Source organism: Diceros bicornis, chromosome 33 (assembly GCF_020826845.1).
Source record: "Diceros bicornis minor isolate mBicDic1 chromosome 33, mDicBic1.mat.cur, whole genome shotgun sequence".
NCBI classification, from domain to species: Eukaryota; Metazoa; Chordata; class Mammalia; order Perissodactyla; family Rhinocerotidae; genus Diceros; species Diceros bicornis.
Window position 1 is genome coordinate 20,535,769 of NC_080772.1, and position 576,716 is coordinate 21,112,484.

Sequence of the window (576,716 nt, forward strand, 5' to 3'; positions counted from 1 at the left end):
TTTCAATTTTGGTAAAATACAAGTAGCATAAAATTTACCGTCTTAACCATTTTTAAGTGTCCCGTTCAGTAGTATTTAGGACATTCACATTGTTGTGCAACCAATCTCCAGAATTCTTCTCATCTTGTAAAACTGAAACTCTATACCCGTGAAACATTAAATCCCCTTTCTCCCTTCCCCAGCCCCTGGCAACCACCATTCTTTTTTTTTTTTTTGGTGAGGAAGATCAGCCCTGAGCTAACATCCATGCTAATCCTCCTCTTTTTGCTGAGGAAGACCGGCTCTGAGCTAACATCTATTGCCAATCCTCCTCCTTTTTTTCCCCAAAGCCCCAGTAGATAGTTGTATGTCATAGTTGTACATCCTCCTAGTTGCTGTATGTGTGACGCGGCCTCAGCATGGCCAGACAAGTGGTGCGTCGGTGCGCGCCCGGGATCCGAACCCGGGCCGCCAGTAGCAGAGCGCACGCACTTAACCGCTAAGCCACGGGGCCGGCCCAGGCATCCACCATTCTATTGTTTGTCTCCATGAATTTGACTACTCTGGGTACCTCATATAAGTGGAATCATGCAGTATTTGTCTTTTTATAACTGGCTTATTTCACTCAGCATAATGTCCTCAAGATGTAGCATGTGGCAGAATTTCCTTCCCTTTTTAAGGCTGAATAATATTCCATTATATGTATATGTTACATTTTGCTTATTCATTCATCTGCCAATGGACACTTGGGCTGCTTCCACCTTTTGGTTGTTATGAATATGCTGCTTTGAGCATGGATGTAATAACTGGTCTTCTTGCCTATTGTCAAACACACTAAACTCACTAAGGTCCTTCTCGCCCCAGGGCGTTATTGCTATTCTCTCTTCCAGGAAGGCCCTGCCTCAGATATTCTCATGACTCAGTCTGACACTTTGCTCAAGTCTCTGCTCAAACGTTACCTCCAAGGAGAAACCACCTCTGACAACCCATCTAAAACCGCACCTCCCTGGCCACAGCTTTCTGTGCCTTTACCTTGCTTTATTGTTCTTCAGAGCACTTATCAGTACTTGGCATTATATTGTGTACTAAGTTTATTTGTTTACTGCTTTCCCCTCCATCTACAAATGTTACCTCCAAGAAGACAGACTTTGCCTGTTCCTATAATGGTCTATCGTCAATGCCTAGGATAGCACCTGGCAAGGAGTAGGTGTAAATGCTTATGAATGAATGAAGGAAGGAAGGAAGGGAGTGGTGAAATCTCTATTTGGATCCAGACCCTCTGCTTCCAAAGCCCATATAGGGATGCTGCCTTGCCTAAACCCAGGAGTGCTTAAGGGTCCAGGAGGATGGGTGGAGCATGGGACCAGAGTTTCTAGGTGGAGGAAAACTTGTGGTGGGAGTGGGTGGTATCAGTGATGAGGTTCCAGATTATGACCCAGATGCTGAAGGTAAAAGAAACCGGATGCAGACATAATAAATCATAACTGAAACAAGATCCCAAATAGTGGGTTGAATAGTGGCCCCAAAAAGATATGTCCGTGTACTAACCCCTGAAACCTGTAAATGTAACCTTATTTGTAAAAAAGATCTTTGAAGATGTAATTAAGTTAAAGATCTTGAGATGAGATCATCCTGAATTATGTGTTTGGACCCTAAGTCTGATGATGGATGTCCTTTTAAGATAAAGGCAGAGGGAGATTGGAGACACAGAGGAGAAGGCCATGTGAAGACAAGGCAGAGCTTGGAGTGATGCAGCCTCAGGGAAGGCAGCTCTCAGGGCCACCAGACGCTAGAAGCAGCAAGGAAGCATTCTGCTCTAGAGCCTTTGGAGGAAGCGAGTTCCTGCCAACACCTTGATGTCAGACTTCTGTCCTCCAGATCCGTGAGAGAATAAGTTTCTGTTCTTTTAAGCCACCAAATTTGTGGTAATTTGTATGGCAGCCCTAGGAAATTAATACAATCCTAAACTTAGCAAATCAGAAGAGATCAGGAGAGAGGGATGGAGTTTGATGCTCTTGCTAGATCTAAGACCCATTTCAGTCACATTGATGACGCATCTTAGGGCACCAGGCGTTCTTACAATCCCCTAACTCTGCATATATGACCAGACCGGCTCTAGCACTGGGCTGGGCTACAGGGAGCAGTCTTCACTTCCTGCTGCTGGGTGGGGTTGGTGTGTAGAGCCAGCATAGCAAGTAAGAAAATATTGTGCAGAATGGAAATACCCACAAAAAGTCAATTCTTGTCCAAATGATAGAAAATTTCCCATTTCTAAGTCTTTATCAAATATACCCAACACTTTGCTAGGGAAGATATGACTTTTTTTTTTTCTTTCTCTCTCTTTCTGAGATTTTGAAAAGCCCATAGGAAAAGTTTATTGGATGCATTTAAATTTAAATTTAAATTTAAGGATTTAAATTTAAATCCTTCCCAAGGCAGGAAGATGAATTTACTAACCTACTGTGGTTGCTTATGGCCTTATACTTTTAAAATTTGCTCAGTGCCCACTTATCCTAAACCAATATTTCATCTAAAAACTTTAGGCCTTTGGAGTTATAATCACGTCAAATAAAGCTGTATATCTTCTGTGTAGTCTCACTAGGCATTTCATATAATAACTTTTAATTTCAGAATTTTATATTTACTATTAGAATTAAATTTTAATTTTCTTTTATACTTACACTAGCTTAATCATAGTGTTGGGATTATAAAGCAATAGCAAAAACTCATTACCATTTTTATCAATACTAAGCTTTTAACTTGTGAAGTTCTCCCAGTTTTTTCTTCTCTAGCTAGCTGCTGGGGTTGTGTTGTGGCAGTTTGCTATAGACTGAAAGTTTGTGTCCTCCCAAAATTCGTATGTTGAAACCCAATTCCCAATGTGATGGTATGAAGATAGGGTCTTTGGGAGGTGATTAGCTCATGAGGGTGAAGCTTCATGAATGGAATTATTATCCTTATAAAAAAGACTTCCTGGAGCTCGCTCACCCCTTCTGTCATGTGAGGACACAGCAGGAAGATGGTTATCTATGAACCAGGAAGTGGGCTCTCACCAGACACCAAGTCTGTTGACTCCTTGATCTTGGACTTCTCAGCCTCCAGAACTGCAAGAAATAAATTTCTGTTGTTTATAAGCCATCCTGTCTATGATATTTTTTTATAGCAGCCCAAAGGGACTAAGACACAGTTCTACTTGGTCAGAGACAGACACATAGCAAAAGGCTTGCCCATAACTACAACAGTTCCTGTATTGTCCATATTTGTTGGTTCTCTAGGAAAATAGTCTATTTCGCATTTTCATGCAGGCAGTGTGGAGTAGTGGAAAGAACAAGCAACATATATACATACACGTGATGAGAATTGTTGGCCAGCATTCTATACAAACAGAGGCTGACCAGACACTTTGGGCAAGTCAATCTCTTTCACAGTATGGTTATATGAATTAAATAAAATGACATAAAGTGCTTGAAATAATTCCTGGCACCTAGCAGCATTTAGTACATGCTACTTTCCTCTAATATGTTTCTTTCTCCTTTTCCACGATAATTGCATTTCCCTGTCAATTTCTGGGAAAGTAACCCTTATCCTTACTTGTTTGTGTATCAGGAGTGTTTTAGGAAATCCAAATTTTAAGTCTTCTTAGCCCAAATGTTCATCTAATATCAGCTAGTTGCTAACTTCCTGTTTATCAGAAATTTCCAGACTCTCAGCCATCCCCATCTTAGAACTCTAGTTATACAGCATTAGCAGTATTTCTTCTATTTTCTCCACTTAGTATTTCAGCAAAATAGGTAGCAGCAAAAGCAGGTCCCACTAATCTCAAAATATTGATGCTTATTCCTGCTGCTCCTAATGTAAGGGTTCATTCGTCTCTTAGGATGCAGCAGATGGAGCCATCACTGCTGACTGATTTGAGTAGAAATTCTTCTGAGTCGGTCATGAACTTGGGTGGGCCTTGAAAAATGACTATGATTTTGCTAGACGGAGTTAATAAGGAAGAGCAGACAGGGTTTATGCTAAGATGTTCAGATGATATAAAAAACCAGACTCTGGTAGAGCAATGCCGTATTTGACTATTGTTATTATCTTCTCTTTCATGAGGAGCTCTGAATCAACCTTTGCTAAAAATGGCACTTTGACAACAAAGCATGTTAATATGTTAAACCAAAAAAAAAAAAAAAAAAAGCAGGCAGCAGGGTGGTAATGGGAACTAGAAAGCACTGTGGGGATCATGCAGAAAATATATTGCAACAGAAATGCCTCTTCAACCTTTGCTAAATGCTTCTACCATAAAAGCTGTAGTTTAGATTAGAAAATGATTTCAATTCTACATTCTGGTTTAACGGTTCATAAAAGCTTTTCGTTGGAGATCAATATCACCATGACGTAATCAGCTTTAAAGTGCTTTTTTAAAAAAAATCTAGAATCAGGGTGAACATATTCAAGTTGCATGAAAAGTGAGAAATGCTCTTCAAACATTGTAATCTTTAATGCAGAAGCATCTCACTGTGAACACACATGAATACCCTAATTTATCGAAAAATATACATTGAGCATAAGTAATTCTTTCCAGCAAGTCTGACAGCATTTTTTAAATTGTAAGTATCCCTACTGTGATCATTTATATTTACTAGCATATCCACACATCCATCAGATAAGTTAGAACTCACAGCTGATGACGGTGACGTTGGCCATCTACCTTAGGATGTGGCATTGTGAATGGAAAGAAGACAGGAGATCTGACTTCTAGGCTCAGGTCCTCCGCTGAGTAGAGTCACCTTGGGGAAGGCCCTATGTGCTTTGCGGCCCTGTTTTCTCATATGTTGAATTACAGAGTTGGGTCAAATCAAATTTAAGGTGACTTCCAGTTCTAAAAATACATAAAAGGAAGTGATCCAATGCTCAGGAGTCTCAAATGGGAAGAGACGATGAGGAAATGCTTCCTAGAGAAGGTAGACTTGGAATGGACATTGAAGGATACATAATGGAAACCAGGCGTGTTGGGTTTGCATTCTGTGGGAGCAATCTAATCTACATAAGTATATATGTATGAAATATGGGAAATGTGGAGCCTTTAGGAGAATAACAAGGGGTCTAGTTTGGCTAGAATAGGAAGAATATGTAGAGAAGAGGGTTGGACATACAGATTGGGACCATACAGTTTATTTGTTCAGCAAATATTTATTAAGCACTTACTATGCGCCAGACACTATCCTAAGCACAAGATACAATGTTGAGCACAATAGGCAGGGTCTCCTTAGGGGAGCTTATAGTCTGTTGGAGAAAAGAGACCTATGATAGGGAAGCGTATGGCAAGCACATCTAACCAAGTCTGGAGGTGGATAGTCTTTGAAGATGTTATATTTAAGCTGAAACCTAAAGGTTGAATTGACGTCAGCCAGGCACTGCTTGAAAGACTGTTCCAAGCAGTAAAGTATCTGCCTTCGCTAACCCATTATATCTAAATCCTGTTAACCAAATTATGCACCATGTGTCCAGTACCCAAGAAAAATGAGTCACTGGCACGCCATGCAATTGAAATTGGCATGCAAAATAGGTGTATCTACCATCCCTGGTCTAGGAGGTACTATGCCAGATAGAGCACAGCATCTCTTCATTTTTAAACACAAAAAGTATGCTTACGGTTTAAAAGTCCTCACAAACAGTATTTGTGAAAATCAACAAACAGAATGCCAACAACAAGTTGTTCATTCAAGCTTTGCCAAATTTTAATAAAATTAGGTAATTACAAAAATAATATATGAAACTTGAGTGGTAAAACAGCTTCTGATTTTGTGTTCAATGCTTGATGAGAGCCCAGAGGTAGAGTTGTGAGTCTCTTTTGCAAGATTTACCAGTTGGAGTATATAATGAGAAAAGTCTAATGGTTGGATTCACCTAAGGCTAGAGTTCGACAGGAGAAATAGAATTGATAGCAATTGTAAGAAGAGGTCTAGGCTAGACAGAAAAAGACATAAAGCCAGAGAGTTGCTCATGGAGTGGGAGAGAAGGGAACTGACCATTTCAATACAGCTGCAGAAAGTATTGGAAGAGAGAGGAGAATGAGGAATAACTACAACCAGTGAAGGTGGCAGCTAGGGGGTGGGATAATGAAATTTAAAGTTTCAGAAAAGGAGCAGTTCTGGGGGACGGCAAGGTTTAGAGTGTGGCCATGTGTGTAGGGGCTGAAAGAAATGGAAAAAAGCAAGTAACCGTGAGACCGTGATTTTAATTGAATGCTCACATGGATAGTTAAGCCATCCAGGATGATAATGGGAATAGGAGTGAAGTCAAGCTTTAAGCCCTGTGTCAAAATTTTCAAAGAATGTGGGTAATTTTCTTCCAGCTAGGATCCAAAAGGGAAGTAAATAAATCCCAACAACAGAGAATATATAAGAGTCAGATGCAATAATCAACCTAAAAGCCCTGGGGGAGGAGGAACAAGAAATTCTTTAGGAGTGATAGTGGAGAGCGTGAGGAATACAGTCCCCTGCTTCCAGTATGCGCATGTGTAGAGGAGGAGACGTGAGATGGGGCAGCGTCCTTGAGGAGAGAGTTGGATTACGTTTACTGCGAGCTCTTGATGTGAGTATGGGACAAAGGGGTTGAGAGTGTAAGGTGGGCACAACGGAAAAAATGGACAGAAGTTCAAAAGAACAAAGATGGGTTTGGGAACCCAAGGCCTAGGATAAGAATATAGAAATGGAAAAGGGATTGACAAGGCTTGGATTTATGACAATGGTGAACCGTGGCAGGGGTAAGTGTCTTGGTGTTAATTAGCTGATTCTAAAACTCTTACTAGAACTTGGATGTAAAGGTGTTTTCCCATTAATGCAGACAGGAGCGCTCAGTTATGTCTGGGGTCGGACAACAATCTCTGCCCTGTGCCTGACTTCCCATCTTAAAAGATGAGCTGCCTTACGTAGAAAGGTAGACATAGCCCGGCAGGAGCTACGGTGACCTCACTCAGAATTCCTCTATGGAGACACAAACAGGTTTGTGAGGAAAGGAGTGGCATCTTATTTAAAGATTTAATATTTAAATATTTAAAGGAAGGGTCAGTGTTGGTGTTAACCGGATCAGATGGAGTTAACTGGTTTATCCAGGTTAGAATTCAGGACTGGTCTCCATTCTCAGTACGAGGCTGGAGTGGAAGCCAAGCGGACGAGTCCGTGGTGAAAGAGGAGTTGCTAGGAGTGTGGAGAGAGAAGATAAATCTCTAGAAGCCAGAGGCCACCAGAACAACTCTGTCTAGCCATGGAAAGCCATCCATATTAGAAGCAGACCCCTGTCACATTTGGCAAGAATTCCTAAAACGTTTCCAAGCCTAGCTCCCTTTGATTGCATAACTGCTTGTGATTAAGGCAGCAGGACAAGAGAGGCATGGACCAACACAATCATGGCTGTGTCCACACTGGGAACTGAAGCCACGTAGGTGCAAGTCCTTTAAAGATTATTTATATCTAATAAAGTATATGAATGTCAGCGACAGGTTTTTGTACCTACTAAAGAGGGGCAAATTCATCTCCTCCTCTGGACAGTGAAGCCTGAGGTGGACACATTTTACCTGTCTTTCTATCTGCTTGAACAGCAATCTGAAGAGACTGGGGATGAACAGCCAAAGATGTGAGCCAAGTAGATGAATTGTATGAAGACGTGTGCATGTTAGGTTTTCAACATGTAATCCGCGAGGTCATCAAGACGTTTCCCTGAAGCATCCTTAGGATGAATTTTCCTCTCAGCATGGAATCCTTCAGGGCACAGCAAACCAAACAAACGTGCTAACTGAATTCAAGAAAAAAGAAGGGGAACCTGGAAAAACCTAAATCATAATCGACATTTTAGACCTAATGAAAGATGAATGTGCTATATAAAGGCTAAATAATAAAGATGCAAATAGCAACCAAATGTTACCCTCTAGAGGACAAAGGCATCATGGCATTAATAATACACATATCAGACTGGGAACATAGGTCAGGTTTTCTTTGTGGGAAGTGACTTTATTTTAGCTTTCATAATGCAACAAGATGAGTCCGTAATTCTGTTTCTCAATGGTACCTTTTCTTTCTGGCTTATTAGTCATTTAATGTACCAGTATTATTCTGTTCACCCATCTTTAAATAAAGGTTAAGTGAAAAAAAATGTGATTGTAAAGCTCCAGTATTTGATGTGAGAATAAAGTTAACTTTCCCCTTTTTTGGTATATCTGTACCTTTTTATTTCAATTCAAATTATAGCTGTAGGAAGCTTATTTTTTCAAACAAGAATAAAAGTATGTAGAGTACTTTATGTTTTCTTTTTAAGTGGAACCTGAAAGAGGAAAGGCTCAAGGAAAACCACTCACAGGAGATGTCACCATTTCTCTGTGCCCTTTCATCTTGTACGTCAGCTGATACCTATCTCCTCCCACCCCCACCGCTCGCCGCCTTTAAGATGGGCTCTCACAAGAACAAATCAGATCTTAGTGAAATGAAATGAGGATCCGGGTCAGAAAGTGTCCTTGGTCACCAAATAGGATGGATATTTGCCTTCATAAGTTTTCATTTTAGCCAAGAAATTCATGGTAGCCAAAATTCTGACCCATTTTAAAACATTTCCATGGAAGTGTTTTAAATATGCTTTATATATATATATGTGTGTGTGTGTGTTTATATATATATAAAGTTAAATATAGTTTATCTCACATAGAAATTCTTCTTGTATTTAATTTATATATTTCCTTCCCCTTATTCATAATCATTTTAACCTAATCCTTCCAGCTGCAATTAAAGCCCATCTCCTCTACTTTGGTAATTAGTCAAAAAAGAGAACACCTGGCAATGTTTCCTTCCGAGGCTGTGCATCTTTTAGTTATCAGTTTTTCAATAATGTGAATGAAAACTCAAATGGGAAACTTAGCAAACATGGAATATTACTGTGTAAACCTCACTTTATCTCTGATGCTTTACTCAGTCTTCGTTTTTATAATGTCAGTTAACTTAGACACTTAATAATGCAAATCAATTCTAATTTCTATCAACTCTCAGGCTGATGTGTTAAGATCCATTGAAGCTAGTGTAACCGGACTGAAAAGTCCCATCACCCAGGTTCCTGGTCAGCCTAAGAGAGGAATTCAGACACTGACACAACGGCAACAGCAAGCAAGCAAAGATTTAATGGAGGAAAGTTCAGATACACTCCAAGTGACGAGCAGGCAGTGCCAGAGAACGCATCCACCCCGTGTCTTGGGCTAGTTTTATTTTTATTTGGGCTGTTTAGAAGGGAATTAGCATTATCTGGTTATCCCCCAATAATGGTTTTTCCTCCACCCACATGTCAGGAGGAGGAGTTCTTGACCTTCTAGGGGAATCTTCAGAACTGTCATGACAGTCATCCACCATGGAAGGGGGGCTAATGCATATGGAATTTGTATGTAAATTAAAGAAAGGTCAACGTCCTCTAGAGGTGTATAGCAGAAGGTTTTGTATGTTTGTTTGTTTACTCGTTATTTTTATCATCGTGGTTGAAGGTCTCAGACTCCAGCACCAAAGATGCTTCTTTGATGTAGTGAGGTCTCCAGGTGCGGTCTTCCTGCTCCCGTCTGGATGCCAGTAAGACGTTCCACTGATGCAGCAAGGTCCCCAACTATGATCCCCTGCTTAGTGTCTGCGTAGCTACATATCTCAGCTAGCATTTTGACTACACAGATTCAAATGTAGTTGATTCTTATCAGTCGTTTTGATACCAGACATATAACTTTATAGAATACATTTTCCTTTCCATACTGCCTTTTACAGTGCTGTTTATTTGGAAGTCTTTGGGGAGCCCAGGCACGTGTTTTCCAGGCCCCAAAGCTAGGATATGCGCTAGGGGTGATGTGCTTTTTGGAGACAATTCTTTTCTAAAGTCTCGTTTTTTATCCAAGAACTAGTTCCTCCATGAAACCATAATCATGAAATGCTTTTTCCAATAAAAATCCTTCAGTAATATATGAGGAGCTTTACAACAGTTTATTACCACAGAAAAGGGTCACTGAAATCCAATGAAGCACCATCCTCATTTAACCTGTTTTATGAAGAGATGAGCTTAGCTAATATAAAACGTCTTTCCAAGTTTGGCCTTAAAAATAATCATGCAAACAAAGATTTGGCAGTGGGTAAGAACATGGGTTTTGCATTCAGAGGTTTAAATCTCTGCTCTTTCATTTACTAAGCTGCCTAATCTTGTGAAAATTAACTCTTACCTTCCCTCACCTGAGAAATGGAGGAATACTGAGTACCCAGCGGTACTTGTGAGGAGTAAATGCCATAATGCATATAAAACACCCAGCCCAGCTGCACTGTAAGCGTTCACTAGATGGTGACTCTCTACATCAGTTGAGTTATATTAGCTTGCAATTGCAACCTTTTCTTTTGTTCAGTTTCATGTGAAAAAAATAGCCCCATGCAGTAAGAACATTAGCAGTGAAAATAGGATAGGAAAGGTTACTCTCTGAATTTATAAAAAATTCAAAGGATAGAATATTTACAAAATTATTTATTTTATTACATATTATATATAATTATATTATAATTACATATTATTCTACATACATGCATATTATATTTATACATGTTATATTGTTTTATTAATAAAATTATATATTTTATTATATATTTATATTTGTAAAATAATGTTTTATTTAGCTTACAGCTGTGTATGAGTATTTAATTTCCAAGTGGTTTCTCATAAGTCAAAGGATATCATAATACTTCCAAGTCATAATAATATGTTACAACGTTTAAGATTTTCTGGACATGGAACACTAAAATAATCATCTGTGACCAAGTTTACACAAATTGCAAGTAGATGGATGTCCAATACATTAATGAAGTTTTGCAGAACAATTGGAATTATTTGCCTTTGCCAGATTCATTATTCTTATGATCATCTGTGCCTCCTCCGACCACGTGGATTCAAGAGATCAGGAAGCAAACTGTAGCAGCTCTAAAGGCAGGACACCTGTGGAGCCTTCGCAAAGTTTTCCCACAACCCCACACCAATCTTTCTTGCTGAGACGTTTGGGAGCTCTACTAGGAAATGCTGGCAGTTGAACCTGGAAAAGCGAACTTTGTAACCAAATCCAAAGGGTGAGGTATAAACCAAAAGGAGAGACAAAGTCTAGAGAGGGTTAGAAACTGAGCCCCAGGAATGTGGCAATAGTAAGGTCAGTTTGAATCTAGCAAGTTCGTTTACCACAAGTAAACTAAAAAGCACCTTGCTTTTTTATTTTCCATTTTTTTCTTTATAAACATTTTTATTGGACTGTAATTGCGTATTGTATAGTCATGGTTGTCTTTAAAGGTAGACACTAAAGAATTTGGGTTTTATTCTGTGACAATTGAAATGCACATACAAAATAGGTTTTGAGCAGGAGAATATCAGATGAGAATTTCAGAAATATTCATCTGGCAGTAAGGTGTAGGCTCAATTTAAGGCCAAGGTCGATCAGTTAAAAGCAGTAATTCTAGAGAGAAACAAAGTCTGACTCAGGGAAATAAACATAAAAATGGAAAAGAGGGGAAAATAAGAAAATTTATCTTGGAAGTAGAATTGGAATGGATTGATAACTGGTTAGATATGAGGGATTTCTGATTAATCTATTTTTTTTTCATAATTCTTAAGGACGCATTCAATAATTGTGGAATATGCAACAGGAAACCTTTTATCTTTTACAGGTTTTGCCAAATGCTCTCCTTCCTGTTTTGAGCCCAGAGGCAAGATTCTAAATTTTGTGATACTGAACTATGACCAGGTGGTAAATATGCCCCACGCACAAGCATCAATTGCCGTGAGCATAAAAATCTCGGAAGAATAAATCAGTAAAATACTCAATTTAATATTAACTCAGCAAAGTATATGTAGTGTTTCCTTTGTGTTCTCTTTCCCTTGCCATCACATTTTTGGTTGTATGATTCATTGTAACATCATTTGGGGTGCCTGAAGATGAAGGCCTGCTCTCCATTCAGCTTTTTTAACATTCCTGTTGACTGTCCATGTGATAATGGGCTCTGATGCCCTCAACTCTGGCGTCCACAGCCAGGCATGTTTCTTAAAGATTTTTATTTATTTATTTATTTTCCCCCCAAAGCCCCAGTAGATAGTTGTATGTCATAGCTGCACATCCTTCTAGTTGCTGTGTGTGGGACGCAGCCTCAGCATGGCCGGAGAAGGGGTGCGTGGGTGCACGCCTGGGATCCGAACCCTGGCCGCCAGCAGCGGAGCGTGCGCACTTAACCACTAAGCCACCGGGCCGGCCCCAGGCATGTTTCTAAGTGATCTCAACAGTGGCTCTCCAATACTTTAAGACGCCACGTGAAGCTGTTGCCGATTTCTGATGTTGGGAGCAAAAGGATCTTAGTTCTGTTTTCTCGTCATTCCCATCTTTGCCCCCACCTTTCTCTGTGGCTTTTGTCCTTGAGAGATAGAGTCACTTCTGTTCCCTTTTTGTAGACTTTGCCCCCATGTAAACTCTCAAAGATTTCTCTGCACGTGCGCTCCATCCTTGCTTCTTTCTAAGCTTTTACCACACTTAGATGTCACTGGTGTCCCCCTCATTCATGACAGTTTATCAAACATCATTTGGTTTTGGACTTGGAGTGCTGATTGAAATCAATTTCCTGCTTCCTAGGGAAGTGGAATCTAAATTCCAGGTTCCTTAGGAGTAGTCGTCTAGAGGACTGGCTGTCTCCCAGGAAAGGCAGAGATGCGGGAGACCGGAGGCAACTGCTGGCAGTCTAGCAGCACTTCTGTGGATGGTTAGGCTGTCTGCAGATGGTGCCTAGAAAGACGCGTGTTCACTGTGGTGTTGAAAATGTTGTGGGCACTGAACCACAGGCAAGTTTTCATTCCCTTTATTTCTGAAGCAACAGGAAAATATTTTCTTTTTTTTTTTAAAGATTTTATTTATTTATTTTCCCCCCAAAGCCCCAGTAGATAGCTGTATGTCATAGCTGCACATCCCTCCAGTCGCTGTACGTGGGACCCGGCCCCAGCATGGCCGGAGAAGCGGTGTGTCAGTGCGCGCCCGGGATCCGAACCCCGGCCGCCAGCAGCGGAGCACGCGCACTTAACCGCTAAACCACTGGGTCGGCCCTGGAAAATATTTTTTGTGTCGCAGAACAATGCTGTAGATTCCGTGACTAGTTTGAGGGCGCAACTCCGGCCATTTTAGATTTCCACCCTTATGAAGTGTAACTACGGAGTTCAAGAGACCGCTTTGTCTGTCTGTCTATCTGTCTCTATTTATTTATTTGTTTTGGGAAGCTGTCACGTAGTTCTGGCTATTTTTATTAGAATTTTTTTTAAACTGTGGAATATTTTATGTTTCCTGGAGAAATGAGAACAAGTGAATATATACATACAGACTTCATTAGTAATAATTGGTTTGGATTAAATGGTAACTACTCTTGGACACAACCAAATAGCCACCTGTCTCAAACAAGTGAGACCAGATTCTGCTCTAGCAGAAACCAGCTAGAGGAGCCTCAACAGGTATGGCTTAAAAAGAGAGAGAGGGTTATTTCCTTTGTTCCTTCCCAAGGGGAGTGGTTTCAAAAAGAAGGAGTTGGGTGACAGAGCCCAGGTCCTTTTCATTACAAATAGTTTGTGGATATTATTTTACATAAGATTTCTGTTTTTCAGGATTCTTTGAAAAAATTTGGCAGCAGCATAGCTAGGTATTATTTATTTTTGCCTTCAGGAGCCTCAGAGCAGGGGGAAGAGAGGAGCAGCAGCTGTAGATTCCGCCCCATTGTCTGCAGCTGGGATGGTTTTATTGTCTGTTTCTTTCGGTGGGTGTGGGCAAGCTATTCCATAGATTTCCCTGAGTTTTCTTTCCTCTTATCTTCATATAGAATGTTCTATTTCTGCACCTATATTCTTTTATTGCTTTGTACACAGGTCACCTTTGGCATCCATCACATCGTGTTCCAGTTATCTGTTTATACAGAGAAGCCTAACTACTGCCTCCTGTACCATGGAAGTTACAAAGGAGAGAATTCTCCATCCTTAATTACGGTATGCAAAATAATGACAGCAAAAAACATTTGTCTTCATGGCTCAAGGCTAATAATTGAGGTTTGTCCATTCAAATTTGACTATAGACAGATGTATAATTCATTATAATGATATGACTTCCAGGGCGTTTCTGTCCATTTTGCAAAGTGAAGCAAAATAGGAATTGGTGTCTGCCTCATAACACAGAATTGAGGTTTATCAAAGAATCTCATAAATAATTTTGTCAGGTAATTTTACCTGACAAACACTAGGGTCAGTTGAAAGGCCTGAATCCAAATCTCACTTACACTGTGTAACTTTGTAAATGTGCGTGAGTTTTTGAGTCCCCGTTCTCTCATCTTGAGAAGGAACCAGCACTAGGAGCTGGCACATGGGATTAATATAGGGATTGAAGGAGAGTATAAAGTGCTTAAAAATGAAGTATTATGTAAATATTTGTTGTCAGAATAGTTGAGTAGGCGTGGGACTTGAGCATCATGCTTTGCAAGAAGTTTCTGGTTCTCCTAGCTTCTGTGATATGCAAACAAAAGCTGATCTTTCAGGAGACTACATCTCCTGAATAATTTTTTCTTTACTCTGAAAAATAGATAAAGGAGTCAAAAATATTTAGGAAGAGAATGTCAACTTGATTAAAAATATTTGGCAATGCTATAATTCAATGGTTTATGTATTCTATCTGTAGTTCCTTACTCAATTTCGTATCCAGTTAGACATCTAGAAAACTGGAAGCCTTGTTTGTTTTTTAATTTTTTAAAAGATGATTTACTCTTTTAAAATATTACAAATCTGATTAATGGTTCACAAAATGGTTTTCTTTTTAAAAAAAACTCTAGCGAGTATGTTAGGTATACAATTTAAACACTGAATTCATGTTTGAAATGTTTGAAAATATGTTTGAAATTTACCAAATTTAAAATCAGAAGGTATTATAACTAAGAATCTTTCCTTAGGCATTCTTGGTTGAAAAATGGCTTTGATTATTGTACATATGCACATGTTAATTTGAATTTGTCACTGTTAAACTCACACAACATCTTTTTACCCCTAAGTTATAACCAAAAGAAATGCTATTTGGTTTGCATATAAAGATATAATCCAAATGGAACTTAATTATTTTGAAATTATGTTTTGTCTTGCTTTATTCATGACATTGGTGTGGAGGGTGTTCATTTTGTTGCTTCAGCCTAATATTCTCCTTCAGCCTGGTCGATTTGTGGTGATGTGCTGTCTTTCTGTCCTCAGCAAGATAATAGAGCGACCACAGATTGCTCTTATTCAGTTTGTAAAATGCTCAGTGTTGCTCTGAGCTGGGAATCAAATTACAAAGAACACCATGACCTTCAGAAAAGGCTGGGATACAGAACATAGTGCCAGCACTGAAACAAAATGAAGCCCCACGCAAGACCCTAAGAGAGGGTCCCATGCCACCATAGCACTCTGGGTCCCCTTTTCCAAGGTGACCTCTGCTGTTCTGATCCCTCCACCCGCAGCCTTTTTCAGTCTTTATTGTTTGTGCTCTCTATGGGATAGGACACAGAGGGGCACTCTCTTTTTTGAAATTAATTTGTCAGGAATCTTGCCCTGTATATGGCTTTAACTTCTGTCTAAGAGAAACTTCCAAATCAAGATATCAGGTCCTGGAAAACAACTTCAGGGAGATAATCCTAAACTATAGTTAGAGTCAGAAATGAGTGGACTTTGTTCCATAATAGCTCTGTAGAGAGCCACAAATCAAAAAGATAGTCTCTAAGGTACAAATGGCCACAAATCAGAAGATAGTCTCTATGTACAAATAGTACTTATAGCTGTTCTTTTGACTTTGCTGTTGATAGCCATTTTCAAACACAAAAAGAAGCAATATTCTTAAATGCTTTGGAGTTAAGGAGTGTTTTACATTTTTTATGGCCAATAGCCCAGGTCAAGGTCAACTTTTGGTATTAAACCCAAGTTCAGTGGATGGTTGGTCAGGGTATTCAGTCAGTGACACACAGAGAATATCTGACATGCAGACATTTTGCAATATGTTCTCTTGGTTATTGCTTCCTGTGAAACATATCTGAAGTTCACTGAAGAGAAATGATCTAATTCTCCAATTTCTCACTTGAATTGAGGAATGGAAAGTTTTCAGAAAACGTAACAGTATTACTCCATCCAACAACACAGAAATCTGTGTGCCTCTGATAATTTAATTAATATATGACTTGTGGATAAATTCTAGCAACTTATATGTAGAAACTATGAAATTTTTAATATCTTTAACTGAAAGGTTTTAAAATGCAGTTGAGACTGAAATATTTTCTGAAATGTAACTCAATTATCTTTTATTGTTTATAAAATGAATGACGGGAAACTAAATGTAACCCAGATAATAGTTTTATCTCTATAAAAGCATAAATTCCTTATTATTAAGCAGCTGCAAAATCCTTTTATGTGTTTAATGACATGGCTGTTGTAAAACTAGATTGAATAAACTGCTCATTGTTTTATGTTTTCTTGTGAGGCAGTTTCACTAAGAACAGTTAGGTTGCACTGTGTGAAGATGTGATCAGAAATGTTTCTTATTTAAATTGTAAAATGTTTGAACAACGTAGTATTTTGGAGAATTACATCTATATTAGTTAGAAGCCTGAGTTTCCACTTTTGAATTTTTAGTGAAAATACTTTCATTATGTCTTTTTATTTTTTTTAAGAACCCACTCCAAAGCCTCTTTTTTTTTTTTTTTTTTTTGTGAGGAAGATCAGGGAAGATCAGCCCTGAGCTAACATCCGTGCTAATCGTCCTCTTTTTGCTGAAGAAGACCGGCCCTGAGCTAACATCTATTGCCAATCCTCCTCCTTTTTTTTTCTTCCCCAAAGCCCCAGTAGATAGTTGTATGTCATAGTTGCACATCCTTCTAGTTGCTGTATGTGGGATGCGGCCTCAGCATGGCCGGAGAAGTGGTGCGTCGGTGCGTGCCCGGGATCCGAACCCGGGCCGCCAGTAGCGGAGCGCGTGCACTTCATTTAGGGGCCAGCCCCTCATTATGTCTTAATTTAACTTTGTATCCTTAATTTTTTCTTTACAGTAGTATTTTTGTATTGAGCTTATTATTAGACTTGAGTTCTGAAAATTTGTGAGCTTCAAGTTCAAATCGGCCTTCAAGGTTAAGTGGGAATCTTTTGTTTATTTCTAATACATAAAATTCCTCAGAGCTGTCTTTTCAGAACATACCATTTCCTCAAGTTCCCTTTCTCGCCCATTCTTGTGCCAATACTGTGATGCTTACTTTTAACCCTTCTGTGTCTTTATATTTAAAGGTATATGTAAAGTGCGTAGTTGGATCTTGTTTTTTTTTTTCCATCCAATGTAGTAATTTTTGTGTTTTGAGTGTTTAGTCTATTTACATTTAAATTAACTACTGAGATAGTTGGCTTAATCCTATCATCTTGCTATTTGTTTTCTACTAGTCCCATCTGTTCTTTATTTGATGTTCTTTATTTCTCCCTTCCTGACTTTTTTGGGATTAATCAAATATTTTTTATTATTGCATTTTTTTTCCTATGTTAACTTATAGTTCTACATTTTTGTGCTTTTAGTGGTTATCCTTGAATATACATTTCAATAAGCATCCTTGACTTATTGCACTGTACCTTAAGTAAATATCTGTGCCAATTCCTAAATGATTCAAGAACTTTACAAGAGTTTATCTCCATTTACTTTCTTCCCTCCAAACTGGGACACCTTAGACAGTGAAAAGGTACACTATTAAGAATTATGTTGCCAGAAGTGACATCAATGGGGGAAATGTTGGGGCAGTTCGGCACATAGGGAGACCTTCCCCTTCCTAGAACACACCCCTTTAGACACTGCCACTGTTCAGAACAAAGGCAGTGCAGGGTGATGGTTAGAAGAAAGCTCGGGGGAGGGGGGGTGGGAATCACAGATCATAGGCTCAATCCTGGATCTGCCACTTTCTAACTGTGTAATTTTTGGCAAATTAATTAAACTGTGCTACCTCAGTCTTTTCACCTATAAAATAGGGATAAAAATATCTTCAAATGAGATCAAACTTATCTGGACATTATAAAGACTTAAAAACAAAATGCCAGAGGGCACAAGACACTGCTTGGCATATAGTAGTTAATTCACAAAAAGTAGTGGTTATTTTTTCCCATAATTTTTTTCATAAACACATGCTTGCCTTATCTCAGGTTTATACTCTTCATTTTTAAGAACCTCCTGATGTTCACAGATTGGAAGGTACCATCCCATCAGCTTTGCAGGAATAATCTTCAGTCTGTCCCTACAGCTAATCTTTCTAAATGCAAGCTTGCAAGCCTTTACAGGTTGGCTATCACCCAAAAATAAAGTCCGAACTTAGCATGGCAAACAATTTCCCTTGTCTTTTTCTGCCACTCCCTCTATACAGCCCACATTCTAACAAACTCAATTACTTGCTACTCTCTGTTCAGTAAAATCATGCTTTGGGGCCTCTGCTCAGGATGACTGGAGAACACTTACTTATTTTTCATGGCTCATCTCATCTTATTTAGGTTTCTCTGGTCTTTTACAATTGAGTTAATTTTTCCCTTTTCTGTGCTCCAATATAGTTTGGTATATGAAGGCAGCTCTGAAAACAAGGTAAATGAGTATTTTGAGACTGATAAATGAGATCAACATGCCAAAGGCACTCTAGAGATAACATTTCCCCAGCCAGAATCACAGAGAACTACAACAGTGGTTCTCATCCACAGAGAGATTTAAAATATTTGTGGGATGTTTTTTGTTATAACAGTGATTGAACATACAGTCACTTCTGCTATAATGCTTGTTTTGAAACTGTAAATTTATTCCAAAGAAATCAATATTAGGGAACAATTTGAGCATAAGGTGAATTTTGAATTTTCTTTTTGCAAAATTTCACTCGTGGGAAACTTTAAGGTGAATGCAGAAAACTGCCCTCAGATGAACCCAGATGCAGAGGAACACACACACACACATACACACACACACACACACACACACTTCAAATGTCTACCAGCTATCTCAGTTTATCATGTGTGTTATCCTACAAAGTTATGCTTTATTATTCTTTTGCATTTGTATATATATGTGTAGGTATGTATATATGTGCATATATATGTATACATACATATATGTGTATACAAAACACTTATTCAACATCCCAAATCTGTTTAATCATCCTGGTTCAAAATGACAAGTAGTGCTTACAAAACAGAAAGCACTCAAGGATCCTAATGGAAATTGTCAAATCCTTTTAACGCTCCTCTTGGTGCTAGTAGCATCAAGGTTTAGTGGTTTCCAACATCATTACAATGTCCAAAGTCTTGAGCTGCCAGGTGAAGCTCCCAATGTAGACGGGAAATCTGTAACAGGAGACAGAAGTTAACTGAAGAAGAAGATTACACGCTGGACCAAAACTTCAGTTTTGATGAAATAGGTATCTATTATAAACACATGCTCGGAATGACCTACATCTCAAAGGCAAAAAAACACGCCCCAGGATTTAAGCCTGAGGAAGATCACTGAAAAGAAGACAATGAGTTATAACCATCCACATCTGGTGTTACAACTTTCTCACCATTTTCAGAAAACTCTCCTTCTAGGACTTTGCAATAACTTGCAAGCTGCAGCCCTTCCAATACCCACTTCCTCAAGCCAACTTTTGCAGGGAAAAGTGCCATATTTACCCTAAAATTTATACACTTATTACCACTGAACATGTATAAAATTGTGCTACTGTTTTTGTCAGGTTTCTTCTTCTTCCTTTTTTTTTACATGGTGCTGACAAAACTTTTGAGTGTTGTGCCTCTAACCCCATTTTTCCCTACCTGAGCCCTGTGGTTTTTAATTACACAATTTTGCATAGCAGGTGACTTTTAGGAGTGTGTATGTCACATTATAGCAGAACTGACTATACCACTGGTACCTAGCAGGCAGGTGCTAGGAACGCTAGACAATGGCATGTGTGGGAAAAATCAAGAATTTTCTTGTGTTGAAACATGACTTGCCAGTGTCCCTGTTGGCAAAAATGTAGGTGAAAACCTATTTATAACTAGTATCTGAGCCTAGAACCTAACTCAATTTTACACACAGACAAATGTTTTTGAACATTTTGTTATTAAATATGTACTGAATTTTCAAGAAATGTCATTACCATGTAAATTAAGGTTGGGTTGTATTTCTTTTCCAAGAATCATTCACCTTTTTGGGAAGGCAGTCCTCTGGTTGCAATGCCAATTAGAATTTTTGAGTCATCAAAAACGAACCCCCCAACCACACACAAAACAAAATCCCCCACCAGCATCAGTCTAAGTTGCTCTTATAAGTGTCATTTGCATAGTGATTCTACCTATTTGTGCAAAGATCTGACTACTTCATTACATCTTCCAGTGTAGTCATGCCTGAGCATTTGTATATTAAAATACATATTATAAATCAAATTCCTTTAACAGATTTAGGGTATAATGTTGTATGAACCATGTCTTTTATTTTCTATATTCTGGAGCTTTGACATCTGTGATCTTGCTGACTCTGGCGGGACTGCCCTTCCCAGAGTTAGCCAACTCCTAGATATAGTAAAGAATTCAACTGTGGCCATGTTTTTCAAATACAAATCAGATACCAGACAACTAGGGACAGCCTTATGCCTCACAGCTGCTGAAATTATTCAGACTAGCCAGTCTTAAGCCTGCTTACTCTGCCTCACCCATTCCTTACCGTGGAAACCATAATAAAGGCTCTTGCCCACAGTTCCCCCAGTTCCTCTGCCTCCTGACCAACGCTGGTGCCTCCCCGTGTGGACCTCCGTGGCCCCCCCTTCTTGGGAACTGTGAGTAACAAAATATCTTTTCAGTTGCAATTATTTCCTAATCTGTTGGCCTTATCATACCTCAAATTTTCTATTAATACACTGTATATTAAAACAAATGTTTATTTAAAAATCTGGATGAGGTTTGGCTTTATTTTCTATGCATTTCATGATCATATGTATTACAAATATTTGTTATAAAATGGTAGCATTGCATATGATGAAATTGAAGACCATTGAACCAGAACTTGACTGTACCTTATGAAGACTATTAGCATAGTTTCAGAAAGACTGTATCAATCTGAGGTTGGTTAGCCAACTTTGAGCTAAAACAAATGACACATTTTTGTCTGTGTGTCTCAGCACTGATGAGTGGAGAGGTATCTTGACAAATTTGTGCAAAGTCTGGCTTTCCTCTACTGCATATAGGATGCATTAGATAGAGCCTGATACCATCAAAGTCTCAAATCATAGCAATGACTCCCTCTGCCCAGGCTCCACAATCAAACTTACAACATTCCAGCAATTCAATTTCAAATATAGTGTTCCAGCAGGGAGAAAATATTATAATCAGGAATAGAAATATCTTATTTTCTTGGCAATTAAAATTTGCATATAAAATAAAAATTATAATTCTGATTTAGACTTGCAGTCCTTGAGAGTTTAGTTAGCATGTCAGCACCCCAAAATTTGATAATCCTAAGACAGTGCCAAGATCAAGTAATTAATCCTAAAAGGCTTTGCCAGTTTTCCTCTAGGGTCAGCCCTGTACCTTGATAGATTCACCAATGTCAAGGCATTTGTGAAGACACTCTAGGTTGAACAACCTCAGGCAACCGTTCTGTCTTGTTTTCCTTCCAACCTTCCATAATGCTTAACTTCTATTAAGGCATTTAGTTCTGTTATTACAGTGTTTTGTTCATTTTCTCTTTACGTTTTCTTTTTTCCATTTTCCTCTTTCCTCAATACCCGCACATGTTAGACAATCAATAATTTTTAAAATGGAATTTTCAATCTCTTTGAATGGCTGGTATTTTTACAAAACCTTCTAGGAGTGAGCCCACTAGCTATGAGTCTCTTATGGGAAAATAAGTTTTTCTAGCCATTTTTTTAACATAATGATGTGAAAAAGTCAACTCTGGAGTTGCTCACACTCAGTCCTCTGAGACACTGTGTCTCACTTTCTTTAGAGCTTTTGAACATGGTTGATGCTGGCCTCCTGGCTCCTACCAGCTTCCTCTCATCTACATGCAGGGACCAGAAATTCTTCTCCCGCAGCCAGTCAGAAAACGAGAAATAAAACGCAACTACTGCTGGAGTTGGATTGCAATTAAAGTTCATATGGTCTCCTCTCACTGTAAATTGTCATTTCCTGTTGATATGTTTCTATTTCTCACTATATTTCCATAGCTGAGGACAGTCTTCTCTGTTCAATAGCAGACTCTTGAATGGAATTGTACCTTCTTTAGACTTAGATGAACATAATGCCTACTGAGTGACCAGTACATAGGAAGTGCTGAATGAATAATGTAATAAAGCTATAAAGTTATCATTTACAAAGTTTTCATTACTGGGGAGCCAGAATAGCATGATGAATATGACCATGTACTCCAAGGTTACATGTTTCTGAGGTCAAGACCCAACTTTGCCACTTGTTAGCTGTGTGTTCTTGAGGATATTTTTTTTTGGAGTGGAAGATTAGCCCTGACCTAACATCTGTTGCCAATCTTCCGATTTTTGCTGAGGAAGATTGGCCCTGAGCAAACATTTGTGCCCATCTTCTATTTTATATGTGGGACGCCTGCCACAGCCTGGCTTGATAACTGGTGTGTAGGTCTGCGCCCAGGATCCAAATCTGCGAACCCCGGGCTGCCGAAGCAGAGCGCACGAACTTAACCACTATGCCACTGGGCCGGCCCCCTTGAGGATATTCTTTAAACCTTAGTTTCAACATCTCTGTAAACTGAGAATAAATATATCACTTATTTTTTATATTTTTTTTTGTGAGGAAGATCAGCCCTGAGCTAACATCCATGCTAATCCTCCTCTTTTTTGCTGAGGAAGACTGGCTCTGAGCTAACATCTATTGCCAATCCTCCTCCTTTTTTTTTTACCCTGAAAGCCCCAGTAGATTGTTGTATGTCATAGCTGCACATCCTTCTAGCTGCTGTATGTGGGATGCGGCCTCAGCATGGCCGGAGAAGCGGTGCATCGGTGCGCGCCCGGGATCCGAACCCGGGCCGCTGGTAGCGGAGCACGTGCACTTAACCGCCAAGCCACCGGGCCGGCCCTGTCACTTATGTTTTAAGGTTCTTAATTATTTGAACATGTAAAATATTTAGTGAATGGCATGATTTCATAAGCTCTTGGTAAAATTTAATTTTCATTACTATTATTTATTTTGTTTTGATTATTATTTTTAATCCTTTTATTCTCCATCACATTAGAACCAATAAGCTGAATTGCTTTTGTCTGTCATGAAAGCTATTTGACTCCCTTAACTTTGGATTATGTGTAATGAAGAAAGTAAGACTCTCATCATTTGGATCTTGAACCTAGCACCTCAAATATTCAAGAATAACTCATGTCTGCCAGACTTTCTCGATTCTTATCTTTGGAAAAAAATGCCTTTCCCTCCACATGAGAATTTTTAACTAAAGGAATTTTGTCCACATCATCTGATAGTTTTGACTAAAAGGGTTAGTCATATGGGTGATGAAGGATAATATTACATTATGACTTGATATTAACCTAACTAAATGGGAAAACATCAGGTATGACTTTTAGAGGAAATTTAATGACTAGAAAACTCAAAGGTTCTTGCAGAGGTAAATCATTTAGCTCTCATTTATTCACAAGTGTTTTCTGTAGGCTTTAGACATTTTTTCCTTCACTTATTTCCTCCTTTTGGTTCTAAGGTCATAAAAATAGACCACAGAAACAAAAAAACTGCATAAATTTTCAATTACAGGATTACTTAGGTAAAACAAGATCATACAATTTATGTTATTATGGAATAATGTTAAAAATAGAGACACGTATTCTAAAATTAACAGAAATTCACCTACTGATAAAATTTTGGAACTTTTAGATTCATATATTCACTGCAAGAGCACCTGTAAACTTACAAATTTTGATCCTGCTGTAGTCCTCAATTACAGCCAATTTCCCTCTATTATTTGCATTAAAGCTTAATGTAGGCTCAACACAAAGTTTGGAATTTTATGCCACCATTTCATAGTGATGATACAAATCAATTCCAAAAAATAATTATGTTGTAAACACAATAGTCCACACAAGCACAATCCAATAATTTGCTAGCAGTGTTGGCCAGTTTCCACATAGAAGTACCCTGAGGGAGTAGAGAGAACCTTCACAGCTAAGCAGTTATTGGTCATTTCAGTCACTGGCTTTATTTTATTTTATTTTATTTTTTATGAGGAAGATCAGCCCTGAGCTAACATCTGTGCTACTCCTCCTCTTTTTGCTGAGGAAGACCGGCTCTGAGCCAACATCCATTGCCAATCCTCCTCCCTTTTTTTCCCCAATGCCCCAGTAGATAGTTGTATGTCACAGTTGCACATCCTTCTAGTTGCTGTATGTGGGACACGGCCTCAGCATGGCTGGAGAAACGGTGCATTGGTGCACGCCTGGGATCCGAACCCGGGCTGCCAGTAGTGGAGTGCGAGCACTTCACCGCTAAGCCACGGGGCTGGCCCAGTCACTGGCTTTAAATACTGTGCTATACTGTAAAGATATCCCCAAGTAAAGCAGGGGTGGAAGAGGCCTCGAAACATGGAAAAGAGTAGAATGCTCATCTCTAGAACCTCCAATAAAATAATTCATTTCTGATATATAGTGAGAAGAATCACGGTCATGTGAGTTTGAAAAAAACTCACCATATTGTTAAGGCTTTTCAGTTGAGCCTGGGGCACTTGTGATTTATACCACATAATCTAGTGTTACATTTGTTTTCCTTTTCAATTATCTTGTTTTTAAGCAACTATGTGTGTATTACCTATTCTTTAATTAGAGATACTGGCTTAAATGGAAATGTCAATGACTTACGGTGATTGTGTCTTCGACATATGTGATTTAAAAAACCTTCTGGGTTCTTTGACATTCTACTGCATACAGTTATTTAAAAAATATTTCCATGTATAACTACACATGTGACTTTATAATGCATGTCATTTGGAAACTGCAGCATCACCTAAAATAGTAATATCTTCTTTTAAAATTCCTAGAATAATAAATGATATTTAGTGAAGCATGCATTCATTTCACCTCAATTCCAAAACCTTGCTGTATGTTTATCTCTAAACTAGGTGCTACAGGGAATAAAAAAGAATTTCATTTTAGACTGTGTAGGTAAAAATACACAGTCTTTGAGCTTGAACAGTTACAATAGTTGCTCACAGACATGAACAACAACATATGCCCTGGGACTAAATATGAATTTTTGACAATTGGTCTTGGCATATAAGTTAAATAATAGATCAGATTTTCCTGCTAAAAGAATAAGAATGAACACAATGAATGGGCAGATCTTAAAAGACAAACCCACTGGAATAATATGAGGAAACTGGGTGGAACAAGAAATAATCAAGAACCTAATTTTTAACCTGGGCATTCAGGAGAGGGAATGTTAATGTTTAGAAACAATCGTATATGATATCTTTTTAAAAAGAATCCAGTATAACCAATACCAGTGTCAAAGTAATTGCTGAAAAGCAATAGTGTCTGAAAATATTTGCTAAGCTAACTAAAATTCTTTTCTAAAAAATTCAAGGATTTAATTTGTAAACTAGGAAAAATGGGAACATTTAATCTTTATGTAAACCCCTAAAGATGGGTGCTGCTTCATTTACAAGGAATGGTCTTTCAAGAGGTCCAGAGCCCCTAGGTTTCTATGGATGGGCAGGAAGGGCTGGTTCTGGTAGGAGGCAGTCATCCTCAGGGGTGACCTGACAGCAGAGAGCAGGATTCTAGTTCCTGGAAAGGCCTAAGTGACAAAAGAAGTAGGAAGACAAGACTCCACTCCCCGGAAAATTAGAGTACCTGCCGAGCGTTAAAATATAGATTCAGGTGCTCAGAAAACAGAAATTAAGAGTGAAGGTTGAGGATCAAATAGACCTAGGTTCCAATCGAGGTGTGAAGCTCTCTGTGTGATTTGGGGAAGTTACTTTACCTCTCCAGGCTTAGTTAGCTAATCAGTAAAATACAGAAGTCACAATACATATTCTGTGTAATACTTTTGAGAATTTAATATGGTGCTTGACATATAATAAACTTTGCAAAAAAAAAATGCAGGCTGTTTTTACTGAAGTTGTCCTAATGTTGAGCTGTTAGAACCAAGGGAAAGATTGAAGACAAAGCTTTTGTTGTTGTTATTGCCCTCGAGTCAATTCTAACTCCTAGCCACCCTGTGTACAGCAGAGCGGAACCCTGCCCGAACTTGTTGCACCATCCTCTCATCTTCTGATGCTGTATCCGAATTTTATCGGAAGTGGGTGCCCAGGTCCTTTTTTCTAGTCTGTCTTAGTCTGGAGGCTCTGCTGAAACCTATCCCCATGGGTGACCCTGCTGGTATTTGAAATACTGTTGGCATAACTTTCAGCGTCACAGCAACATGCAGCCGCCACAATATGACAACCATGGGTGGTGTGGTTCCCTGACTGGGAAACAACTCCAGGCCAGGGTATTGGAAGCACTGAATCTTAACCACTAGACCACCAAGGCTGGCAAAGACAAAGCTTAGGGCAGAGCTAAATGTGGCAGGGGAGGTGGGTGAGTGTTAATGGCTCCAAAGTTATAAGAATGCAGGACCAAGAGCTGGTGAGCACAGCAGATGACAACAGGATCCAGGAGGGACTGGGTGAAGGAGATGCTAGGGTTCCATGAATGCCTTGCAATCATTAAGAATTTTGTATGGACGGATATATCTGCCTTCTTCCCTCCCCTGGGGAAAGTGTCCATAGCTTTCATTGGCTTCTCAAAGGAATATGAACAAATAAAAAGTTAGGAAACACTGGCACAGCATTTCCCTCTCTTCTTCACCATTAAAACCCTGCGGGGGAAGCCGAACTCCATCCTCTGGCTTTTAGGGGCCTTCCTTCCCGGCACAGCCAGCTCGTGTTTGTACCACAAATAGGCGCATGGATCTGCACAGCCATAGTCATGGTTACTGAACGTGAACTTGGGCTTTTCTTTGCAGGAAGCACCATCACCTGAAGAAGGTCTGTCTGAGATGAGTAGATGGACTCGGGCGTTTGTAGAAGAAAGATTGTGCGAGACTCAAAATCTGTGTTTTTGTTTTGTGGTGAGGGTACTAGTGACTCTTTTATAAAATTTACAATTGTTTGGATTCATGAGTACAAAGCACTCTTGCCAAGTAAAGCTGCTTTAATTTGGTGAACTCAGGTATGGACTGTATTTTACTTCTAAATTTATTACTCTTCTCAAATTTATTCAGTTCAAGAGGTTGTCAGATGGATGCCTCTTGTAAGGTGAAGATGTTATTTAGTTCTGCCAGCTTCAAATGCTTTTGGAAGGTTCTGTGGTGTCAATAAATAAAAAATATAATTGCACTGACTTCAATTTGATAGAAAGAAATTTAGTTCTGGTACTTTGAACTGTAATTTCTAGCTCATGACCCCACTCCTCAGCTGTAATTCCACAGAAATTTTTTAATAAAGGCAAAGTGTGTTGATTTTATCTTTTAGCAAACATACAAAATTTACTAGAGTATTTCAAAGATTTTTTTAAATTGCTTTTTATCCTAACAGATGTCCAAATATATGATTTCTATTCAAACGAGAAATAACTCAGATTGTTGCTGATAGTAATCATTTTTCTTTTCAGTGATATAATTCAAGTTTTGTTTCTCCACAAATATGAGCTCTCAACTAGCTAATGCAACCACGGATGAAACCAAATCAAGTCATCCGGCTCAGGATTAAATTTAGATGATATTTCCTGGTAACTATTTTGGCTGCAAGTTATACAGTTATATCCTGATAGCTATGAATAGTGAAAGCTCACTATCATGTATCAGAATGTATAGCCCCCTGAAGAGGATTCACTGACTATTGTGCATTTTTAATAAATTAGCACCTGTGAACCAAAGGTTCCAGTACAAGAATGAACAAGAATAAAAACATTTCTGCATCAAATCAAAAATTCTATGACATATCAGATTGGTCTACAGCCCTTCATACATACCTGGTCCGTAATGTTAGTTTCCTTTTCATTACAAAATGGTTCTCTTTTTTTACATTAATATGTTTTATTCTGGAAGGTTGTTCACATATATTTAAAGGTTTCTAGTTAGTAAAATTCTATTTATTCAAATTGGCAGCAAGCTCAAACAAGCCTTTTTTTTAAAAAAAACTTTTTGCTTTGTTGAGAAAGGGAACATTGACATCAAAAACATGTCACTAAAAATCCAAACCAAGTCTCTTACAGTCTCTCCATCTATAATATTATTCATGACTAACATGATTATTGAACCTGGCGCAGTGTAAAATCTGAAAGTCTTTGTGAATCATCAACAAATGATTGAATTATTGAGATAAGAGGATGTGATACAGGATCAGAAGAGTTGTTTTAGACTCCTGACTCTCGCTTGCTGACAGTGAGATGGTCAAATCTTTTCACCTCTCTGCGTTTCATTTTCTCCTCTATAAAATTGAATTAACAATAGCATTATCTCAGAGGGTCATAAGAGTCAGATGATGTAATGGATATGACTTGCTTTATAAATTATATGAAGAGCTATTTAAATATATGTTGTTTGTAGTTTTAAAGTAAACGTTTCTCATATTCCAATATTTTGAAATTAGTAATCCAAAAAAAGAAATCAATCCTGTTACATCCGTTGTACGTTAATTGAACTTACTATTTAAACTTATTTTAATTAAAATCTTTTTTAAGATCATTATACATTCAGATGTAGCTATAAAAACAATGAAGAAAGATCTTTTGTACACTTTCCCCAGTTTCCCCCAATATTAGCATTTTACAAATAATGGTACATTATCATCGCCAGGATATTGTCGTTGAATTTATTCAGACTTACTCAGTTTCACCTGTACTCATTTATGTGCGTGCGCATTTGTATACAATTTTATTACGTATGTAGATTCATGTATTGATCACTGCAGTCAAAATAAAGAACAGTTCCCTCACCATGAGGATCTCTCCTGTTGCCATTTCATTACCAAATCCAACTTCCTCTGTCCCCTCCCCTAACCCTAATCTGTTCTCCATTTCTAAGTTTTGTCATTTCAAAAACATTAATATGGAGTCATACAGTTTGAAACATTTCAGGTTTGCCTTTTTCACTTAGCATAATTCCCTAGATATTCACTCAAGTTAGCACTTGTATTGATAGTTCATTCCTTGTATTTTTGAATAGTGGTCCGTGGTATGGATGGAATACCATTTGCTTAGCCATTCATCTGTTGAAGCACATCTGGATTGATTCCAGTTTTGGGTTATTATGAATACAGCTGCTATGAACTTTCCAGTACAGGTTTTTATGTGGACATGTTTTCATTCCTCTGGGATCGATGCCCAGGATTGCAATTGCTGCATCACATGGTGACTGCCAGACTATTTTCCAGAATGGCTGTATCATTTTACATTCTAACAGGCAATGTATGAGTGGTCCAGTTTCTCCACATCATCAGCAGCATTTGATATTATCACTATTTTTTATTTTATCCATTCTGATAGCTATGTAGTGATATCTCATTGTGGTTTTAGTTTGTATTTTCTTGATGACTAATGGCGTTGAACATCTTTTAATGTGCTTATTTACCATCTGTATATCCTTCTGGGAAAATTGTCTATTCATGTCTTTTGCCTATTTTCTGTTTGGATTGTTTGTTTTTTACTGTCGAGTTTTGAGAATCCTTTCTATATTCTACACACTAGTCCTTTGTTGGATAGGTGGTTTGCAAACAATTTCTTCCAGTCTGTAGTTCATCTTTTCATCTGCTTAACAGGGTCTTTTGCTGAGCAAATGTTTTATTTTATTTTTTTTATCTATCTATCTATCTATCTATCTATCTATCTATCTATCTATCTATCTATCTATCTATCTATTTGTGAGGAGATCAGCCCTGTGCTAACATCTGCCAATCCTCCTCTTTTTTTATGCTGAGGAAGACTGACTCTGCCCTAACATCCGTGCCCATCTTCCTCCACTTTATATGGGACGCCGCCGCAGCATGGCTTGCCAAGCAGTGCGTCAGTGTGGTGCGCGCCCGGGATCCGAATCGGCAAACCCCGGGCTGCTGCAGCGGATCGCACGCACTTAACCACTTGCACCACCGGGCCGGCCCTGAGCAAATGTTTTAAATTTAGAATAAAGTCCAGTTTATCAAGTTCTCTTTTATTGATTGTGCTTTTGGCGTCAAGTTTAACAACTCTTTGTCTTGCTCTGAATCCTTAAGATTTTATCTTACTTTTTCCTAAGAATTTTATAATTTTACATTTAAACTTGCAGATTTAATCCAATTTGAGTTAATTTTTGTTTAAAGTGTGAGGTTTAGGTCAAGCTTCATTTTTTTCTTTATGGGTGTCCAATTGCTCCATCACCATGTGTTGAGAAAGCTATCCTTCTTCCATTGAACTACTTTTGTACTTTTGTCAAAATTAATTGCACATATTCGTGTGGGTTTATTTCTGGGTTCTCCTTTCTGTTCCGTTGATCTATATGTCTGTTCCTCCAACAGTACCACACTTTGTTGAGTACTGTAGCTACAACATAAGTCTTTATATTGGTGAGATTGACTCTACCTATTTTATTCTTCTTTTTCAAGATTGTCTTAGCTATTGTAGACTCTATCCCTTGTCACATAAATTTTAGAATAATTTGTCTATGTCTCCAAAAAAATTCTGCTGGGATTTTAATAGGAATTGCATTAAATCTATAGATCAATTTGGGGAGAATGAACATCTTTACTACATTTAGTCTTCCAATTCATGAACATAACATGAACATGGTACATTTCTCCATTTATTTAGGTCTTGTTTTATTTATTTTATCAGGGTTTTATAATTTTCAGCATAGATCATGCATATGTTTTCTTAACTATATACTTAGCTTTTTTTGTTCTCTTTGGAGTGATTATAAATGGTATTATGCTTTTAATTTCAGTTTATGGATGTTTATTTTTAGTATATAGAAATGTGATTAATATTTTTGTTTGTTGATCTTGTATTCTGCAAGATCAAATTCAATGCATTCTGCTGAATGCATTTATTAGTTCTATGAGTTTGTTTGTAAATTCCTTGGAATATTCTATGTAGCCAATTATGTCATCTTCAAATAGGGATCATTTTATTTCTTCCTTTCCAATTGGTGTTCCTTCTTTGTTTTTTTTTTTTTCTTTCTCTTTCCTATTGCACTGGCTAGAACTTATAGCACTACGCTGAACAGCAAAGGTGAGAGCAAACATCCTTTTCTTATTCCTGATCTCAGGAGGAAAGCAATTCGACTTTTACCATTAAGTCTAACGCTAGCTGTAGGTTTTTTGGAGATGCTCTTTATCAAGCGATGGTAGTTACCCTCTATATCTAGTTTGCTGAGAGTTTTTATCATGAAAGTTTTGGCTTTTGTCAAATGCTTTTCTTTATCAACTGATATGATCATAAGATTTTTCTTCTTTAGCCTGTTGATACAGTGGATTACATTGATTTTCAATGTTTTTTCACCCTTACCTCTCTGGAAAAAATCCACTTGGTTATGATGTATAATTCTTTTAATATATTGTTAGATTTGGGATACAAACTAAGATTTTGTGTCTACATTCATGAGAGATATTCATCTGTAGCTTTCTTTTTCTCATGATGTCTTTGTCTGGTTTTGGTATCAGAGAATACCAGCCTAATAAAATGAATTGGGAAATGTTCCCTCCTCTTCTATTTTCCAGAAGAAATTATGTAAAATTAGTGATAATTCTTCAAAAAATATGTGATAGAATTCTCCAGTGAAATCACCTGAGCCTCAAGATTTATTTTGGGGAGCATTTAAATTATTATTTCAATTTCTTTAATGGTCACAGGAATATATAGATTATCTATTTCATCTTAGTTGAGATTTGGTAGTGTTTTAGTGAGGGAGGGGTTCCTGCTCTAGGGTTATGTGGATGGCCAACCACATGACACTTGATACTGAATAGATGAGATTGACAACAGTTTATTAGTCACATAGACTCACAGCCTAGGGGAGGAGGATACCACATACCATGCAGAGCCACACGAAGGAGTTGCACTCAGGAACAGAGTGAACAACAGGGACTGTGGGAGGCAGGCTTTGTAGTATCAAGAGAGTGGGGTGCCTCTTGGTTCCCACAGGAAGATGTGATTGGCTTGTTTGAATAATTCCATGGGCTGGCAGAAAACTGAAACATGCCTCTCAGAGATAAACAGGAGCTGCACCTTGTCCCCTGCGTGAGAAGTATTGTTGGGCTAGGGGACTTTATCCACAGGATCAGACTGAGGGGCAGACTTTGCAGTTATCCCATTCAAGGCCCTCCCAGTTTCACCACATGTTAAAGCAGCACACAATGTTGGACTTTAATTTTAGAACTTACACCACAGGCAGTTTGTAGTTTTTAAGGAATGGTCCATTTCTTCTAAATTGTCAAATTTAGAAATGTAAAGTTGTTTGTGTATTCCCTTATAATGACTATAGCATCTGTAGTGATAACCCCTGTTTCATTCCTGATATTAGTGGCTTGTGTCTTCTCTCTTTCTTCTTGTCAGTCTTGCATGAGGTTTATAAATCTTATTGATTTTTTTGAAGAACTTTTTTCATTGGTTTTCTTTCTGGTTTTCCTATTTCAATATCACTAATTTTTGCTCTTATCTTTATTAATTCCTTCCTTCTACTTGTTTTGGGTTTAGTTTACTCTTCGCTTTTCTAGTTTCTTGGGATACAAACCTAAATTACTGATTTGAAGCTTCCCTCATTTCTAATGTATGCATTTTGTGCTATAAATTTCTCTCTCGCACTGCTTCAGCTGCATCCCAAATATTTTGATATGTTGTATGTTTATTTTCAATCAGTTCTCTATATTTTTTATTTGCTTTGAGACTTCATCTATGATCTATGCATTATTTAGAAGCATGTTGTTTAATTACAACATGCTTTAGAGATTTTCCTGTTGTCTTTCTCTTATTGATTTCTAGTCTGATTCCATTATAGTCAGAGAGCAATGTTTAATTTTCATCTTTTGAACTGATTAAACTTTGTTTGATGGCCCAAGATGTGGTCTATTTTGGTGAATGTTCCATGGACATTTGAGAAATTATATATTCTTTGTTGGTTGGATGGAGTATTTTCCTCTAAATATGAAATCTGTTCTATTGGTTGATTGTGTTGTTCAGAACTTCTATATTCTGGCCAATATTCTGTCTAGTAATTCTCTCAGTTGCTAAGATGGTGTTTAGAAGTTCCCAATTCTAATTGTGAAGTTGTCTACTTTTCCTTTCAGCTTTGTCAGTTTTCTTTCATGTATTTTGAGGCTTTGTTTTTTGATGAGTACCTGTTTAGGATTCTTGTGTCTTTCTGGTAGATTGATATTTTTATCACTATGTAATGTCCCTCTTTTTCTCAGATAATTCCTTTGCTCTGATGTCTACTTTATATAATGTTAATATAGTCACTTCTGCTTTTTTTCAATTAATATTTCCATGTTATATCTTTTTCCATCCCTTTACTTTCAATCTATGTCATTGAATTTAAAGTGAGTTTCTTGTAAACAGCGTATACTTCCATCATGTTTTATTATTCACTCTGCCAATCCCCGTCTTTTGGTTGGTGTATTTAGGCCATTTAATTTAAGGTAATTACTAATATTTTAGAGCTTAAATCTACCAATTTATTATTTATTTTCTGTTTATTTGCTTTGGTTCTCATTCCTTGTTCTCTTTTCTTGTCTTTTTATGAGTTAATTGCACATTTTTTAGGATTCCACTTTAATTTATTTACAGTGTTTTTGAGTGCATCTCTTTGTATAGTTTTTTTTAGTGCTTGCTCTGGGCATTACAATATACATATGTGACTTAGAAAGTCAATTGCTACGAACATTTTACTACTTTAAGTGTGGAAACTTTACTTCCATTTAGGTCCCTTTACCTTCCTCAATTTTAAATCTTGTCTTGAGTAGAGATGGTGTTATAGTTTTTGTTTCAATCATTAAATATAATTTATTAAACTCCTGAGAAGGATAGCGTGTAGTAGGCACCCATATTTCTCTTCTTTCATGATTTTCCAGATTTCTTCTTTTATCATTTTCTTTTTGTTTGAAGGACTTCATTTAAAGCCAATCTTTAAGGATAGGTCTGCTAGTGACAGTCTTTTAGTTTTCTTTCTCCCAAGAATGTCTTTATTTCCCCTCCATTCTTGAGGGATAATTTCAGGGGATATAGATTTTGTGATTGACAATTCTTTTCTTCCAATACTTGAAAAATGTGCTCCTTCCTTCTGGCTTCTGTGATTTTAGATTAAAAAAATCCACTGTCATTGGAATTATTCTTCCCCCATAGGTGATGCATAGATTTTCTTTGGCTGCTTTCAAGACTTTTTCTTAGTATTTAGTTTCAGATATTTAATTATGACATATCTTGTTGTGGAAAGTTTGAGTTTTTCCTAGCTGAGGTTCTCTCAGCTTCTTGAATCTGTAGGTGTGTATCCTTCACCAAATTTGGGAAATTTTCAGTCATTTTGTTTTTGAACACTATTTCAGCTCCACTCTGTCTCCTCTCATTCTGGGACTCTGATGATACAAATGTTGGAACTTTTTGTTACTGACCTACAGCTTGTGAGATTTGGGCTATTTTTTCTCCAACTCTATTTTCTCGCTGTTGTTCTAATTGAGTAAATTCTAGTGATCTGTCCTCAACTTTACTGGACCTATACTTTGCCATCTCCACTTTACTGTTGAGCCCATCCAGTAAGTTTTTATTTCTGTTATATTTTTCAGTTCCTAAATTTCAATTTGGCTCTCTTTTTAATGTTTTTTTGGCTGAGATTTGCTGGGTTTTTTTTTTTTCATTTGTTTTATAAGCATTTGTAATTGATTGTGGAAACATTTTCATGATGGCTGCTTTAAACTCCTTCATCAGATAAATCCAACATCTGATTCTTTTCAAAGTTGATATCAGTTGATAGGATAGTTTTTACTCATTCAAGTTGTGATTTTCCTTGTGCCTGATATGATGAGTAATTTTTTATTGCATCTTGGACATTTTGGTTATGTTTGGAGATTCTTCCTCCTGTTTAAATCTTTCATTTTAGCAGGCAGTCATCCTGTTTTGGTTTACCCTGCAGGTCCTGGTCTAATTTTGTAGGCTGTGGTTCTAATGACAGTTTAATTTTCAGAGCCTTTGTGGTACCGTTTTGGTCCACTTGGTATTCTTTTACCACTAGGGCTCCCATGTGTCCCTACTGGTGTTGTCTAATGAGACAGATGGGTTGTCCCAGGCCGGGATGCCTGGTTTCTCTTCATGGGGAAAGGGAGTCTCAGGTCCTTGGCAATGAAGTTGTTCGCTTGCCCAGGGGCTCGTTGTGGCAGAATACCTCCTCTCCATGCCCTCTAGTGATTCTGGGCCAGGAAGGGGAGTCTGAGGCCCATAGTAAAGAAGAGGCTTCCCAGCCAGGCCACTTCTTGTGGTGGGTTTCCTCTTGCAGGTGACATCCTACTGACCTGGCATCTGTCAGTGAGGGAGGGGACCCTCAGGCCTGCCAGGAAATGAGAACCCTTTCCCTGGCCACTTAAATTTGCCACGCTCTCAGTGGATTCCCCTCAGCAGGCTCACCTAGTTTTGCCTGGTGTTGGTGGGACTCCTGTTTGATTCAGGGGAAGGATGAACCTACCTGACCTGTCTCTTCTGTTGCTAGATTGGATGTCAGGAAACACCAGACCTGGGTTACTTTCTTCTGTTAATTGTGGAAGGGGGCATAAAAATGCCCCAGTCCTGGGGTCCCAGACAAGTTCCCCTTCCCCTTACCACCTTCCAGAGGTCTCCTTTGGTTGCATATTGTGTTATTTCCAGGGTTTATAGTTGTACTTAGCCAGGAGGAGCAGAGAGAAATGGAGTCTGTATCATCCTGTTTGGGCTGGACGTTCTGATCTGACTAAAGGCATGAATGTTAAGATCTAGAGAGTGTTATGCTTCCAAATCAGATGACTTTGTGTGTGTGCATCTGGTTTTGCACTCTATTCTGTTTCATGACTCTAGGTTTTGATTACTCAATTTTGCCTCTGGTCTTCATCAGTGAAAGTCATGCCTCTGCTCACTGCCCTGTAAAAAACCAAGTTACAGTTTATGTATATTTTTGCTGCTATTGCTGCTGCTGCTTGTCTATATTCAACTGATTTGTTCTTCAACAAATCAAATTGTCAAATTGTCTTCTGGCTCATTTTCCCATCTGTAAAAATAGGGAGATTCATTGAAAATATGTCTCTGAAATCTGTTACCAAATAAACCACTGATGACAGGAAAAATGTAAACCAGTGAATAAAGGTGATAGTTTGGCAAAGACTCTCATGAGATTCTGAATGAGAGATTTCTTCATGTTCATCAAATCAAGAAGTGCTTACTCAGACTATCTCACCATGTGACTGTAGGCTTGACACTTGAGTCTTTTCCCTGTCAATTTCCTATTCTGTAATTCAGCTATTTTTAATGGATCTCTAAAGAGTCTTCCAATTTTCTTTGACTCTGTGTTTTGTAAGCTCTATTATGGGCATTATGTCAGACACAAAGATTAAGACTCTACTATAAGTGTTTGAAATATAGGTACAGACATAAGATCTATAATGTATAAATATAACTATCAAAGACATAGTATTAGAATCAAATCGTGGTCAAATATGCAAATGAAAGCCTGCTAGAGTATATGCTCCATGAGGGCAAAGACTGAGGAGTTGATTTTTTGTACCATTTATCCCCAGGGTCTAGAGCAGAGGCTCAATGAAGATTTGTTGAATTAATAATGGGTAGCAGAAGTAAAATTTAAAAAGTTACAATTGATATGTCACAATTTCCACTGAATAAAAAGTAAGCTAACCAATCAGAATGGATGCTAGCTTGTGTGCTGTCCCAATGTGCACCGTTGAATATGAGCCAGGGGGCAGATCCGGGAGAGGGAGAAATTGTCGGGTGGGTAGAGAAGGTGCCGTTGGAGCTGGGCTTCAAAGATTTGTAGATTTCAAGTGAGGAGGGGGAGGAGGGTATTTAACTAGGGGAAATGATCTAAATAAAAGCCAAGGTGAGTTCTGGAGAACAGTAAGCAGAACAATCAGGTTTAATTGGAGAAATAGGACAAGGAGTTTTTAAAAGTAGCTTGGAGTCTAGATATTGGAGGGTCTGGTACTTCTCTCTTTTTTTTTTTACTGTCATCTAAATATACAGTGTGCAGTTGCTTCAAAACAATAATAGCAATAAAAAAATCTTCTGAGCATATTTTTCTTTCATCTTCCTTTTTGTTATTACTAGGTTAATTAATTTAACTTAATTTTTTAGTTTAGTTTTAAAAACCAAATGAACCATTAACCTTTAATAAATAGCACTTAAAATGGAATAATGGCTCAAAATGCAGAAATTCCTTCATTTGTTACTTAAAGGTTCTCATAAAATCAAATGAAACCTATTACCGATATTAAAAAACTGAAAGAAAGAAGTTGGTATATCTTGACCATGTTAACCTTGTAGCCTGTATCTTTGGTTATCTCTTTTCTATAGGAGGAAATAAAAACAACTAGTAAATTTTTCGTGGGCTATGATTAATCATGAGACTGGGACGGTCACCCTACATGCTCATAAATAAATCATATTAAGATTCCTTCATATGTCTTACAGTCCTCCTCGACCCTGTTATGATCTAGGAGGCACTGAAGAGAAAAGCAAGTGAGAGTCATTATTTAGTTATACAGAAGAAAAGGCTAATAAATACTAAATCCATTACTCAGCCTCTCTTCTCTCCTTATATTTTCCCAGCACCATCAACTGGGACACAGACTGTCTTCTACCAGAATCTGGAAAAGTGAGAGAGATTTAATCACTGATTAAAAAATAATATCTGAAGGAAATATTCTATTATTATATAAACAGCCAAAACCACACATTTTATTAATTGATTTGAACCTCGAATCTCATTGTATGCACTGTATGTACCGGCAAAGAATGCCTGTAAGAAATGAGGTAGCAGAATGCTATTCTGGCTTACACAATACACAGAAAGAGATTTCAAGACTGCTGTATTGTGTTATCGCTTACCCAATAGCACAGATGTTTCTATGTAGGAAAATAAAAAGATAAAGAGATGCCTCCATATGATGAAAATGCAAATATGGTATCGAGTTTTGTATTATAATATCCTAAATCCCTATCTTTCCCTTAAATTGGCAAAATTTGACCCATCAACATAACACAAAACATTCACCTTAAGAACTGGTTTTACACCTTTAAAATGTGAATCAAACCTCTCCCAACTAAAATAACTTCTCCCTCTGAAGGAACATTGCAATTATTGATGGAGTGCACAGAAGCATTTGGAATCCTCCTCTTCATTAATTTTAAAAGATGCTAAACTCAATGATCTCCATAGGCCTATTTGTTAAAAGAGAAATTAGTTGAATACTTGGTGAGTGGAACCTCAGAGCCTAAATTCAGCAGTTCAGCACCAACATCACAGTGGTGTGCAACTAACTGCAATCATCTTCCCTTTTGAATCCTTTTCTTATCTCCTGTGGCTTCCCAAAGTTCTTTAGCATTCTGTGACTTTTCACTGTGATTTCATTTTTCTTTGCATCCATGTATTAGCTACATGATAACTTTCACTGCTCTTCGTGTCATTATTATTTTTTAAATTTTATTAATATTTTTATATAACCAAACAAATCCAACATACAGGCATACCTCAGAGATATTATGGATTTTGTTCCAGACTACTGCAATAAAGCAAATATTGCAATAAAACGAATCACACAAAGTTTTTGGTTTCCTGGTGCATGGTACTGTAGTCTATTAAGTGTGCAATAGCTTTATGTCTAAAAAAAATGTACATACCTTAATTAAAAAATGCTTTATTGCTAAAAAATGCTAACCACCATCTTGGCCTTCAGTAAGTTGTAATCTTCTTGCTGGTGGAGGGTCTTGACTGATGTTGATGGCTGCTGGCTGATCAGGGTGGTTGGTGATGAAGGATGGGGTGGCTGTGGCAATTTCTTGAAATAAGACAACCTTAAAGTTTGCTGCATCGATTGACTCTTCTTTTCAGAATGATTGCTCTGTAGCACACGATGCTGTTTGGTAGGAATTTACCCACAGTAGAACTTCTTCCAAAACTGGAGTCAATCCTCTCAAACCCTGATGCTACTTTATCAACTAAGTTTATGTAATATTCTAAAGCCTTAGTTGTCATTTCAACAATCTTCACAGCATCTTCACCAGGAGCAGATTTCATCTCAAGAAACCACTTTCTTTGCTCATTCATAAGATGCAACTCCTCATCCATTAAAGTTTTATCATGAGATTGCAGCAGTTCAGTCACATCTTCAGGCCCCACTTCTAATTCTAGTTCTCTTGATATTTCCACCACATCTGCAGTTACTTCCTCCACCGATGTCTTGAAGCCCTCAAAGTCATCCATGAGAGTTGGAATCAATTTCTTCCAAATTTCTGTTAATGTTGATATTTTGACCTCTTCCTATGAATCACACCATGTTCTTAATGGCATCTAGAATGGTGAACCCTTTCCAGAAGATTTTCAATTTACCTTGCCCAGGTCCTTCAGAGGAATCACTCTCTATGGCAGCTATGGCCTTACAAAATGTATTTCTTAAATAACAAGACTTGAAAGTCAAAATTACTCCTTGATCCATAGGCTGCAGAATGGATGTTGTGTTAGCAGGCATGAAAACAACATTAATCTCATTGTATATCTCCATCAAGGCTCTTGGGTGACCAGGTGCATTGTCAATGAGCAGTCATATTTTGAAACAAATTTTTTTTCTGAGCAGTTGGTCTCAACAGTGGGCTTAAAATATTCGGTAAGTCATGTTGTAAATAGATATGCGGTCATCCAGGCTTTGTTGTTCCATTTATAGAGCACAATCAGAGTAGATTTAGCATAATTTTTAAGGGCCTTAGGATCTTCAGAATGGTAAATGAGCATTGGCTTCAACGTGAAGTCACCAGCTGCATTAGCCCCTAACAAGAGATGCAACCTGTCCTTTGAAGCTTTGAAGCCAGGCCTTGCCTTCTCTTCTCTAGCTGTGAAAGTCCTAGACGTCATTTCTTCCAGTACAAGGCTGTTTCATCTACAATGAAAATCTGTTGTTTAGTGTAGCCGCCTTCATTAATGATCTTAGCTAGATCTTCTGGATAACTTCCTGCAGCTTCTACATCAGCACTTGCTGCTTCACCTCGCACTTTTATGTTATGAAGACGGCTTCTTTCCTTAAACCTCTTGAACCAACCTCTGCTGGCTTCAGACTATTCCTCTGCACCTTCCTCTCCCCTCTCAGCCTTCATAGAGTTGAAGCGAGTTAGGGCCTTGCTCTGGATTAGGCTTTGGCTTAAGGGAATGTTGTGGCTGGTTTGATCTTCTCTCCAGACCACTAAAACTTTCTCCATATCAGCAATAAGGCTGTTTCACTTTCTTATCATTCACGTGTTCACTAGAGTAGCACTTTTAATTTCCTTCAAGAATTTTTCCTTTGCATTCACAACTTGGCTAACTGTTTTGCATGAGAGACCTAGCTTTTGGCCTATCTCAGCTTTCAACATGCTTTCTCACTAAGCTTAACCATTTCTAGCTTTTGATTTAAAATGAGAGACATGTGCCTCTTCCTTTCACTTGAACACTTAGAGGCTGTTGTAGGGTTATTAGTTGGCCTAGTTTCAATATTCTTGTGTCTCAGAGAATAGTGAGGCTCGAGGAGAGGGAGAGAGATGGGGGAACAGCCAGTCAGTGGAGCAGTCAGAACACACACAACATTTATCAAGTTCGCTGATTTGCATGGGCGTGATTTGTGGCACCCCGAAACAATTACAATAGTAACATCAAAGATCACTGATCATAGATCACCACAATCAATATAATAATAATGAAAACATTTGAAATATCACAAAATTACCAAAATGTGACATAGAGACATGAAGTGAGCAAATGCTGTTTGAAAAATGGCTCTGATAGACTTGTTTGACGCAGGGTTGCCACAAATCTTCAATTTGTAGAAAACGAATTATCTGCAAAGCCCAATGAGATGAAGTGCAATAAAATAAGGTATGCTTGTATTGCCATTTCAAAATGCAATCCGCATAAAAATGAATAATATATTTTATATTCTTGATTTGTACTGAGTGTTCAAAATCCAGTATATAATTTCATACTTACAACAAGTCTTGATTTGAAAATTAAATTTTATCAGATATATTTGAGGTGTATTTAGATTTTATAAGACTTGTAGTTGAAAAAGAAGGTTCACATACTCAAGCTGTTCCAAACATACCTTAAAAATTTCCAATAACTGAATCAAATATCTGTTTTTAAAGTTAAATTTACACTAATTAAAATTAAATCATACCAATATCCCATCCTTTTTATTGCTAGTAGTATTCTATTGTATGGATGGACCACAGTTTGTTTATCTATTTATCCAGTGAAGGACTTTCAAGCTGTTTCCAGTTTTTGGCAATTGTACTAGAACAGGTATAATTATTTGAATACAGGTTTTTGTGTGAAGATAATGTTTCTTTATTTTAGGGTAAATATCTAAGAGTGGGAATGCTGGATCATATGGTAAGTCTATGTTTAACTTCATAAAAAACTGTCAAACAGTTTTCCAGAGTAGTTGAATTATTTTGCATTCCAATCAGCAATATATGAGTGTTCCACTTGCTTTGTATTCTTGCCAGCCTTTGGTATGGTGAGTAACTTTAATTTTAGCCATTCTAATGTGTGTGGTGTGGTGCATTTCCCTCACAGCTAGTAATGTTGAACATCAGTTTGTGTGTTGAATTGCCTCCCATATATCTCCTTTGGTGAAATGTCTGTTCAAGTATCTATACGTGTTTCAGAATTGATAAGATGGATCCCTGTGGGAAATAACATTATTAACCAGAGTACAGTGCTTTTGGAAAGGTTCCTTTGCCTTTGGTCTTACAGACTATTAATTTCCAAAGTTACTTAGGTCAGCACCTTTCCCCCATCTCAGTTGTTTCCTACATTTCATTCTCCCAGTGAGGTTGTTTTATACATTTGTAGAACTGTTAAACTGAGGCCTATTAAAATTTTAAGAGTTTATTTGAGCAAAAATCGATTGGAATTAGGCAGTGCCAAACTGGAAGTGGTTAGAAGCACTCCACCAACAGAAGCTAGGGGAAAGACTACAGAGAAAAAGTGGAAGCAAAGCAAGGAAATTATTTGATTCGCTATAGCTTATGTGGTTGCCTTATTTGGGAAAGCCTGGTTGGCTGTTTGTGATAGTCCTTATGTTTTGATTTCTTAATCTTGAGGCATTTCAGGCTTAGGTTTTGGTTTGCTTACGTAGGCTTCTAAAGCATTAAATCCACCTCAGTCTAATGGCCTCCTTGTTTAACTGATTTAAGAACTCAGATTATTTTGTCATCATCTGCATCTCATTCTGAAATCTCTGGACCACCTAAGTTACTTTCTAGAAATTTGCATACATTAAGGTTCATTCTTTGGGCCGTAAAGTTCTATGGGTTTTGACAAATGCATAGCATCATATGCCCACCATTACAGTATCATAAGGAAGAGTTTCATTACTTTAAATAGATCTTCACCTATTCAACCTTCCCCATCCCCAATCAAACCCAAATACTGATCTGTTATTGTCTCCATAGTTTTGCATTTTCCAGAATATTGTATAATCGAGATCATAAATCATGTAAATTTTTTAGATTGGCTTCTTTTACTTAGCAATATGTATTTAAGATTCATCCAAATCTTTTTGTGGCTTGATAGCACATTGCTTTTTATCATCAAATAGTATTCCCTTGTATGGATGCACTATACTTTGCTTTTCCATTCATTTATTGAAGGACATCTTGGCCACTTCTAGTTTTTGGCAATTATGAGTAAAGATGCTATAAACATTTGGATGAAGTTTTTTGTATGGACGTAAGTTTTCAAATCAGTTGGGGAAATATCTAGGAGTACAATTGCTGGATCAAATGGTAAAACTACTTAGCTTTGAAAGAAACTGTCTAATGTTCTTCCAAGTGGCTATATCATTTTGCATTCCCAGGAGAAATGAATGAGAGCTCCCGTTCCTCTGCATTCTCACCAGCAATTGGTATTGTCAGTTTTGGGGATTTTAGGGTGGGGCCCTAATCCACTATGGCTACTGCCCCTATAAGAAGAGGGAGAGACCCTAGGGGTACATGCACACAGAGAAAAGACCGTGTGAGGTCACAGTGAGGAGGCAGCCATCTGCTAGCCAAGAAGAGATGCTTCAGGAGAATCCAAACCTACCAACACCTGTTCCTGGACTTCCAGCTTCCAGAGCTGTGAGAAAATTAATTTCTGTCATTTAAGCCATCCAGTTTATGGTATATTGCTTTGGCAGCCCTAGCAAACTAGGGCTAGGTTTCATAGGTTTTCTATGTTTTCTTCTAGAAGTCTTCTTTTCAATTTGATATTTATGTCTTTGATCCATTTTGAGTAAACTTTTGTGACAGGTGTAGGTCTGTGTCTAGGTTCACTTTTTTGCATGTGGATGTAGAATTGTACCAGTACCAATTATTGAAAAGATTGTCCTTTTTCCATTGATTTGCTTTTGCACCTTTGTCAAAGATCAATTGATTATTTTTGTTTGAGTCGTTATTATTTTAATATTTAAATAAAGGAATTTGAGTTAAAATTTAAAACTAAATATTATCTGCAAATATGATAATGATCCACTTAGCTCAATTTTTAACTATAAGGCTATAAACTGATCTGTATAACTTATTGAATCATTTATCTCTATTGTGATTTTTTTTTTTTCATAGATGAGGTCAGACTGGTCTATTCCTTAGAAGAGAACACTTCAATTTAAGAAAAATACCAATTACTTAGATTGGCATTTGAGGATCCTGCCCTAGGCCAGAATTTTATATGTGATCTTTCTGTTCCGACCATAGGCAATTACAAAGTCCTTACCTGAGAGACTTCACGGGGGAAAGCTGCCCTCCCCACAGATTTGGTGGGCACACAGCCAGTGCATTCCAGTCTCTGAAGTGGGTTGCAGTCAAGGACACAGCACCCATTCGACTCCCCACCTCCCAGCCCTGTCTGCATTCTTAGGTTCACCAATGCAAAACGTGAGCGTTTTATAGTTGCTTTGATCACCTTTTTTTTGTTTTGTTTTGTTTTTGTTTTTTGTGAGGAAGATCAGCCCTGAGCTAACATCCATGCCAATCCTCCTCTTTTTGCTGAGGAAGACCGGCTCTGAGCTAACATCTATTGCCAATCCTCCCCTTTTTTCCCCCAAAGCCCCAGTAGATAGTTGCATGTCATAGTTGCACATCCTTCTAGTTGCTGTATGTGGGACGGGGCCTCAGCATGGCCAGAGAAGTGGTGCGTCGGTACGCGCCTGGGATCCGAACCCAGGCCACCAGTAGCAGAGTGGGTGCACTTAACCGCTAAGCCACGGGGCCGGCCCTGCTTTGATCACGTTTTGTCCTTTCTTCCTATTTCTTTGATTCTCCAGATTCCACCTGGTTAGGTAAACATTCCCATGGTTTTAAATTTTATTTATTTATTTCCCCCAAAGCCCCAGTAGATAGTTGTATGTCATAGCTGCACATCCTTCTAGTTGCTGTATGTGGGACGCGGCCTCAGCATGGCCGGAGAAGCAGTGCGTCGGTGCGGGCCCAGGATCCGAACCTGCGCTGCCAGCAGCGGAGCGTGTGCACTTAACTGCTAAGCCATGGGGCCGGCCCTCCCATGGTTTTAAATTTTCATTTTCTTCACATTTGGCGTGAGAAAATTTGTAAGAATTTTCCGGAAATTAGTGACACATTTTCAGAGATCTATTTCATTTGAGTGTTATGAAACTTACAGTAGATACATTTCAAGTGAACATAGACTCATTTATAATTTCACTTGCATTTATTGCCAGGATCTATGAACTTGCTGCTTAATGCAATCTTATGGTATTTTTAAAAGTATTTGTTCCTTTACGTCAAATTTCTTAAAGCTATAAAGTATTGCATCCATTTGCAATCCCCCCAAAATTCTACAGAATTTAAAGCTCAATTTACTTGTGATACGAGCTCAACACAAGGTTGACATAAAGGAAGCCATATTGTAAAAAAGAAGCCATATTGTAATTTTGAATGACCTCTGATTAACTAACCGAGCTGGATATGCACCCTCCAGGAGGTATACATGCTTTATGGATTTATGGCCCCTGCTTGAGTATAAGCCTCTCAGCTGCGATAAGATGATAACTTTTTTAAGTTCCCCAGGAATGTGATGACCCCCGGACAGAGACTCTATACTGGTAGCCATCATCTACGACAACTGAAAGATCTGGTGTGACGACTCCCAGTCTGCAAGGGCAGGGGTCAACATTCCTGATCCCCTCCTCTATAGACCACTAGTCTTACATTACTGCTTCAAGATTCTGTACCCCTTTAAGATGGTTCTTTGGGATGCTAGTCCACCATCTTCTGATCAGCTAGCTCATTGCTTAATAAAATGCACTTTCTCTGCCACCATCTTTCCTCTTGATGGATTGGCTTTTTTCTCCTGGGGAGCATATCGTGCCCCTTGCGCAGTAACTTGGAGAAAATTTTTTCCTAATGCCTCAGCACATTCACATAACAGCTGCTGGGCTCTCCTCCAAACAGTTTAGTAACATGAAGACCTGGAAAAAGTGCTGCCCAGGGCGCACTCTATATACCAGGCCCAGAGTTTGTCACTTATAATTGACACATAAGCTTCCGCAGATTATTTTATAAGTATTGATTCCAACTCCATCATTGAGTAAAATCTGTAATACTTAAAAAGCTGTTATATATTTATCCAGCTGACACCTGCACACATGAATACACAATATTTCAAAATGGAAACATATTTGCAAATTCATTACAGAAACAATCATCTCTCTCATATTGAATTTTGCAGCAAAAATCATAGTAGATAAAAGGATAACAGGTTCTGTGCTGCCTATAATGCATGCATTTGAGTTTATAGGATGAGGCTTTAAATTATTACAACTTAGAATTTTAAATACTTGAATATAAAATAGCTTTAGCTAATACTTTCCTAAAATGTTGATAATAACATGCCCACAGCCACACACAGACACACACACACATATACATATTTAACTAAATGCTATTCTATAGCAAGTCTAAGCTCTCACAGGGGGCAAGCTGACTGTTAACACAAATAGAGTATGGAATGTGATTGGTATGGATCTCTCTGATCGATCATTAGTGGAGATGCTATCAGTTGGTAAGATGGTTTCATAAAACTATGTGACTCCCTGCCATTATAGAATTCACAAACTAGTAAGGGAGACATATAAATAAAGTTATTAGAATAGAAAACAATAAGTATTTCCAGTTAAGCACAAAAGGAATGAGTCAGAATGAGACCATCTGGAAAAATCAGATGTGCTCACAGAAGAGGAGATCACTATGCTGGATATTGAGGGAAAGTTCTGTAGCCAAACAGAGAGAGTAAGGGGCATTTTGGGAAGAAAGTATATTCTGTGTAAAGTCATGAAAGTGTGAAAGATTAAGCTCTGTTTGACAGAATATGAGTAGTTTGGTATGGCCGTAACATAGAATACAGTGAGAAAGAAGCCTGTCTTACTGACGATGAAATAAAGTTCCAGTGAAAACAAAGGTGGTTGGAATATCGTGCCATCATCCAGCACTTAAAACAAACTTTTAACATTTTAGGGAGTTTCTGCTTGTTTGTTTTTGGTTTTGATATTTAAACTGAAATATCTAATTCAGTCAATAGGCAAGTGTTCACTGAGAAAAGTACAAGAGAGTACAAATAAAGTATATGCAATATATTTGAAGGAACTCCATGAAGGATCCATAACTATATGATTGACAACCACTTTAATTAATATATGTTCAGTATGAAAATGATATCAGGGGATATCTAACTATATAACTGACCAGCCCCAAAGAAAACACCTGTAGGCCTGCATGTTTGAGGGTCCCCATCAAAATAGCCAGAAAATCTCAGTGAGATTACCCTTGAGAGAAGTCTACCACTCAGTAAGCTACAGCCACCAATGTGGATCTTCTAATCTGCCTTTTAGTGTGAGTCTTAAAAATGAAAGGGCAACCAAGGATCACCAGACATTTAAGAAAAGCTTTTAACGTGAAAGAAAGGTACCCAAATGAATAAATAGGAGAAAGTCTTCAGAGGAAACAGAGAATGTAGAGAGTAGTAGAAAACTTCAAAAACGAATGACTGGGAGTACCAGTCCCAGCGTGGTGCCGAAGTGATTTCCCACTGGACTGAACTTCCTGTAGATTATGCCTATACACCTTGGCCAAAATATGAAAAATAACTACCTGAAGACATTAAAGAGTGAAAAAAATTAGGCAGATTCTGGAGGAGAGATGACATTTGGAAGAAAGAATCCTTCCCCTCTTTTAAATAGCTTTTAATGACTTCAAGAATTCGTGATTCCATATTAAGAAAAAAAAGTAGGTTAGAAAACAGTGTGTGAACTAGAATACAGTTTTGTAAAACAAGGGTATCTAAGTACTGGAAAAAAGTCTGGAATGTTAAGCACTATGACTAAGTGACACGACAGGTGTTTTTATTTTATTTTTTGCATAGTTCTATATTTTTGAATTTTTCTATAATATTATTTTTGTCATCATATTTTTAAAGTATTTAAAACTTTTAATACATAAAACTACACTGGTGATAAAATTATATATAACTATTAAGTTCTTTTTTCACTACTAAAATGAAAAAATACTGACCACATCAAACATTGGTGAGGGTGTGGAACAATTAGACCTCTGAAACACTTCTGGCAGGAATGTGAAATGTAGAATTTGTTTGGAAACCAGTTTGGTAGTTTCTTAAAAAGTTTTAAACATACACCTACCATATGATCCAGCCATTCCATTCCTAGATATTTACCCAAGAGAGATGAAAAGATTGTACATGAATGTTCAGAGCAACTTTATTTGTAATGGCCCCAAAGTGGAAGCAATCTAAATGTCCATCAGCAGGCAAATGGAAAAACATATTGTGGTTTGTCCATACAATAGAATACTTCTCAGCAATGAAAAGGAATGAACTACTGATATATACAATAACATGAATCTCAAAATAATCATGCTACCTAAAAGTAGCTGGACAATAAAGTGTATTATTCTATGAGTTCATTTATATAAAATTCTAGGAAATGCAAAGTAATGAATAGTGTCAGAAAGGAGATCAGTGATCCCATGAATGGGATAGAAGAAAAGAGAAATTATGAAGAGACAGGAGGAAACTTTTTGGGGAAATAGATATGTTTATTATTTTGATTGTGTGATGGTTTCCTGAGTGTATATGTATGTCAAAATGTGTCAAAATGTATCCAAATGTACCATTGAAAATGGGGTGTTTATTGTATGTCAATTACACCTCAACAGACTAATAGATTGAAAAATCAGAGAATTCCAAGTGGAAAAAATAAAAATAAAACCAAACTTTGACTCATCATAATACAATTACAGAAGGCCAAAAAAAAAAAAAAAAAAGAGCAAATCTTGAAAGCATCCAGAGAAAAACAACATATTTGTATAGTTGAATAAGATAACAGAACAAGATATTTAGAGTTCTGAAAGAACAGAAAAAAAATTCTGACAACCCAAAATTCTATATCCAGCAAAAATGAAGGCTAAATAAAAGCAACTCTAGATAAGGAAAAGAAAATTCGTCAGTGGCAGACATGCCCTTTGAGAAATGCTAATGTGAACTCTTCAGGCTGTAGAAAAATAATGGTACATTGAAATTCCATTTTCAAGAAGGAATTAAGAGCACTGAAAATAAAGAGGGATAATTTTGTAATGCTAAAAGGATCAGTTTATAAGGAAGACAATATTTATAAGTGTTTTTTCTCTCATACGAGCTTCAAAATTCATGAAATAATACTGATAGAATCAAAGGAAGAAACAAACGATTATATAATCGTAGTTTAAGATTTTTTAGCACTATTTTTCAGCAACTGATAAAAATGGAAAAAGAAAGTCAGTAAAGACATAAATGGATCTGAACAAACTATCAACCACCTTGACCTAAATGATACTTATAGAACACTGCACTCAGCAACTGCAGAATACACATTCTTTTCAAGTGCATGTGATATGGTCACTGAGATAGATCATACTTCAGACCCTCCAAGAAGTCTTAATAAATTTAAAAGAATTTAAAGCATACAAGATGTGTTCTCTGAGCATAACAGAATTAAATTAGAAATAAATAACAATATGACATCTGGGAAAATCATTGAAATTACAGAAAACTCCTCTGATTTCTTTAGCAAAGAAGCCACTAAATCAATTAAAAAATATTTTGAACTGAATAATAGTGAAGCATAAAACCATAGAGCTTTTAAAGGGAAACATGAAATTATATCTTTGTGATTTGTGGGAAGGCAAAGTTCTGAAATGTAAAGCATTAACCATAATAGAAAAAATTGATGTTAGAATTAAAAAACGCTTAACAAAAGGCATCATTAATAAAAATGGATAGGCATGCCAGAGATTTGGAGAAAATATACATTGCAAAACATATATCTGACAAAGGATTGGGATGCAGGGTATATGAAAAATCCTACAACTCAATAACAAAAAGATACCTCATTATTAGTATATAGAAATGCAACTGATTTTTGTATGTTGATTTTGTACCCTGCAACTTTACTGTATTTGTTAACTATTTCTACTAGTTTTTTGGTGGATTCTTTATGGTTTTCTATATTTACAATTATGTCATCCACAAATAGTGACAGTTTTACTTCTTCCTTTCCAATCCGGATCCCTTTTATTTCTTTTTCTTGCCTAATTGCTCTGGTTAGGACTTCCAATACTATGTTGAATAAGAGTGGTGAGAGTCTTGTTCCTGTTCTCAGAAGAATGGTTTTTAGTTTTCCACCACTGAATATGATGTTGGCTGTGGGTTTGTCATATATGGCCTTTATTATGTTGAGGTGCTTTCCTTCTATATCCATTTTATTGAGAGTTTTTATCGTAAATGGATGTTGGATCTTGTCAAATGCTTTCTCTGCACCTATTGAGATGATCATGTGATTTTTATTCTTCATTTTGTTAATGTGCTGTATCACATTGATTATTTGAAGATGTTGAACCATCTCTGCATCTGTGGAATAAATCCCACTTAGTCATGGCGTATGATCTTTTTAACATATTGTTACATTTGATTTGCTACTATTTTGTTGAAGATTTTTGCATCTATGTTCATCAGTGATATTGGCCTATAATTTTCCTTTTTTGTGTTGTCCTTGGCTGGCATCAGAGTAATATTGGCCTCATAAAATATACACACAATGGAATACTACTCAGCCATAAAAAAGACAAAATCATGCCATTTGAACAACATGGATGGACCTTGAGGGTATTATGCTAAGCAAAATAGGTCAGAGAAGGGCAAATGCTGTATGATTTCACTCATATGTGGAAGATAAACTAAGAAACACATAGATAAGGAGAACAAATTGGTGGTTACCAGAGGGGAAGGGGTGGGGGCGGTAAAAGGGGTAAAGGAGCACATATGTATGGTGACAGATAAAAACTAGTCTATTGGTGGTGAACACGATACAGTCTATACTGAAACTGAAATATAATAATGTACACCTGAAATGTACACAATGTTATAAGCCAATATGTACTCAATAAAATAATTTTTGAAGAAATAAGTGAAATTAAAACAATTAAAAACAGCTCAATAAAAATGAGCAAATAATTGAACAGACACATCAACAAGCACATGAAAATGTGCTCAACATCACTAGTCATCAGGGTAATGCAGATTAAGACTACTTAGACATACCGCTACACACACATCAGAATGTCTAAAATTAGAAAGACTGTCAATAGCACATTTTGGTAAAGATGTGTAGCAACTGGAAAGCTCACATATTGTTGGTGCAAATGTAAAATGTGACAACTATTTTGACAAAAGATCTAGCATTTTCTTATAAAATTAAACATACAACGTATGATTCAGCAAATACCTAGATCCATTTCTAGGTATTTACTTAAGAGAAGTCAAAACATATATACACACAAAAAGACTTGTATAAGAATATTCAAAGCAGCTTTATTCATAATAGCACAAAGTGGAAAACATCACAGAGATCCTAAAATAGGAGAATGGATAAATAAGCTGTGGCATAGTCATACAGTGGCATACTACTCAGCAACAAGAAGAATCAACTATCGGCATGCGACAATATGACTAAATCTCAAAAACATTAACTTGAGCAAAAAAGCCAGACAAAGAAGTGTACATACTATACTATTTTATTTTTATGAAGTTCTAAAACAGTCAAAACCAGTCAAGGATGGAAAAAAATCGAACAGTGGTATTCTTGGTGTGGGATTAGGATTGCTGATTGGGAAGGGACATGAAGGATCTTTCTGGGGTGACAATAATGTTCTATAAAAATGGGCTTTGAGTTATACAAGTATTTGCATTTTTCAGAACTCAGCAAGATTTATGCATTTAATTGCATGTAAATTTTATATCAAAAGAAAAAAATCCTAAATTATTGAACTCTAGTTGATGGCAAGAATGCTGAAGTACCTAGGGAAAGCATACACTTGTCTGCAATTTACGTTAAAATGCATAAAAATGTGTGCTATATCAAGGTAAGAATAAATATGTGAAAAAGCAAGTAGTATAGTAAAATGTTAATGCTAGAATCTAGGTGATGGATATATTGGTATTCACTCTAAAATTCTTTTGATTTTGCTATATGTTTCAAAACTTTGAGGATAAAAATTTTCAAAATCTAAAGTAATAAAATCAACATCTTTAGAGAAAAGAGAAAACATAGCATTGGCATGTGCTGGGCCTGCAGGATGCTGGAGCCAGAAGCATCTGCATTGGCGACCGAGACTATATTAGGGATCTTGGAAGCACTGCCAACATGTCTTTCATTCAAGAAGTCACTAACCACCGCCTGGATGTAAACCCTTCACGAGAACCAGAGGTCTATACAAGTGACAGAAAGTGGCCTCAGCAGTGAGGCTGAGCATCTCCAAGTCACTGTTGGAGCCAGTTTACCTACTGGTTTTGAGCAAACAGCTGCTGATAAAGAGAGAGAGAACTTGAGATCATCATGCAAAATCAGCAAAGACTGAGCAAGATGTATTTTCACATTTCAGTGAAAAGTCTGGCTCAGGTTCATTGTATGAGATCAGTTGATAACTTATTTGTGATTATTCAGGAGTGTAAAGATTACCAGTTCAAAGAAACAAAGGAAGAAGTTCTAAAGGATTTGGAAGAATTCGCTGGGAAATTCCTATGCTCAGACCTTTTAAAAGTATGGAAAATTAACACTAGTTTCAAGAATAAAAAACAAAGTGCCAAAAGATAAATCAGAATTCAAATAAAGAGAAAATTGATTAATGGACAAGGAGACAAAAAAGACGACAGAGACATTAAAAAAGAGTTCACTAACAATGCCTTAGATTCACAAATCTTGACTGTTATAAAAATCTAGCCATCAAAGAAGAGAACATCAGTAGTTGATGATTTGGCATCTTGCCAAGGTAACACTGCGGAGAGTTCAAAAGAAGAAACTGATCCTCAAGTGCTAAAATTTAGAGTCACATGCAGCAGGGCAGGAGAGAAATATTGCTTTACCTCAAATGAGGCTGCAAGAGATTTGGGGGGTGCTGTTCAAGATTACTTTAAGTGGAAGGCTGACATGACCAACTTTGATGTGGAGGTTCTTTTGAATATTCATGATAATGAAATCATTGTGGGCATCACATTGACACAAGAGAGTCTCCACTCAAGAAATAGCATACATTTTGTACTTACAACTCTTAGATCTGCTCTCGCCTAGGGGATGCTCAGGCTCTGGGTTCCTCAGCCTACTGATAGAACAGTTGATTGATGAGTGGAACAGGGGCAATACCACTAGAGGGGACTACTGAACAGCACAACTGTTATTATATCGTTGATGATAACAATTCAACTGCTGTGAATAGAGCAGTAAATAACATCTCATCTTTATTGACCAAGAGCCAAATTAAAGAAGGCAAATTGTCCTCGGGCTTGCCCGTAGATGCTGTTCAATGGGATATCTGCAATCTGCCACTGAGAACTGGCTCTCTGGATATTACTATAACTGATGTGCCGTTTGGAAAAATGAAGAGCTCCAAGAAGAGAAACTGGAACCTCTACCCAGCTTGCCTACAGGACATCAATTAGTGGAAAGTACACAAGGAATGAATTAAATGAATAAGATTGAAGCAGGGAAACAAAAAGTTATATGAGGAAATGTTTCCTTCATTAATGAGTACATGGCTCAGCTATGATTATTATATGACAGTATTAATGTCAAATTGAATATTAACCAAAAATGATATATAACTCCATTAGGTGAATTGAGGAAAGGGTACATAAGAAAACTAAATCCTCCTCTTCCTTAGTATGAAAGTCAATAGACATTAGTATTGAAAAAATCAAAAAACAATAATAAATATCACAGTTTAGGAATATGATGGTAAATACTGGAAGAAAATGTCTTGAACACCTTTTCTCTGGAGAGCACAAATCAGAGGTGAGGAAGAAACCAGAGGACAGTTTTTTTCCCGTTATCAGCCTTGTAAAGTGATTGACTTTTCAATAAATAAATAAGAAAATAAGATTTAATATGCAGTGATGTTAATGGTATTACTCAGATGACTCTATTTGTTGAGAAAATTCATTCCTCTAGCTCAAATTCATATTATAAAATATAATAATATTAATATTTTTCTCCATGGGAATACTATGGAAAAGTTGAGCTTATTAGCCAGACATTTCTGAGTATAAATTTAAGTGAAGCAATGTACATTTTACAATGAAAATTTTTTTTTTTGCATATAAGAAAACTCGATGATGTTTTCTAGAGCTCTCTCCTCAAGAAATTTACCAATGCTACTGGAAGTATAAAAAGTACACAAATTTACCAAGGCTACTGGAAATATAAAAATAATGGAAGAAATGTTTGTGGAATATTGAATTTATTTGGAAGAAATGGTTGTAAAACTTGCCTTATTATGTTCAGTATAGATCTAACAAAATATGTCATGGACATAACCTGTTGCAGGATTGAGTTCCATAAAATACATTTTTGAACAGGTTTCTCTAAGCTCAAAAACATCACTTCTGTCCCATCATCTGCAAAACAAAACCTAAATTTCTTATCTTGACATTTATGCTTTCTGTGCTCTATCCCTAACACTTAATTCCTAGGTAATTGACTACTATTCTACCTGTGTACCCTTCAGTAGAGTCAAACTGAGAACCCAGCACTTCCTCATAATCAACCCTTTATTTCTTGTCTCCATGACTATTTTGTATGTTTGTTTTTTCTTTGCCATTGACAGCTAGGTATGTTCTTCTGTCATCTCTAAAATTCTTTTACCTTAAAAATTGTTATTTTATCTTAAAAGTATTTTTATATTTAAATTTATACCATTTAATTTAAATATATTTATGTTTAAAATTATTTATTTTAAAAATTATCTTTAAAATTAAAAAGAATTAAAATTCTTTTATGTTAGAAATCAACTATCTGTTAACCTGACATCTCTTTCTAGCTATTATCTGATCTCGAGTCTATCTTTTACCCATCTGCTCCTTGAAACAACTGAAAGATATTTATTAGGTTTAATTAGGTCTTTGGCTACCTTTGTAAAAAAATGTCAGTGGAGAGCTAAAAAGTTATAGAGATAACTATAGCTAACTCTTATAGAGATGAGTAAGAAACCAGAGAAAGCAAATGGAGATCTTTCTAGACTAGCAGTCAGTAAACTTTTTCTGTAAAAGGTCAGATTTCGGGCTGATTGTTGGATTGAATTTTTTAGGCTTTGTGGGTCATTCTCGTCTACAATTAGTCAGTTCTGCCCATGCAGCCCCAAAACAGCCATACGCAATACACAAGCAAACAGGTGCAGCTGTGTTCCAATCAAACTTGGATTTGGCCCAAGGGATGTAGTTTGCTGACCTTCATTCTAGGCTTTCCTAATAACACCACATAAGCCTCTTCCCAAAGTTACATCAGAGGTCCTATCTTCTACTGGAGAAAAACAGTAGGAAAGAGGACTCTTGGAGCTGATGCAATGCTGGAAAACTCACTTGAGCCCAAAAAGTAAATCAATAGAACACAAAATAATACAATAATACCTAATGTTGAAATCACAAAATTAAAAATCTAGTCAAATTCTCTGATTTTTTCAATTAGAAAATTTATTAATTTAATTTTTTACTGAGGCCCAGAAAGGAGTGGTGACAAAGACACACCTGGGACGCAGAAGGTGCTCAGCACATTTTTGAAGAATTATTAACTTGCTCAAGGCAATACGAAGTGCATCTAGAAGTACAATTCAGGTTTCCTGACTCACATTCAGAGTATTATTTCCACTCCAACAAGTCAATACCACAGGGAAGATATTTTCCAAATGTATGAGCTAGCAGGGTTGTCAACCAGGAGAGGCCAGGTTATGCTGGGTAACAAATGGCTCTCAACAACTTGGTTTTTCATTTAATCAACATATCCGCATAAGATGGGTGACAGCTCCCCTCGTTTTGTTCTTTCAGGGACACAGATGATGGAGGTTCTATGTTGACTTGTGTATCCACAATCACCACTGCAGATGAAGCATAGAGTTCAAGGGTCTTGTATCTGCAATTAAATGTTCCAGCCTGGAATTGACACACATCCTTTCCTCATACAACCCACTGGCCAGATCTAGTGGTAGGGCCAAGCCTAATTTAAAAGGGCTGATTGACATCAAAAGCAAAAATAAACAAGTGGGATTACATCAAACTAAAAACCTTCTGCACAGCCAAGGAAACTATCAACAAAATAAAAAGGCAACCTACAGAACGGAAGAAAATATTTGCAAATCATATATATTTGATAAGGGGTTAATATCCAAAATATATAAAGAACTCATACAACTCAATAGCAAAGACACAAACAATCTAATTAAAAAACGGACAGAGGAACTAAACAGACATTTTTCCAAAGAAGACATACAAATGGCCAATAGATACATAAAAATATGCTTGACACTATTAATCAACAGGAAAATGCAAATCAAAACCACCAGGAGACATCACCTCACATCTGCTGGAATGGCTGTCATCAAAAAGACAAGAGATAAGTGTTGGAAAGACTGTGGAGAAAACGGAACCCTGTGCACCTTTGATGCAAATGTAAATTGGTACAGCTATGGGAAACAGTATGGAAGTTCCTGAAAAAATTAAAAAATAGAAATACCATATGACCCAGCAATATATATATATCCAAAGGAAATGAAGACAGGATATTGAAGAGATATCTGCACTCCCATGTTCATTGCAGCACTATTCACAATAGCTAAGGTATGGAAAAAACCCAAGTGTCTGTCAATGGATGAATGGATAAAGAAGATGTGGTATATAAACACAATGGAATGTTATTCAGCCATGAGAGAGAAGGAAATTCTGCCTTTTTTAACAACATGGGTGGACCTTAAGGGCATTATGCTAAGTTAAATAAGCCAGACAGAGAAAGATAAATATTGCATGATATCACTTACATCTGGAACCTAAAAAAAAGTCAAACTCATAGAAACAGAAAGTAGAAAAGTGATTACCAGGGGCTAGGGGATGGCGGAAATAGGGAGAGGTTGATCAAGAGGTTGATCTTACACTTTCAGCTGTAAGATGAATACGGTCTGAGGATCTAATGTAAAACATGGTGACTCTAGTTGATAACATTATATTGTATAATTGAAATTGCTAAGAGAGTAGCAAAAAAAAACAAATATGTGAGGTGACGGATGTGTTAATTAACTTTCACATTGTATATGTATATAAACCATCATGATGTACACTTCAAATATCTTACAATTTTATTTGTGAATTATACTCAATAAAGCAAAAAAAATAACAAAAAGGCCGGAAATTACAATGTTCCTGTCTGTCTAGAATAAGAGTGAAACCAGATATTTCCATATCATGAATGCTATGTGGTAGAAAAATTATCGAGTTAGTGGTTGATATGTCTACCATATAGATCAAATCTGTTTGGGTAAGAATTTTCTTTCTTCTCTTCATGTTTGAAATAAAATAACAGTCTCCTACTCTCCTGTAAAACCATAAGTGAGGTCCAAAAGTTTAGTTAAGTAAAATGTAGGGTTGCAAACCATATTGCAAACAAACTTTTCCAGTCAGTCTTCCAGTTATGGTGTGAAAAAAAAGAAAACAATGACTTTCATTAGATGTGTAAGAAATTAACTGAGTACTGCTAGCAGAATACGCACCTTTCCATACATGAGAATGGTCATGAGGCAATCATTTCCTCCTCCCATGCCTCCCAGAAGAGAACTTAATTTGGCCTTCCTTGTTTGAGAATGGATGCTGTGCAGGGGAAGAGAGCTAACTGCTTATCACGCTATCTCCAAATTCATATTATTGTGGGCCACTATTGCCAGGTTTGCTGTATGGGCCGTGTGGTGAACCTCGATCAGTTTGTTTCAATTTAAACAAAGTGTACTGTGTGCCTACTAAGTACAAAATATTGTGATGTGTGTAAGGTATGAAAGGGTGGTAAGAGGATAATGACAATACATGTCATAATAGCAGAATAAGTAGTGTCATACAGATTTCTTTTCCAAGTTTCCATTCTTGTGCAGAGTCAGATCCCTGAGACATGGCTTCTCGGAGCCTGAACACCCTCAGACGTGCAAATTATCTACTCTAGACGAAGAGAAAGCTTTTTGCAGTATTTTGCTCAGATTGCCTCTTTGAACCTAAAAAAGCTGAGAGGTCTATGTGGAGAGCAGCAAGTCGTGTGGCTGAAGCAGAGACAGCGTGGAGAGAAGGCAAGGAGGGAGGAGGTACATGGAGGGGGCATCCGGCCAGCACTCTGGCAGTGTCCCACGGTGGGAGGAAGAATGTATCTGCGTTTCTTTTCTCCTTCTTCCTCGTGTTTACTTCTCTCTCTTGTCATCTCTTAACATCCTTGCTCCTGGCCTGTGTAACCACTTGGTTGGGCAGGCAATTCTTTCCCTGTGTCTGGGCCACAATGGACAATAACTATTTTGCATGTTTTCTAGGGCACAGAGATTCTTTTAGGTAAAATCCATTTATCAGTAGAATAATTACACCTGAAAAGTAGTGCTATGATGTTGCCAATGTTACATTGTCCTGCTGGGGACTGAAGAAAGGTCATTATTCAAATATTCATAGGTAATACAAAACCAAAAGTCTAATAGTTATTATTCCATTTTATTTATTTATCACACGATTACATAGTACGTGCTGTGTGTCAGACATAGTTCTAAGCATTTTTATAAATAGTAACTCGTTGGATCCTTATACCAACCCTACAGGGTAGGTTCTATTATTTACATCCTCGTCTTACAGATAAAGAAACTGAGGCTCAGAGAGATGAAGTAAATTGCCCAAGGTCACACAGCTAGTAAGGAACAGAGCTGGCAGTCAGACCCAGATAATCGGTAGAGCCCCTACCATTAATTGTTATGCTATGTTGCAGTATGGTGACTAATGAAGATAGGTGAGAAGAGTTTAATAGCTCATCGTAGTTGCTAATTTGATTTCCCTGATTTTCTTTATGGTGCCCAGCATCTGGGGAGTGTTTAAAGATTGCTCAGGTGCTGAAAATGTCGGGCATTAAAGGGTCTGGCAATACAGATAACTTGAAACCCTCCAGCTACAAACACCAAGAATTGCTCAATAAATTATAACTAACATCCTTATAAATGCATGGCTGAACTGCAAGAAAGGCAGGGAAATTGCCTTGGGCCAGAAATGAAGAAGGAACTGAAAATCAGGACAGTGAACTGCAGAGCTGACACTGTGTCTGCCTTGGGGTATTTATCACTTTTAATAATATGGGGGCTTGAATTTAATACCAGTGTAGGGAGAGGGAGAGTTAGAACTGAGACCCACACCTTTTATAGAGCTACCCTTTCAGTATGAGTGAGGATTAGGGCAAAGGGAACTCTCAAAATTGTGGGAAGGATTATAAATTTATACAACCACTGTAAGCAGCAATGTGACAATGTCTCATGAATTTGAATATGTGCATTCTTATGACCAAGCAACTTCTTTGCTAAATTTATACCCTGGAGAAACTCTAGGCCATGGGAAAATCAGACATGGACAAGAATTTTATTGCAACACTGTTTGCATTAGCAAAAACTCAGAACAGGAGAGTGGATAAATTAATTGTACTATATTCGTACAATGAAATATACGGAGAAGTGAAAATCAATGTACCGTAGACATGTATCATCAGGGATGATTCTCAAAAGATTCGGTTTTGTGAAAAAGACAGACGAGTTGCAGAGTATTTGTAGCATTAAGCCTAAGCACCGAAATGTAGAGAATCAGAAAGAATTGTAAAAAATTGTAATTCTTAACCTCAAGAAAGAAAGAAACCAGAAAGCACTTGTAATTATCCCTCTCAAAGATGAAAGCTACACCAACATTGCAGGTGTATTGGCTTCCTTTGGGCCTAACACTTACCTTGCAGACAGACCCTCCAACAGGTTCCACAGCACAGCAAGAAAGATGGATGGTGGTTTTTATTAAAAACGATTAAAAAGCTATTAAACTCTTCCTACTTGGAAATATTCTCATAATCTCATTTATTTCACCAAGATTCAGACAACTCACTGTAGATGTAGCTCTGCTTTCTCTCCACACGACATCTTTGCCTCCTTGTGGCCTGGCCAGGTCTCTCATTTCCTGAATCCACACATATGCAAAGTCATTTTGCTTTTAAACTCGCATTTTTGGCCCATCATGCTGCTCACCAAATAAAGGATCCTCTTTAGGATCTGTTATAACTCTGTGTGTGTGTGTGTGTGTGTGTGTGTGTGTGTGTGTGTGTGTTGTAACAATATTTTTTCTTGGTCAGACAATTAAAAAAACAAAAATAAAACAGGAGTCAAAGAGAACCTTGGAACTGACAAAATTTAACAGTTATCGTTATTTTTTAAAATAACATCTTTATTGATATATAATTCACATACCAAATAATTCGCCTATTTAAAGTGTACAAATGAATGGTTTTTAGTATATTTACAGAGTTGTGCAACCATCAGCATGATAAATTTTAGAACATTTTCATCACCCCTAAGAGAAACCACATACCCATTAGCAGTCACTCCCCATTCCCCCACCCTGTTTCTGCTCCCCTCCCTTCACCCCTGCAACCCCCCTCCCCCATTCCCTGCCTCCTGCTCTCCCATCAGCCCTAGGAAACCACTAATCTACTTTCTGTCTCTATAGATTTGCCTATTCTAGATATTTCATATCAGTGGAAGCATACAACATGTGGTGTTCTATGACTGGTTTCTTTCACTTAGCATAATGTTTTCAAGATTCCTCCATGCTGTAGCATGCATTGGTACTACTTTCATTTTTATTACCAACCATATTATATTGTATGGACATACCACATTTTATTTAGTCTTTCATCAGGTGATGAATATTTGGGTACTTGAATTATTTCCACTTTTTGGCTATTATGAATAGTGCTGCTAGGAACATTCATGCATAAGTTTTTATGTGGTCTTGTGTCTTGATATATACTCATTTCTTGAGTATATACCTAGGAGTGTAATTGCTGGGTAATATGATAACTCCATATTTAACCCTTTAAGGAACTGCCACACTGTTTTTCAAATTGACTGCACCATTTTACATACACAGCAGCAGTGTATGAGGGTTTCAATTTTTACACATTTTGACCAACACGGTTATTATCTATCTTTTTGATTATAGTACAGCCGTCCTAGTGGGTATAAGTGGCATCTTGTTATGGTTTTGATCTGTATTCCCTAACGGATAATGATGTTAGGTATCTCTTTGTGTGCTTATTGGCCATTTGAATATCTTCTTTGGAGAAATGTCTCTTCAGCTCTTTTGCCTATTTTCTAATTGAGCTATTTGTAATTTTTACTATTAAGTTGTAAAAGTTCTTTATATATTCTAAATACAAGTCCCTTGTCAGATATATGACTTGAAAATATTTTCTCCTATTCTGTGTGTTGTTGTTTAACTTTCTTGATGATGTCCTTTGCATCAAAGAAGTGTTTGTTTTTGATGACATCCAATTTACCTACTTTTTCTTTGTTTATTACTTAATTCAGTGTCATCAAGATGTACACCTATGATTTCTTATAAATTTTTATAGTTGTAGATCTTACATTTAAGTCTTTGATCAATATTGAGTTAATTTTTGCATATAGCATGGTGGCAGTCCAACTTCATTCTTTTGCATGTAGATATCCAGTTGTCCAACACCATTTGATGAAAATACTATTCTTTCCCTATTGAATTATTTTGAAACTCTTGTCTCAAATCAATTCACCATAAATATTAAGGCTTTATTTATAGACCCTAAATTTGATTCCATTGATATATATGTATGTTCTTCGGCCAGCACCACACTGTTTTGATCACTGCAGAGCTTTGTAGTAAGTTTTTAAATCAGAAACGTGAGCCTTCCAACTTGGCTCTTCTTTTTCAAGATTGTTTTGGTTATTCTAGGACTCTTGCATTTCCGTATGGATTTTAGGATTAGCTTGCCAATTTTTGCAAAGAAGCCAGTTGGAATTCTGATGAGAATTGTGTTAAATCTGTAGATCAATTTGTGGAGTATTATCACCTTAACGATATTAAGTCCTTCAATCTGTGAATACAGGATATCTTTCATTTTATTTAGGTCGTCTTTAACTTCTTTCAATAATGTTTCATAGTTTTCAGAATATAAGTTGTGCACTTCTTTTGTTAAATATGTTTCTAAGTGTTTTATCTTTTTGATACAATTATAAATATAATTGTTGTGTTCATTTCCTCTTTGGGTTGTTCATTAAAAATGTATAGAAATACAACTGATTTTTGTATATTGATCTTCTATTTTGCAACCTTGCTAATTAACTCATTTATTAGTTCCAATAATTTTTTTTAAGTGGATTCCTTAGGATTTTATATATACAAGATCATGTCATCTGCACATAGAGATAATTTTACTTCTTCTTTTCTAATCAGGATAATTATTTTTTTCATTTTCTTGCCTAATTGCACTGGCTAGAACCTTCAATGTTGAATAGAAGTGAAAAGATATTATTTTTTTTAGCCTATGTTTCTCTTTGATTTTTTCTTTCTTATGACTAGTGGTAAAGTAGTAAAATAAAAGAGCTTGCATCTTTTTTCCTTAGAAGCATTAAGAAAAGAGTGATTTGGAGGAAACCAAACACTGCCCTACAGCTATTGTCTGAGAAGTACTAAAAGGAGAAAGAGTAAATGGTGACCGTGAGCAGCATAGAAGAAAGGAAAACAAACTGGGGCTCTCCTGCCTCTTCCAGGAACCAAAAAGAGTGCAGAAGACTAATCTGGGCTTGAAACCATGTGGCCTTGGAAATTAACAGTATGAAAGGTTCTTTCATATGTGGAGGTTCAGTATGTGGAGGTTCTTTGTCGAAGTATAAAGCTTATTCTTTTTAGAATATGTATCAATTTATGTAGGATTATCACACAATCAAGAGTGCTTTAATGTAATTAGATCTCAGAGTTTTGGCTGCGGGAGAAACTTCATTTAAAAAAAACCCCAAACTTCTGTCAGTTGTTTTTGTGTAATTCATGCATATCAAAAATCAAATTCATCAATATCAGGTATTAAATGATTTACTTACTTCTTACTTATGAGAAGGGAATACAATATATTGTTTTAAACTTGGTCTGGGCAGCTTATGATATGATAATGTTTTTTCATCTTGAGTTTGGATATGTATCATCTAATAAAATTTTAAATATACTGTCAACAATAACTTTTAAGTTAGGGTTTTTTTTTTCTCTACATTCCTTTCCTTTTTGTTTTGTTTTGTTTTTTGGTGAGGAAGATTAGCCCTAAGCTAACATCCGTTGCCAATCCACCTCTTTTTGCTGAGGAAGATTGGCCCTGGGCTAACATCCATGCCCCTATTCCTCTACTTTATATGTGGGACACCACCACAGCATGGCTTGCATATGTCCACTCCCACGATCCGAACCTGCGAACCCTGGGCCGCCAAAGCAGAGCGCCGAACTTAAGGATTACGCCACCGGGCCAGCCCCCTTCTCTTTTTGTTTTTAATATTGGCATTTAAAGTCCATTAAAATATTAAATACTAACCAATAAAAATACATCATTTAAATCTCTAATTTTTCATAAGTAGCAGAATGGGGAAATGGGAGCTATTTTAGACCGAGGTAAGACAAATGAAAAAGTCAATCTAGCTTTTTTTTTGGCCAGAGATTGCTTACCTTTAAAATGAGGAAAAGGAAGAGGAGGTAATATGGATTATCTCTGAGATATCTTCTAGCATAATCAACAACAATAATACAGTTAATATTCATTGAGTACTTACTCCTTGGCAGACACTGTGCTAAGTACTTGACATATTCTCAAGTTAACCTCACAACAACGTACAATACAGATCTATTAGTACTGTTTGATTGTATATCTGAGGGAGCTGACGCTTGGAGAGCAATTTGCAAAATTTGCAAAGTTAGTATGTAGTACAACCAGGGATCAAATCCATGGAAGTCTGTTCTGTGTTGTTTTATGAGATGGTCAGTTGCATAACTTCCTGAGCCAGAAAAGGCTCAGGAAAACAAAGTTTATTACACTCACAGGTCCTAGAGACAGGAGGCACAGCACACCACACAGGGGCACATGGGGACTCCTCAGGGTGGTGAGGAGGCAGAAAGCAGGAGAGAAGGGAAAGCTGAGGCTAGACCTTTATTGGGGTTTTCTTGGGAAAGTCAAGGGAGGGCAGGATGAACAGTTTGGGACTGGCTACTTTACAGAACTTCAGCGGGCTCCTAGCCATAGGGGTGGTCCTTTGTTGCCCTGGGATGATTACGGCAAAGGGATGTTGCCTCCCGGGGTGGGGGTGTGTGGGCCAGCTAGAGGAGGTGGGTTCTGGATTGTCAGTGTGCATATCAAAGGCATGCTCCTGCTCTTTGCTCTCCAAGAATGGGCTAGCCCAGGAAGGGGCAGTCTCTCACCAGCCAGAAAGGTTTTTAAAAACCTTTGACATCTTAAGATGTCAAAACATCATAATATACAGAAAATAAAAAAATATAAACAAAACAAGGTCTAACTCCAGAGCCCATACTTTTAAGCATTTTCCGACATTGCCTCTTTTATTCTAATTTTTTAAATTATTTATTTATTTATTTTTTTCCCCAAAGCCCCAGTAGATAGTTGTATGTCATAGCTGCACATCCTTCTAGTTGCTGTATGTGGGACGCGGCCTCAGCATGGCCGGAGAAGCGGTGCGTCGGTGCGGGCCCGGGACCCAAACCCGGGCCGCCAGCAGCGGAGCGCACACGCTTAACCGCTAAGCCACGGGGCCAGCCCGCCTCTTTTATTCTAAAAATAGTTAGTGAGAAATTACTAAAAAATTATATTACAATGTTCAATCACACACCTCTTCCTAGTGTTGAAACATGAGTTGCATTACAAGTACATTAAATGACATTATTTATTATTCTTCCAGATAGAAATAGCTTTGAAAGTAGAAACATTACAAGAATAATAGAAGTAATTGAGGCGTTAAGGGGTATTCAAAACAACTACAATTGAAATTGGTCCTCTGTCACAAAATAAAAGAATACATGCTTTGGAATAAGACTGACTTGGACGTGAATTTTGGCTTTTCCACCAACTAGTATGGTATGTTATTGAACATCTGTGGGCCTCAGTTTCCCTATCTGTAAAATGCAGAGTGATAGTGATGTGGATGGTGCTCACACAGTTGTCTGTTAGTAGCTGACCCATAATTCAGTCTCAGGTTTGACACCAAAATCAATTCAACTACCTTTAAGAAAATTATACTACACCTAAGGGAGATAAAAATATCAAAGGACACTTAAACATGCGGAAAGCAGCTCAAGAACCGAACAAATACAAAGAGAGACCATATACTCTGGGCAACAGATAGGACATAACGTTAGAAAAATTCAGTCTTGCATATTTCATTTCATAAGGTGCCAGTCTGTTACTGCCTAATTTTTTCATTGAAGGGAGACTATTTTGAAATTAAATATAAGTGAAATGCAGAAGGTTGACTATATTTCCTGATTAAATTATGGAACATGTTACTGCCATTGCTTTATTAAGACAAGTTTTTGATATAATGCGATGTTATTAAAGATAATGAAATGAAAAGGAGAAAACATGTTTTTCTTTTGACAACATTTTTGGCAGTCAGTATATGCTAAGAATAAGGAATACCCATCTTAAGATATGCAAAATCTTAGGTTCAGAGGCAATGATTTGATACTAAAATATGCCAAGGATATGACTGTCCAGGGCAAACATTTACAGATAGAGTGATCTTAAAATACATTTTAGAAAACAGATGTAGCAGAAAACATTTGTCATCAATTCTAGTCGACTGGTTTTCACTGACCACTGACAATTGTGTACTCACGTTTCAGGCCTAGGCTGCAAGATGAACAACACTCTTAAAAAAAAAGAAAAAAGAAAGAAAAAAGTAAGAGAGAAAGAAAAGTGGCAAATTGAAGAAGAGAGGCTCAAGAAATACATCAAGGCAAATCAATGCTGTTATCTTATTGAAACACTATATTTAAATACTTTAAAAACGCTTAGAATATTCTCTTGAACAAAATCAATTAGACTTGATTATGTCTGTAAAAAGGAGATTTAAACATAAATGATTGTGGATCTGGTTATTGGATATGCCTTATGGTTACCTAATGAATTAGCAACACTTTACTCATTCATTCTTTTTTAATTAATTTATTCTTCCATATGTTCACCTACCCGTTCCTTCATTCGTTTAAGATTTGTTTCCCTAATCCTCTCAGGAAAAGTTAATAAGTTTAGCTGCTGTTCTTCATGACCTCATCATAAATCTTTTGTGGTAGATATATAATAAATCAGTGTGCTTCTCTGACATCTGTGGAAGCTTTAGCATGTCCTTAGACGTCACAAAATTCTGTCTCTCGGGACCAAAACCATCTGAGGGTTGAGGAGGTGAGTATCATCCACAGGCAATGGACCAACATTTGCTTTGGAAGAAGAGAAATTGCTGACTACTGTGGGTACTATAGTATGCTGAGTGTTTTGCAGAGAGCTGTCATCCTTTTTTTTTTTAATTTAAATTCCCTCTAGACAATGATGGTACCACTAATTCTGCTAAATGTACCTTTAACCTTTAGTGCTGGGGTTGTTGAGATGTGCTGCATTATGACTGAGCATCATCAACTGGCATTTACAGAAATGCATGTTTGAGAAATAGGTCCCATGTTACTTGCTCCTTGATAGCTAGACCGGACCAGTAGCACATCCTGTCCTAGGCAGAGTGCCTGGTTCCCCAGGGTACACGGCAAGTAGAATCGTTTTTCCTTAGCAAGTCATTTGTTTGCTTAGTCGCTCTTATTTTCTCCTTCCTTTCAATAATTCAGTATCATGTTACAGTATTCTGTAACACTTTTCATTGTTTAAGTTTGTTTTTTCTTCCTAACAAAGACTCACTTATTGGGATAAAAAAATCAAGGTGGTATCGTTTTGGAAATTATAAATAAAAAGCACGTCAGAGTTAAGTTTACTGATAATTAATATCAAAGTTATCTCCACAGTTTGATATCTGTAGATTTCCTCTAAATGATTCTTGATGTAATACAAATAAACAGGTTATAAAAAGTTATTGACATAAAGTATTTTAGATGATGATTGCTTATAAACATGCCACATATTAAAAATTAAATATTAAAACCTAATATTTAAATGTGGAAATTAAAGAGATAGAAATGCCACTTGAGAGAGCCGGGAGGCAGGATTTCACAAGCTGGCAGCATCATTTGAGTTCGCAATTCAGTAGGGCCAGTAAATCGATGTTATCAGTGCTGTTAGAATCAGTCCCTGTGTAATTGATTATCATTATTCAAACGCACAAGAGACACATATAAGCCAGTTTGCCAAGGTATTCATTTAGTATGGGGCCAGAAAATTACCCTGCTATCTGCTACCCAGCCTACCTCCTTTCCCATATAAACAAAATAGGGAAGTTAAATTAGTTATCAAAATACCTCTTGGTTGAAAGGAATTCAAAGCAAAGGGAAGTGGTACTCCTGGGACGCTGGCAGTCAAGGCTTTGGGAGGTAGAATAGTGGTGTTTATAAGATACTACCCTGGTTCAAATACGGACTCTGCTACTTACTAGCTGTGACCACGCGCAAGTTACTTAACCTCTGTGTGCCTCAGTTTCCTCACCTGAAAAAAAGGAGGTAATAGTAGTTCCTACTTCATGACACTGTTTTGAGGATTAAACGAGTTAGGGCAGTGGATAATATGCTTGTAACAGTACCTGGTACACAGTAAATGCTGTTTATGTGTGCATCATTTGCATTATTGTGAGAGGCATTTCAGGCAGAAATGAAGAAAACTAACTCTTTGTGGCCATTGCCCTTAATGATCAGATTACTCACATGTGCTGGGTCCTGTAGCTTTCTGTCCTGGTAGACAGGCGTGGATGATCACCCAAAAGTTTCTATTGCCTTTCCATTTTCCAAGCTTCATGTAGAAAACTTTCTTCCCTTATACATAATTTCTCTATGTAGAGTAATATAATTGAGTAGATTATTTTATATTATAATCTATACTTCTCTTACAGCTCTCTTTTTGCATCCAGAAATACCTTCCTTTAATTAGGGGACTATAATACCTGTCTTACTGCTTTGATTAATGAGACAGTTCTACCTAGGACATCTTCAGGTAATTGGTTTCATATAGTTTATGTGAATTTTGCAAGTCTAAGTCTCAGGGAATTGATATGATCATGATGATAATGATGATGATCTGATGACGATAACAACGATATTAGCATGACCCTTTATGGAATCTTTACTGTGTGCCTGGCCCTGTACTGAGTGCTTCCTGCTTTATTTCCTGTAATCTCTATAATAAACTGATAACTAACTACTATTTATCTTATCTTCAGTTTACATATGATGATACTAAGGACAGAGAAGTTAAGTAGCTTATGAAGATCACACAGCTCTAAGTGGCAAAGCCTAGACTCTATCCTGGGCTAGAGCTCCAAGATCACTGTTCTCAATAGTTATGTTTGACAGGCTCCCAAATACGTCCCTCCTTTTCAGCTGGACTTGACCACCATCTAAGAGTAAACAAGAAAACACTCTCTAAATTTTCCTGAGGAGCTACTGAAGAGACGAATTCAGGGGACACCTAAATGACCCTTCACACATGCACAGATAGGAGGGCTTACGCTAACCACAAATCTAACAGTATGTTGAAATCAGTATCTTTGTAACTGAAAGTATACTGTAATATGTAAAATGAAAATAAACATTCTTGCATTAGCGTTAAAACATACCCAGGCATCTTTTGAATTGTTTCCTGAAACAGGTATTTTGAGTTTCCAGATATAGACTATCCCACTATGAAATAGTTGAACGTGGTTTAAACCATAATTATCATTCATTTTTTGACAATTTAGACTTTGAAAAACAAATTACATTTGGGAAGTCCCTCACTCAGGGCTATTTCACGTCCCCACTTCTCTGCTTTATCTTTTCCACAACTCCCTTTATTTCGGTCTCCAATGCAGCCTCTCTACCTAATAGGTCAAAAATCAAAATCCTGGATGATGCACTGAGGTCTTTGGGAAGATATTTGTCCCTGTTTGTTATAAAGTGGAAAGATGAAAGAGATAGAGGAAGGGGGCAAAGGTGCTTCAGGCTAGTAGCCTAATTTCAAGGTAACTGTACAGATTGCTCTGCGATTTCAATATTTAATTAATTTCAAGGGATTACATTGCTAACATTTCCTTATTAAGTCAACTGGCTTTCACCATTGTTCTCTTGTCTCTTATCAAATCCTTTGTTTAAGGAGCTGTGCTAGTTATCTTACAAATGGAGTTAGACAAGGGCTTTAGTACATTCTATGAATTGGCTTCCATGTATTTGTAAATTATCCTGATAGGCACTCCTATAACACAATGAGGTCAAAACACGTTCACCGAAAATGGCCTTTCATGCTGTAGTCAAGCCAAAAAAGGAAATCATAAAGGTACCATGTTATGTTTGCAGAGGAAAGTTGTTAAATTCAATCCAAGACAATGGTTACTTTTCAGCCAATCTTAAAATGTACAGCAATAGGCTATTAATTAAAGAAGTGTTTATGAAGAACGTACTGTATGATAATAATACAAGGGAATTATTAAGATACAGTCCATGGTTTTAGAGAGTTTGCAATTTAAAAGAAGGACCAAGATATGCATGCAATTAATAAAATGGAACAAAACAGAACATAAATGCCATGTGTCAGAGGCAAAGTTTAGCCTGAAAGAACATAGCTGGATTGAATAGTGCTACTAAAATTCATTCATTCAACTGCTATTCATTGAGTACCTACTATGTGCCAGGTCATGAGACACAGCCGTTCTCACTACAGGACACCAATATCTGCAAATTAAATTCTTGACTAATTTTAGGATACAGGATAGAGAAAGGAAATAGCTTCAGCTTTGGAGTCAGAAAAACCTGAATCAAAACCTGGCTCTGTCAGTTATTCATCGGGTGACTTGGGCAAGTAATTTATAATCTCTGAGCTTCATTGCAGAAATCAAAGGGTCATCTTTGATTCTCTCTTCCAACCTCATCCTACACATAGTTCATCATCAACAAATTAGTCTTTAAATATTTCTTGAATACATCCCATCCTCTCCATCCCCACATCCCCAGTCCTAATGCTGGCCCTCTTGATTTGTTTATGGTATCTATAAACCAAATTGGTTTTGCTATCCCCATATCATTCTTTTTCAATCTTTCATGCATGTTGTAACCAGAGCAATCTTGCTAAAACTTTTACCTCACTAACACTCCTCTGCTCACTTCTCATTGCCCAGAACATGCCAGTCTATACTTCTTAAGACAGCATTTAAGACCTTTAATAAGCTGAACTGTGCTTACATTTGTAACCTCACATGCCCATCTTCCTCCATATATACTCTCTGTTTCTCTAACCACCTGCCTGTTTTGTGCCTCTGTACCTTTCCACATGCTATTTTTTAGTGCTAAAGCCTGAAACATTATCCCCATCCTCACTCCACCAATCCCATCTGGAAACTTTAAAATTTTACTCTTCCTTCAACATTTTGCTCAAACACCATCTCCTTTATGGAGCATTCCTTGATGAGCCCAGCACAGGTAATATTTCCATCATCAGTGTACACACGGCATGTTTTACATACCTATATCAGCACAGTGCATTTAATGTCATTATTTGTGTATATGCTAATTACCTCAACAAGACTGAACACCTGAGAACAAAGACAAAGCTTTTCACCTTTGAATCCTCAGTCCTAACGTAATGTCTGCCATAGAGAGGCTGTGGAATAAATATTTATCGTAGTAATGAAGTCAGGTTTGGGGATCAGTGAAAAGAACTAAGAAATGCTTTGTGGAGGAGGTGGTATTTGAGGCAGCCCTTAAAAAACTTCTGAAATATTTTCTGAATTTTAAAAATATAATGTTGCAATGTTCAGTTTTTTAACATACATAAATGTATATATCTTCATGATTCTCCCTTTAATACATAAGTATTTTGCAGGCAAAGCTTTGTATTTTCTATTCAAGGCCCTAGGTGCAGTGCTCTGAGCATGGTGAAGACTTAATAAGTATGTTAATTATCTGATTTAAAGAAGCATCTTCCTCATGTCTCTTAGAGGAAGGTACTACTCTGATTCTCCAGTACCATGTGGTATCAAAAACACTTGACTTTTTAGCTGTGTCATAGATGGCTCTACACCGTACCTTATAGCAAATAAAAATGCTGATATTCACTACGTATATTTAATTTCTGCTGAACATATTTAAAAATATATAATTTTATCCACAATGGAAAACACAGACCCTGGGCAACTCACTGCTATTCAATTTAGCTCTCCCTGGGCAGATCACCGAAGTCTGATTGTAAAAGTAACAACTTGGGCATCTCTCCACCCCAAATCATGTCTATTTCAGGTTATCAGTGATGGTTAAGCTCTTAGGTATTCTGGCAGATTTCTCATCTAAATTATTAAATAGAATTAACAATACTTTCTGAGATATTCCATTCTTATCCTAACTATTGCATGTGCCCACATAAGTAGTTCATTTAAGTAGGCATATAGATGAAAAAACACTGACACCAATAAAAAAAATTATGAATTACAGGAATCCAGAACACAACGGAGAAAGAAAAATAAATCTATACTGTTGCAGTCTGCTTTAAGGACAACTATGGCCTTCATTCTAAACCTTCATATTTACTAATATAAATCTTTCTATCCTGGTACCACAGCATGGTTAGGAGCCAGGGAAATCGTCTTTGCAGGCCTCCATGTTTTTTTCACAAGAAAGAAGAAACCTCTGCTGTCTGTAGATCTTCAATTGGGAAATCCCTGCATAATAAGAAAGGTATTGCCTAAATTTGAGGAGCTCATGAAGCATCGAGAGGAATATTGTTAAGTGGATAGTGTGGCATCTGAGATGTAGTTATCTGCAGACATAAATACATGTGGATTAGGAAGGCAAATTTGGAAGGGAGGGCTGGGTGACCTTTCTCTCTTCTTCCTGTCAAAAGCCTGAAGGTTGTTCACACGGGTGTCAGCACTTTGGGCGTTTTCAGGTGGGTTCTCAGCCTACAGTCACCCTTCGACTTGCTCCAGGCCAAGCCAGATTTTCCAAAGCAAGGCAACTTCATTTTCCCGGCAAATCCTCAGACCCACGCACCTTCTCACACCTCTGCGCTTCTGGGACCCTGAGCTAGTGCAGGCAGAGCAGAAGGCGCGAGGAGAGGCTCAGAAAGGGCGGTGGGGACGACCCCCTTTCGAACTGCATTTGTAGCTGCCAAGGAGTAGCCAACAAGCACCAGATTTATGTGCACTTTGAAAGAAGCACCTCCACCATTGGTTTTTTGAGCGGCGCTGTCGCTAGGGAGCTGCGGGCAGGGCGAGCACAGCCTCGGGGAGAAGCCCGGGCTGTTTGTTCCTGTAACCTGGGCGAGGGGCACACACAGTCGGGAGCGCGGACACATACACAGGCGCGCGCGCGCGCGCGCACACGCACGATCGCCGGGAGTTCGAGCCCCGCGGCCCCTGTGCTCCCGAGAGCGCCCCCCCGGCGCCGCTCGAGGTGGAGCAGCACCTTCCCGGCTCGCCTACCCGCCCCCTGATCCCGCCCCTGATCCCGCTGCTGCCGCCCAGAGGGGAAGAAGCCTGGCGCTTGTGCCTCCGGTTTCCCCGGCGCGGGGCGCTGCGGAGACCTGTGGGGGTGGGCGCGGGAGGAGCAGGCGATGAATGAGTTCTCCTCTCGCCTCGGAGTTGTCTGAGTTGGCGGCGCCGCGCCCGGGCTTCCGGCTCTCGGCGCCCCACGCACTCGCGGCTCCCGGGGCTGCAGCCCACGCCCGCGCCCGGGGCTGAGCGCGCCGCGCCGGGGAGCCGAGGCTCCGGAGCTCCTGTCCCGGCCCCGGTCCGGGGAAAAGGAGGCTTGTTCCCAGCGGAGGCGCACGGCCGTGCGTCTTCCCGCACTCTCCGCGGCCCCGTCTGTTTCTCCATGGCGTCTCATCAGCAATCCCGGATCCAGGCTTACCTGGAGAAGAACAAGATCGGTCCCCTGTTTGAGGTAAGGCGCTGTGGATGAGGGCGGTCCCGTTTGTCTTTGGGGGAAGGGGCGCAGAACACCCTGGAAGGAAGGAGGGATGGAGAACAAAAGCGCGGGAGGGGTCCCCCTGTGGCCCCAGTTCACTGGCATTCGCTCTGTCCGGGCCAGATGTCCTGGAGCGCGGCCGGGCGGGCACTCCGCCGGTTACCTGGGCGCGGACAGGTGAGCTCGGGAGGGCCCAGCCTCAACCTGGCAGGGGAACTTTGAGCCGTCTGACCATCCTGCACCTCGCAGTCACATGCACAGGACCCGGGCAGGCTGAGATGGACGGATGCACACACTTAGGCTATCTTACACATGCACACTTTCTTCCTGGAATTCGCGCTATCATGCATATTGAATTTTTTTTAAATGTGGGTAGTAGTAGAACCGGAAAAGGTGGGGGAGATGCTTAGCAATGGGAAGGAATACGGTTAACTGGGGAGGAAACTGAACTGGTGGGGAGCAGGCTTCAGTAAGTGCGGGCGTGTTGAATGAAATTGTCAAAGCGAGACGCTGACATTGGTTTCTGGATGAAAGGGGAGTCGTTTGCATTGCAGACCCTACATGTGTTAGCGGGGAGAAAGGGGCGGAGAAAGGTTCGGGAAAAGCACACACGTATTTATGGTAAGGAGACGTGTAGCTCTGAGCTGTTTTCTCTTGCCATCAAAGAATCGATGACAAAAATACAGTAGGAGAAAGGAAGAGCGGGAGGACACGAGAAAATGAGAACCGGAGACTGAAACCCGGCAGCGGCAAAGCGTCCCACCGGTTGCCAGGGCGCTGGGCAGAGCCTGAGGCCCGCGGGCAGGGACGCCCAGGGTCCCTTCTCTTCGCGGTCCGACCGTGCAGCTGGCACGGACCAGCGGCGAGAAGACGGAGGAGGGTCGAGACGCGCCCCCCCGCTCCCTCGGCCGCTAAAAAAGCAATTGTGGCCATTCTCCGCGATTTACTTGGCGGCGGCTTCTGAGTCAGGCTGAAACGCGGCAGGAGGAAGAGAGAGCGGAGAATGGAGATGCTTCTCTGGGACTGAAGAGAAGGATAACTACAGAGAAACAAAAATGATGCGAATTAATGCCCCAGCCCAAAAAGGGAGAGGAGGACAAGGGAGTGATCAGATAGTTCTTTTCTCTGGGGAGAACGGGTTTCAGATAACCAAGATTTGCGAAATCTCAAGTTTTTCTGGCCAACTTGAAGTTAACGTGCTGTCTTGGAAGATAGGACCATTGTTTTAACGGAAACTCATTGTTGTAGAGAGTTGTAAAGTCCTACAATGTGTATCTTGATTCTTGTTTCTGTCAAAAGTGTTAGCAAGGGAAGTCCATATACAAAAGCAAAGCAGAATTGCTGGACCTACTAGAATTCTTTTGCCTTTAGGCTAATGATTAGAAACGGTGCATAATCATATATATATATATATTTTTAAAGAAAAACAGAAGCATAATAACGCTTTGTGACACTGTATTAATTGCATCAAAAGAAATATAAAAAAATACTTTTAGAGTGTTTCTACTGTCCTAGAATATAAAGTACAATTTACTGGGAGAATAAAGGAATTGTTTTTAACAGATGCTGTTCTCATTTAACTTATTTTAACATTCCCAAGATTCTCTCCAAGTGATAATAATAGAGTTTGGAATATATGTAAACTTTCCACATAATTAGGAAATCAGACTTGATTTTATCAAGTGCTCATTTTTTAAAATGCTCACCAACTAGTTCTGCACTGATGAATTTTAAGTGATGGCAAAATTGTCTCATAAAATCATAAGACCTCCTCACTAAAAAGCAAACGACGACGAAATTATATGCTTTGTATTTTATTGATTTTTCGGGTGACATATGACATACATCCCCATTAGCGGGGATTGCAGTGATGAGTATGTAGTTAATTTTAAGGGCTGATGTGCACTTTAAATAACTGAAGGGAGAAAATGCATAAGTTCTTTTCTACTACAGGTAGGTCCTTATGCAACAATTTTGATCATGATAGAACTTGGTTTCGAGAGTAGAATTACACATACTTCATAAAATTGGAAAACCTCACTAGCTTTTAGCCTATCTCTCCTCAGGCTAGAAAACCAGTGAAACTAGTGTAAAATGGACAGTGTTGATCTAACATTGTCCTGGAAGCTCCCAGAACTTTGGTCAATAGTTCTCATAAGAACAGCTTCAGGAGAGCAGAGGGGGAGCCCAGGAATCTGAACTTAGTGAGAAGTGGCACAGATGATTTTTACATATTTAATTCCTGGAGCACATTGTAAGAAATGGTGACTCAAGCTAAAATCTCCTCTTACCAATCACAAATTGAAATAGTTATATGACTCCGAGTTTTATTGTGCTTTGTTGTGTTTTTTTTTTTTTTTGTGCTGAGGTGCTGGAGTTGGTGACATAAGGCTTCCATTAGTTTTGAAAATACAAGACCTAAGAATACGTCCCCTTTACAGATTTGTAAATTAGGAATGTTTTAAGAAAATTTATTGGAGTGATACACTTTAAAGAGAGCACGTGAATATTATTTAAAACAATAGCAAAGTTAACACATACAGGTATTAAGAATACTTGTATCTTGTTTTTTTTAATCCGTATAGCTTACTTAGTTTACTTAGTTTATTTCTTACGTACTTTATTTATTTCTAACATTTATCATTTGAGAAGCTTATACAGTGCTGCACACAATATAGTGTTTGAAAAACTACTTTAGATTGAAATTAATGTCGTTTCCAGGTGATTTAGGAGTATAAATTTATACTACCTTTAAATATGATTGAAGATGTTTTGAGGCATTACAAAACCATGCCTAGAAATCATTGCATTAGAGTCTTGGGTAATAATATTTTAATTAAAGAATATGAAGATGTCAGGTGAAAATGGTAATAATGACTTACATTCCACAAACTCCCTGAAATTTTTGCAAGATGTAATACTTTTAGTCTTCTCATTGGCTTATGCAGGGCAGGCAAGTAGTGAACAGTCTGGGCATCAGTCTGTAAGGAATGCTTGACATCACTGCAGTAAATCAGAGCTATGATCCTGTTTAGTATAGATTTCCAACATAACTCCTTACGTAACTGGCAAGATGTGAAATGGTTCGGCCTCCAGCGAAGTAGGGTATTTTTGCAATACGTATAGGCAAGATGCATGGTGTAAACACAAAACATCTCAAACCCTAAGGCCAACCACGTAACAGTCAAAGAACTTGGCCGTCAGAAATTCTGAAACTGAGTAATTAACTGACTATAACTGCTTATTAGGATCAAGTGATCTCTTTTGTCTATATTGTAAGCAGTTTAACTTAGTTTCCAAGAGGTTATATGATGTGGAACATCACAATAAATTCCTTATTTTCAACATAGAGGAGTATACAATTGTCAGTTTCTCTTAGTCCCATTAAATAAATAGAATAATTATTTGAAAATTATTGGTTAGAAGTGTGCTCAGGGCAGTCCTATATCTTGGTTCAGGCCTGATCACACTCATAAGAGAGTGAAATCCTAAACTATTAAAAAGCAGAATGATGGGGTCTTCATAAAATCTCCACAGAAATTTTAAATCTCTGTGTACTGATGATATGGCCAACCAAATTCACTACATTTCTCCAAATGTGGTCTTACCCACTCCAAGTAGAATGGAACCACTTTATCACCTTCTTTGTTTAGTTCAAAGTACCTCTACTCACATGGTCTACATCTGTGTTGACTGATTTGGCATATATGTTATGAGGTGGATTCGTATCAAACGCGTGGTCAACAATAAACCTGCTTTGTTTATACACTTACTACTGTACAACTCCTTTTTCTCCGGTACCCTGCCCCACAATTTTCTGCCACATCTGCAACCCTAAACTCCAGTTGGCTTGGAGATTATCAGGCAGTGGCCTGGCAAGATCAGTAGATTTGTTACATATGAGGTTGGGGGTGTTGAGAAAATAAGTAAATATATTGAAAATATTGCAAGCCAGCTCTCTTGTTGATGGAGATGGGAGTCACAAATATAAAAAGGAAAAAATGTAGAATGAGTCTTGGGGTGTTGGATTAAAATTGGAAGTATTGGTGTGATCTCATGACTTTCAAGAATAGAAATAGATGTAATAGAAATAAGTATAGAGATTTGTGTATGTTAACATATACGTAAAACTATATGCCTACATTTATTTCCTTACTTTGTCTGCTGTGCCTGGGAATAGCAACACCCCAGTAGCAATGAGCACACCCAGTGACCAGATTTTGGGTTCTGAATACCATTCTCCATTAAGTAGAACCAGGTATCCTTGGAGAAATGGTTGACTCCGGGCTTGGGGCTGGGAAAGTACAAGATGAATCTGGAATATCTTATTATGCCAGAAAGTAAGGAAGTGGTCAGAGAATGATAGGAACATGTGAAAACATAGACACCAGCTTGAAGAGACTCCTATTAAGTAAATCTGTGCAATTTGAGAATCAAAATAAAGAATGATAGTAACAGATTATCTTACTGTATAAAATAGGAATATTTTCTTCAATTGGGATATAATGGGATACATGAGTGTATTCAACTTATGAAAAGATGAGAAAGCTTTATCTTATGATAGAATGCCAATTAATAAAAGTATAAGGGAGGGGCCAGCCTGGTGGAGTAGTGGTTAAGTTCCAGCGCTCTGCTTTGGCAGCCTGGGTTCGCGGGTTCAGATCTCGGCCATGGACCTATGCACCGCTTATCAAGCCATGCTGTGGCAGGCATCCCACATATAAAGTAGAGGAGGATGGGCACGGATATTAGCCCAGGGCCAGTCTTCCTCAGCAAAAAGAGGAGGGTTGGTAACAGATGTTAGCTCAGGGCTAATCTTCCTCATCAAAAAAAAAAAAAAGTAGAAGGGCTAACGGAATTAGTGAATCACTACTTGGCAACCATCTTAGTAATAATTCAGGCAAGAAACATTAACTGATGCCAAAATTAATGTGTGAAAGTTGGATGAGGAATGAGATGTTACATAATCTCTAGTATCTTTGCACAAATGGTTGTTAATTACAGAGGGAAAAAGTAACTTTATAGTGAAGAAACCTGGCAGTCACTACTTTACATGAGTGATGGGACAAATCAGTATTGTGCCCCCTAATAAGATGCAATTAAAACAAGATGGCATCACTTCTGTAATATTCCTGCCAATCATACATGACCTGAATCGAATAATGAGAAAATATTTGATAAACCTGATAGGGAAATTCTACTTTCCTGGAGTCTAAAAAATGTTAAAGTTGTGAGGGTCAAGTGAGGTCTCAGATTGAAGGGGCATAACATTTAAGTGCAAAATATGGTCCTAGAATTGATACTTTTGCTCTGAAGGACATTATTGAGAAAGTTGGTGAAATTTGAATGGAGTCTCTAGGTGAAGGATGTATGGAGTTCTTTGTGCTGTTCATATACTTTTTCTCTAAGTTTAAAATTATTTCAAAATAAAAAATATTAAAAATAAAAAAGAGCATTTAGGAAATGAGTATTTACAAAATAGTTCACCCATTGGCTTTCTTTGAGCATTAAATTATGTGAATGTAGTTAAGAATTGAATCAGTGGTTTATATATGGAAACCAATAAATAAGCTAAAATTCTGAGTAGAGAAAATTTACAATTCTGGTTAACTAGGCATATGCATTTTCCTCTTCTCTCTCTCATAATTTTATTGAAATATCAGCAAAAATATTAAAGAGTAAACGCATGAGTTCTGAAACACAAGAAAGAGTGCTGAGGCAGAGAGACTATTTCTCCCTCTTTATGAACAGAACTTTTTTATTATGAGTGGTGTCATCTCCTTTGCACCTATATATGGTCAAGTGACATAAAGTCAAAGATATGAGGTGGAAATATTGTTTGGAATTTCCTGGAAGGTGCCTTAAAATACATAGAGTCAATTGGGATGTGTTCCTCATATGCCTTCTCTCCTTTCTGCTGTCTAGAATCCCCTTTTTAATTCCCCACCCCTCCTTCCTTACTCCCTCCACATCCCCAGGCAACCACTGATCTCCTTTTTGTCACTATGGAATAGTTTTCCTTTTCTAGAGTTTTGTATAAAGGAATTATAGACTAAGCACTTTTTATTCTGGTATAGTTTCTTTCACTCAACATAATTATTTTGAAATTCATCCATGTTTCATCATGTATCGGTAGTTTATTTCTTTCTATTGCTGAGTATTATGTATGGATTTATGCTTTCATTTGTCTTGGGTAAATATCTGGAGTGGATTGGCTGGATCATATGGTAGGTGTATGTTTAACTTTTTAAGACATTAGTGACTTGTTTTGAACACACTATTTTATGTTCAAATTGTATGTATACATACAATTTTACGTACCTGCCATCAGTGTATGAGAGTTCCAGTTGTGCCACATTCTTACCAAAACTTGGTTTTTTCTGTCTTTATCATAGCCATTCTAATAGGTTTGTGTGCTATCTCATCGTGGTTTTAATTTACATTTATATTGTGCCTCCATGCTTACCCCTCCCATCTGAGGCCGGTGTTAGTAGAGACCATGCGAGAAGCCTGGACTTCTCTCATCTCTGGCAATAAGAAGGCCGTCCTCTCCCTCCCCACCGGGGTGTGTCAGAGGAGACCTAGAGAAGAGCCAGCAGCTTCGCCATCACCCAGTGGTGACGAGGCTTCCCCTGCCGTGAAGTCCATGCCAAGATGCATCATAATTAAACTTCTGGGGAAAAAAAGACAAGGAAAATCTTGAAAGCAGCCGGAGAAGAGACGCAACGCCGTACCCATCTGAATGACAGCAGACTCTCATCAAACCCGTGGAGGCAAGAGGGGAGTGCCACAGTGTTTTTCAAGCGCTGAGAGAAAGAACCTAGAATTCTATGCTCAGAGAAAATATCCTTCAGAACTGAAGCGGAAATCAAGAGAATTTGTCACCAGCTGGACTACCCTAAAAGTATGACTCAAGGAAGTTCTCTAAACAGAAAGGAAATGATAACAGAAGGAACTTTAGAACATCAGGAAGGAAGAAAGAACATGAGAAGAGCAAAAATATGAGTAAATATAATACATTTTCCTTTCCCTCTTGAGTTTTATAAATTATGTTCGATGGTTGAAGCAAAAATTATGACAGTGTCAGGAGTGATTGTAAGGTATAAGGTCTATAAAGGAAGTATTTAAGACAATTATATTATAAGCAGGGAAGAGTAAAGGGACACAAAGGAGGTAAGGTTTCCATACTTCACTTAAACTGATAAAACGACAACACCTATTGATAAATCGTGTATGTATAATGTAATAACTAGAGCAAACACTGAAAATGCTATACAAAAAGATGTCCTCAAGAACTATAGATAAATAAAAATGAAATTCTAAAAAATGTTCAAGTAACCTGCAGGAACAAGAAAAAGAAAAAACGAAACAAAACAAAAAACAACAAACAGAAAACAAAAGCTAACATGGCAGACTTTAGCCCCTAATATGTCAGTAATTAAATTAAATGCGAATGGTCTAAATATACCAGTTAAAAGACAGAGGTTGTCAGAGTGGATTAAAAAACATGACCCAACTATATACTATCTCTAAGAAACTCACTTTAAATACAAAGATATAAGCAAGCTAAAAGTAAAAGAATGGAAAAAATATATTATGCAAACATCGAAAGAAAGCAGGAGTGGCTATGTTAATGTCAGATAGAGTACACTTCAGAGGATAGAAAATTACCAGAGATAGGAACTGTCATATAATAATAGAAGGGTCAACCCACCGAGAAAAATAGCAGTCCCAAGTGTGTGTGCACCCAACACCAGAGCTGCAGCTGCAAAACGTGTGAAGCAGAAACTGATAGAACTAAAAGGAGAAATAGACAAATCCACAACTATGGTTAGAGACTTCAAAACCCTTCTCTTGACAATCGAAAGAACAATCATATAACAAAGTGGAAATGCTATGGAGGAACTCAACAACATATCAACCAACAGGATCTAGTTGACATTTGTAGGCTGCTCCATGCAGCTATAGCAGAATACACATCTTTTCAAATGGCATGAAATGTATTCAAAGACAGACCATTCCTTAAACCACAGCATAAACCTCAAGTGAAGTCAAACAAGGTGTTTTCTCCATCACAATGGAATAAAACTACAAATAGATAACGGAAAGAAAATAGGAATTTTCCAAAACCCTGGGAAAATATAAAACACACTTCTAAATAATCTACTAGTCAAAGAAGAAATCTCAAGGAAATAAAAAACCATCCAACGATGAAAAGGAAGATATAACATATCAAAATTAGTCAGACACAGCTCAAGCAGTGCTGAGAGGGAATTTTATAGCGCTAAAATGCATACATTAAAAAAGTGGACTGATGTGACTGGTTCCAATAGGACTCCTGCTTTTTATGCCGTTCCTCTGTGCCCTCCCAGTAGTAGAGGACAGTCTATCCAGCTAGAGAGAGGGCTCTTCTACAGTGAAGGATGTGTGAATGTCAGTAATCTGCTGACAATAGGTATTTGTTCATATATTATATAGATCTTCAGTTCTTGAATGTGGGAAACAAGTGTCTTGCCTCATCCTTTATTGTGCACCTACTGTAGGGTCTAGTGGAACACAGACTATAAAGTAGGGGCTCAGTAGATATCTGTTGAGTTAAACAAAACATTGACTTGTGTATTTTTTTCCTTCTATGAAAAAAAAACATTGAAGGTAGAACCAGCTAGTGAATAGCTATTCCTTTAAGACCTAGAGCAAAATATCCCCCATCCCATTAATTAGCCTTTATGTACAGTGAATAACTTTTAATTGTGTACTTAACTACCTAATTTACTTTCAGCCATATTTTTCCCTTTTTAATATCTGCTTTCAAGAGAGGGTCTGATAAATTAATTCACACCACTACACAAGGCTTAATGCATAACTCCCCCTATGAATTTGCTTTTAATAGGGAGAGAATTGCATGACGCAGTTATATGGGATGAGGCAGTTGATCTTTCCAGATAACTCAGGCTTTGCAATCATTTACTGTCTGCTTGACCCTGAGCAAGTTACCTGATCTCTGTGGACATCAGTATCCTCATCTGCAGAATAATGCTTAAGGGGGATTTTATGAGGAATACATGAGATGAAACAAAGTCTAAAGAACCCAGTCCAGTGCCTAGCACTTGGTGGACACCCAATAAATTTTGGCTGCCATCACATTAGATGCTACTGCTTCTCTTTTCTGTTAATATTAATAACCCAGTGACAGACCATGTGCAGAGATGCTTTTGAAGGTTGGCCGTCTAGTATGCTGAGATTAGAACTAACTCAGAGTGGCCGTTTGCTCTTTCAGGTTGTAGCTCTGGTATCTCTGAAAAAGCGTTATGGCACAGGTGGAAAGGAGAGTAGCATTCGGCCAAGCAAAGTATGTATGTGGTGTGTGTGTGTGTGTGTGTGTGCATGTGTTGGTGTTTGTTCATCAGTCGGGGCAGAGGAGGCCCTGCTTGTTGCTGTGTCACAAAAGTGACAATATACTTTGGCTAAATTTGGAAACATTATATATAATTAGAAAACAATCCAGAATATCTCTTATTGTCTCAGAGAGGCAACCTGGATCACCCTTAACTAAAATAGCACGCACAATCCCAACCCCCCGTCACTGTCTGTAGCCTGATTTTCTTTATATCCTTTATTGCCATTTAATATTACTTCATTGGATCTATTTCTTTGATTTTAGTTTGTCCCACAAACCATCCAATTTTCCAAGCTCTTTCTGTTACTGCACTAATGCTTTTAGTATTGTTAAGTCATTTGTTTTAGATGATTTCATCTTCTTGAGGCTCCTAGTGACTCCCATGTGAGTACTAAACAATTTGCATATCAATACTGAATTTCTTGTCAGTTAAAACCCTGATGGAGATTTTTGGCAGAGGCTAAGAGGAAAACCCCCAACTGAGTAGACCAGATCAGAAGTGATGATGATGAGAGGACGGGATGAGATAGAGTGGAAATGAACATCGGGTGAGTAGGAAGGGTGCCAGGTGGGGAGGTGGAAGGAATGAGCCAAAATTTTCAAATACAGCTCAACTATTATGCTGTACCCACCCCCCTTTCTCTTTTTTAAACTCTCTTTAAAGAGCTGGGAAAACACTAAGAATTGTGGATGATGTGTGCTACTTGGCTTCACAAGGCTCTGCATTATGTCATCCTGTGCCCAGGCTCTATGTAGGAATACTCAGGAATAAACTACCCTAAGCGTGAAGGGACATGAAGACTGAGGTGGCCTCAAGAAGGTGACAGAAAGCATTGTGAAGGAAATATGTTGAACTCATTTGGACACATCTAAGACCAAGCTGGAACCTGCTGTAACATCAACATGTTGACAGCAGTCTACATGGCATTGCCTATTGCGCGAATATTTGTGAGTGAATACTGTGGAAAGACTTTCTGTGTAGATTGTCTTCTGTGTACTTCAAATTCAAAATGACAAAAAGAAAGATAAAACAACACAAGATGTTCCACTCTTCTTTACCTCTTTGCTTCAGCTGTAGTTTAAAATTTTTTCCCAAGACGTAGTTATCTTTTTCTGCTTTCTTTCCTTAAACAAATATATCTGGTAAATTGTCACATCCTTTCACTTAGTTCTTTGAAATGCCTTTTGTGTCACTCCCTTGCTCTTCTAATCATTGCCAACTTAATCCTGACTCCCACACAACTCCACCAGATTGTCCCCCCCGATCCATTCTACAGGTGGCTGACACACTGACCATTCCAAACAGTGATATTTATCATGTCATTTCTCTACTAAAAAAATAAAATTTCTGTTTCTGCACTCACCGTTGCTATGCTTCTTATACGACAGTATGCATTTGTTATGACAAAAGCCAATAACTGTAGACAAAATGCAGGATTCATGTGAATTTTAAAGATAATCAACCTTTAGAAAATTTTTATGCTTGCATTTTGTCACTTTTATCTCTGTGTCCAGACATCCAAGAGGATAAATTCAGAGTCCTGGGCCACTGCAGATGCAAAGTTTCTCTTTTTTTTTTGAGGGAGGAATGTTAGCCCTGAGCTAACATCTGTTACCAATCTTCCTCATTTTGCTGAGGAAGATTGGCCCTGGGCTAACATCCATGCCCATCCTCCTCTACTTTATATGCGGGATGCCTGCCACAGCATAGCTTGATAAGCGGTGGGTAGGTCCGCACCTGGGATCCTCACCTGCGAATCCTGGGCCGCCGAAGCGGAGCGCCTGAACTTGACTGCTACGCCACCGGGCCGGCGCCTAAGATGTAAAGGTTTTGAAACACTGAATTATGGGATGAATTCCTAGGGTTCTCCAAAATCTTCTTAATCATACTTTCATTGTCCTCACACACTACCTTCAGTGTTAGCCAGGCTAGTTTGTCCAATTTCCCTAAGAGAAAATGTAATGTCAAGTCTTGGCTTGATATTCTTTCTGCATGGAATATTTTCCCTTTCTTCTATAATGTCTTAGATGAGGTTCCTTGGGAAACAGACTCTGAGATGGAGATTTGCACGCAGAGAGTTAACTGTGGAGTGCTCATGGGATCAGCACCTTGAAGGGAGTGAGGAAAGTAGGTTTGAGTAGAGGAAGAAGTTGAACTAGGAGGCAGTTACAATAGAGTCCTCAGCTGAGCACATGGAGAGGATTGCCTTGGGAGCCCTGGAACGGAAAGGTCTTCATGATTGTACCAGCAGAAGCGTGGGGGTCCAGCCTTTGTTCTCCAGTGATTAAAGCAGGCTTCCTCCAGAGAGAGAATGTGACCTTGAGTGAGGCAGCTGCTTTCTGTGGAAGGACAATTCTGGATGAAGCCTTGAAGAGCCTTCAACAGCCAACACTCCAGGTAGCTGGCGGAATGAGCTTTTGTCTCTGAAGGGGGATCTGAGCACATACCCCAGTGTCTACTACATTCCCCCATCACAACTATCAACCACTTAGTAGGGGGTAGTTCATGCGTTGCTTCTTTAATTAAATATTTTTTGACTGCTCTAGCTTCCCTAGATTTTTGGTTTCTGTGAACTCCTGTTGTACTTAGGGGCCGTGCCACTCATTTCTGTGGTTAACCACATTGTTACTTAACTACTTTCTGGGTTATGGCTTGTCTTTCTAACAATATTGTTGGCTTTTTTCTAATATTTCTTCTACATATCTAACTTGTAGTGTGTGCATCATAAGAATTTAATTGAATACTTGTTGAATGAATAAATGCATCAAAAACAGCATGGTTTACAAAAACACAAAATAATCTTTGCCTTTATACACAAAGCAGGCTAAACCTTTCCACTGTTTCTAGGCTTGACAATGAAAAATATGCAAAGACCTCAAAGAAGGTTAAAAGATGATCCACAAAAGGAAAAAGAATTAAAATCTCTATAGTCGGTTTTATGAGTCAGTAGATCTCCTTTTTTTTGTGTAAGACAGACTGATTTGAATTTTCCGTTGTTGGTAACATAGGAATCCTAATTTATCCATGTAGTTACAAATATTGTGATTTGTGTAAATAAAACCATAGCTATTTATTTGATGCCATTCAATCTATGCAAGCATACGAAAGATGTGGCTGAAATAAATGGCATTCTTTTTTGTTTGTTTAATCGATTACCTTCTTTCTCACGTAGAGTATACATCTGGGTTCTTATTGGAGGGTTTTTTTTTTTTATGATAGCTCCTATTGACTAAGTAATGAAGATTATTCATTAAAATCATAGAGTTTGTGCAGATTATGAATTTGATGTTTTTGTCATTAACACCAAAATTTTATTGTTTAATACCTAGCAGAGTCCACATTTGTTTTTCATCAATGTAAAGCAAATGCATCACTGAGCTAAAGATAAATTGATCTTTTTTTACTCTACTTTGGACTAGAGAAAGTGCTATAGAATCTATATCTATTAGTTTACTTTCTTCTGTATTTTAATATACTGAAAAACGTGATTTTGGAGGATCATTCAGCTCAATGAAGTCCTGACCCAAAATGGTTTAAGAAAGCCAGCGTACTCTGTGCAAGCAACATGAGGAGGTTTACCATAGATTATTTTCTGAGATTGGAGTAGAAGTGGATTTAATTAGGATGAAAGGAAATTTTTCATTTTGATTTTAAGTGTGCATCTAGAAACATGCTAAATTATCTTATTTATTCTTACTTAGCCCAAAATTATTTTGAATTTTTCTATGCAGAGAGCCATATTGTTTGTGAAAATGACAGTGTTTTTTTTTTCTTTCCAGTCATTATAGCTTTTATTTCCTTTTTCTTCATCTCCATATGATGATGTGATGGCTATTAGTGAAAAATAGGAAAAATGACAGTTTTGTTTCTTTTTAGTCTCAATAGCTTTTATGTCTTTTTTCTTGTCTTACTCTCTTGGTTAAGACCTCAAATACTATGTTGAATAGAAGTGGTAATACTTTGTATTTTTTTGTATGGGTCCTGATTTTAAGAGGAATGATCATTTCAACATTAGCAGTTTTTTTTTTTTTGATAGATACTTTTTATAAAGTTAAGAAAGATTCCATTGCTTAACAGTTTGCTAGGATTCTTAAAAGTTGAGTTCAATAATATTTAAAGGTCTTTCTTAGTTTATTGAGATTATCATGTGATTTTTCTCCTTTATTCTGTTAATGGGAAGAATTACATTACTGGATTTTTTAAACATTAGACTAACTGCATTTCCAGGGGAAATAGATTCTGATCAAAATGTATAATCTGTTTTTTACATTGCTGGATTTGGATTGCTAATATGTTGTTTAAGACTTTTTCCCTCCATCTTTGGAAGTTTTAAAGTTAATTTTTTTTGTGTGATTTTATCCAGAAATAGTAAGATGCATGTTTGACTTAAAATCTGAAGTTGAGCCATGTCTTTACCTTCCTCCTGAATAATGCAAGAACTTTAGAGTGCATTGCCTCTACCCACCCTTTTCCCAGCTTATATGCTGTTATTCATTATTTCAATTCTATCTTGTTTTTTTTTGTTTTTGTTTCAGACCCACAAAACAGACAGGTAACAAATACCTTAATCCTTTATACACATTTTAAGATGTTCTTGCACATAGCTCTCCCTAGGCAACCTTGAAACCAGTCTTCCCATTCTGTTCTTTTCAAATCTCTGAGCCATACAATTATCAGCTGTCCATAAATCAGTGGACCTCTACTTTTGGCGGTAGTTAAGTGGACAAGTAAATATTCTTAAAACTTGGGAGACTTTCTACCTGTCTTTTTAGCAGACTTCGGAGTGGACCTATAAGGCTGTAACCATCCACTTTGATTTTATGCTAGTACGTCATGCAGGACCAGGTCTAAACTAGTCTTGAGGTTTTTTATTTCCTTCTTTCTTCTTAGTCTTGGGTCGTAATGAACTCCCCATGAGGACATATGTATAGATTGAAGGAATGGAGGCAGTATAGCAGGAGCATATGTTGAAAGAGTCTGAGCTACCTGCACATATTCAATCTTATGGTTTGGTGAGTTAGAGAAAACCCAGTTCATGATGGGAAGCTCAGGACTCATGGCCAATTCATGTCCCATAGTCAGGGTCCAGTGACAAACCAAGAAATTTATCTGAAAAGGAAACTGGTTATCTGCAGAAGCAGACCAGGCTTTACTAAAACTCTCTGGGGTCTGTGCTGTGATTCTCCTCTGCAGGCTTACCAGCCGCTCAAAGCAGCAGCTCTCTTGGCACAAGCACTTGGAGTATCGTTGGATCTCCTGGGGCATAAGGACTGAGTGCTAGAGCAGCATGTACTGCAGCTGGACCTGCTGTAGTCTTGTCTTGCTCGGGACCCCAGACAAACAGGGCAGCCTAATGGATTGCTTGGTATTATTGTGGTATATGATGCCTCTAAAATCTAAAGAGGGCATGCCCCTTCGTGATGTTCGGTAGCGCAGCGTGGCAGCTCTGGAGAGGAGATCCTGCAGGATTAATGGGCTCTCAGAGACCTCACCAACTTAGTACATCCCAAAATTTTTGTGAGGCCAGACTCCATTGTGGTAACTCAAGTCAGGTTTCAGCCCATAAGATCTAGTTTTTTTCGTTTCTGTTATATAGGCTGCCCATCTGTTCCATTTCTAGGGACACCATGATTAATTATAGGGCAATATGAAAGATTACTCCTGGTCAAAACGGTTTGCTTTTTTGACCCTGTTGCCCATTATGGTAAATATGTCCATCTTGTCTGTGGAAGTTAAGTACTGCCACCTGGCCTATGCCATTCTAGAAGCCGTTATCTCAAATGAAAGTGGAGCCTCTCTCAGTGGCAACAACTCTCACTGTCATCCCTCGCCTTCAGAAGACAGCCACCATAGAGCTTTTCACGGATACTCTCTCAGTCTCCTCACTAATGTATTTCTTAATGCTTTAGTGAAGGGAATGTCCTCTGAGTCTGTCTAGAGTCGGGAGAGAGTGAATGTGCAGTTTGCGCATGATATATTCACTCCACTATTCTTATCTTTCTAAGCCTTTGGATTCTTTCCTTTGTATCATGATATACTGTGATATCTCAACCTCATTGAATGCAGGGCTCTAGTGAGGCCGTGTCACTCAATCAACATGACAAACTGTTAGAACGTGAAAGCTAACACTTTACGTATGGAATCTCTAGGTTCTCCCATATCAATTAATCTAGCCCAATCCAGTGTTATATTCCATTTGCTTTGGTCCAACATCCTTAGAATTTATTTCTATACATATTTCTGCCAAAATGAATTAGGGGAATCTTATGAAGTATAAGCTTTCTCCTATAGGGTTACACTTTTTACCTGCCTCCCAGGAACAAGCTGATATCCAACTCTAATTATTAGTGTAAAGAATAAAAGGGGTGGTTGGGGGTGAGTCTTAAGGAGAAAAGGTATCCTGTTGCAAGGCAACTGCCCAGGTGAGGTTATTCAGGGCCCCAACCAAAGTAAGACCATCTCCTCAGGCAGAGAAGGGCAACCTGCTTCTACTGGCAAGAGAAGCTCAGAGAAGCTTGGGGGTCCAAGATTTTCAGCTTGTTCTATGTCCATTCGGATGTCCCCATTCTAACCTTATTCCTGTTCACGCACACACATACATACATACATATGTACATACATACATATATAAGCACACAGTATGTAAGAGGAAATTTATTATAGGAAGTGATTCTCATGATTATGGAGGCCAAGAAGTCCCATGATCTGCTGTCAGGAAGCTGGAGAACCAGGAAAGTTGGTGGTGTAATTCCGTCCGAGTCCAAAGGCCTGAGAACCAAGGGAGCACCAATGTCCAGTGTTGGGAGAAGGTGGCTGTCCCAGCTCCAACAGAGAGAGCAAGTTTGCCCTTCCTCTGCCTTTTTGTTCTATTCAGGACCTCAGCAGATTGGGTGATGGCCATTCACATTGGTGAGGACAATCGTCTTTATTCAATCTAATTCAAATGCTAATCTCTTCTGGAGACACCCTCACAGACATACTCTAATAATGTTTTTTCCAGGTATCTGGGCATCCCCAAGCCCAGTCAAATTGACACATAAAATTAGCCATCACAATATTCCATGTGGTTTACTTCTCATCTACTGTTCTCAGCTTTAATGCTTTAGCCAAAAATTCGGAGACAGCTGGATCTGTCTCCTTCTGTATCCTATTACACTGGTTAATTTAATAATAGAGTTTATTTCCTTTTCTTAAGTCACAGTATATTTTATTTATAGCAGCATATTGCCAAAAAATTAAAATATATTTTCTTTACATTTATTTTGAAATAAACACATATTTTGGAGTTTATTATCCAATTAGTAATCTCGGTATATCACATAGTTAAAATAAATATAGCCACAGGCATTATTATTATTAGCAAAACGCAAAATGATATATTACAATTCTTTCTTAGTTAAATGATGGTTATAGTTTAGAATTTTTGATGTGGAGCTTATATTAGCAATATATTTGTATCTCTTCTGATGTGTTTTAGATAAATCTACAGCAAACACAGGGTGGGATCTCTTAATCCTTGATACTCAGCTTCTCTTCTCATATTTTATTTTTTATTTTAATATTTTGTTTATTGCAGTAACATTGGTTTATAACCTTGTAAAAATTTCAGGTGTACATCATTATACTTCTATTTCTGCATAGATTACCTCTTGTTCACCACTCAAATACCAATTACAACCCATCACCACACACATGTGCTGAATTATCCCTTTTGCCCTCCTCCCTCCCCCTTCCCCTCTGGTAACCACCAATCCAATCTCTGTCTCTATGTGTTTGTTTATTGTTGTTATTATCTACTACTTAATGAAGGAAATCATACGGTATTTGACCTTCTCCCTCTGACTTATTTCACTTTGCATAATACCCTCAATGTCCATCCATGTTGTCACAAATGGCTGGATTTCATCGTTTCTTATGGCTGAGTAGTATTCCATTGTGTATATATACCACGTCTTTATCCATTCGTCCCTCGATGGGCACTTAGGTTGCTTCCAAGTCTTGGCTATTGTGAATAACGCTGCAGTGAACACAGGGGTGCATGTATCTTTACGCATTGGTGTTTTCAAGTTCTTTGGATAAATACCCAGCAGTGGAATAGCTGGATCATATGGTAGTTCTATCCTTGATTATTTGAGGAATCTCCATACTGTTTTCCATAGTGGCCCACCTCAATTAGGATTGTCCTTTGTTGCAGGAGTTCCTCTTATCCAGTTTTCAGTTCTGTCTCAGGGGTAATTTTTCTACAAGTAGTTGTAAATTGGCTGTGTCTGCGGGAGGAGGTGAGTTCAGAGTCTTCTTCTGCCGCCATCTTGACTTCCCCTCTCAGCTTCTCTTCTCATAAAATCCAATTTAAAATAAAAGTTTTCCCCCATTTCTGACTATGGCAGCGTAGCAAGTATGATTATTCATATTAGACAGGATTTGTTGTATTTCACTACTGACCAGATGTGGGTATCATTTGAGGGCCCGGCTATCCACCAAACACAGATGAAAATATTTGAACTTTCTTGTAATTATTCAATATGAGCTTTGAGGGTCAGAGAGTGAAGCCTAGAGGACACCACATAGATCCTGAAACCTTGGCATATTTCTCCCAGTGCTATGAAGAGTCCATAGCTAAAAGTAGTTATCGTCATCATTCTCTTTTAAAAAATTAATTATCTAGGCTTAAAGAGTATAAATAATTTGCCCAAGATCACATCTAGGTGCTAAAATTAGGATTCTGCCTTGGGGGACAAATGCTTGGACTTTGCAATTGAAAATTCTTCAAGTGACAATTTCTTCTTTTACTAGAAGTGTGACATTAGGAAATTACCTAACTCTCTTAACCTCCATTTAATCAACCATAAAGTAGGGTAAGTATATCCTAGCTTAGTGGGTTGTTGTGAAGATTAAATAAGGATATATGTTTTGACCTAGTGACTAGTGCCAAACAAGATGTCAATAAATAGTAGTTTTCTCTTCTTTCTTCATATAGGAAAAGATGTTTTACAATTAACAGTAATAAAATTCTTTGAGGTGTTTTTCTAACTCTTTAGCAGAAATGATTCTGTGATGACTCATCCATGTCTTAATTGGACTTAATTTTATAGGAGAGAGATTTTATCTCTGTGCAATAAGGTGACATAGGAAATTGAATTTTTGACATGGGCTTTGCCTACATCATGTTCTAACTCAGTAGTTTCCAAATGTTTTGATTGTGCAACCCTATCCATAAAAAAAATGTTTGTTTATATATCCACAATATTTATATGCTTGTATAAATTTTAGGCATGTACAACCCTGTTAATAAATTTTACACATAAAAAACACATGTAAACAAGGACTTTTCAAAAGATGAAATAAAAATAAATCTAAGTAGGAGTTCTAGTATTTTCTTCCCATGCCCTAACCGTTGGTCACATACACCTCACTGGGAAACCACTGCCACTGTCCATTAAGTGGACAGGCACAGCATTGTTGCCATAGAAACTCATTATATAGGATGTTCACGTGTTTCTCTCTGCTTCTATTGATATTCTGGTACTTTTCATGATTTAATCAAACCCCAGAAAAGAAACAAGATGAGCCAAAATAAGGTGATATTTCAGTCATGAAAGACTGATTTATGAAGCATTTGTTAGAGAATGTCTCTAGGAGTATTATTTTGTTTAGAAAAATGAAACATAAGCTTATACATGTCTTACTTTGACCTATGGTACTCTAGGAATTAGTCAGCATTTATTTAGTGAGTTCTTATTATACACCCAGCAGTGGGCTAGGTGTTAATTGGTACCAAAAGTATGATTAGATGTGAAGATGATATGTATTAGAAATAATACATAGATGTATTTGGCAGGATAGCCAAGTGGTTAAGAGAATGGACTTTAGAGTCAGGCACGTCTGGGTTTGAATCAAGTCCCAAAACTTACCTGTACCCCTGTCTCCCTCAATCAATCCAACCATCATCTGCCCTTCAAACTTTGGTGCCTACAATGTATCATTGAATGGGCTAGGTGCTGAGGACATGCAGTGCTGCAAGAGGCAATATCAAGGTCCTCTCCTTTTTCTGTTCTGTTCACATTTGTATCTCCGGGGCCTAGAACAGCGCATGTGTTTGTTGTGTGAATGAAGGAAGGAAGGAAAGATCATATGGTCTATCAGAAAAGGCAGACATTAAATACAACAAAGTTAGATAAATAACTAATTTTGATTGTATCGAGAAGAGAATGGAAAAGTACAGCTTTTGTGAGAGCTTATAAATGAGGGTACTTCATGAAACCTATGTAGGCCATGGAAGGCTTTCTTTGGTTCGTGAGAAGGAGGCAGAACATGGATTTAATAGATTTAAGTTGAAATAAAGAGCGGCCACAGGATTTGGGCAGAGGACTAACATAAGAGAGTGGAAGAATGCCCTGATGTAGTGAGGTGCTTGGCCTAATTGAAACTAGAATAAAGCTAATGTGCCTCGGAAGTAGAGAATGAAGAGAGGAATGGTGTAGGATGTGGCTGGCCGGTGGTCGGGGGCCAAATCATCCAAGACCTGTAGGGTCCTTGCACTACCTCCTTTTGGTTTTCCTGCCTTTCCTTTTATGTGCTGTGTGTCTTTCTCCTTTTCTCTCATTTTACTTCACCATATTCTTCACTATATTTACTACACTGTATTTACTTCAACTATATTTTAATTTAACAGATAAAAACAAAACAAAAAACAAAAAGTCTTACCCAGTATGTTGTACATCTTTTAAAGGAAAGCAATCTTGAGTTCCTTGTATGTTACTTCTTGCTTGTATGCACCATTGAAATTGGGTCCATAGCACTCAGTGGATTCTAAGTGCCCCTGACTTAGACATACAGGAGACCTCTACTTCCAAATTTCTGGTGAGGAGATGTCAACAGGAGGACCATGCTCTTAGAGACAGAGACCCAGTGGAAAAGTTATCTATAACCTAAGGATTTGAATCTCAGAGTTCCAAATTGTCCAAAGGAACTGCTATGGTCTGAATGTTTATGTCACTTCAAAATTCACAGGTTGAAATTCTGATGCCCAATATCATGGTGTTAGGAAGTGGGGCCTTTGGTGCTTAGGTTGTGAGAGTGGGGCCCTCCTGAATGGGATTAGTGTTCTTATAAAATGGACCCCACAGAGCTTCCTTGCCCCTTCCACCATTTGAGCACACAGTGAAGAGATGACCATCTATGAACCAGGAAGCCCTCATCAAACACCAGATCAGCTGGTACCAGGATTCTGGACTTCCCAGCCTCCAGAACTGTGAGAAATAAATGTTTGTTGATTATAAACTACCCAGTCTCTGGTATTTTGTTATAGCAACCCAAATGGACTAAGACAGGAACACACTGTTTTGTTTTGCCTTTGTTTTTCTCTTGTTTGAAATGTCAGTATTAAACGCTGAGAAGAGGAACCTTCATGGAGGTCCAAATATGGGAAAGGCAGAAGCCAGAAGCAGGAGGAGAGCTTGGCAAGCCTACCACTAGGAATAAAGGCAGATGGTGGAGTTGTCAGTTACCATCTCAGTAAGAATTTTCCAAGATTCTGCTACTCACAATGATATCAAATGTCATGGGCCTTGTTGCACAGTGTCCTATATTAAATGTGAATCTTTAGGAAACCATTCATGATCTTTTCTTTTTTTTTTTTTTAAATTGATTTAGCAAAGGTTTTTTTTAAGGCCTAGCAAGCTAATTTGTCTTTTTTTTTTTTTTTTTTAGGCCATGCGTATGAGTGCACTAAGGCAGAAACCTGATAAAACTGATTTGGAATCATACTATTTTATTTCCTGGTTAATTCATTTACCTGTTTGTTCAAGAAATATTTATTGAAAACCCTATTTTCCATGTTCTATGCTTGAATGGTAATAGTCTTCAGAGTAAATTCCTTGCCCTTTAAACTTTCCCATGGCTTGACTTGTTGGGCAGGTTTAGGTTTAAGTTTTTCCTGCAACAATGTAGAAAGCCTGTTTTAGGATGAAGTCCACAGTATGGATAGTAAAGCAGAGAAGCAGGAGCAACCAGTCCTTGGTGATGTTAGTGAGCCCTTCAGTCAACCAACTTGAAATCTATCTAGCTGAGGACTTTCTAGCTAAGTAAGCCAATAAATCTCCCGTATTTAATCCGGTTAGAATTGGGTTTCCTGTTACTTGCAACCCCAGACATCTTGAACAGTACACATACATGATAGATAAAAAATAGAGAGGTTGGGATGTCTGTGGTGTAAGGAACATTTATTTTTAAAGTTTAATGTCTGGATTCGTGTATAAAGACTGACATTAACAACCTCCAACTAAAAATAGAAATCTAATACTATCAGTTTTAAAAAGTGAAGGATTATCTTTGAAATGGAAAGGGAAAATGAGGCATCAAACATTTGTATGAATTCCCTCTATATTATTAAATGCCTCTTTAAAGTTATTCTTTAGGATTTTCAAAGAAAGAAGACTTGCTGTGTGAACAAAATGAGCACACTTATATACACTTACAATATTTCTGTTAATAAACCACATATATTTATATAAAGCAATTAATTAAAATTAAACATTGCACTAATTTGTAGACAATAGCCTATAGCTAATCATTGTTTGAAGAGGAACAAAACGATGGACTGCTTTAGCTATTCATGGATATTTGAGAATCAAAGACTTTGCACCTCAAGGAAATTCCAATGTTGCTTTAGTTTTCAGGCCCGGGCCTGGTCCATTCCTAGAGGGGAGAATCAGACTCTCTTGTGAACAAAACTCCAGAGAAGATCTGTTTCTTTCCCCACAAAGGAAGAATGTCTAATGTAGTTTTCATTTACAGGTAATGAAATGAAATTTACATTTACAGTTAATGTACAGGTAAATTAACCACGCACGAGGTTTATCTCCTCTCCCTCTACCTGCCCCTCTCCACAGCAGTATTGACTTAGATTAAATGAATTGGTATGTCATTTAACCTTTGTTGCTGCTCTTGCTTTTCTTTCTGACTTTGGTCTCATCTTGCTATTGCTGTAGCTTCATCTGTTCGCTTTCCTTCCGTTGCTTCCACGACTTGGACCTTCCCTCCGTTTCTCTTTGCAACATTATCTGATTCCTTCCACAAGACACTGATTCCTGTTCAAACAAAGAAACACATAAAAAAAATCCAAACAAAATAAAACCTGGCCAGCGTAGGCATATGTCTAGAAAATAAGAAAAATCATATTACCGTCTTGGATACAGATGTGTCAGGACTCCCTTCTGTTCCTCGTGGGCACATATGTCTTTACCTCTGTCCTTTGTCTTGTTGCATGTTAATCCAAGGCTCTGCTTATGGGTAGAAAAAATATCTTCAGAGTAATTGAGATTTATAAAATGGTCAAATATACCTTTAAATTCACTTGATAAATTAAAAAAAAAAAGGTAGCTGCATTTTGCCCTGACAGGAACAAGATGTACTTGAGAAAGAAATTGAGTGCAGCCCAGAAAAACAAGTTGTGGAGAATGAAAGAAGATTGAAGAGAAATCTAGCATTTAATTATGTTTAATTGTCACTGTGGAAATTTCTGTTTACAGTATTGTCATTTTTAAAAAAGATATCTTCAGAAGTGACATTTTGATTAGGGTAATTTCCTGCTTCCAACGTAGTATGTTTTTGTCATTATTTGGCTCCTCGGCTATCAAGCCAGCAAAACTGTTGGCAGTTTTTTTAGATTGGATGAATGCAGACCCCGGATGTCTTAGTTCCTACTGTGGCTTATTGAATGCATTGATATTTCATTGACATAAAAAACTGCTTTATGCCACACTAACTGAATTCAATTGTACAACTTGGTAAATAGATAGACATAAGATATTGATGAGCTCAGCAAATATTTTATCTGTGCAGGCAATTTGGAAAGAAACTCAGGGTTCAAACCCAGTCTTGGAATAGTATATATACATATATATATATATATATATATATATGTATATAACATTCAATTCAAGACAATCAAGATTTACAACATAGGGGCCAGCCCCGTGGCTTAGCGGTTAAGTGCGCGCGCTCCGCTGCTGGCCGCCCGGGTTCGGAGCCCGGGTGCGCACCAACGCACCGCTTCTCCAGCCATGCTGAGGCCGCATCCCACATACAGCAACTGGAAGGACGTGCAGCTATGACATACAACTATCTACTGGGGCTTTGGGGGGGAAAAAAATAAATAAATAAAATCTTAAAAAAAAAAAAAAAGATTTACAACATACGCACTTGCTTCAGAAGATTCTTTTGGGAAAACATTAACTTCTTTTTATGTGTCGAATTATGCCTTGAGGCTAAATTCCAACTGAGAGTCCATATTGGTAAATTAGATAATAAAATGCAAGCAAAAAGATGAGCTAGTATGTTAAGTTGTTTTAGGGAAAAGAAGGCTTTGAGGTGATAGAATTACAATCAAGAATTCTAGAAGAAATGATCATGAACCAAAGTGTGAAGGATTTCAGTTATTTAGTACAAGAACAGGTTAGTGAAAGAATACTTCAGTATTTTTTTCAGAATATTTTAAGAAATGCAACAAGAAGCTTGACTATATTGGCTAGTTTAATTGTCACATTATCTGAAGGAGGAAGATTAGGCTATGATTCTCTAATAAGAAGGGAAAACAAGAAACTTCATGACGAAGCCCTTCTCTAAATTTAAATCTTCCAAAAAGTCTTTATAGGTTAACTAACCAGGCTCTAATTAATCCACTAAATCCCTGCATTTCATATATAGTCAGTATTATATTTTCAGATTTGCAAATGCTGCTTTTTGAATATTCTGTCATCATTGGAATATCTCCACCATTTATATCTATGTTTAAAATACCAAAGCAGGGCCGGCCCCGTGGCTTAGCGGTTAAGTGTGTGCGCTGCGCTACTGGCGGCCTGCGTTCGTATCCCAGGCGCGCATTGACGCACCGCTTCTCCGGCCATGCTGAGGCCGTGTCCCACATACAGCAACTAGAAGGATGTGCAGCTATGACATACAACTATCTACTGGGGCTTTGAGGGGAAAAAATAAATAAATAAAATCTTTAAAAAAATAAAATAAAATAAAATACCAAAGCATTTAAAATAGGCACATTAAATGGATTATAAATTATGTCTCTTGAACAAGGTATGTGTGTGTTCCATTTTTTCTTTTAAAATTATTTAAATGACCATTGATTAAAAGTAGTAAAAATAATCAAAATAAATATAAAAGTCCTCCATAACCCCATCATCAGAAATAACTTTTGTTAAAATTTTAATACATATTTTCCAGTACTTGCATGCATATACATTTATTATTTAACAAAATTGAACTGTACTATACAAACTGTTTGGCAACTTGAAAATTTCAATTAGAAACATATCTTACATAAAAAATTCCATTGATAAATTTAATGACATTTCGTATAAATACATCACGACATATTACAAGTTTCCTATTTTATTGGGCATTTGTTTTTCCATCTTTGCAAGCATAACCGTTGCTGTGATGGATACATATATAGATCTGATTAATTCCTAGAGGAAATTCTTATTAATAGACTTTCTGTTTAAAAAGATGTGCTCAGTTTAATGCATTTCACATATATTGCCAAATTGCTTTCCAAAAAGATTTTTACAGGTTACCATCTCAGCAGTGTTGTAGGTTACCCTTTTCTCCATGTTTTTGCCTCTATTTCCTCATCGGTAAAACAGGAATAATGATAACAGCACAATTCTTTCTCATTTTCTAGGCTTGTTGGGAAAATAGATTGCAATGACATGGGAAAATGGGTTATACAAAGAATTAGAAACTTGAAGTTCCACGGTCCTGATGGAATTTTCTCCAATAACATGCAGTTCTCTGTTGGCTTACTGTGGCTTCCTTCAGTCTTTTCTGTGGTGGCTGATTGGCACATGCCTGCTTTCTCTCGCTCTCTCTCTGAATTCTTAGGTGCTAGACACTGAGCCAATCACTTTACATTCAGTATGAATAAGATAAAAGAGTCTGAAAAAGTGATATTGTGACCCAGTCAGCAAGTCAGCTTATGCAATCGCATCTTTTATTGATCTGCTTAATCCTTAAAGCCCCACATGCCTTCTTAGTTGGAAATAACGTATCTCCCTCCCAGTTTTTCCAGCCTGCTCTATGTAAGGCCCAGGAAAATCCATGGGGTTGTATAATCTAAAGGAGGAGAAGGGGTCAGTCCACCTCTTTATGTACTCTAAATACAAAGGGCTTGATTTATAGACCATGAGCTCTTTTTTCTGAGAGAGGTCATTCTCTTTGCCTCTGTGTGATTTACCCTTCTGTAGAAGACCCTACGCATGATTCCAAGGGGTATTCCCATCTGCCCATCTAAGGGAGATCATCTTCTGTAATTCCAGGTAGTCTTCTAATTTTGCACAATTTCTCAAATAGCTTAAAACTTTTCTTACCAAGAAAATATATAGGTGTAATCTCTGGAAGGCAACCCCTGCCGTTAGTGCACCTGTATAGCTGGATGGCAACCATCAGAGAATATCATCTTAGGAAAAGCATTGAGATCTGAGCGTTGGCTTGGAAAGTCCAGAAAATAGCTCTTGATATCCTGTATGGGTGACCAAGCCCTGAAAAAGATAACTCGCTCCTACCAAAATGCATTCCAGCCAGAGGAGGACAGCAGAATGCCAAGTTTACTTTACAAAAGGAGATTTATAGCTGTCTCTGGGATCAGCAGTACTGGTGGGCATGACCAGAAGGGTTTAGTCTTGGAGGCAAGATTTATGAGAAGAAAATTATTATTATTCAAAAATGTTTTATTGATTTTTTTCTGCAAGAGCTCTTCATTGCTGGGACTGAAAATAAGCAAGCTATGTATTTTCCAGTATTTTCTCTCCATATGAATAGAGGTCTGTGGCACTCAGAATATTCCTTAGGGACATTGATTGGAAGAGCGGGAGCTAGCTGTGTTGGCATCAGGCTAAGATGGGCTGATGCATTAGTCTCACAAAAGGAAGCTTTAGCTTTTGCAACTAGATAAATAATTAAAGATTAGCTATTAAGATCTTCTCCCCCTTGGATGGGGCTTGGATGAGCACTGCCAACGTTTGGCTCTTGATTGCACTGTTTATGCTTCTATAGTTGACCATCACCCATCCAGTTGACAAATGTCTCTTTTTTAGGTTTGTTAAGTGCAGTCATGTAGGTCAGGAAGCCTCTTTTGGATGACTTTTTATATCTATGTCTTCACTTCTTGTGTGTTGTTATTATAGGTTTTTGCTTAGAAGTCCATCTATTTATCTCACTTGTAAGTTGTTTAGAGGTGCCACATCTGTCACCCTCAATGCTTAAGACACATGAGTTATTTAATATTTTTAACCATGCTGTTGTTTTTATCATGCCCATTTTGCATGTGAAGAATCTTAGCTTATAGAATTGATATAACTTCCAAAATATACAGAGCATAAATGGAGGAGATGATATGAAACTGGGATATGTCTGAGTTCAAAGCTCATACTTTTAAATTTTTAATTTTTTTCAGCTTTATTGAGATATAATTGACATATTAACATTGTGTAAGTTTAATATGTACAAAGTGTTGATTTGATACTGCAACTGTTGATTTATATATTGCAAAATGATTACCACCATAGCATTAGTTAACACCTCCATCATGTCACATAATTACCTTTTTTTTTTGTGTGTGGTGAGAACACTTAAGATCTACTCTCTTAACAACTTTCAAGTGTATAGTACAGTATTATTGTCTATAATCACCATGCTGTACATTAGATCTCCAGAACTTATTCATCTTATAACAGGAAATTTGTACCCTTTGACCAACATCTCCCCATTCCCCCACCGCAACCCCTGGTAACCACCATTCTACTCTCTGTTTCCATGAGTTTGGCTTTTTTAGATTCCAAATAAGTGGTATCATATAGCATTTGTCATTTTCTGTCTGTCTGACTTATTTCACTTAGCATAATTCCCTCAAGTTTCATCCATGTTGTCGCAAATGGCAGAATTTCCTTTTCTCATGGCTGAATAATATTCCATTGTGTGTGTGCATGTGTATATTTCTATCCATTCATCTGTTGAAGAACACTTAGGTTGTTTTCATATCTTGGCTATTTTAAATAATGCTGCAATGAACATGGGAGTGCAGATATCTCTTCAATATCTTGTTTTCATTTCCTTTGCTTATATAACCAGAAATGAGATTGCTGGGATCATATGGTAGTTCTATTTTTAATTTTTTGAGAAACCTCTGTATCTGTACTGTTTTCCATAGTGGCTGTACCAATTTACATTCTCACCAACAGTGCACAAGTGTTCCCTTTTCTCCACAGCCTCGCCAACACTTATCTCTTGTCTTTTTGATGATCAAAGCTTTTACTTTTAACTACTAGACTAGTTTGCCCTCTGTCTCCTTAGACTCTCTACACTGTCCAATACAGCAGCCACTAGCCACATGTGGCTATTTGCATTAAGTTAAATTAAATAAAAAATTCATTCCTCAGTCTCACCACATTTCAAGAGCTCAGTAGTAACATGTGGCCACTGTACTGAACACAACAGACATAGGATATTGCCATCACTGCAGAATACGTTATTGGACAGCATTGCCTTAGGTTTAGAGGCATTTCTATTTCTCATCCTCCCTGACCTCCAACTATTCCACACAGTGAGATGCTGTCTTCTGAGCTCCACCCTCTCCTAGTTTTCCTCCTGCCTCTTTAGGCCATTTCTTCTCAGTCTCCTTTAGGAACTCCTCTACCTCCACGTACTCTTTTTTTTTTTTTTTGTTTATAAACATTTTTATTTCTCTACTGGACAAAGTTAGTATTTGGTTTTACATTGAATTTTGAGCTGTGAAGGATAAATTATGTATCATTTTAACATAGTAATAAAAGAATAATAAGTCTAGCACATTGTAGTCTCAGCCACTTAAAACTTTATGTATCTTCTGCAAAAATTGATTTTTAATTACATACAAATTGTAAAAACTTCAAGTAAAAGTACGTACTCTTTAAATGTTGAATATTCTCGGGGCTCAGTCCTAGAGCTCATCCACTTCTATGGATTCAACTGTTGTTGTGTTTTTTTTTGAAAGGAAGATTAGCTCTGAGCTAACATCCAATGCCAATCCTCCTCTTTTTGCTGAGGAAGATTGGCCCTGGGCTAACATCTGTGCCCATCTTCCTCTACTTTATATGGGACGCTGCCACAGCACGGCTTGACAAGCAGTGCATTAGTCTGTGCCCGGGATCCGACCGTGTGAACGCTCGAACCCGCGAACCCAGGTTGCTGAAGAAGAGGGTGCGCTGAGCTACCAGGCCGGCCCCCTCAGATGTTTTTTATTTATTGACAATTCTGAATTTTATACTTCCACTTCATACCATGTCTTCTATGTCTACTTTACATCCTTTCCACTTGGATTTATTGTCAGCTCCATCTTCCTGGGACAAAGCAGGCTCTTAGACAAGAATTAGAAAATGAGAGGATGATTCTAATGACCAGAAGAAGAGTGTCATCCTCCCCTTTGGACTAGACGTTTGGTCTGTATACCTGTGAGGTTGTTCAGTGTAGCAGAGGTTAAGGACAGCATCAGGCCAAGAATTAGGAAATGCAAAAAACAGGCAAGATGTAAGTGTCATCCTAGGTCCAGTACACACTTGAAGGTAATATTATCTGAGGTCATTGTTATGACCGTGTTCATAGTCTTTTTCTTAATTCCTAGTCTTTAGTAAAATGTTATAGAAAATTCTGAACTTATTTCAACTGTACTATATGGAGCACATTAAGGAGGGAAACTTTTGCCCAAATTGGGACAAGAGTGTTAATCATGGAATTGTGTCCTTCATCCCTCTATCCCTTCGTCTCCTACTTCAGACCCATGTGATGGGGACCACGATCATTCATGAGCTGTTCCAAAGGTCTGTGTCTTACTTGTATGGTTCAGATCTTTCTCCATCATGAAATTTTCCTTTCAGTGTTAACGTTTATAGTTTTTATGTTACTAAAAAGGAGCATTCCTTTCTAGCTGCTGACTGAGAGGAAATATATTTGGGTCTGGGATGTTCCTTTAAGATTTCAGATGCAATATATATGTCTACACTTGCAATGTGAAAATGATGAAAATGCTTCTAAGTTATCACATTCAGATTTATGCTTCAAGCTGTAGACTGTGCAACAGTGCACCTTTCTGGAAAAAAATATAGGACGCCCCCCCCCCCCCGCCCCGCCCCTGGCCTCACTGCAGCCTATCTTGATTCTTTAACTTCTGGTGAGAATTGCTTATATCCTTTCTATGGTCACTGGTCTCTCCATAAATATTTTACAACAGTGTGACCAGGAGAATGTATTGGCAGTTACTAGGTTCTGAAAGAATATTTGTTGAATGAAAGAATCCAAGTTCGTATCCTTAGGCAGTCTAAATGAAACTGTGTAGCTTCCCCAGCTACCTTTTTTTATAACTTGTTCTAAAGCTAAATGCTTTAGAGATGGAAATTTGGCTTGTTCCAATTCTATTTCCTGAAACTATTATTTTAAAACTTTATTTGCATCTCGAGTCAATATCAATTTAGAGTTCTCAACCCTCTTCTTTGAAGTTTTAATAGGTTCCTTAATTACAGAGGGAAAAGATACCAACAGCAAAAACAATGGATCAAAAGAACATGTATTCAATGACTTTTGCCAGTTTAGTGTTCAAAATACAAATACATTGCTGCTTGCATCAGTTCTGGGAGATTTGCTGAATGGCCCCAACATCCTGTTTGGAGTAAAGGGCAGTCTGTGTAGTATATGGAGCTGGCCTCTGCTTCTGGCCCCATGCCTTTGTTGCCAATATACACATTGTTGTACTTGTTAAACAAAAGAAGACAAGATTAATTGGTTAATATTAAAACTCTAACATTTATGGTTAAATATTGTATAATAAAGAACAGTGAGTGCTTAGACAGGAAAAAGATGCTCCGCAGAAGCCAGCTTGAGTTTGCTGTATACAGGCACTCTGCTGTTGCTGATCACTCGCAGATTAATAGGCTAAAATGCGTTGTTTAAATACATAAGAACACTTTGGCAAGGAAATGGATTCAGTTGTTATGTGTAGATATAACTTTATTTCCGCTCAGCCAAAGGTATTGTTCTCTCTCTATCTGCGTATATTTTGAAAGATTGGAGATGTAGGTTCTAATAATAACGTGATGTAACAAAGCTTATGGTGGGAGCAGATGGTGAGATTTTAACAGATGACATGGAGAAAGTGGAATAATTCAACCTTTATTTTGCTGATATATTTTCTATCAAAGAGGTTTATCTTTAAACACTAAAAGAATAGGATGTTCTTGATTAAGAGGAAGCTGAAGACCAAGAAATGAGAAAATATAATCTTTTTTTTTTAGGAAGATTAGCCCTGAGCTAACATCTGATGCCGATCCTCCTCTTTTTTGCTGAGGAAGACTGGCCCTGGGCTAACATCCGTGCCCATCTTCCTCTACTTTATATGGGACTCCGCCACAGCATGGCTTGATGAGTGGTGCGTCTGTCCGCACCCGGGATCCGAACCTGCGAACCCCGGGCCGCCGACGCAGAGCCTGCAAATTTAACCACTGCGCCACCGGGCCGGACCCCCCCAATATACTTTTAATGAGTTAAAAGTCTGTTGGCCTAAAGCAGTTATATCCTTGTGAATTTAAACAACTTGGATTGAGGTCATAGAACCACCGTGTACCCTCTTTAATTAATTGGCTGATGTCTAACCACAATTACTATGTGCCAGTCACTATTCTAAACACTACGATATTATCTTACTTGATTTTCACAACAACTCTATGTGATAATTTTGTTAGCTCCATTTTAGTGATAAGGATATTGAGGCATAGAGACGTTAACTTGCCCAGGGTCACATACCAATCAAATGGAGGGACTAGGATTCAAACCCAGATACTTTGATATCAGTATCCATGATCTTAATCCTCATGCCGGACTTGCCGAGCTGGAACACAGAACTGCCAAACATTGGAGGCAGGAAAAAGATTTTTAATTTTCAAGATAGTAGACTAGGTATATTCTGGAATCAACAGAAGACAAGATTAATTGATCTATGGTAAAATTATAGAATTTATGAATAAATGTTAAATAGTAAAAATCACTGTGTGCATAAAGTGGGAAACATGCTCCATTGAAGCCAGTATGAATTTATTGAAAATACATATTCCACGCAAGCTTCATCTTTCTTTCTGATAGGCTAACTAGGCTCACAGATAAGATCCATGTAGGAGGCATAGCTTATAGGAGGTTTTTCCCCAGGCAGTTGGAAAAGTCTTCCATGCATAAGATGGTTATATATAAGATGGAGAAATGTGGGTTGACTGATAGTGCAGTCATTTGGAACTTAATGAACCACCTTACCCATGAGGATGGGTTAGTGATTGGTGTGAGCCTGGAGGACAGTACTTGATGACTTACTCATACCAGAACATGTACTGGTCAATATTTTTACCAATGACATGGATGATGAAAGGCAAGCCATATTTTTAAAATGTATATATAATACCATTAGAATTTTGAAAAACAGCCTGGAAATAAAACGAACAATATGAAAATTCCTAGGAATAAATATGAAGTTCAACATTTAATTAGAACTATTCTAAATGGAATCGTCATTACCACAATGGCTAGGATAATGAGAAATGTATGAAATATTTAGCAATATTAAATTTAAGAAGGAAGACTTAAGGGAAACATCACATATGTCTTCATACACATGAAAGATTATTGTATGGAACCTGTGTTCATTCTGTATATGTTCAAGAAACAAAACTGGAATCAATAGGTTAAAAACAACATAACAACTTCCTAATGATATTAACTATTTAAAAATTGAATGGATTTTCTTTCCTTCTAGAAGCTCCTAAGTGTCTATGACATAAGAGGCTGGCCTTAGGTAACTGCCAATTTTACTTAGACCTGTGTCATGATTTGAGAAATGTTAAGAGATTCCCTTCACCTCCTTCCGAAGTACCTTTTACCACCACATCTTCCATAGACCTTTAAACTTCCATGTTACTTATGACATTAGGGCAATTTTTTTCAACCTCAGCAGTCTTGACATTTTGGACCAGATGATTCTGTGTTGTGGGGGAATGTATTGTAGGATGGTTGGCATCTCTACCCACTAGGTGCCAGTAACACTTTCCCCAGGCGTGACAATCAAAATTGTCTCCAGACACTGCCAAATGTGCCCTGAGGGGCACAACCACCACAGATTGATAACTTCTGCCTTAGGGAAAGGCATTAAGATTCTTCTTAAAATGTAAATGTTAGTAGGAGGTATACAAACCAACTACCAGTCAAGTTACTGATTTGTCAGACTGGGCCAGTTTATCGTTTCGTACTAACTATGGCCAGAAGGAACTGACTACAGGACAGGTCAACTTCAGGGACATGATATGACAAGAATCACCCAAAGCTAGGTAGATTAGTAAACTAGGGGTGTGTTAGGGGAACATAAGCCCAGGTGGGGCCCTCCATCAGGTGCCCTCTCAAGTTAGAGAGCAAAACACTTCATTTTCCCGCAGCATATATCACATAGGCATCTACATGTAAAGAATGCAAGATGAAGAAAAGATGTGATTTTTGCTTTTGATCTAACAGAATGCGCTCTCTCCTTCTCTAGCCTGAAAGCTCTTGCTTTGTACTTTCAATAGGTCTTTGAAAATTTTTCTCAGTATTATTTGTTAATTATGTTTTCTCTTAGCCTCTATTATTATTATTATTATTATTTTTTATTTTCCCCCCAAAGCCCCAGTAGATAGTTGTATGTCATGGTTGCACATCCTTCCAGTTGCTGTATGTGGGACACGGCCTCAGCATGGCCAGAGAAGCGGTGCCTCGGTGCGTGCCCGGGATCCGAACCCGGGCCGCCAGCATCAGAGCTCGCGCACTTAACCGCTAAGCCACGGGGCCGGCCCTCTTAGCCTCTATTAAATTATGAGTTTACTGAGGGCAGAAATTGTTCATTTAGGCACATTGACCTCCATTCCCTGCTCCACCTTAGAATCTCTCACAGTGTCTTGTCTAGTAGATGCTCAAGAAAATAGTTGTTGAATGAACAAATGAAGTTGCATTTGGGCTGTATCTTGAATTAGAAGGATATTTTGACAGGACAGTAAGAGATTTGGGAGGTGATTGAGGCATTCCAGGTTGAAGGACGGCATGATGCAAAGATGGGCACGCCAGAGACTTAAGTGGAATGTTTTCTTGGAGGAGCAGTTTGGTGTAGTTGGCTCATGGTACATGTATAGAAGGGTGGCAAAAGATGGTGATGGGAGGATAGGCTGGTTCTAGACATGGAGCAACTTCAATGTTAGGCGGAAAGTGGATACTTACTTTGGTAGGCAAGTGAGAACAGCTAATGATATTTGGGTGGTATCGTGCACATCTAATTGCTGCTTTAGGAAGATACATCTTAGAGTGGTGTGTGGGGTGACCAGGATGTGGAAGGCACTAGTTAGTGTTTATTACCAAGAGAGAGATGATGATGACCCAAACTAGGATGATGTTTAGTGGAATAGGAAAAGGAGGCAGCAGGTGGGAGCTATTAAACAGGACGTGTAATTGAATAGTTATGGAGTAGGTGAGGTTTGTCAGGATTAAATGTGGATTAATGTGGATTTAAAAGGTAATGTTATGGGACAGCTATGGTGGTGGAGAGAATGATGAAAAGAGTCCTGAAGAGAAACTGAGTTCCTACGGAAGAAGACACAGAAATTGATGGAGATTTGCCACAGACAAATAGAATTTGCTTCATAGTACTCTGTGTCTATACATGATATGATTTTTTCTAAAGAAAAAATTCTTATAGAAGCCACTCTTAATGATTGTGCAGAACTAAAAACAATAAAAATAGCTCATTCTTTGAGAAACATACCTCATCGTTTACTGAAATCTAAAATAAACACAAAATAGGCAATGGAGCATGAATGTGACATCTCTAGTTAGTGTTTCTTTTTCTTTTTTAGCTCCAGTATGTATATTATTTTGATTAAAAAACATGTTGTTCCCCCTCATCCAATATTTGGGCATTGAGCCTGAGTTAGTAAAAGACACTTAATTGCCCACAAACTTGAACTTTCTACACTTGTCATAGGACTTCTTTGCTGTTTAGGTAGCACTTTCTGATTAGCACCAACTGTGCATTTCCTGGAAGCGTGTCACAGCGAATACTTGATTGCTCTCTATTGTTGATGGTTATTTTCCATTGATTATTTCCAATAATGAATTCCATGAAGATTGTTTCCGGTTTTTGTCCCTAAGACCAATTCTGTTTTTTTCAGGTAAAGCAGACATTCAAATTACTGTTTTTTCCCCTCTTTTCTCATTATTCCATAGAGAAAATTCTTCATAAAGCATATATAAAAGCTTTTGGGATAAAATGCAATTGCTTTTATTTTGTATTTAGCAACTTCATCCTTTAAGCTTGCTAACCTCATTGTATTTCATTCTGGAGCCCCAGGGGAATGTAACATAGCTTTCCTCCTCTCTAGAGGGCATAAAATGTCTTATCTGGTCGTCTCAGCAATTCAGCTTGCTGGGAACCATCCCTCCTCTGAGGTATAAAGTACCTGTAACCACTTACCACACATGTCATTATGGTATGCATTTTGATGTAAATATTTTTTCTCTTCTATCACATTTTAAGCCCTTGGGAGTGGACACCTAGTTTCCTCGCCCTCGCATCCCACCCTCCCCCCCAACCACACATATAGTTTAGCAGGCTGAGGCAATAAGGTATTATGATAATGAATCTATGAAGAAATGAACAAATGGATATACATAAAGTTATTTTTTAAGTTATTCTTTCTTGATACGAGCCAGTGGCTTGATTCCAAAATACAATGCAAGAAAAGCAGTGTTACAGAGGGCTAAATAACATGGCCTGTGTTTTAGACTATTTAGAGGCATGGGAGGACCTCGCATCTTTCAAACCATCTTCCATGATGTTGTCTTACTAAACTAGCAGTTCTCAAAATTGAGCGTGTATCAAAATCGTCTGGAGGGGTTGTTAAAGCGCGGATTGATGGGTTCCATTCTCAGAGCTTTTGATTCAGTAGATATGAAGTGGGACCCAAGAATTTGCACGTTTAGTTCCCAAGCACGCGGATGCTGCTGGTCCAGGGATCCCACTCTGAGCTTTAGATGAGTGCTGTCAGTTTCACATTAGCCTTTTCCGACTAGGAACTATACTGCAATCCTTTGTATTGTCAGTTGATAAAGAATGCATGTAAAATGCCAATTACAGGGTGTGCTACCCACCAGGTATTCAATTCAGTGAATTGAAGCTTTATCGTTGCTAATAAGATCTGGCATCCAGATTTTGGTATGCATTCATTATACAGAGATTTATTAAGTCCTCCCTCTGCTGGAAAATGGAGATAGATTAATGAGGAAAATATTGTCCTCATGGAGCCTGTTATGTATCGAGGGAAAAGAATAGTAAGTAGGCAATTATAAATTCAAAGACATAGTTTCCATGTCAGTGATCCGGCATGATCTATGATCTTGGGCATGGTCCTCAGTTTCCACATCTGTGATGATGATAATACTTGCATAGTTGCTATGAATTAAAGGAGGCACCATAAGTGCCTTGTGAACTCTCAAGTTCTACTTAGATGTGAGGTACAAACTAAAAAAAAAATAAGAATGCATGTAGGAGAGGCCATGATAGAAAGAAAGAAAATGATGATTGTAAGGCTTTGTGATGATGACTTTATAGGCACATTTTGAGCACATCCGACAAAAGTCTAGTTGCTATCCACGATGTTGTATTTGGCACAGGAGCCTCTCTCTTTAAAGGTATGAATTTACTTTGTTAATTATTGTATTGTAAAGGGCATGGGTGGGTGACAGTATCTTTTTAAATTGTTGCTAAGGAACTCAGAATTTATCAGGCACTTGGAGACTTATTCATCCAAGGGGTTATATATTGAAAATCTGAAGGTGAGACCAAATGTGAGAAATAAAAGTGATCTTTTGCTATATAGAAGAGATGATTTGACAATTTCTTTTCTATTTATTTTCCAAAAGGCTAGGTGAACTTATGTCGAGAAAAATGTATTTACTTTTCACATAAGAAGAAAATCTGGTTCAAGGACAGTTTCTTTAGATGGGAATTATTTTGAGGCTTACATAATTCTAATGATGACCACTTTCTTCTAACCTCTTTTCTAGGTGCTTATGCATTAAGGCACATGAGTAAGCATTTTGGTAGCTACAGTTGATCTTGAAGTGATCTCCACCACTGTTACTGTTAGTGAAAAGGTGACTTCTCCATTACCCTAGATTTATGTATCCTATTGTAAATTTGAGTGTGTTTTGCTGTTTCCATTACTGTTGTTGTATTATTTCTCTTGGTGTGGGATGTTTTGCCATGGAAGGAACGAGAAGGAAGCAGGATGCAGTGAGCATACACTTGATTGGGGATGAGGGACATGGATTCTGCTTCTTGGTCTGCTAGTCTGTCTTCTAGACCAGTGTCCTAAAATTTTAGCAGCGTGGGTTCCATGTCCATGAGCTGAGGACCACGAACTGAGTTTCTCTTCCTTAGAAAAGTTTGAGAGGTAGCCAGATTTAACTGATTAAATCTATGAAATTTTTTGAGCTAAAAGGTGATGGCTACTTGCTTTCTACATAAACCATAAATGGGTCAAGAAGAAATAGCTAGCTATAAGATAATATATACAAAGACAAGTGCTCTGGTAGTGGAAGTTAATACAAATCAGAAGGGATTATGAATGGAGGCTGTATGACGTAGAATTCTTTAAAACTAGGATACTCTTTCTTTCCATCCCTGGTTTCTTTTTCCTTTTTTTTTGGCTATGAGAATTTTGCCAAGTTTTGAGAGTTCAGCTTGTGTATTTCCCCCAGGCCATGGACTTTGGAACCAGGGGGTCTGAGTTTGAATTAAACTCTACCACTTATCAGCTCAGTATTTAACTATAAAATGGAGAAGTTTACCTGTGAGTGCAGTTGTAGTCTGTATCAGTAAGGATACTCCAGAGAAGCAGATCCAACAGAGATTTATTTTAAGGAATTGACTCATGCAACTGTAGAGGCTGGCAAGTCTGATATCTGTAGGGCAGGCTGGCAGGTTGGAAACTCAGACGAGAGTTGGTGTTGCAGTGTGGAGACAATTTCTTTTTTAGGAAACCTCAGTTTTTGCCTGTAGGGCCTTCAACTGATTGGCTGAGGCCCACCCACATATTCAAGGGTAGTATCCTTTCCTTAAAGTCAACTGATTGTAGATAGATGTTAACCACATCTTCAAATACCTGTGCAGTAACAGCTAGATTAGTATTAGACTAAATAACTGAGTACCATGGCCTAGCCAAGTTGGCACATAAAACTAACCATCGTGTAGTCATGATATTAATAATAGCTAGCATTTATTGACTCTATGAGCTAAGTGTTCACATGGATTATTTCATTTAGTTCTGATAAAAACAATGGGAGGTGATATTATTATAATCTTAGGAAGGAGAAAACTCGCCACTGTCTCACTGTCCCTTGTACAAGCATGGGAGTCAGGCCATGTGTGGGTCAACCAGATTCCTGTCACCAAAGTTTCAAATTCAAATTGGAAAAGAGAATGTTTTTCTTTACCATCTCAAAGCTCAAGGCTGTGATGATGTGCTGGTGGCCATGACTGCCATGCCATGAAAGAGGCGGGTTTAAGCGCAGGAGGCCAACGTGTTCACAGAAGCAATGATGTTAGTCAGAGAAAGGTAACTATGAGTGTTCCAGGAGGTCTTTCCTCTTTTACAGTTTGACCCTGTTAACTAATTGTTGCTTTTCTTTCCTTAAGGAAACAGTTTTGAGTTGGATTTTTGTCACTTGCTTTCAGAGTCCAGCACGATACTGTCATGTTACTATCATGGTGTGACAGGTAACAAACAACCATAAAATCACTGTAGCTTAAACCACGAAGGTTTACTTCTCACTCACATTCCATGTCCATCTTGGGTCAGTGGTTAAGTTCTGGTCTCTATCATCTTCCCTCAAGACCCTCTGCTGTCTGAAATACGGCTGGCCACCACAGCAGAGGGACAGGAAAATGGCGGATTGTGCGCTGGCTCTTAAAGGCTTCTGCCCAGAGTGACATAAATCACTTCTGCTCACATTTCATTGTCCAAAGCAAATCACATGTAACTCTGCCACCTGGAAGTAAAAGGAACTGGGAAAGTATAATCCTACCAGGTGCCCAGAAGGGAAAAATTGGATGAAAATTGATGAACATCACTAATAAATAATTCATACAATTTCTCACTCATGTAAAACACACTGGATGGTTTTGTTGGTAATGGGTAACTGATTTGAAGGAAATGTAAATGCTGATTTCAAAATATTAATTTTTCCATTTTTTCCATGATTTTTGTTTCTTATCTACAAAATATTTTCCTTCCCTGAGGTTATAAAGATTTTCTCCTTTTTTTTTTTTTTCCATTTAGGGTTTTAATAAATCTGGAGTTTTATTTTTGTATGAGGTTTGAATTAGGAATCTAATTTTATTTTGTATATATATATATAGAAAGCAAATTGTCCTAATACCCTGTATAAAATAGTTCATTTTTCTCCTCTGATATATAAGGCCATCTCTAAAATATATTAAGTGCCCATTTCTACTTGGGTTCATAGAGGATTTTGATTTTTTTTGCAATGTTCTATTTCCTTTATAGTAAAAAAGGAAAAAATTGGAAACAAAAATAATGTATGTTACTTTTGAGTTTTGAGTACAAGAATGTTTACTGGACTAGTATTTGTAACTTTGTGTATATTTTCCCAAAATATGAAAAAAGTAATGTTCCACCAAAACTGTTATTTTTCTTTTTAAAGTTTTTGAAGATATTATAGATAAAATTCCACTGCAGAATAACTTTGCTTACCAAATACTTTTTATCCCCAATTATGTTTTGCTTTAAAAAATACTTAATACAAGAGTATTCCAATTAAATATATAAAAAATGGATAGCCTCTGATATTCCACTTTAGAGGAGACTGGCCCTAGTTCATCCTCAATCTTGGTTTGAAGAATATGCCTGTGTTAGGAACTGCAGTCCTATTTTCTTTCATAGGTTATTATGATTTTGAAAAAATGATAACATCATGTTCTTGGCTTCAGGGAATAAAGACTAAGCTTTGGAAAAAGCTCAAAGACTGAATGTTGACCTTGTAAATGTTTCCTAATGGGATATATTGGAGAGACACATTACTTTCTCAATTTTGTTTAATCCATAAGCCAGAATTTCATTTCATTTGTAAAACAATGCTGTTGTTCTCACTCATGCTTTAAACTAATTATTTGGGGCTGGTAAAAGAAGGAAATGCTGAAGACTGAAATAGATGTCTATCTACGCACTGAGTGAATTTCCTACTACTGAATAGCTTTTTGGTGAATAACATGAGTTGAATTCAGGTATTAGTGGTGGTCAGTCAAGTCTACTTGGTTTGAGCCTGGGGGATAGTCTCAATCTCATTCCATATATTACAAGGAATGTTGGCTGTAATAATATGACTTCATCAAATATAGAAATGTGGAGAATCTACAAATTCTTGGCAGAGTTCTTCATTGTTGCAGGAAATAAATGGAATATATCCTGAAGCAAAATAAAACACAGCAATATCCCACATATTTGGCGGAACGAGGCATGGGAATGTGAGCAGATTGGTGAAAACTGAGGAATTTTACAGTCAACCTTCTATCCCACCGTAAGGCAACAGTGCTAGGTTACAGTGAGAAATTGGAAGCTATATCACAGCCTAAAAGTCAGGCTTCGGCGTGACTTTTTCTCTCTTTTGGCTTCCTAAGAAGGGTATGAGGAAAGAAAAAGAACATCGTGGCAAAAAATAAAGGGCAACCTTTAGAAGAAGATTGACCAGAAAAAAAAAAAAAAAAATTTCAGCGTAGAGTTTGAGAAGAGAGAAGTGGGTAGAGATGAAATTAGAGAATTCAGCAGGAATCAGTTCATGGAGGTGCACAGTAGCATCTTTAGGAGTTTGGACTTGATTCCGAAGGTGATAGCAAACCATTGAAGGGCTTTAAACAAGTGTGTGAAATAATTAGATGAAAGTGTTAAAAATATACACTTGCTTCAGTTTGAAAACTTGATTGGAGGGAACAGGCTGAAGGTAGTGATACCTGTTAGAGCGTTACAGTGATCTAGGGGAGACATGATGGTGGCTAGGACTAGGGGGTGGCACCTGGATTGGAGAGGACTGACTGGATTCGAGATCTAGTTATGAAGTGGCATCAGGCAGACTTAGTCTGTGACTATCTGTGGGGGTGTGAGGGTGAAGGAGGATTCAAGAATACTGCCAGAGGCAGTGAAATTGAGTGGGTAGGTGTGCTATTTCTGAGAGAGGAAACATCCCTTAGCAATTATTGCCTGATTTTTATGTGCCAAGTATTGTACAAAGTAATTTTGTTTCTAAATTTATAACATTTCCTGCAACTTTAATGATGAATTCCATCTTGTTTTGGACTCATATACTTTACAGTAAGCACATAACTTCTCATTTTAAGTAAAGGCAGTTATTGCAATAATTTAGTACTAAAAATAATGACATTTCTGCTGTTGCCATCTAGTGGCCACTATTAGTTATGGTACCTTGCGTTTAATTTTGTGCTCAAGATTTCATTTCTTGAATTACATTGCTCTGAGAGACAAGGCCATACTATAGTAAATATTAACTATTAGAGAATAAGCTTCTTTGAAAATGCAGTAGGAATCCGTATAAACGAATGAATCTTTCTAGGTAGAGTGTTAGCGAGGTGAGGATACTGTGAAATTTTGTAGCTTAAATTCTACAATTTTTCAGGCTTGAAACAAATTATTTTAGCAGCTTTAGGAATTTAGCAAAAAATTCAGCAATAATTTGAATTCCTCCATGTCATGTCAAGTAAGAGAATGTCCCTCAATGGCAAATATGTGGGAAAGGTACAAAGGGAAATTTTTTATAACTATGAGTGTGCAAATACCTAGTGAGCAACTTTTGTGTGCACAGGGATTAACATTGTCGCTCTCTGAGGGACACAAACAAAGGACAGAGCGTGCAGTTTTCCCTGGACATATAACTTTACTGGGGAAAAGTAGCAAAATATACTGTGTTTGTTTCCACCCCTCTCTGAATCCAACTACACACACACACATTCCAACCAAAAATTCAAGATTCTGAACATCTGGAATGGGACCTCCTGTTCCTATTGAGATCACTGGTCACATACTAATTGTGAACTCCTTGATGTCAAGGAACATGTTCTGTTTTATACTTCTTGTGTTTGCCTCACCATTCCAAACAAACAAAGAAAAAATTAGCAGTCTGACCGAACTAGTACAAATCATTGATGTGTACTATGAGAAATTTAGAAATATTTATGAGCCCAGATCCTTGTGGTTTAGGAGTTTCTAGTCTATTAAAGGGGAGACATGTGGACAACTATTATATTAGGACTACATTATTAGGATAAGTCTAAAATAGCAGACAAGGGAGGTGGGTGAGCCCACTGGGAAACCATTCAGCCTCAAGTTTTTATGCTGGATGTTGTGGGGTAGAAAACTAACATCCATATTTTGTCCAACGTGTTCAGTGATATGGAAGCCTACAGATCCTGAAGGCAGAGAAGTAGGAAGTATGCTGGGTACGTGTAATGGTACTTTACGTGTAATAAAACCATACACTTTCTTCTAGTGAGGCTGTACACATAGAAGTTTAGCAACTTTTACACTAAATGGCAACTTTTTGTCTCAACGCCTGCTCCCCTCACCCCGCTGCCAAATAGTGGACATGTCTTATTAGTTATCCTAATATCTCCCAGGCCCTAGCAGGGAGTTTGGCATGTGATAAAAAGAAAGGCTCAGGAGGCCGGTCTGGTGGTGTAGTGGTTGGGTTTGCAGGTTCAGATCCTGGGTACGGACCTATGCATGGCTCATCAAAGCCATGCTGTGGCAGTGCCCCATATACACAGGGTGGAGGAAGATGGACACAGATGTTAGCTCAGGGCCAGTCTTCCTCACCAAAAAAAAAAAAAAAGACCCAATGTCTGTTTACTGAATTTATCAGCATGTTTCTAAATTTATAATATTTACTAAAATTTTAATGATGAATTAATTAATCATTAATGATTAATCATTGTGATAAATTAATGAGGAATTCCATCTTGTGCAGTATACAGCCCAACTCTCAGGGGCTTTGTAAACTTACACAAGTCAGCTTATCCCTATGGTCTTCTGTTCCCTCATCTGTAAAGTGAGAAAGTTCTTTCAGATCTTTTTTTTCTTTTTGGCGAGGAAGATTAGCCCTGAGCTAATATCTGTTGCCAATCCTCCTCTTTTTGCTGAGGAAGATTGGCCCTGGGCTAACATCTGCGCCTGTCTTCCTCTACTTTATGTGGGACACTGCCACAGCACGGCTTGATAAGCGTTGTGTAGGTCCATGCCCGGAATCCGAACCTGTGAACCCCAGGCCACCAAAGCGGAGTGCGTGCAAGTAACCACTATGCCACCAAGCTGGCCCTGGTTTGCGTGTTTTTTTTTTCAGTTAGCAGATTAACTTGGAGAAAGATCCATAGGAGTATATATAAACTGCTTTATTCTGTTTAATAATTGTAAAATATTCCAAATTATGCTGTATAATAATTTCTTTAGCCAAAATTTTATCAATAGACTTTTAGGTTGTTTACAACCTTTGTTATTTTAAGTAGTGTTCAATAAATATCCTTGTGTATGTGTCATTTTTGAGTTGCTAGATCACGATGCACATTTTTGCTTTTGAAATGTGTTGCTAAATTGTGCTGCACTGTTTAGAAGCCATTCCTTTTGTCCTGTGAACTATCCCTGCGTATTTTTTTATTAATTTCTTTTAATTAATTTCTTTTTTTTATTCATGGTGTTATCTTATAAAGAAAAGCAAAATATGTATACCACAAATAAAGCAATTTACAACCCTGAAACATAGACTATAGAAACACAAAGATACTAAAATATAGCATATGATTTTTCTGTACCCACTTAAACTATTAGAAGTCTACAGGGCCTCTTAATTAATTTAAAAGCCTAACAGGTATTCTTAAACAAAGCTAATTAAAATTCCCTTGCAATTGAACCCGTGATTAATATCCGTGAACACTATCCCATTTATATTAAATATATACTCGCAGGTTGCTTTGCATAAGCGTGAAAGGAATATGTAGTCAAACAATTATCAGGAGCAAAACATAGTATATGGAAATAATATTTTGAAAATCCAGGAGTGTTATCACAAAGTAGAGTTACTATTTCGGCACAGAAGAATTCACTTACATAATCCAACATCCCATATTAAAGAAATGATTTTATAGCAGTTTGAAAAAGTTTCAAGTACGCTTGAGATAGTCATGCTATATTGGAATTGTTTTGCTAAATATGCAGTTTTAGCATTGGGGAAATTTACTGAAAAAGCAGTTTACAGCACAGCAGTATCTGACTCAGCAACTCTTCGTATTCCTTTAGCCGCGGCCGGCTTCCTGGTCGTGTGACCTGTTCAGTCACACAGGTCCCCATGTTCAGAAGTCCCCACTCCAGGTTTAATGCTCTGCTTTCACTGTCTTGAAAATTCTTAATGATTTTTGAACAAGGGGCCCCACATTTTCATTTTGTACCGGACCCTGCAAATTATACAGGCAGTCCTACCTTAAGTATATTTTTCAGGATGAAACTGTATTTATTAGAATGTGTCGTTGAGTCAGTATTAATCCTAGTTACAATGAAAATTCTAGAACTAAATCTATATGAATGTCTATTTTGTTTGAAACCAGTGGCCAATGAATGATGATTGTAAATGAAATCTTCCTCACTACAGGGGCTGTAGAAGTAAGCCCTGCTTCCCCAACCCTGTCTCCCCTTCCTGGTCACTGAGAAGCATCAGACATTGGAAACTCCTTGATGAGATTTCCTTCCATTACAGGAGTGTCAAATCTGTGCAGTTCAGGGCTTCCGAGTGCCAAATTACTTCTTGAAGACGCTGACTCAACCTGGAACAAACATCAACACGGAGCTTTGTGACGTTATCTTTGTGGTCGTGGAGATGACATCTCCTCCATGATGTACATGTATGTCTTGGGAGGAGGCCATTGGGAGGCAGGAGTGTCTGAAGACTGGCAGTGATTCCTGTGCCCATCAGGTGGTCTTCCATCCGTTGTTGACTTGCTTGTTCTCACCATTGGCTACTCTTCCCCTTAACTTTCTGTTCTTTTGTCCCCCCATCTTTTGGAAGCCTCATAGTTACTACACATGAGTGAGTCAGTTTGTCTTTTACTCTGTACATTCTTAAGGTGCTTTGATGATCATTTGTCAGTTGGAGCCTGACATCCGCGTTAGCTTAGATTTGGCTTATTTTGGCAAAGAGACCCTATGTTCGATCTTCACAGACACCAAAGAAGTTCTGGGCCTCTTAGGATACTTGAATCCCTAGAGCTTGGGGCTACTGTAAACCTAGGAATATGGTTTATTCTGGGATTACTAAATTCACCCAGGTCCTAAAATAAAATATTGTAAGTCTATTACCCAACCCGATCTCCTTAATATATTATAAATTCAAAGGTGTGGGCCAGTCTGAGTCATTGTTTGTTAGGATGGTTCTCATAGATTCACCATGAGAACTTGATGGTGGATTCAACTCTAGACTGGCAGAGAACATACAGCTGGGTGATAGGTTACAGTTCATATGTCATGTAGTGTTTTGTCCAGAGAGGGTCATTTACCTCTGACAGTATTCCAATCTATAGCCCCCCGTGTCAGATATACAGAGGAGCAGGCAAAACAAACACTCAAGACAAAATATAGCTATTTACCACTACTGCAAACTAACTCAGAAGAAAATAAACATTTGATTTTTGCTTCCAATTTCACTTCTTCCCATAATTCCCTGAGAAACTAAAATAAAGGCAAATCAACTACTTTAAAAAAAAATAGCAAAGCGAATAAAATAAACTCCTATTTTCCTGCTATCATGAAACTGTTAGAGAGTTCTTATTGTTGGATCCCAAAGATTTCCTGAGTTTTCCTGACTTCTTTGGCCATGAAAAATATCAAAAAGGGCACAAAAATGTTTGCTGTTGGAGGAAGGAGTCAGAGGTATAGAGACATAAAAACCATGTTACCAAATGAAAGGCACAGAATAATATTTACAGAAAGCATTTTAATTTACAACGTAGAGAGTTGAGTGTAAGAGAGAGGGAGTGTGAAATGTAAAGCAGGGGTTGGTACTGGGAACCCAACCATGGGCTAAAAGCCTTCGTGGAAACAGAGAGGAAATGAATGGGAGGGGTAACATGGATGATTCCATCTGCTGGCCTGCTGGTGGCTTTGGTTTTAGTAAATTTAAACATGGTTTCCATCCCTCTTGCAGTATACTATCATGGACCACAGTGGAAATGTCCAGAATCATAGAGAAGGGTTGAAGATAGGTTCGATTTGTGAATACACAGAAGCCTATGGGCGTAACAGTCTGGGTGATACACTGGGAGGCTTGTTCTTCTGTAGGTGACTTAGTTGGGAGAGATGCGAGGCGAGATGTGTCCTCCTGAGAGACTCGTGGGTCGTCTGCTCGCACTGGATCAGGAGCTCCTTGGGCCACACTGTCCTCCCCGCAGATCCCAGTGGTGATGTCTCAGAGGACTGCTTTCTTGGGTGGACTGGAGGGCGAGGGGCTGTGAGAGCATCTGCTGCTGGTGGAGTTGTGGTGTGGGGGGCTCTGGGAGAGGAAGTCTGACCTGGAGCGGGAGGCCAGGGTCTGCCCCAGAAGGCGGGTGTCGTGGAGGCTGACGCGTGAGGTGTGAGGGTGCTGCCTCTGCCTTGTGGCTGCACAGCCACGTTAGAGTGACCGGACCCATAAAAATGCAAAAGGAGTCACCTTCTATTAAAATATTATTACCTGAAGAACTTACTAACGATCAAATTCTGTATTTAAAAATGATTTCTTTCTAGCATGTCACCACATTTCTGTATAACTGACTGCCTCTGATTTTTATATTCATATTGTATTTTTTTTAGATTCCTTTTTTTTTCTTTGTAGACTATCTCTTCTTAAGCTTTTTTTTCATGTTGAGTGTGAGGGAGATAAACTCTCTGCATTTCATGTCTGAAAAGATCCTTATTTTTTCCCCACGCATTTCGTTTATAACCTGAGACGTTCATAGAATTCTAAGATCATTTCTGCCACTCACCTCAGTCAAGGATCTTAATGGTATTGCCCTTTTGTTTTTTAACATAGAGTTTTCCTGATGAGAAGTTTCATATCAATCAGATTCTCTTTACTTTATAGGCAGCATTTTTCTCCTCTGAAATCTTTTATGATTTTATTTTTGTCTGTGAACTCATAACATTTCATCAGGGTATTTTTAGTTATGAGTCTTTTCATTAGTTCTGAGCTCTTTCAGTCTGATGCTTTGGGTATCTCTTCAGCTTAGGGAATTTTTATTATATTTTTCTTTACTTTCTTATCTGCATTGTCACTGTATTCTTCTGAAATGTTTCTTAAAAGGATGTTGGTGGGGCTGGCCCCATTGCCTAGTGGTTAAGTTCGGCGCACTCCGCTTCGGTGGCCTACATTTGGTTCCCAAACACAGACCTACACCACTTGTCAGCGACCATGTTGTGGCAGTGACCCACATACAAAATAGAGGAAGAGTGGCAACAGATGTTAGCTCAGGGTGAATCTTCCTCAGCAAAAAAAAAAAAAAAAAGAAAAGGGATATCGGACCTCCTGTATTTCACTTCCATACCTCTTAATTTATATTTCCCCGTTTTTTTGTATTTTTGTTTCATTTATCATGAGATTTGTTCCCCTTTATTTTTTAGGTTACTAACTTTGCCTTGAATTTACTGAGGCCTTCCATTTATATTTTGATTTTAGCAATTATATTTTAACCCTTATGGACTCTATATTTTTCTCAGATTTCTCATTTTTCATGGCAGCAAGTTCCTGTTTTATAAATGCAACATTCTTTCCAGTAGTTTCCCGACATAGCTCTATTTCTTCCTGGCTCAGTTGCTTTCTTTGTTTATATACTTGTACAATTTTTCCTAAAATTTCTGATTGTCAATTCATATATATGGATGAAAGATAATGTTGCTTATTATAGGTAGGTTCTATGGGTTTCTCTGTACTTGAATAGATTCCCCCATCTGACCTCTTCCTTGACTGGGAAGGCTGGGTGAATCAATGTAGGGAGGTTGGCATTCGGGCTTCCTCATACGATACATAGGTGGAAAGCCCAAGTTCCCAAGAAAGGAGGGCCTTGTTCTGGGGGTAGAATACTTCCCTGTAGTTCACTCACAGGCATATGTGCCACCTTCTATGAGATGTGGAGTCCAGTGTTACCTCAAGTTATACTCTGCTGCTTCTAGGAGTTTAACGCCATTCCTGGAGATTTTCTCAGGCACGTGGTGTTGGAAAAGAAAGAGTTCTCTGGCTTCACTCTGTGCGTAAAAGCCCCAGCTGCCAACAGCATCCCTTAGAAGAGGGAGCTAGGATCCCAACTAGACCGGCTGCTCGGAATGCAGCTCTTTAATGAATTCACTGATGGCTTCCAATGGGCCTCTGGCTTTGTGCTTTAGCTTGAATGTTCTCTCTGGCTCTCTTGGAAAGAATAGAACTTACCTCCAGTGTCTTGGGCTGTAGTGTCTCTCTTGCTCTGGTGTAACCGTTAGTCTTACCCTACCTGCTTCGTTCTTCATGCTTTCTCAGAATTTCTAGCCCGTTGATGACACTCTTTCTTGTTTTCCCATGCTATTGTGTTTTCATTCTTTAAATAATATCTTTTCTGTTATTTTAATAGGACTTTGGCACATGAGGAAATGTCTAGGTGTGTAAGATCATTACACTATATTACACAAAAAACCAACATGTACTTAATTTTTTAAATGTTGCAGAACCACGTGGCTTCCAAGTAGTATTTGTGGTCTAGATTCAGTGTTGAAGGAAAATGTTTTTGGTCAAATAAAAATATATATAAGCATACACGGCATATTTCATATGTAAAACAGTCTTGAAAACAGCTGGCAAGATTATTCATTGCCTCAGCAGAAAATGGATTTTATTGAATGATTGTGAATCTTGCTGAATCACCTTGTGGTTTACCGGCTGCAGTGAGCTGGGTCGGACTCAGTGAGGGTTTGTTGAAAGTGATTGCTGTTTATTGTTTGTTAAGGAATTTTAGTCTTAACCACATGATATCTGTTTTAGTCAAAACATATATAACTCTACAAAACCTTACATAAAGTGTATATAAACAGAGTTTAGCACATACTTTCTATAAATGGAAGTATTAGGTGTCTGTAATTTAGAAATGTATTACCAGCAATTACTGAGGACATCAATATGCTCTTTTACTTTTCATAAACCATAGGAAATATTTGATGTCAGCATGCTGCTAAATTACTTTATGTAAGAATTTCTGTCTACTCTTAATGCCATGACTTTAATGTTGATTTAATACTAAATGCCTTATCAGTTAACTTTTTTTGTACATTGACTTGGTGTTCTGCATATTAGCTCTAATTGTTCTTTGAAAATGAATATATAAATTTGAGTATTAATATAATGTTTTATAGTTTTGTATTTTTTTTTTTGAGGAAGATTAGCCCTGAACTAACATCTGTTGCCAATTCTCCTCTTTTTTGCTGAGGAAGATTGGCCCTGGGCTAACATCCGTGCCCATCTTCCTCTACTTTGTATGGGACGCCACCTCAGCTTGGCTTGATAAATGGTGCGTACCTCCGCGCCCGGGATCTGAACCCGCGAACCCCAGGCCGCCGAAGTGGAGCGTGCGAACTTAACCGCTAGGCCACCAGACCGCCCCCTATAATTTTGGATTTTAATAGTAATAGTATAGTTTTTTCTAGCTGAGAAAATCTTTCTAATAAAGAGGAAAGATTAGTGCTTAAATATTTTAGACTTGCTAGATTTAAGAGATGTTTTTCAAATAGACCTAACTTTCAACTCCATGTCATCAGATTATATTGCCCACTACCCCTGATTGTTACTTGTACAGACCCCTGGGTGGTTCCCCTGTATTTCTAGATTGTTTTAACTCTACAGACCCCTGGGCAATTTTCCTAGATTTCTCAATGGTTTTAAATCCTATTTATGCCACTCTCTCTAATACTACACCTGTATTCATTCTTGGCAATTTTCATGTACTCGTAGATGACCTTTCCATCATATTGGCCTCTTTGCTGAACTGCTCTCACCCAGTGATTTTTACCTGATTTCCTGCCTTAACCACTCCTATTGCCATTACCAATAACTGCAGACTCTCTATAGTCTCCCTTTCAAGCGTCCTCTCCGTCCATCTCCTCCTGTTGTTCTAACTCACTGCCTCTAGTAGCCCAACCCTGACTTTTCTTTGACTTCACCTGGACATCCAATCCATTGATCCTGCCACTTGTTCATGTTCCCTTACCTCCTTGATGTTGTCGCTCTGCTTCCCATCCAGCTTAAATTCCAGGGTCAGTGGCCGGTCTTTGTGATTGCTCCCTTGCGTATACTCTCAAGTGCCCTGCTGCTCTCTCAATTCATCCTGCTCAACTAGCTACACCATAACTCTGCCTAAATACAAATTTTTACCTCTTTCATGTCTACACCTGTGCAGCTGAACATGGTTGGGAGGAAAACACACTACCACACTAACTTGTCTTGCTTTGAATTTGTGACCACAAATCTTGAGTGGCCAGGCAACCCATCACATTCCTAGTCCAATCAGTCTCTTACATTCCTGAGTCACTATTTTATATCTGTTTCCCTTTTCTCAAAACTCCCAGTGCTCATCTCCCATCCTTTGCTTCTGCTGTTTGCTGAAACAATATTTGCTGAACAAATAAATAGAATCATTGATATTCTAAAGTGGGCATTAAAATATTAATTTAAAAATTATTATGAGCACTATTTATCTCATCTCTCTGCCTACTTCACAGCTCCCCCCCTTTTTTTTTTTGTGAGGAAGATTAGCCCTGAGCTAACATCTATAGCCAATTGTCTTCTTTTTGCTGAGGAAGATTGGCCCCGGGCTAACATCCATGCCCATCTTCCTCTACTTTATATGGGATGCCACCACAGCATGGCTTGAGAAGTGGTGTGTTGGTGTGCGCCCGGGATCCGAACCCGCGGACCCCGGGCCGCCAAAGCAGAGTGTGCTAACTTAACCATGGTGCCACAGGGCCAGCCCCTTTCAAGCTCCTTTTATCATGCCCAAATTGGAACTCTTGGACTTTTACTGCTAAACCATCCTTGCTCATTGTTCTGTATCGTAGTGAATGGCACCAACATCAGCTCGGTCATTCAAGCCCAATGCCTGGTGATTCATTCTTCAGGCTGCTTTTACCCACTCTCTCCCCAGGTCAAGTTTACTTTTGAAATTTGTGTAAAGTCAGGCCGTTGCTTTGTACCCTCACTCATACCACCATTATAGTTCAGTGGTCTCTGAACAGTTCTTCTAGCTTCCTCTCTTAACCTTTATATAGTGGCAAGAGAACATCTTTTAGAAGGGTTAATCAGTGTCACTCGCTTCCTTGACAGCCTTCATTGGCTTTGCACTCCATTTAAAGTGATAGTCACACTCCATGCCTTAGCTGACAAGAGAGTCTGCAAGGTCTGGCACCTGCCTACCTCTTCAACTCACATACTATTCCATCCCTCCTGGCATTTTGACAGCTCTTTAGAATGTATCAAGCTCTTGAATGCCCAGGAGACTTTGCATTTACTGTTCTCTCTGCCTGGAATGCTAGTTTTGAATGTCTGGTTCTAGTTTTACCCTCAGGTCTCAGATCAAATATCGCCTCCTCAGAGAGACTTTCTTGATCACCCTGTAATGTATCCTATCCCTATTTTTCTCTAATATATCACTGTGCCTTTTTTTCCATTGACTTTTCCAGAATCTTTATTTATTTTCTTTATTGACTTGATTACTTGTTTGTTGTCTTACTCCTCTTCCAAAGAATGTAAGCTCCCAAACCCTGGACCGTTTCAGTCTCGTTTATTTTGAGATGAGAGACTACTATAAATATGTGTTACCGAAGTGAAAGATGAATCAAGGGAACGTTTGATATCTGTAGAGTCGAGAGCACATTTTCATCAGAGATGAAACTGCAGGTCGGGAACAGTTTTTAGACAGCTTTGAATGTCAGGATAGGAGGTGGGTATTTTTTTGTTTTTGCACCTATTATGCAGCTACAGAAGATTTTTAGGAAAGCTATTGACATAATTTATTCATTTATTCATTCTTTCTTTTAGCAACTGTGCCAGGAACTGTTCTTTGATCTTGGGAAACAAAGATGTCTAAGACATGTTTCCTCACCTTAAGAACTCCGCAGAGAGCTGCACTGGTAAACAGGTGATTTAATTCAGTGGGATAGTGTTGTCTAGAATTGTATGCATAATATTATTCAAACACTTATGCCTAACTAACTCTACTTGGACCTGATCAGAGCTATTTTTTTTTTTATTCCATGTGGTTCCTATCATGATGTTCACTTCTTTGAAGCTATATTTCTTAGGCGTCTGTGATATCATTTGCCTACCATTCCTTCTTTTAATAAAGGCCGTTTCTGACATTCATGTGGCTATTAAAAAGGCTCTGATGTTCTCCGTGGCCTCACTGCTGTAGCCACAGTCGATAGCCCCAGCTGGGCTCCTGAGCAATATGTCCGTTCTGCCTCCTCTCCGGGAATTTTTGTATTTGAGACCCAGAGAGTCCAAGTTTGCTTCTGTCTGTTGACCTGAGATGTAGGAGCTAAGTAGATTGGCTGTGTATGTCCATGCAATGCTACAGCCCTGGAGGATGGTTGATTCAGAAGCTGCCAGGAATTATGTTTCCCAGCATGTGGAAAAAGCCAGCTGCAAAGAAAAGTAAAGTATATGGAGAGATGAGAGCTGGAGAGAATGTAGTGGGCTTCGGGTGCCTGCTTCTGGTTGTTGCTGAAACCCGGAATCATCATTCCACTTCCTGTAGACTGGTTATTCAACACATTCTGGAATCTGTAAGCCAATAAATCCACATTTGTTCCCACTCTGGAGATTTGACCGAGCCATACCTTTTTTTGCAATATTATTATTTTATTTTTTTCAGTTTTCTTGAGATTATATATAAGTTTAAGGTGTACAGCATAATGACTTGCAAAATTATTACCACAATAAGTTTAGTTAACATCCATCATCTCGTATAGCAACAATTTTTTTTTTTCCTTGTGATGAGAGCTTTTAGGATCTACTCTCTTAGCAACTTTCAAATATACTATGTGGCAGTGTTAACTATAGTCATCATGTTGTACATTACAACCCCAGCACTTAATTATCTTATAACTGGGAATTTGTACCTTTTGACCCCCTTCACCTGATTTCCCCACTCCCCGCCTCTGGTAACCATGCCAAGTGAACTAAGTCAGGCAGAGAAAGACAAATACTGTATGATCTCACTCGTATGTGGAGTTTAAAAATACCAAACTCGTGGAAAAAGAGATCAGATTTGTGGTTTACCAGAACTATGTATTTTAAAATATTAATTATGGAAAATTCTCTAAGTCTCTAGTTTGTACTTTACACAGAGTGATCATCAAATACGTGGCTTCATCTATCGTCTTTGCAGTGATGTTAAGGAGAGTTGTGCTTCAGCGTGTGCTACAAGTGGTGTCTGCAGCTACTAACTCTGCTCGAGAGGCCTTCTCTATTTGTGCTGTTATATATATATGGAGCCTGGCTTACGTTCAAGAAGACTTCCCTTTTTTTAATCTTGTAGGATGAAGTTAGCAATTATATGATATGTCTTGGGAAAGTCACTTAAAATGTCTCTCTCTCAATTTTCTTATTCTAACGCGAGCAAAAGAATACCTTGTTCACAGATTATTGTTGTGAGCTTGAGATGAAATCATGTCTGCAATACCTAGGACTGTTCGTTGTAGATGAATTGTTTTCTTTCTTCATCCTCTTAACTAGGCTGTGTGATTGGAAGGTCGTATTTTATAGACTTTGGGTTCTTAGTAGGAAGAATATTGTCAAGGTTGCAAATAATCTTTAAACAACTCCCGTAGCTGGTTAAAAACTAATTAATTTATGACATTTTCTGTGTAAAGTTGTTAAACCATCCCCACTCCTGGCAGTGCCTGACCCCTTTCCGTGCTTTACTTCTCCCCATAATACTCATCACCCATCAACATGTTATATAACGTGCATGTTTATTTTATTCGTTTTTTTCTGCCGAACATGGAATGTAAACTCCCCCAAAATAGGTTTTTTGTCTGTTTTGTTCACTTCTGTATTCCAATTATCTCAAACAGAGACTGGCACATAGTAGATGATCAGTGAATGTTTATTGAATCGATGAATGAATGAATATTTTACAATAATATTGTGTCTGCTATCTATGTTGTATTTGTTAACATCAATTTCTAAAACAATTATTTATGAACTTTCCTCTTTTGTGTTCCTTAAGTATTAGACTATTGCTTTCCCCAGAGCAGATGCTCTAGCACATCTTATAACATGGGAAAAGGAAGGATGGAGGAAAGGTTTAGGTACCTTATGGGGCCAGCTACACTCTTGCTAAAAATTTCTCATAGTTCCAGCAACTGCTGTTACAACTCCTGTTCAATGTTCTAGTCTACGTAGTAATTCCTGAGATCCTTTTGGAGATCCCAGCTGCTATTCTTTTAATTAAAATATTTCTAATCAAAGTTTTAAAAGTTAATCGGTTATTATTGTAAAATAATAGACTTTATTTTATTAAGAGATTAAGTGCTTTGTTTCATAGAACACTTTTAGGTTTTCAGAAAATTTAAACAGAAAGTACAGAGATTTCTTATATACTTTTTTCCAAAGAAATTTTAAGTTTACTGGGAACTTATTCCACAGATATATTAGTACATGTACAAAATGGACCAGATATTATTGCAATTTGTGTTAGCAGAACATTGAACTTAACCTAGTGTTTCTCAATGAGACTGATTAAATAAACTTTGTACACCCAGTAGAATATTATGCAACTGATTTTCATTCCAGGTACTGATATGAAAATATCCAAAAGATATGTTATTAAATGACAAAGTAAGTTATACGAAATATGTTTTCCTATTTGTAACGAGGAAATAAGAACATATATTGTTCTTGAACAGATTTTTTTTTTTTTTTTGGTGAGGAAGATTGGCCCTGAGCTAACGTCCACTGCCAATCTTCCTCTTTTTGCTGAGGAAGATTAGCCCTAAGTTAACATCCATGCCCATTTTCCTCTACTTTGTATATGGGATGCCACCACAGTGTGGCTGGATGAGTGGTGTATAGGTCCGCACCCAGGATCTGAACCTGTGAACCCCAGGCCACCAAAGCAGAGCGCGTGAACTTAACCACTACGCCACCAGGCTGGCCCCTTGATCACATTTTTTATGAGTAATTCTGAAAAAGTTTAGTAATGATGGACTAGATAATTTAGACCAAGCATTAAGGAAACTGAAATAATTGGTCAAAATATAGAAAACATCTGTTTGAGAGCTTCAAAGAGCTAACAAGTTAGTGAAGGATGACTGGGCCAAGATCAAAGGGAAGATGGAAATTTGGCGTGGTGAGGCATGTGTTTGGGGCTGCTTTTGTCCTAAGAGCATTAGTCCTTTCTAAGAGGCCAGTGAGAGGCTATGGAGTGTTTTTGATAGTTTCACAGGCAGAGGGGGCTATAGTTGGAGACCAGGGACTGCCAGAAGTCAGGATAACAAAAAACTTTGGGTTGAGAATCAGAAAAACTTCACCCTAGTAAGAAAGGTCCAGAAAACGAATTCTCACAAAGCTGCATCCCAGTTTTGAGTCATCTGGAGTTCCAGAAAAATCTAAATTCTTGAAATGGATTCAAAGTGATTGTGGATTGTTAGTATCCACAGGTACCCTGTACTTCCTGCTTTCGGGAGGAAGGTAACATCATCCTAGGCCTCAGATCACTCCTAAAAGCAAATTATCAAATGCAATATCTGACATACAATTAAAAAAATGAGCACAATATCAAGAGGAACCAGCAGAAGTAATAGACAATCAAAATAAACAAGCAGTCTGGAGATGTTGTCAGGCACAGACATTAAAGTAATTATGCTTACTATGTTCAAGGAGATAAAAGGCAGTATTAAAATTTCAAGAGAACTTCTGTGTAAAAAAAATCTAAAAATAAAGAGTGCATTACCAGAAGTTAAGAACTCAAAATATAAGTTTAATAGCAGGATTAACACAGCCAAAGAGAAAATTAGGAAACTCAATGATAAGTTAGAAGAAAATATCCAGAATGAAGCTCATGAGAAAAAAGAGTAAAAACAGAAGCAGAGTTGATGTAATGGGAAAGCAGTGAGAAAGTTTAAAGCATATTTATTTGGGGTCCCAGAAGTAGAAGATAGAGAGAATGGAGCAGAATAATTATTTGAAGAGAGCACAGCTGAAGATTTTCCCAAATTATGCAAGACAGTGATCCATAGATGTAAAAATCCTAATGAATCACAAGTAAAGAAATTAAAAGAAAAATCCACAAGTAAACAGATCATAATAAAACTGCAAATTAAGAAACAAAATAAAACTACACTTCAAGTTTTGGAACAAAATGGTGTAGACTCACTTTACTTGCTCCTCCCTTCTAAATACCTTGGACATTACTAAATACCTTGGACATTACTCAACAGACAATGATAAAAGGACTCTAAAATCTGGGAAGAAGGAGGACTGTCTTGGAAGAATAAAAACATGATGAGTTCCCTGGGTTTTCTTTTTATATCTTGTATACCCTGGACCAAGAGCTAAGGAGGCTTACAACCTGGAACCACCAACAGACACAGATAAAACAAAACGAAACAAAGAAACACAACAACAAGAGCCTGCTCTCACTGGCTAAAGGACCAGGAAATCACAACAGAAACCGCTGCACAACCGAGGCACTCAAATTAATATTATCAATTATGAACAATCTCTTCAAATAATTATTCTGCTCCATTCTCTCATGTGCATATGTATGTATATGTACACACACACACAATGAAATATAATTCATCCATTAAAAAGAAGGAAATCCTGCCATTTGTGACAACATAGATGGACATTGAGGGCATTATGCTAAGTGAAATGTCAGACAGAGAAAGAAAAATACTATATCATCTCACTTATATGTGGATTATAAAGAAACCTAACTCAGAGAAATAGAGTAGAATGGTGGTTGCCAGGGGCTGAAAGGTGGGGGGAATGAGGAGATGTTGGTCAAAGAGTACAAACTTCCAGTAATAAGATGAATAAGTTCTGGGGATCTAATGTATAGCATGGTACAATAGTTAACAATACTGTAGTATACACTTGAAAGTTGGTAAAAGAGCAGATCTTAAATTTTCTCACCACACAAAAAAATTATTATATGAGGTGATGGATGTGTTAACTAATCTTATTTTGATAATCATTTCACAATATATATGTATGTCAAATCATCACATTGTACACCTTAAACTTGTACAATGTTATGTGTCAATTTATCTCAATTAATCTGGGGAAAAACCCCAATCAATTATAAATTCTCTTGAAACAAATGAAAAATTAGAAAATCTCAGATAAGAAATAGAAGTTAGGAAAAAAGAACTAAATCTAATGGAAATTTATAGAATACTCCACCCAACATCAGCAGAATACATTCTTTTCAAGTGCCCATGGAACATTCTCTAAGACAGACCATATGCTGAGTCATAAAACAAAATTTAACCAAGTTAAAAGAATTGGAATTCTATAGAATACGTTCTGATCATAATGGAATCAAAGAGATATCTATAAGAGAAAGACAACAGGAAAATCTCCAAACACTTGGAAAGAAAAAAACATTTCTAAAATATCCATGGGTCAAAAAGTAAGAGTCAAAAGATATAAAACATATAAAATGGAATCAAAGTGAAAATACAACATATCCAAATTTGTGAGAGGCATCTAAAGTAGTGCTGAAAGGGAAATTTACATTGGAAAGAGGAAGGATCTCAAAACAATAATCTAATTTCTTACTTCAAGAAACTAGAGGGGAGTTTTTGGAAGATGGCAGTGTAAGAGGATTCTGGTCCTCCTCCCAGGGACACAACAAACCTGCGACTACATGTGGAATAACTTCCTCAAGAGAGATCTGGAAATGGAATGAAACGAACCTCCACAATAAGGGACAACAGAGAGAGGGGTGGACGAGGCAGAGATACAGTCCTGCTGAGGAAAAAACCACACTCTAGCCACAGCACTTCATGGTCAGGAGTGATCTCAAAGATACAGTGCTTTTCCTGGAGAAGCAAGGGATTTGAGCTCCACATTAGGCACCCCAGCCCTTAGATTCAGCACAAGAGAGATGAGACCCCAAAGCATCTGGCTTTGAAAACCAGTGGGGAATATGCCCAGGAAAACTATAGGCTTCAGGGAAAGGAAATCCTCCTCTTAAGGGGCCCACTCACAGACTCAGTTGACCCAGACACTAGGACAAAAACACCAGTCGGAGAAGTGCATAGTCTATTGGTAAAAGAGACTCATTTACTAAGCTTGGAGCACCTCCTGGAAGAGGCAGGAGGCAGCTGGGCCCCTCCCAGGGACTAAGACATTGGTGGCAGCCACTTTTGTGACCTAGCTCAGCTGTGCTGACACAGATGCTGGCAGGTGCCATTTTGGAATCCTTCTGCTACCCTATAAGCACAGGGGCCTGCCTCCCCACTGGAGCACTGAGGCAATCAGTTGCAGCCAGGCAGCACAGGCAGCCTGCCTCAGGAGCCTACCCTGCCCACCAGCAAGCTCACAGCAGACTTGTGCAACCAGGCCTTGCAAACAGCCACAGAGGGGATCTGCCCCACCCACTAACTTCTGAAAGGGTCACATGCTGCCCTGCCAGAGGCCTGCTAGCTTACCCAAGAGTGAGCTAGCAATAGCTGTGCTGCCAGGCCACATGCCCAGCAGCAATGGGGGCCTGCCCCATCCACGAGTGAGCCAGCAGCAGTCCTGGGTGCCCAGCCACTGGCACTAGGGGCCTTCCCTGCCCACCACCACACCTGAAGCAGTTGCATGCCCCTGGGGCATACAGTCAGCCCATGTCAGGGGGGTTGTCCCTCCCAATAGTGCACCCACAGCAGGTGGGCAGGCCTTGCAACCAACTGGTTTGGGAGCCAGCCCTGGCTACCCACATGCCCACAGCAATAGTGGCCTGGCCACAACAGAAGGGCACACGCAGGCCACACAGGTGACACTCCTGGAGCATTTGGCATGGGTGATGAGAGGGGGGCATGCTGGTGGGCCCCATAAGACATCTCCTATGTAAGGCCACATTTCCAAGACTGGGAGATGTAGCAGATCTACCTAATACATGGAAATAGACACAGAGAAGTAGGCAAAATGAGGAGAAAGAGGAATATGCTCCAAATAAAGAAGAAGACAAATCCTCCTAAGAAGAGCTAACTGAAACAGAGATAAACAATCTACCTAATGAAGAGTACAAAGTAATAGTCATAAGGATGCTCAGTGAACTTGGGAGAAGAATAGATGAACACAGTGCAAACTTCAACAAAGAATTAGAAAATATACAAAAGAACCAATTAGAGCTGAGGAATGCAATAACTGAAACGAAAAATTCACTGGAGAGAATCAACAGCAGAGTAGATGACACAGAAGAACAGATCACTGATCTGGACAACAGAGTAGAGGAAATAACCCAAGCTGAACAGAAAAAAAAAAAAAGAATTAAAAAGAAAGAGGACAATTTAAGGGACCTCTGGGACAGCATCAAACCTACTAACATTCACATTATACGGGTCCCAGAAGGAGAAGAGAGAGACAAAGGGGCAGAGAACTTATGTGAAGAAATAATAGCTGAAAACTTCCCTAACCTAGGGAAAGAAACAGACATGCAGATACAGGAAGCACAGAGTACCAAACAAGATGAACCCAAAGAGCCCATACAAGACACGTTGTAATTAAAATATCAAGAATTAAAGATAAAGAGAAAATCTTAAAAGGTGCAAGAGAAAAGCAACAAGTTACATATAAGGAAAACCCTAGAAGTCTATCAGCTGACTTTTCAGCAGAAACTTGAAAAGCTATAAGGGAGTGGTACAATATATTCAAAGTGCTGAAAAGAAAAAAAACCTACAACCAAGAATACTTTATCCAGCAAGGTTATCATTCAGAATGGAAGGAGAGATAAAGAGTTTTCCAGACAAGCAAAAACTAAAGGAGTTCATCACCACTAAACCAGCTTTATAAGAAATGTTAAAAGGACTTATTTAGGTGGAAAAGAAAAGGCCATAAATAGAAATAAGAAAATTATCGAAGAAAAAATATCACTGGTAAAGGCAAATATACAGTAAAGGTAGTGGATCAACCACTTATAAAGCTAGTATGAAGGTCAAAAGACAAAAATACTAAAATCATCTGTATCTGTGATAAGAGGTTAAGGGATACACAAAATTAAAAGAGGTAAAATATGATGTTGAAAACATAAAACAGGGTGGGGAGTAAAAATATAGGGCTTTTAGTGTGAGGTCAAATTTAAGAGATCATCCACTTAACATAGATTGCTATATATATAGGTTGTTATATATGAACCTCATGGTAACCACAAACCAAAAACCTATAATAAATACACACACACAAAAATAAAGAGAAAAGAACCCAAACATAACATTAAAGAAAGTCATCAAATCACAAGGGGAGAGAGCAAGAGAAGAAGAAAGGAACAGAGAAGAGCTACAAAAACATCCCCCAAAAAAGATAACAAAATGGCAATAACTACATACCTATCAATAATCACTTTAAATGTAAATGGACTAAATACTCCAATCAAAAGACATAGGGTGGCTGAATGGATAAAAAAACAAGACCTATATATATACTGCATACAAGAGACACACTTCAGATTTAAAGACACTCAGAGACTGAAGTGAAGGAATAGAAAAGATATTCCATGCAAATGGAAACAAAAAGAAAGCTGGGGTAGCAATAGTTATATCAGACAAAATAGATTTTAAAACAATAACTGTAACAAGAGACAAAGAAGGGCACTACATAATGATAAAGGGAACAATCCAACAAGAGGATATAACATTTGTAAATATCTATGCATCCAACATAGGAGCACCTAAATACATAAAGCAAATATTAACAGACATATAAGGAGAAATTGACAGTAACACAATAATAGCAAGGGACTTGAACATCCCACTAACATTAATGAATAGACCATCCAGAAGAAGATCAATAAGGAAATGTTGACCTTTTTTTTTCTTTTTGTGAGGAAGATCAGCCCTGAGCTAACATCCATGCCAATCCTCCTCTTTTTGCTGAGAAATACTGGCCCTGGGCTAACATCTGTGCCCATCTTCCTCTACTTTATATGGGACACCGCCACAGCATGGCCTGACAAGTGGTGCATCGGTGCGCACCCGGGATCCGAACCCGGGCCACCAGCAGCGGAGGGCGCGCACTTAACTGCTATGCCACGGGGCCGGCCCCAGGAAACATTGACCTTTAATGACACAGACCAAATGGACTTAATAGATATTTAAAGAACATTCTATCTGAAAACAGCAAAATACACATTCTTTTTGAATGTACATAGAACATTCTGCAGGATAGATCACGTTAGGCCACAAAACAAATCTCAATAAATTTAAGAAGATTGAAATAGTATGAAGCATCTTTTTCAACCACACAGTATGAAACAAGAAATCAACTACAAGAAGAAAGCTGGAAAAGTCACAAATATGTGGAGATCAAATAAAAAGCTACTGAAAAACTATTGAGTCAATGAAGAAATCAAAGGAGATAACAAAAAAGGCCTGGAAAAGAATGAAAATGAAAATAAGACATACCAATTTATGAGATACAGCAAAAGCAGTACTAAGAGGGAAGTATATAGCAATACAGGCCTACCTCAAGAAACAAAAAAAAGCTCAAATAAACAATCTCACCTTACACCTAAAGGAGTCTAGAAAAAGACCAAATGAAGCCCAAAGTCATTAGAAGGAAGGAAATAATAAAAATCAGAGTGAAAATAAATGAAATAGAGACTAAAAAGACAATAGGGGGCAGCCTGGTGGTGTAGTGGTTAAGTTCACACACTCTGCTTTGGCGGCCTAGGGTTTGCAGGTTTGGATCCTGGATGCAGACCTACGCACCACTTATCAAGCTGTGCAGTGGCAGGCATACCACATATAAAGTAGAGGAAGATGGGTGTGGATGTTAGCCCAGGGCCAATCTTCCTCAGCAAAAAGAGGAAGATTGGCAACACATGTTAGCTCAGGGCTAATCTTCCAAACCAAAAAAAAAAAAAAAAAGACAATAGAAAAGGTCAATGAAACTAAGAGCTGGTTCTTTTTTTTTTTGGTGAGGAAGATCAGCTCTGAGCTAACATCCATGCCAATCTTCCTCTTTTTGCTGGAGAAGACTGGCCCTGGGCTAACATCCATGCCCATCTTCCTCTACTTTATATGGGACCCCGCCACAGCATGGCCTGACAAGTGGTGCATCAGTGTGCCCCCGGGATCCGAACCGGGGCCGCCAGCAGTGGAATGCAGGCACTTGACCACTATGGCACAGGGCCGGCCCCAGAGCTGGTTCTTTGAAAAGATAAACAATATTGATAAACCTTTAGCTAGACTCACTAATTAAAAAAGAGAGAAGGCTCAAATAAATCAAGTCAGAAATGAAAGAGGAGAAATTACAACAGACACCACAGAAATACAAAGGATTATAAGAGAATACTATGAAAAGCTATACACCGACAAATTGGATAACCTAGAAGAAATGGGTAAATTCTTAGAATCATACAATCTTCCCAAACTGAATAAAGAAGAAATAGAGAATCTGAATAGACTTATCTCTAGTAAGGCAATTGAAACAATAATCAAAAATCTCCCCAAAACAAAAGTCCAGGACCAGATGGCTTCTCCAGTGAATTCTACCAAACATTCAAAGAAGACTTAATACCTATCATTCTCAAACTCTTCCAAAAAATTGAAGAGGTAGGAATGCTTCCTAACTCATTTTAGAGGCCAACATTACCCTGATACCAAAACAAGACAAGGACAACAGAAAAAAAGAAAATTATAGTCCAGTATTGCTTGTGAACGTAGATGCAAAATCCTCAACCAAATAGTAGCACATTGAATACAATACATTAAAAAAGATCATACACCATCATCAAGTGGGATTTATTCCAGGGATGCAGGGATGGTTCAACATCCGAAAATCAATCAACATGATACACCACATCAATAAAATAAAGAATAAAATTCACATGATCATATCAATAGATGCAGAGAAACCATTCAACAAGATACAACATTCATTTACAATAAAAACTCTGAATAAAATGGATATAGAAGGAAAGTTGAGGTATTTTCCTCAATAATAAAGGCCATACATGACAGACTCACAGCTAATATCATACTCAATGGTGAAAAACTGAAAGCTATCCCTTTAAGAACAGGAACCAGACAAAGATGCCCACTTTCACAACTCTTATTCAACACAGTATTGGAAGTCCTAGCCAAAGCAATCAGGCAAGAAAAAGAAATAAAAAGGATCAAATTGGAAAGGAAGAAGTAAAACTGTCACTATTTGCAGATGACATGATTTTATATGTAGTAAAGCCTGGAATCCACCAAAAAACGAATGGAAATAATAAACGAATACAGTGAATTTGCAGGGTACAAAATCAACATACAAAAATGAGTTGTGCTTCTATACACTAACAATGAACTAGCAGAAAGAGAAATCAGGAATGCAAGCCCATTTACAATTCCAACAAAAAGAATAAAATACCTAGAAATAAATTTAACCAAAGAGGTGAAAGTTCTGTATGCTGAAAACTACAAAGCATTGTTGAAAGAAATCAAAGAACACACAAATAAATGAAAAGATATTCCATGCTCATGGGTTAGAAGAATAAACATAGTTAAAATGTCCATATACCTAAAACAATCTACAGATTCAATGCAATCCCTATCAAAGTCCCAATGATGTTTTTCACAGAAATAGAACAAAGAATCCTAAAATTTATATGGAACAACAAAAGACCCGGAGAAGCCAAAGCAATCCTGAGAAAAAAGAACAAAGCTAGAGGCATCACACCCCCTAATTTCAGATGGAGAAAGCCACATACCGTGTGATTTCACTGATATCTAGACGATAAAACAGCAGCAACAAGAAACACATAGAGGCAGAGAATAGATTGGTGGTTCCCAGAGGGGAAGGGTATGGGGCGAGGATGAAAGGGGTCAAGGGGCACATTTGAACAGTGACAGATGGCAACCAGATTTTTGGTGGTGAACACGATGTAGGCTATACAGAAATCTAAATATAATAATGTACACCTGAAATTTATATCATGTTATAAACCAATGTTACCTCACTAAAAAAAAGGAAACTAGAAAAAGATGTGTGAAGTAAATCCAAATCAAGCAGAAGATAGGGAGTAATAGAGAACAATGAAATTGAAACAAAAAAGAGAAAATCTATGAAACAAAAAGTTGGATTTTAGAAATCAACAAAAGTGATAAATCTCTAGCAAGATTGACAGAGATAAAAAGAAAGAAGATGTAAATCTTCACTATAGGAATGGGACAAGGGATATCACAGTAGATCCTCCAACCATTAAAAGGATAACAAGGGAATGCTAAGAACCACCTTATACTCATAAATTCAACGAGAAATGGACCAATTCTTTAAAAAATACAAACTACCAAAACTTTATGAAATTAACAAAATTTTATTTCTTCTATAAAGTGGAAGAGAACATTTCCCAATTCATTTTTCGAAGTCAGTATTACCCTGATACCAAAACCAGACAAAAACAGGACAAAAAAAGAAAACTACAGACCAATATATCTTATGAATTTAGATGAAGTTCTAAAAAAAATTTCGGCCAATCAAATCCAACCGTGTATAAAAAGAATTATATAGCATCGCCAATTAAGATTTATTTCAGATATGCAAGGCTAGTTCAATATTTGAAAATCAGGTTAATGTAATTCAACATATCAACAGGCTAAGGAAGAAAAATTATATATCAATTGATGCAAATCAATCATTTGACATAATTCAACACCTATTCTTATAAAAACTATCAGTACATTAAGAATAGAGGGAAACTTTCTCAACATCATAAAAGAATTTACAAAAAGTTTACAGCTAACTCGTACTTAATGATGAAAAACTAAATGCTTTGCCTCTAGGATTGGGAACAAGGCAAGGATGTCCACTGTCACCACTGCTATTCAACATGGTACTCGAAGTTCTAGCCACTGCAGTAAAACAAAAAAGAAATCAAAGGCACTCGGGTTGGAATGGGAGAAATAAAACTGTCTCTATTTGCAAGTTACATGATTTTCTATGTAGATAATGCCAAGAAACTCCCAGAAATAATGTGAGTTCAGTAAGGTTGTAGGATACAAAACCAATACATATAATCAATTGTATTTCTCTATACTAACAGAGAACAAGTGGAAGCTAAAATAAAAATGTAATACTACTTACAATGGTTCCAAAGAAAATAAAATGCTTAGATATAAAACTAAAAAAGAAAAAACAACACAACATGTACCAGATCTCTATAATGAAGATTACAAAATGCTGATGAAAGGAATTGAAGAACAACTAAATAATTGGAGGTGCACACAGTGTTCATGAATTGCAAGACTTACCATAGTAAAGATGTCATTTCTCCCTAAATCGATGTTCAGGCTTAATGCATGTCTATCAAAATCTCAGCAAGGTTTGTTGTAGACATAGTCAGTTTTATTCTATAATTTATATAGAAAGGGCCTAGAAAAACCAAAATAATTTTGAGAAAGAATAATAAAGTGGGAAGAATCATTCTTCCTGATGTTAAAGCTTGGTATGTGAATACAGAAATCAAGACATTGTGATGCTGGTAGAGGGATAAACACACAGATCAATGAACAAAATAGAGAACCCAGAAATAGATGCACTAAATAAATATGCCAGTTCATTTTTGACAAAGAAGCAAAAGCAATTCCATGGAGGAAGGATAGCCTTTTCAATAAATGGTGCTAGATCTATTGAACATCCATAGGCAAAAAATTGAGCCTTGACCTCAAACCTTAAACCTTGACACCTTTTGCAAAAATTAACTCAAAATGAGTCATTGACTTAAATGTAAAACATAAAACTTTAGAACTTTTAGAAGAAAACTTAGGAGAAAACTCTCAGGATTTAGAGCTTGATGAAGAGCTCTTACATATGCCACCAAAAGCATGATCCACAAAAGGAAAAATTGAGAAATGGGACCTCGTCAAAATTAAAAACTTTTGCACTAGGAAAAATCCCATTAAGAAGATAAAAAGTGAAACTATGGAATGGGAAAAAATATTTTCAAGTCACATATCCAACAAAGTACTAGTATCTATAATATAATAATGAACTCTCAAAACTCAACAGTAAAAAGCCAAATAATCCCATTAGAAAATGGGCAAAAGATATGTCTAGACATTTCACTGAAGAAGATTTACACATGGCAAACAAGCACATGAGATGTTCAACATCTCAGCCATTAGAGAAATGCAATTAAAACTACAATGAGATATCAATATAAATCTATAAGAATGACTAAAATTACTTACTTATTGCAGGTGTGAATGTAAAATTATATAGTCACTCTGAAAATGGTTTAACAGTTCTTTTTAAAGCTAAAAATGACCATAGCATACAACCCATCAAGTGCACTCTTAGACATTTATCCCAGAGAAATGAAAACTTATGTTCACACAAAAGCCTACACACAAATGTTCATAGCAACATTATTTGTAATACTCAAAACCTGGAAACTAACCAAATGTCTTTTGATGGTTATTAATAGCTAATGAATTATATATTAATTAATTTCAATGAATTAATTATTAATCATTAATAACCATTAATGAATGGTTAAACACACTATGGCATATCCACACCACAGAATAATACTCAGCAGTAAAAAGGAATAAACTATTGATACACACAACAACTTGGAATGAACCTCAAGGAAATTTCGCTGAGTTTTGCCAACTTCAAAATGACATGTAATTTTTTTATCCCTTTAATATAACATTGTGAAATAATTACTGCCATAGAGATGGAGAATAGAATAGTGGTTGCCAGGGCTTTGATGTGGGGTGGAGTAGTGGGTCGATGTGACTATAAAATGATAGCAAGAGGGAGTCTTGTGATGATGGTACAGTTATGTATCTACATGTGATAAAATTGCAGAGAGCTCCACAGACACACACACACACACACGCACGCATGTAACCTGGTGAAATCTGAAGAAGCTCTGCAGCTTGTACCAACGTCAGTTTCGTAGGTTTGATTTTGTACTATAGTTTTGCATAATATTGGCACAAGCTGGGTGAAGGGTACATGGAAGCTCCTTGTACGTATATTTGCAACTCCTGTGAATTTATAGTTATTTCAAAATTAAAAACTTTCTTAAAAACGCAAATAAAAAATAATAAAAAGAGAAAGTCTTAAAAACATCTCTAGAACAAGTCAGATATTCTTTAAAGAAGTATGGGTGAGTTCTCAAAAGGAATAATGGAAAGAAAAGAAAATGGAAAGAAAGCAATCCCAATATATAGTCAGATACAATGAAAATATTTCAAGTTTAAAAGCAAAAAAAGACGTTGCTGTGCAAACCAAAACATATAGTATTTGTCAACTCTAAAATTAAGGGTATTCTTTATGCTGCTGAGAATGATCCTAGATGGATGGTTGGAGATGAAGGAAGAAACGAGAGCGATGAAAATGGTAACTATATGGGTACATATAAATTTATCCTAATGGTATAAAATAAAAATTAAACATATCTTGTGCGGTTTAATTTATATGTATATATATATAATATATGGTATATATTATATACACACATATATTACATATGTTTTATATATATAAAATTATAATAAACAACAATAAAAATATAAGCCAGGGGTGATAAATGGAATGAAAGTATTCTAAGTTCCTTTCAAAATCTGAGATGAGGGAAAAATAGCAATTAATAATTAATGTAGATACATCAAGTATTAATTTTACAATCTCTGGGTAATCACCAAAAAAATATTAAAAGTGTGTATAACTTTCAGAATAGTAGAGAAAAAAATAGAATAAATTTCAATCAATCCAAAGAAGATAAGAGAAAAATGAACATAATCTTGGCAGAAGAGCTAGAAAGGTGATACAAACAAGACCAGATGAATTTTTCCTGAAAGTAGTAGAATTTATATTATAGCTCTAGTCATTAAGATATTGCAATGATAGCGTAAGATTGACAAATAGATTAATGGAATAGGTTATAGGTTCTAGAAACAGGCCCGTATATATGTAGCCACTTGATTTATGACTCTTTTAGGGTGCATAGAATGAGGGTAAGGACTTACTGAGTAGTAGTGTTCACCCATGATGGTCCAATGTATCCATCACGAATTTGAAGATAGATTTGCCATAGAGACAGAAATGTGTTACATCCTTTCCTTAGATCATCAATTGCGAAAGGAAGTGCTGGGTATGCACTATGAAATTTCCTCATTATTCTGTCATGCTTAGCACCTTGTTTTAAACATTCTTTATAAATGATAAAAGGCTAAAATGAAGTAATTATTACTCAACTGAGAGGCATTCTCCTTCTTATGAAGACTTCTACATACGTCTACTACTTCCATCATGGATTGATTGAATTAATTTCTTTGAGTTTTGAAGTGCTTGACTATTTCTGCTGCGTATCACCTGTTTTGTACTCCTGCAGAGGTATTTTCAAGTACGGCTGTGGAAAGTCCTACCTAACACCAAATAAGTTGCTTTGATAGACTGTTGTGTTAAACAAGATAAATCCTCTAACTGAAAGTATTTCCAAATATTTCCATATGGTGTCCTAATATTTCTCACTGGGGACTTTGATGTTTGCCTGGAAATTTAACTACAAGCTTGTACTTTTATATGAAAACTGTCTCAAAGTGGATACTAAATATTTAATAACTTCATCTGAGAAGATATCTGTATTAGAGGAAGGATTAGTAGGCATTAGACAAAATATTACATCACTTATCATCATCTGATGGTTCTGCTGGTTAGATTTATTTATTATTTGCCTATATTATTAAAAGCAGAGAGAATTCAGTGTCCAAGATTCAGCTTTAGAATTTAGAATGATTAATTTTTAGTTGTGGTATTTTCATTATTCTTAATCTTTATCATAAAACAACTTTTTATTTTTTATTTTCTCTACCTGGATTATATTCCATAATGTACAACTTGTTAGGCTAGTGAGATGCCCTTTCTTGTTTATTACAAATGAGTATCATAAACCTAATTTTATATTAAATCATATTGAAGAAGGGCCAAGAGCCTTTCAAACAGGGATGTGAATTTTCTTATTCCTTAGGCCTGTGTGGTTGTGTTTGGATGTGTGGCTGTGATTGTTTGCATTGGTGGGTTGTTGGTGGGGCATGTGACCTGAAATAAGCAAGGAGTTAACACTTTGTAAATGTGCATATATACTAGTTGCGTTGTGCATCTTGTATGCAATCCTTTAATGTATAGTGAATGATTAAATCTATGTAAAATACTTGACACTTGGGCATATTGGGCTTAATAAATAACTGATATATATATATATTTTTTTTGCTGACGAAGATTGGCCCTGAGCTAACATCTATTGCCAATCTTCCTCTTTTTGCTTGAGGGATATGGTCCCTGAGCTAACATCTATGCCAATCTTCCTCTATTTTGTATATGGGACGCCACCACAGCATGGCTTAGCAAGCAGTCTATAGGTCCGTGCCCGGGATCTGAACCCGTGAACTCTGGCCACCAAAGTGGAGCACACGAACTTAACCACAACGCCACCAGGCCAGCCCCAATAACTGATATTTTTAATCATTGCTGTTCACATTGCTTCCTTTCCTGTTGAGCTCATCTTTCCAATGAAATTTCAGTTTTGATTGGGAATAAGAGAAGTGGGTTTAGGGCAGGCCTGGGAATAGTCCTGAGGTGGAAGAAAGTTGAAAAAACAGAGGACAGTCTTGAGTTCTCTGAATGGAAGGGTCTGACAGGAAAACATCAAACAGATGTCTGTCCCCTTCTCATTTGTGCATGGAAACCTAGATACTGCATTGGAACCCATTTCTTATCGAAGCTAAAACTCATAACAGAGCTTGGAGGTGTAATGAGGCAGAAAAAAATTTTCCCCATTCTACTTCCATTCAGGAAAATGGAATGAGAGAGAAGGCAAGCATGGGTTCTGGTGTGGGTGAATCAAGGAGGATTCTATGAATTGGGAATGGTGACATCAATTTAAAATAAGCCTTTTAAGAAAAAACGGTGTTTGGGGAACAATTGAATTTCAAGCGGACATTCTCTCATTTATTTGTTGACAATTCATTGCTCATTTATGAAATACAGTTGGGTGGTGATGGTGGGGGCGGGTGTTTGGAAGGCTGTGATCTCAGATGCAGATTTTTAATAAGACCTAATTAAAATCAGAAAATTGAAACATATGCAGATTTAGAATGAATTAATTCAGTCATCAGATCTTAATGCCAGTTTTGAACCAAAATGACATTCTAACAGATGATTATGTGCCATATACAATTAATATTTAAGATAATTATAGATGTTGAGTAAAAAATATATCTGATTGACACCACCTCCGTTATTAATAGAGTGTAATGTCTCCTGCATATTTACTGATATAACAAAAAAACTATATAATAACAAAGTCCTGAGATTTTGGAAAGGGCTTTAATGTTGTTTCCAGATAACTTTCTCCTGAGGTTAGGAAGGACACAAGTACTACTTACCTCTCAGAGAAATAAGGCAAAAAGTAACTTACTCCCACTCACAAATTTTTAGGCAAAATGCCATGCTGTCTGTATGCTCTCAGCATACAGCAAGAGGTCTTAACCTGGAGTCAGTGAAACCTTACAGGGTCAGCCCATGGTTGGGTCAACACCCAGAAACGTTCTGTAATATTTGCTGTTTGTGTGTACGTATGTGCTTTTTAATTTTTTTTCTTAACCAAGGGATTCCATAGCTTTTATCAAATGAAATGGATCTTTTATTAAAATAATTTCTACTGTTGCCTGATTACTAATTCCAGTTTTATAATAAATGACTCTATGATGAGCTACCAATTCACTCATGGTTTTGCTTTTATCTAGTGGACATTAAAATTGAAATGTATTTTGTGACAATCATCATCGCTATTTAGTTGGTACCATTCTCCAGCTCACTAATTGTGCCAGTGTTCTAAATAGTAGAAAGTTGTCTATTATTGGTTATAATAGCCCTAAATTCCAGTAGTCCTTACATGTTATATAATACAAATTTGCACTCAGTAATTACTTAACGATTTATGTTCTCTAGATTGTGTTTCAAAATTTTTAAAAATTTTATCTTCATATGTATTTATATTTAAAAATATATATGTATTTTAATTCATACCAGTAACAAATTATAATTAACAAAAAAGGAAACAGATATCAATGCAGAGGGCTGTCTCTCTCTGTCTGTATATTCATGAAGTTAAAAACTAGTCGATAATACACTATATTAAGATAAACTTATTAGTTTTATAATCAGAAAAATAAAGCCAATAAAAAGATGCAATTTGCATATATAGCATCACAAACGTCTGCTACAAAATATGGGATAAAATGGTAATAATAGTAGTAATAAACATATAAATATAGAAAAATATATGATATAAATATATAAAAGTAATAGTAATCATGAAAATTAGCTAACACTTCTTTTGGGTAGATCATTAAGGGTTCGACCAGGAAAACAGAAGCCACTCTATGTATCCGGGTCATATGCCCTTTAATACAAAAGAGTTAACATGATGGAGAGTTAGAAGGTTGGTGTGCGTCCCGGGACAGGCTTGGGGCAGTGGCTTTCCCTCGCGACAGCTGCGGGGGCGACTGCATCCCAGGGCAGTAAGGAAGTGTCACTTACGGTCCCATGTCGGGGACCTTGCGTTCGGGCGCCGCTAGGGCTCCAGGGCAGGCGGGCGCGGGCCCCCAGGACGCCGCAACACTGGCGGCTGAGCCCAGGCCCGGTTCTGCGCCTGCGCGGGGCTGCCGTCGGGGCGGAGCTGGCAGCCGCCAGGGGGCGCAGCATCACTGCGTCGCCGGCTCTCCTGGCTGAGGCTCTGCGCGGCCGACAGGTGGCCCAGGTAGCGGGTGGCTATGTACAGAGTCTCCGTCTTGATCAGGCTGTGGCTCCCAGTGCAGTTCGTGTCACAACTCTTGCACTGATGTTAGGAATTGTAGATGAGCCCCTCTCCCTCTCTGTAAGCACAGAACATTCCCTGATGGTATTCAGCCTCGGTCCCTGACGCTGGCTTGCTATTCTAGAATCCATTTTTCCTTATGGTGAATGATCCGAACGAAACCTTCTGCAGTCGGATTTCTCTCTCCAACCTGATGTTGCAGCTGCACGACTTGTTTTTCATTTTGTCCGTCCATCAGCCCCTCAGTTCTGTCTCTGTGTGTCTAAATCCTAGCGGGGAAAAACCAGTCTTTTTATTGCCAGGAGCATCTTTGCAAATCTAAGGATTTAAATTTTGATGTCTGGGAAGGAAGTTTCTGTCAAGTTCAAGTCCTTAAAATCATTCAGGTCCTAATGCCAGTAGATACATGGATTAAGAGGCAGGAAAATTCCTCTTATAAATACAATAATCTAAAACTAGACCCTTGCCCAACCAAGATACCCAACATACCCTATTGCAAACATTAAGTATTTTCATTTCACTTATGACTGAATTTGTCCTGTGTCTTTAACCTCATATATTCGTTAATGGAATATAAGGGTATCCAGTACTAGTTACTAGGCTGATGGTATTAAAAAAATTTAACAGTGATTACTTGGTTTATTATGATTGTATGATCCATCTTCTAAAAACAATATAGGAACAGTTTAGTTTATTTTAAAAGAAAGAATACTCCCAGAAACTTTCCATCTAATTTGAAAGGTTAAAAACAAAAAGTGAATGATATCTTCAGAGGTTTCAGGGTAGAAATTGCTGTGGCTTTAAAGCCCTGTTATCTGACCTAATTTTGCTTTATCTGAGTGCACAGGCCTTCTGTGACAAGAGTAATCTAGTTGGTCCCTCTATTTATTTTTCTATTTTCTTGTAGCTTCTGTAGTGTACAATGAATTTAAATAGAAGGTAATATATCTCTTCTACAGAAGGAAAATTCAAAATATTTTAAATTGTGTTCTACTGATGTATAATTGGGGTTTAATTGAACCCAGCATTGCTTTATCACAATAGAGGAATGACCTCTTTAGTTATAACCATAATAATTGAGATTTTTAAATAACAGAATACCTGTTTTTCAGAATATAAAAAAGTGTTACATTTGATAAATATTTTGCTTCACAGTGTATTTATGGTAGAAATCCTTTGCTTTTTTAAGTTCCAACTCTATGATCAATATATGCATTTTTGAGATACCTTGAATTATCTTAACCATGTCTCTGAGATCAACTTGGAGTCTTATCATCTACAAAATTCATTTAGCTTCTACTCAGATAAATTTGTGTGTTCCTAGACTGCTCTAAATGTCAACAAATGTTCCTGAGATATCATGACAGCAGTTTCTTGTATAGGAGGTCAGAAGAGTATATTTTGCTGGGCTAAGAAATCTATGAATGCTTTAATTGTTGTTTATTAGGACAGTAAGGGACTTTAATTACTAATATTTACCTGTGATCAATAAACCAAGCACTCACTCATTCAACAGATATTTGTTCAACACCAGCTGTGAGCTACGTCGAGTTCCAGGCTCTAGGAAGAGAGCAGAGATCAAACCAGGCCAGTCTTTGCTCTTAGTGCTGTGGTGGGGGAGGAGGAGAGACAGGTAAACAGACAAGCAAATATTAAATGTGATGATTCTGGAGAGTGCTAAATGCTGTGAAGAAAATAAAACAATGAAGTGATACAGACTTATGAAGATTGGTTAGGGTAAGCCTCTTTATGAAGGTATCCTTAGAGACTGAATGATGACAAGCCAGCCATCTGAACATCTGAGAGAACAGCATTCAAGGCAGAGGAAACAGGCCACCGACAAAAAAAAGACAATGAGATGGGGAATTTCCAGTACCCCTCCGTCAGTACTCCTAATACTAGCCTACTCACTAGGTTTTCTAGCCTACTCACTAGAACCACTGCCTCTCACAGAATCTAAGCTTAAAATGACAATTGACAGACTGGTATTCTGGGCTAAAACTAACAAGATGAAATGTGACCGATATGAATTGTAAAATGGTGCATGCAAGTTCACAAATCCTGTTACACAACACAAAATGATATCCATGTGGCTTGGCAGCTGTTCGTATGAGAACAATCTGGGGATTCTAATTGACCACAAATTGGAGCTTGCTCTTTGCTGTTGCTGACTGGAAAAAACAATGTGTAGATATTACCCTCAGGCATATTTCTGCCCAATTTAAGGTGTCATTAGAGCTGTCCAAAAATGGAACAGCTTGCTTCTGCAGGTAGAGAACGCTCCACTGCTTAACTCATTAAAAAAAAGAAGAAGAAAGAATCAATACCCATTAGGGCTTTTGGAAAAAGGAAATTCTGTATTGTTTGGAGACCAGTTTAAGACATTTTTTGGTTTCTGTGGGTCTGTGACATTTTACTAATTTTTTTCATTCCATCAAAACTTTCTTCATTTTGGGATATTTAGATATGGTTAGAAGGAAAAATGACATTGGTATATTAGGTATATTTATCAAAAGTTTAGTTTCTAGTGGCATCTCAAAATAGTAATCTGAAGTTTAAAGTTCTTCGACTATAATCTTTCGAAAGAATTTAGATTAAATTTCTAGTATGTTTTTGGTCAAGTATAATAATAAAAATAAATATATCTTGGCTTTGCCATGTATTAGCTGTGTAACATAAATGATTTACTTCTCTGCACTTCAATTTCCTCAAAAATGAGGACAATAACTTGTACTTGCCTGAAAAGGTTGTTGTTAGGATTAAATTAGTTGCTGTATATAAAGCAATTAGAGCAGTTCCTGACAATAGTAAGTGCTATGTAAGTGTTCGCTATTATTATTAGATATAAACGTATGCTCTATTCTACCTGCAGGAATTAATGACCAAGTTAATAACTGAGACACCTGACCAGCCAATACCATTTCTCATTGACCATCTTCAGTCTAAACAAGGAAACCGTGGACAACTTCAGAGAACTTTGTCTGGATCTGCAGCTCTGTGGGCAGAAAGTGAAACATCAGGTAAATGAAAAAGTGTATTTTATAGTTAATTTTGATACATTTAATGTAAATATTTACAAGTCTTTCTGACGATAAGATGAATCTAGATAGTTACCTAGGATTTCATGTATTCACCTGTGACTTCACCCATAGGCTGAAATTTGTCATAAGATATTCTTGAATTTGAATTTATTGTTATGTATTATGTTTCAAACTATGAGAATCTGTATTCAATTTTAATAGAAATAAGATTCAGATTTATATGAAAAAATTTCATCCTGTGTGAATTCAAACTATTCTAAGCTTTACTTGTTTCTTTTCTTTTTATGAAGAATTTGAATTAAATGCTTATCCATAGAAAAGTAAACAATAGATTTCCACCAAGTTACCTCTCTTGTTGCCCAAGGTGATGATAATTCTCTACTTCCTCCAGCCTCAATTTTATCTTATGTGATAAGTTCAACCTTAGGAAGATTCATTTACTTTGGACATTGGGGAACCAGCCTTACCAAGTCTGCAATAGCCTCATCTATAAGCGCTAGTGAGATAAGTGGGGAGACTTGACTTGGATCGTCGCTTAAGGAATGTGTGTCTGATAGCTTTTTTCCTCTACACACTGCTCTGTTGGTTTGGCATTTACTTTAATCCAAATCCCCCCATGCCTGTTGCTTGAGTAGCCAACTCCTTGCCTGACTCCCATGGGAGTCTTCTGACAGAACTCCAAATGCTTTCCTGAAATGACACCCTCACTTCTCTTATCTTCTTCATGCTCTACAGGATCCCATGAAAGGATTTTGGTCTTCTTTTATTGTATTCTCATATTGGTACTTCTTGAGACCATGTCTCAAAGCCACACTAAAAAGAATAGGGAATAGGGTATCCCCTGAAGAATATAGATGTCTCTCGTGTCAGTTTTCCATACAAAAGATACAGAAGATATCTGCATCATAGAGGAAACTAGGTATGAGATTTTGGCATACAAAAAAGGAACTCTTGGTTTTTCTTGGCCTCACTTTCTTGGGTTTAGATTTTAAGCAGTAAGTATATAGGCATGGGCTCTGGTTTATATGTGCAAAGATGGCACCCATCATGTGAAGGCAGACCAGGTGAACATCTGTGAGCCTACTGAAGTTCACATGAGCCATTATTTATAAATTATAGTATTGGAGAGACAGTACTGTATTAAACTTTGTAGCTTTAATCAGCACACGTTTAGTATCTCACAGTTTCCGTGGGTCAGAAGTCCATGCACGGTGTAACTAGATCTTCTGATTAATCTCACAAGACTGCAAATCAAGGTGTTGGTTGGGTTGCATTCTCATATGGAGGCTGGCATAAGAAAGAATGAGCTTCCGAGCTCATTCAGGTTTTTGTCAGGATTATTTCCTTGCAGCTGTGTGACTGAGGTTCCTGTTTTCTTGCTGGATTTCAGCCTGGGGCTGCTCTCAGCTTTTAGATGCAATCCACAGTTCCTTGTCACATGGCTGTCTCACATCATGGCAGCTTACTTCTTAAAAGCCAGCAAGGGAGTTTCTCTCTTTCAAATCTACTAAGATAGAGTCTTATATAATATAACACAATCATGACATTGACATCCCATCGCCTTTCCATATTCTATTGGTTCAAAGCAAGTCAAAGGTCCTGTCTACACTCAAGGGGAGGGAATTATATAGGGCATAACATCAGGGGACAGAGGTCATGAGGATCATCTTAGAAGTCTGACTAGCACAAGTACTTAATGATTCATTGCTTGGAGAGGGTGAAAGAGGGGAGGAGATTATTATAACTCCCAGTTTACTGACTTGGGTAATGGCATAAATGCTCGTTTAATAAAGCAAGATGGGAACACAGGACTAAATTTATGGAGGACAATAATAAGTCCAATTCCTTTTGATGAATTTGAGTTTCTTGGGGGACATCTGAGTAGATAATTCCAGCAGGCAGTTAGATATAGGTCTAAAACTCCATGGATAGGTCCAGACAGGAGTCACAGATGGGGCATTCAGTATCACCCACATAATCACTAAAAGCATGAGAGTGAAAGAATGAAAGAAATTGTGGTCAAATTTATAGATAGACTGGGAGAAGGCAAGTGTGAGATTATATCTGATGCCTTAAATTTTGTCTGTTTGTTAAGAATTAAGTTGTTTGCTGAGGACAAGAGGGTTGAGGATTGGATAGGGGAGATTGAGGTGAATGATGCCAGTTGTGGAAAGTGACCAAGGAAAAGGAAAAAAACAGTTGGTAAAAGGAAAATAAAAGAGAGTAGCAAGCAGTTCTGGGTCTTATCTAAAGTTGAAGACATGAATTAATCATGGAAACCATCAGCAAGATTGTGATTTTTCTCTAACAGTGCCCGCAAGTACTGGGAGGGGAGCAGAGATCAGTTTGAGGGACTGATTGAGAATTGTGGTTATGCCACAGTGAGGGTGGAGGCTGGAAGAACTGTTTTGCAAAGGAGTTGAGGACACTTGTGAGCAAATTGTGTAAATGATCAAAGTGCAGTGTCTGGTATGAGAGGGCAGTGAGCAAGGGTAGGAAAAGGTTTAGACATAGAAAACAAATCAGAGAGCTAAAGACCTTTAGGAGGCCAGTGTAAGTGCAGGTGCAGTGAAAATATGAGATACAGAAGGAGGAGAGATTGCGATGTTTGAGATCAAGACTTTTGAGGTGGAATGATTCCAGATGATGAGAAGGTCCTGTGGGTGGCCTTAGTTTGGGGGTTCCTGAAGTATCAGAGAAGTGAAGCTCTTCAGAATTGAGGAAGACAAGGAAGAATGAGGCTTAATTCATGATTTGTCTAAGGATTAAGAGGTCACCACCATTTCATCCAAGTTGAATGGTCAAGGGAGACTGTGCCAATGTCTTGTAATCAGGGGCAAAAGGATGGCAATAATGAAGAGTGGTGAGTAGTGTAGACAGGCAGCATTTACCACAAGAGAGGAGGGACTTTCAGCTTAACATTGATGGCCCAGGAAAACTCAGCCTGGGCAGTGGCACGTGGGGGAATGAACACCCTCCATTCCAGGAAGCTGCAGAGCGGGGAGTTGCTCTTGTGGAAAGAATGAGGTGTGTCTTAAGACATGACAGAGGGGAGCCAGCCCTTATGCTCTAGTGGTTAAAGTTCAGCGTTCCCACTTTGGTGGCCGGGGTTCGTTTCCCAGTCAGAGAACCACACCACCCGTCTGTCAGTAACGATGCTGTGGTGGTGGCTCACATAGAAGCACTAGAAGGACTTACAACTAGGATATACAACCATGCACTGGGGCTTTGGGGAGGAAAAAAAAAAGAGAGAGAGAGGAAGATTGGCAACAGATGTTAGCTCAGGGCGAATCTTTCCCTGCAACGAAAAAAAAAAAAACACAAAAGAGTTGATTTGAGGTGGGAAGACTGTTTCCCATGGAATTTATGCCCCAGAAGGTAAAAAGGAAAGATTTGGAGGAAAGAGTATGACAGGAGGGAGAAGGAAAGCATAGAATAATTCTTGGATATGAATATAACTGAAGAAGTTATAATTGGAGGAACAGTAAATAATGCCAGTTGAAAAACCTTTATTGCGGTTTTGAATTGTTTCTTTTGACGCATGTTCTAATTAGCTAGAAAATGACTCAATATTTAAAGTATGTGGGTAGCATACTTTTTGAGAATATCTGAAGATGTCCTCTTGTTGCCTTTAAGTGTATCTAGCAATTTGGGGCACAACGTCTTCTCAAAAGTCTGTCATTTAATATTGTGGAGGAGAAACCCGAAAGCAGCCTTATTTTTATTCCTTTTTAGATATTCTAATTATTCTTCTTAAATACTTACGGGATTTGTTTTTTCTTTGTTTCTGATATCCAAAAGTTTTACTGGGAATACATCTAGATGATTGTCTCCTTTCTTTTGTTTTTCCTTGTATTCAATGAATCCTTTCAATCAATAAACCCAGGTCTTCAGTCCAGAAGTTTTCTTCTTTACTTAGTTATTGCTTCTATTTGCTTCGATTTCTTCTTCGGGAACATCAACTATGTGTAAATTGAGTTTCCTTTACTGTTCTCCATTCCTCTCATTTCATTTTGCATTGTATTTGCGTTTCTTTATTGACTGACTTCTAGAGAGGTTTGTCAAGTGCATTCTTTGTGCCACTGATTCAATTTTCTACAATATTGGTTTTCTCTTTCTGTCTTTGAACACAAATTTAAATGTTGGTCTTGCATTTTAGTTTCCTGTCAACATTTCCTTGTCTCATTTTCTTTTTAAATTTCTGTCTGCAGTTATATTTTTACCTCAGTTTGGTTAGCCCATTTCCTCTCTCATTTCTTTTTATTTCATAGGGTCCATTTTCTTTTAGTTTTATTGAGAAGATAAAATAGCCACATTCTAAAATTTAAAAGTTTTTTGTAGTAAATATTTCCCAAAACTATGTATTTCCTCTATGTCTTGAATGCTCTATGCTTGTTTTTTATATTCAATTTTTTTCCTTAAAGCAATGTTTTTCTCTGTTTATTCAAATTTAAATGAGGAGTGTTCTACCTGGTTTTGGGTTTGTCAATAAATAGCATAGGTGGACTCTTCTTTGTCCCCTCACTATATTGCTCGGATCTTTTTCGAAAATTTTAGAGACACAGGTGAAATTATGGCTGCTACTAAAATTTCCAGTATCAACTGAGTCCTGTGGGTCTCTGCTAAACTGATCAGTGAATTTCTGTCTCTTATCTCTTTTTCAACCATCTGAGTAAGAATAATACCATTGCTAGATTATTTAAGTTGCCAATAAGTGCCAATAGTGGAGAAGTAAACAAGCCACAAAATCCAATGTATCGTTCCTCTTTGGCTCCTTTTAGTTTTTCTTTGTGTCATGAGATGCTATGTTTTATGACCAGGATTCTTTCTTCCTTTAGTCATTTACGTTAGAATAAAGTATGGTCCTAGGATGGAGGTACACATACAAATTCTGATAGATTGTGCAACAGCAGAAATAGGTGGTGCTGATGTAGGAGCAAGCCTTGTGGATGCCTAGAAATCTTCCCGGCTCTTTCTGATTTGCCTACCTTTTGTCTTAATCCTATCTATGGAAGTAACCTCCTTGGTTCCGGCAGACCACAGGCCAATATTTCGGTTCCTAGTGTTTTAGAATTTTTATGCCTCTTTTGGTATTGAATGGCATGTTGGAAGTGGGAAAATTGGGTAACAGCTAGTTAAGGACAACACCAACATGAAAATTTGGTAATCCATATAATGTTCCATGATTTCTATTTTGTATTTATACGTGAGTGGTCAGAGAAAGATTTATATGGCATCCATAAAGCTAGGATGATTTGACAACTTGTAAATTTAAACAAAATGGCAAAAGTAAACTCTTAGGAATATGACATAGATGAAAGAGGAAGGTGAGAAAGCAGTGAATAAAACAGAAAGGGACGGGCCAGCCCCATGGCTTAGCGGTTAAGTGCGCACGCTCCGCTGCTGGCGGCCTGGGTTTGGATCCCGGGCGCACACTGACGCACCGCTTGTCCAGCCATGCTGAGGCCGCGTCCCACATACAGCAACTAGAAGGATGTGCAGCTATGACATACAACTATCTACTGGGGCTTTGGGGGGGGGGGATTAAAAAAACATTAAAAAAAAAAAAAAAAACCAGAAAGGGAGTAGTCAGAGAGATGATATAGGAATGAGGAGAATGTAATGCCCTGAGAATAAGAGAAGAAAAAATTCCACAAAGATAGGTCTGTCTAAAAATATGAAATGCTTGGCAAAGAAGTCAAAGTCAAAGAGGGATGAACTGGAAAGATCATTTAATTTGGAAATTGGTATGGCATTGACCACCTTTGAAGGGAAACTAACTTTCCAAATAAGTTGGTTGAATTAATCTTTCTTGAATAGAGAAGTGGAAAAATGAGTGATACTAGAGATGAAATTTAAATGAATGTCAATAGTTTTATGTGTCATAGTAAATAGTGCATAAGGTAACATCAGATGAGTAAAATTTACTTAAATATTTAGTTGTTTTTATTTATAACATAATACAATGCTTTGTTCCATGACATTTATTTAAAGAATGTTATTTTTAAGTAATGGTAATCTATGCCTTAAAAAGCCTTTCAAATAATTTCATAGTTTAACATGATCTTAATAATGTTAATATACAAGCTGATTCATATCAAATTCAAAACTCAAATTTACAGAGGAAATTAAGCAAACAAAACTTTTGGATATTTGCATTATTTTTGATGTGTGGTATCCTACAGCTTTTGCCAGGTATATCTAATGACTTCATGGATTTAGTTTTTGATCTTGAAATCACTTATTATTGAGTTTATATATCTGTATTTTTTGTTTTGTTTTGTTTTGAACAGATCATAAAGGAACAAGAAGGGATTTCAGAAGCTATGCTAAACCCTGGCAATTAAATGCAAAGAAGCCTAAAAAGTCAAAAAGTGACCTTGCTGTGTCTAATATTTCTCCACCACCAGAATCCAAATCATGTAAGGAAGTTTGTCATTCAAATGTTACTTAATGTATGTAAGTCTATGTTATTAACAAAATAAAGAAAAGGTAAGAATTGAAGCCAAACTTTTTCTTTTTTTTGTGTGAGGAAGATTGGCCCTGAGCTAACATCTGCCAATCCTCCTCTTTTTGCTGAGGAAGACTGGCCCTGGGCTAACATCCATGCCCATCTTCCTCTACTTTATATGGGACGCCTGCCACAGCATGGCCTGACAAGAGGTGCGTTGGTGCGTGCCTGGGATCTGAACCGGCGAACCCTGGGCCGCTGCAGTGGAGTGTGTGCACTTAACCGCTTGCGCCACTGGGCCGGCCCCATGAAGCCAAACTTTTATATGATATTTCTGGCTGTTAATCCTAATGAATTTCATGTTCATTTCAGCATTAACATTGAGCTTTATTTATCTATATCTACTCACTCACTCACATTCTCAAGCATGTGTAGTCGATTTAGACCTTTTGGAGTATAATATTCTTTTAAGAATGGCAACTGCCTGGAGTGGGTCCCTTGCCTCTCATGTCCAATTGCTGCATTGTATCACATTCAAAGCAACAACATCCATACATTTAATAAAGTATGTAAAAGCAAATTAAATCTTTTAGAGGGGAAATGAAGGAGATTTCTATTCAAAACATTTAACAAAATTTAAAAAAATCCTTCACCCATGATTTTCCTGAAGTCCTACTCATTATTTATTACCGAAGCCCCTATATTTATTCCCTCTCCCACTATAGTAAGTATCCCTTCTCTTTCAATGCTCCTTCTCTTTTTCCCCTGCCTCAGTAGCCATTGGGTTTCTCCAGTGCTCTGCTACCGCCATATATGTATAAACTTGGCAAATAGTTTAGGAGCCTGTAGCAAGTCAGTTATTCTTGGAAGACAAGAGAGCTTGAAAGCTGTTAGTACACATCAATTTCTTGTGCTTGTTACAGAGTGAGATGTTTGATTTTAATTTCAACAGAGAAAGGAGTAGATAGAAAATTACTTTTGTTTGGAAATTTTGAAAAACTATTATGTGCTAACTAGAATCTGAATTTGGATCATTTGTGAAAGTGACTGAAATTAACTCCTTGAGTTTAGTTATTTATGTAGTGGTACTCATAAAAATTCTTGTATTGATCACAAAGTTCTTGTGAGAATTATTTGAAGTATTAAAACCTTCAAATGTTCTTTTAAAATTATGACTGTAACTAAATTATCCTGATTCACTAGTTTGATTTATAAAATTAGGTCCCAACATTTTTTTAAATATAAAAGTTTAAAATTTGCATATGTTGTTCACAACCAAACCTCCAGTAATGTCCAACACAGTGTCTGGCTCAATTAATAAGTGTTAAATGAAAAAAAATGAATAAAGGAATAAATTAAAAATGGAATGAATCAAGCCTCAGTCTCACATTTCCCTTTCCATCCTGAGTTAGTCAGTTTCTCTGTCTGTTTCTCTCTCTTTTTGCCCCAATGGTAAATCCATAACCCTAGGGGCTTACTAATTTTAAGGGAGTCAGTCCTGGATCCCATCACCTTGAGGGCTGAATGCTAAAGGCTTCTCATTCTGCAGAGCTTGTGCTCCTTACAGGCTGCTACAAGGCCACAGAATGTTGCTGGTGGTCTGGGATCTGATGATATCTCTTTCTGTTCAGGTGACCTACTCCCAACCTTTGGTTCCACCAGACTGTTAGCTTTTTAAAGCAAAATTAATAACAAAGTAGCATGAGTTTTTATAGTATATGTAGAGATAATATATATATGACCATAAGAATACAGGATTCAGAGCTATTAATTAGAAATATATTATCAAAATATATTAAATTGTTCCTGAAGTAATAGAATATCTTTTGAACATATATTATGGTAGGTTAAAGGTATATATTGTAATATGTAAAGCAGCACTAAAACGTAGCACAACAAGGCATAAATAAAAAATCAATAGACGAGTTAAAATGGGATGCTAAAAGAAAAATATAATTCCTGCTACCAAAACAAAGGCAGGAAAAGAGGAACAGAGAAATAAAGAACAAGTTGGAAAACTAGAAATCAAACACAAGTACAATTATGTCAATAATTACAAAATGTAAATGTACTGAACATCTCAATTAAAAAGCAAAGATTTTCAGGCTAGATTAAAAAAGTATAGATTATTTACAAGAAACACATTTTAAACATAAAGATGGAAACAGTTTGAAATAATAAGCATAAATAAACTTTAATGACTATGGTAATATCAGACCAAGTAGAAGTCAAGATGAAAGGTATTACTAGAGATAAAGAGAACCTAATAACAAAGTTCCCAATTACAGGCAGGGAAAATTTTACAAACCTAAAGGGAGATATAGACTGATAGAATGAATAGACCAAAAAATAAGTAAGAACATGGAAGGTTTGAACACTATAACCACCTTGACATTTATTGCACACTCATTCTACCCAATGAAATTAGTATATATGTAATTCTTAATTCCAGATGGAATATTCATCAAGATAGACCGTATACTGTACCGTAAAACAATGATTGAAATTATATGGAGTATATTTTCTGCCAGAATGGAATTACATTAGAATCAAGTTACAATAACAAGCCCAGAAACTTACCCCCAAAATATTTCAAAATTAAACAACACATTTCCAGATAACCCATGAGTCAAGAACAAAACCACAAAGGAAATTAGACAACATTTTGAAAAACAGAACATTAAAATTTGTGGATGAAGCTAAAGCACTGCCTAAGAGGAAATTTATAGCTTAAAAATCCTATATTAGAAAAAATGAATGATTTAAAACCAATGATCTCAGCTTTCACTTTAAGAATATAGAAAATAATGACTTAAAACCAGGATATGTTGAGAAAAAGAAATGATAAAAATAATAATAAAAGTTGAAATAGAAAACAGACAATAAAGAAAAATCAATAAATCCAGAAGTTGGTTATTTGTAAAGATTAATAAAGTAGATAAACACCTAGCAAGACTGATTAAAAAAAGAGAGAAAACCCAGCTACGAATATAAGGAGTGAAAGAGGGAAGAAGACTACAGATTCTGAAGCCATTAAAAAGATAATGAGGGATAATTTGAACAATCCTTTGCCAATAAAATTGACAACTGAGATGAAAAGTATGAATTCCTTGACAGACTGAAATTACCAAAATTGATTCAGGAAGAAATAGAAATATTTAAATGTCCTATGTCAGCTTAAAAATTTAATTCATCATTAAACAATTTTCCACAAAGAGAACTCCACACCAAGATGGCTTCACTGGGGAATCTGAACATTTAAAGAGGACGTGATACCATATGCAACTCTTTCAGAAAATGGAGGAGGAGGAGAGTACATATTCCAACTCATTTTATTAGCTTCCATAACCCTATAATTAAAACAAGTTAAGGACATTACAAGAAAAGAAAACCACAAACCAATGTCCCTCATCATCATAGACATAAAATATTCTTATCAAATATTAGCAATTTTAATACAGAAATATGTAAAAAGGATAATACCCTATGATCAGATTTGGTTTATCCAAGAAATTCAAGATTAGTCTAACATACAAAAATCAATTAGTGTAATTCACTACATTAACAGATTAAGAGAGAAAAATTATATGGTCATTTCAATGGGTGGGCGAAAGTATTTGACAAAATGTAACATTTATGATAAAAACTCCCTTCAAACTAGAAATAGAAGAACATTTCCTCAGCCTAATTAAGGGCATCTACAAAAATCTCACAGCTAATATATATTCAGCGTTGAAAAATAGAAATCTTTCCTCTATAACTGGGAACAAGAGAGGTTGTGTTTTCACCACTTCTGTTCAACTTTATAGTAGAGGTCATAGTCAATGAAATCAGACAAGAAACAAAATACATAATTACAAATGAAGATATGAAAATATCTATCTATTGATGGCACGATTGTATACATGGACACTTCTTAGAAATTTATAAGGAAACTACTAAAATTAATAAGTGAATTTATCAAAGTCATTGGATACAAGTCAAAATAAAAAATCAGTTGTATTTCTATATACAAAAAATGTAAATCACAAAATGACCTTAAGTTACCATTTACACTAGCATCGAAGAACACTAAAGGGACAAATTTAATGAAAAAATGTGTAAACTCTCCGCATAGAAAACTATAAAAACATTGCTGAGGAAATTGAAGAGCTAAATAAATGGGTAGATATACCATGTTCATATTCAATATTGGTAAGATGTCAATATGCTGAAAATTGATCTAGAGACTAAATACAATCCCTATCCAAACTCCAGCAGTCATTTGCCCCTGGAAACTGACAATATTATTTTAAAATTTATTTGGAAAGGCAAAAGACCATGATTATCTAAAGCAATCTTGAAAAACATGAACTAGTTTGGAAAATGTATCCTACCTGATCAAGTCTTATTATAAAACTACAGTTATCAAGATGGTGTGATTTTGGTGAAAGGATGGACAAATAAATCAACTGAAAATCATGAAGAGTCCAAAAATAGACCTGCATATACAGTCATATGATTTTCCACACGGACATCTACATAATACAATAGGAAAATAAAAAGTCCCTTCCACGTTGGACATTCATATGGGAAAAAAAATAACCTTGATCCCTACCTTAAAACATACTGAAAATCTGAGATGGGTCCCAGACCTAAAGATGAAAACAAAAACAGTAAAACTTCTAAAATAAAACATACATCTATATCATTGTGATCCTGGAGAGGCAAAAAAGTTTTAGAGAATTCCAGTTACTATGGCTTCATAAATATAATCACTCCAAAACCCTTTTTTTTAGGTTAAAGTAATATAACATAAAATTAACCATTTTAAAATGTACAATTCAGTAGCATTTAGTGCATTCAAAATATTGTGCTATCATAACGTCTATCTAGTGCCAAAACATTTTCATCACCACAAAAGGAAACCCTATAACCAATAAACAAGCACTTGATATGCCCACCTCCCATTAGCCACTGGGAACTTGCTTTCTGTCTCTATGAATTTACCTATTTTGGATGTTTCATGTTATTGGAATCATATAATGTGTGACCTTTTTGTGTTTGGCTTATTTCACTTAGCATAATGTGTTAGAGTTTATTCCCATTACAGCAAGCATCAGTACTTCATTCCTTTTTATGGCTGAATAATATTCCATTGTATATACCACGTTTGTTTATCCATCCATCTTTTGTAGGGCATTTTGGTTGTTTCTACCTTTTGGCTGTTGTAAATAGTGCTACCATAAACATTCATGTACAAGTAATTGCTTGAACATCTGTTATCCATTATTTGAGTATATACTTTGAAATAGAATTGCTGAGTCATATCATAATTCTGTGTTTAACTTTTTGAAGAACTGCCAGTTGTTTTCTATAGAGGCTACACTATTTTACATTACCACCAGCAATGTAAGATGATTCCAATTTCTCCGTATTCTCATCAACACTTGTTATTTTCTATTTATAAAAAAATTATTATAGCCCAGGTGGTTGTGAAGTGGTATCTCATTGTCATTTTGATTTACATTTCCCTAATGACTAACGATATTGAACATTTTTTCATGTTCTTCTTGGCCATTTGTATTTCTTCTTTGGAGAAATGTCTATTCAAGTCTTTCATTCATTTTTTAAGTAGGTTGTTATTCTTTTTGCCCTTGAATTCTAAGAGTTCTTTATATATTCTGAATACTACACCTTTATCAGATATATGATTTACAAATATTTTCTCTCATTCTGTAGATTGTCGTTTTACTTTCTTGATACTATTAATATACAAGTTATTCATTTTGACGAAGCTCAATTTGTCTATTTCTATTTTTTTCTTGCGCTTTTGGTGACATATCTAAGAAACTCTTGCCTAATCCAAGGCCATAAAGATTTACCCTTCTGTTTTCTTCTAAGAGTTTTATAATTATATCTCTTAAATTTAGGTTTTTGTCCATGTTTAATTTTTGTATATGGTAGGAGGTAGGGGGTCCATATTTATTTATTTATTTATTTATTTATTTATTTATTTAATTTATTTTTACTGAGGAATATTGGCCCCTGAGCTAACATCCATTGCCCATCTTCCTCCATTTTGTGTGTGGGACGCCGCCACAGCATGGTTTGATGAGCAGTGCGTAGGTCCGTGCTGGGGATCCCAGCCTGTGAACCCTGGGCCGCCAAAGTGGAGCTCGCAAACTTAGCCACTACACCACCACCCCGGTCCCCAAATTTATTTTTTTGCATGTGGATATACAGTTGTCCATTTGTTGGATAGCACCATTTGTTGAAAATCGCCACCCCTGCTCTCTTTGCTTGCTATTTGCATGGACTATCTTTCAACCATTATTTCTTCAAATATTCTTTCTGCTTTTTCTCTCTCCTCTCCTTTTGGGACTACCATTATGTGTATGTTGGTACATTATACAAATTGATAAAGTAAGAAAAGTCTTATGACATCTCAAATAATACCTGGTGGTATTTGATAAAAATTTAAATCTATCTCTTATTTTAAAACAAAATTAAATAAAAACTCTTTCAGGAAAAAAACGTATATTTTCCTAACTAAAACCTTATGTGGCACAAATATTTATGCAATAAATCTAAAAAGTTTTATAAGTGATTGTTCTTAAAAGAGAAAAAGACAATAATATTAACAGTCATTAAGTTTCATATGTAGAGAAAATATATTTAACATTCATTTAAAAGAGTTTTTATTGCTAAATCTTACCTAAAAATAGACAATATATATTAATCAGGCCAGTTTTGTGAAGAACAATATAATCTATTAGCCCATCCAATAGATTGTGAGCCTCAGTAGAATGTAATCTCCATGAGTGCAGAGAATTTTCTTACTTTTATTCCCACTGATTTATCCCCAGAACCTAGAACAGTGCCTGATACACAGTTTGTGCTATATGAATGAGTGAATAAACGAATAAATAAATGAGAACTTAAGAATGAATTAGTGCTAAAACATGACCTAATCTCATAAGATAACAGTTTAAAAGCTGTGCATTTTCAGATAACAAAAAATAGCACTTACACAGTGCAAGCTGGTATAGGTACAGAGATCTGCAAGATAATATTATGTTATTGATATTCAGTTGTTATTTGTCATAGAAGAAAGATGCAACAGATAGGGTTCGATGAAGGTTTTGCTATGTGGTATTAAATATTTCCACTAATTACTTATTGGAATGGTGGTTCTCGTGGAACGGTTGAGGATGGTGAGTAGAGATTTGGCAGAAAGGACCAGAAGGGCATTTGTCCATCAATGCTCTGTGTGTGATAGTGTGCACTGATTCTTTTATACCTTTTCAAATTTATGATCCAGATGAGAAAACAGGTAAATACTTTAGCTTAGGTTAAAACCAAAAATTAAAATTTTTGACCCTCAATACTTTTATTTATGCTTTTGCAATTGGGGGAAGATTTCTCAGTTCTTTTTTTCTTCTTTAGTGTTGCATTTAGCACAGAATGTACAATTAGGAATAGCTGTATATTTACTACAATTTTTGGAAAAAAGGAAAGGACAGTGCTTGCATATGGAAAACAGAAATCACATAAATGTGAGAGAATGCAGATGGCAGCACAATGTCTGAACTCTCATTATATGGAAACGCACGAGGCAGGAGACATAAAGTAATGTGTTCACTATTATCAACTATTACTAACTATAGTGCTGAGATATTTCCTGGCATATTTTAAATTAAAGTGTAGTAATTGGGGGGAACTTGCAGATAAAAACATTAGCATTTGTTAAATTTTAGAAAAATGTAAATAATTGAAATTATTTTGGCTCAAAAGAAATGGATAAACAGTATTTCAAAAGCCATTTGGAAGAAACAATACATTTATTTTTAACCCACAGATGGAAACTATTGGTAGAGGTCACAGTGAATCAAAATTTGATTAATATAATGACTTGTTCAAAATTAGCCCTGCTCAATATACAGGAGGCTGGTTTGTGAAGTAGCAGCTTCGTATGGACGAGTGGAGGATACCCATCTGCACGGTACTGTGGACGGGCTCCTGCACTGGGGGTGAGCTTTGCCTCAGTGACATCACAGACTATCCCTAACCTCAGATTCTGTCACCTCATATGGGTCATATTATGTTGTTGATACTATTGTGCTGTTTTCCATTTCTCCTGAGGTTATTTGTAAAAAATGTATTTAAACCGTAGCACTGAGTTTTAAGATTAAGTGTGACCTAAGCAAGGATTTTAATGTCAGAAACCTTTAGAGATGTTCTCATCTGAGGCCTGTATACAGGCTGATGACCTCCCAAATCTCCTTCCGTTATTTATCAAAATATCTTTTGAAATCACCCAGTGTAGTTGATTAGATAATGATCATACTGTTGCCTTTGCTGTCCTAAATGTGGTACCCATGAGAAGTTGAGTATCATATGTGTATCAGATTGTCACAAGCTACAAATATATAAGAAGAAATTTGCCTTAGTTCCTCTCAAAATTTGCTGAGCAAAAGTCCTGGGGTGTTGTGTCAGTTCTCTGTAGTTCTGCATATAACCTCCCCAAAACTGGATGGCTTAAAACAACAATGATTTATAATTTCTCATGGTTCGGTGGATTTACTGAGCAGGTCTTCTACTGGTCTCATCTGGGCTTGCCCATGTCATGCATTCAGGTGGTGGGTCTGCAAGGGCTGGGATGATGGGCAGCTGGACCATGTCTGGTGGTTATCTGGGGATGTTGATTGGGGCTGATTTTCTATTTTTTTTAAATCTGTGCTCTTAGTTTTTAAATTAAAAAAAGAGAGATATCTTAATAGTATATGGTAATTTCCAGGAAAATTAGATAATGCAGTGATGCAGATTAGAGAAATTATTCAAAGAAGGTTAACAAAAGTGCCAATCAATGTGTTGAAGGATCTGGTACAGATGTAGTTTTATCTGCTTCCTCTTCTGAGTTTCTCTCCCCTATGCCTGGGCTTGTCCCTAGGAATTCCCTGGGGAATGACCTGTGGGGTAATAACAGTGTGCCTGGAAGTGTTTTCTAGAGCCATGGATCGTGATCACTGTGTCCCCTCTCCACTGCTTAAACACCAGTGGGTTGATGTTAGCTGATATCTCCATCCCAGAGTCCCTTAAACAAAGAAACACAGAAGAAGAAGCTGCATTCTATTTTTTTTAAAATAAATTTTAGATTTATTTAAATTCTAGAAGTAATATTTGCTTATTTTGACAATTGAAAAAATACAGACATGTAGAAAGATAGTCTCTCCCTTCAGTCCCCTCAAATTCTACTTGTGCAGAAAGAGTTGTATCTTTTCACATCCTTTGAAATAGTTTGCATCTTTTTACATCCTTTTCTTTGTACAAACTAACATAAAATATGCGTGGGTGGTTTTGCTTTATAAAGCTGGCTTTAAATTGTACACATTCTTAAGCAACTTGTTTTTATTATTTTAAAATGCATTGTGGAAATATCTCCATGCTAATAATCTTAGATCTAAGATCTATAGATCTATAACTGCATACTGTAGCATAGTGTGAATATGCCATAATTTGTTTATTCCCCTGTTGAAAGTCGTTTAGATTAATCCGAGAATTTTGCCACCACAAACTATTTGCTGAAATAAACAAATAAATATCTTGGTCTTTCTGCTAAAAAAAAAAATTGTACATATATACATAGTACAGGTATTTTCATTTCTTTATGATGACTTACCAACCATAAGATTCTGGGTCAAAGAATTAGCATATTTTTTATTATAATAGATATTGCCAGATTACTTTTTTAAAAGGTAGAGGACAGATATATTTCAATAGCCTGAGACTTTATTTCCTATAGCCTTACCATGTAAGTATTTTTTAATTATGTTATTTTATTTTTATCAAATCAAAAATATATATGGTTTAAAAAGTAAAGCAGTACTCCAAGGCAATAGCGTCGTTTTCTCTCCCCTGTTCTGTTTCTAATGTGGAACCACTTTTAACTCTTTTAGATGGTTTATTTTGGTGCACATGTCTACATATCTAAACATATAAGATACACAGTTCTCTTTACTTTTTGAGTTCGAGGCATCATCTCTTGACTTCCTTCTATGACTTTGTGCTTTATACCTCCGCCCCATCTCATCCTCACGGTACAGTCCTGTAGTTATTTCAAATAATGGTTGAATGTGTACTCTGCATTGATATTATAATGACTGTATTTACATATGTGATGTGTGATGTCTTGGACCAGTCAGGAAAACTGACATTACTCTAGGCATTTCAAATATAGGCAATTTAATGAAGATTATTCCTTGCATGGGTGTTGGAAGGATTGAGAGAGTGAAAAAAAGAATATAGTGATGAAATAGTAACAAAATCAAAAATAAACAAGTGGGAACACATCAAACTAAATAGATTTTGCACAGCAAAAGAAACCATCAACAAAGTGAAAAGACAACCTATGGGATGGGAAAAAATATTTGCAAGCCATTTATCTGATAAGGGGTTAATATCCAAAGTATATAAAGAACTCATACAACTCAGTAGCAAAAAACCAAACAACCCAATAGAAAAATGGGCAAAGGACTTGAATAGACATTTCTCCTAAGAATATATGGAAGGCCAACAGGTACATGAAAAGATGTTCAACATCACTAGTCATTAGGGACATGCAAATTAAAACCACAATGAGATATCACCTCATGCGTGTTAGAATGGCTTTTATCAAAAACATAAGAGAAACAAATACTGGTGTGGGTGTGGAGAAAGGGAGCCGTTTGTTGTGCACTGTTGGTGGGAATGTACACTGGTGCAGCCACTATGGAAAACAGGATGGAGGATCCACAAAAAATTAAAAATAAAACTACCATATGATACAGCAATTTCGCTTCTGGGAATATATCCAAAGGAAATGAAAACACTAACTCAAAAAAATATCTGCACCACCATGTTCAGCATTAGTTACAATAGCCAGGAAATGGATACTTTGTCATTTTAAAAATTTTAAACACTTCTCTCCTGTAGCTTTCTGTCTTCTTGCTGCAATCTTGGCTCCTTGATTTCTAACCTTTTTCTCAGCTGTCTTCTGAGTCCATCCTTCACTATCATCCTGAGGGTTCCCTTTTCCTCTTTCTTATAGAGTATCACCTATTTCCTGAATCCCAAGTCTTTCCATTTTTTGGTTTACTTCCTCATTTTGGTGGAGCGCTTCCACTAGGACCTTCCGAAAAAGAGTGCTTGCAAGATACATTTTTGAGTCATTATAAGTATCTTATTGGTTCCTTAGTTGGGTATGAAATTCTAAGTTAGAAGTAATCTTCGTTGTAATTTCGAAGGAATTTCTCCCATGTATTCTGGGGCCAAGCTGTACTATTAAGAAGTCTGATAGCAATTGATTTGCTAATTTTGTCTCTGAAAGCTTTTAAGATCTTTTCTTTATCACCACTATTTTAAAATTTTGTGATGATATGCCTTGAATTGTACTGGACATTTAATGGACATTTTCAATCTGAAAAACAGTTAAATTCTTATAGCCTTATTACTTTGGCATTGATCCTCTTTCATTGATGCTTTAATGTTTACATGATATGAAATGTCAAGTGTTTTGGTATCTCTCTCTTCAGACACTTAGGTTTCAGTGTTCTCTCCCTTGCTAAATCCAACTACTACTCATCAATCCATTTTGTATCTTTCAAAAAAATATGTTGCTACTTCTTGCCTACTAATGTCTTCTCTCCTTGTTCAACTAATTATTTGACAAAAAAAAAATCTCTTTACTGTAATGTAATTTTATTGGGAATTTAGGGGGAAGTGAAGGGAAATATGTATATTCAGTTTTTCATGTTCGTGTTTTGCCGGAAGACAGCAAGAATATCTTAAAAATATGTATTGATTGCTGATGAAGTTAGTAATTTTTAAGCTGCTAAACATAATACAGATTATACTTTGCTTGTGTTTTTCCCTAAACTATAGAAATTATTAGTCTTAAATCAGCACCTGAATTTTATTTTTTCTATCAACACTGTCACACTTCCTTTTACTTGTCCAGTTAAACCATTTCTTAAAACCCAGATTTATAACTTTCCCTCTGCTCACAGGAAAACCATTTTCAAGACAAACATTTTTATTCTGTACATTGATCTTGATAGAATCTTTCACATAATGATGAATAGTAAGTTTTTATCATTATGTAGTATGCTTATGAAGTGATAATTTTTTTTAAACATAGTGCCAAGGTCAGTAGATCATCCCAAGTGGAGCTGGCGGACTAAACCAGAAAGCCGTGATTTTGATGAATTGAACCACATCCTTCAAGAGAGCAAGAAGCTGGGAAAAGCCCTTGAGAATCTCTCTCGAAGTAAGTTCATTTACTTGATTCTAATTGAAATTCCTAACCAGTATTAAAGTAGAAACATTCATTTCTTTTGCTGGTGGACCCATTCATTACTATTGCCAGTACCCATTTCCAACATCCTCATTATAATTCTGTGAGAGGTTGAGGAGTTCCAAAGCTGTGAGATTGGAAATGAGGATTGATTTTGCATATTACACAAATTCGTGGGAAGACTGGTTGTATAGAGTAGGAGGGGCTGTAGACACCCAACGCCCCCAATACACACCTTTGGCTATTTGACTTCAATCTCTCTACATGGTCTCTGTTACCCGGGTCAGATGCCCACCTAAAGATATCTTATTCACTCTTCTCTTTTGAGCCCTGTTGTTTTGTGTCATCCAAATTAATACACATACCTATCACCTCTATGAGTTTTTGATCTCTCTAAACTTCTTAAGGATAGAAACCGAGCCAGATTCTTCTTAGAATCCTTTCAGAGCCTAGCATAATGCCTTGTAACATACTTTTTTGTAAAAGCAATGATTCTGTAATAAAAGGGCCTAGGTTAGAGGTTGTGCTCTGCCACCTATGAGATAAATAACCTCAGGTAAATTATTTAACCTCCATGAGCCTTGGTTCTCTCATCTCCAAAGCAGGAAGATATGATTATGCCTCCTCCTTTTGGTAGGTGTGAAGGTTTAAAATGAGATATTTCAAGTAAAAACTTTTAAATGTTGTCATGAGAGTAGGCAATCAAATATTTTGATTTGATAAATGCACTCGAATTAGTTGACATACATGTATACTTTTATGGTTTTAGAATTGAGTTCAAAGTATTCCTATCTTTCTCTTGTTTTTAACGTCTCTCTAGTTTTGAAAATTAGATGCCTTTAGAAGCACATTGATGCCATGGCCTCACTAAAATTTTCTTTTGGTGCCATAGAATATTACAAATTCTTAAATGGAAAATAGAACACTAGCAAATTCTATTGGATTATGTTGGGGATCTGTCTGTTTTTTTAGACAGCATAGTTTTACTACTTTCATAATTTGTATGAAAGTTAAAATTATCCCATGGTATATTTTGGGAGAAAAAAACATATGTATATATATATACACAAACACACACACATATGTCTAAATATTATATTGTAATTATATATTTTTACATATTATATTTTATTGTATTATAATTATATATATGTATATATAGAGAGAGAGATTTAGTTTTTTCATACCTCTTCATTCGTAATTCACTAGAGCCCTTTTTTAGACTTTTGTGCAATGAACCTATCTCAAAAGTTAACCTGCCTACTGATAGCATCTTATAATTTTGCCATTAGTAGAAACTCTGATTGGGATTCAAGAAAACTTTGCTTTTGCCTAGATTTACTTTTAGAGCAAACAATGATAAAGTGAGTTTTAGCTTATTGGTATATTATGTTCTTGAAAAGAGCCTTATCCTATTGATACGGCAGAAGCTTATATTAATATGTATAAATCTTACATATATGGGCAGAGCCTGTGGCTCTTTACAGCCTCTCAAGTTATTTAACAACATGAGTTAAAAGACAGATGGCTGAAGAATATGCCCGATTATTACTCAGATCTTCAAATATAGTATTAGTCAGTTTTTGTCATTTAAAATATAACTACCTTGCAAACACTTGTTGTATCATTGTTAATTTGGAAGAAAGTGTTTGGCCTGCCCCTAAATCTTTTTAATAAAGGAATTTGACTGCCTTTCAATTATGTACTTGCCCAGATCTGTAGCAGAAGTGTCAGGGTTCTAGCTATGGTCTGTTCCAAGAAAACCTGGTGTGGCCTTATAGGTAGAGCTTTGCAACTGAGTCCTGTGGTCAGAAGGTAGTGGGGGCTCTAGGAGGGGGCTCATTTAATTCTTGCAGTGAAGTCTGGAGAAACAAAAATGGCAGGGGGCAGTCCTTGGTAGGGGGAGTGGAAGAGATGCAAGTATGGGACGTTATTCTTGGGACAAAATCAGGGCCAAAGAAGCCATTGGGTGAGTCAGCAGCTTGCCAGAAAAAGGCGTCATGTTCAGCTTCTGTGTGTGTGATGGAGGGTTGCTTTTAGCTTCACTTGATGGTTTTAAGGGGGCTCTATTCTTTTGTGACAGTAGTGGCGGGGTTTATGTGGGGGTAAGGGAGCAGTTGATCATTTAGGAAGAGATTGCTCTTTTCTTCCTCTAAGTTTTTTAGAGTCTCTTTCTGAACAAAATGCTACTTTCTTGGAATGACTTGAGTTTGGGTGCTTTTCACTATCTAAGGTTTAATATTAACTTTTTGTCTTAGGTCCAACTTGTGCTTAACTACCAAGTTATGAATTTGCCTGAGATGGTCAGTGTAAATTAGTAGAAATACAGCTTTACCATTTATTGGTGTTTATTTAGCAGTCTAGCTGCCCAGAGTTCAACTGTGTAATTGCAAACTTAGTTCCTCCATCATCCTGAAGCAGGATGCCATTCATTCATACTTGACCTTGTTTGACTCTTATAGTAGCTTCAGGTTAGTAACTCTCTCTCTAATCCAATGGTAACTTTATTTCCCATTGTTTTATTTACTAGAAAGACATAGGGAATGGCCTTTTTCCTCCAGGTACGGTCAAAAGGAAGATTCAATGTTTTGTTATTGTGGACTTTTCTCTCCAGTACCATAGCTGTTGATAGGAAAGGTTGAAGGTTTTTAGTGATCTCCTAGTTTTCATACAGTCTCTGATAGAATTCTCTCTGGCAAGACTGGCCTTTGCTTTATCTTAGTTGTACTTTCTAAAAGATGTGACGTATTTTAGAAGTATTTATTTAGTTGAGATTGACAGCAAAAAATCATTTATATCCATGAAATGATAGAATTATTTCAGCTCTACAGCTGTCAGCTTAACCCAACTCTCTCTCTTTAGACAGGGATCAAATAGTAGCAGGCAATACTGGATGTTCTCTCCAGTTTGCCGCCAGGATTTTTCTTTCAGTAATGACTGTACCCTGCTTTTTTTCTGCCTTTTGCAAACCTTTCAGTGTAATTCTTTATCTTAAAGTCAGTCATGAACTGTGACACTCTTCGTGCTGTGACTCTCTTGTAAAGGTAGACGTGTTAGAGTGACTTGTGGTTGCATAGTGATGTGATGTGGTGCTGTGCTAGGCATCGTGGGGTTTTGGTGCCTGGATCCCTCCCTTTGCAGCATTTCTGAACTTTTTCCAAACATAGCTTCTCTCATTTCTGAAGCCTAGACATGTGGCCATTCCTTCAAATGTTTGCTTCCATCTGACTTGGTTGCAGTAGTGAGAAAAATTGTTTTTGAATAGGGAAGTTGCAATGATGTGCAAGACCTTCACATCCCCAAATAATGTATCTCTTCTAGTGGCTGTGACTGAAAAGCCTTAGGGTAATAACCTTCTCAGTGCATCATATTAGGGCCTGTCATCCCATTACTGGTGATATTAACCTGAATCAGTTGTTTAAGGTGGTGTCTGTCAGCTTTCTCCACTGTAAAGTTAATACTTTTCCCTTTGTAGTTAACAAATATCTTGGCAGAGATTCTTTAAGACTTTGAAAATATCCTGCTTCTTTTCAAATTTTCACCCACTAATTTCAGCATCCATTGCTGGATCTTGCCTGAAACGGTAATTACTGTGATGTTCTAAAGGATATTTTCTGTTTCTTTCATTTCTTTATACATTGCAATTCCTCAGTAAAGAGAAGGAACTATAGGCTTCTAACTACCCCCAAAATAACAGGGCCTATTCACGTTTGCTTGTGACTGGTTATATTTCTGTTTATCTAATATTTAGATATGCATATGGACATGTATGTAGATATGGATATGAATGTGAGTATGGAAATAAGCATTTCTCTCTTTCTCTCTTTATATATAAAGGGAATAAAATATATTCACAAAGCTAATTCACACTGATTTTTCTTGGGTTTGAATATGCTATATTTACCAGATTAAATTTATTCAATATCTTCTTCAAGAAATAACATCTAGAAGGAACAAATTTGTTAAGAGGCCTTGATTTTGCCTTTTCTATCTACATTTTCATAATCCTACTCTCTACCAATGTCCGAGACATTCTGAAACCTAGCAAAGTATCACCAGGGATTTGTGCTTCTGAGGACATCTGAGGTAGCGTCATTAGTAATTATTGCTTTGGAATGGTCTAGTACCCATCAAAATAAATAATTTTGCTCGTTGCAGTCTTTTGTGGGAATACATACATGTACATATAAATAACTAATCAATAATTTTAGGAAACTCTTTCAGAGACTGATAGCAAATGGTACATCTTTATTAGACATTTATTATGCCATTCTGAATTCTTCTCTGTTGGATAACATCTCATCTAACTGTACTTCACGCACACAAACACACCCCACACACACCACACATACACACATACACACACCCCACACACATCTGAGCTTAAATAGTGTAAATTCAATCAATGTTTGGTACACATTTTTTAAAATGTCAATTTTTGTATATTATGTGCACTCTATTCTGTCTTAGTTATATCCTTTTTAAAGACCATAATGTATATCACATAAAATGGCCACAAGGGCTGTCATGGGAAGAGTTCTAGACTGAAAGATGATCTGGGTCCTGCTCTGCCACTCACTTGCTTCCAGTGTTTTTGTTTTTTTTTTTGCTGGGAAAGATTCACTCTGAGCTAACCTCTGTTGCCAATCTTCCTCTCTTTTTTCTCCCCAAAGCCCCAGCACATAGTTGCATATTTTAGTTGTAAGTCTTTCTAGTTCTTCTATGTGAGCTGCTGCCACAGCATGGCTACTGATAGACAAGTGGTATGTTTCTGCCCCTGGGAACCAAACCTGGGCCACCAAAGCGGAGCATGCCGAACTTTAACCATTGGGCCTTCAGGGCTGTCTCTGTTTCCAGTTTTGAGTATATCATTTGGCCTCACTCCTCAGTTTCCTCTTTTGAGGAAATGAAGGAATTTACACCAGATTACCCTAAAGAATCCCTCCAGTTTTCACAATTCTGAATAGTAATGATCTATCATTCATATTCCAAAGTTAGATTGTCCTCATGGCTTACAGGCTATGGTCCACGTGCTTGCATTCTTTCTAGCTCTTTCTTATCCTCACTCTGTTCTTCCTGTGCTCTAACCCTCAGTATATTGGAGTACCTCACATATATTGGTCCTTCATTCTTTTCACCTTTCTCCCTCATTCTGGTCTCCCTCTTACCCTGCACAGACTAAAACATGGACCAATTTTACCAATATCCTTGTTCACTCTTGTTTCCATCCTTCTGTCTTTCTCCTTGTGAAATTCTCATCTTTGAATAAGTGCTGCGATCTTCAACTGTTCTTCACCAGTAAAGCTGAAGGCCCCAGGGAAAAATGACACAGTCAAGCTGAACACTACCCTGCAAATTCATGGTTTTCAGCTCTGTTAACTTATTCTTGGTCAGTCCTTCCCTCTCGCTACCCTTTCTGCAACTACGAAAAAGCCACATAATAATCTGTAAACCCCTACTCAATCCCTGCCTCACTGTCTTAGCAAATAGCCTGCCTCCAACTCCAGGGAAAGACTTAGATTATCGAATGTGATCTCTCTCTGCCTTGCCTTCTACCCACCTGCATATGTAAGTACATCCAAACCCATCCTGCCCTTCTCCTTCCATTCTCAGAGGAGAAGGTGTTTCTCTTGTTGAAGACCAAGGCTTCCACCTATGGTCTTGATCTCATATCCTGCCCTCTCCTTTGAGATCTGATTCCATTAATTATTTTGTCATTTTTCTATGTGAAAATCTTTCTAATTCCAGTTCCATCAATTATTAGCTTTGTGACCTTGGGAAAATTATTTAACCTCTCTGTGTCTCAGTTCCCTTTACTGTAAAATTGCAATAATAATGCTGCCTACTGCTTAGGGTTTTTGTGAAAATCAAATGAGACGGTGTGTCTAAAGTGCTTAATATGGTACCTGGTATGTAATAATTGCTAATTAAATGTTAGATATTATATTAGATTTCTATTACTGGAACTGTAACAAATAACCACAAACTTAGCAAGTTTAAAAAATAGAAATGTTTCATCCTACAGTTTCTGTGGCTCAAAATGATGGGTGTGGGTTAGCTGGGTCCTCTGCTTAGGGTCTAGGCAGGCTGAAATTAAGGTGTTGGTTGGGGCTGCAGTCTCACCTGAGGCTTGGGATCTTCTCCCAAACTTATTCAAGTCATTGGCCTTAGCGTTGTAGCACTAAGATCCCTGTTTTCTCTTTGGCTGTTGGCTGGGTGTTGCTCTCAGAAACTAGAGTCATTCTCAGGTCCTTGTCTTGTGGCCTCCTCCTCTCACAACAGTAGTTTACTACTTCTGAGAACTGAGAAGATCTCAGACCACGAGAACATCTCTCTGAATCTTCACCTTCTTTAAAGGGCTCACCTGATTAGGTCAGGACCACCCAGATAATCTCCCTTCTGCTTTACTCAGACATCTGGTTAGTAACCAAATCAAGAGAGTGATATCCTTTCATGCTCAGTTGTCCCATGAAGACTCAAAGGGAAAGGATTACACAGAAGTATATGTTTGAATTCTGCCTACCACACATATTATTAGTGTTATTACTATTTATCCCTAACAGCCTATAACATGCTGCAGCTAAGCACTGCCCAGTAGAAATTTAATGTGAGCCATATGTGTGATTTTATATTTTCAAACAGTCACATTCCAACAAAAGCAAAAAGAAATCTGTGAAATTAATTTTAGTAAAATATTTTACTTAACCCAGTATATCCAAATTATTATCAGTGTGATTTATATTCCATATACAAATTATTACTGAGATATTTTATATTCTTTTTTTCATCCTAAGTTTTCAAAGTCTGCTGTGAATTTTAATTTATAGCACATGTCAATTCGGACTAGCCACATTTCAAATGTTCAATAGCCACATAATGAGTGGCTGCCATATTGGACACCACGACTCTACCTAATGTTAAAAACACACACGCACAAAAACTCGCTTGAGTTTGAGTTTCTTCCAGAGAGCGTCAGAATTCCTTCTTTCATCCAAATTTTCAAAAAGAACAGTTAACACTCCTCGTCTCCACTTGCTTATCTTCCTTTTGCTCCTCCGTATTATTGTACCTATCATTCTACTGAAACCTTTCTCACCATGATCACCAGTTGAATCTGAATTGTCACACTGCATGGACACTTTTCCGGCCTTCATCTTACAAAATTGCTCCAGCAATTTTAACACCGTTGATTACTCTGTCTTTCTTCAAACTCTCTGGTCTCCTGGTTTCTGGGGCCTGGCCCTCACTCGATCCTCTTCGGATGCCCACACATCATTTCTTGTAGGTTTCATTGCCAGTGCTCCTCTTTCTTCCCTACCACTTTAATGCTGTTTCCCCCGTTCCTTTGCCTCTGTTCTTTCCAATGCTCTCTCTGTCCAGCCTCATCCTCCCTCATAGTTTTAATTATCACCTCTTTGTGGCTAACTCAAATAAGTATATTTCCTATCTAGACTTTTTATGCTTTTATAAACAAAATGCCTAAAGCATATCTCCACTTAGCTATCCCACTGCCATGCTAAACTCTGCATATCTAAGTAGATCATACCTCCCTCTTCAAACGTGACCTTTCTTCTGCGTCCTCTGTCTCAGATGATGGCACCATCGCTTACCAGTTTACCCAAACTGGAACCCTTCTAGATTCCTCTCTTTCCCTTACTGTTCATAACCAATTAGTTGCCAAATCTTGCTCATATTCCCTCTGAAATATGTCTTGGGTCTGACTCTTATCCACCCCTATTATTACCACCTAGTTCATACTCTCAACGACACTGACCAGATCATTGGTTTATCCCTTTGACATGTTCCCTTTCATTCCTGCCCCCTGACAGAAAAAGACAGGTGCAGTCCCTGCCCTTATTGAGCTTGTGGCTGGCTGGTTTGCCACAACCTTATGTTAGGTGAGTCTCATGGCTCAAATCTCTGTGGCTTCATACAATATAAGTGTTTCTCACTCAGGGAATAGCTCAATGTAGTGTGCCAGGGATGCAGACTCCTTCCATCCTTTTATTCTACTATCTTCAACACATGACTTCCAAGGGTCCTGCAAAAGCAGAAAGAGGCAGTAGAGGATCACGGGGGAGGTTTCTAATGCCTAGAGGTGGAAGTGTAGTCCATTACATCTGCCCACATTCCAAAACTACCTGCAAGGGAGGCTGGGAAATGTAGTGTAGCTTGTGTGCCCAGGAGAAATATGGAAATGGTTTGAGCAATGAATAACCAGTCTTGCCTACACTCTTAACTTTCTTCTCGCTGCAATCAGTGTGATTGATCTAAAGTGAAAACCTGATCCTTTCAGATATTCAGCAGTTCATTAAAACCTCCTGGAAGGTGCTCTATGACCTGGCCCTTAATCATGTCTCCAGTATCATCTCTCATGACTTATCATCAGGCTATTTATGTACCAGAAACATGGGAGTTTTTCACAGTCACTGATGTTCCTCCATTTCATGTATTTGCCCCGTGCCCTGAAATCTCATCCCCACCTCCCTCCACCACTTCCATTTCCACCAAGCTAAATCCTACTCCTCTGTTAGCCTCAGCTCAAGTATCACTTCCTCCAAGATGATGTCTCTGTTGCTTTCCTTCTCTGGACTGGATTTAGTGCCCTTCTTTTTGTGCTTTTATACTTTTCTCTGAACACACTTATCTTCTCTTATCTGCTTTTACTTATCTGCTCTCTGGACTTTGGGCTTCCTGCAAGCAGGGCCACCCCACACCTGGGCTCCCCAGCACATAGCACAGTGATTAGTGCATAACTCAGTCATGCATGATTTGCCGGGTGAGCACTACTTCTGGTTCCATTTCTTCCTGATCCAACTTCTCTGAGACCCCTCCCTCACTCTTTCTTCACTGCAGATCTGCCTTCTGCTTCTCTAAGTGTGGACTTTTGATATCAGATTGCATGGGTTTTGGCATTTGTAGATTTGATTTCTTTGCTGAGATCGTTGGCTTTGACTGTGGCTTATCTATTGAAGGTATTATGCTTAAAAATAAGTAGCTTGGTGAGTAAATAGGTAAATAAATAAAGAAACAAACTAAAAGCTAAAGAGCAGCAGTTCCCTATTATATGACATTGGTCAACACAACCCTTTGCTTAACAAGGTGCTAGTCCCAGAGTAGCAGGACTTCCAGTGTTTTCTGAGCCTAATGCTTTTGCTGCTTTTGGCAATTTTCTCTGAAGTAAGGCAATGACAGGATGAGTCTCTAGTCCATCCAGACATCAGTCTACAGATTGCAGCTCATGTGAAAACACTGGCTAGAGCTTTCCCAAGGAAAAGATCCCAGCTGTTGGGAGAACAGAGGACAGAAATGTATGCCCTGTGACTGATAATAGCAGTCTGGACTTAGCCAAGAAAAAATAACAAATAACTTTTTCAGTTCGTCAATCAAGAACACACCCAAAAAGTCTTATCTGATGAACAACCTGGGGAGTTAGAGAATAACAGCCAATGAATGAAAATAGAAGCAGATAATGTGGCAATTCATTGTTCATTCATTCCCACATTCATGTATTTAGTCTTCACACATTTATGTGGGAATACAAGATGATTAACATGTGCATCCAGACCTCAAGTTTATCTTTTAATAGGGGAGGTAGGGGTGAAAAGCAGAATTTCAAAGCCTTGTAAAAGGTGCTTTAAGAGACCAATGGGAGTACAGAAGAGCCTTCAACAAGGGTGTTTAGGGCCAACCTGATCGAGAATATATCTGAATAGAGTCTAGAAGGATAAAAAAGTAAAGCTAAGGTAAAAGGAGAGTGAAGATGTGTCATGGGGAGGGATGTTCCTGGCAGAGAGAGAAGGATGTGTGTAAGAAGGTATTTCAAAGAAAGAGGAAAATTTTGTATTGTTGTTGCATAAAAGATGAAGCAAGAGGTAAAGGCAATGAAGATTGAAATCTAGGTAGCAGGAGAGTCAGGAGGTGGGGGCTTCTATGCTACAGGGATCTTATAAGCAGGTCATGATGCTGTGTTTTTGAATGATCACTCAGGCGCAGCATGGAGGAGAGACTTGATATGGTCCACGCCTCAAGGCAAAGACAGGATGAACAGAGCCTGAAATAAGCAGAAACCATGGGATAGAAAGGAGGGAATGGGTTTAAGAAAATGTAGAAAATTATGTGACCAAGACTCATTGATTGATATGAAGGAAGAGTGAGAATAAAGAGAGAAGGATGTATTTATTTGTTTTATTTTTTGGTTTTGTTTGTAATCAAGGTGACTGGGTGCTGCCTCTACCCTAGATAAGAATTCAGGAGGATTTGAGGGTGGAGGAGGAGTGTTGTGTCAAACTCCAGTTTCAGATACCTTTGGAACATCCAAATGGTGTGGACGGCTCTCCTCTGTTCTCAGCAGTTGAGTATACGTATATATAAATTGGCAATTTGGAGAAGAAGTTTGGTTAGGGATATAGATCTTGGGATCTTTAGTATATAGAGAAAGAGAGGCACACAGACACACACAGACACACAAACACACACCTCATCAACATTTGAGATACAGGTAGAAAAGTAATCTAGTTGAGGAGACTGAAAAGGAGTTTTCAAGGAGGTAGGATGAAAACCAGGATAGAATGTTTTCCTAAAAATCAAGGAGGGAAAATATTTCTGAAAATTGAGATGTCCAAAGTGGCAGATAAGTTCTATAAGAAAAAGATGGAAATACATCTAGTGTGTGCAACTATGTCTAAGCTATGCTTCCACTATTGACTGCAGTGGGGCTTATAATAGTGAAATTTGGAAATTAAGTGTCTTTCATTAGAGAAATGGATAAAGAAGTCATGGTTCATTCACACAGTGGTAAACTGTATAGCCGTTAAAAATGATGTTGTGGAAAATATTTATTAATATAAAATGCAAGGAATATATGCTTTATATAAAAGGCAGATAACAAGATGTGTATTTTTAGTTTCAATTTTGTTTTATATATAAGCATATGTAGGCACATGGCATTTATATGTATGCCTATATATGCATGCAAAATTATTCGAAAGAATTCATTATAAACTGTTATCGTTACTTAACATGAATGGAGGCTTGTTTTCCTTTCTCCCCTTATTATATTTCCTATTTTTTCTGTGATAAACATGTATTGATTTGATAAAATGAAATTTAAAAAGTATCTTTTTGTAATAGAAAAGACTTCATTTGATTTGATGATCAGCTGGTGTATAGTTACTTTTTTTTTTTTTTTAAGATTTTATTTATTTATTTTCCCCCCAAAGCCCCATTAGATAGTTGTATGTCATAGCTGCACATCCTTCTAGTTGCTGTATGTGGGACACGGCCTCAGCATGGCCGGAGAAGCAGTGCGTCGGTGCGCGCCCGGAATCTGAACCCCGGGGCCGCCAGCAGCGGAGCGCGCGCACTTAACCGCTAAGCCACGGGGCCGGCCCTATAGTTACTTTTTAAAGAGCAGTTTTTAGAGAATAGTGGAGGCAGAAGCTAGCAAGTAGTGGATAGAAGAGTAAATGGACAGTAAAGAAGAGAGACAAGGAGTATAGACTCTTCTTTAAAAAGTTTTGATGAAAAGGGAAGGTGTGAAAGAGAACGGTAATTAGTGGGGGAAGGTAAGAAGTGTTAGTTGGGATTTTTGGTCATTTTGGTTTGGTTTCTTTTAGTTTCGTGTGTGTGTGTGTGTGTGTGTGTGTATGAGAGAAAGAGAAAAAGTGAGAGAGAGAGTATTGTGTGTGTCTGTGTATATATGTAATGGTTTTACGATGATCAGAGGAAACCAAAAGAAAGAACTTGCAGATGCAGGAGAGAGAGAGAAGATAATAGATGGAGCAAATACCAGGGAAGGCGGATGGGGTTGGAGTCAAGAAAGCAGGTGTGGAAATTGGGCTTCCCAGGAGAAAGAAGACATCATACTCTCAGACTGGAGAGAACAGTATGAGTGGCTTGTTTGAGGGGGAGGATGGATCAGGACCTCCAGGGAGTTCAAACCTGATAGTTTCAAATTTTTCAGGATATTTGTAGTTGAGGTCCTTTATGGTGAGCAAGAGGAGAAGAGGAGTAGGGGCCTGCTGAAAACCATCAAGGTTTGGAAGTGTTCTTCGAAGAATGAAAGAGTTGGTTAGTCAGGGACAAAAATTGACGTGTGCTTCTAGAGCAAAGGTCAGCAGACTCTGACCCATGAGCCAAATTGAGCCTGTGGCCTGTTTTTGTGGCCCATGAACTAAGCATGTTTTTTTACATTTTTAAAGGGTTGTTTAAAAAAGAAGAAGAAATAGATGAATATGACACAGACCATATGTGACTCGGAAAGCCTAACATATTTACTGGTTAGCCCTTTACAGAAAATTTTGCCAACTTTTGTTCTAGGGTAACCAATTGAAGATAGATTCCCTCAGTTCATGGCAGGAATTCTTTTTGCTCTAAAAGCAGTCAGTAGCCTGGCTAAAGAGTGTTTTAATTGACAAATGGTCAGGGGTAGGTCTGGGTTATCAGCAATGTTCTATTTGTCAATTTGTGTGATACTTATGTAGGTAATTGCTTTAATGTTATTCATTATACTCAGTGATGTGCTGGTATACTGACTCTAAAAATAAGCCCTAATTTGTAGCATCTGCCAATTTCCGTATTGTAAATACTCCCACCATGGCTAATTTCAAGCCACTAATGTGATATTACTGAATGAGGAGTGGGGAAGAAATGTGCAGAGTTGGGAAGAGATGTGCAGAATTGGTTCTTATAGTTTGGGCTAGCTCCAGCATAAAACCAGTATTTCCATCTTGTATACTCTATTTCTGTATGTGTTTATTATTTCACGATTGAAAAAAAGAAGAGTTGGGGCAGTCTATCGCTACGTTCTCGTATCATTGGGATTTTTTCCAATGGGGAAACAGATTTTGGTGAAATAGCTAGTTCTGTTTTATACCATATGATTTTTATGACCTACTCTTATGAAATGAATTACACTGACTAAGCTTTAAAGAATTGTGAAAAGTTGCTACTTCCATTACTTGTAGCTACAATCTGATTCTCACTCTAGGGCTAAGCTGATACCTGGGAAGATGGAAATCATGGTGAAGCATATGGCTCTTGTTTTCTTGATATAGCACAACTCACACTTGGGAATGTGAGAACTGTGTTTTGGAATCAATTCCTGATACCACTGAGACCTTTTTGGAGATTGAAATCAATGGAAAGGCACATAAGTTGAAAGACAAGTGGAAGCCATCCAGATAGGTTTGCACTGCAGCAGAATCAGGAATCCACCTCTGATATGCCTGTGAGAGCCCTTGCCTCTTTATCTGGATGAGAAGCTTAGTTTCTGAAGGGACTCATTTCCCCATTTCTTCCAGGCAGCCCACTTCTATAGTTGAGCACCATTGCTACCCTAAACCAAACCTCTTTGGCTACTCTCATAGGCCAATATTTCCTTTAGGGTCTGAGTTTGGCCTTTAGGAAGACCATGTGTTCCAGAATGCAGCAAGAGTCCTACCATCAGATCCTGGGCCTTTTCTCCTCACAACATACTGTAGCACCCGCTACATTTTCTGTTCACCGCAGCTCCCCAGTTTCTATAAACTAAAAATATTAAATTATGATGCCTTTTAAGAGATAATAAAATGCCTAAAAACTGTTAATCTCCTCTCAGGGAATAGCTGTGGATGTTCTGCGAGGCACTAGGAGAAATATCCTGGCTACTCAGTGTGAATGGTACTCGTTAGAGCTTCATGCTTCTGTAAAGAAGCGTTTCTTTAAAATTCTTTCAACTGCTTTTAATGGGTTTAAGCTTTGATTAAAAATGAAATAACAAAAAGTAAAAAATAGTCTAGGCAACTTGACATGGATAATAGAGACCTGAGAGAATTATATATAATAGAGAAGAGATTTATTTAGGTAGTTTCTTCGGCAAAATCATCAAAATATGTAAATACTGAGAAAATATAACAAAACATCTGAACAAAATATGTAAGAGCAAACACCTGGAACAATTACAGGCGTAATTCCTTCCCCAAACCAAGTTTCCCATTTAGCTAGTTTGAGTTTTATTCTGGGAGAATTTTGTTTAGTATATTTTTCTGTCTCTCTCTTTTAAAATAGATTGTCTTTTAAATATTTATTTTTAAATAATATATTCAGTTTTAATCTTGAATTCATATTGGAAAGGAACATTTTTATAGTATTGTATTAAATGTAAATATCAGCATTTAAAATATTTATTTGGCTTTTATAAACTGTAATAATGTATTTTAAATCTACAGTTGACTGTGACCTAAATCATTTGGTACTCTATAATATTCTACATTATCTTGAAATCTGAGTTATTCCAAGTGACCATTTATAATTCTATATGTTTATTAAATGCAAGAATTCATAAACGTGTGACTTATGTTAGGCCTTCAAAAATGTTTATAATTGCCCCGAAAGGTTTGGGATCTTATATCTGTTTCAATATGTTCCCCTACTGTGGTACCGATAGATCGCAGAGTTCTCCACCGCACACCCTCAGTGGTGAACTGCCCAGCTGTGATGCATTCCTTCATGAAGCCTTCTCTCCTTGAATTGTCTGAAGGAGCTGCTTTCATAATACAGAAAGTCCTTGAATAATTGTTAAATTTAGGTCACCCAAAATCCCTGAAGTGGTGGCTAGGCTGTCTTTTAGTATAGTGACTCAGAAAAATTCTTAGTTACCAATAACTTTTACCAAAAAAGAATTTCATAGAATATTGCTATGAAGAATGCACGTTGAATACACCTGTGCTTTTAGTTATCTACAAGGAGAAGAGTGATGTCATTTACTGAGATGAAGTAGGGCATATTTTTTCTGCTTTGTGTATAATTGATTCTTAGGTTAGTGGTATGGGAGATGATCTAGTAACCAGTAAAGTACCCTCTACAGACATTCTGTACCTGAGCAGGGAAGGAGATCTTTACTCAGGCTTATTTTCTTGAGACTATTTTCAGGTACTCTTTCCCAACCCAGCTCATTCTTTCTTGTGCTTTATAGTCTGCTGAACTTTAGCCTTAATCCTGTTGTTGTTTTCTCCGTGTTCCCTTGAATTTCGAATGTTAGATGTTTTCTTGGCTCTTGGCCCAGCCCACACTGGTTGGACACCAGCTTACCTTTGCCCTATGCCCCAAACCTGATGTCTGGCTGCACCTGCTCCAGTGCCTGTGTTCAGCCCTAGGCACACCACGGTTCAAAACAAAGGGGAAATGAGATGATGGGAGGATGACGTCTTTAGCTTGACATGTTGAGAATGAAATGCATACAGGGATTTAGCAACTAGTTCAGAAAGAAAGTCTGTGCCTGCGATCAAGATTTGCTGGCCATCACTATATAGAGAAATAAAAATGTCAGTGGTGTGGGTTAGATTACCAGGTGAAGTATATCAAGTGAAAAGAAAAGACAGCTCAGCAAAGAACCCTTGGCATTTCAGGAAAGGACTCCCTACCCCCAAAGGAAAGGATTCCTGTGAAGGAGACAAAGAAGGAGAATAGAAAAGAGAGGACGGCATTTCAAGAAAGAGAGTGGAGTTAACAGCGTCTATCATCACAGGAGAATAAAATAAAGACTGAAACTTTTTACGTTTCTGACTTAGAACAATTTTGGAGGAATGGTAAAGACAGAAATTAGACTGATGTACAGTGAGGAATGCGTGGATTTTGAGAAAGGGAACTTGTGAGGAGAAATCATTTATCCATTGGCTCAAAAAGCTGTCCATCTAAGGAAATGTGGGACAAATTCCTTAAGCTCTCTAGTCTGTGTCCTCATCTGTAAAATAAGGGAATTAAAATCAATGATCTCCAAGCACCAATCTGCCTTAATATTTTATCACTTGAGAAGTCTAAATCAATTCTTAAGAAGGAACAAAATTATAACAGGCTAAGTTGTACTTGATTGTCAGTCAGTACAGCATAAGAACAACATCTCTACAATTGTCTTTGCAAATTTGTTCTGCATTTAACAACCTACAATGGGTGTGGTACTTGTTTTGTTTTGTTGCATCCTTTGCATTGTTTCAGCAGTTCGTGCTATCACGGTTGATTTAAATTCCTAATTTGTTTTCTTTAGTAGAAAGGATGTACCACGTTATTTTGAAACACTAATAAAAAGAAAAAATAGAATGAAAAGTGCACTAGTTTTACAAATAGAACTTTTGCTTTTGTTTTTAACATTAGGTTATTAAAGATTGCTTCTAAAACTTTTTTATAAATCTCTTTTGAATTCTAGGTATTGCAATTTCAGATGAACTCGATAAGGTAAGTTGAACTATGCATCTAATGAAAAAAATATAGAACTTACATTTTAATCCACTGTCTAAATGAAAAAGTTTCTGAAACATAAAATGTTCCGATGTCATTTATTTGATAACATTTTAAAACTTTCACAATTATATGCTTAGATTCTTTTATGAAAGTTATTGCATGAAATATATAATATCACCTACTCTTTTGAGTTAAGGCTTTTAGAATTTGATTAGGGAAAATTGAATCACTGTAATCATTGAATCGTTGTATTAAAAAATGAAAACTGATATTATATTATGTAAACTATTTGGATTCTGCTTGTATTGATATGATGATGGTGGTGATGATATAGAAGACACTTGTACTTTTCTATAGCTACCCTTCGGAAACGTTACTCAGTAAGTGTTTTTTCTTTTAAATTCCAAGATGCCAAGAGAATATGATGGTGCCTTGCACTGGGGTGATGGTTGTGAAGGTGGTGAGAAGTGATATGACAGGAGTATATTTTAACGGTAGTGTCAACGGAACTTGCTGATGGATCGGATGTGGGGGGTTATAGAAGAAATCAGTCAACGATGATTCCTAGGTCTGGGGGATGAGCAACCAGATTAACATGATGCCATTTACAAAAATTGGAAAAACTGGGAAGGAGCAAATTTGGCAGGTTGGGATAGCATCAAGAGGTTTTTTTGAATTATTTATTTTGAGTTGTTTATTAAACATGTTTATATGAGTTGCTGCTCATGAGAGAGATCTAACTTAGAGTTATACATTTAGGAGTCCTTGGGATAGAGGTTCTCATCTTTTTGGTGTTAGGACCCCTTTACACTCTTAAAAATTATAGAGGACCCCAAAAAGCTTTGATTTATATAGATTATCTCTTTCAGTAGTTACTATGTTAGAAATTAAAACTGAAAATTTTTTCCATGTTTATTCATTTAAAAAATAGCAGTGATAAAACCATTACATTAATAAAAATAACATTTTTATGAAAAATACTTTATTTTCCAAAATAAGATATTAGTGAGAAAGTTACATTATTTACATTAAAAAAATATCTTTAATGTCTGGCTTAATTGAAAACTGCCAGATTTCCATATCTGCTTCTGCATTCAATCTGTTGTGATATGTTGTTTTGGCTGAAAAAAAAAAAATCTTACAGGGCCAGCCCTGTGGCTTAGTGGTTAAGTGTGCGCGCTCTGCTGCTGGCGGCCCAGGTTCGGATCCCAGGCGCGCACTGATGCACCGCTTGTCCGGCCATGCTGAGGCCGTGTCCCACATACAGCAACTAGAAGGATGTGCAGCTGTGACATACAACTATCTACTGGGGCTGTGGGGAGAAGAAAGGGAAAAAGAAGGTGGAGGATTGGCAATAGTTGTTAGCTCAGGGCCGGTCTTCCTCAGCAAAAAGAGGAGGATTAGCATGGATGTTCGCTCAGGGCTGATCTTCCTCACCAAAAAAAAAAAAAAAAAATCTTACAACAGATATGTAGTTGGAAAATGGAGAAGCACCGAGAAATAGCCATCAAAATTTGGTGAACATTGGTCCAGATATCTCTCTAAACAGAAAAAATATTAAAATTTGGCTTGTTGGCTAGATATATAAGTAGAAAGAAAAGGATAGAAAGTATTGTACAAAAAATGGGATCATATAAATCGTGACATTTTAAAATACACTATAATGTAATAATTGTATTATTTTTATAAAAACAATAAATTTAGTGTTCTTCTATTCCAAATAGGAATATACCTTTTGAACTCTGTACCGTAAAAATACGTTTCTGATTCACTAAATAAATAAATAAAATTTATGACTATACTCTTAAATATGAATTCCCTTTAATAAACCATCATAATATTTTAAAATTATTTTCATTTCTATCTGTGCTATCTCCATGCAAAGCTAGATGGTGTCTGTATAGAATAGCAGGTAGACTAAGTGGCAGATGTGGTCTCCCGGCTTTGTCCTGCCTTTCTAGTTCCCCTCTGTGTGTCCCTCATTGTCTTTGCTTCGGTTAGTCCCCTTCTTATACCGTGACCTTCCTTACAATTTGCAGGAATTCAAGATCCCTGCTCTTGCAGTTATATTCTATATTCCTTTGAAATGCAAAGACATAATCATCACTATTTCTAGGTTCATTTGCTCCTTCCAATATATTCTGCAAAGCCCTGGCTGCCTGAGCCATAAATTGGCTTGTGTGACTCTACTTGGCCCTTGTCCTTCTCTTTTTTCTGGGCTCTGATTTGCAGCCAGCTTGGTGTCTACGCCTTTTTTGGTGAGCTGAAGAATGTACTAATTGTTCTTTGAACTGAAGATGGATTTCATCCTCACTGGATATAATCGTGGATGCCTGGACACTTGGTTAAATATCATCCTCAGGACACATCTTCCCCCCCTCACCCCCTCTCTTCTAAGCACTAGCTCTGGGGAGTTTCCATTTAACTAAGTTGCACGACACTGCTGATTTTCATTACTTACCTAATATTCCTGTTTTTGAAGACTTCATGAAAATTGCTGAAATTTATTGCACAGTTATTATTTTTCTTTTTTATTGAGGAAGATGTCAGCAATTTTCATAAATAAGCTTATATTGAAAGAAATATTTATTTCAGTGCAAAAAACTTGTTCCCGCTCTCACACCTGATTTTCAAGAGTACCAGATATTACAAAGGAAACATAGGCTTCCAGAACCATAGTCAGGATCCTTTGCCTGCCTGGAAAGCATCCTTGGATGAGGGAGAGCCTGCCCCATGGTGCCCTCTGCTGACCGTGAAGCTCACAGTCCCGCATTTTCCTCAAGAAAATGTGACTCTCAGGCAGGTACTTAAAAAAACAGTCCAACAGAATGATTAACAATTTGTATTGACCTGACACCTTTAAACTAATAATAAAAATCAATACAGCTTCTTCCTTTTAATCTTCCATTAACAGTTTTGAGAGTTCACTAAAGATCTATTTTTCTTAACTTGATCTTTTACTGTCACATTATAATTAAATTATAATTTCATTGAGGTTACTTTTTCTGTGACTTTTAAAGTTATTTTATGAATTCTGATAAAGGTAATAAAAATTATGAATTCTACTTAAAATGGGAAAATAAAATAAACCAGAGACTAATGTTATTTTTAAGGTTTTTAAAAAAAATTGTGGGAATTCTATCAATTTCTTATTCCTTAATCTTTTCTTTTCCCTTTCTTTAGTCCCTGAATTGGTTTTCTGTTGCTGCTGTAACAACTTAAAACAACACAAATTTATTATCTTATATTTTTGTAGTTAAGAAGTTTAACATGAGTCTCCCTGGGCTAAAATCAAGCTGTCAAGGGCTGCACTCCTTCCTGAAGTTCTAGAGGACATCTCTTTCCTTGCCCTTCCAGCTTCTAGAGGCTGCTGCATCCTTGGGGCATGGCCCCTTTTCTACATCTGCAAAACCAGCAACATCTCATCTCTGTCTAACTGCAGCTAGGAAAAGCTCTCTACTTTTATGGAATCATGTGATTGGTTTGGGGCCACCTGGCTAATCTGGATAACGTCATTTTAACATATTTAACCTTAATCATGCAAAGTCCCTTTTGCTATGCAGTGGAACATATTCAGAGGTTTGGGGATTGGGACATGGACATCTTTGGGAAGCCATTATTTTGCCTACGTAGCCACTATCCAAAAGTTCAGATGGTATTGCCTTTCATATCTGTATCTAATTCTTCAGGCCCCTACCATTCCAGTTCATCCTTCAAAATGCCATGTAGTAGACGTGGCTGGTGCCTGCTCAGTCACCCTTCACTAGGACAGTGCGACCCATCCTTCAACTGCTGTGAGTGTCGGGTGGTTATGGACTCACCCTTCTCCTGAGGATTGCTTCAACCCAATGGGAGCCATCCTGCCAAGAGATGCCTGGGTTGGCCCTCAGCCAATGACTGAGGGACGTAAGGCTCTGAGTTGTTGTTCACATTCCAGAGCTCCCTATGGGATCAGGCTGAGCGTAGACTTTAGCTGAACCTGTATCTTTGCCTTGCTTCTTCCCCCACCTTCTCCCGCTTCCTTCTCTCTCGTACCAGTTTCACTGAAGAGATCCCCTTCAATATATCACTTTTTCAGCCTCTGGTTCTAGGGAATCCTACCTAGGGAATCCTGCTAAAAATTTTTCCATGACTCCCTACTACTTACCAAATTAAGTCCAGATTTCTAAGACTAGAATTAACAGTCTCCATTTTTGTCTCTTAAATCTATATCTTGTGCTTTATTTCCCTCGTTTTCTCCATTCAGAGTCTGTGCTGTGCTCAACAAGGAACAGTGTAAAGCAGGCAGACTACAATATTTCCAGGTCGTGTTTTTTGTGTATTTCCACATTTTTGCTCATCATCATTCCCTCCTCTCTCTGCAACTGTTTTCCGTCCTTCAAGCTCCAGCCTTCCCTGATCACTCTTGCAGAAAGTGACCTCGCCTCCTGTGAGCTCTTAGAGAACACAGCAGCCACATCACAAATGACAATTCTTGTCTCATATTGTAGGAATTTTTCTTCATTGCTTGAAGAAGTAGCCTGGTATTCTGGAAGAATCCACAGATAGGCCTTGGATTGAATCTTGATTCCTGCCCTTTACTAACTGTGTGAACTTTAGGAGGTGATTTATAGATGCTTAGCTTTAGTTTTCTTCTCTGTGAAATGTAATGGTTTTAGTAACTATTAAAAACAACATCAATTACTCTCCCACTCAAAAATAATTTTAGGTAGATTGCTAAAATATCAAAAATATAAAACATTTTAAAGAAATACTTGGGGGGCTGGCCCCGTGGCTTAGCGGTTGGGTGCGCGCGCTCTGCTGCTGACGGCCCGGGTTTGGATCCCGGGCGCGCACCGCTTCTCTGGCCATACTGAGGCCACGTCCCACATACAGCAACTAGAAGGATGTGCAGCTATGACATACAACTATCTACTGGGGCTTTGGGGGAAAAATAAATAAATAAATAAAATTAAAAAGAAAAAAGAAATACTTGGGAAAATCATTTCAGAGGGAACAGAGCATCAGAACGATATGAATCCCCTGCACAAAATGCAGTCTTGAGGTTTGATATCTTTGCTCCAATTGAGCCACAATTGAGCTTTTTGTCACTTGGGTCATCACCTTCCGTAGGATCATAGCAAACCAGTTGTTCACAGGAAAACCAGTTATTTCTGCTACTGCATCCAAGGAAAAATGTCTTCCATTTATCCTCATGAAGTAGATACTGTATAATGTATTAATAATATCCTAAAAAATATTCTTATACTTCTCTGCACCAAAGGACACAATCAACAGAGTAAAAAGGCAACTTTCGGAATATGAGAAATATTTGCAAATCATATATCTGATAAGAGGTTAATATGCAGAATATATAAAGAACTCACACAACTCAGCAACAGCAAAATAAATAACCTGATTAAAACATGGGAAAAGGACTTTAATAGACATTTCTCCAAAAATGATATATAAATGGCCAGCAAGCATATGAAAAGATGCTCAACATCACAAATCATTAGAGAAATGTAAAGCAAAACCATAGTGAAATACCACTTCAAATCCATTAGGATGCCTAATTTCAAAAAAACAGCAAATAATAAGTGTGGTGTGGGTGTGGAGAAATTGGAACCCTTGCTCACTGTCGGTGGGAATGTAAAATGATGCAGTCACTATGGAAAACAGTATGGCAGTTCTTAAAAACATTAAAAATAAAATTACCAGATGATCCAGCAATCCTACTTCTGGGTACATATATCCGAAAGAATTGAAAGCAGGATCTCAAAGAGATATTTGCATACCTGTGTTCATTGTAGCATTATTCACAATAGTCAAAAGGTAGAAGCAATCCAAGTGTCCATTGATGGATGAATAAACAAAATGTATATATACATACAATAGAATATTATTCGACCTTAAGAAAGAAGGAAATCCTGTCATATGCTACAACATGGATGAACGTTGAAGACATTATGCTAAGTGAAAAAAGCCAGTCACAAAAAGACATGTAGTGTCTGATTCCACTTATATGAAGTATCTAAAGTAGTCAAATTCATGGAAACAGAAAGTAGAATGATGATTGCCAGAAGCTGGGGGGAGGGGGAGATGGGAGTTGTTCCATGAGTATAGGGTTTCACTTTTGCAAGATGAAAGAGGTCTGCTCAACGTTGGTTTGCACAGAGATTGGTCGTATAGATGTACTTAACATTACTGAACTATATACTTAAAAATGGTTAAGAGGGTACATTTTATGTTACGTGTATTTTTTTTGACCACAATTAAAAAAAATATATTCTTACAGTAAATAAAATCATTAGTTTCATAGGAGTTCTTTGAATAATGTCTGCTGACCTAGGGAGATAACATAATGCAAAAGCAAAGTTCAGTTACAACAATTCCACAGGAAATCTCAATACTGAGGGAGGTACAGGACAGGCTCTCTGATGTTCTGGCTGAAGTAAAAGATACATTTCAGCGTATCTAGAGTCACAGAAAGTCTGCATATCTTTTAGACAGCTCATGAGACTGTTCTCTTTAACTAGCTCTCATTACCTATTAAATGATAGTGAGTTTGAGTTGCTAGTCCATGAATCTTTAGATAGATATAATAATAATAATAGATATAATAATAATGAACTATTTCATGCATAGTATATTCTAGACCTTGGGGGAAAGCATTTCTTACAGATTATGCCATTTTATCCTAATGAAAAAATAGCTAACATTTATTGAGAACTTACTACATGCCAGGCAGTGTTCTAAGTTATTTACCTGCATTATCGCATTTCATATTTACTAATACCCTGTGAAGTAGAGACTATTATTCCCATTTGACAGGTGACAAAATTGGGATGCAGAGAGGTTAATAAACTTACCAGAAGTTATATAAATAGAAAGTAGAAGTGAAACATAAACCCAGGAAAATTAATTCTGGAGTCCATTCTCTTGACAAATACATCATATTTATGATACAGTTACTGTTATTCACTAGTCTAATAGATGAAAGAATAGATTTTTGTAAGTTCCCCTTGGTCCCATAGAAAATGGAAGTACTAGAAGTCCAACCCAGACAGTCTATACTCCAGTGTCTATACTTTCATCCTCTCCAGCGGGTTGTGCCAGTACATTTCCTATTATAGTGTCCACTGCAGAATAATTACTCAATTAATAATTGCTATTTTTATTAGAAACTCTTTGTTCACAGTGCCTACTAAGCCTGCACTAAGCCTTTGGTAAATAGTTGATGAGTAAATAACCAGCCAGGACTAAAGATGTTTTATTTACCTAATCTAGTTGTTCTACCTTTTGTGGCCTTTTACCATTTTTCCCACTATCAAGACATTTTCTTTGGGTTATTTTATAATATTAGGACCTCTAATTTGTTCTACTATGATAGTAATCTAGAAAGAGATTAGATAGTGTAGTGTTTATGCTCACAAATAATGTTTCATTATTTGTGAAAGTTAAATTTGTGGAAGTTAAATATATATGAAAGTATGTGAAAAACTAACCAGGCAGAGAGTGACAGGTTGTGTTTATCGAGCATATAGTGTGACAGACACTGTGACAAGCGCTTTCAGTACACTTTCTCGCTAATATTCACAGCAGCCCTGTGAGAAAGCTCTCATTATCTCCATTTTACTCACAGGACAATTGAAGCCCACAGAGTTGTAATTTGCGCAGACTTACAGATATAGATAATATACTGCTGAACTAGATTTCAGTAAATTTAACTCCAAAGCCCATTTTCTTAACCAGTCTGTTATCTTACCTCACTAAAAAGCTAAGAAGCTCCAAGAGAGCCTATTTTATATTATTTCAGACTCTCTGGGGCAGACATAACATGCCATGGCCTTTCCAGCCACTTGATGGTTGCCTCCCGTAGTATACCAATGGAAGGGCTGAAATCTTAACTCCTTTAAAGTAAGATGTTTTTTTTCACCAGATAACTTTGTTTTGCTACTCACTTTCCATTTCTATTAATTTCCCCCTAGGCAGACAAGTCTGAATTCTATTCCTTTTTTGTCACTATTTGGAGAATGGTTTGGGGATTTCTTATATCTAGTAGGACATACTTAAATTGTTATGATCCTTTTGTCTTGCTTCTATGTTCCAGAAGCTCTTGCCCCCCCGCATGTGACCTACGTGTGCATTACATGATATTTTGGGCAATAGAGGAAAATCCATAAAACTGCTTTCTATGCTGTGTTTGTCATATCTTTGATTTATAGCAGATAACAGTACTGCTATTAAGAGAGACAGCTAGTGTGATTGTTGTCCATGTTTTGTGTTAAAAACTTGACTGTCAAAAATGAAACGTGGAAAATGACAATCAAGGAAAAATGTTTGCAGTTTATATCACAAAGTTTTAGTAACCCTAACTATAGGGTGCTTCTAAAAGTGGAAAATAAAAGACCTAAATTCCACTAAAAAGGAACCATATGAGCAGATTGTTCACAGAAAAAAATGAACATGCTTCTTAATTATATGAAAAGATGCTCAGCCTTGTTCAAAATCAGAGAAATGCAAATTCAACACCACTGCTTACCTAGCAGATTTACAATAATCCCTAAATTTGTTAAAATACTCTGTTGGCAAGGTTCTGGAAAAACAGGCACTTTCACACCTTGTTAGTGGGAATGTAAAATGGTACAAACACTATGGAGAGGAAGTTTTCAATATCTGAAAGGGTATATGTGCAATTATTCTTTGATCAAATGATCCTACTTCTATGAGTGTATTCCAAGGACACGCTGGCAAAAATATGAAAAGACCTACACATGTGACTATACATGGTTGTGCTATTTTAACAGCAAAAGAGTAGAAACAACTAAATGTCCATTGAAAAAAGAATACTGGATAAATTATAATACATTTACACAATAGAGTACTCTATAGCTATAAAAATGAGAGAATATCCCTCCAGAGACTGCAGAGTGATCCCCAGGATATATTGCTAAATGAAAAGGGCAAGGAGAGGAAATGTGTTTGTAGTGTGCTACCATTTATCTGAGTGAGTGTAATGAAAATATAGATACATATTTGCTCATATGAAAGCCAAAAGAACAATAGCAAAACCTGTCATCTGTAAAACACACATACACAGTTGTTTTTTAAAAGTTGCCTATGGGAGAAGGGAAGGCATGGAGAGTAGGAGTGAGGAAAAGTAGAGGATAAGGATAGGTAGAGGATAGGGATAGGAGCTTGACTTCTTAGAACCTTGAATATATGACTTTGGAACCATTTAAATACTTCATATAATTTTAAAACAAGTTAAATCTTAAAACAGAAATTTTTAATAATCGAAAGCAAAATGAAACAAATGAGCGCAACTGTATTTCAGGTTGCTAGCGTAAACACACTGAGATGAATTAATCCAAACCATTACAAACACAGTGATTTGATGGTTCTCTGGGGGGATATACCCTAAGGACAGAGGGAACAGCAGCATGCTTTTAAACTGTTTTCAGTAATTGTGTCAGTAATGATAATGTTACTATTATTATAAAGAGACTATTGTCTATGCTTTGTGTGATATAGCAAAGAAGTGATTATGTTGATATCTTTAAGAACCGGAATAGTTGGCATAGGGGAAAGGAAATACAGATGTAAGATCAATATATTTAAGTAAAAATCCTATAATACTGTTTAGAATTGGAAGTATCATTAAGAACTCATAATATTTTTTATTTTAAAAAATAAAGAACACTCTACTGACAATGAGCACAACTAGAGCCCAGATATTGTTTTCTAAATATCATTCTCTATTAAAAGGAACTAGGGCTCTTTGGAGAAATGGCCAAAGCTAGGGCTGCAGCTGAGAAAGTACCGGTTGAGCTGGAATGTGTTTTAGTGCCAGAAAGTAAAGATGAAATCAAAGAATGATGGAACATGTCAACAGGACACTGGAACTTGCTTGTGGGGTCTCCTACTGGGAACATTAAAGCCTACAAATAAATAATGATAGTAATGTGTTGTAGTTCATTGAATAAAATAATACTTCATTAAGAAGTCCATACTGATATACTCACATACATACAGATGCATATATACAGAAATGGAGGTAAGAAGAAGCTCTTTCTCACAGTAGAGTATGAACAAGTGAATTTAGAAGGAATGGTGAAATTAGAAAATCACAAATTGGCAACCATCATAGTAATAGAGGCAGGCAAGGGTCAGCAAAGGATGTTAAAATCAGTGGGTGAAATCTTGATGAATTACACCATATCTACAGTCTCCAAGTTACTCCCCAGAGGATACTTGATAATTAACAAGAGAAAAGTAGCAACTTTACAATGAGAAACATGGAAGACACCACCGTAACCAAGTGATCAAGGTTAACATCGCTAGCGATGGGGCAAATCAGCATCATGTGACTTTTGATATGAAAGAAATACGTCACTTCTGTGTTATTTTTGCCAAAACTGCATGACTTGAATATAATCTTGATGAAACATTGGGAAAACACAAATTGAGGGACCTCTTAAAAAACAACGGGCCCATATTTTTAAAAAACATTAAAGTCGTGAACATCAAAGACTTAAAACTGTTCCACATTAAAGGAGATTAAAAAAAAAATGACAATTGAATGCCATATGTATCCAGGATTTTCTTTTGTCATAAGCAACATTAGTCAACTAATTGGGGAAATTTAAACAAGATCAGAATATTAGTATTGTATCAATGTTAATCACTGGTTTTGATAATTATACTGTGGCCACATAAGAAAATGTCCTTCTTTATAGGAAATATACCCTGATGTGTTTAGGAGTAAAAGTGTATCATATCTGCAACTTAGCTTCAAATAGTTCTGTGGAAATTGTGTATGAGAGAGAGAGAAAATGGTAAAGCAAAGTGTCACCCAATAATGTTAACATTAACAAAATTTGGGCAATCTGGATGAAGGGTATATGGGAATTCTTTTTTTTTTTCTTTTCTCAACTTTTCTGTAAGCCTGAATCATGTCAAAATAAAATATTTAAAAAGTGCATATTTCTTAGATCTCTCCACTATTACCAACCCCAAAACAATGAGTACCCCCAGCGTCCAGATTCTAGTCTTAAAATATATTTTCCATTAAAAGGAATCGGAGTCCCTTGGAATAATGGATGATTCCAGGTCAGGAGCAGACAATGTACATCTTGTCATGCCCGAAGGCAAGAGCACTGTGAAAGACCACTAGGATTGTGTCAGAAAAGCTCGGGTGCTAACTTAAACAGTCTCCAATGGGAAACAATTGAGAAAATTTGAACATGAATGACAATAACAACTGCAGTACAGCGAATTATATCTAGTATTTTAACATCCATATGTTCATCCAAAAAACTAGTAATCTTTAGAGGATGTTAGGGGACTAAAGTTATTTTCAAAAACTGGTAAAAGTAAAGGGAAAGAATCAAACATTTAATCTGCCTTTCCCATACAAATCCTACTTCAGGGTAACCAAATATTTGATGACAGGAAGTTTCTCTTTATAGAAGTATTCCAGCAAATAAATGATTATGGAATTATAAAATTAGACAATCGCCATTTGGCAATTCCTAGTGAATTAATGGATCTAAGCAATAATTATCAGTCCTGCCGACACCACTAAAGAAGAGTCAATGGGATGTTATGTGCCTTGAGATGAAACTATAACATTCTCTCTGAAGCAGTATTGGCAAAAACAAGAACAACAACAACAAAACTTTATCCAGAACTAGCTACTAATTTACAAAAATTACAAGGGGCAGAGGAACATCTCAAACCACATCACAGGGATGCAAAGGGAAAAATCCAGACTGTGGGAACACACAGGACAAACAACTTGGGTGTTTTGATCAACAACAAAATTACAAGAGACAAAATGAGACAGAGGAGGAGAACTTATAGATTAAAAGAGACATAAAAGTGCGTCAGTCACAAAATATGGAGTCTTGCTTAGAGTCTGACTTGTGCAAGCAAACCGAGATTATTTCCCTGAGATAATCAGGGAAATTTGAAAACTAACTAGATATTTGTTGATATTAAAGAATATTGTTACCTTATTGTTAGGTATGATAACGGTTATTGTATTTGTTTCCATAAAAGTGCTCTTACTTTTTAGAGATACATACTGGACTATTTACAAATGATGTGATACGGTGAATGGGATTTGCTTTGAAATGATGTGGGCGGGGAAGTGGGGATGTGGAAGGAATGTGGATGGAGATAAGGATGAAGTGAGTTTACCCATGAGTTGAGAATTGATGAAAATGCGTGTGGATACAAAGGGGTTTATTTTACTCTTCTTCCTACTTTTGTATTAGCAGGAAAATTCCATTATAAGGAGTAAAATGTTTTGGATTATGGGGAGGAGGGTGCAGCAGATAGCGGAGAAAAGGAGGAGGGATAGTATTGGACACCTGTTAGGGGTAGCAGGTGTGCTAGGTGCTTTGTGATATGTTATTAGATTTAGTTCTTGCACCAATACAATGAAGTGGTTATGCTTTTCCTGTTTTACAAATAAGGAAACTGAGGCTAGAAGGATTAAGTGATTTGCTGAAGGTCTCCGAATTAGTACTCAGTAGAGCTGGAATAAATACTCCACTGCTGGCTTCTGATTCTTTAGCTGTTTGACTCAAATCAGTGCTTTTCCCTTACACTATATACTGTACTCCACCATAAAAGGGGAAAATCTGAAAATGGATTTAATGCATTATTTTAGAAACTTTGAGTTATAATTCACATAATAAAATCTACCCTTTTAAAGTGTACAGTTTAGTGATTTTTAGTATATTCACAGAGTTGTGTAACCATTACCACAACCTAAGTTTAGAACATTTTCATCACCCCAAAAAGAAATCGCATACCCACTCCCCATTCCCTCTAACCTGTCAGCCCTAGACAACCACTAAGTTGCTTTCTATCTCTATAGATTTGCCTATTCTGGTAATTTCACATAAATGCAGTCAGACAATATGTGGTCTTCTGTGGCTGTCTTCTTTCACTTAGCGTAAAGTTTTCAAGGTTCGTCAATGTTGTAGCATGTATCAGTACTTTGTTTTATTGCTGAATAATATTCTATTGTATGGATATACCACATTTTGTTTGTTCATTCATAAATTCATGGACATTTGAGCTGTTTCCACTTTTCATCTGTTATGAATAATGTTTCTATGAACGTTCATGTATAAATTTTTGTGTGGACATATGTTTTCATTTCTCTTGGGCATATATATAGGGAATGGAAATGCTGGATCATAGGATACTCTGTGTTTAACTTTTTGAGGAACTGCCAAACTGTTTCCCATAGTGGCTGCACCATTTTACATACCACCCAGCAAGTGTGAGAGTTCCAATTTCTCCATATCCTTGCTAACACTTGTTGTTGTCTTTTAAATTGTCCTCATGGGTGTGAAGTAGTATTTTATTGTGGTTTTGATTTACATTTCCCTAATGACTAATAATGTTGATAATGCATTCTTGAACCGTTGAATCATACATTACCTAAATTTTGTCATTCTTTCATTCACTCTACAAATGTTCATCAAGTACCTTCTATATGCCAGACCTTAGAAAAGAAGAAATGACAATTCATCTTTTGTAACTGTAGGCAAGACAGCTAGTAGCTGGTGGGTTTGCTGATGAGACAAGTTCTCTTCTGATTGCTTTCATTTTCTCAGTGAAATAATAAGCAACATGACCAGCTGAGATTCAGAAAAGAGACAGGGGACATGTCAAAATTAACTGAAGAATGAAAATATATCTGAACTAAAAGAGCAAAACACGACTAATTGAACTTCAATTAATCTAGCAATATGGCATGTGTATTTTTAACTTTACTAGATAATGTAGAATTTCTCTGTAAAGAAGTTGTGTCAATTTACACTTCCACCAACAGTTTGTAACAATGTTTTTTGCTCCCAATCCTTGCTAACACCGGCTGCCATCAAACATTATAATGAAAAATGGTTTCTCATGGATTCCATTAGCGATATTATAATTTTTAATAAGATTGAATGCCTGCTGGTCTCTTTTATCCATTTTTATTGCCCAAATATTTTTTTGCTTTAAATTTGTGTGAGTTTATTATATATTCTGGATGTCAACTCTTGTTGGGTATGTGTATCTCAAATACATTCTCTAATTTTGAGGCTTGTCATCACTTTTTAAATAGTACCTTCTATTAACAGAAATTTTTAACATTAACTTGTAATATTATTTTGTTTAAGAAACTCTTTCCTACTTGACGTCATGAAAATATCATTTTTCATTTTCTCCTAAAAGTTCTGTTTTTAAGATTTAGATCTTTAATCCACCTGAAATTATTTTTTTTAATATGCTAAGAAGTTGTAACGTATTTTCCTCATATGGATAACAAATTTCTTATAACTATTTATTGAAAAGTTCATCATTTGTCCATCAATATGCATGCTTCTGTCACCTGTCATTTCTAAACCCTCTATTTTCTTCTATTGGCCTATTTGCTTATTTCTGTTATTCCATTGGGTTTAGCGTTGCATTGTATTTTAGATTGGTATGAGAGAATTGACATCTTTACATTTCTGAGTCATTCTATCTATGAACATGGCCTTTTTCCATTTATTTAAATGTTATAATGTTTTACCATCAAGTCATATAGTTGTATTCAAAACGATCATGCAAATGTTTATTAGATTGATTTCTAGGTACCTTGTATTTTTGGCTATTATTGTAAATGGTATCTGTTTTATAAGTTACATTTTAAAACTTGCTGGCATATAGGAATGAAAATTATTTTTCTAATTTCATCAAATTCAGCAAATTTGATGAACTCTTATTAATTTATAACTTGTCTCTGAATTCTCTTGATTTTTCTATGTAGAAAAATATATGTGAATGATGATAGTTTTGAGTTTTTTTCACATTAAGTGTTGAGACTGATGTAGAATAACCACATGAAACACTTCTTTTAGAAAGGGGAAAAAAAGGGGGTTTATAGAAATTACCACTTCATAGTAATTCTTGAATCTTGCTGGCCAAATGTCATCAGGTATTTCCATCCAAGGGGTTGGGAGCTGGCCCTTATTGGGCCCCAGTTCTGTTCCCTGGGAGTGGGAACTTGGTTCCCTGAGAGTCTCCATCTATTGCTTTCCACAGCTCGTGGCGCCACTCTTTGGAACTTGCTTTCTTTTTTGTTAATCTCTTTGGCCAGTTCTGAAGAGGGCATTGGAAAAGATGCCTTTGAGCAACTTATTCAGTTTTCTTCCTTCCTGTAGAAACATGGAGACCTCAAGGACTGTTTACATCTTGAATAGTCTTAGCACCCTTTGCTTCAGGCTGGTGCTTTTGCTAGTTCAACTGTCTCAAATAATTTATGGCTTTCCTATGTATTTGATTACTCTCTCCTTCTTGTGCCAAAAACCACATCCACAATTCTTTTCAAGTCATGCCTCTCACCTCTCTCTCTAGATTAATTACTGATATTTTAGGTGTAGTGAAGCAACATCCTTAATAGATACCATCTTAATTTTTTCAGGGATCTTCATAAAGCGTCTTATAGCCACATTATTGATTTCTTCTTTACCCTGAGGCCTTGTCTTTCTGGCAGGGCCATGGCTTTAATATTTGTACAAGGATTTATCTTAAAAATCGTGAGCTGTCTAGAAAGGCTGGAGATGAGAAACTCAGCCAAACTCTTAATATTTCCTCTAGATTTGGTTGCATATTGGCCATTTATTTTCCTCACTCATCTATTTCTTGAAGAAACTTAACATATGTAGCTAGAAGCAAGTAGGTAATGTTTACAAATTTTTCCTGGCAATCTCCTTGCCCAATTTTGAAAGTTTATTAGATACACTTTCTGTCTTACCACATTACCATAGATGATAGTTTTACCAATTGTTTAACACTACATAACACTGGTGTCCATTTTTCCAGCCTCATATAATAATTTATTCACCATTTTTACAGCCAACACCTGCCACTATATCCTAAAGCCAGTGACATATATTTTAAGTTTTTATTAAGCAACTCTCTACTTCTAGAATCAATTTGTCTCAGTTAGCTATAGCTGTATAACAGTTTTCTCCAAAACTCAGAGGCTTGAGCCAATAAACATTTATTTTTCCTGATTTTTTGGAGTTCAGCTGATCTAGGCTGGTTCTTGGCTGGATAGGCTCAACGGATCTTGGTTGGAGTTTCTCATGTGTCTGGAGGTTGGCTGCTGTCAACTGGTATAAGCTTGGCTTGTCTGAATTCTCTTGATTTTTTTATGTAGAAAAATATATGTGAATGATGGTGGTTTGTTTCTTCCTTTTCATTAAGTGATGAGACTGAGATGACTCATCTCTGGGTGAATCAGATCTGTTACAAATGTTTGTTGTCTTCCTTTTGGGACTGGTGGACTAGCATAGGCATGTCTTTCTCATGAAGACGGCAGAAACACAAGAGAGCAACTGGAAACATGTAAGGCCTCTTAAAGCCTAAGCTTATGACTGACACACAGAAACTTCTGCCTACTCTATTGGCTAAAGCAACTCATGTGGAGGGCAATATATCCAACCTTTATAAGAAAAACTATAAAGTCACATGATAAGGGGTATGGACACAGGGAGGTTGAACAACTGGGACCAATAGCGCCATCACACCGTACACTAACGTCATGCTTATTAAAGCCAAAGGGTCTAGGCTGCTGGGGATCCGTCAAAATGCTCAAGGCAGATGCTGGCGTCAGCTCCAGCTTTCCACTCTTCACTTAGACTTTCCCTCTGATGATTTCCCATCGTTTCCTACAAACTGCTTTCTCTCAGCTTTGCATTTAAAAGATTTCTTATCCCATTTTACCTAGCATTGTTGGACAGTTAAAAGATGAAGAGTTTTCAGTATATCTAGTCTATAATATGGGTGGAAAAATGATACAGAAATTCTTTAAATTATTTTAAGATGCTATAGGGCCGACCCCGTGGCTTAGCAGTTAAGTGCGCGCGCTCTGCTACTGGAGGCCCGGGTTTGGATCCCGGGCGCGCAACAATGCACCGCTTCTCCAGCCATGCTGAGGCCGCGTCCCACACACAGCAACTAGAAGGATGTGCAACTATGACATACAACTATCTACTGGGGCTTTGGGGGAAGAAAAGGAGGAGGGTTGGCAATAGATGTCAGCTCAGAGCCGGTCTTCCTCAACAAAAAGAGGAGGATTAGCATGGATGTTAGCTCAGGGCTGATCTTCCTCACGAAAAAAAAGAAAAGATACTATAGAATTTGCTTATCTAGTCCACAGGACATCCTAACAGGGCTTCTGTAGTCTACAGAAGATTTCCTATCATGGATCTTATTTTCATTCAACAGTATAACAATTACCCAAATGGTTAGAGTTGGGATATTTGTGGGCTAGGCAGAAACTATAATAAGAAGAACATAAGCAAGTAGAAGTCTGAGAGAGAAGTGAAATTTTATGATATGAGATAATTTTAAGGAAGGGAGTGTGGGAACCAACAAACAAAATGAACAAAGGAGAATGGAATGGACATGAGTTAGAATGAGAAAGTTGGCATTAAAACAATCGAATAGCAGACACATGTACAATATGCTAAGTTTACATAATAAAAGTAGTTCAATTCTTTGGGAACCTTTCCAAACAAAGTACATAAGGAAAAGGATCTGAGTTCTCTGATACCTGACCTCACTAATTTGTTTTATTGTTGGTCTTTCCCCTCTAATGGGTACAAACCTCCCCTTTTTCCTTCTTTCTCTAGCTGCTCTGTGTAAATTACTTTGCTAAGAGATGCGGAGAATAATTTCTCATCTTCATTACATATATGTTTGTAAACACAAATCATTAAGATTGGCCTCTTCTTGTGTGTGTGTGTGAAGAAGATTAGCCCTGAGCTAACATCTGATGCCAATCCTCCTCTTTTTGCTGAGGAAGATTGGCCCTGGGCTAACACCCGTGCCCATCTTCCTCTATTTTATATGGGACGCTGCCACAGCATGGCTTGACAAGCGATGAATCTGTGCGTGCCCAGAATCCAAACCTGCGAACCCCAGGCCACTGAAGTGGAGCATGCACACTTAACCGCTACACCACCGGGCCAGCCCCTGGCCTTTTTTTTTTTTTTTTTAAATAAACTTTCCAAAGTTAAATCTAAAGTAGTATAAACTGAAACTGTGTTATGTTATTGCTTTCCATTTGTAATTGATATGAAAAATATATTCAAAGTTGAAACCTGAGAGCCACATGCACCTCATCAATATGTTCTGAAAAAATATGTTATATTCTCCTTTTCCATTATTCGTATTGCAATTTTAACATGACTGGTGATATACGGATTGTTTCAGTTTTTTCACAGAATGTGATATAAAGTTTTTGAGAAAAATGTGTGTTAAAGAGTAAATGTATTAAAGACTAAAACAAAATTCTTTGAATACTCCTCCCAATTGCTGATGTACTGGCTTTCAGCAGTTCACACTAATTACTACAGAAGGATAAGGCCCACAAAGTTAGCAGAAGAAAGGAAATACTAAAGATCAGAACAGAAATAAATGAAATAGAGAATAGGAAAACAATAGAAAAAATTAATCAAACTGAGAGTCAGTTTTTGGAAAGACAAACAAAATTCACAAACCTTTAGCTAGACGAAGCAAGAAAAAGGAGAATACTCAAATAAATAAAATTATAAATGAAAGAGGAGATATTACAACTGATACTACAGAAGTACAAAGGGTCATAAGCAACTGCTATGAATAATTATACACCAACAAATTGGATAACCTGGAAAAAAACTAGATAAATTCCTAGAAACACACAACCTAATAAGACTGAATCGTGAAGAAATAGGAAATCTGAACAGACAAATAATGGGCAAGGACATTGAAGCAGTAATCAAAAACCTCCCAACAAAGAAAAACCCAGGACCAGATGGTTTCACTGATGAATTCTACTGAACATTTAAAGAATTAACACCAATCCTTCTCAAACTCTTCCAAAAGTTTGAAGAGGCAGGAACACTCTCAAACTCATTTTATGAGGCCAGCATTACCCTGATACCAAAGCCAGATAAGGATATTGCAAGAAAAGAAAACTACAGGCCAATGTCTCTGATGAATAGATAGGCAAAAATTCTCAGCAAAATGCCAACAGACTGAATTCAGTAGTACATTGAAATGATCAGACATCATGATTACAATCAAGTGGGATTTATCCCTGGAATGCAAGGATGGTTCAACATAGGCAAATCAATAAATGTGATGCATCACAGTAATACAATGAAAGATGAAAATCATATGATCATCTCAATAAATGCAGAAAATGTATTTGACAAAGATTAACATCCTTCCATGACAAAAACTCTCAACAAATTGGGTATAGAAGGAACATACCTCAACACAATAAAGGCCATATATGACAAACCCGCAGCTAACATCATACTCAACAGTGAAAAGTTTAAAGCTTTTCGTCTAAGATCAGAAACAATACTAGAGTGCCCACTCTCATCACTCCTATTCACTAAAGTACTGGAAGTACTAGCCAGAGCAATTAGACAATAAAAAGAAATAAAAGGAATCCAGTCTGGACAGGAAGAAGTAAAATAGTCTCTGTTTGCAGATGACATGATCTTGTATATAGAAAGACTAAAGCCTCAACCAATGAACTGTTAGAACTAATAAATGAATTTAGTAAAGTTGCAGGATACAAAATCAACATACAAAAATCAGTTGCATTTTTGTACACTAACAATGAACTATCTGAAAAAGAAATAAAGAAAACAACTCCATTTACAATAGCATCAAAACCAATAAAATACGTAGGAATAAATTTAACCAAGGAGCTGAAAGGCCTGTACAGTTTCTTTGATGAAAGAAATTGAAGAAGGCACAAATAGATGGAAAGATATCCCATGTTAATATAATGGAAGAATGAATATTATTAAAATGTCCATACTACTTTCAGCCATCTATAGATTCAGTGAAATCTCTATCAAAATTGCATTGACATTTTTACAGGAATAGAAAAAAACAATCCTGAAATTTGTATGGAACCACAAAGACCCCAAATAGCCAAACCAATCTTGAGAAAGAAGGAAAAAACGAGAGGCATCGCATTTCCTGATTTCAAACTATATTACAAAGCTGTAGTAATTAAAATGGTATGGTACTGGTATAACAATAGACACATAGACCAATGGAACAAAATCAAGAATCCAGAAATAATACTTGCATATTTGGACAATTAAAATCTGACAAGGGAACCAAGAATACTCAATGGGGAAAGGACAATCTGTTCAATAAATGGTGTTGGGAAAACTGTGTATCCACATGCGAAAGAATGAAATTGGACCCTTTTCTCACACCAAATACAAAAATCAATTCAAAATGGATTGAAAACTTAAATGTAAGACCCGAAACTGCTAAACTCCTGGAAGAAAAGTTTCCTTGACATCTGGTCTTGGCGATGATTTTTTTTGTGTGTGTGTGTGATGAAGATTGGCCCTGAGCTAACATCTGTGCCAATCCTTTTCTATTTTGTAATTTTATTTATTTATTTTTTCCCCAAAGCCCCAGTAGATAGTTGTATGTCATAGCTGCACATCCTTCTAGTTGCTGTATGTGGGACACGGCCTCAGCATGGCCAGACAAGCAGTGCGTCGGTGCGCGCCTGGGATCCGAACCTGGGCCACCAGCAGTGGAGCACGTGCACTTAACCACTAAGCCACGGGACCGGCCCTCCTTTTCTATTTTGAATGTAGGATGCTGCCACAGCATGGCTTCATGAGCGGTGTGTAGGTTCACACCCAGGATCCAAACCCGTGAACCCGTGGACCGCTGAAACGGAGCACGTGAACTTAACCACTACACTACTGGGCCGGCCCCTGATTTTTTTTTTGGCACCCAAAGCACAAGCAACAAAAGCAAAAATAAGTGGAACTATGTCAAACTAAAAAGCTGCATGGTAAAAAAAAAAAAAAAAATCAAAGAATGAAAAGGCAACCTATGAAATGGGAGAAAATATTTGCAAATTCTATATCTGATAAGGGGTTAATACCCCAAATACGTGAGAAACTCGTACAACTCAATAGCAAAAGACTAATACAGTCGTCCCTTGGCATCTGCAGGAGATTGGTTCCAGGACCCCCCTTGAATGCCAAAAGTTTGTGGATGCTCAAGTTTCTTAATCGGCCCTCTGTATCCACAGGTTCTGCATCCACGGATTGAACCAACTGCAGATTGTAAACACAGTACGTGATCCGAGGTTGGTTGAAACCAAGGATGCAGAGCCTGCAGATATAGACGGCCATTGGTAATCTGATTTTTAAAAATTGGGCAGAGGACCTGAATAGACATTTTTCCAAAGATATACAAATGGCCAACAAGTACATGAAAAGGTTCTCAGCATCAATAATCATCAGGGAAATGCAATTCAAAACCACAATGAGATATCACCTCACACCTGTTAGGATGACTGTTATCAAAAAGATAAGAAATAATAAGTCCTGGTGAGGATGTGGAGAAAAGGGAACTCTTGTACACTGTTAGTGGGAATGTAAATTGGTATAGCCACTATGGAAAACAGTATGGAGGTTCCTAAAAAATTAAAAATAAACTACCGTATGATCCAGCAATCCCAGTTCTGGGTATATGAGGGAAATGAAATCACTATTTCAAAGAGATATCTGTACCTCCATGTTCATTGCAGCATTTATTTACAATAGCCAAGGCATGAAAATAATCTAAGTGCCTGTCGATGAATGAATCAATAAGGAAAATGTGATACACACACACACACACACACACACACAAAATGGAATGTTATTCAGCTATAAAAAAGAAGGAAATCCTACTATTTGCGACAGCATAAGTGGACCTTGAGGGCATTATGTTAAGTGAAACAAGTTAAACAGAGAAAGACAATTACTGTATGATCCCACTTATATGTGGAGTCTAAAAAAACCGAACTCATAGAAACAGAGAGAGAATGGTGGTTGTCAGGTGTGGGACATAGGTGAAATGGATGCAAGTGGTCAAAGGGTACAAGTTATAAGATGAATAGTTTCTTCCAGTTATAAGAGAATAGCTTCTGGGGACCAACGCACAGCATGGTGACTATAGTTAACAATAATATATTGTATACTTGAAGGTTGCTAAGAGAGTAGACCTTAAAAGTTCTCATCACAAAAGCCAAAATAGTAATTATGTGAGCTGATGGATATGTTAACTTAACTAATGTGGTAATCATTTCGTATTATATATGTATAGGAAATCATCACACTGTACAACTTAAACTTACACAATGTTATACGTTAATCATATCTCAATAAAACAGGGTGGGGGCGAGGGAAGAAGGGCCAGTAGGAAAAGAGCTTTTAATTATCTGTTTACATTACTTTCTTAAATCTGTAACTCAAGTAACTCAAGTTCAATATATGGATTAGTTTAAGAATGATTATTAACAAGTTCAAACATTTAATGTGGTTTTGTGTTAAATCAAACATTTAATGTGTGACAACGCATTCTAAATTTTTCCTTTTGTGAACTGGCAGGATTAAAATAATTTACTCAAAAGCTTAAGCGTTTATAAGAAATATTTCATTATTCCAAATCAATCATCATCTTGTAGACTTTCTTCTGAAATGGCTTAAAAATTTGTTACTCACTGTTGTTCATTAATCATTTATGTGATTTTTAGTTAGACATAAAGATACTTCATAATTCAGCACATATGCATTGTTTTTCATTCTTTGAATTATTTTTAATTCAATCAGCACAAATTTTTTTTCTTATATTATGAAATCAGAATTGTGCTAGTTATTATGGAGGAAACAAAGGAATTTAAGACATGATCCCAGACTTCCATGAACATTGTGTTTTATTAAGAAGAGAAAATATTCAAATAACATGGAGTATAATCAAATGTTGTGCTGATAACCACTGGTCAGAGCAGTTGAACTCATTGTGGGTTAGCCATTGGAAGCAGGCTGTTGGAGAGAGTAGGCCTGTCTAAGGTAACTACTAGAATAGGTTGGCCTCCTGCTGATAGGAAATACTAAGCAAATCTGTGACCTCTGGGGGAATTTTTCACTGGACATGCTTTTCTTATTAAGTTTATGCATACTTGCTTAAGAACCTCAACATCTAGGGACTTCTAGCCTTAGGAGGGCAAAGGAATATGTATTACACATTTCTAAGGAATAATTAGGATTTACATTGTTTAGCACTGAAATTTTAAATGATTTGTTTACCCATGTACTTAAAATATTTTCAAAAACTTGTATTCAATGTGCATTTTTACCATTTCGTTTGCCATGTACTGATGTCTGTGGTGTGTTATATGTAGTGTTAAGTGCTCTCTTCACTGAAATCCTTTCATAAAGGTTTACGGAAAGATGTTTACTTAGCTTGATCGAATATAAGTAATAATCTAAAGAAAAATCTGCTATTTTAATCTACTACAAGTCATAGAGTATATTCAAGATTTTTAAGAGATTTAACATTTTTAAAAGGGGTAGATATAAAAAGAGCTTTGTGCATTCCCCAAAATAAAAATAGTAGAGTCCCATTTTTCCACCTGTAAAATATTCACTTTCTGACTCCTCTGACCCTGTTTGTATTGCTTTGCTCGTCAGCTATTTCTCACTAAATCTCTGCGGCCAGCTGGAGTTAAATGGGCTGCATATCAAACCATTTATCCTTCTCTCTGTGCTCTGCTTTCCAACAGCAGTGGCATCTAGCATTTTATTTAATTTCCCAGTAAGCAACCAAGGAGTTATTTCTGCTTCTCTGCAGTTCTCAGCTTTTTGATCATACTCAACCCTAAATCCTGTTTCACTTTTGTCATTTGCGGTGCCTGAACCCACTCATTTCTGCTGTTACAATGGTCAGTTTCCTTTTGTCCCAATTCTGTTGAGCCTAAAGCAAGACAAACCTCTAAGCCCAATTCTGCCCCATTATGTAAATGGGTTAACATTGAATTAATTATTCAACCTTTTTAATATACTATCTGTAAAATAAAACTTTATGGGATGGAAACTGCCCCTTCAATTCCCTGTTCTGTTACTCTGCCCATATTGGCAACCAAGCATCTGTTCTTGCATAACTTGCCCATTCCTGCAGTTCTGTACCATTTTTTCCCAGATATATCACATATATAGAAGTGGTTTGAATACAGTCCACATCCTTTAATTATATCTAGCGTGTGTACAGAATTCTATGGTTTAACTACGCTTCTACTAATTCATTTGATACAGTAGGTTTTGTAATTCCCATCATCTCCACTTTATGTTGGAGAAAATGAAATTCAGAGAATAAGTAACATTTCAAAGTCACACAGGCCAAAAGTGATTCTGAAGTTGTATGTTTATAGATGTTTTTTTTTTCCCTAAAACATGTGTTTGCCTCCATCTGCTTTTAAAAGCAAGTATAGGTTTCAAATTTAACAATATTGCTGTTAATTTTAATTCTTGTACCTCAAATAATATTAAATTGTAGCAAATCAGTATGACTTTCCAGTAATTTCAAAACATTAATTTGATTGCATGATTTCATAGCTGAAAGCCATAATAGTGCTTTGATTTCCTGACTCTAGGAACATAAATACAGAAGGATTCAGATTAGTTGCATAAGTTATGCAGACATTGTTATTAAAATTTACCTGCTACATTTTCATGTGGGCTGGGGAATCAATATCCAACTACTTTCTGTCCCTTGTTATCAGTTGGATAAATGTGGGCTGGGGAATCAATATCCGACTACTTTCTGTCCCTTCTTATCACTTGGATAAGTGTTCATCAAATATGTCCTAATCATATTTCACATGTTGCTTTTGGTGTGTATTTATACATTAATTAATATTACATTGTCTATATTGTAATACTGTATTTGTATTGTATATGTATTTGTATAATATTTTCGAGAATTGTAAGGACTCAGAAGACCAGTTCTAAATTTTTAAGAAATTATTCAAGACTCTTATAATACTAAAAATTTAGCTACACACAATTTAAGCAAACTCTGTGTCTCTCAGATCAAGATATTTTAAAAATATATTTTTTTCTCGTTGTAAGGCAACTACATATTTATCATAGAATATTGAAAAGACATAGAAATGCCAAAAGAAGAAATTAAAATTATCTGTAATCCCTCTATTCAGATAAAACTATTAAGTTTTGGTCTTACAATTGTTTTTCACAACAAATCACACAGTAGCTGGCACTGTAGGTCTTAATAAATAGAGGAGAATGAATACATGAATGGATTAATGCATGATTGATAGATATACACCCATGTGTATTTTTAAACAAAAATTAGATCATACAACAGGTATGGCTTTTTAACCTGCCTTTTTCCCACTTACCAAGATATCCCTAGCAATTACATGTATTCACTATTCTCATATCTTTTTAAATTATTAAATGACTTAAATATTTAAAATATTTTAAGGGGCCAGCCCAGTGGCACAAGCGGTTAAGTGCATGCGCTCCACTGCGGTGGCCCAGGGTTCACCAGTTCGGATCCCGGGCGCACACCGACGCACTGCTGTCAAGCCATGCTGAGGCGGCGTCCCATATAAAGTGGAGGAAGATGGGCATGGATGTTAGCCCAGGGCCAGTCTTCCTCGGCAAAAAGAGGAGGATTGGCAGATGTTAGCTGACGGCCGATCTTTCTCAAAAAAAAAAAAAAAAATTTTAAGAGCTGCATCATATCCAAGTCTACGAAAAGAGATCATCTTAACATTTTTTGAATTAGCATAGCATAACTGGCACTTGATATTGCCCTGCTTCGAACCTCTGCTGGATCCCTAAAAGTACAAAATGCTTCACAGTTGGAGGCAACGCACCCTTCCAGCCCTGTTTCTCTTGTCCTTGTTTCCTGACCCACCCCTCAGTTACCTCCTGAGAAATTGTTTACCATTTTCTTGCGACACCAAGCTCTTTCCCTATGTGGGCCTTAGATCACGCTCTTTCTTCTCTCATAAATGCTCAATCTGCGCCTCCTTCCTAAGAACACACATGCATCCTTCCAAATCCAAATCAGAGAGTTCTCTCCTGGATCCTTTATCACAGTGACCTTCAGGAATCTGCGCAACTCACATCGAGTAAGTCATCTAGCGGAGATGGAGAGAACTGAAGTTTTAAGTCAATTCAGAAAGAAAAAAAGAACATTTTGATTTGAGAAAGCAGTTGAAACTCTAGATAAAATTATTTCCCTGTTGTCCTCTTAATAAGAGTAAGTAATCTAAGGCGACACATTCTTCTCTCCTCTTCAGGAAACAGTGGCATTTAATTCTTCTCTTCTGAGACCCCGAGTGATTGGTGAATGGATTGGTCGAGAAGAGAATGATGCTGATCCACTAGCTGCTGAAATGCTACAGCCCCCGGTTCCAAGAAGTAAAAATGAACAATGGGAAAGTGAAGAGAGTGGCTGTAGCCCTGCAGGAAGGTGAGATGAGATGTCTTTAAGATTCTGAATATTGTTCACTATTAAAAGGTAGAGGGAAAATAAATCCAAGTGCATGATTTTGATGAAAAGACTCTTAGCAATTTTATATAGAAAATTATGTTGGACTCCACATAAAATGAAAACTAATTTCTCTGTTTTAAAATTAGAGTGTTATTAGATTTGCTTTCACATTTCGGTTTTGATTTTTTCTTTACATCTAAGATTACTACTAACTCTTTGCTACTAAAACCAAATAGAGAAATAATTTCAAAGACAAAATCTGTCAGTTGAGACCTACTATAATATTGAGCAGGGAGTGGCTGACTGTTAAGAATTGGAGAGGGAGGATCTGATGTACCAGAGAGATGTAGTTAGTCAACACGGAAAAGACACCTACTAAATGTATAGATTATACAAGGCGGAGTTAATGTGGAATAAGAGAGAGAAACTTTGATTTAGAACCATTTAAGTTTAGAGTTGATAATTATGATTGAATATAATTATACTGTCTTTGTTTAATTTTTGAAACTGCTATGATTTGTGATTTCGAAAGTCTATATTTCATTTTACTTAGACCTGTGATGCTCAAAAGGTGGTGGGAGATTTGCCTTTACTTTCCATATGCTGGTAGGAGTGGAGTAATTTTGAAATGTCCAAATCATATTCATTAGAAGAAGTATATTCAGAATAACCGTTTTTTGTAATGCCAATTGCAATGAGGAAAACTCAAAAAACAAAAATGAAAACTTCTATAAGGAAGTTGGAGTGAAAAAATATTATGTGAGGCATGGCTTACGTGAGATTGAGAAAATGGATTTAAATACTCATGAATTGAAATGCAACAGTAGCTAAAACTGTCTGAGTGCTACTAGCTGACCAGCACAGAAGAGTTCTTCCTGTGCATAGTGTAGCCACTGTGACTTTGTATTTTCTATGTTATATTTAGCAGCAACCAATAACTATTCTTTCTCAAGGAGAAAATTGTATTTTCTATAATGTAATAGGTTTCAGGGGTTTTTTACTTTGACTTATCACTTGGCTGGAGAGAAGGAAATTCAGAATACTCATTAATGTGCTTCAGGCATATAGAAAATTGATTCTATTTCCATGAGAAATAACTTCTACATTATTTAAATAGTTGAAGTGTCCTGTATAAGGAGAAGAAAACCATTTTTAAAACTCCATTTACCTTCTTTTGTGAAATGCCAGATCAATTTCACCTGTCGATGAAGGTAATTTTATTTTTAATACCAGACTTATGAAACCCACTGGATCTTTATTTTTATTCATTGGCAGAGCTTTAGTTCTTAAATATAAAATAGAGAAACGTCGACTTTCATTTTGCTTTCATTTAGTCATAATAATAATCGGGGCTATTTATTGCAAATGTTAGTGCTTCTGTTTTCTTCCTAGCTTATTATTTCCTCTTGAGCTCTTGTTCCCTCTCGAATACCCAATAAAGGGGAATCTCTCCTGCAATCCTAGTCAAATCCTTTACCCAGAAAACTCAACCCATGAAGATCTCTCTCAAATATTTATTTTCAAAAGTTGTTTTCATTTTTCTTTGTCTTTAAATTATGAGTTGAGATATTACCTATGAAATGAAGAAAGTGGTGAAATCCTGCCCAGATGGCCCATTAGAGCAGAAAGAAGGTGTGCATGTCTGAACTAAATTTAAAGAATAACAATAAACTGTGGGTTACAAACTATATCTCTCCCATATTCTAATACAAAACAGGATTTCTGAATTTATACTGGGAACTCATACAGCATTAGATATGATTTGGATAAATAAGAACGATTGGGGAGAAATTTTTTAATGACTCTAGAGTCTGTAACTAGAGTATTAGCTTTTGCCCTTAAAGAGTAGTGAACTTGTACTATAACTTAACAGTCTTAAACATGAACAGACTAAATGACATTTTAGACTCCTGAAAGAGAAGTCTTAATTTTCAAGGATGACTTCTTCCATTTTCCTCTCCCCCACTGGGCGCATTGTCCTTGTCAGTAAGCATCTGTTATGTGAGTGAAGGAGGCACATAGAAGGCTGTGAGTAGATATCTGATAAACTTTAAGGCTTATTTGAAGGATTTGTCTATAGTCTATCTTAACTTTTTGCCCCTTTTTTTATCAGTCTTTCCTATCGTTAATTGCTCAAGTCTTACTTGAACAGCTGTTACAACAACACTCCATCTTTGGCACATAGCCAACTTTCCCTTTCATTCAGAATAATACGTGGTAGGCTGGACTTTCACCATTAGATTAGAGAGGATTAAGTAAATGGTATAATAAACCTTAAGAGTCTTATGGGTAGAAACTTACCCATAATTTTTCCCTGGAACGTTTTCTTTTTAAATATTTAAAGCAATTTATTTTTAATAATTTTAAGGAAAAAATTATGTAAAATGTTCTCATAAGAATAAATGTGTATTCCTGATGTATCATTTGAGTTCAACATCATGATGTAACTAGGATGGTAATCCTCACAGATTCCCTATCATTTGCCATCTTTGCTGGAACCTTTTTTTTTTAATGGTATACCTTACCTGCACTTTTTTTCTTAGATCCTGCAAATACAACAATGTATGGAGAGGGTCAACAACTTGAGTACACATAGCTGTCACCTGAAGGATTAAGTGCCAGTTAAAACAAAGACAATTGTGAAAACAATATGGAGAAACTAATAGAATAAGACAAGAACTAACATGGACTCCATGACCCCTACATGGTCTCTGAATGGACCCTCTAAGAGATCTGTAAATTTCTTGAAATTGTGTGCAAAATGTTCTGTGTATGTGCCTGTGAACATTTTCCTGCTGCATCTTTCTTGGATTCTGCAAGAAGTTCTAGATTAAGACAGTTTAAGAAAGAAATGAAAGCATCTGAGCAAGAAAAGAAAAGAAGGATTCATAAAATAGAGAGGTGAATATGTTGGGGAGTGATTGAAGGCTTTCTGCAATTGTCAGATGCTACCAATTGGCATCAATTGCTATGGCTTGTCTAGCCATTTAGTGGGAAAGCATATATGTTCATTGCACATTTAGAGTTATTAAAAATAATCACACATTGATAATATAAATGTAAACAAAAATTGAGGTTAATAAACCTATATAGTTCTATTTTAAGACATCTTAATTAGACTTTGCAACAGCTGGGTGATAGATTTCCTAAAATTACTTGCTAAAGCGTAATGTGAATTTGTAAATAGGCTCATCAAGCCTTGAAAGCATAATGAAGCTCTTCTAAGCTGGGCCACTTTATTAAAATAAGAATAATGTCATAAATATTATAGGTCTGGTAAATTGGCTTCATTTGTTAAGTGGGCATTGTTATTAGCTGGTAAATATGCCATAAAATGAATAAAAAATCTTACGACTTAGAAATATATATTAAATATTAAAATAAAAGCTAAATTCACTTCCCATTAAGAAGTGTTCCTTTTCATTAAGGCTTATAATTGCTTCTGATATATCTGTTAACAAAGCCTGGGAATATTCCCCTCCTCTTAGAACTCCCTCTGTTGGTGACAAGAGACAAACAATAAACAAATGGGCATGCAAATATACGCCATAAATTCAAGTAGTGATAAGTGGTATGATGGAAAATAAACCAGAGTAAGAAGGAAAAAATGGTTGGAAGGCACTCTTACTTAAGAAGTCCAAGAACAAAGAAATAACCTTAATATTGTCAGATTTTGGCTATTGTGGACATGATAGGAAATATATAATACATATGGCAGAGACAAAATCAAACTAGTAATTTAGGAATATTCGAACATGCAAGTTTTAAGCATAAAGAATGTTGATTAATCAAAAATTAATCTGCCAAAGGAATCAAAGAACAGAAGCCCTAAAAATATCTAAAACACGAGGCCGGCCCATGGTGTAGTGGTTAAGTGCGCAGGCTCCACTGCTGGCGGCCCAGGTTCGGATCCCGGGCGCGCACCAACGCACCACTTGTCAGGCCATGCTGTGGTGGCGTCCCATATAAAGTGGAGGAAGATGGGCACAGATGTTAGCCCAGGGCCAGTCTTCCTCAGCAAAAAGAGGAGGATTAGCATGGATGTTAGCTCAGGGCAGATCTTCCTCACAAAAAAAAAAAAAAAAAAGAAAATCTAAAACACAAAATTGTACCTTATGACTCATAAACTTCTCTTTCAAGCCACAAGAGTTTGTAACTAAATCATACATTTATTTCAGAATGTTGATGAGGTCATTTTTATATGTTCAAAATTTTTTCCTTCTCTTTTATTCAGGAATTCATTTATTTAGGAAATACATATTCTAATTCAAATAATTATTTTATGAAACACATTATTAGTCATCTATGGACTCACAGGCTCATAGATGGAAGCTTATTAGACAGGCAACATTTTGGACTTAATCAGTGTCAAGGTCTTGTAGACCAGCACTATCTTCATGGCTAAATCATGTATTTTAATGAGACTAAAGAAAACACTTGCTTCAACCTTCGTGAAATGGTCTTGGTCATTGTGGGCTGATGAATGGAAATCATGCATTTGTTATCTGCCATTTGTTCCTCATGTTACACATTCTGATCCACGTGTTTTTCCTTGTTCTGTTTCATTTCCAGTCTTTCTATTTCCCTGGATTTTCGTATCATTCAAGTTGGAAGACTCAGCTACATCGACTTAAATTAGTTTTTATTTTATTTAGTCTGTTAAAAAAATGAAGTTCAAAAAGAAAAAGTGAATTTATTAAATATTGATTGAGTGTTAACATAAGGTAATGTGCTAGATACTGAGGGAGACCAATACAAAAAAAAAAAAAATCTTACATTCAAAGTACTTGCTTTAAAGTGAGGAGAATGACAAGGAAATATGCCTTATTTCTGTAGCTCAGTGCCCACAATGCCTGGTTTATAACCAAGCACTTAATAAATGTCTGCTAAGTTGATTATAACAATATCACATTTAGGCATGTAAAAAAAAGACAGAGTTCTTATGCACAAATCAAAATGCAACAATTAAGTGTAAGCTTTTTGTGATTTCTTCGACAACCTGGACCTTAATGCATAGAGAGCCCTTTAATTTCTGACTAGCGTCAAGAGAAAGGGCACAAATTCAGCCTACTAGGCTCCAATGGAGAACCAAACAAGCTTAGGAGATAGGTCGAGAGAGGAATCATCCAGTGTTCCACCAAAGAGAGCACGTGGAGTCAGGTAAAACTTACCAACCTGTGCTCAGAAACAGAGTGTGAAACAAAATGGAGCAAGGTCAGACAATGGGGAAGACTGGGGTCAGGAGGAAGAGAGCAAACGACGATCAAAATGCAGGCTGTCTGGAGGGAGGAGAAGGCTCCACTGGAGAGGCACACCCATTGGGAGTGGGAGGTATTGGCCATTTTAAACTGTCCCTTTCCATCTGATCTTGGTTTAGAACTTAGCCTTTTGAACTAAAGCAAAATGGAGTCCTAAGGTATATTAACACTACTTTGAAATATTAACTGCTATTCTTTTTCATAAGGCCTCTTTTTTTTTTTTTTTGGTGAGGCACATTGGTTCTGAGCTAACATCTGTTGCCAATCCTCCTCTTTTTGCTGAGGAAGATTGGCCCTGAGCTAACATCTCTGCCCATCTTCCTCTATTTTGTATGTGGGACGCTGCCACACATGGCTTCACAAGTGGTGCGTAGGTCCACGCCGGGGATTCGAACCTGCAAACCCCGGGGCCACCGAAGCGGAGAGCATGAACTTAACCACTACACCACTGGGCTGGCCCCCATAAGGCCTCTTTTTGATTCCCTTTCTCTTTATGTGGGATGTGGGATGTTACTGCTGAAGAAAAGACGTGTTAAATATCTAGGAAGCTTCCCGTTGTGTTCTTTGAAAATGTAATGATATCAATTACCACTTAGTGACTGCTGTGCATTCTTTACGTATCTTAACCCATTTGATCCTCATGAAAACATTATTATTCTCCCTATTTTAGGAATAAGGAAACTAAGTCCCAGAGTTGTTACGTCTCTGTCCCCAGATTGGATAGCTATTAAGTGGTCGAGCCAGGCTGTCTTGCTCCAAATTCTGTGCTCTTAAATGCTTCGCTATGCAGCCTTTCTTCTGGGAGGAGTTCTAAGAATCCCAATATCATTAAGATTTATGTTCAAAATTTGGATAAGAGGGAGCCCAGAAGCGCTCTTAGGAAGACCTCAAACCCCTCCCCTCCCCATCTCACTCACTGCCTGTCTGTGTTCAGACCTCTTTTTTCTCTCTATTGGTGCAGTTTTCACTTCTGCAGTCCACCGGCTATGGGGCTGGTGTCATCTTGCTCCTCTTTCTTGTCTACAGGCCTTGCTGTCTCCCTTTCCCTAAAAAATTCCCCAGTTCTAAATCTCGTGTTTTCACACTGTGGTAATCTTCCACCTCTCATTGTAGCCGTAATTTACCAAGGCCAAGGTCCTTCCCCTTTCCCTGAAGCTGCGAGCATTTGGCTCACCGTCGCTTTCCCCAACACCCTTCCTATCTTGGTGAAATCAATGTAAACATTGGTGATTCTTCCCAAAACCTAGCCTCTGCTTCCTTTCCTACCCTTCACCACTCATCTTGAATTCCATCCTGCCTCAGCCATAACCATTCCCTCTGTCATATCCCAGGCTTTCTCATTATCATTAATTGCACATCCATAATGTCAGTTTCAGGTACTTCACACTCTGACTACTGCCTCCCGTCTTTCTAGTTCGTTGCCTCGGGTACTCAACTTTAACTGGGATCCAAAATACACTGGTTCCACCAAATTTTCCTTGCCCCTCATCCACCTTGTTCTTCATTTTTCTCCTCATCCAGCTTTTATCCTTGGCCCATCATTGGAATCTATCCCTCTCTTTTCCTTTGTTTTACTCTCCTGGTAAAACTCTACCCTATTTATTTATTTATTTATTTATTTTTAATTTTTTGTTTATTGCAGTAACATTGGTTTATAACATTGTATAATTTTCAGGTTACATCATTATACTTGTATTTCTGGATAGATTACATCATGTTCACCACCCAAATACTAACTACAACCCATCACCACACACTTGTGCCGAATTATCCTTTTCACCCTCCACCCTCCCCCCTTCCCCTCTGGTCACCACCAATCCAATCTCTGTCTCTATGTGTTTGTTTATTGTTGTTATTATCTACTACTTAATGAAGGAGATCATATGGTATTTGACCTTCTCCCTCTGACTTATTTCACTTTGCGTAATACCCTCAATGTCCATCCATGTTGTCACAAATGGCTGGATTTCATCGTTTCTTATGGCTGAGTAGTATCCCATTGTGTATATAAACCACATCTTCTTTATCCATTCGTCCCTTGGTGGGCACTTAGGTTGCTTCCAAGTCTTGGCTATTGTGAATAACGCTGCAATGAACACAGGGGTGCATGTATCTTTATGCATTGATGTTTTCAAGTTCTTTGGATAAATACCCAGCAGTGGAATGGCTGGATCATATGGTAGTTCTATCCTTAATGGGCAAAAGACCTGAGCAGACATTTCTCTACCCTATTTAAATTCAACTCTTTGCCTCTTCTGCGGCTGAAGCAGCACAGGCTGGAGAAGAACACAGGCCATGCTGGCCGCTGTCACTGTGAACTCACGCCCGCCAAAGCCCAGGAGGCCGTTGGTACTGCCCAAAACACTACTGCATTTGCCGCTCTATTCGGATGTCCGCTCTCCTCAGTGATGATTTCATGCCTGTTCCTCTCTCCTCAAGCCTCAAACACTTCTCTCCTGTCTTTATTCTCAACTGAGGACCCTTTCAGGAGTGTAAAATGTCATAGTCATTCTGGAAAACAGTGCGGGAGTTTCATATAAAACTAAACATGCAACCACCATATTGCCCAGAAATGGCACTCTTGGGCATTTATCCCAGAGAAATGGAAACTTATGTTCACACAAAAACAGGTACATGAATGTTCATAGCAGCCCTATCATAATAGCCAAAAAGCTTAAAAGAATCCAGGTGTCCTTCAATGTGTGAATGGTTAGATAAACTGAAGTATATCCATACCATGGAATACTACACAGCACAGAAAAGGAATGGACTATTGATACACACAACAACATGAATGAATATCCTGGGAATTAAACTGCATGAAAAAAGCCAGTCTTAAAAGGTTACATACTGTAGGATTCCATTTATATAACATTCTTGAAATGACAAAATTATAGGAATGGAGAACAGGCTAGTGGTTGCCAGGGACTAGGAATGGGGGAAGGAGGGGTATAGAGGAACATTGTAAGTGGTTAGAAAAGGGCAGCCTGTGGTGCTTGAACTGGTCTGTATCTTGACTGTGGTGGTGAATGCATGGTACACAAATCTACACAAATACTAAAATTGTCTAGAACTAAAAACACACACACAGGCATACACACACAAATGAGTATAATTAAAATGGGAAATCTGAATAAGATTGGAGAATTGTATCCTTGTCAATATCCTAGTTGTGATGTTGTACTATAGTTTTATAAGATGTTACCATTGGGGGAAACTGTATAAAGGGTGCACAGAATCTCTCTGTATTATTCCTTACAACTGCATATAAAGCTATAATTATTTCAAAGCATCAAAAAAATTTCAATTATAAATAATCTGTCAGAAAATACCTTGAGATTTTTGACGGTCCTTCTCCCCAGCAATCTTTCAACAAAGGGCATTAACATCCATTGATGATCTTTGCCTGAACAGTTACTGTGTTGGTGGTTGCAAAATGGTGATTTTTTTTTTTTTAATTGATATTTTAATGGTTTCTAACATTGTGAAATTTTGGGTTGTACATTTTTGTTTGTCCATCACCCCATATATGACTCCCTTCACCCCTTGTGCCCACCCCCCACCCCCACTTCCCGGGTAACCACAGTCCAGTTTTCTCTGTCCATGTGTTGGTTTATATTCCACATATGAGTGAGATCATACAGTGTTTGTCTTTCTCTTTCTGGCTTATTTCACTTAACATAATACGCTCCAGGCCCATCCATGTTGTTGCAAATGGGACGATTTTGTCTTTTTTTATGGCTGAGTAGTATTCCATTGTATATATATACCACATTTTCTTAATCCAATCGTCAGTCGAGGGACACTTAGGTTGCTTCCACTTCTTGGCTATGGTGAATAATGCTGCAATGAACATAGGGGTGCATAAGCCTCTTTGGATTGTTGATTTCAGGTGCGTTGGATAGATTCCCAGTAGTGGGATGGCTGGATCATAGGGCATCTCTGTTTTTAATTCTTTGAGGAATCTCCATACCATTTTCCATAGAGGCTGCACCAATTTGCATTCCCACCAGCTGTGTATGAGGGTTCCTGTTTCTCCACATCCTCTCCAACATTTGTTGTTTTTTGTCTTGGTGATTATAGCCATTCTAACGCGCGTGAGGTGGTATCTTAGTGTTGTTTTGATTTGCATTTCCTTGATGATTAGTGATGTTGAGCATCTTTTCATGTGCCTATTGGCCATCTGTATGTCTTCCTTGGAGAAGTGTCTGTTCATTTCCTCTGCCCATTTTTTGATCGGGTTGTTTGTTTTTTTGTTGTTCAATTGTGTGAGTTCTTTATATATTATGGAGATCAACCCCTTGTCAGATGTATGTTTTGCAAATATTCTCTCCCAGCTGGTTGGTTGTTTGTTCATCTTGATTCTGGTTTCATTTGTCTTATAAAAGCTCTTTAGTCTGATAAAGTCCCACTTGTTTATTTTTTCTTTAGTTTCCCTAGTCTGGGTAGGCATGTCATCCGAAAAGATTCCTTTAAACCCAATGTCAAATAGTGTGTTGCCTATATTTTCTTCTATGAGTTTTATAGTTTCAGGTCTCACCTTCAGGTCTTTGATCCATTTTGAGTTAATTTTTGTGAATGGCGATAGCACATGGTCCACTTTCATTCTTTTGCATGTGGCTGTCCAGTTTTCCCAACACCATTTATTGAAGAGACTTTCCTTTCTCCATTGCATGTCCTTAGCACCTTTGTCGAAAATTAGCTGTCCGTATATGTGTGGTTTTATTTCTGGGCTTTCAATTCTGTTCCATTGATCTGTGTGTCTGTTTTTGTACCAGTACCATGCTGTTTTGATTACTATTGCTTTGTAGTATGTTTTGAAGTCAGGAATTGTGATGCCTCCTGCTTTGTTCTTTTTCTTTAGGATTTCTTTAGCTATTCGGGGTCTTTTTTTGCCCCATATAAATTTTAGTATTCTTTTTTCTATTTCTGTGAAGAATGTCATTGGGATTCTGATTGGGATTGCATTGAATCTGTAGATTGCTTTAGGTAATATAGACGTTTTAACTATGTTTATTCTTCCAATCCACGTGCATGGGATATCTTTCCACTTCTTTATGTCATCGTAGATTTCCCTCAATAATGTCTTGTAGTTCTCATTGTATAGGTCCTTCACCTCCTTGGTAAGATTTATTCCTAGGTATTTTATTCTTTTTGTTGCAATTGTAAATGGTATTATCTTTTTGAGCTCTCTTTCTGTTAGTTCATTATTAGCATATAGAAATGCAACTGATTTTTGTAGATTGATTTTGTACCCTGCAACTTTGCTGTAGTTGTTGATTGTTTCTAACAGTTTTCCAACAGATTCTTTAGGGTTTTCTATATATACAATCATGTCATCTGCAAATAGTGAGAGTTTCACTTCTTCGTTACCTATTTGGATTCCTTTTATTCCTTTTTCTTGCCTAATTGCTCTGGCCAAAACCTCCAGTACTATGTTGAACAGGAGTGGTGAGAGTGGGCAGCCCTGCCTCGTTCCTGTTCTCAGAGGAATGGCTTTCAGTCTTTCCCCGTTGAGTATGATGTTAGCTGTGGGTTTGTCATATATGGCCTTTATTATGTTGAGGTACTTTCCTTCTATTCCCATTTTATTGAGAGTTTTTATCATAAATGGATGTTGTATCTTGTCAAATGCCTTCTCTGCGTCTATTGAGACGATCATGTGGTTTTTATTCTTTGTTTTGTTGATGTGATGTATCACGTTGATTGATTTGCGGATGTTGAACCATCCCTGCATCTCTGGTATAAATCCCACTTGATCATGGTGTATGATCTTTTTAATATATTGTTGTATTTGGTTTGCCAATATTTTGTTGAGGATTTTTGCATCAATGTTCATCAGCGATATTGGCCTGTAATTTTCTTTCTTTGTATTGTCTTTACCTGGTTTTGGTATCAGGGTGATGTTGGCCTCATAGAATGATTCAGGAAGTATTCCATCTTTCTCTATTTTTTGGAATAGTTTGAGGAGGATGGGTATTAAATCTTCTTTGAATGTTTGGTAAAATTCACTGGAGAAACCATCTGGTCCTGGACTTTTATTTTTTGGGAGGTTTTTGATTACTATTTCAATCTCTTTACTTGTGATTGGTCTATTCAGATTCTCCATTTCTTCTTGGTTCAATTTTGGGAGGTTGTATAAGTCTAAGAATTTATCCATTTCTTCTAGATTGTCCAATTTGTTGGCATATAATTTCTCATAGTATTCTCTTATAATCCTCTGTATTTCCATGGTATCCGTTGTAATTTCTCCTCTTTCATTTCTAATTTTATTTACTTGAGCCTTTTCTCTTTTTTTCTTAGTTAGCCTGGCTAAGGGTTTGTCTATTTTGTTTATCTTCTCGAAGAACCAACTCTTTGTTTCATTAATCCTTTCTACTGTTGTTTTGGTCTCAATATCATTTATTTCTGCTCTGATTTTTATTATTTCTCTCCTTCTGCTGGCTTTGGGCTTTGTTTGTTCTTCTTTTTCTAGTTCTGTTAGGTGTAATTTAAGGTTGCCTATTAGGGCTTTTTCTTGTTTGTTAAGGTGGGCTTGTATTGCTATGAGTTTCCCTCTCAGGACCGCTTTTGCTGCGTCCCATATGGTTTGATATGGCATGTTATCATTTTCGTTTGTTTCCAGATAGTTTTTGATTTCTCCTTTAATTTCATCAATGATCCATTGGTTGTTCAGTAGCATGTTGTTTAATCTCCACATTTTTGTCACTTTCCCAGTTTTTTTTTCCTGGTTCATTTCCAGATTCATAGCCTTATGGTCTGAAAAGATGCTTGTTATGATTTCAATCTTCTTAAATTTATTGAGGCTTGCTTTGTTTCCCAACATATGGTCTATCCTAGAGAATGTTCCATGCGCGCTTGAGAAGAATGTGTAGTCAGCTGTTTTTGGGTGGAGTGCTCTGTATATGTCTACTAGGTCCATCTCGTCCAGTTTTTCATTTAAGTCTAATATTTCTTTATTAACTTTTTGTCTGGATGATCTATCCATTGCTGTAAGTGGGGTGTTAAGATCCCCTACTATTATTGTGTTGTTGTTGATTTCTCCTTTTAGGTTTGTTAATAGTTGTTTTATGTATATTGGTGCTCCTATGTTGGGTGCATATATATTTATAAGTGATATGTCTTCTTGATGGAGTGTCCCTTTTTTTTTTTTTTTTTTTTTTGTGAGGAGATCAGCCCTGTGCTAACATCCGCCAATCCTCCTCTTTTTTTGCTGAGGAAGACGGCCCTGGGCTAACATCCGTGCCCATCTTCCTCCACTCTATGTGGGACGCCGCCACAGCATGGCTTGCCAAGCAGTGCGTCGGTGCGCGCCCGGGATCCGAACCAGCGAACCCCGGGCCGCCGCAGCGGAGCGTGCGCACTTAACCGCTTGCGCCACCGGGCCGGCCCCTGGAGTGTCCCTTTTATCATTATATATTTCCCTTCTTTGTCTTTCTTAACCTGTTTTATCTTGAAGTCTACTTTGTCTGATATGAGTATGGCAACACCTGCTTTCTTTTGTTTGCCATTAGCTTGGAGTATTGTCTTCCATCCTTTCACTCTGAGCCTGTGCTTGTCTTTAGTGCTAAGATGTGTTTCCTGAAGGCAGCATATTGTTGGGTCTTGCTTTTTAATCCATCCTGCCACTCTGTATCTTTTGATTGGAGAGTTCAATCCATTTACATTTAGGGTAATTATTGAAATATGAGGGTTGAATGTTGCTGTTTTGTCACTTATTTTCTGGTTCTTTTGCATTTCCTTTGTTTCTTGTCCCATTTGTTTTGGACTGCCAATTCAGTTTGGTTGTTCTGTCTTATGATTCTTCTAGTTTTCTCTTTGTTTATCATATGTGGTTTTAATTTGATTATTTGTTTAGTGGTTACCTTGAGGTTTGGGCAAAAAATCTTCTGTATGAGATAGTCCATTATCTGATAGCCTCCTATTTCCTTATACTAAGTCAATTCAGTCACTTTCCTCTTCCCCTTCTAAGTTGCTCTTGTTATACCTTATTCTATCTTGTGTTGTGGCTGTGTGTTTACAGTGATGAGGTTAAATTTATTTTTGGTGAATTTCTTCCTTTGATCTTTGAGTTTAGTATTTAAGTGGTTGCTAACCTATTCCGGTAAAGATCTACTATTTCTCTGATTTTGTCTACCTACTTTTCTCCTTACTCCAAGCTTTGTGTTCCCTTTCTCTTCTTGTTTTCAGGCCTGAGGGCCTTCTTGAGTATTTCTTGTAGTGGCGGTCTCGTGACCATGAACTCCCTTAGCTTTTGTTTATCTGGGAGAGTTACTATTTCTCCATCATATTTGAAGGATATTTTTGCTGGATAGAGTATTCTTGGCTGAAAGTTTTTGTCTTTTAGTATTTTGAATATATCATTCCAGTCTCTTCTAGCCTGAAATGTTTCTGTTGAGAAATCCGCTGAGAGCCTGATGGGAGTTCCTTTGTACGTTATTTTTTGTTTTTGTCTAGCTGCCCTTAATATTGTTTCTTTGTCGTTGACCCTGGCTAGCCTTACCACTAGGTGTCGTGGTGAAGGCCTTTGTCTGTTAATATATATAGGTGTCCTGTTGGCTTCGCTTACTGGTATTTCCTGCTCCTTCCCCAGATTTGGGAAATTCTCAGCTATTATTTCCTTGAATAGGCTCTCTGTTCCTCTTTCCCTCTCCTCTCCCTCAGGAATACCTATAATTCTTATGTTACATTTTCTAATAGAGTCCGATATTTCTCGGAGTCTTTCTTCATTTCTTTTTAGTCTTAGTTCTCTCTCTTCTTCCATCTGGAGTATATCTGTATTCCTATCCTCTAAAGTACTAATTCTTTCCTCCATATTGTCAGCTCTGTTCTTTAAAGATTCCAGATTCTCCTTTATCTCCTCCATTGTGTTCTTCATCTCCATCAGCACTGATAGGTTTTTCTTTATGATTTCAATCTCTTTTGTGAAGAAACTCCTAATCTCATTGAATTGTTTGTCTGTGTTGTCTCGTATTTCGTTGAGTGTTTTTATGATAGCTATTTTGAAATCTCTGTCATTTAGTTTATGGATTTCTGTGTCTTCGGGGTTGATTTCTGGGTGCTTGTCATTTTGTTTCTGGTCTGGTGATTTAATATATTTTTGCATTGTGGTTCCTGTGTTGGTTTTGATTTTCCTCATCCTGGAAGTCTCTGGTTGCAATTTCCACCTGCCGCCACTGTCTGGTGGTAAAGGGCTGTGTAGTCTAAGCCCCCTGCGCTCTGCCCCAGTTTTTCTGCTGCGATTCGCAGTTTTGCTTTGTTTTGTTTTGTTTTGTTTTCCCCACTGCGATCCACGGGTCCAGTCCAGTTTATTCAGGTCTGCCTCGGACCGCTAGATCTGGTCGAGCTGCAGACTCCGGGTTGCGGGGAGTGGGGAGCTCTCTCTTTTGCCCTCTGGGTCCCTGACGTGGGAGGCTTCTCGTTCGCCCCTCTTTATCCGCTCTCTGGGGTGCTCAGATGTTGATGGTAGCCTGTGGCTCCTCTGAGCCCTCTGTGCGGGAGTTTCCCACTGGCTGAGAGAGCCCGAAGAGCTACAGTTTCCCGCCGAGGGCCGCCCCTCCCCCCTCTCTGGGAGCCGCGCGGACCGGGATCGCTGATCTGATGGGGAGGGAGCGGAGTTCTCCTTACCTCTCCCCACTTCCTCCGGGGGCCCAGCACGTTCCGCTCTCAGATGTGCGGCAGTGTGCATCCCTCCGCTCTAGCTTTTCACTGTCTGGGATTCCGTTGTTGGTCTGTGGCTGTTACTTTTGTTGTATCTTGTGGGGGAAGAATTCATGGGAAAGCTCACTCCGCCATGATGCTGATGTCACTCTCAAAATGGTGATTTTTTGATTCTATCATTCCTTCTAAATTTATTAACTAGCATTATCCTGGGGGAAAAAAAAAAAGCCTTTTTTCCACCCTGATCTTCTCTATCAGAACCCTAACTTTGAGGTGAACAGTGAGATGGAGCTGTTGATCTTTGCCCACTGATGATGTACAATGTCATTTTGCCATTTCCTACCTCCTGTTAGGCAGTGTTGAACCTGGTACTTCCATTAAGACAGCTTGAGATGTTCTGCTCTGTGCCGTGAAACTCATCTGGTTGTTTTTTTACCAAGCGTCCTCTGCATATGGCCTGGTGGGGGTGGTGACAATGCATGTAACCTCCTCTCTTGCTCCTTTGCCTTCTCCTCTGGGCCTTCCTTCTGAGTACCTTTAGAAAGGATTCTCTCTCCTTCCTGCCTCGGAGAGACTTCCTCTATATCATGTCTTTTTCTTTCCTAAGGTGACATTTGCCATTTCCTTCCTTTGGGCAATAAGAGGGAAAGAAATGGGATTATAGAGAAGACCTTGGGGACAATTTTTAAAACTGTATGTGGTTGCCACTTGGACTTGTAAGTTGTCCAGTCAGACACTGTCTTGAGAAGTTGGGGGAGAGAACCATGAAGGACCGAGCATTTACCCAAAGGACCCTGGCTTTATCACAAAGAAATGCTTCCAAATGTACAAAGACTCTTTTAGACTGGAAGAAACTGAGAGACATTTGATTGCCAATTCTGGTTCCATCTTTCCTTCTACCCCATCCTACCTCAGAGCTAAGCAGCGTGATAGGACTAGTGAGGAAATTTATTTCGATTATAGAAATTAAAGTTTCCATTTTTAAAAAATTTTGTTATAGTATGTTAAAATAGTTATCCCATTACATGTGTTGGCTTGCATTTGTTTTGTAAATCAGGGAATTTCATATAATAATCTGAACTTTCTACCTCCTCTTAAAAATATTAGAATATCCATTCAAAGTGGGCTTTAATTCCCACCTGGCCACAATTGGTAGGAGCTGATTAGCATCTCCCTGCTTAGAGGGGGCAGGAGTTTCAGTTTGCCATATTTCTTACCTGTACCCACTTGGGAAATTGTTAATGAGGTACCAAAGGATGTCTAAGCAAGAAGATAGTCTGTATATCCATGATCCTTAGGGAAAATTTTACTAATTTGTCCATAAATCTGCATAGCAAAATAATTGAATGAAAATTTGCTTGTAGATTTTCTTTACTTACTACAGCTAATTGATAATGTCATCATCATTGAAAATTAACATTTAAATATTTCTTCAGCTTGAAGGTGGAGCCCAAGACTAAAGGATTAAAACAGCAGCAACAGCAACATAAGAAACTTCTGGCAGCAATGCTTTCTCAAGATTCTTTTGAGTCTGTCCACAGCCCTACCCCATCTGTAACAGAAGAAGATATTGATAATGAAGATGATGCAATGGAATTGCTGGGTAATTTTAAAAATTAATAATTTCTCTTTTTCTTCTTCTCTGGCATTGTAAAAATGTGCAGTGATTAAGAGATTTTAAAATTTTTAAATGGTTTTGTCTTAGGGGAAAGAAACCATTTACCACATACTTTTATTTACATTAGACTTTCATGAAGTTGCGTGTAAGAACTAAAGTTGAAATCACCTAAGCGTGCGAAGTATTTATTAGACTGTATTTTGTGCTTTGTATATGCAGCACTTTACCTTCTGACTATTTAATCAAGCTTTATTCTGTGTGCAATTGTGATATAAATTCAAGTCTGTCTGCTTTATTCTCTGATTATGATTGCCTTGATCACATTTTTTGTCTATAAAATGTATCCAAAGTACATATTTCAGCCCTCATTCCAAGATGTCGCTCTGTTGTTCCAAGGATGTTTTAGAAAAATAGAGTAAAACTTAAAGGGGCAAATAGTATATTAATGTTTTATGTCTTCCATAAATGACAGGAAAGTTTGCAGAGATTTCAGTATTTTTATAGGCCCATTACTTTCATGAAAACCTTATGCATGTTTTATATGTAGGAAATGCTTTTATGTCTTTTAATGAAGTAAATGTATGTTTTTGTTTCATCAGAAATCTCTGCAGAGTAGTTTTTCTAAATTGAACTTCCCTTTGGAAAACCATTTTTCCAAAAGAAGGAAATGAAATTTTATTTCAGAGACAGTGATCCGCATATAAAACAATGTGTTTTTAATTCAGTGATATCGGTTATTCTATTCTAAATAATTAGAACAATTTTCAAATACTTTGTAACAAAATGCTAGAAAGTGGATAAATAATGTTACTATTTGAAAGTAACATTATTTGAAAGTTACTATTTGAAAGTTACTATTTGAAAGTTACTATTTGAAAGTAAACTTCAAATAAGTTTACCATAAAGAATGAGTCCCATAAATATACAGAGATTTTTTTTAATTCTTTTTTTTTCCCTAAACCAGCTTCCTAGGCTTTAAGTCTTTATGGAGATCATTATAATAAATTATGTAGGTCTCCATGCATAGGCTTACAAAGATGTTATTTAATCAATGATGGCAGGTTCTCCGGTGTTTTCTGATGTTATAATAACTACATTCATTCCAGCATTGAGAAGGCTGTGTCATGTCACTTTCACTTCATGCTATTCATCTTTTTTTTAAGGAATCTTATTTCCCCACCTCCAAATCATTAATGTGGCAGATGTGCCAGATGTGGTGGTGGTACCTTCGTTCAACTTCCATTCAACAAACATCTACTGAGCATTTACTATGTGCTAAGCACTGGGCTTGGTCTTGGGGACATGAAAATAAAATAATCATGGTTTCTGTTTGCAGGAACTTTACATTCTAGTGTTCAAGATAAAAATGTAAATACATCACTCTAATAGTTTCTGCTATAGATGCTAATTTGATTAAGCACACAGATGTTTATATGGATAACACCTAATGCAGAAGTAGGGGGCGGTGATCAGGGAATGTGTCCTAGAGAAACTGACTCCTCTGGTGAGTCCAGAGGACAAGTAGATGTAAGTTCAGCAGATAGAGTATGGTCATTACCCCTGTAGGTTTGCTCTCGTAAGAATGGACTCTTTTGCAATTGTGCTTCATGACTGTGCCTATCAATTGTTCCCCTGTTTTGGTCAGTAACAGTGAAGAGGGCACATCTTGAACAATGGAAGGGGCAGGATGTTGCCCATATAACATCAATGTTGGCGTTTTGGTACATTGACATCGGCTTGTGTCAATATCTTTTTCTCTCTCTCCTTTCCTTTAAATGACAGCTCATGGTCAGCCGATATCACGTGAAGGCAGTTATACTCTTATCTTGCAAAGAGAATCTTTTGAAGAAATCCAGGCATGCTCAGAATCACTTTGGGGTTCCTGTTAGCCTCAGAAATATCTAGTCAGAGTGGAGGAAATCATATAACTTCAGTGATATCAAGGGATTCTTTAAGGACAGGCAGGTGTCCACTCAGTGCTGGTACCCAGAAGATCTCAGCTCCTCTGTTCTGGAGTTTCTAGTCTCCCAAGCTGAAGATCAGAGGATTGGGTTTCGGAGATTACCTAATGTGAGCAGTTAATAGCTGGTCCTTATTTATTTATTTTTTTTCATTTAGACATTTTAGCTTGTGGTCTGAGCAAATTTAAGAATGATACATAGTTGCAGTTTGGACTTTCTCCCTGTAACTCCATGTATCTCAGCACAGGCAACTGGAGGTGTACTAATGCTGGGTCTCATCTAGCTAATGGCTCATCTCTGATATGAGATCAAACAGATGTACATGAATAATTTCAGTTAATACAAATGTTAAGAATCTTTTCAGCTATAATATGGTAATAAATGAATATGTGAATTATGGGTATAAAATAAAATGGTTGTTAAGATATTCAATTTTAAGACCTGATGTCTTCAGTAGACATGTATATCTCTATCAATATTCTTTTATTCCATTAGATTTCAAGTCCTACACCAATTGATGCAATACTCCTAAATTGATTTAGAAACTGTATGATATCTACCATCCTGGTTCTTTTAATATTAGATTTACATCATTTTGTTTATTATTAAAGAATCTTAAGACAATATTTCTGAAACTGTGATTCCAGAGAAACATATGTGATTGTACATATTTGAGGAAAATACAGATGCTAAGTTCTTGAAAATTTATTTGGCATCAAATTTTAGTACATAGAATCATTGTAAAATGCAACAGAGACATCTGGTGTTTAAAATATCTTTTTGAATCTACAACCTTGTATGGAATGAGTTTGCTGTAGCGTCTATGTGTTAAGGGTTTGACTTATTGTTATCTATACCAGGTATAACTGGCTGAAAAATTTACTTATTATGCGTGGGAAGCAGTCTGTACATTTTGTGAAGTGATAAACAAGTAAAAAGTATAATTATTAGTTAATGTTAATGTATAGTAAAAGATTATTCCTTGGTAAAATTGGTTGATTTGACGAGACAAAAAGAGCCTTTTAATTGAACTAGTAGAAGTTAGTAAAACTATTGACCCTTGTTTTGTTTGTTAAGGAATCTAGCATTGTTAACCCATACTAGTATTTAATTAACATTAATTCTTTTAAGTTGTTTAATTGTATTTTTGTGGATTTCTTTTCTCAGTATATTGGGCATGTGAAAATATTACAGTACGACATTTCTGATTTTTTAAGTAGATTAAATATTTTCTGTAAGATTGCTATAAATACTACTTATAAATTCATAGTACAAAAGTAGCTTATTATGAAATTAATATATACCAGAGAATAAAATATCCAGATTTGTGCAATTTTAAGATATAACAATTTTAAGCACCTTTGAAATTGTTGTTCTAATTATAGAAGGTATTGAATAAAATATCTGCCAAGTCACCTCAAACTAACTAGTTCTTAACTTCAAATATAAGATATTTGCAAATATTTTAGTAATTATATTGGAAATTAATGATCACAATGAATAAAACATTATAAAGGATCTTCACATATTTTTTAAAGTTATTAAAATCAATAGTTTTTCAAAAGTGGAGAGACAAATTATAATAGTTAAAAGAGATTTATGATAATCCCTATATATTAACTTTCATGGAAAGTTTGAGGAACTTCATTAGTTTAAAAGATATTTCAGCTTGTAAATATGAGCCCATTTTCATTACATTACATTCATTTTTCATCTTATTCTTGATGAAATGCTAATTGCAATTGTGTGTTTGATTATTGTCTATATAATTTTTACTCATTTAAAAATATCAGCTTTATTTGAAAGACACAACTACTTTTCTTACACATCTTAGTATGGAATATAACTAGAAAAAGTTTTTTTAGGCTTTCTCAAAATTGATGGTGAGGCAAATATCTAAAAATCACGTTCCAGAGATGCTAAAAAAGAAAAACAGCATTAGTCATGCTTTATACTTTCTGGTCTTAGCTCATAATCATATAAAAGATTAAAACTGAAGTTACATTTCCAAAAACAAAAAAGGTGATTACAAATATACTTTATTCATTTTAAATTTAATAATTAAGAACAAGTATAATTCTACTGGTATTCTTTACAGAATATAGTCATTGAGTTTCTAAAACCCTCATATCTTACCAAATTTTGTAAAATATACACTTAATTTTCTAGAGGGACTTGTTACACTGAGGTGATCCTTTGGAAAATGCTTTTGCATTGTGACCAACCTTTGTAAAGTAAACATTCACTCTTTCTTCTGTTATTTCTTTTTTAAGTTGGAGGCTTCTTAAAGCAGAAAGTACCCATGTTTGTAAAATAAGAACATGCATTTCACCTCATGAGAAATGGATGCTGTCACTTAATGATGTTAAAAAAAGGCAGAGAGCGTTAAGTGTTAAAAAAAATCTATCCACTTACGTATTTACCTGTATTTTAATGATCTAGTGAAATAGTGTGAAGCATAAGGAAACAAACATACAAACTTTATTTCTTTTGAGTATTGATCATTGGGAGTATCAGGATAACAAAATTTGTCACTTTAAAATGAAGATTCTTGGTAGAAAAGATTCTTTTAAAAAGTCTGAGGGCCAGCCTGGTGGCGTAGTGGTTGGGTTCACGCACTCTGCTTCAGCGGCCCAGGGTTTGTGGGTTCGGATCCCGGGCACGGACCCATATACCACTCGTCAAGCCATGCTGTGGCGGCGTCCCATGTACAAAAAAATAGAGGAAGATTGGCACAGATGTTGGCTCAGGGACAATCTTCCTCACCAAAAAAAAAAGTCTGAGGACTTTCAAAATTAAATTTATGGATCCTTTAATATTGTCTGTAAGACTGCTTTAAATACTGCTTAGAAATTCATTCAGCATAGTACCAAAGTAACTTAATATGGAATTAGTACGTATTGGAGATTAAATATCCAAATTTGTAGAGTGTTAAGATATAACAATTTTGAGCACCACTGAAGTTAGTGCTCTAAATCTAGAACATGCTGAATAAAATATCTTCCAAATCATCTCAATCCAAGTAGCTCTCATTTTTAAGTATAAAATGTTCTCAAAAATTCCAATAATTATACTGGCAATGGATGACCACCACTAACCAAACATTGTAGAAAATTGGCACATACATTTTTAAATGTTCACTAAATGAATTAGTATAATTGGAAAACTAGGACCTCACCCAGATGTATGAAAATATCTTTCACATGCTAAATAATAAATATTTCCTCCTGTTAAGCCGCATTATATATTGTAACAAAAGTTCTATGAAATGCCTCTGCTGTAGAGTCTTGTCCTATATTTCTGAATTCTAACTTCAGCTTGTTTTAGTGCCATCATTGTGGGCACAGATGCCAAATGACCCCTGATTGAAGGGTGGCCTGAGTGAAGCTGAATAGCTTGTCTCTCCAGATTACAGTGACGGCATTTGAGAAAATCCACTCAAACGCATTCTTTCATTCAGCACATACCATGCACCTTCTCTGTGAACAGTTCTACTTTATCTTAATATACAGCACTAGAAATATTGCGTTTTATATTTTTCTAATTACCTTGACTTCTTTGGGTTTGAGAGAACAGTGAATCTAGTGAATGTTGGCATCTAATAGAACCAAACAATTGATCAGCCTTCGCTTCAGCTCTCAATTAGTCCATTAATTCATGGATAGTTTATTAATTTCTCTACTTAGAAAATGGCTCCGCACATTCCTGGGAGTTCAGATTTGCACAAATATAGACATATTTCATAAAGTATTAACTATTCAGAGATGATTCTCAAAATTTGGTTTGCTTAAGAATTATCTGAGGAGCTTATTTAAATGCAGATTTAAGTGCCCTCTACCCCTAATTTTTGGTTCATTAGATTTGGTTACAGCCCATGAATCAACATTTTTCAACAGGAGTGGAAGAGAGTCAATTCCTACCATCCTTCAAGAGAGTCTGTTGCAGGCAATCTGTAGAACATAAAATGAGAAACTCTAATCTAGTAGGTATGGTCAATGAACTATTTTATTGCTTGATGTAATATAGCCTGAAGCAAGAGGAATATAATTGTAGAAAGTTTAATATTTTACAACAGAAAGAGCATGGAATAGAGATTTCTGAGTTAACCAAGCTCTTTGGAAGTATCTCCTAGAAACAAGGAAGTCTTGCTACAAAGCTTTGGTTAATGCAGCTTGTATTACCTTATTATCGCTGTCTTCCTTCCTGATCTCATATTTCACAGGAGCCCTTGAAAAATGAACTGCTTAAAGTAGAAAAACTACATCAGTTGTGAAGTGGTTCTAGCATAGACCTGAGGACATAGTTTTGTTGAGATTCTATTTTATCGCAGTATCCTATTAAACCTTTATTTAGAATTCTTACTTTGCTTTCATTAGATGTGACTCATAGCCCACTTCACTGCCTTCTAGAAGTACTTGTTTCATGTTTGGAAATGAGTTTGTGTTTCATTCCCTCCATTCTTCATTTATGTTTCTTCTCAACAAAATATCAGAACATTTGCAAATAATAACCAGGGTTTGTCAGTAGAGATTGCCTTTTAAATAAATATAAACTTGTATGCCACCAAAAATATACATCATCCTGCATGATTTACTTTTATGGTATTTAATAAGAAATGTTGCTTTTTTTTTCTTTTAAAAATTTTTCCAATGGTAAAAGTAGATCAACATAGCAGACTAAAGTCAATAATTTGAAAATAAAACCCTAACCCATAAATAAATTATTGACAATTGTCCTTCATCTCAGTTGTATACCTGTGGAAAAATTCCTTTGTTTGAAAGATGCCTGTTTCCAGTATATTGTGGGTAGGTTGTTTAGTGCACATTCCTCACTTTGAAGTAAGTTACAAACTGTTTGACACATAGCAATAATATAAGCTAATGGGCTTTCACATCTTTAGGCCGTAGCTTTTCACTGAGTGTTGTGCAAAGGCCTGAGCCACATTGTGACGTGGTGTACGTGATCAATGGCCGAAGCACTGGGCTGAAACTCTAAGACCAGCTCCAGCCCCCTTGCGGCCTCTTGCTGCCCTGAGCTACAAGTAATTGTAAAATGCTGGTAACAACATCTCACCTTCCCATCACACACGGATGTTGTGGGAATAAAAATGGGATATTCTCTCAAAGTGCTTTTAAATTTTGTTTTTTGTGTTTGTCATGCCTAACAGGAGTATTTGAAACAAGACACTAGCATTTTTATTCAAAACTTTCCTTCCGAATAAAATTATATCCTCGAACCCTCATACATTTTGTCTAGTGATAAGCAAAGATAAAAAAGAGCTTTCTTTAGCTTTGGGAAATTGCCTACTAATAGTGAAAATTGATGATAAATAAGAACTAGAAGTTTGTACTATATGTTTACGTGCTTCTGTGTAAATAAAGCCATGAAAGTGTTGAAAAATCTACAAGTTTTAAAAACTCTTTCAATTATAGTGATAAATATGAAAATATTTGAAACAGCACAATTTTTATGGTTTTGCATTAATTCATTGTATAAACAAATCACAAACAAATTGAAAATCAGTGTTAAATATTATTAGGGTTTTGTTGCTTTTGAAATAAACTTGCCCATTTCAGACACTTAATAAAATGGTGATGTTATGCTTCAAGATAATTCGTTTAGCCATGGTAATGATTTTCATATAATTTGACTGAATTCGAATTAATTTTTTAGTCTATGTTAGAGTCATTTGAAAGTGGTACAAAATCATGACTTTATTGTGTTTTTTTTTTCTTGGTTGAGAATGTGCAAAGAAGTGTAATTAATTCAGCAATTATTTGCATTTTATCATCAAAAACAATAGATATATTAGAGAGCTATTAAAACTCTTCGGAATTGTTTAAAACTTCTGGTATAACTGTAGTAATCTGTTTAGATTTCCATATATTAGAATAACACTGATATCTTATTTAATCATCTCTAAATAGATATCTTAAAATTTTTGGAGTTGAATACTGAATATACATTAACAGAAGAGTGGTCACAAAACTTGTCAATTACTTTCAATATCTGAAAAACAACAGTTTTTGTGAAGTAAAGCTTTATTCAATAATTTTAAAGATACTATATAAACACATTTTTCAAAATCCGAAATGTTTAAACTGGTCATATATATATATTGTGAATTTCTTTTGGCATGAAAATATTATGACTTTCTTTTTCAATAGTCTCATGTTCGGTAATTTCAGAAAGAAAATATTCTTAACAAAAATGAATATACTTTTTGAAAATTGCTCTAAAACTTTTAAATTGAAAAGTGGTAAAGAACACGGTGGGAAAACTATGACAGTATTCTAACAGAGGTAAATTAAGTCTAGTGATTTTATTTTACTTTTCGATTTTTTATTTGTTTCTGCAATAGATGATTGCCTGCCTTATATTAATATAGGATGAATTTGCTTATGTCAGAATATAAACTTAAAATTTTATATAAAATTTTAATTTCTTTAAAACTTACTTTTTCAAGAATTGTCAGAAGGGGGTCCATTAGGCCAGCTATATTTTATCTTGTACGTGCTGACAAATTCACTTTTTAATTACATTTCTTTTGTGACAATATATTTCAATAATTTAATGTAGAATATTATGTAAATCAAATGTAAATGTAAAGCAAAATTTAAATTAACCTTATGAATTAATTTTATGAAAATTCGAATACTATGGGAGATAGTATAGCATAGTATTAGAAATAACAGCAGTAAGCATGAGCTTTGTATCCAGGTCAACCTAGTTGCAAGTTTCACCATTGTTTCTTACTACTTCTATGATTTGAGAACAGTAACTTCTTTCTTCCAAATATCAGATCCATCATCAGAAAAATAAGAATTTTAACAATACTTATATCATAGGGTTTTGTGGAAATTAAGTAAAATAATTCATGTAAAGCACTTAATGTATCTGTTAAAGGATTAGAGCTAGAAAAAAAGATGTGTAACTATAATTTGTATCATTTTTATGCTAATTCCTTTCCTGTCTCCATCTACTGCGTGAGGTTTAGTACGTGTAAAAAAGAAAGTATGACCATAGGAATTTGACCTTATGGGTTTAAATATTTAGTCTTTTATCATAATGATATTTATCAATATCAAATATGCTCCAGGGCCGGCCCCGTGACTCAGCGGTTAAGTGCGCATGCTCCGCTGCTGGCGGCCTGGGTTCGGATCCCGGGCGCACATGGACGCACCGCTTCTCTGGCCATGCTGAGGCCGCATCCCACATACAGCAACTAGAAGGATGTGCAGCTATGACATACACAATCTGCTGGGGCTTTGGGAGGAAAAATAAATAAATAAATAAAATCTTTAAAAAAAAAAAATATGCTCCAAATATTTAGAAATTCTTTCAACAAGTACTCTCTACTTGATATTTAAGTGTTCTAATTTTTTCCTTTTTTTTTAAAAATCACAACTTTTTTGGGGTTGGCCCAGTGGTGCAAGCGATTAAGTGCGGGCGCTCCGCTGCTGTGGCCCAGGGTTCGCCGATTCAGATCCCGGGCACGCACCAACGCACTGCTTGGCAAGCCATGCTGTGGTGGCATCCCATATAAAGTGGAGGAAGATGGGCATGGATGTTAGCCCAGGGCCAGTCTTCCTCAGCAATAAAAAAGAGGAGGATTGACAGATGTTAGCTCAGGGCTGATCTCTTCACAAAAAAAAAACAATCACAACTTTCTCAAAAGCTCATGTCTCATGAACCTATATTTTCCCCAATGTGGAAAGAATCTTGGCCTTTTCTTCCATTTAAAGACAGTACTTTCCTTATAAGAGAACATTATAGTGTTCAAATTTTACTAATAATTTGACTGAAGAAATTATTTTCAGCAATTTGAAATATTAAAACCTTTTTTAAAAGTATCAAAAGTTAGGGGCTGGCCTGGTGGCATAGGGCTTAAGTTCCCATGCTCAGTTTTGGGGGCCCGCGGTTCACGGGTTCAGATCCTGGTCACGGACCTACACACTGTTCATCAAGCCATGCTGTGGCAGCATCCTACATACAAAATAGAGGAAGATTGGCACCAATGTTAGCTCAGGGACAATCTTCCTCACACACACACACACACACACACACACACACACAGTATCAAAAGTTAAAAACATATGTCTGATTTTCTCTTATATGTATTTGTTTTTGTTACCAGTTACTGCCTCTCTGATTTATAGTCATGGATGTTCTTAGGTCCTTCTGTAGCATGGAGAAGATGATATCTGGCTTGTAGAAACATAGAGACTTTATTGGCCCCGTGCATCCCAACTTATAATGGGAATAAGATATGCAGCATAACAAGATAAGCTCAAAGAAGTATACATTTTCCAAGCTTGTACAGGCTATATGCATTTTCGTATTATGAAGCATTCTTTTATCCTCTTGCAATTCAGAGGATCCATATCCAATAATATAAGAAAAACTATCAAGAAAATAAAGAGGGGAAATTTTTTTCTTTCTTTTTTTTTTCCAGGCTACAATCTGATGTTCCTTTTTTTTTTTATATAATTTTATTTATTTATTTTTTTCCCCCAAAGCCCCAGTAGATAGTTGTATGTCATAGCTGCACATCCTTCTAGTTGCCGTATGTGGGACGCGGCTTCAGCATGGCTGGAGAAGCGGTGCGTCAGTGCGCGCCCGGGATCCGAACCCGGGCTGCCAGCAGCGGAGCGCGCGCACTTAACGGCTAAGCCACGGGGCCGGCCCGCAATCTGATGTTCTTATATTATTTTTATGGACTTTTGACATTTATGATCTGAAACTTTCTCAAATAGCATTGTTAATATTCTATACCATCTGATTCCTAACATCTTGATGGTTGAGTTAAGGACATTTTTTACAGAAAGTAGTTTAAGGTAAGAAACATATCTCTGCTCATATATAGTCTAAACACAAAAGGGCCAAACAAGCTCCAAGGAATTCTATTTCGATAAGGAAAATTAAGAATGTGAGACAAATTATTTTCCAATATAAAAGCTTTTAACTGAGAGAAAGAAAATTGGAAGAACATACATTAAAAAAAAATCATAAAAGCAACTTTCCTTTTACAGTAAAGTTTAGATTATTTATTCATGGAGCTATTCCTTTTACCACCAAGAAACAAACATGGTTGTTTCTTTAGAAATGCTATCCTTGTTTGTTTGAAACACACACTTTCTAACCGTAAAGGTAATACCATCATACTAGACACATTTATGAATTTATTTTCTACATTGTATCATTGCTTTTTCTAGTAATCGGGGGTTGAAATAATTCTCAGTTTAAAAAAACAGGCAAGGAAAGTCAAATGTGCTCATTACTGGTCTTACTTATCTTCAGGATCTTAGTGTTCTTAGTTTCCTCTGCCACTGAATGTTCAAATGTGCATACTATCAACATGATTTCATTGTTTATTATCTTTCTGATAAGAAAAAAATTTTTTAGAAATTTGAACAAAGAATGATTCTTTTCTGGAGAAGTATTGGCACTTATATGTCAATATGAGATAATTTTAGGAGCTTTTAGTATCAAATCTTTTGGGAATCAAATTTCGTTTAAAATAATATTTACTTTTTATTATTAAAAGGTAGATATTTGAGGCTGACCCCGTGGCCAAGCAGTTAAAGTTCTGCATGCTCCACTTCGGCGGCCTGGGTTTGTGGGTTTGGATCCTGGGCACGGACCTGATCCACTCATTGGCCATGCTGTGGAGGTGTCCCACATACAAAATAGAGGAATATTGACATAGATGTTAGCTCAGGGCTAATCTTCCTCAGCAAAGAAAACCAAACAAAAAAAAGGTAGATATTCAATGTAAAGAGCATGGAATTACAGAGGTCAAAATAAATACTACCCAGAAATAATTACTGTTAAAATGTTCTAGTGATATTTTTTAGATATTTTTATACATAATATACATAGAATAATATTAACATTTATGTGCATTTACAATATGCAATGTGCTTTGCTAAGTGCTTTCTGTACCTTACTTAATAATCACAAAAATACCATGGAATAGGCAATATTGTTATCCTCACACCATAGAAAAGGGTACAGATCCTTGCAAAAGAAAGTTTACTTAGATTACATATTGGTAGTCAAGAGTCAGATTCCTAAGCCTCAGAAGTAAACACTAACTGTGCAATACATATACCTTAAAGTGCACATTTATATTAATATGTATATATTTACTTGAATATATATGCAGTTTTCACACAATAAACAAAGTTTACAATTTAACATCAGGGGCTTCTGTTTCCAGTCTTGATGGAATAATTGGTATTGACCTTTCACCTCCACATTAAGCAGTTATAAAACTAGACAAAATATATGAGGTCAACTTTTCAGGTGCTGGACAAAAGGCAGCACAGGACTTTGATCCTTAAGAAAAGGGAAACTAGTGAGGTGAGCCCTGTGTTTCACCCTGGCTTTCTTCAGGGTGACACTTCCCTGGCCAACTTATATGGAGGGAAAGCTCAAGTGGAGAATGAAGAGTGGTGATTTCACTGATCTGCGGAAGAAATTGGAGTTTGGTGCTGCTGTGGCAGCTGGGATTTGTTGGACAGTATAACAAGAGAAAGAAGCTGAGCAGAAAGAGTGATCAGAAGTCACTAGGTGTGTTCCCTTGGATCTTTAGTTGAGAACTGGGCTGCTCCTTCACAGAGCTAGTACCAAGACCTGAGAGAGTGGTTTTTGTGTGTCTGAGAACTGAATAGAGAAACAGGTCAGACAGAGCTGGGACACATCAGTGTTCCAGCCCAGCCAGAGAGAAAAACCCCTCCTGAGTTCCTTAAATATTCAGAGGAGACCTTAGAAAAGTCAAACATTGAGAGTACAGACCACACACTGAATTGAGAGCCACTCCTAAGAATGAGGGAAAACTTGAAGTAGACTCAGCTTAACAAACCATAAAACCATGCCTACAAAAGTGAAGTGGATCTGCCAATAATTTAATTTCTTACAGAAAACTCAGTATCCTTTAGAGAAGATAACATAAGCCGACCTTCCTACAAAGAATCAGCCATAATGTCCAACATATAATAAAAAATTATTAAGCATGTGACAAAGCAGGAAAATGTGACCCAAAATCAAGACAAAATGGCAACAAATAGAGACAGACCTCATTTTACTCAGATACTGGAATTAGCTGACAAAGACTTTTTGGAAGCAATTATTGTACGTATTTTATAGACTTAAAGAAAAAGAACACAAGGAGTAAACAGATAAGAAATCTCAGTAGAAAACTGAAACTAGAAAAAGAACCAAAGGAAAGTCTAGAATATCTGAAATTTTTAAAATCACTAGTCAAGTTTAATAGCTGATTGAACAATGCAGAAGGAAGGGTCAGTGAACTTAAAGATAGGTCAACAGAAATTATCCAAACTGAAGATCAGAGATTTAAAAAAAAAAACAAAAAACGTAAAGCAAAATGAAAAGGGCTTCAATGACCAATGGGACAATATAAAATGATAAAAATTTAATCAGAATTACAGAAAGAGGAGAAAAATAATAAGAAAGAAAAAAATATTTTAAGTAATAATGTCTATTTTTTTTCCAAATTTGGTGAAAAATATAAGCCTACAATATAAGTTCAGAAAATATCACACTGACAAAATAATGCAATTTCAGGTAACCAAAGCTGACTGAATATGTTACCAGCAGACCTGGACTATAGAACAGTTAGAGTCTCAGGCTGAAGGGAAATTATATCAGACAAAAATAAGATTTATAGGAAGGAATGAAGAACACAAGAAATGGTAAATGTGTGAATAAATATGTGAGTATATTCATTTTGTTAATTTTTAGAAAGACAACTGACTGATTAAAGCAAAAATACAAAGAATGTAATGTAAGGTTTATAACATACAAAGAAGTAAAATCATATGAAAAATAGCATAAAGGATGAGAGTAAATGGAATTACAGTGTTATAGTTTATACATTTTTACAAGAAATGATACAATATCAATTGTAAGTAGACTGTAATAAGTTAGGGATGCATTGCTTTAATCCCAAGAACAATCACTAAAAAAATTTTTTTTTAATAAAAAACCAAAGAAGTTTAGCTAAAAAGCTAATAGAGGACATAAAATGGAATACTAAAATACATTTGACTAAGGAGGAACAAGGAAACCCAAAGCAGTTGGGACAAATAGAAAACAAATAGTGTGTTGGTAAACTTAAACCCAAACATATTAATAATTACATTAAGTATAAATGGACTACACACACCAACTAAAAGGCAGAGAGTATTATCCTGGATAAATAAGCAAGACTCATATATGCTGACTATAAGGTTCACAGTTTAAGACAAGATAGGTTGAAAGTAAAAGGATAGGAATATATATTACATGCAAAAAGTAGGCATAAAATAGTTGGTGTCTCACAGGATGAAAAGCACATTCATCAGGAAGACAAAAATTATAAATGTGTATGCATTTACAAACAGTTTAAAAATATATGAAATAAAAACTGACAAAACAAAAAAAATAGATCAATGGGTAATCACAGTTGGATATTTTAATACATTTCTCTCAGTAATTGATAGAAAAGGTAGAAAAAAATCAGTAGGGATATAGAAGACTTGAGCAACACTATCAACATATATTGTAGATTGAAACTTACATACTCAACAACACAGAAAACACATTCTTTTCAAGTGCAGATGAATTGTTCATCAAGAAAGACTATATACTGAGTCAACTGTCTATGCTCTGGTCACAAGAGGATTAAATTAGAAATCATTGATTTCTAATTTATGATTTCTAATAATGAAAATACAACATATAAAGTTTGGGGAGACGTAGCTAAAGCAGTGTTTAAGAAGAAAGCTCAGAGCTTTAAGCAAGAGAGGTTTAAAATCATTGATATAAGTTTCTACCTTAAAAATCTAAAAAAGAAATACAAATTGTATCCAAACAAGTAGAAAGAAAGAAAGAATACAGATAGGAGGAATCAATGAAATAGAAAAAAGACTAACATAGAGAATATTAGCAATGCCAAAACTGATAAATTCCTAGTAATACTGATAAAGATAGAAAAACACAATTACCCATATTAGAAGTGAAGACAGGATCAGACTTCTCTATGGAGTTTACAGACACGGAAGATAACAGAAGAATATTATAAACAACTTTATGCCAACATGTTTGACAAATTAGATATAATGGAAAAAAATTCTGCCCAAGCACATCATACCAGAGATAAAACAAGAAGAAATCGTACATATGAATACTCCAATACTTGTTAAAGAAATTGAATTTGTAAGCAAAATCCTTCTCAAAAGTAAAATTGAAGGATCACATGGTTTCTTTGGTGAATTCTATCAAATATTTAGGGAAGAAATAATGCCAAGGGTAATGAACTCTTTTAGAAAATGGAGAAGAGAGACCACTTCTCAGATTGTTTTGAGACCAGCATAGCTCTGATACCAAAACCCAACAAAGACATTAAAAGAATAGAAAATTAAAGATGAATATCCCTTATGAACATACATACATATATTCTTAATAAAATAATCTTAAATTAAATCTCTATGATCCAATACAATCTCAATCAAATTCTTAATGGGCTTAAAAATAAAAAGAAATTGATGAGCTAATTGGGAAATTTATTTGGAAATAATGACCTTGAATGGCCAAAATCATCTGGGAAAAGAAGAAGAGTATCAGTGGAATTACAGTATCTGATTTCAAGACTCACCATAAAGCTACAATAATCAAGACAATGCAGTATTAACATAAGGATAGGCAAACAGAACAATGGAATGGATGAAAGTCCAGAAAATATGTATGGTCAATTAGTTTTCAACAAAGGCACCAAGGCAGTTGATACAGAACGGATAATATTTTCAACCTTTGGTGCTGGAACAATTGGATAAATTTAAAGAAAAAGAATGAATTTTGACCTCCTACTTCATACCGTAACAAAAATTACTTTGAAATGAGTATAGGCCCAAACATAAAAGCAAAGACTATAAAACTTCTAGCAGAAATGTATAATATATTCACAACCCTGGGGCAGGAAAAAATGTCTTAGAGATAACACAAATCACTAAGGATAAAAGAAAAATTTAATAAACTGGACCTCATTAAAATTACAAACTTCTCCCCAGAAAATGAAAAGAAGGTAAGAAGAAAAGAAAATGTAAAGGCATACCACTGATTGGGAGAAAATATATGCAATATATCTGACAGAGGACTTTTTTATCTAGAATGTATACAGAGCTCCTACAAATCAATTTTTTAAAAGGACAAATAACCTAATAAAAGTAGGCAAAAAGTTTCAATAGACAACTCACAAAAGGAGATAAACATATGGTAAAGAAGCATGATAAGATGTTCAACATCATTAGCCATCAGGGAAATGCAAATTAAAACAACATTGAGATACTGCTTCAACAACTAAAATGGCTAAAATTAAAGACCCTCAACACCAAATGTTGCCAAGGATGTGGAGTAGCTGGAATTCTCAAACGTTGCTCATGGGAATGAAAAATTTTACGGTCACTTTGGAGAAAATGTCTGACAGTTTCTCATAAAGTTCAATATGTATCTACCCTATGGCCTGGCAATTTCCCAAGGGAAATAAAACGTGTATGCCCAAATATTTGTATATGAAAGCAGTTTTATTCAAAATAACCCACACAGAAAACAAACAAAATTACAATTACCAGGAGAATTTATAAACAAATTGCAGTATATCCACACAATGGAATGCTGTTCAACAATAAAAATGAGTTAAGTACTGATACATGTAACAATATGGGTGAATCTCGTTGCTATGGACTGAATTGTTTCCCCCGCCAAATTCCTACGTTAATACTCTTAACTCTTAAGTGATTGTATTTGGAGATAGGACTTTTAGGAGGTAATTAAGATTACCTGAGGTCATAAGGGTGGGTTCCTAATCCAGTAGGACTGGTGGCCTATAAGAAGAGGAAGAGAGAGCCTCTCTGTCTTTCATATCAGCACACTGAGGAAAGGCCATGTGAGGATAGAGTGAGAAGGTGGCCATTTGCAACCCAAGGAAAGAGCTCTCACCAAATATCGACCCTGCTGGCACCTTGATCTTAGACTTTCCAGCCTCCATGACTGTAAGAAAAAGATTTCTGTTGTTTAAGCCACTGAGTCTAAGATATTTTGTTATGGCAGCCTAAGCCGACAGAGATGCTCATTACGTCAAACACGAGAAACCAGACACAAATGATTACATCCTATACTAATTTAATCATAAGAAACTCAAGAACAGGCAATACTGACCCATGGTTATGGAGTTAAAACATGGTGGAGCAGCGAGGGATTAGCATAAGGAAACTTTCTGGGTGATAGAAATATTTTATATCTTGATTGGGGTGTTCATTGCATGGGTGTATACATTTATCAAAACTCATTACAGTGTACACTTAATATCTGTACATTTCACTGTAAATTTGAATTCAAAAAAATAAAATAGCAATTTTCATATATAAAATTCATGACTGCATAATGTTACATGACAAGAATATTCAAGGAGTCAAAAGTAAACTTGATATTTGTTATCGTTTATGAGATGAAATGATTAAATTTCGTGTAAAAGGCACATGAGGTATGAAAAGTAATTGAAGACCATCGTATCACTTGCTATGGAAATGTCTCATAACCACAACCTCTAATAAGTTTCCCAAAAGTCTGTGCCTATTGTAAGCATGATGTTTGAATAATTCTGAGCAGAAACAGAAACTGTTATTTTAATTTCATGGTAGCTCTTCAAAAAGCAGAATATGATCTTTGATGATCGATTTCCTAGTTTTGAATATGTATACTCTTCCACTGTGGTCACACTATCATTTATTTGATATACTGAAGTTTCCTTTCTCACCAATTTGCCTGTGATATGAAGAGCTAAATATGTGGAAATGTGACCTGAAAGTGTTCTTATTATCAGTTGAAAATTTATAGTACTATAACATGAATCTGCTTATATTCTCTCTCTTTTTTTTTTTTTTGTGAGGAGATCAGCCCTGAGTTAACATCTGCCAATCCTCCTCTTTTTTTTTTGCTGAGGAGGACTGGCCCTGGGCCAACATCCGTGCTCACCTTCATCCACTTTATATGGGACGCCGCCACAGCATGGCTTGCCAAGCGGTGCGTCGGTGCGCGCCCAGGATCCGAACCAGCAAACCCTGGGCCGCTGCAGCGGAGCGTGCGCACTTAACTGCTTGTGCTACCGGGCTGGCCCCTGCTTTTTTTTTTTTTTTTTTTGAAGATTTTATTTATTTATTTTTCCCCCCAAAGCCCCAGTAGATAGTTGTATGTTATAGCTGCACATCCTTCCAGTTGCTGTATGTGGGACGCGGCCCCAGCATGGCCGGAGAAGCGGTGTGCACCCGGGATCCGAACCTGGGCTGCCAGCAGCGGAGCGCGTGCACTTAACCGCTAAGCCACGGGGCCGGCCCCTGGCCCCTGCTTATATTCTCTTTTTAAACATCTTTATTGAGATATGCACATGACATAAAATACAGCCATTTAAAGTGTATAATTCAATAGTTTTTACTATATTTATATAGTTATGCAACCGTCCCACAACCTAAATTTAGAACATATTCATCAGCCCAAAAGAAACCCACTTAGCAGTCACTCTTTGTGCCTCGTACCACCCACTCCATCACCTCTAGGCAATCATTAAAGTATTTTCTTTCTTAAGGATTTACCTATTGTCATATAAATGGAATCATATACTATGTGGTATTTTGTGAAGGGCTTCTTTTACTTAGTATAATGTTTACAAGATTCATCAATGTTGTAACATATATTAATACTTTATTTCTTTTAAAAAAATAGATTTTAGGTTTTAGAAAATTTTTAGGTTCCCAGCAAAATTCAGCTGAAGGTACAGAAGTTTCCCACATACCACATGCTCCCCCGTACAGACAGCATCCCCTACTATCAACATTCCCCCACCAGAGTGATACATTTGTTATACTACATGAACCTACATTGACACTTTATTATCACCCAAAATTCCACACTTTACACTAGGTTCGTTTTTGATGTTGTACATTCTATTGATTATGAGAAATGTATAATTACATGTCTCTACCATTATAGTAGCATACAGAGTAGTTTCACTACCCTGAAAATCCTCTGTGCTCCATCTGGTCTTGCCTCCCTCCCCCATAACTCCTGGCAACCACTGATATTTTACTGTCTCCATAATTCTGTCTTTTCCAGAATGTTGTACAGTTGGAGTCATATAGCATGTAGGCTCTTCAGATTGGCTTTTTTCACTTAGTAATATGCACTTAAGATTCCTCTATGTCTTTTTATGGCTTGATAGCTCATTTCTTTTTAACACTGAATAATATTCTATTGTCTGAATGTACCACAATTTATTTATCTGTTTATCTACTGAAAGGACATCTTGGTTGCTTCCAAGTTTTGGCAGTTATGAATAACGCTGCTAAAAACATCAGTGTGCCCATTTTTGTGTGGACATAAGTTTTCAACTCATTTGGGTAAATACCAAGAAATGTGATTGCTGGGTTTTGCAGTAGGAGTATGTTTAGTTTTGTAAGAAACTCCCAAACTATATTCCAAAGTGGCTGTACAATTTTGCATTCCCACCACCAAGGAATGAGAGTCCCTCTTGCTCTACATTCTCACCAGCATTTAATGTTGTAAGTTGTTTGGATTTTAGCCATTCTAATAGATGTGCAGTGGTATCTCGTTGTTTTATTTGCTATTCTCTAATGACATATGATATTGAGTGCCTTTTTATATGATTATATACCATATACATATCTTCTTTGGTGAGGCGTCTGTTCAGATCTTTGGCCAATTTTTTAATTGGGCTGTTTGCTTTCTTATTGTTGACTTTTAGTAGCTTTTTGTATCTTTGAATAACAGATTTTTATCAGATATATCTTTTGCAAATATATTCTCCCAGTCTGTGGTTGTGTTCTCATTCTCTTGACATTGGCTTCCACAAAGAAGAGGTTTGTAATTTTAATGAAGTCTGGCTTATTAATTCTTTCTTCATGGATCATGCCTTTGCTGTTGTATCTAAAAAGGCATCGCCTTACCCAAGGTCATCTAGGTTTTCCTCTATGTTATCTTCTAGGAGTTTTATATTTTTTATTTTACATTTAGTTCTGTGATCCATTTTGAGTTAATTTTTGTGAAAAATGTAAAGTCTATATGTCTAGGTTCGTTTTTCTGCATGTGGATGTCCAGTCATTCTAGTACCATTTGTTGAAAGGACTATATTTACTCTGTTGCACTGCCTTTGCTCATTTGTCAAAGATCAGCTAACTGTATTTATGTGGGTCTATTTCTAGGCTCTCTATTCTGTTCCATTGATCTTTTTGTCTATTCTTTCACGAATGCCACACTTTCTTAATTACTTTGGATTTATGGTAAATCTTGAAGTGGGATACTGTCAGTCCTCCAGCTTTGCTCTTCTGCTTCAATATTGTGTCAGCTACTCTGGGTCTTTTGCCTCTTTATATCAACTTTAGAATTAGTTTTTCGACATCCACAAAATAACTTGCTGGGATTTGATTGGGACTGCACTGATTCTATAGATCAATTTGGGAAGACTGACATCTTGATAATATTGAGTCTTCCTATCCATGAACATAGAATACTCTTTATTTAATTCTTCTTTGATTTCATTCATCAGAGTTTTGAAGTTTTCCTTATATAGATCGTGTACATACTTTATTAGATTTATACCCAGGTGTTCCATTTTGGGGGGTGCTAATGTAAATGGTACTGTGTTTTTAATTTCAAATTCCACTTGTTCATTGCTGGTATTTAGGAAAACAATTGACATTTGTATACTAACCTATATCCTACAACCTTGTTATAATTGCTTATTAGTTCCAGGAGTGTTTTGTCAATTGTTTCACATGTTCTACATAGACGGTCATGTCATCTGTGAACAAAGACAATTTTATTTCTTCTTTCCCAATCTATATAACTTTTGTTTCCTTTTCTTGTCGTAATGCATTAGCTAGAACTTGAAGTACAATGTTGAAAAGGACAGATGATAGAGAACATCCTTGCCTTGTACCTGATGTTGGTGGGAGAGCTTCAAGCTCCTCATGATTAAGTGTGATGTTAGCTGTAGGTTTTCTGTAGATATTCTTTCTCAAGTTGAGGAAGTTCTCCTCTATTCTTAGTTTATTGAGAGTTTTTATCATGAATAGGTGTTGGATTTTGCTTTTCTGCATCCATTGATGTGATCATGTGATTTTTCTTTTTCAGTCTATTGATGTGATGAATTACATTAATTGATTTTTGACTGTTGAACCATCCTTGCATACTTGGGATAAATCTCACCTGGTCATGTTTTATAATTCATTTTATACATTGTTGGGTTCAAATTGCTAGTAGTTTGTTGAGGATTTTTGCATATGTCTTCATGTGAGATATTGGTCTGTAGTTTTCTTTTCTTGTATTGTCTTTGTCTGGTTTTGGTATTAGATAATAATGGCCTCAAAGAATGATTTAGGAAGTATTCCCTTTGCTTCTCTCTTCTGGAAGAGATTGTAGAAAATTGGCATAGTTTCTTTCTTAAATGTTTGGTAGAATTCACAGGTGAATTCTGGGCCTGGTGCTTTCTGTTTTGGAAGAATATTAATTATTGATTCAATTTTTTAATAGATATAGGCCTATTCAGATTGTCTCTTTTTTATTTCTCCTTACGTGAGTTTTGGCAATTTGTGTCTTTCAAGGAATTGGTCCTTTTTATCCAGGTTATAAGATTTATGTGCCTAGAGTTTTTCGTACTACTGCTTTATTATCCTTTTAATGTTGATAGTATCTGTAGTGATGTCCCCTCTTCCATTTCTGATTTTAGTAATTTGTGTCTTCTCTGTCTTTTTTCTTAGTTAGGTTGAGTTAGAGGCTTATCGATTTTATTCAGCTTTTCAAACAACCAACTTTTGGTTTTGTTTATTTTGTCTATTGATTTTCTATATCAATTTCATTGGTTTCTTCTCTAATTATTATTATTTCTTTTCTTCTCCTTACTTTGGATTTAATTTGCTCTTCTTTCAATTTCTTAAGGTGGAAGCTTAGATTACTGATTTTAGATCCTTCTTCTTTTCTAATATATGTATTCAGTGCTGTAAATTTCCCTGTAAGCACTTCTTTTGCTACATCCAGAAATTTTGATGAGTTTTCATTTTCATTTAGTTCAATATATTTTTTAATGTTCTTGCTATTTCTTCTTTGACTCATGTGTTATTTAGAAATGTGTTGTTTAATCTCCAATTATTTTGTGATTTTCCGTTGTCTTTCTGTTACCGATTTCTAGTTTAATCCCATTGTGGTCTAAAAGTAGACATTTCATAATTTTTAGCCTTTTAAATTTGTTAAGTTGTGTCTTTATGGCCAAGAATGTGGTCTGTCTTAGATAATGTTCCATGTGAGCGTGAGAAGAATGTGTATTCTGCTTTTGTTGGATAAAGTAGTCAATAGATGTCAATTATATGCAGTTGATTGATGGTGCTATCGAGTTTAGCTATGTCCTTACTGATTTTCTGCCTGTTGGATCTGTCCATTTCTGAGAGAGGTGTGGTAAAGTCTCCAACTATTACAATGAATTCATCTCTTTCTCCTTGCAGTTCTTTCTGTTTTTACCTTATCTATTTTGGTACTCTGTTGTTAGGCATGTACATATTAGTGATTATTATGTCTTCTAGGAGAATTGACCATTTTGTCGTGATGTAATGCCCCTCTTTATCCCTGATAACCTTTTTTGCTCTGAAGTCTGCTTGGCAGAAATTAATATAGCTACTCCCACTTTCTTTTGATTATTGTTAGCCAAGTGTATTTCTCCATCCATTTACTTTTGATCTATATGTGTCTTTATATTTAAAGTATGTTTCTTATAGACAACATATAGCTAGCTCTTGTTTTTTGATCCACTCTGACAATATCTATCTTCTAACTGGTGTGTTTAGACCATTGATGTTTAAAGTGTTATTGATATAGTTGGATTAATATGTCATATTTGCTATTGTTATATCTTCATTGCCTTGTTCTTTGTGCCATTTTTTGTCTTCCATTCTTTTTTTGCCCTTTGTGGTTTTTTTTTAGTGAGAAAGATTAGCCCTGTGGTAACATCTGTTTCCAATCCTCCTCTTTTTGCTGAGGAGGATTGGCCCTGGGCTAACATCTGCGCCCTTCTTCTGCTAGTTTGTATGTGGGATGCCTGCCACAGCATGGTTTGATAAGCAGAGCATAGGTCCACGCCCGGGGTCCAAACCTACGAACCCTGGGCTGCCGAAGCAGAGTGCGCAAACTTTACTACTACACCACCTGGCCAGCCCCCTGCCCTTTGTGGTTTCAATTGAGCATTTTATATTCTTCCATATTGTCTTATTTCTTAGCATGTTACTTATACTTTTTTTTTTACATTTTTGGTGGTTGTCATGGAGTTTGCAATATACATTTATGACTTATCCAAGTCCACTTTCAAATAACAGTGTACCATTTCACAGATAGTGCAAGTACATTGTGATAACAAAATAATCCTAATTCCTCCATCTCATCCCTTGTATCATTGCTGTCATTCATTTCACTTATACACAGGCATACATAAGCATATATCTATCATGTATACATAAGCATATATATCATATTATGTATATATGTATAGATATAATTGAATGCATTGTTGCTATTATGACTTGAACAAACTGTTATCTGTCAGATCAGCTACGAAAAAGAAAATGGGGGCCGGCCCTGTGGCATAGTGGTTAAGTTTGGCGTCTTCTGCTTCAGTGGCCCGGATTCACAGGTTCAGATCCCGGCCATGGACCTACGCTACTGTCAGCCATGCTGTGGTGGCGACCCACATATGAAAAACTGGAGGAAGATTGGCACAGATGTTAGCTCAGGGCTATTCTTCCACAAGCAAAAAAAGAGGAGGATTGGCAACAGATTTTAGCTCAGGGCTAAATCTTCCTCAGCAAAAAAAAATAAAAAGAAAATTAAAAGTTCTGTTTACCTTCACTTATTCCTTCTCTGATTCCCTTCTTTTCTTTTATGTAGATCCAAGTTTCTTCCCTACGTAATTTTCCTTCTCTCTGAAGAACTTTTAATCTTTCTTGCAAAATAGATCTACTGGCCATAAATTCCCTCAATTTTTGTTCGTCTAAGAAAGTCTTTATTTCTACTTTATTTTTGAACGATAATTTTCCAGGCTTCGGTATTCTAGGTTGGGGGGTTTTTCCTCTCAATGCTTTAAATATTTCACTTCACTTTGTTGCTTGCACGGTTTCTGAGAAGTCGGAAGGAATTCGTATCTTTGCTTCTCTATAGGTAAGGTGTTTTTTTCCCCTCTGACTTCTTTCAAGATTTTTTCTTTATCTTTAGTTTTCTGCAGTTTGAATATGGTACACCTAAGTGTAGGGGTGTTTTTGGTGTTTATCCTGCTCGGTGTTCTCTGAGCTTCCTGGGTCTGTGGTTTGGTGGCTGACATTAGTTTGGGAGAAATTCTCAGTCGTTATTGCTGCAAATATTTCTTCTATTCCTTTCTCTCTTTCTTCTCCTTCTGGTAATCCCATTATGTATATGTTACACTCTTTGTGATTGTCTTGCAGTTCTTGGATATTCTTTTCTGTTTTTTTTTTCCCCCAGTCTTTTTTCTCTTTGCTTTGCTGTCTTGGAAATTTCTATTGACATGTCTTCAAGCTCAGAGATTCTTTCCTTTGCTGTGTCTAATCTACTAATGAGTCCATTAAAGGCATTCTTCATTTTTGTTACAGTTTTTGATCTCTAACATTTCGTTTTTATTCTTTCTTAGAATTTCATCTCTACTTAAATTACCCCTCTGTTCTTGCATGCTGTCTTCTTTGTCCATTAGAGCCCTTAGCATATTAATCATAGTTGTTTTAAATTTCTGCTCTGATAATTCCAACGTCCTTGCCATATCTGAGTCTGGATGTGATGCTTGCTCTGTCCCTTGAAACTGTGTTTTTGCTTTTTAGTATGCCTTGTAATTTTTTTCTTCATAGCCAGACATGATGTATTTGGTAAAAGGAACTGTGGTAAGTAAGCCTTTAGTAATGTGTGGAGGTAACTTTTCGGGGTAGGGGAAAAGTTGTATGGTCCTTTGATTAGGTTTTAGTTTTTTTACTGAGCCCCTGCCTCTGGACTGTGAACTGTACAAGTGCTTCTCATTTCCCTGCACTCCTTTAGGTGGGGCAGGATGGCTACAGGGGGCTGGAGTTTAGTATTTCCCTTCCCCCACTTGGAAGGCTAGAGTGGGCTGGAGTTGGGTATTTTTCTTCTCTCAGGTTGATTAGACTCTGAAAAATCCTTAATAGTGTAGGTTCTGGTAGAATAGCTTCTCCTGAGGGCAGGCCTTGCTAAGAAGAACAGAATGCTCTGGCATATTTCAAAATGGTTACTTTTCTCCCTCTGCCTGCCAGAAGCATGAAGGGATTTTTCTCTGATATTCAGTGTGAGAACCTGTGAGAGCTCCTGGAAGTAAAACTCACAAAAATGTTAATGCCCTCCTATGCCGGGTTCCGCTGGAGTTTTTAACTCTCAAACTTATCCACACTGAGCCTCCGGCAACTTGTCAGTTACAGGTTAGGTATTCCTACCCAGGCACTGTTTCCCATGGAGGTTTCTGCCCGTGGGTTTCTGCTCCAGTCAGTTGTGATTCTCTGCATTTGCCTGTCTGTGTCTTCAACTTTGGAGGCAGTGGTCTACCATGTGGCATCAGTTCTCACGGATGTAAGAAGAGTTGTTGAATTTTCAGTTTTTAACTTGTTAGGATGGAGTGACCAGTTCCAAGCTCTTTACATGCCAGACTGGAAACTGGAAGATCCCATTTCGTTTCTTTTCATGGACAAATAATATTCCATTGTATGGCTACACCACATTTTTTTTGTATCCGTTCATTAGACATTTGGGTTGTTTCCATTTTCTGGCTTTTGTGATTAATGTGAATATGAACATTCATGTACAAGTTTTTGCATGGACGTATGTTTTCATTTCTCTTGGATATATATGTCTAGGAGCAGAATTGCTGGGTCATATGGTAATTCCACGTTTAAATCATGAGAAACTGCCAAGTTGTTTTCTAAAGAATCTGCAGCATTTTACATTGTCACCAGCAGTGTATGGGAGGTCTGATTTCTCCACACTCTCGCAATACCTGTTATTATCTGCTTTTGTTTATTTGGTTTTTTGCTTGCTTTTTTATTTATTTATAGATACTCTGGTGGGTGCTAAGTGCTATCTTGTGATTTGCATTTACATTTCTTTGATGGCTAAAATATTGAGCATCTTCTCATGTGCTCATTAGCCATTTGTCTATCTTCTTTGGAAAAATGTCTCTTTAGATCTTTCACCAATTTTTAATTTTTTTGTCTTTTTATTATTGAGTCATAAGATATGTGTGTTCTGGATAAAAATCCTTTATCAGATATACTATTTGCAAAAATTTTCTCCCATTCTGTGCATTGTCTTTTCACTTTTTGATGATGTCCTTTGAAGCACACTTTAAAAAAAATGTTTCCTGGAGTCCAAGTTATTGATTTATTTATAATCACTCTGTTTTTAATGTTGTATCTAAGAAACCATTGCCTAATCCACGGTCATGAACATTTACTCATATGTTTTCTTCTAATGGTTTTACAGTTTTAACTCTTACATTTAGATCTATAATCTATATTGAGTTAATTTTTGTATATGGTGTGAAGTAGGGATCCAATTTTGTTCTTTTGCATGTGGGTATCTGCTTGTCTTAGCACCATTTGTCAAAAGACTAATTTTTTCTATTGAATTTTCTCGGCACTCTTGTTGAAAATCAGTTGATCATAAGTGTATGGGTTTATTTCTGGACTCTCAATTTTGTTCCATTGATCTATGTGTCTGTCTTTACTGCAGTATCATAGTATCTTGACTATTCTAGTTTTGTAGTAAGTTTTGGAATTGCCTAGTGTGAGTCTTCCAACTCTGTTATTCTTTTTCAAATTTGTTTTGTGTATTCTGGGTCCCTTGCACTTCCATATAAATTTTAGGGTCAGATTGTCCGTTTCTCCAAAGAGGCCATCTGGAATTCTTGATGGAGATTTTACTGACTCTGTAAGTCAATTTGGGGAGTATGTCATCATAACAATATTAAGTTTTCTGATCCATGAACATGGGATATAGTTCCATTTATTTTGATCTTTAATTTTTTTCAATGTTTTGTAGTTTGTCATAGGACAAATTTTGCACTTCTATTAAATTTATTTGTAAGTATTTTATTCTTTTTCATAATATTGCCAATGGAATTGTTTCCTTAATTTCATTTTTGGACTGTTCATTGATAGTGTATAGAATACAATTGACTTTTGTATATTGGTCTTGTATTCAGCAAACTTGCTGAACTGGCTTATTAGTTGTAATAGGTTTTTGGTGGATTCTTTAGGATTTTCTACATATAAAACCATGCCATCCACAAATAGAGATAGTTTTACTTCTTTCTTTCCAACCTGGAAGCCTTTTATATCTTTTTATTACTTAATTGCCCTGGCCAGACTCTCCAGTAAAATGTTGGATAGAAATGACCAGAGTGGACATCCCTGTTTTGTTCTTTATCTTAGTGTGAAATCGTTCTGTCTTTCATCATTAAATATGATATGTTACCTATGGGTTTTTTATGTATTCCCTTTATGGAAGATCCATTTTTTTTCCCAGTTTAAGTGTTTGTTTTCTTTTATTATGATGTGTGTTGAATTTTGTCAAATGTTTTTACTGCATCTATTGAGATGATCATATGATTTTTGTCCTTTATTCTATGAATAAAGGACAAAATTGGTATTTGTATTTACATCCACTTTGCATTCCTGGGATAAATCCCAATTTGTTGCGATGTATAATTCTTTTTATATGTTGCTGAATTGAATTTAGTAGTAGTTTGTTGAGGATTTTTGTATCTATATCCATAAGAGATATTGGTCTTTAGTTTTCTTTTGATGTCTTTATCTGGTTTTGGTATTATGTAATACTGGCCTCATAGCATGAGTTTGGAAACATTTCCTCTGCTCTTATTTTTTGGAGGAGTTTGTGAAGCACTGGTATTAATTCTTTAAATGTTTGGCAGAATTCTTCAGTGAAGCCATCTGGACCTGGACTTTTAAATGACTAATTCCATCTCTTTACTTGTTATAGGTCTATTCAGATTTTCTATTTCTTCTTGAGTCAGTTTTGGTAATTTGTATCTTTCTAGAAATTTGTCCATTTTATCTAAAAGTTATCTAATTCTTTGGCAGACAGTTTTTCACAGTACTCTTTTAAACCTTTTTTATTTCTTTAAGCTTGGTAATGATGTCCCCTTTTCCATTACTGATTTTTAGTAATTTAAGACTTCTTTCTTTTTTTCTTGGTCAGTCCAGCTAAAGATTTGTCAATTTTGTTAATCCTTTCAAAGAACTAACTTTTGGTTTCATTCATTGATTTTCTCTGCTCATATTCTTGATTATGAATGTCAATACCATGCTATAACAAAAGTTCTATGAAAAAAATGAGAAGTTTTAAGAAACTCTTCTGGATTCAACTTTAGAAATAATTTCAAACAATGGGGGAAATTTAAAATTCAATCAAAGACAAAGGGAGAGATTGTATACTAAGTAACACATCATATTTCAAGTAACTCTTAAATGTGCTATTTCCTGTGTGTGCCTCAAAACAAATGGATTTACAAGTTGAAAAAAAAATAATGCAATAAACATCTACAGATTTATAATCCAAAATTATGTTTTAAAGCTTTTATACTTTTAGAGTATATAAAGTTTACTTTTTTACATCGAAAATTTGAGATATTTTATATACTTAAGATTTTAGGTTATATTTTTCAATAACTTCTATATCGAAAAAGTCACCTCCATTGACAGTATAAAGTAAAGCGGCACATTTATTAATGTTGAGATTGTGGTAAATTAGCAGCTAGTCTTCTGCAAGAAATTTTCTTTGAATTTACTTTATTGTCTAACTCTGGTGTTAGCCTATTTCTAACTGTTCCCTTAATTCTTTTAGGCATTATTCAAGTAATCTATATCTAAAAAGAGAATCAAATTTCACTAAATTTAGTGAAAAAAGAAGCAGCTTGTTGAATTTGGTAAAATGACTTTTTAATATATGATGAACAGTGACTCTCTTTCCTATCCTTATTTTTATTTTAGTTCTTAACATAATCATACTGAAGTTTTAAAAAATATGATTTTAATTTTCTTGATAGCGCATTGAACATTGCTACGAGTTAGCTACCATACTAAATGTTTTATATGAATTATTGCATTTAATTTTTATAATAACCTTATGTGGTAAGTAATATCACCTCCATTTTATAGATAAGGTTACTGAGGCTCAGAGAAGTCTAATTACTTAGACAAAGTTATATGTCTAGGGGCTGGCCCCATGGCTTAGCGGTTAAGTGCACGCACTCCGCTGCTGGCGGCCCGGGTTCGGATCCCGGGCGCGCACTGACGCACTGCTTGTCCGGTCATGCTGAGGCGGCGTCCCACATACAGCAACTAGTAGGATGTGCAACTATGACATACAACTATCTACTGGGGCTTTGGGGAGAAAAAGAGGGGGAAAAAAAAGGAGGAGGATTGGCAATAGATGTTAGCTCAGGGCTGGTCTTCCTCAGCAAAAAGAGGAGGATTGGCATGGATGTTAACTCAGGGCTGATCTTCCTCGCATGCACACACAAAATAAAGTCATATGTCTAGTCATTGGCAGATCCAGGATCCAAATGCAATATAACAAAACATAGCATGAAACTGATCATCTGTTTTATCACTTTGGTTCAGTATTTCTGTGCCAATTAATTTTAATTTTGTCTCTTGTTGTGGCTTTTAAAATCCAACCTCAGAGACTTGTGCTCTAATTGGTGGTTTTACTCTGTTTACATTTATTAGGGATCTGAAAATATTTAGATTTATTTCGCCACCTTGTTTTGTGTTTTATATTCGCTATACTTTTTCCCCTTTTTAAAATTTTTGTTTGTTTATTTCACTCCTTTACTCCCTCTCCACAGCTTTCTATTGAGTTGTCAACGCTTATTGAATCTGAAAGAGGTAGCATAGTATAGTAAGGAAAATGGCCTTTGAGGTATAGAATGCCAGGGTTTAAGACTCTCAAGTTCACTATTTAATAATTGTACAACCTTGGGCCAGTTATTTCAAACTCTCTTTCTTATAGTTTCCTCATTTGCAAAATGAAGATGACACTCAGAGAATTGTTGTGAGGATTAAAAGAGTAAATACATGTAGAATAGTGTGTACATAGTAATAGTAAGAATTATGTGAGTGTTTGCTATAATCCACTTCTACTTTTTTTCTTTTATCCTTTATTCTGGTAAGACTTGGACATTCTACTTACATTCTTTAAAATTTTTAGTGTACGCTTTTGACATAAAGTCCAAGTGCAATCAGCATCTCCAGCCTTCTCCTTAGCAAAACTAAAATTTTAGAACACTCTTCTACTATTAATTTTTTTTTTTTTTTTTTTTTTGTGAGGAAATCAGCCCTGAGCTAACATCCGCCAATCCTCCTCTTTTTTTGCTGAGGAAGACGGCCCTGGGCTAACATCTGTGCCTATCTTCCTCCACTTTATATGGGACGCCGCCACAGCATGGCTTACCAAGCAGTGCGTCGGTGCGCGCCCGGGATCCGAACCAGCGAACCCCGGGCCGCCGCAGCGGAGCGCGCGCACTTAACCGCTTGCGCCACCGGGCCGGCCCCTCTACTATTAATTTTGTATCTCCATATTTCCATTTTATTGTTTTCTAGGATTTTAGTTCTACCTTCTGTTTAAACTTCCCAAGTACATCAATATTTGCTTTGATACTCAGTGCTTCTTAGATATAAATTTGTATATCAAAAATTTGAGATATTAGATTTGCCAACATATTTTCTATCCTCTTTGCTCATCTTTGCTTCTTCCTTCTGGATTCAATTTCTTTCTTTCTGAAGAAGATCCTTTAATATTTCTTTCCCTCAGGGTTTTCCTTACTGCATGCTCACTCTTAAATGATAGTTCAGTTGGGCGTAGACTTCTAGGATGATGGTCATTTCTTATCAGATTTTGAAGACATTACTTTGAAGAAGTCAATTTGTCTTTTCTTTTTTTTTTTTTTGTGAGGAAGATCAGCCCTGAGCTAACATCCGTGCTAATCTTCCTGTTTTTTTTGCTGAGGAAGACTGGCTCTGAGCTAACATCCATTGCCAATCCTCCTCCTTTTTTTCCTCCAAAGCCCCAGTAGATGGTTGTATGTCATAGTTGCACATCCTTCTAGTTGCTGTATGTGGGACGCGGCCTCAGCATGGCCGGAGAAGCAGTGTGTCGGTTCGTGCCCGGGATCTGAACCCAGGCCGCCAGTAGTGGAGTGCGTGCACTTAACCGCCAAGCCACCGGGCCGGTCCAGTTTTATCTTTTCTGTATGCATACTGTGTCCTTTCCGTTTAGCGACTCGAGATTTTTCTCTTAAGCACATTCCATCCTCTATGTGTCTTAATCTCTGTCAAATATTTTTTAAAGTACAATGTAATCACAAAATATCCCAAACATAAAGAAAATTATAGAAAGTAATCAAACAGATCTGCTATACTCATCATTAATTTTAACAAATTTCAGCATTTTGTCATATTTACTCTAAATATTTTTTTAAGAACCAAAAATGGCATAGATACAGCCAAATCCCCTGTCTGCATCATTCCATTTCTTCTCTCTCCTTCTATGGAGATAACTACTATGCTAAAGTTGATAACTACTATGCTAAAGTTGGTTTTTATTCTTTCATTCCATGGTTTTATACAGTAAAGATGTACTGATGTACTTATCAAAGATGTACCAATAATAATGCACATTTTTTAAAACATTTACATCTATGGTATTATATTATGCATACAATTCTGAAAGTTTCTTTTGTCGATTAATTTTATCTTTTGGAAGTGTATCCATGTTGATACGTGTAGATGTAGTTCCTTCATTTTAGCTGCTGCTTAGCATTCTATTGTATGGATATACCCAAATGTATCTGCTTCTTTGTTCAATCAGTTTCCAGATTTACACTATTACCCTTCCTGCTGCTATGAACATGCCTGTTCTATCTCCTTGGGCACCTGTGCTGGAGATTCTTTTGAGTGTACACCTGAGAGTGGCACTTCTAGGTCATGGGTGTTTGTGCATATGCAACTTTATGGATTCTGCTAAATTTTTCTCGTTGGTCTCTGAATACATGTGTGAGTTTCTCTAGCATCTGAGTAATGGTTCTCAACCAGGAAGAGTGCTGCACCACCCAGGTGCATTGTTAAATGTGTGAAGGCATGTTTACTTTTCATAAGATCTGGGAGCACTACTGGCATTTAGTGTACAGGACTGGTGATGTCAAATATCCTGTAGTGTGCAAGATCGTCTTGGTTACTGAATAATGTTCCCACTTAAATTACCAGCCACGTCCCTGTCAAGATACATTTCTCTAGGGTATATCCCTAGGAGTGAAACTGCTGTTTATACCATATGGTGTAAACATCTTCAAATATCGCTCAAATTTCCATACTGAGCTCCAAAGTGATTGCATCTATTTATCCTCCTACTAGCAGTTAATAACTCTTTCTGTTTTTCTACAACTTTGACTATACGTGGTATTATCAGATTTCAAAAAAATCTTTGACTATGTGAGGTGATGGATGTGTTAATTAATTTGACTGTGGTAACCATTTTACCAAGTATACATATATTAAATCATCATGTTGTATACCTTAAAAACATCATGTTATATACGACCTAAAAAAAATCTTTATCAATTTGATTATGAGACAACTCATTACTATAAAGATTTTCCTTATTTATCTCTGTTGTGTTGTGGATGATTTTTTTAGATATTTTGTCTCATTCTCTCATTCCCTTTGTAAATCTGTTCAATCTGTAGTTGTCCTTGATATTTTTACTTTCAATTATTATATTTTTCATATCTGATAATTTTCTTTGTTTTTTTATTCAGATCTGTTTGTAGACCTAATCTAATGGAAAGTGAGACCCATTTACCCTGGGCTGTGGAAGCACTCATACAAAGTGTTTTTTCATTTGCCTCTTGTAGGTCTGTTGGAGGGTTTGTCAGTTGAGTTTTTGTGTTAATTTCTCAGTCTAGGCTTTCCTCATAACATGGACTGTGAAAATTAAGACTTTACATCACCATGTATCATAAGTTTATTTTTCTATTTCTAGTGATTTCTCTTCCAACAAGAGTCACCAGTGGATGACAAGCTTCCTTGCCACTTCCGTGGCCAAGTGGAAGAACTTTTCTTGTCCCAGTTCCTGGTCACAGTTTAATGTAACTTACAGCTCTTTGGGGTTCCCAGATTTTTTCAGAAGACTCCGTTCCAGCTCCCCAATTTACGTGAGCTGAGGGCCTCATCTCTTTTCTTCGTAAATTCCTGCCACTAGCTCAAACGCCTATCCAATCGTAGACCCCTGTAGGCTATAACGGCTTTAGTCTAGATTTTTTGTTCTAGATTTGTTCTTCTTTATTTTTGCTACATGAAAACTTCATTTCTTTTAGAACTTATTTGAAGTAATTTTATTTTCTTATGGTTTGTCTGGCATTTCTGTATTTGGAATGGCATAAAGCCTTTTGTGACATTCAGTTAGCCATATTGGTGGAAACTTACATTGTCTAATTTGAATGAAATCCAAAGACTAGTAAAAAAAAGTGACAGAAATATATAAGGAAATACATACAGATTATTGGCTTTAAAAACAAGTAACAAACCTTATGTATGTCATCTAATCATTGGAAAAAAATTTGGTCAAAAATTGTATAAATTTATATGAGTTATAAATATATAAATAAATATATAGGTATCTATCTCTATCTCTACGTATTAAACTGAACTACTTAGGGAAACAGAACTAAGGTGGGAGGGATCTGACATTTTTCTACTTTATATATTTTCCAATTGCTTGATTTTGTACATAAGCATTTTAAACAAGAAAAAGATGCTAAAACTACTAATAATTTTAAAATGAAGTGTTCTGTAATTTCTCTGATTAGTATTTTGATAGTTACTAACAATGAAAACCCTGTAAGCCTAAAAAGCAGATTGTGACCTTGTTTCACAGACAGAGGTGTAACGGGTAAGTCAGGAGGTGTAGCCAGCCTCAGAGTGGACCCCAGGATCCAGGCACAGGAGCAGGTGGTGGAAGTGACCGAGAGCAGACAGCATCTCAGGCGCCTGCTGGAGACGAGGACGGCGTGAATCAGACCATGATCGCAACCACCCACGGAGGAAGTCAGTAACCTGTGTGTGTCCTCCCTGTTGTGTCGGCTTTGTGGCATTTTGAGTTTGTTATAGGGGGCCACAAAATTCTCGTGGATTTTAAAACATTTATAGTAATCTAGGTTGTAAGCATGATAGATATCATCCACAAATGACATTTAAAGGTCAATTGAATTTCCCGTCACAGCTAACACTGACTTCAATTCTGATAGCCATATACTACCTTCTTAAATTTTTCATTCTTATTCAATCTTACACAAGCCATATTTGATTCATCATAAAATAAGAAATGAGAATGCTTACAATAAATTTTCTTAAACCTAAGTTTTCAAAATTTACTTTTGATTTTACTTATAGATTATTTCTACCCAAACTACAACCTACATTATTCTTATCAACAAAGACAAAATGTGTTTTATTGAATTTCAGTACATTAATAGAACCAGGGAAAGAATTCTTGCTCTCGCTACATACTGATTGAACGGTAGTTCAGACTACATTATTTCCCTGCAGGGTAAAATAAAGTTTGTTATCTTCTGTGTTTTGTAATTAACTTGTTACCCATTTATATTTGGCATCTTACTCAGCACTTCGTTCTAGGCAAATAATTTTACACTGAAAAATCCATTAAGCTTCTCTGTGAGGGAATCATTTTCTTGAAATTTCAATTGCCTAATTAGCTGATCCTTTGGAAACTGATTCTGAGCTTGATCCCTAAAAGCTTAACCAAAATGTTTCTACTTTTAAAATAAGCTACTTACAGATTCCTTCATAAAGATACCAGACTCTAATCACTATTAGAAAAACAATAAGGCTGCTTATCCTAGGAATTAAGTGACTCATCAAGACAAAACTGTTACTATTATACTTAGTTGGTATTTATTTGCAGTATGCCCACCCAGATCTTGCAAGTGAGTAGAAAACCCCCCCACCTTGCATGTGGGTTATCAGAGTGTGTTTCCTTACAAACTGTCTTGCCATAAGACAGCATGTAACAAAAAGTGTAACTTTATCAAATCAACTTTCTACACCAATCAGAAATAAATGTACTTCCCAAAGAGTGAGTGAGAGGCATTGTTATTCAGGGAATATTGTGATTTTCATTATGGTTTTACTTAATATTCAATCTGCAATAACAGAGATATTTTCCTATGTGTCATTTTATTCTAATAGATATGAGTGATGGAGCCTTTCCAGACCAGGTGCTCATAGCATCAACATAATAATGGGCGGCATGGCTGTTGGCAGTCAAAGATGAGAGGCTAAGAATTAACAGATGTGAATTTAGTAATAAAATGTTTTCAAATGTTCTCTGCCTTGATTTTTGGCTACTTGCATAAAATGCCCTTATAACTTGAGAAAGAAAAAAATGGAAATTTCCGCTTAAAATACGAATAGATGGCCTGTGGTTCAGAAGTTGCTTCTTTATGAATCTAGTTCTCATCTACTAGTCCTCATTTCTGACTTCTGAGATTTTTATAGATGAAAGTTATAGGAGTACAGATAAACATTATACAATAACTCTCAGCATTTTTATTCTGAGTCAACACAAAGCAAAATAAAGTTGTCCATTATTCAGCAAACGTAGTTGTGTAGACACCTAATTTAAGAATAAAGTTAGAAGTATTTATTATTCACTTCATTTTGGGCTTTAAGTCTAATCTTTATGACTAACCTGAAATACAAAAAACAAAAAATTTGCCAGTCTTAAAAATTTTGGATAACGTATGTTGCTATAAGATTTTTAAAAATTAATAAAATGTATCTCTCATAATAAATTAAGTTGTTTTCACCAAACAAACAGAAAAGAAGATTCCTAACTATGTAGTTTCTTTTTTCCTCCTCATAGAATGTACCAATGTGGGAAATTTAATTATTTGAAAATGTTTCATAATTATTGGAAATGTGGTAGGGGAAGGATGGAGAGAGAGAGAGTGAGTGATCACAGGAGCATAGTAAATAATTTTCGATCTTCTAGGGAGAAAAATTGTTAGACATAAAAATAGGCTAATTCTCTTTGTGATTATAGCAGGATAACAATGCCAAGAGAGGTTTAGGATTCTATTTCCAATTAGCTGTTTAGGTCGTTGATTATGCCATGCCCTGTGCTAGGTACTGAAAACACAGAGCCAAATGAAATACACTCCCTACGCAAACATAAGAGTAGAGAAAAAGACCAAAAAAAAAAAAAAAAAAGATACAAACTCATATGAAATATACAATATCAGAAATATGTATAAGATATGATTCAGGGGAGTGGATGACTGATTCTGTTATTGGGAGAATCAGGAAAGTCTTCGCAGAAGTGACAGGTTGTCAGGGTTTTGAGTGATGAAGGTGGGTTTTCTTATAAGAAGATTGGGTGGGGGAGGGTTCACCAATAAGAATGAACACTAAATGCTGGTTTAAAAGAAGTGGTGTATAAAACAAGAACAGATCAGATTTGCATTTTTGAAGTTATTCTGTTGGTTGTGGGAATTATTTGATTAAAGAGAGTTATCACTGGATTTGGAGACCAGAGGTAACTGAAAGAATCCAGATGAGAGATGGTAGTTGTACTAGGGAGGTGAGGGAGATAGAACAGTCTAAAATGATTTCCATGTGTCTGGCCTGAGCGAATGTTGGTGTCACCAACCTAGAAAAGAAATATAGGAAAAATAATTAATTTTTAGTCTTGGAATGAAAAAGAATTTCATGCTAAAATAAGTTTTAAAGTGTTTTTTTGACATACTCTGTAAATTATAAGCCATGCTGGTAAGTCTATAAGCTAAGGGTGGGGTTGATGAAGAAGATAGGATAAGATAGGATAAGAAATTTAGTTTGGCAAATTAAAACTGCTTAGGGAGAGTTTTAAAATAAAAATAGGAGGGATGCTAATGAAAACTTGAGAAACGGCGACATTAGAAATATGGCAAATAATCATTTTACTTAAGTTGTCAGAAGTGACCTGTCTTAATACAGAAGAATCATGTACATGAAAAGATCATCTGGATTTGTTTTTTATCACACACATCTACAAACATCTCAGCTTAAAAAATTAAAACCCAACATGATTTAGGTATGAAATTAAACACACAGCCAGGAACGTCAAAGAGTTAAGAAAGTAGTAGGATAGGTGAATAGTTAAAACATACTGAGTGATACATGCTATGGTGTAGGAAGAAGGTGATGCTATGGAAACATATGGATGGGCTCCACCTGAATGGAAGAGAGTGGAGTTGGAAGAGAAGGATTCATGGAGCTGCTGATGGCACGGAGTCCTTGAAAGTCAAGTAGGTACAGAGAGGAAAATTAGGTTTTAGATGAGGACGACAGAGAGCACGGAAGTATGCATGCTTGGCGGTTCACGAGGCAGGAGGCAGATCATTGAAAGCGATGAAGTGGACAAACTGGCCGAAGTCAGATAATGGAGGGCTTTGTGTTTCCTTAAATGGTTTGGATTTTCTCCTGAAGTCAGTGGAAAATTATGGAATGGTATAAGCAAGGAAGTCACATGATTACGTGTATATATTTTTATGAAAGTTTATTCTAGTGGCAGTCTGGAACATGTATTGGAAAGCATTATGACCAGAGGTAGAGAGAAGCACACACACGTACATGTACATAGAGAAATATTTCACATGTACACCATGGGGGAAACAGGAACTTTAATTTCCGACCTCTTCTTGTGTAGTTTTGTATCAAAAAAATAGCAATCAATTTTATAGTCACACCTTCTGAACGTTTTACTTTTAAGTATTTGCCTTTCACTCTCTTGTGCTGTTTCCCAATTTGCTCTGAGACCAAGACCTAAATTAATCACAACAGATTTACCTTCATTTGACTATTTGGTAGGGTGAGAGCATGATATAAAATGAATTTGGTACTCAGGAAACCTGTTCTCTTGTGTGACTTTTCGGCATGTTTTAGCTGCTCTTTTAAGTCAATAAAGGGATTTGTTTTCATTCAACATTCAATAAATCATTTCTGCAGTCTCACTCTGTAGCAGACATTGTGCTAGGCACGGTTTATCAACCACTGAGCCTCTGATAACTCAGAACTTGGAAGGAAATTGTATACAGTTCCAACAGTCATAGCTATTTGAAACAGTGGTGGGAGAAAATAGCATGATTTATCCTAAAGCTCCTAGGGATACATGTGTGCAGCTTCTTGTAGAAGGCTTTATTACTTGGAGGTGGAGGAAGGCAGCGGAAAGCATTTGGGGCAAAGTACCTTGATGCATGATTATATTGTGTAACTTATTTATTCATGTGTATATGTACGTGTCTCCCATCAGATTGGGAGCTCCTTCAGAGAGAAGACTTGATCTTTGCAGCTTTTACACCCAGTAATTTAGCATGCCATCTGAAACATTGCTGGTATTCCTAATACTTGTCAAATGTTGACACGTTAATCTTTCCTTAAGGAATTAAGATTTCTATTCGTACCCTAACCTTGATAGTTATGCATAATTGCTGGGCCTGTATCCAAAACCACACTTTGTAGCATATCACTGTAATTTTTAGAAAATAATTTCGTAAATGGCACAATCCATTTTTGTTTCAGGTTGCTGTATTAACAAAGTGATGCCTTTCAAAGATGTGTAAAACTGTTTTTTTTTTGGGGGGGGGTGGTGTTAGCTTATACAGCATGTCCAGTATCCATCTCAGTCTCCCAGGACTGTTTGACCCATTCTAACACCATTAACCCCCTAATATCACTAACACTACCACATCATCAATACTGCCGTTAATTAACAAGGTTACAGAGAAATGATCTAACCTGGTTACATAGCCAGGAAAATGATTATAAAACAAGAAACTTAATTAAGGTACTGATTTCTTCCTCAAAATAAAGAACTATGTACACATGTATGAAGTGAGTCCTAGGGCCATAGCTCCCTTGAAAAGCTATTCTTTCAGATTTTATGGTTGTGGCATCTCTATATATTCCCCGCTCTATTTAGAGAGGAGGGATGGAAACTGAGTCAGGACAATAAAAGCATTAAAGAATTGCTATGTATATTGGAGCCATAATAAGAAACGGTCATGTCAGTGACCTTAACAAAAGCTTGTGGAAGTTTAAAATAAAAACATAACTTTTAAAGAGTTTTTAAAAAGTGTTTTCTTTTTCCTCAAATAGAGTGACCCCCAGATCCCAGTGCCACAAAGAGAGAAGGAGGGCTCAAATCAAAGCCAACTAGGAGATTTTTGGAGGGCTCTTGTTACAAGCCTGGGATTATCTGCTTGAAAGAGCCAGAATTAAAAAAAAAAAAAGGACATAACTCCATCAACGCTCAGTATGTGCCTGAGGTTGTATTATGTTGCATTGATACTTAAATAAAACAAAGTTTCTATCCTTAAAAGTTTTGCTGATTAGTGAGGAAATGTAATTCAATAACTACATTGTCTGGTAAGTGATATAACAGAAGCACATACAACTTTCTAGGGGAAATTCGAGAAGGAGCAAATAACATTGACTAAAACAAACTCAAACAGGCATGTAGAGGCAGGGGAATTACTAAACACGATTTTGCGTCAGAAAATCTGCAGGGACTTTCCCACAATATTTGGTATTGACTAGATAAGATAAAAGGATATGTCAAAAAAAAAAAATACCTGTACTTTGTTTATTTAAATTTCAAAATAAAAATTGCTATGTTATGTAACTGCAAAGTCTGCATATCCTTAACTAGATTAATAGTTAATGGTTTCTTGGTAAGGAAACATTTTTATGCCCCGCGTTTTGTTAGTGTGATAAAAATGCTGTGTATATCTTTTTATTTCTGAAGTTTTTTTTTATTTTACAAATGAACAAAAACCCCAGTTTTCATGTACTTTGCAAAATGGCATTTGCAGACAATGTATTTCTCTTTAAAAAATGACTATATAATTTTAAAAGCACAAAAGTGAAATAAAATATAGTTGATCGTTATAACTTCAGTCTATTGAAAAGATGATATTTTGATTACATATGTTTTCACCTTTTCTCTCTGGAATGCTACATTTGAAATCAGAAGAGATTCCAAAAGGGGCTGTAGAAACTACTGACTCAGGATTCACCCTGGGAAGTGTAACATGTTTATAAAGTAAGAACTCCTCTATTTTTACATATTTGGCAGGTTAATCCCAAATGTGGAAATGGGCCTAGACTGGAAATAGAGCATGGGAAGAGGGGAGTCCTAAGCTTGGAGCCAGTGGGCTGATTGACAGCTCTGCCCTTGACTTGGGTCCCCTGGACCTTAGACAAGTCATCTCATCCTGTGGGCTCCGGTTTCTTTCTCAGTAGAGTGAGGGAATGGGATTAGGGGTCCCTAAGGTTCTTTCCTAATAGAGAGAGAGATTGTTATCTGAGAAGAATTAGTACCGGACAAAGATCACTTAAAATGAATTCATTTAAAATGGGGTGCACAATTTCATAGTTAATGTTGGAGAAAAGTTTGACTAGAAAGTTTCCTAAAAAAGTAAACTAACAGTTATTTTTAAAATTATGTTATATTTTACTTATAAAATTTAGGTTCCTCTTCCACTATGTACTCATTTTTAAAATAGTGAATGAGTTGTGTTGACTTTTTCAGTATGATTCCTGTAGAATAATAATAGTCACTGTAGCCTAATACCACAGCCTTCCTCTACGTTTAACTTTCCAGCGCTTTCATAGAAATGGTCAGTTCTGCAAAATTATTTGAAGGCTTCAATAATTTTTCCAAGGTTCTCTCTCAGTCTCTTAATATTCCAGTACACCTCTTTGGAAGCCCCTATGATATCATTCCTATTTTCCAGTGGTTAGCTGGTCCCGCTCAACCCAATCCCCATTTCTCAGTGACTAAGCAAAGGACTCCAAGTTTTTAGTCCACTTTCAGTGCTTCACGTTATCCTTTATCTTTTTCATGATTTTCAATTTGCATTTAGTCACTGCATTGCCATGTTCCAGCAAGACTGACAGTGGTTAAAGAGATGGGAGAATAAGGCTAAGAGGGATTTTCCCGTGGGGAGTGATTTGCACATGTAGTTACATCATTGGCAATATTTTTGAGTTACTTCTATATTTGTTTCTCTCTTCAGCCCTGAAATGCATGGACTGATATACGGAAGAGTTGGGTAGTGCATCCTTCTCATATAACCTTCTTTGATCCTGATCCTCGTGTGACTAGGGGCAGGAGTCTTATCCCAGACCAAGCTGCTGCTTTTTGGAATATTTTTTATCAGAGCAAGGCACAGGTCCGGGGTGGCAGCTCCTTCCAACCGCCTCACTTGTCTTTTCTTCTGAGACCTGCATCACTCCGGGGTCCACCATGCTGGTTTGTAATCTGTAGCCGCCAAAAGGCAGAGAGGGTGAGAGAGAGGCAATATTAAGTGGAGGCAAAGCAGAAGAAAACAGAGGTTTGTTGGTGGAAGAAAATTCCAGGGAAGTTACAAAATATAAGCCAAGTGTTTGGATTTAATGGACTCTGAAGTGTTAGGTTGTTCTTCTGGAGAGAGAGAGGGAGAAAGAGAAGAAGAGAGAGGAGGTGTAGGAGGGGTGGAGAGGGAAGGAGGGAGAGAAACTTAGAGAGGTTGAGACTGAGACTTATAGATTTTAGTAGGTACATTGAAAACCAAATGTCCCGAGGAACAGAAGAGTGTGTTGTCTCTCTGTCCACCACTGGAGGAGGAAGCTGACTGCTCTGCACATGCTCTTGGAGCAGGGTCAAAGGCAGGGTGCCTGGCGTTTCCAGCACAGAACCACTCTTCTCACAAAAACGTCCTAAGTATCTTTTTCTTCCATTTGGCCCAATGGGGCCAGGGAGAACAATCACAGTGGGCTGTTCCTTGGTTTTCCTTTCCTTAATTTCTTTTCTTTGCATTTTCAGATACCTTTTTCTTTACTTTATATTATGTCTAAGCCCTTCCTATTTTGTCCTTCACTGTCTATAGCAGCCTCATTGTTTCAATGCTTTTGGGTTATTCTAGCACTGTAGTCACGTTTTCAGAGTTGGATCTTTGCTCTCTTAAAGCATAGGCTTTGTACAGTGTAGGTCTCTCTTAGATCCAACTTGGTTAACTTACACTCCCTAAATTGTAGGAAGCAAGTCAATCCCCTAAAAGATAAACCTGCTAGCTCAATGGTTAGAGGTCAGGGTGAAGCCAAATGAATTAGTGCCCTCATTCCCCAAATAGACTCTGAACATACCTTGCAAAGCAGGACCTTCTTCAACTCTGTTTCCAAGAAAGAGAAGGAAGGAAAAAGCAGAGAGTGGTGAGGGAAAGGAAGAGAGAGAGGGAATAAGCACTTAAAGGAAAAAGTAGGAACACAGAGTACATTTCAAAAGTTAAAATAATGCTGATAGCAGAATACGTCCATCTTTTGTATTGCAAAGTCGAAGATTTTCTAACCTCAATGAAGAGCAGTGATGGACTGCACAAAATTCCTCATAACACTGCTTAAACTATTATGTTAGCTGGCAGCGTGGGCTAAGATTTACTCAGATTTCATCTTACTTTAAACAGAATGTTTGAAATAAGATTTTGATAGTTTGTTATGAGATGATTTTTTAAAAATATAGCTGCATAGCTATCAAGGATTAAAAAAAAAAAAAAGTATTAGTTATCCAAATGGACAATCACGTAAGAAACAGGAATAGCTTGGAAGAAGGTAAGAATTATACATGAACAGGTAAGGAGAAGTCTGCTCGTAAGCGTCTTACTCAAGACGCTGTTATTAAACATTATAACATTGTTTTTTTTAATCTGGAGTTTAATTATATTTTTTTATCTGTTAAGTATTTCAAAGACATTTACAATTTCATATCTATGGCTAGTTATTTGTAAAGCTATGCTTTTAATTTTGTATGTAATTATATCAAATACTATTTATTCCTGTTTTGTGAAGTATTAGTTTACTGAACTTTAGTTAGTAGTAAGACTCTACTAAATATTTAACATAAATATTGTTAGAGGAGACTTTAAGGTTAAAGGTTAGAATAGGCTTTGGGTTTTAATATTGACTCTTGTCACTCTAGTTGTGTGATACTAGGAAATTTAATAGGCTCTTTAAGATTTGATTATTAATCTGTTAATTACTTTATGGAGCAACTGAAACAATGTGTTTACATTTCACAGTGTCTACCACAAAGTAGATGATTAACATATGGTAATTTAAATTATAACTAGATCAGTAGATTTTATAAAGGGCCAAATTTTTCATATTCCTTTGTAGAAAATTCTTTGTATAAGAAATTCTAACAATATAAAGCTTCTTAAAATAGAAACAGATAATATTTTTAACATTGAACATGGTAAAAACGATTCTGTCTTGAAGGTTGAGAATAGGGGTTAGAAAACATTTCTGTAAAGGGCCAGATAATAAATATTTTAGGCTTTGTAGGCCATGCAGCTTCTCTTACACTATACAACTCTGCCATTATGTCGTGAAATCAGTCATAAGTAATAAGTAAACAAATGGGCATGACTGTGTGCCAATAAAACTTTATTTACAAAAACAGGCAGTGGGTCAGATTTGGTCTATGGGCTTTGATTTGTCAACTTCTGTTGTAGACTGTCTTCTTTCCCTTCCCTTTATCCACTTATCTTTCCCCCCCAAAATAACCACCTGGTTCATTGGCTCTTAGAAATAAGGTATAGGTTTCTATGGCAAGATCTTCAATCTTCACATACTTACCCTTACAAAGAAAAGATAATTTGGAATTAACCTTGTGTCACTTAGAGTTTGCTCTGAGAAACAAAAACTCTAAGAGTGACACAGAGTAAGGGATTTACTGTAGGATTTGACCACACACATGGTAGGAGCTGGTTAAATATCTACGTGAGGCTGTTGCTTCTATGTCTGGTGTTGGAATGAAGTCAGCTGAGCAGCAAGTGAGGAGGAAATATAGGCATGAAGTAGGAGAGAGCAAAGAAAAACCAGAACCCACGAGGACCAAGTGTAACCCACGTCAGCCCCTCCCTACCTCTCGGCCTCCAACTTCGGTGATGTAGGTGACCCCCAGAAGAAGCACGCCCTTCTCCATGGAGCTGCACATACTCCTGGCCTGGGGGTCACAGACACCAAGGCAGACAGCCGGCAGGAGCTGGAGTGCTGCAGGTCCGGCTGCTCCCAAGACAACTGCCCCTGAGCTTGCTCTGCCCGTCCTGCCTCAACATGGCTACTGCTTCACTTCCTTTTTCTAAATCTCCTGAGGGTTCTTAACCCTGGGCTCTCCAGGACAGAATACTCCAAACCTTGTGCCAAATTTGAGTATCATCTGCCAAGGAATTCAGAGGACAATGTCAGTCAGTGTCATTAAAGTTTAAACATGCTACCCTTACCTCAGCATTTAAAATGGCCTTGAGGACAAACACTATGGCTTTAGTATTTTAGAAACTGCCTCTGCAGAGCACAGACATTCCCTCTGTACTTACAACCTGTCTATCTGAATAACTGAATAAACTTCAAGAAAAGGTGAGGTGTGATCATCAATTACGCTACAGCACCAGAGCTTCTGTTCAGCATGCTCTTTGATTTCAGTCTTCCCTAGACTGAGTCTCTTTTTATTGCTCATTCCCTCCTGTTCCATTCTCTCGTATTTTCTGTTAGCCTCAAAATAATTGTCTTGAAGCCCACATTTTTTCTATATTTAAGACAATTTTCTCTCTTCCACATATCAGGACCATTACTAGAAGGCAAACCTGAACATCACTTGAGCAAAGAGTCACTAACCAGTGGATAAATTCTGAAGCTGAATCTGGCTTAAGAACATTTAAGCAAATTTTGGGATGATCTTCATGGTTTACGTTAGTTTTCTTATATATATTTTGTGCACCTACTGTCCTGCTCATCCTTAGAAAGCTTCCCACCAAACACGTTTGCTAACAGTATCATCAGGAATCTAGTGAATGTCCAATCACGCTCAACCATGGAAACAATAATAGGAGACTCATGTCCCACCTAGATAGAGCAATGCAGTGATGTCAGGTCTCAGCAACATAGCCTTAGTGCTCTCCTGTAGTGAGGAGGGCAATCCTCGTGCTAAAAAATGCAAACCAACCTCACTGTGAATGTTTGTGAAGCTTCCAATATTAATTTCAGTTCCCTTATCTAACTTATACACAGCTTGAAATATACCTTCAACTACTGTCTGTGGCACAAAGTTTTCCCCTGCTAAGCATAAGCCATGTAAAATAAGTCATTAACCCCTTGCTACTCAAAGAATACTCCTGAACCAGCAGCATAAGCATCACCTGGAAGCTTGCAAGCAATTCAGAATCTCTGTCCCAAACCCAGAGCCACTGTATCATAATCTACATTTTAACAAGACCCCGTGTCACATATGTACAACTTGAGGTATGAGATGCACTGACTTAACTCTTAGAGTCTTCTCATTAAATTGGAAGCTATAATATGATACTTACACAAATGGTAAAAAGGATTAAATGAGATTGTGTATGCTTAGTGTCAGGCACAGAAGCCTGAGGCAAAAGGAGTTTATTGAAGAGAATGGAATGGGTACTTGTGTTGGTCTCTGACTGATCTTGAAGGATGATGGAAGAGGCTTTGACTATTCAAGGGAATCATTGGGAAATGGCACTATTCCTCAGAAAAGAGCAAGGCTCTACAGGAAGGAACTTGTCCACCTTTGGGAATAAAGCATTGAAGCATATATGTAGTCAACCTCAGTGATCTCAAGAAACCTATTCCAATGAGACCTCTCCTCCCTGTACAGGAGTGCCCTGTGCCTCTGGCTAGATCTAGATTCATTTAGTCACAGGGCCACATTTATTTGTTGGTATGTCTCTGTCCCACATAATGAGGCATTTTTTGAAAACTTTGCTTAATTTGTTCATAAGTAAATCCCCAGAAGGGAATTAACCTTTGGGACATTTGTAGTTGAGATAGACTGTAGGCAGTCTTCTACCCCTGAACTTGAAGACAACTGTGGCAGTGGATACAATGTCAAGTCCATCAGGAACTATCCATCATGCCTTTCATCTCAAAATAGGTATGGAGCACTCATGGCCTGTAGATGCTTTCGAAATTGTTCTTAATCCTACTATGCTTATTGTGCTGGTAGTTGAGCTTAATCTAGGCAGATTCCCATATGCCTGTGAATAGTATAAAAAAGAGAAAAGGAAAAATTCTTTCCATGTGCAAGCTGATCTATTATGTCTGATAAATAGCACTTATAGTAGGAAAAAGCATAGAGAAATAGCCTTTTTATATTCTAATGCCAAGGATAGCTAGGTATTCACTTATATTGCTCACATAGATTTCAGTATATGAACATATTAACTGGGCCTTCTATCAGCTATGAAAAGCAAACGTGGATTTTTAAACAATAAGTATATATATAAAATTATATATTTAATTATATATAATTAAATATATAATTAAAATTATATATTTATATATAAATTTAAATAATAAATTTATTTATAATATATATATTTATAATTTATAATATATAATAAAATTATATATAATTATATATAATTAAATATATAATTTTGTATATATAATATTTCAAACAACTTGTTAAACAATACTTTTCAATGAATTTGATCATTAGCCTTCCCAAATGAGATCATTTGTCAGCTTGGATGTTTTCTCCTTGAAGACATCATTAAAACCGTATACTAGCTGTGTATCTTACACTAACCATCTGACACTTTCACACCATAAATACATAAGGATTTTTGTAATAGTGTTGTGCTATTGTTGTAATCACTATTTCCAGAATATGTATGTAAAAATATATTTCCAGAATACATATACATATTTATAGAATATATATTTGTATAATTTATAATATAATATAATTTCTAGTGTATATATATAATTTCCAGTAAAAACTCCATTTTATTTATTTATATCTTTAATCAGTGTGTATAGTGTTTTTGCTTCTTATCAGGTTACAGAAATATTGTGCTGCTTGAAACTATACTTAGGAGTACTCAAATGTATTTTACTCCAATTTGTGTGGATTTGATTACTACATTTTAGTGCACCATAAACAATATATTTGGGTTTTATGGCTGGTGTCTGGTTTTTGAAAGTGCTGAGCATAGCGGGATTGCACTGTCATGATCATTGCTTTGAATGTGACAGATTTTATGTGTTTCAAAACAACATGGAGAGACGTCATCATCATGGCAGAGTGAGAGGATTCATTTGTCTCAACACACCAGGATGCTGGAGAGATCCACACATCAAAACATAAGAAGCTTGGTGGATTTGAGGCCATAGAGGAGGTGAACCAGGGGAATAGCAGAGGCAGTGCCCAGGATCCTGGCCCCCTGGTGATGGCAGCTGAGCCAGCCACCCCAGCCCCAGAGAATCTGCTGGGCAGCAGCAGAGGTATGTGCATGACTCTGGCCTCCCAACCACAGTGGCACCTGTGGCCACAAAAAAACAAGCAACAGTAGAGACATTGCCTCACAAACTCCCTCCCCACCTTTCTTCTCCCCCTACCATAGCAGCAGAGCTTCCGAACCAAGTAATCCCAGATGCTGTGAAGGCATCAGTCATCCCTGGACCCCTGGTGGCTAACCCAGTGACCATGAAACTGGCAACAGCAAGGCATCAGTGACCTCTGGAGGTGCAGGCAGCGATGACGAGAGTACTGACAACACCCCTAATGGAGGTGGTGGAGGGTGGAATGTGCCAATCCTCAAGTATAGCCAGAGACACCTCAGGTAAGAGAAACCAAAAACTAGTGCTATAGCTCCACCTTCTGAAAACCAAGTGAAAGACCGCTCATCTCCAACCAGTTGAATAATTATAATCAAAACAAACAAAGCTATACCTAAATAAGAAAAGTATTTACTATGACAAATATATCAGCAGAGGAATAACTCATCAAGCACCAGGAAAAGCCATAGTAATATGGCATCACAAAAAGAGAATAATAATTGTCCAGAAACCAAGCATAAGGTTTTGAAAGATTATGATCTAACTGATAAAGAATTCACAATAGTTGTTATGAAGAAACTCAATAAGATATAAGAAAATTCAGAAAGTTAGTTTAATGAGCTCAGGAATAAAATTCATGAACAGAAGGAATACTTTACCAAAGAGATTGAAACTCTAAAAGAGAACCAAATAGAAATTCTGGAGGTGAAGAACTCAATATATGAGACGAAGAATGTATTAAAAAGCACTGGAAATAAAGCAGACCATATGGAAGAGAGAATTAGCAAGTTTGAAGATAGAAACCTGGAAATGATGCAGGTAGATCAGAGAACTAAGATTTTTTAAAAATGTCAAAATTCTATGAGAATTATCTGAGTCATTAGAAATAGCAACATAAGGCTAATGGGTATCCCAGAAGACGAAGAGAGAGAGAAAGGAGCAGAGAACTTATTTAATGAAAAATAGCTGAGAACTTCCCATATTTGGGGAAGGAACTGGATATACAAATCCATGAAGCTAACAGAACACCCAATTATCTCAAAACAAAAAGATCTTCTCCAAGACACATGATAAAACTGTCAAAAGCCAATGATGAAGGATATCAAAGACAGCTGGGGGAAAAAAAATAAAACCAGTAACGTAGAAGGGAATCCCAATTAGGCTATCAGCAGATTACTCAGCAGAAACTCTACAGGCCAGGAGAGAGTGGAATGATATATTCAAAATATTGAAAGATAAAAAATGTCAGCCAAGAAGACTCTATCCAGCAAAGTTATTATTCAGATATGAAGGAGAAATAAAGGCTTTTCCAGATAAACAAAAGCTGAGGAGTTCATTGCCACTGGACCTGCCTTACAAGAAATGTTGAAAGGAGCTGTCCTACCTGAAACGAAGAGGCAAAAGTAAACAAAACTTTGAGCAAGGTAATAAATGGACAGACAGAATCAGAAAATTGCAACTCTATATCAGAAAAGGTTGATAAACACTTAATTATAACATAAAGATTAAAGGGAAAGGAAGCATTAAAACTGACCATAACCACTTCAATTTGGTATTGAACTTATAACATAAAAAGGGGTAATTTGTGACAACAAAAATATAGAAGGGGAAGAGGAAAAGGATGAAATCTGTATAGGCAAATAAAGGTAAGATCTATCAGCAGAAAAAGGACTGTCTTACTTATGAGACCTTTTACACAAACCTTGTGGTAAGCAGAAAACAAAAATTCAGAGCAGAGAAACAAAACATAAGAAAAGAGGAAACGGAGAAAAACATCACAGAAAACCACCAAACTGAAATGGCAGACAGAAATACAAGGAAAAAGAAACAAGGGAAATATAGAGCAACCAGAAAACAAAAGATAAAATGGCAATATTAAGTCCTTGTTTATCAATATTCACCCTAAATTTAAATGGATTAAATTCACCAATCAAGAGACACAGAGTGGCTGGATGAATTAATAAACGAGACCCAACAATATACTGCCTCCAGGAGACCCATCTCAGCTCTAAAAACAAACATAGGCTCAAAGTGAAGGGATGGAAGATGATACGCCAAGCAAATGGCAACCAAAAGAAAGCAGGTGTAACCATACTTATATCAGACAAAATAGACTTCAAGCCAGAAAAAGGTAACAGGAAACAAAGATGGACAATATACAATGAAAAAGGGGACAATCCCTCAAGAAGACATAACACTTATTAATATATATGCACCTAACATTGGAGCACCAAAATATATAAAGTAATTATTAACAGACCTAAAGGGAGAAATTGACAGTGACAACAACACATTAATACTAGGGGACTTTAATACCCTACTTGCATCAATGGATCATCCAGACAGAAATTCAACAAGGAAAAATCAGCTTTAAATGAAATGTTAGCCAGATGGATTTAATAGATATACATAGAACGTTCCATCCAAGAACAGCAGAATACACATTCTTATCAAGTACACATGGAATATTATCAAGCATAGACCATATGTTGGGAAACAAATCAAGTCTCATTAATTTTAAGATTGAAATCATCTCAGGCATCTTTCTGACCACAACAGTATGAAACTAGAAATCAATTACAAGAAGAAAGCTGGAAATCGTTACACATATGTGGAGACCAAACAATGTGCTACTGAACAACTATTGGCTCAACAAAGAAATCAAAGGAGAAATAAAAAAATATCTGGAAACAAATGAAAATGAAAACACAACATACCAAAATATTGGATACAGCAAAAACGGTGCTAAGAAGGAAGTTTATAGCAATATAAGTGTACCTTAAGAAACAAGAAAAATCTCCCATAAACGATTTAACATTACATTTAAGGAACTAGGAAAAAAAGAAGAAATGAACCCAAAGTAACAAAGAATGAAATAATAAAAATCAGAGTGGAAATAAATGAAACAGAGATTTAAAAGACTATAGAAAAGATCAATGAAACTAAGAGCTGGTTCTTTGAAAAGATAAAACAAAACTGACAAACCTTTAGCTAGACTTACTAAGAAAAAAAAGAGAGAAAACTCTAAAATCAGAAACAAAAGAGGAGAAAGTACAATGGATACCACAGATACACAAAGGATTAAAAGAGAATACTGTGAAAAGCTATACACCAATAAATTGGATAATCTAAAAGAAACAGATAAATGCTTAGAAGCATACAACCTTCCAGAACTACATCATGAAGAAATAGAGAATCTAAAAAGATCTCATAAGGGGTTAATATCCAAAATATATAAAGAACTCATACAACTCAACAACAAAAAACAAGCAACCTGATGAAAAAATGGGCAGAGGATATGAACAGACATTTTCCCAAAGAAGATATACAGATGGCCAACAGGCACATGAAAAGATGTTCAACATCACTAATTACTAGGGAAATGCAAATCAAAATCACAATGGGATATCACCTTGTGCCCATCAGAATGATTATTAATAAAAAGACAAGAAATAACAAGAGTTAGGATGTGGAGTAAAGGGAACCCTCGTACACTGCTGGTGGGAATGTAAATTGGTGCAGCCACTATGGAGAACAGTATGGACAGTCTTCAAAAAATTAGGAATAAAACTGCCACATGATGCAGCTATTCCACTGCTGGGTATTTATCCAAAGAACACAAAAACACTAATCCAAGAAGATACATGAACCCTTACATTCATTGCAGCATTATTCACAATAGCTAAGGCATGGAAACAACCCAAGTGCCCATCAGTGGATGAATGGATAAAGAAGAAGTGGTGTGTGTATGTATATATATAACGGAATACTACTCAGCTATAAAAAAAAACATGAAATCTTGCCATTTGCAACAACATGGATGAAACTTGAGGGTATTATGCTAAGTGAAATAAGTCAGGCAGAGAAAGACAAACACTGTGTGATTTCACTCATATGTGGAAGATAAAACAACAACAAACACATAGATACAGAGAATATGTTGGTGGTAACCAGAGGGGAAGGTGGGCTCGGGGGGGAGTACAAAATGGGTAAAGGGGGACATTTATATAGTGACGAATGGGAACTAGACTTTTGGTGGTGAATGCAATGTAGTGTATACAGAAGTTGAAATAGAATGAAATGCACCTGAAATCTATATAATGTTATAAATTAATGTTACCTCAATTAAAAACAACAGCAACGACAACAAGGATAATAATAATGCATGACCTATTTTTTTATTTAGGGCTGGAATTTGCCTTTTTATTACTTTAGTCTCCTGAGGCAGCTCTGAATAATTCTGAGCTCTCTTTCATACTCAGCCCTTAGCTGAGTAGAGTTATCAAGGATAGGCCAAGTCTTTCCTTCTGCTAAACATCCTCATTTTCTTCAACTACTCCATAATATCCTGGCTTATAGGGCTTTTTGTGTCCCAGGCCTCTCTTCATGATCTACTCAAGTTAAATGTGTGTTAACAAACACATCTTGTATGTTGTTTAGTATTGCATTTGGCTTTTTGTGTGTTCACATTACAAATGTATTCTTGGCTCACATAGAACTGCTATGGTAGATCTTGGCTTTTACTCATTTGGTTGACCTTTTTGAATATAATCTACACACATATATATATAATTTTACATTGATCCCTATTAAATTTCAATTTAGTGATTTGGGCATTTGTATTAAACCATCTAAAGTGCGTTTCATGACATATGAGTCCTATGTGATGTTCCTTAAGAAAAAATATTCTATGGTCAAATAAATTTGTAAAATTATTTATACTATATTCCTGTCTTGTAGATTTTCAATGACCATCTGATAATCAAAACTTCTGAGAAGTTCTACAGTTAAGAAGCCAATTTAAACTTTATTTGCCCAACATTTCCCAAATTTATTTGACTACTGAATTATTTTTCAAGTAACACTAGTGACATACCATAAAGCCAGTATTCTGCTTAGCATAGCTTGTGAATTGTTAACTTAGTCTATTGAATCTGTTTAATTTTGATTTGATTTTTCAATACTATTATCTGCTATTTGAACATCTGTATAAAAAATGTAAGTATTTGATAGGTATGATACTTATTTTTATCCAAGATACAGAGAAAAATGGTGAAAAGCGAGAGTTGTGACAAGCCACTAGAGATTTACTTCAGCTTATTGTCTGTCCTGTGATTATGTGATATTCTCTGAATATCATTGTTCAACCAGAAATTATTCATCTCTCTGATGTATCATCTATCCTACACTACTTCATCTTGTTCACAAAAGTAGAATAAAAATATTTTCCACGGTCTATAATCAGGATATTTCTACATTTTTAAAAATCTAGTGTATAGCAAAGGTCATCTCTGTTATACTTCATTGTGCTTTAAAATTTTTGGAACTGCAGAGTAGACAATGCTTCTTATAGATCGTATAGAATTAATCAGGTGATATCTAACCCAGAGTGGAGATGGGGGGTCACTGAATACCAGTTATGTTTTTGTCTTAGGTGCAGTAACATAGTGCATGCATTTGTTTTCCATTTCATGTAAACTCAAAATGCGTGCGTAAGGAGATACTATTCTACCTGATGGACAATATTATTTGCAATTCTACTAGATTTTATAGTTTTATTTGTCAAAAATCTGACAGCAGTGGTGATTTCTTCAGAAATAGAAAGTGGTCCAAATTAGTCCATACTAGAAGATTTTTCTGTGCTTGCTAGGGCTCCCTCAGTGAAATATTTCTTCTTAAAAAAAGAAAAAAAGAAAGAAGGAAATAGATCTGAATTCCTTATTTTCATATGTATAGAAATTTGAATAAATATTAACTCCACAGCTGGAAGCTGTTCTAAGTAAAATAATGAGTTTATATAAAATCTAAACAGTGAATGACATTTCTATATTAATTATACTATGTCTACAAAGAAAAATACAAATACAAACCATTGAAAGTTGAAAATGTCATTAGGAGAAAGGCACGGGAGTGTCATAAGTTTGTAATTTCTCATTTATAAATATGCCTTGTACTTAGCTAATGTGATGCATTCATATTCTTGGTGAATTATTTTAAAATGCCAGTTAAAATGGTTATACACCTAAGTCAGTGTAAATTAAATATCTATAGCTAAAAGTTATTTATAACAGCTACTTCCCAATCACTCTTTTTGTCAGGCTCTTATTCTTCAGTTTATGTTGCTACTTTTGCCACTATAAACAGTGTAGTTTTCTAATCCTTCATACTGTCACTTTCTGAAGTGCTTGTATTATATTACTTCCCACTCAGACTTTCAGTCCCGTATGTGTTACAGACTGCAGTGGTACACACACTGGACGAGAGTTTGAAATAGCATTAGACATGGACACTTGTTTCTCATCTTATGACATAATTTAAGTAGAAAAAAATATATTGTCGGAATAGAGGTGTGTAATTTCTAGAGCTCACATACAATGACGACATCCTAAATCTGTCTCAAGGCTGAAGTGCCCAGCCCCTTCTGTGGGCACTGAACACCCAATAATGGGTGGTCTTTTAATGGAGTCCTATATTAAGAGTGAACAGAGGCAATATGATGAGTCTTCCATGTGCTGTGTGTCCTAAAGGGTCTACATATATTAAAGAGCTATAGCTCCTGGTCTTCAGGAGCATATCATTTCTATTAGAACATCTCATTGGCTCCTAGAGACAAGGTAAGTTATTTATATTTTTAAACTTTTATTTCCTAATTTGGACAAGTTGGATGATAACACATGCTTACTTTTTTGTATGGACTTATATATGCTATGAGATCCTTTTCCCCTATTCTGTTTATTTTTTTAAAAATTGTGTTATTTGGACATCAAAAATGACTGTCATTCCCATAGTTTCCTAGGACCTGTACAATAATCTTCCCTTTATTCCATTGTCAAGATTCAAAGTATTAGGTCATTTACTTATCATGAATTAAATGTTTCACACACACACACACCATTCTGAGTGTTATCTATCTGCCTTTCTAGAAATAAAGATTATTAGAATAATATTATAGGTATGTGGATATATATATAAAAGAAATTATAAACTTGCCCAGAGGATTTAAAGCTTTAAATACTCTGTGGTAAAGGGTAAAACACAAATAGTAAAGTGTGGTCAGCTAACGTTTGATTAGTTTTTTCCTTCTTCTAAATATGGTGCTACATTAAAGATGGAAATTGACTGAAACTAAGAGTCTTTAAAATAGCTGTTTACTGCATAGGTGTAGGCAGACTGTTCCTTAGCAGAAGGAAGCACCACTACTTAGTTACTTTTTCTTAGCCACAATCTTTTCAGCATGATTGTCTATAAAATCATTAATAAATCTCTTATAGTTGGAGGCTTTGTTTGATTATTGTATTTGATGGAATGAGATAATAATAGCTAAAATATACGAGTTCTTATTATGTGCCAAGCACAGTACCAAATGCATCGTTGCTTTGACATTTGGTGCTGATAAAAGTTCTAGGGTCAAAACTCATACTTCTAAGTGATTTTTAACTCAAGCAAAGATTTCTGTGAAAATCTGATAGGTGAGAAACATTTAAAAGTAAAATACATATCAAAATAGCCTTTTGTTTTCACATTTGCACATAAAAAAGGCATAAAAGAAAACCACAAATACCACTTGGGAATTTTCTGTGAATTTCTTAGTATAAGATAGTGTGTTAAAATGCACACAAATCAATTAGTTCGTAAAAGTTTGCAATGATCTCCGAAAGAATTGTATCTATATTTATTACTTAGCCAGTCACGTAAAATATTTATAAATATTTTTAAATCCTTCATACAAAAAATTTAAATATTTTTTTGGGCCAGCCCGGTGGCGCAAGCGGTTAAGTGCGCGCGCTCCGCTGCGGCGGCCCGGGGTTCGCTGGTTCGGATCCCGGGCGCGCACCGACGCACTGCTTGGTAAGCCATGCTGTGGCGGCGTCCCATATAAAGTGGAGGAAGATAGGCACCGATGTTAGCCCAGGGCCGTCTTCCTCAGCAAAAAAAAAAAAAAAGGAGGAGGATTGGCGGATGTTAGCTCAGGGCTGATCTCCTCACAAAAAAAAAAAAAAAAAAAAAAAAAAATTTAAATATTTTTTCTACGTGACTACTACTCACGTGTGCTGCTTGGAACAGCAACATCAGTATCTTCGGGGAGCTTATTAGAAGTACAGAATCCCAGGCTCCATCCAAACCTTTTGAATCAGAATTTGCGTTTTAACAAAACCTCAGCTGATTCATACATACATTTGAAAAGTTTTATCTACTTTCTAAAAATAAATTTAAGTGCTTTAAAATATGCTGTCATTATCATAAGATCATAGAAAAATATCGTATAGAGTGTTAATATCATAATATGCAACAAAGTATTAATCTTCTCTTTAAATCGGTAGTATTACTTTTAACATTTTGATTGATTTATGCTGCACATTTGCACTTTGAAATGACCAGAATATATTTAAAATTACATGTTACATATAAGGGATTTTAAATTGTTTTATGCATTGTTAAAAACAGAATGAACGAAAGAAAAATTGAGGCCAGTTTGCGCTTAACATTTGTTATACCACAAGAGGGTGCTAATGCTTTTGATTTGCAATTTTGAAAATTTACATCTAGATAAAATTAAGTTTTCAAAAAGAAAAGAATGAATGTATGTAATATATAAGTAAACCTCATACAGGACAAAATGTTATAGGCTATTAAAATGGAAACCAGTGTTGTAAATTAAATTTGTTGTACAAGATTCTTTTATGTAAAAAGAATAATTTTAAAAACTTCTTACTTCATATTGCCACTCTTTTTTGAACTTTCTGCAAAGTTTAAAGAAAATATTTAGCATAAAAATATGGAAGAAAATACGCTGAAATGTGAACAGTGGCTGTCTCATGAGACAGGCGTTATCGTTTCTACACTTTTGTATATTTTCCATCATGGTCGGAAGAGGTTACATTTATAACCAGCAAAAAAAAAATATTTAATGAAAGGAATGATCCACCATGGTCATGAGATACTATAGTTATAATCAGCGAAAAAAAAAAATTGGAAGGAAGGAAGTTAGGAAGTTAGGAGGAAAGAAAAGAATGAAGGGGGGGAGAAAGGAAAGAAAGGGAGAGAGAGAGAGAGAAAGAAAGATAGATTTAGCACTCATTTGGCAAGATATTTTGGGGCTAATACTCAAATTTTGCTTGAGACTTACAATTATTTAAACATATTTAGGACACAAGAAACAAAGCAATTCAGGTCTTGTGAATATGATTAAATAATATTTACAATGCCCAGATACCCCCTGAACTTTCCCATCTTCATGTGGTACGTGCTGAGGCTACAAGAAAGCAGTGTGACTTCATTTTAGGTTCCTGCTTAAATCAATGCAACATTATACATTCTTTCAATAGAGACTTCTTATTGAGTGGGACTAAACCTAGACAGTACAATTGTGTTCCTCTGGCAGGATATACTAATTCTTTTAAATCAGGAGGGTACTATTGATGTGGTTGCCCTACTAAATCTAGAACAAACTTGGTGGCCAATAGAAATCAGTTTCTTAAGAGGCTTCATTCTATGTGCTAATTAATAGCATAATAATATGTGCTAGTTAATAGCACATAATAATTAGCATAATGTGCTAATAAGTAATTTAGGCCCAGGAGAAAAAAAAAAACTACAGTAAAATATTTAGTGAAAGATATCTGTAGTTCACTGTAGATTAAATATGATGTGTACATAGATATCTATTCTCCAATACTGATCTACAGTCTGAAAAAGAATTTAACAGTTAGCAGGTTTTGCCTTGATTTGCCATCATTTTGCCACTGGTATATAAAACATGCTTGAATGTCGCTAAGAAGCTTGAGTTTCATACTGTTCCATTTCTAATCAAAATTTGATCTATTGCTTTTCTAATTTTGGCAGAAGATCTTGCTTAGAGGACAAATAATACTATATTGTGTAAAAGTTAAAAGCAAACAACCGATCACAATTCCTAAACAGGCTACTTTTCCTTTCCTATTTGGAGTAAGTACTTGCTGGTGTCAGTCCTCAGTTATTAACATGTAAAATAATCAGACCTGTTTCTTTGTAAAGGATAGAGCTCTTTAGATGCTCATAAAACTATGGCCTCTTGTTAAAAGAACACAGCACAAGTCTTCCAAAATCAAGCAGAAAATAATTTTTTTAAACATCCACATGAGAATTAGGGAGTAATACCTATTTAGGTAGTTGACGTTCCAGACTCTGCCCTTCCGAGTTCTTGCTCCCTTAAGGTTCTGAGACCTTATTTTTTATGGTCACAACTGTGTACATTGTCCTGCTGCTCCCGGATACGGAAACAGCTTTGCCTTGGTTCTTCTTGACATAAGTGAGAGAATTCCTAAACAATTTTTATCAAATTCTTTGGGAACACAAAATGGAAATAATTGATGAAAGCAGAATTTTAAAACTTTCACTTTTCTAAAGCATCTCTGTTCTTAGAAATGCAAATAGAAAGACTGAACAGGTGTACTTAGACCTAACGATCCTTCTTATCATAATATAAAGACACGTTAGTTCCAAAGGACTCAGTACTTTAAATTCATTCTGCTTGGCTTCGTTCCTTCTCAGACAGTACCTATCTCTTAGCCAGGTAAACTTTGACTGCTGTCTTGTCCTTTCTTGTCTTCAAGAACTAGTCTGATGGTTTATCTTACTCCTGCAAAGAAAAATGGCAACGTAAACTTTTTCCTTGTATTAAGTGAAGCTTCCTCCACCTTGCTATTCCAGTGTGTTCTGTGGGTTAGCAGCATCAGCAGCACCTGAGAGCATCTTAGAACTGCACAGCTGCATCCCATTACCATTCGTGATCTGAAGGCTATGCCTGGCGGAGAGCTTATTCTAAAGGCAGGGATAACTGAATAAATGATTTTAGATGAAGGATGGCAAATATATGGCACATATGCGACTGCTTTCCTCTACTCCAACCGCTGGCAATAACAGTCATCACTAAAGGAACATGTCACTCTTTTCCCTTGATTCCAGGCTGTGCCTGAGACAAATTCTCAACCCAGCACTCCAAGTAGCCCTGACGTAGATTCACGCTAAATCTATTCATTATACCTTATCTAAGCCTTCTGGGCTCGGATTATCAGCTTTGTTCACCCTGAGAGAAATCTAAGACAGAGAAATTACTTTTTCAATGGCTGCTCATAAGAGTATTACAATATAAATTCAGAGTAAGTGCAGAAACTAGAACAAATATATAGTGAGTGAGTGACAAGAGTTGACATACATATAGTAAGTGAGAGAGGATTATTCATTCTCAGAACCGTAAAGAATATCTTAGTCAAAATCCCTGCAGACCAAGAGCTTGTTTTTTCTTAAATAGAGAAACAGAATTTCAGAGCATTAAAGGATATGAGAAACCACCCAGGCCCTGCCTTTGACATTTATAAAAAGAAAGGAAAAGAAGAAGAGGAAGAAGAAGGAAAAGAAGGAAGGAGGGGGGGAAGGAAGGAAAGAAGAAAAGGAGATCTAAAGTGCTTATTTGACTCGTTAATTGTTATATTCATTTATATTACATTACATTGATGTATAATCATTAGACTTGGTGTTTTTTTTACTTAATTGGAAATAATAATAATAAAAAAACCCCAGGTGGTTTTATAATAAATTTTATCAATACAATTATAACATTATACTTATGGCCCAAATCAGGTTGATTCAAGTTCAAGGTGTGTTCTGGCTTTAACAATTAGATTGCAGAAGAGGACAGAGGTCATGAGAATGCTAAGTGTTAGAAAATTTGAGTTACTCGCTTTTGTTTACCAGTATAATTACCAGTATAATTTAGTCCCTAATACTAATAAATCATGAGATCGGCTTAAATACTTAGAAATTGAGAAATTAAAGAATTTGCATCAAAGTTATTAACAATATAAAATATAATATTCTCCAGGAATAGCTTTTCTTGTGAATGATGAAAAGATACTGATTTTTCTGATGATGGATTGCCTGCTCCCTAGGCTTTCACACTGTTAAGATCAGGAAGAAAATCTTTCTACTCTAAATCCCCAGTGTCTAGAACATGTTTAGAACCTAGTCAAAGTTCAGTGCAGAAAACCCTTTAGCTATTTCAAGTGAAGAGGGATTTAATACAGGGATTAGGTATGAACAAAATTATTGGAGAGGATGGATGAGCAAAAGTCAGGGTTGCAGGTTTTCAGACTTTTGCTTCTGTTGCTGTGATCGAAAGTTCCTGAAGCGGCTGCTACCACCAGAGGTCAGGAAGCTTCATGAAACTACTCCCAAGTCAGAACTGTCCTGCAGTCCCAAAGCTGGTAACTAGCAGTGGAGGCCAGCAGTGGAAGCCCACCACTGCAAAAGTCCACACTGCTGAAGCCAGTTTGTCAGGCATTACCGCTGCCGGAAGGAAAATGTCCTCCATCACCCGCCTGTCTTCCAAATTTCTTGCCAGTGCACCTCACGGGCAGAACCAAATTGCATCCAGAATCCTACCTGAAAGAGAGTCTTGGTAAAGTAGCTTTCATTCTTCCAACTGCTATGAAACTTGAAAAAGCATATAAAAGGATAGGATGAGGTGCTCACCAGAAATAGACAATAGCGAAAGCGTATGGGAGAAAAGGAATAATTTGCAGGAAGGAAAATAGTACATATATTAGATGCCTGCTGTGCATGAGACACTATAAAGGACTTCACTTTATTTAATTTACTATTTCCAATAACTTTTAAATTATTATTCCCATTTATACTCAAGCTCAGAGAATTTAAGGAACTTGTCCAAGGCCACATAACTAGTAAATGATAGAGCAAATATTTAATATTTGAACCCAGTTTTCTCTGAATCAAAAATTTATTCCCTATTCACTATCTGGTGCTAAGCTCAATGAATTCTTCAGATAAATAATGACAGATGTATTTAAATTACTATCCATTTCTAAATCCCCACAGTGATGTTTTCCAATGTATTAATCCAACTCCATTTCTTTAAAAGTCAATAGGTCACATATGTAAATGGCTCACAACAAAAGTATAAATCTATATTCATGCCATCAACAGCTGTGAAAAATTTTATAATTTGTAATTAATCATATTTAAAGAACCTAAGATTATAAATGGTGCCTTCTTTCAAATTAGAACAAATTCAAAGTTTCTCTAAAACAACATCATTATCTCACCTCCACTCCAACTTGCATTCTTGAGAGAGAGAGACGAAATGGACATCCTGGGAATCCTACATAACATACTATTATCTGTTTAACCAATCTCACATTCATCGTGAGTGGCTTTTGCTAATGGTTATGAATCTCAAGGTATGTTATGTATGATTGGGTGAAAAAAAAAGTAAGTGCAAAAATTTTCAAATAATTCTGGATATACCTGTAGGAATATGTCATCTATGTGAATGTGATCTGTCATGTGAAGATAACACTTTTATCGTGGAAGACAAAATGATTGAAAATTACGGATGTAGAATATTGAGGACAATTTTTCTCTAGCTGTGGATTCATAGGTGATCATTTTATTATTCAACAAGTATTTATTATGTGACTACTGTTTGTAATGCATTACATAGGTAGAATTAGAAAATCTGCCACTAATTCTTAAATGGTACCTTCAGACGGATCAGATCTGCTTCATTTTGCCATCTAAACTCGCTTGAGATTGTTGCCAAAAGCCCTCCATCCTGATAGACTACTCTGGGAGTAAAAGAAGTTGGAATGGAAACGGATCAATGAATAAATGCAAACAAGGAGAGATGAGCAAAACAGAGTATTCATATGTGTATCCGTTTTCCTCAGCAGGGGAGCTATTTTGTCCCACCAACTGAGATGTATATATCTTTCTGTGGAAATCCTACTTATATGCGTATAAATATACATGTCCATATCATCAATGTCCAATCTCTTAGGCACCATATGTACAGAAAGAGCAAATGCAACACACAGCCAACAGCTGGGAATCATTAGTCCTAAGCACAGCCAGGATCCAGGTAAAAAACCCAGCAGGTGGAGTGTTCTCTGACAAAGTAGTTCAGAAATCTGGAAAGGGAGACATTGTTTAAAACATAGGTCTTAAAATAAATCATGACTGTAACTTCCTTTGGTCTTGGTTTTCCTTCTTTTCCTTTTTTTTTTTTAAACCTGCTTCTTATTGCTTAAAAATGAAATATTTGGCATGATAAAAATAATAAATATGAATTGAGTTGTGATGGGACTTAAAGGATTCTGTAAAGAATATAGAATTAGATACAACCCTTTTTCCTCTGCCTCTGCAGTTTATTAACTATCATACCAACATCATTTTTTGTTTTAAAGTGGTGATGTGGAAATAGGACCAGATCGAGAAATAGAATTCCTGGAATCTAATACAGACCTGTCATTATGTAGGCTTGGGGAAGTTGCTTACTCTCTCTAGACCTCAAATATTAAAACTTCTGAACTAAGACCCTTTTTAATTATAAAATTCTGTCTTTGAGCTTGATGCTCAGTGTTGGGCTGTAAGCAGAAACTTGAAAGCCTAAGATGTGAAAGTAGATTGCCCTTAGGATGCTCACAATTCCATTTATTGAGCAAAATGTAGAGAATATAGCAGTGTGGTGAGTGGATCTGTAGAAAGGAGAGAGAAAGAAAACTACAATGTTTAGTCTAGCTTCTTGGAAGTGATGAAACAGTGAAAAAAGCTTTAAAATGTAGGGCGAAATTTTATGGGGTAATTTGTGGAGGTAGTTTGATGAAGAATGCAATACAGGACACTCTCGGTATATGGTTAAACAAAAACTTAGATTCTCATATTGAATAAAAGGTGTATATTAAGTGAAATATTGAGGAGACAGTTCTGCAGTAATTTGTATTTTGTTTTGCCATCAGGTACAATACTATATTAGTTATCGATCATGGCATTAGAAATTATTCTAAAACCCAGTGCCTTAAAACACACACACTTATTCTCTCACAGTTTTGGTGGGTCAGGAATTTGGGATCAGATTAGTCGGGTGGTTTTGGCTCAGCGTCTCTTAGTAGGTTACGGTCACAGTGTCAGCCAGGCTTGAGGGGGGTGGGGGATCTGCTTCCGAGGAAGCTCCGTTATGTGGCCGTTGGCGGGAGGCCTCAGTTCCACTCCACAAAGCTGCTGGTGCGTCTTCATGACGTGGGAGCTGACTACCCCAGAGCGAGCAATCCAGGAAGGGAGAGAAAGAAAGAGAGAGAGAGGCAGACAGAAGTAGAAGCCACAACGTCTTTTATGAGCTAGACTCAGATGGAACCACCATCTCTTCTGCCGTATCCTGTTAGTTACCCCGTCCAACCCTAATACAATGTGGGAGGGGATAGGGTGCGAGTACCAGGAGGCGGGATCATTGGGGACCATTGGAGGCTGGCTGCCACAAACAGTAAGGCAAAATACAATACTAAGAACAGAAGACAGGTGAGATTTTGATTCTAAGTATATATACATAAAAAGGAGAGGAAAGACTTTACAGAGGAAGATATTTAATGTGTCCTTCATTGTGCCTTTTATTATTTGTGAGAAGACAAAATATTACTAAGTCGAGCTAATAGTTAAAGACTAAATCTTACACAGTTTGGAATGTCATTGAAATGGGCTACATATTCAGATATGCTGTATATTTTACCAGTTTAGGCATTTATCTGAAAATTAAGTGCTTTAAACGCTGAAAGATATAAAATATTTCTAAAATACCACAGAAGTCATATTGAGCCAAGAAGCCTTAAAATTTCTTTCTTTCCACTATCTTACATTAATATTTGCTATTATAGAATCTAGGTTGTTGTAGCACATATGCCACCCTAAAAAACTTGTATCTTTTTATTTCCAAAAGTTTTAATGATGATTTTTAGAGCTTAAATACAATGTAGTTTAGGGTTCTATATGAACAACAAATGTAAGATGTCCCTCTCCACCTTGAAGTTGGTGGACCCCCATGATTTTGCGTAGTCAGCTTCATGGTCTCGGGAATAATTTCTTTCTATATAGGTAATCCTATATTGCTTGTCTCCTTGCCATGAGCCTTTAATTTAAGCGTTACAGTATAGGAGTGATCAAGCTAAGGTTGTATTATTGCATTAATATTAACATTCAATATGTATTTTGAAGTGCATGCTTTGGTCCAGACATAATGCTTGGCACAGCATGTGTAACTATGGTACCTGCTCTGGGGGGCCATTAGATTCTAATAGGACGGTGGTCTCCAGATGTTTTTGCTTATGCCCCCCTCTACATTAGAGGGGAGAAAAAGAACATCACTTCATGTATATATAATTACTTACAAATTGTCTACATGTCCTCTTTTATCAGTAATGTTTCAATGAAAAATATGCATTCATGTAAAAAATCTGCAATTAATTTCAGATGTGATTAGATGATTTTTTTTTTCACTGCTCCATGTGGCTGATAGAGTTTTTGTACCATATGAAGGAAAAGGGCCAGTTCTGACATTTTCTTGCTATTTGCTTATGTTTTCATTATTAGTGTTATCTTTAATCTGTAGCTTCTATTCAGAAACCATGAAGCCATTTCTCTGTTTTGTGAGCGCTAGTTAGTTAAAACTAGATAGTCATCTATTAATCCACTTAATCAGGCCAGATAAACTGTAATACCTTTTAACTCTCCAAGAGCTGCTGAAGAAAGGCTCAGTGTTGACTGCCCTGCTTAGTGGGAATCCTCTCCAACCACAAGAGACCTCACGTTCTTTCCCCATAGTGTGACCGTGAGACATAGAGACAAAGTGAGGGCACCAGTGTTGATCTGTAAATAAAATAAAATTAATTTCCTTATGTTTTGAAGAAATAAAACACTATAAACAATTTTCTTCTATACCTTATTGAACCTATTTCATGGCTAAAGAGTTTCTGAAAACATATTTTCCTCTGGGGGATGAGTAAAGAAATAGGCACATGCTGTCTAGATCAGGGGTCAGCAACCTATCGCCCAAGGGCCAAATCTGACTCTGCTTGTTTTTGTAAATAAAGTTTTATTGTAATTCAGCCGTAGACATTTGTTTACATGTTTTCTATGGCTACTTTCATGCCACAATGGCATAGTTGAGCAGTTGCAAGGGAGACTCAGTGGCCTGCAAAGCCAAAAATATTTACTGTGTTGCCCTTTACAGGAAAAGTTTACCGGCCTCTGTTCTAGGTTCTGTAACTGAGTGTCCAGAGTAAATGAGTGTCTGGTAAATTTTAAGATAGTGCAGCCTAGTGATTAAAGACAGGGACTTTGGTTAATCACATCTCTGTCTGAACCAGCTCTTACCCTCTTGGTCTTACGACCTTGGGCCAGTTACTTAATTTCTTGGAGTCACACTTATCCTATAATGTATCACAGGATTTTTTTGAGGATGAAATGTTGTGTGTACAAAATGCTTAAAACAGCAAAGTACGTAGGGGTTGAATAATGGTAAAACTTTAGGACAGATTATTAAACAGATAACCTGTAAATAATAGAAATAAATGGAAAGAGAAATTCAATGCAAATACCTCTGAGCATAAGCATTTAACCAGCTTTTTCATTTTGTTATGTTATGATTTTATAGAGTCTGTGTTGGTTAATTGATTTCAATCTAGACCTCAATTAGAGTTCTCAGGGATTGCCTTTAGTCCTTTTTGAACACTTTGCCAAAACTTGAATTACTTATCATGTTTGTGAGTGACCCAAAGATAGGAAAGATAGATAAGCATTGTGTTAAAAATACGGGTTGAAAAATACTAATAAAATGAAATTTCAAGGACATAATTTAAAAATCCAGTTTGGATTTAGTTAGCTGCAGAAATACAGAATTAGAATACTCAGCTTAACTGCTGTTCATGTGACAAAGAAGAACTAACTGAACAGAATGACTACATGGAAAAAGGAGAACTATTAGGAAAGCATGAATGTTTGTAAAAGGAGAAAAAGAGAGGAGCATGAGAAAAACCATGAGGGAGAGAGAGAATGTGTAATCTCAGGCTCCATCAAAAGCATACAATGTACAGGTCAAAGGATGCAAATCAGGCCAGTCATAGTTTAGATATTTGTGTTGAGTTTTAGATACCATATTTTAAAAGAGTCATTAATCCACAATAGAACAAATTAACTTATATTTACACAGGTTATTTTTATAGCTATAGCTATACTTCCATATGCCAGAAATTGTACTAGAGCCTTTACATATGTTAACTGCCTTTCCCCATCAGAAGATTGAGGTCATTTTTAAAAAATCGAGCCAGCTTCTAGCTTTGAACCTGTGTATATATCAGCGGTAGGCATTATTATTTACATACGAAGACACTGAATTTCATGTGGGTAGATAATAAAAATGTAAAGACCATAATACAATATTGCAGCAAAACTCAGAGTGAAAAGCATACAGTATAATTGTGATATAGAAAAAATCTAATGCAAGGTAGAAGAATAAAGGGTGATGCACTAAAATATCAACAATTTTCCACCAAATTTTCTTATATTAATTTAGTTAATAAATATTTATTCAGCTTCCACTACATACTGTTCAAAGACATGGAGATATAACGGTAAACAAGTATTCTGTGAATATCGGAATTTACTGGAAAATGATGATAGGAGAACAGGATGTTGAAAGGTCTAGAAACCCAGTTAAATGAGGAAAGACCAAATGAGATGCAGGTATTAGTCCACGCAACTGCAGTTTTATGGGTGGTCATAAGCGGTCTTGATGAGTTTGAAGGACTATCATGTGGACAAGTGGACAGTCTCACTTTACGCGGCTCTTGAGGATACAGTTAGGACTAATGACAGAAACTGGCTAATGACAGATTTTATCTCTGCACTAAGAAGAACTTCTAAAAGTTAGTGTTCTCTAACAATATTAGGCCAGAAGTCAGCAACTTTTTCGTGTGTAAAGGACCAGATAATAAATATTTTAGACTTTGTAGGCCATATGATATCTGTTGCCAACTCCTTAACTCTGCTGTTGTAGCACTGAGCAGACATAGACAATATGTAAATGAATGACTATGGCTATTCCATAAAATATTTTATTTGCAGAAACAGGCAATAGGTTAAATTTGGCCTACAGGCCTACAGGCCATAGTTTGCTAAGCTGTGGACTAGGCTAATTCACAAGGCTGTGCTCTGCAAGTGGCCAGACACAAACAAGTAGGCCATCTATCAGTCACATTGACCATGAATATTGAGGATGAACTAGAGAACATTACCTAAGGTCCCTTCAAAATCAAGGATTCTATAACAACAGCTACCCCCGCACCCCCCACCCCCCATCTATCTATAAATGCATTCCTCTCTTTCGTTGTATGTAACCTCTCTCCTATTTGGCCAGACATATCTATTTTGATTAAGACATTAAGATTGGTATAGCAGGAATATAGAAAAAGGAAGGAAGAAAGGTAGGAAGGAAGGAAGGAAGAAAGGTAGGAAGGAAGGAAGGAAAAAAGGTAGGAAGGAAGGAAGGAAGAAAAAGAAAGAAGGAAGGAAGGAGTTGGAGGAGGAAGGGAGGGAGGAAAAATCTTTAAAATCCAGAGTAAGACTTTTCAATTTCTCAGAAACAATTTTATTAAGAAAGAAATTTTTCTTATTCCTTTTCATTTTCATTAACCTAAAAAGCTTGGCCTTTGAAGCAGATCATAGAATTGTACTACAAAGTGAGGTAGAGAGAACTCAGGATTTTAATTAAGGGAAGCTCCTGTTGCACAGGAGCAGAAAGAAAATCAGAACACTTTTGCAGAAGTGGATGGTGAAACGCAGAAGAGGACAGGTAGATGAAAAAGTCCAGTTTCTTATCCCCTCTTGAAGCCAACTTCAAGGAACTGAAATCATTAAATCATTAAAGTTGGAATCAGTGAAATCACTAAAACATCCAGCTATGTATGGAAGCCTCTGAGGGTTTGAGCCTGAGCATCTATAATAAGGGTAAAATTCCAGGCATCTAGGAGATGCTCAGCCCTTAGCTCAGAGCTTTATCCAATATGGCACTTGAGCAGTAGGGCTACACTGGCTGAAGGAAGGATCTAGTGATGGATCTGAGGCAGCTCTGAAACTTCCCATAGCCAGCAATATTTCCATGCACCCAAGAATAGGCCTTAGACCAGTTGAGAGAACTGATGGACTGGCAGAGGCCTGGAGTTAGAATAAAGATGGTATAATGTGTGCGAACTCTCACTGGAGTCAGTAGGTACCAGCATGACATTCCAAAAGACCCAGATGAGACCTATCCCACCACCAAGGATACCAGGGACACAGGACCAGGGATCAATCCAGCCACACTGCAGGAGAAACCCATGAGAGACTGCTGCATAGATTTGAGGCCCCTTCCTCTACTGCTGACACAAGATCGTGAGGTCCTGTGAGCCCTCCTATATACCCTGTTACCATCTTGGAAGGATCAAGAGGAGGGGAGGGGAGGAAAATCTGATAAGTTGACATATTACATGAAAGAGTCTAAGTTATTCGAGAGAAAACTATTGAACTGAGAATCCTCAAGCTCCTTGGTTTGACGAAATAGTGTTATTGCTGATTTCTTTGCTTTTTCCATTACCCAGCAGGATAGAGACCTTGAGAGGGAGACTAGGTATAAGAGAAAATAAAGAAGCTACATTTTCTTTGCACATTTGGGCAATATCAAGTAACATTTTAGCCATCCAACAAGATTAGGAATCTTGACAAAAATCTGACACTGCTCCTTTAAAGATAACTCTCAGCCCCACCTCACTGTTTCCGAACATGAGTGGGTAAACTATTTTAATCATCAACCAGAAGAATTTCCCAAAGTGTGTATAGTTATGGATCCTCAATATACATATGGTTGCTGTGAGTCATTTAAGCCTTTAAAATATTTTCTACTTTACAGCTGAGGGTTGAAATTTGATTTCTTTATTTTTAAAATAATAATGTTTTGTAGTCATATTACTCCCTGGAAACATGCACACTTTCAAAGCCACACTTCACATGGAGGTGGAAAGTTTATGGTTTTGCTAGGAATTCTTAACTTGACCACAACTCTGCTTAAAAATGTACCCTATGCCTATAGAGTAAAACTCTGAAAAACTCAGCCATTTTTTAAAAAGCCAAAGATGAGTGAAATCTTAATCATTTCAAAGAGAATTTTTCTTTTCAAAAAGTGCAGAAACACAAATGAAACTGAGAGGAAAGCTCTCAAATTAGAATCCTGATCTCAGAACATTGGAGATGTTAAAAGATATCCCTGACAGGATTTGAGGCGAACCTACCCTCAGGAGCATGCTCCTGAGGTCAGAATTCCCCCGTGGAACAAGGCGTGAGGGTGACACAAAGAGAAGCATTGTGTTAGTAGAGCGCCAGGCGTCTGGTGTCCCAAATGTGAGTGGGTCACATGCACACTCTCATATGGCCTGCAGATTGGCTTTCTGACTGTATCCTAACGGCTAGAATTTTTTAATATGTATAAAATAACAAGGTGTTTATTTTAAAATGATTTCCTGGGGAATATCTTTATCCTTTAAACGAAGGACCTCATCCATGTGCTTTAGAAGAGTGATTGAATTATAAGGGCATGAACTTTACATTGAAAACTCATCTGTCTATTTTTCTAAGTACAAATCCTGGGAAATCAGAGGAACTTAAGCAGATTCATCCTGCAGTTCAGATAATACATGTGCCTAATCAGTGTGTGTGTATGTGTGTGTGTGTACACTGATAAAGGAAATTTAAATGGATTCTTTCCTTCATTATTTTGGCATCCAAGGAAGAACCCCAAAGGGACTCTCTTTGCTAGAAAATTGATACTGTAAGAGCAATTTTTCTCCTGTTTCAGATAATACCTTTAAACCCACTTTAAGCCTTAATGTAATATAACTACTAGGAAAGAGTAACTTTATTCCTGTTTCTTGTCACAGTCTGACAGCCAGTAGCACATATGTCTTAGTTCTAACTTTGTTTATACTGATAAAAAAAAAATGAAGGTGGTGAATACTTTATTTTAAAACCAGAAGTTTTTTTCTTCCTATAACTAGTTACATTTAAGCACATTTGAATTATGACCTTCCCTTTTTTCTTTGGTACATTCAAGAAAATTAATATTTTGAAACAACTGTTATAAGGTAATTTACAAATTCAAAATAATGCTAGTCATTGTTTCTAAAAATTAAAAAGTAATGTTAAGCTAAGGTGACTAGTTGAACGTATTTAAGAAACTTCCTCTTTTCTCATTCCCTGCCAAACCAATCAAAATAAACAATGCGTTACTGCTGACAACCAAGAAAGAGGGCCACGGATTTCCATAATCCCTGAAGCATTTCTTTCGGCTAAAAATAGTGCAGCGGAGATCAAAATAAAGACTCCACAGATCAGCTTCAACTCCTCTTCCTGGACAGTAATACACTGTGCTGTTAATATCTCCAGAATGTCTAAAGAGAACATGCGATGTACGATACTCTAGCAACAAACCCTTTGGGGTTAATTTTGCTACTCGAGCTCAAAAGCAATGGGTACCAATGGATCTTGGGGGCCCAAGGTTTATCCCTGGTGAGGTGAGGTTAATTCCTCCAACAGCAAACAGCACCGAAAGTAAGAATCCATGCACAACTAACCTCGCTGACATGGCTAAAGAACTCTGGATCATGCTTTAGGGTATCAATAAACAGAAAGAAGAAACTAGAAACCAGATGAGGAGATTTCTCTCCTATGACTAGCTGTGGCTTCAGCTCTCTCCCAATTCTAAGACTGTTGGTTCATTGAATGTATTACAGAAACTTTCCTCTGTAAGATCTTCTTTTTCAGATGTGATCATCTGAAATACTAATAGTAATCAAGTGGGGAACAAAGGAATCAGCGAGGACCTTTCAATTCTCTATCAGGGAAAACATCAGATCTGAATAGAAAATCTCCAAAATATTAATTTAAAGAAAAATGAAAATGTTCTGGATCATAAAATAAATAAGAGAACCTAATAGAGGAGGAGGATTTTCTCTTGATGAATTGAGAAGATTTACTATGTAAGAGATAGGTAAAATTCAAACATTTGCTTTATATTCTCAACACTGAGAAAATATAGCATTTATGAAACAAGAGATAAAAGAGAATATAAAAAGAGCTCATGGTGAAATTTAAATGGAGCTGGAGAAAAGAAAAGGAAACTAAAATGGAAATTAAACAAGATTAGGTCACTATACAAAGAAAAATCTTATTTCTATACACTAACAGCAAAAAAATAGAATAAAAATAACCAAAAAAAAACCACACTTAAAACAGTGTTAAAGAGATAAGATATTTAGAAATAAATTTAACAAAATTGTAAGACAGTCTACACTAAATGCTAAATATACATTTCTGAAAGATATTAAAGGGAACCCAAATAAATAGAAAGATACATCATGTTCATGGACTGGATGAATCTATCTTATTAAGATGTCAATATAGTTTTAAAACAATTCCAATGAAAATCTCAACAGGCTATTTTATAGAAATTTGACAAGCTATATCTCAAATTTGTACATTTATGTCCTAGATAGCCAAAAAAAAAAAAAATCTTGTAAAAGAAGAACAAAGTGGAGGACTCATTCTACTGAGTTCAATATTTACAAGCTACAGTAGTAAATACAGTGCAGTACTAGGAGAAGAACAGAAAAATAGGTCAATGGAAAAGAACAGAGAATCCAGAAATGGACTGTTGTGAATACAGTCTGAAAGGAAAGTTTTTAAATGAATTATCCTTGTTAAAAATGAAGTTGGACTCCTCCTTCAGACAATATACAAAAATGAATTCAAGATGTATTTTAGCCCTCAATGTAAAGCTTCGAGATGAAAATGTAGGATAATATATTCACGGCCTCGGGGGAAAAAAGATTTCTCAGAGAGGACATGAAACACATCAATCATTAAAAAAATGATACATTGAATATCCATTCAATTTTTTGAATTGTCTTGTTGTCTTTTGAATTGTGTTGTTGTCAATTGATTATCTTTTCTCATTCAAGTTGTGATTTTACTGGTTCTTGGTATGATGAATGATTTTTTTTATTGTGTCTTATACATTTTGTATATTATACTATGACACTCTGAATACCAATTTGTTTTCTTTATCTCGCAGGAAATCTCCCTGCTGAGGTGTATGTAGCACAAGGAACAGACGGGTATATATATTCAGCTTCCCGCGGGTCCCTGGCCATACCACCCCAGCAAACGTGGAGCACTATCATGGCAGATGGGTAGAATGGAAGTGTAGCTCACCCTTTTGGCTCTGCTGATAGCTTCCTAGTGAGAGTGGAAGACTGACCCACACTACCTCATTGACTCCAGGTGGAGTGTAAACAGTTCCCCACTGGGCCCACTGGCACCATGGAGGGGGAAAGCAGAGGACTGACATAAATAGCTTTCTGTTGTGTGGTGGGAGCAGAAGTTTAGCCCACTGTGCGTGCTGCTGACCAGTGGAGGACAGGGGGGATGTTGAGTGATGACTAGTCCTACTTCCCACCCCCTCCTTCCAACTCATCGATGCAGGGTAGGGTGGAGGTTCAGCTTCTTGCTGGGCCCTGCTGACACCAGTGGGAGTGAAGGATGCAGAATGAAGCGAATCTTGTCTCACATCGCCTTGTTAAGTCTCATTGCTGCTGGGTGGGAGTGGATGCTCAGCTCACTGATAGACTGACGGTGTTCTGGTGCTGAATGGGGAATAAAAGATCATCTCTCCCCTGGTCCCACTGAAACCATGGGAGGAGGGACAGTTTTTCTCTTGGCTTTGGCTGGACTAGAGCAGGTATTGCCAAAAAGTTTTTCTGTTCTGTTTGGCCACCCTTTTCCTGGACCTGTGGCTAGAAGAAACAAGCTTTTCTTGGAGCTTTTCAAATTTCTACCTGTCGGCAGTTCTGGACTCAAGGTTCTGTAATACCCTGTTCAACATATATGGAGGGCAATAAGGAAATCCAGGGAAATCATTGCCACGCCGTTCCTCAATTCCTGAGATTTCTAATCAGTCCACCCTCTTCTTTCCACCTTCAAAGTCTTCCTATACTTTTTAATTGTATGTCCAGAGTTTTTTAGTTGTAAGATGAAAGACCTGGGAGGAATGCAACTACTTGGCTGGAACCAGAAGTCTCATCACTACTGCTGAAAGCATAAAATGGTACAACCACTTTGCAAAAAGGCTTACTAGTTTCTCATAAAGTTAAACATACACTTACTCTGTGACCCTGGCAATTAAGCATACACTCAGCATAACAATTCCTCTTCTAGATATAGGCCCAAAAGAAATAAATTACATGTTCCCGATTATATTCATAATATCTTTATTTATAATAGTCCCAAACTGGAAATAACCCAGATGTCCATTAAAAGAAGAATAGAAAAACAAATTGTGGTATATTTTTACAATGGAATACTACTTAGCAATTTTTTAAAAAATATGATCCAATTACTGACACATTCAACAGTGTGGATGAATCTCAAAATATTATGTTAGGTGAAATAAACCAGATACAGAAGACACCATATTGTATGATTCCATTTACATGAATTTCAAGAGGCAAAATTAATTTATAAGGACAGAAAATCAGAATCGGGGTGGGGATAATGGGTGCTGACTGGAGGTGCAAAAAGGAACTTTCTTGTGTTGTAGAAAATTTCTGTACTTTCACTGGAGTGTTGGCCTCAGACTAAATTGCCAACTTTTCAAATTACACTAAAGATCTGTACATTGCACTGCATGTAAATTTTACCTCAATAAAAGAAATAACAAAATAATAATACACATGTTCCAAAATTGGGGGGAAAAAGATATCTGCATTCTCCTGACTAATAAATAAATTATAAGGCAGAAAATTAAATGAGTCTAGGAAAGAATTTAAGAAAACTAAAAGGTAGACCTACAGAATTAAAATTTGCATTAGAAATAAAAGCAGAGGGCCAGCACCGTGGCATGGCGGTTAAGTGCACGCACCCTGCTGCTGGTGGCCCGGGTTCGAATCCCGGGCGTGCACCAATACACCACTTGTCAGGCCATGCTGTGGCGGCGTCCCATATAAAGTGGAGGAAGATGGGCATAGATGTTAGCCCAGGGCCAGTCTTCCTCAGCAAAAAAAAAGAGGAGGATTGGCATGGATGTTAGCTCAGGGCTGATCTTCCTCACACACACACACAAAAAGAAATAAAAGCAGAAAAACACCATGGAAATTGAAAGTATTATATGGAAGGCACTGTTTCAAAGATTTTCACAAAATGCAGAGGAAAGGAAAAAAGAATTAAACATGTTGAAAGAGATAATGTCATATATGAAGTAAAGATAGAGGATATGTAACATGGAGAAGAGATCAGAAACAAATAGAAAAAAAGTAAGAATCAAAGACTCAAGGGTATTAGAATAATCTACAGACCTAATGAGCTCCCTGTCTACCATACAACAGTGAGTTTTTTGTTTTGTTTTGTTTTTTTTGTTTATTGCAGTAACATTGGTTTATAACATTGTATAAATTTCAGGTGTACATCATTATACTTCTATTTCTGCGTAGATCACATCATGTTCACCACCCAAATACTAATTACAGCCCAGCACCACACACGTGTGCCGAATTATCCCTTTCGCCCTCCTCCCTCCCCTCTTCCCCTCTGGTAACCACCAATCCAATCTCTGTCTCTATGTGTTTGTTTGTTGTTGTTATTATCTACTACTTAATGAAGGAGATCATATGGTATTTGACCTTTTCCCTCTGACTTATTTCACTTTGCATAATACCCTCAATGTCCATCCATGTTGTCACAAATGGCTGGATTTCATCGTTTCTTATGGCTGAGTAGTATTCCATTGTGTATATATACCACAGCTTCTTTATCCATTCGTCCCTTGATGGGCACTTAGGTTGCTTCCAAGTCTTGGCTATTGTGAATAACGCTGCAATGAACACAGGGGTGCATGTATCTTTATGCATTGGTGTTTTCAAGTTCTTTGGATAAATACCCAGCAGTGGAATGGCTGGATCATATGGTAGTTCTATCCTTAATTTTTTGAGGAAACTCCAACCTGTTTTCTATAGTGGCTGCACCAGTTTGCACTACCACTAGCAGTGTATGAGAGTTCCCTTCTCTCCACATCCTCTCCAACACATGTTGTTTCCTGTCTTGTTAATTATAGCCATTCTGATGGGCGTGAGGTGATATCTCATTGTAGTTTTGATTTGCATTTCCCTGATAGTTAATGATGTTGAAGATCTTTTCATGTGCCTGTTGGCCATCTGTATATCTTCTTTGGAGAAATCTCTGTTCAGGTCTTTTGCCCATTTTTTAATTGGGTTGGTAGTTTTTTTGTTGTTGAGATGCATGAGTTCTTTATATATTTTGGAGATTAACCCCTTATCAGATGTATGGTTTGCAAATATCTTCTCCCAATTGTTAGGTTGTCTTTTCGTTTTGTTGATGGTTTCCTTTGCTGTGCAGAAGCTTTTTAGTTTGATGTAGTCCCATTTGTTTATTTTTTCTATTGTTTCTCTTGCCCGGCCAGACATGGTGCTTGAAAATATGTTGCTAAGACTGATGTTGAAGAGTGTACTGCCTAAGTATTCTTCTAGAAGTTTCATAGTTTCAGGTCTTACATTCAAGTCTTTAATCCATTTTGAGTTAATTTTTGTGTACAGTGTAAGGTAAGGGTCTACTTTCATTTTTTTGCATGTGGCTATCCAGTTTTCCCAACATCATTTGCTGAAGAGACTTTCTTTTCTCCATTGTATGTTCTTGACTCCTTTGTCAAAGATTAGCTGTCCATAGATGTGTGGGTTTATTTCTGGGCTTTTGATTTTATTCCATTGATCTCTGTGTCTGTTTTTGTGCCAGTACCATGCCGTTTTGGTTACTATAGCTTTGTAGTATATTTTGAAATCAGGGAGTGTGATACCTCCAGCTTTCTTCTTTTTTCTCAGGATTCCTTTAGCTATTCGGGGTCTTTTGTTGTTCTATATAAATTTTAGGATTCTTTGTTCTATGTCTGTGAAAAATGTTGTTGGAACTTTGATAGGGATTGCATTGAATCTATAGATTGCTTTAGGAAGTATGGATATCTTAACTATGTTAATTCGTCCAATCCAAGAGCACAGAATATCTTTCCATTTCTTTGTGTCTTCTTCAACTTCTTTCAGCAATGTTTTATAGTTTTCGGTGTACAGATCTTTCACCTCTTTGGTTAAGTTTATTCCTAGGTATTTTATTCTTTTTTGTTGCAATTGTAAATCAGATTGTGTTCTTAATTTCTCTTTCTGCTACTTCGCTGTTAGTGTATAGAAATGCAACTGATTTTTGTATGTTGATTTTGTATCCTGCCACTTTACCATATTCGTTTATTACTTGTAAAAGTTTTCTGGTGGATTCTTTAGGGTTTTCTATATATAAAATCATGTCATCTGCAAATAGTGAGAGTTCCACTTCTTTCTTTCCAATTTGGATCTCTTTTATTTCTTTTTCTTGCCTAATTGCTCTGGCTAGGACTTCCAGTACTATGTTAAATAGGAGTGGTGAGAGTGGGCATCCTTGTCTGGTTCCTGTTCTTAGAGGGATAGCTTTCAGTTTTTCACTATTGAGGATGATATTAGCTGTGGGTTTGTCATATATGGCCTTTATTATGTTGAGGTACTTTCCTTCTGTCCTCATTTTACTCAGAGTTTTTAGCATAAATGGATGCTGTATCTTGTCAAATGCTTTCTCTGCATCTATTAAGATGATCATGTGATTTTTATTCTTCATTTTATTAATGTGGTGTATTACATTGATTGATTTGGGAATGTTGAACCATCCCTGAATACCTGGAATAAATCTCACTTGATCGTGGTGTATAATCTTTAATGTATTGTTGTATGCGATTTGCTAGTATTTTGTTGAGGATTTTTGCATCAATGTTTATCAGTGATATTGGCCTGTAATTTTCTTTTCTTGTGTTATCCTTGTCTGGTTTTGGTATCAGGGTAATGTCAGCTTTGTAGAATGAGTTAGGGAGCTTCCCCCGTTCCTCAATTTTTTGAAAGAGTTTGAGAAGGATAGGTATTAAGTCTTCTTTGAATGTTTGGTAGAATTCACCAGGGAAGCTGGCTGGTCCCAAACTTTTATTTTTGGGGAGGTTTTTGATTACTGTTTCAATTTCCTTACTGGTGATTGGTCTATTCAAATTCTCTATTTCTTCTTGATCCAGTTTTGGAAGATTGTATGATTCTAGGAATTTATCCATTCCTTCCAGATTGTCAAATTTGTTGGCGTATAGCTTTTCATAGTATTCTCTTATAATCTTTTGTATTTCTGAGGTGTCTGTTGTAAATTCTCCTCTTTCATTTCTGATTTTACTTATTTGTGCCTTCTCTCTTTTTTTCTTGGTGAGTCTAGCTAAAAGTTTGTCAATTTTGTTGATCTTTTCAAAGAACCAGGTCTTTATTTTATTAATTATTTCTATTGTTTTTTTAGTCTCTATTTCATTTATTTCTGCTCTGATTTTTATTATTTCCCTTCTTCTACTGATTTTTGGCTTTGTTTGTTCTTCTTTTTCCAGTTCCTTTAGGTGCATTGTTAGATTGTTTATTTGAGATTTTTCTTGTTTGTTGAGATAGGCCTGTGTTGCTATAAACTTCCCTCTTAGAACCGCTTTTGCTGTATCCCATAAATTCTGGTATGTCATATTTTCATTTTCATTTGTCTCCAGGTATTTTTTGATTTCTCCTTTGAATTCTTTGTTGACCCAATCGTTGTTCAGTAGCATTATGTTTAATCTCCACGTATTTGTGGCTTTTCTGATTTTCTTCCTACAGTTGATTTCTAGTTTCATACTGTTGTGGTCAGAAAAGATGCTTGGTATTATTTCAATCTTCTTAAATTTATGTAGACTTGTTTTGTGACCTAATATGTGATCAATCCTGGAGAATGTTCCATGTGCATTTGAAAAGAACGTGTATTCTTCGGTTTTTGGATGGAATGCTCTGTATGTATCTACTAGGTCCATCTCTTCTAGTGTGTCATTTAAGGCCAATGTTTCCTTATTGATCTTCTGTTTGGATGATCTATCCGTTGGTGTAGGTGGAGTGTTAAAGTCCCCTACTATTATTGTGTTACTGTCTATTTCTCTTTTTATGTCTGTTAATAATTGCTTTATATATTTAGGTTCTCCTACATTGGGTGCATAGATATTTACAAGTTTTATATCCTCTTGTTGGATTGTTCCCTTGATCATTATGTAGTGCCCTTCTTTGTCTCTTTTTACAGTTTTTGTTTTAAAGTCTATTTTGTCTGATATGAGTATTGCTACCCCAGCTTTTTCATTGCCATTTGTGTGGAGTATCTTTTTCCATCCCTTCACTTTCAGTTTGTGAGTGTCTTTAGGTCTGAAGTGTGTCTCTTGTATGCAGCATATATATGGGTCTTGTTGTTTTATCCAATCAGCCACCCTATGCCTTTTAATTGGAGCATTTAGTCCATTGACGTTTAAAGTAGCTATTGATAAGTATGTACTTACTGCCATTTTTTAACTTTTTTTTCTCAATGTTTTAGTAGTCCTCTGTTCCTTTCTCCTTCTCTACAGAATTGATGGTCTCTTTAGTTTGACCTCTGTCTGAAAGCTCTACTCTTTAACTCTTCCCCTCCCTCATTTTATGTTTGTGATATCATATCTAACCTCTTTTTGTGCATTTGTATCCATTGCCCTCTTATCATGGAAATAGATAATTTTTCCTATTTGTGGTCTTCTCTTTTTCCCTTAAATCAGTCTCTTTAACATTTCTTGTAGCACTGGTTTCTTGGTGACAAACTCTTTTAATTTTTGCTTGTCTGGGAAACTTTTGATCTCTCCTTCCATTTTGAATGATAATCTTGCCAGGTAGAGTATTCTTGGCTCTAAATATATTGTGCCACTCTCTTCTAGCCTGTAAGGTTTCTGCTGAGAAGTCAGCTGATAGCCTTATGGGATTTCCTTTGTATGTAACTTGTCTTTCTCTTGCGGCTTTTAGGATTCTCTCTTTATCTTTAATTCTGGTCATTTTGATTATGATGTGTCTTGGTGTGGGCCTCTTTGAGTTTATCTTATTTGGGGCTCTGTGTGCTTCCTGTACGTGGATGTCTGTTTCCTTCCTTAGGTTAGGGAAGTTTTCATCTATTATTTCTTGAAATAGATTCTCTGCCCCTTTGTCTCACTCTTCTCCTTCTGGGACACCTATAACATGGATGTTAGTGCACTTGATGTTGTCCCAGAGGTCCCTTAGACTGTCCTCACTCTTTTTAATTCTTTTTTCTTTTACCTGTTTACCTTGGGTAATTTCTTCTAGTCTTTCATCCAGCTCGCAGATCCGTTCTTCTGTATCCTCTACTCTGCTTTTGAGTCCCTCTAGTGAATTTTTCATTTCCAGTATTGTGTTCTTCATTTCTGATTGGTTCTTTTTTATATCTTCCATTTCTTTGTTGTTATTCCCACTGAGTTCATCCATTCTTCTCCCCAGATAAGTGAGCATCCTTAACACTCTTTGTTTGAACTCTCTGTTGGGTAGGTTACTCATTTCTGTTTCACTTAGTTCCTTTTCTGGGGTTTTGTCCTGTTCCCTTACTTGGAATGTATTCCTTTGCCTCCTCATTTTGCTTCTTTCCCTGTGCTTGTGTCTATGTATTAGGTAGGTCAGCTACGTCTCCTGCTCTTGGGTAGGTGACCTTATATAAGTCATGCCTTAGGAGGCCTGCAGTGTGCTTCCATCAGTTCTCAATGTTCCAGGGGTGCCCCCTATATGTGCTACGTGTGTCCTTCTGTTGTGGCGTGTTTGCTCTCCCTGTAGGTGCCCAGGGAGGCTGAGTTATGCTCCTGGCCAGCTGTGGTAATGCTCAGCTGCTTCTAGTTGTTGTGGTCCCCTCAGTCTCTTTATCGGGTATGGGGAGCCCCAGCACAGTTGGCTGCAAGTTCTAACACCACATTTGTGTTTCAGTTTTTCTTTTAAGTGAGTAGGCCCCCAGCATGGCAGCTTGTTAGGCTCAGGGGCTTACAATTGCTGTAAGCCTCCAGCCTTTAGGTCTCTTGTCAGCTCTCTGAGGATTGCAGCTGGGTGGGACTGGCCTCAGGCACAGGAGCACCCAATTGTTTCAGGCTTTGGAAGGTGGGGCAAACCCACTATGTGGGTCTTTGAGAGGCACAAGTCTTCTGCAGCTGACGAGCCCTGCCACCCACAGGTCCACACACACAGTCAACACAGTCCTGCCCTGTGTGCCTGCCCCAACCTCCTGAAGTGGACCCAGTCTCTCCACAGTGGGAGCCCCACACACTCCACCACTGCCCCACACTCTCCACCCACAACTTGTCCACACCCTGCCCCACTCAAGTGGGCTCAGCTGCCAGGCTTCAGAGAATCCAGTCACCAATCTATGCAGTTGCCTGAGGGCTTGTTATTGGGTGGGGCCAGTCTCTAGGGTGGGCTGCCTGCCCTGACTGAGCTGGATTAAATCGGTGCTCTAGTAAGTGTGGCACACCTGGGCTAGCAGGCCCCAGGGAGAACTCCAATGGTGGCTGCCAGTGTCTGTGTCAGCACGCCCACACCAGACCACAACAATGGCCGCCGCCAATGTCCCAGTCCCTGGAGAGGTCTCACTCCTCACCGAGATGCACTCAGGGCCTATCAGGTGAGTCTCTTTTCATCAAAGCACTGTGCACCTTTCTTTCTGCTGATTTAGGTTGCTTTCTGAAACGGGTGAGTTTGCGCGTGGGCCTTTTAAGAGCCAGTTTTAATGTCTTTGTGAACCAGCTTTTCTGAGGGTACTCCCCAATGTTTTAGTAGCAGGCAAAGTCAGATATTCTGCCACTCGTCTTGATTATGCTGGGTCCACAAAATGCCTACAGCGTGGGCGCTCCCGGCTCAGGGCCCTGCTCCTCCAGGGAGGGCTGCGGACCTGTGGGCTGTTCCCGGGCAGCTGTGAAGTGCTGCGGCTTGTGAAGGTGGCATTTTTTTCTCTCCAGAAGGGAATTTCTGCCTCTTCCACCTCAGTTAGGATTGTCCTTTTTTGCAGGGGTTCCTCTTATCCGGTTTTCAGTTCTCTCTCAGGGTTAATTTTTCCACAGGTAGTTGTAAATTGGCTGTGTCCATGGGAGGAGGTGAGTTCAGAGTCTGCTCATGCTGCCATCTTGACTTCTCTCCCCACAGTGAGTTTTTAAAAAGCTAGTATAAAGAAAAATTTAATAACACTTTATAAATTTTAGGAATAAAGGATTTAAGCAGAGAGAGACAAAGAATGATTACTGGTTAGTACATGCTAACAAATCATTTTGTTAGACAATATAAGTAAAAATAAAGTACAAACAACTTCTAGATTAAGAACACATCTATTATGACAATAAACGTAAATTTACGACAATAAAAGGAAATCTTTTTAATGACAACAATATTCATCCATTTAAAAATATGGAATTTCTCATGAAGTCCATAAGACAAAAGTATTATATTTTTCTATAACTTTTAACCAATGCCGTATGAAGCATAACTAATAAATAGAGGAAAACAAAATCATGATTATTTGGAATTATTTCTGTTCTGTTAAGATAAATCCAGGAAAGAAACTATTATAACTAATAAGTATTTGGTAAAGTATTTGGTAAATTGGCTTGTATTAATATTATGAAGAAAAATAGCCTTACTGAGTGCAAGAATTGGGTTTTACTCTATTTCATATCACTGTTCCTGGAATAATGTATCCAACAAATATTTGTTGGTGGAGAAGATAATCTCTAATATATTCTGACCAGAAAACAAAATATAAATAAATAAAATATTTGTGGATGAAAAGTGGGCCATAAATTATAGGGAGAGGTAACAGAATAAAGGATTTTATCATCCACTAACTAACTCTTTAATAACCAGAAGTTGGCTGTATTTTAAGAGCTTTGATATCATTTATTACCTCAGATTGCGAACTTTTAAAGGAAGCTAAATTGTGTTTTTTGGAATTTAGTTTGGATCTAGCAAGATTAATGTCATGCAATAAATCTGTAACTAACCACAGGCAACCTGATATCCTGCCTCCTAATCTTTACTATTTGTTGGAAAAAATGTTGTAATGGAAAGGCAATGGTCATTGGATTCTTTTGTGGGGTGGGTCAGAAGGGGAATGCAAGAGATGGGTGAAGAATGGCGTAGTTGAGGATCATATGTAACATCTATTAAACTAAAAATGCCCTGTTACCATGGTGTTTAATTAATTCCCCACATTAAGATAGATTTTTGGTTGTATTTTACTTGCTTCTTTGGTATTTTGAAATGAAAGTAAACTAGTGGAACTAGTGGAACTAGGATCTCCATGTGTCTACCCTCAAAGCAGTTCTGGCGAGAGGAGTAAAATTTTGCATAGTAGCATCTCTTAGGGCACATTCTTCCATACACCACACATCTCCAGATGTTTATCATTTATGAGTGTTTGAAAAAATGAAAACTACCATCTGCGTTTCTTACTTTCAATCAGAGTGTAACATCAACAGCTGAAGGTATTCCCAGGCTATTCCTAAGACTTTCTTGATCAAAAAAAGCAAACAAGAAAAGTTAACTTTTTTCTTCCCTGCTTCATTGGTAGCAAGATTTATGTTTCCCTGTGATGAATATTCTTTATTATAATAAAATATTCCAGACTTACCTTGTTGTCTACTGTATTAGTTTACTAGGACTGCCGTAACAAAGTATAGACTGGTGGCTTAAACAACAGTTCTGGAGGCTGGAAGTCCACGGTCAAGATGTCTGTAGGGTTGGTTTCTTCTGAGGCCTCTCACCTTGGTTTGTAGATGACCACCTTCTCTCTGTGTCTTCATGTCGTCTTTCCTCTGTACATGTCGATGTACCGATTTTTTCTTCTTATAAGGACATCAGTCATTGGATTAAGGCCTACCCTAATGATCTCATTTTTACTTAATTAACTCTTTAAAGACCCTATCTCCAAAAACAGTCATGTTCTGAGGTACTGGGAATTAGGACTTCAATATATGAATTTTGGGGGGGACACAATTCAGCCCATAACACCTACTTATTCATCTTGAGGCCTGAAAATCCAGATTTATTGGAAAGTTAGGAATCACTCCTAGTGTAGCATAAATGAACCTCCAAGTCTGTTGAGTACCAAAATCTGGAAAATCTCTGTTCCATTACTTTTTACTTAAAGTTTTTGGCATCAAAGTGAGCTAATGAGTAATGTCATTTAGCAGGTAGCACATGTGTCTAGTCTTGATCATGATTTGGCAAAGTTCATGGCTAAGATATGTTCAAAAGGATATAGTTGATATGTTCAACAAGACTAATGAATATGAATATGAATATGAATATGAATTGTAGAGCAACTTTGGAAGTCTGTGTTGTCAGAGAGGCCAATGAAGTTCCTAATGGGTAAGTAAACAGAACTTTCTGGTCAACAAAATAGGCAGATGGTAGGAAGCAATATAGTACCTTTTTATTAATTTATTCTCTCATTCATTCAACAAGCTTATTGATCCTCTACTATGTGCTTGGCAGTGAAGCAGACTTTGAGCACAGAAAGAGCAATAAAACATGGGCTCTCTCTTCAAGTTTTTCGCTGTTTATGTAGGAGAGAAAGACATATCAAGAAAAGTATTATACCATGTAGTAAAGAGAGGAGTATAATGGGAACATAGAGAAAAGTGAGCCAAACCGCACTAGAGCTATGAGGACAGGATTGAAGAGCCTTAAATTATGAATAGAATTTCTCTGGTAAAGAGGACGGAGATGATGAGGAGGTGGAGAGAGGATTGCATAGTTCAGGGAACAATATGAACAAAGGCACAGTGCTAAGACACAGCATGATCTATGAAAGGAAATTGTAAGCAGCTATTCAGTGAAGCTAGATCACAGTCAGAAGAAGGAAAAAATTTGAGAAGAAGTCAGGGTATCACACCATGCAGGGCCTCTGTGACATTGAAAGAAGTTGAGATGCGTTCTGTAGTCAAGGAAGGCCTGGGTATGACATGATCAGATGCATATGTTCTCTAGATCATATGGCAGCAGTGTGGAAGATAGATCTAGGGGACAGATGGAGAAGAGTCGAAGGCTTTTGCAGCAGTCCAGGTACTTTAACCCAAGGCATCGATAGTAAAGATGAAGTGAAACAAGTGAATAGAAGAAATACTTGGGAAGTAAAATTAGCACAACTGGATGATAGGTTGGAAGTGGGGGAGAGGGGAGTTGAGGGTGGAATAGGAATCAGGATAGACGCCTAATTTCTGTGTTATAAATTCAGGTGCCAATTAACTATATGAGGCTAAGCTCACTGGAGATGTACTTAGGAGTTATTAGCATGCTTGTGATAGTTGAAACCCATGGGAATGAACATGATCTTCCAGGAGAGAAGAGAGAGTAAGAAGAAGAGAAAACTAAGCATGTAACCTTGAGGAATCTCAAAATGAAGTCCACAAAAGAAAGAATCAACAGAGAGCTACAAAGAAAACCAGAAATTGGCATGGTCACAGAACCAAGAGTATGAAGAGTTTTAAGAAAAGTTGATCATTGGTGTTAAACTAACATGGAGACTGAGTAGTCTCACAGGGTTTAACATTTGGGAAATCACTGGCTCTGTGGAGAATGGTGGTGTGGTGATGGCAGCATCCAGTTTGCAGTAGACAGAAAGATTAAATGTGGGTAAGAAAATGGAGAATATTCCCTTGGATAGTCTGGATGACTCTTCAGGGAAAGTGGTTAAGTTCTCCTTATATCATTAATATCCTTCCTCAGATTTGGAGGCCTGTGGACCTCAAGGGAGAAGCAGGCCAGATAAGCACCAGTTATGGTCCAACCACTGGTGTCCTAGAAGATGTGAGGTGACAAGACCAAACACAACAAAACTAGGGAAGTGGAGCCAGATGGAGATAAAGAATGAAGATGTAGAGAAGGTGCAACAGAAATCCACTAATCAACAATATCAACTAATTTATTTGGAATTTATGCCATTTCCAAGATTCTTCTAAATGCAGGTAGGAATAAAGAAGGGCTAAGCTAAACATGGAAGCAAGTGCACTGTGATCTCCACATTCATGGAGAAAAAGTACATGAATATAGAATTGAAGACCAACGTCAAGCATGAATTTCTAATTTCTGCATTCACTATACTTATTTAATGTTTGATATACAGGATTTAATGTTTGAGCAATACAGGATTTTTTAATTAACAGAAATAACTTTCTTAAATTTTTGAAGAGTTACTGATATGCAGCTCAGATATTTCTAAAAGTTCTGGAAGAGTGGATTTGTAAGAGAAGGAAGTGAGCAGAAAGAGAGTAATCCATGAAAATAATTACATGGTGATACATTGAAGAATGTACTGTTTGTGGCATTACATGTACTAAGAGTTGGTGTGGACACTTATATACAAACAGTGGTCATGCAATTTATGTAGTGATTCCCTCTATTGAGGTACTGCCTAGAAGTTCTCTGATTCATTCCTAGGGGGTAGTCAAATGTCTGTCAGTGTAGTAAATTTATATTAAGACCTCAGAAATATGTGTGGTTTAAGGACTAATGTAATCTTATTTGGACTTAGATCATTAAAAATTACTAGGCAAACTTTCATATATTCTTGCCTTCATTCACATACTCAGCAAGTCCTCTTAGGTGTCTACTAAGCTTTAGGAGGTAAGTAGCTACTAAGCCAGAGCTATAGGAGGAGAGAGAAGATATTAGTACCCCTTCCTGAATTTTTAGCTTAGTTGAGGACACCTGAAAACTATAACAGTTAAGTATTAAGTTAAAGGTAACTAGTGAGGGCATATTAATGTGATGTATATTTTATTTATGTATTTCAATGATGAATGAATAGGATTGATTGTAAAGAATTTGGATTAATCAGAGTTTTATGGTTATAGTGAATCTTTAGACATGTCTTTGAGGGAGTGACTAATACAGAGAGATATCAGGGAAATAGCATGAGCTAAGAAGATGTGAAATGGAAACAAACAAGCAATATTTAGGTAGAGATAAGGAAATTGATGAGCTTTTTACAAGATAGAACGAACTACTGTATTTGTTTTTGTTCTTAGTTTTCAACTAAGTTCAGCTGCATTTCTTTTGGTAAAAAGAAAATTGAAGAACTCCTTGGTCTAGGGTAAAGTACCTTGAGATCTCAGGAGGTCCCTTCTGGGATTGTTAGCTAATATTACAAGAAGTGGATGCATTTTATAAATAAATACCTTTAAACCTTTAGAGTTAATTAAGGTTTTAAACATTAAGTACTCATATCATGGAAGTCAATACACAGCATTATTTAAGTCAGATTGGAAGAAAAGCTACTATTTAAATTTGTTAGTCTTTAAAATTAAACTGAAAGATTATACTCTTTTTCCTCAAGTTTTATAAGTTTTCATTTTGTAGCGACATAAACTTAGGTCGGTATCTACTAATTTTTCAAAATCTTCACTTTGGAGAAATTGCCATGTATTACTTTGTACCCACTGTTTATAGATTTTGAATCTACTAACAATTTTGATTAAAGGGTGAACACAAAAATGCATGTTAGTTTAAGTCTCTGACCTCAATTGTGCATGTATTTATAAACAACAAGCCGTAAGCAGAGGCCTCAAGAGTAAAAACATCAACAATGAAATCTTGTATTTCAGTGGATTAGAGGAGAAAAGCTTTGTTTTTCAGATTAATTTCAAATTTCAAATTAATGTGGCTTTGCTGTCAAATGACGTATGTTAAGTTTAATATTTGCTGACTTTTCCTGGAAAGTTCAGAAAATCAAACTTACGAAGGGCCTCTTTGGAAGTGAAATATGCTCGTCAGTTTTACCTGTGAAATGAATATGAAGAGGATGGAATGTTCTTCCCCATAGCTTTAGGGAAATGGGACCATCATCTGGTATCATTATCTGCAGTGCCTCCAGTTCTAATCCATTTTTATCACTTTCCAAACTAATAACAATATAACTACCATTTATTGACTGCTGCCTGTGTGCCAGATACTGTTTTGCATTTCTCATATGTTGACTCATTTAACCAACATAACGATCTCAAGTTAGCCACTGCCTTTTCTCATTTTATTTATAGGGAAACTGAGGCTCTCAGATGCTAAATGATTTGCCCCAAATCACACATCCACTAGTAAACATAATCAGAATTTGAATCTTAGTAGCCTGGCTCCAAAGATGGCACTCTGAACCGCTAAACCATTTCACCTCTCCAGGGTTCTGAAATACTGTAGAAAGCATATCATGCCCTGGCTCGACAAACCTCTTTTGCTTGTCTGATCATTTCAACCTATATTGCCATCCAAGACCTTTCATAGTTAAATAATACTTTACTCATCCAATTGTATTTCCCATAAGACCCTTTTATTTATTAATAAATTCAATGCACATTTATTAAATATTTATTATATGTCAAGAACTACGCATGGTACTAGAGACACAAAGTTGAAAATGCCATGGTTACTGATTTTCAGGAACTTAAAAATTAGTGAGGAACACTGACAAATAAATCAATAATTATATTTTTTCTTTCCCTATCTGATTACTTCTGCTAAGTTCTGTCTCTGTTTGTGTGTCTCTGGACCTTTTGCTAACATGGTTCTTCCAGTGAGTGAGTCTTAGAGATCTGTTTGAGTTAATAAGTCAATATCTAGGATAAAAAAATCTAAGCCCATGCTTAGAAAAATTCAAATTTCTGGCTACCTCGTAGTGTGTTGGCTAGCCCACAATTGGCTAACTCTTTTTCTAAACCATTTAATGCTTCATCTACTTGAATGTATTAGTGGTTTTGCAACATGCACAGTATGATTAATTTCTCATATAAGTACATTGAAAATATTTATTTTTTCTTTCAGAAAGGTGTACCTGCAGGCACATAGCCTATCCATTATAAATGGGATCAAAATCATTGGTAGGATAATTGGCTTTGAGCCCAGTGGATTTCAGTGAGATTGAAGGAAAGTAAGAGTGGTGAATGTTATGGGAATTAAACTTGAAGGTATAATGGGGCGAAAGTGTAGGAATTCTTGTCCTGTGGCCTGAATTTTTCTTGTGAAGAAGATTTTTATGATTGTTTCAATTTTTATGCCTTTTTCTATGCTGTTTTCTTATTTGGACCACCTACCCCTTCCTATTCACCAATCTAAAAATCAATCTTCAAAGCTTACTGTAATCTTGTCATCTTGAATGTCTCGAACAGATATTGATTTTCTTAAAATAATTGTAAGGGATGTTTAAACTCATATTCTCTTTATTTGTTAATAAAAAGGCAGAAGTGATGATCAAAATTATACCCCTGAAATAAATATCTAAGGCCCTTAATTCCACCATAACAATGCAGTTTGTGTATTCATTAGATTTTTTTTCTTATCTCATTTCTATTTCTTTATCTAGATATAGTTCTTTACCTCTGCCAAAGGTTGAACATCCATTACTTCATTTAAAAGGTCAAAATTATGTGGACAAAATTAAGAACTATAAAATCAGCCTTTCTATCGAGCTGGTAGGAGTTGAATGGACACGGTGGGGAAAAAGCAAAAGATGATCAACACCTTTGTGTCAGTTCTCAATAACAGATGTATGAGTCAATGAATGAGCAGGCAAACATTGAAAATTAATGATGATGCAAAGCAATATACCGTTAAGTTTCAAATACCATGTGTAATGTGTCATTGAAGTTCAATGGAAATAATTACTGTGAGCTAGGGTGATGAGGAAGGCTTCATGGAGGATAGAACATTTGAGCTGAACTCGGAAGGAGAGGATGGATTTTATTGGTAGAGAAATCATGAGAGGTCTTTGCAAATGAGAGGAAAATCTGAGTGAGGACACGTAGGCTACAAGCAAGTGGGAAACAAGGTTATCATGAACAATAAGGATAATATTTTGCCATTGAACCAATTTTTTTTAAATTTTAAATTATGTTTTAATTTTAAACTGTGTTTCCCTGCTGCCTTTGACCACAGTGAAGCTATCACCTCAGGGAAAAAGAGGCACCACCTAAAAGAAAGAGGTTATTTACTGATCAGATATATGTTTCAAAGCTGACTTCTTTGAGAGTAAAGGAAAGGAAGCCTGGTGGAGAGAGACCGGTATTTTCTAAATTCCAAAGCTTCGCTATCTGCGTCTCCAAAGCAAAGCTCCTCAGAGGTTTAATCATAGACCACATTCATAGTGGAAAATGGGATGTAGGGAAAGTACCCACCTGACAAAGAGTGAAAGAGGGGAGCCCTTACAATCCTGGAAAGTAGGAAAAGATGTAGAAAGACGAAGCTAGGTCAGAGACAAATGTCCTGGCTTACCCCTCAGGCTAGAAATTCTGGTTATGTAGGGTGTAGAAACATCCAGATGGCTTAGGAGTGGAGAAGAAGGTGACAGAATCTTCACTCAGAAACCTAGACTCGTCAATGTAAAATCTGGGCGCTCTTGTCCTATCAGTGTTCAGTATCCGCTCATATAGCGTGAAAGTGCAAACAGAAAGGGGTGGAGAGGAGGCCAGCAGCAGGATGGGCCTAGGATAGCACTTTCCGTCCTCCCTGAGCTCCGTGTTATGTGGAGCAGGCGCTTGCAGCTCCTACATGTCCTGCATGTGAGGGAAGTAGAGGATAGCTGAGAATTGAGAATAATGAGGCTGCCATAGTGAGGGGCAAAGGGACCTACAGCAGAGGATGTGATGCCCCGGCCCCTGTGATGTCCCAGAGTCCAGGAGGAGGTTGGGGATGGGACTCAGAGGATCCTAGAGTAAAGGAGGAGCTGGATCAGTGGTGGAGGGATGTTCGCGAGGCTCCTGACTGCGCTGAGAACAAGCCATCCCAGACAGCAGGCGAGGTAAGAGCTATCTCCTCCTCAGAGTCCAGCAAGGAACGCAAAGGAGAGCATCAGGACCCGCCCAAAAGGTAGCTGCCTGCTAGCCATTGTCCTGAGGACACATATGCTTCCTCTGGTATCCAGAGGCCGCCTTAGGTAACAAGGGAGAAAAGTGAAACTTCAAAGAAAAAAAACTTCTTTTAGGGAATTTGAACCTATATTTGACTGTATCTATGTTAAAAAGAGACTAACTGAAAGGGAAACTTTAAGCCAGAGGAGATCAAGATACCTTTAAAAGGCAAATTTAAGGGATTATTGCTACTATTTGTTTAGTTTGATTTTGTTTTACCCATTACTTAAAAGAGCGGATATTCAGATTACTTATAGATAATAAGAATGCTACATTTTTTTACCCATCTTAGTTGTAGTTGGTTCTGGAGCAGTCTGCATATGTTTTGGAGGCTATGAATAAACCAAGCCTCCTAAAGTGGAGTGTTTGTGTTAGGAAATAGTAATCCATAGAGTTAGAAATATATAAATATTTGTCTGGATGTGGGAACACCAATATATTGAAGTTGGATCTGGAAATATATTCAATATGTTTTATATGAAAAAGTGCTCTAATTTCAAAAGTTATGGAAGATGAACCCCAGAAGAAGTGTTGAATGAGTTTTCCTCTGGGTCTGTCTTTATCTAAGCCACAGCGATAGGCCATCCTGAGATGTGGAGTTAGGGCAATGTGGGACATGATGGGTCATGTGAGGCTTTAGTACTCCAAGGTGTGTGTGTGTGTGTGTGTGACTCTATATGCATGTATATGTGTGTCTATGTCTGTGTGTTTGCCTAAGTGTGTATGGGTATGCGTCTATCTGTGTATATATGTATTTATATGTGTGTATCTATATTTGTGTGTGTCTGTGTGTGCCTAAGTGGGTATATGTGTGTGTGTGTGTGTGTGTGTGTGTGTGTTGTCTATGAAAAATTGCTACAGGCTGACTCCATTTTTTGTCAGAATGTATTCCTGAAAACCACATATTGGATCTGAGACTCATAAGTGGATTATATTTTTCCTGCTCAAATCACATTATAATTTTGGTTTGAATTTAAGATGCAGCATCAAATAAATCGTAGCTGTAATCAACACTACGACACGAAGGGAAAAATTCAGTTACTATAAACCTTTATAATAATTTAAGAGAGCAAAATTATATCAAAATATTATGAAATGTGGATAAAAATATTATATAAAATGATTATACTTGAGGATCCAATATACTATAAACTGTATATAAAATACCCTCAAGACAACTTAGCTATATCATAAATTTGGCCAGATGTTAAATTATATAACTATTTAATCTTTAATTCATAATTTTACTTGCCATTTTGAAACTGGGAAAACATTTTAAGGCATAATTTGAATGACCAGGTCTCTTAAAATAAGGTGGTCTTGAATTCTGTTTGTCTTTTAATTTTGATGTTTCAACTCATCTTCAACTCAGGTTATTTAATGTAAAACTAACCTCTGAAGTAATTCTTTAAGACTTTACTAAGAATTTTATTTTAAATAATTTGGAGAAAAGCAAAATTGCTTGAATGTTACATTTTTAATCTATAGCTGTATAACAAATTACCATATACTTAACGTTTTAAAACAACACACATTGGTTATCTCCCAGTTTCTTTGCGTCAGTAATCTACGCACAGCTCAGCTTGTCCTCTCCTCCAGAGTCTCTCTCAAAGCTGTAATCACGGCGTCAGGCAGGGTGCTCATAGGTTTGTCGGCAGAATTCAGTTTCTCAAGGGTTGTTGGGCTGAGGGTCTCAGTTCCTAGCTGGCCATTTGCTAGAAGCCACCCTGAGTTCCCCATCTGTGGGCTTCCCCAACAGGGCAATTCATTTCATTAAAGTGTACAAGCCAAAAAAGCAATAGAGAAGGTGTACTAGCAAAATAGAAGTCATGGTCTTTCGTAACCTAATCACAGAAGTGACATCCAATTAACTTGGCTTCATTCAACTAGTCAGAAGCCAAGTTGCTATGTTCAGCTGATCTTCAAGGGGACAGGATTATACAAGGGCATGAGTACCAGAAAGCAGGGATCATGGGCCATCTTAAAGTCATCCTGACACAGATGTGTTCAGAATATTAATCTTCACTTATCTCTTCTTATTGTTTTCTTTCTCATGTGTGGTGTTCTTGAAGGGCAAAGAAATCACAGGGTTCTGAGTGGGAAAGGGACCAGAACATATATGCTTTTTTTATTGTTTATATAGTAGTGTAGTAGGTTGATGGAATGGCTGTAAGCCTGAGGCTTTCATACGACCAAAAGGCATTGTAATAAATGGTCATGGCAGAAAATATTTCATAAGGAAGATAAATCTTGAGGTGGAATCTTTGTTTTATTAATCATGGTGTTGAGTGGGGATGCAAACTGAGAGTGAGTTCAGTTGTACTTCAAAAGGACAGTAGATGAGACTGCAGTTAGGAAAGGTAGGAGAATCAAGAAAGAAGATGGGCTACAGAATATGGAGCAGCCATACAGAATAAAATTTGGTGAAAGATCCAAGATGCTTAATGGTGATTTGGGTGGAGTTTTGATGTTGTAAAATTCAATTTAGCTATCTCTTCCATAGTCTCATGAAATTTCCAGTAAAAATCTCCATTAGTTAGATATCATTTGGAGTGAGGATATAATGAGATACTAAGATTGCTATTAAGGTAAAAGCAGAGCAGCCCTAGTGGACTAAGTTGTCTTTGTGTAATGTAGAGTTAATGAGTAATGTAGTGTAAATAAGGTATAGTGCTATAGTTGAGAAAACATCGACTTAGTGTTCAAATCCAGGCTGCACTACATACTAGCTGTGTGACTTGATCAAACTAAACTCTAACTCAAATAATCAGATCCCACAGGCTGAACTTGGCCTACACTGTTGTTTGGCCTACATTTTAAACTCCTTTAAAAACTACGCAATCTCCAGCCAACACTCTGTTTTCTTATTCTTAACTATTTTATTCATATATGATACCTGCCTGTAATGCAGGTAAATAGGGTATAAAACCACCCTTGAACAGGGATTCTCAACTTCATCGCTATTGACATTTAGGGCTTGATAATTCTTTGCTGTGAGGAGCTGGCCTCTACCCACCAGATCCCCGTAGTATGCACTCGTCCCCGCCATCCCCCAATTATGACAACAAAAAATGTCTTCAGACATTGTCCAATGTCTCCTTGTGGTGGAGGGAGGAAGCAATCACCCATGGTTGAGAACCACTGCTTTAGACGGTTGTCGTTTGTGACAAAATAAGGTGTAACATCTGAAAGCACCTAAAAGAGTGATAAAAATATAATAGGCATTCAACAGATGATAGTTTTCCTCTAAAAATTTGACTTTGGAGGGTAGTATCTTACACATGGAGTTTACTAGATATTAGTTTATTGAAACATAAAGGGCAAAGAATACTGTGTTAATAATAATAATTTATATAACACTAATTTGAGAAGTCATTTTTTGTAGATGTTTGTATATATATATAAAAGCTGACCACAGCCTCTAAAGTCAGACCAGTCAAGCTCCAATTAAGACTGTGTGCCTTGCGGAAGTCCTGCAGTCTTTCTAAAGGAACTTATGGATCATGTATCTTATCTATAAATGGAAATAATAGTGACATGTATATCATGATGTTGGGATGATTCATTCATTCATTTGATGCATACCTATTGAGCATCTGTTATGTTCCAGGGGCTGTATAGGAAATGTGAAACAGTCTCTGCCCTCCTGGGAATGTATTAGTGAAGAATCAAATGATGATCAGATAAATGTATAATGTAATTCCAGGACATAACAAATGTTATGGACATAAAGAAGGATAAAAGGGATAAAGAATGATAGAAGATGTTTTCTTAGCTAGAGTAGTCAATCTCCTCTTAGAAAGTAATATTTGAGCAGAGATTTGAATGAAGGGAGAGAAGCACAGCATGGTCATATCTGGGGGAAGGGCACTCAGGTAGAGGACACACCAAGTGCAGAGACCTGCGGACATGAACATTCTTCGATTGCTCAAGGCACAGATAGAGGCTAGCGTTGCTATATAGGGAGTATACTGTATAACGAATTTGTGCATTTTTATATTTTTTTGTTTTTTTCTTATCACCAAGCGCGTGTATTTGGGAAACTCAAAAAATTTATATAATGTAGGAACTGAGATGAGGTTCTTAGGTGACATCATGCTGCATGATATGTTATTAAAGAAAGTTCCTTATAAGCAACTATCCAAGAAAATGGAACAAAGTTGAACACGGTCTTGTAAGATTTCATTTGGGGGGGCAGTGTTTTGTGGCCTGAAGTGTAAGAGACGAGAACAGCATGTGAATTCCAAGAAAGCAGCACAGAATGGAAAGTGGATTTACAATGTGTCAGACAGGGTGGCAACATCTTGTGGCATGTGGCTCGAATCTCAGCGATGGGAAAGTTGTGTCCGTGCCGGCTTCTCGCCTGCGGCACACCACAAGGGAGAGCGAGGCAGCGACCACAGCCAAAATACATCAGCAGCAATTTTAGTATATGGCCAGCCATGACCTTCCTCTTTTTTATTTTTCCTACAATTTGATTCTTTTTTTATTTATCCCAAAGGGCTGAGCATAAGACTGAAATAAAGGGAGTTTGGAGGGAACAGGAAAGGGGATAGCTATGAGACTTAATGCCATTTTTAGATTAACCATATTGGATTTAGAATCCCAACAAACGTGACGAGCATAATGAAATAGTTTTTTTCCTAACTTTTTTTTTTTTTTTTACTTTTTTATGTGCATTTAGTTGATTAAAATGTGCTTCATTGAGAATATTGCATGATAGGTTGAAAATCTCAAAATCAACAGGGCAAGATTCAGAGAGGGAGGGTAGCAAAGTACAAAAGAAATAAAATAGAGGACAGTGGAAGCAAAAGAAGTCTACAATGCTGAGGGTTTAGTGAAGGAAGAATATAATCAAAGTTGACTTAAGCAAAAATAAAGATAGAATACAAGAAAAGAAAGGAAAGGAGGGTGGTGATGGGAAATGTTGTCAATGCAAAATAACCAATAACCATTCTACAGATAAGAGAAATGAGATGAGTTTTACTTGAGCCAGAGTGAGGATTATAACCCAGGAAGGCCTTTTCCAGAAAAGAAGAAAGCGTTCCGGAGAAGCATCGTTTTCAGTACAGTCTTATATCTTTTTAGAACAAACAGCATACACTAAACACACCCAGAATACATTTCAAAGTTTCCTAAAGATGTATTTAGTTGCGAATTAGCAGGTCAACATGACCCTGATGTCAAGAAAGGGACTAATAGGGGGATTACCAACAGGATTTAGGAGGGGAAATATGCATTCTTATCTTAAGAAAGTGTATTCTCTACTTTAATGGTTAAAGCAGATGTACAATGTGTGTTTGATAGGCCATAAATCAGGCTTCTTTAGTACAAGCTGAATCAGTTTTGGACCCGAATAGTTATGCCATACCTCAACATGTGAAAATCTCTTGTCAATGTCAACCATTGACTTGTTACACTTGAAATTCAAGAAAAAAGTAAACTAACAGTAAATCCTGAGTTTAACCACTAGTATCAAATCAATTTCATTTTGTGTATCTGTGTTGTGTATATAAAGTAAATTGATTTCAGGCAGAGTCAGCTTTACTAAAGGTAAATTTAGAGCGTGGATACAGAAAGCTTAGCTGCTAGCACTGGGACTGTAGCAGTTAGCATATGCATTTATCATGCTCTCTCCAAAGGGGCTTATTTTTAGTTAGCAAATTATGTAATCAATGCAGAAACAGTCATCAAAATGAGCTCAGTTAATACTTGTGATGATCTGAATTCATAATAAAATATCATCAAATATGGTACAAAGTACAATTATTAGGTTTATGGTCCAAGTTCGTTAGCAATCAACAAATTAATACAGTGTACATAGGAAATTCTCATCATAGGACTTTATTCATTTAACACAGAGCCTGTGGGTATATAAAATTATATTAAATAGGGTTAACAATTAAATAGGGAAACAGAAAGAATAAATATAACTGTGATGGGTCACCTGTAGTGGCTGGAATAATGCTTCCTGTAACATAATGGTGCCTAATAGAACCCACAGTCATTCGTAACTAAACCACTGGGGTGAGAAATGCTTTCTCACTATTGAGAGGTATTAATGATATGAGTGCTTTAGCCAGAGAGACATCCCAGGGGAATTGAAATGGAATAAATATACTTTAAACAGTAGTTAAAATTATAAGCTTTTGTAAGATTTTGCAGTGGTTTTCATATTTGAAAACAATTAAACATTTGTACCCATTACCCTACAAAAATTAATAGTTTACCTAATCCCAGTCTTTTGGATTAACCAGCCTTTCCCCATGGCTACCTAGCTACTGTCCTTGCCTGGCTCATGTCCACACGCGGAACATTTTGCCTGGTTTGCCTCTCTTCCTGTTTTCCAGTTGAGTTCCTGAATGCCTCTACTTCTAAGCTCTTTGCTGATCTTCTGTCCACGGCCTCCCTCGCTGCCCCTCAAATCTGGTCCCTGCTGCTACTCTTCTGATGCTGTCTCTGGATTTCTGTGCTGGTTGCAGTGTGCCCTCACTGCGGTTAGGGCCGGGCCAGTCTGCTTACATCACCCTGTCCAACAGGAGCCCACATGCCTGGAATTTCAGTTATTTTTACGAAAGAGAATTGTTCGCAACATCTGTCTGTCAAACCTTCAGACAGTGATAAAAGTTTCAGGAAAAAGTCAACTTTTTGTGTGTATCCAATATAACATACAATTATACTGCGAAAATTAAGAAAAAAGTAAAGACGCACTCCGATGCAGAAACCAGACTTTGGGTAGTGTTTGCATTTGAATTTGTTGGAAGCACTGGTGTTTTCTCGCAGACTGGAAGGAGAAAACCACTCCCAGATGTCTTAATTTTTCTAACTAATGGAAAAGCCTTCACAATTCGTATAAGGATGGGTTCAATTAGCACCAGTCTTGTGATTCCTTTGCAATCTAAGCGAACAAATTCCAGCTTATAAATTCTTACAAATGTTTGTGGTCATTATGTGTTTGGCTCTTAATGATTAAAGAAATTAAACAGAAACTGGTAGCAAACAAAGAATATCTCAGAAGTTTCTTGCTCCTTTCAGTTAACAATGGAAGACATAGAATATATGTAAATTTAAATTTACATAAACATTTTCTGTACTCACTAGTCTAATCACTTTGTTTATTGATCTTATGTGATCAAGGAAAGTAAATACTGTATTATACTCTTTCTTATGTTATTAAAAAGGGAAACTTCAGCACAGCATTTAAATTGCAAAGAACTTTTTTTTTCATATGCGATTCTAATCTAGGTTTTGTTTTTTTGTTTTTTGTGAGGAAGATTAGCCCTGAGCTAACATCTGATGCCAATCCTCCTCTTTTTTGCTGAGGAAGACTGGGCTAACATCCATGCCCATCTTCCTCCACTTTATATGGGACGCCGCCACAGCATGGCTTGCAAGCAGTGTGATGGCCCGTGCCCGGGATCTGAACCTGTGAACCCCAGGCTGCCGAAGCAGAGCATATGAACTTAACCGCTATGCCATCCGGCCAGCCCCTAACCTAGGTTTTTTAAAATATGATTATTCCAAAAAATTACAGCCTATAATTTATGATATCTACCACTTTGTTCTTACTATTTATAAATTTGGTTAAGTGGTACTATTCTTATGTACTGAGAAGGAATGCTCAACTCATATTTGAGGCATGATTGTAGAAATAGAGAACCAACAGAAGCATGGCCTTAACAGTCCTCTTCCACCTTTCAACCAGAATTTGTCCAAGCAAGTTGAATTATGTTTTGTTCTCCATTCTTTCTTTCCCCCTTTTAAGGAAATATAGCTGTCACACATAAAAAAAGTTTTCATAAATATTTTATTTAAACTTGTCTAATTTCTTATATGTTTTCTTAACATTTGTTTTATTTTTAATAATTCACTCAAAACATATAACATGTGCTTAAAATATTTGACCAAATCAGCTCTATTGACATAAGTCAACAAACCAATTGTAATACAGGGAAAAATTGCCATATAATTCTTGTGTAACCTATCACTGAATCACTGTGAAGTGACTTATGTTTGGAAAGCTTTTAATTTTTGTTATAAAGTTCCTAGAAACAGATGTGAAAAGTCACTCATGTCCCACATTGTCTAGTTCCAGCAACTGTAAATTATTTCATGGATTACACGTAAATGAAATGAAAGTCTCAGGATTATTTCATCTAGGCAGCTATTTCCTTAAATTAAATCAAAACAATTCTTTGCTTGATTAATTCTTGGTGATTTGGGTTGTATAAAGTGCTCATATGTCTTTAGTCATAAATTAGTTCATTTTTCTCAATAGTGTCCCTGTGACTCAAAAGATGCGTCACAATTTTAGAGGCTACTTTTACAAATAAGTTACTGCTTTGGGCTTTCTACTGTTAAAGAGAATAAGTGTGGTACTCTCTTCTTTTAAGTTATAATATTCACACAATGCACACATTTCATTCGTAAAGGAAGTTAGACATAAGAAGCGTCACTGCTTAGTTTTAACTGCTAGGCTGATAATTGTATCAGCTTTTCTCAGCCATATGGTCTACAGCTCCATTCCACACTCTTTCTCTAGCTCCAGACTCGTCCTAGCTGTCTACCAAACATCCATATGGGTGTCTTGAAGATAACGCCATCTCAACATGTGTGAAACCAAAGGTATTATCTCTTCCTGTATTCCCTAGAAGTGGTAATGTGGAGAAACCTGCTAAGATTTCACATTCAATTGTTCCCTACAGCCTATTGAATCTTGCTCTGAAATTACCTTCCAATATATTTCTTTCCCTTCTTGCAGCTGCTTCCTTACTCCAGGCCCTCAGCTTATACATGCACTACTGATTCTGGCTTCTTCCTGCCTCATCTCCCTGTTTCCAGTTTTGCTTTTCCAAATGCTGTAGGCAAGTACAATGAATGTATTCCTTCAAACACTAGTTTTCCAAAAGCCAATTCCACATTAAGATCAATTTGTCAAATAATCAATTAGCCAAGTTTATCAGATTATACAAAAATGTTATAGTTGGCAAATATCAATGAATGCCTATTCTGTGCTAGACACACTTCTAAGACACTGAGTTTATGATAGTAAATGAGAAAGAGTTCCTATCTTGAGGTATCAGAAAAGAAACAGAATTTTTAATATAAATGAATAATTGTAGGGGGGAGTGTAGGTGTGTGTCTGTATATGTACATGTATGTTTATGTTTAAGTATGTGTGTATTTATATAGTGAGGTAATGATAAGGACTATGAGAGAAAAATAAAGTCAAATAGGAGGTTAGCAAGTAATGAAAGTAAATATTCTTTTGAATAGAGTCAATGAATATGATTATATTATTCCCATGAATGTTATGCTTGGATATATTCAATGAATGTGCTCTTATTTATATCACTTTAGGAAAATATTTATTTACTCTAAAGCTATAGGATATAGGATAATTTTTAAAATATAATTTTTTTTAATATATTCATGAAATATATGTTCTAGAACAGCACTGTCCAATAGAAATATAATGTGAGCCACAAATTAGAGTAACATGTAATTTAAAACTTTCTAATAGTTGCATTAAAAAAAAAACAGGTAAAATTAATTTTAATAGTGAATTTTATTTAACCTAGTATGTCCAAAATATTATTTCAACATGTAGTCAGTGTAAAAGTTGTAAATTAAATATTTTGTATTATTTTCTTCATACTAAGGCTTCTAAATCCTATGTGTATTTTATTCTTACAGCATATCTCAATTTGGACTAGCCACATTTCAAGTGTTCCATAACATATGGCTAGTCATTAATGAATTGGATGATACAGTTCTAGAATATATTGACTATATTAAATATATTCTTGATATTTAGTTGATATATAATTGCATATTCTTAAATAAGAAAATATTAATGAGAAACGCTTTTATAGTTATGAGTAATATATTTATAAATTCATTCGCTGAATATATTAGTTGAATATATTCATTTCAATGAAAAATATTTTACAGATTATATTATTCATAATATTGACTATGTTTAAAAAGAATATTTCTAAAGTTAATTTCTTTATAAATTTAGAAAATTTTTTATTTCAATCAATACACCTACAGTTATCTTTTTAAAACACAGATTTGATCATTTTATCCCTCTTCATCGTCTGAGACTAAATTCTTCAATATTACATTCAGCTATCCTAATACATCTGAGGTTATAGTCATATAGCTGCATAACATTCCCCCAAATACTATGTACTTTCAAATCACTGTGCTTTTTCACATTCTTCTATCCCTCTGAAAAATTCTTCACCATCTTGTCTCACTTGTATACTTTTACTTTTTTTTAAAACCTCAGTTAATTGCTTTTTCATTTGTTTTCTATAACATTTAAAACATTTTTGTTGTTTTCTGGGATAGAGCTGATCACATTATATTTTAGTTATCTACCTTCTTAACTAGACGTTAATATTTGCTAGATAGTATGATTTCAAAGTGTCAAAATAGAACAAGTATATTTTTAAAAATTCCCCTCAGGTTATTTTTTTACATAATCTTTCTCTACCACTGTTACCTTAAGAATTATGAGGTTCTTTGATGAAAAAAGTATTCCTGATTGCTTCAAAGAAATTTCTAGTTGGCCAGAGTTTCTCCTTAAAATACTGAATTTGTATGTACTTACCACCAAAGATGGTATATCTATTTTATCTATAGCACTGGGCTGGATATTGTGGGGGACTATCTTGAAGAATATTTTCTTTAGTAAAAAGGCCCAAAAATGGGAAGGAAGGAAGGAAGGAAGAAAAGAAAGAAGGAAGGAAAAAGGAAGGAACGAAGAAAGACAGACTGATACCATTGATGTTCTAAGATTCTAAGTCTTCTATACTTAATAAATGTTCCTGGCATTTCCTCCCTTGGCTTATTCACTATTGAAAATTGGGTGGACAGGATATTACTCAAATTCTTTAATTTGTTTTTCTTCCTCTCTCAATTTATGCAAACTTTCCAAAATTTCCTAAGTTTAGGCATTTCTGTTTCTTTCTCTTGCTTATTTAATCCTAGACACCTGCTCCCTTTAATAAAGTTATTCAGGAAATGCAGCTATGGAGATCTAGATTTGTATTTTATTTTTGTTCTCTGTAAACTAAACATAGATTATTAGGATCCTTCCATGACTAAACAGGATACAAGATTCTTTATAGTTGTATCACCCTTTAGAGCTTGATAAGTACTTGGTAGTTATTAGGAGCTCATTGACCTTCCTTGACAGAATGAATGTTGGTAAAGACAGAATGAAAGAATAAATATTTCTCAGAGTAAGGCCCCTCCTAAGACTGCAGGAGCCAATTTCACTGCCATCATCACAGCTGCATCTGACACTTCCACAACCATAGCAGTTGCTGAGGCAATTTCAGCTTGCAGTACCCAAAGTCTCCAATGAACAAACAAATGAACTCTAGTAGGCTTCTTCCTCTAGAATTCTCTTTTTCTCGCATACTGTGATGGTTAGTCTGAGCTGAGAAAAAAGAAGCAATACCCAGATGGGATGGGGTGGCTAGGCAATTTTCAAAAATGCCGTCATAAAATTCATGTCTTATTACTTTCTCTACCTATGTCAAACAACCTAAAAATACTTAGATAATCATCATGAAGCTCCATAACCTTATTCTTTATCTTATTGGTGAAGAAAAAGGATGCAGAAGCAAGTAGATAGTTGAGGATTTAGGCCTTTGCACATGTCCTCAAAGGCAAGGAGTAGCCATCGTGTCTGGACTCCCTAGCACAGAATGAACCACATAATTTCTTCATGTCAGTATGAAGAGTAACTCAGTACTCACCTCATTAATAAGTCAGTGTGGTGTGCTTTGCAGCTCCAAAAATAAAACTGAGGAAGTGACTTTTGGGTCTAATTCATAGCAATATGGCCTCCAAAAGATTATTGCTACATTTAAAAAAATAGTCTTCTTTTAAACATTCAATTTCCTCTTTTTAACAGTATCAGATATACTCTAAATCCATCATAGAATTGTAATGAGAATGTTTGAGAGAAGCTTAGATTTGGATTAAAGCTGAGAGATCATTTAGTACAATGCTTCTGCAAAATTCTAAATCATCCACCATAAATAATTATGCAGCGCCTACTTTAACCACCTCCAGGGATGGAGTGCTCACATCTCCCACACAGTGCTGTACAATATGCCTTTGAACAGCTGTAAATGTTAGAAGGTTTCTATGTTGATTCAGAAATGTGCTTCCCTCTCCTTAGACCCATTTCTTCTCTGGACTTGCAGGGGGAACTCTGATAACGCTTCTGTATGACAAAACTTTAGATCTTTGAAGGGTGCCGTTATGGAATAAATGAAGACCACCAAATGAGAACAAGCAGGGGCTTTTTATTCAGAGCTTCTTATAGCAAAGGAGTCAGCTACCATCATTGCATTTGCCAGAAACCCAAAGGCAGGTAGGGAAGTGGGAAAGCTTTATAATGAAAAAAAACGGAGGAGGGCTTGAGGTATATGCTGATTGGAAGTTGTTGGCATGGGGAAGCTGGAGGCAGGCTCACTAGGAGCAGAATATCTTTTGCACCTGGTTTGGGGAGCATACTTGGCTTTCTCTGGTTACTTCTGAGTTAGAAATGGGGGCAAAAGGAGGGAGGCTGGCCGTTATTAACCAAGTCCTGAATGTCTTGATCCAACCGCTGCAGAGGTTGTGGTTCAGCTTGCCTGGGTGATTCCAGCGGAAGTTGTGGGTCAATGTTGTAATGTCATATATGACATATATGATCTATCCATTGTCTGTGTATTCAAACTCTCAGTCTCCTCTTTTGGCCATTCTCTTCCTTGCAGGAAGTTGGCCAAAAGGTAAGACTAGAAATCCAGATCTTCACTGCTTGATGATTGTTCTCTTGTCTTCATAGTCAATTGTGTCACAAGAGTGTCTTAATCTTTTTGATGTTGTATTATCACGGTGATCATCTGATGAAAAAGTGGCTGCATAGAAGCGTTTAAGACCTGAATTAAGCATTAAGATTAAGAGTTAAGATGATAGAATTCAGTGGACTGACATCATGACCACTATGACAAAAACAAGAACAATTAAAATCCATTTAAGATTTTTCAGAACCAAGAATCTGAATTGTCCAACCAAGGCCAAGAGAACAATCCCAAGAGTCATAAGCATAAACCTTAGAGACCCAAGTAGCTTTTTTCTTAAGGCAATATATAGCCTTTTCTACCTTACCTGTTTCATTGAGCCAAGCAAAGCAAGAAGTATTAGCAATGGCACAGATACTACCATTATTAGTCAACAAGAAATCTAGATCCATCACTATTCTTGCCAAAGAATTGAGACTGATCTGTATTCCATCTAGGGTAGAGGTGGTATCATTTATAGCTTTTGCTGGAGTTAAAATGATACATGTCTTACAGTCTTTTGTTTGTATGATTCCTATTATTGGAAACACTGCTTTGATTGTTTGCATAAACAATAGATCAGTTACTCCCCCAGGTAAAGTGCCTGAATAATCAAAGGTAGCCTTGTGTTGGAGCTTGCATCTGAAATATAATTTCCAGCTTTGCTAATTTATAGAATTAGCGTGTCTATGTGCAGATAAGTTTTGTAATACTGCCCTAAAGTGCATGAGATATTAGTATGAAGCAAGCAAGACTAGCCATCCTGGCTGCAAAGGAAGTAGTGTTGGGTAGGAACACTACGTATCCAGTAAGAAAGGAATTGTTCATGACATGATATTGGAACCAAGGCCTTATATTAGCTGGATAATCTGAGATTGGAGTTAGAATGATTCTACTCTGATTTAGCAATTTTACTAAAAGGGCAAAAGAGAAAAAGGATCATTATGGGTGGGTGACAGCCAGGGGAATACAGAAAATGAGAGGAATGATTGTAAGTAAGCAGATGAACAACAAAATAGGAACTAGTCAGGAGTTATGATCCAACATCTTGGGCAGAAGCGGTCTGCTATCTGAGGTCATCAGATTGTTCTGAAGGTCTTGGGTCATCTGTAAAGAAGAGCTGCTTCTAGAGAATCTCTGAGAATCCTGTTTGAGGTTCCCTATTAGATAGAATAGGCTTCCTGTTTTGTTGATTCTGGATTGCTTCTTTAGTTGTGAAATGTGAACCCAAGGATTTACTCAAGGGAGTTTTACTTATGTATTTGTGATTAACAGTATCCTATAGAATCCTTTCCAATGAAGTTCAAGAGCAGTTTTTCTCTGATGTATGTTCCGATAGATGAAATCTCATAGTTGAATATCATAAAGAGGCTGTTTAAGAAGGTATTTTGAATGTGACCTTAACCTGTTGGTGATAGGACTGGGTATAGTACATGTCTCTTGCAATATTTTGCAATGTCTATGCACAGCAGGGCAGAGTATAGTATCATAGGTAAATTCCTTAAGCACGTGGGCCTTCCATTTACCAGTTCATAGGGAAATAAACAGTGTACGCGTGACGAAGCGGACCATACCAGCATAAAGGCAAGTGGGAGTACCTTTGACCAAGAACTCTCAAGGGTTTCTGAAAGTTTTGTTAATTTTTTTTAAGGATGTCATTGATTCTTCCTATCTTTCCAGAAGTTTGTAGGTGGTAAGAGCAGCATGGTTTCTGAGTAAGGGGCATTGCCCTATGAAGTTCTTTTTTTTTTTTTTTTTTTTTTTTTTTTTTTGTGAGGAGATCAGCCCTGAGCTAACATCCGCCAATCCTCCTCTTTTTTTTGCTGAGGAAGACGGCCCTGGGCTAACATCGGTGCCCATCTTCCTCCACTTTATATGGGACGCCGCCACAGCATGGCTTACCAAGCAGTGCGTCGGTGCGCGCCCGGGATCCGAACCAGCGATCCCCGGGCCGCCGCAGCGGAGCGCGCGCACTTAACCGCTTGCGCCACCGGGCCGGCCCCTATGAAGTTCTTTTTTAATGTTTCTTATGAAGTGTGTGCCTTGGGCACTTGATATAAAAATTTGTATCCCCAAGACTGGAAACACAAAATCAAGCAGCATTTTTAGCAATTGTGAAGACTTTTTGGCAAAGAGATGTTTCAATCCATCCTGAACATAGACATACAATAACTAAAACATATTCAAATCTCATGGAGGGTGGAAGCTGTATAAAATCTGTCAGAAGGTGTTCAAAGGGCCCTTAAGTTTTGGTTCCTGGCCATATCCCACCTTTACAGTTTTTCTAGAGTTATGTCTTGACAAGTGACACAAGACTGAAAAACGACCTCAACTGTCTTTTCACAGTTTCCCCAGCTATGTTGATTTAAGATAGTACCAATTTATCTGTACCATAATGAGTAGTTTCATGGAGAAATTTAGCTAATATCCATTTGAAATTATCTAGTGCCACTAAGCGGCTGTCTTGAGAGTACCAACGATTATCTGAGTGAAGCCGGAACTGTATTTTTTCTATTTTTCTTTTCAAAATAAGGAGCTAAATGTGGATATTTTATAATGGTCTCTTTGAATTCTTTAAGAGTTTAGATGGGCTCCTAACCTTGGTTAAGGCTGCTTCTTGGGCAAAATGAACTGCTAGAGTATTTCCTTTAGTTTCCATATTATTTCTTTTTTCATGAGCCCCAACTTTTATAATACCTACCTCTTTATGAAGTAGGAGTGCATCCAAAACTGTCTTAAATGTCTTATGCATTTTCGGTGGGGGTTCCAGCAGAGTTGAGAACCCATTTGTTTCCAAAGCATCTTAAAGTCATATTAAAAAAAAAAAAAGCATATCTTGTATATGTATTTATATATTGACTCTGTGGTCTTGGGCTAGTTAAGAAGCTCAAGTAAATGCAAGAATTCTGCCATCTGGGCTGATTTTACTTCAGGTAGAGGATTGTGTTCTAAAGGCAAGCTTAAATTGGTGATAGCATATTCTGCTCCAGTGTCAAGGTTGAGGTATCTATCAACAGATAATATTAGGTCAGAATTTTCAATGGGAGTCCTTAAAAACACTGAGTAAGGTACAGCAAGTTCCCTAACTGAAATAAGAAAACTGGGGTTCCCTTCTTTTGGCAGGGGCAGAAGAGTGACAGATCAGGGTGTTGCAGAGGTGAATAGTAATGTGAGAAGGAGAGACTAATAGAAGCTCAGATTAATTAGCTAGCTGAAAAGCATGTGTTCTCAGGCAGTGGTAATGTCTTTATTGCCTGAGGACCCATGAGATCAAGAGGGGAGCCTATAACTAGTTCAACAGAAGCGTCAAGTTTTGAAGTGGTGGCTATTGCCCTAAAACAAGGGAATAAGCCTTTGCAACCAGGTCAAGGCCGTGAGTTTTTGATGATTCCCATGAAGCTGAGTTAAACTAAAGCCTAAGGGCTTATCCAGATTACTCATGTGCAAGTAGGCAAAAGAAGCTTTAGTTGGGGATGCCTGCGGAAGGAGTCTGTTGCCAAGCCTTCTTCAGATTGCAGAAGGCCTGTTCATGATTTACACTAAGAGTTGTCACAATCTCAGGAAAATTTGACACTTGTTGTTTGCAATATCCAGTTAAACTTAGGAATCCTCTCAATTGTTTTGTGAGGGATCTAAGATGTTTGGATAGTCTATAGCCTTAACAGGAGAGAGTGATTTCCCTCCTTATATAGGTTATAACCTCAATAATGGATTATATTGTGGCAAAATTATAATTTATCTTTTGAAACTATATGTCCCTTTTTGTTAAGGCTGAGAGAAAATAAATGGATTCCTTTTACAAGATTCCTTGTTCTCTGAATAAAACAGGAGATCATGTCCATATTGTATCAGAACTGAATTACAAGAGAAACTTAGATCTTTTAAGTCTTGATTGAGGACCTGGGAAAAATAGGAGGGGCCTTGAGTGAGCCCCGAGGGCGTGACTCTCCAGGTATACTATTATCCTTCCCAGGTGAAGACAAAAAGGAAAGATTTAGAGTGAAAAAAAAGAAGCCTTCAGATAGGTTCTGATTGGAGGTTGTTGGATGAGGAAGCTGAAGGTGGACTAATTAGCAGCAAAGGATCTTATGCAATTAGTTTGGGAGCACATTTGTCTTTCTCTGGTTGGTTCGGAGTTGGAAGCAAAGGCAAAAATAGGGAAGCTGGCAGTCATTGGCCAATTCCTGACCATTTTGGGCCAATTGCTGCCAAGATTGTGGTCTGGCTTCCCCGGATGGTTACAGCACAGGGGTGGATTCATGTTCTAAAGTCACACATGGTCTACCCATTGTTCAAATGGATTCAGTCTCTCACCATTTTGCTCCTGTAAATCTTATATAATTTGTCTCCAACTACATCTAGGATGATTTGAAAAATGATTGATGCATGTGGTAATATTTTTGCAAAGCAGAAATACAATGTTTTACTTACCAAACTACTGGCAGATACCTGAAAACATGAACTTTTCTCCTTGATACTATTAGAGTTAATTGTTTTCTCTGTAATTGTTTATATTGTTACAGAGGATCTTGATGATTTAAGAATGGAGGGAGTAACTACCCTGATACCTTCTGGGAGCAAATTTAACCAAGGTCGTTCTACTCACCCTGCTGAACCTCAGGCCAAGGTCACACTGAACATCTGTTCAAGGTGTGCCAGGTAAAACAAATAATAGGTATAGTATATATAAACGTGATCTTGATTTTTTAAAATCTAAGATTTTAATGCAAAGTGTGTCCTTTGTGTAAAGAAAGTCTTTTCCTTCTATCTTTTGTGCTAACATTGACAAGGGAGTGAGTCATGCAGTTTATCCTTGTGCCCAGTGCCACTCGGACCAACAATGAATCAAAGAGTTTAGATTGTCTTCACTTCACAGTTTGAGACTATGTTAATTAAGTCTTTTTGTCTCTGAACTTCATGTGCTTTTCTGCCCTTCTGTTCCCTTTCAAAGGAAGATTCAAGGGGCTCTAAAAGTTCAAAGCCACTTTTAAAGCACCTGCATAAAGGATGAGTGTGTCCAGGTATAGTGTAAGATCTGATATTATTGGCCTCTTAACCTGCTCCTCATCCTGTTCACCTCCTGGAAAGAATTTAATCAGCTTGAGGCTTTGCAGTTTTGGCAGCTGGAAGCAACCTTTGCATATGCTGTATGTGGCCAAAGACGTAGCTTAAGTTAGTGCCAAGTCAGCTCCCAGTGCTGGTCTAGCAGAAACTCACCCAATAGCTAGAATTCATTCCTTTTTAGGAAGTAAATCTCATTTGCAAAGAGGCTTTTAAGCCTGTTTAAATGATAAAACAAGCCTTCTAACCCTTATGTAAATGGTGCAGATTAGCAAGAACAATGCACTGGCTGGCCAGTTTTATCTCCTTTTCTTTATGTCTAGCTGTTCTATTGTACTATTTGAGAGGGGATTAGCTGCTTGGAAATAGGGAGGGGGAAAATGTAGGAAAATCAAGTCAGATTTTTGTAGCTTTTCTTCTTTCATTTTATCCCTTTGGAATTTTTATTTTAATTGTCACAGGCTTAGAAAAATAGAAAGGACACCTCTTAGAAAATCAGGGGATATTATTTGAGACAGTTAAGAGAAATGCCATAGCACAGTGAAAACACCAATGGAAACACTGCTTCAGATAAGTAATATTTGGATGAGTTGACTTTTTGATTAAGACTGTGAAGAAAACTGCTAATATTTCTGTGATGATAGTTAGGCATCCTGAGTGAGCAAGGTCATCTATGGAAGAGTTGATTGGCAGTTTTAAAACACTTTCTAGTATCTTTGTACATTTAGAATTTGACTGGAGAGGGTTTGGGTCTTGGTTTTTCATAACATTTGTAGAAGATTTGGATATGAGCTGTTTGTTTTTTCAAAAAGGAAATCCTATGGAAATGATATGTTTTACTAAACTATTGAGGATTTGAATTTGGAAAAGCGCAAGCGTATACACAGCCCTAAATTATTGACCGTTTTGCTTCCCAGTGACAGAGTTAGATTGTAAATCGCAAACAACTTGCATTTAAGGTCAACTCTTAACTGAATTTTTTGAAGAAATATTCAATTAAGTAACAATCGGTTACATTTATTGCATTCTTACTGTGTACCGCATACTATTCTAAGTAAATTGAATATATAAACTCATTTAGTTTTCAAATAATGCTGGGAGTTAGTTACTATTATTATCTTCATTTTATAGATAAGGAAATGGAGGGACTAGTTGGTTAAGTAACTTGTCCAAAGTAACACAGCCAGTAGATGGCAAAACACAGTTTCAAACCCAGGCAGTATAGCTTGACAGTCTGCTTGCTTAGTTATTTTGTTTTATTACTAAGCACCAAGCTATTGTCTGAAAGTGAAGGTGGAAGCCTAAAATAGGTAAAAACAATGAGATAGAAAGAGATTTAGGTGTTTGAAATGATGGGAGTTTTGATTTGATGGAGAATAAGGCAATGTTGTACTTTCAAAAGCAAGTTGGAGATATGTTAATTTAGAGAAATGTGCCAAACAGTATTGAAGAAGACACTGTTGACATAAATAATCCATAACCAATCTATAAAGCAAAATTGGGGTGAGTTTATCATGAGCCAAATTTAAGGACCATATAGCCCGGGAGAGTCCTTTCACAAAGGAATAGAGCACTCCAAAGAAGTAGGGGTGTACAGAGCAGTTATATACTGTCAAAGAGCACGTATCACATATGATTGCAATGTCCCTTTTACAATAGTCACAAGATTGCCCTGTCAGCACAGCAATTGATGGACACAGCAGGTATCAGATCTGCTGTCATAAATTGGGTGGTCACAGGATGAGCACAGCAATCAAATCCTGACTAGGTAGAAATGCTTATCCTTAAGGAAATGCCAGTGTGGGGAAAGTTGCATCCTTTTCTTAAGGGCATTTGCTCTTGTCTTTGGGACATGTTAATTGCTTAAAGCAGATATAAAATGCATACTCAAAGGCCATGGGCCCTTTTGGAAAAACAAAGTCAGACTCAATTAGTTTTATACCAAATGGCTTCCTCATATGCTCCACTGTATCCTATTGCTTGCCATTTTTTTTTATCAACACTAGGCTGTTGATTTTAGAGTAGCTGCTGTAGCCAGAGTTTAGAGTGCAAGAAAAACTATCAATTGTCAAGAACTATGAAGGATCTGAGATTTTTACACTGTTTGCAACCTAACATGTTAGTCTGCCACTCTTTTATAGATGCTGGTGGAAGACACGAAACTCTTGGGTCAGAGACCCAGGAATTAGTACTCACAACAGTAACAATTGCCAGAGTATTATCATTTTCACTGGTTCCCTGAGTACAATTCTCACAGAGTGACACAAATAAGGCAGTAGTTTGCACTACATAGGAGGAGCCCTGAGAATAGGAAACCTGAATGTTTTGTGATGGGAAGTTAGCATTGCTCTAGAGAGACACCCCATATCTATCTTCCAAGGCTGTTTGCTATACAAGCATCCCTGAACAGATTGTCTGAAACAAAGGCTGTCAATGTCTCTGCTCACAAGATATGTAGAAACGTGAAAGACTCATGAAGAATTATCTCCCAACGCTACTTAGAGTGGACTATTTTGGTAATGCATTGATATGGTTATCAAAAGTTTCCACAATTAATTCTCAAACATCAACTTATATTGCTGGCTCACCTTTCCTAATTGCAAGTAGGACTTTTAAGACTGTGAGAATTATATTTTTTAAGCCAGGGCTGAGCAAGTATCTGAGGGAGAAGTCATGAACTGGAGGACTGTGCATAGTGTCCAGTTTTGTGTGTCTATAATATTTAAAAATATCACTGGGTTAGTTACCAATTTTATATAAAAATTGAGATTTCTATCTCCTTTAAAAATCCATATGGGTCATAACACATAACCATATTCTCAAATGGTTACACAGTAGCAGCTTCCCCCTCCAGACCCTTAGACCCAGGGGTTGTGCTCTAGTTCACCTCAGATTTTCTGTCCAGCTTCATTCATTTATACTACCTGTCTGAAGTCCATAGGCCTTTTTTTGGAACCTCTGATTTGTAGAACTGCTGGAACTCCAAAGATGAGCAGTGAGTCAGGACTGGAGGAATGCTGGCTGAGGAACCTGGCCAGGCCACTGGGAGAAGGATCTGGTGCCCAGAAGAGGCAGATTCTACTGTCTCAGGGTACTAGGTTATGGGCAGAAGTTCATGGTAGGCAGACTGTAGTCTTAGACTGACCAGGCAATCCCTCAGAAGTCAGATAGAGTGAGTCAGTCAGAAATCCAGTGCTGCAGACTAGACCAACATGGAGAAAATGATTGCTTCATTTAGAGAACTGTGCCCATTCTTATTGCTGTCTTTGTGGGCACTGGTACCTAGCCTGGAAGATAATGAGAGATAACGTGGGCTTCATAGAGGACGCCAAGACATTGGATTTGGGGCCTGTATCAGGATTTAATTCCAAATCTCACTGGATTGGAGACAGTGTGGTACTAACGGATAAGAAAGTTAAGGATAATTAACGTTAAGTTGTATCACGTACTTACCAACACCTTTGCAGCCTTCATAGCAAAGGTAGAACGGAAAGACAACCTCCTCGGAAGTCTGACAAAGAGATCTAACATTCACACTCTAAATTATCTAGTATGTCATCTTGGGAAAAATTATGCAAATATTCAGAAAATCTGTTCCCTCATCTGTGAAATGGAGTTCATGTAATCCTGGAGATAACCTCTAAGGACAGTGGAAAGGGCTGGACGGGATAATGTATGCAAAGGCAGCTAGCAAAGTGTTAACAGCACAAGACTCTCAAGGAACAGGGGGCTGCTTCTTCTCTCTCTCTCTCACTGGGGTAATTACCGTGTAAATGCTTAAGCAGTTTAAAAGGCTTTGAGTTGTTTTCCATCTTTTTGATAGGCCCACATTAAAGTGCTCAGGTATTGAAGAAAACAGAGCCTCATTTTCCTTACATTCAGGAATTTTCTTAGGCTTCTGACTTACCAGGGTGAAAACTATGGTCCATCTTCCAGGATTTCTGTATTCAATAAAAGAGTATAAGGTGGCAATATTTTTGTTTGTTTGTTTGTTATTTCTTAGAGTTTTAAGGTCAAGAAATCATTTTTCCCATAGAACCGGAGAGGTAAAATGTAATAAGTGAGCTTAATGGACGTGTTGTGATCTTGAACTAGTACTATAGTCCCAAGATACTATCAACAACCTCAATATAGTCAATGAGACTCAGGTGATGTTCAGAGTTTCCGCAAAGAACCCATCAACGATCAAGTTAGTGTAAAGAGGTGAAGTCTACTCTTCAGATTGTCATTTTCCTCAATCTCTTTTTCAAATACTGCACCACTCGTGAGCTACTTATGGAGTCACAGTATCTAGGAGTGTTTGCTTATGATATGTCCAGACCATTATTACTCTTATCAAGCTGAGGGCATACAGTGGAAGGCTGCAGAGTCCTTCTCATTCAGAACCTGATTGGAAGCCAAGATCTGTAACGAGACTGATACATTCTGTGGGAATGATTGAGGGATGTAAGATATACTTAACCACTGGAGGGACTTCCAGTTTTTAAGAGATCAGGAAAAGGAATTTGGCCCACATTAAATTGCTCTGTCAAGTTTATGTGTTACAAAGTGACTAAAATATCAAGAATGCCAAAAAGTTTATTGATTATCATAGTTACAAGAAATAAAAAGATTACAGAATTTTTTTCTTAAAATTTTCACAAATGGTTAGAAAAGTACAGTTGGAAGAAAGCTTGTGTTTTCAAGCTGGAAAATTATCCCAGGGTAGTGTTACTCCCATAGCTCTTGGTGGCCTTTCTGATGTGGGCACTGCTACAATTTACATGATTTAAACAAAGAGATGACATCGCTTGGCAAGTGGAAAATGCATGACTAATAGATGTCTGACCACCAAGATGTATTAAGATTCTAACCCAGAACCTCTCAGTTTTTTCCCTCAGATCGTAAGGGAAAGAAGCCATTATAAAACAACAATTTTAAGTAAATAAAGAATTTCTGTGTAGGATATAACAAGTGTCCTTATCATTGGCGATTTTATTAATTACAAGGTAGATTTTTAAGATATTCATTGAGTGTCTTGGCTTGATGTTTAGAAGATTCCACCAATACAGCTACAAATCCTTGAACGGTATGAGCAAAATAAGTTTCATTTGTCGCCTAGCAGTCACACTGTCGTATCAACTAAAAAGTAAAGTGTGAGTAGGTCAATGCAAATTCTCAGTAATTATCAGCAAAACTTTTGTGGTTTTAAAAAATAGTGGTTTGCAAAATTGTGAGTTTCACATTAAATTTCTCTATTAAATGTCCTGAATTTTCTTTTCAAGATAACAGTTAAGGTACCAATAACCAAGCAGACAAATGCTGATACCAAGGCACCAAATTACTATTTCAGTGAAGTTTATAAGCCATTTTTCTGGAAAGACCACCCATTAATTCTGTCTACCCACTGCCTTTCTGAGGAGTTAAATCTTGTTTTTGTGGAATTCTGCCAGGGCATTCCGGGTGGTAAGATGTTATTTGTTTTTGATGGTGCAAGTGTTTGCATTCATTCATGCTTAACATCAATAGTGCACAGAAAAAGGGAACTGAAAGCCATTTTAAAAGAAATTGGATTATAGAGAACATACAATGATACTGGTTCAGAAACTACAGCATGAGAATGCTAGGGGAAATTTCTTTCCAAATAGCCTGCTGGTTTTTAACTGATTTGCCTCATGTCATTGTACCAAAAATTGTTCATCATTTCTCCTAAACATTATGACATTGAAATATTGAGTTTAGTTGTATGCTGACTTGATAAAGCAGATGCAGATCATCACTGCTGATGGCATGCTGCAGGAAAAATGAATGTTAAACCTTGTAAATGTAAACTAATTTCAAGCTATGTTAGGATGTACTAGTTGACTTGAGAAACCTACATAATTAATCATACATTATATTCTGTTTCACTTTCCTATGCATTTTTTCTTTTTTCCCAACTATTTTTATAAGGTTTAAATTCAGCAAGTTCCCATTGGAAGGAAAGATGAGCAAAACTGGCATGAAGGAAAATGGATAAGGACAAAAAGGGACTGCTATCACTTGTTTAAAGTTAAACGTTTTTCATAAAATTGTCTTCCTATGCCTAGAGGATTAAAAGGTCTCATTCGAGTCATGAGTATTACACACCACCTACTGCCATGTTTTAAATGACAGAAATATTTAATTTGAACCAAAGTGCATTTATGGAGCGCACGCTCCGTGTCAAGTACTCTGATAAACTCCGGAAATAAAAATTAACACCCCTGACCACTAGGAATTTATATTCTAGCTGGAAACAGGCACATAAACAAATAAGTGCAACCCAAAATGTCAGATAGTGATATTGCTATGGAAAAAATAAAACATGGTAAGATGGCTGGGTTATGCCAGAAGTGATTGTTATTTTACGGGGGCTGTGCCTGCGGGAAAAGTACACAACCTTGGAATTATTGATATATGACTTCCATTGTTCATTCAAGATCTGCCTGAAGGAAGAAATGACAGCAACAAACATCAGTCAGAAGCTGGGAACCACTTCATCTCAGTTCTTACACATTAATTTCATAGTTTTTCTTTTGTTTATGATTCGATGCAAGATCCTCCCCATCCCCACTTTTTCACTTTGTTTTGTGATTCATAGGGGACAGGGGGCCATGGATGCATGCACGCACACACGATCTAAAAAGCTGTTTTCTTGTTACGTGACAAAGAGCTGGGGCTTCAAAGCAAGAGAGACCAGGATGGGAATCTCAGTTTGGCCCCTGAATAACTTTGGGAAATCACTTAAGCTCTCTAAACTTCAATTTCCCATTTGTAACATGTAATAATTTCTGCCCATGGGATTACAGTGGAGTGGAGTGGCTACAGTTTCGAGCATAGAGTATACTCTGAAAAAAAAAAAAGGTCTATTTCAGGATAAAAATAATCATACACATTTCAAAAGAAGTTAAATATACATTTGAAATCCAGGGAAGTCACATTATGTGCTCAGAAAAACAAAAAGAGTATTAAATTGAAGGTCTATGAGAAGGTCACAAGGGTTTACGGAGTAAACCATTAAGAATAATTTTGGTTGATTTTTAACTAAATACATAAAAATATTTTGATTATAGGTGATCATTTTCCTCATCATTGTTCTCTCTATGACTGTACTAGTCTACGTATTTATACTCTCTCTCTCCATCCATCCATCCATCCATCCATCCATCCATCTGTCCCATAAATCCCTTTCCCAAGACTGTGATGTAAGAGACACTTAAAAGAAACGGATAGCATGAGGGGCAGGGAAAGATGATCTTCCCAGTTATCTGTGCTAAGCAGCAGCAACCTTGAATGACAGCAAAAGACTGAATCCTACAGTCAGTACTAGTACGCTGGTTTTCTAGTTCATACCAGTAGATCTGAGGTTAGTTTTTCTGCATCTTTATTTAGTTTGTCAAGACTTTGCTGTGATCTTCATTCGGGGTAACTTTTTCTTTTATCGGCTTTCTGGGCCTTATAGAGTATTTGTGATTTGTAGAAGAGTCCTTTTGGGGAAAGCTTAATGCCACCGGAGAATAAGCATCCTACCCTTAGGGAATGGGAATAGCATATTGCCTGGAGAAAGTCAATGCTGTCCATTTGTAGGTGGGTGAAGAGTCGTAACTTTCCATTGGGGTGCTAAATGGTACCTATGAACTGGCTTCCCCACATAATAGTAGGCACGATAGAGCAGCACATACTATAAGAGGTAACCATATTAGAAAATCCAGGAACAAATAAAGTATTTGCTGCTGTTCCGCCATGCCTCCTTCACCCCAGATAACCCTGAAAAGGATGCCTGAACCAGGTGAACGAGGCGGGCCAGTACTTCTTTCCAATTCCCTTATCAGTTCATGGACATTTGGGTTGTTTCTACTTTTGGACTATTATGGTTTATGCCGCTATGAATATTTCAATACAAGTTTTAGTGTGAACATGTGCTTTCATTTCTCTTGAGTGTATATCTAAGGATATACACTGGTTGGGTCATATGGTAATTCTATGTTTAATTTTTAAGGAACTGCCAAACTGATGTTTAAAGTGGTTGCACCATTTTACAATCCCACCAGTAATGTATAAGAGTTCCAATTTTTCAACATCCTCATCAACTTTTGTAATTGTCTGTTGTTGTTTTTTTTTAAAAATTTTAGCCATCCTAGTGGGAGTAATGTATTATTTCATTATGACTTGTTTTGTTTTGTTTTGTTTTGTTTTTGAGGAAGATTGGCCCTGAGCTAACATCTATTGCCAGGCTTCTTCTTTTTTCTTTTTTCTCCCCAAAGCCCCAGTGCCTAGTTGTGTATCACAGGTGTTGAGTTGTAGCTCTTCTATATGGGATGCTGCCTCGGCATGGCTTGATGAGTGGTGAGTAGGTCCATGCCTAGGATCCGATCCTCGAACCTCGGGCTGCAGAAGCAGAACACGCAAACTTAACCACTATGCCACTGGGCCAGCCCCTATTTCATTATGATTTTGATTTTGATTTTCCTAATGACTAATGATGTTGAGAAACTTGTCATGTGCTTCTTGGTCATGTGTATATCTTCTTTGGAGAAGTGTTTATTTCAATTCGTTATTCATTTTTTAATTGGATTATTTGTCTTTTTTTTTTTTTTTTGTGAGGAAGATCAGCCCTGAGCTAACATCCATGCTAATCTTTCTCTTTTTGCTGAGGAAGACCGGCTCTGAGCTAACATCTATTGCCAATCCTCCTCTTTTTGTTTTTTCCCCAAAGCCCCAGTAGATAGTTGTATGTCATAGTTGCACATCCTTCTAGTTGCTGTATGTGGGACGTGGCCTCAGCATGGCAGGAGAAGTGGTGCGTCGGTGCGCGCCTGGGATCCGAACCTGGGCCACCAGTAGCGGAGCTCACGCACTTAACTGCTAAGCCGCTGGGCTGGCCTGGATTATTTGTCTTTTTATCGTTGAGTTGTAAGAGTTATTTATATTTTCTAGATACTAGACCCCTATCAGATATATAGTTTGCAAACATTTTCTCCCATTCTGAGGGGTCTATTTTCACTTTTCTAATGGTATAGTTTGAGACATGAAAATTTTTAATTTTGATTAAGTCCAACTTGTCCTTTTTGTCTGTTGTCATGTAGGCATTTGGTGTCATGTCTAAGAAACAATTGCCTAAATCAAGATCGTGAAGATTTAAGTCCGTGTTCTCTTCTAAGAGTTTTATAGTTTTAGCTCTTATAATTAGATCTATCAGGCATTTTGAGTTAATTTTTATATATGGTGTGGGGGAGGGATCCAATTTTATTCTTCTGCATGTGGATATCCAGTTGTCACAGCACCATTTGTTGAACAGATTATTCCTTCCACATTGAATTGTTTTGACACCCTTTTCAAAACCACATTAATCATAAGAGCCTCCTTGCTTTCTGATGTAACATTTTCAGGCTTATCTCATGCCTTCTAGCACCACACTTGGAATCAGCCATTTCTCCAAAGATCTCTGTTTTATTTCAGCAGAAAAGTTGTAGTAGAGAATAGAATCTTCTCCCTAGGATGCATTGTGGGAGTGGCATTGCCTTGTGGCTATTTGACTGAAAAAGGTTAGGACAGTAATTTACTTCATTACATAATATGTCTGTAAGGCATGAATTCATATTGATATTTCCAATCCAATTATAACAGTATAGTGTTCCTACCTAAATTCTTGGCTATATAATTGAAACTTGTTTTATACTGAAAATTTTTATTTCTAACAAAATATACAATTATTTATTTGCTGTACTGATAACTCAGGAAAATAGATCACAGGTATAATATAGCGTGCTCCAAAATTCTTAGTGTTGTTTTAAATTATTAAAGCTTAAAACTGCACTAAGACCCTTGGGATACCCTGTACAAAGTTATGCAAACAATAAAACTACTGAATTAATTTCAGAAATTGTAAGTGGTTCCTTTTGTTTTTAGATTGCATTGATTACACTAAAGATTTGCAGTGAAGTTACTTGTTTTAGAGTCTATAGAGTTGCTCCTTATACCTTACTCTGTGTGGCAATGTCATAATGACTAGTTGGTGATAATTGGTCCCATTGTTTCAGTTCACCTTTAATTCGAGACAATTGGTGAACATTCTAATATCCTAAAGGTCTTCTGCTTTTAACTACTAATCTCTTCTTGGTGGAGATTGTCAGCTACTAAGAGAAAGAAGAGTCCAACTTTAAATAGAAATTAGGAAAAACACTCTAAAATTATGTAACATGGTTTTATTTCACCACCATCTGGTCCATCCGTAAGTTTTTAATACATATCTGTACATAGAAGATTCATATATATGTTTTTGTGCCTGAGTAAAAAAATTCTGTTTCATGTTATTATTAATATTATTTAATTTCTAGTAATTTAGAATTACTATACTTTCATTTATTTAGTACTGTTTTTAACTTTACTAAATCCTGATGAGTTGTATAAAATTTATAATTTTACTTTTTTTGATCCACAAATAAATTTTTATTATAATCAAATATATTGATTCACACATATAATGTAAAAATCCAAATGATTCTTTCAATTTTCTTTTCCCAGTACACATCAAAGTCTCCTATTTTTTCCATAAGAATATAAGAAAATACCTTGATTTCTATATAATTTCTGTATTTTTATATGAGTAGCAAAGAAGAATACAGCTAAATATATCAAAGCACTTAAAGTTATACCTAAAATTCTTTGACTCATGAGTCAAAAAAATCACAATTTACTTTGTAAAGTAAATATAAATTTCATGCATCTTAATGCTAATTAAGAATGTAATGTAACATGGTATGTTACGTAACCAGAATATATAAACTAGAATACGATTGGATTTTTTTTTTTTTTTTGTGAGGAGGATCAGCCCTGAGCTAACATCTGATGCCAATCCTCCTCTTTTTTCTGAGAAAGCTTGGCCCTGAGCTAACATCCGTGCCCATCTTCCTCTACTTTACATGGGACGCCGCCACAGCATGGCCCGACAAGCAGTGTGTCAGTGCACGCCCGGGATCCGAACTGGCGAACCCCGGGCCACAGCAACAGAGCTGTGCGCACCTAACCGCTTGTGCCACGGGGCCGGCCGCTAGATTTTTAACAGATAATTGGAAAATGTGTCAGCTATGATACCTGTGGACCATACTTCGAAAGTTTTCATGAAAAATTTTCTAAACATTCAATTTCTAGATTATCTGGATTTTCTAGGAGCACTTATAAAATACAGTGGTGTTTGCATTTATTACACATTTCAACCTTTGACCATGTTGAAGAGTCCTGTGCCCGGCATATCCACAACTTCCTCAGATGTCCCAGGTGCTGCAGGCCCAGCCAGAGAAACTGCAGAACTACACCTATGTTAGATACTAAAGGGGACTTCTCCACAATCTGCATGCATTTGCTTTGACTGGTGCTTTCTATAAACCTACAAAGACTGTGACTTATTGGTGAGGGCAGTTGGACAACTGTGAGAGCAACTTAGAGAAATCCATGCTGGGCACACTCTAGAGAGGAGCTCCTTCTCTGGAAATAGCACCCAAGGTAAGTGCAGAAAAGCAAAACACTCTTTTTGTTTTTCAATAATTTTATTTATTTATTTTTCCCCCAAAGCCCCAGTACATAGTTGTATGTCATAGCTGCACATCCTTCTAGTTGTTGTATGTGGGACGCCGCCTCAGCATGGCCAGAGAAGTGGTGCGTCGGTGCGTGCCCGGATCTGAACCCGGGCCGCCAGCAGCAGAGCGCCCACACTTAACCGCTAAGCCACGGGGCCGGGCTAGCAAAGCACTCTTATGGACCTACTTCTTCCCACTCTCAACATCTTGATACCTGAAGTGTAGAATTTGACAGCTGTGCCAAGAGCTGATGAGGAGAAGATGGAAAGGATTCTACTGACTTAAAAATCTCATAGCGGTCTCTCTGAAGACGTGTGTCCAGAAAAAATAAATTTGTTTAAGACTGTTAGCCTTTCAGCAAGAACAATTCCTCAAAATGTTGAGGACTTGGGGAGAAACACCAATTGTTAATTAAATAAGAAGTCAAATGATTCCACCTGGTTTTCCCCAGCTCTTGATGAGTTCACAGATGTCACTGTTGCTCTTGAGTTGTTTATTCACGGAGTCAATGCCTGGTTTGAAGTGACTGAAGAATTAGCCTCTATGGATAGTCTGCTGGGAACAACTACAGGTACTTTGTGGAAACTATTTGAATCTATCATATGTTATTGAACCAGTAGCATCAGTGATGAATTTCCCTCTGTCTTGAGGACTTAACCATTATCAATTCCATGAATTTTTGTCAGAAATAGAAGCTAAATATTCTGACTTGCCCTACTACACAGCAGTTTGATGGCTTATTAGTGATAAAGTTTTCTTGCAATATTTTGAGCTAAGGGCTGAGATTGAAATTTTTCTGAATGAGAAGAATCATCCTCAACCACTGTTGTTGAACAGTGAATGGCTTTGGAAATTAGCTTTTGCTTCAGACTTGATAATGTTTCCTAATGAATCCAACCTAAAATTACAAGGCAAAATAATGTTTATATGAAAACCTTATATTGTTTAAAGTCATTTTGATGACAACCAATGTAGTTTGAATCACATCACGTCAAGCTGCTTTGTACGCTTGTGAATTAATATTAGCATTTGGTAGTACCTATCTATGTGAAAAGATGTTTTCAAAGATGAAATACATAAGATCTCATTACAGAAGCAACAGTAACAGATGAAAATTGGCTATCAATTTTTGGTGAAAGGGAACCCCAATTTTGAGAAATGTTATCCTCTCATCTCCCAAAATTCACTCTCAGTAATAGACCTGTATTACGAAAGATCATAATCAATTGTTATATTTTGACCTTAATCACTAAATACTAGTGGAAAAAATTTGATTCACATCATTTTTATTTACAAACACAGATATTTACCATGTCTATGGCCAAAAAAAATCAACATACTGTATTCAAACACACTATTTAAATTCAAACTCATCAAATTTCATGGTTATTACCATACATATTTTAATTATTTGTTTGAGGGCACCTTTTCAAGCAGATAATCCTTGAAACCCTGAGATCTCTGCAATTGTTTTTAATAAAACAGCCTTAAGATTAATTTGTAACATAGGTATTAGTCCCTCTAAAGTATGAGGTTGTGGTCTTTTACTGTTAGTGGCATTTTAGAGTTTCCTGAGAAGGGTTCTCCAAGTACTTGTTGCTTCTGCCTTGAAGTCCTTAATGAGATTCTTTGACCTCTACTGGGTATTGGCGAAGGAGGCAATTCAAGAGTTTTGTTTTTCTTTTTACAGTGTTCTCTTCCCACAGATACCATGAGTCCATCTCTCTGAGATGGGAGTTGGATATTTCAGGACATTTTGGTTCTGAGTTAAACCAAGGAAATCAAATAAAGACAAATAAAAGAAAGAGGAGGGCTGGGATACCCTCCTGACCCTAGAATTGAGGAATGCACTGGAAACATGATGTAGCCTAGGGAGAAAAATAGTAAATCTCTGTTTTTGTTTGCTTGTTTTCTTTTTCCCTGGTGAGAGAAATAACACAGGTAGTAGACAGTGAAAGACCCACACAGGTTCAGTTTATGATTCCTACCTGAAACAACAGTCTTTTTGATCTGAAAACTGCTCAGGTACGAATCATAGCCAACCCTTCCCTGGCAGTGGAGGAAAATAAGGAAGAAAACCTGAAAATAAGAACTTGTCCAAGTCCTGTAGGCTGCCTTTTCTACTTTCAGGGTCTGCATTGCTCAAATCCTACCTGAGTTATGCCTCATTTGTTGTAAAAGACTATGGACTCAGTATCTTGAAATATGGATTATGTCATTTCATCAAGATCTGCAGGCAGGAAGAACTGAGGTGATGTACTCACTCAGCTTCTGGTGTAAAGATCTTGAGAAAGCAACAAGACATATGTCTAAATTTCCTAGTCTTTACCAGGGCGGTAGCAGTGGAGATGGTGAGAAATTGTCTGATTTAGAAATCCTTTGAAGATAGAGCTGACAGGATTTGATAATATACTTAAGTGTTGCATATGAGATAAAGAGAAGAATCACAGATGGTTCCAAAGTATTTGCCAGAGTAACTGGAATATGGTGTACCATAGAGAAGACAGGAGGAGTTTGTTGAGGATGATGAGGAGTCAGGAGTTTTTGCACATGTTAAATTTGAGATGCCTACTGAATTTATGTGGTCAAAATTTCTTAGCAACAGAACTGACAGTTAATGGAGTGAAAGATTGTATTGTTTTTCAGCAGTATGAAAGAAATGAAAGAGTTTGCTATGTCTTTCCAGAATAGGCTTTATGATTGACTGTCACTGGCATTGGGATTAATCAGCTACATTTATCAGAAATCATGTCATGTCTCATAACTCTTCACCTCTCCCAGCATGCTTGGCTCAAGATCTAGCATATTCTGCTTGACTTCAATTTCCTTTTTAAAGTGTTTATCATTCTTTCCCTCTCTTTACAATATTACCTCTATGAGAGCAAGGACCAAGTCTGCCTTGGGTCATTGATATATTCTCAGTACCTCAAATAATTCTTGACCCACATGAGGTAGTCATTAAATACTTGGATGAATGAAAGATTGGAGGAATATCAACTGGAATCTCTCTCTCTCTTCCTCTCTCTCTTTGTCTCTTTCTTTCCATTTGTATCTCCATCTCTGTCTCCAGACTCATCTTTCTTTCTTTCTATCTACATTTCTATTTTTCCCTTCAGATTCTACTTTCTTTTGGGCTGCTCGATGTAGTGGGAAAGATGATCCTGGATCCTAGATACTCTGTGTTTATAATATCTTTAGAGCCCTTTCTCTCCCAGAGTTCATATGATAATCTTTAAAAAGAAGCAGCTAGCCTCTCCCCAGGTTATGTGCCTACCAGAGATCAGCACTGCGTAGGGGGAGATCTCTAATTAACCTTTGGTCATGGGCTCACTCCTATGTTAGGGGAAAAGACACCTCTTGATTGAACTTTCACCAGAATCATGAAAAGCTGGGGAGAAGCACTTACCAAAAGAAAGAGATTCAGTGCAGATGAAATAATAGCATGACAATCAAAATAAAATAAAGTTAATAAAATCTTCTATTTATAGAGAGCTTTAAATTGTAGAAAGTACTTTCATGGACATTAATTCATTTAAAACCAATCCTCATAATTTTTATATCAACTGTACAAATGATGAAATTTAACCCAGAGGATTTAAATAACTTCTACTCATAGCTATTAAATGTCTTTGGTGGGCATGATCCCAGGCTACTGAATCAAAATTCAGTGTTCCTTCAGCTTTCGTGCGCTTCCTCTATAAGTCACTCTGAAACTCAGTATCATTCCTAATTTTCCATTTTCTACCTTGGGATTAATAGCCCTTTATGTTTTCCTTTCCACTAATGTAGTATCACCTGGGACCTTCCTTAAGATTCCAGTCTTGCATCCAGCATATGCCTGAGTTGGCTTGGTGACACTTTCTTCCTCCTCTCTCAATGCCCAATCTCTTTACTCCAACCCAGTCCCTGGAGGCCCTGGATCCCCCTGCATTCCTGGATCCAATCTCCACTCCAAGTAAGTTTTATCCCCTTTGAATATAAGAATTCTTAGAGTTTGACTCTAGTTTCTTCCAGTACCAAGTCAGCATGACAAAAGGATTAGCAGTTAAGTCCCGAAAGGTGGAATCTTCTTTTGGATTTTTGTGATAAGAGTAAAAGATGGATATGGGAGAACAGCCTGAGAATATGGGAGAACAGTTTGAGAAAATAATAATTTTTGTCTTTGTATCTTTTTATTTTTCATCTTATGCCCTAAGTCCAAACTAAACTGGGCTTCTTTCTTTTCCCCATAAAGCTTCTGTGAGTGTCTCCCATTTGCCCCATGTCCTGCCTTCCAAAATGAGCTCACTTCGTTCTGCATGGAAGGACTTCTGCCTTACTCACAAACCACAAACATATCCAAATACTCATTCTTCTTCAAGCACAGCTCATATTTGCTTCCTTCCCTCTAAAGTTCTCAGTACTTTTAGAAAGCAATGACTTCTTTTGTTCTCCTGGTTTGTTTTTATCTTACTTCTCTTCTGACTGTGTTCACTTTCTCACTGATTGTTACATAATTACATTTTCTCCTCTTCTACAGGAAAAGGTGGCAACGTATGCATTGATACATACTGGGATCTCAGTAAGTCAGGAGATTTTAACACTAAAAAAAATCACTTGTTAAAACTCACATTTTTCTTACAATTTACTTTTCCTCTTGCTGTAATGAACCATTTAACAGTTTCTTGAGAGATTACGTGGGTAGTAAGCTTTTAGTCTCCCTCCCGTTTGAATAATGGTTTATCTAGTGATTAGTGTTCCATTCCATTTGTAGATGTTACTCCATTGTTTTTCTATCAGTGTTGCTCATGAGATCTCCAATGTTTATAAAATTGTTATTCCTTCATAGGTAATCTTTCTTTTCTCTCTGAAAACTCTTAAGTTCTCTTTTTGCTTAATATTCAACTCTTCAGCTACCATTTAACATAAGACCAATAAATAAATATTGTCCATCTGAGACTCATAGCTTTTCTACTTTATGAAGGCGGTCAGCCACTCTCCCTTTGAATATTTATTCTCCTCTTTTCCTTCTTTTCTCTCCTTCAGGCACCCCTCTTGTATAAATGTTAGAGCTTCTCAATCTATTTTCTGCATCTTCTAATGTCTCTGATATTTTTTTAATCTCCTTTTTTACCTCAGTTCTCTTTAATTTCTTGATCTTACTTTCAAGTAACCAAATTGTCTCTTCATGTCAAATTTAGATTTAATATCTTTGTCCTTAAATCATGTAAACTCTTTTTCTGCCCGCAATACATGTTTAAAAATGTTTTTGTTTTTTTTTTCTTTCTTTCTTTGAGATTCTTAAACATACTTGTTTAAAGTCTTGGGTTTTTTTGTTTTGTTTTATTTTGTCTTTAGGCTGGATGTATTCTTACCATTTTATTTTCAGTTGATTGATGATATTTCACGGCATATATTTTCTTCATATCCTTTAAAGTTTTGTAAACTTATCTAAAGGGGAAATCCTTCCTTCCTTCCCTCCCTCCTTACCCCTGTCTGTCTGCTGGCTTTCTAGTTTCCTTCATCCACCTTTCTCTAGGGTGACCAATATAATACTAGTATAGTACAATACAAGATCTTATATTGGATTCTTAAGGCTTCTGGCCAGCAGATGGCTTGCTTGGGTTTCTTGCTGATGGCTGTTTCTGCTTCCTTGAGCCATCTCTAAGTCTACAGACCTACAGTGGTTTTGCTCATTTCCAGCCTTAATTCACCAGTGAAGCATCTCATTCAGCCTCATCTCACACAGTGAGCCTGGTTTCAAGAATAGGGTGTTTTGCATCCCTTTCCAACCTCTTCTGCTCCTTTCTGGTGCTGGGAGCTCAATAGGCTATGGTGATTTTAGCCTCCTGTTTGTCAATCTGTTTTGTTTCTATTTCAGTCCATGATAGTGTTTTATCTTGTATTGAGCATGGTTCTATCTTTTAAAATATGTTTAAAAATGTACTACATCTCTTACCACTGTGTGTATGTGTGTGTGAGTAGGTATCTGTGTGCAAGCAGCAGATTTTTATATGAATTTACTCTATCATCTTGACTTGAAGTTATCTCATTGATTAAATACTTCAGTATCTATACACCCAGGTATTCATGAAAATAGATGAATGGGGTCATCAGGTAAATATGATAAAAATTAAAACTCAGATTTTCTGGGAGGAAACAGTCATAGCGATAGGAGAGAAGAAACTCAGAGTATCTTTAGTATTACCACATATGTAATTACTTTCTTATTATATATATATATATATTTTTTTTTTTGTGAGTAGATCAGCCCTGAGCTAACATCCGCCAATCCTCCTCTTTTTTTGCTGAGGAAGACGGCCCTGGGCTAACATCTGTGCCTATCTTCCTCCACTTTATATGGGACGCCGCCACAGCACGGCTTGCCAAGCAGTGCGTCGGTGCGCGCCCGGGATCCGAACCAGCGAACCCCGGGCCGCGGCAGCGGAGCGCGCGCACCCAACCGCTTGCGCCACCGGGCCGGCCCCTCTTATTATATTTTTAAGGAAAATATTTTTTAGCTGCGCTAGTCATGGACATTCATGTTATAAGAATCAGCAACCTTAGTGGAATTTACTTTAGCTAATGGGGTTTAAGGTAAGGATATTTAGGGAGAAGTAACAGAATAGTTATTATAGCCTCACTGACATCTGGAATATTGCTCGTGACTATTTGGGATACACCAGCTTCTCTACTTGCTCCCGAACAGTGCTGGGACCCAACAGGCCACCATGCTCCTCTCCTGGCTCCTCTAAATCTTCTTCTATCTCAAGGTACTCTCTCAACAAATAATTGCTTTCAACTTTTTGCAGTATGCTTACTCCTGGATTTTAATGCCTCATGGCATCTATTTATGGTCTTCTCCTTGTGTCTCTCTATTTGTGCTGTTATATATTGAATACTTGTGCCTCTTCCAAAATTCATATGGTGCAGCCTTAAACCTCCAATGTGATGACGTTTGCAAGTAAGGCCTTTGGGAGGTAATTAGGTTTAGATGAAGTCATGAACGTGGTGCCCTCATGATGGCATTAGTGCCCTTATAAGAAGAGGAAGAGACAAGAGAGCTCTTTCTCCACATGCACACAGAGAAGAGGTCGTGAGAGCACACAATGAGGTGGTGGCCATCTGCAAGCCAGGAAGGGAGCCCTCACCAAGAATCAAATCTGCTGGCACCTTGATCTTGGACTTCTCAGCCTCCAGAACTGTGAGAAATAAATGTCTATTGTATGAGCCATGCAGTATACGGTATTTTGTTATAGCAGCCTGAGCTAAGACATCTACCTTTATGATCACGTCTTTCACTAAATCTTATCTACAAATTCCCAGAGAGGGAATCTGATGGAGTCCACCAGTTACCATTCAGTCTTTGTCTAAATTTGAGGAGCAGAGTTCTTATTCTACACCGTCTTGATATCAGTGCCTCAACTTCAAGCAATTCCTGGTATAATCTTCTGGCATCAGGGGGTCAGGGCCACTTTGTACAAAATGAAGGTACTTAGGTTTCAGTAGCCTTATGACCACCTTCCCCAGAGTGGGTACCTAGAGTTTTAAATTTAGTACGCTAGACTTTTTTCGTTTAATAGAATGAAAGTATCGCTTTACTGTTTGTTAATAATTTGCTGTTCATTTGTAACAAGATTAACTAGATGCCCCTTCTTTTTTCCTGCAGCTTGAATGCCTTAGTGTGCCCTAGTCCATCCTCAGAGAAAGTGCCAGAGAATCCATAGCATGTCATGTCCTGCTGCATCCATGAGAGGGTGTGTAGGTGGCAGAGGAGCTGCCTCCCTGGGTGATTCATATTTCAGTACGATTCACAATGCCCATTAGCCACTAAAGTAATATATGATGGGGTGCAGTTCACATTTTAAATCATGCCAAGTTAGAATTAGAAACTTTCTGATATAGATCTTAGAATATCCCATATGTTTTTACAATGGAGAGAATACCTAGAACTTAGAGAGATTTATAAAAACATCATCCAATAAAGTGATACTCAAGGAACAAGCTATGTTGTAAAAGTTAATTCTCTACTGCCATAGATTCAGCCAGGAAAATGTGGGTTCAATTTAGTGGTGTCATAAGGTTAGGAGAAAAATCATTGCCAAGATGCAATTCACATTTGTGTAATGAATAGTCCACTCCTTCAAGTGAGTTAATATACAGATATTTATGGTATGTCTTAGCAGATCAGTTTTGATTTGAAATACAGATGGAAATGGGAAAGACAGTTTTAAATGGTGCACACAAGCAATGTGAAGCAGTGAGTATGCCCAATTACCTGGGTATTTTAGGAAAGTACCTATTATGGGAGAGAAGGAGGATTGTCCTTTAGATCCAATCATCCCATTTTATTACCTTCTGTACAAGGAATTCATGAGACAATTACTTGACTCTCTACTCAGAATTCTCTAGGTTTCATAGAAGCAGGCAGAAAAGGGTGCAACATCCTTTTCCCCACAGCTGCCTCATCTCCACATGCAGTTTTCCTTTATTGTTGCATGAAGGCAGTGGGTGATATGTGTTGCAGTCAAGGCCTCCTTCCTACATTTGCCAGAAGCACTGAATCCTGGTTAAGTGTCCATAGAGTGCCAGTGCTTCCTGCCTTCTTCTCTTAGATCATCTGTACCATTCACCCCTCACTCCTGACCAGCAATCACACTGGCCTTCTGGATCTTCCTCTCACAGGTCAAAGGACTTCTAGTCTTGCTCTTCTTTGGCACTTGCCATTTCCCCTGATGGATGTAGGCTCCACTCAGACCTCTGCGTGACCTACTCTTTCATTTTAAATGTCATCTCATCAAAGAGGGCATTCCTGATCCCAACCTCATCTTTCTCTTCCTCCTTACATGACTTTTTCTCAAAGTTTCATCACTTATTATTTATTTCATGTGGGCTTCCTTTGTCTCCCCCTGCTACAATACCAGCTGCACGAGCTCAGGGATCGTGTCTGTTTTGTTCACTACTACCGTGCTTGGAACACATGTAATTATTGAATGGTTGAATAAATTAATGGCAAATGCATGAGGCACATTACTTACTAAAATTAAGAACAATAGCTAATTTTTATTGTGTGTTCCATGTCAGGTATTTTTCTAAGCACTTTATATGTATTAACTCATTTAATTCTGGCAACATCAGAGAAGTTGGGTAATTTACCCAGTGTTACACAGCTCATAATCAGCAGAGCAGGGAATTTAACAAGGAGGTCTGGCTCCGGAGAAGATGCTCTTTCCTCCTTTGCTGCCAACAGTAATAATGGGGGGAGATAGATGTGGGAGGAGGCCAGGTAGGCAAGGGAATGGTGTGGCTGTATGGCATGTGGCTATCATAATTAGCTGAATTTTTCATAGTAAGTTATCCCATGACTTCCTCATCAGTGTGATGAACAATCAATGAGAATGAATTTGCCAATGTTGCTTTGCCTGCTCTGGTCCTAGCCCTGTTGGGGTGTACAATCTAAATAGATATTGCCATTTAAGGTAGAATGAAGGGATGCTCAGAGTTATCAAAAAGTCTGAAAGCTTCCAATCAAGTAACTTCACTATAATTACTTTAGAGAGGGATGTGCATATGAAAAAAAATCACATTTGGATCTTCAGATTCACTATGCTAGACAGTGTGCTGGTAGCAGAAAGTCATAAGGCATGAGTCTGCCTCCTGTGAGTTGACCAGAAAATCATAAAAAACAGACCTGAATTATATTTGACTCACACAGATTTGCAATAAAATTTCTTTGCACATGTACTTCTTGTATAGGTGTATCCCAAATTATATTTTGGCTTACATCCAAATAGAAACAAATTTAGAAAAGAAATAATTGCTCAGCTGGACTTCATTAAAATTAAAAACTTCTGCTATGCAAAAGACAATGTCAAAGGAATGAGAAGACAAGCCACAGACTCAGAGAAATATTTGCAAAAATATATTTGATAAAGGACCGTTATCCAACATACACAAAGAACTCTTAAATCTCAATAATAAGAACACAAACAACCCAATTACAAAATGGACCAACGACCTTGACACACCTGACCAAAGAAGATATACAGATGACAAATAAGCATATGAAAAGATGCTCCACATCATAGATCATCAGGAAAACGCAATTAAAACAACAGTTATATACCACTACACACCTATTAAAACGGCCAAAATCCAGAACACTGAATACCAAATGATGGAGAAAATGTAAAGTAACAGGAACTCTCACTTATTTCTGGTGGGAATGCAAAATTGTACAGCCGTTTTGAAAGACAGTTTGGTGCTTTCTTACAAAACTAAACAGACTCTTATAAGATCCAGCAATCATACTCCTTGGTATTTACCCAAATGAGTGGGAAACTTGTGTCGACACATAAATCCGCACATGGATGTTTACAGCAGCTTTATTCATAATTGCCAAATTTGGAAGCAACCAAGATGTCCTTCAGTAGGTGAATGGATAAATAAAGTGTGGTACATCCAGACAATGGAATATTATTCAGTGTTAAAAAGAAATGAGCTATCAAGCCATAAAAAGACATAGAGGAATCTTAAGTGCATATTATTAAGTGAAAAAAGCCAATCTGAAAAGGCGAAACACTACATGATTCCAATTATATGACAGTCTGGAAAAGACAAAACTATGGAGACAATAAAAAGATCAGTGGTTACTAGGGGTGGGTGGGCCGGAAGAGATGAATAGGCAAAGCGCAGAGGATGTTAATGCAGTGCAAGTACTCTGTATGATGCCATAAGATGGATACATGTCATTATGCATTTGTCCAATCCTGTAGAATGCACAACGCCAAGAGCGAACTCTAATGCAAACTGTGGGCTTTGGGTGATTATGATGTATCAATGATGGTTCATCAGTTGTAACAAAGGTATCACTCTGGTGGGGAATGTTGATAATGGGGGAGGCTACACATTTGTGGGAGTAGAGGGTATATGGGAAATCTCTGTAGCTTCCCCTCAATTTTGCTGTAAACCTTAAATTGTTCTTAAAAAACAAAGTTTTAATAAAAATTTTAAAAATAAAACAAAATCCATCTATTATTTATTGATGGATTACTATGGCACTATAATTTGTGTTGACTTATTGCTTGTTTGTTTAAAGATTTGTTTTTGAATGTAGAAAGAATAATCCTAACTGCATGAACTCAAAACTCATAGTGATAGTATCACAGGATATAAAAAGCCTTTCAGAGCCAAAATATGATTAATTTTCTTTGAAAATAAATAAAGTAAAAGGACACTACCTTGTTTGTTTAGAGCCTTTTTGGCTTATTTGAGTATATATATAATAAAATAACAAACTCAAAAGCTTATGTCCTTTTGGTCCATCAAAATACGTGTATTTCTTAATGTTTACCAAATGATTTTATGCCTTAAAAGTGAAAACAACTCATGGAGATATTTTTTACTTTCTCTTTTTAAAATGAATCAAACCAAACAAGAAGCAAAGCTGCCCCAATTATGTATCTTCTTCCCTTATTTCCAAACACTTAATTTCAGTTTTAGGCAATGACTTGTTAAACAGAAGGTTCAAGTCAACGGTTCAGTTATTATCTCAGTGGTTAGAGATTTTTTTCTCTTCTGCACCAGATTTTCCTGCTGAGTTAAGTCCAGCAGCTGCTGTTGTTACAGCAACTTGGTTAAATTCAATCAATACTTTTTGAATGCCTACCTTGTGCAGAGAACCATGGTGTTAACTAAAGAAAAAATAAGACGTCATCTAGCCTGCGGTCTCATAGGCTGGATGTGATAAACACTTCAATGACCATGATTCAAAAACTGACCTAATATTTAGTGTTCCAGACCCATTTTAATTCATTTTTATTACTAATGAAAAACATTTTAGCCAATATTTTAGTCAATTATCCTAACAGGTGAATAGGTGCTTATATTTAACCAATTTTCTAGTCGCTAGAGGATTAATAGGTGACTAAAAAGAAAACTGTCCAGAGTAAATGTTTCTGCTCAGGATGAAGAAAGCTGAATTCTCTGTCACAACTGATCAGCACACTTTGAAAGAGATTTTGTAAAGATGTGAAATCAAGTCACTTTCTGACAGCTTTCTGACAGCTTTAAGCAAAAGAAGAGAAAAATGAAAAGACTTTCAGAAACATTCAGCAATGCAAAGCAGAAATTTTAGGTGGGAGCTATCTAGTAATTTAGGAATAGTTAAGAGCTCAGAAATTCTAGAAAATAATAATACAGATATTAAATAGATAATCAAGGAAAACCCTTTTATACTTTTAATTTAAAGTATAAATTTATGTAAAAGACATCCATTTTTTTCTACTTGTCAATACATAGCTACTATATTTAGTCTTTAAAGGTGCACTATTTTTTTTTGAACCTTCATTAAAAATTGCCTTGGGTCTAAATACCAAGTTGACCAACACAGGAGAAATACAAAATTTTCCTCAGCTCAATGGTTCAAGAAAATAGGAGGATTTAGGGAGTTTATATTGGAAGAGAATAAATAGAGCTATGCATGCTTAAAGGGCAATCCCATGGAAGAAAAAATATACTTGATTTTTTTTTTGCTGCAAAAAAGCAGTGCTGGCACTAAACTAAAGGACACACAGGCTTTGCTTTAACTTAAGAAAGGACAGTGGGACGACTGGCGTGGTGGAAAATGGAAAGGTCTGGCTCTCAGAAAGTGCTAGTGCTTTGTTGCTTGAAATATCCAAGCAGATGCTGAATAACTATCTGGTAGAGAGTCTGTGGAGTAAGAGATTGGGCAAGATGACCCAGTAGGCGGAATCTCTAGAACTGTGAGGAATGATTTTCTGTTGTTTATAAGCCATCCAGTCTGTGGTATTTTGTTATAGCAGCCTGAATGGACTCAGGCCATATTCTATCCATCTTTCTGAGCTATGAATAAAGCCCTGAACTGAGCTGGAATTCATACATATATCACTTGCCAAACCAGTTCTTCCAGTCCAGCCAGTTGGGCTGCCTAGTGTATCATGGGGTTTTTTAGAGTTCGGAGGAAGAGATGCAAACCGCTAATTGGTGGAGCTTTACTTCAAGGTGAATGATCATCTCAGGGCATTGTCACTTCAGGGCCCCTTTTCCCAACACTGGGATGGTTTCTGGTTCCTCAAAGAACTGAGGAAGATGCTTTTCATTGTTGAGGACGAGTAACATGAGCTTAATACCCCGCCTGCCTTTGTTCACTAAGCCGTCACGCCTCCCAGATACAGGGTTCAGGCTGACTGCTTTGGCACCATTCGTGACGATGGAGCTTCTGTACGGACAGCATGTGCTGTCCTCCTAGCCAGCAGCTCTCCCTTCTGTCTCGTCTTCACCATTTCCTGACTAGGTCAGGTCACCTGGTTATATTCGGTGACTTGGCACTAGGACTTCTTCTTATAGCACTTTAAAAAATTGTGACGAATCAGTGATGTGATGTAGTTATCTGATTTTTCTCTTTTAGAGAGTGGGCTCCATCTAAAAATTAGACTGAGTCTCTAGTGCTGTCTCTTTTATCCTCCATATCTTGCACAACATAATGCACATACTATGTACTCAATAATGTATTGAATAGCTAAACAGATTAATGCACCAACACTTTCCAAAGTTGAATTGCTGTGTCTAGGGTCACAACTAGCACCACCTCTAAAATCATGAGCAGTACTGAGTTAAGGGGGAAAATATGACCATTGAGATTTTGTGGACTAACCCAGGGTTTTTCAAACTAAATTTTATTTTTTGGATCCACATATTTTCTTTAAGAACTGAAATATTCTGTATTTTCATTTTAAAGATGAATCAAAAACTATGAGCATATTCTGGATCATATGGATGACCATGTGATCACTGAGAACCATCAGTTGGTTTCGGTGCCCACAGGTGTTTAAGATTTTGCTGGTGCTGCTTAGTTGCAAGTTATAGAGAAGAGAAACAGCTGTACCTGATACTTCAATGACATGTTAGAGCTAAGTAAAGGCCAAAAACGTCTCGGTTCACCTTAAGTACTAAGTTTCTCAATAGTTCAAATGGAGACAAATAGAGGGACATTTGAGGACACACATAACAGCTTAGGATGCTGAGTTGAGAAGAGCTCACGCTAATTGTCAGCACCACATTTACATTAGCAGTTTAGTTTCAGCCAAACTCACGTCTATGATTGTGTTAAATTATTGCTGAAAATTAAAATTTTTATTATTTTATTTAATTGTAATTTAAAATTTTTATAATTGAGTGAGAATTGTCTAAGGAGTATTAATTTAACAGCATGGTTTATTTCTTATTACAGTAACAAATTAATTTAAGTCAATACTGGACTTCTAGAGAATTATTTTTCTTTAAACAGTTTACTGAAGTTTGAGATTCAACTAGTTAGACTAGTGAGTTCATTACACGTAATCACTGTGCTAGAGTTTTATGTCGTCAACAAGCAGTTGTTGAATTAAATCAATATGCACCAAAGTATTAGTCTGGAAATTGAAAAGTTAAGTTTCAGAGCATAGACATATTCACACTGTTTTCTGGCTAAGGGAATTTTATAATAGCTTCATGAAATTCTTTTTGAAATCTTGTTGATTTTTTCCAAATTAAGAAGCAAACTGTTATATTTCCATTTTTTCAGGAGGAAAAAAATATTTTGTGCAGCTGTACTTGGAAAGACACTCCTAGAGATCTCATATCTTATAGACTCATTGTAGCCAAGTGCCAGCAAGGCAGACTAAGTGCTAAGGTTGGCTATGGAGATTTAACACTGATTTTGGACCCAAGGAAGCTTTGTAGTACAGTCATATGGAACAGAAAGAAACGACACGATTTAGTTGAATTTGACAATAGTGAGAACTCTCAGAGCCCTGGAATACAGGCTCACTTAGTTGACTGGTGTCAAATGATTTTACATAAGTCATTTGGAATATTGTTCGGGGAACTCAGATTTTGCTTAAAAGGATATTTATAGGATTTAGACAAAATTAAGGCTTAGATTGATTTGTGAGGATCAGTCCTGCTCACTGTTAAAGTTTTAGAAATGGAACCAGTAATCAGGCTCCATTAGATGGTAAGCAGCTTAAAACTGATTCCTGTGAAGAGGAACAAAGACCCCATCAAGACCTAGTAGGGAGTACTGATCTGTTTCTCTACTAACTACCTATTTCTCAAGTGCTTAGAGAAAGAGTGATGTGAAGGGGCTGTAACTCTATTCTGCTTTGCCCTTCTTGATACCAAACAAAGAAAAACAAACCAGCAAAGAACTGTGATTTAAGTTTACAACATACAAATTAGAAATCAAAATGATAATTTTTTTGTTTTTATTGAAGTACAATTGACATACAGCATTATATTAGTTTTAGGTGTACAACATAATGATTCAACGTTTGTATACATTGCAAAATGATCACCATAATAAGTCTAGTTGACAGTCATCACCACACATAATTACAGGTTTTTTTTCTTGTGATGAGAACTTTTAAGATTTCCTCTCTTAGCAACTTTCAAATATGCGATACAGTATTATTAACTATATCAAAATGACAAATTTGATCAGGCTGGAAAGAGGTCTCAGTCTCAGAAAGAAAATATATATCCTAACAAATTTTAAATATTTATTCTAGTAAAAAATCAGAATCTATTTATACACAGTCTTTCCAACAATTATAGAAAAAAAAATAGGTGGTAGGTAGACAACAATAAAAAAGATGTTACTTTTATTATTTTTTGATACTGGCTTTGGGGAAATTTTTTACATTCAAATTAGGAAAAAAATCATAAGAGTTAGAAGTGAGCAGACTGACTTGTACAAGCCGGCATCCAGCTAACTGTATCCACATTCAGTGTAACTCCCGGATGGTGAGGGCAGACAAGGAGCTGCACTGTGCTTCCCTTCAGAATTGTTTTAAAGATTGGCTAATGTTTTTAAATTGATTTTAAAATGAAAAACCTACAAAAACTGTAAGCATTATACGTAACAACCAAAGGAGGGTAAGTTTGCTTATTTCTCTATTCGTGTCTTTCATCTCCTTTATTCCATTTATTCCACTTCCCTTTTCTTTCACTATCTGAATGAAGTCCCGTGTGACCAACTGAAACTTGTTTATTTTAAAATGTTCAATGAACTCATAGAAATACAGAGTGTGGTGGGGCTTTCTTCTGAGACTCCATGTGTGTCACTGTTGGCCTTTGATATGTCTGTTTCATGGCAAAACTAAAATACGAGGTCACCATCCAGAAGAGAAAGAAAATTGGAGAGGTCCTAAATACATTCTATATAAGATGGCTCCACATCATAAAAAGAAAATCTTTCAAGAGGCATAAAGTGTTAGGATGTAGGAGCCAGTTTGGGTAGATATTGGGATCACAAAAAAATTTGAGTTGTAAGAAATATTCATAAATTCTGTAGAAGAGCATATTGCTCTGAATAATAGACAATTAAGCCATTTAGATAGCTAGCCATTCTCCTTTGTCCAAAGTCATAAATTGTCATTATACCTTTCTAAATTTGTCTAAGTTTGGACTTGAACGCATATAACTGATTCTGACTGATTGCCTCACTTTAGTCTCTGACATTATGTGTGTTTTCTGAGAATGATTTAAGAATTAGCACTATATTTAGCCTTTAATTTTCTATAACCAGTAATAAGAATGATACTAATAAACATGTAAATCAACTTTATTTCTTTAAAATGCTCATCTAACATTGTTCAGAGTTCTAGAAGAATTTTAGAAAAAAGGAAATCGTATAGCCTGCTGATGAAAACAATAAAAATTTTGTACAATAAATGGAAAATAGTGATAATGTTGAATTTAGTAAAATAAATAAGAATGTAGAATAATTACTGTTTTATTAAATATTATTTATTATTATATTAATAGACAATAGATAAAATGAGAATATGAACATTTACATAAATAATTATGCAAATTTCAAATATCCTATTTTAGTAAATCTCAAGAAATCCGAAATTTGTGCCTGTCGTCTTATCATTGTAACACTTTGAGACTAAGGTACTGAATAAGGAACATAGTAAATACTTTTCTGGAAGAAAATGATCAATGATAATGGAAATGGTGAGAGAAATCCATGAATGAATACAATGTATGTTTAATGCGTGAACCTATTGTTATCCCAAACTTTCTTCTTTCTCTATCCTTCATTCTTTTTTGACAACCAGAGCTCCTCTTTATTATCACTTTCATCAGAGTTAGCACAAAGAGTTCAGAGGCATGAAGAGTTCTGATTAAATTCAAAATCCTGTTAAATTCTCCAAATGAAATGGTCAGAAAAAAGATGGGGAGATAAAGGCTGCGGCAGTTCAGAGCCAGAATTCACATTTAGTGAGCAACTAAGACTCAAAAACCGGACGTCTGCAAAGTGCTAAAACCAATGATCGATTCAGTTAAAATTCCCAGTGAATGAATTCAGCTAAGTCAGTCAATTCCATGGCCTTGTATGTAATGTTGAAACAAATACATACACTTGCTTAAAAAGCACAGTGAAACTATCCCTTGTTCCTCCACATTCTGAAGCTGTGGTTGTTACGAAGCACCAGGTGTTTACCAAACATCACCTTAGGTATTTAGAAACATTATCTCAATCCTCACAAACAACTCTTCCAAGTGGGTACTTTTTAGCCTTATTTTGCAGATGAGGAATGAATTTCAAGGAGACTAGGTAAGCTGCTTAAAGCCAAAAGGCTAGTAAGTGGTGCGATGGCGTTTGAACACTGCTCAATCTGACTTGAAAGCCCCAATACAGTGCCGCCTCCTACTTTTAAATCGGTCATATTGTTGGTCCTATTTTGGAATTAGACACATTTTTCAAACAATTGATTGTACTGCCTAATTCATTTTTGGGATAAAAGGCTGATGTGATGGAGTCGGGCATATTATTTATAAGAAATTAAAAACCTATTGGTCAGTCTATAAAAGTTCACATGAAGCAAACAGATAAACTTTTGCCTATATTATTGAGACGAAATAATTATCCTGTTTTTATAGTTTTGATATTTAGATACTACACTGGAAATTTGTAACTGATGTAGTAATAAATAACTTCAAACTGAGAAGTCGATTACTTAAATATCCTTTTTCTAGCTATGTTTTAAGATAAAATTATTTGGTTGCTATTGTGGAATGAAAACACTATAAGCATTACGCATTTTATAGGCATTTTCAGTCTAGTTATTACTGTGCTTGATAAAAGGGGAAAAACAGCCTTGTTTTCCAGTTCTTAGTGGGTTTATTTAAAATTCAAATTCTATTTAAGTTTCCTCTCATCAACATTAGCTTGTCAAAAGAATATTTAGGTGCTGCAGTTGAATGCTTATGTCTCCCAAAATTCATATGTTGAATCCTAACTCCCAAGGTGACGGTATTAGGAGGTGGGGCCTTTGGGAAGTGATTAGGTAATGAGGATGGAGTCCTTATTTTCAGAATGAATTGCTATGATTTGGTAATTGATCCAATAAAACAATGTTTCCATTTCTCCTCCGGTTGAGCCCATGAAAACAAGCACAGCCTGATGGTTAAGATCTTGAACTTCAACATCTAACGGTGTGCCTACGTCTACCGGTGTCCCTGTTGCACCACTTACTAGCTGAGTGTCGTTGGGCAAATTGTTTAATTTCCCAGCGATGGGCACATAATAAGCACTGGACATGTTGCAGCTCCCATGCTGTTGTGAATGACTTGTAACATTCATATAAGAAGGTGGTGCGTGGGGCCAGCCAGGTGGTGTAGTTGGTTAAGTTCAGTGGTGGCCTGGGGTTCGTGGGTTCAGATCCCAGGCGCACATCTACGCACCACTCATCAAGCCATGCTGTGGTGGTGTCCTGTATACAAAATAGAGGAAGATTGGCACAGATGTTAGCTCAGGGACAATCTTCCTCACCAAAAAAAAAAAAAAAAAAAAGGAAGTGGTGCAAATCAGGAAGGGGCACCAAAGACGAGTGGAGGAAGGTTGCAATGTAGAAGATGCTACTGATCCGATACTTGGATGCCACTGAAATTCCAATTTTTATAAGCTCTTTTCTTTAAGTGCCTCTAATTAAAATTTTTTTGTTGTATATTTTCTAAGGGCTATACTTTTGGAGATAGGAGGGCAATTGTTCCATCAGCAAAATAATTATTCAGGAAAACAAACTGCCTTCAAAAGTTTTAGGAAAATAAGAATAATCGGCCTTAAGTGCATTTGGCATTTTCTTTTCCTTTGGGAATATTAAAACAAGGTGTTTGACAGAATGACACACAATAAAAACATGTTATTCAAGTGATTTGGGAAATGATGACAATTTGGTTGAAAAAGGATTTTTGCTGTATGTGCTACTTCTGTGGATAAAATAATCATAGAAATTGCCAGGATAGAAAATCATGAGTTCCTCATTTTTGTGCATATATATGCTATCAAGAATATCAATCATGATGTGAAAATAATAATCTTTGAAAGTATTCTAATATCTATTCTTGTTTAAATATTCTTTCTAATAATGTAATAACAATGGCACTGTTAGGCTTTATTTTGTTGTCATAATATGGGAAGATTGATTTAAATGACTCTTCTATTTTTTTTCCATTTTCATTTTCCTACTGTCATAAGATGAAGTAGCTCATGTATGAAATAGGAACAAATACTGAAAAATTATATTTCACATTTTTATCCACATCTAGAAGCTTGTTGTTTATTCATTTTCTTGACGTTCTGGACCTCCCTAGTACACTTTGCAGGAAAATTGAAATTGCAATTACTTTCAATTACTTGTTATGGTAATTACCCTTATAATTGTATCATAGTTCCTAAATGGCCTGCATAAGCCGTATCAAATGTGTAATTCTATTTATTTTATCTCTATGCATGTCTTCTATTAACTATGTCTGTAATTACTGAACAGTTAATTAGCCTCACTAATATAAAAGAAATATTTTAGAATCAAACCAGACTGGAGATATTATTATTATTAAAACAAAGAATACTGGGCTGGCCTGGTGGCGTAGTAGTTAAATTGGAACACTCAGCTTCAGTGGCCTGGGATTCACAGGTTCGAATCCCAGGCATGGACCTACACACTGTTCATCGAGCCATGCTGTGGTGGCGTCCCATATACAAAATAGAGGAAGATGGGCACAGATGTTAGCTCAGGGCCCATCTTCCTCAGCAAAAAGAGGAAGATTGGCAACCGATGTTAGCTCATGGCCAATCTCCTTCACGAAAAAAAACAAAATGAAACAAAACGAAGAATACTAAGTGTCGTTAAGTTTTGAATTTTCTTATAACATTTCAGAATAAGAACCAAAATTCTCTGAGGTTGTATTTATTTTTAATTACAAATGTTAGGGCTCAAAAAGAAGTAAGAAAAGCAAATAACTTTAATATCAATGCCATCATGTATTACATTTCAGTAAGTCTTCAGGATTTATTGAATTTTCAGGAAAAGTCATTTGGTTTTTTATTAAAAATTAAAAATTTTCTTTAGAATTTTAAATATAATAATTTATTTTCTCGCTTAAAACCAGAAATTCTATACCATCTAAATCATGCCACGTAAAAGTCAGAAAAATAAATGAAATCTGTGAAACGATAACTTATGATTTGAAATGTGATAATTATAAAACGAATTAAACTAAGAAATAGTCAAGACCCCTTGAAAAATCTTATTTACAAGCTAGGTCTGGTTACCAATGCAAAGCATTTTTGGTTTCCTAAAGCAGAAGACAGAGAGGAAAAAGTTTCACTCTACACAAATTGTATGATTATTTCAGGAGATCAATTGATGTGCACATCAGAAAAAATAAATTCTAGACCAAGGTAGTTAAAGCTTAACAAAGCACCATTTATTTTCCCTAGTAAGTCACAGAATATATTCCTTCTTCTAGAATATTATACCAAAAGATGAATCATCCTAACGTCTTTATGCGTTATTGGCTTTTCCAATTATGCAGACATTTATTTTCAGTGTTATCCTTCTTAAGAATTTTAAAAGCATTGTTAAAAGCATGAATGAAGGCCTTTATCATTTCTATTATAATCTCTGCAAGGACTCCACATACTTAACATTTTCTAAACCAATCTTGTTTTCCAGATCATCGACTTGCTCATCAGCAAATTTCAGTATGCTGTCCAAACACTAATAAACAAGGCAATTCAATGTTGAGCCATTGAAAACCATATATTATCCAAGTTTGTATTTATTACAGAAGGTTTTGTTAGAAACCAATTTAAAGAAGGCAAGCTTCCTGCCCCACAACAAATTTAAAACCTAGAGAAGATAGCAAGCTCGGGGGTAGAGCTAACGTAAGACTTATTCAATTAGCGACTGTTTATTTCCTGCTATGGGAACATCAGTGCTACATTAAAGCATGGAGGAAAGGAGACCAAATTATGCTCGCAAGCTTAAATTTCTTGCATTCTACTATGCTTTTTTGGAATATGGAGAGTGTTACCTTTATGGAGAAGTCAGGTCATAAAATTCCCTCTTGGGGCAGCCTTTCCGTTTGATGTGGAAGCTCACTAGCTCGCCTCCCTTAGGCTGCAAACTCAGTACACAGTGGTTTCAGATTTCTAAGAGAATCTTCCCAGGTTTCCCTGTCTTCTATCCCCCATCCTTCCTAAGTAGATGGAACTTGGTGGGGTTTGCTGGGACTTCCTTTATTTACTCATCACAAAAACATACAACTTTCTCAAGAAGGGTACTATGAGGCTGCCCATGGTTGGTTCCTTCATGCTGGTCCCATAGCTAGTAACAATTTCTCAGAGTTTATAATACTGCATATCACTGCAACATCCTCTCAATTGGCATCTGTGGGCAGATAGAACCCTGCTAAAATTCTACCTCTCTCTGGGACAAAATAATATTACTCATAATTTGGGAATTTCATGATTCTACTAGTTATCGCAACTTAATTTCAATTATTCCAAATTTTGTAAAATGAAAAAGCAAAGAAAGGAATATAAACCATCTGACTAAGGCAGCATGACATGTTGTCACTTCCAGTGCTGTAGCATAGAAAAGTCTGACAGCATTGAGTTTGCTTTTAACACGAGAGAGCGGGAGAGAGTGGCTCCATATAAAAGAACTCAACAATATGACAGATGCTTCCAGGGGATATACAAAAGAGGGGGTGGTCTTCTATCAGGTTCATATGTGAGGTAGCCTTCAATTTCAGTACCAAGAGTAGAATACCAAGGAAGGAATGGCTAAGGAGGGAACAAAACTTTTGGCAGTTTTTCAAAAGAGTGTTTTGGCTCTCCATACAATCCCGTTTTTCAATCTGTTAGAAATCAGTGCTTTAAAAGGACTCCTCACAGCTGCTGCTGAGCTGGATGCCTGCTGACCAAGGATTCTCGGAATTAGACTAAGTATGCGGCACCCTGAGCTCAAGTGGAGTCTGACCCTGAGATTTTTTAACCTAAGTAAGATGGAATCATACATATTTGGGAAGAAATTTAATGTTCAGCTTAAAGCCAATACCCAGCAAGTTAAAGACAGAAAAATATCAACATCCTCTGGTAGAGTCTTCTCTATTTTTGGCATTCCAGGCATGGTGCAATACTACCACCGTGAGAGGATGGATGGGGAGGTCCATCTCCTTCCACAGCTGCAAAGAGAAGGCCCTACAGAGAGCCATCCCCCAGCCAGCAGTCTCAGCATCACCTGGGAACTCTAGAACCACAAATTCTTGGGCTATCTTCCAGACCTTCTGAATCAGAAGCTCAATGGGTGGAGCCCAGCCATGTGTGCTTGATGAAATCCTCCAGGTGATTCCAGTGCACCCTAAAAATTGAGAACGACTGCTCTGCTGTGTCAAATAAGGACCTTAACTGCCTAATAGAATTTAGATAAATTATAAAAAGGGTCTTTTCTAGGGATGATGGTGGTCCAAGAGCACACCCACACTTTACCAGACGATTTTATAGACGTGAAATCCAGTTAAAAATGTGCATGAATGGTTGTGTTGAAGGAAGCTTGAGGATTCCAATGCCCAGGGCTGCCTCTAGCTCAGACATTCCGTGTTTGGCTGCTTTCTCTTGGAGTGTCCTTAGCTCCAGAGCAGTCTGGCCATTGAATTGAATCCTTTCTCAGGGCTGCCTCAGACTTCAGGAAGGTTGGAACGTCCCCAAGGTCGTCCTTTGTGCGCATACCAATCTGGCCAAGGTGTGTGAGTCAGTGGCCCACATTCTGGTCATATCTGCCTGGAAAATCTGGTTTTGTAGTCCCAGGGCATGCCAAGAATCAGTCCTGCCCCATGCTTTATCTTCTCCACCTTATTTTGTGTTGACATTTTTACATTTGAGTTGAGGTAAAGCAGAAGAGACTGAAAACAAAACATATCTATTCTCCATGTGTGCTTTCCTTAGATTTGGTTTTAAAATTCTTAAGCCTCTGCCAGGCGAGTAATTAGCAGCCCAGATAAGAGGCCACCTATGGCAGCTACATGTCTGCAATCAGGTATGTATGAGAGAACCATAAATTTGACTAGCGAGTTAGAGAGAGTTTGCAGGCCCATATCTCACTTTCAGAAGATAGGAAGTTAAAAGGAAAATTTAACAGAAAAGAGCATGGTTTTTATCTCTATGTCATCATCAATCATTATATTTTAAAGGTTAATGTTCAGAGGTTCTTGTGAATTTAAAAAGCAGAATGTGAAGAAAGCCCTCTGGTGAAGGAGAATGGTATTCTATTCCATTCGCTTCTCAGGAAAAAGGTGGTTCATCTTGATGTATTGTTACTTATCCTCATGTGACATGAACAGCAAGAGGCAAGAAACAGCAAGAGTGCCTACAGATGAATGCTAGACTGAAGGTTTTTAAGTGAATGTACTAAAATAAGAAGGGAGATCTAGGTACTGCTGGAAAATTTCTTTTGGCAACTGAGACACCTGGGGAGAAGTATTTGATGGAGGTTTTGGAAGGTAGAGCTGTGTCTGGGGCACAGAGTATGCTGCTGAGGAGACCTCAGAGACAGTGTCACAGGGCCAGAGTCAAAGTAAGCAGACCACCCACCAAAGGGTCAAACCAGAATGGCTGGTGGTAAGGGAGAATACCCAGGTGGAGTCAGTGGGTTTGGAAAGGAAAAGAGGAAGAACGTCCAGGTAATTCCCTGAAGAACTGGCACTTGGGGGGAGGGCAGCACAGTTCCACAGGGCAACAATGACATTTTTCTAGGGTAGAAAAGGAACTATTACAAGTGCTTAGTGACTTCAGATAGACGCCATTTAAATTAAGTAGTTATTCTGAGGGGCACAAATGTAAATTAATATGCTAGGCCCTGATGTTGTGGAGAGCATCAGAGCCGGTCTCTGACTTCAGGAAGTTTGCAAAGTAATTGGAGAGATCATGCAGATACACAGAGGTCTCATGCCAGATTGCAGGCTCAGCGTTCGATAGAGGACTTGCCTTCAAAGGTGCCCGATAAATTTTTGATGTTGGCAACAATTTTGGCTTTTTTACGACTTCAAAATTGAGTGACAACAAGTTTTAGAATTTCCTTCAAAAAATAATATCCAGAGAAACATACTGGAATCCTAAAATGGAAAATTAACATTTAGAAAGAGACTGAGAAATAACTGACTGATATTATGAAAGAGGCCTTATGAATTAAAAGCAGACTTTGGAGGGGAAAGATAAGTTAATTTTCTAACACTTTGAAGAAAATGGTTCAAACTTTCTTAAAAGTTAAACTGTCTATTGTGGTTCCCCTGATCTAATTGACATTTATTATGATATACCATTTATTTTCCAAAGAAACAGAACATCATATTTTTCAAAATAGTTGAATTAAGTAGTAGTATATCATATTCTGAAATTCTTTGTAGAGATTTTAGAACCCAGAAAGGGCGAGTCTCACTCCCAACTTGAACAGCCTGTTCAGCATCTCCACGTGGATATCCAGCTGCCTCTCTACACCTCCATTAACATATCTGAAATGCCTTTGAAACTTACCATGTCCCCAAAGGAATTCCACTTAATCCCTACCAAATTTGCTTTACCCTCAGTTTTCCTTATCTCAGCAAATGGCAACAGACCATTTCAGCTGCTCAGGACAAAAACTGCAATATTGTTTATTCCTCTCTTTCTCTCACAACCCCAAGCCTAATTGATCAGATGTCCTGTTGGCTCCAGCTACAGAATTTATCCGGAATCAGTCCATGTCTTACCACCTCCACCACTGCCACCCTTGGGCAAGCCGTGATCATCTCTCCACAGGATTGGTGCAATAATCCTCTAAAGAATCTCCCTGCTTTAATGCTTCCCCCTGCAGTCTATTCTCAACACAGCAGGCAGAGTGATCCTTCTTAAAGCGGAAGTCTGATCATGCCTCTCCTCTGCTTCAAAACCCTCTACTATCTCCCCATTTTCATCAGGGAAGAAGACTAGATATTTCAGCATCAAATTGCTAGGTGACAATGTAGCATGTCCTGCTTGATCTAGCCCCAGCTACCTCTCTGACAACATATGCTCCCATTCACCCCCTCGTCACTCCACTCCGGTCATTGGCTCCAAGACATTTGTATTTGCAGTTCCCTCGCGCTGTAATGCTCTTTCCCAGGGATCTATTTGCTTACTCCTTCTCTTCTTCAAGTTTTGGCTCAAATATTACCCTCAAGTGAGGCCTCCCTGGACACACTATATAAAATTGCATACTGCCTCTTTAGATCCTCCTCCCTACATACCTTCCCAGCTCTACTTTTCCATCCTGCATTTTAAACCAGATTTCTTATCAACACCTGATTCTATGAATTTTGCTTGTTTGTTTGTTCATCATCTTCAGTCAGTAGAATGAAAGCTCCGCGAGGATGGGAATGTGGTCAGCTTTGTTCCCTGATCCACCCATAGCTGCTGGAGCAGTGCTGGGGCCATTGGAGGCTTTCTCATAGACCCTCTTACTGCAAGCTCTTGCTCTTCTATTTCTGGATCATAGCAAAAGCTTCTCAAATGGGCTTCAAGATGTCACCAATCCAAAGATGAATATTACTTTCTTAGTGCAGCTTTTATCACGTTGGGCGCATAATCAAAACTTTCAAAGTTTGCTGCTACATTTGGTCTAATTCCTCTTATTTAGTTGGCAAGATCCCATGTGAATCCATTTTATAATCTAGATGTGTTGTTTGTTGCTCTCAGTATACTTCTTTCACTGAAGCTATTGGTCAGTTGTTATACTTGGTGTTCTCTCTCTTTCTTTTTTTATTTCTTTATTACCTTTTCCCCCAGGGAGGCTTCTTTTCCCAAAGTAAATGTAGTCTATTATTTCACTCCTCTTTCCCCGGAACACCCTTTCTGTCTTTCTTCATCTAATCAAACTTTAGCATTTTCAAAGCTCACTTCAAGTACCAACTATTCCATAATGTTTCTCCAATGACTCCAGATTTTTACAATCATCTCCTTTGAACTATATGTTAGAAACGTTAGCTTGGCATTTTAATTTCATGCATACTGTAGTGTATCAATTCGGTTCAAAGAAACATTTGATGAATGTCTACTCTCTAGTTAGATATTACTTTCTTCTAGAAAGTATTTGGCGAAAATTAAAATTTATAATACATAGCATGATAACATAAAAACAGAAAGATGACTGCTCATGAGTCTGAATGTCTTCTAGGCCCATGTGAAAAATTAAGAATTCACTTATTTGAATCTTCTCTCATTACGTCACGTAATTCAACTGTATTGACACAAAAGTATAAAAAGAAATGGCACTAATCACCGTCTCTATTCTCCCACTGCTTACACTATTCAAAACTTCCTCCTCAGAATGGATATGGCTGGTGGTAGTGTGTTTTTACTGACCATTTTGGACTGGGGCTGGGCTGCTACTTGGCCCTGTTTTCAGTTTCCTTACTGCTTCTTACAGAGTGAGGCATTGGGAGCAGCTGGATCTCAAAAAATCACCAAGCAAGCAAAATTTGAACCACTGCTATGGCTACCAATGTCTTGAATGAGCTTCGACATCTTTTCTCTTGACTGGTTCATCTTCCTTACGGCTATTTTGTAAGACCCAGGGACTTTTCAGCAGCATTTACTCAACAAATGTCTATTGATCACGTGCACATGCCTGGTACTGTGATAGGCTCTGTGATAGGCGCTGCAGTAGTCTCTGAGGATGTTATCTTTCATTGGCTTTTTCACTATTAAGACTGAGTTGATGGAAGGTGATTGTTGACTCACAAACTTGAAGATAGAATTTACTATTTATGACAGAATTTTCTCTAGGCAAGTCTCACTGGTCAGTATAAAGTTAAATCTGATTCATTTATTTTAAACCCAAACACATTTACTATCTTTTTTGTGTGTGTGTGTGAGGAAGATTAGCCCTGACCTGACACTTGTTGCCAATCCTCCTCTTTTTGCTGAGGAAGATTGGCCCTGAGCTAACATCTACGCCCACCTTCCTCTGTTTCATATGGGACGCCACCACAGCATGGCTTGATAAGCTGTGCGTAGGTCTGTGCTCAGGATCCGAACCTGCGAACCCCGGGCCGCTGAAGCAGAGTGCGTGAACTTAACCACTATGCCACCAGGCCGGCCCCCACATTTACTATCTTTATCAACCCCACTTGTACCCCATTTCAAATATCCCACCTCTTATTGGCAACTATTTCTGCACATGCTTCTAGCTGTGGCAACAAACTGTGTGCAGGTGCAACTGTCAGCGTCTCAGTTATGCTGTTATCTTTTACATCTTGTGTCCTGCCCTGGGATGACCAATGAGAATCACTCAATACTAATGTATATGCAACTCAGAAGTCCAAGGATATCAATACTCAAGGACCATCCTTGACCAGGAGCCTATGGATATGTGCTTTACCCTTTATCCTTCAAGTGGACATGTTTCATAAGGATCCTCAGCATTCTTTGGGGATTAAGCAGCAGCCACCTGTACAGGGGCTGACTCAACAACACGCCCTTGTTTTGGCTTTCCCTCCTTTTGTCTTTTACTCCCATGTCCCTCACTCCTGCCACCGATCACTCAATCAGTCGTACGTAAGCCTCTGTCTCACATTCTTTATAACTATACCGTAATATTCTGTAGAAACTTCGTCGTACATAGACTGGGTCCCATTTTCTTTTCTTTGTCTCCAAGATGAGCTAATCACTAAAAAATACCTTAAGAAATCTCTTTTAGAGCTTACAATGTACCAAACTCAATCTAGGCTAGGCTTTAGGGACATAAACATATAAAAATAAAATTCTTGCCTTTAGGACACTTGGAGTGTGTTGAGAGATATCAAATAATTAAAATATAGTAAAGTAAGGGCCGTGGTAAAGATTTGCATAGGTGGTAAGACTTCTGGAAGAAAAGCTTCTGAAAAGAGGAGAATCTGTAACGAAACACTAGGATTAAACCATATAATAAAAGGGAGAAAGTAAATTCTGCCAGAGATAATTATATAATGACATAGAGGCTTGATAACAAAATTATCTGCAAAAATGTGAAAGCAGTTTGGAGTTTATGGAATATAAAATCCATGGTGGACTATCCAAGAAGATGAATTTGCAGAGACAGGTAAGGGTTGTGCAATAGAGAGACTCAAATGACTTGGTAAGGAAGACATAACTCTACTTGCAGATGATGAGAAGACAATAAAAATGGTAGTTCTTAAATTCTTTTGAGTCAAGGATTATTTTGAGAATCCTGTTGGAGTTACCGTCTCTGTCCAAAATAGAGCACATCTACCAAAAACTTTTCTTTTCATTTACTGTGAATTATGGTGATTCCCCTAAAGCCTGTCCTTGGGCCCTCTAAGAAAACTCATGTTAAGATCTCTTGCACTAAAATATTTAAAGCATGAGAGTAATATGGTGGATTTGTGTTGAACATTCTGGTAGCCATATGGAAAATGGATTTTTGGAGGGCAAATTTCTAAGTATGAATCTCAGAGAGGAAACTATATAATAATCCAGGCAAATGAAGATGAGCAGCAAAATTATAGTAGTAGTATGAATAAGATGTGATGGATTCAGGAAATCTTTTTAGGAAGTGTAGTAATTAGCAAAACTGGGATTGATTAGCCATGTGTAATGCAAGGCAGGGTGATAATGAAGATGAGTTTGCTTTTGGACATGTTGCCTTTGAGAAGCTTAAAGTGCATCCAAGTAAAACGTCCTGTAAGAATTCGGGCTGAGGACTCAAGACAAAGATTTGAAAAACCTCGACCTATATGTGGTTAAAACCATAAGAGTGGATGAGCTGATTCAGGGAGATGGTGAAGAATGGGACAAGAGTGTTCTTACAAAGTGCAACTGAAAGTTAAATAAAAACAAGATCTGAAAACTTTCCACTGTCTAGGTCAATTAGAAAGTCAGGCAAGGTGTTCGTGTAAGCAGTCATCTCAGAATGGTAGAGGCACAAACAAAATTAAAATAGGTTGAGGAGTGAATGAAAACTGGGGAAGCAAAGGCACTAAATGAAGAAGCTCTAGAGAGTTTGGCTCAAAGAAGAATGAGCAAAAAAAAGCAACAGCTAGATGTTTTAGATAATTATGGGAGGGATTTTTTTGTGTGCTTGGTTTTTTTAAGGTTGAAAGAGAAGTGAGCTTGTTTCTATGCAGGAAATGAGCAGCGGAGATGAATAGACTGAATGGTCATGGATAAAATAAATTAAGACCCAAGAGAGAGATGAGATGATGGGATCTAAGTCACCAGCTTAATAGATGGTCTAAACTTTATGCAGGAGAGAGGACCTGTTACCCTCTGTGGAGTTGGAAAGGTGGTGAATAAAGGTCAGGGTGAAAATAATTCTGTAGGTGCTGTGAGGGGAGCAGAAGGTCTTTATTCATAATTACATAATTTTTCTGGATATTTTTTAAAGGACTTTGAAAGGATTGGAAGAAAAAAAGACAACCAAGAAGCCCAAGTTTAAAGTTGGAGACCATTGATTTGTACTCACCAATCCTAGAGTGTCATGATTTTCTCTAGTACTGTTCAGCTACGCATGTGCAGGAAAATGAGGGATTAATACAGGGTTAGGGTCTGGTTGGACAGTAATGACAGAAAGACATGAGTGCATGGGAACTGAGCAGACAGCAAATCCCAGCTGAGTAGGGCAGGAAGGGAACCAGGAGAGGCCAGATACCTGGGAGAAAATAGAGGGAAAATGAAGACCTAAATTTGATTGAAGAGGAAGTGTTAAGGAGAGTAAGTTTTTGAAACAGTCTTAAGGAGGTGAGCTTGTTGTCAGAGAACAGAACATTGCGTTTAAAGATTTCTGCCACAGGGGCCGGCCCCGTGGCGTAGAGGTTGAGTGCACGCGCCCTGCTACTGGCAGCCCGGGTTCGGATCCCGGGCGCGCACCGACGCACTGCTTCTCCAGCCATGCTGAGGCCACGTCCCACATACAGCAACTAGAAGGATGTGCAACTATGACATACAACTATCTACTGGGGCTTTGGGGAAAAAAAGGAGGAGGATTGGCAATAGATGTTAGCTCAGAGCTGGTCTTCCTCAGCAAGAAGAGGAGGATTAGCACAGATGTTAGCTCAGGGCTGATCTCTCTCACAAAAAAAAAAAAAAAGGTTTCTGTCACAGAGCAGTTCTGAGTTTTCTGTCCTTGGGTTAGGGAAGGTGAAGTGGAAGGGAAGATCTCCAGATTTGAGACTGAGGGCCTTTGAAATTAGTGGGTAGATGCACATGAATATGAAAATCATTCCAGATAATAGTGAGACTTGAGTTGAAGAAGAAAACTTCAAGCCTCACAGTCTCCACAGGCAGAAGAAGAAAGGTTAATATTTATAATCCTGTGTGATCTGAGGTCAAGGGGTTGGCAGCCTCCTTTGGAGAGGAAGTACTGTAATATTCTTAGAGGAAAACAAGGATGTAATATTCTTGGAAAAAGGTTTCAGTTATGACAAGGAGGAGCAGGAAACATTTTGTTTAGGGGCTGAGAACATAGTAGAATGTTTAATATGGAAGAGGAGTTTTAGAAAGCAAGGAGAAAAGGTTTAGGAATCTGAGTAAAACTCCTGTAGGGTAAAAAACCAAAAGAGTGGTTTAACTGTTATTAAGCTGTATTTTCCGGACTTGCCCACACAACCCTTGTTTGCATAGCGCCTATTAACCTCTTACAGAAGTGGTGCTGTGTGGATTACAGTTTGGGAAACACTGACAGAGCGCTCAAGGATAGCAGGGCTGTGAAGCATTCCACAATGGAGTTCGTGCCGAGTCACGGTAAATGCAACTCTTGAGGTATCTGGAGGGCAGTGTTTGGACAAAGATGAGCCAGCTTCAAGGCCACCCAATTTGTTGGGTTGTTTTCATGGCCATTTGTCTTTTCAACTCAACTAAATTGAGGATTCTGTGAAATTGGGGGCAGTTATAATTTCTTTACATCTCTACAACATTTGGCTTATTACAGAGCATATTAATAAATGATAAATAAATATTTCTTTTTATTGAAGCTCGGAATGAGCAAAAAAAATCACAACTTAGTTTTTATTTCTTGCTTCTTTCTGCTTTTGTTGGAAATTTATTTTCCATTTAGGTTTTTAACCTAATGTTAAAAACCCAAATGTGTTGAAACTCATTGTCAATTTTTAATAATAATTTTTATTCACACCTTTCAATATCTCATGTACCTACATACTTGCTCTCTTTGACAATTTTGATGAAATGATCTTAGACAAAGAAAACTCAAAAAAGAGTATTTGACATTCTGATTAGTGAAGTAGTTATCCTAATTATTAGAAGTAAACAAAATAAGAAGAATAGTTGGGCAGATTTGAGAAGTAAATGGCTAAATCATTCGTTTAAAAGTGGTGGTGGGGGCCGGCCTGGTGGCGCAAGTGGTTAAGTGGGTGCACTCCGCTGTGGCGGCCCAGGGTTTGCTGGCTCGGATCCCGGCGCACCGACACACCGCTTGTCAAGCCGTGCTGTGGTGGCATCCCATAAAAAGTGGAGGAAGATGGGCATGGGTTTTAGCCCAGGGCTAGTCTTCCTCAGCAGAAAAAGAGGATTGGCAGATGTTAGCTCAGGGCCGATCTTCCTCACACACGCACAAAAAAAGTGGTAGTGTTTTTTTTAAAGTAAAATTTAAAAAAATTAATTGAAAGTATAAAATCGTATATTTGACCAAAAAGCATTATGACTATCAGGAAATTACCCTTGAGAATTCTTTAATTAGCTTATACAATACAGTAAATATGGTTTTGTGAACAGAAAGTAATATGTAAGTATAAATGAATAATATATACAGAAATGTGCAGAATCTTATAGGAATAAAAATGAAAATATAATTTACAATATTTATAATTGCACAAAAGGTAAAGAAAGAGACATATATGTATGCTTGAATATGCAAAAGTCAAATGCAAATTATTCTGTGATTCCACTGTGGTATATAAAAGCAAAGATATGAAGTAGTTGAAAATTTTAACTTTTGAGCTTGGTACAGTTATGAGCTGTACTTGAGTTCATAGTTTTAAAAAATATTAATGCTATATGTTATGCATTTATTAATACTTTCCTCTGAGGGCACTTGCCATCAGCTAAATACAAGAAAAAAGTAAGGACATGGTAGAAACTTCTAATCTCTGGATTGTTTGGTATGGTCTCCTCCAACATTAGCGGAGCTTATTCTGCTGTTCTTTGGACAGAGTTCCAACATTTATTGATGAGCTCTACTCCCTTTGATAGAGTGGTTTCACAGTGTAATACAAACCCAGACAATTTGAGTTGGATATTGCTAGTCCACTTTTCTCACTACAGAGATGACAATACAGAAGCTCGGAAATGTATTGCCATAAAAGTACCTATGCAATCTTCCTCTCCTGAAGACCCAGTGTCTATGAGAACCCTGGGCAGTCACACATATTAGGAATCTCCACTTCTACTATTGAGACCCATCTTGACTGGCAGGCCTTTAAGCTCGGGTTGGTTGATTTGGAGAACTATGTTTGATAAACCTCTACGTAATCATGGAAACCCTCTATGTGATCATGCCCCTGGACCCAGAAGTCAGGGGAGCACAGTGTATTGGACTCTTGCTTTTCTTCCACTCACTTCCCTGTTGCAGTTTCAGTGACACCATTTGCTTATAAATCTTCCTCCAATCAGGCTAAGAAAAAGCAGATTCTACCTAGACTAATGTTTCCATGTATACAGGAGAAAAGATGAAAGACTTCCTTAAAGTTTAGAAAAGCAAAACCATATACTATTACAAAGGCATTGGTAAACTTTTATTTCTACTTTGAAGAAGCATGTCTGATTTTAGAGTTTAGAAGTTTATAATCCCATTCCCAATAATATGTAGTTCACGTTTCACAATTCAACATTATTAAAGGTTTCAATGACTGTTTTTAATTATTTAGGCTTCAAGGAGACAATCTGGCAGAAAGGACAGAAGAGACATCACAAATACTTCATTCTCCAGATGAAATAATCCCAGATTCTTTGGGTAAGTTATAAATCCAACAATATTTATTGTAATTTTAGTGGCACTTGAATATTAAAAAAAAATGAAATTAAATCAAACATCTACCCCTGCATCAAATCACCATAGCTGCCCGTCATATGTCCACCACACCTTCAGGCTGTGTGTGTCAGGAGTTTAAGGGCAAAGGAAAAAAGGAAGCAAGAAGTGTGGATTCTGAGGAGCAGCCTCTTAATGCCTATGCCTGTTTAAGGTACAAACAAGTCAACTATATATTGGCTACTCCCAAAGTTATGTCACTAATTCCAACTTGTTTTTAGACTTTCATATTCCCTACTTCCATTCTCACATCATAGATCCCTTCAGTCTTCCTGGGCAGAAATGTCAATATCATACTTGATTGCCCTCTGTCTTTCTCAGTCCTATATTAAATTAGTCTCAAATCATGTCAATGGCACCACAGAATTTCCTCTCCAAGCCAACCTCCTCTTCATTTTCCCGATACTGTGTCATCTATACTTTTGTCCTCTTTTTCTGTCAAGTGTAACAGCCCTGTAAATAGGTTCTCCTTGTACTATTTCACCCCTATTTAGTTCATTATCTTTTAAAAAGCAAAGTTGTTTATTTTATCCCCATTTTCTGTAGGACAAAATTCAGACTCCTTAACTTAGCATATTAAGTTCATGTCAGGGCATTTGCTGAATAAAAAATAAATAAATAAGCACATGTAATACCACTACAATGGTATCTAAGGTAGATCACTGCTTTATCAGTCAGTGTTCTAGCAGAAAGCAGTTGGTACATCCCATTGGAGTAACTAGAAGGGACATTATAGGAAAAGATTTTCCTTTCTTCTGGATAGAGAAGGACATCTTAAACAAGACGCATAAAATTCCTAACCATAAAAGAAATAATGGAAAAATTCAACTATAGAAAGTTAAGAAATCCTGTTCATCAAAAGATGCCAGAAAAAGTGAATAAATAAGACACAAAATAGGAAAATATATTTGTAATATATTTGTCACTGAGCAAAGATTAGTATTCAGACTACATAAAGAACATCTACAATTTAATAAAGAAAAGATTAAAAAATCAGTAGAAAAATAAGCAACAGATATGAACAGACATTTCACAGAAGAGGAAACACAAATGGCTAATGAGCATATGAAAAATGCTTAACTACTCCAGTAATCAAAGAAAAGCAAATTAAGACCACCGAGAGATGCTGTTTTAAAATCTTTTGTTTGGCATTAATTAAGAAATCTGGCAAAACCAAATGCTAGTGAAGACAGATATGAAAGGAAACTCATACACTATAGGTGGGGTATAAACAATTTTGGAAACAGTTTTTCATTATCTTAAAATCTTGAGCATTTATTTAATCTAAAATCTAGAAGCTCCACTTCTAGGTAAATGTCTTAGAGAAACAAGTCTTATGTACCATGAAATGTGAACAGCCCTTGTTATATGAGCAGCCCTTGTTGGTATGCTCCTGAACAGGAAAATGGATACATTGCGGAACTGTTAGATTGTAGGAAGCTGAATGCATTTCAACTACACACACAGGATGGGTGAAATCAGCGGTGTGCTGGTGAATGTTAACAACTCTTTCTTTGAAAAAGAAAGCCCTGATTTGTAGAGAGTGACGGTTTCCGTGATATGAATACTCCCATTGTGGCTGATTTCAAGCACCCAATCTGAAATGGTAGATGGGTCTCTCAATCTGGTATGAGCAGGCTGCAGCTCACAACTGAATGAGTCTTAAGAACATAGCATTGATTGAACAAAAGCAAGTCATAGAATGTCGTTTTTATAAAGCCCCAAACTAGCAAATCTAAATAATGTATTCTTTAGGAGAACATACATAAGTGATAAAACTATATTACAAAAAAGGAATGAAAACTCAAAATGGTAGTTATCCTCCGGGAGTAGGGGAAACAAGACGATGGGATAAGAAGGAGCTCACACGTATATGAAAGTTACTGGAAATGTTCTAATGCTTGAGTTAGGTGGTGGGTTTGGGGTGTTTATTTTACCATTGTGCTTTGTAACTTAAATATTATATATATATTGTTATCCATATATATTTTATATATACTTTTTTCTATGTGTTGAATATTACCTAACAAACATTAAAAAATAACGTGCTGTAGGAATATAAACCAATGCCAGTGCAGCATAATACAAAGAAATGATACGAGTTGTTTACATATACTCAAATCTCTCGTAGTACTGATGACACGGATCACTCTCACGACAGACCTTAAACACTGACAGTGAAAGTTGAGCAATGTGTCACTCCATTCCTTGACACTCCTCCATCTGCTGTATCTCCTCACTGATATTATTTTATGTGTACCTTTACTTAGGCCATTCTTCCCTGACTTGTAGTAAGTTCTTTCTCTCCTCTGCCTATTCAGATCCGACGTTCTGGGATCAAGTCAGGTTTCCCTGATGTCCAGCCTACACTAATGTTTTCCTTTTTTTCAGCCCCCCATTGTTTTTGAATTATTTCTCGTGTGTTTGTTCTTCTCACTTCAGTTGGTTTATATGCTTCTTGAGGTTTTCTTGTGTTCCCTGTCATGCCCGATACAAAACTAGACACAAGACAGATATTATTTAACTACTCACCTGTTATTTTTTGTTTTTGTTTTTTTTGAGGAAGATTGGCCCTGTGCTAACATCTGTTGCCAATCTTCTTCTTTTTCTTTCTTTCTCCCCAAAGCCCCAGTATGTAGTTGGATATCATAGTTATAGAGTTGTAACTCTTGTATGTGGGACGCTGCCTCAGCATGGCTCGATGAGCGGTGAGTAGGTCTGTGCCCAAAGTCTGAAATGACGAACCCTGGGCTGCTGAAGCAGAACGCATGAACCTAACCATTAGACCACCGGGCAGGTCCTTCACCCGTTATTTCTTTAACTCTCTCAAAACTATTCGAATTCACCAGTTTACAGATACTATATATCCTTCAGCAATCACATTTACATAAGAACCAAGAACTATAGGGGCTGGCCCGGTGGCGCAAGTGGTTAAGTGCGAGCACTCCACTGTGGCGGCCCGGGGTTCGCCAGTTCAGATCCCAGGCACGCACTGACGCACTGCTTGGCAAGCCATGCTGTGGTGGCATCCCATATAAAGTGGAGGAAGATGGGCACGGATGTTAGCCTAGGGCCAGTCTTCCTCAGCAAAAAAAAAGAGGAGGATTGGCAGATGTTAGCACAGGGCTGATCTCCTCACAAAAAAGAAAAAGAAAGAAAAAACACAAAAAAAGAACCAAGAATTGTAGAGATTTACATTTCTTGAAAAATTAAACGATGCACTTTAATATGTTGTTGATTATACTTACCTGCATCCACTGGGAAAAAAATGTATTCATTAAATTTAAACTCCTTTCTTGAACTGCTTATATCCTGCATTCTTTATATTCAAATATTAGTAGATCTAATCAGTAAATTCCAAAATAAGAGTTTCTGATTAAGTACATTCTTTTCCACTTAAGTTAGTCAGATCACTAAATCCAATAATTGAATATTATTAACATTATCCAAAAGTGCTAATATAATTTTTATGAGAACTGTGTATCCACATTGAGCTTGGCTCAATAAACATAAATATTTCTATGAATAGGGGTAATTTTGTGCATAAAAAACCTGTCATGACACAAACAGCAAAAAGAAAAATAATGACCCCAGAAGAAGTTGAACAAAGCTATGCGTTGTGATAAACTCTATAGATTTCTAGGTTCCTACCAGCATACCCAGTCAATCATGAAAGCGAAGTTTCTAGTCCATGTGCTGCCAGAGACTGTCAGATTTTAAAAAAATTACTTTATTTTTCTATACTACAGTTTCTTCATCTCTAAAATGAGGAGACAAGGTAAACTCTAATATTTGACAGATTTAGAGATTCATTTTCCCCTCCATGTTCAGAGAATTCATTGCTTGTATTTTTAAAATCATATATACTTACAAAAGAGATTGCTCTGGAGTAGGTAGAGCAAAATAGTTTACACATATTCACTCACCCATCATCATTAATAAACAATTTACTCAGAATACTTTAAAAAAAATGGAATGTACTCTTCCAAGCATGAAACACTAAGGTTTTACTTTCATGATGCCTGCTTTCTCTACTAGCTCATTAGATTGGTATTCTATCGCTAGATTTAGACTATTTAGCAGGGTCCTTTCAACTTAACTTTTAATATGATCAGTTATGTAAATTCACAAATATTTTGGCAGGACTTCATAGTTGTCCTTCTACACAAAGCTGAATGGACTTTACCATATTATAGATCTCACTGGATGTGACACCAATATCCAGTAAGAATTCAACCAAAACAGGAACAGAACAGAATGTAAAACCATTTAAAGTTACCAACACTTTCCCTTTATAAATGTTCATTTTTGTTAAAAAATTAATGCTGTGAAGGTGTTCAAGTAAATTCCAAGAGAGGAAATGTCATAGAAAATTATCTAGCTCAACTTGTTTTGAAAGCACCTAGTAGAGGGCCTGGCGTATAGTATTTGTTGAATAAATTACTACACCAATACACAAATAAAGGGATGAATGAATTGATTAATACATACATGCAAAAAAAGTCAAACAGAATGACAATACCTCTTTAAAACCATTAACTGCTCAGTGAGAGGAACTTGAAAACTCACTTATAGTATAGTATTTCTAACTTTAATAAATCAGCAAATCCACTAGATGGTGGATTTTCTTCTCCTATATGTGAAATAACTTGCTTTGTAATGTAGAATAAAGCATTTTAATATTGTTTATTTATTAAGTCAATATTCTACTCAATAAGAATTTCAACACAAAAAACAGAAAAAATACTGAGTGAATGCTAAAATTACACTAGTATTTGCTCACAGTTGTGTAGAACATGATTCAGTCTTGGAGGACTTGAATTGTGCCAGTTTATACATCCTAATTTAAAGAGTCTATTGTCACCCTTACAACTGGGTTTTAGTAGGTAGGAGTTCAAGTATTCTTTGTAAATGTATTAATATTTTTGAATTGGTGTAATTCTCATCATCTATCCTGATTTTATGAACAAAAACTGGCTTCTTTTTAATGTCTGTGTTCTGTTTGGAAGGATGGGAGGTATGATTTGTAAATTCATCTATAACTTAAGAATGTATGTGGTTTTCCCAAAGTAATTTTTATGGTGGAAAGAATTCCATGTTCTAAAACGAAATCTACATTTACATCTGGATGAACGATGTGCCCTGGGATTTAGTAATTTTTCATCTTGAATGTAAAATTCTGAATTATCAGAGACATAGAGAGCTCCATGATTCAAAAGCTATGACTGTGGATTTGTGCTAAGCTTTCCATTGTCTCTCTGGTCTTGGGTGGCCATTAAGGGTGTGAAGGATTTAATGCTCTGGTTTTCTTCCCGGAGCACGCATTTTATGCAACAGAAGAATCTGTGTCCATATGTACGTGAATCTGAAGGAAAATCTTGTTTAGGGATTCATGTGGCTTTTTCAAATATTAATAAATATGAGAAATCAATTTTAAAAGTCTCTGGTGGTTTAAAATACCTTTCTCTTAACTGATTTTTTTATTTGAGTAGAAGGTATTAAAATACAGACTATTTCAAGATGCTCCATATATCTATCTTTATTGCAGAATTCCTTATAACTTAGAAATCCTTGTTGTTATAATTAATTTAACTCAGCAGACATATGGAAAGAATTGCCATAATTTTATTCACATATTTGAAAGTCACTACTCACCCACTCCTCAGTCTATTCAAGCTAAGTAATCAAAACTTCTTGCTCAATACATTAAAATGGAAAACCTGCCACCACTTGATGATACGCACCCTTCTCCAAACTTTGCAGAATTTTCCATCCCATTTGAAAGAGAGAAAAGAATGGTACTTAAAATGTGTGGCCAAAAAAAAAAAAAAAAAAGGACAACCCGCTCCGTCATTTCAATATCCTTCTCCTAATGGATTTATGTATCAGAGAATTAGTAAGCAATATGTAACTATAATTTATTCACTCTTTTTGTAAAAACAGATTCTTTACCTGGGACTGAAGAAGCACTAATGGAAGAGAGTGAAGAATTTGAGAAAGCATCTAAATTAACGGGACCTGTAAGTATATCCATTTACTTTTTTTTTTTCATCTCTAAAACTAATATATATTTCACTAATGGGAAAATCTAAAAAGATTAGAAAGGAATAGGAAACAATATTCTTTAAATTAAAGAATAGTTTAAAATGCACATCCAGGATTTCCCACATAGTCATGCTTATATGAGTAGGTGGCCATCTTGATTACAGGTACACAGCAGGGCTGTATTAAGCTCTTTTGAAAATTAGGGAAGATTTGAATGAGGTGGGAAAATCTAAATTCTGGTATTATTAACTACTTGTTTGTGCACTTGAACATTCTAAAAGATTATGAGCTGCCATCTTCAACGTCAATAAGTTTAACTACACGTATCTTGATATTAAAATAAATGTTTTGCATATTCAAGTTTACATATAATTTATGTACATATAATTATATCTTTTCAATAGAGTATATTGGGAGAAAACCATTAGGTTTCAGATTTTCAATGCAATTTAGTGTTAAAAGAATAAATAGAAAAACTAAAATCTACATATAAATTCTAAATATAAAGTTTAAAAGGATTCTGAATTGCTATAAAACTGACTATGCAATCTTGCATTATCCTAAGCTTAATATTTAGCCTGGGTTTATATACTACAATATTCTCTGTATTACTTTGCTAGGGCTTTGCTGTAACAAAACACCACAGACTGGGTGGCTTAAACAACAGAAACTGATTGTCTCGCAATTCTAGAGGCAGAAGTCGAAGATCCAAGTGTTAGCAGTGTTGGTTTCTTCTGAGGCCTTTCTTGGCTCGCAGATGTCCGTATTCTCCCTCCCTGTATCTTCACGTCATCATCCTCTGCACAAGTCTGTGTTCTAATCTCCTCTTCCTATAAGAACACCATTCATATTGGATTAGGCCCATTCTAATGATCTTATTTAACTTAATTACCTCTTTAAAAACCCTATCTCCAAATACAGTGATATTTTGAAGAACTGGAAGTTAGGACTTCAACATATAAATTTTGGGGAGATACAACTCAGCCCATAACACTCTCTGGTGAGATTACATTATTTGGATTGCAGGATTTGGTTGAAGGCACCACATTTTCCAATGGATTTCAAAATAAAATTAATTTAAAAATTACTGATGAAATTAATGTATCTTTGTTCCTATGACACTTTCTCATTGAAACTTCCCTGACCCTATTTAAATTTTGAATTTCTCTTCTTTATTTTTCTATATGTACTTATCATCTTCCACCATTCTGTATAATTTACTTGTTTTGTTTATTGTCCATCTCCCTCCACATAATATAGGGTCTAAAAGGGTAGGAATTTTTGTGCACTTTTTTTAACTTCTGTATCCTTTGAAGAGTGCCTGCATATAGTAGGCACATAATATATGTAGGTTGAATGAATGAAATTATTTCACAATAATTTCTCACCAAGAGATGAAAAATATATTTTCTCATACTTAAAATGGTAGAACCTTAGAAATAGAAAGAATCGTGGCAGCCATCTAGTTCAGCCTTTCCTCTCCCTTAACTCAATATTATGAGCTGTTGTCCCACCTTCATCCAATGCAAGGATATCCATTTTATAGATAAGGAAACAGAAAGTCAGAGAAGCTTGGTAACTGGACCAAGGTCCCAAAGCTAAAAGAGCAATGAGGTCATGAGTTGAGCACTAGTCAATTTCCCTTCTACTGCACACTCTTGATGTTTCTGGTGCCTTTCTATTTCTTTTAGAAACAGTTTATTCCTATTTGTTAGACATTTTCTTAGATTCCTCACAACCACTTGTAGCCATTGGTCTTAGTTCTACTCCTGAGACAATAGCCTGAGTCCAATCCTTCTTCCTCTTAACTGATCTTTAGATATTAGAAGCTGTTAGCATGTCCCATCTGAGAATTTTTTAGCCAAAACACAATTTGTTCTTTCAATCAATTTTTACATTATGTAGTTTTCAAAGACTTCATACCTCTGATGCTTTCTCTGAATATATTCTTGTTTGCCAAGTCACCTATAAAGTGTAGGTTATGCCACAACCAAACCTAGGGTTCCAAATAATGCTCCCACATCAGAGGATATAATAGGGTATGTATTTGGTACAAATATTATCTTTGGATTATGATCTGGGGTTGTATTAACTTTTTTGTAAGGAACTTTCTGGCATTCATAAACTTCAGTATGACTCCATAATCTCATGATGATAAAAGCATGTCATCATTCAGATTATGATAATCTGTTATTCATCACTTTTTGCAAAGATTTGTTTCATCATATGTGAATTCCACCAAAGCCCATATTCTCCCTAATGTCTAAAAGGATATTATTAGATTCTTTTTCTAATCACTTTCCTAAATCAAGTTATATCCTATCCATAGGATTTGGCTTACTTAATAATACCTAATAATCCAAAGAGGGAAAAAAGAGAAATTAGCTTTTTTGGTTAAATTTCTTCTGAGTGATTTCAAACCAACCTTGAGAGATTTTTGCTTTCTTTTCACAGTGCTCACATAGTGCTTTCCTAATGCAAAAATTTGTTCAAAATTTGTTCTAAGTGAATTTTACTTGTTTTCATTTATCATTCATTAGATTTTGAATGTTTAAAAATTCTACAATTCTATTTAATGTCAAATTAACCATTTAATTCTTTTTGAAAGTATGTGGAATATAAATAATACATGAATAATAAATTAATATCAGGACCCTGAACATAATTTCTAGATGGTAGCTGCTTTTATTATGAAGAAAACATGGATTTCTTAAAAAAAATTATCAGATTGATGATATTTTAGATGCAAATTCCCTAAATAATATTTCTTAGGATTGTATTTTTGGTAAATCAAGAAGAAAATTGTGGCTTTATTTAAATTTTCATGGCAAATTGGAACAAAAGAGAACTTTTTTTCTCTATTACCATAAGAAATGTAAAGTATTTCAAATTTTGAGTCATATCCTGCAGAAACATAAACATGCCACAAATGTTGAAAACCATTTAGAGTAGTTTCAACACATGTTGTCTCTATTTGCTAACTTTCCATGTTGGGTATTGGATATTAATAAGTGGGTAACAAACTCTTGGAAACGTTTTTCCCCAGTGGCTTAACGTATGTTTAAAATATTTCATGGATATTTTGTGAATACTTGAGTGAGGTCAAGGCAACATTTAGATTTACATTTTTATCCTCCCTCAAGTAAGCAAGTCATTCTTTTGGAATTTCCCTCTCCTCCTCCTTCTTCTGTGTTCTGGAAGGTCTCTTAATATATCTACATCTTGTGAAGATTTAAGCTGGATTTGTCAGATGAATATGATTATTAAAAATGAACCAAAAAAAAGAAAATCTTAGGAAGAAAATACGAAGCATCAGATATTGCTTATGCTGTTTTAGGTCAAAAATATAGTACATACTTTTTTTAGATCAATGATCCATAAAGACTCAATATCAATGATTTTTTAATTTCACAATTCCTATAGTTTTGTTAATTTTCAAAATTTTATTTTGTTTTGAAAGTATTAAGCAAACATGTGAGCATAATGGAAAGATGAAAAGATAATTAAGACAGACATTTAACATTCAATATCTTACTGACATTTTTTCTTTTTTCTTGGTAGCTTTCTTATTTATTTTATTTATTGATCAATACTGACCAGCCCATCATTAGCTGACTCCCCTAAGACTTTATGTAACTGGTCATCATTTCTTAGTTAAAATAGAAGAAAAATTAAAAGAAAGACTCCTGTAGGGAAAGGTTTCCTAAAATTCCCAGGAGTTACTAAAAGTTATATTTTTAGTACATTTTCCTTCTGAAGAGTTTTATCTATATGAGGAGATATGTAAAACTAACTAGAATGATAGTAGTAATAATAATAATGATTTCACATATTTGTATAGCACTTTTTAATTGTTCAGCATTTTCACATACTTAATATCAATTGTCTCCGAATTTTGCAAGTCCTATGACTTATCACTTAGACTTGACAACTCTTCTGTGAAATTAGTAGTACTCTAAGTTTTAGATGAGAATACTGAGCTTCCAAAAGATCTAGTGATTCATCCCAGGTCACGTAGACAGGGCAGAACTAAAACTCGTATTTCTCAGTGCCCAAACTCTCTTTCACAGAACTTCCCAGAGTGCATACAATGATTAAGGCACTGAGGCCACTAGTAAATAGCACAAGTAATATAGAAAGGATAAAAATTAGGCTGTTATCAGTAACGAATGTCAAAGATAGAATTATTCATTAGATTAAGTAGATAGTGAAAAAGTAGAGGTTTGAGGGACTGGATCATAAGACAGATTTTTATGAGAGGAAGGGATCAGTATGTTTGGAGCGTAAAAAGACTAGTCTTGCTTAGGTCCTTAACAATTGGAGGAGTCTAAGAAACCAGGGCAGTGTGACAAGTAGGGGATCTTAAAATTAGGAGGATACTCAGAAGGAAAATGAAAAGGGAAATAATACATGTCTGGGAAAAAATTCTTGTGGCAAACTTGATCCAAAAGTTAGAAGATTCCAGAATCGTCTTAATAAAGTATCTACTCCCCTGGATTAGAGGTAAACTTTGATTTCTTATAAGCTTGACTAATATTGTGCTTTGTTGATTAGTAAATAAGCAAAACAGTTTGTTTATTGGTGTTCTAGGGAGAAGTAAAGGGCTTTTTTTTTTCACCCTTCACTGATTCTTTCTACTTCTACTCACAAGTTGTAAGGTGTGGACCTAATTGTCTGAAGTTGGAATTTCCCACATACACCACGTTTTCCCAGGATCCCATGAATATGAACTTGAAAAAGAATAAATTTGGATTAGATGTGCGTATAATACTCTTTTGATAACAACTATAATTGGATGACATGAAGATAAAGATTCATGTGCATACTTCCAGTCATACACAACTGACGTACAAATTCAGAAAAGAATTTTGATAGGAAGGACGTTGTTCCTAAATGAATTTCTTTTTACTGGCAAGAAGTAGGTAAATGGATTTTTGTTAATTTTTAAAAATTTTATTCAGCCATTGAAGCACGTAGTCAGCAAAGAGTTCCACCTGTATTTCTGCTCCCTGTCAGATTATTAATTAGTACAGTGGAATCCTCTTATAACAAATCTGGGGTGCTCTTGGGAATTACCTTTAGAGAGGAATTCCACTACACACAGTGAGCACTGATTGCTGAGATTTAAAGAAAATTTTGCGTTCTACTGAAATCATATGACTCTTCACAAGTCAGGTTGCAGAGATGCTTTTTATGTCTCTACTCTAGAAACTTGCATACTACTTTCAAGCCAAATAGCATTTATCCCCTTGGAGATTCATTCCTTTCATTCCATTTCTTTTTCCCAAATCCATACCTCTTCTCTCATAAGACATGCTGAAAAAGACCTATACATTTAAAAGATATAAAACTACAAAATTATCACTTAGACTTGACAACAAGCATAAAAAGAATTGTACCCATAGCTTTATAGTATAAAATATGGGTATGAATTTTTAGTGGGCCTTTAGACTATTTCTTTGATACCCCTACTTTCTACCTTGTTTGTTACTAACGTTGTTCCTCCCTACACACAGCCCTCTCTTCATGAAAGTTTTGTCTGTTTTGTCATCCTCACAACTTGACATTTTAAATGTTTCCAATGAAACATCTTCCAAATTATTTTTCATACCCAAGTATAATTTTATGGAAAGTAAATTGTTGCACACATTTTAGAGGGTTTATAATTCTACGTAAATTGATTTAAATAGCTGTTCAATGGAAGCATGAATGAATAGGTTAATGAACAAGATGCAATTTTTTCTTGCATTATATACCTAGCGTGGAAAACTAGGCACACAGCTAGCATTTATGGAATTAAGACTAAACATATTTCAACTTGTACACTTGCAAAATGAAAAAAAAATTAATGTCATTATCGTCTCACCAAATAGAAGTAATAAATTATGGTGGATTCTGTCTCTTGAAAGATGCTGGTAGCTAATTGTAGCAATGGATTGTCTGCTAAGAATAGCAATTACTATACATCTTGCTCAGGACCCTAAAGGTTTTTACCATTTCTTTTGCCTTCTAGCTGGTAGAATTTTGCTTGGCTTTTATCATTCACAGATCTAGGACACCAATAAACTAAAACTGCTTAAAACTAAGTACTATCGTAGGCAAGTTATCTAACCAAATTTTGGAATCTAGTGGGATTTCTCCTTTTGACATTTCCTATCTGTTGATTTCTAATACATAGAGGATGGAAATATTTGCACAAACCTATGCAAATATTATTTTTTAAAACTTCTATAAATTTTTAAAATATAACTTCTAAATGTCACTTTTGTATTGGAAAAAATGGCCTAAGATGATAAAGTATCACATAATAAGTATTAAAACATTGAGTGTAGCCTTCATAATTAATCAGTTTCTTTACATAATTTCACTGTTTTTCCATTAGTAAAATTATGAAATTATTTCTTAGGATCAGTTAAGTATGCGTTTTATTTTTAAGGTAATTGGAAGGAAGAGTGGCCTAATATGCATTAAGGTAGAACAAGTACAATTGATTTCTAAGCAAATAATCCCCAAGAAGATGTATGACATCGTGCTATTAATGTCCTGAGATCCCAACTCATGATAAGTCCATTAATTCTTATAAATATGATGGGCAAAAGAGAAAATGTATTTTGACATTTTCAGTATACTTAAGTTAGTGCTAATTCTTTAATACCATGATTGCCAGCTGCTGCAAATTTCATTTGATTGGTATCCAAACAGACTAAAGAGGAAGAAAGGCAGCATAGATTATGTTTGTGTAGTGAGGTAAAAACTCTATACATACTCTGATTATGAATTGTGGAGGGTGTGTGCTGGAATGGCCTATTTGTGTGTGAAACACATTAAGTTAATATTCAGTGCCTTAGTGGGGATGGAAAAACATTAAGATCCCCACAAAAAAGTTTTTCCTTATGTAGTCATCTTCTTCTTCAGCTAAGAAAACTACATAGATTACATAAAAATGAGTGGATACAAGGTATTTTCCCACAGAAGCTTAAACATTTGTGGGCTCCCTTTCTCTCTTACCCACGTTATTCTAATCAAGCTCATTTTTTTGTCTATTATTAGAAGTGGCCACATACACAGTCTGAGTCTCAGGAATGTGCTGACTCAAATTGAGAAAATATTATATATTCCTGCTATCATGTTGACCTAACATAATACGTATTAAAAGAGCATAAGGGGAAAAAATTATTTTAGGAACTCTGTTTGAAAGGATTTTGACTGTTGGGTCATATTGAATGACCACCCCTTTTTTTAAGATATTGAACTCTTCTTTCCTCTTTTCCATGCATAAGTTTTTAGAGATTTCCAAATCAACATCAATATCAATATTAGATTTGCAAAATATTTTTAAACTAAAATTTGGTATAACTTCCTATTGTCTCTGTTACAGTTTTCTTTATTTCAAATTTGTTTGTTTTTCTCATTATAAATATAATAGTATTTAGTGTAAAAATTTTGGAAAATTCAGTAAAGGATATCATTTAAAGTCCAAAAACCATAGCATAAAAAGATGAATTTTCACATTTTATTTTTCCAGTATTTTTATGCATGTAATCTATAAATATGTCATATCATAATTTAAATTTCGGACTATAGTTCATAAGAAACTTTACATGCTGCTTTTCTTTACATTACATAACAATGACTATAGTCCCACATAGAATTCTTTGTAAACCTAATTTTAATGTGTACATTACTGCAGCCTTCTCTGTTTTAGTATCTATTAGATTAAATATCCTCTTTTTAAAGCTTAAGACTTCAATTTTAGTGTCAAACTACAATACAGAGTTGTTATGTTTGAGTTAATGTTAGATATTTAGGTTGGATGTTCCCAACTAGTTTGTCCCAGGCTGACGATGGTCGTGAATTGGCGACAGATACGCTGGGATCCAGGCATTCCGCCCTCCGGGTATCTGTTTTGGGTCTCATTTGGTGCAAATAGCCTATACCAGGACCCATTGTGTGTTGTATAAATATTATTTTCTATGTTTGTTTTGATGTGAAAAAGGCTGGAAAACACTGCTTTAGCTTGCTTCTGAGATTTTGGACTTAGAAGTAATGCTTTGGAGACCAACTGTGCACAAAATCATCGTTAGTGTCTCAGTGTTTTTCTCGGGCTAGATTCCTAAAAGGGTCAAAGAGTATGAACCGTTTTAAAGTTCTTGATACATACCAGAAAATGTCTATTTGCCACTTTAACCAGCAATCTCCCAAACCCTTACCAGAAATAAGTACTCTTAAAATGAATAAACAAAAAAATTCACAAAATTAATTTATCATACTGATAAATGTAAGATGGAATATTCTTAGTTCTTAAAGTTGGATTTCTTTATTTACTAGTATATTTCTTTGATTCCTAATAAACAATTTTTACATATATTTATTAGACTCACGTATTTCTATTTTTTATGATTTTTTTTCTTTGAGATTGGCCTTATTTCTTTTGGGTTATCTGTTTTCCTATTGACTTGTTAGTATTCATTATACATCAAAAATAAAGATCTGTTCCATTTTATATTTTTGGCAAATATTTTTAGTAATTTTTCTTTTGTCTTTTAATGTTGTTTGTGATAGTTTTTTATTATACTGAAACTATAATTTTCTCTTTCTTATTTCTTTCATTCCTTTTAGACATAGCTTTCCCTCCCCAATATTAGATAAATATTTTCCAAAAAGTTCTTTACATTTTCCCCTTAAATTCTTTAATCAATTTTGAGTTTATTTTGGTGGTTATTATGAGGCAAGGATCTAACAATATATTCTCAAATAAAACTTTTTAGTGTCGTTTGGTTTTGAGAACCCATCCCTTTCTTATTAGTTTAAATGTTTTCTTTTCATCTTAATGTAATACATATAATAATGTCGCTGCTATTATTTCTGTAATATTAATTTTTGCCAGGTACTCTACAAACATTATCCCTTATTTTTTGCTAACAGGTCTTAATTATTACCCAACTTGTAGATGGGAAGACTAAGATTTTGGGAGATATGATAACTTGCCTTAGATCCCTCAGTTCTGTAAGCCAAGGAGCCAGATTGCAGACAACCTGGGTGGCCCAAATCCGGGGTCTGCTCACTGACCCCCGGTAGACCTCACTCTACCCCCTGGGCAGGGGAAAGTTAGCCTCCGTTGACTTGTGTACTGTTTTTGTTTTATTGTAGCTTTACATGTTTTAATTTAAAGTAGATAAAGCCCTCCCTTTCATTCTTCTTTTGCAAAATCAAAGAATTTAACCATCATACAATAGCTATCTGTTCTTTATTACAGCCCTGAAACATGACTTCTTGTATGATTTTTTTTTTTTAAATATAGGTTTAAGGTTTTGATCTTTCGAGAGAAGCTTGGTGTATCATTTGTCAGCAGATAGGAATCTACTCATCAGTTTCTGCAGATTATTTAGTTTGCTTATATAAAAAGCATTTCATCTAGTGATTTTCACAGAGTTTCTGAAATAAAGCTTAAATAATATTCACAAGAATCTTATAAATTAGACACAGAATTGATATTTTAACTTCCAGTTATTTTGTTCAATATACTGGAACATTTTGATTTAGAAATAACACAAGCTTCTTGAGAAAAAGAGAAGCTGAGTGATTTGTAAGTAGATGTCTCTATTATGTCACGATGATAAAAAGTTATTCATATTTCTTAAGAATCATGAATCAGATGTCTGTACTTATTTTATTTAAATCTGAATTTCTGGAACTTGTTTCCTTTTTAAGTTTCACTGATACTTTTAAATGTTTAAGAAAGTATTTGCATTCCAATAGCAAGAAAGAACACATGTTGTCAAAGGGAATTTCTAGAAAGATGTTGTAATCAGAGAAGAAATGTAAAGGGTTTATTGCCTAAGGAGACAAACTTCAAATGATGTCAAGAAAAAGTAATCAAGAATTAGCAAACATCCTTACTTGGAGACCACAAAAGTTGAGAAATATCCGTGTAGAGTCTGCTCTTCAAGAAGGGACAAAAGTATCCCAGCCTGGGGAGCCTGCAGCCCAGGGACAATGAAATGAGAGCCAACAGTACTCAGATCTTGGACGTGCAAGTCGTTTATCTCTGTCAGGGATGCTGTTTTCTTACACTTGTCTCTCCTGTGGTTCCACGACTTGAGACCATGTTAGTGGTCAACTTGGGGGAAATCAATAAGGCTTCAGTGGATTTGCCTCAGTAGATTGCATTTCTGGTGGATCATAGGATGAATGAACACCCCCTGACTCTAATTTTGCTTGCAGTCTTTTCCATGCCCAACATATCTTCCACCTCCAAATCTCTTCTGTTTTCATCTCTTTCTTCTGGCCAAGCACCCCACCCTCAGCAGAAACTTCTTCCTAGAGAATACCACCACTATTTCCCCCAGTCAACTGATCTGTGAAGCTGGGAACCATCCTAGATCCCTCTGTCTGCTTCAATCCTGGGTCAGGGCAGTCACACCATCTTAATATCTCTGCACTAGTGTTTGAATTTATTTGTCCATATGAAAGTCCAACCCACGAATCCTCATCTGGTGGATAGTGGACTACAAGCCCTCTAGGGGGCTAGGCCTTGCTGCCTGAGATTCACTACTACAGATATTGATAGTTGTGTAAAACGGGAAACGTTGAGAATGGCTAGCAACTTTCTTAGACGATTTTCCCCTTGAGAATTCCCCCGGCTGTAACCAAGACTATATACCCCCTGAGAATTCCCCTGGCTGTAACCGTGTGAAATACTTTAGCTTTCCCTACATTCTCTTATTTAAAATTGTAGAACCGCTCTGTGAGGTAAGTTTGTTTATCTCCATTTTTAGGTGGAGAAACGAAGTCTTAGAGAAGGTAAGTTACTATAGCTAATGGTGGAAGTCTGACTGGAACCTGCTATAGACTGAATGTTTGTGTCCCCCAAAATTTCAAATGTTGAAACCTATTCCTCTAACCCTCTATGTGATGGTACTTGGAGGTGGGGCCTGTGGGAAGTGATTAGGTCATAAGAGTAGAGCCGTCATGAATGGGATTAGTGCCCTTATAAAAGAGACCTCAGAGAGCTCCCCTGGCCCTTTCTCCATGTGAGAACACAACAAGAGGACAGCCATCTATGAACCAGGATTGCCCTCATCAGACAACACACAGAGTCTGCAGGCACCTTTGTCTTAGACTTACCAGCCTTCAGAACTGTGAGAAATAAATTTCTGTTGTTTATAAGCCACCCAGTCTGTGACATTTTGTTAAAGCAGCCTGAATAGACTAAGACAGAACCCAAGTCTCTCATACTTCAGAGCCACAGTCACCCACTCTGTGGCACTGCTGGGATTCAAGTCATCACTTTTCCACCTGTTTTTGGAGGCCGAGGAGCATGCCCTTGTGCTTCAGGGAGCGCCTTTCTGGCCCTGCCTCCCTTCAGCCAGAGCAGTCCCAGTGTTATCTGTCTTATACATAAGGTTTGGATGTAAGATTTGTTTTGAAAATAAGAATTGTCCTGCTGTAAACAAACTTTGAAAATTAGTGTTCAGATTATTCAGAAATTTGAGTATTTACTCTATTTTCTTATAGAGCACTAAGATTGACATATAGCTCTCTGCTCCTTTTGCATCATGTGAATGATTTGTGTGTTTTATTAAACACTTTAAGAGTTCAAGGATTGAGAGAATTATGAAAGCTATTTCTTTACAAGAAAATTTATATTAGAGATTTTGAATGCCTCTAAAGTTTGGGAAAGTCATATTTTGTTTGGTCAAGTAAGAAATAAACATATTCAATTATATTAAGCAAAAGGATATTAAAGTTTTTAAAGACTGATAAAATTAGATATAGGAGGCCACAGTTATAATTTCTTATTCTTTAAATTATTTGCAAGTATGTCTGATAAATTCAGTCTTTATAGATTTAGTTAAATATTTGAGTGCATCTTTGAATTATATCTCAACTTGAGAGAGAGAAAAGAAATAAAACCCCGTAAATGCAATAAATCATGAATAAATGAAAATAGTCAGAAATTCATGAGGAAGTGTTTATTACTCAAGGACTGACCCTAGCCCATCTTATCACTTTCACTTTTAATGGACATTAAATTTTAACTAAACTACTCCTAATCCAAATTTGTAAAACACCAAATTTCCACTTCTCTCTCTTTTTGTGAGATTGCTTAATTGTTTAGATTCTGTCCTGGGAGGCTGGTTCTACAGAATGGAGTTAGGTCACAATCTTGAATTCAACAACACCGCTGTAACGTTTAGGAAAACCTCCTTATTCCACTGTTGACTGGTTTCCTGCTAGACAACAGAAGACTGATGTTCTCCATTTCTTAGACTAGTGGCTTTTTCATACAGCTGTTGACATAAAGGAAAGCAAATAAACTTAATAAATCATCTTTTGTGTATTGGAAATTCAAGCGTAACATACTCATTTTATCTGTGGTTTTTCAGTCTTTGCTCAGCCATGATGTGCAAATGTCAAATAAATAGTTGACTTTTGATGTGTTTTCACACAGTCAGTGAAAGAGGCTGTAACAAGGCAAACTTTGTCTTTACACATCTCTGTGGCTGGGTTTCAAAAATCAATAACTAACATTCATATGTGCATTTCGGTTTATAAAACGCTTTTATATTATTCTAGCAATCCTAGAAGTAAGTAGTGTTGTTATCCCCATTTTAAAGACGTGAAAAGAAGCTCAGAGAGAACAAGTTGCCCCAAATCACATAGAACTAGAATTTCTTTGGGCTTGTTCTGAATGTCCTTTAGAATTTTAGCAAACAGATGGCAGTGTAGCTTGCAAGATCATCAACCAAATTATTGTCCCCATGTTTGGTATGAATCCAGAGATTTCAATGATATAAATTCTGTGATTATCAACATTAGGAAAATTTTACCAACAATATAATAAAGTAAAAAATAGAATTTGTATCATAATGAGTCATACTCATCTCAAGATATTCAGCACCTGGCACAGTGCCAAGAGGAGGAGCTGCTCAATAAATGCTTGTTGGATCAAACTGAAGGAGGAAAAATCACTCTGAGAATATTTGTGTGTTCTTTTGTTCATTAGCCACCTATTCCAGAGGGCTATTCTCCTAAATAGAACATAATGGTGTACTTCAAACACCACATTACAACCCTTCTAACTGCACTTAGAGCTGCAGCTCTCCTGTCTTGGGTACCTCTCGGTTTGCTGGAGCCTGTTGCTTAGGCTGAGGGTTGTAGGTGATGTGAGTCTGAATAATTCCCATTTTGTGGCCTTTAATCTCTTTCAAAATTTCTCCTTTTATCAAAATAAATAACAGGACCTCCTAATCAGATGTTTGTGTATGATGTGATATTATTATTTTCATTGTGGCCGTTATGTCAGTATCACTATAAGTAATGGAGTCATGCTCAAGTTGGCAATGGAAACCAGGAAGTCCCAGTACCTTCCAGACATGTCCTTTCTTCTAAAACAGGCTTGGAAAGCACTCCCTAAGGCAGAATGCCCTTAAAACCATCTTATTTTGAACTTTTTATCTTATGGAAAATAAAATGCCCCATATCTTCAACCTCTTTACCTATCGCTGCCTCCATTTTCTGTCCTTAGTGGAATTCCAATACTCTCCCAGATATGTCTTCATCAGTCATCCTTTTATGCAAATACTCATTATTTTCTCATACCACTTATAAGAGGCAATATTGTGTTTATCCTGGTTTTCCATTGCAACTTACTGACCATTCATTTTCAAGTCTAAATAAAAATTATTCCTCCTCTGAGGTTCATATTATCTGATACAATGTCAACTTACCACTCACGTTCCTCAGTCATTGAGGACTTTGACAGTTGGCATAACCAATTTATCCAACACTCTATCTTCAAAATTTCTTTCCATTCTATTCTTCAATAGCTTCCATCCAATATCTGACACATATGGCCCTACCCTGGACCTTATCAGACCTAGTTCTGTTCTATTTCTGGACTCAAACTCCAGTGTATCTGTCTCTGATAATATTGATAATACCCACCTTTCTGTTTTCTCACTTCCTTAGTCCCACTACTCTCCTTCTATGACTTCCCTAAGAAATCCAGGCCCTCGCATTGCCTTCTTATGGCTGTCCTATCTAGCCAAGACCTCAATGGTGCATTACATTAATGCCTTGCCCATTTAGTCTTCCTTTGCTGATGACTTTCTGCCTTGGGTCCATCCAACCTATTCACTCTCTATATTTCTACCCATAGGCTGATGAGCGCGACAGAAAGAAATCACATAATTATGGAGATTGTTGCAATGCAGTAGTAATGTTCTCTAATTTTATTTCTCAATCCACTTTGGCAGTTCATTCATCTACCCTTAATCAGCTTCCAATTTCATTTTCCATATCACTCTTCCAAACTTATTCCTAGCTTCCTACTACTCAAGACAGCAAAACCAACAAGAAACATAACTAAACAAATAAACAAAACTTGAGTCCATCGAGTGTGATATCTCTTAACATCCCATAAACCTATACTCATGTATATGGGCAGCCCCTCACCTTTATTTTTTGTCCAGTCTCAGAGAAAGAGGTTTGAATTATCCTGTTTCGGGATTGCTCTTGAGAAAATTCTTTCTTTCTTTCTATCTAAAAACTTCACTTCTCTTTCTTTTGCTGTATTTTCAGCCCATGCTTTCCTACTTTCCTGCAAGCTATGGACATTCTCAAGCATCTCCCAATAGCAAACAAATATATGAATTATTTCATGTTTCCCCATTGGTTACTACTGCCTCTGTCCCTCTCATGCCCTTTACATCAAAATCCTGGACAGACTCAGCTTCCTTCCCACTCACAAATTCTTTAAGCCACTACAGAAGTGAATATTTATTTCTTCGTATCCAAATCCAACAAACTATCAGCCTTCATTTTATTTAATCTTTGTAGAAATTGGTATAGTTGACTACCACTTCTTATTCTTGAAGTTCCTGCTTCTTCTGTTTTCTGGGACACCATTCTCTTCCAATTATCTAGCTCTCTTTCTAGAGATATCTATCTAGAGATATATAGCTATCTATTACATCTATCTTAGTCCTCTTTGCTAGGTCTCTTCCTCTGTCTACCCCTAAAATCTTGGTGTTTACAAACACTACTTCTTGTCTCTCTTGTTTTCTCTTCTCATCTTGCATACTCTCTCTCAGTAACGTCATTCACACCCATGACTTCTATTGGCTTTAAGTCCAGTTCTCTCTTCTGGATCTCTCCTTGAGGTTCAGAATTATATAAACCAAACCAAACCAAAACACCACCACTACCAAGAAGAAGAAGAAAAACAGCAACAACACAGAACCTATTCACTGGATGCCCCTATTGGCATTTCAGTCTTAAAATGTCAAAGCTGAAATCCTTAAACTTACTTTGTTTTTGCCTTAGTTCAAAATCCTCACCATCTCTCACCCAAGCTACTTCGAAAATATCTTTACATCTTCAGTCTTATATTCCATCGATCCATCTGCTGAAAACTAAGGAGATTTTTCTAAAATAAAAATCTAATCATGTTACTGTTTCTGTTAGGATAACATTCAAACTAGTCGTTGGTTTGGCATACATGATTCTCAATAATCTGGCCAAACCGTCTCTCCACCTTGTATCCTGTTCCTCTAGCCATTTTCAATGGCTTGCCATGCTTGGAACCACAGATGTTAGTTTCAACCTTTCAGACTTAGATATTCTATATTCCCTTGTCATGGTAGCCTCTTTTTCATTCCTTGAATCACCAGGAAAACTTCTATCTTCTATTAGTGTTAAGCCTTCCAAATCCTTTCCTGAGTCCCCTTGCATCTTTCTTTTGTGTTCCAATCGCTACAGCATTCCTGTGCCCATCTCAATCTCATGTGCTATGATTCTTCAGGAATTTTGTTATTAGTCTATCTTGGTCTGTTAGATTCTACCCCCTGAGGTTAGAAACTGGTCTTATTTTTACCCCAGGGTGTAATTATGCACATAAAGAAATGAGTGAATGAGTGCTCCAACTCTGGTCCACTGGAATTAAAAATTTGTCCTTTTTCTGTTTGCTGATGATGTGATGCATTGTGTTGCTTCATGTTACAGTTGTTCTCTGACTGCTGTGTCCAAATACAGACAAGCTCAAGAGGATAGACATTCAGGCAGAAAGGAAAATCCACGACAATTCTATAACACACAGCGTAGATGCAGAAACTCTGTCTGTCCTAGAGTTTTTTTAATTGATTAGTCAATCAATGATTCAATCAGTAAATAGTTGTCTAGTCATTGTGCCTAGTGCTGTAGAGAACACAAAGACGTTTATATTCTCGGAATGTATCATGTGCTCATAGGAATTAAGACATCATTAGACTAAAATTTAATGTAGAAAAATAATAAAAGTTGTAATAAGAACTGACATTACTGGTTTCTTTCAGCGTTCCAGTGGCTGTGCTAAGTGTTTTCATGCATGATATATGATTTTTGCAACAAATCAATGACAAATTACCTCTATTTTGTAAATGAGTAAATGAATTTAAGGTTAATTAGACTTGCTCAAGGACACAACTTATAGATGGTCCAGTGATAGTTCAAACCCAGGCAATTTGGTTCCCAAGCTCTCTATAGCCCAATACCATCTATATTTACGGGTAAAAATGAAGGATTAAGACAAATATTACTGCATCACACTAAAGTAGGCTTAAAAGCATAATAAAGAAGTCTTGAGGGAAATGAAACTTGAGGGAAATCTTAAATGTTGAGAAGGTTTTCTACGTACTATGAGAAGGGATAAAACACACTAGATGAGAAAGAGACATGTGAGGAAGTCTTGGAGCTTAGAGTAAGTGGTTTTATTGCAAGGATCATAGAAACCTGCAATGTTGTAGCAGTTGATTTGTTAGTGAGTTGTGGAAATAATGGTGGATTGTGGATCCTGAATGCTGGTGGACTGTGGATTCTGAATGCTAGGTTGAGGGCAGTAGAGATCTCTGGATACCTCTGAGCATGATCTATTAATTTTGGAATATTAGAAGAAATAAAGTGGTGTCTACTTGATATGGTTAAATTTGAATGGAGAACAGTTAGAGAGATGACAAGGACGCCAGTTACGAGTCTTTGTAATCTTTGAGTATGATGATGAATTTCTGAACCCAGAGTAGCAAAGGATATCAAGAAGGAAAAGCATGTTTTTTAGCTTGCATTTTCCCCTATGCGACTATTTTTGCTTATTCACGTGTAATTTATGTATCATAAAGTTCACCTATTTCAAGTATATCATTCAATGATTTTTGGTTAATATCATGAGTTGTACAACCACCATCATAATCCAGTTTTAGGACATTATTGTCACCCCAGATAAGATTCCTCATGCCACATTTACAGTTAATCTCTATTTCCACTCCCATTCTGAAGCAACCACTAACCAACTTTCTGTCTCTACAGATTTGCCTAATCTGGACATTTCATATAAATGGAATCACATAGCATGTAGTTTTTTGTGTCTGGCCTTTTTCATTTAACATAATGTTTTTGATAACATGGTGATCCATGCTGTAATATGATCAGTAGTTTATTCTTTTTCATTGGTGAATAGTGGTGTGAATAGTCCATTGCTGGACACACCACATTTTGTTTATCAGTTCATGAGCTGATCGACATTTGGGTTGTTTCCAATATTGAACTATTATGAATAATGCTGCTATGAAGATTCACATGCAACTCTTTCTGTGGGTATATGTTTTCATTCCCTGTGAGAGATTCCTAAGAGTGGAATTGCTGGGTCGTATGGTAAATTTATATTTAACTTTTAAAATCTCTCCTTTACAATTTTTAAGGGCACAGAATTAAAGCTGTGAAACATAGAGTTATCAAATGGTACAGCAATTCCACTCCTAGGTATATACCCCGAATAATTGGAAACAGGTACTCAGCAAAATCTTCATGGCTGTTCACGGCAGCACTATTCTCACAATAGCCGAAAGGTGGAAATAATCCAACGTTCATCAACTAATGAAGGGATAAACACAATGGAGTACATCTATACAACAGAATATTATTCAGTCATAAAAAAGCAAAGTTCTGATATATGCTACCACATGGAAGAACATTGAAAATATTATGCTAAGTGAAAGAAGCCAGACACAAAAGGTCACATATTGTATGATTCCATTTATATGAAATACCCAGAATAGAGAAATTCCTAGAGACAGAAAGCAGATTAGGGGTTTCCAGGGGCTGAGAGGAGGGGAGAAAGGGGAGTCATTGCTTAATGGGTTTAGGATGTTCTTTTGGGGAGATGAAAAATTTCCGTAATTACATAGTGGTGATGGTTGTACAGCATTGTGAATGTGCTTAATGTTACTGACTTGTACACTTTAAAATGGTTAAAATAGTAACTGTTACATATATTTTCTCACAATAAAAACATTAAAACTTTCTATGATCCACAAACTGAAAATTCTAAAATCCACATGAATAGAGTAGATTAATTTGCTTTAGTACACTACTCTGGGAGAGTCAGAATGTCCAGAGGAATTATCCTTTCTTAGAATCAATTAATCATCCTCATTCTCATCATCACTCACTAATCCAGTGTCTACTATGTCCCTACATTGATCTAAGGACTTTGCAGACATTATCTCTAATTTTCATACTATTCCAACTAGGCAGGTGTTATTATCCTCAATTTTCAAGATTAGGAAATAGAAAAGTTAACATATCCATAGTCACAGAGTTAGTAAATGCTGGAACCAAGAGTCAAGAGACATTCTCTTTTACTCTAAAGCCTATGGATTTTATACTATATTTTGTTCTTCCAAAATTATTTGAGCATGTACTAGCTGGAAAGCACCATGCACAAAAGAATAGTAAAACAAATTGTTATTATTGGAGAAGGCAGAAGAACTTGGAAAGGGACACTATTATTGGAAACCTCAGTGTTTTAGGAAATTCACATTGTGTTTAATGCTAGTGGACCGCTGGGTAAACCGGAACGATGACCATAATTTGTCCCATATTGTAACGTCACAGTTCCTAGCTCAATATATGCTTACTATAAGCTGATTTCAAATATTCTGGCTTACTTCCAGGAAGAACACAGAGCTTGTAATTTCAATTACATAGCATTTCAAGTAGAACCATGTCCTAATATTGGATGGAGGGATTAGAGTTGCCTGCCAGGACAGCAACAAAGTTCAGAAAAGGATTATTATTTTTAGATCACCTTAAGGACCAAGTGGACTAGCTTACTCCTGTGCTTGAAAACATCGCAAAGGCTAAAGGACTTAATACTTGGTGAGCCTTAATAGAAAAATGTAGATCGTTTGAAGTGGTTGTACACAGGATCTCAATAGAAAGTTAAAACTCTCGCACTCCACGTTGTATTGAGGGCTTAGAGGTTTGAATTACAATCAGCCTCCTAAACTGTGGGTTAGGATATATTTGACATAAAGATTTACCAATAGTTGTTAGAAAAATATGAAATTACTTTGAGAAATATTTGGCTATACTAAAAGAACAAACAAACAAAAAACATCCCCAAGCTTGAATAGATAGAATATAGAGGTTAGAAGAGATATACGAATTATTTTATTGTGACATTGCTTCCTGAAATTATTAGCAAAACTTATATTGGGTTGAAATTTTAAAAATATAAAATATTTATATCTGTGAATTTTTAAAAAAATAATTATATTACAATAATTTCTCAAAATCTCTTATATAATTTCAGATATATACCCACAATGCCATGAACTTTCTTCAAATCACAAGATGAAAGGGTGAAGGTTCTTTATGTTTTAGTTTAATTGTCCCAGCTTCATAGGCTCAAAGTATGTGGAGAACCCTAACAGTGGTTCCATTCTTAAACATCTATGTTAAGTGGTCTTCCAACCTTTCCTCAACTTCTCCAGGTTAAAGGAAACTAAGAGCTCCAAATGAAGAGCATATCTCTGTTAAACTTGTTAGAGAGCTCTTCCTTATTTAAAGTGATCAAAATTTGTTCCCTTTACCTTCCACAGATTGTTTGTATTGATATCTCATTAAATTCGATGTCCCTCTCTTTGAATTCTATATACTCCTTGAAACCTTTCTATTTCCCTGGCAAGACTTATACCTGCAAGTTCATTCTTTATCACCTAGGACTTTCTTTTCCTTTGCCCAAATTGTTAGAAGTAGCATTTTGAGCAGTGTTCTACAGCTGGCTCACAGTGGCTCCCTGGAGCTGGTGGTGCCATCTTTTTCCCAACTCTGCGTTCAGTGAGATCACACTGGTGGCTTGAAATCAGCCTGTGAGAATATTTACACCACAGAAATCAGCAAATAATAAGAGCCTTAATTTTTCCCCTAGAGAACTAGTTGTTAAACTTTTTCCAGCGCACCACTGATATAAAGAATCCAGGTGAGAAATATAGAAAATGATGCTGGAAAAACTGATGGGTCACTTTTTTATGGTATCACTGACAAACTTTGTTGTGGATGCACAGCTGGGGAGAGCCTGCCTCCCAGGGACTTGTGTCCTTATAGAGACTTCCCCACAGTTGTGTATGTAATGTGTGATTAGGATTTTCCAAATTCAATTAAATTTGGGAAATTTTCTCCCATTCTTACATAAAATATCAGTGAGATGCCATACTCTATGGATCAAAAACAGACTGGTTGAATTGCAATATGTTCCTTAATTTTAACATTATGTGGTATGTTTAGACCAGCATTTCTCTTTAGTTAGCTCTTGAATTGTGCTGTTTTTTGTTTTTTTTTTTTAATATCAGGAAATTCCCCATAAATTTGTAGGCAGTTTTTTTGAGAAATAGTATGGATCCAATTTCCTACCAATCCACCAGAGAATGTTGATTTTAAAATGATAGACAGTATCTTGTGAAGCTTTGCACTGCTGTACATTATTCTGCCCTTGAAGGAATGCTTAAAAGAAAATGACAAATAGCATATTTTATGGTCATGGCACTGGAATATTGAAAACATATTCTCTTAGATAGAGCAAATTATTACTATTTTGTCAAAAATGAGTACCCTTGGATCATATAGATGTGCTTGTGAACACTGAATATAAAATTTAATACACTATTTGAGCATGTACCCTGCTTGGTTAATCAACTGAGATTTATTTATTAAGTTATTAATATGGCCCCTCCCACCTCACTCATTGCATAAAGCCTTGTGGAAGAAAAATGGAAAGTGAAATCATTTTAGCCCTAAAGACATTCTGGTTATCTTAGGAAGATTATCTAAATGCATCAAGATGAAAAGTGTTCAGTAAATTCTATGATACAGACTGTATACATGTCAGTTTAGAACAGGAGAGTTTTCCATAGGTTGGAAGAGTTAGGTAAGAATTCAAGGGAGAAATGAACTGAGTCTTTGTGCCGCAGAAGTCATTTTAGATCACTTGTTTTACTAGTTGACACAGTGTCTCTTTCTATCTCTGCAAAGTAACAGCATAAGGAAGATAGAAAACTAAGAGCCTCAGGTACATTTTACATGACCATCCCTTGCAAATTTGAGGATGTAGTTTGCATATGACTTGGATAGGCCCTGTCCTACAGATTATACTTTCAAAACCTTTTTTTTTCTAAGAATGTGGTTTCTAACATGATAAAGAAGATTCTGATGTGTGAATAACATGCTCCATATTGTTGAAATTGCCTAATAACTTTGATCTGTCATGCACGGCCCCTACGTGACATTTCTTAGTGTGTGTTCTGTTCCTGGTGAGGAACAGAGTCGCAGTCAGTGGTGCCAAGCCCTTTCTGTGGCTGCTGGAGAGTCAAGTCATGCTCTAGTCAGGAGCAGAAGGCTCTGAAGACAAGCTTCCCACATTCTGTGCAAGTTCCCATTTCCGTGGTTGATGTCCAGTATCTGGTTACCACGTTCTTTCAAGCAATTCTGTGCGTGTGTTAACTAAAAAAAAAAAAAAATCACTTAAAAAAATGCCAGGAGTAATTTGATTAAAAGATTAAAAAATATAGAGCTACATGGATCACATTATGCTATGGGAAAAACCAAACTAATAAATTATACTGTAAACTAATAACACATACGGATTGACCTCAGAAATGGAAAAGTATATCTTGAAAGTGTTCCTTTTACCTTTTTTCCTAACACTATGTTAAATTGCTACCTTAGTTCAAATGGGGAAAAGAAGCCAAAACCTGCTACCAGGAGTGAAGTTGACAAGTACGTTCTTTCATGATTACTTTGTATTAAGGCATAAAATTCCTTTTTGATGTAAACAAGGCTTTTAAGAATCTAGAAAGGAATGTTAAACAGCAGGTGAAGGTTGGAACCTCGAGACCAAAGAAGACTTTGAGTAAACTTAACGCACTCAAATTACCCTGGGCCTTGAATATATCTCGAGCCTGGAAAAGAATACCTAAGGCTCTCCTGGGCACCGTGAATTAATGCCTGAGTTAACTGAAGCTGTACTATTTGCTTGGAGAACTTCTGGGATTTTTAAGAAGACAGAAATGCAAGGATAACTCTAATAGGCTCCACCTTTGAAATTCTACTTTTGAAACTTTTAAGGAAATAGGAATGTAATAGTCTACCAATCGTGGAAAAAGTACACTTAGAAATGTTTACATACAATGTCTACTTTTACATCAAAACCAAGGTAGAACAGTTTCTCAGGGCAACTACACTACATGTATCTGTGTAATTGGGCTAGCAGTAGGGTAGACATGTTGGAATATTTTTTAAATGACTACTTAACCTTTAGTTAATAAATAGTGCATTAAAATATTTTTCTGTGTTCAAAAACTCCTTAGAAATATTTAGCCTTGTAGGAAATTCCTGGACCTATAAAACTGATAATTCTATAGCACAACTGGAATGCATTTTTGGTTGCTTACTCTGACGAAATAGTGTGTGCTATGTCATAAATATTCACATCATTTTGAATGTCCTCCTTCTGACTTGCAGCAAATATTTCTCACCAAGTGTGTATAAGGGATATTTCTAGAATATAAAAGGATCACTCAGGGGCACTGGCTTCAAAATAGAGCCCTAGTCCTAACCCTGGAAGAACTGTTATGATTTCACTGTCAAGGAAAGTTGTAACCCAGATTAGTGAGGTCTCCTGTTGAGAGTCTTCCTGACACTGAAAATATTGAATTTTCTGTAACTCCCTATGGACTCCTTCAGAAGAAACTGGCATAATGGTAGCGTCAGTTATAACAGTGATAGAATAATAAGAGAGCATCATAGTGAAAGTTGCCTTTACATATTGAAAATATATTAATTGCTAGTGACTGTGCTATGTCTTCACAGATATTGTCTTATGAAATCTTCACATGCGATAGGCATTTTTATTCCAGTTTCACAGCTGTAGAAACTGCTGTCAGGAGCCTCAGTAATCTTTCAAGATTACAAAGCTTGAGTAGCAGAGCTGGCTTTGACACGGGTCCACATGCCTCCACAGCCTACACTCTTACCTCGAATAGACTATGTCTCTCTAGATGTCCAAGCACCCACAATTGCCCAAGCCACCTGGATACCCAAGGGGAAACATATCCTTGGCATTGTAAGAAGTCACTGCACGCACAAGCACATTTGTAGCTTAAAACTAAGAGTGACTGTCCCCAGTGTAGACAAACAGTGTATGTGAGAGCTGCCATCAGCCCTGAATTTTCCATGACACCATCTAATGTACAGTGAATCGAGTACAGTTCCCTGACACAGAGTGTGTGCTTGACTGAAGGAATGAGATAGCTGGGGGACTTTATTGTCCTTACATTTGTGACTTGAAAGAGATAGAAGTACTCTGATGCTATAGATCACTTATACAGAATTAATTCAATTAGGAACTAATTTATTCTGTTTTGAAAAGCATAATTCTACTAAATTTCTAGCCTACTATTCATGATAAATATAGAAAATGCACTGTTAGTTTTCTTCTTAAAAAATTATAATTGACACTAACTCATTAATTCACTATCATTCATATATTCATATCAATATCCCCAAATATTTATTCATCACCTATGCTGGGCATTCTGCCGAGTGGAGGTGTACAGTGCTGAGGTGAGGGGTGTGGGTGGGAGGACAATTTTGATTCTAAATTAAGCCTGTAAGGATGAAGAAAAGTCACCTATGCTTAATGAAAAAGAATTTTAACAAGTAAGAAAATTTAAATAACATCTTAAGTATCATGTATTTTTTTTGTCTTTTGTTCATTTTTTATGTTCACTGACATGTTAACTGGAAGGATATTAAAGAATGTTAATCTAAACAGGATTAGCTTGGGAGTGAATCTGCACACCAAAACACTCCAAAAATTCTCTCTGTAAATAAATACCCTGATCAAAATCTTGAATAACTTAAAGGGTGTTGATTGATATGATTTTGAACAGGACTAGCTTGTTTCTCTGTGAAAATCTGGAGTCTTCACATATGGATATTTCTTCCTATAGATGAAAGACAGCTCTTAGTTAGTTAAACACAGTTGACAGAAGGCTTAATAGATGATTTACACATAGGGTGATCAGATGTGTGCCAAGTGTGCTGTTCATGAGTTGGAACAATTCTTCCTCCATGACATTAATTAAAGTCACCTTATCAGCGAACTTGCATTTCAGAATCAAATGTGATTGTTAGAGTGGAAATAAACTTGATTCCATTTTAAAGTCTTGCTATGCAACTGATAAAAGACAAAACTTTTCCATTATTTATTTATTCTTTACTTCCCATTTTTCTTATGATCAAAATCCTTCAACCCAACTTTGAAAATGAAGATTAAACCCTGTGCTGTCAATAGGAAAGTTCCGTAACTTCTGTGTCCTTCCCCATTACCCACTATTATCTTCTGGAGGCAGTGGGGCAGGGATGCTTGTTAACCAGCTCACTTCAACGAGTTTGCAAGGTTAAAAACAAAAATGTTGCCTGCATTGAATATTATGTTGAATATGTGCAGAGTTTTTCCAAAATTTAAATTTAGTCCAAGCTAAATCTTATATCTCTTCTGGGAAGCAAAGACAATGTACAGTGGACAGAACACGGACTTTGGAGTTCTAGAGTCAAGATCAAATCTGGCCTTAATGAGTTTTAGCTCTAAGATACTGGGCGAGTAATACAGTCTCTTGGAACTCAGTGTTTTCACTCATAAAACCAACTTTATTCGATTGCAGGAAGGATGAACTGAGATCATTGATATGTAAAATGCTAAATATGGTAGCTGTTGAATTTGTTCACAGTTGCTCCAGATCGTCCTGGATTCTTGGATTGCAAAAGTCCAGCAGAGTACAGGTTCAGTCAATCAGCAAATATTTACAGCACGCCTGAGGGTGCCAAGCACTCTGATAGCACTGGGAACACAATCGTGATGAGGCTCAGCCTTCCTCCTGCAGAGGCTTCCAGTCTGTTGGCCGAGATCGCAAAATGATGCTCACTTTGGCTGGCCTAGGATGCGTGCTGTGATGGCAGTAGGGAGAGTCACAAAGGCAAGGCTGCCGGTGTTTGTTTTTAAATTCTTTCTCTTTTATAACAACAATAAAACTGACTTCCTTTTTCCCCCATATGGTCTTGTTTTTTTTTTTCCCTGTTGGCTCAGTGGTTTTGGTAGCCCCACCGTTTTGTATTATAATAGCAAATTTGCAAGCTGAACTAGAGGTAGGACAGTAACACAGGATGGCTCTTTTATGAAGCTGAATTCAAGCCATCCTCCTTAGTCAGCAGTTGACTTGGCTGGGACTACCAGGCTGGAATATCCTCTCGCGAAACGAGTGATATATGAACGTTTACGTTAGTTCTGAGAAATCAGGGAGTACAGCATTGTTATTAAGAACTATCTATCTTTAATTGAGCTTTTCAAGTCTTCTAACTTCATTCCAAATTCAGGCAAGAAGAGTTATAAGGGATTGTGGCGGCTTGCTGTCTGCGTGGGAACCCTGAGGGCTTTCAGAACTGTACTTCTTTTCACCCCAAGCAGAGATAATGTAGAGCATGCAAATTATTCTGAGGCTTTCTTTCTTTTAGGCTCACCCATTTAAGTAGCGGATTATATTTAATAGTTAGGCTTCCTTACCAAATGGTTATGACTTTCCTCAAAGGTTGGGACTTGTTCTAGACTCAATAGTAAAGGATATCGGACCTATATTTACTTTTCCTGTGACTATTTTAAGTAACATTGGCACAGCTCTGAACTTGCTGTCATTCTGTACAATAATGATGAAAGGAAAACTAATTATTTTAGTTTTAACTATTTGCATTTCCAAGAAGAGAGCCACAGCTTTCGAAGGAAGCACTATTTAAAAAATTCTATATAGACATGCATACATACACACACACACATATGTACACAGTTTGTATTCTTCTAAACCATTCTAACAAATATTTGCATATCTATAACCAAGCACCTTTTTTCACCTATCATGTACACATCCATTTTACTTAAGGGAGAAAAAAATATTAAATTGTCAGCTAATTTAAAGTTAATGTCTATTAACTATACAAGAGGATACTTCACCCCCATTCAGATGAAAATAACTATGGAGGATCTAGCTTTCCTTTTTCCGGGAGGAGTGAAATTTAGAAAAATGCAATTTTGAATTTTCTTTTTGCTCCACAAATGCCTTATTACCCCCATTGTTTAGTTCCCCACAATGTGGGACTTCAGGAACCAGTTGCCAGAAGTGAAAACTCCTCCAATATTAAACTCTTAAAAGACTCCTTGGCTGTGAAAAAATTACGTAGTGTGGATAACCTCCTCGCAGGTATACATGGATCTATTGAACATACATATACACGTGGAAGTCAATAACTGGTATTTGTATTTGACTACTGGTGGAAAATGTAGAGAAACTTATCTTTGATTTTTCTGAATGTGTTTCAGGTTATCTTGTTGCTATGGTCTGAATGTGTGTCCCCTCAAAAATTCATACGTTGAAATCCAATGTGATGGCGTTAGGAGGTAGGGCCTTTGGGAGATGATTAAGTTATGAAGGGGGAGCCCTCACTTATGGAATTAGTACCCTTATAAAAGAGACCCAAGATAGCTTTCTTGCCTGTTCCACCATGTAAGGATACAACTAAAAGAATGCGACCCAGAAGAGGGCCCTCACTCAACCATGTTGGCACCCTGATCTTGGACGTCTAGCCTCTAGAACTCTGAAAAATAAATTTCTGTTTTTTATAAATTACTCAGTCTATAGTATTTTGTTATAGAAGCCTGAATGGGCTAAGACGCTTGTAAACTCATGTTTGTTTTATATCTGTTGAATTCTTACATAAGGTTTTGAGAGGACTGACAGATAAGACTATTCTTAGAAAATGATTTAGTTTAGCATTGAATCAATGTGCTGTACTGACCTTCTAGGCTTAGTGCATTCGTTCATTCAACCAACATTTATTGAGCATCTTCTATTGTAAAGCACTCTATGAGGTACTGAGAATCGGGAAATAAAAGATATACTCCTTGCCATTCAAGAGCTTACGGTATTATGAGAAGGGCAGTTGAATGAACAGATGTTTGTGAGAGCACAGAAATGCTCTGACAGATGCGTACATAGTATGCGCATGGGGTGGGAAGGCATCTAATATAGCCTGCAGAGTGGGGAGTGATCAAAGACAGCTTCCAGGAGAAGGTGGTTCCTGGGTTGAGAGAGAAGTGAGTTACCAGGAAGGTTCACTACCACAGAGGGAGAGAACAGTCTGCCTGGGAGCCCACGTACAGTTGAGCACAGCTAGAGAAGTAGATGAGGGAAGAGGAGTGGGTGGAGTGAAGGCCATCATGTTAGAGTGCTGGGTCATAATCAAAGTGGGAATGATTTATTGAGTGCCTAGCACTGTACTTTATAGATATTATGCCTAATTTTTCAATTGAAAGCATTCTTATTCTTCTTATTCTCTCTTTACAACTGAAGAGAGAGAGACTTGGGGAGTCCAAGTGACTTGACTCAGAGTTACACACAAAAAAAGATTCAGACCCAATCTTGTCTCCAAAGACAATACTCTTTCTACTGATTCGGAGACTTGGCTTCCCAGGAGTGTTGAAGGACATCTTTATACCCAGAAAGCTTGAGGAGACACTAAATGATTCCAACACTTGCCCTTACTTCCTCCTCTTGGCAGAAATGAACTAATTTATCTGGGCATGGAGTTTTTGCAATATTATTTATTAAATTCTTATAAGAACCTAACACAAGCTTTGATTACTCACAGTAATTTTTTTTCTTTAAGTTACTTTACATACTTGACTGGGTTCATTGTCCACAATAATAATTTTCGTTCAGGTTTAATGTAAATAATTTGTTGGGCTGGCCCTTGTCTACCAAAACTAAGAAGTAGAAAATATTGGCACAATGTAATTGAGAGAGGACTGGATTAGGAATTCAGGTGGGACCTTAAATCAACCTTTGTAACAGTTGAAGCATTTGATTTATCTAATGCAATGGTTGATTTCTTTCTCTGTCTTCTGGAAATTTCTTAGGCTTCAAGACCATAGGATTCAAGACCTGCTGTACTTTAGAATTTTCTTAGTCTCAGTTTCTTCATCTGTAAAATAGAGATAATTATTTCGCAGGAATATTATGAGAATTGAGTACAGAGGTACATGTGCTTATCTATAGCAGCTACTAGATAAAGGCCGTTTTCCTTTCCTTTATCCAGACAACACGGTCAAAAGCAAAGCTAATTTTTGAAGACTTTTCCACCTCATTGTCCTGACTTAAATGCAGGGTTATAATTGTGGGAAGCAAAAATTAATCGAGTTTTATCCCCTCAGTTCCCATCAGTTTAGATGCCCAACTTTGGAACTTTAGGAAGAGATCAAGTTTCCTAAGAGAAGGAAATTTAACAGAAGAAGTTCAGCAGAAAAAGACTATGTCAACTCCTTCCTCAATGAGGAACTCCTTCTATAGTGCACTGTCCGGTCTTGCCCAAAGATTTCCCACAACAGCTCTTTCCTGAAACTTCCTGCTCCCACCCATATTTTATTACTGCTCTAAAACAATGCCTTTTCATTTTGAGAGAAATTCTGTCTCCACGAAACTTTCGTCAATACGCCCTAAATTTGCTTTCTGAACAAGAAAGAACTCTACTTTCCTCTCCATCTTTTAAATCTTAAGTTAGTTAAATACCACAGTCACTCTAAGTTTACTGTCCTTCTGATGAAAAACAACTTCTTCAGTCATCCCTTATATGACCTTCTTTTTAGACCTCCGTCCATTTTAATCACCTCTCCTTCCAACATACCAAACATAAGCACAACACTCTAACCGGATCAGCGATGTGCAATTCAACTACTAACAACTTAGAAGAGTTTATTATGCTTTCATTAATGATGCTTATTATTGAAATAACTTTTTCAGTAGCTTTCACTGCACTGCTGGTACACACTAAAGCTGTGGTTACCTAATGTTTCCCTCTTTTTTTATATGAACTCCTATCTGGCTATGTTTCTATAATTCTATATTTATGTGATTTTTTAAAGCATATTAGAGTATTTTACAATTAATTTCATTGGGTTAGTTTCAGCTCCTTGAAAAATTTGAAAATTTATTGTTGTGCATTGTTTTTTCTCACTAGCTGTCAAAGCTCTTTCTCCTCTACACAAGTGGCCAACATTTGCCTCCCGCTCACCTCCTTGGCTGCATGATTGTATGTGGCGGTCAGCCCTGAGTCTGGTGCTTGGCCAAATGAGTGATTAATGAGCCTCCCAACATTCCAAGGCAAAACTCTAGTTGGCAGGTGCCTTGATTAGCTTGATTTGTGTTGTCTCTGGGCTTCAAAGGGCATTCTACAAGAGTAACGAGAACTGTTTCCCAGGAGACTTGTGATCTTTAAAAATATTGAAGCTGCCTTTTTCATGACTTGGCTTCATTAAATCGATATGTTTAACTAACTGGCAGTGACCATAAGATGAGTTACATTTAACTGCTAACTTGCAATATTGCTCTGGGTTTGAGACAAGACTAAATAGTTTGGCTCTGAAGTTCATTGTCAAAAAGGATCCGGGATTTCAAGTGTTTATCTCAATTAACATGGAGAGTGTGTAAAATTAGGCTACACATGTTATAAGAATTATTTTTTCTCTTGAAATTTCTGGCTTTTAGATTCCCAGACCTGGCAGGAAATCTTTTTGGCTCTTCTGCTTCTGATCCTAGCTGTTTTCACAAAATGCAAACACATGCAAAAACATTGTAATAAACCTCAATGTTCAGTCATGTTCAGTAAGACTTCAAAAGATGTTTGCTTTGAACTTGGTTCTAAGGATGGGCATACCTTCATGAGAATGGAAGATATCTTCTTACTTTCTATGATGTGGTTTGGCCCTTTTCAGGGCCGCAAAATAAGCTTTGTTCTGCAAGACACATTAAATTCACTCTTTGGAATAAGGATTACTGGAGAAATTTCTTCCTATAGAACATCTTGGAGCTCTAGTCCCCAAAGGGGCAAGGGTTTTAGACCACAAAGGAAAAACTGGAGTGCATCAAAGAGACTTGGAACATCATCGCGAACTCCAGGCTCTGTGCCTTGTCTTAGCTTTAATGAAGCATTCAAATTGTGGTTCGTAAGGTTGTTGGGTGTTGAGTGATTCATATAAACTCTGGTATCTCTTCATAGCTTACAAAAATGTGAGGCTAGGCTGAAGGAGTGTAGTATTCCCTGTAGTGAGCAGAGTATGATTGCAAAGATACCTTCTATAAACAGGTCCCTCCACATCCTTTCCCACTTTATTTGCTTTCTTAGTTTTATCCAGCTTCCCTGATAATCACACTGCAAAACACTCTGCCTATCCTAGATAGGGCATCTGTTCATCCTAGATAGAACCTTTGCCCTTGACTCTCCTCAGACAGACCATTTTAGCTGGTGGGACTGAAGGTCTCTTTTGATAGGCAATTTCATTGGATCTCACTGCTTTATTCTTATTCTTATATTCTATTTTTAGTTTATTTTTGTTTATTTCTGTTTTGGGACCATTATCCAACTCAGTGCAAACATAGTCAATTTTTAAAATGTCTTTCTCTAGTTCATATTTGGACTATATTTTCTTTGGATCCTAAATAGATCTAAAATAGGAACTTTCTCCCTATCTCTTGCCACTAGAATCCCCCTGATTCTGTATTTCTAAAATATTCAAAACTTTTACACAGTCTTCCTTTCTGTGTTTTTAGCCACATCTTCTACTATGTTTTGGTTATTCAGCACCTTAAATTAGAAATTTGTGCTTTTTGTAATAATCCTCATCCATTCAATAAGTATTGTGGAATGACTCTTAGATGCCAAACCCTATGCTAAGTACAGTAGATAGTAAACAGACAGGTGTGTCTGCCATCAGAAAGCTTCAATGGTCCTTAAATCAGTTCAAGGCTGTGCCCCTCCGCATGGGATGAGGAGTCCCTGGGGTCAAGGGGACATACCCACCTAAAGCCTGATCATGTGCTGGGTACCAGGATCCTGGAACCAGGATCCAGGATTTGGGCAAGAGTGCCCAAATGATCCCAAGCCTGCTTCCTGGACATGCATGGGCCTCTTTCCCTAGTCTGTTCTTCCCTAGAGCTCAATTCTAGGCCTGAGGAGTGGGCAAGAGACAGTTGTTTTGGGAGGGTTTTATGAGCTTGGAGATGCAGGCAGGGATATCCAGACGCATGCTCACAAAACCTTTTGTGGTGTGGTGTGGGATCAGAGAAAAAGGGTCAAGGATATGGGGTTGAGGTCGGTGCTGCCATCCTGCTCTCCCTTTTCTACCAAGTTATAGTGCAGAACTCAAAGGAATGCAAGAATTCTGAATTTGAAGCTGGCCTACCAAGTCTGAATAAAAGTCAGACTATACTTTTTGTAATGGCATATTAAAATAATATGGCAGAATATATTTTATTGGCAAGGTGGACCTCTGTTTGACCTCTTGCTTCAGACCCCACAAATGTTAAGGGTGGATCTGTGGAGCTGACAATGTAGTAGAGACTACTTCAGGTCAAAGCAGTCAGTGTGGCAAATTCTTTAATTGCAGAGACTCATGGGAACATTTGGTGGGGTGGGGTGGAGGCAACACAAACGTGAGTCAGGGAAGTCTTCTTGGGACAAGTGGCACTGAACTTAGACTTGCCAAGAGTAGAGTGACATTGGGAAGATGGCATGGAATGCACAAAAGAATGGCTTGAGGAGGGAAGGAAGGACAGATGGAAGGAGAAAGGAGACAGAGAGACAGAGACAGAGACACTGACTGTTGGGGGATGGAGGTTATTCAGCATGACTGGAGGATTCGGGAAGGTCTTGAGATGAAGAAGAGAGGGTCAGGAACAAAGTCTTACTCCCTTTTCTCAACAATTAATTTCTCTTGACTTGTGTCACTTGCTTCTTTTTAGTTCTGATATCTGGGCTTTTTAAAGTCCCCTTAAACTCACCATCAGTCAACCTTCCATTTACTCCTGGATTTACTGCTGAAAACTTATTTATTTGTGAAGCCATTCAATAATTACCTGTCATTGAAAGCACAAGATTCTTTTAATGAAAGTGACACAAAAATAAAAATAGATAAACTGAAAAGTAGCATCCGATTTCCCCATGGTCAGGTCCCCTTCCCAGCTATATTCTTAAAGAATGACGCGTATCTCTAATTTGCCTACCTTACATAGTATAAGGTTGATTTTCCGTGTCTTTCATTCACTAAAAACCTCCTAATACTAGTACTAATACTTATTATCCTGATTAATAATGATGATAGACAGAGTTTATTCCTATCTTCTATGCTTTACAGACATTATTTCATTTAATCCTCACATAACCTGTGAGGCACATGGTGTTATCACCATTTACAGATGAGGAAATGGGGACCTAGGGAAGTTGTGTGGCTTGCCCAATGCACATGAGGATAACGGGCAGAGCTGGAGTATGAACCCATATTTGTTTGACCCCAAAGCCTGACTCTTGACTCTCCAGGACGTCACTCGTATTGTTATTGTTGGTATTGGCATTGTACCAATGCCCGGTATTGTTACTTCTGACAGTACATAGAATTAAGACCAAGTCTTAGTCCAGTGACCAGCCCATATTAAGCAAAGAAATATTGTACATAAACACAGGTGGTGAGTCTTGACGTTCTAGTGGGAATTGCCTTTTCAAATTATCCTAAAGAGAACAGGTAGAACTTCAGAGTTAGTAATTGTGATAGTTTGAATATGTTAAAGACCCATTATCTTCCCCTCCAAGTCACTTCTCTTATTTATTTGGAGGTCATCTCTTTTTCTTGGATAATTGATCATGCTTCTCCACATTTCCCCCAAGCCAGCCACAACTCTGCAGGTGATGCTGCTTATGGCATCAGCTACCAAGTTTGTGACAGGCTAGATAATGTTAATTCATGCATTTTGTTTATTTGGTTAGAACCTTAATTCTACAGATAGCATTCTCTTTGGACTACTTATGGGACCAATTAAAAAATAAAAAAATTAGTCCCCTTCAAATAAATGTGTTAAGGATTAAAAATACACTTTTGAGTTTAAAAATGCTTCTGCAATATATTGACTGCATTTATTTACATTTACAAGTCAGTGAAATAGAATTTTTCTCACACAGTTTAAATTATTCTATAGCCCTTTAATGTGTATTAAATAATGATGCAAAGACGTCGGAAATGTAAAACTGGTCTTTTTTGTTGTTGAATTAAAAAATCAGAGACATATGTTAAAAGAAACAAAGACAAAATTATTTGTGTCTATGCGTCTGTTAGCGAAATATGTTTCCTTCGACGTAGAGAAATGCCTGGTATTGTTACTTATCTGAAAAATCAATCATTTTTTAAAATTAAGGAAACATGGGCTGAGAAGAGGAGAGACATAAAAATCTTGCTATTTCACGAGCAATGGTATCAGTTTTCCTGCATGCTCCTATCTGAGTCACAGTTCAGGAAGTTGGTCACCTTAGCCATTTTGCAAAGACATAGGTTAATTTAATTTTAAAAGAATACATTGTATGTTTGGTTTAAATTATGAGGCTGCCATGCATATTTCACTGACCTTGGAGAATTTATACAGGTACTTTACAGATTCCAAAGTGACATCTATTGATTTTTTTAAAAGCTTAATGGAAGAGAATGTAAAGGCTTAATTATTTCAAATGGTAAAAATCAAAATTGCCCACTGCTTTTTATGAGGTCAGTGTTATAATTAGATTAGTTTAAGATTAAATCAGAATAAGAGTGTCCTTTAACTACTTTTCTAGATATATAACCAATAATTACCTCTTTACATAGACCAAAAGATTTGGATCAATAGATATGTGGCCATGGAGATGTAGCCAACAATAAATAGAGTATTATAACATTTCATTCTAATTTTTTTACGAGTTTCACTTAGACCTTACAATTATACCTATAAAAATATAGTTTACTATTAGAAATGGCTATCTGTTTATTTTAAAATGTATTTTTGTTGCAAAATAAAATATAAATATAGAAAATCACTCAAATCAAATGTATGGCTCAATTGCTCATGAGAACACTACCCAGGTCAAGAAAGAAAATTTGCCAGACAACTCAGAAATCACTTCAGTCCCAATTACAACCTCTACTCTCCCCACAAATAAAAACTATTCTAATTTTTATAATAATCAACTCCTTGCCTTGTAAAAGGAGCTTGATCATCCCAATATGCATCCCTTGACACTGTTGTTAACCTTGCCAGCTATTAAAGATCACGTACGTCTTTAAATCTCTTTTAGTCTATGGGGTCCTCCTCCTTCTCTTGCATTTTCTTACTATTTATCTGTTGAAGAACCCTGGCCATTTGAACTGTAGAGTCTTCCACAGTCTGGATTTTGCTAACTTCACATTCTTGGTGCAATTCAACATGTTCTTTGGTCCTCTATATTCGTCTGAAAATTATCTAGAAACTGGAGGGGCCAGCCTGGTGGCGCAAGTGGTTAAGTGCGCACGTTCCGCTGCGGTGGCCCAGGATTCGCCGGTTCGAATCCCGGGCGCACACAGATGCACTGCTTGGTGAGCCATGCTGTGGCGACGTCCCATATAAAGTGGAGGAAGGTGGGCATGGATGTTAGCCCACGGCCAGTCTTCCTCAGCAAAAAGAGGAGGATTGGCAGATGTTAGCTCAGGGCCAATCTTCCTCACAAAAAAAAAAAGAAAAAAGAAACTGGATAATGCTCCTCTTTGGCATGACTAGAGAAGATACGTAATATCTGGTCATTTTATCATCTTAGCAGCCATTGATGCTGAATGCCAATATCTATTTATTCATTGGTAGTTGCAAAGTGGTGATATTCTAATTCTATCATTTCTTTTGTATTTATTAGTTGGAATACTTTTGTTAAGAGACCCTTTCCCTCATTTACTGTTTGGTTAGCCAGTAACACAGTTCTCAGAGGAAAAAGAGAACACATACTTGGTTTCTCTTCTCTATTTACTAGTTTTCAAGATAATGAATAGGGTCCTTATTATCTTCTGAAGATAACCAATTCTTTCTTTAAACTTATTTGATAGGTTTCAACGAATGACAAGTATTATTATCATCACTAAAGCTCAAATTGTCCCATCTTTGGCTCATGAGAGCTTCTCCAAGTTTGTTTTTGGATCATTTCATCATGCTTCGGTAGTCTCTGATGGCTTCCTTGCTATTGGGTAGTACAAGATGTTCCAAGCTCATATTGTACATATCCTGCCCCAAACATGGAATCCACTAATTTTTTTGAAAAGCCCTAGTTTCTTTTAATGAGAAATGGTATTTCAAGACCACAAGCTGGATACTGGGGATACTCATTGTTACTGGTTGGTCATTATTTTTAGCCCATTTCAGTGGACTGTTAGTTCACATTGACACTTTCAGTTCAAACTAGAGAATACCAAGACTTTAATTCAACCTTGTTTTTTTACTTCCTTTTCTTCATACCAACAATTCTGGTTCTCAATGATAAAGGTAATATTGAAATTAGAATATTCCATAATAACTGATTTGTTTTATTCCATATTACACACAGCAGTCTCAGGGTAAAAATACCAATCTATCTACCAATATGAATACTGAAAACAAACAAAAAAATTACATATGCTTTCCCTATTGTCTCCTAATTATTTAATAGTTGTACAAAATCTGCATTGTCAAAGTATATAGTCATTGCATAATATCATACTATATTCTCTCCTTTTCAGTTGTCATGTGGTCTTAGTACTGGTCATTCTATAATTAATGCTCACCATCAATTCTTAGATCTTGGCATTTTGGTTTTCTGAAGCGTGTTCTCTACTAGATTGTAGGGCTTACATTTTCTTTTCTTTAGTATCTTAAATATATTATTTCATTTTTCTACCGGCATAAGTCACTGCTGTTAAAGTCTGATGATAATCTAAATATTTTCTTCTTAAAAGTCGTGATTTGTTTTTCTAGATGCCCAAAGGACTTTTCTTTTTCTTTAAAATATGTTATATCTTGAATGTATCATATCTAGAATACGTCTTGTGATAGTCATTCCGACTCACCATTGTCAAGTGTGCATTGCAGTACATAATTTCTTTTTTTATTATTATTTTAGGAAAATTTTCTTGAATTCTAAGTTTTTGTATTATTCTGTTTCATTTCTTTTATTTTCTCCCTTAAGGACTCCTATTACCCATATATTTTGCCTTCTCTGCTTATCTTCAATATTTGTCACTTTTCCTAAAATTCTTTTTTAAAAGTCTCTTTTATTAATTTCTTTTTGACTTTAAAAATTTCCCTCTTATTCATCTTCTATTTCTCTTAAGGCATCAGCTGTTGTGTCTGTTTCTTCTTATGTTCGTTGTATTTTAGTCTTTATTTCTGAAATCAAAAAAAGAACTTCTAACTCTTTACTGAAGTCTATGTCTCATATTTTTTAAAAGACCATTTTTGAATATTTCTGTATTGTGAAAATAATCACGCATAGCACTAGATTACCAAAAAATAATAAAAATGTACTTACTAATACATAGCAATTTCTTCAGTGGGTTTATTGCACAAACATTCAGTAATAATATCTACTTACTGATTTTAAAAGTGATTTAGCTCTTATATCCCACTATTTATAAACTTTGTGATTTGTATAGGCTCTGTGTGGATCTAGATCCAGCTAAGATCTACAGATTGTTTGTTTGTTTATTCATTCATTCGTTCTTCAAGCATTTACTTTTCTTCTATATTGCCAGGCTCTGTACCAGGAAGCAAAAATTAATAAAAACAGTTTTTATTTTTAATAAAAGTTGTGACTTTCCAAGATCTAATGGCTGAAAATTTGCTGTGTTGGCTCATTAAACCATTTTAGAAAGAATGAAAGAATACTCTTCTTTGTATGTGATAAGTGAGATGATATTAATCATTGATGTGATAAATTAATCAACACGTAGAGAAGACACACATGACTAGTACAATGAGTAGTTCAAGGTCAAATGGATTTTTCTAAAGTCAATTGACCAATAATATGTATCTCAGCCTGTTCTTTAAGTCAATGAAATTAAAAATCATTAACACTAGCCATCAATTCTCACAGCCCCACCCTCTCACCCTGTCCCTTCTCTTGTCTGACATCCACTGATAAGAGTCACCACTCTCCCAAACGGGGAGCCTCTCATTACTGGCTTTGCCCTTCCACATTTTTTACAAGGGATTGAAGGAAAGGAAAGAAAAAAAAATGCTTTTTTTTTTTTTTTTTGGCAACTGAATAGTCACGTTTCATAAAATAACAAGGAATACTAAAAGGCTTTAAATTATTTACAATTTAACATTATTAGTAATAGTCATTAGTCCCATAATTGCCCCTACCCTTTTTCATTCTTTTAAAGTAAGTCTGTAAGACACGAGCATTACCACTAATGAACTATTTAGCTTAACATGAAAAAATTGGAAGAAAAATGTAAATTGTTTTCATTTTAACTTAGAAGCTGGTTATGTGCTTAGGGATTGCCTATTATTCATCCCTTCTGAGGGGATAAATCTGGCTTCTGATCACACCTTAGGTTGCTGATTCCTGGTGCAGACACAACCTGTAGCAAAGTGGAAATTGGAAGCAGAGTGACTCATGACATCTTATCTTAAAATGCCACTGTCTTTTTAGCTCTTAGCAATGCTGAAGCAGTCGAGCATCTTCTCTGTGGGACAAAGTTGTCATTTTCAGAGTGAGGTGGTCTGCAATGGTGCTATATTTGTTCATAAGATTGTGGACAAACTTTCAGAAGAAAAATTTTAACTTAGTATGCAAAGACATTGTGGCCAATTAAACAGAAACAGCATCTATTTATATAAGTAAGTCTGAAAACATTCATAACTATTAATTTATTGACTAGGTCAATTATTTGAAAGACTTTTGAGCTTTCTGAAAATGTCTGAGTTTCTAAAATATTGCACCCAGTTTTCAACTAATTGGTAATTTATCACTGCCTGTTACTTGGACATCAGTAGTAGTTGCTGCCTATAGAGTTTCCCAGAGTTTGGAAAGCTGAAATGCAATCTCTCCATCATCTGTCACCAATTCAGTAACCCTGTGTAATAATGCAATTAGAAAACACAATGTATAACCATCGTATTAGCGGCTATATTATAGGAAATTATAGTATAAAATTAGGAAGTGACACATGATGTTGATATCTCTACATCTAAAAGTACAGTACACATTTCAGTGCATGGTTTAATTGTGCCCTTCATTGTAATACTTGTGGTTTCATTTATTTGCTCTGTCGTGTCTGAGCCCTTCAATGAAATCTTTGTGTATCCAGTGGCTACAACAGTTCCCAGCACTTGATAGTTCTCAATTCATGCTTGTTAAATAAATGAAATGCTAGGTGCCTTTTCCTCCTATTTTTTTCCATGAAACCTTGGGCTTACCTATATCAAGTAATCTTGCTCTATAGTCTAATAAATTGTATATCTGTTTTCTCAAGGTCAACTTTTTATGCTAGAGATTAGTTCTTGTTCACTTCTTTGTTCCCATACCTAGCATAGTATGTGGCACACAATAGGTGCTTAACAAATGCTTGTGGAATAAACAATGGGTGACATTTTATGGATCCCTTGGGTTTGGAAATGCCCTGGCCATTCATACTAAGCTCTTGTTCTTCTGTGGGTTCTAAATACATCAGGTACTTCCTTAGAGAGTGTTTTGTGTGTTAGGATTATTGTTCAGTTTCGTGGGAAGGAAGATCATTCTGGTGGAAGTAGGGCTCTCACGGAACTTTCTTTGAAGGAAATTAGAAGTTTTAGACACAAAATGTTTATGAATAAATGTACTCTACGTGTAAGTGCAATTCTGTATGCATTTTGTCTGAGGATTAGTAAAAGGTGAATAAAAAGTACTTATTGAAACAAGAGAAGAATGGGATAGTGAAAAATGGCAGTGGATTCAGGAGAGTGTGGGTCTAGTCCTAGCTCTCTCTCCAGGGTATTCCATTTCACCGAGAATGTTTCCTTAACTGGAAAATAAGTAGGGTAGCGACTACAGCCTTCATCTCTAACAGCCACGATCCCATGTCATATGTCATGCAGTCATCGTATCAGCCTCTTTTTTTTTCTTTTTCTGAATTTATACTATATTTTGTAATCCTCATTTAAAACATTTTTATCTCAACTGTGGTTATATTAAGATTCATAAGTGAAACCACATTTCAGGAAATACCTTTTCTTCCTTTTTTTTAAGGCATAGTTTCCATGTATTCTGCCCTTTCCCTCCTTCACACGCCCTTGTCTGCCTCCCTTGTGTCCCCTTTCTTCTCTTTGTTTTTCAAGGGAAATTGCATTTGGGTATTTTTGATTCATTTCCAGGTGATTACCAAAATATTATGTTGTTAGAATGACTTGATATTTAAAATGCTGAGTCTTTAAAACTAAGAAAGGAATGACTAAAGTTGATAGCTTTGTACTTTGGAAGGGATTTTATTTCCATAGCGCCCCCAACTGGAGAAGGAGGGAAGGTCAGCATTTCCGTAGTCCTGTGTTGGAAATGGGGAACCTGAGACAGACATGTTGAATCAAGCCTCTTGATTAGGACCATCTCTTTTGACCCTAAGACTCAGAGATCCTGATATCTTGTTCTTTGCTTTGTCCACTTGGCCCTGTGCCACATTTGTATTCCTCTCTGCAAAGTGTTCATTTCCTCTGTATTTTCCTCCTAGAGTTTTTTACTTCATACTCCTAATTCATCAGTGCCATCCATGTCAGGGATTTATGAATGGCAGTTATAGCCAAACTCCAATCTGTGTGGCCTTGAAACAAATGGTGTTGTGTGGGTTTCTCATTTTCTTTGGTGTAGATATTGAAAAAGATTCAGCACTGTGGGAAGAAGCAAACCTGTCAAGAAACCTTAGTAGCGCACAGAGTGCTTTAGTTATAGCCAACCACGGAGAAAACCCTTAATCATCACGAGGTCTTAGCGTAAGACTGCAAATGTCCAGACAAATTGGGAAAACCATTGCATTCTAGCTCCAAGGAAACAAATCACCCTCTTTGGTGAGCACCCAGGGACTGCTCTGCAGCATCTCTCTGTTAGCCCTCAGATGTGCAGAGGCCAGCCGGGAAGGCCCCAGATGCTGGCCCTTCCAGAAAGCAGATGTGTCACAACAAGCAGTTCACCACTTCTTCCTCTTATGCCTAGCAACCGAGGTGGAGGGGAAAGGATTATTAGCATCCAAAGACTAGTTCTGCCATATAGAAGAGCCAAATTGGAAGAGCCCACAGCATTCCTTCTAGACTAGTGGTCCAAATGAGGGCAGATAGTGTAGCAAGTTCAACTGTAAAAAGTAGTTTAGCTGAAGAAAGTCTCCAGCCTTCTCTGTATGCTTTGAGTTAAATTCTTGACAGTTTGGAGGATTTATATAGATTTGATTTTTCCTAATAGTTTATGTTTTAGCTTAAGTAAATATAATTATCCTATCTCTTTCATTATCTTATCCATTGAGAATCCCACAAACTTGGAGGCATTTGGAAACATTTGAACTGCAGCATATTAATTTTTTGCTAGTGGAAACCATGATTGGGGAAAAAATATTACGACATCTGTGATTTCTAAGCTTTTAGGAATACCAACACTTTATTCCTAGCTTAACTTTTGTTTTGAAATAAGCATACTTTTTTTTTAACCTCCTCAAAGTACTTTGGAGTATACATCACAATTTTTATTTACATAAAGTAAATTTAATTTTTTTTTTCTTTTTGTGAGGAAGATCAGCCCTGAGCTAACATCAATTGCCAATCCTCCTCCTTTTTTTTTCCCCAAAGCCCCAGTAGATAGTTGTACGTCATAGTTGCACATCCTTCTAGTTGCTGTATGTGGGACGCCCCCTCAGCATGGCCTGACAAGTGGTGTGTCGGTGCGCATCGGAGATCTGAACCCCAGGCCGCCAGTAGCGGAGCGCGCGCACTTAACCGCTAAGCTGCCGGGCCGGCCCCTAAATTTAATTTTTTATGTTTTAAAATTTTCATTTCAGCAAGGTAGAAGAGTGTCAGAGTTGAATCCAGTCCCAGCCGTGGTTTGCCTGGCTCCTTGACTGTGAGCGCTTCACTCGGCCTCTCCTGACTTCAATTTCTTTATGTATCAGATTGACCTGAGGATGTGTTGCTCTTAAGTTGTAGTGAAAAAACAATCAAATGAGATAATATATGTGAGGGCCTTTGAAAAGTTAAAAAAAGAGGATCCTTGAAAAGTTAGAAACCATTATAAGCTGTATTTACACTTATTTAGTTATCTTTTAAACACATGTGTTCTGGAATTTATCATTTCATGATATCTCAGAATTTATTTCCAAATGTCTCTGGCCATGTAGTATAAAAATATAACTTATCCAAACTAACAAGTTGTTTGACACTTTTGATTCACCAGTGTTTAGATGAGTTTGGGATATATGTTTAATTTCATGTTTTAAATTTCAATGATTTAAATCTCAATGATTACTAGCGCTCAGTGAAATGTTAGTAAAAGACACAAATAATGGAGAATTTACTAATAATATACAAGGAAGGTGAGAAAGACTGGACATAAACATTTGGAAAAGGGCAGGTTAATCACCTGTACCCTTTCCATAAAATATTTTTAAGTCTGTGTGTTAGGTCTTCACACAGATTTACAGAATACAGAATTAGTGATTTTTTTCTTAATCTAATTTTAAGAACATATTTATAAAATTAATAATAGAAAATTTTATATTAGTCATTTAGCATTCTGTCCTAAGATTTAGTTAGCTATTCGAAGTGGTTATTTCTTTATGTGACCTAAAATCCACCTAAAAGATATATTGTCGCCTTGAAAAAAGTTATCTACTTCAGAGTAAGAAGTTGCCAAACTGATAATCCCACAAGTATCAACTGAGAGAGTGGGGGAATAATAACGATTTGATGTTGTGCCCAGGTTTCTCTACTCTCCCTGATCCATCTTCTACGGTTCTTTCCCTCTCCTTCTGACCTTTTCAACCTGTCTTCCACTTTGCCTCTAGGGAGAAGTCTCCAGTGGAGGACAGTCATTGAAAAGCTACACGGAAGAAGTGAGTCTTAAGGTAGCCTTGTAACAAAGTCTGAAATCAGTCTGTCATATAGGATGGAGCTCTCATTGGGCTTTCTCCATCTGCCTTTAGGATTCCTGGCCTATCCCATTCACTGGTCATGCCCGCAAAAACAAGATAATAAATAATATGTCATCAAAATGATTTTTGTTCCTCACTGGTAGAGAGATACTCTATAATAACTCACTCATCCTGAGAATGAAGGTAAAACTGCATAAACCTAGAGTTATCATATATTTTCACTCACAAACATTTGTTGATATCCTAATAAATGAGAAACACATGTTTTATGTTGGCCATGCACAAAGTAATAAGGCATGATCATTGCTCTCATGGAAAGAACAATCTATACCAACTTGGCATTCATTCATGTGGCAAATGCTCATCAAGGACATTATTTGTGCAAGCCATTAAGCAAAGTGCTATCTTGACAATTAAAATGAATGGTAGATTTTTGTTGAAAAATCGTTTAGACTTCTGGATTTATTTTGGAGATATCCAAGGGTGTGCTGTGTCACAGGATGTGTCTTTGGGCTGTCTGCAAATGGTATTTGGGAACTTTCAGATAAACCAGTGGATAGAATCCATAAAACTTGACCTAAAGCCAAACCACAGTGGTCACTAAATTAGCCATCTGAATCTGTTGCAGGTGAAGGGAACTGGGAAACAGTTTGGTGATGATATCATAGAAGAACTAAATATTTAGTTTGAATATTGCTTCTCAGCAAGACAGAATCCGTTTCTCTAAATATTTTATTCTTGCCTGCATGAATCCATTCAAAACCCATTTTGAGGGGCCTACTGAATGTGCTATGTAGTCCATACATTTATTCAGAACAGCGTACCCATACTTCAACCCACACTCGCTTCCAAGTATCACCTGGACAGGAAAATCAGAGTGTATAGCACCCATTAAGTCACTAATATCTCTGGTTTGTGCCCTTATGGGGGGTGGTTGAAGTTTTGCCAAAGGCACATGGAGAAGGGATAACAAAAGGAAGGAAAAGACATAACTGGGTAGATTTTCTGAGTTCAGGTTAGAAAAATCAAATTATGTGGGGCAAAATATTGGCAGGCTGGAGCACCACCTTTAAATTTCAATTTAATGAATTTGATGTAGAAATTGAGTAGAATACATTAAAGCAATTAATGTTGCCAAGGAGAGGCAGACACTATTTTCAATGTGCACACCAATAGAATTTCCCTTTAGGATTCTGTGTTTGCTCAAGGTTTTGGCTCAGCATTCTCCACTTGGTGGTAGGACTGGGGGTGATGGGCCACCTACACAAGAAGGGTGCCTGATGCCCCTTGTAATGTGTCCTATTGAGGTCTAGCACCGTGAAGGAAGGGGAGCACTGAGGTGCTGGTACAGGAAATGGGCTGCATACAGATGATAGAACTTTTTTTTTTTGTGAGGAAGATCAGCTCTGAGCTAACATCTGCCAATCATCCTCTTTTTGCTGAGGAGGACTGGCCCTGGGCTAACATCCATGCCCATCTTCCTCCACTTTATATGGGACTCTGCCACAGCATGGCTTGCCAAGTGGTGCGATGGTGCACCCCCGGGGATCCGAACCGGTGAACCCCAGGCCGCCGCAGTGGAGCGCGTGCACTTAACCGCTTGCGCCACCGGGCCGGCCCCAGATGATAGAACTTTTAAAATGTCTTATTCTAATTTTGTAGTTCTTATCCAAGAAAAAGATCTTTATTTTCTCCATCATGATTGTGCAATCTACATGTATGTGTTTTATGCAGTTGTAAATGCTTAATGTAATGAGAAGGTTGAGAATGTGTGACTTTTCATTGGAGGTGCTGGCAGGACATGGCTCCTTAGTGTTGTCCTCTGACTAGCAACTTCCGTCGTCACCTGGGGGCTTGTAAGAAAGGCAAAATCACACCATATCCAAAAATCAAAATCTCCATTCTAACAAGATCCTGATGTGATTCATAAATACCCTGACATTTGAGAAGCAATGTCCTGACACGTTCTTTTCAATGTTATTTCTAGAGAATAACTGGGTACATCATGGAAAATCCCCAATTGTGTATAATATAGGTAAAGAGAAAACCTTTATTTATAAATTTATGAGTTTTTTTATTCATTTACTCTCAAGAATAATATTTTCGGTTGATTGGGCGTATAAAATCTCTCTAGCTTATAGGATTCATTACTGACTTGCAGTTTGAATTTACAAGTATGTGCAAACTGCATATAAGCCTTGCCATTTTTTAGGGGTTCAGTATCACATAGTGTTTTTATTTAACATTGTTGATATTTAGATTTTAGCTTTTTTAAAACAAACAAGTGATCATCCATTATAGTAAAACTATAAGTATGATCTTGATTAGTGGACCATTATCTTTTTAACAGATGGTTTCTTTCCGCAGACAATAATCCATTTGGTCCTTAGGAAACATATATTCGAATTCTTCTCCGTTGAGAACATGTTAAGAATGTGCGCCATAAAATGATGTTTTTTGTTTTTTCTCACTTGTGCTTTTATTTCACTTTTGCCCTCTTTCTTTATGTTAGGAGAATCAGCAAACAATAAAGAACAGTATTTATAAATGTTAGAAACATTGAAGTTAAAACTGAGCTAGCAAACATTTGCTTTTATTTACTGCACACTAAAACTCAAATAAACCAGAGTGTTTACGTTTTTAATATATTTAACATTTCTTGCTAAAGTTTGAACAACTCTCTGCAGATCAAAGTCTCTGTTTTTTTTTTTATTTAGTCTTATAATTAGACAGAATCAGAACCACATGACATTAGACAATTCTGTTTAGACCTAAAATAAAACTAAAGAGAGGACATGGTCTCCTCTACAAGTAAAGCTAAAATACTACATTTTCTATTTTTTAATCTATTATGTTTCCAGAATAGGATTTGTGTTTTTGACTTTAAAAAAACAAGATATATTTTAATAGTCTACTTTTCCTAATTCTCAAAATGGTTCTGACAGTTAGATTTTAAAAAATTACATATTTGTTACATATAAGGCATTGATGAGTCAGGTAAGAATAATCATAATTTCACATTGCAGAAATTTTAGCTTTTAGAATCATAATATTAACATTCATTTAAAATACATATAAAATTTAAAACAACTATCAAAATCAAATACACTCAAAGTTGGATTGTCATGCCTTTTACAGAGAAGTTAATCCAATTAAAATAGCACATTTCCCAGATGAATAATTGAGAAGCAGCATACTGTACTGGTTAAAAATCCCCTAATCTTTAGAGAAATTTGTTAATTTAAATATATATTCGTCAGATAAGTATTGTCAACTTAAATGGTTGAGAAAAACTATAAAGAACTAAAGACTGAAGTTAATGGTTTTTAAAACATTTAAAAAACAGTTTAGAGCAGTTCCTCACAACTCCAGGAAGTTAGCTGGTGAAGGCCGGAGGCAACATCCAGAGGAGTGTGAACTAGCTCGAGGTGTCGAGTGGCAGCTTCACAGTCTTTCAGCGTGTCAGACAGGAGGAGAAGCCTGTGCAGTAGGCAGGCCTTTTTCAAATCTGTCAAGCTGGGTTTTGCCAGCTGTGCCATCTGAACTGGAAAGGGGATCAGTTCTATGCTACAAAATATCTTAGAATCACTTCTCATGCCAATTTTGACCTGTCTTATTTCTCCTGTGTTGTATTCCGTGATCACTAGTGTCATGAAGTTCTGACTACACTTCTGATGGAAATGCATGACATCATTTCCTTATAATAAGTAAGATATAATTTACTTTTTATCAGACAGAGGGATTTACTTTTTAAAAATTGAAATAACTCTTATTTAGTATCATAGTTTTATTACACTTAAGAAACTAGGGAACAAGGATTATCTTCAAGAAAACCCTAATTTGTCTTTGACATTCGTTAAGAATTAATATTTGTTGTTAAAGGATAATAATTTTTTTTAAGTTATAATTATGACTTCATACAGATATAAAATGGACACGTGAAAGTTTTTTTTGACTCATTAATTAATTCTCCAGTGAAAAGGAGAATTGAAGTCCTCACATATATAGTCAATTAAGAAATACTGAAATGAAGTTATAAATACTGTAGATGCAAAAACTGGCAAGACTGATCAATATCCATAGGGTAAAAATCAGTTGCATTCAAATGGATGCAATTTATGGACGGGAATTACTTACACTACTATCAATTTCTATGAATTACGTGGTTGTAAAATAGCTCAAAGTCAATGAAAGACCCAGATCTTCCATAGAATCAGATAACTGGAAGGATATGCTAGAAAAATGACTTTTCATTGACCATACCCAATAATCTTTCATCCATTTCAAAGTCTTTTACAATTTTATCCTACAATTTCATTGGAGAGAAAAGCTAGCAAATGGAATGAATTAAGAAATAAAATGGAGTGCAATCTCAATGCATAGTGAAGTGTAGCAAATTTCTGAGATAAATTTATTTTAGCAGCTTGCATTTATGTTGTAATTCTTTTCACAATCTACCATATTTTTCTAATTTTTGATTATTACTCCTCTTTTCTTTTCCCTAATCCTATTAGTTCAAACTTATAGCTTCACAAACTTATTACTTCCCTCTGCCTATGTTTTAATTGCCCTTTTACAATTCTCAAAAGAAATGGGCTATAGAAGTATAATTTACCAAAAAATTATGAATTTCAGCCTGATAATACAAGACATTTCATTAACAAATACAAAAAGAAAGGTATTTTCAAACTTTATTAATTTAAGTATATAAATTATACAAAGAGAATTTCATTTTTAAAGGAAGTATAGGCTTAATTCTTTGTCATTCAAAGCAGTCTATTAAATATATTTAGAGTTAAGTATAATTTTGTTTTGCTTTATATGTCTTGGGGAAGAGGGAGAATCCCCCTCTGCCCTTTCCCTTAAGGTTCTTATGGCTGGCCAAATAATTAAAAGACAGGTTAGCAGGAGAAAATAATACCAAGTTTAATAACATATATACATGGGAGAAACCAGGGAAACTGAGTTTCTCAACACAATAGTGGCGATTCTCATCTTAAATACCATCTTCAGCTAAAGACAAAGGAGGATGTTGGGGGTGAGGAGGGAGAAAGAAGGGAGACAGAAATTATGGTAACCAAGGGTATGCAGATTTAAGTCCTCTCCTTCTGTACTGATAAGAGTTTCCACAGATAAGGCCATCCCCCCTCTTCCTAATACAGAGAGGGAGATACCTTTACAAATGGAGATTTCCCTTATAAATGTAAATGTTTGTCTGGCAACTCTTCACAGGGCCACCTAGAGAATGTGGTCTGGGAGAGACAGAATTTTTGATAAGATAGGCTTGTTGGTGCCTTTCCTATTGTAACAACTATTTTACATTTTATTATAGCCATCATATGATAGTAACTTCTTCCTGAAACAGGCCATCTATGTTAAATTATTTAGGCAGTTTGGGGGAGGTCAAATGTCCATCAAAGAAAATAATCAAGGTAAAGAGATATATTTCAGGGTGGCCAATTTTGATCTCCCACATATGCAACATGCTTCAGAAATCTTTTAAAATAAAAATGATTAATCCTTCTTGAAAGATAGAAGCTGATGTTTTGTGCATTATTTTCATACTTAACCAAAGGGAGAGAAATAGTTAATTGCCTCAGAATTAAAGTATTCAATGGTGAAAATTTGACCAAAAGAGATATTTTTTTCCTTAAATATACTGAACTTCCATGGCCACATATGACATAAATCACTGACTGATTGCATTTAGAGAATCCAAAAATAAGCTATCCATGTGGAATAACAATATTGCTGGAGTTTATAAAGCCCTTATTCTGTTAGCAGATAAAGTGATATGTTGATATAAGGCTAGCAACTGCTCTCCATATGATATGTGTCACTATTTCCCACTATTTCTAGTCCTTGGACATTTATATACTTATGGTGAAAGTGTTTTAGAAAAAGGATAAATGACATTTCTTCTAAAAGCAGCCCAGAGAGCTTGCTCTTGGGAATATGAAAGAGTTTGTACTAGACTCAGACACAGTTTAATATTCTTGTAGAAAAATTTTTGAATAAGTTGGCAAAGAGGAACATGTCAGCTCTTGTTCTAAAAAATGTTCAAGATTTTAGTTCCTTGATTCTATCAAAAAGAATTATAAGTAGTCTGATGGGCTGAGCTTTGAACGTACATAGTACTGCCTGTCAGCATTGATAAAGCAAGTAAGTGCATTATATCACTAGCTGATTTCAAGGGAAAACCAAAGTAAAACATTTAAATGATCTATTAATAGTAATATTTGTACTATCGCTACGATTCCAACAACTCAACATTTTAAAGTTCTTCCCAAACTACATATTTTACCAAATTAATGTTCCATTTGTACTTTATGTAATTTGCAGTAAACAGAGAATAGTTGAATGCTGCTTATCTGTTCAAGGAGTAAAGCCATTAAAACCAAAAACCAGTCAGTAGTCTTGCTTAATATTCTGAACTATTGTGGGAAAAAGTAACACAATTAACTTATTAGTCATATCTTCGCTTATGAAAGCCCATTTTAGTATTTGGGCCAAAAAAGCTAAATAACCAAAATACATTTTTAATTAAAAATGTTTTTTTCAAGATCACTTTAAACTTTTCTGTTTTAAATGAAGAGCTTTAGCCATTTGATTTTACCTTACAAAACCACAAAGATCATTTTTCATATTTCTTCTTTTAACATCAGAGCCTGCATGTTCTCTTTTTGAAAAGCTGTAGGAATGTGATTTCCTTTTCTATTATATGAAAATTTTTGAAATTTAACTTCTGGTGTCCTCTATATGGTTATGGAATTTTAAATCCAAGATTTTTTTACATTAATGCTGTTTATTTGGTGTATAGCCCTACAAAGCCAAATCTAATAACTGAGAAATTTGAAGGAAAAAAAAAGTTAAATCCTAAAACTGAACACTGTTTTATACCTAAATTGTACATTCCAAGATTGAATATCTTTAATTATTTGCTGACTTCCCTTACAATAGTCCATTTAGCGCCTCTCACATTCTACTGACTCTCTAAAGGAATCTAGATCTAGAAGTTGACTATTTGTGAAGTTCTAGAGATCATCTTATCCAGTGCCTTCACCCCTTCATTCTATCCCAGGAGGGGAAGTGACATGCCCTGGATCGACCAGGATAAAAAGCTATGACTCCTGACACCTGGGGCCAGGACTTTTCACTGCAAAGCACCTCTCTCGTAGGATACGAATTTAAGTTTTGGGGCCAGCCTGGTGGTGTAGCTGTTAAGTGCATGCGCTCTGCTGCAGCGGCCCGGGGTTCGCCGGTTAGGATCCCGGGCGCACACCGATGCACCGCTTGTCAAGCCATGTTGTGGCAGCTTCTCATAAAAAGTAGAGGAAGATGGGCACGGATGTTAGCCCAGGGCCAATCTTCTTCAGCAAAAAGGGGAGGATTGGCATCAGATGTTAGCTCAGGGCTGGTCTTCCTTCAAAAAAAAAAAAAAAATTTAAGTTTTAATCTGATTAGCAGACTATTTTCAAGAGTCACTGGTGCTAAAGGAGTTTTTTTATTTTAAAGATGAAGATCATTTTTGAAACCTTGTTTTGTTATTTCAATTTTTTAAATGAACCTTTTTATTTTAGAACAATTTTAGATTTACAGAATTATTGCAAAGATAATAGAGAGAGTTCCTATATACCTCTCCCCCAGTTGCAACTATTATTATTACCTTACATTAGCGTGAAACATTTGTCACAATTAATAAACCAATATTGATATGTTATTAGTAACTAAGGCTGTACTTGATTCAAGTTTCCTCAGTGTTTCCCTAGTGTCCTTTTACTGTCCCCAGATCCCATCTTATAAACACATTATATTTAGTAGTTATATCTCCTTAGGCTTTTCTTGCTTGTGGCCATTTCTCAGACTTCCCTTGTGTTTGTGACTGTAAGAGTTTTGAAGAGTATTGGTCAGACATTTTGTTGATTGTCCCTCAATTGAGATTTGTATGATATTTTTCTCATGGCTAGACTGGGATAATGTGTTTTTAGGAGGAAAATAATAGAGGTAAAATTCCATTTTCATCCCATCCTATCAAGGGTACATGCTATCAACAGGAATTATTGCTGTTGATGTTGACCTTAATCACCTGGCCTCAGATAGCATTTGTCAGGTTTCTCCACTATAAAGTTACTCTTTTTGCTTTCCCTCTCCGTATTGTACTCTTTGGAAGAAAGTCACTATACACAGCCCACACTGAAGGAGTGGGAAGTTATTGTCCACTTCCTTAAGGATGAAGTAGCTACATAAATTATTGAAATCTTTCTGCATGGCATATTTGTCTATTCTTGCCCATTCTTTTATTTTTATCAGAATAGACGCATAGATATTTATTTTATGCTTTGGGTAATAACCTAATTCTACTTGATTTATTTTGTTGCTCAAATTGTTCCAGCTTTGGCCACTGAGAGATTTTTCAATTGGCTCCTTTATCCCTCTGATATACACCCATCATTTTGTGTGCGTCTATGTGTGTCTGTGTGTATGTGCTAGCACTTTCTTGCTTTTTGGCACTATAAGATGCTCCAGGCTTATCTTGTATATTTACTGCCTCAGTCCAAGAATGAGTCGTTTCTCCAAGGATCCTGGTTCTTTCATTGAAAAATGGTGTTAGAAACCAAGATCTGGGTCGTCATTGTGTTCATTGCTATTGGGGTATCATTGTATCTAAGTCCTCTCAGCTACCAGAGTAAGGAGATATATGTGTGAATGGTAACCTATGTATATGTAAATATCTATAAATATTTCTATATGTAGCCATCTGTATATATAGTAAGCTAAACCTGAGTTCATACTGATGTCTCCAACTCGAATACATTACATGTGGATCATTCTAGCGTTGCTTGTCTGTAAACTCCCACTTTAACAGTGAGAAACTTGAATTCTACCATCTGCCATCAATTTACTTCGTTGTTTAATTCCAAACATATATATAGTGGTTTCAGAATTGTTACCTTGTATGCCCACAGGAAACAACTTTATCAGCTAGGGTACAGTGCTTATGTACAGTTCCTTTTGCTTTCTTTTTTTTTTTTTTTTTTTGTGAGGAAGATCAGCCCTGAGCTAACATCCCTGCTAATCCTCCTCTTTTTGCTGAGGAAGACCAGCTCTGAGCTAACATCTATTGCCAATCCTCCTCCCTTTTTCCCCCAAAGCCTCAGTAGATAGTTGTATGTCATAGTTGCACATCCTTCTAGTTGCTGTATGTGGGACGCGGCCTCAGCATGGCCGGAGAAGCGGTGTGCTGGTGCGCGCCTGGGATCCGAACCCGGGCCGCCAGTAGCGGAGCGTGCGCACTTAACCACTAAGCCACGGGGCCGGCCCTCCTTTTGCTTTTGATCTTACAGACTCTACTCATTTTCAAAGTTCCTTAGGTCAGCACCTTGTTCTCCTACCCTCTTCAGCAAGGTTATTTCATACACCTTTAATGAATTTAGATTCTTTTTTAGTAGTTTGCTTCCATCCTGGGATGCCTTAACCTTCTAATTGATTTTTTTCATTTGCATACATTAAGGTTTACTCTGTGATGTGGTTCTATGGGTTTTGACAAGTGGTTAATATCTTGTATTTACCATTATGATATCATACAGAACAGTTTCACTTGCCTAAAGTATCCCCTGTGCTTCACCTATTCAACCCCTAACCCTCTTCCCAAGCTCCTAGAAAACTGTGCTTTTTTTGAAGCTCTAGATTGGGACTAAACATATCCAGAGGTAACCATCACAATCAAGAGATGGCAGATAGGTTGTTTCTCTCATACAGGAATTATTTTAAACAAAATGGACATTTAATGTTTGATGATGTCATGTTTCTTAGAGATCAGGGGTCATGAGCCTTTATTTTTTATTTATTTATTTTTTTGTGAGGAAGATCAGCCCTGAGCTAACATCCATGCCAATCCTCTTCTTTTTGCTGAGGAAGACCGGACCTGAGCCAACATCTATTGCCAATCCTCCTCCTTTTTTTTTTCCCCCAAAGCCCCAGTAGATAGTTGTATGTTATAGCTGCACATCCTTCCAGTTGCTGTATGTGGGATGTGGCCTCAGCATGGCCGGAGAAGTGGTGCATCAGTGCGCACCCGGGATCCGAACCCGGGCCGCCAGTAGCGGAGAGCGTGCACTTAACCGCTAAACCACGGGGCTGGCCCCATGAGCCTTTATTTTTGTCTTGTTAGTATTTGAACAAAATAAAGCAAAATATCTCAAGTTGGAGAAAAAGATCATTGAAAGAGGGGGAAGATAATGAATGAATCTGAGAGGTCAAAAGAGTGAATTGAGAGGTCATATTGATTTTATACCTTTAATTTTCAAAATATGTCTGAAAAGATTTTCTTAAATCATGATTCAATAAATTTTAAATTGTTACTTATATTTTCTTCTAAAGGGTATCCATTCTTTCTTCCTCCTTCCTTTCTACTGATGGGGAACAAAATTTGCCACCCTAAAATGTGTCTCTTTAACATAAGGATTATTTTAGGCCAAGTATTTTTAAGAAACAAAAGACTCAGAAAGTTTTTCTTGTTACCTCCTCCTTAACCGCCTAAAAGAATTTAGGTAAATGACCTGTAACAGGAACAGAGCCATAACCAGAGATATCTACAAAGAATGTGGGCTAAATGTAGTGGCGGAGACTCAGCAGGGCCCAGAGATCAGAGTCCTTGTCATGTCTCATTGTCTCTGTGTGGCACAGCAAACATTTGTTTACCCATTTGCTTTCCATCTCCATGTGAATTTCCTTCTTCCCCTTTGAAGTCCCAAACCACTACCCGCAAAATCCTGTTTTGTTTTTAGCTGAAAATGCTATTTAAGGTGGTGTCTTCAGCCATTTTGGTGAGTTACTCAGTTTTCCTGGGTGTCTCCCATGTATAATGTTATTAAACTTTGTTTGATTTTATCCTGCTAATCTATCTCTTGTCAATTTAATTCTTAGACCAGTCAGAAGAACCTAGAAGGGTGGAGGAAAGTTTCTTCCTCCCCTACAGTACCCTTCAGCCTCTCCTTTTTCTTCCTTACTTTCTCCTACACAAATGCTTACTAAGTGGGTACGTATTTTTTGCCAGGCACTATAATACATGCTGGAAACGCATAGGTGAAAAAAGTTATCCATGTTCTCAAAGACTTTCTACATTATTTTTGAGGCAGGAAGATATGAAAGAACAATTATTACACAGTAATTGATATTAGTGCAATAGGCACATAAAGGAATAGAGAAGTAACTCTGTCTTAGAGGATCAGGGAAGGCAATAGAGATGACACCTGAGCCTTGGGAGGAATGTTAATGTTTGAGACAGATTAATAAACGTAGTGCATTGTAGGCAGGAAGTATAATATGTGAACACATGTTGGCAGATCAGACAGAATGATGAAATTAAGGAGCTATCAGTTAATTACAGCTGGAGTAGAAGTGTCAGTCGAGGTGGGATGGGGTTGGAATTGGTGGTAGAGCAGGCTAGACAAGTATGGATCATGAAGGACCTTGAGTTTAGATTTTATCCTGGGAACAATGAGGAGGCCATTCAAGGATTACGAACAAGGTAATGAATACATCATACGACATTTTAAAAAGCTCACTTTGGCAGCGAACTGGTGGGGAAAATAGGGAGGGTGTGAAACTTGATCCTAGAAAACTTCATAGATGGCTACTCCTATAGACAGGATGGGAGATGATGAGAATCTGCTTTAGGTCAGTGGCAGAAGGCACAGAGCAGCAAGGAAGTATATGAAAAATATATTAACAAAAATAAGGAAGTAATAATAAGAAGGAGGCAGTGAAGCAGTACTGAAGGGTATGGTTGAGAATGTTCTCTAAATCCTACTAAGCTTTGTTCTCATTAAAGGGAATTTGAACCCTCGATGGCAAAGAGGCACATTTTGCGCAATTTTACATCAAATATTTCATTATATTTCCAAGAACGAGTGCCAAGATTTCCATAAAAATATTAATTCAGGAAGGAACATAGTCTAGATAAGTATTTCTTTTTATTAAGACATTAAATCTTATTAAAAGGAGAATGTAAAGAAAATGATTTTAAAGTTTGTGGCATGTCTCTGACATGAAAATAAATTTAAACTCAGCACTCTTCTGTGTTGTGAGGAAATTCTTATTATGGTTTTTGGACATGTAATTCATGGAGACCTAAGTGTTCACTCATATTGGTATTCATGATATCGATCTAGATTTTAATCCAAAATGAATTTTTTCTTTGGCAGGATGAATCTTTAAAGCAATTGCAAGTAGTTCATCAACCGTGGATCTTGCCAAGCGACACAGAAAGCGAAGGTGTGGAAACAGAACAAGATAAACGTGAGTAGTCACTGCTGTTTATTGACAAATTGTTTTAGCCAAAGGATATCCACAACGAAGGCATATCGCTCTCAGAACATCAAACAACGTCTGCAAAAAATTCAGATTTGTTTAGGGAGAACATGTAAAGACAAGCTATACTTCAAGTCTATAAACCCTGATTCAATGATGTCTTAGTTGTGGTGCAGAGGCCCTTAAACTAACTTTCTGAAAAGAAGCGTAGTACCTTAAAAGAAGGAATTATTCTTCCTGAAGACCACATAAAATGTCCATTTGGAATGTGAATCTTCTATAAATACTGGAGAATTATATCGGTGATAACTTGTGATTATTAAAAAATTTCAAAATATTGTAGGATCAGCTCATTATTATATATGAAATTATCATTATTGGTTAAGTGAATACGTTTATGTGTATAGAAACTGTTCTAAGTTCACAAAACAAATTACTAATATAATAATACTTAAGACAAATAGAATATGTAGCTCTTGATTTCAGCCACTGAATTATAATCGCAGTAGAGAATGGATTGCTATAATTTGGCATGACTCGGTGCATGCTCTCCAGGGGTTTATTGACATTGTCAGACTTACGGGTTCAGCACTCTAAATGAGAGATCAGTGTACGGATTATATAGAGAAAAAATCACTTTTTAAAATAATAACATTTCAAAAGTTACTTTTTTTACCAATGGTAGCCTGCAGATGGAAATAAAAATTGTAAGTGATATCGTAGCCCTTGTGATAATTGATATGAAATGATTAATTAATAATTCCCCTGAGCCGTAGTCACTAGAGATACCTAATATTTACAGAGGTAACATTATGATGCTGTACCCAGAGGGATCCAGAAAACTACTCTTCCAGGTGAAAAGGCATTTTAAAATATTCTTATCTCACTTCTACAGCTGCAGGCTTATGTGACCAGCCAGGAGAGGGTCCTGAGAGGCAGAGTGCTCAGGTGAGAGGAGGAGGCATAGAGCCCAAGTGTCGCTCAGCTGGCACATTCAGAAATACAGGGATTAACATGGTGACATTTCCCAGATTCTATTGGAGGGAAACACCTTCTACAGAAAACAACTGATGAAGACGCATAAAGCAGACTGTTCTTTAATCAAGTACAAAAATAAAGAGAGTATTTTGGAAGATCTTTAAAGCAAGGGATCCTAAGTAAAATGGTCGAGGAAAAGAGCAGCATGGGATACAAAGAAGGGAATCCCCCGAATCTGAAAGAATTAATAGTGGCCCAGGACTTTTATGAAAACAGATGTAAACATAATACCTCTCCACCTCGCCTCACCCCGTTCTCCACACATTTAAGTATATATAAGCTCTTGTTCTAGAGTTTGGATTTGATAATTTTCACCAAATTCTTTTGAGGCCTTCATAAGTTTTGTGTTAAAAAAAAAACTCCTTCAAGCTAATGTGCATGTGTGTATTGTATAAAGACAATACATGTAATTGGACTAGTTTTACTCTGATTGTTAGGTTCAACACACAGAGGCCCAAAATGGGCAAGACCAGGTAAACAACATCCTTAAAAGAAGCACAGTGTGTTAATTCTATGAATATGCCGTAACTTACGATGAATTAAAACTTACAAGCAAGAAAAGAATTGATCAAAATAGCATATTTAATCCAAGTCTAAATTCAGACTTATTTCCTTTCCTTAAAATCCTTGTATCTCCAATCAGTATTAAGTCTGGAAAACAGCTCAATAATGCAAAGGAGATAAAAATCCCCAGAAATTTCTTCAACCCTTGACATCTAATCATATTGCCTTTCTGCATATACTTTCACAAGACTTTAATAATAAGTTGTAATTATCTTCTCTTCTACTAGGGAGCAAATTCTTTGTGAGAAGGAATCTGTTTTCTTCATCTTACTGAGGTACATAAGACCTCAATAGGTGCCAGAAGAATTAATAAATGAAGGAATGAAAGAATAGATTTCTTTGGTACTTTCTAGCTTGTTTATTAGGACAGTTGGAAATTTAAAACAAATAATAATTGTGAATGAATAATTGTCATAAAAATTATTTCTAGTTTTATTCAAATTTTAGTATTGGATTTATAGTTTAGCCATGGATTTTGCAATATGGTCTATCAATCACTCTAAAAAAGGGCATTCATGAACCCTCTAACCATGGACCTAGAACCAAAAATGTTTGATTTCAGCAATGTTGTACTTGGAGGTGATCCTTGACAATGGTAAACTGTTTGAAATAAAATCAGAGTTTAAAAATGATTAGGTGGTAATAGGAGCCATCTGGAAATGGAATGCTAGCCAGCATTGTAGCCAAGCTCATAGCATAGAGATGCAAATACTTCTCAAGAGCAGCATCCAACATTCAGGTGCTGGGACAGGTGTGAGGTGGAGCCATTGAGGCAATGGCTTCTCCATTGATACTTGTATTAAATGCATGTGGTTTGTGGAACAGCTGGCAAGATACGTATAGATCATCTACCTCTTTATTTTTTCAGTGAAAGGAAATAAATGACATAAATCTATGTCATTTACAGTCTGTGTAAAAGTCATTTACAGCATGTGATTTACAGTCTAGATGTTCATATATTAGAAATTTATGAGTGAGGAAAAGGACAAGATTCATCATTCCACTGGTAACACCTGTTTCTTGATTCAGCTTTCTATAAATTATACCCAGGTAATTTTATGGAATTTTCCAATTTCTCCTGAGACAAAATTATCATGGCGGAAAGTTTCCAAATAATGTCAGAATCTTTGTAGTGGTGCGTATTTCTTATTGCGTCATTTTAAAATAAGATTTAGTTCAAATAAGTTTTATAAAAGAGCACCTTTTAGGAATAGGTGTCTAAAATAATTAAATGGGAGGCTTTAAAAACTTTTATTATAAACAAGATAAGCAAACCTTTAATTAAGTAGATTTTTTTCTTTACTCTGCTTTTAGTTTAAAAGTATAGATTACAAGTTTAAAAAACTCATGTCAGGAGTATGTTTTTAATCTTTTAGATTATGGTATAAAGTCACTAAATAACTTAAATCACAGATATTGGAATCTACTGGGGTACTTGTTTGATACTCATATTCCTGAATTCTACTTAAGACCTATTGAATCAGAATCTCGGTGCATGGGACCCTGAATTCTATATTTCTAATAAACTCCTCAGGTGATCTTTGCTTATTCTACAGATTGAGAACTATTGCAATGAAAAGCCCAATGAATAGAGCTGGGTTTTCAGAATTGTCTCCATAGTATTGTTTGACTTTGGACTTTGTTTCTCTAGGCTGCTTTTCCCATCTGGAAGTGAAGTTTGGTTATAAAATGTGAGGACGGAGAAGAAAGAAGGCTGAAATTGAAAGGAATAAATGTGGAATAAAATTGAGGGACAGGTCCTCTAGTTAGTAGGTTCAGCATCTACAAAGATGCAAAGTCATCAAACAGCTACAGTCAAACTAGCCAGCACCCTCTAACTACATTTTGGATTTTTAAAATGTGAATAACCAAGCTAAAAACAAGCAAACAAACAAAAAACCAAACCAACCAAACAAAACAACGGAGATGCCCCAAATAAATAAGAGCCAGACTAAGTGGGAGCTTATGCTATGGTGACTCATTGAAACTTCAGATTTGGAATTAGGTCTTGAGCCCTGGGCTCTGAGGTCTTAATGTATCTAACAACTGGCGATTTGGCCCTGGGTCTGCACAAGGCAGGGGGGCTGATATGACGGTATTGTAGGCAGCTTGACACCTGGAGAAACTGCCACGTATGTAAAGGGAAACAAAACACCTGTACTCTCCAGCTGTGGAAAATAGCAGGGAAATTTGCTATCTATTCTAGGCTTTGGATGAAAAACATGAAGTTATTCATCTGAAATCAAACTCTCAGTTCTGTACTTAGGGCTGTTGGGTCCAAACTTAAACTACCTATATTGTTAGGGACCCAAAATTATAATAAAAAATTGGCCAGCATCATTAACATTCATAGGATCCTTTCATATGTAAATGCAAGAACTGAGGCACTTGCAACTCCCAAAATTTAAAAGTCAACTCCTACTGAAGATGAACTCTCAGACAAAATGTACAAATTGCGTGAAAAGATACAACAGTACAAGGGAGAGTCAGCAGATAGCAGGAACAGTAGAATTAGCATGACCAGAATTGAAAGTGATAGGATAATCAGAAAGAGATTACATTAAAAATATATTCAAAATGTTTAAAGATATAAGGGAGGAAAAGAAACCATACTGAAAAAAGAAGAGAGTGAGGAAAAAGACAAACATATTAAAAGATGATCAAAGAAGTCTACAAGTAAAAAAATAGTAGCTGAAGCTAAAAATTCAGTGTGTTAAATGTCTCATTAAAAAATCTGAAGGGAGAATTAGAGAAATGAAAAATGGGTCTGAGAAAGTCAGACAGAAAGCAATAAAGATATGAAAAATTTCAACTACAGGTTAGGAAACATGATACATATATGATACATATAAAATACATATATGTATATAAAATATATATTACAAGCTCCAGAAAAAGAGAAAATAGAGAGAGGAAGATAAGCAAATTTCAATCCTCCAATTGAGAAACATAGCAAACACTATGTATATTATTATCCATATTGTATAAGTACGAAATATCACAAAGAGAGAAAACCTTAAAAACAGATGTATATACCAGAAAAAGTATATGTCATATAAAATAATAAAGTTACACTTACAGGAGAATTCTTGTCAATTGAGACTACGTATCTTCTATGAGTTGAGAGGAAATCCTGTGCCCAGATAAACTACCAGGTATGAGTGATTATCATTCTTAGAATGTTAGTGAAAGAACTACTTCAGGATATATTTCAACAGAAAAATGAGTCCAGGAGAATGGTCAAGTATGAAAGAAACAAAGATGAGCAAAAAAATTGGTAAACGTGTTGGCAGCCCTTAATAATTACAGATTAAAATTTAAAAACATAAATTTCCAAGAGAAAACAGGAAAAGGGAAAAAAGCAAAGAAAAATATGCCAAATAGCAGATGCAAAATGTGATGGTGTAAATAAGCCCAAATACTTCATTTGTTACAAAAACCTAAGGTATGAAATAAAAGATGAGGCAAAAGTACTTCTTAACTGGCACTAAATTCCTGGGATTTGAATGAAGATCAAACAGGATGATATGTGTAAATATACTTTGCAAAATGTTGTATAAGTATAGTTTATAATTAATATAATAAAATTATATTATAAGCTTTGAGAGTCTTTAATAATCGAAGTAAAACTCAGATATTTTCAGTCTATTATGCATATAATATGGGATATGGACAAATACATTTTATTAAAATTTGCAGCAAAAAGAGTGTGTCTAACTTAAATATGTATACAGTGTGACCTTATACATGATAGGGGCTCTATGAATATTTGTTGAATAATTTATTGATTGAACAAATTAAAATATTACTTTTTCTAGAAGATAGATAAATATTAAACAAATATCCCTTGATAATTTTGCCAGCTAAAAAAAAAAAATTAAAACAAAAATGGATTCTATTTAATTCTATATTTATATTTAGATGGTTGTATTAACCTAAAAATTCTGATTGCCCCTCATAGAAACATTTATAAAGATGAAACTAAAACTGTAGATTTTAGTTTATTAACATTTTAAAACATTTATAGACTGTTTTAAAATGTTAATAAAGCTGAATTTAAACTATAATGAAAATTCTTAGAACCTAGGAAAAGGTAACACTGGATTGCTGCTTCAAAAAATTAAATATATTTTGAATTACCAGAAGTTAATGTTAAAAGGTTCAAGTTGGCAACTTTGCTCAAACACTTAGTACTAATTTTGATAGTAACATCATGTAACTTGATAGTATGTTATATTTCAATGTCCTTTCCTTCCCAATATATTTTAGTGTTAATGCTAATTTTAAAATTTCAACATGCGAATTTACTTATCTCTTACAAAATCATGGCACAAGACCCACATTAATGTTTTATTCTGTAAACAATATCCTTTTTAGTTTGGAAAAATTTAGAATTCCAGAAAAGTTTCCAAGATAATGCCAAGAATTTCCATATTACTCTCTCTGTACAGTTTCCCTTATTGTTAACATGTCACATTACCATAGTAAATTTACAAAACTAATAAACCAACGTTACTATTAACTGAACATCAGCCTTTATTTACTCATCATGCCTCCTTAGTCCCTGCTGATCTGTGACTGTTTATGAGTCTTTCCTTGTTTCATGACATTGAACATTTTGAGGAGTATAGGACAGGAATTTTGTAGAATGTCTCTCAGTTGGGATTTGTCTGATAGTTTTCTCATGATTAGACAGTGGTTATGGATTTGGGGGAAAAAGACGAAGAAGGTGAAACACGCTCATCATTTAATACTAGAGGATATATTCTATTAGCACAATATTACCCTATGTCACCAGGCCAAGGTAGTGTTTTCTAGTTCCTCCATTTTAAAGTTACTTTTAATCCACCTTTCTATATACAGTTCTCTGGAAATATGTCAGTAATTCTAACCTACATTCAAGAATTATGTCATCCCAGTGACTTCTGGCCTCTACAGTTTCCGATAAGAAGTCAGCTGCTAATATTATTGAGGACCTTTTGTATATAATGTGTTTTTTTTTTTCTTTCTGCTTTCAAGATTCTTTCTTGGTCTTTGTCTTTTGATAAAGTGATCTGTGGGTGTTGATATCTTTGAGTTTACCCTATTTAAATTTCTTGGATAAACAGATTAATGTTTTCATCAAATGTGTGAAGTTTTCAGCCATTATTTCTTCAAATAATTTTTCTACCCCTTTTTATCTTACATCTCCTTTTGGAACTCTGATTATATGTATTTTGGTGTACTTGATGGTATCCCACAGGGTCTCTGAAGAATTGTTAATTTGTCTTCATTTTTTTTTTTTTTTTTCTGTTCCTTAGACTGGATCTCAATTGACCAATCTTAAGTTCTTTAATTCTTTCTTATGTCAGCTCAAATCTGCTGTTGAGCCCCTCTAGTGAATTTTTCCCATTAATTCCAGAATTTCTATTTTGTTCCCTTTATAATTTGTATATCTTTATTGATAGCTTCCATTTGGTCTGAGTTCATTCTCATACTTTCCTTCAATTTATTTGACATGATTTTCTTTAGTTCTTTGAATGTATTCATACTAGTTGATTAAGTCTTTGTCTAGTAAGTCCATCATCTGGACTTCCTCAGGGATGGTTTCTATTGACTGCTTTTTTTTTCTGTTTATGGCCATACTTTCATGTTTATTGGCATGTGTGATATAATGATTTATAAGTGATGTCACTTATATTTTTGTTGGTTTGTTGAAAACTGGACATTTAATACAATATAATGAGGCCACTCTGGAAATTGGACCCTTTCCCCCAGGATTTGTTGTTGCTGCTGTTTTTTTCTTGTTGTTATTGCTGTTACTACTTTTTGTTTAATGATTCCTGAATTAATTCTATAAAGTCTATATTATTTGTTGTGTACAGCCTCTGAAGTCTTTGCTCAATAGCTCAGGAGTCAGCTAATGACTGGACAAGGTATTGAGGCATGCTGTGAACACTCCAGCAGTTTCCACCTCTGCTTATGCAGAGCCTCTAGGTCAACCAGAGGTGCGAGATAGAATCTTATCAAGTCTTTCCCGGGCAGGTGCACAGCACAGCACATCTGTGTGGTCTTCTAGAAGCCCAAGAATATGTCAGAGCTTTTGAAAGACTCTTATGGACATCTCATTCACCAGATTTTCCTTTTAATTTTTTTGGTAAGCCTCTTGTTTGCCCCAAGTGGTATCACTACCTCAGGCACCTGGTTGTTCTTGACAAATGTTGTAGGGACGGGTTTTCTCACTGAGTGAGCTCTGATTCAAGTCAAATAAAGAAAAAATGTTCAAGTGAGGATTTTCTGGGCAGCTTCCATAGAGGTCAATTAGTGACAATTCTCTAGATATGGGACATTTGATGGAACTCCAAACCTGTTCTGCTCCCTCTAGTGGGTCATAGGCTGCTTTTTCTTTTTTATAGCTACTGTCATTGTGAGGTTGATGATTTTGAAGGTTACTGCAGAGCTGGAGAGAAGGGTATTGATATTGGGTAAGTTAAAACCCCACACAGCTCACTGTTCTGAGTGAGATTCAGCTGCTTTCTTTAATAAATTTTCTATGGATTGTTGCAAGCCTTTGGTTAATTTCCAGAATTCTGAAAAAGTTGATTTTGGTGATTTTTACTAGTATTCTTGTTACTTTTATAGAGGAACAGATTTTTGGAGATCCTAGACCCTCATTTCAGAAGTGCTTTTCCTCTCCTATTATTTTTTTTTCTTTTTTTTAATTTCATCAGCCTAGTTTCCTCTCTCTTCGAGGAGCAGGAATATAATATCTTCATAATAGTTTATAGAATCAGACAATATTTGCTTCTTTAAGTCCTAGTTTTATGAGAAGCTATTAAAAGTAATTTTGTGGTAAAATAAGTTTGGGGAAATTCTACATATTATATTTGAGAGACTCTCAATTGTAAGACGTACTTTTGATACAACAACTTTTCAAGAGGCGCAAAGCAGCTCTACAATTCTAAATGAACAGATCAAGTGTAATCAACATTCTGGCTTAAAATGGGGGAAAATATTATCCATTGTTGACTTGAAGAAATGCTATAGAGGCTCTTTTAAAATATTTACATAGTAAAGTTACTGGGTAGTCCTGCAGCAACAAGATCTGTTTGACTGTATTTGGCTCAGGTTTTTTTGCACATTTACTTGAGTTCTTTTTGTGGAATGCCTGTTAACTCCTGTTTTCAGGGTGCCTGTAATGTGCAGAATGCTTCTTAACTGCTGGAAGAACAAGTGTCCTGGGATTTTAGGATGGGCTAATCTAATCTAATTCTCTCAATTTAGTGAAGAGGAAATTGATGCTCTAAGATATTGTAGGCTTGTTCATGTCACCTAGCTAGTAGTAGAGGCAGGCGTAGAATCATCATAAATCGTCATAAATATTTAAGGATTGATCTTTAACCAATAAATATAAATTAACTTAATAATTACTGTTAATTATCTTGTTAGAAGCAAGAATATTCTAATGTCAAATTGTGATTTTTCAGTATAATACTGAATGTAGAGAGTTTTGCTTATAAATAAGTTTTTTGCGATTTCTAGAGGCAAAATGCCTCTGAATTATTCGTGTGGCATTCTTGCTTTGAAATGTTTCCCATGTCTTTGTAAAATTCTAATATGATGAATGGTTCAATTGATTTCTAAGCTCATAGAAAAAATTTAAAGGGTAGCATTTAATAACATATAAAACTTAATCTCACCAAATAAACTATTATTAAGTGTAATGGAAACATGTGTCTAGTTGCTCAGCAGTATATAAGGTTACATGCTTCAGACTACTTGCTTTCTTCACTACAACTTCCTCATCATGTGCAACAGTAGTTAGAAAATTTCATAACAAGCATCAGAGAAGGCTGTATTTAAACAACAAGACAGTGGAATAGTTCTTTTGCAATGCAAAATTCTTTGGATTGGAGTATTGTATGGAGTTGAATTCTTTAAAATCAAAAATAGGAGATACATTGTTCAATTTTTTGATATTTTAGGAAATCAAAGTTATAAATGAGTAGCACATGTTTTTAATCCTTTTACCAAACACTTTTTGTTTGTCTTGCAATATTCTTATATTTGCACTAGGTGTGGCCTAAAACTACAAAATAAAATAATGAAAACAAAATGAAGGAAAATCTAGTTCATTCTTTAACCTTGATGGATTTAGCTTGTAGGGCAGCCTTATATCAGATGGGATATATCTTTCATAAATGAGGAGAATGTATTGGCTGGCTGCAGGTAAAGCCTATTGGTTCATTCTCTATGGATTTCATTCTGTATATTTTCAGTTAGTGCAAAGAACTTGAGCATGTTCACACCAGACACACTGTTCCATGATTTCCCTGGGCTCATTTTGCAACATTGACCTGCTTTACCTTCGCAAATTAAACAGATCTGGACATTTTTGTCCCAAACCAGGAATTTAGTTAAGATTCTCCAATAAGTTCCATATGCCTCATAGGCCGGATTACCTCCTTAGCTCAATCATATTTATGGATCTTGAATATCAACATACATGTAACGAAAAGCTGCAATGTGTTGGGCTCTATGCCATGGGGGATGAAAAAAAAGTTATGCTGTCTTTTCTCTTGTCAGTTACAAAGAAGTGCATAAACATCTGTAGCATGCAACATACTGTTTCTTGAGATAAATGTTGAGGAAGTCAAAGGATGGAAATACCACCCTGAGTCGGCAGTAGGTACATGGGATTAGAGAGATTTTCACGAAGAAAGTGGTGTTTGAACTGAGAGATGGGCAGGATTTTGAAGGGCAGGGATGGGCGAGAATGTCGTATAAGCAAAAATAACAGCATGGACAAGAATAGAAAGACCGGAAGAGAATTGTTTATGTTTGGTGGTGCAGGGTACATAGCAATTAGTACTGTTTGGGAAAGACACTGGACACTTACAGGGGATTAGAGAGAAATAAGTCTGCAAATGTAAGTCATGAAAAGAAGGGAGGGGGTCCAAATTGTAAGGATAAGAAATGTGAATTGATAAAGTAGACAGTGAGGACATCTTTACGTAGGGAGAAGCTCTGATGAGAACATCCATATCTACAGCTTTGCACTAACTTAGATGATGAGGAGGCCCAGGTGTTTGGCCTTTTACATATTTCTTAACTTGATGAGAAGAAAACTAGTTTTTAACTACCTGAACACTAGTGCTATTTCAAACAGAGATCATCATCTCCCTAAGACATGCCATTTACAAAAGACTGATACACGTTTTTTTAAAAATGATCTTCCTTACTAAGCAAAGAAGATTAACATGGACCAATAGTTCAGCCTAACTTATAGGAGGAGACATAAATCATCGTGAAAATGTTTTTTAAAAACTCTGTTTTTATTGGGTGTAGTTATTAATCTATCAATTAAATATCAGTAAAAATATGTAGCTCCAGCTTATAATTTTCATTCTATAAAACATAATCAACTTTAGAGGCCAGCCCGGTGGTGTAGTGGTTAAGTTTGCACACTCTGCTTTGGCGGCCCAGGGTTCACAGGTTCAGATACCAGGTGCGGACCTATGCACCACTTATCAAGCCATGCTGTGGCAGGCGTCCCACATATAAAGTAGAGGAAGATGGGCACAGAAGTTAGCCCAGGGCCAATCTTCTTCAGCAAAAAGAGGAGGATTGGCAACAGATGTTAGCACAGGGCTAGTCTTCCTCGCACACACACACACAAAAACACAATAAAACGTAATCAACTTTTAGAGTAAGCTCTTACCTGAAGTCTCAAAGCACACGTGATTTACATATTTTCAATAGTAATGCCCTTATCAGAAATATGGTTTACAAATATTGTCTCCCAATTGATAAGTTGCCTTTTCATTTTGTTGATTGTTTCCTTTGCTGTGTAGAAGCTTTTTAGTTTGATGTAACTTATTTTTGCTTTTGTTGCCTGAGCTTTTGATGTCATATCCAAAAAATCATTGCCAAGACCAATGTCAAGGAACTTTTTCCCTGTTTTCTTCTAAGAGTTCTATGGTTTCAGGTCTTACATTTAAGTCTTTAAAACATTTTGAGCTGATTTTTGTGTATGTTGTAAGATAAGGGGCCAATTTCATTCTTCTGCATATGGATACACAGTCTTCCCAATATCACTTATTAAAGAGACTATCCTTTCCCAATTATGTATTATTGGCACCTTTGTTGAAAATTTATTGACCATATACAATTGGGTTTATTTCTGGGCTCTCTATTCTGTTTCATTGGTCTATGTGTCTATTTTTTTTTTTTTTTTTTTTGGTGAGGAAGATTAGCTTTGAGCTAATGTCTGTTGCCAATCCTCCTCTTTTTGCTGAGGAAGATTAGCCCTGGGCTAACATCCATGCCCATCTTCCTCTCCTTTGTATGTGGGACACCTGCCACAGCATGGCTTGATAAGCGGTACATGGGGCCGTGCCCGGGATCTGAACCTGTGAATCCCAGGCCACCAAAGCAGAGCACGTGAACTTAACCACTATGCCACTGGGCTGGCCCCTATGTGTCTATTTTTATGTCTGTACCATATTGTTTTGATTACTACAGGTTTGTAATATAATTTGAAATCAGAAAGTGTGATGCCTTCAACTTGTTTTATCTTTCTCAAGATTGCTTTGGCTATTTAGAATCTTTTCTGGGTCTGTAAGAATTTTAGAATTGTTTTCTATTTCTGCGAAAAATGCCCTTAGAATTTTGATAGGGATTTCATTGAATCTGTATATTGCTTTTTATGGACATTTTAGCAATATTAATTCTTTCAATCGATGAGCATGGGATATCTTTCCATTTACTTATGTCTTCTTCAATTCCTTTCACCACTGTTTTATAGTTTTCAATGTACAGATCTTTCACCTCCTTGGTTAAATTTATTCCTAAGTATTTTATTCTTTTGAGGCTATTGTAAGTGGAAGTGTTTTCTTGATTTCCTTTTCAGATAGATCATTGCTGTTGTAAAGAAATGCAACTGATTTTTGTATGTTGCTTTTGTACCCCGCAACTTTACTGAATTTGTTTATTAGTTCTAACAGGTTTTTTTGTACGTGTGAAGTCTTTAGGTTTTCTACATATAGGATCATATTGTCTACAAACAGTGATAATTTTACTTTTTCCTCTCTGACTTAGATGCCTTTTATTTCTTTTTCTTCTCTGATTGTTCTGGGTAGTACTTCCTGTACTATGTTGAGTAGAAGTGGTGAGAGTGGGCATCCTTGCCTTATGCTGGATCTTAGAGGAAGAGCTTTCAGTTTTTCTTCATTGATTGTGGTGTTATCTGTGAGATTTCTATAAATGGCCATAATTATGTTGAGGAAGTTTTCTTTATACCTATTTTATTGAGAGTTTTTATTAAACCATATAGCTGATAAGGGATTAATATACAAAATATATAAGGAATTCATACAACTCAGTAGCAAAATTCCCCAAATAACCCAATTGAAATGGGCAATAGATATTTTTCCAAAGAAGAAATGCAAATGGTCGACAAGTACATGAAAAGGTGCTTCACATCACTAATCATCAGGGAAATGCAATCAAAGACACAATGAGATATCACTTCACACCTTTTAGGATACTATTATCAAAAAGATAAAAGATAAGTGTTGGTGAGGATATGGATAAAAAAGAAGCTTTGTACATTGTTGGTGGGAATGTAAATAGGTATAGCCATTATGAAAAACAGTATGGATGGTTCTGAAAAAACTAAAAATAGAACTATCATATGATCCAGCAATTTCTCTTCTGGGTATGTACCCAAAGAAAATGAAGTCAGTATCTTGAAGGATATCTATGCTCCCATATTCACTGCAGAAGTATTCTCAATAGCCAGCATATGGAACAATCTAAGTGTCTGTTGATAGATGAAAGGATAAAGGTGTATATATACAATGGAATATTAATCAGCCTTAAAAAAGGAGGTGATGACGTTTGCAACAACATAGATGAACCTGGAGGACATTATGCTAAGTGAAATAAGCTAGACAGAAAGAAAAAAACTGCTTGATCTCACTTGTATGTGGACTCTAAAATGGTCAAATACATAGAGGCAAAGAGTAAAATGGTGATTACCAGGGGCAGGAAGGTGGGGGAAATAGGGAGGTATTTGTCAAAGGGTGCATAGTGGCTGTTATGTAGGAGGAATAATACCATGTTGAATACTAGAAATTTGCGAAGATTGATTTCTGGTGCTCTCAGTACAAAAAGAAGGTAACTGTAAGGAGATAACGTTAATTAGCTTGACTATAGTAATCATTTCACTCTGTATACATGTATCAAATCATCATGTTCTACACTTTAAGTACATACAATTTATATTAAAAAATAAAGTAAAGAAAGCATACATGACCGTTTCCTATAAAGGGATTACAAATTTTATGTGGGTAACTGTTTTCTCACTGTGTAGGTAGTCTTATAGACATAAAATTTCAAAGATGGAAAACATCTTGAATATCAGCCATCCAAGCTCTTAATTTTATAAGCGAGGAAACGGAAGCCCAAAGGGGTGACAGTGACATTTCACACCTGTTAGGTTAGTTAATTGATCAGAGATCAGGAACAAAGAAAATTTCTGCAGACGTTAGCACATTCCGCTTTTCTACTCTGCCTGGCTTTCTTTTTGGTTCAGTGTTCATGTTCCGGACCCAGAAGAGAGTTCAGATTGGGCTTCTTTAGCTGAAAAACAAACGTATATCCAGAGGAGGAATATTAGGGGAATTTATTGACCAGGAGGCAGTGTTTATACATTTTTCTCTCCTGGTTTAGATTTTCTTCTTGATCTTAGGTGTAACTCTTGAAAAAACTGTGCTGTTTTGGAATGACTTACTGCTTTTGTTGAAACCTGTATCTGGGTTCCACTTCATATCTAAGGCTATGTTGTCAAAGGACACATAAACACAAAGTGATTGTTTATCCCCATGTAGTAATATTTAAAGGCAAGAGACTTTGAACTAATAGCCTATGGGCTGGATTTACCCACAGACATGCTTTATTTGGCTAGGACAATATTTTAACATAAAAATAAACTTCAGCTAACATTTAAAAGTTAGGAGGTATCAAGTGAAAAGTCCAGATACTCTTCTCTTTGAAAAACAAAAGATCTGGCAATACTAGGCTGGTATTGCCTTGTAGCAGCAGTCAGCCTGAGCTGCGTGGCAGCATTAGATGATGAACTTCCCGTCCGGTTTGCCACAGCCGTTACTGCTTCCTAATGCCTCCCACCTAGCCTGCTTCACTGATTTACGTTCCATTCCTGCCCTGGTCAGAATTTAAGGTTACTGTCTCTGCTCTCTGACAGGGTCATAGGACTTCCTTGTTAGCCAAAACTATTTCCCTCAACGTATCCGCATTTTTTTCTAGTCACATTGTCTTTCTGCCTCAAATGTTACCAGTTCCTAAATCCTTTCTGTTAACCAGCAACCGCTTTCACAGATACAATCTATAGTGTTGCTAGGATTAAGTCCACAAAAATTCATATTCAGACCTTAGCGCAATTTAGTCTTGTCTGATGGCATTTACTTAATACTCAACTTGAATCTATCTAATAGAAAGAGGGGATGTGATGCTTTGGTTTGGAGGGAGAATGTTTTAAAAAATTGGAAAAATAATAAAACAAAAATAACTCATATTATTACCACTCAAAAATGTTTTCTGTTATTATTTTGGTGATTTTTTTCCCCCAAAATTAAAAAAAATATTTGTCTTGTGCACTGTCTCTCCTATACAGCCATGTGTACACACACTTACACACCTAAGATCATCTACACAATAATATATGATGAAATGCATCCTATATACAGTTTTGTAATATGACTTTAACATTATATTTTAAATCTTTTTCACTTGTCCAAATATTTCCATTGTCCAATATTTATAATATGTATGTAATATTTATGATTTTTAAAATAAATCCATAATACTTCATTATCTGGATGTACAGTAATTTATTTAATCACTCCTCTATGGTTGAACGTACATTTATATCAAATTTTTTTGTTATTCTAAATGATACTGTGAAGAATTTCTTTGAGCATTCATCTTTGTAGATATTCATGAGAGATATTTTTAAAATTTATTAGACAAATTACCAAATATCAACCCAATTTTTTTCTTAAATTCTATGTGCAATTAATGAAGGGGTAATTTTAGCTTTAATATATTGGTTGATGAAAATAGTATTATATTTCTTAAAGGATATTTCTCAAATTCTTGCATCTGACTTGATTTATAAAAACATATTATTTAGTACTTAGGTATTAAATCTCTAGCCAAAATACTATAAAAAGTACAGAAGTAAGATCCAGTCTCTGTTCTCAAGGTCGTTTTATTTTAACTGAGGGAAAAAGATGAACATGTATGAAACAACTGCAAAAGTTTGAGGATGGAAAATTTGGTGCTTAATTGTGAAGTTTCAATACACAGGAATTTAAATGAGAAAATGCTTTAACAAAACTGAGGATATTTGATTGATTTGCAAAGGAGTCAAAGAAGATGTTTTTGTTAGATTGCAATTATTTCTGAAACTAGGTTCAGTACCACCTACAGATACATTGAGGATGTTATTGATGATTTTCAAGAAAACAATTGCCAGCTCTAACAAATGAACCTTTCATGAACTACCAAAACAGAGTTCTCTACATAGAAATGTTTTTAATACATTTTCTCAAGGGACACAAAAACATTATTGTAAACAAAATAAAGAACATTTTCAGCACTATTTTTTAAAATTGTGAAATATAATACATGTGCAGAACATTACAAAAAATAAATGTATAATTTAGTAAAAAAATGACAAAGTAAACACCCATAAACCACCATCCAGTTTAAGAAATAGCCCTAGAATCTCCTCTCTTGTTCACTCATCATTATCTGCAAAAAGATTGCCATTATCTTATAGGTTATCATTGCCTTGCTTTTCTGAATATGTAACAACATATTAATGCATTTTAAACACTAAGGTTTAGAATATCCTAGTTATGGTGGAAATTTTGGTCTCATTCCTGATCTAAAAAGGAAAGCTTTCAACATTGCACCATTAAGTATGATATTTGCTATAGGTTTTTTTCTATGTATACATTTTTTAGAGTAAGAAAATTTTCTTGCATTCTAAATCCATTGAGTTTTTTTATCATGATAGATGCCAAAATTTATCAAATGTTTTAATCCATTTTTTATATCATTTTTCTCATTTATTATCTTAGTGTGGTTAAATCCGTGGATTAATTTTCAAAAGTTAATGGGGTATTGCATTCTACAATAAACTCGACTTAGTAGGGATGTTGGTAAAAATTTCTGTAGGATTTTTATGTCTATGTTCATAAGTCCATTGGCTTATTTGGCAAAAAAGTTTTACTTTCTTGTAATTCTTGTTATTTATTGAAATCAAGATTGGATAGCCTCATAAAATGGGTTGTGGAATGTTTCCTCATGGATTCTCTGGAAACGTTTGCATAACACTGAATTGTTTCTTAAATGTTTGGAAGAATTCAGTGATGGAGTTACATAGGCTTGAATATGTCTTCATGTGAAGATTTTTAATTATGGATTTAACTTCTTTAATAGTTACATGACTACTCAGATTCCCTATTTCCTCTTGTGTCAGTTTTGCCAAGTTGTATTTTTCCAGGGATTCGCTCATTTATTTGCATTTTCAAATGCGTTGTCATAAAGTGTTTATAATATGCTCTTATAGCTTTAAAAAGCTTAGTTCAAGTTCTATAGAGATGTCTCTTTTTTACTCTAGATATTGATTATTTGTGCCTTCTCTCTTTTTAGCTCATTCAGAAGTTTACTAATTTTATTGGTCTTTCAAATAAACCAACTTTTGCCTTGTTGATCCCTTACATTGTATGTTTCCTGTTTTATTGATTTATTATTTATATATTTTATTTCTTTCTACTTCTTCTGAGATTTATCTTCTGTTCTTTTTCTTCTTATATTTTAGGTGTCTATTCATCAGTATCCTAACAAAAAACAAATAGTTTATTTAGAATAATTCAAGGAGGGTTTACAAAGGGTCTATTTACAAAGATGTAAGTGAAAGGGATCGCAAAGAATAATGGAGTACTTTAAAGCCAATAGCAGCTGAAAAGACATGCCTGAAGGGACAATATGGGAAAGCAATTACCAAAACCCAAGGGAGGGAGAAAAGGCCACGGAGAGTAGGCTGCCTCATGAAGAACAACAGCTTTCAGTTGAAGAACAAAACCACATTAAGACGAGGGGAGGAAGCAAGCAGAATAAATACTCCGAATTTATTCTCTTCCATTCCTCCAGTCTTAGCTGAAGGTTTTTATTGGCAAAACCTAAATATAAGTAGAGGACTTTGGAGCTCTGTTGCTATGTGTCATGAACCTCACCTTCCTGGGACAAAGAACTGGGTAATGAACCCAAAGAGTATAGGCGGCAGGAAGGTAGAAGATACGTGGAAAAGACGTATGCTCGCTTCACTGATTGTTAGCTTTTCTTCTTTTCTGATATATGGTTTTAAGGTTTAAATGTTTCCTCTAAGTCCAGCTTTATTTGTTTTCATCCTGCATTCATTTGGTCAAAGAATAAGCTCCTTATGGATGGTTTAAATCATTTGAAGTGTGTTGAGACTTATTTAATGACCCCGTGGATAGCCAGTTTTGAACAAATATTTAGAAGCACAAAGTGCTTGAAAAAGATGAGTAACGTGTATTTTGTGGGTTTTGGATGAACTTTCTTTATGTGTTCATTAGGTAGAGTTGGTTGATTGTGTTGTTCAAATGTTCCATATCCTTCCTGAATTATTATTATTATTTTTTCTGGTGTTGTTCTATCAGCTTCCTACTGTGTTCCTAAAACTTCCTACTGTGATTATGGATTTGACTATTTCTCTTATTTATGTTAATTCTTGCTTCATAAATTTTGATGCTATTAGATGTATACAAATTGTGAATTGTATCTTCCTGGTGAAGTGAACCTTTTATCATTAGGAAATATTCCTCCTTTTCCCTATCAATTTATTTTGCCTTAAAGTTATATTATATAGTATTAATATTGCTATGTTGGCTTTTTTTTTTGGTTAGTGTTTGTGTGGTATATGTTTTTCTATTCTCTAACTTTTCAAACTTTCTGCATTGACATGTATCAGATAAGTCTCTTCAAAACAATGTATAGTTAGGTTATGGATTTTATCAAAATCAATTTTAACAATCCTTTTTATTTAACTCATTTAGTCATTTTATATGTAATATAATTATTGTTAAAGTTAGGTTTGAATATACTATCTTACTTTATACTTCAATTTTCCCACTGTGTTATGTTCCCGTTTCTCTTGTTCTCGCCTTCATTTGGATTTTTTTATTGCTCATTTATTCTCTGTTAGCTTGAAGTTTACATACTCTCTTAATATTCTTTCAATGATTGTTCTTGAGATTGCAACATGTATCTACTTATTAAAGTTTCACGTTAAGTGATCCTTTTCTCCTACTTAGAATTCCATCCCCACTTGATCACTAGTACTGCCATGTATTTAAATTTCCTATATATTTTAAACACCACAAGGTTTTATTATTGTTGTCATATATTGCCAATATCCATTTACATTTTCCCAGAGTTTTACTATTTGTTGCTATTCATTTCTTCCTACCTCTCTGAGATTGCATCTTGGATCACCTTTTTTCAGCCCAAAGAACACCAATAAATATTTATTTTAGTTTGTGATTGCTGGTGATGAATTAACTTTGTTTGAAATTTCTTCATTTCTCCTTTATTCTTGAAGAATATTTTCACTAAGTATAAAAATCAAGACAGTTTTTCTTTCTTTCAGCTCTTTGAAGGTATCATTCCACCATGTTGAGAAGTGACCTGTCAGTTTATTGTTACTTCTTCAAACGTTTTCAAGATTTTCACATTGTCTTTTATTTTTGCAGATTTACCATGATATATCTAGATGTGGCTATTCTCAGCCTAACCTTGGGTTCTTTGTATTAAACTTGGATGGTGAGAATGCTTCTAAATCTATAGCCTTTATATCTTTGGCATGTTTGGATTGTGCCATATTCTTTCTCTCTCTTTCAAGTCTTTATTGGCTTATTTTCTAGTCAGCTATTGCTGCATAACAAATCACCCAAAACCTTAGTGGCTTAAAACAATGATCACTTTTTTTAGTTTACATACTGCAGCTTGGACAGGGCTCAACAAAGAAGGCTCATATCTTTTCCATGAAGCATCAGCTAGAGTGGTTTGACTGGGATTGGAGGACACACTTCCAAGATGGCTAACTCACTTGACTAGCATGTTGGTGGTTGCTGTTGGCCAAGAGGTCATTCAGGGCTGAAGGTCAACGACCTGGATTTTTCTCCAGGTAGACCTTTCCTCATGCATCTCTCCATGGAATATTTGGGCTTTCTCACATTATCGTATCTGACTTATAAAAGTGAGTTTCTCAAAGGACAAGTGGAAGTTCTCTGTTGCTTAAGACCTGAGTCTGAAAACTCGCACCAGTTCTGCCATTTTTGTTGGCTAAGCAGTCACAGATTATAGATTCAAGGTCAATGGATATGGTTCTACCAAGTGATGGGAAAAGTGTAAAAAAAGAGTTTGGACATTATGTTTTCAAATTACCACAGCCACCAATTAACATATGTTGGACACTCTAACTGTACGCAAAATGTGCCCCACCTCCATTTTCCATCTGTCTCTGTGCATCACTCTGGATATTTTATTCTGATCTATGTTCAAGTTTATTATTTCTGTCTCTAATGCTACCAAATCTGCTGTTTAACACACATACTAACTTCAAGATTTCAGTTATTTTATTTTTTTATTCTAGCATTTTCATTGGTTCATTTTTTAGTTTCTAGTTCTTTCCAAAAATTCTAAAGATTGCCTTTCACTTTCTTATTAAGCATAGTTATTTTAAAATCCGTGTTTGATAAGTCCATCATCTGACTCCTTGTGGGTCTGTTTCTATTCTCTGTTGTTTTTTCTTGGCTTTTGATCACATGGTCTTGTCACCATTTATGTCTGCTTATTTTCAATTAAGTGTTAAAATTGTATATGATAAATTGCAAAGATAATTTGAGGCCTAGGATGATGTTAACTTCTTCCAGAGAGGATTTTACTTTGCTTCTGGAAGAAGTACTGGTGTAGTAGCAATCCTAGATTATTTGAATGCACCAAAAATAATGAGAAGATTTTACGTTAGCCTTTATTCATTGAGAGGGCTGGTATATTTTCATTTTGCCCTTACTACTATAATGTGGCTCTTCAGAGCAGCAACCCAAAACCTAGGGAATTTATTTGGGTCACCTTCCTCAGGAAGACTGGAGTTCCAATTTTTGTCCTGCCAGCCTAGAATCTTTGGCAATCTGTCTTCAGGTTGTCAGCCTCTCAGGAGTTTTTTATGTAACTGGTAGGTACCTTTAGAGAAAGCATGTCCCCAAATTCCTTGCTCATTTTTGTTTATTTCCTTATTCTCCTGGATATTGGCCATTTAATACCTTATTGTTTTGATAGGTCTCTGATGTCTTCACACAGGTTTTAAAAAATATTTTATCCAGCTATTGTGTGTGTTTTTAGTGGGATGCTTTATCTGAATAATTTACCCAATAATTACTGGTAAATTTCTCACTCCAATGTATTTCAATAAATTTGGGCAAAATCAGCACATTTTCATATTATTGCATTTTGTTTAGAGTAAGAAAAGATTTACTTTTTCATTCCTTTAATTTATGCCAAACATAGTGCCAGACACGTAGTATGTGCTTGATAAATATTAATTAACTCTTAAGTTTTTACTTTTAGGTTAAGCATATATCATATAAAATGGTTTCTATTTATGCAAAAAAATTAATGACAATATTAATTTATCTTCTATGCCACAAAGTCTTCTGTTTCTCACTTATTATTAGGTTTCTATATACCTTTACTGATGTTATCATCAATGGCATTGTTTTCTTACTCCCACAAGGAATTTGTTCCCAGACCCATGCTAGTTTCTCACTGCAATTTACTAATGGACTCACTTTTTATTGTGAGACTACACATGCATCATTTAATTATCTCAATGAGAGGCTAATTTTCTTTTTCTAGATGCTATGATGGGGTAGGAAAAAACTAGGAGTCAGGAGATTCGTCTAAAGTGCTGCTTCTTCCCAGTGGTCCCCAGGCTAGTAAACTGCAAAGAAAGAACTTCCACTCAGGTTCATCTGCAGTTGCTCAATTCTCAAATTTTAACTATCAGAGATACATTAACCACCTGGGGGTGAAGGGGAAGGCTCTCTTTCCAGGTTCTCTGCCAAATACTTTCTGCCTTTTACTTACTCATATTTTCATTTATGAAGCTATAGCTCATTTTTCTGTTTTTCTTAATTATTCAATGTCTTTTTCATTCACCCTGCTGCCTCTAATATGCCTTAGCACTGGAGAGGAGAGAAGGATTTTATACTCCCAATTTGGGGCAAAAAGAGTGACCTCTCCCTTGGGTGGGTTCACGGGTGATATGATCGTCTTATGCAATGCTCTTATATATTCTCCCAGGCTGTAAGAGTTCATCTCATATCTACTAATTGGGTACCTGCAGCCATGCTATCATTGATCCCAACCTACTTTATTCTTTCATTCTTTTTTCTCCTACTTCAGACTTAAGTGCTTACTTTTCTCAAACTAAAGAATAAAATCAATGAACAAACTATTACCTCGAGAAGACACTATATTTCCATTGTCTGAGCTAGACTAAAAGTTGACTGGCACAGTTTTTTAGGAGGTGGTGTAATATTTGTTATTAGGATATGGCAAGAAATCCTAGCCTTAGATAGACATCATGGCTGAAGAAACTGTTTGTGTAGGCATAATAAAGAGGGTATATGAATATAGAATATGAGTTCTAAGCACAGAACTTCAAAAATGTGGACTAATAAACCTTTTCCACTGAGAGAATTAGCATATATTCTAATAGATGTATAATTTAATAGTAAATTGGGAAACCTGTCACATAGCCTAACATAAAATAGGACTACAAAGTCTATCGGGGGGGGGTCTATTTAGAATTATAGTATTCCATTTCTCTTTAAAGTCTACTATGAGTAATTGACATTTTAAGGCTTTTACAGAAACACATGCATCTCTAAAAGAGGAGGAAATGGAAGAGGACTAACATTTATTAAATTTCTGTTGTTTTGTGCTATGTAGTATCTCCTTTAACCCCTGTGACAACTTAATGTGTGAGTGATATTACTCTGATTTTACAAACTCAAATTTGTTAAAGATCCTTTCCCAAGGATACCCAATTAAAAGTGCAATTTACATTCTAACTTAATCTGAGGCCATATGTTCTACTCTGAACCATCATTCCATCTCTAGAAGCTAAAAAAAGGAGGAAGGGGGAAGGAACGTGTGTATAGATAGTATCAAAAGAGGAATTATTTCACTGAGTTCTGAAAGAGTTTGTATCATAAAGAAAACACTACAAAACTTGAAAATAAGGAAAAGTGACATATAAAGAAACAAACAGTAATACATTTGGGTAGGAAATCTGCTTTTAATATAAACTTCAACTTGATTTAGTTATATTTACACTGTGCTCCAAATTATTATCTACAGGCAGAGTCATCCAGAAAATTAAGGGAGGCATATATGATAAACATAAAAATTAAAATTTTGACAGAATAAAATAAATAAGATTTAGTAATTACATTAAGCATGTTTTCAATCCCTTAGTAAGCTGTTAAAAATAGAACTGTTCAAAGCATGCTGCCAAAATTTCTTCAAAATGACTTGTTTTGAAATGTTGACTAAATATCCCAAAACTGTATATCAACTTTAGTATAATTAAACATTTTTCAGACCCAAAACATAGCTTTTCTGTATATTCTTAAACATAAATTTCTCCTTCATATTAGGACACAAAGGATGATAATTTGTTAACATTTGAAATTATTTTAAATAATTTTCAGAAAGTTTCTAATAATGACACAAGGCTTTATAATTTATAAATTGCTTCCACATATTTAATTCCAAAAATTAACCTATTAAGGAAAATTCAGTCTTATTTAGTCCTATTTTATATTATAAGTGTTCAACATATATTTATTTAATAAATATTTATACATGTACTGTTCATTTACTTAATAAATATTTACTGAACAAATTGAATGAATGAACAAATGAATAAATTTAGTTCAAATTAATTAACTTTTGAAGATCACTCAGAAGTGGCCAAATCTGAGTCTCCATCTTCTGATTATTCAAGGAGGCCACAACGTCTAGAAATATAGACAAATGTATGTAATAAATGGTTTATTGGTATGCACAGCAAAACATAATATGCTCAATGACATTTCATATGTTCAATCTGTGGTTCCTCTGTAGTAACGATAGCTCAATCAGAGTTGCAATGAACACGGTGCATTTACATAGCATTTACGTCAATGTCTATACATGCATTTGTGATGCATTGCCTCAGGTGATTTGTGTTGCTATTTCCACTGGATAAACCTGTACCTATAGAATTCAAGAATAAAAGAAGAGCGTTCCAATCTGTAAACAAAAATATTATCTTTATTTCTAGACTTTATGGCTACTCTCTCGCTTGCTTGCTCTTTCCCCCACCAAAGCTGCTTCATTTCTTACATTCCCTCAAGTATGGGAGACGATGGGCTCTCTCTAATATAAGTGGTCCTGCTTCACAGAGGGAAGCTGTGCAAGGCTGGACACATAAGTCAGTTGCCACACAAGAACAACGTTATGCCAAAGTTCAGTTCAGGAACTTGAGATTAGTTAATTCTGTCTTTTATTTTTGTTCTCCTTGGCCACTCTGCCTTGCCCCACTGTCCCTATCAGACTGAAATCTCACCTATTTGTATTCTTAATTACTATTGATATATTTCCCAGATCTTTCCACTGTGCCTTTGGAACTGGAATATGATTTGCAAACTGATTGTCCTTCAACGCTATTCAAAGAACACTCTCTATGCCTTTTCTCCCTTATTTGAAATGGTTCCTAGAAGACACCCTTTCTTTTTCAGCGTTCACTGGGGGAAGTTGCTCCTTCTTTCCATTGCCATGTGTCAAGTGCCGTGAGATAGCATTAACATTCTACCCGAAGTTCTTCTTTTTAGGTTCATGCCATTTGTCCCGCTGTCCTCTTTCTTTCCTTGTCACTATATCTTGCCAATCACTTCTGTTCTTTCATGAGAGGGTGCTTACATTTGGTTCATTGTTTTCCTCTCCTCCACAACTCTTATGATTAAGAAATTTTAACTCTGACTTCAGTGACTTATCCAGTGTCCTACCTTTATATACCCTTGGTCCTCTCAAAACTAGTGATCTTCTAAGGCAATGTAACTTTTTTTTCTTGTCAAATGTGAAATAGCATCCAGTTCTAAAATCTACTCTCTGTACCAAACCTCCTCCCCTTAAGATTCTCTATATCCTACTAAACCTACACTTCAGGCTTATTTTGGTACCCAGATACTTCACTACTCCTTTTTCTTCAAGTATGTCAGACCGCAGCTGGCTTCATCCTCCACTCTGAAGCCCATGCCACGTAGAACAGTGATATCCAAGTGTGCTCCACAAACCAGCAGCATCAGCATCAGTGTCTCTTGGGAGCTTGTAAGAAATGCAATTTCCTTGGGCCCCACTTTACATCCACTAAGTAAGAAACTCTAACAGTGGAGCCCAGCAATCTGTGTCTTGAAAAGCCCTCCAGGTGGTTCTGATATACACTTAAAATATAACCAGTAATATAGACCATTAATTCAACTGCTCTCTTGCCAGCATCTTTAATATCTTTGGGTCGTAAAGAACACTCAAACGTGAATGCATCATTATCTTATTCAAAACCCCTCCACGTGTAAGATTTCTAAAAAATACTAAGTTCTCCAGCTTTATTCAGCATCCACTTTCCATATACAATCACCACCTTTAATCCAAATGCTCTTTGTAGTCCTTATTCATCTAAATTTGAACACCGTATATCTGTCAAATGCCCACTACTTAATGATACTTCCAAAGGTATTTCCCTTGTAACCATCCTCTGTGGGGGATGCTGAGCGATGCTGACTTGCTCACGGTCACATATATAGAAAGAGGTGGAGCTCAAGTTTGAACTCACATATATCTGCGTACAAAACCCGTGTTTTTCTATTTTGCTGCCGAATTATATGAAGCACCAATTGCATTGATATGCTTTATTCATACTAGTTGAAGCAGTACTTACCAATGGATCTCTATAGAACTTTAAAAAGTAAGTTATATGAGATTTATTATCAAATAACTTTGATAAATGTCGGGTTAAATAGTTTTCTTTATTGTAGGATTTCTAAGAGCCTTTAATATGCTATTGTGTATTTTGATCCTCCAAAAAGCAGATATGGAATGTTCTTTGCCCAAAGAACCGTTTGTTAGTAGACCATCTGTATTAAGACCTTGCAGGACTAGAATTCCAAGGTCTGCTTTGGAAAGCCTGGACTTAAACTATTTCCTTTCTCTTCAAGAAATGCGGAATTGCTTATCTCCCTTGATTCCTTTATTTCATCAGCTTTTATCCTCTGTTTTATATCCCCACTCTTTTAAACTAGAATGCTCATGTCCCTTTGTCCCACTAAGCACTGTTCTTCTGCGTCAGGGATGCATTCAGAGGAATTACATTTAGCATATGATGTTAGGTGCCAGAATTATAAATATAGTATATATGTATGTATATGCACTACTTCATGTAAAGCTCATAATGACTGTGATGACATTAAGTTGCAAATGTTATAGCATCACAATACTGTGACATCTATATATCCAATCCTAAATAAGCTGTGTTAGGCTAGCAGTCTGTAGAGCATTACTTTTCTGCCTAACCCGTGCTGGACATAAGAATTATGAATGTGATTTATATGGGATCTTCCTGCAGTCCACATATATATTCATAACACTATTTGGGGGGGCATTTTGCCCTAGATTTTATCTAAAAATCAGCAAAAGTTTAAATTGCAAGTGACTGAGTTATGGAATGAGAATATACACAGTATAAATTAAACAATGAATTTATATGTACTTGCAGCTCACTATATACTATAAATGGAGTTTTGATGTTAATCTCAGTTAATCTTCACTAGAAATTGGTTACACCTCTAGGAAATTATGTTTAATAGATATTTTTTTCCCAGTCCAGCGTATCATCTCTTTTTCTTTCATTGCGCAGGTTCTGCTGATCTTCTTCTCTGTGTTCCGTGCTCCTCTTGTCCTGCACTGGTCTACTCTGGTATGTTTGCTCAGGGCACTTGATGTCAATGTCGGGTAATTATGGGTACTATCTACAACTGCGCAGAGCTCAGATTTTTCTTTTTAATACATAGTCCTCATGACCTACAAGAGAGCAAGATTTCCCTCTAAGTACTGTGCATAATGTTTCCTTTTTCTGTTTGTGATGTTCTGTGGATCTCAGGCTCCTTATTGAGTCTGTATTCTCCTATGCTGAGGAAGTGGGATAGGATTTTAAATCCCTTCTCCTTGGCAGGAAAATCACTTTTACATTATGTGAGATGAAAATATATTCCCCCACTGTGCAGACCATGGACTCTATGACACCATGAAAATTGTTTTGGAGATACAGCATCTCAGAACAATTTCACATCCATGGACATGAGGCTACTCTGTGAACTGGATATATAAAGATAAACAATTCACGATATCTTCTCTCAAGTATGTCACAGAGAGAAGCAAAGGGTTGAGTTTGTCCTTAGCACTCATAGAATCACAGAATATCAAAATTGGAAAGAATTTTAGAACCATCTACTTCTCTTCCAATCTAATGCTGGTCTCTTCTCCGCAATACCCCTACCAAATGGTCATCCAGCCTCTACGTGAACACCTTGAGTAGTGGGAAGTATACTACCTCCTGTGGCTGCTCATTCAACGTTGTTCTGCTCTAATTGCTCATTGACCTAATAATTCTATATTAAGAAAGCGCCTAAAGAAATAATTTCTGCAACGCACCACTGTGTAGTTATCAGAATATTATTACATTCATTGCACACGTTTTGTAATAAAACATGGAAACAGTTTTATAATAAAACATGGAAAACATAAAAAATGTAAACAACCTAATTACCAACAAAAGAGGATTGATTAAAAAAATTATAACAGTCTACATAATGGAATACTCTACGTCTATTATGAATGATGATATATATATATTAACTGGGTATATACATATATTTATATCAATATTAAATGGCTCCATCTAGCTATAGATATCTATAAATATTCTGATGTGGAAACATTTTTTACCACATTGTTATTAAAAAAAGTGAGTCACAAGACACTATATTAAATATAATTCATTTTTTTGTTATACATAATGCATAGACACGTACACAATCATATATTTATATCTGCAGAATAGTGTCTGGACAGTTACCAACAAAAATATATCAAAAAGGTAAATGCACCCCCATGTTTATTGCAACATTATTTACAATAGCCAAGATATAGAAACAATGTAAGTGTCCATTGATGGATGAATGGATAAAGAAAATGTGGTATATATACTGTGGAATATTATTCAGCCATAAAAAAGAATGAAATCTTGTCAATTGTGATAACATGGACGGATCTTGTGGACATTATTCTAAGTGAAATAAGTCAGACAGAGAAAGACAAGTAACATATGATCTCACTTATATGTGGAATCTTTTTTTTTTTTTTTTGTGAGGAAGATCAGCGCTGAGCTAACATCCATGCCAATCCTCCTCTTTTTGCTGAGGAAGACTGGCCTTGAGCTCACATCTATTGCCAATCTTCCTCCTTTTTTTTTTTTTTTCCCTTTTTTCTCCCCAAAGCCCCAGTAGATAGTTGTATGTCATAGTTGCACATCCTTCTAGTTGCTCTATGTGGGACGCTGCCTCAGCATGGCCGGAGAAGCGGTGCATCGATGTGCGCCCGGGATCCAAGCCCCAGGCTGCCAGTAGTGCACTTAACCGCTAAGCCGCGCACACTTAACCACTAAGCCACGGGGCCAGCCCTTTATATGTGGAATCTAAAAAACAAAAAACAAGCTCATAGATACAGAGAACAGATTGGTGGTTGCGAGAGGCAGGGGGTAGGCAAAATGAGTGAAGGTGGTCAAAAATGTACAAATTTCCAGTTATAAAATAAATAAGTCATGGGGATGTCATCTACAGCATAGTGACACAAACAAACATGTATTGCTTAACTTGTAAAAAATGTTTAAAACCTACTTTAAAAGAAATTACTCTCATTTTGCTCCAAAATCTGAATCCTCGTAGCTGCCTTCTTTCTGGTTCTGTCCTTTTGTATCACAGACAAAAAATTGTATGTCTCTTCCACATAATAACTCTACCATTGTAGGAACACAAAGATCATGTGGTTCTCTTCTTTGTTCCTTCATGTGTTCTTTGTATGGCATACAAACATACCGCCCTTGAACTCAAGAGATCTAAATGAATAGGTCATTCATGTGATTCATGTTTAATAAAGGCCTACAATGAGTCAGGAACTACGCCAGAAAATAACATGTCCCTAGCGTAGGTGACACGAGCTTTTTAAGTGATGAAGTCACACACTGAAGGTTATTTACACAAAATGCTGCAGATTTTTGTTATATAAGCATTAGGGTGAGGTAAGTTCATGCAGCAGGAGGATTCTACCCTGACTAGCAGTCGAAGGGCCCAGAGGAAATGGTATTTAAGGCTAAGATCTAAGGAGTATAGGAGTTAGTCAGACAAAGGAGTTAGCTGGGGTTGGTCGGGATGAGTAGAGGCTTCTAGAAAAGGGAACAATACATGCAAAAATAACTAGACTTCCTTTTTCCCTCTCTCCCTTCCTCCCTTCCTCTTCCTCCTCTCTTCCTGCTGACAAATACTTATTGAGCAAATACCACGTGCAAAGTACTCCTTCAGGTCCTTTGAGTAATTTGTAGATTGATAGTCTTCTTTCAAAGTGTTTATAGTCTAGCGGATGTGTCAGGAATATTAAATATAACTAAGGTACAAAGCGGAAAAAAACACATAAAACAAAGTATTCTGGGAGCATAGACATTTCCCCTTGCCATCCTAATCATATTCTTCTGGGAAAAAAATAAAGGGATGTTTCCAACGGAGCAGTATGGACAAACAGTCCCAGTGCTGAAGGAGGACTTGTGCAGCCTGATCCTCCTTATGCCTCTAGTTTTCTAGTCAGTTTTCATAATTCCTTCTAGACTAGTAATTGTGTGCATACCTTGCAAGTATTTCTCATTGGCCATATTTGGAGAGAAACCAATCTGTCTTAACAGTCCAAGATATTTTTAGAACATCCGCTTCTATTATATATACAAAAAACGCTCTATATAGATATCAGAAATTGACATACTGGCAGAAAATTTGGTTAACAGAGGTAGTACTGTAAGGTCAATGCCATTGTAAAAGTTCATCCAGAGTATAAGAAAGCATTAAAATCCCAATCTTTCTTTTCAATACGCTGCAATCTAGACAGATCATTAAGCACATTTTCTGTTGTTTTGTTTCTCCCCTACAGGTCTGTGAAGCAGACAGAAGAAGCTACAAGTGGTCCTTAAAGAAATTGCAATTATTCAAATCTTTATGTATAGTTCTAATTTTACTTACTATGTATAATCATTTAGAGAATGGTTATTTTTATAATATCAATAATAAACAAGTACTCTTGTAACCAGGGGGTGCCCGAGTGTGTCATCAGAGAACACTAATCCTGGCAAAGGTTTCCGGGGTGGTTAGGACACCCGCTGCCTTTTGACATGGTTAGTGTCTGGGTTTAGATTACTTCATACCTAGTTATTAAGATTACTCTTTGATACATTAAATATTGCCTGATTCAAATAACTTTGCTTAAAATTTTTCTGTATTTTAACTTGTCAAGGGTTTTCTACTTCTTATATTTTTATAATATTTTCTCATTTTTTAGATTAATAAACATTATACTTACCCACATGTGCCAAGATGTGCCATTTAGGTCTCTCTAGGAGTTAGCTGTTTGGTAGCATCACCTGCCATCCGTGTTTTGTGCAGCAGCAAGAGGCATATTCTCCACCACTGCTCTTTCCTCCCATTATCTTCCCTGTTCCTATCAAAACAAATAATTGATATGTTAATTCAATAAAGCAGATCAGTAAGGAGTGAAATGCATGCCCCAAAGCATATGCAATGAAAATTTTTTGACCATTTATCCAATTATTGAACCCAATTAAGATTATCCATTTTAAATTTGATGTATGCTTGCTTTGGAATATGTTATGCAAACTGATGCTAAGTGAATGGATCTAAGTAAATCTATTGAGTATCTCTTCTGTCTGTTTTATCTTATTTGTCTTAATCTAAGTTTGCTCTCTGGACCTTTAAGGCATATGGTTAAATTATAAAACTGCCTGTATAACTCTCAAAGAAACAAATGTTAAAGGCTAGAACATGGCTAAAGAATAAACAAAGAAGCTCTGATTGTATTAATTAAGTCATATTCCTAAATCAAATAATATAAAAAGTTTTCTTACATTAACATTGTCATGTGCATAGAAACTCAGAAGACTAATTTTCATAAAAGTTTTTGTTTTCTGTTTTTTATGTTTTTTGCTGAGGAAGATTCACCCTGAGCTAACGTCTGTTGACAATCTTCCTCTTTTAATATGTGAGCCACCACCACAGCATGACATCTGACAAAGGAGTGGTGTAGGTCTGCACCTGGGAACCGAACCCGGGCCACCGAAGCAGAGCCCACCAAACTTAACCACTAGGCCACTGGGGCTGGCTCTAAAAGTTATTGTTTTTTATGGGTAGAAACACTTTAAAGGCTTAGAAACAGTATATTTTTTAGCAGAAAAGAGGGAAGGCAAGAGTGTAAGTTAATGGGAGCAGAACACTCCTCTATTTAAAAATCCTTACCATGAAGAATATCTTCAAAAATGTTCAACTGAGAATCCAAATGTTTTCCCTATTAGGAATAATCTTTCTTTGAAACATCTCACCCCTAATGCTTTCATCTGAGCCATACTTTTCTCCAACCATCACTTGGTCAGTTTTTGTCCTACTCTTGTTCACTCACCTTCTTCTGGAGACAGTCACCCTGCTAGGTGCCACATAGACCTCAGGAATTAGATCCACCAGGACATCAGAGTGTACATTGCTGAAAATGCTACCAAAGACGTACAAAGCCAGACACTAATTAAAGTGGTAAGGATAGATTTTAATCAGTATTATACTATTGCCATAGAGAAGAGGGTCCAGCATGAACTGAACTCAACTTCAATTCTTGCAGAGGTGACTGGATGTTTTAAAGGGAGAGTGAAGGAGTAGGGATGTGGAATTGCCAGGGCTTGAGAAGAGTCAGCAAAATGGAAATTTATAAAGAGCAGGAAGAGGGGTTGATTCATGTGAAACTCACCTGGGTTTGCCTACTGGTGCTTATGGAAGTTTGACTTCTCTCCGCCTACAGAGACTTGGAGACAGGGCTCTATCTTCAGGTGTTGGCTGGAACAAATAATTAATTCTTTTGGCAGGCTTATACTTTCCCAGATGGAAACTTAAGGGGGCTGGAGTCGTCATCCTAGGGATGCTGCCTTGACTGTTAGAAACTATGTTTGTGTATGTTCAAGTCTTCTAAGGAGGGAGTGGATTTGGGGGGATGAAATCATTTGTACTCAGAGTCTGCAGTTTTTCTAGGCCAAGATTGAGGGCTGGTCAAGAAGAGCAGTTAGAGGAGCCAGGCTAGAGTTTGGTCAAAGAGACAATCTTCGTATGCCAACTAAACAGGTCACACATACAGACACATACCCTCTCTTCATTGTCAACTCCTATAAGCACTTTCAGAGGCCAAAGCCAGTAAACAGCTAGAGCCTGAATCGGGAAATTTCTCCAGGTTGCTTTCCTATCTCCTCTTTCAAATGTCACACATGAAATCTGAATCTGTTGGCGCTCCTCTTGGCTCTCATCACTAATTTTGCCTCTTTCGCGTTTTTTAACATAGCCCTAGAGTTCTTGTAATGTTGGGGCTTGAAAACCCCACACAAAAAGAGCTTCTAGAAATGCTTCTCAGATTCCCTACTCCAACATCACTACTGTAGACAGATGGCTTTGGACTCCAAGTCATGCCATGGCCTCTGAGTGTCCTTGGCTGATAGCCTCTGGACATGGAGGCCAGATCCTTATTCTCAAGAGCATCACATTCTAGTGGAGGAAACATACATATGAAGGGATAATTTAAATAAAATGTGGTAGTGTGCAATGATGAAGACATTTACAAGCTAGGCCACTATGGGAGCGCAAAGGAGCAGTTATGAATCCATCTGGGATCTGAACTTGGAAGAGGATGAGTTGTGGGGTGGGTGGAAACTCAAAGAAGTTTCTATGGAAGAGATAATGACTCAGTTGGGTCCCTAAAGATGAGATGGAGGAAATTGAGCAACAAAAACAAATAGGAGGGTCTTAATGGGAGCAATAGAATGAACCCAGTATAGAAATATGAGTGGGCAGAGTGTGCACAGGGATGAGAATACACGCACGGTATTAATCACTAGAGTGTGTAGAGTATGGTATGATATGGCAGTTGATGGGGCAGAGAAGTGGGCATGGACTGGGCTAGGAAAAATCACACATGCCATCAAGTGATCTTCAACGCTGGTTGCTCATCAGAATCACAGATGCTTAAACCCTACTCTCTGGGATTAAGATTCGGTTGGTTTGAGGCAGACCCTAGTCATAAGTATTTATTAAACATCTTTTTACTTGATTCTAATGAATAGCCAAGGATGAGAGCCATTGCTGAAGAGAGCTACTAAGGATTTTCAGCAGCAGAGAGGAGAGTGAGACTGTCAGATGGGTAGTTAAGCTAGCTGGCTCTGGCAGCTGTGAGGAAAATGGAAGAAGTAAGAGACACGAAGAATAGGCAAACCTGGAAATGGTGAAACCAGCTAGGAAGCCGTTTCAGGAGTTAAAAAAAATAATAATAAAGGTTTATTTAGATTTGTTAAGGCAAAAGATGTTAAGGATCTAACTGCAGTGGGACATTCTGGAAGTAGAAGAGCAGATAGAATCAAAACCTATTTGAGGGCTAGAATTGTCAGCTCTTGTGGGATCATGTGCACACAGATGGGGATAATAAGGTAATGTCAAGAGTGCCTCCCATGTTTATGGCTTTGGCATAGGGGTCACTATAGGACAACGCAAGGGACCACAGGGAAAATTGGCTGCAGGAGATGATAGCGGCAGTGTAGTTATGTTGAGGTGGAGTTGCCTATAGGACATTTGATCTGAAATGTCCAGTATGTGTTGAGGCCAAATGCAAGGCTGAAGATACGGTTCTGAGATATATATTATATATATATATATATATATATATATATATATATATATATAACCCATATATATATATATGGGTTGATGAAAACTATAAAAATGGATCACATTGCCTGAAGAGAGCTTCTGGATGCCTTTCTAAGGAACACCTAAGTTTAGGGGTCAGGCCAAAGAGATGGCAGGAAGGAGACAACAAAGAACTATTCAGAAAGATAAAACATAAAACAAAAGAGAGGGGTGCCAGCTACCAAGAGAATGAACACTGTGATTTTCATGGTAGTTTTCCCCAGTTAAATTTAAATCTTTCATCTGACACTAGATGCACTGTATATGTCCTATAATATACTTCCTTAAACAGTGAGTTTTTCTTCCTTTAACTGGAAGGCCAGGAAAAGGTTCACCTTGGGTGGAGCCTCCAGGGATGAGAGAGGCAGGGACAGTGACTATCCTCATGTGATGTCACTACAGGGCATACTAAGAGACAGAGAATAAAAACATTGCATGAGCTGACTATTGTCCTACCTCCTTTCTTTAGAAAAAGGGGTTATCTCCTCCATAAGCCTCTGAGAATGTCGAATCCCCCACCCCGCTTCGTCTATTGCTTATTCAACAAGTATTTGTCAAACACTCACTGTGTATCTAATACCATATTAGATTCTGGGGACTCAATAGTAGTGGGACAGACATGGTCCTTGCATTCATGAAGCGAGGTGGCGAGTATGTGCATAACGCTGAGAAATAAACACTCATTTACGATAGAGCTTAAGAGTGAAGTATAGGAGGCTAAGGGACTACATATGAGGAACCTAATCTACACTGCAGGTAAGGAATCTTGGGCTTTGGTTAACCTGCAATCTAAAGGATGAAGGAGGTTATTCAGGTGAAATCGGGGGAGGTTGAGGGGAATTAGGGATAGTAATGGAGAAAGGTGCTGAGGAGTATTTTGAGAGAACAGCATGTGTAAAGATCCAGAGATGGGAAAGAGCGTGATGTAGCAGGTGAAATGAACAACTGAGTATGGCTGGAACGTAGGAGATGTGCAGTACTGTCAAGTGATGCAGATGAGAAGTTATTAACAGCCAAACCATAAAGGCTATTATAGGATATATTACATTCAGAAAGCCAGAGAGACACACGGAAGAGTTTTGGGGAGGTGAATAGTAAGAATTGCATTTTAGAAAGACAATGTTTGGCTTCAGTGTGGAAAATGGATCGTAAAGGGACAAGACTGGAGGCCAGGAGAATGGCTAGGACATTGTCACAGTAATCAACATTAGAGACAGGGAAGTGCATAGACAGAAGAGGAATTTAAATAGCTGATGATTAAAGATGGGTAGGGAGTGTTACAGATAATGGTCAGATTTCTGGCCTAGACACCAGGTAGTAAAATATATTTGGAATGAGGGGAAGATGCAGAGTTCAGCTGGGGACATGTCGAATTTAAAGAGACTGGGCCCATATCCAAGACTTTGAGCATCAGCAACATAAAAATGGTCAAACAGAGCATAACAGAAATTAAGGCAGTAGATAGCATCATCCGATGAGAGTGTGTGCAGTGCAAAGAGGACGGAAACCTCATGGACGCAACAGCACTTAAGGGACTGAAAAAGTGATTTCAAGAGTAAAGATTTTAAGTACACTGGACTGAGTGGGTGGCCCACACACTGTTCTAGGAAGCAGAAGGTCAAAATCAATGCACTGCAAGGTCCTCAGTTCCTGTGAGCACAGCTGGATTTCAGGCAAGAAGCAAGCCTGGGCTCATTTGTTGAACAACCTTTAGTAGTCTAGTTTAATGAGGCTGCAGACTTCCTGTGGGTGGATGGAATAAAAAGCAATATGGGAGTGGAGAGGGGATCAAGGAACATACAATTTCCCTTATTTAGGAAGAAAAACTAAGGCATTACCAATTTGGGGTCTTGTTTTTCAGTGTGTGGAGACATCTACCTTGAAAATCTCTTTTTCTTTGGTTAAAAACGATGAAGAGACGACTAAAATCTTTAGGAGATGGCTTAAGAATTAGTCCTGCTGCAACATTTTTATCTTCCTTTTTTCCCTCAAACTAACCAAGCATAAGTTTTTGGTTGGTTATAAGGAAAATAACCATTGCCAGCTGAAATCAGTCTTCTAAGTCTCTCCTTTGAGGCAGAGCAGGGAGCAGCAATCATCTTCCTCAGTCCTAGAGACCAAGCTGTCCCCCTGCTGCAAGTCGTGGCTTGCCTATGCTATAAATATTTGTTGGTTTTTCGACTTCGTTTGGCTCTCTCACCACTGTTGTTTCTGTTTGTTTGTTTTTTTCAAATGTCTGTGGTGGCTTCGTGTCTCTTTTGAGTCTTGGATGATTACAGAACCCATCTCTGCAAAGCCGACATAAGTGGATTTGGATGAGCAGAAGCTATGATTTGCAACTATTCTCACTATTATTATCATGTAAAATGTGCTGAAGGTCCTGAATGCTACGTGCAAAATGACAATAGTAATATGACCCAGTGTCTGAAAACTACAGCAGTCACACTGGGATTTTCTCTCAGCCTCTGCCTAGCAAATGGCAAGAGAGGTGAATGGTTTTCCAGTTGTGTAGTGTACGTGACTTATTGGGGGAATGGCCAACTCAGAGCCTCAGAGGAGGCTCTGAACGAGCTTGCAACTAACCTGGTAGACTTGTAGTTTCTAGTATAGTACTTTATAGCTGTGTCTGAGGGCCTTTCATAAACCACAGGCATTTGATTGAATGGCTAACCCAAAGTTTGCCACCTGAGTAAAAGGAGAACTATTGTGCACCTAGAAATTTTATTACTATATTTTGCAAAACTTTTTAGGTAAAGATAATGCGACTCTACAGGAAAAATTCCTTAGAACATAATCAGGATGGTATTATCAGTGGCTTAAATTGAGCTATGGAAATTTGTGTTTCATTGCGGAAAACAAATATGTATATATATGTTAAGTAAGTTATGAACTGAAATTTTGGCATCTTTTATCTGCCTATTTGAATTCACTGAAATATCTTTCTCTGGGTCTGTGATAGAAGTCAGTATCACTCACCCTGCCTAGTTCTCTTCTTCTTCCTGGTATGTGGAAAGATTTCTCAGCCTCCTGCAGTTAGGCAGGGTTATATGATTAATTCTGACCAAGGGGCCATCAGTGGAAGTGATATTATCACTTCCAGTCCAAAGCATTTAGCAGAGGTGTGAGTTCTCCACATTCTCTTTTCTTCTGCCACAGTGATCCTGGATGTTATAAATTGAGATGGTAGTGTCTAAAGAAAGATGCTTGGGTTCATGACTATGTGGAGTAGAGTTCTTGCTTACCTGTATTACCAGGAAATATAAGTGAAAAATAAATCTTTAATCAGCCACGGAAGTAAGGGTTTATTTGTTACCGCAGCATACTCTGCCTTATTTTGAATAATACTAGATCAAATTCTCTCCCTGCTGAAGATGATGGCTCCAAAATATGCAGTTCTAGGTCATGTTAATTTAGGCTTTGTAGACATTCCTGAGTTTAGAGCAAATGTAACTGATCATGATCTTTTTAAAGAAACTACCAGTTGTACTTTGAGAGAAGTAGATTGCAACTAGATGCACTCATAAAATACATTAAAACGTCCATCTACAGTGTCTTACCTTGACTTATTCTAAATTTTTTGTTTATGATATCAAAGAACTTAGCACTAGTCTTTTCTTTGGTTTATTTACTTTCTTTGGTTTATTGTGTTCCATAGACAGAATTGTATTCTTCCGAAAACTCTTTCGGTACTGACAGTTATAAAAGTCATTGGGAAGTTAAGTTTACGTAGGGGATCTTTGCCAATGATAGCCAGATTTAAACATAGCCTTTGTATTAGGAGGAATATCATTGTGCCAAAATAGACATCTGTTGAAGGGGGAAGGCAAGGATAGTGTCTTATTAGACCTTGTGGTTTGTGTTCAGAAACGTGTGTTTCAACACCTGCTGCCTTTCTCAGAAGTTGTGTAGATCTAGGTAATGTAATCAGCCTCTCTGAGCATCAGTACAATAATATTGTTGTTGTTGCTGCTATGATGCTTGGCAAGGCCTTCTGCTGTACCTTGTATGCGTTATTTCATTTAATCCTCACCACAATTCAGTAAGGTTTAGAGGAGTTAAGGACCACATCTCTGCTCTTGCCATCAGTGTGGGACAGAGGCTCAGTCCCAGTGTGCCTTAGTCCAGTGCTGTTAATCACTTTGCCAGGGGGCTTATTTATCTATAAAATAGTAATAACCACACTTAGATGAGGCTGGAAATTCAAGATCAGTGTGCGAGCCTGGTCTGGTTCTGCTGAGAGCTCTTTTCCTGGCTTGCAGACGACCATCCTTTCACTATGTCCTGTGCAGGAGAGAGAGAAAGAGCTCTGTTCTCTCTTTCTCTTCTTATAAGGACACAAGCTCATCATGGAAGCCCCACATTCACGATCTCATTGAAACCTATCACCTCCCAAAGTCCTCACCTTCAAATATGAACACATCGAAGGGTAAGGCTTCAACACATGAATTTTTAGAGGACATAAAGGTTTAGTCCTAACAGATAAAGTAAGTGCTAAATTAATGATAGTTATTACCATTTTGGATAGTAGGAGAATTACTGTTATTCATCTTCTTCCAGAAATGACTGTAGAAATGTAGATATCAGCTACAGAAACCTGGGTCTTCAGCACTCTCTGAGGGTCTAGCAATTGGACATGACCATGTTAACATATCGTATATCACAAAATTGGAATTCAGTTTTAGTACCATGTTTTTCAAAACGACCTACTTGACTGTGACTCTGGATTGCCATCCACGGCAGCTAAACTACAGAAACAAGATAAGATTGGAGCATGCAGGTCCAACTAAACTTGACAGGATCAACTTGTACTTGTCATTCTTCTAACGCAAGTCGTTCTCAAAACTGACTGTACCAACTAATTACTTAGAGAGATTTTTTATAATATTCAGGACTGGGATCCAATCCCACAGCAGAAAATCAGAATATCTAGGGGTGAATTCCAGGCATGACTGTTTGTGAATCTCCTCAGATGATTCTTACACTCAGCCAAGGCTGAGAAACACTACAACCTGAAGTAGTGTTCACAGTGATGTAGCTTACTAAAGAGATTCGAAGACTCTGTTTGCTTTTTAAGCAAAAGTTAACATACCTATAATTTTCTTCATGAAACAGACTTATACATTTCAAAATAATCTTTTGTAAAATTACTATTTTTTCTTAGTAACGTGTATTGAGGGCTTCTCACAGATCAGCTACTTACCTGAGCACTCTACGTGCATTATCTCATCTAATCTTGACAGAAGCCCTAAGAGGTGGCACTGTGATTATCTCCATTTTATAGATGAGACAATCGAGGCTAAGGGAAATGTGCTGGAATGATGCAGCAGGTTTCAGAGCAGGTCAATGAACCTAGAGACTCCAGAGCCCTCTGTACTGCACTCTTCCAGGATGAGGGGGTAAGCCTTCCAGACTATATTATAGCTCCACGAAGTTTAGTGTTGGAAAGATTGATGACTTGATGAGTCTGAAAAATAACGTCTGAGAACATGTCATGCTGCGTTTCTTGCAGGTTTTGTTTCTAGCACATTGCCCCTGGCCTTGAATCACACACAGTGATGAGCAGATAGTCTCAGCCATTTGGCTCTGAGACACTTCTCTAGTGATGGGGTCTAACTCATGTTTGAGTCCCTCGGGATAACCCTGTATTTGACATAGTAGGCTCTCAAAAAAATAAATAAATCTACAGTAAAAAGAACCAGTTGCCTTGGGAATTTTCCTAAGCTTGACTCTTTCTTGGGGAAGCAATCAAGAAAGAGTTTCTCTTTCCTGAAAGAGATGTTACCTCATCCTCCCACCTTGAAAATCCAGCAACTAGGCTAGGCTCCAAGCAATACCTTGACTTCTTCTGTTGGAGGGGCTAACAACAAGAGCAAACAAAAGGATATTAATAGTAATAGTAATACTCTGGGTATGAATGAAAAACAAATAGCATTAAACCAAAGAGCCAAAATTGTAAGGCATTGTCAATGGGGTGAGGCAGCTAATGGGGCAGCAAGAGAAGATGCAGGTCGTGATGTTAAGAAAGGTACTCCAGTGTCCATGAGCAGACAAGTCCCTCCAGGCAGTCTGAAAGCTGGGCCTCCGCTGATTGTAAACTTTATAGCCTGGAGGCATTTTGTTTCCTAACATATGTTAGGAGAGGCTTAAGTTGATTTGTGCAGTAACAATAGTAGCTACCCATATTTAGTACTTACTGGGAGACAAACCTTGTACTAAGTGTTTTTCATGCACTGATTCACTTATTTCCTCACAGCAAATCAATCAGTTATTATCTTCCTCATTTGATGAATGAGGAGATTGAAACTTAATGCTCTAAGTAACTGCCCGAGCCAAGAAGTGATGGAGCCAGGATTTGAAGCCTGCTTGTCTGAAGTGTGAAGCCAAGGATGTGAGCATGATACTCTTCCCACTCTTCATTAGTTTCCCACTCTTCATTAGTGTGTGTAAGTACATTGGCTTGGCTGCAAAGAGTAAGAGATGAGATGTACAGCAAACCAAGGTGTGATTCCAGCTTTCCCGCCCCCTCCTGAAAGAGCCTACGACACCAGTTTTCCCTTGGATGAGGCTGAGTAGTATGAGATTCAAAGTAAATATTTATGATTGTTCTCTGGTCTTTAGAGAGGGAATTCCTGGTCCTCTCCATTTCTTCAACTCAAGCATTTCGACAGACTTTGAATACACATACAATTCAAGGCAGGCCAAAGTTGCACAGGTATTCAAAGGCAGGTCGTGGATGAAAGGTGTGGTAGGTACCTCCCTGGAGGCCAGCAGGCCCAACTCTTTGCTGTGCAATAAAAGCAAAGGATTTCCCTTGTGGAGGCACAGCCAGGCAGCTTTGAACTTTGATCGGTCTAAAGAAATAGATTATGGCTAATCCTGGCTCACCTCCCAACTTGGTACCTCATTCCCTGACATTCCTTGCTGCCTCTGTCCAGTCACACCCCATTCTTTTTCTTGAAAATTGTGGTAAAATACTTAGGAGTTTTTGTTTCCATGTAGAAGTTAATGCTGCATTAGAAAGGGCTTAATTAACTGGGAAGGAGAGGGAATTACTTTCTGAGTTAACTCCTGCCATTCTGCTCTGTTGTATGTACCCTGTTCTGGGATGAGCATCTTTGGCAAAGGCAGGATGAGCTCATGGGGTTACCCCTTGATTATTTTTTTAAGTTGCATTTCAACAGAACAGATAATCTTTAGGGAGCAAAAAAAAAAAACAAAAAAACTCGCCTTGTATGTTCTGATCACAGATGCATGGGAAACACACTAAACTTGCTTTCACTACAACTTGAAGGTTTTCATCTGCCAAGTTGATTGGTTCCAAAAGCAGGTTCACTGTTTCCTGCCAGGGTTCTTCATATGAGCTGACAGAAGCCAAAGCAACAAATTTATGGCATCGTCTCTGTATCTCTGCATTGAAACTCTTGCCGAGTGGAATGTGAGGGGAAGGAAAGGAACAGGGGGCGCTTGAGTTGGTCTAAACTACGCAAGAACACTTGCCGTGGAAATCAAACCAGATCCTCGCTGAGGGTTGAAGTCATTCGTCAAATTCCCTTCCTGTTTTCCTTTTTGTGCTCTTTGTTTTGTTTGTCTGATCCTTTGACTTCATGGTTCTTATGGAATCGGAAGTAAAGCAATACCACAGAAGAAAATGAACTGAGCTTGCGGTGTCCCTGACTGAGCCAAACCCAAGAAACACTGGAAATATCCATTGCCAGCCTGAGTTTGTGAGATTTCCAGCCTGATAGCCAGACCAAACAGGTTTGGAGTGACGTGTGGGCCTCCTCACTATGAACCTTTGCAAGGTTTGTATTTATTATTTTATTCGTCTGTCAGCAACATTGACTTTTTGGGTTAACTTTTCTTTTTTTCAGAGCCATTGAGTAAATACATTTCTAATCATCCAAAAGATATAGCTTTACAGGGTGTGAAATATTGTACTAATTCTTTCCCCTCTAGCAGATATCAAAGTTCAATCATAACCAGTCTGCATTTGAGATTCTATATTTGTTAAAGACCCTCAGGCTAGAGTCAGTGCAGGGGATAAGGATGTGTTAAGGTCATACTCAGTGGGGTGCTGGTAAATATTTAGCCACCTGGTCTCCCCTAATAGAAGGCCCCAATTTATAGCATATGCCCACCATGTAGTGTACCTTCACTAGGGCTGATTCCAAGCTACCGATAGGTCATCATTAACCACGTGGTTGGGATGAGATGCACGCAATAGTTTCTTGCCGGATGCTATGAACTGGCTCCAGCACACCACTCGCACATGACACTTGGCTTTGTCTCTATAGCTGATTCATGGTGGCGTTGGTTTCCTTGCCTTTCTTCCCAGGCAAATTGGGAGAAGAACTAAGGATGGGGGTGGGGCACGATGACTTTAAGCAACTTACATATTAATTGTCTGTGGGATCATATGCAAACACTGTGGTTTCTGAGTTAACACGTGTAGCTTATGGAAAATTAAAAGAAAATCAAGATATATGTCTATATACCTCTCTTTGCATGACTATTAAAAAGTTAAGAAAAGATTTCCAGCTTGGGGCAGTGAAAGTTGGCCATTTGAAGTTAAACTGGAACTGACCTCTGAAGTGATCCCTAGTCCTGAGGGCCTGAAGGATGGTGGCTCTTAGAAGGGGAGGTAACTCCTATGGTCATGACTGTGCTATACACCCCAAATTCAGGCCAAACCATGCACTAAGACATGTTTTCCTGTAGTATTCAGGTAGTTTATTAAACTCTGACCTGATATTTCAGTCCTATTAGCCATGAGCCTTCAACTTTTCTTATTACCGTCTGAGGCTACTCAAAGTAGGAGAAAGAATTTCAGAACCCATCTCTCAGTGATAGTTCTGTATTACTGACCAGGATGCTGGGCAATATTTCAGTCTCTTAATGTACATTATTTCTAATACTCTTTCTACTGTGTAAGGCAAAGATTATCTGCATTTTATAAACGAAACTGCACCCAGAGAAATTAAGTTGCCAAAGTTTACACTGATAGTTAGATCAGGGCTGGGATTCAGAGTCAGTTCTCTCTGAAGTCAAAGTCTTTCAGTCTCTTTCTAAGAAGGTGTTGTCTCTTGTGTATATTTATTTGTATAAAATGCTCATTTAAGCCAAATTGTGGGCCAGGAATAAAGTTGCCAGTCCTCGGTGTGGATCTGGCAGCCTTTTTCAAAACGATCGAGTCCAGAGGAGAGGAATTCAAATGAGTTCAGAGTCAATTGAGGCTCTTCATTGAGGTGCTCTGGCTGGTGGTGCTCTGAGCACTGAAAGCCTCTCCCTGGGGGGCCTGGAAAGCAGCTTCAGCTACTGACATTCTCCCGGGCCTGAGACCGCTTGTCACAGTAAATGATCTGAGAAGGATCCTGTCCAGTATTTTCGCAATAAGCATCTTTGCCGTGGTCACATTTGCTGCAGGTATTTTCGCCGCAAATATTTCATCACATAAGTAATTGGCCATAAGGCAATTTTGCCGTAAAAGGTAAAATAACTGGTTAACAGTTTGGTTTCAACTGGTTAACAATTTGGTTTCATTTCTCCATCAACACAATATTCCCATTTTTTGTTTTTTTTGTGAGGAAGACCGGCCCTGTGCTAACATCTGCCAATCCTCTTCTTTTTGCTGAGGAAGACTGGCCCTGGGCTAACATCTGTGCCCATCTTCCTCCACTTTATATGGGATGCCGCCATAGCGTGGCTTGCCAAGCAGTGCGTCGTTGCGCGCCTGGGATCTGAACCGGCGAATCCCGGGCCACCGCAGCGGAGTGCGCGCACTTAACCGCTTGCGCTATCGGGATGGCCCCCCCATTTTTTATATTATATAAATCTTAGCTCCACATTTCTCATAAAACTTTGGAACATCTATCAATGGACATGTGTCAACATACCAAGAACAAACAACAGTGTAGAAGGTTTTTCACAATGTGACACAAAGCTCAGTTACAAATATGTGTCCTAGTATTTGGAAACTGATATCTCTCTTAATGAAGGAAAAATGTCAGCAAAAACGAAAAAGTGGGATAAGTGCTGAACGTGGAGACAAATCAATAAGCAAAGAAGAAAATAATAAAGTATAATACTATGAATGAAAGATTTGGAAGACAAGTGCTTAGAGACAACTCAGAAAATGAAGTCAGTTACAGTCGTGGGCCACATACCGACATTTCAGTCAACGACCAACCGCATATACAAAGGTGGTCTCAAGATTATCACCATATAGCCCAGGTATGTAGTAGGCTATACCATCTAGGTTCGTGTAAGTACACTCTACAACGTTCACACAAGGAGGAAATCGCCTAGTGACACATTTCTCAGAACGTGTCCCTTCGGTTAAGCCATGCGTGCCTGTATTTGCACAGTATTGCCATGAATCTGCATACATTTTAAATGTATTCAAATATTTTGTATTTATTTCCCAATAAAGTCTTTTTAATTTTGTTATTCATTTTTCATGTTTCATTATGTACTTTTTTAATATCCTTCTTTTATTTTTGTTATTTTATCTTTTACGGCAAAATTGCCCTAAGGCCAATAAATTATGCTTGCAGCAAGGATGTCTTTGGCAAAGCTGCTTACCTTGAAAGTACTTAGAACTGAGAAGGATACTGCACAGTCAATCCGGGATCAGGTTCTATGTCTGAAAAGCACAGTAATGCAGGCTCAGAAACAATGAACGATCATTTATACTGAGGGGAGGGTGGCCTTGAGCCCTCAGCTCCGGGGGAAGCACACAGGCTCTTGGAGTGGCTCTGAATCTATATGAGTGCTCCAAATCCTGATATTGCATTGAGTGATGACTCCATGGCATCACATAAAGGCAAGCAAGTAGGACCTCTGCCACATCATTTGGTCAAGTACCATTTATTAGAGATCAGACTACCGAGGGTGGGAGGAAGGGCTTTTTTTGTGGTTGTATTATTTGAGGGACAGCTAAAGAAATGCTTGTTCTACTGAGGATAATTTAGTAAATGTGGGTGGAAAGAGATCTGAACAAGGAATCAACCTTGGAGCTTAGACTTAATGCTATTACTAACTTGTGTTATTTTGTTCAAGTTACATAGCTTCTCTGAGTTTTCATTTCATCTTTAAAATAAGATTAGTATTACTCATCAAGATAATCTAATGAAACTCGAATTAGTTACTATACATGCAAGTGCTTTAAAAACTATTGATAGGTATAAAAACAAAAGAAAATTGACATATATGTATTGAATACATGATAGGTGCTTATAGAATATGAAGAGTTATGTCACAGTCTCTGAAATCGAGGACCTTACAATTTAGTTACAAAGAAAGGGCACAAATATTTAAAAGGTTAAACAACACAAATGATAAATAATATCCAAACATTAGAAATGCCATACAGTAGTTCATGATTAATTTCTGAAAGAATGCCTTTGACAATTGTTATAAAAGCTCAGATGAAAACAAAAGTTTAATGTGTGGTATATAAACCGTTTTTGGAAGAGGAATAATTTGGCAGATTCTAGAGAGAGAGAGAGATTGATAAGTCAAAAACAACCCAGAATGGATACACAGATGCTATGGGACTGAACTATGTTTCCCCCAAATGCATATGTTGAAGTGCTAACTGCCCTCATGCAACTATATTGGAGATAGGGCCTTTAAGGAGGTGATTCAGGTTTAATAAGATCGTAAGGGTGGGGCGCTGATACAATTAGAACTTGTGTCCTTATGAAAGAGGAAGAGATACCAGAGATCTCTCTCTCATGGAAGGACACAATGAGATGGCAGCTGTCTGCAAGTCAGGAAGAGAGCTCTCACCGGAAGCTGAACCTTGCCAGAACCTTAATCTTGGACTTTCCAGCCTTCAGAACTATGAGAAAATAATTGTCTGTTGTTTGAGTCATTCAATCTACAGTGTTTCGTTATGGCAGCCTGAGATGACTAAGACAATAGGAACCATGTAAATGAGAAATAGGAGGAAGAGATGTGTAGAACTCTTGAAAAAAAAAATTTTTATCGAGATGTAATTGACATATCATATTAGTTTCAGATGTATAACATAACTATTTGCTATTTATATATATTGTGAAACGATCACCACAATAAATCTGGTTAACATTCACCACTTCACAGTTACAATTTTTTTGTAGTTGTGAGAACTTTCAAGATCCACTCTCAACAACTTTCAGATAAACAATACAGTATTATTAGCTATAGTCATCATGCTGTACATTACATCCCCATCCCTTATTAATTTTATAACTGAAAGTTTGTACCTTTTGACCTCCTTCACCCATTTCACTCAATCCCCCCACCCCCCTGCCTCAGGCAATCACCAATCTGTTCTCTGTATCTATGAGTTCAATTTATCCTTTTTTTAAGATTCCACATATAAGTGAAATCATACAGTATTTGTCTTTCTCTGTCTGGCTTATTCTACTTAGCATAATGTCCTCAAGTTTCATCCATGTTGTCACAAATGGCAAGATTTCCTTCTTTTTCATGGCTGAATGGTATTCTATTGTGTATATATATGTATATATATATACACCACATTATCTTTATCCATTCATCCATTGATGGACACTTAGGTTGCTTCCATGTCTTGACTATTGTAAATAATGCTGCAATGAACATGGGGGTGCAGATATCTTTTCGAGTTAGTGTTTTCATTTTCTTCAGATAAATGCCCAGAAGTGGAATGGCTGAATTGTATGGTAATTCTATTTTTAATTTTTTGAGGAACCTCCATACTGTTTTCCAATAGTGGCTACACCAATTTACATTGCCTGTAGCAAATGTGAATGCACCTTAAGTTTTTAAACAGGAAAATGATATGTTCAATACTAAAGCAGCACTTTAGCAAGAGTGATCCTATAGGAGCGAGAAGGATGAATTTTAAAGAGCAGAGAGACAAGGTAGAAGGTCGTTGTAGTAATTCTTTTAAAGTTTAACGCTAGGTGAAAGATCATTTTCAGTCTTTGTCAAAAGTAAGCTTTGTAACTCATCACATTCCTGAATTTCTGCCAAGAAACTCAGCAAATACAGCAATTAGTTCCATTTTCTCATTTATTTGTTTCTCTTACTCTTTCCATGGCTTCTCTGTTTTTAAATAGCTCTATTTATTAATTCAACAAGTATGTATTAAAACCTACTAAATGTCAAGCTCTGTTCTAGGTGAACAAAACAACAATACAAAACAGAGATTCCTTATTCCTATGAGCTTACATTCTAACAAAGACAGACAGACAATAAACATAATGAAAAGGAAGTTATATCATATATTAGAGGCTATATAGTATATATAGTATAGAGCATGTGACTCTATTATATACCTCTATTATATATTAGAGAGCTTCTCTATAAGTTCTATGGAGAAAAAAGAAAAATTAGAGCAAGATAAGGGAGATTAGGTAGTGTCAGAGGAGAGTAGATGGCAATTTGAAATATGGTCGTCAGAATAGGGCTTCCTGAAAGGTGACAACTAAGCAAAGACTTGTACATGCATCTCACATTGTGAGTCAATATGAGCATCCTTTTCAAAGAAGGAGGGTTTTAAACACTACACCAAAAGAAAATTTCAGTAGTCAAGCATGCGATGATAACGGCCTAGACCAGTGTTTTAATGGTGGTGAAAAGAGAACAATATAAAGGAAATTGTTAAAAATAATTGACTGCTAAGTGACTAACTCACACTTCACTTTTGTTCTCCTTCTTTAGAAAGATGGCTGAGGTTTTAGACTTAGATCAATAGGAGACTTATAGCTTCATTAACAGAAGTAGGGCTTTCAGTGAGTGATCGTAATGTACTTGTGAAATCTATGACCTTTGCTGAAACCAACCCAAAAGACTAAAAAAAAAGGAAAAAATATAAAAGAAAATTTTATTTGCAGTGAAAATGGAAAACAGCTACTTCTCTAAACCACAGTCTATGAAGAATATCTGCCAAATATTCTGAAATTCAGACGAATTGAGGAAGGCTGCTGAAAGCCAAAATGGATGCATATCTTCACATCTTGAAGGAGATATAGAATTCTCTAAGAGTAAGTGAGAATCCTAAGGGAGTGTGGGTGGGCTGAAGTAATAAACATCCCTAAGGGATGTAAATTTCATTAAAATCTGGGCTCCTAAATAAGAGAAATCATCTGGATATGAAGTAAAGTTAAAAAGAAACAGAAAATACTAGCTCCTGATCAAAGTCAGTGATTTAACTAATATATTAGTTAAATAAATTCAATAACATAGGAGAAGATAAATAGAATGCTTAATTTTGAGCTATGCTAACTCGTCTGGATGATCTGTTCACTTGAGGAGAAATGTGCCCCTAGGCGTAGGATAAAAAAGATGTGATGATGAAGTGTTTGAGATAACACATCTCATTTAAAGTTGCTGACAACCCCAGATTACTTCTCCTCCTACTCTGTAAATTATTCTTGAGCAAATAGTAGAAATATAACCACATTCATTCAAAAATGAGTAATAGGACTTTCACTTCTGGCCAATGTGCGGTAACAGGGACCAGACTTACCCTCCCATCTGAAAAAAATAAAACAATGGACAAAAATATATGACATGAATTTCGAGCAGTTAGACATCAGACAATGAAAGATAATGATTACTCAAAGTCAGGAAACAGACAAGAGAAACCCTACAGTTGTCTCAGCTTACTGCCTGGAGAGCATTTCCGGTTTCCGGACAGTGACACAGAGAGGGAGAACCAGGCAGAGTTTGCTCATTTCTCTAAACTGAGGAGACGGATCTGGGAGTCTTGGGAGATCAAGGAAGACAGAGTTCACAGGGAAGAGAACAGAGACAGAGAGTTGGAAAAAGAGAAAACTTCAGAGATTTCCATCATCAACTGAGTACCCATCAGCAAATGCATGTGAAGAAACTACCCAAGACTAAAAAAAGCACTACCCAAAGGATTAGGAGGAACAATATTTGGAACTCCTGCATGGCTTACAACATTTCCTGTTACCAGAAATCAGAGTGCCAAACCTCATAATTCATTGCATTAGGTAGAGTTCTCATAAGGATTTTGCCTCTATAGGGGGTAAAATTAACACAGAACTGACTCCTGCCGTGGTCCTGTTTACTAAATCTTAAAATAAAGACTTGAAAGGATCACATTATTTCCCAGCAACTTAACTATGTCCCAGAATGAAGTTTAGGAATATTTATAGGGGTACAAAATTATCCAGCACTTGGGTAAAATTCTTAACGTCTATCATCCAATTAAAAATTATCAGAATTGCAGAGAAGCAGGAAAATGTGACCCACAATGAAGAATAAAATCAATCAATAGACTCTGACTAAGAAATGACACAATTATAGAATTAGTAAACAGGGACATTAAAACAGTTATTATAACTCTATTTCATATATCTTAGGAGCTTGAGGGAAGACTGAAAATGTTAAGTAGAGGCTTGGGAGGTATAATAAATGACCAAAATCAAACTTTTAGGTGAGAAAATGACAAAGTTTGAGATGCAAAATGTTCCGGATAGGATTAACAGCCATTGGACATCATAGAGAAAACGATTGGTAAACTTGAAGACATATTAATAGAAACAATTCAGAATTAAACACAGAGAGTAAAAACAGGGGAAAGAAAATGAGGAAGAAGGGGAAGAGCAGGAGAAGGAGGAGGAGGAGGAGTGGAAGTAAGAAGGGGAAGAGGGTAAAAAAAGAAAGAATCAGTGAGCTGTGGGACAAATTTAACAGTTTAGTGTGTGTGTAATTGGAGTCCCTGAAATAGAAGAGAAAGGAAAAAGGGGAGAAAAAATATTTAAATAATAATGGCTGCAAATTTTCTAAGTTTGATGAAAACTATAAATCCACAGATCCAAGAAGTTCAACGAACCCCAAATGCAAGAAACACGAAGGAAACTACACCAAGGCACATCGTAATCAAATCATTAAAGACCAATGATAAAAGAAAAATCTTAAGATTTTTAAAAGAAGCCACAGGGGCAAAAAAGACACATTACATAGAAGAATAAAGATAAAGAAGACAGCAGACTTCTTAGTCAGAAATAATGCAAGCCAGAAGACTATGGAACAACATGATTTACTGAAGAAAAAAACAAAAATAAACCTTGTCAACCTATAATTCTATAACCAACAAAAATACCTGTAAACAATAAAGACAAAATAAAGATGTAAAAAAAATGCAACAACTCATTGCCAGCAAACCTGTACTAAAACAAATACTAATGGAAGATCCCTTAGGCAGAGAGAAAATGATTGCAGATGGAAATTTGGATTTACACAAATGAAAAAGTACACCAGAAAGGGTAATTACTTGGGTAAATATACTTTTTTTTTCTTATTTAGATATCTTTAAAAGATAATCAATTGTTAAGCCAAAATAAAAACAATGTATTTTGGGGTTTATAACATATGTAGAAGTAAATGTATGAAAACAATAGCACAAATTCCAAATTAAAACAGCAGTGAGATGCTACTACACACCTATTAGAATGGTTAAAATATGAAACACTGACAATAAAAAATGCTGGTGAGGATGCAGAGCAACAGAAATGCTATTCATTGCTGGAGGGAATGCAATATTGTAAAGCCACTCTGGAAGATGCTTTGGCAGTCTCTTAAAAAGCCAGATATAATCTTACCATACAATCTAATAATTGAGCTCCCAGATATCACCTAATTGATTTGAAAACCTATGTTCACACAAAAATCTAAACATAAATGTTCGTAGCAGCTTTATTCATAATCACCAAAAGCTGAAAGCAATCAAGATGTTCTTCAATTGGTGAATGGATAAAAAGAAATGAGCTACTAAGCCACAAAAAGATTTAGAGGAAACTTAAATGTATATTGCTAAGTGAAAGAATCCACCATAAAAAGGCTACATGTTGTATGATTCTAATTACACGGTATTCTGGGAAACACAAAACTATAGAGACAGTAAAATGATTATTGGCAGCTAAGAGTTTGGGGAGAGGGTGGAAAAAATAATAGGTGAACCTCAGGAGACATTTAGGGCAGTAAAATTATTTTATGTCTTATTACATGGTGGATACAAGCCATTGTTTTTTTCTAGACCCATGGAACTGTAGTAAACCTTAATGTATGCAAATTTTAAAATATCTTTTAGGAATTGAAGGATTCCAGGAAGGAATATTGCCTGTGCCAGCAAAATCTGTTTTACAAATGTGTGAACCAACCTCAGTGAAGAGAAGGAGAGGGAGAGGTACTGATCTAAGTGTCTCTGGAAATGGGTAGAGTCGGTAAGACTAAAAGCAAAAGGAACTACACATAATTACTGTACTCTAGCTGATAAAGTTGTTTCCCGTGGGACTATGGGTTGGCAGTTCTGATACTGTTACATGTGTATCCTGAAATGGGACAATAAAGTCAATGGATGACAGATGGTGGGAGCCAGGTTTCTCACTGTTGACGTGAGAAGCTAGCAAAGGAAGAAGGTGAATGATACATGTGACAATGGATTAGGCTTAGAGACATCAGTATAAATTCATGTCTCACTTATAATAGATACATATGATTACATATAAAAATATTTATAGATATGTGTACATACACAGTTTCATATAAACACATATTTTTTGCTCTGTCAGCTCAGAGGGCCTGAAAGAAATGACACCTCAATAGCAACAAGCACATCTGGCACCCAGGTTTTGGTTTCTACTACCATTCTGTAATAAAAGAAGCCAGTGCTTCAGGGGGAAATGACTGACTCTAGGATTGGGCAGGAAATATACAAGATGAACCTAGAACATCGTGCAGTGCCAGAGAGTAAGAAAATTCTAAAAAATTAATTACACACACCGATGGGGTATGTCAAAGGAGCCCAGGATATAATTGAAAGAGCTCCCAATAGCCAAAACTAGAACAATTATTCAACAAAATAAATAAAGCAGTGTTGGATTATAGCTCAAAGTATAAAATAAATACCCATGAGTCCATACTAATACAAGTAAATAATTGAATTAAATGATAAATGGGAGAGAAGAGACAAATATCCCATGCAGAAGAATTCCAAATAATTATGTAGCTATTCTATCCTCAATGAGATAGAGCATAGCTTCCCATTCCTTAGGTAAGGGTGCACATAGTGACTTTCATCCAAAGTATACAATACAGAAAGGAGGAAAAATAAAGTAACTTTACAGTAAATAAACCTGACAACCACAACCTCAGCCAGGTGATCAAGGCCAATGCACTCAACATAAAGCATGTCGATAGTATGTACACTTGCCATGATGCGATGTAAATGGCACTTTACCTCTGTGGTCTTCTTCCCAATAACCCATACCCCCAGCCTTATCATGAGAAAAACATTAGACAAATCTCAATAGTGGGACATCCTACAAAACACATGACCAGTACTCCTTAAAGCTGTCAAGGTCATCAAAACCAAGGAAAATCTGAGAAACTGCTGTAGCTAAGAGAAACATAAAGAGACATGACAATTAAATGTAATGTGGAATCCTGGATAGGATCCCAGAACAGAAAAAGTGCATTAGTTAAAAACTAAGGAACTATCAATAAACTATGGACTTTAGTTAATTATAATGTGTCAATATTGAACATTAATTATAACAAATGTATCATAATAATGTAAGATGTTAATAATAAGGGAAATTGGATGTGGGTATATGGGCACTCTCTGGCCTCTCCATTTTTCTGTAAATCTAAAGCTGTTTTAAAAAATAAAGTCTATTTAAAAGTAAAAGCAATCAATAGCACAGAGCCCAAGAGAAGAGAAAGACATATACAGCTATAAGGTTCTTATACTGCATGTGATATAAAATCACTTGAATGTATGCTGTAGTATGTTAAAGACGCATGTTATAAACCCAAAAGGATCCATCAAAATGACATGAAGACTTACAACTAATAAACTAGCAAAGGAGATAAAATGAAATCATAAAAAAAAAAAAAAGTCAAGGGCCAGCCCGGTGGCATAATGGTTGTGTCTTCACGCTTTGCTTCAGTGGCCCAGGGTTCACCAGTTTGGATCCTGAGCAAGGACCTGTGCATCGCTTGTCAAGCCAGGCTGTGGCAGCATCCCAGGTAAAGTAGAGGAATGGGCACGTATGTTAGCCCAGGGCCAACCTTCCTCAACAAAACGAGGAAGATTGGCAACGGATGTTAGCTCATGGCCAACCTTCCTCATACACACACACAAAAGTCAATACAGAAGAACACACAAAAAGAGGAAAATGAAATAACACATGGACAATACGTTACAAATAGCAAGATGGTAGATTTAAAATAAATCATATCCAAATCACATTAAATGTAAATGTCTAAACAACTGATTTAAAAGTACTAGATTGCAGATTGAGCTAAAAGCAAGCTCCAGCTATGTGCTCCTTACAAAGCAGCATTTAAAATAAAGAGATGATAGGTTAAAAGGAAAAGTTAGAAGAAGATATACCATGCTGACACTAATTTAAAAAAATGCTGAGATAGTTATACTAATATCAGACACAGTAGTTTCTAGAGGAAAGAAAATTACCAGTGATAAAACGGGACATTTCATAATGACAAAGGGGTTGATTCATCAAAAGGACGTAACAATGCTAAATGTTTATGGACTTAAAAACAGAGCTTCAAAATGCATGAAGCGAAAAAAAAGTGGGTAGTTTTCAGCCAACATTTTTTGACTACTTTTTCAGCCCTGCCCCCTTTTTCTCTCCTTTTGGAACTCCGATGACGTGAATGATAGATCTTTTGCTGTAGCACCATAGGTCCTGGAGGTGCTGATCAATATTTTTCCTGTCTATTTTGTCTCCTTGTTCAGATTGCGTAATTTCTCTTCCCTCTTCCAGTTCACTGACTCTTTTCATTGCTTCCTCCGTTCTGCTGTTGAGCCCATTCACTGAGCTTCTCAATTTGGTTCCTGTATTTTCCATTTCTAAACTTGCCATTTGATTGACCCTAAAAGTATAAAGAAAAGGTTACACACATTCTCATTGTATGCTGACATGCGTTATTGAAAACAGTTCTGACTCCGTGGTTCTCAAAGTGTGTTCCGAGGCTAACAGAGACAGTCAGCAGGAACCTGTTAGACATTCACATCTCAGCCCCGCCCCCAGCCCTATGCAGTCAGGAACTCTGCAGTTGGAGCCCAGGGACTGTGTGTTCCAACAAGCCCTCCAATGATTTTAATCTAAGCTAAAGTTTGAATCCATTCTTCTGGGAAATTGGTTTCTAATATCTTCTTCCAGACCTCCTCCTATTCCTCCCAACACACACACACGCCACCCCCGCACAGAGACGTGTCATGGCTTGAGTGATGTCCACTCGACTGCCAGCCAGGAAAGGCCTGCTCCAGCTGATACCGGCCCTGATATCAGTTCCCCTACATTAAATCCAGAATATGTGGGGTTAAAACGAAAAGCACTCATCCTCTTTCCCTGTTTCTCTAAGTTACATTCACATGTAGGTATTGGTTGTTTTACAAATTCTTAAAAGCCCAGATGGCCTCAAGCCGGGCCCACACTGATGTTTTGGCTAATTACCAGTTCTTGAGGTTTGTTACAGGGAAACTGATATCAAGAAGCTAAAGCTTCTCAGGCCTCAACTCCTTCGCTTCCTGGCGCCAGAATCCACCATCCACCGCGGAGACAGAGACAGTTGAAGGACACCCACCTGCAATTCCCTTATCTCGCCATCCTCCTCTCTCCAAGCAGCCTCACAGGGCCAAGCATAGGCTGGTGGAAAAGTGCTGACCAACAAGGCCACAGGCTCCCCCTCCCTAGTAGCAGCCACATTCCTCACAACCTTTCAAACCCCTTGCCTCCCATCTTTCTGGGAGACGGGACAAATTTGAGAGCTCTCGTCTCCCGGCTGACATCACCCGAAATAAAAACTCTTTCCTCGCCATAAACCTGGCACCAGTTTCTACCTGGCCCCTCTTGTGTGGCGGGTAAAGATCTTGGGTATGTGTCCAGTAACACAGCTAGGACACAGGAGAGCTAGAGGAAGCTCCTTAATGGGACCAGTAGCTGGTCTGACTCATGTGTAGTGAGTACTGACAAATAAGAGAGATTTTATTCCTCATTCACCTACACTATTAATCGTGCTACACACATTATTAACCATATTGGGATGTTGAAGGCGCTAAATAAAAATCCCCCCTCTTCCGTCAGCTGCTTCCTGCTCCCAGGTTCTCTGTGATTTGAGAAATATGACAAGAGCCTGAGCAGTCAGAGCACCAAAATCAACTTGACACAAGACCTAGCCTAGTGAGAGCAAAAACACTCCTGTTCACACCCTGCCCTCCCATACCGTCCCTGGAACTGCCCACTCATGTGAAATTTCCAGTACACAGAGCGGGCCCACTCACTCGGCCTTCTGCATCCCGCTGGTCCCAGTGAGGAAGGAGAAAAGAGACCCAATGCCCATACTGCAGAAGGTTACTAGATCAGCCCCTCCCGTGTGAGAAATGTAAGCAGTGGCTACTGCTCACTTTATAGGTAACAGCACTTCACACCATGGACAGGAGTAAATTGTGGGGTAAAGATCCCAGAGTGTTTAGGGAACATCCACCCAAGGAAACCAGAATCCAGAAAGCAATAATAATAATAATAATAATTGATGACATTTATTGATAGCTTACTATGGGTAAATTACTCTTCCTTTGGTTTATATATTTACCTTTTTGATATTTATAAAAGATGTATTGTTAAACCCATTGTACAGATGAGGAGACCGATACTAGGAAGTTAGAAATGGTTCCTGCGTAGGGTTGGGAGTGGAGCTATTGAAGAGAATACAGTAGTCTCTGCTTTCACAGCGAATTAAATGTTATAAATCAGCTCACATAAATCATGGAAACCAAATGATCAAAATCAGAGTTTCTTTTTAAGAGCAAGTGGCAGTTCGAAAAATCTGATGAAACTTGGTAGAGAAAATATTAGCAGCTTGAATCAGAGTAGCATAAGCTTTTATTTTATTGAGAATATCTTATTGCTTTTAGGTATTATTTTGCCTTTCTTCTCCATGAAAAGAGTTAACTCATTAGTTATAGGTATTTGTTTCTGTTGTCAAACCCATAAGGAATTTGTAAAAAGACTGGGAGTCCTTTGAGGAAGGGTCTCTGTACTCACTTTTGTATTCCCAGTGTCCAGAATATACTTAATAGTGTTTATTGAAGTGTTAAATATTTTCTAAGAAAATAAGAGCTTCTTATGGAGTTCATCTTTATTGGTAGCCCCAGAAATAATTGTTTTCTCTGACAGCCCTAAAGACAGCCACTATATACTTAAGATTTCAGCTGGAATCCACGCTAAGGCCCTTCTGTTATAATTAATTGAACGCAATGTCTGAGGCCTCAAACTTGCCTAACCTTCAATTCCCTTTATTGCCCTAGCTTTATTGCTTCTAGAACAACTATCTCTCTGTGCTCCCCCACTGGGACTGCTCTCACATAATTTAGCTCTCCCTTCCCAGAACTACGAGTGCTGAAAACTGGAAATGATCTTGTTTGGGGCATGTGAATATATGTGCTCATGAGTAATCAACCGAGCTGGGAATATCCACTCAGGCCATAACTTCAAATCCACGGTGTGCTAAGAAAAACAAGGCTCCATGGTAGGGTGAAGGCTGCATGTGCTCACAGAGCCATTGTTTCCCCAAATTTCTGGTTCTTATCCAAGGAAACCCACTCCGTTCTAATATATTATGTTGTCATAAAGAATGTGCAACATTACAATCTGGTGCATCTCTAAGTGTCTTTAGGGGATTCTTTGCTTTGCTGTCAATTTCTTGGCTTTTTCCTAGAAGTCGGATGGATATAAATACTCAGAGCAGAGGTCCTTGGGAAATCTCTCCATGACCAGACTTGTGGGAAAGTTCAGGACCAGGTGATATTAAAGAAATTATGCTAATTCTCCTCAGATGCCCTTTAAAGATTTTATTTACTCATTTTTTCCCCCCAAAGCCCCAGTAGATAGTTGTATGTCATAGGTTCACATCCTTCTAGTTGCTGTACGTGGGACTCGGCCTCGGGTTGGACGTAGAAGTGGTGCCTTTGGCGTGCCCGGGATCCGAACCCCGGGCCGCCAGCATCAGAGCGCGCACACTTAACCGCTAAGCCACGGAGCCGGCCCTCAGATGCCCTTTAAACATGGCCAGCCGCCTGGAATACAAGAGGAATGGGATTTATGTCTTAGCTTTCTTAAAGCCAGGTCTGTAACTATAGTTCTGGAAATGCAAGGGGTGTGTGTGTGTGTGTGTGTGTGTGTGTGTAGTACTTCAGTAAGCAAAATTACTTCAGCACGGAACCTCTCTTCTTAGCTCCCACCTGTTGTCATCCAATAAAATTTTACATATATACAGTTTGTTTGTGATTATAAAGCTTATCCCTGAAAGGTCCTATGTTGTGTTTCTAAAAGTTCAGTAACGTGGGGATTTGGAAGAAATTCTTATATGAGATCCATTTGCTACAAGGCCAGATTAGGGACTTCCTTTTTGGCAGATATGTTTAAATATTGCTTGGCTTTGCACCCTCACATTCACCCTTTCCACGGCAGTATTAATATTATAACGAACTTTCTTTTATCCCATGTGGGAAAATGGAAATGTTGTTTTCTTACAAGAACTTAATCACGGAGGACTTATTCACAGATGCACAGGGATCAGAACATGCCTTCCGATCAGGCAAAGAAATTCATCACATTTCCCCTAGTGTCTTAAAGAGGTAATCTATCTGCTGTCTGTTCAAGGGCAAAGCTTGTGTGAGTCCCAAGTAGAGAGAAAAGACAAGTGCTAAAGCTGCTCTGCTCTTTTACAGATCTACCTACACAGGTCAGAAGAAAAGATCTGTGGGTAATCCAAGACACCTGGGATTTGGAAATTCTCAGGTGACTGCAACTGTGAATCTTTCCCCAACTCGTGTGGTTTAGCAGAAGAACTCTGATTCCACCAGCAAAACGGCTATATATATATCTGGCTCTTCTCTCTTACTCCTGTAGCCAACTGGTCAGAAATTTCTATTAAGTCTTTACTTTAGCCTTTCCATCCAAATTAGGCCGTCATAGTCCACGCCTTCCCATCATTCTCCCGGGCTGTTTCTGCGTCTGCTTCCTATCAGTGCTGAACCGAGTCCTCTTTCCTGGAGTTGCCAGTAACTTTCCTCAAACATAAAAAAACTAACCATGTTACTTCTCTGACTAAGAAATACTCCTAGCAACCTGTGGTCAATGCCTATTGTGAATTTCAATTTGAGGAGCTTGTGTATCTCCAAAGACACAATGTGCCCAGGGAGCCTGTGACTCAAAGCCTGGGACACCTTCCTGGAATGTCAGTTTGGCCAAAATTCAGAACCAACGTATTGCCTGCCTGTTGTGCATCAGTCATGGTAAACTTTACACAATAAATTATAATTCCACATGTTATCAAATTAAAAACCATAACATAAAATTTTTTTTTTAAACTTTGGCCACTTTTTTTTTTTTTGAGGAAGATTGGCCCTGAATTAACATTGTTGCCAATCTTACCCTCTTTCTTTGTTCTCCCCGAAGCCCCATAGTTGTATATCCTAATTGTAGGTCCTTCTAGTTCCTCTATGTAAGATGCTGCCTTAGCATGGCTTGACGAGAGGCGAGTAGGTCTGCGCCCAGGATCTGAACTGCGAACCCTGGACCGCGGAAGGGGAACGTGCGAACTTAACCGCTACGCTACGGGGCCAGCCCCCATAACATAAAATTTTAAGATAAAATAGAGGGTTCCAGCTAAATTTGACTTTTTCATTGAGAAGCTGTAGGCTACACTCTGACTCCCTCAAGCATTGACTTGCACTTCCTCTGTTATTAGGAGTACTTCAGAAAATAAATATACAAACTCAGACTCCTTTGCTGGGACTCTAAATTACATTTCTATTGTCTTCTAACAGCTTTCCACTGTTTACACAAGTCCCAAACCCTTTCAGACTGTTAAGTCCCTACAGATGTCGTGAAGTCTGCTTTAACTGTCTTTCACCTTATCTTTCCCTAACTCACATTCATTCTTCAACATTCATTTCATATAGCACTTCCGTGGGAACCTAGTCAAATTCCCTCAATTAAATTAGTTGCTTGCTTTTTGTCTCACAGAAAAAAACTTTATTGCAATTTTTCTGCACGTCAGGAAAAACTGTGACAGCCCTGAAATGGGGGACAGGGAGAGACTGCTGGTATCCTTTATGGTGCACCCCCCTAGGTTATCTGTCCTTGTCACTGTCTTTGAGCTATTTAAGACTCATAAGTATGCAAATGATTCTTTTCGTGAAATACAAACAAATTGGGTCCTTGTGGAATGTAATTGACTATTGCCCTGTGGATAGACCCGTTTAGCATGGATTTATAAATTTGTTTTAGCATTCCTTATTGCCTATATTTGTGTAGTTTTAAAAAAATTCTGCTCTGAATTGGTTGTAATGTCTTACTGATCCCCTCATTAATTAGTGAATTTTAAAAAATCTTCTACATATGTTGTTCACTTTACATTTTTTGAGAGCCATGCTTTTATCTTTTAAAAAACATTATCCTTTAACATGCATATAAGTTTAGTGTTATAATCACCATCTCTTCCACTGAATTGTAATTTCCTGAGGGGAAGGGGAACGTGATAAATACTCGGTAAATGTTTAATAAGTACACAGAATAAATGCACGGTTTTCATGCTTTTGGATGTGATCTGCAGTAAGGTGAGTCAGTAACTCAGTTGTTTGTTACACTTTAAAAAGTATAGACCTCTTTTGAGAATCTGTTGCAAGTTTGGAACTTCTTATCAGAAAAGTGCATGGATGTGTAGACAAACACAATACAATGCATGTAATTTTAGCAGTTCAATGGTATTTCCATGTCCATTCAGCTCCCGCCGCCCATCATCCTGTTAAAAACTGCTTTAAATGATGTGAGTTTTGCAAGCTTTGTAAAGTGACCCACATTTTGAACACATCATCTTCAGTTTTATCTCTTCAGCTAAGAAAAACAGTTCAACAAAAACAAAACAGCATCTTCTGTCTCACTTTAAAATCATTGTGTTATGATAGTAATGCCAACGAACATTATTCTTTAGTTTATAGCAGAGAAACTTTTAAATATTCCTATTCTCAGCCAGTTCCTCCATCGGTGCTTAAGACAAAATGACTAAATATAATTCAAGTACATGGATAAACACGATCCGTGGCAGAACATGGATGTCATAAAAAGATACAAATAGCTACAGCTCTTGGAAAGGAGTCAAATGTCTCAGAAGGGACTGGGGATATTAACTTTCTAAAGATGTTTCATTTTTGTAAGGAACATGTTAGGGTTTCTATATACACTATTGCAGTAACTTTTATCATCTGCTAAAGAAGAAAATAAAAGCCTAATCTCCCAGCCAATTTAGAATTACAGGCTCCATTCAGTATTATTACCTCAACTTAATATTCTTACTTAAAAAGGAGTATGTAGTGTCCTAGGGATATTCTCAACCAATAAAACTGATTAGTAACCACAAGGCTTAGATAATCATTCTCCTTCTTTTCAAAGAGACTGCTAGGTCTTTTGATATAATGGAATAGATAAGATTTATTCCTTTTTGTTGGAAAAGAATTCTATACTGTTAACTTTATACATTATATATATGATGTTGTGATTACCTCATATTTCCTTTGATTAAAGTAAAATGATAAATATGTATTGAACTTCATCCTGAGCGTGGTACTCTGGCAACATTTTCTGTTCTTGAATTAACCTTGATTGTATCTCTAGCGCTGACTAGAAACAGTTCAAGGTGAACGCAGCTATTCTGCTTGGGGAAAATCAGACCCAGGAAACAATCACCATTTTAAAGCATTTTAGAAGTAATGTAGTCTGTTGAAAGTGGTTTCATGGACTCACTGCTATGACTCAATTACAGCTCCCTTTAGCAAAATCCTATAACTTTAGAGCTTATTAAATCACGTATTTTAGTAAAGCCTATTTTCAGACTTCATTGCATTTTTCTTAATCAAGTTTGAATCTATCAAATCGTTTATTGAGTTCTGATTTAAATTGCTACAGTCATTTCAAGGACTGTATTTAATAACAGAATATAGAATTAGAGACTATTCATTCCTCAGTGCCTTCTAATACGTGAGCCAATGAAAAGATCTTCCCTTCCTAGATTGTTTGCTAAACTTTTACAACTAAACATAAAAAAGTTAGTAGTACTTCTATTCATCTACATGATTGATCAGCCTATTAGAATTTCATTTCTATTTTCCTCTCTCTGCCAAATGCTGATGAGTTCAGGCAAAATCAGTGAGAGATTTTTCCCCAGCCTTGGAGGAGGTTGAGAAGGGTGTTGCATATTTTTAGATGCCTAGGATACCAGAGATATTCAGCTAGGCAGTCAGCTGATCCTGCAAGTGTGGGTCACAGGTCAGTTTTTAATAAAAGGCCTCGTGAAACAGATATTTTCATGGTCCTTCATTCTTTGTTCTTCTTCCGCTCACAGCCATTATTCCTTTTACTCAACTTCATCCACTTTTTTGGAAGCTGCCTTCCATGTTAGCCTCTTCCCTCAACACTTAAATACTTATTGCAACAGCCTCAGTGATATGTTCTTATTAGATGAGTAACCAGCCAACGAATTGCATTAACTATTTGTGGTATTCTAATAGTTGAGCATTTTATTGTCATTCTTGCCCTTTTGATATTCAAGTATTTTTAGATTTTTAACTGCTGGCTTTGTGTAATTTTGTTATGTGTGGTTCCCAGGTATTTTATTATTAGCTCTTATCTATGTTCCCTGTTATACTTATTCTTTTAGCAATTTCCTCCAACCTCATGTTTTTAATTGACACCTTATATTTAGATGATTCTCAAAACTACAGTGTTGTGGACTGAATCACGTCCCTCCTCAAATTCCTATATTGAAGTCCTAACTGCCAGATCCTGAGACTATAACTATATTTGGAGATGAGGTATTTAAAGAAAAGATTAAGTTAAAAATGAGGCTGTTAGGATGGGGCTGTAATCCAATAGGATCGGTCTCTATAAGAAGAAGAAGAAATACTGGGGTACAAGCATATAGAAAAAAAGGCCGTGTGAGGACACAGTGAGAAGGCAGCCATCTGCAATCCAAGAAAGGATGGCTCAGAAGAAACCAAACCTGCTGCTGTGGTCTGAATGCATTTCCCCAAAATCATATGTTGAAATCCTTACACCTAAGGTGAGGAGATTAGAGGTCAAGCCTTTGGGAGCTAATTAGGTCATGAAAGCAGAGCCCTCATGAATGGGATTGGCGCCCCAGAGAGCTTGCTTGCCCCTTCCATCTTGTGAGGACGGAGCAAGAAGTCAGCAGTCTGCAACCCAGAGGGGGCGTTCATCAGAACTCAACGCTGCCTGCACCCTGATCTGCGACTCCCAGCCTCCAGAGCTGAGAAATAAATTCCTGTTGTTTATAAGCCGCCAGTCTGTGGTATTTTGTTATTGCAGCCTGAATAGACTAACACATCTTCTGACACCTTGATCTTGCACTTCTAGTCTCTAAAACTGTGAGAAAGTTCCTGTTGTGAAGCCATCCCGTCTGTGGTATTTTGTTACGGCAACTCTAGAAAACTAATACATACAGCTTTCCATTTCTAAAAATCTGAATATCTTCAATAACTCTGACTGCAATTCCAGATGATTCTATATTTTTGGTATTGTATTTATCATTATATTCCTACCAATTAGGCTTGAAATTTCTGAGCAGCTATTCTGACACCAACTGGTATACTGCAATACAATTCTGACACTAAGCACCTGGAGTTAGTGTCAGACTCCACAGGTTAGAGGGCATGGTCTCCAACAAGACTGCCCTTACTTCAGACACCAGCCACACTGCAGGGGTTCCCAGGACACCCACACTTCTGTCCATCTGGATACAAATTCCAGGGTTGCCAGAACCACTTTGGGCTCAATAATTTGCTAGAATGACTCAGAGAACTCAGGAAAGTGTTGTCCTTATGATTACAGTTTTATTTTATAAATGATGCAAATCAGGACCAGCCAAATGAAGAGACTCGTAGGGCAAGGTCCAGGAGAGTTCCAAATGCAGAACTTCTGTGCCCTCTTCCTGCTGAATTAGTACTTGTCACTCTCCTGTGATGCATTCACCAGCCAGAAAGCTCCCCTGAACTTCAGCATCCAGAGTTTTTATCGGGGTTTCATTATACAGCCATGATTGATTGAATCCTTGGCTGTGTGATTCAATCAATGAATCCGTGGGACTCAGTCTCCAGTCCCAACTCTCTAATCACATGGTGAGTCTTTCTGGTGACCAGCCCAAATACTGAGTTCTCTCATCTAAATTCAGGCGTGATCCCAGATGCTGATGAATAGCATAGATACTCCTACTACTTGGGAAATTCTAACGATTTAGAGTCTCTCTTCTAGGAACCAAGGATAAATACCAATCAGATTCTTTATTATACAACCTTTGACTTCATCCTTATTTGATGAAACAATGCTCAATTAGTTTCCATATCCAATAGTTTCTTAGATAATCCAATAATTCTTAGTGTTTCTTATTTCCAAGCTAGGTCAGACTCTATTACACCTTGCTTAGACTACTGCAATAGCTTCCAAAATAATTATTTCTCTTTAATTTTACCACTGACTTTATTCCAAACATCACAGTTAAATTAATATTCAAGGCAGATTTTTAATGGTTTTACTACACCTCCAAAAACTCTCTGCTTTTTAAACATAAATTCTATCTTTTCGATCAAAGCTCTCTTCTATCTGACTCTACCACAGAGTTCCAGGCTTAACCTGAAAATGAGCTACTACCTAACCTCTACAGACACACCATACTTTCCTACAGGTGACATGGTGTAGTGTTTGCTAAAGTGACTTTAGAATCAGACAGATCTTGAGTCAACAAGAAAGACTGAATTTATTTACTAGCTATTTCACTTTACTCAAGTAACTTAACCTCTCTCTGCTTTGTTTCCCTGTTTTATTAAATGGATATAATGCTTACTTCATAGGAACGCTTTAGGGATTAAACGACAAAGTATTTCTTAGAAAGTCTGGCACATAGTAAGATGTCAACAACTGGCAGCTACTTTTATGTTTATTATTCTCCTGGAATGCTTTTTCTCCAACTCCAAATGGAGTTTTCCTACCTATGTTGCTAGATCCAACTCAAAGATCTCCTCCTTTCTGAAGTTCTTCCTAATTTTTCCTCCAACCAGATGTGAATTCTTTCTTTCAAATTGCAAGGCACTGTCCATTTATCTCAGGTAGTTTTTATGGTGTTTTGTTTATAATGTCTTCATGTTATAATGTCCTTATGCTGTTTTCTTACAATGTTGGATCATATGGCCATTGAGGGCAAGGCCCTTCCAATGCATCTTGAATTTCTCATGGCGCTCAGCACAGTCCTCATATTTGACGGTCATCATTGGGTTAAGTCATCTGTAACTTAAAATTTGTGAACAACTTTTCATATGAAATACATTAACGTAAATGTTAGAACTAAAAAACCCAGGAATAGCTTATTGTCTTATAGTAATACCTATTTTTCTTTTCCTTTTTTTCCCTTAATAACATAGATAATAGGTCACAAATTTTTCTGTGAATCTTTTGCTTTAAATACAGGTATACCCATAAACAAAAGAGCTATTTATTTTTAAAAATCTGCTAGATACCTAACTTTATTTCCAATTTTCAAAATAATTATTTAATTTGGAGTATAGTATGCACATTTACAGATGCAAAAATGAGATTTTGAGAAGTTAAGTAAACTTTCCCAGGTTACTCAATGAGTAAGTGGCAGAGCCAGATCTCAAATGCAGGTCCATCTCACCCTAAAACCTGTCCCACTTCCAACACTCATTATATTGCCTCTTGGCGAAATTCCTACATACTTCTGTATAACACATGTAAAGGAAACAGCCTTTAGGCTAAAGGCTCAGTTAAATCTCTAAAAACAAACCAGTCAGGGGAGTGAGTGACAAAATAAAAACAGCAATGTGGTAATGCGTCCCAGGGCTCAGAGCGATATTGTGTGGACATGAAGTGATTAAATACCTGCATCCTATAAGAAAGGCTGAATTCACGCAGGGAACACAGGACTAATGTCTTGGGCATAGCCTTGGATGAGGGCCAAGTTGCAGGAACTCTAACATAATGGGTATATTGATTGAAAACCATCTCTGAGTTGGAAGCTCTGAGTTCAGTTAGAGCATGTAGGAAGGAGACCGGCTTTCATAGGATGGTGATTTGGTAAATGTTATTAGTATTGATAACATTTCAAGCAAAGTAGCTGAAGCTTATGAACTGCTGGGTAAGTTATTGCAACTATGTCTATCTCGCCAGTTGGAAGCATGTTGACTCTATCTAACAAAACGTCTAAAATCCATTTTGAGCAGTGTTAGAGAACCGGTGGGATATAGCATGTCTACTTCATAATAATCAGTTGGAAATCTTATTTATGGTTATACATGTATGCCTGAATAATAGAGCAATGAAGTAATGATACACGTGTGATTGGCACACTCAGACAGTGGAAGATAACCCTTATCTATGAGCCTTATGTACTCCAGGGGGCACCATGTGGTAGGCTCAACTGATTAAGTGCATATAAAAGTCCATCCTAAGACTGCCCATATGCGACTTCTAAGCAACTGAGACTGAACTCCTTCTGAGATGGCAACAGTCACCCAGCAGACATTTAGACTTTCCCTGACACAGCAAATAAAACTCACATCTCATTCTGGTGGTCCTAATTCCAATGCAAGTAAACCCAATGGTATTTTCTCCTGGGGTTACATGTGATGTGAAGAGGTTCTCATGCAAAAGACAAACCCATTAGAAACTGCCTCTTCTACTCAATTCAAAATGAAAAGTTTGCATAGTTAGACAAGTAGTACAGACTGTACCTCTTGACTGTATGTCAAGCTGTCCAAAGAATGTGTATTCAACTAATTCTTTCTAGTGAGCAAACAGAAATGTGTTGACATAAGGCACTATGCAGGTGAAGCTAAAACAAACCATTCTGACTTCACTTCACAAATATTATCTTTGTCTTGCAATATTTTCTTGCAACATTATTACACACATAACACCACTTTAATAACACTATTTAAGTTTATGTACTGAAAATATTCTGTAATAACTGAGTTATCTTACACTACTCCTGTACCATTCAATGTATTCTTTTCTCTGATATACAGGCCTTTTTTCTGTCTAAATTTCTTCTTAAAATTCTTGGTTAACTCTTTATTGACTATGGGAAAATCTCGTTACCTTTTAAAATATATTTTCTTTTAGAGAGACATAAAATTCTTGTTGGGTTTCCAATTTTGAGAATGTGGTATGTAGACAGTTCTACCATTTGGATATCTCTTAAAGATGACTTCTAAAACCAAGAGGAAGAGAAACACATGTACATACAACATAGACAAAATTCAAGAAGTTTGTAGAAAGTTAGGGAGATAGCATAAATAAAATTGATCCCCACTGTATAGCCAAGAGTCAACTCCTTACTTTGAAAGCTGATAAATTAGGTAATTAATGTGTGTCTTTTTAATGTCATAAAGCTAAATACTACAAGAACCAAGAATTTAACATAATCCACTATCATATTGGCAGTGGTGAGAAGAAAGGAAAGGAAGGAGAACTGAAAGGAAATAGGATATGTTAACTTCTTGTGGCCTCATGGTGGAGAGTCAGTTGATTTTATCCAAATAAAAAGAAGATGAAATATATTATGTTAAGTTATAGTTACAGAAGTAACTCTGAAAAGTTCTAAAAGCAGAAAGCAAACCTCCCAAGTTATAATAAGGTCATCATACAAATTCACAAAGCATGAATAAGGGACACACCTAAAACAAAGTGACTAAGAAGAGTGGAAAATGACAAAGATGGAAAAAGTGCTTCAGGAAATGAAAAGGAAAGAAAAACAGTAGCCAAGATTTCAATATTAGACATGTAGAATTCAGAGTGAAAGGTGAGTAGGAACACTTTTTATGATAATTATGGGCACACTCTATAAAGACTATCAGACTTGCATCAATATCTAAGCACCAATTATCTGAAATCTAATTCATGAAGCAAACATGAGAGGGAGAGGGAGAGAAATAGACTGAACATATTAAGATATCACGAGCAGGAGACTTTTGCTTCTTGTTTTATGTCAAGTAAAGTGAAGAAGAAATAAACATGGAGAAGATCTGAGTTACATAACAAAGTTAGATTTAAAAATTAAAGGTTATATATATATATATAATTCTGTAACCTAAAAACAGAGAATCTACCTCTTTTCAAGTTTTCAAGGAACATTAACACACACTGACCAAATAGTAGGCTACAAAGGAGATCTCAGTTAATTCCAAAGACTTATGGCACAGACAATATTCTTTGATTATACTTCAACTGACTGGGCACTAATAAAAAGTAGAAAATAAAAACTCTATCTATTAAACAACTTTTATCAAAATTGAAATTGGATAATATATAGAATATAATCATAATGAAAGCAAATTAGAGCTGTGAGTGCTCTGTAAACAGTGCTTAAAGAAAAACCTTAAATCATTACATTGATAAATAAGATTAAAAATTAATAGATCAAGCATTCAATTAAAGTAGTTTGAAAACATGATAAAAAAACAGGGAAGCATATAGAAGACATTAAAAAAGTAAAAACAAACATTAAAAGTAGTAAGAAAACAGGAAAATGGTATAACTAATACAACCAACAGTCATTTCTTTGAAAAACAATTATCTATATAATGGGAAAACACTTAGCTAATCTAATCAAGGAAAAAAGGGGGCAAGTATAAAAATAAAATGGGAAAATGGGAAAATAGCCATTGATGCAGGAGAATTAAAGGAATTATAAATGAAAACTTTGCTCAACTCCAAGGAAAATAACTTTGAAAATCATGGTAAAATGGATGATTTTCTAGGAACAATGCAACAGATTGAAACTGACGCAAAAAGATCAATTTCCAAAGAGGAAGTAATGTTAGCAAAAAGGTGTCTACTAATCTCCTCTAGAGCATCAGAGCCAGAGAGTTTGCTAACAGAATTATACTAAACCTTTAAAGAACAGAAAAGAAACATCTATTTAAACTGTTGCAGAAGATGTAAGAATAGCTTCCAATTCTTTTTATAAAACCAATGTAATGTTGATCCCCAAACTCAAAAAGGTAACAGGTGGAAAAAATATAGATATTAATTTAATAATCTGAAATAATGGCAAAGAGAATTGCACCTGTCCAGGAGAGGTTCATATAAAGATTTTTACTGTGGCTCAGTAACAGGAAATCTATTAATATGATCATCTGCATTGATAGTGAAAAGGCATTTTTTCCATTCTTGGATTCATACTGGACAAAAAAAATGTCTCCAAGTAAAACAGGAATAGAGACAAACTACATTAATATAATGAAATATACACTTTTTCTCAACCCAAAGTCATTGGAAGCCTTTTCATGATCATCAAAAATAAGACAAGGATTTCACTGTCACCACTCTTACATAAAATTGTTTTAGAATTAGTATCTGATATAATTGACAAAAGAGAAAAGAGTGGGAAAACTGGAAAGGAGGAGATAAGAACTATCATTGTTTGCAAATAATACAGCTCAATACTTGAAGAACAGCAGATCTGAAACATTATTAAAATCAGAGAATTCAATAAAGTTTTCGAATACTAAATTAACATATAAATCAATAGTTTTATTTATGAATAACATACAGTAGGAAAGATAATGGAAGAAAAATCTTACTCTTAATAGTAACCCAATGTATAAAATGCTGGAAATAAGCTTAGGAAGGAATAAGCAATATCTAAATAATTCTTAAACCTCCCCACAGCCCTTTAAATACATCCAATTTACACAAAAGAAGATTAGATATAGAGATAGGTATACCTGTTTTTGAATAGGAAAAGCCAAAATTACAAAGTAGATTTTTTTCCTAAACCAATCTATAAATGTAGTGCAATATCAATGAAAATAAGGGGCAGTATATGTGTGTGTGTGTGTGGGTGTGTATGTGTGTGATTTAAACCCTACAAAGTGATGCTCAAGTTCACATGCAAAAATATACATATAAAAGCAGCACAAAGTTTCTGAGTTGCATACCCTAATGGATATCAATACTGTACATATTATAAAGTTAAAGTAATTAAAGTGTGGTAGCATCACATGAATACATACACAGAATAATGGAGCAGAATAGAGAGTCCAGAAATAGATACATTTGGGAATTTAATATTTGATAAATATGACACTGTATAGCAGCAGACAAGAGCTGTATTTTTAAATATATGGTAGCTATTTAGAAAAAAAAATTCTTACCCCAAAATAAATTCCAAAGGGAGAAAATATTTAAACACACAAATATTAAAGGAGATAATTTATATATATAAATAAAATATATACACATACATATATATATAACATATGATATACACATAATTTACATATTATATATACACATACATATTAACGTGATACATACATACATATGCATAAGTATGTATATGTACATGTGTGTAAGTTTGTCTATACATACATACACAGAGTGGGAAGAACTTTTAACATATGACTTAAAAAACAGAAGGCATAAGATCAATAAAGTTGGTTCTAAAATGAAAAATCAGAACACAAACGACCAGTTCAGAAAAAACAACTGCTACACGTGTAACAATAAAATGACCGCTTTTTATTATACAAAAATGCTCCATAAATCTTTGAAAATTCGTAATTGCATTGAGAGAAATGATGAAGATCAAGAGAAGGTAATGGAGAGATGAGTAGGCAAAATTTACTACGTATTAAGTAGCAAATTACATGGCAAAAACTAGATGACACAATATTGTGAATATTATATAGTTTACAGTACTGTGAATAAGGTGAGGGGGACGGAGAGGCACGAGCGCCCGTGGAGAAGTTGCAGTATTACACAGGTTATTTAGGGTGGGCTAGACTGAAGAGGTAAAATTTGAGCAAAGGCTTGAAGAGGGTGAGAACTTAGCCAAGATGAGAGCTGGGAGAAGCAAGGCAACCAGAACTAACTTTCTAAAGCATGAGCTCTCCGGCATATGTTCCAGTTGAAAAGGGGCCAGAGGGACTGCGGGGGAGAGAGCAAGGGAAGGAGCGGCCAGAGGGGTAAGGGCGCAGACACACTGTGGAAGGATCTGGGCGTCATCGCGGGGGGAGGGGTGTGGCCACACTGTGGAGGGCTCTGGGTGTCGTCACAGGGAGGCAGCGTTATGCTGAATGACCTGGCTCCTCAATGGGAGGTTTGGCCAACAGGAGGGACATGATGGACTTAAGTGTTCAATGGTTTGCTCTGGCTGTGAGGTTTCGGATTGACTGTAGGGAGGCAAATGTAGAAGCAGAAAATACAAATGATTCTAAAAGTCAAATTAAGAGAAATATAAATTTAAATGATAGTGAAAATAAACAACTCTAAACGATAGTAAACAATAAACCATAAACCGTTGTCATTCATCATAATGACAAAGATTCTTTTTTGAAAAATGGTAAATGACTATAGCCAAGGTGTAGAGAAATAGACATTCTTTTACTTTTCTGGTACAAGTTAAATTTGTTTGACAGCAACTATGAAAATAAAAAATGCACCAACATTTTGATTCTGCAATTCCACTCCTATGAATTTATCCTATAGGTTTAGCAGAAAATGAAATTGTATATGTGTCTATGTATATACATATATATTTATAAAATTATACATATACAGTTATTAACTGTATCAAAAAATATTGGAGTCATTCAAAAAATCCACGAATATGAGACTGGTTAAATAAACTACAAAAATACAAATAATGAAGTATTTTAGAGTTTTAAGAAGTTACGGTTACTGATATATTTCTATCAGTTTTGTTTGTCTGTGTGTGCATCTTTTTTCCCACAATTTTCCTTTGCCTTTTTCCCCCTCTCTTTTCCTTTTGTCTATTAGGTTAATCTAGTTTTCTTGATTACTTCCCTCACCCCGCAAATGTGGAAGTTATGCACTCTATTTCTGTCCTTTTAGTAGTTTCCCCTAAAATCTCCATCAGTCTAAGATGATGTCTACCCTGCCCCAACAGACAAGTACACACAACAGCAATCATCACTGCTTCGCCTTCTTCCTTTTGGTCTGATATAATTTTAAACACACTTATGATATAGATCGGACTGTTTTTACTGCCAGTTCCTGGGGCATTAACTCTCCTTTGTTGCATATGCTGATTTGACCTCATGCTTTCTCTCGTGGTTGTGCGTTGAGGCTGTGAACTCATCTTCGGCAGAGGTTGTGTGCGTGCCCTGCTTCTGACAATATTCTCACAAGGCAGTTTTGCTCTGGATTCTGCCAGCGCCTCTGGGTTTCACTTGTCTTGGACAGATTTTAAGTTAATATTTGGCCTTAGGTTCTAGAACCACACAGGCTGAATACATTTGAACCACTCTAGCACATATGGAACTGGCTGGGTTTCAATTTCACGCTGGTGTCTTTTTCCTTTGTCACTCATTTGTCCCAGGTGGATGGCAAGATTCCTTTGCTGCTGTCCTGGATTGGCGTATGGATTTTTGTCTAGTTTCTTTTGAAACAAAACCAAGGAAATTTTTTGAGGCCCCACCAGAATTCCCTACATTAATTCCCTTCCCAAGATTGGTCTGTCAGCCATGGTAAAACTCTACCTCCAGACCACAAAATTTAGTATTTCCTTCCAATATCACTCTAGACTATATCAGACTCACACACACACACACTCTGGATAGTAGTTTCTTGTCTTTGATTTTTAAAAGACTCAATGTGCTGATATTTTGTCAAAAGTTCTTTTTTAACTGTTATACCAATTGGTCCATTGTGTTTTCCCAAATTTGAGGTTCAAATTTTCTTGTTTGTTGCATAGATTGTCTCTCCCTGATGATGGCATATTTCTTTCTATGGCTAATAATTTTTTTAATGTGAGCCTGTCTTTGGTGGAACTTATTGTGGAACTCCCACAAAGTCTGAGTTGTTGAGGCATTCCTACATACTTTTTTCATTCTTCCTGGGCCCGATGATCCAAACCAGTTATTATACTTCCTCCATTTTAGCTCTCAGAAGATGGTATGGTATAAATTCACACCTCACTCCCGAGTGTATTATTGACTGGGGTTTTTAACTTCCCTCTCTGTCTCTCAGCAGTTCCTGAAAATATCAAATTCCTTAAACAGTAGGCAGAGTTTTCTAGTCCCAGTTTCATGGGAGGTGAAGCCTGCCAGCTTTATTCAAGGCACTCTGTTTGTGATTTATCCTTTCACACAACTGTGAGATCTTCTATCCTGTCTCCGCTTAGGTCCTAAAACTGCTTTTCAATGGCCTTCATCCAGATCTAGTTCTTCTGCAGCTGTAGCCCTAGGTTTGTATTCACTCTTTACTTCTTTATTAAAGAGATTTTTCTTTCCTTCTTTTAAACTTGACTATATATTTAAAATTATTTTCTTATTATGTTTTTTTATCCAACATTTCTACGAGTTTGGAGGGGTTGCCGACTGTGTGATTTCTACCGTCCACAGTGCCTGGAAATAAATTAAAGAGATGAAGATCTTTCAAGATGTGGAAGTGATAACACTCAATCTTCCTTAAGCCAGAAATTTTGGTGTGTTTACCTGAAATCTAATTTTTAAACACAAAATTCAGAAAAAAAAATGAAGAGAAAGGAAGCAAGGAATAAATATCTTATAAACTGAGGCAGCCAATGATGTCTTGGCTAGATTATGGAGCAAGTGGAATATAAAATCATTTGTGAATGTAGGCTGGGAAAATTTATTTATCACCTGCTATGTGCCAAGCCCTGTTTTAATCCCACTAGGCTCAGAATATTTATGTAACTTGATAATTATCAAACATTCCGTAAGTATTTGTTCCGAGATTCAACACCAGGCATAATTAAGCTGCACTTCCTCCATTTTATGTTTCTTCTCAAGCCTGGGAGGCCACAGACATATTCTGAGAATCCAACAGCATGTAAGTTATAAATACTAACTATAATAATAATTCACAATTAAAAGCCATTTTCATGGAATACACGTTTTCTTGAGTCAGTGTTTCTGTAACTGGGGTCTGAAGAACCCTGATAGTAAGAAAAAACATCCTCAGACACTCCCAGGGATAGGAAAGAAATGTTTTCCCTTCAAACGAGTCTGTACTTCATTCAAGTTTTAGAAACACCCTATTGCCTCTCCTACTCCTTCCAAGATGAGGTCACTTTGATAAAATTTTATGGGCTTTTGTTTTGTTTGCCCTGAGAATTTTTTTTTAACCCCAATCTTGTCAATGCTGCAGTAGGTGGAAAATGGAGTTTCACTCATCTCTGTTCAGGTAGGTAGGGAGATCAGTGGCCCCACGACTGGCTGGTTTATTTAGAAACTCTCAGGAAAGTGTTGCACTGAGGAGGAGCCCTGCGACTCCAGGGGTGTGGACCCAGGGAGAAGCAGCCCTGAGCCTTTCCCTCAGCTGCTTCCTCACAGCTGATGTTCCTGCCTTGCAGACAGTTCAGCCCTCGCACTGCCCTCCCTTTCCCACTAAGATCCAGCATATAAATTTCCTGAGGCCTGTAGACAAGGCCAAGTTTGTCAAAGCTTAAGTATTTAATCTAATCTTGTTTCTAAACTGAATTTTTCTTTTGCAGTCTTTCTTTCTGTGTCTGGTTTCCTGTTCACATTGCTGCCATTATTGGGATAGCTTTGCCTTCCCCCTCTCCCTTTTTTCTAACCAGGAAGATGTTGATAAGACTGGGGGGAGGTGTTTAAAAGGAAATAACTAAGGTAACTGAGGGTGGGGACTTATTTATGTGGGAAAACTAAGACTGGAAGGAGTCCTGTCATTTAACACTCTCAAAAAAACCTTCTACTCTCTGGGGAGATTTAAAAAATAAAAAAAGCAATTTTATTGTTTTAGTTGTTGTGTTTTAGGATTTGTAGATTTTTAGACAGATTAAATGTCTACGATTTTCAGTAATGCTACTTACTTACATTTGCAATCTTTTTTTTCTTTCTCTATTAGTTTTTTTTTCCCCCAAAACATGAGCTTTTCTGATATATGGAAGAAATGGGCCATTTTGGGATCCTGGGACACTTACGCATACTAGTAAGTTTATGATAATGAGCATCTGTGCAGACTGTGGCCAGGAATGATGGACACGCACGGATTTGAATACCTCCTAGCCTACAATTTTAGTCAGTAGGCCAATTGAATTCTGTAGCCTCTCTAACTCTCTTGGAGTGAATAGAGAAAACATGGCACTAGACCCAGATTCCACTGGCCTGTCCAAAAGTCAATCAAAAAGACTCTACCACATAAGACTTACAGCTTATACAACTTATCCAAATATTATTTATTTCAATTACCACAAAGATTATGCCATGTAGACTGTCATGTAGACTCTCATCTAAAAAGAGGAGACTGAAACTTCAAGAGGTGTTTGCCCTAGGTCACTATCCAAGTATGTAGCAGAACTGAAACCAAACTCAGGTCTTCTAACTCCAACGTCAAACTCAACTTTTAAATGCAAAGGAAAAGAAGAATGCTGAATTTATTCTTTCTAGGAATTCAGGCTGCTGAATCCAGTCATACAGTATGTGCACTGCACAAAGGGCCCCAGCTGAGGAGATGAGTCTGGCTGAAGTTGCACTCCACGCTCTCCTGTCCAAGCCTTGTGCCTTAGATTGGCATAGAGGATTGCATCTACCAGAGAAAAGGATGACTATTTCTTCTCAAAATGTGCCCTCCGCTCTCCCAGTCATGTGTCCAGAGGCTGCTTTTTCCCAGAGGGGTTGCATTTTTTTCTCGTCAAAGGGAGTGCATAGACTAGAATAAGCCCTGGTAAAATTCTATAGAGAAGTCCCACTTGAGCGTGAACTTGGAGGGTGGGTGTAGGGCAGCTGATACATGGAATCTGTCAATTTCAGTCAATGATATAATTGTTCTACAGACTGGACTTAATGGAACAAACTCAAGGCATTTGTTTTTTATTTTAATTGCAAGGATTTTCTAATATTTCTTGAGGCCAGAGCTGCTTCTAGACAAAGGCTCCCCGATAATGCTATCCCATCACCCCATTTTGCCCTTCTCTTTCCTTTCCCAGTCTTACAAGTTTCCATGAGGCTGCTTGGCTATTTGAATTTCCCCACTCTTTGGAATACTTAATGGACTTTTCACTGCCTTACTGGCAAACCAAGATCTATATTGCCCTATGTACCAGGATCTGATTTCCCAAATTACTGATTATCAAACAAATAAATCCATATTAAAGATTGGACAGGTAATAATCAAGCAAGATGTTATCATTCATAGTTGAATCATTTTTGATAATGCCAATTTTAAAGTGCCAATTCTTAAAAGTTAGGACTTAACCTAAGAGAATGAACCTCTGATGATGGAAATATAGGCATTGTTATATATGGGTGTGGTAGGTAGCCTTCTAACATGGCTCCCAATGATCCCTGCCTCCTGATATTCCCACTATTGTGTAGTTTCCTTCCCTTGAGTGTGGACTGGATCTAGTGACTTGCTTCTAACAAATAGAATGTAGCAAAGTGATGAGCTGCCACTTCTGAGATCAGCTTATAAAAGACTGTGGCATTTTCTCTCTGGCTCTGCTTATGTGCTTGCCCTGCTGGAAAGAACCACCTGACAAGGAACTGAGGGCTGCCTCTGGCCAACAGTCAGTGAGGAACTGAAACCCTCAGTCCAATTAGGAACTGAATCCACCCAACTTGGAAGCTGATCCTTCCCTTGTCAAGCCTTGAGATCAACTACAGAGCTGTCCAAGGCTTTGATTGCAGTGTCTTGAGGGACCCTAAAGCAGAGAACTCAGCTCAGCCATCCTGGATTCCTGACTTAAGAAATTGTGAGATAATAAATACATGTTGCTGCTAAGTTTCAGAGTAATTTGTTGGGCATCAATAGATAACTGATACAGTAGGTGCATAGACTATTTAGAGAAGAGGGGATTTTCTGACATTCTATCACTTAGAAAGGTGCTACCTGGGGGGTAGCCAAATTCTCAGTTCAAATTAGGAACTTGCAGACAGCTCTCCTGAGCCATATTTGAGATTGGAATTTAAACTAAGGCACAGTGATCTTATCAAGATTAGTTGAAATATCAAGACTGTTATTTTAGAACTGCATGTGAGGGTTGAGATTATTGCTCATAGAATGAAGATAAAATTTGTAGAAAGAACAAAGAATTAATCATGTGATCATGGAAAAATTACTTAACCTTTAGAAACCTCGGTTTTCTTATGTTACAAAATGGGGGCAATCAGACAAGAAGATCTCTAAGACCCCTTCTGAGTTTAAATTCTATGGATGAATCCTAGCTGCTTCTAGAGTCACCAAAAAAAAAAAAAAATTAAAAAATAGCTTTACACCAAAGACCTCATTTTCTGTTCAGCATTCCTCTAAGGGCCATTTATTACCCTTGGGAATTCTGAGGCTCCCCTGGGATTACCAGATGCAAATATCAAAACCCATAAATTGAGTAAATGAGATATTAGATGACCAAAACCAGATCACTCTAGAAAGAGGGTTACTTCTAACAAGACCTAGAAAAAACACACCCGGTAGAAAATCCTAGTGCCTTTAGAGAAAGCCAAGAATGCTTAGACAGGACATAAGAAGCATGAATCATAAAAAAAGCAAAAAAAAAAAAAATATATATATATATATATATATAAATTGGGCTACTAAATAAAAAATGTTTGGTCTTTGAAAGACAGTACTGAGAAATGAAAAACTATGCAACAGAATTGGAGATAATATTCATAATACACATTTATGATAAACAAATGATATCCAGAAGATATGGAGAACTCTCACAACTCAGTCATAAGAAGACTACCCAATGGAAAGATTAGTAAAAGATTTGAACACTTCTCAAAAGAAGATATACTAATGGCAAATAAGCATGTGAAAAGATACTCAACATCATGTAGTCATTGGGGAAATGCAAATTATAACCATAAGAAATGTTACTTCATGTCATTAAAATGTCTAAAATTAAAAAGATTGAAAATATACCAAGTGATGATGAAGATTTGGAGCAACTGAAACTCATGCATTGCTGGCGGAAATGTAAAATTATACGGTCACTTTGAAAATCTCTTTGGCAGATTTTTGAAAAGTAAAACACCACTCACCCCATGACCCAGCAATCCCACTTCTAGAAATATAAAATACCAAGAAAAATAAAAACGTCTACACTAAAATTTATTTGCAATAGTCAAAAGCTAGAAACTACTCAAAAGTCCATCAACAGGTGAGCGGAGGAACAAAATATGCTATGTCCATACAATAGAATACTAGTCAGCCACAAAAAGAGCAAAGTATGGATGCAGACAATTGTGAACAATTGGGTGAATCTAAAATCTTTAAGCTGAGTGAAAGAAGTCAGGAACAAAATTGTACATATTGCATGATTCCATTAATATGAAATACTGAAAATGCAAACTAATCTAAAGTGACAAAAAGAAAATCAGTGGTTGCCCATAAGCAGAAGAGGCAAAAGGGATGGATGGCAAAGAGACACAAGAAAACTTTGTGGGGTGATGGATATAAATATTTTGTATTTTGATTGGGGCATATGCATCTGTCAAAGCTCATTGAATTATACAATTTAAATGGATGTCATTTATTGCTTGTAAATTCTGCTGCAATAAAATTCATTTAAAAATGACCTAGAAGGCCGGCCTGGTGGTGTAGCAGTTCAGTTCACACGTTCCCCTGCGGCGGCCTGGGGTTTGTAGGTTCGGATCCCAGGCACAGACCAACACACCACTTGTCAAGCCATGCTGTGGTGGCCTCCTATATAAAGTAGAGGAAGATGGAACATGATGTTAGCCCAGGGCCAATCTTCCTCAGCAAAAAAAGGAAGATTGGTAACGGATGTTAGCTCAGGGCTAATCTTCCTCTCTCTCTCTCTCTCTCTCACACACACACACACACACACACACACACACACACACACAAATGACCTAGAGGTAGGACAAGGGTGGGGGCGGGGGAATCACAAGACTACAAAAGCAGAATATTCAGTGATCGATTGAGTGGGATTTTAAATGAAAGACCTTGTTTCACAGGCAGTAAGATCGAGATGGATTTGGTTTTGATCTTTGGAAAATGCTGCTCAACTTCCAGATTTGAGAGAGGTTTTCTTTCCCTTTCAAATGTCTTTATGTGTAACTATATTCCACAGGCCTAGGTTATTTATTCTACCTTTGTTTACTGATTTACTTTCTACGTAAGAGCCTCCTCCTGAAGGACTTAAGACTGTTCCAGATCTGTAAATGATTGTAGTCATTTACTATTTTCAATATTAACAGTGAGAGACATAAAACCACCAGGAAAGACAAGGAATTTTCGAAGTACTTATGATCCTTATGTTTGAGAAAAGGAAGATAAATAGCCAAAATATCTTAAAGGGGAGACTAAGAGAAACAAGGTATTAACATGACCTCAGAAAGGAGGTCTTTGGGAACTTCTCCAGAGGATTGGATCAGTAAGTGTACAGCACTCACCACTGGCCAAGCAGTGTTGGGCTCTGGGAATCTGGAGATGATCCCGACATAGACCAGGAGCTAAAAGAAGTCTCGTTTGCATCTTTATTACATGGGAACACATCAGCTTGCCTCTCAAGAATTCAACTCATATCAAGTACCACAAGAAGTGAACATTGTTAACAGAATCAGACTTTAAACCCTTGTGTGTGTGTAGAGGTGAAGGAGCATGGTGCATACTTAAGTACCTATTTCTGCTTCATCATTTCACTGCACTTCTCCCATCTAACATGTCTGGCTTCTTGGAAAATATGCCTGATTTAAAACCTGGGTCTATGTGAATGGAATTTAGACAGGAATAGCCAATTTCAAAATAACAGCTTTAGTACAAATAGAGCAATAGGGGCAGGTAATATTTTATCACTGCTTCTAGTTCACACTCAGTTCATAAAACTACTTGCTGTGAGAGCCAACCTCTTAAGTCATTCAGACTCAATAGTGCTACTCACTGGGCGATCTTGAAAGAGTAGGGTTGAATTAATTAGGCAATGGAAAACCTTGCCGGGAATAATGGCGTTCCTGTGTGCATTTGGATGGCTTTGATAGGCAGCCCTTACAAGAGAACAGGAGCTCCAATGTAAATGAAGTGGGCCTGGGAGTCCTGGTGGTACAAAGCAAGAATGATCATTGCTTTTCTAACCTGGGACTTTGTAACTTTTAATCAGTAAGTGGTTTAATGAGTTCTGAGTATGTTTGTAGCATTGCATTAGATGCTGGTGAAGACTACAAAAGAATTATAAGGTATGGTTTTTGCTATTAATGATCTTATGCGATTGGAATAATATGCAAGAAATATAAGCATTTTAAACCACAAATATAAATATAAGGGCCTTCACAGATGCCAGTGAGTGTTAAGTGTGTGTTAAAGTGTTGTAAGAACTGAGTGAAGGGTGCAATCATTTAGATCTTCTTTCTAGGCTAGGAGTACAATGGACCCAATTCTAATAGAGGTTTGGGGGGCACTAGGAGGTATTTATTTCACCCTCTCTCCTTTAGATTAAAAAAGTCTCCCCAGGGCTGGCCCTGTGGCTTAGCGGTTAAGTGCGTGCGCTCCACTACTGGTGGCCCCAGTTCGGGTCCCGGGCGCGCACCGACGCACCGCTTCTCCAGCCATGCTGAGGCCGCGTCCCACATACAGCAACTAGAAGGATGTGCAACTATGACATACAACTATCTACTGGGGCTTTGGGGAAAGAGAAAAAAAAAAGGAGGAGGATTGGCAATAGATATTAGCTCAGAGCCGGTCTTCCTCAGCAAAAAGGGGAGGATTAGCACGGATGTTAGCTCAGGGCTGATCTTCCTCACCAAAAAAAAAAAAAAAAGTCTCCCCAGACCTATACCATACTTATCTCCAAGTCATAAAGTCTCCTCCGTTAGTTATAACAAGTGCTGTCAAAACTGATTCTTCCTCCAACTAAAGAGTGTAAAACATAGAATACTTTGCATACATAGACATGGTGTGCAATTGATCTCTTGGGAAAGAAAATACTTTGTGGGTAGGTGGTAGATTTGTTAGATGTGTTCATGTTGTTTGTAAATAATTTTGACTCATGATACACATGGAATTTGAAATTTTCAGGACTTTTATGCTAATATTTTCTTCAATATTCTTGCCATTATGTTACCCCTTTGTTGTATTGTGGAAATCTAGACTTTGAAAATATGAGAAGCGATTTTTCTTCAGAAACTGCAGTGTCATTGGAGCCCTTATAGGTAAGACTCTCTGGGAGGTGGAGACTGCACTCAGCGCTCAGACTGTTTTCCCTCTTCCCTCCCTGCCTGAGCCCACGTGACCATACTTATTAAAGAAAAATTGCCTCAACTTCTCTTTCTACGGCCTCCAAAAACCACCCACAGTGCTTCTCCAAGCCCCTTTCATCCTCACCCACCATGTGCAATGAATTCCCGTATCAGAATATATTTCCTTAAACAATAAAACTTTTATTACCCTATCGCCTTTTAAAAACCCTCCCCCTTTGAAGCCCATGTCATTCGACTATAGTCTCTCTCCCTCATTCCAATTTCCGGGGCATTTGTCATTGTCTTTATCTCCACCCAAATGCTGTGGTCACCCCGTGTGACTCGGTCTCCATATGGATGACCCGTGGAGGACCCTTGGTTTTTGTCCACTTCGCTTTGTCACCTTAGCCGGACATTCCTATAGTCGCACCTGGGGGCCTGTAACTGCTCCACAGCAAAATCTTCCTTACAGCTTCTTTGTTTATCTGGCCCTGTGACTAACTTTCCATGGGGAGATTTAGACCTTCCTCTAAAAAGCCCTCATTTCTTCCGAATCCTTTAGCCTTCTCATTTCCCCACTTCTTTCCTTTTCCAGAAAGGAACTCATTGTCCATCATTTCAACAAACTTTTTTGAATACTCTAATTTCCTTGGTCTTCAGGCTTTTGGCCAGTTATGTTTAGATTAAAATTGGATTTTTGTGAGTATAACTTTATAATTTCAGTCTGTTGTGCAGGAGGGAAATCACTGGACGGTAGGGATCCAACATAAATTTGTTGACACTATGCTACTTATTGATGCACAGAAGGGTCATCTATAATGTTTCATATGCTCTCTTGGTGGACTACAAGTTGCTGAACTCTATAGATCATCACACACAGGTAATATTGAACTTAAAAATGCAAATGTATGCCCCATTCAACAAATATTTATTTAGAGTTTGCTATGTCATAGATACTTTGCTAAATGGTGGAAATTCAATGATAAATAAAATCAGACACTGTTCCTATATGAAGCTTGCAATCTGATAGGGAAGATGGATGTTTATCAAATAATTCCCAAAATAAATTTGCATAATATCAAAGGAAGTTCAACATTGCTAGGAGGGTATAAAACACATAATCTTATCAGAGCAGGTTCTGTGAGGAAATAACATTTGAGCTTAGATCTGAAGAATGAGAGGGGCCTGCAGACAGCAGGAGTTGTTGAGAAAAATGGCTACTTGTCAAGTGCTTCCAATATTACACTGATGAAATCATGCAATATTTCAACTTTTGGTTTAATACAGTTATGGAAATATGTCTGAAGAGTATCATGTGTAAAAATTATGGGTATATTGAAAATAAAATTTGAAAGTTGTTAGTATTTCATTAAATGCACAGAAAATAACATATCGCCCCATTTCGTTAAGCCACCTAAACTGGCAAGAGCTTTCTTTTTTTTTTTTTTCTGAGGAAGATCAGCCCTGAGCCAACACCCGTGCTAATCCTCCTCTTTTTGCTGAGGAAGACTGGCTCTGAGCTAACATTTATTGCCAATCCTCCTCTTTTTTTTTCCCCAAAGCCCCAGTAGATAGTTGTATGTCATAGTTGCACATCCTTCTAGTTGCTGTATGTGGGACGCGGCCTCAGCATGGCCGGAGAAGCGGTGCATCGGTGCGCGCCCGGGATCCGAACCCGGGCCGCCAGTAGTGGAGCGCGCGCACTTAACTGCTAAGCCACGGGGCCGGCCCTGGCAAAAGCTTTCTATACAGGCAAACATTGACAGTTTGTGTGTCAGAAGCTAAGATTATCCCATTGTCACTACAACTCAGGCCAACAAAGCTTTAACGCTGGGGAAGTGCCTGGAGGCTGCGGCCAATAGGCCCTGTCAGATCTCATTAGCTCAGCTTAAGTTTCAACACAGATAGACAACATTCCAGGGTAAAAACTGAAAATAATGGCCAGAAAGTGGACCATATATCCAGAACAGGCCTGTGAAGGAGTCATCACAGGTGTGGTTCCCAGAGTAAGTCCAAGACTCTGCTCTCTGCTTCCTGGCCAGTTCAGCCAGCCTCACTCAGGGAAGGCTTCCTCACCCCTCTCACACTAAGTAGTGCCACATGTCTTCTCCAGTTTTTCCCTCCCCACAGCTGTGAGCATCAGGGTTGGTGATGGGTGATAACAATAATTATCATTGCCTACTTCCATCTTTGTTTTCTGATTGCATACAACCTTAAAAGAGACGGTGTCTGAAATGATTAAGTGAGAACATCTAAGGTGGCAGCATACAAACTCTTTTACTTCCCCGTCTAAAGCAGTTAAATTAATGCATGACTAGAACATGGGGAGGAAGAATTTGAGCCAGAGGGAACAATATATGCAAGGGTCCTGAGACCAGAGGTAGCATAGAACATTCAAGGAATTGAGAGAAAGCCAGAAAACAAAGCTAGAAGTGGTTCCAGAAGAAACTTGAAAGATAGGCAGGGAACACATTCTACAAGGCATGATAAACCATGGTAGAATTTGGGTTGTGTTCCTAAAAGCAATAGGAAGCTATAGGCAAAGGCATAAGATATGAACAAATATCATAATCAAACTAAGCGTGAACCCTGCTGGGGTTCTTCCCTTTATGAGGCCTTTGTGCTGCACTCATGCTGCCCAGCTGTGAAATATGGAAGACCTATCACCAATAGAAAACCTGGCAAATTGTACCTGCTTCTCTGGCGGCATATGGGAGGCACGTAGTTTATTGCATTACATCCTGTGGTGGGCAGAATTCTCAAGAGGCCCTCAAGATTCCTGGGCCCTGGTCATTCAGTCAAACACCAAACACCAATCTACGTGCTGCTATGAAGGGATTTTGCAGATGGAGTTAAAATCCCAAATCAGTTGACCCGAAGATACAAAGGTTATTCAGATGGGCCTGACCTAATCACATGAGCCCTTTAAAAAATAAGGAGTTTTCTCTTGCTGGTCACAGAAAGGGGAGTGAGAGAAATTTAAAGTATGAGAGGGATGTGATGTGAGGAGCTTCTCTGTTGCTGAGATGGAGGGTGGTACATGGCAAGGACCCAAGGGTGGCCTCTAGAAGCTGAGAGTGGTACCAAGCTGGCATCTAGCAAGACAATGGGCATCTCAGTCCTACAACTGCAATGAAATGAATTCTGCCAACAACTAGAGAGCTTGGAAGCATATTCTTCCCCAGAATTTCCAGATAGGAATGAAGTCCAGTCAACACCCTGATGTCGCTCTGTGAGGTCCAGAGCAGAGAACTCAGCTGCCCCACGCCAGACTTCTGACCTATAGAACAGTGATCTAATAAAAGGTTGTTGTTTAAACCAGTAAGCTGTGGTCATTTGTTACACAGCGATAGAGGACTAATATACATCCTGAGTTGGAGTCTCAGTCAGGCCACTTACTAGATGTGTTTGCGACCTTAAGCTAGTTACTTTCCTCCTCTGAGTCACAGTTTCTATTTCTGTAAAATGGGGATGACCATACCTTGCTTCTCACAGGATTATCGTGTGGACTCAGTGATATCATTTATCTATACTTACTATAGTAGTTAACATGGTAAGCACTCAGTTTTGTTATAAAACAGCAAATTTGTTTATGGTTCAGAAAATCAGTATAAGCAAATGAAGTCCATTTCTTCATTTGGAGAAAATATATTTACAAGTATATATTGTATTTTTATACTCAGTAGGTATATAATGTATCTATAACTAAGTATAAAATCTTTACCTTTGTCAATTGTCATTAGGACACTTACTCATTGAGTACATTGATGCAAAGGATGTTGCTTAATACCTATTGAAAGATTCCAAAATTTTGTAATTTAAGGTCATGGTTCATCTGCTTTCAGAAATGGAGTTACAGTGGGGAAGTATCCCTTGTGGTATTTTACATACGACAGTGCAGCTTTTGTTTTGTTTGTTGTGGTTGTTTTGGGGAATAGAGTTTTTTAAGGGAATGGAACACCAAGAATGCAGAAGATGAAAGACACATTGTGGCAGACTAGAGGTTTTGAACCATGTCAAGGGCTGGAACTTCTGAGACAATCATGCAGGAGGATCTATTTGCTGTCAATATAATAGGATCTGTTTCCTATAAAGATGTTTAGCTGTGTGTAAGTTTCTCTAAATCAGTTCATGATCTTGGATCTTGGCACACACCCTGGATGTATCCTAACATGGCTAGCACAATGAATCAGTAGTTTTTTCATACCCTCTGAGTGTCCTATCCTGGGGAGCAGTAATGGTACTCTGAGAATATTTTAATATTCCCACAATGACAAGCAGAGTGCTTTTCTCATTATATATATTTTTTGAATGGAATGGGTCATCACCAGCAAAGAGAAATCCTCATGAGTCTGTTTCCCATTTTTTCTTTCAAGTGACCCTTTAACTCAGTAGGTTTCACACTTTTATACCATGGACCTCTTTGGCAGGCTGGTGAAAACTACAAGTCTCTTAGAATAAGTTGCTAAATGCCCAAAATAAAATACCTAGGACTACAAAAGAAAACAAATTACATTGAAACGCAGTTATCAAAACATTAAAAAACATAATCTATGGGATTTTTATTAAAATATTAAATAACAAGAGATAATGATAGGTCAAATAGTTCCTAAGCATATTGCAAAAGATCTGCGATACTGTATTAACAACAGCAACAATAATAATAACAAACCGTTGCTAATAATATGGTGATTTGTTGCCTACATTTAAGTTCATGAAACTTTTTTTATGGTGAGGAAGATTAGCCCTGAGCTAACATCTGTTGCCAATCCTCCTCTTTTTGCTGAGGAAGATTGGCCCTGAGCTAACATCCATACACATCTTCCCCTACTTTATATGGGATGCCTGCCACAGCAAGGCTTGACAAGCGGTGCGTAGGTCCACGGCTGGGATCCAAACCTGTGAACCCTGGGCCACCGAAGTGGAGCACATGAACTTAACCACTACACCACCGGGCTGGCCAGGTTCATGAAACTTTTTAGTCCCCTCCGTGGACCTCCAGTTCCCCAAGTTACAAATGCCTTGGACCCAGGTTAAAGGCCACTGCCCTAACCAGGACTAAGTGTGACCTTTGAAATCTATGTCAGATCATAATGACCAAAGATCAGAAATTAAGAGAGAAGCAGCACACATCTGCAAAATCAGCTAATTAATAGCCACTTGGTGCCAGTGTCTACTGGATCAGTGTTGAGAGCTTAATCTACATTTTTTTTCCAAACAGAAAACATATGGTAAGTGAGTGGTGAAAGGGGAATAGATGCTGTTGACACGTTCCGTAAGGAATTTAGAAATCAGAACTGGAACACTTAACAAAGTTGAGAGCCCAGATATATTTTACGTTCAGAAATATTCATTTGGAATTAATGTGCTCTGTGTTTGGGACAATGACCACACTGTCTGGAACTTAGTAACAGCTTGACGAATGTTTTTTAGATGTTGGAAACCTAATAATGAAAGTTAGTGATAAGATAACTTAAGAAGAAAATCAGTAAACAAATAGCCTTATGAGAAATAGAATAAAATTCAACTTCATTTGATTTAATCCAGCCATCTCATTCTTCAAGAGCTTGACAATGATATAAGTAAAAATGAGTATAGATGATGACTAGACTACAAAAATCCCTATCATTATCATCACAAGAATTTTTAAAGTAGCTCTCTGAGGACAGTTATATTTTCAAGACCCCAAAAACAAGCTAAAAAAGTATGTGTTTGCATGTAGAATTTTTCATAAAAGGACTATTTCAAAGTTGTATTAAAAACTGGTTATGATATTTCAAGTAACTGGAGTCTATCCAGTGAAACTTTTAGCTAACCTTTAGCTCATGAGAAGATTCTTGAAGTAAACCCATGTTAAGAAATTATTCAGCCGATTGGCACACAGGTAAAGTACTTCTGTATATACTTCTATCTCAAGGGAAAAAAAAGGAATATTTCAAAGTCTAGATATTTATTTTCATTGAAATCTGAGGGTCACATACGACTGCCTGATTTCAAAATGTTCTGCAATAGAAAAATGCTTCTGATATTTTATCTTCTGAAAGGAGACACCCATGTAATGCTGAAGTCATTTGTAATTGCTTCAAAGACAGAGAGCATAAACACATTTAATTTCTGCATTACAGATATGGCTTTAATGGGAATAAAATGGGATGACTTATCAACAGCCACTTCCCTTTGGTAACAGGACACCAAACGCTATTCCTGAGTCTTCATATCCAAACCCTTTCCTGTGCAATACTTGCCTTTGGTCAAAGAGAAAAAGTTGCCAGTCTCTTACCGAATCATACCTGAATCTACTAAACTTTTTTATCACCAATTTTAATAGAAAAATACTCATAGTTACAGCCATTTCTCTGGCCTATTTCTCCCACTAATCAAGACAATTAGACAAACTTTACCTTTATCAGCATAGATCTTATTGAGAAGAATAAGGGATAGTAAGTAAATAAGAAATAAGGCATCAGAGTAATATTTCGTTTATAAAACTTGTTCTATATTAGTCACCAGTCAAATGACAGGTTCAACAGTAGGAAAAAAAAATGAACAAATTTGTAGGTGTGGGATAGGCTGTCATTTTATAATCAAAATAACAATTTTGTAATTTAATAAGAGCTCCGTGCCTTAATAATACCCTTCTGTGAAGGAAGGTATGGTCTAAGCTTAATAGTCTGATGGGAATCCACAATTTAGAAAATAAAACTGCTTATTTTACTGATTAACTGTCACTACAGTTGATATGTTTTCTTTAGAGAGCCTTCCAGTTAGAGAGCAATGAGACCTATACACAACACATGAATGTTTTCATTGGTTTCTGCTGCAGTGTTAGAGGCATTTGTTGTAGATCATTCTGGATGATTTCAGAGCAGCATCACATCTTGTTCCTCAGTTCTAGTCTCTAGAACTTTCTCATGTTCTGCAATATGATTCTGAGTATTAAAACAGATTTGGTAATATTGAATGGTTTGTATTTCTTTCCGAAAGCGTGTGAAGTATTACCAAGAAAAAGATATGTACGGACTATGAGTCCAAATGAAAATCAATGTGTAGTGCGTTTTCGATTATTGTAATTATTGTAAAGGGTGTTAAAAATGTTTTCTTTTCTAGAATACAAAGAGTGGAAATGTCATGGAATTTCAGTTTGTAGTCTGTCTACAAATACTATACATCTTAACTATTAATGGCAGAAATGTCATCTATTTTACTTACAGTATTTGTTTTTCTTTGGAAACACGGCACATGCAAACGTATCAGGATTAAGTTTTGCAGAGCAGAAAAACATAAGTGAAATAAGAAAAATAGCTTATGGCGATGAATGTTGCAGTGTGTAAATTAAATTCTTAGTGACATAATTTGGTGAGTTTCTTCTTTTTCAGTAAGTAGCTTTCACGGAGTAAGCTTTATTTCTGGGGAAGCTTGGCACATTCAGCAGTTTGCTTGTTTTATTTTACCTTCTGATATGTGAGTAGATAGGAGCCCTTGGACCTGGATTTCTACTGTGTGAATGTCTATTCACAGGTGAATTAGCTAATAGCAGCTGCTGTTGAAACCCGGTTGCAGACAAGAAGGTGTTGGGTTTGTTTTTTTTTTAAAATAGGAATTACCCTCATTTGGAGTTCTTGATAACAATTTCTCTTCATTTTCTTTTGTACATAACTATGCCTCAGTTTTTCTCATACAGATATCCAATTCTTCTAATTTTCTATTTTTGAATCATGTTTTGAATAATGGCTCTTTGTGCACCAAGGATACAATGGAATAATTCAGACTATAATTTTTCTTGGAGGACAATAGCACTCTCTACTGATTTATTTAATAGATACTGTGTTTCCAGGTTTAAAATAAATACAAATCATCAAAGGTTAAGATGACCTACTGAATGATTTTACTTACAAATCTTCTTTGATCTGAACTTTTGAGGACTTGGAAGTATGAACTTTCAACTGCTCTATAACTGAAAAGGAAATGTCAAAACACTTCTAGTTCTTCAAAATCCAGATTGAGGCATTTTATAAGAACTTTGTAAATGTCTATGAACTATTTTATCCATGCCATTTTTGTTTTATTTGGAAAAAATGAAGTGTCCAAAGCCTATACTTTCTAGCATGAAATACCACTACTCTCCTTATTGTCCATCAAACATTCACAGAGCCCCATTCCATTGATTTGTGGACATCAGTCAATTAGAACACTGGACGGCAGATTCTTATGTTCAAAGTCTGATCACTCATAGATCTTTATGATTCTTTCATTCTCTTCTGTGGTCTCAAACTGTCCCGTATCTCAGGCAAGTTATTTGACATATGTGTCAGGAGAGAGAGCTAAACATTTTAAATACTTCAACTGGGTAGTGTCACCACTAGCAGAAGAAATAAATGGAGTGTGTATCCACTGATAGGTCAGTGAATAACTTCTGCTTCACTTATACAGGCTGATAGAGCATGCACACGCTTATTGAGATACACATTTTGCCATTCAAAAATTCTTTTAAGCAGTTTATACTAAATTTACAAATATAATAAACTCTAATATATAAAAAGAACAAAGCTTAATTAATCTTTCTTTCCACTAATAGAAAAAATGATGTTAAGGAAACTATTGCAATTATATATAAAACTTAATTGTAAACTTCCTGCAAGCTAAGACAAAACATGAAACTCAGAATGTCGCATGGATTTTGTTGTATAACAAATACAGGAATGAATTTAGTTAATGTTTCTTTAAATGGCACCATGAACATATTAATATTTTGAAGAAACTGTAAGCAGAAAAGCTTAATATATATGAAAATATGTCCATAAGTGAAATAACATTCCTTATTTTATTTTTTTTTAATGATTTAAAAACCTCATTCCATAAAGCTCTTCCTAAGGATATCAAGCAGAGGAGCACACACCTTTCTTGGATGGAGTATCTACTTTTAGATACTATATGTATTATATATATTTGCATATATCTACTCTTAGAAAGCTCCTGCAATCTACCACTGAAAACTTTTTACAAAAGCTGTAGTGATTTCAGAGGTCACAGATAATTTAGTGGACTGGTTGTGTTGAATAAAATGTGCTTTGAAAAGTTATTTTTTGTGATGTTGCTTCACTTGTCTCTGATGTCATTTCAAAAATAGCAGATTGCTATAATAAATGATTATTTGTGCTTGCATATGTATATATAATGTATACAGGTGTGTGTATATACATATATTTCATAGTACTGACATCTTGACTTTTTATGTATATGGGGTATTTTATATAAAATATTGGAATGGCTTAATTGTCATTTGAAATATCACATACTTCAAAAATCTGATGCAGTACTAATTAAAACTCGGAACAAATGATAATTTTAATAAAAATGAAAGCAGATATAGTAATAGTTGCACTTGAATAAGTGACTATGGTATGCCACTTACATATATTCATTTAACCTTTAAAAAATACTATGCAGTATTTCTATTTTTCATTTGTTTATTTTTATTTTGTGTATATTTTATATTTTTTCTAGATAGGTGAAAAACTCAGCTCAGAAGCTCACAATGGTTAGAGAACTTATTCAAGCTCACATAACTAGTGGATCTAGAATTTGAATCCAAGTCTGTCTGATCCTAAGACACGTGTTCTTCTCATTATGTTTACTATCTCTCAGTATTCTTTGAGTGTAGTCTATGGAAAACAATGCAACAACACTTTCACGCTTGACTACTCGACCTATTCTGAAAGTTTGCCCCGCATTAATACATTTTCCTCTCCATTAATGCATTTGACTTGAATCTATAAGCTGACTACCCGACCCTACTTCCTCAACTCTTTCTAATTTTGTTATGATAAGAAACTAATGGTGGCTCATGTACTCTGTACTTGCTGGATAAAAAGAGCTGCTATCACCACAGACACATGATTTTTAAAAATTGTCTGAAGTAGTAACTTCAAAGACACTTTAGTTTTTACTGGAAATTTTGTTTTGCTTTAGACTCTCACTCCCAGCCCAAAGGAGTGAATAGATAATAAGAAAGAACATAGGTGACCTCAAAGACAATAGATTCTCTCCAGATACCCTCCTATAATGAGCAAGCTAAAATCACTGATCCCCTGGGAGTTGAGCCAGGCACTCTTGTGATGACTTCAGATGTGTGGCACCTCTTCTCAGAAAGCCTTCTTCTATAACTACTTTTGGGCTGGATGGAGTGCTGACATCCAATGATGTCTGGCCTAATTCTTCCTCTCTGAGATCTACTCTGTGGTCAAGTAACGCACTCTGCTATGTTTCTTTTTTATGTTTAGAGATCTTAATTTTATGTGAGGTTCCTAAAGTTCAGCCCACATCAACTACAGGGGACTTAAGTGGGCATCACAGAATTAGTTCTTAAATTACTCTGCATCAGTTGTCTCATTCAAAATCACAATATGTGACTCACAGATTCCTTAGTTATCCAGGTACCCCAGACATGCTACAGTTCCCACTACAATCACAAGTGATTGAAACTGCAGCCACTCAGCAATGAAATAAAACCCCACAGTCTTCACTGAGTTGTTATAAGATGCCACATATTAATTTTTATGCTATTTTATTATAGTGATTTAGTCTAACTACAAATAATACTTGAGCCAACATATTAGAAAGAAAAGATTTGATGTCTAACATAGAACTTTGTTAATAGTTATTAATACTTCTTTCCATTAGGTTATTGCATATTATAATACAATAATTGATTATGCAGTCATCCTTCTAGTCTTGGTATTTCTAAATATTTTCCATTATCTCTAGAAATAATATGCAAGTCTATTTTTATCAGCCACGGATTCTAGGCAGGATCCCAGTTATTTCTTAATGGTCTTTCTTACAAAAAATATATAAAAAGCTAATTGGACAGCTAACTTAAAGGCGATTATCTGCAGTCCCAAGTACATTTGTAATATAAAATTCCTGCTCAATGTTTCTGTTTCTACTTAGTCTATATTATATATCAGTGAAGTTTAATGGAGCAGTCACTCTTTCCTTGCGGAATACAGACGTTGTTCTTTGTGAGTATTAGGACTGAAGTGTTGGAAACATAAACCAGCATCCTCACTGGGCTGCTTTTACTCAAATGTGACATTATTCTAAGAGTTGCCAAAGAAAAAAGTGTAGTAATCATTGGAAAAATGAGAATGTTTGTCTGGTTCCCAGCTATCTAGGGTAAATCTCATGATGTCCGTGAGACTGCATCTGTATCAAAACATTTTTGTGCCTGGACAGTCCTTCACTTCTAGCCAGACTGTTCTTAATAGGAAGGAGAGACATAATTATCCTGTATGTGCATATGGCTATACTTGGGATTGGTTCCTGTATCAAAGGCGTCTGTCCAGCCTATAAGATTGTTTTGAGGAACTCTAAGTTCATTTTGAAAATTGGGATATCATTTGAATGGTAACTCTCACCTCCATCTATATCACTAACCCTGTAATGGCAGGAATTCTGTCTTCATCTCATTATTACAAAGTTTTCAATTTTTATGCACTCAGTAAACTATGTGTTGCATAAATGGGGAAGGTTATTTTGAATGGAGAAGGAATTCAATCAGTCTGCTCAATTTTTCATTCAAAACCATTTCTTGCCTGCTTACTATAGGACAGGCTCTATGCCAGGCACAGGGCATATACTGTCATGGATAAAACAAATGTGATATAATGTCCCTCATGTTGCTTAGAGTGCCTGACTCTTAATGGCTTTCCCAAGAGGATTCTGAAGAGTCCTGTTCAAAATCGAGAGTCCCGTTTGATTTCCAAGGCCAGCCAGGAACAGTCCATCCTTACTCTCCATGTGGCTCTGGGTTACCCTGTGCCCATTGCTCAGACTGAAATATAATACAGACATAATTTGGAGTTGTGAACATTGAAAGGGAAAGAAATATTAGCAGAGATTCCAGGAACATTAGTGTTGTACTATAGAATGCTCCGGAAACTATTGTCAAAATAAGACCTCTGTAAGATGCTGTTTGGATATTGTATCATCCTAGCTCCAGCATCAAGAGCAGAGCATGACCAGTTTCATATGCTTTCAAGCGAGGGTTCATGTAGCCAGTTTTTCAGAGACTCCAGCTCTGGCCAGTGTCTCCTGTGTGTTTATTATGTTGCTCTGATCTATTGACTTTAGAATACCCTGAAATCAAGCTTCATGCGTCTTCCTTCTCTGGAAATTATTTATGACCCCCAATTCAATTGTTCCATCTGCTTTGTGGACTAAAAATAGAAAAGGCCATCAGGAATTAGTTAAGATTTTTTTTTGCCACTGGAGCTGCTCTAAATGCTGTTGACATTGTATCAATTAGAAAAGTGTCATGATTTGGTTAAGGGAGTCAGGCTGATGCTGTGTCACCTTCATTCCCACTCTCCAGCCTTCATTTGCTTTCTCTAACTGCTGCTTTACTAGGAGCATACACAATTTGGCCAGACATTGCCAATGTCCTGACACCACGTTAACATCAGTGAGGGCTGTGCTGGGTAAATGTTCAGCTGAGGTTACATAAAAAATGCAAAATCATAGGAGTAAATAAATTCCAGTGGCACATTTTTAAGTTCTTCAAAATCATTATGTAAATACAAAAACACAAATGATGACAATATGGGCTAAGGTAAGAATTTTCATGTAGAAATTTTAAATTGTCAGAAGGAGAAACTTAAAGTAGATCTTAAAACTAGGAATTAAATAATAAATATTTTTAGGTACTAAGATTCTTAAGAAAAATTGTTTTAAAAATGTGAACAACAGAAAAGGGAAAATAGGTGCAAAAAAGAGCACCACTGATGAAATTCAACTAATATCCATAATGAGTTTGTAAGCCGTATATGATCATAAGCCATCATTGTTAGGAGACTAGGAAAAACAAAAAGAACTGGGGTAAAGACATTGGTTTTCTTCCCGAAGTGATCGCCTGCTGATTGCACCATTCTGGAAAAAATGAGTAAAAAAATCAATTTTGAGTTAATATGTTGAGATTAGGGGTGGAGAATAATACTCATTTCAGTCACTACGGCTGATTGAGAGTGTGCTCAGTGGTCAGGGAAGGAAATCACCACAAATTACCTGAAAATTTATTATTATCCAAGCCCAAATAAGGCTTAGTTTAATGCAAAAGGAAATACATTCCAAATAGATTAATCTATCCGTCTGCCTCAATCTAATTTAAAATTTGCAATTATAAGCATTTCATTAATCAGTTAACAAGGCATATTTGTAAGGCACATTAATTCAAAGTTACATCAGTAAACTGACTTATTTTAAAGGCAACTTTGGTATTTTAGCAAGGAAAAGCTAATGCCGTTTATTCCATTGCTCAAAAAAATAACCTCCTGGGATACTATGTTTTGTGATTGCTACAGTTGAAACACGATGAAGATAATACATCTTTGAAACTGAGAACCAAAATCTTATTCCTGGTCCTGTTGGGACAAAAGCTACCGGTCCCACCTTGACACTATTAGGCATTTAAGAACGCGTAAATAGATCACATAAGAGTGATCCTTGTTGATGAGAAGTTGCTAATAAGGGCAAAAACTCAGAGGCCATGGTCTCTGCACGCGGCAGCTGGAGCCTCTGGGGCTCTCGGTGTCTCAAGGCTCTTGATTTCTCTGGCTCACACGTCTCCCTTCTCTTCAAACTGATTTTCCAGCTCACTCTTTCTTAACATATTGTCATGTTTTCCAGTGACGAAGAATCGGGATTAAACAAGGTAGGTAGATGAGAAAGAAAAAAAATGGCATCCCAGGAGGAAAAAAAACTTGGTATGAGCAGTGGCAAAATGGCAATTTGAAAACTATAACTACGCACTCATGATGAATTTGCCACGTTTCTGTGTCTCTTCTATTCCAAACACTTTGGGAAACTTCTAATTGGAAGTAGGTGGTAATAGAGAGGTCATAAATAAGCCCTTTTATTTATTGATTTTTTTTTGACAAGGGTGCAAAGACAATCCAATATTGAAAGGATAGTCTTTTCAACAAATGGTGCTGAGACAATTGAATATCTGTACACACACACACACTCACACAAACCATTTAGACTCTTATCTCACGCCATACACAAATATTAATTCAAAATGGATTATGAACCTAAATGTAAGAGCAAAAATTACAAAACTTCTAGAAAAAAATATGAGAAAATATGGTGACCTTAGATTTGGCAAAGATATCTCAGTTATGACACCCAAAGCAAATTCCATCAAAGAAAAAGATGGATAAATAAGACTCCATGTAAGTTAAAACATTTTGCTCTTCCAAAGATATAATTAGGAAAGTGAAAAGATGAGGCATACACTTTGATAAAATATTTATAAATCATGTATCCAATAAAGGATTGGTATCCAGAATGTAAAAGACCTCTTACAACTCAGTAATAAGATAATTAACAAATGGTCAAAAATATTTTAATAGACATTTCACCAAAGAAGGTATAGGGAAAGCTAATAACCACCTGAGAAAATGCTTACTATTATCAGTCACAATAAAATGCAAATCAAAACTACATTAAGATGCTACTCTACACCCACTAGAATGGCTATAATCCATCATACTGAAAATACCAAGTGTTGATGAGAATGTGGGGAAACTAGAAACCTCATACATTCCCTCTGCTGGGAATGCAAAATGGTGTAACCACATTGGAAAACGCTTTGGCAGTTTCTTAAAAGTTAAATATGTACTTATCATACAACCCAGCAATTCCTTCCTTAGTTATCTACCTGAGAGAAATGAGAACATAGGTCCACACAAAGGCAGGTACTGCATGTTCCTAGCAACACCAGGTTAGTATTTATAACAATCAAAACCTGAAACCAATCTTGATGTTTGTTAACTAGTGAATGGATACACAAAATGGGGTGTGGTAGTCACCCCTTCTGGGTGGAGGATCCATTTCAAGATCCCCAGTGGGTGCCTGAAACCACAGATAGTACCGAACCCTATATGTACTATGTTTTTTTTCAATACATACCTACCTATGATAAAATTTAATTTATAAATTAGGGGCAGTAAGAGATTAACAACAATAAATTCTCTTTGGCATATCCAAATTGCCAGCATCACTACTCTTGTACTCTGGGGCTGTTGTTAAGTAAGATAAGGTTCACTTGAACACAAGTACTGTGATACTATGACAGTTGATCTGAAAACCAAGATGGCTACTTGGTGACTAATGAGTGGGTACCGTATACAGTGTGGATATGCTGGACAAAGGGATGATTCATGTCCCAGGCAGGATGGAGGAGGACAGCATGAGATTTCATCATGCTAGTCCAAAGTACTCAATTTAATACTTACGAATTGTTTATTTCTGGAATTTTTCATTTAATATTTTCAGACCGTGGTTGACTGGGGTAACTGAAACTGTGGAAAGGGAAACCGTGGATGAAGGGGGACTGCTGTATATTCATATAATGGAATACTATTTACTAATAAAGAAGCATGGACTACTGAAACATGCAACAACATGGATGAACCTCAAAAACATTATGCTGAGTGAATAAAGCCAGTCACAAAAGAAAACGTATTAATGTTTTTGTTTATATGAAATTTCTAGAAAAGGTAAATTTATAGAGATAGCTGTTGCCTGGGGCTGGTAGTGGGAGAAGGATTGACTGCAAATGGGCACGAGGGAATCCTTTGAAGAGATAGAAATGTTCTAAAATTTTATTTTGGTGGTGGTTGCACATTTATATAAGTTTAATAAAAATCATCAACTATTATACTTACAACTGGTGAATTTTATGGTGCATAACTTATACCTTAATAAAGATATGAATTTTTAAAAATTATGTGGAAAACAAGTCTCTACTAATGTAACTATTTTTTCATACTCTTAAGAATAAGTAAAGATTAAGCCTATTAGGAATCTGATGTTTATAGGAAAGGGTGAATGATTTATTTCCGCCTGTAAAAATTATTTCAAAGTCTAAGGTTGCCATTGTTTCCTAACAGATGACAAGTGAGCCTCAGAGGACTATTTTCACATAAACTAAATCCAAGGAACAATGTCCTCGCCCTGATTTCTCTGTAAATTCACACAGTAACTCCAGCAACTTATAAGATTAATGAGTTTTTTTTCCTCTTAGTATCATGTACCAAGGATAGTTTGTATCTGTCAAAACTATTATTGAAGTGTTATATGCAAATTACCTGCACATCAATTGCTGAGGATTCTTGAATAAAGACTAGGAAGGACCAAGCATCATGAATCCCTGTTTTAGAAATAAAATAAAATAAAATTTTAATAAAGATAAGGCATAGACAGAAATAATTCTTTTTCCTCCTCAAATTCACATTCTCTTTTTGGCTCATTCCAATAGAGGATATCAAAGCAGATGTGAAGAAGGGAAGGAGAGATGAGGGGAGCGTTATTTTGGATAATGTTCAACAATAAGGAATGCAACTTATTTTAAGATCTTTTATTACTCATTTCTTGACATGTTGTTTTATTTAGTTGTCTTAATTCAGTAAAACAAACTCTATCTATCTTCAAATATCAGGCAATTGTTTTGTCATACCCGTCATCAAATGATCCTTTCACTATCTTTTATTTGGTTTTAACTAGCCAAGGTCTATTGAAATTCAGTTCAACTCAGTGTCAGTGGAGATTCAAAGACAGTGTTTGAAGGGAGAAGGCAGCATATGTTACTCTATGTTTAATGCATATCGTGCTCTGGTTAAGAAAAAAGCGTACTAGCACCAAGAAAGCCAGCATAGAATCCATAAAAAGAGAATGAAATAGCTTTCTTATGAAAATGTTTCAGTTCTGAGATACAACTTGATGGAAATTACAGGGATGGGAGGATTCAAGTGAGGGAGGCCAGTTGCAAAGTTTATGGCTAAATGTCACAGAGGGGAACACTGACATTTAAAGATGTGTTCTAAATAGGCGGCGATATTCAGAGACTGAGGAAAACATGGACTTTGCCACAGATTAAGTCCCTTGGAAGAAACTAGGTATTGCTTCAGTGGGATTGTATGTAAGCTGAGGGGGGAAGCTAAGAAGTACAACCCCACAAACTGTGGGGTTTTTAATGTTCCCAGCTTTAGTATTTCCATAATCATGTTTAAAATTGATGCAAGATTCCACTTGTAAAGGTATTCTTTATTTCTCTAGAGACTTTTGGGGAAATGATGAGTGCCTTTAAGTCATTTCAATTGTCATTTTCAATGAAAATTTGTGTTGGAATATGAACTCATTGTTGAAGTTGCCATCATCGTTATATTATTATCATGTAGTTAGAAATGTATGTCTCAGATAATCTTATTGAGTAAATTAAATCCATTAACTCTTAACAATGACTAGACCATTTAAATTCTCTATTTCTTCAGGGCCTTTTTAGATTCCTAAAATGAGTTCCCTATATCTTAATTTCTTTTTCTTTCTTTTTTTTTTGTGAGGAAGATCAGCCCTGAGCTAACATCCATGCTAATCCTCCTCTTTTTGCTGAGGAAGACTGGCTCTGAGCTAACATCTATTGCCAATCCTCCTCCTTTTTTTCCCCAAAGCCCCAGTAGATAGTTGTATGTCATAGTTGCACATCCTTCTAGTTGCTGTATGTGGGACATGGCCTCAGCATGGCCAGAGAAGCGGTGCAGCGGTGCACGCCCAGGATTTGAACCCGGGCCGCCAGTAGCAGAGCGCGCACCCTTAACCGCTAAGTCAGGAGGCCGGTCCGATCTTAATTTCTCATGTAGCTGAAGACCACAGAGTGTGAACCTAAGAGTTGCCAAGTTTTCAAAGACTTATCTGTGCCTCCTCTGTCCATTTTTTACTAAATCTAATTAATTGACTGTTACTCTCTTAATATAGGAGGAATTATATTAAGCATAAAAGTTGAGAAAAGTTTTGCCTGGTATTCATAATTTTAATTAATTAATCTGTTTTGGATATTTTCTGTTGCATTCTTCTAGTTGGTTCTTATAAATCAGCCTACAAAAGAGCATACTACTTATTTACTTGCATATTAAAAAATTCAAAGTTAGAAGTAGGGTAGTCCATGTTGCACAGAAGCAATTTTATGAACAGTTAAGAAAATATTTTCATTCTCGCCAAAAGTGCTCCCAAACATTCATTATTAGATTGAAACGTGCCTTCCAGTCTTAGAATTCAGTATTTATCAGTGCTCAGGGTTCATAATATGAGAGGAAGGGAAAGGAAGACTCAAGGAAGCATGAACGCAATCTTAGGAAATTTATTTCTAGGAAAATACTGCTCTTTTTACTTTAAAAAATTTTTTTTTGTGAGGAAGATTAGCCCTGAGCTAACATCCGTGCCCATCTTCCTCTGTTTTATATGTGGGATGCCTGCCACAGCACGGCTTGATAAGCAATGCATAGGTTCATGCCTGGGATCCAAACCCACGAACCCTGGGTGCCAAAGAGGAGTGCGTGAACTTAACCACTATGCCACCAGGCCAGCCCCTTGCTCTTTTTATTTTCAAAAACATCTATGGTGCATTGCCAAAGATTTTGTGACTTGTTAGGTAAAGATGCAGTAATTAGAATCAAAGCATATATTCTCTATTGGAACGAATTACATTTTTACGGCTGGCTTACGAAAAATAAACATTTTCTCACATGAGACAGAAAGGATTCTGAAAAGTTCAAAGCTGGGGTTTACTCCACAGCAGTTGGGGAGACATTTGGCGAAAGGAGAATGGCAAGGTAATATAACACATCATACAGGTTTTGTGGCTCCATCTAAGCTTTGTCTTTGGTCTCTAAAACATTAAGCAATATAGACCTGACTGTGGCTACGCTGGGTATTCGCCTTCAATGTTTTATTACTTTCTCTAAGCTGACGGCAAAATACTTTGGCAGTTTATTCAACGTTAGACTCTAATGGTCTTAAGTCTAAGGGAAGATGGTAATTGCTTTCCAAACATTAAAGATAGATAACGGCATGTTTAAAATCTAGGTTTTGTTCTTTCTGGTTTGTTATGTTTTTTTGCCCAGAGGTAGCCTTTATAAGAATTATGGGAGTCGTATTTTGTGATTTTGCCAGGAATGTGTTTGTGAACATAAATTGAAAGAGATGGGATGATAGGACTGTGTTTGGATTTTAGGAGAGAATAAAATAAAAGCATGTGGTGTCTGTTTCCTTCAGGGTGCAATACTTCATCTAGTGAACAGTTTTTAAATATATTTTACAATCTATCATTCTCATTCTCCTAGAAATTAAAGTTAGAGTTGGCCACGTCCCAGTGATGTTTTAAACTCATAAATTCCACAAAGGATACTGTCTTCTTGGATGTGACCTAGGCAGATGTTAATGGAAAGGAATTAGCAATAGAATGAAAGGATGGGAGAGAGAGGTGTTAGAATTGAGAAGAGGATGGTTTAGTTAGGTGTTGTATCAGTCAGGATGGACTAGACTATACTTCGGTAATAAACCACCCCCAAATTTTAGCACAGCAGAAGTTTGTTTCTCATGCACATTACCCATTTAATGTGGGCCAACAGGGAGTTGCACTCATCGTGGTTCCTCAAGGACCTAGCATGGCAAAGGCTTCCTCTTGATCTAACTACTGCAACAGTGGGAAGAGGGATGTGGCAAACCTCAATCTGGCTTTTACAGTGTCTTCTTGGATTTCATTGGCCACAAGTAAGTTGCTTGGCCAAGTCTAACTTCAAAGGAAATAGGGAAGCATGGTTTTACCCATGCCCCAAAAGAGGGACCCAAAAATATATGATGAACAGCACTATTGATTTAAACAGTATCATAGACGACTTTTAAAGAATGATTTGTTGGAGACCTAATTGGTCACATCTTAGAGAGACAATCAGTTTTACTCCCAACGATTTAGTTCAGTTTCTTCAACTAGTCTGTTTACTGGAAAAAGAAACACTATTATGAATTGAAAAGTCCGCCGTGGGATATATCATTTCCATTTAGTCTTGTCATCAGTTGTCTCGATTTTTAATTGAAGAAGAGAAAATGGTTGTCAAAGAGATTGGTTTTGCCCTAACTAATATTTTCATAAAATTCTCTGAAATATAGATCTGAGACACATGTTTCAGTAGGCGTAAGAAGGCTCTTGAACATTCTGCCTTGCACAGATAACTCTTATGGAATATAAATTATTCTCAGCATGTTAGGAGTGGTGACTTATGCCTGGTCTTGATCCTTAAAACTAAACTAAATTGCAAGTAACATAACAATTATAGTCTATTGCTTGCATCTGTTTATTAAATATCACTTCATATCCCTATTATGGGCCATTGAACACTGTCTATAGGAATTCATTGCTCCACAGCCAAACACCTACCCTGAGCTCCAAAATATGTCAAGGTGTTGACAGTATGGATTGTTCACATTAATTAAAGTTACCACATTTTTTACCCCAATTGTTAGAAGACTGGGTATAAAAGATGATTTTTATGCCACTTGTATGCACAAGAGGTGGTGTACAAATTATAATTTGGATGCTAAGAGCACAGTGGTCCTCAATAGAGATTTGAAAATGAATGTAGGAAGAGTTGATTTTCTGAACCATTTTCTTTACTGGGGCCATGCAGTTCTTGAAAGCATTTGATTATCTCTGAAAGTACATGAACAATACGTGTTATGACATCAATCTGTCAGCATTACTAGCAAAGTAAAACGTAAAGAACACATTTTCTTGCTAATAGGTCAGTATTGGAAGGAAATCTGAGATCAAGTCTCCTACCCTCTCACAATAGTGCCATAGCAGGGAGGTAGAAAAACACCCCAATTTATTACTGTTCCTTTAGTGTAGGAAGTACTTTAAAAAAAACCTACAGAAATTGAAGAGAAAGAAAGTGCACTGAAACAAGTTTTTTAAAAAATCAGAGATCTGGTCAAGAATGAATAGAACGTCATTTAGTGATGTGGGATGGCAGAGTAATTTAATGTTTTGATAGTAGTTTTTTTTTTTTTTTTAATCGCAGTCCCCGTATGTTGAACTAGAAACTGAACAGGAGACACATTTTCTTTTGATTTGGGGTCAAAGGAGTCCCGAGGCTGAGATTTTAAACTCCCCAATAGATTTTTGGTTTTACAGTGGTTGGCCAAGTTATTTGCATACACCCACGGAATTAATAGTGGGATGTTTTACTTGAACAATAGAGAAAAATAAACAGAATAGAAAGTATAAATCACTCATAACCTTTTAAAATTTATGTAGGCTCTGAAGTGAAAGTTGCTTTGTTCTCTCTAATCCTAATGTTTGTTTCTCTGCGCTTGTGTAGGCACACATACGTAAGTATATATCTTTAAAGGAGGGAAAGGGCAAGCTATGCCCTTTGATTTTTTTAAGTTTCTTTTTTAATGTAATATATCATGCACACCTTTTAGGTCCATCCATCTAAAGTTATCTTATTGAGATAACTACTTAGTATACCACTGTACTGAAGGCTCTAATTTATCTAGTCATTCTCCTATGAATGGATATTTTTGTGGTTTCTAGTTTATGTTATTACAAATAAAGCTGGAGTAAGGATCTTTTTAAATATTGTGGATACTTTAAAAATGCTTTAATTATAAGAAAATGTATAAATGACAAGAATTATGGGATCAATAGGAAGAAAACAGAGAGAGATAAGAAATGGCTAACAAGAAGAAATCTTTGTTGATTAACAATCAACTCAAGAACTCAATACATACTGCTTCTCTATGGAGTCATTTTCAGAACATTTTATATATGATATTATTGAGGCACAGAGTGATACATTCTAGCATCATGTCACTGGCCTCTGGGATCCTAAATAAGTGTCCTCATTCAAGCTTCAATGAGCAGAGTCAAGTACCACAAGTCTTGGGAATGAATATGACAGAAAAGTTTACTAAGTGGACTACGCTAACAACGAATGATCGAGGCTACTAGTTCCCAATATAAGATTTCTGTTTGGTTTTAAACCCAATGAAGAAAAATATCTTGTGTCCAGATGTTACTTGAGAAAATGTAAACTTTAAATTTTAGTGCCCAACATGTAAATCCAGATGATATACACTTTACTATTAATTGACCAAGGTTTATCTTGGAGAGACTCAGTTAATTTACATGTTATGATTATTTTCCATGGGTTTTTTCTTCCAGTAATTTGTGAAACAAAACAAAACAAAAAACCAAAACTCAAAATGAAAGTTTACTGCAGAATGGAGATAATTCTTTATAAATTTAGATGAATTTCATGATCAAATCTGGAAAAGATTGAATGTTGTTTTTTAAAATTATGTGCAGAAGGACTTTGCCAAAATCCACATTTGATTTTAAATGGATTCTGGAACATTTTAAACCTACCTCAAGCTCACCTAATCTTACTCATGGTGACTGTGATGTGTATGATACCTCTAACTTTTCAATTGATTGTTTAGTTTTATATGTTTCTTCTACCATTAATTTTGTTGTTTAGATCAGATTTCAGGTGGTTTTGATTTTTTCCTAGAATACTTTGCAACTTTACATTAGGAAATTGAGAGATTAGTTTATTTTTAGTGGGCTTTCAAGGTCATAGTTGAATCCTTGTATATTATCATCAGGTAGAAACCATAGAGTATAGAAAGGATTTATTAGCTTCTTAGACATCAGCTTCACAGACAAGGAATTCTACAAAAATTGAACTTGAGAATATTTAATTTTAGATCATGGAAACATATGCATTATGTTAATCTTGTAATTTTCATAATTTTGGCTTTAATTTTATGGTTAGAGAACACTGTTAACCAAATCCATAGCCCGTTTATAGACTTTCAATAATTCTACATTTTAGTAACATATTTGTTTCTTTCAGAGGGAATTCAAGTCCATAGGGGCCCATTTGATGTAAGTCCTCCTAATTTAGGGGCATAAATGAACCAATGCATTAGTCATAATAAATAATGTTGGCCAATATTCACAACCTTTCAACTTAATAGTGTATTAGTGCAGACATGTTAATAAAAATTCAAAGTCTTAAACTACCACAAATGATGTGATTTAATTATATATTACAGACTTATGCTTGAATTCTATCCATGTTTCAAAGAGTTGATTCCTTTGGAGAAAATTATATAGTAATTTTGTGCAAAATAATTGCCATTGGTAGTCTTTAGACTGGTCTTATGCTCTCCTGTTTGCCACGCTAGCACTCCCATTTTTCATTTTTAACCTAGTCTACCTCATTCGTTTATCTTCCTGTCTGGCCTTTGTAAGTCTTTTGAATCTGTTACTCATATCTTAAATAATCCTATTTTATTTCATACGATATCATCCAAGGAAAAATGTCTACTAATTGACTCAATGCTATAATATTTCTAGTCAGTTTCAAGGGGGCATTATAAAGTTATTTGTTTAGGTCACCCAGTGTCTGAAGACTCTCCTCGTGTTTGGAGAACACCCCATCTTACAATCTTCATGGTAGAAAGAAATGGAAAATGCCAGATACTAATTCTGCAAGAATCCCTTGCAACTGAGGTACAAGCACGTGAACTAAGTTTCGTTAGTCAGACTCACCTGCCTCAGAGACTTTGGCAATGGCAGTAGTCACAGGTGGCCTGAGTCCTGGGACAGAAGCAGTGTTGTTAGGGTTGGGCTCCGGTGGCCAGTGCTAACGGTATTGATGGTGCAAGCTGCAGCAGTTAGTGCTCAGTGGTGGCAATGGCAGTGGTATCCTCACTGGGGTGGTTCTAGAACGTGATTTTAGACATTATTCCTGGGGTAGGCAGCCCAAATCAGTTCTCCAATCCTCCCAAACGAGTCTGTAAGCTACTCAGTGCCATTAACATGTTTCTTTTCTGTTTAAATCATCAAGAAACTTGACTAATTGGTCTCGGCCTATATAAAACATTTGGAGTTACCTTTGTCTACTATACGGGTCAGCAAAATTTTTCTATAAAGGGTCAGTAAATATTTTCGGTTTTGCAGGTTATAGGATCTCCATTACAACTCCCCAACTCTGCCATTGCAATGAGAAAGCGGTTTACAGTGATAAACGAATGAGTATGGTTATGTTCCAATAAAACTTTATTTACAAAAACAGATGGTGGACGTGATTTGGCCTGCATGTTGTAGTTTGTTCTTGCCTGCTCTACTGCTTCAACGACAGATCTTGTAGTGCACTGGACTCATTGAATCTGTTAGTTGAAACCATGACATCCCATGCATCCATCCTCGTCTTCTCCTTTCTCAACAGTATTTTCTAACTCCAACAACTTTGTAACTTCTAATACCTCTCTGAGACTTAGTCCCGCTGTGACAGTATTAACTATGCATACTCTACCCCTAACTCCCAAAATAAGTGTTCAGTCTGTGAGTTTACAAAAATTAATGTCTCTTCTATAGCAGAGATACAATTTCTAAAATCCCTGTTAAAATGTAATTCAATTTTGTACGGCGAATTATAATCGCCAATATATTCTTATCCAAAGGCTGTTTTGAATTTACTTAATAATGCAGGAATAATTAGTTGACAATTTTAATTTTATGGGGATGATAACTCTACAAGTATATTGGAAGCATGCTGTGTTAAATGAGCACTATGAAAACCATTGAGGACATGGTACATAAATTTGAGACACAGATTGCTCTGTAAATTTAACAGAATCAACTCTGAAACGTGGATTAGAATTTCTATTATGAGTCTGTAATGCTTAATCAAATTATATGATTGTGGTAGCTTAAGATTTAAAATATTTATTAATGTGTCTGCACTAACATACTGTTAAATTGAAACATCCTGATTATTGGTCAATACACTTATAGTGGTTGTTTATCATCTCAGACACTTTATTAGTGTTTTCTTACATTTGTTAACTTAAATCACTTAGCAAGAGTGGGAATAGAGTCATTCAGAAAACACTTCCAAAAGATTTTGCATCGTTTCAAATGAGAGTCTTTGCTTTGAATAGGGCAGACTGTGTTCTAATTCGAAAAGAAAGCAAATTAGGACGACACTGTAGGAAATTCTCTTCTGACGATCTTTCGTATATTTCAATAACTTTGTCCACTTAACTTAAGTAATAAAATTTAAGTGAATGACAACCAAATCAACAAGAGTGCTTATTTACTATTGTTAGGAGACACTTCTCCATGAGTCTCTCACGTTTTTACCCTTATTGTAAGTACTCTGGTGAGCAGTACTTGACTGCCTTTGTTCTCAACTATATTTTCAAGGGTATCTGTATACCCAACAGCTCTGGAAGATAGAGCAAAGGGGAGGTTTGTTTGTTGTTCAATATAGCAAAGAAAATGTCTTCCTTCAGGGCAAATGTCAGGCAAGCTTACTGCCCCTTGTGAAAGATGTGAGTTCCCTAAGCTCGGGTTCCCCACCTATAATGTGACACATGCACAGACATCACTTGGCTGTCTTTGCATCGTTCTGTGGAATTGGAGCTCAAGGAAACAGCACAAATTCTGAAACTCTGGATACTGCAATTGTTGGGAGTCATAACCTGTCTTTTGTATCTGTCCCAAGAATCTCATGTCTTCTCCCAGCATTCAAGAAACTGTGGCAAGCTATTTTGTTAGCTTGCGAGTAGGGTAAAAAAATCACAGATCCTACATATCCTATGCAGATATGTGTATCTGTAAGTATACGTGTACATATTTATATAAATTATATTTTATATTATTTTATTATTTTCTATTATAACAATTATATTTATATATATGTAGCCCAAACTACAATGGAAAACAATTTATGGTATAATTATTAGTTTTACAAAAAGACTTTAATAGCAATTTTCAATTGCCCTTTGGCATTGCATGCCAAGGTAAAACGTTTTGATTTTATCTGGAAGGCAATGAGGAACCGCTGGAAGATTTTGATAAGCAGAATGACATGCTTACATATCCCTCTTTACCATTTTTAACAGCACTTATCACAATGTGACATATCACATATTTATTTTATTACCTACTATCTTAAAATATACATTCCCTTAGAGCAAGAGCTTTTTGTTGTCACTGTTCACTGAGGTATCCCCAGTGCCTAAAACAGTGCCCAACACATAGTTGGTACTCTTTTAGTATTTCTCGAATGAACAAATAAGAGCCACATGGACTATGGATTGTATACAGGCAAAGAAGCATGAGATCAGAGGCAGGATATTTGTTAGTGGCTATTACAATAGCCAGATGTGAGATTATGACGGCTTGAAAAACACATTCTTTGAGATGCAAATATAGAAGCAGATTTGGAGAGGTCGATGAATTTATTTTGGCAAATTTGAGATATCAGTAAGACGTCTACATGTAGACAACTATTAAGCAGTTGGATATATGACTCTGGCACTCTAGTAAGAGATCTCGGCTGGATATGAATATTAGAGAGTCTTAAGTGAATAAGTGTTAGGTAAAGCCATGGCCAAGATTAAGATTGCCTACAGAGAGGTCAACTGAGAGAAAATCAGCTGAGAAGGCATTCTTCCAAAACAACGACATCTAAAGGGCAGGCAGAAAAAGAACCTGAGGCTAAGGAACCAGAGAGGCAGAAAACTAGGAGGAAAAATAACCGGGATGATTAGTAATTATTTTTTTTCAGAAATGCATACTTTATACAAAGCAGAGAATATCTAAATTGTCAATCTTTCAATTCCAAGGGAAGGCCTTCCAGAAAAATTTTTGTAACACGTTTTAGCCTAATTTGGAAATGAAAAGGGAGAAAAGACTTTGTCTTGGATCTTGGGAGAACACGCGATCTCGTCATGTTGGGTTAGCTATAAAGGAAACCCATGTAGAAGACTCGACGAGAATCCAGACAACCAAATTCTCACTTGAGACAACTTGAATTCCTCTGAGCCACCTTGACCGTGAAGCAATCACTTCATGTATCTATGTAAAACCTGAATTATTTTCTTTCAATGTGTTTATAAAATTATCTCCCAGCATGTTCTGTGAAAATCTTAAATACCAAAACATAAAAACCATCCTCTTAACTTGATATTCCGAACATATTAATCTTGAGAGGGTCAGCTTTCTCAAGACAGTAGGAATAAGCAAATGAAAATACAGCAGTGAAAAGGGAGCAGAAAAGTTTCAGGTAAGTTAGTCAAACTGGGAGGCTAATTAAAAGAGTTTCATGAAGATGTTTTATCAAGGTCTGTCTATTTCAGGAGTTCTAGGCAAGACCCTTCTTGAAGACCCAGTGAGAATTCAGTCCAATTGAGACTGATATTTGGATACTGTCCTTTTAGAAATGCCACGAAATTTCCCTAGTGAGTGCACGAAATGTCTTACTTGCAAAATCCTTTTTTATCAAAATTGAGCCATCTATTTTCCTGCTGGCTTTGCCTTGCACTTTCATATTTTATTAATATACCATTTACTGATTTTTGGCCTGAATTTTGTTAAAATTCAATAACTTTTGTTCTCCTGGTTTTTTCAGTCTCTCCACCTCCCTCACATTTTGTATATAATGTGTGTTCATTGACAGTCTTCTAAGATTAGACCTCCATTGAGGTAATTTTGGCAAGTGTTTTTCAAAGTCAGCTCTACATAAAAAGTGGTAGACAAGTAAAATTATTGTTGGGTCTTTGCCATGAGAAAAGTATACGGAGTTGTCCACAAACACCAACTCAGACCTCATAATATTTCTGCTCAAATGAGGTGCAAAGCAGTCACAGATATACATCAACTAACAGAGAGTGACTTTGGGTATTTTATTTTACCAGAAACATAAGAAAACCCATGATTTAAATCATGAAACACTGAATGTTTGAGTCCATGTATTAATGATGTCCTTTTTACAAATTGCAGGAGAAGTTTCAAGGTTAATAGTGAATCTGTGTTACTAATAAAGCATTAACAACACAGTAACATTTTTACAATTGGAATAGAATGTTTATAATTTTAGTGTTGTGGAAGATAAGAATTGAAAATCATCCCAATCATCCTATTCAAGTAAAATAGATATTTTTGAATATACATTCTAAATCATCTTTTGTAAAATCTCCATATGGCAATGCTTTTCTTTTTTTTTCTTTTTCTCCCTCAGCTTTATTGAAGTACAATTGAGAGAGAAAATTGTATATACTTAAAGTGTACAATGTGATGATTTAATATATGTGTACAATGTGAAATTATTACCACAATCAGGTTAATTAACACACCTGTCACGTCACATAGTTACCTTGTATGTGTGTGCGTGTATGTGTGGTGAGAATGCTTAAGATCTACTCTTTTAGCAAATTTCAAGTATACAATAGAGTATTAGTAACTATAGTGGCCAGGCTATACATTAGATCCTCAGAACTCATTCATCTTTTAACTGAAAGTTTGTACCCTTTGACCAACATCTCCCCAGTTCCCACACCCCCACCCCTGACAACCACCATTCTATTCTCTGTCTCTGTGAGTTGGGCTTTTGTAGATTCCACATATAAGCAAGATTATACAGTATTCATCTTTCTCTTTCTGACTTATTTCAATTAGCATAATGTCCTCCAGTTTCATTCATGTCCTCCTAAAATGGCAGGATTTCCTTCTTTCTCATTGCTGAGTAATATTCTATTATATATATCATATCTATATAATAAAAATATACATAATAATATAATATACATATATAATATCTCTTATATCCATTCATTCATTGATGGACACTTAGGTTGTTTCCACATCTTAGCTATTGTAAAATAAGCTATTCTGAACTGGAAAATATTGAATAACTTCAGAAGTGTGTCATTGAATTTTTTTAAGATTGCTGTAGTACTCTTATTTTCTCTATTTGTGTACTTGTCTATAAATAATTCTTTATTATTATTATTATTATTAGTGGGTATTTGTGTTTAAATGCTTGTCTTTTTTTAGAGTGATGATTCTTTAATAGTAACATTTTAGTTTATCTCAGCATTGTACCATAGATAATTACTACGTCAACATATGGCATTTATAAATATGGGCTTGACATATAATATCTTAAAGTTATTTATTTTTATTATCTGAAGACACTAATTTTTAATTATTCTCTGTGATGTCCACTCTGGATGCCCTGGATTTGTCTCTTGTGTTAGTTTAAGAAACAACTGAGCATGAGGATTCTTAGAAGATTCTTAGAGACTTGGTCAGCTCTGGAAATGAGCTCTGGAAATGCTGAAGTTTCTTTAACAACTTCTACATAAAATCCAGGTAGGTAGGATAAAACTCACAGTCTCTAAGCAGCCAATGTGGTTCTCTGAGTTCCTGCAGAGGCCCTTTATCAAAGCCAGTGGAGTGGAGCCTTTCAGGCCCCTCTAGGAGTGCTCAAAGTCAAGGTGACCTCTGCACAGTCAAAACCGAGACTCGATAGTTGGCTCCAGATTTCCCATAGAACTATGATTTCTCAACTGCCTCCCTCTTCTTTCCAGAATTCTACTTGTAGACCATTTTTAAACCCATTTCAAATGTCATTTTCCTAAGAAACATGAGGAAAAATTATTTATCAACAGTGTAAAGATTTTAGTTAGTTTATACTTCAAGTTCACCAAAGTTTCAGAATATCCTTTTGTGTAGTTTTCTAATGCCCCCGTATTAGATTAGAGAGATCTATTTAAAATACGTAAATAGGTGCAATGAGTGTAAATTTTCTGTGTAGCTTCTGATCCTACTTGATATATTTTCCAGTATCTCACATGTTGGCCCTGGTTATATTTGATGAAAGAATGAAATGTTGATCACTTGAATAAAGCAATGAAAAAGTTATTTAAATGTGATAGGAGGCAAAACTTGGAACTTTATTTTTTAAATGAAATTAATTTTATGCTATGTATAGGCAGTCGAAATTTTAAGGAATATATTTAGGATTTCATCATTTCTGACAAGTCACTGACTCAGTTGTGAGAATGACAATGCCTGCCTTATACACCATTGAAAATATGCGAAATTCTAAAATACTCTATTTTTATCTGTTGCTATTTTCCAAAGGCAATAAAGACTGAGATAGTGAGAAACCACCACACCTAATATACCATTGTCTTTTTTTGATTCAAAATGACCAATAACAATAATTTAAATTATGTTTTTACTGTTTATTATTTATTAAACAATAACAAAGTTTATCTGGTCAAAACAAAATCTGAACACCAAGGAGCGATAGCAGGCAAATGTAAACAACACACACCATCTTACCTAATGGTATGATCGACCAGTGCTCCATGAATGTTGACTGAATAATAAATACCTTCAGATACTTATAAGTGCCACAAATTGACAGCTATTTTAGGGCCAACATCCAACTGCAGTGTTATTCCTGTACTTCTGCTGTGCTCTGCAAGGAGAAATGAATGAAATACAAATCTCCAAATACAGAATCTACAGGGCATTTGATACTGAGCCCAGGGACTGCTGAAGTTAGGGTTCAAGCTACTGCTGTTTGGGTAAAGATATACCAAATTTAGCAAAGAGTGTTGAAGTCTTTATGGATCTGAAACGATGACCCTAAAAATTCACACATGGACTACTTCAAGCAAAGGTTTGTTTGTTTTCTGTTTAGAGGCAGGAATCTGAGAAGAGAGGAAGTTTCAGGTCAAGTGGTGGAAGCACTTGGGAGTTTCAAATCTCCAGGATATTGACAAATATGCGATGTTTCTCTGAAAGGTCTTGTTGGGGCTCAGGAAGTATGCGAGGGTTAGTATGGTGGTGATAACAAATGCACAAATGTACAAAGAAAGCTGTTTAATATTTTGAATTTGAGAGAGTTGGTTAGGAAGAAATGCAATCTAAAGTTGAAATCTAAACTTTTGCCCATTGAACGTCTAAAGGTGTTGGAAGAACTACAATTTTTTCTAGAATGAATTAAATTTTTGCAATGAATATCAGTTTTAAGGGATACTTATACTAATACCTAGCATAAATCTTGAGTGCGAGATCGATTAAGCTAATTGCAAATGAAGATAAATACAACCTGCACTATTGTGTATGTGTGTATACTGGTGGAGATGAGGTTACACTCCAACAGATGATGTGAAACAAAGGTGCATTTGGTCTGAGAGGCTAAGGTCTTGAGAATTCCTGAAAGATGTAGCTCTCAGTTTGCCACCTCCCTATCGCAATGAGATTACTCCCTAAGGAGTGAGAGACAAAATGGGCTACACCCTGATTGCCTACACTTGACCCATTTTGGTAGCTTCTGAAGAATTCCGACGCAGACTCTACTGCTGGGACTTGAAATAGAAGGAAAAGAACCATTTTTATTCCTGCAAATGGAATCCTTGGCTTTCTTCCTGTTCCTCCAATCAACTCATTCAAAGATAAAAAAGTTTTTCTTAAATACATCTTATGTGATGGAGGATAAATCGTGGTACCTCTAAAAAACCAGAAGAAAAAGGAATAAATGCTATCTAGAAAAGAAATCACTGATAATCACTGAACTTGAAGAAAAATGTCTAATTCCAGCTTCAAAAGCTGGAATGGTACTCTGGAGCCTAACACGTAGGCAATAGTAAGATGTAGAAAAATAACTAGAAAGTCATAAATTCTGTGTTGTTTATTACTTTTGTTTGTAGTATATAATTTATTTACTGGTAATGTTTTTTGATACACCAAAAGTTGTACACAATTAATGTACACTTTGATGCGTTTGGAGGCAAGTATACACCTGTGAAACCATCACCACAATCGATGTCATAAACCTATCACCTCCAAAGCTTTCCATCCAGCTTCCTATTACTATTATTATTATTCTGTGATAAGAACATTTAATATAAGATTTAGCCTCTTAGCAAATGTTTGATGCTCGTAAGTTTTTATAATTTAATTTTTTTTTTTGTAAGGAAGATCGGCCCTGAGCTAACATCTGCCAATCCTCCTCTTTTTGCTGAGGAAGACTGGCCGTTGGCTAACATCCGTGCCCATCTTCTTCCACTTTATATGGGACACCGCCACAGCGTAGCTTGACAAGCGGTGCATCGGTGCACGCCCGGGATCTGAACCGGTGAACCCCCGGCCGCCACAGTGGAGCGCGCACACTTAACCTCTTGCACCACCAGGCTGGCCCCTATAATTTAATTTTTGTATTGGCTGTGTTTAAGAGCCAGCTTGCAAAATTCCTGCAAGCTGAGCAACCAGCTCTCGGAGCCGATAAGTGCTGCCTCCAGCACATCCCTGGGTGTACCTCCCCCTGGTCCTGATAAGGAAGGAGGTGGGGCTTGGCAGGTCAAACTTTGAGATTGTGTAGAAGAAACCAAGATGCTGTCCGGAGAAAAAGAAAATCTCCAAAGTGGGAACTGGGCCATTCAGCCATTGGAGCCTCAATTTTGAAGGGGAACAAAATACCTTCATTGCTTCTGATTGCTATGACTTCCCCTAGAACCATAAGTAAGAGGCCATTCACGAACCACATTGAAGGGGTAATGTTTTACACAGTTACGTGAATTGTGGAAATAATACATATGGTTCTCTGAGTTGGGTTGAACTCACTTGAACAAATTATTGAAATGAATAAAAAGGACTTTTATTTGTGGTAGAAATCATGTTTTAAAATGACAAGTCCCTGACTGCTGTCAGATCCTGCTCTTCAGTCTGAAAATGAACTCCAATAAATAGCTGAAATCTGAGAGAATCAATTTTGGAATGTTTATGCATCTGTTATACTTATCTTTGTGTGTTTCCCTATCATCTTTCAGTGTCTAGACATATTTATTTCAGTAAATTAGGATATAAATTGACTCCTATTTGCAAAACATATGAAGTGATGTGAATTGGATGAAAAACGTGTTATCAATTAAAATTTCATTCATGAAATTCTATACTTGCTCATGACATAAATAACTGCTTGTTTTAATTTTCTCAAGCTAACCTAAATTAAAATCAATCCCAGTAAAATGGAAGCTGTAAAATATTTTATCATGTATTTTCTGTCCATCGTGGATGCATTAAAATATGAATAGAATAGCACACCAGGTTCTGACTCTAAATATTTCTTAGGCAGCATCTGTTACACAGATCTTTACAAAGACTCTGCATCAATATTGTGTACAGTATAACCTAAGAGGAAGTTCTTTGATCCTTTTGTTGTTGATTCTTGTAATCCTCATTATCCCTTGCTGTCTTTGTTTATTTCTAGTTAACCAAGTTCTCTCTACCCTTTTTATTCAGTTTACTTGCTGAATTTTCCATAAAATCCAAGATATATTCAGAGATTTTTTTTAAAATCACCAAATAAAAATCAGTTTTTCAGATATCATATGTGATTTTTTTGTTTTTTGCAATTGATTTCAGTAAAACTAATTTACTTTTGGAAAAAAAAATTTTGTTAATATTAGGTGGGTAAATTTTGTTAATAATGGATTCTTTGGCACAAATCAATAGAGATACAAAAACTCTGTTTCCATGCAGAAAGTGCTAGAATTGTGAGGCAGGTTATGTTTGCATTTGGGCTAATATCCTACTTAAAGCTGTGACTTCTCGGAGGTCATTTGCATCTGAAAGTGGAGATCACTTCTGAAGACGTAGAGATCTTGAAGATCCAAAAAAATCGGCTATATGATGGTGGAGGGAGAGGCAGTGGGACTTCTATTTTGGTAATAGGGCCCTGGTGATAACCACTCAAACGAAACAACACTGTTAGTCACCTACTCCTTTACAAATGAGGTTACACTTGACTGAAACTCAACTCCGGGACCACTGAGTTGACTGGTGAGAACACAACGAGGGTGATGAAGGGGAAAGATGTAAGAGCATCTTAGCAGAGGTTAGCCTGTTTGTTCTTTTTTTTTGGTGAGAAAGATTGGTCCTGAGCTAACATCTGTTGCCAATCTTCATCTTTTTGCATGAGGAAGATTGTCCCTGAGGTAACATTTGTGCCAATCTTCCTCTATTTTGTACGTGGAATGCCACCACAGCATGGCTTGATGAGTGGTGTGTAGGCCTGTGCCTGGGATCTGAACCTGTGATCCTGGGGCTGCCAAAGTGGAGCACAGGAACTTAACCACTATGCCACTGGCAGGCCTGTCTGTTTGTTCTTTTGCATAATCTTGTAAAATTGCTCTTTCCAGATCATGAAATGAGTATTTCCAAATTATTTTTTATTAGTTATCAATATGCTTTTTAAACGATCTATGTTGCAATGACTATGATTAGAGTTGACTGTTATATTCTCATGGCTGGTATTAAAACACAGCTCTGAGAGGCTGACTGGAGAAAGGGCATGGCTGATATCTGATTGGTTGAATTTACGTGTGGTCCTCTTCCAGACAATAATTAGTAATGCACATGCACAAGAATGTAGGCTATGGTCACTGCTCTTGTAAAAGTATTTTTTGTGTGTGAATTGCTATATTCTACATAGTACATAAATGTTTGTTTGTTCTAGGTAATTATCTAATGATGTCAAGTTCAAAGGATTCTGCAGATGTTCTCCAAAACAGCATCTCCCCGTGAAGACCAAATGGTGGTGAAGAAGGAACGTATGAATGTGCAACAGTTAACTGTTTCTTACGCTCCCATGCTGCTAAGGACGATTTTTACAGCCATTAATGAATCCCCCGCATGAGTGAGAAGCAGTTCATGCCTCCAAAGTGGTGCATGAATTTACTCTTCTGAAATGGGTGACATCGCATGTTTGATTCAATTCTAGAGCAGTGGAGCCGTAGTTCTCAAAGTGTCATTCCGTGATCAGCAGCATCATCATTACCTAATAGTGTGTTAGAAATACAAATTCCTTGGACCCCACACCACACCTACTAAACCAAAGACTTGGGCTGACACTCTGCCATCTGTGGTCTAACAAGCCCAACAGGTGATTCTAATACACATTAAAGTTTGAGAACCACTGCCCTAGAGCACCCCTTTCCATCAGGAAAAGGAAAGGAGGCAGTTAATTTGCCAGCCGATGTGTTACACACGGAAATGATCAGACAGTATTGACCTAATGCAAGTTTAGACCTCAATTTTTGAAATCCACCTTATCTTTGATGGTTCAGACCTGGTGTTCCCTCATTCTCTGCATGCTTATTTCACACGTTGTGAATTTACTACAGCTCAGGTTTCACTCTGGCCTTGAGGAGTCCCAGTCTTGATTTGACCCCTGTTCCTGCCATCTTATCTAGCTCTGATCCTGGCTTACAGACATTCTTGCCTTGTACCAGCTTTGCTGAAGTCCCAGTAGGCAAAACTTTACTCAGTCCTTTGTAGTTGCTCCCTGGACTGTTACCACAGACGCACCATTAGCTCTGGATACGTGGTTGGCAAGGGTAACTAGGCAATACCTGGCTGGAGGATCTACAAAGGCAGAAAACTTATCAGTTTTACTCACCCTTCTATCCAGTGATATGCTAGTAAGTGTTTAACAACTGGCTCTGAAAAAACAAGCCCTGATTTGTAGTGTGGTGGTTGCTGTGGTGTAAATACTCCCACCATAGCTGATTTCAAGTTACCAACATGATGACACCAAACCGAGTTGGGAAGAGATGTACAAAATTAGATCTTGCAAATCTGTAGGAACTGGCTCCAGGACACCACAGCCTCTATTCCCAGTTCCTACCTAGATCTCTGGTAAACTGTAGGTGTTCAATAAATAAATGTTTAATAAATGAATGAAAATGGATAGATCAGTGTGAACTTTTCACCGTCATTGGAAAAGCAAGTCAACGAGCATGTGCCATTGGCGAGGAACCACAGCATCTGTATATGTGGGTAGCACATTTTTGGTTTTACATTCTTACCCAAGCTTGAAGAATAAACAGTTGACATCAAATTGCATAAACATTTGTCACATAATCAAAAACAGCTATGTTCTTGTAAATAGGTATTACTCAGCTATTCTAACTCATCCCAAAATAATTCAGCATATGTAAATCAAGAGGACTATATAATTTCAAAGCAGAAATGTTCTGTATTTTAACGTTTAAGTGTTTGAACTTGTCATTGAAGTGGGATAATTAAATTGGTAAAACTGGCATTTGTAGACATGACTTTATTTTTCCTTTTTAGCTCTTATTAAAGAAATGTAATGTGATATGAAACACTGTTTCATAAAGCCCTAGTCTACCTCATTTAACATTACAAAGTGCCTATGTGCAAAGAAGTCATATTTAAAATTTCAGTAATATCTATTGATAAGGATTTTCCTCCTAAACTATTTATTAAGGCAAAGAGTATTTGTTTGTCAAATGTTTTCAGAATAAATGCCATTCCTTAAGACAATTCTATAACCCTATTTGGAAAGAAAAGTTGTGCCTTTTTTTTCTCTAGGAGTAGTGCTGATTTTTGTGACTTCAAAACTTGCATTTCGACTACAAAGCTTTTGTGAACGTCTCTGCAATTAGATAATAGAAATCACTGCTTTTCCTCATTTCCCTGATCTGTTCTTCACTTTTTAAATGCTCCCTGTGGGTGTTCATGTTCTCTGGCATTTTCTTTCAACAATTCCTGTAAGTTATCCTTTCTTTGTGGATAAGTAAGAGTTTGCAAAACTTTGCACCCTTATTCTTCTATTAAATACTGACATGGAGCGGCGGTGTGGAGCATGCTAATCAGCAGGACCTCCCTGTGGGAATCTGTGCTAGAAGACTGGTTCACATTGAAGGCAGACAGCGCTGTTGACACTGGCTGTCAAAAAGGCCTCACGTCTTTGAAAGGAAATCTTAATCTTCTTTATTCATGTGTGAACAGGTCCAGGCCCCCATCCTGGGGCTCAGATGCATTGGCTGTTTAAACTCCAGGTTGCTAGGTTTTGGGGTAGAGTCTGTTTGCTGTGTCTAGTTCCCCCGAATGGATAAGGACTGAAAATTAAAATCTGTCTGACACGGACCATGGCTTTTCTGTCTCTGTTTGAAGAGACATGGCAACCTAGGGTGAAATGAAAAGGAATTTTATTGAGCGCAAAACCACTCAGGGTTTAAATGTTGGATGCAGGAACCGAGTGGTGATTTGGGGCAACCAGGAGATTGTTTATAGACAGAGGATGGCTGTCAATCAAGGCACAATGGCAAAATTTGTGCCAGGGAAAAAAAGTGCTTTTCTAGGGGCTGAACTCCCATTTCCTGTTGAAATGCTCAACTCCACAGATGAAAAGCTTTTTTTCTTGAAGTTTCCAAGAGCAAAAATTTCCGAGTAACAGAGAGGCTGTTACTGTTAAACAATGTTTGATCTGGGTGGCACGGGACTTATTAACAGTGTAAGGCTAAGTTATACCCAAAAGATCTTCTATAGAGTTTCTCTGTTGCATTTGAAATTTCTTCCTCTTGGTTTTATCTCTTCTTTTCATGTTTTTCACAAATAGAAAACAGAAGAAACAATGATGTAACCACCGATTGGAAATCATCAGATATTTGGGAATGGTACGTAACATTTTAAAAACCTAACACAAAAAGATGTTAAGCATACATCTGATTTTATTTCAAGAACCCATTTCTTTCTAGGAATTTGAAATTTTCTTGAGTGTTCTTTTAGATCATTTATATATATAGAAATACAATTTAAAAATATATATATAACAAAGAAAAAAATTACCGATTAGCAGTGTAAACTAGATTTTCAAAATAAGTTTTAACTACATGTTCCCAGTGAAATCTTAGGGCATGTAAGTAAACTATATTACATTAACCTAGTGGGTTAGTGAAGTGAGTTTCTTTCTTTAATTTTTAAAAAAATCAGATTTGAGATCTTATTAGATAATGGTAGACTTCAATACAGTCTATTAGTATTTCTTAGACTTCTATGCGTTTACAGTGAGCTTTTCCTACATATGTGGAGATAGTAATGCTGAACCACCCGTGAGATGCACATCCATTGATGCTGTTCTAGGAGGAGAGTGTATTTGCTCCTTTGGGTGGCAACAATTCAACTCATTTCCCTTTTGGATTCATGCCGTGTGTTTGTAAAATGACTATTCAAGGATAAGGGTTCAGTCCTTGACAAGGCAAAGGAGCAGAGCTAACGGAAAGAAGGCCCACATAAACATTCTATTGTCATTGTTGATGTGGGGGGATGCTAATTCATCACATTCCTTTTTCCCTACCAGCTCTGAACAGTCTGAGACACAGTCTCAGGACTGATTTGGTGTTAAAAATTTGGTAAAGCTGAATTGCTGAACATGGTTTATTCTCAAGCCTGAATCAAGTTTATCACTACTTCCCTTGACAAAACTTTCTTCCCTACGCTTCCCCGAGTAGGTTAAAATGTTAGTGAAATTTCCTGCCTTGGGGCCCTGAGTAGGCATACCAGGTAAGCAGAAGAAGAGTTCTCCAATAACTGGAGAAATTTTCTGAGAAAGGCTGGGCATGAGGCTGAGGTGGGGAGGAAGGGGACATCCTAGGAAGATTTTGGGTGTCCTGAGCAGCCATCAGAATCGCTGGGGATTTAACAGATATTTATCCAATCTGGTCATTTTCGTCCATCATAAAAATAACAGTGGGAGAGTTGGGGCCATGTGCCTGCAGCATGACAGTCCCTACTTAGAGAGGACCAACACCCAGATCCCCTGAGTCCCATCTACCACCCTTCCTACCACCTCCAGCATCTCTGTCCGCTATCCAGTGGGAAGAGGTAAGGACACTACCCTATCTCACCATAAAGCAGAGAATTATTGGTTCAACTACTCTGGCAGTTCACAGAGACCTTGAAAGTGCAGATAAGTTTCTATTCATAGTCTCAATGCTGATAAGAACTGCAAGATGGGGCCTACGGGTATTGCTAGAACCAGAACCACACGAGACTAAAAGATCCTTGCAATTCTCCGTAGCCCCTCCAAATTTTAAGAGCAAAAAAAATAGCCTGTGTATGCATATTCCCTCAGGAACTAGGAACAGTGGAGTTACCCTGTCTTCATGTTGGCATTTTGGATTATTAGCTTTGGCTAATTTAAAGTTACTAAATCACCTTGAGCTTCAAGGAGGGCAAAAAAAAAAAAAATCATGAATGTAAATAATGTTAATACAGTAATAATAATGTGGGTGTCCTGGGGATTAGGAGGAAATATTTCGAATTCCAGAAAACAAAAAGGTTTTTGAAACATATATTTCTCTTTAGGGTAAGGGGCGGGGAGGGGGTGTTGTTTAATCAAACCGTCTCCTGCCGTTCAATTTCCTTGTTCCAATGCTCTTACTACATCCTTCAGATGTTTTAGCTGGTACCACTCATTCCTCCTCTGAAACTATAGTTCACTGTATTATTACAAAGGATGGGGAGAGGCTTGCAGTCTTGGACAGGAAAAACACTCATCTCTTTTCTGGAATTATTATATCTGCCATTTCTGGTCCTGTGTCATCTTCCCCTACCCTCAAGGAAATGGAAAATTTTTGAGTGATGTGATGACCCTAATTTCCTGGGCTTCTCCAGATTTCAGCCTTTGATTATAAATCAACCTTAAAAAAATTAACCTAGCATTTGAAATTGTCTATGACATTACTATTGATTCCATCTCGTTTTACAAAGGTTACTTTTTCCCCATTCTAGACATTCCAAAGATCTTCTGAGTAGCCACATCAGGGACTGAACTGAAAATCAAAATAAACTACCCTAAATTGCAAATACTAGAAGGGAAAAAAAATTATATTAGATTTTCCATGTTTCAAATCAAATACGAGTTGTCTTAAAAACAAAAACTGGAAATGAACCTCTGTATATTTCAAAATTGTAGAATAAAGCAGCCAAGTAATTTTTTAAACAAAATGATATCACTGAACTAAACATATGCATCTGTGAGGAAATAATCCTGACACCATCTCCCCTCACCTCCAGCCAGAATCCTCTGAACGAGAAAGGGAGGAGTAGAGCATGGGCATTTTGTCTTTGACCAACCATCACATTTATTTACTTAGTTGATTACTTTTTTTTTTTGTTTGACCCTTGGTATCTGTTTCTTATCATGGCTTCCAGCAATACTTTCCCCAGTGCCTTAAGGCTTCCTTTGGCTTCCAGTTCTCTATTCTCACTAGGGAATTTTCTTCAAGTTTTATCCAATAATAACCTGATTTTGATGCAGCCCAACATCATGTCCCAATATGGTCAGATTTTGCTTGCTTTGGTGAGACAATAGGACCATTTCTCAGATTCTACAGATGTCCAGTTGGTTCTTAAAGTCCTGTTGAATACGGAAATGAGGACAGACATTATTCCTCTGTGTTCAATGGAAAAAGAAATGAGTAAGTAACTCTGGTCTAATGTGTAATATCCTAGTGATCATAGTCTCCCACAGGTGAAATTTCAGATAGGTCCTTGGCTTTTCTTTCATTTTTTCAGTCACAAGAACAGTCTCATTTCGGTGATTAAGAAGTCTCATCTTAATAATAGCGTTTCCATTTTTATCTAGTGGAAAGGTCGTCCCTTCCCCCAGTTGGGGTCACTTTAGGCTTCACAGCCTGAGGTGAGTGAGGGGCGTGGTCAATAGTTGGCATTCTCTCTCTTGGGCTTGCCCTCTCTACTATTTGCGGCTGATATTGGTTTGGAGTTGGTGGGGGGGTGTGAGTGAGGGGTTAGTTGAAATTTAGGGTGCTGGCTCTTACCTCATGGGCCATTCTCATGGGTGCATTGGCTATTCATGTGGGAAACTGACTACAATTCCCTTGTCCCAGCAGTGCTTCCTCAGGCTAGCCACTTCCCTGGTCCTTTAGCATCTAGCCTTCTAGATGCTCACACTCACTCAGACTCAAGGGTTCACAAACTTTGGAGGTGGGGCCTGGGCTTGGAGGTGTTTTATAAGCTCCCAGATGATTCTAATCTGCAGTCATACTTGCCATCTATGGATTTATACCCAGGAAACATTTCCTATCCCCACCCTCCACACTCTACCCCTGCACTCCAGGAGGCAAAATCTCCCCTCTATGAAATGGTTCCATCTCAACTTCATACAATAATTTTCATTACCAAAGAGAACACTAAACTTCTCATTCTGAAATATCTGCATTCAGGTTAATGACGATCCCCCTCCCCTCCATACTAAAGGTGTTTTTTTTAAAAACTCTTTATTTGACTATTTAATGTGCTAGTTTGGATAACTTTCTCAAAACAAATAACAGTCACTTTTAGGGAAAGGAATTGCTTGCAAATTTTAATCCTTCTTCCAACTTTCATTACCCAACCCCTGTTGATAAAGTTTTAAAAAATATGAGACCTGGGGCCAACCTGGTGGCATAGCAGTTAAGTTCGTGTGCTCCACTCGGTGGGCCGGGATTCACAGGTTCAGACCCTGGGCATGGACCTACGCACTACTTATCAAGCTGTGCTGTGGCAGTGTCCCATATAAAGTAGAGGAAGATGGGTACAGATGGTAGCCCAGGGCCTATTTTCCTCAACAAAAAAGAGGAAGATTGGCCACAGACGTTAGCTCAGGGCTAATCTTCCTGAAAAAAAAAAAAAAAAAAAGGATGAGACCTGACCTTGGTGAGGGCACTCTAAAACTAAACAACTTATGGCTAGGTGCTGCAAAAACACCATCGCTCTTCTATCAACTAAGGAGAGATGAACCTGCATCAGTTTTGGCTTCTGTAAAGAGAATGAGGCCAAACAGAAATCATCAAGTTAATCGTAAGTCACAGAAACTACATATTTGACCAAGAAGCAATATTTACATCATTTGCTTAATAAAAATGAACATCAGATGAGCTATGACTCACTTAAATCAGATATTCTTACAGATGATCTCCTTAACTGGTACAGGTAATTAAGATTAATTGACTAGGAATGCCAAGGGAACCTCACAAGTTATAATAACCTTTCTGGAAATGCCAAATGAGTGTAAACCTTGTTTCATTCAATAGAGTGTCCTTTAAAAGATATTTTTAATGTAAGAGTAAGTGCCATGTCAAAGACAACATCAATGCTGTTTATTTTCCCAAGTGTGGGTTTGCAGCGAGCATTTAAAGTACCTTAAACAAAGGCAAAAGATAAAATATTCCCATGTACACACATAGCTGCTTCCATATGGTCTTAGGCTAAACATGATTTTAAAAGCATATAAATTGCTCACAGGCTTACAGTGGATTGATCATAGCCTGTAGACAGCTGAACTGAACTACTCAGCCACCCTCTCTTTGGTCAAAACTTCAAATGCGAATTCCTGATTTGTCAAATTGGGATAATCCTGGAAAAGAAAATACAATAAGAGACCCACTGAGTTCAAAAACAAAATGGAAACTGTGGTTCCTGGCAGGGACAACTCAAGCCGGATACATTTTTATAGGGCAAATCAAGATCTGGCTTCCGGTTAAGATGACATCAACGTAAAAAGAATGAATATAGGCCATGGATGCCTGGGCAGGAGATGTCAAAGGAAGGCAAGCCACAGAACCCCGGCCATTTGTTGCATTAAAATCAGCTCAGTAAGATGCCGTCTCCTTCCCAAACTTCCCTTCCTCTTCTGTCTTCTCATAACACCTCCTTCTTCACCCATAGACATCTGCTTTTGTGTAAGACTAAAACTTGGTCTTTTGTCAGAGGTGGCTGGGTTGAAATCAAAAGTCATGCGAAGCCTGGCTCAGGATGCAGTTTCTCAGCACGAAGAGATGCTTTTCCTGGGCAGAGCAGACTCCTCACTAGCACACAAAGAAGCCAGCCCTTAAGTATTTCACAACATTTTTAAAAATGCTATCTATTACCAGGTGCTTTTACAGCATCAGGGACCTAAACAATGAACTAATCCCTCTGAAACCATGAACCTCTGGAGCCAGCTTAATCTGAGTGGCCGCCTGTACCTCTCAGACAAAGGCTAACTATTCTTCCTTTGTGCTCATCGTACATCTTGCTTTTTGATGTGATGATATTACTTGACAGCTATCTGTTTTATTTCTCTAACTATATACACTGGAACTGCTTATTTCTGAAAATGAGCAGAGTTGAATTGTCTCGGATGCCCGGCCCCAAATCAAGAATGAGAAAGAATTGGGTGAATTCCTCTGTAAGGTGCTCAAGGTGAATATATCTTCCTGATTCTCCTTTCCAGGATGTTGTATCATTGAGCCTAATTGTTTATGGCTTTTCACAAATACCGTGTTCAATGCTTCCAGCAACACACAAGGCGTTGTTGAGTAAGAAATCACCTCCCTGCTAAGTAATCAGAGGAAAAACTACTATAAGAAAAAATGGGAAATTGTTTTTATTTAGGAAAATGTAGATATTAGAGAGTAATTCCATGTATTGGCATTTACTTTGCAACAGTGCCAGGCACAGCATTTTGAGTACTTTATGTGAATTATTTTTTTTTTAGTGAATAAAATACTGATGAGATAGGTATTTACTTGCCATATTTTATAAGTGAGAATGATGAGGTATAAGAGAGTTAACTTATTCAAGGTCGTATGTTAGGGAGGGACAGAGCCATGACTCGATTCCAGAATTGAAGCTTTTAAAAATGATGGTCAAGGGACAGCCTGGTGGCACAGTGGTTAAGTTTGTGCACTTTGCTTCGGTGGTCCAGGGTTCACAGGTTCGGATCCTGGGCACGGACCTACACACTGCTCATCAACCATGCTATGGCAGCATCCCACATATAAAATAGAGGAAGATTGACATAGATGTTAGCTCAGGGCCAATCATCCTCAAGCAAAAAAAAAAAAAATGGTGATCAGATGTGGTTATTGATTATGGAATAACTAATGCGAGAGTTCTACAAATACAAGCTTTAGCTTATTCTTAAACCTGGGGGAATAAAGTACATTTGTCACACAGGTTGCTTGTAAGAATAAAATGAGATAAAGCACAATTCCTGGCTTAATAAAGAGCAGCTGTCAGCATTTTAAAAGAAATAAGCCAATTATCCTCGCAAAGGGTAAGAGTGATATTCTCGTCTAGATTATTATCGGAAACCTTCAATTCTTCGTGAACTTAAAGATGCAAGGCTCCACAGAGAGTGCTAGCTCCGCAAAGATGAATGAAACAGACATACTTGAAGGAGGAGGATGGAGAAGGGAAAATTAACAAAAGGGTGCGTTCAATTACAAAGCGCTAGGAAAGGTGAGAATCGGCTGAGGTGAGCATCCTAGTGCCTCTGTGGGAGACGCAGTGCCTTCTTCCTCGGAGCGCAGGGGCACCCTCTGCAAGACCGGCTAGTGTAACCTGGCGCCGGTTGTCTTCATGGGGTCTGCTGCATGTGCTTCCTGCACAAGACAGTGATTATAACAAAGGACAGATCATGCTGTTATATTTTCCTTATTACTTCATGTGGTGAGAGACATCGTCATTTGATCTCTCTGTACAAACTGGAATAAACCTGTGAACCCTGCTTAACCTTCTCCTGTCAACAGTCTTCCAGTTTAGGTTCTTTTAATTGTCATTGAAAGCTCAGAGATCTTAATCTCTATTAGAAGAAGTTGGAAATTTGTATTTTGAAACTGAAAGTTTACTTGGCCACCCATTAAAACTGAAAGATTTTGAATCCATTTATTCTCCTGATGATTCTTTTAAGTCTTCTGATGAATCTTGCCTGAACCGGAAAATTAACCATGTGTAGTAGTATATACACTGATCCTCTAGGTGCTTATGTTACTTTTATCATTAAACTTGGAAATGAAATGTAGTAGTAGATGGTTCACAGATTCTAATAAACATAGCAAATGTACTAGACCAGCAAATGCATTAAATAAACCAGCAAATGCATTAAATTCCTTTCAGACTTTCTACTGAAAGAAAAAGAAATGGTGGTTTCTGAAAAATTTGTTTCCAGGTTTGTTTTTTCCAAACATTCTGCATTGAGTTAGAACAAGCTGACTTGATGCTGTAGCAATATTGGTATCCAGTAGAAGATCCAATTTTATCATGTATCAGAAAGTTTTACTCCCTAAGATGCAGGCTCAAAGCCAAATCTAGGATCAGTGGTTGTTCCAGAAATTCTATGATGATTAAAAGGGGTTGCTTACGGACTGCAATTGGGTGGCGGGGGATCTTGGGACTTTTCTTGAAGTTGTGTTAATAATCACACAATTTTTACTTAAGTATATGTTTGTCAGGGTAGATGGGATAATGGAGATTATGACGACAGAATTCACTATCTAGCCCAAATCTTCCCATGATGCCATAACTCTCAAAGGTCCAACGTGTGGCAGAAACCATAGATGAAATGTTGCAAAGAATGTAACTGTACTTCTTTGATGCTGATATTCTTAGGTGATACCTGCTTTGGCATGCAGTAGCCTCAGGATTATGTGAAGAAAAATGCTGTCAACTCTAGGAAGTTTGTGAAGACAGAATAAGGAAATTGGGACAGAGCTGAAGTCTTGCCAGAAGCGTGAAAGCTACTTTTCCTTGAGTTGCAAGATTCTGCCAAGTGTAGTGTATTGATATTGTTGAGCAATAGATTTTTATTTCCTTTTTGAGAAGGGTGATTCTAAGTTTTCTTTATTTATTACATAAAAAAGCAAAATTTACTTTACTAAGTGTATCCATGATCATAAACTGTTTTTGTGAAAAGAATGATGTGGCTGAGAATAAGACCACGCAAGTCCCTAGCACAAAGTTTTATGATTGTCTTAGTCTGTGGCTGAATCTGCGATTTAGCAGAGCCCATCTCTACTTTCAGTTATGCCTAGTTTCCCATTGGGCTGTTACCTTGGACACTCTGATGCTCTTGGGCAAGTGATTTAATCATGCTGAACTTAGTTTACTCATCAATTAAATAGGATAATTAATATCCAGTGATGTGATGGAGCCAATTTACACTGACTGGGGACAGTGTTAAATTTTCAGGAAATTTGTGAGCTGGTTGATTTCACTACGGCAGCTCTCAATGGGCCATAGTGGGAATGGTTATACCACAGAAATTGGCAAATACTCAAATCAGGGCTTCCCTCCCCTGCACTGAGAGTTGGTTGATAAAGTTTGCTGGCATAGCACTGGAGATAGCAACACCATGGGCCTGCTGTGAGAATTGAATGGTGTAATGCAAGTAAAGCACCGTCAGACCACAAGAAGTCTTCCAAAAATGACAGTTATTTTGTTAGTATTAACGTTATTATTCAACATAAGCTCATTACACACTGCTTTTGTTTTCCTAGTCTCTTGTGTTTTTCTGGCTATCCATTCCTACAATATTAGTTTCCTAGGGCTGCCATAACAAAGTTCCATAAACTAGGTGGCTTAAAACAATAGAAATTTATTGTCTAATAGTCATGGAGGCTAGAAGTCTGAAATCAAGGTGTTGGCAAGGGCATGCTCCCTCTGAAACCTATAGGGGAATCTTTCCTTGCCTCTTCCTAGCTTTTGGTGGTTTGCTGGCAATTTTTGACATTCCTTTGCTCTCAGCTATATAATTCCCATCTCCACCATCATCAACACATGCATTCTCCATGTGTATCTCCATCTTCACATGGCTGCCTTCTGATGAGACCACAAGTCGTATTGAATTATGGGCCTACCCTACTCCGTGATGATCTCATCTTAACTAATTACATTTGCAATGACCCTATTTCCAAATAAGGTCACATTCTGAGGTACTGGTGGTTAGGACTTCAACATATATTTTATTTTTTTGGGAGGACACAATTCAACCCATAGCATCTATCTAGCATCGTTTGAAGTTGTCTTTCAGTCTATATTTACAGCATTGCTCAGCTCATCTCTGCTTTCAGTCAACCTGTTTCAATTTGCTCTGAGTATTTATCTGTAACCCGATAAAGTTAGGTTGTTATAAGACATATTTTAATATTGTTTTAGGTCACTACTGGGATAGTTTACATTGAAGAAATGAAATACATTTATAAAGCATTAAATGTTAGGCATTGTCCTATAAGTACAAATAATAGAGATGTATAAAAGATGGATTAGCCCTCAAGGAGCTGAGCAGGGGAGATGGATGTGCAACCAAACGTGTCCACACAATGTGCTATGATAGCCATATGCATGTACATGGAGCCTTAGAAGAATATAAGATACAGGGCTGATGTATTCCTGGAGTGAGAGGGGAGAGAAGACCAGAAGAGCTTCATGGAGATGATTTAAACTGGGCGGGAAGGGGAGGAACAAAGGTTAGATATTCAAGTTCCTTAGCTTCCAGAAGATAAACTGATATTTTAAAAGTCATTTCTACTGCTCGATTATATAAAGTTTTGGAAGTGATGCTGCCCAAGTAGCAGACACAGGTGGCAATTTCTATCTTTTAAATCAGTGAAAATCATAGACGATCAGGCTTCCCTAGTGCAGGCTGGCAATCCCAGTTATGGGTTCACTGAGTTGTGCTCTAAGGATGTCTTTTAGGGCTTTCCATATATTTATCAGACGCATAGCTTGCAATTACTGGCTCCTCTATACCACCTCAAGATCTTTATGATTTTCTTAGCACATTGAGTTAAGTTGCCAAGAATGTCAGAAGTATTATTAACATTCAGTTTGTAGGAACCTTGTATCCATGTCTATGAATGGGAAAAATAAATTGGATAGCACCCACTTAATAGGCAGTCATGACAGAGTGAGTAATAATGTAATGAAAAGAGAAGAGGCTTTGGAGTCAGAGATCAGAAGTTGAATTCTGGCTCTGGTTTTATGAGTTGTGTGAACTTTTAATAGCATTATCTCATACGGTTGTTGTAAAAATCAAATTAAATAACATAGAGAGATAGATTGGGTACTAGAATCAGAGTAGAGCTCAGATTTCATTTGCTAAGTTCAGTTTCTATATCAACAAAATGAGGATAAAGTAATATACATTATAGAGAAATAGGTATGAGTTGATATAATCCATTCTCACATGACAGCCTAGTCTTGGCCATATGGATTCTGTCACAACTACTCAACTCTGCTGTTGTAGCAAGAAAGCAGCCATAGACAAGGTGTGAATAAATCATGTCTATGTAAATGTGTCTATGTTCCACAAAAACTTGATAAGCGTTAAAATTGGAATTCCATATAATATTCATGTATCATAAAATGTTATCATTTCTTAACCATTTAAAAATCTTTCTCACCCATAGTTTGCCAATCCGTGACCTATACCTATGGAATGACCCTAGGATCTATGGATACCACATTTGGTTGGTGTTGAAAATGGATACTTGCTATTGGGTTTTTTTGTTTATTTGTTTATAATATTCCTGGATAATTTGCCATGTTTCAGATTCTGTGATAATACCTACATTATCTTATTTAAGATTCCCAAGAACACTAGGAGGTAGACATTCTTTTCTCTCAGCTGATAAATAAATTAAGGTTGTAATGGCTAAGCAAATATTCATTCCCTGTACAATATTCCAGGAAATTCTGGAAGAAGTGGCCGTATAAACAAAATTACTGCCCTCAGGGAACTTACATTGTGGGGAGGGGAGAAATATAATGAAGAAATGAAAAATCAAACTGTAAGCTCTTTACAGATTATGAAAATTTTTATGAAGGAAATAGGAAGGTGGATAAAATAGAGAAAACTAAATCACCCAAATAAATACTTTGGAAAGAGTGTTCAAGAAAGTTCTCTGCAGTGGTGACACTGGAGCAGATATTCAAGGACTAAGAATGAACTAGCCATGGGAAGAGTCAGAGAAAACTCTCAAGGGTGGCATGGGCTTGGAAAAAACAGGTCAGTGTGACAGGAATAAGATACAGAAAGACAGGTGGAAGAAGTGAAGTCAGAGAGGTAGGAAGGACGATTCACGTAGGGCCAATAAGCCATACCAATGGATTTGCTTTTTATTACAAATATAATGGGAAGTCATTAAAGTGGCTGGAGAATGAGAGCAGCTGCTGTGCAGTGAATGGTTTACACAGGAGTCCAGTGAGCAGGCTATTGAAGTAGTCCTGGAGGGAGATAATGGTGCTTTGTTACAGGGATGTGACAGGGGAAGCAGAGAGGAGTAAGTGGATTTAAAATAGAGTTTGGACATAGAACTGATAAGATTTTCTGACAGAGTGAATTTTGGGAAATCAGGAAAGGAAGGAAGGAAGGATGACCTATAGGCTTCCGATTTACATACATAGGTGGATTGTGGTATGATTTATTGATGTATCAATGGACCAAATTTAGGGTGGAAAGTCAAGACTTTTGACAGTGGCATTAAAGATGCCAATTATATATTCATGTGGATGTTCCAAGACAACAGATGATTGTATGATTCTGGAATTAAAAGAGAGGTTAGAACTTCAGTCATCAGCTGAAGGATGACAGTCAAAGCCTTGGGACCACATGATATCATCTAAGGAAAATATAGACAGAGGCCCAGGGAAAAGCCTCGGGACATTTCAAATTAAGCATTTGAGAACTGAAGATTGGCCAGTGTGGTAGAAGCATGTGGGGTCCCAGAATTCGTGTGCAGAAAGTATTTCAAAAAGGAAGAGTTAGTTAGTTAGTTAGCTAGTTAGTTAGTTCTGGAGAGAAACATACCCAACATAGGTATTAGTAAGAGGATGAACTATGGCTTGGAATCACAGTCTCTCACACTGGGTCCTAAGGGCTTTCTACAGTGTCACGTTCCTGGATTAACTAACAGATTTCCCAATTCACTCGTATATTCAAGATTTGTAATTCAAATTCTGATACTCCTTTTACCGCCCACAGTTACCTCTCAATAAAGGTGATAAATGTTTTATTTTAATTAAAGATTGTAAGTTATGCAATTATTGATTTTAGGTCATCTTTCTGCCTTTGAATTTGGGGCTAATTTATTTATGCTCAAATATTAATGGATTATCTGAACTCATTCACACTCAATCATTCCTCTATTTTTTTTAATATCAAGATAAATCAAAAATATTTTTTATGTGTCCTTCGCAAATTCATAGTTTTATTCTACTTGGATATTCAAAACAAGAAATGGGGAATTTTTCTTATTCCTTCATTAAAAAGGAACAAAATTAAAAGTAATTATAATTATTCCAAGAATACAAGGAAAAAAAGAACTTTGGCACGGTCCTTAAAGAATAAATTATAGTACTCACCCATAATTAAGAATTGTGTATCTTGGTTTTGTAATTAAATTGGCACTGTAAAATATGACTTTTAATTATGGGAGTTATGTGAGTTAAATACTGCAATTCAATATAAAGGTTATATACTCATAAAACAGATTCATAATTGGAAAGTAAGGCTAATTGTATATAAGACAAGTGGGAAAGAAGAAAATTATGTGACACTGTAATAATGACTTCATGGGCTGTTGTAAATCTATTGGGATAATGATGTAACACGATGCTTCAGACTTAAAATGCCGTTAAGAGATTCTAGTGATCCAATTCGTGAGCAAACTAGATTCAAATGACCAGAAAATTACTATTTACTGTAAAATGACCTAGAACATATATTAAAATATTAACAGTTAAGAATTCAGAAAATTCACAATAAACTCATGAAATAACTGGGTTAAAAGCATTATATATTTTTTAAAAGGGTATGTAAAAATAATCACATACACTCACACACATTCACACACACACACATATGCACACACACACGCACTCACTACTGCCAAAAGTCCCCTAATACAGTTTATTATTTGTTTAAATCACTAACATTGATCAATTAGGAAAAAAGCTAAGAACTCACACTTACCTCACCCCTGTGTGTGTGTGTGTGTGTGTGTGTGTGTGTGTGTATCTTTGCATGTAACTTAAGAAAAATTTTCTTCCACTAAAAATTTAAATTGTTCTTTACAAAAAAAGAGCTTCCCAGGGGTCAACCTGGTGGCCTAGTGGTTATGTTTGGTGTGCTCCACTTCGGCGGCCAGGGTTTGGTTCCCAGGTATGGACCTGCACCACTCGTTGGTGGCCACGCTGTGGTGGCGACCCACATACGAAATAGAGGAAGATTGGTACAGCTGTTAGCACAGGGCAAATCTTCCTCAGCAAAAATAAAGGAAGAAAAGAGCTTTCCAGTTAATTGTTTATGCCTCTATTTTTTATACCTCTATTGTTTACTCCTCTATTTTCTATTATTCTATTTGATCCTCCATATAAAGTTTACCTATTTAACCAGCTTTTTTACAACTTTCTGTCTTCAAAAAAGTTTTTCCAATATATGATTTTTCTTTCAGCTTTCAAAATAATCTCAGACACCACTAGAGCTTTAGAAGACTGAATTCCAGTAGTAAAAAGGATTTGCATCATTTAATTCCTGCACTCTAAATATATTTGCAAGAGAGGTAAACTTAAGCCAGCCAAAATTTATTTAAGGTCAATCAACATTTATTGACTCTCAGCTGTGTATGTGGAGATCTTATCCTTGGCATCAAGTTTGCACAATCTTTGCATACCATGGAGACCCATGAAACAGCCGAAGGACACATTTACGGAGCAATAAATTAAAAGCATAAGCTAATAACATAGCTGAGAATCTGAGCCATATGTGCCAAGGAGCATCAAGCAGAAGAATGATAAGAGACAGCTGATGAAGGTATCCAGGCCACTTTGAAACTTTTTGCCCCATATTTCTCTATATATGAAATTATTACTAAATAACACTGGGAATTTTCTCTTTTTTGTGCACGTTTAACATTGGAATTATATATCTTTGCTATTAAAGGCAGATTTATTATGAAATTTGCCACATTTTAATTTCTGTAAAATAAAGATTTATTAATCAAATAATCTGTTTAGCTTTTTTGCCAAAGATTACCTGTAAATTTAATGTTTTATCCAAAAGTAAAAAAAAAATGTGTTTTATATATGCTTCAAGGAGTTTTTATTTTAGAAAAATTAAGAGAAATTTTTTTTGGATTAGCTAATCATATTTGTGGATAAATTATTAATATACTTAAAGTAATATCTAAGGAATATAGTGCAGTGTGTGGTTATATCCTAGAGAAAGGAGCTAAGCAAGTGTTGCTATCTTGGGATACTTCAGAATGACAGAGCTCAAGAAGAATCTTAGAGATTATAAAATGCCACTCATTTATGGGTGAAAAAGCTGAGGGACTCAGAAATAAACTGTGCCTCAGAACTGGGATTAAAACTGAGGCCCCTGACTTCCAATTCTGTGCTCTTTCATCATACCATGTGATTAGTAATAAATCTCTGGTGACAAATTATTAATCAAAATAATTTATTTAAATATTCAATATAATATAATATTGAATTATTATAAAATGAATTATTTTATGTGTGGCTGGCCCAGTGGTGTAGTGGTTAAGTTCGTGCACTCTGCTTTGGCAGCCCAGTGTTGGCAAGTTCGGATACCGGGCGCAGACCTATGCACCGCTCAATAAGCCACGCTTGGTAGGAGGTAGGTGGTAGGTGTCCCACATATAAAGTAGAGGAAGATAGGCACAGATGTTAGTTAGCCCAGGGGCAATCTTCCTCAGCAAAAAGAGGAGCAGTGGCAACAGATGTTAGCTCAGGGCTAACCTTCCTCATGGAAAAAAAAAAATGAATGTTGATACAGTTTTTGTTCTCTACAGGTTGTCAATGAAAGATTTTTTTCATTCTGTATTATTTTATTAAGTTCACGAAGTACACTTCTATTCCAAAATGCACATTAATTTTCCTTTAAACTCTATAAGGTATGACAGAATTTTGTAAATTTTAATTCTTAATGTTATGCGTTAAAAAGCTTTGAGTGTGCACAGATCTGTATAGATAATGAAGGATGAGGCATGGTCCCTGAGTTTAAGTAATGGTTCTTGATAAACATCATTACTTTATGTAAAATAAAAACTCCCCCTTTAAAATCCTGTCTATATTGGGCAGCTTTCATTATCCATATGCCCACAATATAGGTTTAGTTAGTGTTGAGCTCTTCCACATGTGGATTTCTGTGAAGGCCCTATATAAGATATACATGATATATATGTATATGTATATAGTGGCGAGTTCTGTTTTATGAAGAACTGCATCAGATAGGATAAAGAAAGACACTGTCACAAAGTTTGGGGTCATTTTCTCAAAATATTTCACCGTCTTTGTAAAAAAGTATTTCTCAGAGTTCTGATATAGTTTGATGTCATATTTTTGTGTCTTCTTGTGCTTGCCAGAGAGATTTAGGGAGGCATATGTCCAAAGTAATTTTGCAACACCAACACATTGCCATATTTTACTTAAAATCTACTCAACCTTTACTTTTTTTTTTGTGAGGAAGATCAGCCCTGAGCTAACATCCATCGCCAATCCTCCTCTTTTTGCTGAGGAAGACTGGCCCTGGGCTAACATCTGTGCCCATCTTCCTCTACTTTATGTGGGACACCACCAAAGCATGGCTTGACAAGCAGTGCATTGGTCCGCGCCCGGGATCCCAACCTGCGAATCCCAGGCCGCCAAAGCGGAGTGGGCGCACTGAACTGCTACACCACCAACAAGCCCCTCAACATTTACTTTTTAATGTCTATGGACACAACATTTCTGGAGCTGAAGGTGCATTCTTCTTTAAAAATGATAAAATATCCAGGAGTAAATTCATTCACGTATACCCAAGATGAACAATTGAAAATGACTTATCCTATACAAGAGTCACCGAGCAATTTTATGATGGTATGCTTTCTCCATGTTTAGAAGAAAAGAACAAAAACACATTAAAGAGACTCTAAATAGAAACATGACAACATCTGATATGTTTGGAGGGCCTCCAAAACCACAATAGGATCTCTCTTCCTCTGATCACCTTCTGCTGCCGATCCTGCTAGCATTTAGTTATTCAAAGATTTAAATTCTCTTGACAAAGCCACATTGATTTATCTCAGAGATGTTCTGTGTGACTCACAGCCATAATTTTAAGTATTTCTTAGATAGCATGTTGAAGATCCTTTTTTTTTTTTAATTTTATTTATTTATTTTTCCCCCAAAGCCCCAGTAGATAGTTGTATGTCATAGCTGCACATCCTTCTAGTTGCTGTATGTGGGATGTGGCCTCAGCATGGCCGGAGAAGCGGTGCGTCGGTGCATGTCCGGGATCTGAACCCAGGCCGCCAGTAGCGGAGCACGCGCACTTAACCGCTAAGCCACGGGGCCGGCCTGAAGATCCTTTGTATGAGAATTTTATGATGAATATTTCTACCTCTTCGTTGAAAAAAATAGACCCTTTTAAAAGACCAATGTATTACCATAGGAATAAGACTGCATTTCTAAGTATTTCAGAATTTAAAGAAGCATTTGCTAATATAAATACTGTGTATAATATACAAGTGGAGTACCAGTCCATAGGGTCAGTAGGACATAACTTGGCATCACTTAATTAGATGGTAGGGAAATAGTAAAGTATAAAGCTTAGAGCTCAGACTCTGGGCCAGATGGTTAATAGTATATCATCTCAAGCATGTATCTTAAATTCTTTAATCCTCAATTTATTTAGCTGTAAAATGAGGAAAATATGACCCAACTCTTAGAAGTATTGTGAAGCCAAATGAGAGCATATTTTTAAATTGATTAGCACAATGCCTGAGACAGAGTAAGTACTCAATAAAAGTTAGTTGTTTTATTATTATTATCAATTTGTAGATACCAAAGAGATATTTCCAGATTCAAGAATGCATGTTACAAATTAAACAGAAGAAAACATTCATTTAAAGGCAGTTTTTTTTCCCCTGAGGAAGATTTGCCCTGAGCTAACATCCGTTTCCAATCTTTTTTTTTTTTTCTTGAGGATAACTAGCCTTGAGCTAACATCCGTGTCAATCTTCCTCTATTTGTACGTGGGTCGTCGCCATAGCATGGCTTGATGAGTGGTATAGGTCTGCACCTGTGATCAGAACCCGCGATCCTGGGCTGCCGAAGCAGAGCACATGGAACTTGAACCACTTGGCCATGGGACCAGCCCAGGAAAAAAATTTTTAATCTGAGAAAAAGTGGTTCAGAAATGGTTCTATCGTTTAGCATCAGGCTACTTAGTTTATTGATATAAATTCTGAAATTGCATAGTATTCAGAAAGCTCAAGAAAGATGCTTATTTTTGGAATACTGCAGTATAGGCAAGAGCACTCAGAAAAGATTTTGAATACAAGAGAGAGTTGACTATAACATATCAAGAATCAGAAAATATACCTCTGATGATAATTGCTCCACAAGTGTGGAGGCCATAATGCATTCTTCGAGATTATAAGGAAAATTCAGTTGGTTCTGCTTCCTCTCAGTGCTAACTGGACATTCATATATATGTCAAATAGCTGCCTAAGAGTTCCTCCTGGATTGTTGGAAGGAAACATCTCCTCTAAAATCATATCTCCTAGATAGTTTCCAGATTCACAAAGCAAGGGAAGGGCATTTTCTCTGTGGAACACATTACTGCCTGATATTTCTACACTACTTAATGTGGGAGTCTGGAGATGTCTCTCCCACCACCACATAAACCTTCTGAGTCTCTAACCCAGGATAAGAGAGTTCAACTCTGGTTAGAGGGTGACAAGAGACAGATGCAACACAGGAGATCAGTGCCAGCAAGAGAAAGATTTGCTGTGCTTCATTCTGAGGAGGGAACTGGAGGGTCAGCATTTCTCCATTCCTCCTAGGATCTGAAGCCACAAACTCTGTCTCCATCCTCCCACTCTCTAACTTCTACTCGCCTACCAGTTCCCTCAGGTGAAAGCTATTCGGAATTGGTTAACTGACAGGCTGAGCAGGAATCAGGCAGAAAGAAGCAGCACACAGGACTCTGAGGGGAAGATAAAGTGGTGAAAGGCAGGCAAGACTGGAGAGGCGAGGAGAGAGAAGATAGCGGTACGCTGGGAGGAGATGGATACAATACGGCCTGAGACGTGAGTTGAGGGCAAACATGATGAAAATTTTACATCATTAGGATTCTTTGCATGTACTTAGTTTTCTTTACGCACATGGGTTGCACTTTCTTGTCTTTCCAATTATTAAGAATATAACTAAGGACTTTCACTTGTATTCTCGCGGTATTCAGCTCGGACTGCTATAATAAATTACCATAGACTGAGTGGCTTAAAGGACAAACATTTATTTCTCACAGTTCTGGAGGCTGGGAAGTCCAAGATCAAGGTGCCAGTAGATCCGGTTCTTGATAAGAGCCCCTTTTCCTGGCTTGTAGATGACCAGTCTTCTCATTATGTCCTCATATAGGGGAGAGGGAGCTCTGATCTCCCCATCCACTTTTAAGGGTACCAATCCCATCAGGGAGCTCCACTCCCATGACCTCATCCAAACTCAAAGGCTCCACTTCCAGATACCATCATATTGGGAATTAGGGCCTCAGCATATGAATTTGGGGGCTGAGGGGCACAAACATTCAGTCCACAGAAATAATGCCCTGACTGGCTCAGAAAAAGTGAGGGCTAAAGGGAGGAGGCCACGAGGGTGCTGTATATTGATGTTAGGAGGGTTGACCTTTCCACTCCCCATCTTTGGTTTCCAGTTCTCCTACTGTTTTTACATAGTGATGTCTTTTTGCGTATAAAAATAATACACTTAATAGTAAAACATTAAACATTATTTCTGCAATAGAGAAATAACAGAGAGGGCTATTTTATTAATGTCTCATCTTTCTTTCTTGTTTTCCTTTTAGAACGCAATACTTGTGTTGTCACATTTTCAAAGATCATTAGCGTACCTTTTCTTTTGTTTCCATTTCAGAAACACAGTGACCCCAGAAGCATTGGGGAGGCTGGGTGACGGAGTGTTCAAAAGCGTGGGTTTAAATCCCACCTCTGTCTCTTACTAGTTGGTTTGACCTCAGGCAAGTTAAGCAAATGTTCTGTGAATCGTTTGCTCATTTGTAAAATTGGGTTAATTACAGAGTTGGGAAATCTGAGTAAGAGAATCGAGCACAGTGCTTGGCACATAATATGAATTAAATGGCATGCAATAAACTCTTACAGTTTTGTTAGTATTTTCTGTTTTCTTGTATCTGGAAAGATCTGGTAAGTTAAGATTATGCCATTTTAGTAACATAGCCAAAATCACAGATTTGCTCTACTGAGATTAAAATAGCTTAAGTTAAGCAAATTTACAGACCCCTGAAAAAGCACCCAAATTCATATCAACACATAAGATCACAGCAACGTGATTTCTAAGTGTAAAGGTTATTTCTGCACAATTGAGATGCTTTACACCCATTCTTAGAAGCCCACTTCTGAATTCTCTCTTATCTTGTATGTTACCATGTTTTTTAGGAATCATCGTCTCTTCCTCTCTTTCCCTCACCCTCTCCCAATCAGTCATCAAATCCTTTTAATTCTATCTTCTGATTACCTTGGAAACCCCTCCTCTCTTCTCTACCCACTGCCATTGTCATTTCTTGTCTGGGTTATCACAGTGGCCTCTTAACCAGTTTGTTTGTTTTTTCCACTTGCCACTTTCTAATCCATCTTTTGCACCTTGGCATTTTAAAAGAACAAATCTGATTGTGTTCCTCCTAAAACCTGCCAGTGACTCTCTATGCCTTCTGGAATTCATTATAAAATTCCTAGGTTGGCCTGCCAAATAATGCTAGTTGTCCTCTAATGTCCATTCTCCCCTTTTCTTTAATAATAGAAGCCCTCTCCCTATTTTTAGGAGGCACCTAGCTACCCACACTGGAGGCTCAATTCCCCAGTTTCCCTTGTAGTTCATTGTGACCACATGCCTCAGCTCTGGTCCACGGAATGGAAGTGGGAGTGTCATGCAGCACTTCCGCTAAGTGCCCTTAAGGAGAGACAGCATGTCCTTCTTTATCCCTTTCTCTTTCCTGGTAACTGGATTGTAGCTCTGAGGGTTAGAGCTTGAGCAGATGCATGAACTTGTGAGGTGGGATGCTGAAGCGAGCGGAGCAACGAGAGAGAGAACCTGCATTTGTAATCATCAGAGCTTCCAAACCTGCCTGAGACTGGCTTCCTCCGGGAATAACTTACGTGTGAGAGAAAGAAACCTCTGTCCTGAATAAGCCAATATTATTTTGAATTTCTGACACATTTAAGCAAGCTATATCCTAATGTATATATTATATCCATTATCTTTCAAAGTCCTGTCTGCTTTTTGTATTTCATATGCCATCTCTTTCCTACTAGACTTTCCTCTATGATACTGAACTGCGTGTAGGACCCAGACCTTAGAATGGTTTCCATCTTATTGCTTTTGTTCATTCTGTTCCCTTTGTCCAATGTCACATACCCTGCAGCTCTAGTCTTCTTTATTTGAATTTTAGAATTATTAGGTAATTTTTAATATCCTCTTAAAACATCATCTAACATAAGAAGCAATCACCAACAACACCCCCCACCCCGCCCCCAAAGGTAATTTTGCTCTCTCTTACAACTTCCTCAGTTATGTAGGTTTACATTTTTTTCACCATTCACACACATTGACAGTTACTTATTTATATGTATTCTTTTCCTCATTAATCCTTGAGAGCATCAATTCTGTCATACACATTTGCAATTTTTAGCAGTTTCTGGCAATTAGTACATAATCCATAAAAATTTGTTGAAATACAGTTTTGATTTCATAGGGCATAACTGTATTTCTAAAGTTTTTAGATAAAAGTATTGTTGCATAGGCACCATTTCTCAATTC

At 36.9% G+C, this 576,716-nt stretch overlaps 1 protein-coding gene, 1 long non-coding RNA gene and 1 pseudogene across 2 annotated transcripts; all 3 read left to right on the forward strand.

Moving 5' to 3' along the window:
• Positions 1 to 13,100: 13,100 nt before the first annotated feature.
• On the forward strand, positions 13,101 to 62,539 carry LOC131396541 (uncharacterized). The gene is made up of 3 exons (XR_009216580.1): positions 13,101 to 14,016; positions 20,771 to 20,849; positions 62,328 to 62,539. It is a non-coding gene; the product is annotated as an uncharacterized LOC131396541 (long non-coding RNA).
• LOC131396540 (tRNA (guanine(6)-N2)-methyltransferase THUMP3-like) lies at positions 51,861 to 53,388 on the forward strand (annotated as a pseudogene).
• A 9,953-nt stretch (positions 62,540 to 72,492) lies between the features above and the next one.
• C33H8orf34 (chromosome 33 C8orf34 homolog) lies at positions 72,493 to 469,148 on the forward strand. Its single transcript, XM_058528830.1, has 14 exons — positions 72,493 to 72,807; positions 147,356 to 147,503; positions 153,818 to 153,946; positions 166,133 to 166,261; positions 182,472 to 182,500; positions 208,683 to 208,855; positions 225,231 to 225,397; positions 332,108 to 332,243; positions 377,450 to 377,535; positions 383,554 to 383,630; positions 425,945 to 426,004; positions 438,238 to 438,331; positions 465,060 to 465,119; positions 468,395 to 469,148. The coding sequence occupies exons 1-14, from the start codon at positions 72,739 to 72,741 to the stop codon at positions 468,400 to 468,402; spliced, it is 1,365 nt and encodes a 454-aa protein (XP_058384813.1). The 5' UTR covers positions 72,493 to 72,738; the 3' UTR covers positions 468,403 to 469,148.
• Positions 469,149 to 576,716: the final 107,568 nt, after the last annotated feature.

Bases quoted from the DNA above. Each gene is read 5' to 3' on its own strand.
- C33H8orf34 (XM_058528830.1), top strand. From the start codon at position 72,739: ATGGCGTCTCATCAGCAATCCCGGATCCAGGCTTACCTGGAGAAGAAC. The intron at 182,501-208,682 runs GTAAGTTGAACT...TCTCCTCTTCAG, and splicing joins TTTCAGATGAACTCGATAAG to GAAACAGTGGCATTTAATTC. The intron at 438,332-465,059 runs GTGAGTAGTCAC...TTCATTGCGCAG, and splicing joins GGAAACAGAACAAGATAAAC to GTTCTGCTGATCTTCTTCTC.